The 548,648-nt window shown below is 33.9% G+C and overlaps 8 protein-coding genes and 4 long non-coding RNA genes across 33 annotated transcripts; 7 read left to right on the top strand and 5 right to left on the bottom strand.

The window, feature by feature from the left end:
• The first annotated feature begins 9,005 nt into the window (after nt 1–9,005).
• LOC127711630 (nuclear pore complex protein Nup155-like) lies at nt 9,006–76,772 on the top strand. 2 transcript variants are annotated; one of them, XM_052217740.1, is made up of 34 exons: nt 9,006–9,048; nt 13,912–14,061; nt 15,154–15,291; nt 16,349–16,445; nt 17,488–17,558; nt 20,097–20,189; nt 20,834–20,985; nt 21,359–21,464; nt 22,352–22,517; nt 27,495–27,592; nt 28,441–28,593; nt 28,967–29,067; nt 29,562–29,708; nt 30,567–30,677; nt 30,962–31,024; nt 31,613–31,724; nt 34,438–34,594; nt 35,000–35,066; nt 36,184–36,296; nt 41,822–41,898; nt 42,188–42,321; nt 43,301–43,360; nt 45,012–45,143; nt 45,469–45,546; nt 46,588–46,784; nt 47,217–47,367; nt 51,606–51,710; nt 52,286–52,440; nt 54,948–55,191; nt 60,086–60,206; nt 67,840–67,950; nt 70,327–70,463; nt 71,235–71,341; nt 72,409–76,772. In XM_052217740.1, exons 2-34 carry the CDS (start codon nt 13,917–13,919, stop codon nt 72,542–72,544), a joined length of 4,035 nt encoding a protein of 1,344 aa, XP_052073700.1. In that variant the 5' UTR covers nt 9,006–9,048; nt 13,912–13,916; the 3' UTR covers nt 72,545–76,772. The 2 variants fall into 2 exon arrangements, with proteins under 2 accessions (XP_052073700.1, XP_052073706.1); XM_052217746.1 differs by lacking the exon at nt 9,006–9,048 and adding an exon at nt 9,651–9,777.
• Nucleotides 76,773–224,088: 147,316 nt separating this feature from the next.
• On the top strand, nt 224,089–228,723 carry LOC127712788 (uncharacterized). The gene is made up of 2 exons (XR_007987318.1): nt 224,089–224,196; nt 227,887–228,723. It is a non-coding gene; the product is annotated as an uncharacterized LOC127712788 (long non-coding RNA).
• Nucleotides 228,724–312,086: 83,363 nt separating this feature from the next.
• Nucleotides 312,087–401,331, top strand: LOC127711830 (general transcription factor 3C polypeptide 3-like). 2 transcript variants are annotated; one of them, XM_052217986.1, is made up of 28 exons: nt 312,087–312,163; nt 319,098–319,161; nt 327,290–327,479; nt 328,118–328,258; nt 328,812–328,834; nt 337,493–337,616; nt 338,359–338,435; nt 339,125–339,239; nt 340,196–340,362; nt 342,441–342,528; nt 343,425–343,483; nt 347,575–347,687; nt 351,027–351,114; nt 351,464–351,610; nt 355,092–355,272; nt 355,696–355,727; nt 356,863–356,992; nt 358,514–358,582; nt 358,818–358,870; nt 359,849–359,953; nt 360,287–360,373; nt 366,357–366,455; nt 366,756–366,831; nt 368,428–368,552; nt 372,211–372,298; nt 378,445–378,515; nt 379,022–379,133; nt 400,870–401,331. In XM_052217986.1, the coding sequence occupies exons 1-27, from the start codon at nt 312,123–312,125 to the stop codon at nt 379,130–379,132; spliced, it is 2,664 nt and encodes an 887-aa protein (XP_052073946.1). In that variant the 5' UTR covers nt 312,087–312,122; the 3' UTR covers nt 379,133; nt 400,870–401,331. The 2 variants fall into 2 exon arrangements, with proteins under 2 accessions (XP_052073946.1, XP_052073955.1); XM_052217995.1 differs by having other exon boundaries at nt 312,112–312,144.
• LOC127712781 (uncharacterized) lies at nt 312,718–315,117 on the top strand. The gene is made up of 3 exons (XR_007987316.1): nt 312,718–312,907; nt 313,945–314,024; nt 314,502–315,117. It is a non-coding gene; the product is annotated as an uncharacterized LOC127712781 (long non-coding RNA).
• On the bottom strand, nt 397,743–400,863 carry LOC127712811 (uncharacterized). Of its 18 annotated transcripts, none has more exons than XR_007987328.1 (6): nt 399,508–400,863; nt 399,316–399,459; nt 399,029–399,076; nt 398,693–398,740; nt 398,549–398,596; nt 398,442–398,500 (listed from the first exon to the last, which is right to left on the bottom strand). It is a non-coding gene; the product is annotated as an uncharacterized LOC127712811 (long non-coding RNA). The 18 variants fall into 18 exon arrangements; XR_007987329.1 differs by lacking the exon at nt 398,442–398,500 and adding an exon at nt 399,268–399,315 and having other exon boundaries at nt 398,522–398,596; nt 399,364–399,459; XR_007987322.1 differs by lacking the exon at nt 398,442–398,500 and having other exon boundaries at nt 398,522–398,596.
• Nucleotides 401,332–410,567: 9,236 nt separating the features above from the next.
• LOC127712223 (protein DEK-like) lies at nt 410,568–443,363 on the bottom strand. Of its 2 annotated transcripts, none has more exons than XM_052218547.1 (12): nt 443,222–443,363; nt 426,541–426,871; nt 425,621–425,779; nt 423,511–423,587; nt 422,449–422,543; nt 420,052–420,206; nt 418,525–418,745; nt 417,863–417,968; nt 414,869–414,948; nt 414,279–414,362; nt 412,567–412,635; nt 410,568–411,585 (listed from the first exon to the last, which is right to left on the bottom strand). In XM_052218547.1, the coding sequence occupies exons 1-12, from the start codon at nt 443,264–443,266 to the stop codon at nt 411,574–411,576; spliced, it is 1,434 nt and encodes a 477-aa protein (XP_052074507.1). In that variant the 5' UTR covers nt 443,267–443,363; the 3' UTR covers nt 410,568–411,573. The 2 variants fall into 2 exon arrangements, with proteins under 2 accessions (XP_052074507.1, XP_052074516.1); XM_052218556.1 differs by having other exon boundaries at nt 418,531–418,745.
• Nucleotides 430,994–433,479, bottom strand: LOC127712934 (uncharacterized). The gene is made up of 2 exons (XR_007987349.1): nt 432,831–433,479; nt 430,994–432,175 (listed from the first exon to the last, which is right to left on the bottom strand). It is a non-coding gene; the product is annotated as an uncharacterized LOC127712934 (long non-coding RNA).
• A 293-nt stretch (nt 443,364–443,656) lies between the features above and the next one.
• On the top strand, nt 443,657–473,057 carry LOC127712609 (probable E3 ubiquitin-protein ligase RNF144A). Of its 2 annotated transcripts, none has more exons than XM_052219155.1 (9): nt 443,657–443,759; nt 452,745–452,897; nt 454,640–454,744; nt 456,572–456,632; nt 459,691–459,812; nt 460,167–460,261; nt 461,921–462,065; nt 466,602–466,691; nt 468,233–473,057. In XM_052219155.1, exons 2-9 carry the CDS (start codon nt 452,760–452,762, stop codon nt 468,371–468,373), a joined length of 897 nt encoding a protein of 298 aa, XP_052075115.1. In that variant the 5' UTR covers nt 443,657–443,759; nt 452,745–452,759; the 3' UTR covers nt 468,374–473,057. The 2 variants fall into 2 exon arrangements, with proteins under 2 accessions (XP_052075115.1, XP_052075121.1); XM_052219161.1 differs by lacking the exon at nt 443,657–443,759 and adding an exon at nt 445,508–445,776.
• A 7,180-nt stretch (nt 473,058–480,237) lies between these two features.
• On the bottom strand, nt 480,238–486,856 carry LOC127712336 (ribonucleoside-diphosphate reductase small chain-like). The gene is made up of 8 exons (XM_052218709.1): nt 486,633–486,856; nt 485,800–485,856; nt 485,179–485,205; nt 484,381–484,656; nt 483,849–483,982; nt 482,967–483,195; nt 482,099–482,317; nt 480,238–480,852 (listed from the first exon to the last, which is right to left on the bottom strand). The coding sequence occupies exons 1-8, from the start codon at nt 486,711–486,713 to the stop codon at nt 480,697–480,699; spliced, it is 1,179 nt and encodes a 392-aa protein (XP_052074669.1). The 5' UTR covers nt 486,714–486,856; the 3' UTR covers nt 480,238–480,696.
• A 469-nt stretch (nt 486,857–487,325) lies between these two features.
• LOC127712556 (O(6)-methylguanine-induced apoptosis 2-like) lies at nt 487,326–506,163 on the top strand. The gene is made up of 9 exons (XM_052219066.1): nt 487,326–487,445; nt 489,173–489,294; nt 491,977–492,075; nt 493,441–493,620; nt 494,564–494,678; nt 495,727–495,830; nt 496,188–496,252; nt 496,835–497,025; nt 503,736–506,163. The coding sequence occupies exons 1-9, from the start codon at nt 487,358–487,360 to the stop codon at nt 503,801–503,803; spliced, it is 1,032 nt and encodes a 343-aa protein (XP_052075026.1). The 5' UTR covers nt 487,326–487,357; the 3' UTR covers nt 503,804–506,163.
• A 6,823-nt stretch (nt 506,164–512,986) lies between these two features.
• On the bottom strand, nt 512,987–514,476 carry LOC127712645 (neurensin-1-like). The gene is made up of 2 exons (XM_052219205.1): nt 514,258–514,476; nt 512,987–513,854 (listed from the first exon to the last, which is right to left on the bottom strand). Exon 2 carries the CDS (start codon nt 513,796–513,798, stop codon nt 513,091–513,093), a length of 708 nt encoding a protein of 235 aa, XP_052075165.1. The 5' UTR covers nt 513,799–513,854; nt 514,258–514,476; the 3' UTR covers nt 512,987–513,090.
• Nucleotides 514,477–540,330: 25,854 nt separating this feature from the next.
• On the top strand, nt 540,331–543,504 carry LOC127712206 (cis-aconitate decarboxylase-like). Its single transcript, XM_052218508.1, has 4 exons — nt 540,331–540,525; nt 540,959–541,073; nt 541,315–541,795; nt 542,438–543,504. Exons 1-4 carry the CDS (start codon nt 540,517–540,519, stop codon nt 543,351–543,353), a joined length of 1,521 nt encoding a protein of 506 aa, XP_052074468.1. The 5' UTR covers nt 540,331–540,516; the 3' UTR covers nt 543,354–543,504.
• Nucleotides 543,505–548,648: the final 5,144 nt, after the last annotated feature.

Genomic DNA, 548,648 nt, shown 5'->3' with positions numbered 1-548,648 from the left:
GGCGCAAGTGAAATGTTTAATTTCGGCGAAAATGAGATATGGTTTTTGCGCAAATGAAAGACTTTTTTACCGCAAATAAAATGCCAATTGGCGCAAAAGCAAAACAACGAATAAAAGGGCATATGATGAGCAGAGTCATGTATTTCAGTGATTTTTATAATTGAGAGAAACAATTAATTTTGACATTTTGATATATAAATATATTGTATAGAATGACTAAAATCACCTTATTTTATGATATTAGACTTACGATTTATTTATGAAGACTATTGTAGCACTTACCAACAACTGTTAATTAAATCAAAACTACCAAGTTTGAAAATCAGAAGAATTAGGATGATAGAGGTGTATAAAATTATAAATAAACAATGTCCATTATATTTACATGAACTTATTGAAATTAAAAACTGTAATTACTCTTTCAGAAATAACAATATAGCAGATGTTCCCAGGGTGAGGACAACTACCCATGGGCTACACTCATTCAGATATGCAGGAGCCAAACTCTGGAACGAACTGCCGAATAAGATGAGGGAAGAAATGTCTTTGGGTCAGTTCAAAAGTTTGGTTGGTAATTGGGAGGGCAGTTCGTGTCAGTGTTCCAGGCTCCTGCAGATCTCATTGAGCTGTAGATCACTTATTTATCTTGTATACTCTGGCTTTTATATTTTGTTGCATACTTTTTTATTTGTGTTTTGAATGCTAGAATTACTTTTAGTTCTTTATACAATAGCTTTTGCATGAATATTAGTTTGTCTGCATTGTATGTTTGCTTTATATGCTTTAATTTGCTTATTAATTGCTATAATCTGCTGTGCATGATACAAGTATATATGCTTTGCATGATGTGCTTACTGTTTAATGTGTTCAAGTTATGTCTTGTGCTTATCATATATATGTATGTCGGATAAAAGCTCTACAGATTATGTTGTATTGTTATATGTATACCCGACTTTAAATAAATCTTTTTAATTATTTATTTATTTATATTCATAGACCACTGCCAAACCAGAGCCATAATTGTATGTTTAAATAAAAAGGCATTCATAAAAAAGGCAGTGACTATTTTGCCGGTTCTAGGTAAGCGGAGGAAGCCAATTTTGCCAGTAAAAACGAATTTGTTCACAGATATGCAATTCAAAGAACTGTCTTTTATTTCAAAGGCAAATTTAATTCAAAAATTTTTGATTTTGAAGCTATGTGATTGATTTTGTAAGATTGTAAAATGTTTTATCAAATTTATATGCAATGAGATTTTTAACTTTTCTTTTTTTACAGCATACTATACAGTTAAAAACAATCTGAGATGTTATTCTTATGCATATGATACATGTAGCATTAGAATGTGATTGATTTTAGAAATAATTTCAACTACATGTTTTGATATGATTCCTATGCTACAAATGGATGATGAATATTTTTATTTTTATTTCTTTTTTATAAATTCTTATTTTCACGTTGACTGATAAATGTTTTTGAACGATTATATGTATCTCAAATATTGTTACTGTTATATAATTCAATTATATGAGAAACAATTTGATTCTTTTATGTTGACAACGCACATTTTAGTAGTAATTTTCAAAAGTAAATATTAAAATTCACTCTTTACATAAAACCAGCAAAATAACAAATTCGCTATATTGCCGGCGCCGGCAAAATAGCCATTTCTATAGAAATATGCTATTTTGCCGGCTTTAATTAAAATATTTTACTTAGTAATCAGAGCCGGCAAAATAGCCATTTCTATAGAAATATGCTATTTTGCCGGCTTTAATTAAAATATTTTACTTAGTAATCAGAGCCGGCAAACAAGCATATTTTCTATTTCTAAGGCAAATATCCCGACGTTAATGGGTTACTTATAAACACTTCTGTGGTATGTTGATAATTTTCTGAGTTCAAAACATTTATTAAATATAAGTTCCAATAAATTTCGATAAATCTAGGTTTTTACATGAATATATGAATTTATAAGATATATTCATATAACATAATGTGATCAAAGATATACATGTCTACCGTTGAAGACGAATTACTATTATTTTAATATTTGATGTATAATAATTTGCTGTCTTTATCTGCTGACTCATTTTGCTTCAATATGATTAAAATTCAGATCTATCGTAACTCTCCCTTAATCCGCGTATATAAAAACCTTGCCTCCTTATTCTTTAAAATCGTCATTTATAGTTCGAAGTAATATTCATTCAGCAATGATATACCCAGAGCAGTAAGACACGATCTTGAGTAATGTCAAAAAAAAAAAAATATACAGAGTTTCAATAAAGAAAAACTTGAAAAATGAAAGAAACATTTTAGTTTTTAGTTTCATACTACAACTGAGCGATTTTATATCAATCTTATAAATACCAGACGTCAAATAAAATCGGAATGGTTCCAACACTGGCAACAGCTAGGAGCGAATTTTAAGAGAATATGGAAGGAGGTAAACTAATGGCAAAGCTCACATCGAGTCTTTGGGTCTTGACAGATTAAAAGGGGAAGTCAACTTAAACAGTTTTATTACTCCCAGCTAGTTAAACCATTGCCTGTTGGTAAAAAATCATCAGTAAATAATGGAACAATTTATATCTATTCCTGATTTTTTTCCAGCTTGTGGATCTCTTTTGATTTCTGTTTCTTTATGATAAGAGACATATTCACATTCCATCTGATTATCAGTCTATTTCAGCGCTCTGATTTTCAATAAAGTATATTCTACCAAATATAACCTCGTTCACGGTCCATTCTATGTTTAACTTCGTTTTTTTCCATTGAGATCAAGAACGATCTTTCTGTACAACAGCAGTTTAGACTAACTTTTGCAGACGAAGAAAAATCTCATTATTACGACCTACTGATTGCAAGTGAAACAAGAAACATACCAATGTTCTTTATTTAACGAAATTGTATGCTGATAAACTGTCTCGTATGGTATGATTGAAATGTATTGGTTTCAAATGTTATCATATATGCCCTTAAATGCAATTTACTTCACCACTTTATCTTGTTGATTAATTTGCGCTATTGGCCATACGTTAGTTCAAACCAATAGAAATATAATTTGTACTATAAATTCATGAATCCACATTAAGTCCTGACAAACTAATCAACGATACAAAAATAGACACAAGATAAAATTTGATACCGAGATTTGTTACCTTAAAACGTCTTGTTTTCTATGTAGTTCTATGTCTGATACAAAGTAACCAAATTTGTACAGGAAGTTATGTGACTATCAGAACTGTTTTGAATTCTTTTAAAATCATGTCTAATTTGACTGTAAATAAACCGGATTTAGAATCTGATCAGATTCACTTTCATTCCATTGATTCGGAGATAAGTTTTCAGAGAATTAAAGATCTTCCTAAGAAATCTAAATATTATGGTGCACATAAACGGTTGTCGTGGATATGTGAAAGAGATGTACAGAAGTTTGCAAAGGATACAAAACTTGTTACGCTTGAACTTGAGCGTTCCCAAACGTTTTATAAACAAAAACTTAAAGATTTAAAGGAAACTAGAAAGAACTTGACTTCAGCTGTTAAGAAAGATAAAGATATCCGCTGTAAGAGTTGTTCCGATATTGAAGAAGAAAATGAAGTTAAAACCAGTAGTGAAATTATAACAGAAGACGACAAATTGGATGCGACCGAGGGCTTGAAACCACCACCACAAGTGATGGGTAGACGTTTTACCATGCCAAATTTGTCTAAACTACCGTTTGAAAATAACACTGTGAAACTTAAGACTCACATAGACATCTAGGAATAGTTTGCTGTGACTGTCGTGTTTGCTTTGCTGAAAAATTACACTTTCACTCGTTCGTTTTCAACATGTTTGTGCATAATATTATTGTTTATGTTTCCATAAACAGACAATCTATTTGAAAATAATGAAACGAACTTTGCACCAGTAAGTTGTTTGTACCGACATGCTTTTTTCGTTTGCAAAATAACGCAACAAAATCTCTTGATTATATTGTCTTATTTGTCCATAACATAATATTTAGAACTATTCATCTTATTGTCTGATTTTATAATAGCATTTAATGGTCTTGCTTATGTAAATAGAACAAGAACTTGCACGCGTTGTCGTGTTAAAATTTGTTAAGTATCGGAAAACAGGGTGAAATTTCTGACAGATCCAAAAAGCTATATCAAGCTACAGACCAAATATGAACCATTGTGGTCAGTCGTACTGGAGAAATGTGCGAGGAAATATTCATTATATATCTAACATATTCAAATATTCAAAGTATCAGCGAAGAAATTATATCCCGGCGTATCTGACGTGAGACCAGAAAAGCGCTCACATGTTACAATTATTCATGGTCAATATAGAAGATGTGGTATGATTGCCAATGAGACAACTCTCAACAAGAGACCAACTGATGTAGAAGTAAAACCAATATCGCATAGCAAGCTATAAAAGACCCCGAAATGACGAGCGTATTTAAAAATTCAAACGAGAAAACTAACGGCAACAATAAACTAAAAACAAATATGATATACAACAACAAATGACAACCACTGAATCAGAGACTCCTGACTTGGGACAGACACACACAAAATGTGGCCGGAGTTAAACATGTTTGCTGGTGCCCAACCCTCCCCTAACCTGCGACTTTAGTGTAACAGCACAACATAAGAACAAACTATACAAATCAGTTGAAAAGGGCTTAACTCATTAGATCGATACAAAGAAGAAAAAAACAGCTAACAAAAACACAAAAAACACAAAGTACTGATCTGAGAGTACTCGCAGTTACTGAAAGATAGATCAAAGCCAATAACAACTAATAAAAAAAATCATGTATCCAACACTAACATGACCAAAATAAAGTCACTCTGTTCAGTATTACCTTAGAAAGGTGTGAGAACAATATTTGTTGGACGAAAGGACAGATAATGTGATTGTAATATAACCTCTACTGTTAGAATTGGATATAAAAACTAACCACCACTTTCATTCATTTCTGATAAAAGAAATTTAGAAACAAGAGCAACTGTTTTAACTCAAAATAACATGAAAACACAGTTGTATATTGAGCATAAGATTATTTTTTCCCACTTGTGTCTAAACATCTTAACCCAAACATTTATTGGTTTCTTTATTCTCACTTGACATTTAGTGTTTTTATTCTCGTTCTTCTTTAAAAAAAAATTGCCCAAACTATCCTGTGACTCACATACCAACAATTCGGTAACCTGTGATGTAATGCTTTGGTGTTTTTTTTTCTACTGTTCTCCCCTTACTGTAAAACCTTTTAAATTTGAAAACATATGACTTAAGAACTCTGTGACAACTCAAGTGCCAATCATTGTCGCTCTGAATATTTTACATTAATTAAGACCGTTTAATAGATTGGGGGTAAATGTTCACCTATGATATTCACCACTAACATTTACTTATAGAAAGGTGTGATGACAAAATTTGTAAGAAGAAAGAACAAATACGTTGATTGTTATATAACCCCCTTCCAACTCATAGAGTATGTATCTCATTTCTACATGTTTGACATCCGCCCAACCTCCCCCAAACAGAACAACATAAAAACATCAAGTCCGTATAAAAAAAAACTCAGACTTCGGATCAGATAAAGTAATGGCATAAACAATCATGACATCTTTTGTGTAATATAAACTTGAATAAAGTATCTTCACCCAGCTGATTGAAATTTATGCGTGAAAGGTGAAATAAGGAAACGAGGGAACGATAAAAAATCGATTTTTTTTTTAAAACAGCTAAATGTAGCTATAATGTTCAGCCACAACTTTGGTCAAAATTTATATCTGACATTTTTGCTATTGTCGTTATGGTTCCATGCAACTGAAAAGATAATATTTTACGTTCAATCCTCGTGCATTTATTGACAAATAGTTACATCAGTATAACAGTTTGATGACATAGGTCAAATCGAATCGGTTCATTTTAAGCTCTTTATGTTCTAGTAGTGGCCAGGAGCTTGGATACAGGATTTGGATATTTTTTCTTCATTGTTTGCACTGAATGTTCAATTTTCTAATGTTATACCACATACTTAACTTATGCTATGTTTGTCTTACTTTGTTTTGGGTTGCTGAATCAATACCTCGTGCTTAACTTATACTGTATGTTGTCCTACCTTGTTTTGTGTCTCTGAATCAATCTCTTATTTTACTATTTATACTAAATAAAACGTTGTTAAAAATAGAAAAAAATATCCAGTTTATGCACCCCAAAAACCTATGATAGTTGACAGCTGTGATTTGAGTATGTTAAAATTGAACAGGATTTAAGATGACCTTATGTTAGCTGAACCTGTTATAAAAACTGGCCGCCACGAAATAGCCCAAAAGCGGTGCTTAAAAGTGGCGTTAAAACACCAAAAATCAAAATCAAATGTTAGCTGAACCATGCAGGTGGACAGTCACATTAAGGTGATATCAAAAATATATAAGTGGAGCCTTCCAACGAGTATAGGTGCAAATAATTTTTATTTTAAAGATGTATTTTCATGACTTGAATTGAAAAAAAAACTACTGAAATATAAAAGATTAATCTCATTTAATAATATGCATCTCTGCCCCACCCCGCAAAAGTAGCGTGAAGAAACAAATCCTGAAAATGAGTAATATAAACCTAATAATGATGAAAATACCCAGTACGGGCATGTTTATGATATCGCTTCAGATTTCGTCATTTTTTATGAGTTTCTCATTGACAACATATTTGTTGAATTTGGAGGTAGACTTTTTCAGCAAGTTGTCGGCATTCCTATGGGAACGAACTGTGCGCCTCTCCTTGCCGACCTCTTCTTATTTTCATATGAGTCGGAGTTCCTTAAGACACTTGTCAAAAACAAGAAAATCAAAGAAGCCCGATCATTTAATTTCACATTCAGATATATTGATGATGTTCTTTCCATTAACAATCCAAACTTTTCTTATTTGGTTCCATTAATATATCCTCCAGAACTAGAAATTAAAGAAACAACAGACACGGCTTCTTCCGCCTCATTTTTAGACTTATACCTCGAATTTGACATAAGCGGTCATCTCAATACCAGAATCGTTGACAAGCGAGATGATTTTAATTTTGAAATTATAAATTTTCCCCACCTTAGCAGCAATATACCAACTTCACCTGCAGATGGGATATACATTTCCCAACTCATTCGGTATTCAAGAGCTTGCAGACTTTATAAAACGTAACCAATATTTGAGCAATAAGTTGATGAGCCAAGGTTATGTCAAAGAACGTCTCGTTCTGTTTCTAAAAAAGTGCATTGGAAGATACCAAGACCTTGTCGATAAATATTCCGTATCAACTTCACAAATAATACATGATGGTCTTGAAGTATAGATTCTAGGTACTGACGTTGTTTATCATCTTAATTACGTGTTAAATTCCCCCTTTTTTGTCCTTGTATATTTTTAACCTTTACTGTTTATCCATTTTTGATTACATGTATATACCTATGACGTGGTCGGTACTTATTCATCCCGCCATTGTGTTATTGTGCTATGGACAATTTTGAGTTCTTGTCTTTCATTTTTGTTTATGTACTTTGTCTATATGCCATTTTGTGTTTCTTTGTTTAAACAGTTATTTGTTTTTATAGTAATTAAGATTTATTTATATTACAATGTTGACTGCTGTACCCCGATTTTTTTACGTGTTTAGATATGTCTGTTTGTTTTGCTCACACATTGTTTTCAATATGATGGAATTCTATGCGACTGTCATACAATAGAGAGGTTTAGCTTGCTATAAAACCAGGTTTAATCCACCATTTTCTACATAAGGTAATGCCTGTTCCAAGTCAGGAATATGACAGTTGTTTTCCATTCGTTAGATGTGTTTGAGCATTTGATTTTGCCATATTATAAAGGACTTTCCGTTTTGAATTTCCCATGGAGTTCGGTATTTTTGTTATTTTACTTTTTATATTTCCATACTATATGTTGATGTAGAAACTTTTGAAAGGGTCAATTGAAATACCCAGGCTGAGTTGGGAGATATAAGTTAGATGTGTTTCAATGAAAAATCAATTGCCCAAAGACACACAAAAACGTCAAAAAAAGTCGTTCAAACTCGAAATCGCCCGAAGTATAGAAAAATGTGGATAAATTTACAGGGAATAATCACGATATGCCATCGAAACCATATTACATAAATTAAAGTAACATTAACAAATAGCTATAAAAGATAATGGACAAGGACTTAGTATCTGCTAAATAAGTGTTAGTTTTTAAGAATTATTGGGTCATGCCCGGATGATTTGAACTATTTAAGAGAGAGCAAAGAGCAAGAAAGAAAAATATATTTTAATGACGAACCCACAGTGGTCTCCGGGGGTCATTGTGAACTAGTTATAAAGGTTACATACCGGGCGCATCATGTAATTACTTGATTTTTTTCTGGGTTGCCTGCATTTTGCTGGAGAAGAACCATGATATTAGGGAGTTACTATCTTCCTCTAATGGTCTAATAGCTGATTCCAAAGAAGTACAGGATTATGAGAGGTATTACCATCGGCAAATGTATCATGTATAAACACTGTGACAGTGTTTTACAAAAAAAAGATGTCATTAATAAAGACATCAAATGATACAGGGCTACTTGTATAGACCCATGAGGAACACCTTTATAAATATCAAGCATTTTACAAATACTTTGTCCTGTTGTTATACCCATTTTTTTTTGAGATACCCGTAAAATTAATATAGTGCAGATGTAAGTTATGCAATATAGTTTTTCATAGTCGAATTTAAGAAAAAGATCCTATGGTAGACAGTCAAAAAGCTTTGCTTATATCCTAAAATATTGCTTCTAAATATTTAGTAAGAGGGTAGTGTTGGAAATGAAAATACAAAAGGCATATCTTGTCTCTATCTGATAGTTAAAATTCACACAAGACTAGACCCCCAATGCTTTCAAATAACTGCTCCCTAGTTAAATGATATTTTTATTTACCGAACTTTTCCTAACTTTTATTATTTTTCAACTTCCGGAAATTGAATTCGGCGGGGGCATGTGAAAATAGAAAGTATATTTAGAGTAAGCAGACAAGCTTTATCACTAGTATGATATATTACAAGTATAGAGGCTAAATTCAACCAATAATCATAGCAGACTTTTAGTTCAAAATAGACATAAAATGTCCTTTGGAAGGAGAATTGCTGGTGACAGATAGACAGTGTATCTCTCACCGGGTAGAACAACAAATGAATATTCAGAGCAAGCATACAGTACACGACAAACATAAATACACAATGGGGATGATTTGTATAATTGACCTAATATGAGACAGATCTTACCTCAGAAAGAGGAAGATGTCTGTTAGGACAGGGAAAAATGATTGTTGGTTTCACCTAACATTGGAAAATTTTGCCGGCAGGCAGGCAGGTGTTTTTTTGTTTTTTCTTCTTTTGTGTATCAAATAGTGTAGTCCAAATAATTATGACGTCTTGCAAGGCTATTTTAATTTTTTTTTCTGGGACGCCTTCCTACGACGTCATAACGCTGAAGCCAAATTTTCAAAATTGGTAAAATTTGATGGACCCGATTTTCTGGAAAGGTTCGATTTGTATTATCCGGAAATTGGGCCTGCCAAAATTTACTGACTTTTATGTTTTATACTCTCCGGAAGTGACGTATTTTGGAAATTGTGGGAAACCATTTTGAAGACAAAATAAATTTTTGCCCACCTCAAATGGAATCGCATCTTATTTTATCATTTCATTTGGATATTTCTGGAAATATTTTACATCAATAAGCACAAAAAAGGTAACACTTTGTAACTATGTAAAATTTATTAGCCGGCAATGAAGATTACATGCCAAAATTGGGTCTCAAAGTTCCCCCCAAAATTCTCTCTCAAAGTCCAGACGTAAAAAATGGCTTCAGCATTATGATGTCGTAGGAAGGCGTCCCAGAAAAAAAAATTAAAATAGCCTTGCAAGACGTCATAATTATTTGGACTACAAATAGTGATGCCAAAGATTGCGTATAGAACAAATATTTAATTACTTGACAACTGGTTTTAAACTTTGGTGACTTTAGTAACATAAAGAACTGGTGTCCATGTATTCAATCTTGATAGAATACTGGCGCTTGGTGCCGAGTTGGGTATTTTAAGGGATCTAAACAACAGGGGTGCGAAACGCTTTCATGGTAATCTTTCTGATCACTTAAGCGCTTCGGCGATCTAGAAACCAAAGCGGGAAAAAATTACCTTGACATTGTTATGCTTCTGAACAACAAAACTGAAACATATAAAAAAAAATATTTGTGAACATTACTTAGATCAGAACAAGATATACCCGTTTTTTTTTTACTTCGTTCAGTTGGAAAAAAACACCCGGCGGTTTAAAGTAGGGGAAACCAACAATTTTTTTTCCCTGGCCTAAACTATAGACATGAAAACAGTAACTTTTTTTCAGAATTAATGAGGGTTATAAATGCAATAAATGGATTGTCAGAATATTGACTAAAATATGAATCATAAAGGGATTTTACTGTTCCATATTTTGGTAATGATTTTTAAGGGTATGCCAGGTACTTTCAATGGTGTTTGTATGTTGTCTGTTTCTGGTTAAACAAAATTTACAGAATGGTTAACTTTTAAATGCTCAAATCCCTCTGAACCTCAACAATCATATGCTTTCCAGTTGCTAATTATTCTTGTTATATTGTCTTTTATTGATTTCTGTAATGTTTCTTTAGTCAGATTTTCCACTATGCCAAAAAACCTTTTTTTGCTGTCTCTTCAATACAGAACACCGGCTGCCTTTCTACCTGTCGCCCTTTGTGGTATTTTCTTTTTCCAACTTTACTTTCATCTATTTAAGGAATGACTGTAATATTTTTTCTGTAAATGAAGAAATAGAATAAAAAATGTGGTGCACACTGAATAACCCGCTTTGCGGGTTATTTAAAAGTGTGCACCACATTTTTTAGGTTATTTCGAATAGACAGAAAAAATATTACAGTCATGCCTTATAATTTAATTCTAAATTCCATTTTTAAGGAGTAAATGTTGAAAAAAACGTTAGTGACGTCAGTCACATGACACAATTATGTCTATGAGCTGATAGACAGAACACTTTTAGCCAATCAGAAGATGTGTTACATCCAAAATTAAATTATTTCCACTTTAACACCATCACCTCCTATTTTTTCACTATCTATTTCCAAAATTTTGACACAGACTTCTCTGCAAATATTGTACCAATCTAAGATTGTTTGATTACAAATTGAAAGTTCATGCTTCACAAATTCTTGGTCTATTTTGTAAATCCAAAAATTTGTTATAAGTGATATTTATACCTCCACCAATAAAAATTGACTTCCATGAAATAGCACTGTTAATAGCACAACAGTGTTGAAGGTTGCATTAAATACTAATCAAACAATCAATCATGGTTCATTGGACAATGTTTAGTTTTGGTGGTTTGGTCTATTTCTCAGATACTATAAGCAGTTGGTGTATGGAATCATTGTAAGGTGTACATTGTACATGTCCAACTGGCAGGTTTCATCTGACTTTGACCTCATTTTCATGGTTCATTGGACAATGCTCAGTTTTTGTGGTTTGGTCTATTTCTCAGATATCATAAGCAATAGGTCAAGCAAATTTGGTGTATGGAATAATTGTAAGGTGTACATGTCTGTCTGGCAGGTTTCATATGACCTTGACCTAATTTTCATGGTTCATTGGTCAATAAAACGATTTTGTGGTTATATTAGTTTATCAGTTACTATAAATATTAGGTCAACTGTATTATATCAGATGTATGTAATGATTTTAAGGTGTACGTGTCTGCCTGGCAGGGTTCATATTAACTTGACCTAATTTTCATGGTTTATTGATCAACGTTTAGATTTTGTGGTTTGATTTGTTTCCCAGGTGCTATAAGCAATAGGACCACTATATTTGGTGTATGGAAAGATTGTTAGGTGTACATGTCTGTCTGGCATGGTTCATCTGACTGTGACTTCATTTTCATGGATCATTCATAATGTTTAGTTTATGTGATACTTGTAGTTAAACTTTCATTTTACAGACATTTGATACTTGCAGTTAAACTTCATATTACAGACTTCCAACATGAATTCATTCATAAGTAAGACAGGCAAGACATTTCAGCACTTCATTTTAAACAAAACTTTACCTGGAGACTTTTTATTTTTTTATTTTTGGCATCTTTTCGTTTTTAGCTTTTTGGCGCAACTAATCCTTACATACTAGTATTTACTATAGGTTCCTGAACTTTTTATGGTCTGCTAAAGATGAATTATTAAAATAATTTTGATTAGTATTTCTAAGGAAATCATTTTTTCTTTGTGCAATGACATTTCATAAATCATATCAGGGCTCACGCTTGCAGGAGACTGGGGCGACAAAGTCGCTTTCCTGTCCGTCACTTTGCTTTGCCTGACTGTCAAAAGCGAAATCTAGACGCCCTGTTGTTCACAATACTCGCTTTCAGTCGCTTTGGTCATCGGCAATATTCAACATTTACCAAGTCGATGAAACAGCAGTTTTTCATTTGAAAGTAAAGAAATTCAAAGACATAAACGATTTATTTTCTTTAGAAAAGAGGTAAAAGCATTGATTTTAAAGTTGGTTGCATGTTATTTTCATAAAGACAATTTTTTTATTACTTCCGGTACTTTTTACATCAAATCATTCTAACTTTCGGCAAAATAAGTTTGATACTTCATTAGAACGTGATGAAATTTGCCTGAAGTAAATTTGTTATCCTTATATTGCATTAAAAACGTCATATTCCCTTCCAAATAGCGTGTCAAACATCATTTATTTTTGTAAATTTTTTTTGTCCGCCATTGAAATTTTTTGGGCAAATTATTGTACAACTGCGGATTGGAGTCGGGATTTAATCGGAAACGGACCAGCTATGAGGGAAATCCGGATTATTGCGATAATGACTACAGGCGCATGAATGGCACAGCTGACAGAAGAAAATTGATCCCAAAAGGAAAAATTATGCATTCCACAAGCATTAACATACTTTTGGTTAGATCTACTTGATTAATGTATATATTTCCATGTATATGCATTGTTTCAATTTATAAATTAAAGTTGCTCAACTCTGGGACTATTACACTAATATAATTATATTATGTCCAAGCTTAACTGTGTTATATAAAACTGTTATATTTAAATATCTTTTTAATGAGAAATACTTAATTTCATAAACATGATAACAGAGTAGTTTTTAATTGAATTTTAATTAATAAAACAACTTTCTTTTCCTTTTTGATATAAAAAAAAAACTTTTTTTATTATTGCCAGATATTTAATTGATTTTTTCTGACAAGAGGACTAATATGATTGTGCAACTAGATATGATTTAATTAAACAACTGTTACTTTAATTGTATACCCAGGTACAAATTGAACAATATAAAAAAAATAAGATACATATGGCTCTTTGTATTATAGTAAAAACCAAACATTGTAGTGCTGCGAGTGAACGAGCACTTCTCTTTAAAATCTCACCACTTCTCCCTCTCAGTTTCAAAAAGAGAAGTCACTTCTCCCTATGATTCTGAAGTAGTGTGAGCCCTGCATATACAATAACCAGGAAATACAATGGAAATACCATGAATCATTGTCTCCATAATTGAGACCTCACAATAAAATACTAAGGTTTACAGAATTTCTTGCATAAATTTTGTTATACATGTTTAATTTATATAGTTTTCCATTATTAAAATTGTAGAAAGTTTTATGTAGCAAACACAAATTATTCCTTGTGTCTTACAGTTTGTACACAAATCCTGTAAAGTACAGGAGTAATAGATTGCAGCTGACAGACTTCTTTATCTTGTTTGGCAAATTTAAAGAAAAAGGCTCAAACAAAATTTATATATGCATCATTCATATCTTTTGCAGGAACAATGACATCTTTCATGACCACAACTGGATTATCTCCTCCCTCCCATCAAGATGTTTTGGAATCAAGTGCTCGACTTATTGACAAGCAGTTACAAGATGATAGAAACTGCTTGGAGTTATCAGATCAATTAAAAGTCCCCGTTCATAGTAAGACCTATATTATAGTAAATGAAGTAATTAGTGAATAGCTGTTAAAGTCTTTAGTTAAGTAAAAAGAGTGTTTTACAATTTTTTCAAATTGTCATTTTCATGTTGTTTCCCTCGGATATGCTTAAGAATTGTATTTAACAGTTTACTTGAAAAACTATATTTATATAAGTACATGTATGTGTGCAAGATGTGGGGTATATTTGAATTAAACAGCGACCCAACAACTCATTATAACCAAAAAATAATGTCAACGTTTGGTCTTATAAACTAACAGCTATGCCATATGTCAAGCTCAAAATTGTCCAGAGATAGACTGAATTAATATCAAAGACTAGCAAGTAATATCTAGCATCACCACCAATTTTTTAAATTAAACAAAAAATAATTCAGATTTAAACAATAAAAACTACTGACCAGGTTTGTATGCTTGTATTGAAAATGTACAGAGATAACAAATGTTCATTTTGATTATATTTGTACTCGAAAATTAAGTTTGGATAAAACTAAGTTGTCCTACATCTATTATACATGTAGAGTGTTTATTCATTTATCTATATATACAGAACCTCTAGTGTTCATCCTATAGACAGTTTATTAGTATTAATAAATTTGAATATTTTATCTTGCTGATATTCTCCGTAGTGTCTTGATACAGTAACCTTAGAATATCAGACATGAACAACATATGTTTATGACATCCTGTTTGTAACAAAATTGAAAATCACAAAAAATTATTGTTTTATGGTAGAATTTATAAAAAAAACCATCTTTTGGAGCCTGATTTGTAGATTTTCAATTAGAATCCTGCAAAAAAAGAGATATGTATGCTTTAGCTTGGGATAAAATTATGAAAACTAGTTTTCAAGGTTGTAATTAATTTGTTTATTGTATTTCTGGGGTAATCTTGTGAATTCTGAAAAAGGAGAATATTAAAGGGTAACACTATATTGAGAGCAGAACACTTTGTTTTGTTCAATTTAGCTGGGGAAAGTCCTGAGTATTCATAATATCTACTGAAGTATGACTCTTTTCATTAAGAAGACTAATTGTTATTATGCAAAGTTTGAATGACCCTCTTTTATATAACAGATCAGCCAAGTCACAGTGGACTAAATGAGTTTGACTATCCAAGTTTACCTGATGCAGGAGTAGCTTTAGATTGTCTGACAGAAGTAAGCAATGTTAAAAGAGTGCCATTACCTGCTGAATTGGTAGAACAGTTTGGTCGTATCCTTTTGTCAACAAAATTATTTTAATGCTTTAATGTGCTGCAATAAATGTAAGGAGCATAAATATTTACCTGTATGTTTGTTTATATGTACAGTTTGGCATGGTTTTACTATTGAAGATCATGTATTGGAAACCAATGCTCGTATACTAGTGATATCTGCTTGCATAGTGAAGTTTTAACAACGTTTCTTTCAACCTGAACTTTTTGTTATGGCCCTGCTGACTGAGGTCATGCCATATAGTGTTACGTGTTACCTTTATCCGTCATTCTTCAACAAACAGTTATACAGACTTTTTCTAAACACCTTCACATATTGAGCTGATTTTTAGTATGAGAGTCTACTATGATGAGTTACAGATCGAGTTTATGCTTGGTTCCACTCTGCTGATATTTGCCGAAATAACGGCTTTGAACTTTGAAAATTTTGAGAAAATAACAGTTGTAGAGACTATTTTTCTGAACGTCTTCACATATTGAGCTGATTTCTAGTATGTGAGTCTACTATCATGAGTTACAGACCGAGTTTACATTTGGTTCTGCTCCTCTAATTTTTGCCAAAATTACAGGTTTTGAACTTTGGAAATTTCCACTCCTATAAATGGCTTCAAGCTTTATTTTTCGTGTGGGGCCATTAGTGTCATCCGCCACATCTAGTTTTAAATGTTTTTGCACTAGTTTGGACAGTATAAAAAAAAAGCTTACATATATTTAAGTTTATTTTATTAAAATTTTCATTTTAAAATGAGCAATGGTAAGCACTAAAAGGACTAGTTGACCAACTATTTTATAAATATTTCCAATGTAGTAAGAAAAATTATTTTTTTTTTTTACATCTGTGTATGACACTATTTTCAAAAGATCCCAAACACATTGTGACAATATTGATTTGTGATGAGTGTGGTTAATTGGATATTCTACCACTGGTCTCTGTACATCCCACATCTCCTTTTATTACAATATATTTACACTTGTAATAATTTAATACTTATTTCTTTTGGTTACAAGAAGCATAAATTGAAATAAAGAGTAAAATTAACCTTAACCATTGGAAAGGAATGCAGTGTAATTGTATGATGGGTTTGTTTCCAGACATCAGTAGAGCATGGCTAACTATAGATAGTGATATATTTGTGTGGAAGTATGAAGATGGGTGAGTATATGAGACATACGTGTTCAGTGATGAATGAGATGTTATCATTGGAATAGAAGGATACCACAAACTGTACAGCTTTATAAATATGTTCATTGAATATATTGACATAGTTTAAATAACGAGTCAAACATGTGCTTTATTTACCAAGTTATACGCATGCGTGAATTGTCTTCATCAGGAGATGAGACACTAAATCGTAAAATGCAAAATGATTTCATGATAATTAAGTGCAACTGATGGTTATATTCAAACACTTTTAAAGTTAATAAAATTAAAAACCTGGTGATTTCCTGTCATTTTGATAAACAGAACAAATCCCGGAAATGAATCCGGAATTATTAGTACTTTAGTATTGTCGTGAAACATCCAGTTTTAATTTCGTCTTCAAAATTGAAAGAAACGTTAGCAATGTTAGAGACATTTACCATTCTGAGTCATTAAAATCATTTTGATTTTAAACTGTTGCATTCCATAAACTCTTCTTGAACGTTTTTAGAAAAACAGTAAGAAAATTACTTTAATGAAGTAAATGCGATGAAACAGTAAATACGTTTCGTTGATGCTATGCATCTAGTGTGATTAATTTCAACAGTTTGAAAAAAGGGCCCCAACTTTTAAGTTATCTCAAAATTACCGAAATTGGATGAAAAATTTCCAGATCCTTGATGGAAACTGTCAACCTTTAGCAAGTTAATGACTAGATCACATACTAGTTAAAACTGGAGAACATAGATATCTGCTACTATAAAATGAATGTATTGCAGGTCGATTTTAAATATACAAACAAGGAGAAACAACCTTCAATAGAGAATCTGAACTGATGTTGAAATTCTAGATATACTTATGAGATGAAATTTTTCATGTTTTCTGTCTTAGCTAATTTATTTTGTCATTTGTTTTTTTGCTGTTGTTGTGTAATTGGGTCATTTGCATTGAAAAATATCAATAAACTAGTCTGACAGTATGTAAAACATATAGTGACAATTAATAAACTTCACTGTTTTGAGACATTTTAACAATTAATGTTTTCTATTTTCAGAACTGATATAGCATATTTTGATGGACTAAATGAAACTATTTTGTCAGTTGCACTTGTAAGACCTAAACAAGGTGTGTGGTATTCTTTTCATTGTTGAAATATCAACAAATTAAAAAAAAAATTCATTTTTAGATCAGATGAATTAATGCCTGTGGTTTAATTGCACAAATTGATGGTTGATTGAAATTATAGGTTGGAAAATGCTTATTTATAAAACGTACTCATCCAGTATTGACCAGTATAAAATAACTTACAAAGAACAGTACATTTTACAATTTAAAGTCAAATTTTGGAGAAAATGAAGGGACATCATCAAATAATTGTCAAACATAAACAAAAGTAAGACCTAATTAAATAGTATTGTATGTAGTTGTTATGGGTACTTGTATCTTCCTTATACTGGAGCTGGCATGTCAGTTAACTGCTAGTAGTCTGTTGTTATGGGTACTTGTATCTTCCTTATACTGGAGCTGGCATGTCAGTTAACTGCTAGTAGTCTGTTGTCATGGGTACTTGTATCTTCCTTATACTGGAGCTGGCATGTCAGTTAACTGCTAGTAGTCTGTTGTTATGGGTACTTGTATCTTCCTTATACTGGAGCTGGCATGTCAGTTAACTGCTAGTAGTCTGTTGTCATGGGTACTTGTATCTTCCTTATACTGGAGCTGGCATGTCAGTTAACTGCTAGTAGTCTGTTGTTATGGGTACTTGTATCTTCCTTATACTGGAGCTGGCATGTCAGTTAACTGCTAGTAGTCTGTTGTTATGGGTACTTGTATCTTCCTTATACTGGAGCTGGCATGTCAGTTAACTGCTAGTAGTCTGTTGTTATGGGTACTTGTATCTTCCTTATACTGGAGCTGGCATGTCAGTTAACTGCTAGTAGTCTGTTGTTATGGGTACTTGTATCTTCCTTATACTGGAGCTGGCATGTCAGTTAACTGCTAGTAGTCTGTTGTTATGGGTACTTGTATCTTCCTTATACTGGAGCTGGCATGTCAGTTAACTGCTAGTAGTCTGTTGTTATGGGTACTTGTATCTTCCTTATACTGGAGCTGGCATGTCAGTTAACTGCTAGTAGTCTGTTGATATGGGTACTTGTATCTTCCTTATACTGGAGCTGGCATGTCAGTTAACTGCTAGTAGTCTGTTGTTATGGGTACTTGTATCTTCCTTATACTGGAGCTGGCATGTCAGTTAACTGCTAGTAGTCTGTTGATATGGGTACTTGTATCTTCCTTATACTGGAGCTGGCATGTCAGTTAACTGCTAGTAGTCTGTTGTTATGGGTACTTGTATCTTTCTTATACTGGAGCTGGCATGTCAGTTAACTGCTAGTAGTCAGTTGTTATGGGTACTTGTATCTTCCTTATACTGGAGCTGGCATGTCAGTTAACTGCTAGTAGTCTGTTGTTATGGGTACTTGTATCTTCCTTATACTGGAGCTGGCATGTCAGTTAACCGCTAGTAGTCTGTTGTTATGGGTACTTGTATCTTCCTTATACTGGAGCTGGCATGTCAGTTAACCGCTAGTAGTCTGTTGTTATGGGTACTTGTATCTTCCTTATACTAGAGCTGGCATGTCAGTTAACTGCTAGTAGTCTGTTGTTATGGGTACTTGTATCTTCCTTATACTGGAGCTGGCATGTCAGTTAACTGCTAGTAGTCTGTTGTCATGGGTACTTGTATCTTCCTTATACTGGAGCTGGCATGTCAGTTAACTGCTAGTAGTCTGTTGTCATGGGTACTTGTATCTTCCTTATACTGGAGCTGGCATGTCAGTTAACTGCTAGTAGTCTGTTGTTATGGGTACTTGTATCTTCCTTATACTGGAGCTGGCATGTCAGTTAACTGCTAGTAGTCTGTTGTTATGGGTACTTGTATCTTCCTTATACTGGAGCTGGCATGTCAGTTAACTGCTAGTAGTCTGTTGTTATTTATGTATTATTGTCATTTTGTTTATTTTCTTTGATTACATCTTCTGACATCAGACTCGGACTTCTCTTGAACTGAATTTTAATGTGCGTATTATTATACGTTTACTTTTCTACATTGGCTAGAGGTATAGGGGGGGGTTGAGATCTCATAAACATGTTTAACCCCGCCGCATTTTTGCGCCTGTCCCAAGTCAGGAGCATCTAGCCTTTGTTAGTCTTGTATTATTTTTAATTTTAGTTTCTTGTGTACAATTTGGAGTTTGGTATGGCGTTCATTATCACTGAACTAGTATATATATTTGTTTAGGGGCCAGCTGAAGGACGCCTCCGGGTGCGGGAATTTCTCGCTGCATTGAAGACCTGTTAGTGACCTTCTGCTGTTGTCTGTTCTATGGTCGGGTTGTTGTCTCTTTGACACATTCCCCATTTCCATTCTCAATTTTATGTGATATATCTATGTACTCTTTCATTAATCAGCATCACCACTGACCAACCAATATTTATTATGTATTATAAGATGTGGTTACTTTGTATGAATGTTAAATGGCTAGGAGATTAAACAATATTTCATCTATAAAAAAATAAAATTCCACAATATTCACATCATTGTCAAAGTTAAAACTCATACCTTATGATGCTTTGTATTTCAGTTATTTTTGTTTTGTTTTACAGGTATATTCCAGCCACATATACAATATTTATTATGTCTGGCTACTCCAGTAGATATCGTTCTATTAGGTGTCACCTTTACTAGACCATTTGATGGTGAGTAATGGCTAAACAAACCTCTCAAGATATTACTTGATTAGGAATCAATTTTGCCAAATAGTTTAATGTAAACCTTCTGTAAATATTGTTTATTTAGGAATAAGTTTAATCCGACCATTTAATTGTGAGGAATGGATAATTCCACATTAAACACCAGATAATTGAATAATTAGAAATGTCAAGCAACCCAACAGTACAAAAATGAAACACCATCTAGAGATCAACATACATGTAAGGTGTTCAGTTATTGTTTATAATCCAATCAGAGGGAATGCAGAGAAGTAAATGATAACTATATATGAAATTCCATACATTTTTGTCTACTCTGCATAAGCATGCTGTAAATTCAAAGACTTTTGCTTGCATTAATATTGGGATGGTTGATATATTATTACAATATCAGGAAATGGCACATACATTGTACACATAATGTTTTTGATATTGAAATGTGAGTTTCTATTTTGCCAAAGACATTCCGTCATTATTTTTGCAATAAAAAAAACCATTCAAAAGTTCTGAAATTACAGTAATTGATTAAAAAATGTTCTTTTCTTTAAATAGCTCTGTCCTTCACTTTTCATATCCATGCTATACATGGACCCACGTTTTGATGTAATTTTCTATTTGTTTAATCTTTGTAGGAGCCTCAGGTGGTGGAGATATGCACTTGTTACCAGAATATCTATTTTCAATACCAACAGACAATACATTTATGATGAACATCATAGGAACTGACAATGGCAGAATATTTATGGCAGGGAAAGATGGATGTTTGTATGAAATTGTATATCAGGTGAAATTTTCTTACTTAGAAATAATTGACAAATGCAATATTGTCTTGTGTGTAAACAAATGAAAAACATATAATACAGACAGCAACCAAGGACCATCCCTGAATTACAGGCTCCTGTCAGACACATAATGAATGTGGTTGGGTTAAATATTTGTTAGTGCTCATCACTCCTCTAACCTTGGTCATTATCATTGCTTTAGCATGTGTTTAAGATTTTACTCAAGCTTTTAATTATTAATTGGGTGTTTGTATTATATATAACAGCAATAATTTTAAACAAAATGCATTGAAATTAACTTAATATTGTTTTAAGTGAGAATTTAGTGATTTTTGCAAGAATTTTTTAATTAATTTTAATTTTTTATTTAAACAGGCTGATGATGGTTGGTTCAGCAGAAAATGTAGGAAGATCAACCATTCTACCAGTACTTTATCCTTTCTTGTTCCTTCCTTCCTTAACTTTTCATTCAGTGAAGATGGTAAGTATGTTCAAGTAGTTGTTTGAATATTTTATGCTGTGGCTTGAAAATAGTTGAACCATATAGGTTTGTTCTTGTTCATCCAATTGAACATTCAGCTTCATTTGGTAAAGTTGTATTCAGGTTCATATCTCAAAAAATTGAAATCTGTGCTCACTTGTCAATGTTTTCTGTAAATTGCAATGCTATTTATCAGCATTTAGGTGGCAATGACTTACATCTCATACCTAAGTGTCTTTGGTTAAATTTCGATTTTATTTCAATTCATCAGAAACCTACAGTGATAAATTAAAGATATTTAAGCTCTGTATTTTTCTTAACATATACGATGCTTTTAGCAACATATGTGTCTCTGTGACAAATTATTTTCTCATTGGTGTTTTTTGAAGCATATCCTAGTGTTTGCCAAACACATCATACAGTTGTGATCAATGTGTTACATATCAAGCAAAGTTACTTCAGAATGGAAACAAAGAAGGTACCTTATGCTAGAATGTAATCTGAAGTTTTGAGATGACAGAAGTCAAGCTTTATTTTATCACTATAAGATATAAGCCACTACTGCTACTACTGCTTGTGTTTGAAATTTGGTATTGATAAAATGACTTTTTAAGGGAAGATGAAATTCATGCATAGTAACATCTTTTTAGTCATGTTATGAATACCATTTACAATTGGCCTTCATTTTCATTTACATATTCCAAGCAAAAATTGGTTTCCTGGCTTGAAATGGGCATTTAAGATGCATAGATGGGTCAAATATTTCAGAGCACGCAACCCTTCCCTTTACTGGGACAGCAGTGTAACACCATAACAATGCAACAAAGAAAAATAACAACTGAAGTTGCAGTAAAAAGATGTACCAAATTTTGTGATTCTATTTTCAGATCCTCTTGTCCAACTGTGTATTGACAAATCAAGAAATATTCTGTATGCTAGAACAGAGAAAGGAACAATTCAAGTGTTTGACCTTGGACAGGATGGTAAAAGCATTGGCAAGGTCACATCTGTACCATTAGCGACAATAGTACATAATGCTTCACATGTAGCCAGGTAGGAAAAAAGTTATGAAAGCATTACATCTATACCACTACAAACATACGCAATATTTCTCATGTGGCTAGTTAGGAAAAGGTCATGAAAGCATTTGATTTATTCCTCTTCAGACCAAGGATCCGGAAATTTTCCCAAGTCATTTCGGTCATTTTTTTTTTTGTGATGTAATAATATCGTGATGCACAATAATGCATTTTTCTGAGGGTGACAAGTGTTGCACATGGACAAGTAAAGTCCTTTTTTGTGAAGTATTGGGTCAAACAAGTGTAACTGTACCTTGATCTAACAGTAACAGTGATGTCTCTGAGTTAGAAACTACACGAGGAGACGTTTTGTTGTTGTGTATTGCATCACTGAGGTCGTATGCATAACCCTTTAAATTTGCATAAATTAAAAGAGGAATAAAATACGGCATGTTTCATCATTTTGAAATAAAGTTATGTAAACCAATTAATAAACTGTGTTGAGCTTCTTATTGCATGTACAAGATATCGTTTGTATTGTTCAAATTGCTGCTGTTTGGATGAGTGTAAGTGATTACCTAATACACAACAAGATAATGTGTATTCACCTGGTTTACGATGTGAGGATCAAAAAGGGGAAACCATGAATTCTGTTGGTCTTCACAGAGAGAATGTATGGCTTCACTTTGGTAAAAATCGGAAGTTTAGCCAGGAAAACAAAAGAAAGGATAACGCCCATTACATTCTGTGAGTAAGATGGTTTCAAAAAATCGGAAGTGCAAAAAAAACAAAAAAAAATAGAGATTGTTCATTCGCTGAGTATATTTCTTAAATAGGCTGTATGGCTTCAAATCTAAATTACGTTATTTAGTTTTAATTCCTTTTTTAAACATTTTTTTTTAATTCTGGATTCCTATAAATTATACGCTTTACCACTTTTGCAAATCTATTAATATCTTTATCCGCCATTTCCTACCGAAAAGTTAACAGTAAAATCGATCTTTCAAATAAGATTATCAATTAACCCATGTTGATCCCCATTATCCATGCGCAAACTCAGTAAACATAAATCTATATTTAACAAACGTTGACCAAATCAGCTGATCGATTATAAATGGATTATATGTTTTATTTGGATAAAAATAGACAGATTCTCGGGTCAACAGTGTTATTTGTCTTCTTTAATGAATAAAATAATATCTGTTTGGGAAAATCTAGGTCAGAATGGTTAAAACGTTAAATTTGATGCACAGCAAATCACCATATTGTTTTTATTGCTTAACAGGTGTTTACAGGTGAGATTTGTGTACATGGCCTTTATGGCTTTAATCAAGACAATAACGACACCCAAGCCGAATTCAAACTTCCTGGACATTGATTACTATCCTTACCATGTAAACAAACCTAGTGGCTTGAACCCAGACTTACCCCACGCTGTGACTCGACAGAGTCCTGTACATTGTTTTTACTTACATTATAGAATAAACAACAGACTAATGATAAATATTATTAAATCACTAACACAAATCAATAAAATTTTTATTTTGTCTCAAACAAATCTATTTTTCTTGATGACCTGAAAACAAAAATAAGTTCAAAATGGCGACCGATAAAACCCTGATCTCAATGAAATGACCGAAATTATTTCTGTAAAAAAAAAAAAAAGACCTAAATCCCAATAAATCATTTCGGTCTTTTCAGTTTCCAAATCGGTCATGTCTGGCATATATGACCGTTTCCGGACCCTTGCTTCAGACAATTGTCAACCATTTTTTTCATGCTGCTAGAACTGTAAAGGTTATGTCCAGGTAACATATGTATAATTAATGAAATGTTACACAATACATTCTTGTAGCAGCTAGGTGATAGTCACATTAGTACCACAATGAAAATTAAAAACCAATTGTTCAGAGAACAATTGAAAGTCTTTCCACCAGTAAGGATCTATTTTGATATGAAAAAAATTAAAATTAGGTTTTAAATATCAATTCCAGCATCAAATGACAGCTTAATGTACGCTTATTCCAAAAATATACGGTTTCTATACAAAAAAAGATAAATAAGGGAGATAATTTTTGACTTCCGGTTTAAAAAAATGTCACTTCCGGTATTGTTTGATAGTTTACTTGACACTGATTCCAAAAATATATAGTTCTATATACTTTTCCATTAATTTAGTACAATAAATAGCTACTTCCGGTTTACAAAATGTCACTTCCGGTTGGCTTTTTCAAGGTCAAATGGCTTGCAACCTAATGCAAAAAGTCCCATGGCTTTATCATGTATATATATGAGGTAAAAGCAAAGGTCAAAATATAGAACGTCGAATCAACCTTTGACCTTGACCCCAATTTCAAGGTCATGAAACAAGGGCTTCAAATCAAAATACCCTAGGTCTCAATTATATATGATGAATGAGTTATATCACCATACGTGTAATTTTGAATATGATAGGGGAGAAAACTCCCATTAATTGTCTACGTACCCTTTCAACTCAAATTAACGTGTTACGACATGTCGCAACTAACAATTCTGTAAAACAATTTGTCGATATCTTATAAGATTTCTGAAAATTATTGATAACAAGCCAAAATCAAAATTTTTAACATGACCTTGACCTTTGACCTTGACCTCATTTTCATTTTTATGGACCAAGGACCTCAAATCAAAAGACCCTAGGCCTCTATCACTTATGGTTTTCCAGTTACAAATACTTTTCACATATATCAAATACAAAAGGGGAAATAACTCTCATATGGAGTCTTTTTAAAGCTTCGGTCTAAATAAAACCTTACATCCTGAGGATATAACGAGCAATTTGGAAAAATAAATTTGTCGCTTTCTTTTACGGTTGCGGAGGAGATCTCATAACAAGAAAAACAGTGTTTGGGGAGACAACTCTTACAAAGAAAAATGTTCGGTTAAACAGGGTCAGTTTCAAAAGCGAATAGACTGCATGATATCATATACCAAAAAACTAAGCAACGACTTTTGAAACAAAAATACACCGCAAGAAAAAAATTAGGCGGAAGAAAAAAAAAAAAAAATAGAACGTCAAATTAAACTTTGACCTTGACCCCAATTTAAAGGTCATGAAACAAGGGCCTCAAATCAAAAGACCCTAGGTCTCAATTATATAAGATGAATGAGTTATATCACCATACATGTAATTTGGAATATAAAATGGGAGAAAACTCCCATTAAATGATCCGTACCCTTTCAACTCAAATTTACGTGTTACAACATGTCGCAACTAACAATTCTGTAAAAAAATTTGTCGATATCTTATAAGATTTCTGAAAATTATTGATAACAAGCCAAAATCAAAATTTTTAACATGACCTTGACCTTTGACCTTGACCTCATTTTCATTTTTATGGACCAAGGACCTCAAATCAAAAGACCCTAGGCCTCTATCACTTATGTTTTTCCAGTTACAAATACTTTTCACATATATCAAATACAAAAGGGGAAATAACTCACATATGGAGTCTTCGTAAAGCTTCGGTCTAAATAAAACCTAACGTTCTGAGGATATAACGAGCAATTTGGAAAAATAAATTTGTCGCTTTCTTTTACGGTTGTGGAGGAGATCTCATAACAAGAAAAACAGTGTTTGGGGAGATAACTCTTACAAAGAAAAATGTTCGGTTAAACAGGGTCAGTTTCATAAGCGTATAAACTGTATGATATCATATACCAAAAAACTAAGCGACAACTTTTGAAACAAAAATACACCGCAAGAAAAAAATTAGGCGGAAGACAAAAAAAAAAATAGAACGTCAAATTAAACTTTGACCTTGACCCCAATTTAAAGGTCATGAAACAAGGGCCTCAAATCAAAAGACCCTAGGTCTCAATTATATAAGATGAATAAGTTATATCACCATTCATGTAATTTTGAATATAAAAGGGGAGAAAATTCCCATTAAATGTCTCCGTACCCTTTCAACTCAAATTTACGTGTTACAACATGCTGCAACTAACAATTCTGTAAACAAATTTGTGGATATCTTATAAGATTTCTGAAAATTAGTGATAACAAGCCAAAATCAAAATTTTTAACATGACCTTGACCTTTGACCTTGACCTCATTTTCATTTTTATGGACCAAGGACCTCAAATCAAAAGACCCTAGGCCTCTATCACTTATGGTTTTCCAGTTACAAATACATTTCACATATATATAATGCAAAAGGGGAAATAACTCTCATATGGAGTCCTTGTAAAGCTTCGGTCTAAATAAAACCTAACATCCTGAGGATATAACGAGCAATTTGGAAAAATAAATTTGTCGCTTTCTTTTACGGTTGCGGAGGAGATCTCATAACAAGAAAAACAGTGTTTGGGGAGATAACTCTTACAAAGACAAGTGTTCGGTTAAACAGGGTCAGTTTCAAAAGCGTATAGACTGTATGATATCATATACCAAAAAACTAAGCGACAACTTTTGAAACAAAAATACACCGCAAGAAAAAATTTAGGCGGAAGAAAAAAAAAATAATCAGAAGAAAACCAATAGGTCTTTCCACGGAAAGGTGGAAAGACCTAATAATTCACAATATTTTTCATGTAGCTAGGTAAGTAAAGATAATGTCAAGGTCAATAGTTCAAATGTTAAGCAATTTGATATTTGACGCTAAAAGTCAGTTTAACTTACATTAAAAGTAACATATACATAAATAGGTGATTTTGTCCATTTGTTTTTTTTACATAGGAAAACTTAGCTGGTGCACCTCTTTGTGCCTCACCAGCAATGAAATAGAAAATAAACTATGGATTTTATCAACTATTTTTAAAGAAGTAAAAAATATGCTTGAAAGATTTATTCCAATGTGTAAATTATTGTGCACTTATTGTGATGTTGACAGTTAATATCAACAACAATTGACCTAGTTAAATGCCTATTAACATAAAATATGCTATAAAGTAAAAAATCAAGTAGGAAAATGTTATGTTTTAAATTTATAAGATATTTCAGCTTTTTTTCACACATTAATTTTTGTTTCAGAACAATAGAAAGATCAAATTTCAAACCAATTGTCCACATTAGTGCTATTTCACAGTCTGAATCTTCTAATATCCATCTTGTAGCAATTACAAAAACAGGTATGATACAATTTTTTCCCCCATACATTTTATAAGTATAATTTCACCCTTTAGTAAATTATAGGAATATATAGGAATGTTATTAAACATTCTATGACTAACAAATGTCTATAATTTGATGCCATGGAAATTACTTTGTTTACAGTATGACTTCCTACCAGAATACATAATAAAGATAATAGAAAACATGTATCTTAAGATGATAATATAAATGAAGGGTAGATGTATGTTTTAGACCACTTAAACATTTCCTCCTAGTTTTCTTTTGTCTTCTCTAAACTTATATGTCACAACTTAATAAGAATGGTACAAAAGAGAGGCGAAATATACCAAAGGGACATTCAAACTCATAAGTCAAAAATAAACTGACATCGCCATTGGCAAAAATGAAAATGACCAAAAGACAACCAACAGTATACAAAACGCTACATAGAAAAAGACTGAGCAACACGAACCCCTCCAAAAAGCGGCAGTGATCTAAGGTTCTTCGGAAGGGTTAGCAGATCCTGCTCTACATGTGGCACCCGTTGTGTTACTCATTTAAGTACAAACCTGGTGATAAGTCTAATTCGGTAGGTCAAATTTGGGGAAAAGACGACAATTGGATCATATCTGTCGTCATCTGTGAAACAGATATTCTAAAAGGGTCACCAACTCGTGATGGCTTCTGTAAAATTTTAGAGGGGATATTCCTGTACATTTACAACTGTATTTAATATTTAGATTGTTTATTTTCTAAAAACATTTATAAGTAGTTTAATTATAAAACTAAAATTGTCTTTCTTTGTGTAGATTAACAAAACCTTCAAAAAAATTTAAGTGTTTCAGTCTCATTAAATGTTTTTCAGGAGTCCGTCTGTATTTTACAACAAATCTATTTGGCAGCAATAAAGGGAGACCATCTATGTTGACTTTGGTGCATGTAAGATTACCTCCAGGATTTTCTGCAACATCAAGAGTGCAAAAACCACAGAATGTTCATATGGCTTACTACAAAAAAGGTCATTATTGTTACAGTATCTTCCTTAAAATTACTTAATTAAATGGTTGTCTTGACTGTTGGAGGTCATGCATTTTATCCGCGATATGTTCAAATAAAAATCATATATATTGCATATATATTTAACTAAAGTTTTAAAGCTACTGACTCTATAAGGATTATTTTACTAATACTTGGGCATTTTTATTATTATGGTTAAATGTACTGTCAAAGACAATTTTTTCCTTTCTATTTCACAAAAAAATACTAGCCATCAATAGATGTCCACCTACTTTTTGCCACCAATTTATGTGAATGCCAGATAGATTAGTAAGACACTATAAAGAAGGTTGGCTCTACAAAGAAATGTAAATGAACATTCTTTTGTTTTGTAGGCTCCTTATTATTAGTATCGTCACAAACAGAAGACAGTGATTTGTTATGGACAATGAGTCCAGATTCTTTTCCTTTTCAAAGTCAGTTGATGGAAGCTCAGGTAATTTTAGAATATATGTTAATAAAAGCTTTACCAAGAGTGTTTGCTCATTAAAAGTTGACAAAATACAAATAAGTTTTTTTCCATTAAATTAAACATGTTGTTTGCACATCTTCATATGATGTCAATCAAAATGATACCCATTAGATCTTAAAACTAATGGTAATCTAATCATTAGGTAATTGACAAATAGAGAAAAACAAACATTGTTTGCAAAACAAATTCCAACTTCACATGAATGAAATATACTATCTTATCATAATTAACCCTTTTCTATCTAGTAATATGATGACTCAATTTAGATATAAAATAATAGTAAGATGTGGTATGATTGCCAATTAGACAACTTTTCACAGAGACCAAATGACATAGAAAGTCTGAAAGTTTATTTTTATTTTCATTTTATGGAGTGATCACTTAAAAATTATGTTCTAATACATGATCCTAAATCCATGTCATTTTCAAACTTTTCTACCAAGTTTACATATTTTCAGACAACAACAGGTATTGATGGGAAGACATGGGCATTATGTGAAGAGACATCAGAAAACTATGTATCAGGAGCAAGCAAAGCTGATCCTCCAGCCATAGTCACTCAACACAGTGATTTACCCAGGAAGTTCATACTACTTAGTGCTCAGGTGAGTAAATACAGTAAAAAAACTGACCCCCTGCCATAGTAACTCAAAACAGTGATTTACCCAGGAAATTTGTACTACATAGTGCTCAGGTGAGTAAATACAGTCATAAAACTGACCCCCAGCCATAGTAACTCAACACAGTGATTTACCCAGGAATTTTGTAGTACTGAGTGCTCAGGTGAGTAACTGCAGGCAAAGGTGATCCCCCAGCTATAGTAACACAACACAGTGATTTACCCAGGAAATTTGTAGTACTGAGTGCTCAGGTGAGTAACTGCAGGCAAAGGTGATCCCCCAGCCATAGTAACACAACACAGTGATTTACCCAGGAAATTTGTTCTACTTAATGCTCAGGTGAGTAACTGCAGTCATAAAGCTGATCCTCTGTCTATAGTATTTACCCAGGAGATTTGTACTAGTGATTGCTCAGTTGAGTAACTGCAGTTATAAAGCTGATTCTCTATCTATAGTATTTACCCAGGAGATTTTTAATACTGAGTACTTTAGTCACAATTCTGATACATCAGGTTATAGTAGCACTATACAGAGATTTACCCAGGAAGTTGTTGCACTTGGTGATCAGTATCTAAATATTAGCGGATTTTTCATCTGTTGTAACGCAGCCCAGTTATTTACCCTGCAACATTCATGTTCCGTAAAAAATTCATTTTAAATGAAATATGTACTTCCATCTGTATGTGCATCCAACATTATAAGTGCTCCTTAGAATATATTTATTTTTGAGCTATGGATATTATATAGAAGATATGTTTTATCAATATCTTAGAAGTGCGCTCAAAAATTCTTAAAAATTTCAGTATTTCAATAACAATTAAATATTTATTTCATATATTTTAGGGAAGTCATATATTAACAAAATTACGACCTGTTGACCAGTTACGAATGTTATTGATTGAATATCAGGGACCAGATGCTGAGGAAGTCAAAGGTTTCTTCAGATTACACAAGGTTTGTGTTATAAAGTCCTATTCATTCTACAGTTATGATACAGTCATAATATAATTGTGGAGAAAGTGTTGGGTTAAATGATAAATGGGAAGAAGACGGATATTTCTTTATACATTTATTATTATCAATGAAAAAGAAATTTCTGCAAGCATGTAAATTCTATAAAATTCTTGTTAATGCAGTCCATCATGAGATGAATTCAGTAACAGTTATTACTATAATGGAATTTTTATATGTAAAATAAAAAAAGATATTCTTGAATTAAATTGCTTATTTATTTGCAGATAGAGCAAGCATGTGCAACCTGTTTGATATTAGCTTGTTCCAGAATAGCTGCTGATCAACAGGTACATTTTTTGTTTGTTGTTTCAATTAATATTTTCATTTTTATACCAGTGAAGTATGCTTGTTTACGTCTTTTTGTATGTCCGCCCATACAATTTTTGTATCCATTATCACATAACCTACAAATCAGAGCTTCCTAAAATTTGGTATTAAGCTTCATGTGAGTATGATATACTGTGCGATGCATTTCAGATTTATGCTCATTAACTTTTTGAATATGTATTGGGATATCATTTGTGAGTAGTTGCACATTGTTCAATGTGTACATTTGGCATTAACTAGAAAGTACTGTGAATAGGTCATAACAGTGTCTTTAGATTTTATATAGAAATCAGTTTATTCTCATTCTGCAAGGAAGTTGATTGATAGTGGATGAGTTTTCCTGAATCATGAATGAAGACTTGTAAGAATAGGTAGATGTTTGTATTAAAGGCAATTGATAGATACATGTAGTGCATGATTTTTTTTTGAATTATAAATGGAGACTTGTTAAAATTTAAGGAAGATTTTTATAATGAAAAAGGCATAATTACAGAACTTAATATTTTTTTATAATTTTATCATTTAGAAAACTTTTATGTACATTAAAGGTTTCAAACTGGGCAACAATGGCATTTTTTATGTATGGTGGAGATGCCCAGTACAATTTAAATCCTACTGGTATGGGTGACAGAGGACTAATGGCCAGTAATATTGGTCCAGGTTGGTATTTGTAACTGCCATAGTGACAGGAATAGATGACAATCCTTTAACATAATTAGAAATAAAGGTCCATTGTTGATCTTTCTTCCTGGAATTTTATATGTAGATTTGAAATACTGTGAAAGTACTTTTATTCGTGGGGTACCAATTTTCGTTGTTTTATGGGTGGCTTTATCCACGAATTTATGTGTCCAACGAAATATAACAACTGTTGTCCAAATCAAGACATGGAAAGATCCCTATGTAGGTTTGACTACATGGATACAGGCATATAATCTAGAGAATACATCAGATATCAGGAAACGCACCATGATCGATATATATACATCTTCCGACAGGATTTTACACATTTAATCTTTAAAAAATTTAAAGTGTACAACTTTTAACCTTTAAATTCTCACGAAAAACTAGTTTTGAATGATGAAAGTCAGACTTCTGGTAATGATATGCAATGATGAAGTATTCATTTTATCTCCTCATAATTCTCATACGGAAAAAAAATTATAACTTCATATTGGGCTTGCTTTTTTATTTCATAAGAATTGATTCTAAATTCAAAGGACATTTGTAGCATTTTTTTATGTAACCATTTTTAGCTCACCTGACCTGAAAGGTCAAGTGAGCTTTTCTCATCACTTGGCGTCCGTCGTCCGTCGTCCTGCGTCCGTCGTCCGTCGTCCGTAAACTTTTACAAAAATCTTCTCCTCTGAAACTACTGGGCCAAATTTGACTAAACTTGGCCACAATCATCATTGGGGTATATAGTTTAAAAAATGTGTCCGGTGACCCGGCCAACCAACCAAGATGGCCGCCATGGCTAAAAATAGAACATAGGGGTAAAATGTAGATTTTGGCTTATATCTCTGAAACCAAAGCATTTAGAGCAAATCTGACAGGGGGTAAAATTGTTTATCAGTTCAAGATCTATCTGCCCTGAAATTTTCAGATGAATCGGACAACCCGTTGTTGGGTTGCTGCCCCTGAATTGGTAATTTTAAGGAAATTTTGCCGTTTTTGGTTATTATCTTGAACATTATTATAGATAGAGATAAACTGTAAACAGCAATAATGTTCAGCAAAGTAAGATCTACAAATAAGTCAACTTGACCAAAATGGTCATTTGACCCCTTAAGGAGTTATTGCCCTTTATAGTCAATTTTTAACCATTTTTCGAAAATTTTTGTAATCTTTTACAAAAATCTTCTCCTCTGAAACTACTAAGACAAATTTAACCAAACTTGTCCACAATCATCATTAGGGTATCTAGTTTAAAAAATGTGTCCGATGACCCCGCCCGCGAACCAAGATGGCAGACATGGCTAAAAAATAGTACATAGGGTAAAATGCAGTTTTTGGCTCATATCTCTGAAACCAAAGCATTTAGAGCAAATCTGATGAGCATAAAATTGTTCATTAGGTCAAGATCTATCTGCCCTGAAATTTTCAGATTAATCAGGCAACCCGTTGTTGGTTTGCTGCCCCTGAATTGGTAATTTTAAGAAAATTTTGCAGCTTTTGGTTATTATCTTGAATATTGTTATAGATAGAGATAAACTGTTAACAGCAATAATGTACAGCAAAGTTAGATCTACAAATAAGGCAACATGACCAAAATTGTCAATTGACCCCTTAAGGAGTTATTGCCCTTTATAGTCAATTTTTTACAATTTTCATAAATTTTGTAAATTTTTGTAAATTTTTACAAAGTATTTTCCACTGTAACTACCGGGCCAAGTTCATTATAGATAGAGATAATAGTAAGGAGCAAGAATGTTCAGTAAAGTAAGATCTACAAACACATCACCATCACCAAAACACAATTTTGTCATGAATCCATCTGTGTCCTTTGTTTAATATGCACATAGACTAAGGTGAGCGACACAGGCTCTTTAGAGCCTTTAGTTTTAAGTGAGATGTTTATTGCCCAATTAACACCTTTGATGATCGTTAATCTGTTGATCATTCAATCTCGCAGTTAATTAGTGTCATCACTTCCGATTACAAGTATGCAACCATTAAAATGTTTACTTTGCAATTTCCTTCAATTTGTAAGCATAGATGAATCAGCTTATTTCCAAAAGCAATTATTTTATTAAAAAATTAATGAATGTTGTCAGTATTGAAAGACAAACAAGTAAGTGAAAATGAACACCTTATTTTGCAATGTCCCACAAATTTTAATGAAACAACATATGATTACTTTCAAGAATCTTCGTTTCTGATGGCTTCAAATTCTTTACTCGTTATTTTTGTCTTCAGAAAACTACAATCCACGAATTTAAGAACCCACGAACATGTAACTTTTGCTCAAACCACGAAAAGTGATACCCACGAATAAAAGTACTTTCACAGTATGCAAAAAATGAAATATACCTTCATTACTTTTGATAATGTGTAGTTTATCTTGAAGTTGTTGTTTCTTGAACTTGAAACTTGTACACATGTTCATTATGATGTAAACTATGTAAACTGTTGAAAATATATGCCATATTAGGGTTTTGACCCAGATTTCGGTGTTCACTGAACATTGAAATGTGATAGTGTGAGCAGTGCATGGTGTCTTATGGAAACAGATTCTTGTTGTTTAACTAATAGGGATAAGTTTAAGATACTTAAAGAACTTATTGATTGTTAGACAAGTATAATAAAATTGATTAAATCAAATGAATTCATGTCTAAAATGATACAGTGAAATTGAATTGTATCTTTACAGGTCTCCATCCAAGTCAGACCTCCACACCAGCTCCTGGAATGGGACCCGGTGGCATGCATTATCATCATCAGTTCAATCCAACTCAGAATATAACACATGACATTGTCTTCTCAGGAAAACATAATGGAATATGTCTGTATCTCTCCAGAATTCTCAGGTATCTTTAATCAGAATAATCTCTGATATAGGCTTTCTCAGTCTGAAAATACCGCTAGTTTAGTTTCTAGAACAAATGTTATTATCGACGGTCATGATCTACTCCAGAAGAAACAATAGTAAGAATTTATAATATTAAGAAAGAATGTATATGCATGTAGATTATGATGAAGATTTTATATTTTATTAACATTTTTGTTCCATAGTATAGTTCACAGTTGAATCATAATTTTTCATCAGAATATAGTTCTGTGGGAACACATAAGTTCAATTTTTCACACAAATTTTATTTTAATACTGCCATATCTACATGTATGTTCATTATAATGCTAATATGCAAATTTTGTTATGTTTACCATATAAAATTAGTTTGAGCTAATATTTATACAAGGTTATTTTCTTCCAGATCTGTATGGGATAGTAACGTTGCTTCAGATTTTCCCTGCCAAACGCAACAAGGAATTGTTAATTTAGTAAGTCATTTGTTTGATAAAATGTTTATTTTCAGTGTTCCAGCTTGATCGTTTTATCAGGGCGGTCCGCCCGCCCTTTCCCGACTGATGCCCTGTGCCCTTTTTATTAATGAATTCCAATATCGATTTAAACGTTTTCCAGGGATAATGATTATGCAGTGAAAAAGTCATTACAATTTCATTTTTGCTGTGATTCCTGGTTTTAAAAAAGATGAACCCAACTTTTGTTGATCAGGAATGTTTCCTGTAAATAACTGAAGTGAAATTGTGAACTAGATTTCCGGATCCTTGTTCTAATCTTCATATTTAATCATCACATCGGTCAAATCATGCAATAACTGCATACATTTGTAGCATGCCTAAGGCCTTCAAAGATCCTGTTCCTTGAAGGACTTAGGCATATGTATAGCTAGTAATACTGTATACATAATTGGTCCCTTGCTGTAACCCAAAATAAGGTAAATTTTTATCTCGCGCAAAAGTGACTAAAGCCCTCAAAATCCTAGCTGAAACCCTGCTGTTAACATAATTAAAAACAATTTGACATGCCCTTTTTGAATTATCAATAAGCGTGCTAAAGTGCCCTTTTCATGATTGGCTCCCTGCCCTTTTTAAATCCTAGCTGGAATGCTGATTTTGGACAATGTAGTAGGATTTTCTTTTTCTTTTTATTCCACAATGTGTAGATGGGATTGTTTTTTTTTTTCCTTTTTTCATTCAAAAGTTTAGATAAAAAAGTTAGATACATGTACATGCATACTATTAATCATCACATATAAAACTTGTTCTTAACTATGAACTCATATTGTATCTACAACTTTAAAGTAAAACTGGCAGATTGTGTAGACAGTAAGAAATGTCTTGCTAATATGTTGTTTTTGATGGACCGTCTGTCAGTGAAAAAGAGATACAAGTTAGTAATAGTATTTAGTAAAATTTGTGTACAATGGACTACTAGCAGTATATTTTAGCGGATACATAACTTCTAGGGAAAATCATGTATAAGACTTACATTATTAGTAACTGCTAACTTTGTAGTTATAGCAGATGCATTGATGGTAACAATTAATATAAGTCCAAGGATAATCATAAATAATTTATATTTACAATTTTGTAGATGAATTGCAATTTATCAAATGTCATATTGACAGAGATATTGGAGAATGTGCGAGGATTGTCCGACTTTGTTGACTTTAACTCTAGATTTGAAACAGGACCTGCAGATACTGGGTAAGTTGTTATTGGTTCTATTTTACTATGTATGTAAGTTCTTTATTATCAAATTTATTATTGAATAGAATGCTAGATTTGTTTATAGATAAACAGTGATTCTGTGAAAGCTGATCCTTCTCTGTTATTTGTTATACAGTAGGCTCTGGCAAATTTAATACTCAAAATGTCAGCAAAAAATATACCATTTCCCAATATATTCAATTAGAAGATAAATGTATATTCATTGAAGCTTCTGCAATAAATGAGCTTGGCCTAATTTTGAGATTTTACTAGCTCTGACCACTGCCATAAAAAAAAGGTAAGGGTAATTTCTTTATTTTTCGTGTACATTACCACAATGTATGTGTAAATATGTTCAGCTGGTTATGTATCTCTCATATTTGTTTTCAGCTTTTCAATTCTTTGTTTATTAGAATAAATCACAAGTACTGTTATATTTATATGAATAAATATGTACCATCCGTATTTTGTGTCTATTTCTTTCATAAACGAAGTAATTTCCATATTTATGTGATGTAAACACATGTGGTCCACATGCACATGTTACATACTTGTATCTGACATAAGTCATAATTCTCTGTTAAGAAGGGATTTATGTGTATATTGCGATTAATGTTTATTTCTGATTCTGTGAACACTGCAGAGATTATCAAAAATTCTCCTAGCATACTGCACTTGTATTTGTAGTAGGGTAGAGTGGGCAGTAGAGCAGACTAGATTTCATGTCAATACTTTTATTTTGACAGTATAAACAATAACGCTGCAAGTACATAGATAGACATAAGTTATACACAAATAAACATAGACATGTGCACATTATCAATAAGACAATACAATACAATACACTGAATCAAGTATACAAAAATACATGTAGCTTATCAAAATGTTCTTTGCTTAATAAGCTTGGTACTTAGTTATGAAACTAGAGTAAATTTGAAAATAACATAAAATACAACCAGTCGAACAATACATTCAAAACTGACATGACACAAGACCAATACAAGAACATGTAATTACCTGTCTATGGGACCAGGTTTATGCTGGTCATATGTATCAGTAACTATATGCTTATTCAGTCTACTAAATATAATCTGAAAAATATAAAGTAATAACAATTTTACCTCTATGAACCAGGGCTTCCAAAACGGTTGTATGTTCCGGACAAGTCCGATAGATTATATAAATGACTTCTTGTGCCGAGGCTGAAACGGACATTTAAATATAGTTCAGAAAAAAAATTGAAGTTTATGTGATCTTTTTGACCTGACCTTTGGCCTTAAACAGCCACACATTTCCGGTCATATAAGTGACATGATTAATAATAACTATCAAAACAAACTCTACTATAATACCCTCTCATTACAGTCGAGGTTAATTAGTTCTCTGACAGCTGATTTTACCTGTTTAGGCGACAGGTAAACTATTTTGTACCAGACATTGATCGGTCTATTAATAGTTATTTTCTTAAATTTCAGCGGTTTGCATCTAATTAATTTAGTCAACAAGATTCAGATTACCAGAAAACGTATATTAATATCATTTGATGAAAATTTAAAAAGATAGTAATAAAGGTTTTAATTGAAAAATCGTCAGAACCACGTTGTTTGAACTAGTACACTCGTGCGCATGTGCGCAGGTGAGATTAACTTATGCATCCAAATTTTCAAAAATACTAAAAATATCATTGACACCTTTATCTAAAGTTCATTTCGAGTCTTTTCCTGTAGAAATAACGGAAAGAGATACTTAAACTCAATCGTGCTTTGTAAACATACACAGATTTTACGTATCCATCTCTGGTCCGTGTTTTAACATTGTCAAGTCAAGGTCCGGTAATAGGAAAAGTACTTTTCAAAAACAAAAGTGGAGTTATTGACAGCGTAATTTTGCACAATTAAAGAGCCTTAGGCAGATATAAGTACGCTGATTTTGCACACTTCGAATGGTGCACTCAATTAAACAGTTAACGCCAGAACATCAAATTTGTATAAAAAATCAAGTCTGAACAAATACCGATTTTGTGTCAATCAGAATTTATATGATGCCCAACTGATTACTATGGTTGCCTTTTATTTCTAAGTCTTAAGGGATTAAAATCGGGAAAAGACAAAAAAAAAAAAAAAATGTCCGGCTGGCTCAAATATTTTTTGGAAGCCCTGCTATGAACAATAAAAACAATTATAAATGTCTGAATCTTTAAAATCATGAAATTATATGTTGAAGCTACAGAACACAACACTTTATCAGTTATTCAAATAAAAGTTCTAATTATTATACTTGCAGTAAATCCCAATTACAAGAATACTACTTTAAATTATTATCTAACAATGAATACCATAATGTAACAAAAGACACACATTTTTCATAAATCTATCACTCATGCTCTTTCACACAAAAATGGGTAAAAACTGGGAAAAAGGTAATAAGGAAGAATATCTACCTTATAACTATAGATCTGTCACAAGAATATAAAATCTACAATATCTTCAAACTCTATGAGTACAAAATATGTCTAAACTATCTGAAGACAAAGAATCCACTGGCAACAATATAGATTTAGGCGGGAAAACTATTCCCAACCAGAAAACAAAGGAGTCCAGGAATATCCAACCAATAGAAAGACTCAAACAAGACACACATTAAACTACTCACAAATCATTTGACCATAACACATCTGAAAAATTCCTAAATCCAATGTATATAAAGATCAAATCATAGCCTGAAGACAAAATCAGTACTTTTGTCAAGTAGATGAATAATATGTATTCTTTTAATCAAAAGAGAAATGTATCAATCAAATAACTTTAAAATATAGTTTTCTTCAAATATTAAATATTCATAAGTAATAAAGCATATTTTATAAATTTTATAAATGTATTATAAAATATGAGAAATACACATTATCACATATTTATAAATGAATTGAAAAACCATTACAGGTAGCTCTTTTGAGAGAAAAAAAACCCGATAGAATGAATACTTTATTCAAACGATTATATTTGGAGTGATATTAAAAATATATAGATAGATTATACTACATGTACATTTGTACAAAGATAAATGATATTTATAAAGATAGATGTTAATTATTAATAATGTGAGTTTTTTTTTCTCATTTGCTTTTTCCCCGACAAATGAGCATGTAAAAATCGGGGACCCCATTGTTGCTTCCCTGGGCAACATAGGGTTGATGTAACAGGTGATTATTAATAAAATATGTTTAAAATTTAAAAAAAAAAACAAAACAAAACCATTGGAATTGTAAGGGCATCTAATTCTCATTACGAAAGAAGACAATGAATAAAGACAACAATTTATTTAGAAATAGGTTCTTTTTATTTAGAAAAAAACAACGTTTTCTTGTCTGCAAGACGTAATTGCTTAACTTCTGGGTTCATTTCCCGTCAGAATAACATTGAGAATATCCTATTGTTCACTGTTTTGACAGAATTTTCACGAATATTTTTATCGGATTTGACGATATATTCTTTTCTCTGATTTTTACTTGATGTATACCTTTCTTGACTGGTTGATTACTTTTTATAAAAGAAAAAAAGAAAAAAGGTGACAATACCTGATGATATCACATATAAAGAACACATATTTTTGCAGATCATTGCAAAAGCAAGATAAAGTTTGGCTGCAAACCATTCTATAAATCATTAGAGAAACAGATCCCACCAACGAATCTCGAGCAATACTATATTTCTCCACTCTCGACAGTTAAAGGAGTAGGATCGATAAAGCCCTAAAATGGCCCCTATTTTTAGCTAAAATTTTAAATTGGGATTCATTGACCAATATCACAATGAATCATAGCTATTACAGTGACTAGATGGGAAATATGTCTTTTTGTTGAAAATTAATGTACTGGTATTTGCCTTCTATTCATGATGTCACAATAGCACTCATTTTTGATTTCCATGAAATTTCAATGAAATGGGGTAAATTTGCATCGATTTTTGGACAAGAAACATAGAGCTCATATGTCTTTAAAAAAGATATTTTCAAATAATGTTAGTAATGACATTTTACATGTCTGAATTTAATATTTTGTTTGTCAATGCCTGTGCTCTGTGTTTCCTAGGCCTTAATTTGGTTGAAATCTGGCTGATTTTGTCAAATTTCGCAAAAATCTCTATTTTGAACCTATTTTGATTGTAAAAATCAAGGCTTAATAATAAAACTTTAACAAAAATAGTTCTATATAACTTTGTCACATGTCTTTTGATCAACTTAAAACATTTTTAATCTTGAAACATTGAACTTAATAATCGGGGCTCTTGCCAAATTTACTCCTTTTAACTATTTAAAAAGTTTGGCAAGCCTTGACTTTTAGATATGTATATTTAACTGTCTGGAGTTGTGAAATATTGTATTACCATTGATGCAATTGATATTATTATATAGATAAAATTTACATCAAACATACAGGATTAGGTTCAGTGTTTTGAAATAATTTTACTATAGCCAATGGTTCATTCCCTCTATTCCCACTTTTTATAAATCTGGTAAGAAAAGTTAATATTTCATGTGGGAATAGGGGGAAAACTTGTGCAAACAAAGGATTATACTGTACAAACATTTTTTAATCAACTGTTAATTGACCAGTGTTTTTTTTTATTAGGACAGGTAATAAGTTATTTTTGCATCTGTATGAATTCTGTTTTTTTTTAAACAAAATAAATATGAAAGAAATTAAAATATATAATTTCTTTTATAACACAAATTCAACTGTAGATTCAAGCAAGCATAATATAACATAAATTATACAACAGCACTAAATCAAATCACACATTCTAGCACATACATTAGACAATCACTGTATACAAGTCTATTAAAGTTTATCAATCTATTCCACGTGAACAAGGTGGGAGGCTGCATCACCAAACTCTAACTCAGTCAATTAAAATTAATCAAATCTGATTGCTCATGCTTTGAAGTAAAGTGATTTCACCCATTATTTTACATCTTTGATTATTGGTCCAAGTAATTATATTTTTAGAGTATACTTTTGTTCCACATCTTAATATTATACTTGGTTATAATATTATTTTATATCATGATTTATTTGTACAGCAGACAATTCTTTAAGGTTATAAATTCAAAAATTTTAAAATAAATCTTACTCCAATCTATTTATCATAATTATTCTTTATTTTTAAATATATCTTTGACGAAAAAAGAGTAAAACTAGGTATTATACATAAACAGTGTACCAAATATGTTATGTTTAAAAAAAAATACAGGTAAATCTTAGGTGAAAATTCTAATTAACCTTGATTGTTATAAAAACAAATTATTTATCAAAACATCTATTGTTATTTGCATGTGGGAATTGAAGGAATAGTATTTTTAAAAAGTGGGAATAGGAGGAAGACACCATAGCCAATATATTCATTTAACCGATATCTGATTAGATGGAGTCTACTGTATATAAAAAAATATTGCTTTATTAAAAATTGTTGTAAATTTTATCCACCTATTAATAACTTGAACTAATATATTCCTTACAATTTCAGTGTGATGCCTGCAATGGCATTTTCACCACGGTACATGATGAGTCATGGGGATGATCAAATTAAAAAGAAATTACAAGGTATGTTTTACCAACGGTAGAATAGGACCTCATTTGTACTATTTTTGTCTTCTTTAAAAGTTTAAAATTGGAATCTTATTCAGTCAGTGGTGCAACTGAAAACGGTACTCTTTAAATAATGTGACTGATATTTCTCCTCTGAAGTACTATCATCCTGAACATGCATGTAATATTTGCCACTGGACATTAAGCAAACCAACAATCAATCAATCTTTGAATTACTATGAAATATCCATGTATAAAGTATCTCATTATATTGTAAGTTACCAATGAACTCATTCTTTTGAAGCTGAAGCTCAGAAGATGGAGAAGATTTCATTACAACATGTTCAAGATTTGATTCATCAAGTAGAAGAGGTTTTAGGACTGTTAAAAGTTTTATGTGATCATCCATTCCATCATGTAGCTGCAGCATTATCTAAAGTAATTTACTGCTAATTGATTGCTAGGTTTTACTACTGTATTTTAATTACTCCATTATTAATAGAAGCTGACCTATCATGATTATAACTTATCCTGTCATTTTCTTCTACATTTGTTTTTGATAAGAAAAAAGGAGATGTGTGATCACCGTTTCACCCAAGACCAAAGGAAAAGGATGTTAACAAATACTGGTCTCTGTACAGCCTTAACCGCATCGGTGGTATCGTGGTAGTGTGTTCACCTTGAGTGCAGGAGGTCGTTAATTTGAACTCTGGCCGGGTTAAACCAAAGACTTGAAAATTTGTATTTTCTGCTTCTCCACTAAGCATAAAGCATTAAGGAGTAAGAGCAAAGACTGGTCGGCTCGGAGTCAGAATAATGTGTCAGGGTAAGGTGACATGTCTTCCTGCAGACTGTTACCTTGTGAACTAGCACGATAAAAATCCGGCTCAGCATGTCGGTCTAGTACAAAGCAGAGTTAATATTCATATTACATAAACATGTTCTCGACCTAAATATGCATATTAATTTGCTGCTGGACGTTGAGCAGCCATCCATCATCATCATCTGTACAGCCTTTAAACAATGACCAAACCCTATAATGTATAGTAAGCTATAAAAGGGCCTGTCTATTGTTGTGACTCTTATATTGCACAGTTGTAAAGAGACATGGACATTTTGCTACAGCATGGCAATCTTGTTGTCATTTTGTTATAAAACTGAACAGGACTTAAAAAAATTCAAATCATGATGTCCAATCGATGATATGTGAGTATATAAGTTATGTGAATAGAAGTATTAATTTAAAGTAGTTCATCAATAAATTACTAAAATAACTTCTGTGATATGTAAGATGATCTTATGAAACTGGAATGATTAAGGTATAAACTTCTAAAAATCTGTTGGGTTAGTATATTTTTAAGTTGAACATTGTAACATATTGAAAACTTTACTTAATATTTATATTTTGTTATTAAAGGATCAACAGAATCAGCTAAGAACAATGACATTGAAGCAGATGGTTGTAACTGGGAAAGAGGTATCTAAAAGATTCTAAAAAAAATAATTTAATCACAACTTAAATATAGACTTCAGAAAGTCTAGAGCTAAACATGTTAAATAGACATTTTTGTATTGTTGACTCTATGTTGCCATCTAGATGTCTGGTGTTTATGTTGCCATCTAGATGTCTGGTGTTTATGTTGCCATCTATATGTCTGGTGTTTATGTTGCCATCTAGATGTCTGGTGCTTGTGTTGCCATCTAGATGTCTGGTGTTTATGTTGCCATCTAGATGTCTGGTGTTTATGTTGCCATCCAGATGTCTGGTGCTTATGTTGCCATCTAGATGTCTGGTGTTTATGCTGCCATCTAGATTTGTGGTGATTATGTTGCCATCTAGATGACTGGTGCTTATGTTGCCATCTAGATGTCTGGTGTTTATGTTGCCATCTAGATGTCTGGTGCTGATGTTGCCATCTAGATGTCTGAAGCTTATGTTGCCATTTAGATGTCTGGTGCTTATGTTGTCATCTAGATGTCTGGTGCTTATGTTGCCATTTAGTGCTTATGTTGCCATCTAGTTGTCTGGTGCTTATGTTGCCATCTAGATGTCTGGTGCTTATGTTGCCATTTAGTGCTTGTGTTGCCATCTAGATGTCTGGTGTTTATGTTGCCATCTAGATGTTTGGTGTTTATGTTGCCATCCAGATGTCTGGTGCTTATATTGCCATCTAGATGTCTGGTGTTTATGTTGCCATCTAGATTTGTGGTGATTATGTTGCCATCTAGATGACTGGTGCTTATGTTGCCATCTAGATGTCTGGTGTTTGTGTTGCCATCTAGATGTCTGGTGCTGATGTTGCCATCTAGATGTCTGAAGCTTATGTTGCCATTTAGATGTCTGGTGCTTATGTTGTCATCTAGATGTCTGGTGCTTATGTTGCCATCTAGATGTCTGGTGCTTATGTTGCCATTTAGTGCTTATGTTGCCATCTAGATGACTGGTGCTTATGTTGCCATCTAGATGTCTGGTGTTTATGTTGCCATCTAGATGTCTGGTGCTGATGTTGCCATCTAGATGTCTGAAGCTTATGTTGCCATTTAGATGTCTGGTGCTTATGTTGTCATCTAGATGGCTGGTGCTTATGTTGCCATTTAGTGCTTATGTTGCCATCTAGATGTCTGGTGCTTATGTTGCCATTTAGTGCTTATGTTGCCATCTAGATGTCTGGTGCTTATGTTGCCATTTAGTGCTTATGTTGCCAACTAGGTGTCTGGTGTTAGATTGTTATCTCATTGACACATACCCCATATCTCCTTTTGATCTTGTAAAAGTATATATAAATGCACAAATGTGAAGAATGGTATCTAGACAGTCATATATTTATCTCTAAATAATGACAGATTAAGATCAGCAACTTATAATTTCAAATCTTAGAAGAAGAAGAAGAAAAGTAATACATTTATTATCAGCAAAAGAAGAATATAATATTTTTTCTAAATCCATGAAGCATTTCAAAAAGCCATGGTATCAAAATTGTAATTAGACTGAAATTGAAACATTGCAGTCAGTTTTATAAGTTTGAAAAGATCAAATAATTTGATGTTTTACAAATCCATGTATCTTCATGCTACATAGCCTTCTATTGAAGGAAGACATGTTCACTTATTGTGTATTTTAATTTCAGATGTGCACATCACTGATAACAAGTTTAATCAACATATATTTAAATGACAATGCTAGTATAGATTTGGTCAATGCCAGACTTAGAGAAGTCTGTCCTACATTGTATAGCTCTGATGATGCTACTTGTTCCAAGGTAAGGAGTATGTCTAACCAAATCTAATTTTATTAGGTTAGGTGAATGCAAGTTTGTAGCATTTTGGGAAAATACAAAGCTAAAAGAATTGCTTTAAAAATGCTGATGAGTTTAATTTTATACATATCAATGAGTAGGAACCCTAAAGTTTTTCAAAAAGAATTTGTTATTTATCACTTACCTGTTTATGGAAACTTTAAGAATGTGATATGAAAAGGGAAATCTTTGCCAAATTAAAAAAAACGTGTGAAAAAACAATTAGAGATACATGTAGAAACTTTCTTAAGCATCTCTTAATATTTATATGAAATATTTTCTTTTTCAGGCCAATGAATTACTACAGGCAGCTAGAGTAAATCAAAATCAGACAGAAAAAAGAAAACAGCTGTTAGAATCACTGAAGGTAAATAATAGCTAACATAGAATATTTTAAAAAGATGTGGATTTTGTATGATCAGAATTCAATTTTAGAACATGTTTAATTAAGAAATAATTCATGACAGCCATAGATTTGTTTTCATTTAACCATGGGTTGGGCATTTATATCTGATTATTTTATCCTGAGCGATAATAGGACAAATACGGTAATTTTGTCAACCTTGAAAGCCCTATACTCACGATACTGTTTTGGCTGTTCCGTTTTACTGCCCATATAATAATATTAATTATATTATATTATTCAAACATAAATTAAAAAAACTCACATTTTTCAACTAAAAGTGTTCTTCTTATCTTTATTTATTACATTCTGAGCGTACAAGAAGCCTGAAAACGCTCGGTGTTTACATTTGACGACGGAAGCATACATATGACTTCACCTTGTTTAGTTGCCAAAGATGATAACATCATTTTGCGGAATAACTGAAATGGACTGATTTGTTTATTATACATTAGAATAGAGATGGCCCTATTGCATTTGAAGGTTTACCTACGTAGAACGTGGGTTGTACTGTTAAAAATTGAGTTTTCCTGGTGGTATAAAAAAAGATGGGCATAATGGGGAACAGCCAATTTTGTGTGTTAATGTGTCTGTGCTTAAAGTAGATATACTGTGATTATACTGGTTGACGATATATGGGTTGTCATATTAGAATTAGGAAATATATTTCTTTATAAGAGGTTTCTTTAAAAATACAATACACAACAAAATAATAAATTGACAAAGGGACTGAGAAAGTCATGGAAAAAAGAAAATAGAATACTATTAATGGATACCTGAATCATCTTACTCCAAATAAAAAAAAGTAAGAGCTCTAGCATGTAGAACTTAAATTTTAATGGGAAAAATAAGGATTTTTTTTTATAGTTCACAGGTTGTAATTTGAAATTAAAGAATTGCATTATATTTTCTGGTCTTATTTTGCTGTTGAGTTGTGTTTCAAGTTTATTAATTTTGTATAAAAGAAAAAATGTAAGATTTCATTATTGATGTTTTGTTTTGAAGTTGTACAAAGAAGTCACCCAACCTCTACAGCTTCCAGGTGTATGTAATTCATTTGCAACAGTACATTTCTTTGAGGGGATTGTTGACCTTTGTTTGACCTTGTCTACTAAACGAGACCCACAGCAGTTAGCGTTACATTACTATCGTAGTGGAGAACCACAAGAGGATCTTCAAGGGATGACAGCACATTTGGCAAGGTACAAAAATGTATATTCCTATCCAAATTAAGAAAGTTATTGCTTAAAAAATGTTAAGGTTACATGTGTGTTTCTCTTCAGTCATTTTACTGTACAGATTAACCTATCTTTTTCAAAATCTTTCATAGCAATTTGGAGTAGAAAAAACATGCTTTAATACTATGTCGAAAAACAATGTGTGATCATTATGAGAAATTTTTTGATATTTTTACTATGCAAGCCTTGCAGAGGAGCAAAGTTATTATATTTATTCAATATGTGAAATTACCTGTTTTTCATTTACTGGGAAATCAAAGTATTTTATTTCAACCAATGTCATAATATTGAAATGGTTAGCAAACATATTGTTATATCAAATTTTCATTTCAATTCTATCTATTGTATCAAAAAAATAATATGAAAAATTTAATGATAATCATTGTTTATTTACAGAATGGAATGTTACAACTGTATAACAGACACTCTTGGATACCTGATGTCTGCCAGTGTTTCCCATCCTCAGGCACCAAGTATACCTAAAGGTCCAGGACCCCCTCCAACACCAGATCCAAGTATACTAAATGCAGCTGATGCTGAAAAATATGTAAGGATAAAGATACCAAAAAACTGTTTAGTTAATAATGATGTTCATGATTGTTGTCCAGGCTCCATAATCAATGTAAACATGTCAGATAGTCCTTTAAGCAACATTAACTTTGGTTTCATTTCTTTACTCTTCTATATTTTGTTTTATTTAGAACAGTTTGAAGTCAGTTGAAATGGTACTTGCACTGTATAATTGCAAGAGAATATTTTAAGGAGCACAAACAGATGTAATTCACAATATTAGGCACTCTGTCATCCTTGGAATCCACTAAGAATTTCTGTGATTTTGTTTCACCTGGTAGGAATGTCACAAAATGCAAGACATCGGATAACTATCTAACGATGGTTACAACACAGGTATCTTTGTATACCCCTGCTCTGAAAGATAGGGTATACTAGTTAACATGTGCCGATCCATTCCGTAAAATTTTGGTCGCTTGCTTCTCAGGAACTAGAAATCATGACTTCCTGAAATATAGTATCAAGTTTCATGTGAGCTTGCTATTCTGTGTGATGTATTTTCAGATTTATCTCTCGTCCACGTCCTGTTTACCGAATACTACATAATGACCATGTATAATATTTGAGTCATATATTTTTCTCAGGAACTACAAATACTGGCTTTCTGAAATTTGGAATGAACCTTTATGTGAGCATGTCATACATACCATGTGATGTATTTTACATCCATCATTCATTAACTTATTGTTAAGCCAATAATTATAGGGAAGGCATCATTAGTGAGTAATAGCTCCCAGTTCCACTTGCTGTATAAAACTTCATATTTCGGTAGAAGAGCTGGATAAGTCATATTTTGTTTACAGATGCCTAATATTCTGAAGCTTTCATCAGGCATATTTAAGTTGTCCTTAACATTATTTTCATGCTTAAATTACTGCATAAAAACTTCATAAGGTTTTTCTAATCAATTTTCATGCCCCATTTATGAGTATTATGTTTTTCGGTCTGTGCGTTCGTTCGTTCGTCCGTACGTCCGTTCATCCCACTTCAGGTTAAGGTTTTTGATCAAGGTAGTTTTTAATGAAGTTTCAGTCCAATCAACTTGAAACTTAGTACACATGTTCCCTATGATATGATCTTTCTAATTTTAATGCCAAATTAGAGTTTTGACCCCAATTTCACGGTCCACTGAACATAGAAAATGATAGTGCGAGTGGGGCATCCGTGTACTATGGACACTTTCTTGTCTTTTAAACTTGTTTTAAGTTAAAGGATAACTATATTTGGTATAAAGAATCATTCTAAGGTGAACTGTCTATCTGACAGGATTCATCTGAAATTGACCTTATTTTCATGGTTCAGTAATAATATTAAATTTTTGTGATTGGGTAAGATTCTTAGATACAATAAGTAATTGGTCAACTATATTTGGTGTATTGAATGATGGTAGAATAGAGAATGGAAAAGGGCAATGTGTCAAAGAGACAGCAACCCGACCAAAGAGCAGAAAACAGCCTATGGCCACCATGGGTCTTCAATGCAGTGAGAAAATTCTGCACCTGCAGGCGTGTAACAATAATGAATACTAGTTCTGCGAAATGGATGCCACCATAAAGTCTGAAACATACAAATGAAACAAAATTTTTAAAAATCCCACAAGACTAACAAAGGCTAGAGGTTCCTTACTTGGGACAAGTGCAAAAATGTGGCGGGTTAAACATGTTTTGTGAGATCTCAACCCTCTCCCTATATCTCTAGTATATGTCTGTCTTACACAATTCATCTGATCTTGACTTCATGTCATGGTGCGAGTACACAGTTATCGTCCTTTGATTTTCGTTGTCCACAAATGTAGTCCCTAGTGTGGACAGTGTGTTACTTGCCATTTTTTTTTATACCCCTTCCAAATTTATTTCTCCATGTTTTATGACTCAAATAGCAAGTAGGGGGGTGAAATGACACTGTAAAAAAATTTGGGTCATGAATTTTAAAGTAAAGTAGTGATTTGGTCCAGCTGAAAAATGTTAAAAATTAGCACTTCGGAAGCTGTCAAAAGATTAGAAGACCCCCTTAACATAAAATTGTCCATATTTTGAGTTAGAGCCGATGAAGTTTTCTATAATTTTGATATAATTTGTCCCAAAAGTAGTACAACACACTGTAAAAATATTATTGAGAAAGCGCAGGTGGGATTTTTTTAATTTTCATTTATTGTCTAAAAGAAATGCACTACGAAATAACTGTGTACTCGGACCTAAGAGGTGAAATCAGGAAATATAGAATCTGTACTTTGGCAATTTCCCTGAATGATTTGATGGTGTCAATTTGTCAAATAGCATAAAACTAAAGGATTTAAACTTTTATTTGATAGAATTTCTGCAAAAATGACCAATTTGGGCATATTATGGTCAAAATAAGCATTTCATAGCTTTTTCAATTTTGAGGCATAAGTGGCATTCTGACTTTCTATCTGACAGGTTTTTATGTGTCAATATTTGTGTTTCTATGCTTCAATCCAGTTGTATTACTCATTTGTGAACTCTGAATCTACAGAAAAGAAGATTATCTCAGACAATATGTACAAAATGTGTTGTATATATGACCCTCGTCTAACGCCCTGTTTGGATCAAGTTAAATGTGAGGAGCTTGGAACACAAAAGTTGAAGTCCATAATAAAGACCTCACTAAATTTGTATAAAAAGCACTTAACAATGTCTTTTGTACCTGTTTCATGTCACATAATATCTTTCTTTTCTTCTGTAGGATAGCAAGTGGTTCAAATATAAGCTTGTTGCGACTAAAATTGCATGCATGTTCTTCACTAAAAAGTGAAAAATCTTTGTATCAGACCATACTGTCAGCAAAAAAAGTTGAATGCAAGAGTCTTTTTGTGCTCAGATTTATTGTAACATGTCACCTGAGTATAGAAATGATAGAAAAGACACAAATTTTTATTTCCTATAGCTTCAATATGCATTTTTATATGTAAATATGTGCTACGGCCTAAATTGACCCTAAATTATTTTCAGTCTTACTTGGCCTAAGACCCTTTTAAACTAATATGATATGTTATTTGTGAGTTTTCTTTCCATTTACAGTACATTAAATACATATATAAGGATTATTTATAACCAAAAAGCTTTACAAATTTAAAATTGCTGGAAAATATTACATCTTCATGTAAGGCCCCCCTTCATTGGAAAACCTCCATTTTTAGGCACAGGCTCATATAAATTTGACTTTTTAATAATTATGATAAGTCTGATAAATGAAATGAGTACTCAATTGCTTTTAATACATAATATTTTATATATTAAGGCATTTCAAAAGTATTTTTTTGCAATATTTAAATTTTTTAAGCCCCAAATGTTGATAGTTGAAATTTTTCAATTTTAACGTCTACATTTAACACGCAAAGTTGAATATAGAATTAGTCCTATTGTCTATAATATATATCCTATTGCCATGAAACTTTGTAGGCAGTCTTATAATTTATTAAGCTTTGGTCATACCAAGTTTCATTAAGATTGGTCAACTTTTTCTACCCTATTAGGTCCGAGTACACAGTTATCGTCCTTTGATTTTCGTTGTCCACAAATGTAGTCCCTAGTGTGGACAGTGTGTTACTTGCCATTTTTTTTTATACCCCTTCCAAATTTATTTCTCCATGTTTTATGACTCAAATAGCAAGTAGGGGGGTGAAATGACACTGTAAAAAAATTTGGGTCATGAATTTTAAAGTAAAGTAGTGATTTGGTCCAGCTGAAAAATGTTAAAAATTAGCACTTCGGAAGCTGTCAAAAGATTAGAAGACCCCCTTAACATAAAATTGTCCATATTTTGAGTTAGAGCCGATGAAGTTTTCTATAATTTTGATATAATTTGTCCCAAAAGTAGTACAACACACTGTAAAAATATTATTGAGAAAGCGCAGGTGGGATTTTTTTAATTTTCATTTATTGTCTAAAAGAAATGCACTACGAAATAACTGTGTACTCGGACCTCATGGTTTATTGATTAATGTTATATTTTTGTGTTCACAAAAGATTATATGATACCATATGAATAACTTTTGTTTTATTTGTTGTATAGAATGATTGTAAGGTGGATATGTCCATCCAACAGGGTTGATCTGACCTCACTTTCAAAGATCATTGATGATTTAAATTTTTGTGAAACCTGTAGTATGACCATGATCTCAAAGACATTGAAGCAGATGCACTCATCTAAGTTTTTTTTATGAAAAATAGATGCCTGGGTATTTTTGTTTTACAGAAATCAGATGTTTTCACATTGGCATTACGGTCTAAAGATGAACTGTTCCATGTTGCTTTATATGATTGGTTATGCAATGGTAACATGACAGAAAAACTATTAGAGGTAGGTACTTAATACATACAGAGCTTACCTTATAATGTGTTTACTTTTCCATCATTGAAGTCAATATAATGATCTTGATATTTTCTGTTTTTAGTGAACATGGGATTTTGGTTAACATTTTTCCTAATTTGACTGCTGATCTTTGTTCTGGAAGACAGGTGTGTGTTTGATGCATATGGTACATTGTTTAACCATATAGTAAAGTAATAGCACATTTTTGTTCTTCTATTTGTAGGTCTTAGCACTGAGCTTTAGATCTTAAAACTTACAACAAAGTAATGACAAACCTAGCATCTTCTGATTTAAATTATATGATATTCATCAAGGATTAGTGTATTGCTTAAGTCTAAACACTAAATTACATTAAAGAAATGGTGAAGCCTTCCTGCAGATAACCTTACAATGAACATTATATTTCCATGTTCTTCTGATAAAAAGACATCAACTTATTCCCTGACGCAGAAATATTCCTACAAATACTTTTATTTATCAAGAGAGATTGATCATACGGTAAGGAGGTATACATGACAATTTGTTAATAGTTTTTGATAATATAAAACTTTTTAAATTACTAGGTGCAGTCTCCTTTCCTTGAAAGCTACCTGAAGAGAAAAGCAGGGTACCAGGGAGAAGCCGTACAAGCATTGGATATGTTATGGAAGTATTATGAGAAGCTAAGAAACTTTCCAGCGGCAGCAAAAATATTGTCAAAATTAGCAGAAAGACATGGGTAAGTGATATTCAATTGTTTAAAACCATATCTTGCACAGGTTTATACTTATGTTATGTATGTTGTTGATTAGTATCCTTTTTCAGTTAGTTTTATTTGGATATAAAATCAATAAATATATTATGCAGATGAAAATTAAAAACAAAAAATGAAAATATCATTTTTGTCGAGGCAGCGACTCCTGTTGCAGAAGGCTCGACATAGGGATAGTGATACGGCGGTGGCAGCTTAACTAACTTCTTAGAAGATTAATATTTCAGAAGGTAGAAGACCTGGATGCTTCATACTTTGTATGTAGATGCCTTATCATATAAAGTTTCAGTCTGTCATATATCTATTGTCCGTGACCTCATTTTCATGGTTCAGTGACTACTTGGAAAAACAAGTTAATATTTTTTGTAATGGTAATTCCTCTCTTTTATGAGTAATAGGATAACTATATTTGGTATTGGCGTACCTTGCAAGGTCCTCATACCTGTCAGACAGTTTTCACTTGACCTCGACCTCATTTCATGAATCAGTAAACAAGGTTAAGTTTTTGTGGTCAAGTCCATATCTCAGAACTATAAGCAATATGTGTACTGTATTTGGTGTATGTAATGATTGTAATTTGTACATGTCCAACTGGCAGGTGTCATCTGACCTTGACCTCATTTTCATGGTTCAGTGGTAAAAGTTAAGTTTTTGTGTTTTGGTCTGTTTTTCTAATACTGTATGCAATAGGTCAACTTTATTTGGTGTATGGAAATATTTTACGATGTACATGTCAGTCTGGCAGGTTTTATTTGACCATGACCTCATTTTCACGGTCCATTTGCTCAATGTTAAGTTTTTGTGTTTTGGTCTGTTTTTCTTAAACTTTAAGCAATAGGTCAACTATATTTGGTGTATGGAATGATTGTAAGGTATATATGTCTGTCTTGCAGGTATCATCTGACCTTCACCTCATTTTCACAGTTCATTGGTCAATGTTCAGTTTTCCTGGTTAACTTTGTTTCTTAGATAATATAAGCAATAGGTCAACTATATTTGATGCATGTAATGATTTTAAGGTGTACATGTCTGTCTGGCAGGGTTCATCTGACCTTGACCTCATTTTCATGGTTCATTGGTCAATATAAAATTTCCATGGTTTGGTCTGTTTCTTTTATACTATAAGTGTAACAGCCACTATGTTCCGTCAGTTACTTTGTTCTGGCGGAACTTTTCAACTAGTTATTTCGTTCCGATGGAACTTTCCAACTAGTTGTTTTATTCCGAGTGCAGTCGAGAAGTTCCGGAAAAAAGTAGCTAGTCGAAAAGTCCCGGAACAATGTAGCTAGTTGAATAGTTCTGGCGGAACAGAACAACTAGTTACATCGTTCCGAATATACCATATTTCGTCCTTTTTGTAGAAAGAGGGGGAAGAATGAGTATCAGTATATATAAGAGCAAATCATTAATTTACAAGAATACCCAACGCACTGAAAGGGGTTTCTTTGGGGACAAATATGCAAAATTTAAGTTGTATTTCATAGCTCACATAAAACGGATTAAGTTGCATTATCATGCAAATTTAGTATTCATAGTAACCTCAAGAGAGGGAAGAATACCCCCCCCCCCCCCCCCCCCCCCCCCCCCCCCTCCCCCCTTGTGGTTCTTTGCATCAATTCTCCAAATGGAACTTTGTGACTGGTTGATAAGTTCCGTTGGAACTTTTGGGCTAGTTTGTTAGTTCTGGTTTTGACTTATTTGCCAAAGAGGAACTTTGTGGCTAGTTGATAAGTTCCTTTTGACTTTTGTAATCAGTATCTTGGTTTCCCTTTGAAAGGTTCAAATATAATATGTTGCGCTTTAACTTTGCATCAATTCTCCAAATGGAACTTTCTGCCTGGTTGATAAGTTCCGTTGGAACTTTTGGGCTAGTTTGTTAGTTCCGGTTTTGACTAATTTGGCAAAAAGGAACTTTCTAACTAGTTGATATGTTGCGTTGGAACTTTTCAACTAGTCACTTTGTTCCGGTGGAACTTTTAAACCAGAGGAAGAACAAAGTAACTAGTTAATAAGTTCCTCAGGAACTTTTCAGCTAGTTAGTTCTTTCCGCCCGGAACTTTCCAACGTCGGAACAAAAGAGCATTTACATAAGCAATAGGTCACCTATATTCAGTGTATGGAATGATTGTATTACAGTTGTACATGTATTTCCGGCTTGGTTTATCTGACCTTGACCTCATTTTCTTGGATCATAAATGTTAATGTGATACTTGTAGTAAAACTTTATATTTAGGACTATCAACATAAAATCAATGGTCAGTATAGTAGGCGAGACATTTCAGCGTGTGCACTCTTGTATAAATTTGATCAGTTTGAAGTGCTTTTCTGGATTTATCTTCAGAAATGAATGCTCAAACCCTAAAATCTAAAGCCAATGGTATGACCAAAAGAGTGATGCTATTCATTTAACAATATGAAATTTGTCTCTATAGTACTAGGGTACATTGTGTAGCTTTTTGTATTTTCTACTTTAGAAATGATGTTCGTCTACAACAAAGAATAGAATATTTGTCTCGTGCAATTATGTGTGCCAAAAGTTCTACCACTCATATCAGCTCAGCAGCAGATGGTGAATTTCTGCATGAATTGGAAGAAAAGATGGAGGTTGCTAGGTTACAATTACAAGTACAGAAAGCTTTGAGTAAACTTTCATCTAGTAGAATGGAATGTCAGGAGGCATTAAATCGTCTGGATTCAGACCTGCTTGATTTGACAATAGTAAGTGCCTTATTTATATGTGGTTAAAGTTAACAAACTGTCTTCCTAAATAATAAATTGTCCACCAATTTTTAGCGGAGAAGAATTCTGCCAGAACTTCGTGTTTCTTTCCTCTGCAGTTAGTTTTCTAAAGAAATTAAACGCTTCAATAATTTTTAAATGTTCAGAACTTCATCAAATATTCTTTATACTAATATGTAACTTCTTCACTGTAGTAAGTTTATATGAATTAAGATTATAAAATTTGTCATACATGGACAAAAAGGAGTTACAATAAATCAAATATTTATAGTGTTTACACGCTTATAGATGTTAATTAACTTTATTTATGCAATACTGTGGATGCATTATTATTCGTGGGGTACCAATTTTTGTGGACTTCCTGGATATAGGCAAACCACAAATTTAAATGTTCAACAAAGAATAAATTTTCTATAGACTTGTATAGAATTTGCAAATCCAAAAAATCAAATATCCACAAAAATACCTTTTTATACGCCCGTTTACATGACATTATTACGGTATACCGTTGTCCGTCTGTCCGTCGTCAACAAATTGGACAATAATTGAAAAAGGCTTTAAAGGGGCACTAGCTACGAGATATAATAAAATTATAAAATATGATTTTTTTTGTTCAATCATTAATGAAAGTGAAATAGTGAAATAATAATTCGCTTTTAGCAGCTACTATTGTCTAATTTTGTCAAAATAAGCAAAGAAATATTGATGATGAATTATTCACTTGCAAGTGAATAATTCGACCTCATTGAATCTGTATTCATGTGAACTTCAATTAAACCCCTAAGCTAGAGATGGAAAACGCATGAATTGTGTGCATGTTTGATTATTTAAAGGAAAAGAATGTCAACATTGAAAGTAAAACAAAGGTTAATCATTTAATTGACTGATTCGATCATCAAAAAAATCATTCTTATACAGGTAAAAATGATGATTAACATATATTTTTAATCTATAAATGAAATTAAATAGACCTAGTAGAATCCATTTGCACGAGTTGCGCTATCTTTTTATATCTTTATTTATGTTTATATACCTTATATGGGCATCGGTGGTTTTCGGGAGGTCAAGTCGACAGTTAATAAGATGGCGTCTAGACTAAAATACACACAAAACGAAGCTACATATTATCCACCCTATGCCCTGTAAATTGTTTATTTTTAGACTTTTTATAATTTGGATAAATGTTTTACATTGTTATACATTAAATATGAGAATTTGAGTCAAATCGGTGAACATGAATTTGACAGCTAGTGCCCCTTTAACCAATTTTCATGAAGACTTTGGTGAATTGTTTATATCTATTGACATAAGCACCATTTTGGTTTTTGTAAATATTAGATTTTACGTTTCTGAGTGGTGGGATTTTATTCATAAAAAAAGGGGGGATTTTATGGTTTTTGGACAATAACTCAAAGATGCTTTGAGCAGTTTTCATGAAACTTTGGTGACTGGTTTATATCTATTAAAATGAACTCCATTTAGTTTTTTTATAAATTTCTGATATGACATTTAGGAGTTAAGGAACCTTATTTGAAAAAGTGACGGGCGTATCATGTGCTCATGGCACAGCTCTTTATTACCTCTGTTTCCCGCTCAACTCTGTTCGTCCGTCTGTCTTTCCGTCCGTCCTTCCAAATGAAAACTTTTGTCAAAGTTTTCTTGGCTTCTATAAATGGAAAAGATTTAATATTTGGTCTTCAACTTGATAATGTTGAGTTGTAGTGAGTAAGCAATTTGTATACGACCGCAAAAATTTTTTGCGGTCGTATATTGGTATGACGTTGGCGTCGTCGTCGTCGTCCGAAGACACATTGGTTTTCGCACTCTAACTTTAGTTTAAGTGAATGGATCTCTTTGAAATTTTACCATAAGGTTCAATACCACAAAAGGAAGGTGGGGATTGATTTTGGGGGTTATGGTACCAACAGTTAAGGAATTAGGGGCCAAAAAGGGCCAAAAATAAGCATTTTCTAGTTTCCAGACAATAACTGTAGAACGGTGTATGGATCTCTCTGAAATTATACTACAAGTTTCCATACCACAAAGGGACGGTTTGGATTTGCTTTGGGGGGTTATGGCTCAAACCGTTTAGGAATTAGGGGCAAAAAAGGGGGAAAAACAAGGTTGTCCTGGTTAATGGACAAATACTTTAGTACAAAACATAATTTAAAGCAGTGTAAGGGAGATAAATCAAATACATCATTGAAATTATCTCCCTTACACTGCATTTAACTTATGTATGAAGTAATGGTTAATGAACAATTAAGATAATTTAAAACAGTGTAAGGGAGGTAATCCAAATACAACGTTTTGGTTACTTCCCTTACACTGCTTTTAAATTATGTTTAAAGAAATGCATATTTATAAAGGAAGACCAGTAAAATTTTCTACAAATGTTGCATCTTTTTTTTTTACAAAAAAATCCATATGAAAGATTTGACACTATATTTTAAATTCTATTATAAAATAGATTAAGTTTGAAATCACTATGGTAAATTTAAATGGGTAATTATGGTTGCAAACTCCATTGGAAATTTGAATTGAGATTATGACCATATCTTGAGGGAAAGAATTTTTTGGGGGAAAAAAGGGGGAGGGGGGTAAAAAGAAATTGTGGGGGGTCAATTTTTTCTCATTTCAGATTTCAGAAATTAAAAAGAATTATTCTTCAAATATTATTTTTTTTTCAAATTTCAAATATTGAAAAATTTCAAGAAGTAATCTTTAATTGCACAGTATGGCGCATTAGATTTGTAAAATCTTTGACCACATTTATTTATTTGTTATGCCGAATCTAACCGTGTATTTAGATTTTTAATTTTGGGTCCAGTTTTCAAATTGGTCTACATTAAGGTCCAAAGGGTCCAAAATTAAACTTTGTTTGATTTTAACAAAAATTGAATATATGGGGTTCTTTGATATGCTGAATCTAAACATGTATTTAGATTTTTGATTTTGGGCCCAGTTTTCAAGTTGGTCAAAATTGGGGTCCAAAATTAAACTTTGTTTGATTTCAACAAAAATTGGATATATGGGGTTCCTTGATATGCTGAATCTAACCATGTATTTAGATTTTTTATTTGTGGACCCCGCTATCAAATTGGTTCATATTGAGGTCAATAGGGCCCAAATTTAAATTCGTTTGATTATATCAAAAATTGAATTATTGGGGTTCTTTGATATGCCAAATCTAACCGTGTTTTTAGATTTTTAATTTTGGGTCCCGTTTTTTAAATTGGTCTACATTAAGGTCCAAAGGGTCCAAAATTAAACTTAGTTTGATTTTAACAAAAATTGAATTCTTGGGGTTCTTTGATATGCTGAATCTAATCATGTATTTAGATTTTTGTTTATGGGCCCAGTTTTCAAGTTGGTCCAAGTTGGGGTCCAAAATTAATCTTTTTGTTTGATTTCAACAAAAATTGAATATATGGGGTTCTTTGATATGCTGAATCTAACCATGTATTTTGATTTTTGGGCCCGTCATCAAATTGGTCCACATTGAGGTCAAAAGGGTCAAAAATTAAACTTTGTTTGATTTCATCAAAAATTGAATTCTTTGGATTCTTTGATATGCTGAATCTAACCATGTATTTTGATTTTGGACATTGGACCATAATAGGTAAATTAAAAAAATTTCTTAGACCACATTCTTTCTGTGTCAGAAACCTATGCTGTGTCAAATATTTAATCACAATCCAAATTCAGAGCTGTATCAAGCTTGAATGTTGTGTCCATACTTGCCCCAACTGTTCAGGGTTCAACCTCTGCGGTCGTATCAAGCTGCGCCCAGTGAAGCATTTTATTACATCTGCCATTTAGCCACTTCCTGTTTGCTGATAGTTTAAAATTTTACAACACTCATTGTACAAGGAAAATTTTCATCAAATTATTCTTGGCTCCAATTGAAGTGAATGATTTTAATATTTGGTCTGGGAATGGTTAGTTCTCCTCTGATAAATATGTTAACTCAATCAATTGCATGCAGCAACACAGGTTTCTTCAATCCACAAAAATAAATGAATTCTCAGTTTATATAGTTTATATAGCTGTAAAAGCAGAAATTTTTCGTGGAGGATTTAATTTCGTTTATTTCGTGGAAAGAATATATCCACGATTTTAAAACCCCCTCGAAAATTTAACCTTAATATAAGATCACTTCCAAATACTGGAAACCACGAAATTAAATCCCCATGAAATCTTATATAGAGACAAAACCACGAAATTTTAACCCCACGAAAATTAATGTTTCTACAGTAGTAGTCCTATGTTAATTTATGTTGATCATTGTCATTTTGCTTAGTTTCTTCTGTTACCTATTCTAATATCGGACTCAGACTTCTTTTAAACTGAGTTTCACTGTGTGTATTGCTGTGTGTTTGTTTGTTCCACATTGGCTAGAGGTATAGGGGAAGGGTTGAGATATCACAAAACATGTTTAACCCTCCACATTTTTGTGCTTGTTCCATGTCAGGAACTTCTGGCCTTTGTTTGTCTTGTATGTTTTTTAAGTTTTGGTTCATTTATATGTTTCAGGGTTTAGTGTGACGTCCATTTTCACTGAACTAGTATACATTATTTAGGGGTCAGCTGAAGCTGAAGGGTGGGATTTTCTTGCTGTATTGAAGACCCATTGGTGGCCTTGGGCTGTTTTCTGCTCTTTGGTCTGGTTGTTGTCTCTTTGACACATTCCCCGTTTCCATTTTCAATTTTACATAATCTTCTGAGGATCAAGTAGATCCCTTTAAAGTAGGGTTAAGTTTGTTGTGCTTTAATGAAGTGAAGTTTAGAGTGAATGAATTAAAAAGAGATATAAAGAAATATTAAATGATTGCACTATTCACATTAATAATTAAATTTGTTTTGTTTACAGTTGTATGAAGACTTTGCAGACAAGTTTGATTTATCTGAATGTAAATTAGCAATAGTCCACTGTGCAGGATTGTATGATGTAGTTCTAGTCGAAAGTTTGTGGAAAGATATTATTGATAAAGGTATTTTTAATTATTTATTTTGATCTTTTACAGTCAAATATAGATTCTTACATTGGTACCAGTGGATTATAGGATTTATCTATCGAGATAGTTAAATTATCAAAATATTAATTATCAAGATTGGATAAATCCGATAATCCATGAGTAAAACTATTTAAGAATCTGTTTCTCTAATGATTATTAAATAAATTTTCATTTTTTATAAATGAAAATCCCCTTGGAGTGCAGTTTCATTGAGATCGGGTTTCTTAATTGCCATTTTGCACTTGTTTTTGTTTTGTAATCCCTTTCCTGTAATAAAACTGCCACTCCAGTATAGTATGATAATCCTGAGGGCCCTCCTAATAACTATATTAATGCCTCTGGGAAATACTGGCTAATGATCACTAATCACTTTTTACCTGTGTTTTTAATTCACACCTGAGTGACATTGATCACAAGCTCAGAACTAATATCATAAAGAAATTAAACTTCCATGACAACTGTCTTCATTATTTAATTACTTTTCAGCAAAGACAATCGTCAATTCTGATTTAAAAATTAAAAACTTAATCTAATTTACGTAGAAAAAAGTAATTTTTCACGAGTTACACATGTCCTTTATTTACTATGTAATACACATGCGTGAAATTGTCTTCAGCAGATTAGACACTTAATCTTAAAATGCAAAATGATTTTATTCTAAATTAAACGAGTGCAACTATTATCTGTTATATTCAAACACTTTTATATGTAATAAAATTAAAAAGGCAGTGATTTCCTGTCAATTTGATAAACAAAACGAATTCTGGAAATGAATCCGGAATTACCAATTCTTTAGTATTGTCACATAACTTCCAGTTTTAATTTCGTCTTCAAAATCGAAAGAAACGTTAGCGATATCTGAGAAATTAACCATTTTGAGTCATTAAAATCATTTCAGTTTTAAACTGTTGCCTTCCCTAAACTGTTCTGCTCCGTGTTGAATGCCGTACCTTGACCTATAATGGTTTACTTTTATAAATTGTAACTTGGATGGAGAGTTGTCTCATTGGCACTCATACCACATCTTCCTATATCTATTGAATGTTTTTAGAAAAATGGTAAGAAAATTCATGAAGTAAATGCAATGAAACAGTCAATAGAAGTTCGTTGATGCTATGAATCTACCCTAGTGTGATTTCGACAATTTGAAAAAAGGGCACCAACTTTTAGGTTGCACTTTGTAAATTCAGCTGTTTCACAAGCCACGCCTCTTTTGGGGAGATATATAATATTCATAGATATAGATATGTTAATTTGTTTTTTAGCTCACCTGGCCCAAAGGGCCAAGTGAGCTTTTCTCATCACTTGGCGCCCGTCGTCCGTCGTTGTTAACTTTTACAAAAATCTTCTCCTCTGAAACTACTGGGCCAAATTAAACCAAACTTGGCCACAATCATCATTGGGGTATCTAGTTTAAAAAATGTGTCCGGTGACCTGGCCAACCAACCAAGATGGCTGCCATGGCTAAAAATAGAACATAGAGGTAAAATGTAGATTTTGGCTTATATCTCTGAAACCAAAGCATTAAGAGCAAATCTGACATGGGGTAAAACTGTTTATCAGGTCAAGATCTGTCTGCCCTGAAATTTTCAGATGAATCGGACAACCCGTTGTTGGGTTGCTGCCCCTGAATTGGTAATTTTAAGGAAATTTTGTTGTTTTTATACGACCGCAAAAAAATTTTTGTGGTCGTATATTGGTATGACGTTGGCGTCGTCGTCGTCGTCAGGCGTCGTCCGAAGACACATTGGTTTTCGCACTCTAACTTTAGTTTAAGTGAATGGATCTCTATGAAATTTTACCACAAGGTTCAATACCACAAAAGGAAGGTTGGGATTGATTTTGGGGGTTATGGTACCAACAGTAAAGGAATTAGGGGCCAAAAATAAGCATTTTTGTAACTTCCAGACATAACTTGTGTGTTAGTGTATGGATCTCTCTGACATTGTACCACAAGGTTCCATATCACAAAAGGAATGCTGGGATTGATTTTGGGGGTAATTGCCTCAAAATTTTAGGAATTAGGGGCCAAAAAAGGGGCAAAAAACAAGCATTTTTCTAGTTTCATGACAATAACTTGTGTGTAAGTGTATGGATCTTTCTGAAATTGTACTACAGGGTTCCATATCATAAAGGGAAAGCTGGAATTGAGTTTGGGGGTAATTGCCGAAACGTTTAGGAATTGGGGGCCAAAAAGGGGCCAAAAATAAGCATTTTTCTAGTTTCCAGACAATAACTTGTGTTCAAGTGTATGGATCTCTCTGAAATTGTACTGCAAGGTACCATACCACAAAGGGAAGGTGAGGATTAAGTTTGGGGGTGATGAATCATAAGGGGGTTCAAAAAATTTGGGGGGGGGGGGGGATTTTTTTTTTTTCATTTTTTTTTTCTTTTAAAATTTTCCATTTTAAGTTGGTTATTTCTGATTTATATTTAAAAGCAAATAATAATGATATGGTAGGAGATACACACCAAACAGGATGTGTAAATTATTATATAATAAGTATTGTGCAATAGCAATAAATTTTCAATTGCACAGTATTGCACAATAGCAAGAAATCTTCAATTGCACAGTATTGCGCAATAGCAAGAAATCTTCAATTGCACAGTATTGCGCAATAGCAAGAAATATCCCATAGCACAATATTGCGCAATAGCAAGAAATTGTCAATTGTACAGTATTGCGCAATAGCAAGAAATATTTGATTGCACAGTATTGTGCAAAGGAAGATACTTCGTATAAATTGCTTATTTCTTGACCAATTTCAATGGGGTTTTATTCTTGAATTCTTGGGGTTCTTTAATATGCTGAATCTAACCGTGTATTTAGATTTTGGATTTTGGGCCCCGTTTTTAAATTGGTCCACATTGAAGTCCAAAGGGTCCAAAATTAAACTTTGTTTGATTTCATCAAAAATTGAATTATTTGGGTTCTTTGATATGCCGAATCTAACCATGTATTTAGATTCTTAATTTTTGGTTCCGTTTTCAAATTGGTCTACATTAAGGTCCAAAGGGTCCAAAATAAAACTTAGTTTGATTTTAACAAAAATTGAATTCTTAGGGTTCTTTGATATGCTGAATCTAAACACGTATTTAGATTTTTGATTATGGGCCCAGTTTTCAAGTTGGTCCAAATCGGGGTCCAAAATTAAACTTTGTTTGATTTCAACAAAAATTGAATATATGGGGTTCTTTGATATGCTGAATCTAACCATGTATTTAGATTTTTGATTTTTGGGCCCCGTTATCAACTTTGTACACATTGAGGTCAAAAGGGTCCAAAATTAAACTTTGTTTGATTTCATCAAAAATTGAATTCTTGGGGTTCTTTAATATGCTGAATCTAACCATTTATTTAGATTTTGGATATTAGACCATAATAGGTGAATGTCCAATTTAAAATTTTTAAGTTCTTAGACCACATTCATTCTGTGTTAGAAACCTATGCTGTGTCAAATATTTAATCACAATCCAAATGCAAAGCTGTATCAAGCTTGAATGTTGTGTCCATACTTGCCCCAACTGTTCAGGGTTCGACCTCTGCGGTCGTATCAAGCTGCGCCCTGCGGAGCATTTTATTGGTTAGTTTCTTGAATATTATTATAGATAGAGATAAACTGTAAACAGCAATAATGTTCAGCAAAGTAAGATCTACAAATAAGTCAACTTGACCAAAATGGTGAGTTGACCCCTTAAGGAGTTATTGCCCTTTATAGTCAATTTTTAACCATTTTTCGTAAATTTTTGTAATCTTTTACAAAAATCTTCTCCTCTGAAACTACTAAGACAAATTTAACCAAACTTGTCCACAATCATCATTAGGGTATCTAGTTTAAAAAATGTGTCCGATGACCCTGACCGTGAACCAAGATGGCCGACATGGCTAAAAAATAGTTCATAGGGTAAAATGCAGTTTTTGGCTCATATCTCTGAAACCAAAGCATTTAGAGCAAATTTGACGAGGACCATTCAGGCAACACGTTGTTGGGTTGCTGCCCCTGAATTGGTAATTTTAAGAAAATTTTTCAGCTTTTGGTTATTATCTTGAATATTATTATAGATAGAGATAAACTGTAAACAGCAATAATGTACAGCAAAGTAAGATCTACAAATAAGTCAAAATGACCAAAATTGTCAATTGACCCCTTAAGGAGTTATTGCCCTTTATACTCATTTTTTTACAATTTTCATAAATTTTGTAAATTTTTGTAAATTTTTACAAAATATTTTCCACTGTAACTACTGGGCCAAGTTCATTATAGATAGAGATAATAGTAAGGAGCAAGAATGTTCAGTAAAGTAAGATCTACAAACACATCACCATCACCAAAACACAATTTTGTCATGAATCCATCTGTGTCCTTTGTTTAATATGCACATAGACCAAGGTGAGTGACACAGGCTCTTTAGAGCCTCTAGTTTTTTTAACTTTTTATTTTTTTATTTCCAACAATTACAACATATACATGACATACATACAATATAATACATATAAGATATATACAATGTCATTATTATAAATACATCTTAATTGGAAATATTTTACATTTTCTATTGAAAAGATATAAAAAAAAAAAAATTAAAAAAATATAAAAAAAATATAAAAATTAATAAATAAATATATAAATAAATAAATAATGATAATTAACAGATTGGAGTGAAGAGTAAAGAAGAAGGGAAAAACAAAAATAAAAAAACAAAAAGATTATCCAGATACATCCCTATCTACATTTTAAATATCAAATATTTATGTTGAAAAATATTTGCAAAATTAACTAGACATATTTCTTTCGTAACATCCATCAACACAGATCAAGTACATAACATGACAATAATATTTTCTTTAAAATAGATCATAATTAAATAGTCATAAGTTATTTTTACAAAAATAGACATTAGCTGGTATTCAATAAAAGTTTTTCAAAAACATTCCATACATTGTCAAATTCAGTTATCTTTTTATTTTTTACAGCTATCATACTCTCTAATTTATACATATCTTTCAGCTTTATTATAGCTGCTTGCAATGAGAGATTCTTTTTAAAGCATCTAGAATTATACACATATTGTTTAATATAAAGAAAAATCATGTTGTATGGGTTGTAATTTGTTAACGTACTGGTTCCTAGATATGATCTCTGTCTTTCATCTCATAGAGACATAACTTGAGAATGTTACCAGTATAGAAAAAAATGGTAGCACCTAAAATTGAATTCTTAGGAGGTCCAAACGTGGAGGAAGGGGTAGTATAGAATTTTAGTACAAGTTTAAACTCTTAGAAGTTCAGGGCATATAAATGTTGAAAATATGCTGCACAGCCCTATATTTTATCCTTTGAATAAAATAGTAGTGCATTTCAACTTTCTGTTCTGTGATATAATTTTTCACGAAACTTCCTAGTAAAAGTGGCACAGTTTTAGCGGCAAAGGGTGTTCTTATGGGAAATTACATTGTCTATATTTACAGAATTGCAACCTATATAGGGTGAAAAAAGAGAACATATAGAATTTCACCAAATCTGGTTTATCTCAGAGATTTAAATGAAATTAGCTCAAATACAAAGTTTTATGAATATTTCATGAAGATTGAGAAAATCCTAGGCCTTAATTATGATGACTCAGCATAAATTCACAGTTTACAGTATGCATAGTTTACTTAAAGGCCTGAATTCAAAATAAATTCTTAATGTATGCATATTTGTAATTTGAATTGTTTAGAAGCGCTTATATTTACTCTTCGCAGTCATTGAAACTCATAGATCCTTCCTGAATATTGTTTTTGGGGTATTTTTGTTCTGTCGATAACCCAAAAGTAAGCCGTAACACCTGAATGTGCTTTTTTGTGACCGCAGCATAAAAAAAAACAAGCTAGAAATACATAAATACCCCAATAAAACTAACAATAGTGTGTTCTATCCTAAATATGTATTGAATATTCCATATTCACAGAAAAAGCAGAATAATTTAGCAAATGTGAGGCCCCAGTGGCAAAAAAAACAGAAAATGCCTACCCCCTGGGTCACAAAACAGATAATTTAACCTGTAAATGCTATGATTTTATTATTTTAAAGGTCTTTTGTATAGAAAACAATAACTGTGCTTTGAAATTATGCAAAAAAACAGATGTTAGCAGTCAGTTCTATAAAACTTTTAGTGAAGTCATACATAAGACTGGTAACTTCATACATACAACTTTTGGAAATATGGCTTTGTTTAAACACTTCTTGTTCATATATTAGCTAAATTATGTTAGATATATGGTTAGAGATGATATTGTTGTGACAACATTTCTACACTCACCATTTGAGGTAGAAACTGTTAACTTTAATTGACAAATAGGCATACAGTGAGATGTGGACTGGAGACAAAGGCAGGATTTGATACTTTATATAATCTTAAATGTTGGAATGATTAACTACTAAACTTTACATTTATAGTGTTCTGAAATGCTTTTAATGTGTTATAAGAATAGTTTCAAACAGGTTCTAGACATTTCATGTCAGAAAACATGCACATAGGATAAGCTGACAATAATTAAAGTGTTGTTTTCAGATTCTTTAAAAAATTGAAACAGGGGTGGGGGTATAAAATGTACTGTAAAAGAAAGTTAGAGTATATGCAGTAATTTCTTTAAGGCTATAATTCTGATAAATAAGTATTGTTGTGAGAAAAAGTGTTTTTCAAGAGTTTTCTATTTGAATAAATGTTTGTATAGGTTGCACTTTGTAAAAACAGCTGTTTCACAAGCCACGCCTCTTTTGGGGAGATATATAATATTCATAGATATGTTAATTTGTTAACGTACTTGTTCCTAGATATGATCTCTGTGTTTAATCTCAAAGAGACATAACTTGAGAATGTTACCAGTATAGAAAAAAATGGTAGCGCCTAAAACTGAATTCTTAGTAGGTCCAAAAGTGGAGGTAGGGGTATTATAGAATTTTAGTATAAGTTTAAACTCTTAGAAGTTCAGGACATATAAATGTTGAAAATATGCCGCACAGCCCTATATTTTGACCTTTGAATAAAATAGTAGTGCATATCAACTTCCGTTCTGGGATATAATTTTTCACGAAACTTCCTAGTAAAAGTGGCACAGTTTTAGCCACAAAGGGAGTTCCTATTGGAAATTGCATTGTCTATATTTGCAGAATTGCAACCTTTAAGTCATCTCAAATGAACGAAATTGTATGAAAAAATTTCCGGATCCTTGTTCGAGTGCCTTCCACATTCCACAAAGTTGTCAATTTCATTAACACCTGTTAGCAAATATTGATTCAACCTGTGAGCTGATAAAGGTTATAACCCTTAAACTCATACAATCATCTTATGAGATCATCGGCAACCACACGTTGATTAAATTTTTTTATACCATGGGTCCGGAAAGGGTAAAATTGCCACAGAATTAGAGAAATTAGTAATATTAATTTCACACAACAAATATTATACTTTTCATGCAGATTTTGTAAAGGTATTTTAGAGCAATCTGGGTGTTCCAATCTTTTGAAATTGTATTTTTTTCGAAGCATGCCCAGTTAGTCCTCACCTTAGGAGAAAGCTTTATGTTTCAATAAATTTTTTCATATATATGTAATTATCTTTTTCAGAAATATTAAGTACTGGATCAATGGATGGAAATTCTAGAGTAAAAAATCTGGACTTAAAACTATCAGCTGTAGGGAAGCTGTACATAAAAACAGAAAGATATTTCCCTTCAGGTATAACATGTATATACTTATCCCAATAAACTCCACTTCGTAACTGGGGCATATGGTGTTACATATGTCCATCCTTCTGTCATTCTTTAATTGAACAGTTGTCCTAATTTATCCATTATACAGGTAGATATTATGGTATACCTTTGTACGTCCGTCTAACCGTCTGTCCGTCCGTCTGTCCGTCCGTCCGTCGTCAACATGTCGGACATTAACTCAAAAACGCTTTAACCAATTTGCATAAAACTTTGGTGAATTGTTTATATCTATTGACGTGAGCTCCCTTTCGTTTTTTATAAATTTTAGATTTTATGTTTTCAAGTTAAGGGGTTTTATTCATTAAAAAAAGGGGGATTTTCCAGTTTTTGGACAATAACTCAAGAATGCTTTCACCAACTTGCAAGAAATTTTGGTTGATTGTTTATATCTATTGACATGAGCTCCCTTTGGATTTTTATAAATTTTAGATTTTACGTTTCCGAGTTATGGGGTTTTATTCATAAAAAAAGGGGGATTTTCCAGTTTTCGGATAATAACTCAAAAGAGCTTTCAGCAGTTCTCATGAAACTTTGATGAATTGTTGATATCTATTGATGTAAGCTCCCTTTAGAATTTTATAAATTTTAGATTTTACATTTCCGAATTATGGGGTTTATTCATTAAAAAAGGGGGGATTTTACATTTTTCATACAATAACTCAAAAATGCTTTCAGCAATTCGTATGAAACTTTGGTGAACTGTTTATATCTATTGATGTAAGCTCCCTTTAGAATTTTATAAATTTTATTTGTTTATAGTCTGACAACAGATTTACTAAGTATTGCGCAACAGCACAATGTATTGCACAACAGCAAGTCAAATCTTTAATTGAATATAAATTCAATTCATATAACCAACTTCAAGTTCTTTGACTACATTTATTCAGAAACCTATAATACATGTATGTCAAATATTTAATTACAATCCAAATTCAGACCTGTATCAAGCTTGAATATTGTGTCCATTTTTGCCCCAACTGTTCGGGGTTAGACCTCTGCTGGTGTATCCAGCTGTGCTCAGCGAAGCAGTTTATTGTTTATTGTCTCGCCTGCAATGAAAGTTGCAGTATGTGAGACATGGGTATTACTATCCAGCGGTGGCGTAAACTATTTGTATAAAGCTTAATATTTCAGAAGGTAGAAGATTTGGATACTTCATACCTTGTATGCAGATACCTTATGTTACGAGGTTTCCATCTGTCATATGTCCATTGTCCTTGACCTCATTTTCATGGTTCAGAGACTGCTTGGAAAAAAATTACAGTTTTTTTGTCATGTGAATTTCTCACTTACTATGAGTAGTAGGATAACTATATTTGGTATATGGGTTCCTTGCAATGCCTACATGTCTGTCAGACAGGGTTCACCTGACCTCGACCTCATTTCTTGGATCAGTAATCAAGGTTAAAGTTACGTGATTAGGTCCATTTCTCAGATACTATAAGCAGTAGGTCAACTATATGTGGTATATGGAATGATTGTAAGGGGTACATGTCAGTCTGGCAGGTCTCATCTGACCTTGACCTCATTTTCATGGTTCATTGGTCAATGTTAAGTTTTTTGTGTTTTGGTCTGTTTTTCAAGTACTATAAGCAATAGGTCAACTATATTTGGTGTATGGAATGAATGTAAGATGTACATCTCAGTCTAGTCGGTATCATCTGGCCTTGACCTCATTTTCATGGTTCATTGGTCAATGTTGAGTTTTTGTGTTTTGGTCTGTTTTTCAAGTACTATAAGCAATAGGTCAACTTTATTTGGTGTATGGAATGATTGTAAGGGGTACATGTCAGTCTGGCATGTTTCATCTGACCTTGACCTAATTTTCATGGTTCATTGGTCAATGTTGAGTTTTTTTGTGTTTTGGTCTGTTTTTCAAGTACTATAAGCAATAAGTCAACTATATTTGGTGTATTGAATGATTGTAAGGTGTACATGTCTGTCTGGCCTGGTTCATCTGACCATGACCTCATTATCATAGAACATTGATAATGTTAAGTTTATGTGATACTTGTAGTAAGACCTTCATGTTACAAACTTTCAACATAAATTCAATCAAAAGTTTAACAGGCGAGACATTTCAGCGTGTGCACTCTTGTATTTTATTAATTGTGGAGTCACAGATCAAGGTCACATTTTTTAGCATGAAAATTTGACTTGTCTTAATTGTGATAATTATTTTTGTAGATACCGATAAAAAAATGATGGCTTCCAGATTAGTGCTACATGTTCCTAGGAGCCTTCAGATAAATATCCATCATGAGTTGTCACTGAATGGTTAGGAAGAATTGCAGCATAATCAATTATCACACAAACATGTAAAATAAACTTTTTATTGCAGCTTTCCTTATAAAATATTTGGAACAAAGAAGTTGTGAACTGGGACTGAATACAGAATGGGTTTTTAAATTGATGTTAGAGACAGGACTAGCGCCACCTAGGGTGTTTGAAATCTATGACAGATTATTCAAGTCTAGGGTATGTCTATTGATGTATACAGATAACACTTTGTGTTCTTGATTTAGTTGTAAGATGTCCTTTTTCAGAAAGATAGGATTATTAAAAGTGTCTTACTACTAGGGGGTTGTTTAACGATCTTGACTACCCAAGAGGTATTTGTGTCTTGGTTTAAACTCTTTAATGTTACCATGTAACCAGTAATGCAATAATGACTTTTTCATTGATATTGACAGAAAAACCATTGATTTGACTCATGCTTTGATTAATTGAACAATTAACTGTTTGTTCGTCCTCTGTCATAGATCAAATATAAGTTCTACTAAAAGGACATTGAAACTTTCGTAAACTGGCTAAATTTTGAATATGAGTAGTGTATACACATACCATTGGTAAAAACCTATTTATCATGATTATCAATAACATGTGTCTGTGTTGTAGTTCACTTTTCTAATCACATTTAAGTCACAAGGTCACTTAATATAATTGTCTTAGGTAACTAGCCCAGGTTACTTTCAAGCAAATTTGACAGGTTTATGTTTAACAGTAAACCTATGTTATAGGTCAAAGGTCCTTTTATATAAGAGGTATGGTCGTAAGGTTGCATATGTTTGTATATACATTGAAGATGGGACCATTTTTATATTCTAGGGTACTGTAGTTTTCCTTAGTTTTGCTTATTTTGTGGATTTCAGCTGATAAAACATTTGGTTATTAGGATTCAAATGAATTCTCCCTAAATCATATCAATTGACTATGTCCATATATGTAATTCTTCATTAACAATTGTAGGATCCATTCTGGCTATCAATACAGAAACCTCTGAGATTGCTGGAAGTTCTGTGTGAACTTTTATGTCATTTAGTGGCACATCCAGCTCAAATACCAGTGTATGAAAGGTGGGTATATGCCATTTTTATAATATAAGCTTCAGCATTTTAGGTACCCAGATTCATTCTGGGCCCAATTTATAGTTGGAAAAAATCAGCATTTGACCTATTGTTATAACCTTCAATCAAGAAATCATTTTTTTTACAACAAATTTATTGTTTGTGTAAGTGTCAAGTTGTGTTTCAATTTTGTAAAACTTTCTTATCGCATAAAAGTCCTAATTTTTCAAGCTGGTGTGTGTGTTTCAAAATTTCATAAAAATATATAATAGTACTGTGGATTCATTTCTATTCATGGTATAACAATTTTCGTGAGTTTCATTGGTCACAGCAAACCGTGGACCCGAGAAATGTGTATTCAGTCGAATGTTTATTTCCGGTTATGTTGTGCAAATCTATTATAGTGTTGACTTGCGATAAACATGGTAACATGAAACGTGTTCTTGAAAAAAAAAAAAGTATTTTTGATAAATAGATAATCAAATCTGTAGAATATCAGTGAGAATTTCATCAAAATGAAATGAAATAATCATTTCCAACATGAAACTTAAATTTAAGAAAAATAGCCTTTTACGTGTTCCCCAGAGTTTATATAACAAAACTGTGTGATGAATAAATAGTGGAACATGCCTTATTTTATTAACTTTGGCTGCAAACATGGAAAGCGTGTTTCTTACTTTTGATAATTTCCTAATTACTGCTTATTTGCAATCAGTTGTACATTAACCTTTGAATACCTTTTGGCAAGACATTACAAATTGTTCAACAAACAAATAACTAGTTGCCTTTGTACATGCTTGCAATGGAATTTTTAAAAGAACATTTTAACCTAGAATTTTTACAATTCAAAACATTTTCAAAGAATTTCTATCTTTTATTATTTATTATTCAAACCGAGATCCATGAATTTACGTAGCTGAAGTATTTTTTAAAATTTTTTGAAACAGCGATCCACGAATTTACGTATCCCACGAAATGTCTTTTTTTTCTCTATCCACGAAAATAAATAAATCCAAAGTATTTAGCCTTATTTGTAGTTTTTTCATATTAATAATTTCATGCTCTCTGTTTTCTAGGAGACTATTTACAACTGTGTGTCTTGATTCAGTGGCAAGTTACTTGGTAGAACTACAGGCTATGAGAAGTACAGAATCACATATAAGACTGATTAATCAGTTTAAAAGACTTCAGTCAGAACTGGAGCGTTTGTGACAGCCATAAATCTGTAATGACATTAAATGTAAATTATTTTATAAAGTATTGTGAAAAATCAATATTTTGAATTGATTAAATTGTCAGCCATGTTTTTATTATGCATAACAACATTTTTAAGAATATTCCGAAGTATAGTCTTAGTTTGAGTTGACTATTGAGTTATTCAACATCTATACCTTGAGTCAGCTAAAGATCACATTTAATGAGCATCCATGTCTCAAGTCTGCTAAAAATTACATTTAGCGAGAATTCATTCCTTTAGTCTGCTAAAAATCATATTCAGTGAGCATCCATACCTTTAGCAAGTTAAACATTACATTCAACAAGCACCCATTCCTTGAGCAAGCTAAAGATTACACGTGATGAACATCTTTACCTTGAGCAAGTTAAAAATTACATTCAAATATCAACAATGCAAGGTTTTATAAAAATCTGTATTCATATAACTTGGTGTAATGATGCATCTAAGAGAGTATAGCAACATCTTACAAAAAGAAGGTGACTCAGCCCCTCATTCTACATTCATAGTAAGTTTTACATCCAAGTGTAGATATTAGATACTATATATCACCTACAATCATATAGCTTAATGAGTATGCATTCACTGGAGCATAGCAGATAGTCCTTTCTTACTTTATTTTATAACTTTGGTGATTTGTATTATAAGTTGAAGTTCATTTTCCAGATACTAAGTGACCTTTTACACTGAACTTAAATTTCACTGCGACAACTTGATCAATTATGATAAAGGTTTTTCAAGCCAATTTGGGGTTTAGGCAAACTTTGTAATTGAAGATTACCTATGTTTATTTATGTAAGTGAATCATTATAAAATTACTCCTAGCTCTGTTTACACTTGATATAATTATTGCCATTTTTATTAACTTACACTGAGTTAATTCAAAAGAATATATGTTTATTTTAATATGAAATAAGAATGTACTGTGGTTACAATAGAATATATGGCATACTTTGGCCTACAGTGGCAATTATATCTTGAATATGCATGAACTATTTGTCACTTAAAATGTTAATAAATCATTGTCAATTAAATTCTATGTTAACATTTTACAGAGAAACCTTTAAAATATCTTCATTTAAAATGTTCATTCAAATAAAGAAAAAGAAAGGAACGATTGTCTGATTCTATTATTGTTATACACATCAGTAAGTCTAGAATTAAACTTAACAGACATTGTATGCCCCCACCAAAAACTTTTAGGTCATAAAGGTTTACCTGTGTCCTTCAATATGCAACAATTTTTTACAATCTTTGTGTAAAGGTGATCTTGGAGTTTTTGTATATTGATCAAGACCAAATTGCATTTTCACCATGTTACACCTGTTTTTGACAGAATTGTGTTACATGAGCATTAATTTTGAGTATGAATCTAAAAACTGTCCACAATTTTTGCCATGTTTTCATGAAAAAAGCATCTAATCTAGGTTGTTTTTCATTCTGAAAAAAAGAAGTGTATGGTTGTGTTATCCTGTATATTCCAAAGATGCTGTGTGAAATTTGTACTGATTTCTGTCTTGCCTGGGACAAAGTCGCGAAAAGCGAGACATAGGGATTGCTTTTCTGGCGATGGCTGCGACAACAGCGGCAACAATTGTTAAGTTTTCTGCTTAAGTTAGTTTGATAGGAACTACTTGTGATAGATCATTGATATTCAATATAAAGTTGCATCACTACCAGTACATATCAGTTTGACGACTATTTTGAGGCCCTGCCCCTAGGTCATGGTCCAGCGACTTTGAATTAACTAGCAATTTTCAATGTTAAGTTTTCTGCTTAAGTTAGTTTGATAGGAACTACTGGTGATAGATCAATGATATTTTGTATGAAGTCACATTACTATCAGTACATATCAGTTTGACGACTATTTGGAGGCCCTGCCACCCAGGACATGGTCCAGTGACTTTGAATTATTAGCAATTTACAATGTTAAGTTTTCTGCTTATGTTAGATTGATAGGAACTACTAACAATAGACAACGGTATTTTCTATAAAGTTACATTACTGTTTGTACACCTCAGTTTGTCAACCATTTTGAGGCCCTGCCCACTAGATCATGGTCTAGCGACTTTGAATTAATAAGCAATGTTGCTGTTCATCAGATTGTCTTTATCTGAATTTTATGCCGACAGGCGAGACATATCTCTGTGTCAACAGTTTATTTTATTAAAAGAGGGCCAAAATTTTACAGTAATCATTTCACCTTATTGATAATTATTGTACATTGTAGAAAATATCTGAAATATGTTAATCATCACTATTATATGAAAATTCAAATGAATATATATCTACTTTATCAGCATTTTTGAAATTTTCCCATTCTGTTTTTTTTTGTGATCATTTGTTGCATTCTGATAAATATTTCTTCAATAGAGTCCAGTTATTTATTGGTATTCTGTGTATCTTTATCTCTGCTCAGCTCTTCATAAAATTGCACATGATGGCTTTGTCAGGTAAAAAATTTAAGCCTCCTTAACTTTGACCTGATCTTATCACTGACATCATAATGTTTGACTTGCTGTGGGTTTTATCCAGTTTTCTTCCATTCTACTGGTAAAGCAAAGAAAAGGCTGTTTCAATCTTGAAAAACAAATAAATACAATCCAGTAAAATCATTATCAGATTTTTCTTAAATTGATATTGTAAAATAGCAGCTGCCCAACACCATTTGAAGCTTTTTTAAGGTTGTATCCTTATCCTTTTATTGTGACTTGACTTGCAGCTGATAATTTATATTATCCCTTTTTTCCTAAATTTGCCTTTATCGGTAATATTTTTTGTATGATAATTTTCCTTCTCCTTTTATGTAGTGAAAGTATTTTTAAAATAAATACAAATGGGTCCATGCAGGTTTACATGAGTGTTCACAACAAAGAAAGAGTGTGTAGTTTCAATATTTTATTATCATAACACAAATAAATATACAATCACTTAATTCACACATGAATACAGAATCAGAATAAGTTACAATACTCTATTATAATTTGCCAATCAAGCTAAATTTAAAAAAAGGAAACGTCTTTCTATAAATAGGACAATGTGTATTTGAAATACTTGATGCAGGATTTAACATGCAAAAGTGTGATGCAGTGCTTTTTACCATCGCAGAATTATAATATTACTTCCAGCTTCCAAATAGCTCTATTATCTTCTTAATTTGATTACCCAATTTCGAAACACATCTTCAAGGTCTTGAAACTAACATCAACAAGACTTTGCCAGAAGTTGACATCAATAATGGTAAAGCAAAAATATATATATTGTACTTATATGTAATATAAGTACTGTTTATACAAACAGCCTTTCCAGCTTACACTAAATAATTAATGTGATAATAAAGATGCTGTCATTCTGGATACATTTAATTAACATACACAGACCACTTGTTATATCTTGAGGTTAATTTCCCTGGCATTTGACACTTTGAAGTTACAACTGGAATCTCACTAGGAGGCCCTATAATCTTTTCTTAATCAGATACATGTCATAATTAATAACGGTTGGTGAGGAAATGCAGATAATGATACCAGATCTTATAAAAATTAATTACACAACAATAAGTATATTATCTGAAGGTCAGTGAGGTCAGTCTCCTCCCACTGTATGATTGATGTACCCTATCTCTGTGTAAGGCCATATGCATGGTCTTTGTATAATCAGTTTCTTGGTTCATAGCAGTCTTGACTAGTTGATATAGTTTTACAGTGCTATTATTTAATTTACCGCCCACCATCCACCTTCCTAACAACTTCAATAATATTTCATGACGAGGGAAACATCTCAGCTTTTACTAGTGATATATATTTTATTTTATTAATTTTGATTCCTTGATGGAATTTTATCACTGGTTATTTCTAAAATTTCATTCATCCCCAAGCATTTCGGGGACAAATTTTATCAAATTTATTCCAGCGCCAGTTTGATATACCCCTGCTACTCTACTAGCACATGGGCTATCCCCATGCAGACCTTGCACACCCCGGCTGCAGATGAGACGCCTAGTCTCATCACCTAAGTGGAGAACCCTCGCTTCACATTCCCCGGCTGGCGTATTGTCGGGCAGACAGGTTCTTCCTCACACTGGAGGTTGCAAGCTGACTTGCTCAGGCAGGAACTCAAAATTGTCTTGTATGCTGAGTGTTTCCCTAGGGCCAACACCAGATTGATTAATTGTTTTTTATAATAAAATTATTATTCATTCTAAAATATCTTTCTGCTTTAAGCCAGTATGATTTTGCTAAGACTATGACTTTGGTTTACACACAGATACCCCTTATGTTACATTTGGTATTGTTTTTCGGAGCTGGTATTTGCTCAATTACATAGATGAGATCTGGACTTTAATAATTGAGATTTGCTCTATTAGGAGAGTTTTACTTTAATTAAGTGTGGATTGTCAGGACTTGCTCATCAATACACACAAAACATAATTCTACCTGAAAAATTACATCTGTTAAATAATAATATATCTCAAGAAATTTAGTAAGCCTGCCACTGGTGACTTGGAATGTTTTGATCACTGACACTAGAGGCATAAACAAGGAGTATTTCCAGACCACTCTAACAACTTCACAAGAATTCAAGACAACCTCATACTAAAAGTACAGAAACAATATTTCACTTTATGAGACTCAATAAATATACAACATTAGACTGGAGAAAAAATAAAAATATGAGACTACAGAAAAGAATAACAATATGAGACAACAGAATACAAATTTGATTGTTTGTATAAAATGTTACCTTGCTGAGTGTATTTTCACAACGATACAAATATTTCAATAACTTCTTCTTGGACATCAATAACATTCCAGGATATTTTACAGCAAGGTCTTTGATTTCCTAAAGTGATGTTATATGGCACTTGGTTCTTCTTCGAAAATACACTGCATTCAGTAGCTGGAAAGTAGAATGCTAGTTGTCTCGCCTGTGACAGGAAGCGAAACATAGGTGTTGCTTTTCTGGCGATGTCAGTGTCAACAATTGTTAAGTTTTCTGCTTAAGTTCGTTTGATAGGAACTACTTGTGATAGATTAATGATATTTTCTATTAAGTTGCATTAACATTAGTACAAATCAGTTTGACGACTATTTTGAGGCCTTGCCCCCTAGGTCATAGTCCAGTGACTTTGAATTGATTGGCAATTTTCAATGTTTAGTTTTCTGTCAGTTTGATAGGAACTACTTTTCATAGACAATGCTATTTTTTATAAAGTTGCATAACTATCAGTTTGATGACTATTCCGATGCCTTGTCCCCTAGATCATAGTTCAGTGACTACGAAATAATTAGCAATTCTTGTCTTGCCTTGACGGAGTCAAAAAGCGAGACATAGGTATGCTGTCTCCGGCGGCGGCGGCAACAATGTATTAGTTTGTGATTAGGTCTGGTTTATGGTGAACCACTAGTGGTATGTCAATGATATCTGGTATACAGGTGTTTTAGCATTGGCACATCTCATTTCCATGGAGATTATTTAGCCCCGCCCACTCAGTCATGGTCTATTGACTTTGAAACTTGTTTAGTTTACATATATTAATTTGTGATTAGGTCAGTTTTAAGGAAAACATTAGTGGTAGGTCAATGATAATTGGTATGCAGAATACAAAACTCATGGCTAATTAAATATTGAACTTGTTAAATAACTTGTTTAACCGAAGATGGAATATCACTAGATCAATATATTCTAAGTTTATCGACATGGATATTAAAACTTTTTTTGGAGTCTCTTATTTGGTAACTTATACAGGACTACGTTTTTTTTAATTTTATGACTACAAATGGACCACATCATGGATTTTTTGAAAAATGGTTTCTTTTTATATACAAGAGATTCAACTGATACTGGTTTATCAATTATTCTCGTATCATGGTCTAGTTTTTGTCTTTCATCGGACTGTTAAATATTTTCTCGAGCCACATGGTATATTTTTTCCATGTGAACTCTCAAATCGTCTACATAATCATTCACATTTTTTTGTGCTTTGTGGCGACAATGAGGAGAGAATTTTATGGGGGTAGATTCACTTCCCGTCCCAACATTAATGTATTTGGACTTGACCAAGTGGAAGGATGAATAGTGCTTCTGTATACACTCATTAATATGGGAATATAGAAATCCCAATTTATTCTGTTGTCATTTATATAAGACTTCATCATCTTTCCTCAGGTTTGGTTAAAATTTCCAGCATACCATTGGATGTTCGATGAAAGGAGGTTGATTTCATTTTATGAATAGCAAGGAGCCTGCATCGTTTTTGGAATAAAATGCTCTTGAAATTTGTCCCTTGATCTGCATGGATTTCTAGAGTAATTCCAAATCTAGAAATGAACACGTTTCTCTTCAATGTTTTGCGCATATTGATTACATAAATGATAGACCTCTAATCATCTGGTAAAGTGAGTACCAATTAATAAAATAAATCTGTTGCCAGATTTTGACTTGCGAAATGGTCCCATAACATCCAATGCTACTCTGTCCATAGGAAACCCAACATGATAGTTCTTTAAAATCGCATAACTCTTGTTTGTTTTCCATAGTATCCAATCGTAGCACAGTTTCAATATTTTAGATCTTAAAATATCTGGAACTTACAATTGCGCAATTTTGTCAATATAACGGAACTATAAACAAATGTCATAAAAGTGGGAGGTTTAGCTAGCTATAAAACCCCCTTCGGAAAATGCCTGTACCAAGTCAGGAATATATATTTCTTTTTAATTTCAAAAGTGTTTGTATAAACTAATCATTTTAATTATGCAGAATTATAGAAATTCTATTAAACTTTGCTACTGGAATATTGGTGGTATTTTTAGAAATCATCAAAATAAATTAGAAGATGCACATTACCTAAGTGAAATAAAAGATTTTGACTTGGTAATTCTTGGTGAAACACATATAGGTTACAACACTACTATCACCCTTCCAGAATATAGTTATTTTCCTTTCTGTAGAAATATTTCTACAAATGGAAGGTGTTCTGGTGGCTTAGCTATTTTAAGAAAAAAATCAGTTAAACAACATATAAAAATTATAATTAGTTATAAAAAAAGGGGGAGGTGATGATTTGTGGTGATTTTAATGCACAAACTGCCTCTGATTTAGACTATTTCAATTGATAGTTACAAATACCTTCCGTTGTTTGATTCTTATAAGAATGATGATAATATAAGAGGGAGAAATAGTCATGATGTTATATTAGATGCAAGAGGGAATGAACCACTTGAACTGTCTATAAGTAATCCGTTACGTATTGCCAATGGTAGGTGCTTATGGGGATTTTTTTGGTCGATTTACTTGTTATAATCCATTGGGTCAAAGCACAGTTGATTATCTAATGGCTTCAGAGTCAATTTATTCACAAATATAGTATTTTAAAGTTTCTGATTTTATACCATTTTTATCAGACTGTCATTGTAAAATCTCTTGGGAAATTTTAGCCAAGTTCAGAAATATTTGTCCTAATAAGGATTATAATATGAATCATGAGTTGCCCACAAATTTTACCTGGAAAAAGGATTCTAGTGAAAAATTTCAAGAGGCTTTAAATTAACATGAAATTCAAGAAAAAATCAAACTGTTTCTGAAAAAATCAAAGAGTTTGACATCAAATGATATTGATGAAGCAGTTAAAGACTTAAATGACATAATTTTGTCAGCTGCAAAACTGTTTCTTTCAAAACCAAAATATAGAAAAAGAAAAGAAAAAAGTAAAAAATGGTTTGATTTGGATCTTAAAAAAGATTAGGGGAAATGTTTTATCCCAAGGAAAACTTTATAGTGAATTTCCAAAAAATCCCGTAATAAGGGGTCATTATTATAAGCATAATATAATAAACTAAGGAAATATGAATATAGACAATTTAAGAATGCTATTGTCAACCAGTTAGACCAACTTAATGATAATGATCCAAAACAATACTGGAAACTTAATGATCAGAGATCAGAAAGTCGAGAAAATAAGGGCAATTCAATTGACGCAGACACATGGCAACAGCATTTTAAATCCTTACACTCATCAGTTGATGTCAACTTTGAATCTCGTATGAAAAAGATAAATGATTTTATATGCCAAAAGAAGATAACTAAATTTTTAATCAATTATTCTATAAAATAACACCAAAAGAGATATCAACTGCAATATCTTTACTCAAATTGGGTAAAGCAAAAGGATCAGATTTAATATCAAATGAAATACTGAAGTCTGGTTTGTCACCACTTTTGCCTTGTTTATTGGGTCTCTTTAATTTATGTTTTTAAACGGTGATTACCCAGATACATGGGCTGATGGTTATATTACTCCTATTTTTAAACATGATGACTCTTATGATCCAAATAATTACAGAGTTATAACTATTACCAGTAATTTAGGCAAAGTTTTCAATAGCATATTAAATAATAGACTTGATAATTTTCTCAGTGTTAACAATTTAATACATCCAACACAAATTGGGTTTACAAAAAAAGGTAGGACAAGTGACCACTGCTTTGTTGTAAAAAGTCTTATTGATAAATATTGTAATTCTAAGGAAGGAAGACTTTATGCCTGTTTTATAGATTTTTATAAGGCATTTGATAGTGTTATTCATAATGGAATGAAGCTTAAATTGTTACAAATAAATGTAGGACACAATTTTTATAATATTATAGATAGTATGTATAATAAGAGCAAAGCATGTGTAAAAGTAAACGATTCAGTTACCAGCTCCTTCCCAGTAAAAATGGGGGTTCGTCAAGGGGATAATTTAAGTCCAACTCTGTTTAAAACTTTTATTAATGATCTCCCATCATATTAACAAACATGCTTTGATTCTGTGAAACTTAAATGTAAAGATTTAGATTGCTTAATGTATGCAGATGATGTTATAATCTCATGTTGCCCCTTGTGGGCCCTTTAATTTGGAATAATGTATATTCTATTATATGGAAGTTGATTTGTTCCATTGATTGCTAGCATTTGAATTTGTAAGTTTTTATGGACTTACCCTTTTTGAATTTGCCATTAAGTTCGGTATTTTTGTAATACTTTTTTGCATTTAATTTTTTGGAATTAAAGTTGGTTTGCTTGGAATTCCTCTTAGATACAGTGCACCATCATTCGTAGTTATATTGGTTTAAGATTAAGCCAATATTTTCTGGTGGCAGGACTTATAAGACGTGCAACTTCTTTTTTTGTTGGTAATTCTTTTGACTCTTTTCTTACATATAAAGGGCCAATATCCCTGACTTTCTTTTGAAGTTCTTGCATTCCAGAGATATATTACTTCTGTAACCAGTTGGAAGCCTTCTCTTTTTTATTTAGTATTACTTCTTGTGATTGCTCGAACTGATCCATTAGTCCTCCCAATGTCAATGACATCTACTTTATTTTCGAATTCAGTCCAGTCAGACTCTGCTTTGTTTTCTTGTACTGTAAAAGAATCAAAGTCATTTCGTGACAGGGCATCAGCATTTGTATGTTTATACCCGGTCCTTTGCTGTATGTCAAAGTTGTATTGTGACAAAACTTCATGCCAACTGGCTAACATACCTTGAGGGTCTTTGAGCCTTAAGAGGCTATCTTAAAGAACTGTGGTCAGTTCTAAGTAAAAAACTTGGTTTCTAGAAATGACTGAACAGACGTATAAATTGCTATCTTAAAGAACTGTGGTAAAAACTTTCCTACAAATGCACAAAAAAGCTATCTTAAAGAACTGTGGTCAGTTCTTAGTAAAAACAACTTGTTTCCTTCAAATGTCTGAACTGATACACGAATGTGATTACTGCCAGAATTTGGTGTAGCATAATGAGTCTGTGTCCGTAAATAAAAGTTTTGATCTAGTTCTATACTTGTTCTTCATATAATTGTAATGAAAATCGTACATTAATGTTTTTGACAAATCAAGTATACTGAATCCAACGTAGATGGGTCTGTTGAGATAGAGTTTCTGTTTTAACATGTGTACGGCGACCAGATTTTCGTTAAATATTTTGAAGGCATGAAACGTCGGTTTGATGATGAGTTTTCTAGCTTTTAACTGGTCATTCATTAGCTTCACATCGGTTCTCTTTCTCAAATTTTCCATAGTCTTCCCAAAAACAGAGTTATTCATTAGCTTGAAAAAGTCTTTTTCAAACTCATTCTTTGCCTGCTTTCGTTTTTCTGTGTTGAAGTCTATATATTTTTTAAGCCATGGTTCCTGCTTGAATGTCAGAACTCTGTGGATCCTCGTCATTTTCATACCAAGAGACATGTACAGTTTTAAGTTTCTGTAATGCACCACATACTTTTCTTTTGATCGTAGGTTGGGAATCAGTTTCTCTGTTGATGCCGCTTTTAGCTCTAGGTCTTCTATAAGAGTCTTTGCATAAGGGGATAACATATCCTCAACGACTTTCATTTTTTCTGGTGCTAGAGGGTACTCATTGTGATAGTCATGTAGTTCTGTTGGGTACTCCAGGTCTACTTCTAATATATAACCTTTCTCATCGTCATCTGCAATGCTGCTGGCATTCAGTTCTTCTACTTCACTGTCATCCAGCCATTTGAAACCATCTACAGGAAGTGCTTGAGACATGGCCCATCCGTATAAGTTGTTCGCGTCTAAATACATTATGTGACTGTTTTCTTGACCGGGATCATAGTCTGGTACATATTTGTTGTTGGCTTTGGCATGACGATGGGAGATCATGGAAACGCCGCCTCTTAATCCCTTTTCTATGAATAGGTGCATGTCAATATCTGTGAGTAGTTCCAGTCGCACACCCGTCATTTTCAAAGCAGCCTGCCATGCCAGTCCGGGAGATGTATAAAAATGTGCTGCATCTAAACCATAGTAGTTCAGGCAAATATCTCTGAAGTTCTCGAAAACATCGGCTAATGCCAAGACATCCGTCAGAACATATAAGTCATGGTACTGACCAAGATCAGTTAAACTGAAACCTCTCCAAATCTGTTGCGCATGTGCATACTCATCTTCTGTAATCCCTTCACCTGTCAAAGTGCTATAGAATGCTCCAATGGGAGGGAGTTATTTTTCCAGGAATCTACTTTCAGAATCAAAATATTCGTAGGGATATACCTGTTTTCGCAATAGCAAATGTAAAATGTCTTCTCCGTATTGGTTGGTCATGTGTTTAAACTTGATCCGACCTTCCTTTGCAAGGTTGTCTACGAGTTTTTCAAGTGAAGAAGACAAAAACTGAAACGAATCTATAAAATCCATACAGCCAAGACTGAAGCTGATATATTTTTCCAGGTTGTTTGGTATGCATGTTATTGACTTGTTTACTTTCCCAATGGCCTGCATGATCAAGTGACTGTCGTATCCTCTTAGATTGTGAAATATAACCGGAATTCGACCGGTGAATTTGTAGTTGATGTTACAAACATTGTGAGTCGCGCCCCTGAATTTTCCAGTTACATGGCAGTGGTCCCTGACTCTATCATCACCCAGTTCTTTGTGACAGATATGACAATATACGGCCTTCTTGAATTACTGCCAATCACTACCCGTCATGACCATAGGTTCGCAGTTTCTGAAATGATGTTCTATGTCTTCTTGTTCTTTAACCATACACTCAACGAATTTGTCTGCAGCATCTAATCCTCGATACACCACTGGTTGTTTCGACTTTAGACGTTAGACCGACGACTTTGTAAGCAAATCCACATGGAACATGCTTATTTGTTTTTGTTGTCTGCGATTTTTCAGGATCGTTTCCACATCCTTTGATTGGCAACAGGAGACTTTCAAAGTCAGCATAGATAACATACGGTACCTTCAATTGTTTCCGAATGTCATTGTAATAAAGCCATTTATCGTCTTCCGTGGGCATTACTATTTTCTGCGGTCCGGTTGTCTGACAGTATGGTTTATGGTCATTCAGTATTCTTTCTTTAGTAAATCCTTGAAGACAATAAGTGCAGTAAAAATGTCTGTGCCTGTTTGATTTTTGGTCAGCTAAAAGTCTATTTAAGTCCTTGATCCAGCAAAAGTGTGTCTTCTTGCTGTCCGAGATCATCAAGATATTGACGTGTCTGTCAAACCTATTTTGAGTCAAATGTTTTGGGAAGATCTCATTCTTCTCATATCCAAACACATCTACTGAAATATTGTTTTGCTTTTCAAATTTTGGAATGTCTGCCATTCGTAAGGGAAATTCAATGTTATTACAATTTAATTCGCTTATGTAATCTTTATACTTTGAGATTCTTTCGGCGTCGTGCTTTTCCGGATACAAAGCAGCTAAGATTGACCACATAAAACATTTGTTGTCTTTGTTCTTTATGTTGATAATAGCATGTTTTGACCGTAGCTTTATCGGGAATGGAATATAACTGGATCCTCGCAGAGGTCTATATCGTGCCATATGTACGGTAAGATCTAATACTTTATCCACAGTCCAGTTACTACCTTGCCGTTGATATTCAATGAAAGAATTAAACATCTTCTTGATAGATTCCCTGAGCCCCTCATCTATATCCTCGAATTTTAAGCTCGTCTGGCATTTACCACGGAAATGTGACTCGGCCGTTTCAACTTTCTCTCCAATTCGTTAAGTCATTTTCACCTTCATTGACAAATACCATTTAATGCCACCTCTTTCTTTTATAGCCTTTTTAATAACGTCTTTCGTGTCATCAAACTGACTTTTGAGGAACGCCATTGGATCGAATTTTGACATTCCTTCAGCTTGGATCGTATGCGTGGTCACAGTACCTCCAAGTGCTTTCACCTCACAAACATCGTTACGTTGCTTTCCCCGCTTATGGATATTTTCCTCTGGTTGTTGAATGCTTTCTTGTTGCTTATTTTGCACTCTCCTATTACCACCGCCAGTCTGAATATGTCTCTTTGTATGACGTTGACAATTATCTTTTCTTGTAAATACACTTCCACATGTACCACAATACCATTTCTTGCCTGCATGAGTGGACTTTTTATGACGACTCAATCCCTCTTTTTGCACGAACAATTTACCGCAAACATTACAAGCATGTCTTGATGCTTTTTTGCACTCTTTAATTGATGGTTCCATTTTTTCTGTTCACTTTAATATCTATCAATAAAATAAGTCAAATGCCGTTAAGTCCTTAATAATATGAGAAAATAAAATCACATGACCTAGGATAAACGACTCTTCATTCTCCATATCATAAAATGAAATAATTTTAAAAGGGAACATTATATAAATAGTGAAATCTGCAAACTACCAATCATTATTCATACTAGAGAAGTCCATTGCCACTGGTACTCGCCTCACATATCGGAATAATGACTTCTAAATCTACCGATAGTATGGAGGTTCCCAGTTTGAATGCAAATATGAATAACAAATTAGTTGATATTCAAGAATGTTTGATTAAGGCTTATGCCAAAGAAGTCACCACCATCAACGCTTCGTATCACTACAAAGCTGATCTGTCCTCGGTTTCAAGGCTGCAAAGGTTTAGGTTAGAGAGGTCTTCCTGACTATAGCGGGGCATACCACATGACACTCCCTCTCTAGTGTAAGCTACATGGGATTGCCCTAAGTCAGTACACCATACCAGTACAGGAGACTACTTCAAACCTCATAGAACTGTATTGCAAAATATCATTTTATCATTTAAAATAAACAGCAATGATCTTTGAATTATGACACATGAGATACCCTTATACGAGACTGGCCGACTCCATATGTCTCGTACCTGTCCAACGATTCACTATAAAAATTAAGGGTCGGTTTCAGGAATCGTTGGACGGAGCCACTTCTCATAGTCATAACCAAAAAATCTCAGGGAAGCTCTGGTTGACCTCCATATGAGACATATATCCCCCTTTTCATCTCATATAGTTGAGCGTGCGCACACCGTCGATCCCAGTCAAGGTCAAGGATTTACTAAAGAAAGAATACTGAATGACCATAAACCATACTGTCAGACAACCGGACCGCAGAAAATAGTAATGCCCACGGAAGACGATAAATGGCTTTATTACAATGACATTCGGAAACAATTGAAGGTACCGTATGTTATCTATGCTGACTTTGAAAGTCTCCTGTTGCCAATCAAAGGATGTGGAAACGATCCAGAAAAATCGCAGACAACAAAAACAAATAAGCATGTTCCATGTGGATTTGCTTACAAAGTCGTCGGTCTAACGTCGGAAAAGTCGAAACAACCAGTGGTGTATCGAGGATTAGATGCTGCAGACAAATTCGTTGAGTGTATGGTTAAAGAACAAGAAGACATAGAACATCATTTCAGAAACTGCGAACCTATGGTCATGACGGGTAGTGATTGGCAGTTATTCAAGAAGGCCGTATATTGTCATATCTGTCACAAAGAACTGGGTGATGATAGAGTCAGGGACCACTGCCATGTAACTGGAAAATTCAGGGGCGCGACTCACAACGTTTGTAACATCAACTACAAATTCACCGGTCGAATTCCGGTTATATTTCACAATCTAAGAGGATACGACAGTCACTTGATCATGCAGGCCATTGGGAAAGTAAACAAGTCAATAACATGCATACCAAACAACCTGGAAAAATATATCAGCTTCAGTCTTGGCTGTATGGATTTTATAGATTCGTTTCAGTTTTTGTCTTCTTCACTTGAAAAACTCGTAGACAACCTTGCAAAGGAAGGTCGGATCAAGTTTAAACACATGACCAACCAATACGGAGAAGACATTTTACATTTGCTATTGCGAAAACAGGTATATCCCTACGAATATTTTGATTCTGAAAGTAGATTCCTGGAAAAACAACTCCCTCCCATTGGAGCATTCTATAGCACTTTGACAGGTGAAGGGATTACAGAAGATGAGTATGCACATGCGCAACAGATTTGGAGAGGTTTCAGTTTAACTGATCTTGGTCAGTACCATGACTTATATGTTCTGACGGATGTCTTGGCATTAGCCGATGTTTTCGAGAACTTCAGAGATATTTGCCTGAACTACTATGGTTTAGATGCAGCACATTTTTATACATCTCCCGGACTGGCATGGCAGGCTGCTTTGAAAATGACGGGTGTGCGACTGGAACTACTCACAGATATTGACATGCACCTATTCATAGAAAAGGGATTAAGAGGCGGCGTTTCCATGATCTCCCATCGTCATGCCAAAGCCAACAACAAATATGTACCAGACTATGATCCCGGTCAAGAAAACAGTCACATAATGTATTTAGACGCGAACAACTTATACGGATGGGCCATGTCTCAAGCACTTCCTGTAGATGGTTTCAAATGGCTGGATGACAGTGAAGTAGAAGAACTGAAAGCCAGCAGCATTGCAGATGACGATGAGAAAGGTTATATATTAGAAGTAGACCTGGAGTACCCAACAGAACTACATGACTATCACAATGAGTACCCTCTAGCACCAGAAAAAATGAAAGTCGTTGAGGATATGTTATCCCCTTATGCAAAGACTCTTATAGAAGACCTAGAGCTAAAAGCGGCATCAACAGAGAAACTGATTCCCAACCTACGATCAAAAGAAAAGTATGTGGTGCATTACAGAAACTTAAAACTGTACATGTCTCTTGGTATGAAAATGACGAGGATCCACAGAGTTCTGACATTCAAGCAGGAACCATGGCTTAAAAAATATATAGACTTCAACACAGAAAAACGAAAGCAGGCAAAGAATGAGTTTGAAAAAGACTTTTTCAAGCTAATGAATAACTCTGTTTTTGGGAAGACTATGGAAAATTTGAGAAAGAGAACCGATGTGAAGCTAATGAATGACCAGTTAAAAGCTAGAAAACTCATCATCAAACCGACGTTTCATGCCTTCAAAATATTTAACGAAAATCTGGTCGCCGTACACATGTTAAAACAGAGACTCTATCTCAACAGACCCATCTACGTTGGATTCAGTATACTTGATTTGTCAAAAACATTAATGTACGATTTTCATTACAATTATATGAAGAACAAGTATAGAACTAGATCAAAACTTTTATTTACGGACACAGACTCATTATGCTACACCGTCAACACTGATGACATATATAAAGATATGATGGAGGACAATCACTTGTTTGATACGTCTGAATATAATCCCAAGCATCCACTTCATAGTACATTAAATAAAAAGGTGTTAGGAAAGATGAAGGATGAAACACATGGTATTCCCATACAGGAATTTGTTGGTCTCAAGTCAAAGATGTACTCGTTGATATATGAAGAGGATAAAAAATTCTGCGAAAAGAAGACAGCGAAGGGTATAAAGAAGAGTGTCATCAAACATCACACAAGACATGCACATTATAAGCAATGTCTGTTCAATAAAGAAATTCATATGTCTACTATGACACAAATTCGCTCAAACGACCACCAGTTGTATACTATATGTATCAATAAACTCGGTTTATCCCCTTATGATGACAAACGATACCTTCTTAGTGATGGGATAAGCAGTTTGGCCTATAGACATTGGAGAATATAAAAATGAAACACATGTACACACAATCATTTCCAGCATAACTTTTGAGAGAGTAAGACATGTTTTAAGGCTCTTTGCGATGTCAAACAGTTGCCCAACGTGTGATATGGAATTTTCGAGAAAAGATAATATGTTGCGACATCATAGAAATAGACATGGAATTAGTCAACTATATCCACAGAGCAGTGATACATATAAAAAAAATCATATAAGTAAGACATTACCAGATTTTGATCAGTTTGAAGACAGACATCGAAGTGAACAGACGTATTCTTCCGAGTTGAACATATATACTGAAAATATGCCTTCTTGTGATGATTGTGTATAACGTGTATTTTTTTTATACCACTTATGAGTAATGATTTTGTGTGTTTACAACTAAAAGCACTAGATGAATCAAAAGCAACAGGTCTTGATAACATAAGTGCAAAGTTTTTAAAGATGTCTTCTCATGCTATTTCACTACCACTTTGTCAAATTTTTAACTTAAGTATTAAAAAATGTATTTTTCCATCTTCATTTAAACTGGCAAAAGTCATACCAGTTTATAAGAACAAAGGTTCAAAACAGGATGTTTTAATTACAGACCAATTGTAATTTTACCACTCATTTCTAAAATCCTCGAAAAACATGTGAAAACACACTTAGTAAAGTATCTTAATAAATACAACTTATTGTATAGAATGCAGTCAGGCTTTCGCGCAAACCATTCATGTCAAACTGCGTTAACAGCTTTATTGGATAAATGGCTTAAAGCCATTGATGATGGCGATCTTGTTGGGGCAGTGTTTCTAGATCTAGCAAAAGCCTTTGATCTTCTCAATCATGAACTGCTTATTCAAAAATTAAACAAATACAAATTTGCTTATACTTCGCTACGATGGTTTACATCATATTTGGCTGACAGATATCAGATGGTATCTATTTCAAATACATTTTCAGACTTACAAAAACAAAAAACCGGTGTACCTCAAGGATCCGTTTTAGGACCTGTGTTGTTTTTAATTTTTATAAATGATCTTCCTTCGTCTAATCCTAATCATAACACCGATTTATTTGCTGATGATAGCACCATATCAGTCATTGGACAAAATAAAAGTTGTATCAGTCATAAACTTAATACGGTTTTACTAGATATTTTTCGCTGGTTTGATGACAATAAAATGGCTGTAAATGTATCTAAAACGAAGGCTATATTTTATTGGCTCTAAACAGAAGCTTTCAGTTACATCAAATGAAAACATTAATATTGCTATGAATGGACAACAAATTAAAGGAAGTACATGTGAAAAGGTTCTAGGTATTTTTGTTGATGCATCTCTATCCTGGTCTTCTCATATTGATTATATCATAAAAAGGGTTAACCCTTCTTTAGCTTTCCTAAAAAGGATAAAGAAATATTTAAATCACAAAGCCAGACACATGTTCTATAACGCTTACGTTTTACCTCACTTAGATTATTGTTGTTCAATATGGGGAAACTGTAATAACTTTCTATTAGATAGTTTACTAAAACTGCAAAAGAGGGCAGCAAGAATAATTTTAGACGAACATGATTACACCAAACCTTCAAGCGAATTATTTCACGAATGTAACATTGTGCCGATTACACAAAGAATACATTATCATAAATCATTACTTATGTATAAGGCAAAACATGGCTTAGCTCCAGAATATATGTCCAGTCTTATTTTATCAGCTTCTGCAAACCAAAAATACAATACGAGATTTTCGTCCTCAGATAATTTTATAATTCCAAAACCAAATACAGAGTTGTATAAGTCTAGTTTCTCGTACAATGGACCAAAAGTATTGAATGCTCTCCCTAATTCAATTAAAAAATCAAACACAGTATTAGAATTTAAACATAACTACAAATCTATGTACTTTTAACATTACCATGATATTTGTACTGTAATGCTATATATAATAATTGTTTATTGTATTTAAATTGTATTACATCTTTATTTATCATTATTATTGAATATGTATTGTTTATTTTTAATGTAATTATTATTGTATTAAGAGAGCCTTATTGAAAATTGGTATAATCCAAATGAGTTACTCTTTCTAAATAAAGATATTATCATTATTATTTCTATTATTATTGTGGATTGGTGTTCGAAAGTGTGTCCGATATAGCTAGACACATGAGTAGATGGTGCCCTGAAAATAACGATTTAAAAAGAAAAGGAAAAGGGAAAACGAGGATGAAGTCATACCCTCAAAGAAGTCTCGTGTCGACGAAATTGATATAGAAGCTTTTACAAAAATAGCCGAACTAGCTAGAGAAGCAAATGGAGATAAATGGAAAGCAACAGTTGATAAATAAACACGAATGAAAGCTTGAGTGGAGACAATGTAAGAAGTAAGGCTAATTGGAAACTCAAAGACGACGATATGGATCAGTTTATGTCTAGATATAGCAGTTTGGTTCAGAATCTACTACAATTACAAAATGGTAAATTGCATGTTAAAGTCACGAAAATGACCACAGAACTTGTAAACGATGGCATGGAATACACGAAAGCCATTAAAGTAGCCATTCGGAAATATAAAATTGTTGGAGAGCTATTTAGTTGAAGCTATTGAAAACGAAAAATATGATGATAGTACTGACAGCGAAGATAATAATGATGATGATGATGATGATGATGATGATGATGATGATGATGATGATGATGATGATGATTATGATGATGATGATGATGATGATGATGATGATGATGATGATGATGAGGAGGAGGAGGAGGAGGAGGAGGAGGAAAAGGAAAAGGAAATTGATGATGAAAACTAGACTGTGTATATAATTGAACGTTTAACTCTGTATGTCATTCAATACTTTGCATGTAATGTGTGCAGATGGCTTCTTGGGAATTGTACTTGAAAAATATCTATTATAATCCAGCTAATCCAGCGAGCTTTGCAGGGCCTGATAAACTTTACAGATTTGTTCGAAAAGATGGCAAATTCGTTCTCAGTAAATACAGAATACGAAAATGGCTACAACGACAGGAGCCCTACAGCTTGCAAAGATGATGGGAGTTTTTAACGACCTTGACTGGCTATACAGCCCTCGCACGGTCGGTTGAAATGGTCTTTTAAGCGAAATAGATTCATAACAACTGGAATAGATGACCAGTGGGATGCATATCTAATGGGCATGACAAAATTTTCTAAATTTAACCATGGATCTAGTTTCGTCCTGGTAGTCATCGACATCTTCTCAAAATACTTATGGATGATGTCATTAAAAGACAAGAAAGGAGAATCTGTGGCTAAAGCATTGAAAAACATACTTAACAAAGGGAGATCATCTAACAGAATAAGAACAAACAAATTACAAGAATTTAGGACTAAACAAGTAGAAACGCTCTTGCATCAAAGAAGAATACAACATTTATTTGCAAAAAATACAGAAATCAAAGCTAATTATGTGGAAAGATTCATAAAGACAATCAAATCAAAAATGAAGAGATTTATCACCAGTAAGGAGTCGTACGAATATATCGACTCCCTTTAAGACTTTGCAGAGAGTTATAATAAGACCTATCACAGAACGAGTGGGATGACACCTGTGAAAGTTACAAAAAAAAAGGAAACTAACGTATGGTGGAGAATGTACTGGTCAAAGAAGACGATACCAACGATAAAATCTAAGACCATTAGAAAATCTTTTCGCTTTGAGATTGGAGATAAAGTCAGGATAACTTATATCAGAAACCCATTTACTAGAGAATACGCTGAAAAGTGGACGGGTCAAATTTTCGAAGTCTCTCAACGTATCTTACGTGGTGGCCTGCCGGTGTATAGAATAGAAGACTTCAATGGAGAAGAGATTAAGGGGACATTTTACCAATCTGAAGTGCAGAAAGTAGATATACGAGACGATGATCTGTGGAAAGTGGAGCAGATCTTGAAGTTCAAAGGCAAGGGTAGAAATAAACAACACTTTGTTAAATGGTTGCATTGGCCTAAGAAATTCAACTCTTAGATACCAGCCCGTTAGGTTCATGATTTATAATATGTACATATTCGTTGAGAGAGGGAACTATTCTTGAGTGGCTAATTTCAAATCCTGGCAGTTTACGCCCATGCACGACAGAAAGCATACTGTTGGCCTTGTCGTGAGGTTGAATATACTATGGAAGAAGACTCTTTGTTTTATATCTCGATGTATAAATTATTAGGAAAAAAAATATATTGTAAAGACAGCATGTGGATAGCTCTCCGACCCGTGCTGTTCTTATGACGGATAAATAAAATTATTGTACATAACATATTCTTATTATATATTTCTACCAAGATGCCCATATACAGGAACTAATGCAAATAAATACAAAAAAAGATCAACCAAACAACAACAAAAATCCCCCCCCCCCCCCATTTCGCTGATATTATACAGTACACATATATACAATACATATAGCTCACAAAACACAGCAAACACAAAATCTTCAACTTGGTGATTTAATATCTATCAATTTAAACTGACCCTGCAATGATTACCTTCGATAATTAATTAACTAAAGACTAATTATGATAAATTTGTGTTATTCATTAGCCGTTACATCATAAATTTATAAACCTAATTAATTATCCAAAGGATGACGTCATTGGGTTAGCCTCACATTGGGAGGTTTACTAATAAGAGGTTAACTTTTCCCATATGGTAAACAATTAAGAGAGGACTCGAAAAGTGGCATTTTAATGGTAGTTATCAAATTACCGATTTTGACGCAAAAGTTACAATACAAACCCTATGGGAGTGAGGTTAACCTCCCTGGTGCATAAAGTCATTATGTAGTGTTGCTTCACTATGAAAAAATTATTTGTTAGTTACTTTCACAGCTTTCAATCATTTATTTGACTGTAGCTTAAGACTTTTCAACCCTATGCCAATATTTAGCACCCATTGAATCATTGTCAATATATTTGTGATCGTGTCAACGAAGGCTTGAAACAAAGAAAAACACTGAAGAGTAAATACAGAAATAAATAAATCTTTTTTAAATTGATTAGAAACTCAACAAATAGAAAACAATTCAGCAAATATAGTGTCTATTGTCTTCTTCTTCTTCTTCTTCTTCTTCTTCTTCTTCTTCTTCTTCTTCTTCTTCTTCTTCTTCTTCTTCTTCTTCTTCTTCTTCTTCTTCTTCTTCTTCTTCTATACATACATACTGTACACACGCAAACAAGACCAGTTATTTGGAAATCCAGCAAACTAGCTATTCACGTTTTACACCTCATATACACTCATCCTTTTTGTTCTGCAATATGGACACACACAAAGTCCCTGCCGCCAGTTTCTCAAACATGCTGTATGCAGACCGTGACAGAAATTTATATTGATGGTGACATCCTTTGTGTTGTTAACTGTCATTCGCCTCAATGATTCGGGAATGCTCTCTAGACAGAGAGCACACTCGGTATTTTTTATCGTTTCAGTACATGTACCAGCAGCACAAGACATACACATTGGGTCGTTTGGTCCGTTATCCATAAATAGTTCTCTAAAATAAAATATGACGCATTTTTTCAAATTATAATCAATAATATATTGACAACAACCAGTGATGACTAAGTTCTCTAAAATTAGACATGATTTAACACTCGAACATTGTTAAAATCAGCATATCAAAGAACCACAGAATTCAATTTTTGATGAATTATGACCCTTTGGACCTCAATGTGGTATTATCTTATTAATAATGAAAAGAAATACAGGTTTAGATCAAGCATTTCAAAGAACCCTATATATATTCAATTTATGTTGAAATCAAACACAGTTTAATTTTGGACCCCGATTTAGACCAACTTGAGAACTGGGCACAAAATCAGAAATCTAAATATATGTTAATCAATAAACAATATAAGCTTAGTTTTTAAAGGATTTCACTTCATCAGAAAAAAATCTATAGCATTCAGAAAATTAGTTTTTACAGAAAAACAAACAAACTTGCCACAAAATTCTTCAAATAATTTACCAAAGAAAAGAAGAAAAAAATCCAAAATTTTATTTATCATTAATACAATGTCTTTTCAAAATCTATAAAACTTATCAGTAACAAGAAATAATTAACAGGATGCTGTTACGAAGTCTCCCAAACAAAGCGCCAATAATTCGTCATTCCAATGGTCGTCTGACATTGGGCAAAGTCCAGTACAAATTGGTTTGTGATATGCATAAGTGACGCCTATAGATTGACCCTGTATGTCATTCAAATCTTCTTTAAATGACGAACAGGAATATATATTGTTTAGGGGTGAAGATCTCGACCGTTTACAAGTTCTCAAAAAAAAAAGGTGGGGGGGGGGGGGGGGGATCCCCCAGGGGACTCGCTCATTATTTCACATGATTTGTTTTTTTTGTCCCATACAAGAATGTATAGGGTTTAGGGGTGGGGATCTCGACCGTTTACAAGTTCTTAAACAGGAGGGTCGGGCTGACCCCAGGGGACTCGCCTTTTATTACATTTGATTTGTTTTATTGTCCCATACAAGAATATATATGGTTTCGGGGTGGGGATCTTGACCGTTTAAAAGTTTTCAAAAGAAGGGGGGTGGGGGTTACCCCAGGGGACTTCCCCTAAATTTCATTTGATTTGTTTTATTGTCCCATACAAGAATATATATGGTTTAGGGGTTGAGATCTCGACCGTTTACAAGTTATCAAAAAGGGGGGGGGGGGGGGGGTGATCCTCAGGGGACTCGTCCTTTATTTCATATGATTTTTTTTTGTCCCATACAAGAATATATATGGTTTCCAAGTAGGGTCTTGACCGTTTACAAGTTTTCAAAAAGAAAAGAGGTGGGGGTTACGCCAGGGGACTTCCCCTTAATTTCATTTGACTTGTTTTATTGTCCCATAGAAGAATATATATGGTTTAGGGGTGATGATCTCAACCGTTTACAAGATAAAAGCACATTCTCAAATTGAAGATGGGTGGGGGTAAGAATATATATATGGTTTAGGGAGACTGAAGTATCTACAAAATGTCTCATAATGAGCAGTAAATTTCAAACTTCATTTATACAGTCCTACTAGTTAATTTCAAACTTTATATATACAGTCCTACAGATCTTATCAGGAAACAGAAAATTTTCAACTAAATCTGTCACTCCAATGATTATTATATGCTAAGATATTTCCCAGATCTAATTAATAATGAAAATCATACTTGCAAATCTGAAGGGTTATTCCCCTTTGAACAGAACTATGGTTTAACATAGTACTCTTACATTACATATATAATAATTAATAATGTAATTAACTTCAAAATGTCTAATGATATAGCTTGTAATCATCACCAGTTAGGAAATAGAAAATTTTCAAATAAATCTGTCACTCCAATTTTTATTGTGAGATAAGACATTTACCAAACGCTTAGTCATAATATGATAACAATAGAAAAATATTTAAAAATACCACTTTTGGATATTAAAAATGGCGATAACTCAAAAAGGAGAAATACTAAAATCGTGAAAATTAAACTTGGCCTTCATTTAGTCACAAGAAACAACATATCTAAATTTGAAAAAAATCATCACAGCGTTTTCATGTTATTGAAGAGACACTGTTTGGCAGCCGCCCGTCCGTCCGCCCACCCGTCCGCCCGCCCGCCGTAATAGTTTTTAACTACTACACAGCACTTTGTTACGGCTTTGGAACCTTAACTAACGGCGTGCTTGGCCGATTGTTCGTGTAGCAGCAGATGTACTGCAGTCTGGATCTTCCGTGAAGTGATGGTAGATCTCTTGTTAAAATTGAGCGAGATAGGAAGCTTTTGTGGCGATTCTCTCAAAGATATCGTTGACAAATCTCTTCATGATAGACATGGCATTTAATTTTTGATTTTAACTATTTTAATTTTTTACTATTAAAGTATTAACTATTTGTACTTTCGTATTATTAAAGTATTAACTATTTGTACTTTCGTATTATTAAAGTATTTTCTACAACCATATATCACAATACAGATTTGCCTTTATACATATAATGGATAACGGACCAAAACGACCCAATGTGTATGTCTTGTGCTGCTGGTACATGTACTGAAACGATAAAATTACCGAGTGTGCTCATTGTCTGGAGAGCATTCCCGAATCATTGAGGCAAATGACAGTTAACAACACAAAGGATGTCACCATTAATATAAATTGCTGTCACGGTCTGCATACAGCATGTTTGAGAACTGGCGGCAGGGACTTCGTGTGTGCCCATACTGCAGAACAAAATGGATGAGTGTTGATGATGTGTAAAACGTGAATATCTAGTTTGATAGATTTCCAAATAACTGGTCTTGTTTGCGTGTGTACAGTATGTATAGAAGAAGAAGAAGACGTTTTATTTCCATTAAATGAAGACAATAGACACTATATATGCTGGATTGCTTTCTATTTGTTGAGTTTCCAATCAATTTAATAAAGATTAATTTATTTCTTTATTTACTCTTTAGTGTTTTCCTTTGTTTCAAGCCTTCGTTGACAAGATCACAAAAATATTGACAATGATTCAATGGGTGCTAAATATTGGCATAGGGTTGAAAAGTCTTTTAGCTACAGTCAAATAAAAAGTAAAATCACAAAAATACTGAACTCCGAGGAAAATTAAAAAAGGAAAGTCCCAATCAAATGGCAAAATCAAAAGTTCAAACACATCAAACGAATGGATAACAACTGTCATATTCCTGACTTGGTACAGACATTTTCTTATGTAGAAAATGGTGGATTGAACCTGGTTTTATAGCTAGCTAAACCACTCACTTGTATGACAGTCGCATCAAATGTCATTATATTGACAACGATGCGTGAACAAAACAAACAGACACAATAGGTAAAAATGTCAAAAATAGGGGTACAGCAGTCAACATTGTGTTATCATCTTAATCACTATAAAAACAAACAAATGTAACGAGGAAGCACAAAAAGGCATACATCAAATTTAACATCCTCATTTTGCTTATATTATACGATTTTATTTATCTATATTAAATCCACCCATAAAGAATGGAAGATTTTAAGTACTGGCGTAAAATCGCGCGTTTGAAATTCGCACAGGTAGACATAAAATAATTTTGTCGTTCAAAGTATGAAGGGATACATAAATACAGAGTCACGTAAAATGGATATCACAAAAAACAGACTTAGCAGTAAAAGTAATATCAATAAATAAAATAAGTGTGTGGTTCAAAGTATGACGGGATACATAAGTACAGAGTCACGTCAAATGTATATCACAAAAAACAGACTTAACAGTAAAAGTAATATTAATAAATAAAATAATGTTGTCGTTCAAAGTATGACGGGATATATAAGCACAGAGTCACGTCAAATGGATATCTCAAAAAACAGACTTAACAGTAAAAGTAATATTAATAAAGACAAATAAAAGAATACTATAACACGTTATTAAGATCATAAACAACGTCAGTACGCAAAATCTATACTTCAAGACCATCGTGTATTATTTTTGAAGTTGATACGGAATATTTATCAACAAGTTCTTGGTACCTTCCGATGAACTTTTTTTTAGAAAAAGGACGAGACGTTCTTTGACATACCCCTGGTTCATCAACTTTCTGCTCAGACACTGGTGACGTTTTACAAAGTCTGAGTAGGAGCTGCAAGCTCTTGAATACCGAAAAAGTTGGGAAATGTATATCCCATATGCAGGTGAAGTTGGTATATTGCTACTAATAATTTCAAAAATAAAATCGGCTCGTTTGTTATAAATTCTGGTACTGAGATGACTGTGTACGTCAAATTCGAGATATAAGTCTAAAAATGAGGCGGAGGAAGCCGTGTCTGTTGTTTCTTTAATTTCTAGTTCTTTTGGATATATTAATGGAACCCAATCAGAAAAGTTCGGATTTATAATGGAAAGAACATCATCAATATATCTGAAAGTGAAATTAAATAACCTGGCTTCTTTGATCTTCATGTTTTTGATAAGTGTCTGAAGGAAATCCGATTCATATGATAAATAAGAAGAGGTCGGCAAGGAGATGCGCACAGTTCGTTCCCATAGGAATGCCGACAATTTGTTGAAAAAGTCTACCTCCAAATTCAACAAATATGTTGTCAATAAGAAACTCCAGCATACTGATCACTTGTTCCTCTGTGTAGCATGTTTTATCCTTTTGTTAACTATTAACAAAATATGCCTTATGGTATCCCAAAGTAATAAATTTATAGCGTATGCTACCATTTTTATGATGAAAAACATTGTGGATTATTTCTTTTAGACGGTTTTTCAATTTCACATGGGGAATGGTGGTATACAAGGTTGAAAAATCAAAAGTTTTGATAGAACTAATTTCAGAAAAAGACCGAGATTTAAAATTATCCAGAAGTTCTTTAGAGTTTTTAAGAATCCACATATGGTTAATACAACTACGCGAGTAAACAGTTTCACAGTATTTCTGTAGACCCTCTTTCACTGCGGACAGAATTTTAGTCAATCTAATGGACAATTCTTTAGTGGAACATGCAGATGAGCCGGCAATGTACCGTTGTTTGTACGGAATTTTGTGAAGTTTAGGTATCCAATACAAACAAGGTAAGTCCTCCGATTTGTTGTTCAATGCAATGTTCATTGAAGCCATGAAGGACTTATGATTCGACAAAATCTCATCCTTGTCAAATGACTTAAAGATGTAAAAGTAACTAACAAATAATTATGTCATAGTGAAGCAACACTACATAATGACTTTATGCACCAGGGTGGTTAACCTCACTCCCATAGGGCTTGCATTGTAAATTTTGTGTCAAAATCAGTAATTTGGTAACTACTTACTACACAGAACTATGTTACGGCTTTGGAACCTTAACTAACGGCGTGCTTGGCCGATTGTCCGGGTAGGAGCAGATGTACTGCAGTCTGGATCTTCCGTGAAGTGATGGTAGATCTCTTGTTAAAATTGAGCAAGATCGGAAGCTTTTGCGGCGATTCTCTCAAAGATATCGTTGACAAACCTCTTCATGATAGACATGGCATTTGATTTTTGATTTTAACTATTTTAACTTTTTTACTATTAAAGTATTAACTATTTGTACTTTTGTATTATTAAATTATTTTCCACAACCATATATCACAATACAGATTTATACATATAATGGATAACGGACCAAACGACCCAATGTGTATGTCTCGTGCTGCTAGTACATGTACTGAAACGATAAAAAAATACCGAATGTGCTCTCTGCCTAGAGAGCATTCCCGAATCATTGAGGCGAATGACAGTTAACCTCGTTAACAACACAAAGCATGTCACCATCAATATAAATTGCTGTCACGGTCTGCATACAGCATGTTTGAGATACTGGCGGCAGGTACTGCGTGTGTGCCCATACTGCAGAACAAAATGGATGAGTGTTGATGATGTGTAAAACGTGAATAGCTAGTTTGCTGAATGTCCAAATAACTGGTCTTGTTTGCGTGTGTACAGTATGTAAAGAAGAAGAAGACGTTTTATTTCCATTAAATGAAGACAGTGTTTTTCTTTGTTTCAAACCGAAGTTGACACGATCACAAAAATATTGACAATGATTCAATGGGTGCTAAATATCACATATACACATCATCAACACTCATCCATTTTGTTCTGCAGTATGGGCACACACGAAGTCCCTGCCGCCAGTTTCTCAAACATGCTGTATGCTGTATGGTCCGTTATCCATTATATGTATAGTGGCAAATCTGTATTGTGATATATGGTTGTGGAAAATACTTTAATAATACAAAAGTACAAATAGTTAATACTTTAATAGTAAAAAAGTACAAATAGTTAAAATCAAAAATTAAAATTACTGTTCTTGGGAAGAGGTTTGGTCAACGATATCTTTGAGAGAATCGCCGCAAAAGCTTCCCATCTCGCTCAATTTTAACAAGAGATCTACCATCACTTCACGGAAGATCCAGACTGCAGTACATCTGCTCCTACCCGGACAATCGGCCAAGCACGCCGTTGACTAAGGTTCCAAAGCCGTAACAAAGTGATGTAGTAGTGACTAAATTACCGACCCAATGTGTATGTCTTGTGCTGCTGGTACATGTACTGAAACGATAAAAAATACCGAGTGTGCTCTCTGTCTAGAGAGCATTCCCGAATCATTGAGGCGAATGACAGTTAACAACACAAAGGATGTCACCATCAATATAAATTTCTGTCACGGTCTGCATACAGCATTTTTGAGAAACTGGCGGCAGGGACTTCGTGTGTGCCCATACTGCAGAACAAAATGGATGAGTGTTGATGATGTGTAAGACGTGAATAGCTAGTTTGCTGGATTTCCAAATAACTGGTCTTGTTTGCGTGTGTACAGTATGTATAGAAGAAGAAGAATAATAATAAGAAGAAGATGTTTTATTTCCATTAAATGAAGACAATAGACACTATATATGCTGGATTGCTTTCTATTTGTTGAGTTTCCAATCAATTTAATAAAGATTAATTTATTTCTGTATTTACTCTTCAGTGTTTTTCTTTGTTTCAAGCCTTCGTTGACACGATCACAAAAATATTGACAATGATTCAATGGGTGCTAAATATATTGGCATAGGGTTGAAAAGTCTTTAGCTATAGTCAAATAAATGATTGAAAGCTGTGAAAGTAACTAACAAATAATTTTATCATAGTGAAGCAACACTACATAATGACTTTATGCACCAGGGAGGTTAACCTCACTCCCATAGGGTTTGCATTGTAAATTTTGCGTCAAAATCGGTAATTTAGTCACTACTACATCACTTTGTTACGGCTTTGGAACCTTGGCCAACGGCGTGCTTGGCCGATTGTCCGGGTAGGAGCAGATGTACTGCAGTCTGGATCTTCCGTGAAGTGATGGTAGATCTCTTGTTAAAATTGAGCGAGATGGGAAGCTTTTGCGGCGATTCTCTCAAAGATATCGTTGACCAAACCTCTTCCCAAGAACAGTAATTTTAATTTTTGATTTTAACTATTTGTACTTTTTTACTATTAAAGTATTAACTATTTGTACTTTTGTATTATTAAAGTATTTTCCACAACCATATATCACAATACAGATTTGCCACTATACATATAATGGATAACGGACCAAACGACCCAATGTGTATGTCTTGTGCTGCTGGTACATGTACTGAAACGATAAAAAATACCGAGTGTGCTCTCTGTCTAGAGAGCATTCCCGAATCATTGAGGCGAATGACAGTTAACAACACAAAGGATGTCACCATCAATATAAATTGCTGTCACGGTCTGCATACAGCATGTTTGAGAAACTGGCGGCAGGGACTTCGTGTGTGCCCATACTGCAGAACAAAATGGATGAGTGTTGATGATGTGTAAGACGTGAATAGCTAGTTTGCTGGATTTCCAAATAACTGGTCTTGTTTGCGTGTGTACAGTATGTATAGAAGAAGAAGAATAATAATAAGAAGAAGATGTTTTATTTCCATTAAATGAAGACAATAGACACTATATAAGCTGGATTGCTTTCTATTTGTTGAGTTTCCAATCAATTTAATAAAGATTAATTTATTTCTGTATTTACTCTTCAGTGTTTTTCTTTGTTTCAAGCCTTCGTTGACACGATCACAAAAATATTGACAATGATTCAATGGGTGCTAAATATATTGGCATAGGGTTGAAAAGTCTTTAGCTATAGTCAAATAAATGATTGAAAGCTGTGAAAGTAACTAACAAATAATTTTATCATAGTGAAGCAACACTACATAATGACTTTATGCACCAGGGAGGTTAACCTCACTCCCATAGGGTTTGCATTGTAAATTTTGCGTCAAAATCGGTAATTTAGTAACTACTACATCACTTTGTTACGGCTTTGGAACCTTAGCCAACGGCGTGCTTGGCCGATTGTCCGGGTAGGAGCAAATGTACTGCAGTCTGGATCTTCCGTGAAGTGATGGTAGATCTCTTGTTAAAATTGAGCGAGATGGGAAGCTTTTGCGGCGATTCTCTCAAAGATATCGTTGACCAAACCTCTTCCCAAGAACAGTAATTTTAATTTTTGATTTTAACTATTTGTACTTTTTTACTATTAAAGTATTAACTATTTGTACTTTTGTATTATTAAAGTATTTTCCACAACCATATATCACAATACAGATTTGCCACTATACATTTAATGGATAACGGACCAAACGACCCAATGTGTATGTCTTGTGCTGCTGGTACATGTACTGAAACGATAAAAAATACCGAGTGTGCTCTCTGTCTAGAGAGCATTCCCGAATCATTGAGGCGAATGACAGTTAACAACACAAAGATGTCACCATCAATATAAATTGCTGTCACGGTCTGCATACAGCATGTTTGAGAAACTGGCGGCAGGGACTTCGTGTGTGCCCATACTGCAGAACAAAATGGATGAGTGTTGATGATGTGTAAGACGTGAATAGCTAGTTTGCTGGATTTCCAAATAACTGGTCTTGTTTGCGTGTGTACAGTATGTATAGAAGAAGAAGAATAATAATAAGAAGAAGATGTTTTATTTCCATTAAATGAAGACAATAGACAAAATATATGCTGGATTGCTTTCTATGTGTTGAGTTTCCAATCAATTTAATAAAGATTAATTTATTTCTGTATTTACTCTTCAGTGTTTTTCATTGTTTCAAGCCTTCGTTGACACGATACAAAAATATTGACAATGATTCAATGGGTGCTAAATATATTGGCATAGGGTTGAAAAGTCTTTAGCTATAGTCAAATAAATGATTGAAAGCTGTGAAAGTAACTAACAAATAATTTTATCATAGTGAAGCAACACTACATAATGACTTTATGCACCAGGGAGGTTAACCTCACTCCCATAGGGTTTGCATTGTAAATTTTGCGTCAAAATCGGTAATTTAGTAACTACTACATCACTTTGTTACTGCTTTGTAACCTTAGCCAACGGCGTGCTTGGCCGATTGTCCGGGTAGGAGCAGATGTACTGCAGTCTGGATCTTCCGTGAAGTGATGGTAGATCTCTTGTTAAAATTGAGCGAGATGGGAAGCTTTTGCGGCGATTCTCTCAAAGATATCGTTGACCAAACCTCTTCCCAAGAACAGTAATTTTTGATTTTAACTATTTGTACTTTTTTACTATTAAAGTATTAACTATTTGTACTTTTGTATTATTAAAGTATTTTCCACAACCATATATCACAATACAGATTTGCCACTATACATATAATGGATAACGGACCAAACGACCCAATGTGTATGTCTTGTGCTGCTGGTACATGTACTGAAACGATAAAAAATACCGAGTGTGCTCTCTGTCTAGAGAGCATTCCCGAATCATTGAGGCGAATGACAGTTAACAACACAAAGGATGTCACCATCAATATAAATTGCTGTCACGGTCTGCATACAGCATGTTTGAGAAACTGGCGGCAGGGACTTCGTGTGTGCCCATACTGCAGAACAAAATGGATGAGTGTTGATGATGTGTAAGACGTGAATAGCTAGTTTGCTGGATTTCCAAATAACTGGTCTTGTTTGCGTGTGTACAGTATATATAGAAGAAGAAGAATAATAATAAGAAGAAGATGTTTTATTTCCATTAAATGAAGACAATCGACACTACATATGCTGGATTGCTTTCTATTTGTTGAGTTTCCAATCAATTTAATAAAGATTAATTTATTTCTGTATTTACTCTTCAGTGTTTTTCTTTGTTTCAAGCCTTCATTGACACGATCACAAAAATATTGACAATGATTCAATGGGTGCTAAATATATTGGCATAGGGTTGAAAAGTCTTTAGCTATAGTCAAATAAATGATTGAAAGCTGTGAAAGTAACTAACAAATAATTTTATCATAGTGAAGCAACACTACATAATGACTTTATGCACCAGGGAGGTTAACCTCACTCCCATAGGGTTTGCATTGTAAATTTTGCGTCAAAATCGGTAATTTAGTCACTACTACATCACTTTGTTACGGCTTTGGAACCTTGGCCAACGGCGTGCTTGGCCGATTGTCCGGGTAGGAGTAGATGTACTGCAGTCTGGATCTTCCGTGAAGTGATGGTAGATCTCTTGTTAAAATTGAGCGAGATGGGAAGCTTTTGCGGCGATTCTCTCAAAGATATCGTTGACCAAAACTCTTCCCAAGAACAGTAATTTTTGATTTTAACTATTTGTACTTTTTTACTATTAAAGTATTAACTATTTGTACGTTTGTATTATTAAAGTATTTTCCACAACCATATATCACAATACAGATTTGCCACTATACATATAATGGATAACGGACCAAACGACCCAATGTGTATGTCTTGTGCTGCTGGTACATGTACTGAAACGATAAAAAATACCGAGTGTGCTCTCTGTCTAGAGAGCATTCCCGAATCATTGAGGCGAATGACAGTTAACAACACAAAGGATGTCACCATCAATATAAATTGCTGTCACGGTCTGCATACAGCATGTTTGAGAAACTGGCGGCAGGGACTTCGTGTGTGCCCATACTGCAGAACAAAATGGATGAGTGTTGATGATGTGTAAGACGTGAATAGCTAGTTTGCTGGATTTCCAAATAACTGGTCTTGTTTGCGTGTGTACAGTATGTATAGAAGAAGAAGAATAATAATAAGAAGAAGATGTTTTATTTCCATTAAATGAAGACAATCGACACTACATATGCTGGATTGCTTTCTATTTGTTGAGTTTCCAATCAATTTAATAAAGATTAATTTATTTCTGTATTTACTCTTCAGTGTTTTTCTTTGTTTCAAGCCTTCGTTGACACGATCACAAAAATATTGACAATGATTCAATGGGTGCTAAATATATTGGCATAGGGTTGAAAAGTCTTTAGCTATAGTCAAATAAATGATTGAAAGCTGTGAAAGTAACTAACAAATAATTTTATCATAGTGAAGCAACACTACATAATGACTTTATGCACCAGGGAGGTTAACCTCACTCCCATAGGGTTTGCATTGTAAATTTTGCGTCAAAATCGGTAATTTAGTCACTACTACATCACTTTGTTACGGCTTTGGAACCTTGGCCAACGGCGTGCTTGGCCGATTGTCCGGGTAGGAGCAGATGTACTGCAGTCTGGATCTTCCGTGAAGTGATGGTAGATCTCTTGTTAAAATTGAGCGAGATGGGAAGCTTTTGCGGCGATTCTCTCAAAGATATCGTTGACCAAACCTCTTCCCAAGAACAGTAATTTTTGATTTTAACTATTTGTACTTTTTTACTATTAAAGTATTAACTATTTGTACTTTTGTATTATTAAAGTATTTTCCACAACCATATATCACAATACAGATTTGCCACTATACATATAATGGATAACGTACCAAACGACCCAATGTGTATGTCTTGTGCTGCTGGTACATGTACTGAAACGATAAAAAATACCGAGTGTGCTCTCTGTCTAGAGAGCATTCCCGAATCATTGAGGCGAATGACAGTTAACAACACAAAGGATGTCACCATCAATATAAATTGCTGTCACGGTCTGCATACAGCATGTTTGAGAAACTGGCGGCAGGGACTTCGTGTGTGCCCATACTGCAGAACAAAATGGATGAGTGTTGATGATGTGTAAGACGTGAATAGCTAGTTTGCTGGATTTCCAAATAACTGGTCTTGTTTGCGTGTGTACAGTATGTATAGAAGAAGAAGAATAATAATAAGAAGAAGATGTTTTATTTCCATTAAATGAAGACAATCGACACTACATATGCTGGATTGCTTTCTATTTGTTGAGTTTCCAATCAATTTAATAAAGATTAATTTATTTCTGTATTTACTCTTCAGTGTTTTTCTTTGTTTCAAGCCTTCGTTGACACGATCACAAAAATATTGACAATGATTCAATGGGTGCTAAATATATTGGCATAGGGTTGAAAAGTCTTTAGCTATAGTCAAATAAATGATTGAAAGCTGTGAAAGTAACTAACAAATAATTTTATCATAGTGAAGCAACACTACATAATGACTTTATGCACCAGGGAGGTTAACCTCACTCCCATAGGGTTTGCATTGTAAATTTTGCGTCAAAATCGGTAATTTAGTCACTACTACATCACTTTGTTACGGCTTTGGAACCTTGGCCAACGGCGTGCTTGGCCGATTGTCCGGGTAGGAGCAGATGTACTGCAGTCTGGATCTTCCGTGAAGTGATGGTAGATCTCTTGTTAAAATTGAGCGAGATGGGAAGCTTTTGCGGCGATTCTCTCAAAGATATCGTTGACCAAACCTCTTCCCAAGAACAGTAATTTTTGATTTTAACTATTTGTACTTTTTTATTATTAAAGTATTAACTATTTGTACTTTTGTATTATTAAAGTATTTTCCACAACCATATATCACAATACAGATTTGCCACTATACATATAATGGATAACGGACCAAACGACCCAATGTGTATGTCTTGTGCTGCTGGTACATGTACTGAAACGATAAAAAATACCGAGTGTGCTCTCTGTCTAGAGAGCATTCCCGAATCATTGAGGCGAATGACAGTTAACAACACAAAGGATGTCACCATCAATATAAATTGCTGTCACGGTCTGCATACAGCATGTTTGAGAAACTGGCGGCAGGGACTTCGTGTGTGCCCATACTGCAGAACAAAATGGATGAGTGTTGATGATGTGAAAGACGTGAATAGCTAGTTTGCTGGATTTCCAAATAACTGGTCTTGTTTGCGTGTGTACAGTATGTATAGAAGAAGAAGAATAATAATAAGAAGAAGATGTTTTATTTCCATTAAATGAAGACAATTGACACTACATATGCTGGATTGCTTTCTATTTGTTGAGTTTCCAATCAATTTAATAAAGATTAATTTATTTCTGTATTTACTCTTCAGTGTTTTTCTTTGTTTCAAGCCTTCGTTGACACGATCACAAAAATATTGACAATGATTCAATGGGTGCTAAATATATTGGCATAGGGTTGAAAAGTCTTGAGCTATAGTCAAATAAATGATTGAAAGCTGTGAAAGTAACTAACAAATAATTTTATCATAGTGAAGCAACACTACATAATGACTTTATGCACCAGGGAGGTTAACCTCACTCCCATAGGGTTTGCATTGTAAATTTTGCGTCAAAATCGGTAATTTAGTCACTACTACATCACTTTGTTACGGCTTTGGAACCTTGGCCAACGGCGTGCTTGGCCGATTGTCCGGGTAGGAGCAGATGTACTGCAGTCTGGATCTTCCGTGAAGTGATGGTAGATCTCTTGTTAAAATTGAGCGAGATGGGAAGCTTTTGCGGCGATTCTCTCAAAGATATCGTTGACCAAACCTCTTCCCAAGAACAGTAATTTTTGATTTTAACTATTTGTACTTTTTTACTATTAAAGTATTAACTATTTGTACTTTTGTATTATTAAAGTATTTTCCACAACCATATATCACAATACAGATTTGCCACTATACATATAATGGATAACGGACCAAACGACCCAATGTGTATGTCTTGTGCTGCTGGTACATGTACTGAAACGATAAAAAATACCGAGTGTGCTCTCTGTCTAGAAAGCATTCCCGAATCATTGAATGACAGTTAACAACACAAAGGATGTCACCATCAATATAAATTGCTGTCACGGTCTGCATACAGCATGTTTGAGAAACTGGCGGCAGGGACTTCGTGTGTGCCCATACTGCAGAACAAAATGGATGAGTGTTGATGATGTGTAAGACGTGAATAGCTAGTTTGCTGGATTTCCAAATAACTGGTCTTGTTTGCGTGTGTACAGTATGTATAGAAGAAGAAGAATAATAATAAGAAGAAGATGTTTTATTTCCATTAAATGAAGACAATCGACACTACATATGCTGGATTGCTTTCTATTTGTTGAGTTTCCAATCAATTTAATAAAGATTAATTTATTTCTGTATTTACTCTTCAGTGTTTTTCTTTGTTTCAAGCCTTCGTTGACACGATCACAAAAATATTGACAATGATTCAATGGGTGCTAAATATATTGGCATAGGGTTGAAAAGTCTTTAGCTATAGTCAAATAAATGATTGAAAGCTGTGAAAGTAACTAACAAATAATTTTATCATAGTGAAGCAACACTACATAATGACTTTATGCACCAGGGAGGTTAACCTCACTCCCATAGGGTTTGCATTGTAAATTTTGCGTCAAAATCGGAAATTTAGTCACTACTACATCACTTTGTTACGGCTTTGTAACCTTGGCCAACGGCGTGCTTGGCCGATTGTCCGGGTAGGAGCAGATGTACTGCAGTCTGGATCTTCCGTGAAGTGATGGTAGATCTCTTGTTAAAATTGAGCGAGATGGGAAGCTTTTGCGGCGATTCTCTCAAAGATATCGTTGACCAAACCTCTTCCCAAGAACAGTAATTTTTGATTTTAACTATTTGTACTTTTTTACTATTAAAGTATTAACTATTTGTACTTTTGTATTATTAAAGTATTTTCCACAACCATATATCACAATACAGATTTGCCACTATACATATAATGGATAACGGACCAAACGACCCAATGTGTATGTCTTGTGCTGCTGGTACATGTACTGAAACGATAAAAAATACCGAGTGTGCTCTCTGTCTAGAGAGCATTCCCGAATCATTGAGGCGAATGACAGTTAACAACACAAAGGATGTCACCATCAATATAAATTGCTGTCACGGTCTGCATACAGCATGTTTGAGAAACTGGCGGCAGGGACTTCGTGTGTGCCCATACTGCAGAACAAAATGGATGAGTGTTGATGATGTGTAAGACGTGAATAGCTAGTTTGCTGGATTTCCAAATAACTGGTCTTGTTTGCGTGTGTACAGTATGTATAGAAGAAGAAGAATAATAATAAGAAGAAGATGTTTTATTTCCATTAAATGAAGACAATCGACACTACATATGCTGGATTGCTTTCTATTTGTTGAGTTTCCAATCAATTTAATAAAGATTAATTTATTTCTGTATTTACTCTTCAGTGTTTTTCTTTGTTTCAAGCCTTCGTTGACACGATCACAAAAATATTGACAATGATTCAATGGGTGCTAAATATATTGGCATAGGGTTGAAAAGTCTTTAACTATAGTCAAATAAATGATTGAAAGCTGTGAAAGTAACTAACAAATAATTTTATCATAGTGAAGCAACACTACATAATGACTTTATGCACCAGGGAGATTAACCTCACTCCCATAGGGTTTGCATTGTAAATTTTGCGTCAAAATCGGTAATTTAGTCACTACTACATCACTTTGTTACGGCTTTGGAACCTTGGCCAACGGCGTGCTTGGCCGATTGTCCGGGTAGGAGCAGATGTACTGCAGTCTGGATCTTCCGTGAAGTGATGGTAGATCTCTTGTTAAAATTAAGCGAGATGGGAAGCTTTTGCGGCGATTCTCTCAAAGATATCGTTGACCAAACCTCTTCCCAAGAACAGTAATTTTTGATTTTAACTATTTGTACTTTTTTACTATTAAAGTATTAACTATTTGTACTTTTGTATTATTAAAGTATTTTCCACAACCATATATCACAATACAGATTTGCCACTATACATATAATGGATAACGGACCAAACGACCCAATGTGTATGTCTTGTGCTGCTGGTACATGTACTGAAACGATAAAAAATACCGAGTGTGCTCTCTGTCTAGAGAGCATTCCCGAATCATTGAGGCGAATGACAGTTAACAACACAAAGGATGTCACCATCAATATAAATTGCTGTCACGGTCTGCATACAGCATGTTTGAGAAACTGGCGGCAGGGACTTCGTGTGTGCCCATACTGCAGAACAAAATGGATGAGTGTTGATGATGTGAAAGACGTGAATAGCTAGTTTGCTGGATTTCCAAATAACTGGTCTTGTTTGCGTGTGTACAGTATGTATAGAAGAAGAAGAATAATAATAAGAAGAAGATGTTTTATTTCCATTAAATGAAGACAATCGACACTACATATGCTGGATTGCTTTCTATTTGTTGAGTTTCCAATCAATTTAATAAAGATTAATTTATTTCTGTATTTACTCTTCAGTGTTTTTCTTTGTTTCAAGCCTTCGTTGACACGATCACAAAAATATTGACAATGATTCAATGGGTGCTAAATATATTGGCATAGGGTTAAAAAGTCTTTAGCTATAGTCAAATAAATGATTGAAAGCTGTGAAAGTAACTAACAAATAATTTTATCATAGTGAAGCAACACTACATAATGACTTTATGCACCAGGGAGGTTAACCTCACTCCCATAGGGTTTGCATTGTAAATTTTGCGTCAAAATCGGTAATTTAGTCACTACTACATCACTTTGTTACGGCTTTGGAACCTTGGCCAACGGCGTGCTTGGCCGATTGTCCAGGTAGGAGCAGATGTACTGCAATCTGGATCTTCCGTGAAGTGATGGTAGATCTCTTGTTAAAATTGAGCGAGATGGGAAGGTTTTGCGGCGATTCTCTCAAAGATATCGTTGACCAAACCTCTTCCCAAGAACAGTAATTTTTGATTTTAACTATTTGTACTTTTTTACTATTAAAGTATTAACTATTTGTACTTTTGTATTATTAAAGTATTTTCCACAACCATATATCACAATACAGATTTGCCACTATACATATAATGGATAACGGACCAAACGACCCAATGTGTATGTCTTGTGCTGCTGGTACATGTACTGAAACGATAAAAAATACCGAGTGTGCTCTCTGTCTAGAAAGCATTCCCGAATCATTGAATGACAGTTAACAACACAAAGGATGTCACCATCAATATAAATTGCTGTCACGGTCTGCATACAGCATGTTTGAGAAACTGGCGGCAGGGACTTCGTGTGTGCCCATACTGCAGAACAAAATGGATGAGTGTTGATGATGTGTAAGACGTGAATAGCTAGTTTGCTGGATTTCCAAATAACTGGTCTTGTTTGCGTGTGTACAGTATGTATAGAAGAAGAAGAATAATAATAAGAAGAAGATGTTTTATTTCCATTAAATGAAGACAATCGACACTACATATGCTGGATTGCTTTCTATTTGTTGAGTTTCCAATCAATTTAATAAAGATTAATTTATTTCTGTATTTACTCTTCAGTGTTTTTCTTTGTTTCAAGCCTTCGTTGACACGATCACAAAAATATTGACAATGATTCAATGGGTGCTAAATATATTGGCATACGGTTGAAAAGTCTTTAGCTATAGTCAAATAAATGATTGAAAGCTGTGAAAGTAACTAACAAATAATTTTATCATAGTGAAGCAACACTACATAATCACTTTATGCACCAGGGAGGTTAACCTCACTCCCATAGGGTTTGCATTGTAAATTTTGCGTCAAAATCGGTAATTTAGTCACTACTACATCACTTTGTTACGGCTTTGGAACCTTGGCCAACGGCGTGCTTGGCCGATTGTCCGGGTAGGAGCAGATGTACTGCAGTCTGGATCTTCCGTGAAGTGATGGTAGATCTCTTGTTAAAATTGAGCGAGATGGGAAGCTTTTGCGGCGATTCTCTCAAAGATATCGTTGACCAAACCTCTTCCCAAGAACAGTAATTTTTGATTTTAACTATTTGTACTTTTTTACTATTAAAGTATTAACTATTTGTACTTTTGTATTATTAAAGTATTTTCCACAACCATATATCACAATACAGATTTGCCTCTATATATATAATGGATAACGGACCAAACGACCCAATGTGCATGTCTTGTGCTGCTGGTACATGTACTGAAACGATAAAAAATACCGAGAGTGCTCTCTGTCTAGAGAGCATTCCCGAATCATTGAGGCGAATGACAGTTAACAACACAAAGGATGTCACCATCAATATAAATTGCTGTCACGGTCTGCATACAGCATGTTTGAGAAACTGGCGGCAGGGACTTCGTGTGTGCCCATACTGCAGAACAAAATGGATGAGTGTTGATGATGTGTAAGACGTGAATAGCTAGTTTGCTGGATTTCCAAATAACTGGTCTTGTTTGCGTGTGTACAGTATGTATAGAAGAAGAAGAATAATAAGAAGAAGAAGATGTTTTATTTCCATTAAATGAAGACAATCGACACTACATATGCTGGATTGCTTTCTATTTGTTGAGTTTCCAATCAATTTAATAAAGATTAATTTATTTCTGTATTTACTCTTCAGTGTTTTTCTTTGTTTCAAGCCTTCGTTGACACGATCACAAAAATATTGACAATGATTCAATGGGTGCTAAATATATTGGCATAGGGTTGAAAAGTCTTTAACTATAGTCAAATAAATGATTGAAAGCTGTGAAAGTAACTAACAAATAATTTTATCATAGTGAAGCAACACTACATAATGACTTTATGCACCAGGGAGGTTAACCTCACTCCCATAGGGTTTGCATTGTAAATTTTGCGTCAAAATCGGTAATTTAGTCACTACTACATCACTTTGTTACGGCTTTGGAACCTTGGCCAACGGCGTGCTTGGCCGATTGTCCGGGTAGGAGCAGATGTACTGCAGTCTGGATCTTCCGTGAAGTGATGGTAGATCTCTTGTTAAAATTGAGCGAGATGGGAAGCTTTTGCGGCGATTCTCTCAAAGATATCGTTGACCAAACCTCTTCCCAAGAACAGTAATTTTTGATTTTAACTATTTGTACTTTTTTACTATTAAAGTATTAACTATTTGTACTTTTGTATTATTAAAGTATTTTCCACAACCATATATCACAATACAGATTTGCCACTATACATATAATGGATAACGGACCAAACGACCCAATGTGTATGTCTTGTGCTGCTGGTACATGTACTGAAACGATAAAAAATACCGAGTGTGCTCTCTGTCTAGAGAGCATTCCCGAATCATTGAGGCGAATGACAGTTAACAACACAAAGGATGTCACCATCAATATAAATTGCTGTCACGGTCTGCATACAGCATGTTTGAGAAACTGGCGGCAGGGACTTCGTGTGTGCCCATACTGCAGAACAAAATGGATGAGTGTTGATGATGTGTAAGACGTGAATAGCTAGTTTGCTGGATTTCCAAATAACTGGTCTTGTTTGCGTGTGTACAGTATGTATAGAAGAAGAAGAATAATAATAAGAAGAAGATGTTTTATTTCCATTAAATGAAGACAATCGACACTACATATGCTGGATTGCTTTCTATTTGTTGAGTTTCCAATCAATTTAATAAAGATTAATTTATTTCTGTATTTACTCTTCAGTGTTTTTCTTTGTTTCAAGCCTTCGTTGACACGATCACAAAAATATTGACAATGATTCAATGGGTGCTAAATATATTGGCATAGGGTTGAAAAGTCTTTAGCTATAGTCAAATAAATGATTGAAAGCTGTGAAAGTAACTAACAAATAATTTTATCATAGTGAAGCAACACTACATAATGACTTTATGCACCAGGGAGGTTAACCTCACTCCCATAGGGTTTGCATTGTAAATTTTGCGTCAAAATCGGTAATTTAGTCACTACTACATCACTTTGTTACGGCTTTGGAACCTTGGCCAACGGCGTGCTTGGCCGATTGTCCGGGTAGGAGAAGATGTACTGCAGTCTGGATCTTCCGTGAAGTGATGGTAGATCTCTTGTTAAAATTGAGCGAGATGGGAAGCTTTTGCGGCGATTCTCTCAAAGATATCGTTGACCAAACCTCTTCCCAAGAACAGTAATTTTTGATTTTAACTATTTGTACTTTTTTACTATTAAAGTATTAACTATTTGTACTTTTGTATTATTAAAGTATTTTCCACAACCATATATCACAATACAGATTTGCCACTATACATATAATGGATAACGGACCAAACGACCCAATGTGTATGTCTTGTGCTGCTGGTACATGTACTGAAACGATAAAAAATACCGAGTGTGCTCTCTGTCTAGAGAGCATTCCCGAATCATTGAGGCGAATGACAGTTAACAACACAAAGGATGTCACCATCAATATAAATTGCTGTCACGGTCTGCATACAGCATGTTTGAGAAACTGGCGGCAGGGACTTCGTGTGTGCCCATACTGCAGAACAAAATGGATGAGTGTTGATGATGTGTAAGACGTGAATAGCTAGTTTGCTGGATTTCCAAATAACTGGTCTTGTTTGCGTGTGTACAGTATGTATAGAAGAAGAAGAATAATAATAAGAAGAAGATGTTTTATTTCCATTAAATGAAGACAATCGACACTACATATGCTGGATTGCTTTCTATTTGTTGAGTTTCCAATCAATTTAATAAAGATTAATTTATTTCTGTATTTACTCTTCAGTGTTTTTCTTTGTTTCAAGCCTTCGTTGACACGATCACAAAAATATTGACAATGATTCAATGGGTGCTAAATATATTGGCATAGGGTTGAAAAGTCTTTAGCTATAGTCAAATAAATGATTGAAAGCTGTGAAAGTAACTAACAAATAATTTTATCATAGTGAAGCAACACTACATAATGACTTTATGCACCAGGGAGGTTAACCTCACTCCCATAGGGTTTGCATTGTAAATTTTGCGTCAAAATCGGTAATTTAGTCACTACTACATCACTTTGTTACGGCTTTGGAACCTTGGCCAACGGCGTGCTTGGCCGATTGTCCGGGTAGGAGCAGATGTACTGCAGTCTGGATCTTCCGTGAAGTGATGGTAGATCTCTTGTTAAAATTGAGCGAGATGGGAAGCTTTTGCGGCGATTCTCTCAAAGATATCGTTGACCAAACCTCTTCCCAAGAACAGTAATTTTTGATTTTAACTATTTGTACTTTTTTACTATTAAAGTATTAACTATTTGTACTTTTGTATTATTAAAGTATTTTCCACAACCATATATCACAATACAGATTTGCCACTATACATATAATGGATAACGGACCAAACGACCCAATGTGTATGTCTTGTGCTGCTGGTACATGTACTGAAACGATAAAAAATACCGAGTGTGCTCTCTGTCTAGAGAGCATTCCCGAATCATTGAGGCGAATGACAGTTAACAACACAAAGGATGTCACCATCAATATAAATTGCTGTCACGGTCTGCATACAGCATGTTTGAGAAACTGGCGGCAGGGACTTCGTGTGTGCCCATACTGCAGAACAAAATGGATGAGTGTTGATGATGTGTAAGACGTGAATAGCTAGTTTGCTGGATTTCCAAATAACTGGTCTTGTTTGCGTGTGTACAGTATGTATAGAAGAAGAAGAATAATAATAAGAAGAAGATGTTTTATTTCCATTAAATGAAGACAATCGACACTACATATGCTGGATTGCTTTCTATTTGTTGAGTTTCCAATCAATTTAATAAAGATTAATTTATTTCTGTATTTACTCTTCAGTGTTTTTCTTTGTTTCAAGCCTTCGTTGACACGATCACAAAAATATTGACAATGATTCAATGGGTGCTAAATATATTGGCATAGGGTTGAAAAGTCTTTAGCTATAGTCAAATAAATGATTGAAAGCTGTGAAAGTAACTAACAAATAATTTTATCATAGTGAAGCAACACTACATAATGACTTTATGCACCATGGAGGTTAACCTCACTCCCATAGGGTTTGCATTGTAAATTTTGCGTCAAAATCGGTAATTTAGTCACTACTACATCACTTTGTTACGGCTTTGGAACCTTGGCCAACGGCGTGCTTGGCCGATTGTCCGGGTAGGAGCAGATGTACTGCAGTCTGGATCTTCCGTGAAGTGATGGTAGATCTCTTGTTAAAATTGAGCGAGATGGGAAGCTTTTGCGGCGATTCTCTCAAAGATATCGTTGACCAAACCTCTTCCCAAGAACAGTAATTTTTGATTTTAACTATTTGTACTTTTTTACTATTAAAGTATTAACTATTTGTACTTTTGTATTATTAAAGTATTTTTCACAACCATATATCACAATACAGATTTGCCACTATACATATAATGGATAACGGACCAAACGACCCAATGTGTATGTCTTGTGCTGCTGGTACATGTACTGAAACGATAAAAAATACCGAGTGTGCTCTCTGTCTAGAGAGCATTCCCGAATCATTGAGGCGAATGACAGTTAACAACACAAAGGATGTCACCATCAATATAAATTGCTGTCACGGTCTGCATACAGCATGTTTGAGAAACTGGCGGCAGGGACTTCGTGTGTGCCCATACTGCAGAACAAAATGGATGAGTGTTGATGATGTGTAAGACGTGAATAGCTAGTTTGCTGGATTTCCAAATAACTGGTCTTGTTTGCGTGTGTACAGTATGTATAGAAGAAGAAGAATAATAATAAGAAGAAGATGTTTTATTTCCATTAAATGAAGACAATCGACACTACATATGCTGGATTGCTTTCTATTTGTTGAGTTTCCAATCAATTTAATAAAGATTAATTTATTTCTGTATTTACTCTTCAGTGTTTTTCTTTGTTTCAAGCCTTCGTTGACACGATCACAAAAATATTGACAATGATTCAATGGGTGCTAAATATATTGGCATAGGGTTGAAAAGTCTTTAGCTATAGTCAAATAAATGATTGAAAGCTGTGAAAGTAACTAACAAATAATTTTATCATAGTGAAGCAACACTACATAATGACTTTATGCACCAGGGAGGTTAACCTCACTCCCATAGGGTTTGCATTGTAAATTTTGCGTCAAAATCGGTAATTTAGTCACTACTACATCACTTTGTTACGGCTTTGGAACCTTGGCCAACGGCGTGCTTGGCCGATTGTCCGGGTAGGAGCAGATGTACTGCAGTCTGGATCTTCCGTGAAGTGATGGTAGATCTCTTGTTAAAATTGAGCGAGATGGGAAGCTTTTGCGGCGATTCTCTCAAAGATATCGTTGACCAAACCTCTTCCCAAGAACAGTAATTTTTGATTTTAACTATTTGTACTTTTTTACTATTAAAGTATTAACTATTTGTACTTTTGTATTATTAAAGTATTTTCCACAACCATATATCACAATACAGATTTGCCACTATACATATAATGGATAACGGACCAAACGACCCAATGTGTATGTCTTGTGCTGCTGGTACATGTACTGAAACGATAAAAAATACCGAGTGTGCTCTCTGTCTAGAGAGCATTCCCGAATCATTGAGGCGAATGACAGTTAACAACACAAAGGATGTCACCATCAATATAAATTGCTGTCACGGTCTGCATACAGCATGTTTGAGAAACTGGCGGCAGGGACTTCGTGTGTGCCCATACTGCAGAACAAAATGGATGAGTGTTGATGATGTGTAAGACGTGAATAGCTAGTTTGCTGGATTTCCAAATAACTGGTCTTGATTGCGTGTGTACAGTATGTATAGAAGAAGAAGAATAATAATAAGAAGAAGATGTTTTATTTCCATTAAATGAAGACAATCGACACTACATATGCTGGATTGCTTTCTATTTGTTGAGTTTCCAATCAATTTAATAAAGATTAATTTATTTCTGTATTTACTCTTCAGTGTTTTTCTTTGTTTCAAGCCTTCGTTGACACGATCACAAAAATATTGACAATGATTCAATGGGTGCTAAATATATTGGCATAGGGTTGAAAAGTCTTTAGCTATAGTCAAATAAATGATTGAAAGCTGTGAAAGTAACTAACAAATAATTTTATCATAGTGAAGCAACACTACATAATGACTTTATGCACCAGGGAGGTTAACCTCACTCCCATAGGGTTTGCATTGTAAATTTTGCGTCAAAATCGGTAATTTAGTCACTACTACATCACTTTGTTACGGCTTTGGAACCTTGGCCAACGGCGTGCTTGGCCGATTGTCCGGGTAGGAGCAGATGTACTGCAGTCTGGATCTTCCGTGAAGTGATGGTAAATCTCTTGTTAAAATTGAGCGAGATGGGAAGCTTTTGCGGCGATTCTCTCAAAGATATCGTTGACCAAACCTCTTCCCAAGAACAGTAATTTTTGATTTTAACTATTTGTACTTTTTTACTATTAAAGTATTAACTATTTGTACTTTTGTATTATTAAAGTATTTTCCACAACCATATATCACAATACAGATTTGCCACTATACATATAATGGATAACGGACCAAACGACCCAATGTGTATGTCTTGTGCTGCTGGTACATGTACTGAAACGATAAAAAATACCGAGTGTGCTCTCTGTCTAGAGAGCATTCCCGAATCATTGAGGCGAATGACAGTTAACAACACAAAGGATGTCACCATCAATATAAATTGCTGCCACGGTCTGCATACAGCATGTTTGAGAAACTGGCGGCAGGGACTTCGTGTGTGCCCATACTGCAGAACAAAATGGATGAGTGTTGATGATGTGTAAGACGTGAATAGCTAGTTTGCTGGGTTTCCAAATAACTGGTCTTGTTTGCGTGTGTACAGTATGTATAGAAGAAGAAGAATAATAATAAGAAGAAGATGTTTTATTTCCATTAAATGAAGACAATCGACACTACATATGCTGGATTGCTTTCTATTTGTTGAGTTTCCAATCAATTTAATAAAGATTAATTTATTTCTGTATTTACTCTTCAGTGTTTTTCTTTGTTTCAAGCCTTCGTTGACACGATCACAAAAATATTGACAATGATTCAATGGGTGCTAAATATATTGGCATAGGGTTGAAAAGTCTTTAGCTATAGTCAAATAAATGATTGAAAGCTGTGAAAGTAACTAACAAATAATTTTATCATAGTGAAGCAACACTACATAATGACTTTATGCACCAGGGAGGTTAACCTCACTCCCATAGGGTTTGCATTGTAAATTTTGCGTCAAAATCGGTAATTTAGTCACTACTACATCACTTTGTTACGGCTTTGGAACCTTGGCCAACGGCGTGCTTGGCCGATTGTCCGGGTAGGAGCAGATGTACTGCAGTCTGGATCTTCCGTGAAGTGATGGTAGATCTCTTGTTAAAATTGAGCGAGATGGGAAGCTTTTGCGGCGATTCTCTCAAAGATATCGTTGACCAAACCTCTTCCCAAGAACAGTAATTTTTGATTTTAACTATTTGTACTTTTTTACTATTAAAGTATTAACTATTTGTACTTTTGTATTATTAAAGTATTTTCCACAACCATATATCACAATACAGATTTGCCACTATACATATAATGGATAACGGACCAAACGACCCAATGTGTATGTCTTGTGCTGCTGGTACATGTACTGAAACGATAAAAAATACCGAGTGTGCTCTCTGTCTAGAGAGCATTCCCGAATCATTGAGGCGAATGACAGTTAACAACACAAAGGATGTCACCATCAATATAAATTGCTGTCACGGTCTGCATACAGCATGTTTGAGAAACTGGCGGCAGGGACTTCGTGTGTGCCCATACTGCAGAACAAAATGGATGAGTGTTGATGATGTGTAAGACGTGAATAGCTAGTTTGCTGGATTTCCAAATAACTGGTCTTGTTTGCGTGTGTACAGTATGTATAGAAGAAGAAGAATAATAATAAGAAGAAGATGTTTTATTTCCATTAAATGAAGACAATCGACACTACATATGCTGGATTGCTTTCTATTTGTTGAGTTTCCAATCAATTTAATAAAGATTAATTTATTTCTGTATTTACTCTTCAGTGATTTTCTTTGTTTCAAGCCTTCGTTGACACGATCACAAAAATATTGACAATGATTCAATGGGTGCTAAATATATTGGCATAGGGTTGAAAAGTCTTTAGCTATAGTCAAATAAATGATTGAAAGCTGTGAAAGTAACTAACAAATAATTTTATCATAGTGAAGCAACACTACATAATGACTTTATGCACCAGGGAGGTTAACCTCACTCCCATAGGGTTTGCATTGTAAATTTTGCGTCAAAATCGGTAATTTAGTCACTACTACATCACTTTGTTACGGCTTTGGAACCTTGGCCAACGGCGTGCTTGGCCGATTGTCCGAGTAGGAGCAGATGTACTGCAGTCTGGATCTTCCGTGAAGTGATGGTAGATCTCTTGTTAAAATTGAGCGAGATGGGAAGCTTTTGCGGCGATTCTCTCAAAGATATCGTTGACCAAACCTCTTCCCAAGAACAGTAATTTTTGATTTTAACTATTTGTACTTTTTTACTATTAAAGTATTAACTATTTGTACTTTTGTATTATTAAAGTATTTTCCACAACCATATATCACAATACAGATTTGCCACTATACATATAATGGATAACGGACCAAACGACCCAATGTGTATGTCTTGTGCTGCTGGTACATGTACTGAAACGATAAAAAATACCGAGTGTGCTCTCTGTCTAGAGAGCATTCCCGAATCATTGAGGCGAATGACAGTTAACAACACAAAGGATGTCACCATCAATATAAATTGCTGTCACGGTCTGCATACAGCATGTTTGAGAAACTGGCGGCAGGGACTTCGTGTGTGCCCATACTGCAGAACAAAATGGATGAGTGTTGATGATGTGTAAGACGTGAATAGCTAGTTTGCTGGATTTCCAAATAACTGGTCTTGTTTGCGTGTGTACAGTATGTATAGAAGAAGAAGAATAATAATAAGAAGAAGATGTTTTATTTCCATTAAATGAAGACAATCGACACTACATATGCTGGATTGCTTTCTATTTGTTGAGTTTCCAATCAATTTAATAAAGATTAATTTATTTCTGTATTTACTCTTCAGTGTTTTTCTTTGTTTCAAGCCTTCGTTGACACGATCACAAAAATATTGACAATGATTCAATGGGTGCTAAATATATTGGCATAGGGTTGAAAAGTCTTTAGCTATAGTCAAATAAATGATTGAAAGCTGTGAAAGTAACTAACAAAAAATTTTATCATAGTGAAGCAACACTACATAATGACTTTATGCACCAGGGAGGTTAACCTCACTCCCATAGGGTTTGCATTGTAAATTTTGCGTCAAAATCGGTAATTTAGTCACTACTACATCACTTTGTTACGGCTTTGGAACCTTGGCCAACGGCGTGCTTGGCCGATTGTCCGGGTAGGAGCAGATGTACTGCAGTCTGGATCTTCCGTGAAGTGATGGTAGATCTCTTGTTAAAATTGAGCGAGATGGGAAGCTTTTGCGGCGATTCTCTCAAAGATATCGTTGACCAAACCTCTTCCCAAGAACAGTAATTTTTGATTTTAACTATTTGTACTTTTTTACTATTAAAGTATTAACTATTTGTACTTTTGTATTATTAAAGTATTTTCCACAACCATATATCACAATACAGATTTGCCACTATACATATAATGGATAACGGACCAAACGACCCAATGTGTATGTCTTGTGCTGCTGGTACATGTACTGAAACGATAAAAAATACCGAGTGTGCTCTCTGTCTAGAGAGCATTCCCGAATCATTGAGGCGAATGACAGTTAACAACACAAAGGATGTCACCATCAATATAAATTGCTGTCACGGTCTGCATACAGCATGTTTGAGAAACTGGCGGCAGGGACTTCGTGTGTGCCCATACTGCAGAACAAAATGGATGAGTGTTGATGATGTGTAAGACGTGAATAGCTAGTTTGCTGGATTTCCAAATAACTGGTCTTGTTTGCGTGTGTACAGTATGTATAGAAGAAGAAGAATAATAATAAGAAGAAGATGTTTTATTTCCATTAAATGAAGACAATCGACACTACATATGCTGGATTGCTTTCTATTTGTTGAGTTTCCAATCAATTTAATAAAGATTAATTTATTTCTGTATTTACTCTTCAGTGTTTTTCTTTGTTTCAAGCCTTCGTTGACACGATAACAAAAATATTGACAATGATTCAATGGGTGCTAAATATATTGGCATAGGGTTGAAAAGTCTTTAGCTATAGTCAAATAAATGATTGAAAGCTGTGAAAGTAACTAACAAATAATTTTATCATAGTGAAGCAACACTACATAATGACTTTATGCACCAGGGAGGTTAACCTCACTCCCATAGGGTTTGCATTGTAAATTTTGCGTCAAAATCGGTAATTTAGTCACTACTACATCACTTTGTTACGGCTTTGGAACCTTGGCCAACGGCGTGCTTGGCCGATTGTCCGGGTAGGAGCAGATGTACTGCAGTCTGGATCTTCCGTGAAGTGATGGTAGATCTCTTGTTAAAATTGAGCGAGATGGGAAGCTTTTGCGGCGATTCTCTCAAAGATATCGTTGACCAAACCTCTTCCCAAGAACAGTAATTTTTGATTTTAACTATTTGTACTTTTTTACTATTAAAGTATTAACTATTTGTACTTTTGTATTATTAAAGTATTTTCCACAACCATATATCACAATACAGATTTGCCACTATACATATAATGGATAACGGACCAAACGACCCAATGTGTATGTCTTGTGCTGCTGGTACATGTACTGAAACGATAAAAAATACCGAGTGTGCTCTCTGTCTAGAGAGCATTCCCGAATCATTGAGGCGAATGACAGTTAACAACACAAAGGATGTCACCATCAATATAAATTGCTGTCACGGTCTGCATACAGCATGTTTGAGAAACTGGCGGCAGGGACTTCGTGTGTGCCCATACTGCAGAACAAAATGGATGAGTGTTGATGATGTGTAAGACGTGAATAGCTAGTTTGCTGGATTTACAAATAACTGGTCTTGTTTGCGTGTGTACAGTATGTATAGAAGAAGAAGAATAATAATAAGAAGAAGATGTTTTATTTCCATTAAATGAAGACAATCGACACTACATATGCTGGATTGCTTTCTATTTGTTGAGTTTCCAATCAATTTAATAAAGATTAATTTATTTCTGTATTTACTCTTCAGTGTTTTTCTTTGTTTCAAGCCTTCGTTGACACGATCACAAAAATATTGACAATGATTCAATGGGTGCTAAATATATTGGCATAGGGTTGAAAAGTCTTTAGCTATAGTCAAATAAATGATTGAAAGCTGTGAAAGTAACTAACAAATAATTTTATCATAGTGAAGCAACACTACATAATGACTTTATGCACCAGGGAGGTTAACCTCACTCCCATAGGGTTTGCATTGTAAATTTTACGTCAAAATCGGTTATTTAGTCACTACTACATCACTTTGTTACGGCTTTGGAACCTTGGCCAACGGCGTGCTTGGCCGATTGTCCGGGTAGGAGCAGATGTACTGCAGTCTGGATCTTCCGTGAAGTGATGGTAGATCTCTTGTTAAAATTGAGCGAGATGGGAAGCTTTTGCGGCGATTCTCTCAAAGATATCGTTGACCAAACCTCTTCCCAAGAACAGTAATTTTTGATTTTAACTATTTGTACTTTTTTACTATTAAAGTATTAACTATTTGTACTTTTGTATTATTAAAGTATTTTCCACAACCATATATCACAATACAGATTTGCCACTATACATATAATGGATAACGGACCAAACGACCCAATGTGTATGTCTTGTGCTGCTGGTACATGTACTGAAACGATAAAAAATACCGAGTGTGCTCTCTGTCTAGAGAGCATTCCCGAATCATTGAGGCGAATGACAGTTAACAACACAAAGGATGTCACCATCAATATAAATTGCTGTCACGGTCTGCATACAGCATGTTTGAGAAACTGGCGGCAGGGACTTCGTGTGTGCCCATACTGCAGAACAAAATGGATGAGTGTTGATGATGTGTAAGACGTGAATAGCTAGTTTGCTGGATTTCCAAATAACTGGTCTTGTTTGCGTGTGTACAGTATGTATAGAAGAAGAAGAATAATAATAAGAAGAAGATGTTTTATTTCCATTAAATGAAGACAATCGACACTACATATGCTGGATTGCTTTCTATTTGTTGAGTTTCCAATCAATTTAATAAAGATTAATTTATTTCTGTATTTACTCTTCAGTGTTTTTCTTTGTTTCAAGCCTTCGTTGACACGATCACAAAAATATTGACAATGATTCAATGGGTGCTAAATATATTGGCATAGGGTTGAAAAGTCTTTAGCTATAGTCAAATAAATGATTGAAAGCTGTGAAAGTAACTAACAAATAATTTTATCATAGTGAAGCAACACTACATAATGACTTTATGCACCAGGGAGGTTAACCTCACTCCCATAGGGTTTGCATTGTAAATTTTGCGTCAAAATCGGTAATTTAGTCACTACTACATCACTTTGTTACGGCTTTGGAACCTTGGCCAACGGCGTGCTTGGCCGATTGTCCGGGTAGGAGCAGATGTACTGCAGTCTGGATCTTCCGTGAAGTGATGGTAGATCTCTTGTTAAAATTGAGCGAGATGGGAAGCTTTTGCGGCGATTCTCTCAAAGATATCGTTGACCAAACCTCTTCCCAAGAACAGTAATTTTTGATTTTAACTATTTGTACTTTTTTACTATTAAAGTATTAACTATTTGTACTTTTGTATTATTAAAGTATTTTCCACAACCATATATCACAATACAGATTTGCCACTATACATATAATGGATAACGGACCAAACGACCCAATGTGTATGTCTTGTGCTGCTGGTACATGTACTGAAACGATAAAAAATACCGAGTGTGCTCTCTGTCTAGAGAGCATTCCCGAATCATTGAGGCGAATGACAGTTAACAACACAAAGGATGTCACCATCAATATAAATTGCTGTCACGGTCTGCATACAGCATGTTTGAGAAACTGGCGGCAGGGACTTCGTGTGTGCCCATACTGCAGAACAAAATGGATGAGTGTTGATGATGTGTAAGACGTGAATAGCTAGTTTGCTGGATTTCCAAATAACTGGTCTTGTTTGCGTGTGTACAGTATGTATAGAAGAAGAAGAATAATAATAAGAAGAAGATGTTTTATTTCCATTAAATGAAGACAATCGACACTACATATGCTGGATTGCTTTCTATTTGTTGAGTTTCCAATCAATTTAATAAAGATTAATTTATTTCTGTATTTACTCTTCAGTGTTTTTCTTTGTTTCAAGCCTTCGTTGACACGATCACAAAAATATTGACAATGATTCAATGGGTGCTAAATATATTGGCATAGGGTTGAAAAGTCTTTAGCTATAGTCAAATAAATGATTGAAAGCTGTGAAAGTAACTAACAAATAATTTTATCATAGTGAAGCAACACTACATAATGACTTTATGCACCAGGGAGGTTAACCTCACTCCCATAGGGTTTGCATTGTAAATTTTGCGTCAAAATCGGTAATTTAGTCACTACTACATCACTTTGTTACGGCTTTGGAACCTTGGCCAACGGCGTGCTTGGCCGATTGTCCGGGTAGGAGCAGATGTACTGCAGTCTGGATCTTCCGTGAAGTGATGGTAGATCTCTTGTTAAAATTGAGCGAGATGGGAAGCTTTTGCGGCGATTCTCTCAAAGATATCGTTGACCAAACCTCTTCCCAAGAACAGTAATTTTTGATTTTAACTATTTGTACTTTTTTACTATTAAAGTATTAACTATTTGTACTTTTGTATTATTAAAGTATTTTCCACAACCATATATCACAATACAGATTTGCCACTATACATATAATGGATAACGGACCAAACGACCCAATGTGTATGTCTTGTGCTGCTGGTACATGTACTGAAACGATAAAAAATACCGAGTGTGCTCTCTGTCTAGAGAGCATTCCCGAATCATTGAGGCGAATGACAGTTAACAACACAAAGGATGTCACCATCAATATAAATTGCTGTCACGGTCTGCATACAGCATGTTTGAGAAACTGGCGGCAGGGACTTCGTGTGTGCCCATACTGCAGAACAAAATGGATGAGTGTTGATGATGTGTAAGACGTGAATAGCTAGTTTGCTGGATTTCCAAATAACTGGTCTTGTTTGCGTGTGTACAGTATGTATAGAAGAAGAAGAATAATAATAAGAAGAAGATGTTTTATTTCCATTAAATGAAGACAATCGACACTACATATGCTGGATTGCTTTCTATTTGTTGAGTTTCCAATCAATTTAATAAAGATTAATTTATTTCTGTATTTACTCTTCAGTGTTTTTCTTTGTTTCAAGCCTTCGTTGACACGATCACAAAAATATTGACAATGATTCAATGGGTGCTAAATATATTGGCATAGGGTTGAAAAGTCTTTAGCTATAGTCAAATAAATGATTGAAAGCTGTGAAAGTAACTAACAAATAATTTTATCATAGTGAAGCAACACTACATAATGACTTTATGCACCAGGGAGGTTAACCTCACTCCCATAGGGTTTGCATTGTAAATTTTGCGTCAAAATCGGTAATTTAGTCACTACTACATCACTTTGTTACGGCTTTGGAACCTTGGCCAACGGCGTGCTTGGCCGATTGTCCGGGTAGGAGCAGATGTACTGCAGTCTGGATCTTCCGTGAAGTGATGGTAGATCTCTTGTTAAAATTGAGCGAGATGGGAAGCTTTTGCGGCGATTCTCTCAAAGATATCGTTGACCAAACCTCTTCCCAAGAACAGTAATTTTTGATTTTAACTATTTGTACTTTTTTACTATTAAAGTATTAACTATTTGTACTTTTGTATTATTAAAGTATTTTCCACAACCATATATCACAATACAGATTTGCCACTATACATATAATGGATAACGGACCAAACGACCCAATGTGTATGTCTTGTGCTGCTGGTACATGTACTGAAACGATAAAAAATACCGAGTGTGCTCTCTGTCTAGAGAGCATTCCCGAATCATTGAGGCGAATGACAGTTAACAACACAAAGGATGTCACCATCAATATAAATTGCTGTCACGGTCTGCATACAGCATGTTTGAGAAACTGGCGGCAGGGACTTCGTGTGTGCCCATACTGCAGAACAAAATGGATGAGTGTTGATGATGTGTAAGACGTGAATAGCTAGTTTGCTGTGCTGGATTTCCAAATAACTGGTCTTGTTTGCGTGTGTACAGTATGTATAGAAGAAGAAGAATAATAATAAGAAGAAGATGTTTTATTTCCATTAAATGAAGACAATCGACACTACATATGCTGGATTGCTTTCTATTTGTTGAGTTTCCTATCAATTTAATAAAGATTAATTTATTTCTGTATTTACTCTTCAGTGTTTTTCTTTGTTTCAAGCCTTCGTTGACACGATCACAAAAATATTGACAATGATTCAATGGGTGCTAAATATATTGGCATAGGGTTGAAAAGTCTTTAGCTATAGTCAAATAAATGATTGAAAGCTGTGAAAGTAACTAACAAATAATTTTATCATAGTGAAGCAACACTACATAATGACTTTATGCACCAGGGAGGTTAACCTCACTCCCATAGGGTTTGCATTGTAAATTTTGCGTCAAAATCGGTAATTTAGTCACTACTACATCACTTTGTTACGGCTTTGGAACCTTGGCCAACGGCGTGCTTGGCCGATTGTCCGGGTAGGAGCAGATGTACTGCAGTCTGGATCTTCCGTGAAGTGATGGTAGATCTCTTGTTAAAATTGAGCGAGATGGGAAGCTTTTGCGGCGATTCTCTCAAAGATATCGTTGACCAAACCTCTTCCCAAGAACAGTAATTTTTGATTTTAACTATTTGTACTTTTTTACTATTAAAGTATTAACTATTTGTACTTTTTTACTATTAAAGTATTAACTATTTGTACTTTTGTATTATTAAAGTATTTTCCACAACCATATATCACAATACAGATTTGCCACTATACATATAATGGATAACGGACCAAACGACCCAATGTGTATGTCTTGTGCTGCTGGTACATGTACTGAAACGATAAAAAATACCGAGTGTGCTCTCTGTCTAGAGAGCATTCCCGAATCATTGAGGCGAATGACAGTTAACAACACAAAGGATGTCACCATCAATATAAATTGCTGTCACGGTCTGCATACAGCATGTTTGAGAAACTGGCGGCAGGGACTTCGTGTGTGCCCATACTGCAGAACAAAATGGATGAGTGTTGATGATGTGTAAGACGTGAATAGCTAGTTTGCTGGATTTCCAAATAACTGGTCTTGTTTGCGTGTGTACAGTATGTATAGAAGAAGAAGAATAATAATAAGTAGAAGATGTTTTATTTCCATTAAATGAAGACAATCGACACTACATATGCTGGATTGCTTTCTATTTGTTGAGTTTCCAATCAATTTAATAAAGATTAATTTATTTCTGTATTTACTCTTCAGTGTTTTTCTTTGTTTCAAGCCTTCGTTGACACGATCACAAAAATATTGACAATAATTCAATGGGTGCTAAATATATTGGCATAGGGTTGAAAAGTCTTTAGCTATAGTCAAATAAATGATTGAAAGCTGTGAAAGTAACTAACAAATAATTTTATCATAGTGAAGCAACACTACATAATGACTTTATGCACCAGGGAGGTTAACCTCACTCCCATAGGGTTTGCATTGTAAATTTTGCGTCAAAATCGGTAATTTAGTCACTACTACATCACTTTGTTACGGCTTTGGAACCTTGGCCAACGGCGTGCTTGGCCGATTGTCCGGGTAGGAGCAGATGTACTGCAGTCTGGATCTTCCGTGAAGTGATGGTAGATCTCTTGTTAAAATTGAGCGAGATGGGAAGCTTTTGCGGCGATTCTCTCAAAGATATCGTTGACCAAACCTCTTCCCAAGAACAGTAATTTTTGATTTTAACTATTTGTACTTTTTTACTATTAAAGTATTAACTATTTGTACTTTTGTATTATTAAAGTATTTTCCACAACCATATATCACAATACAGATTTGCCACTATACATATAATGGATAACGGACCAAACGACCCAATGTGTATGTCTTGTGCTGCTGGTACATGTACTGAAACGATAAAAAATACCGAGTGTGCTCTCTGTCTAGAGAGCATTCCCGAATCATTGAGGCGAATGACAGTTAACAACACAAAGGATGTCACCATCAATATAAATTGCTGTCACGGTCTGCATACAGCATGTTTGAGAAACTGGCGGCAGGGACTTCGTGTGTGCCCATACTGCAAGACAAAATGGATGAGTGTTGATGATGTAAAAGACGTGAATAGCTAGTTTGCTGGATTTCCAAATAACTGGTCTTGTTTGCGTGTGTACAGTATGTATAGAAGAAGAAGAATAATAATAAGAAGAAGATGTTTTATTTCCATTAAATGAAGACAATCGACACTACATATGCTGGATTGCTTTCTATTTGTTGAGTTTCCAATCAATTTAATAAAGATTAATTTATTTCTGTATTTACTCTTCAGTGTTTTTCTTTGTTTCAAGCCTTCGTTGACACGATCACAAAAATATTGACAATGATTCAATGGGTGCTAAATATATTGGCATAGGGTTGAAAAGTCTTTAGCTATAGTCAAATAAATGATTGAAAGCTGTGAAAGTAACTAACAAATAATTTTATCATAGTGAAGCAACACTACATAATGACTTTATGCACCAGGGAGGTTAACCTCACTCCCATAGGGTTTGCATTGTAAATTTTGCGTCAAAATCGGTAATTTAGTCACTACTACATCACTTTGTTACGGCTTTGGAACCTTGGCCAACGGCGTGCTTGGCCGATTGTCCGGGTAGGAGCAGATGTACTGCAGTCTGGATCTTCCGTGAAGTGATGGTAGATCTCTTGTTAAAATTGAGCGAGATGGGAAGCTTTTGCGGCGATTCTCTCAAAGATATCGTTGACCAAAACTCTTCCCAAGAACAGTAATTTTTGATTTTAACTATTTGTACTTTTTTACTATTAAAGTATTAACTATTTGTACTTTTGTATTATTAAAGTATTTTCCACAACCATATATCACAATACAGATTTGCCACTATACATATAATGGATAACGGACCAAACGACCCAATGTGTATGTCTTGTGCTGCTGGTACATGTACTGAAACGATAAAAAATACCGAGTGTGCTCTCTGTCTAGAGAGCATTCCCGAATCATTGAGGCGAATGACAGTTAACAACACAAAGGATGTCGCAATCAATATAAATTGCTGTCACGGTCTGCATACAGCATGTTTGAGAAACTGGCGGCAGGGACTTCGTGTGTGCCCATACTGCAAGACAAAATGGATGAGTGTTGATGATGTAAAAGACGTGAATAGCTAGTTTGCTGGATTTCCAAATAACTGGTCTTGTTTGCGTGTGTACAGTATGTATAGAAGAAGAAGAATAATAATAAGAAGAAGATGTTTTATTTCCATTAAATGAAGACAATCGACACTACATATGCTGGATTGCTTTCTATTTGTTGAGTTTCCAATCAATTTAATAAAGATTAATTTATTTCTGTATTTACTCTTCAGTGTTTTTCTTTGTTTCAAGCCTTCGTTGACACGATCACAAAAATATTGACAATGATTCAATGGGTGCTAAATATATTGGCATAGGGTTGAAAAGTCTTTAGCTATAGTCAAATAAATGATTGAAAGCTGTGAAAGTAACTAACAAATAATTTTATCATAGTGAAGCAACACTACATAATGACTTTATGCACCAGGGAGGTTAACCTCACTCCCATAGGGTTTGCATTGTAAATTTTGCGTCAAAATCGGTAATTTAGTCACTACTACATCACTTTGTTACGGCTTTGGAACCTTGGCCAACGGCGTGCTTGGCCGATTGTCCGGGTAGGAGCAGATGTACTGCAGTCTGGATCTTCCGTGAAGTGATGGTAGATCTCTTGTTAAAATTGAGCGAGATGGGAAGCTTTTGCAGCGATTCTCTCAAAGATATCGTTGACCAAACCTCTTCCCAAGAACAGTAATTTTTGATTTTAACTATTTGTACTTTTTTACTATTAAAGTATTAACTATTTGTACTTTTGTATTATTAAAGTATTTTCCACAACCATATATCACAATACAGATTTGCCACTATACATATAATGGATAACGGACCAAACGACCCAATGTGTATGTCTTGTGCTGCTGGTACATGTACTGAAACGATAAAAAATACCGAGTGTGCTCTCTGTCTAGAGAGCATTCCCGAATCATTGAGGCGAATGACAGTTAACAACACAAAGGATGTCACCATCAATATAAATTGCTGTCACGGTCTGCATACAGCATGTTTGAGAAACTGGCGGCAGGGACTTCGTGTGTGCCCATACTGCAGAACAAAATGGATGAGTGTTGATGATGTGTAAGACGTGAATAGCTAGTTTGCTGGATTTCCAAATAACTGGTCTTGTTTGCGTGTGTACAGTATGTATAGAAGAAGAAGAATAATAATAAGAAGAAGATGTTTTATTTCCATTAAATGAAGACAATCGACACTACATATGCTGGATTGCTTTCTATTTGTTGAGTTTCCAATCAATTTAATAAAGATTAATTTATTTCTGTATTTACTCTTCAGTGTTTTTCTTTGTTTCAAGCCTTCGTTGACACGATCACAAAAATATTGACAATGATTCAATGGGTGCTAAATATATTGGCATAGGGTTGAAAAGTCTTTAGCTATAGTCAAATAAATGATTGAAAGCTGTGAAAGTAACTAACAAATAATTTTATCATAGTGAAGCAACACTACATAATGACTTTATGCACCAGGGAGGTTAACCTCACTCCCATAGGGTTTGCATTGTAAATTTTGCGTCAAAATCGGTAATTTAGTCACTACTACATCACTTTGTTACGGCTTTGGAACCTTGGCCAACGGCGTTCTTGGTCGATTGTCCGGGTAGGAGCAGATGTACTGCAGTCTGGATCTTCCGTGAAGTGATGGTAGATCTCTTGTTAAAATTGAGAGAGATGGGAAGCTTTTGCGGCGATTCTCTCAAAGATATCGTTGACCAAACCTCTTCCCAAGAACAGTAATTTTTGATTTTAACTATTTGTACTTTTTTACTATTAAAGTATTAACTATTTGTACTTTTGTATTATTAAAGTATTTTCCACAACCATATATCACAATACAGATTTGCCACTATACATATAATGGATAACGGACCAAACGACCCAATGTGTATGTCTTGTGCTGCTGGTACATGTACTGAAACGATAAAAAATACCGAGTGTGCTCTCTGTCTAGAGAGCATTCCCGAATCATTGAGGCGAATGACAGTTAACAACACAAAGGATGTCACCATCAATATAAATTGCTGTCACGGTCTGCATACAGCATGTTTGAGAAACTGGCGGCAGGGACTTCGTGTGTGCCCATACTGCAGAACAAAATGGATGAGTGTTGATGATGTGTAAGACGTGAATAGCTAGTTTGCTGGATTTCCAAATAACTGGTCTTGTTTGCGTGTGTACAGTATGTATAGAAGAAGAAGAATAATAATAAGAAGAAGATGTTTTATTTCCATTAAATGAAGACAATCGACACTACATATGCTGGATTGCTTTTTATTTGTTGAGTTTCCAATCAATTTAATAAAGATTAATTTATTTCTGTATTTACTCTTCAGTGTTTTTCTTTGTTTCAAGCCTTCGTTGACACGATCACAAAAATATTGACAATGATTCAATGGGTGCTAAATATATTGGCATAGGGTTGAAAAGTCTTTAGCTATAGTCAAATAAATGATTGAAAGCTGTGAAAGTAACTAACAAATAATTTTATCATAGTGAAGCAACACTACATAATGACTTTATGCACCAGGGAGGTTAACCTCACTCCCATAGGGTTTGCATTGTAAATTTTGCGTCAAAATCGGTAATTTAGTCACTACTACATCACTTTGTTACGGCTTTGGAACCTTGGCCAACGGCGTGCTTGGCCGATTGTCCGGGTAGGAGCAGATGTACTGCAGTCTGGATCTTCCGTGAAGTGATGGTAGATCTCTTGTTAAAATTGAGCGAGATGGGAAGCTTTTGCGGCGATTCTCTCAAAGATATCGTTGACCAAACCTCTTCCCAAGAACAGTAATTTTTGATTTTAACTATTTGTACTTTTTTACTATTAAAGTATTAACTATTTGTACTTTTGTATTATTAAAGTATTTTCCACAACCATATATCACAATACAGATTTGCCACTATACATATAATGGATAACGGACCAAACGACCCAATGTGTATGTCTTGTGCTGCTGGTACATGTACTGAAACGATAAAAAATACCGAGTGTGCTCTCTGTCTAGAGAGCATTCCCGAATCATTGAGGCGAATGACAGTTAACAACACAAAGGATGTCACCATCAATATAAATTGCTGTCACGGTCTGCATACAGCATGTTTGAGAAACTGGCGGCAGGGACTTCGTGTGTGCCCATACTGCAGAACAAAATGGATGAGTGTTGATGATGTGTAAGACGTGAATAGCTAGTTTGCTGGATTTCCAAATAACTGGTCTTGTTTGCGTGTGTACAGTATGTATAGAAGAAGAAGAATAATAATAAGAAGAAGATGTTTTATTTCCATTAAATGAAGACAATCGACACTACATATGCTGGATTGCTTTCTATTTGTTGAGTTTCCAATCAATTTAATAAAGATTAATTTATTTCTGTATTTACTCTTCAGTGTTTTTCTTTGTTTCAAGCCTTCGTTGACACGATCACAAAAATATTGACAATGATTCAATGGGTGCTAAATATATTGGCATAGGGTTGAAAAGTCTTTAGCTATAGTCAAATAAATGATTGAAAGCTGTGAAAGTAACTAACAAATAATTTTATCATAGTGAAGCAACACTACATAATGACTTTATGCACCAGGGAGGTTAACCTCACTCCCATAGGGTTTGCATTGTAAATTTTGCGTCAAAATCGGTAATTTAGTCACTACTACATCACTTTGTTACGGCTTTGGAACCTTGGCCAACGGCGTGCTTGGCCGATTGTCCGGGTAGGAGCAGATGTACTGCAGTCTGGATCTTCCGTGAAGTGATGGTAGATCTCTTGTTAAAATTGAGCGAGATGGGAAGCTTTTGCGGCGATTCTCTCAAAGATATCGTTGACCAAACCTCTTCCCAAGAACAGTAATTTTTGATTTTAACTATTTGTACTTTTTTACTATTAAAGTATTAACTATTTGTACTTTTGTATTATTAAAGTATTTTCCACAACCATATATCACAATACAGATTTGCCACTATACATATAATGGATAACGGACCAAACGACCCAATGTGTATGTCTTGTGCTGCTGGTACATGTACTGAAACGATAAAAAATACCGAGTGTGCTCTCTGTCTAGAGAGCATTCCCGAATCATTGAGGCGAATGACAGTTAACAACACAAAGGATGTCACCATCAATATAAATTGCTGTCACGGTCTGCATACAGCATGTTTGAGAAACTGGCGGCAGGGACTTCGTGTGTGCCCATACTGCAGAACAAAATGGATGAGTGTTGATGATGTGTAAGACGTGAATAGCTAGTTTGCTGGATTTCCAAATAACTGGTCTTGTTTGCGTGTGTACAGTATGTATAGAAGAAGAAGAATAATAATAAGAAGAAGATGTTTTATTTCCATTAAATGAAGACAATCGACACTACATATGCTGGATTGCTTTCTATTTGTTGAGTTTCCAATCAATTTAATAAAGATTAATTTATTTCTGTATTTACTCTTCAGTGTTTTTCTTTGTTTCAAGCCTTCGTTGACACGATCACAAAAATATTGACAATGATTCAATGGGTGCTAAATATATTGCCATAGGGTTGAAAAGTCTTTAGCTATAGTCAAATAAATGATTGAAATCTGTGAAAGTAACTAACAAATAATTTTATCATAGTGAAGCAACACTACATAATGACTTTATGCACCAGGGAGGTTAACCTCACTCCCATAGGGTTTGCATTGTAAATTTTGCGTCAAAATCGGTAATTTAGTCACTACTACATCACTTTGTTACGGCTTTGGAACCTTGGCCAACGGCGTGCTTGGCCGATTGTCCGGGTAGGAGCAGATGTACTGCAGTCTGGATCTTCCGTGAAGTGATGGTAGATCTCTTGTTAAAATTGAGCGAGATGGGAAGCTTTTGCGGCGATTCTCTCAAAGATATCGTTGACCAAACCTCTTCCCAAGAACAGTAATTTTTGATTTTAACTATTTGTACTTTTTTACTATTAAAGTATTAACTATTTGTACTTTTGTATTATTAAAGTATTTTCCACAACCATATATCACAATACAGATTTGCCTCTATATATATAATGGATAACGGACCAAACGACCCAATGTGTATGTCTTGTGCTGCTGGTACATGTACTGAAACGATAAAAAATACCGAGAGTGCTCTCTGTCTAGAGAGCATTCCCGAATCATTGAGGCGAATGACAGTTAACAACACAAAGGATGTCACCATCAATATAAATTGCTGTCACGGTCTGCATACAGCATGTTTGAGAAACTGGCGGCAGGGACTTCGTGTGTGCCCATACTGCAGAACAAAATGGATGAGTGTTGATGATGTGTAAGACGTGAATAGCTAGTTTGCTGGATTTCCAAATAACTGGTCTTGTTTGCGTGTGTACAGTATGTATAGAAGAAGAAGAATAATAAGAAGAAGAAGATGTTTTATTTCCATTAAATGAAGACAATCGACACTACATATGCTGGATTGCTTTCTATTTGTTGAGTTTCCAATCAATTTAATAAAGATTAATTTATTTCTGTATTTACTCTTCAGTGTTTTTCTTTGTTTCAAGCCTTCGTTGACACGATCACAAAAATATTGACAATGATTCAATGGGTGCTAAATATATTGGCATAGGGTTGAAAAGTCTTTAGCTATAGTCAAATAAATGATTGAAAGCTGTGAAAGTAACTAACAAATAATTTTATCATAGTGAAGCAACACTACATAATGACTTTATGCACCAGGGAGGTTAACCTCACTCCCATAGGGTTTGCATTGTAAATTTTGCGTCAAAATCGGTAATTTAGTCACTACTACATCACTTTGTTACGGCTTTGGAACCTTGGCCAACGGCGTGCTTGGCCGATTGTCCGGGTAGGAGCAGATGTACTGCAGTCTGGATCTTCCGTGAAGTGATGGTAGATCTCTTGTTAAAATTGAGCGAGATGGGAAGCTTTTGCGGCGATTCTCTCAAAGATATCGTTGACCAAACCTCTTCCCAAGAACAGTAATTTTTGATTTTAACTATTTGTACTTTTTTACTATTAAAGTATTAACTATTTGTACTTTTGTATTATTAAAGTATTTTCCACAACCATATATCACAATACAGATTTGCCACTATACATATAATGGATAACGGACCAAACGACCCAATGTGTATGTCTTGTGCTGCTGGTACATGTACTGAAACGATAAAAAATACCGAGTGTGCTCTCTGTCTAGAGAGCATTCCCGAATCATTGAGGCGAATGACAGTTAACAACACAAAGGATGTCACCATCAATATAAATTGCTGTCACGGTCTGCATACAGCATGTTTGAGAAACTGGCGGCAGGGACTTCGTGTGTGCCCATACTGCAGAACAAAATGGATGAGTGTTGATGATGTGTAAGACGTGAATAGCTAGTTTGCTGGATTTCCAAATAACTGGTCTTGTTTGCGTGTGTACAGTATGTATAGAAGAAGAAGAATAATAATAAGAAGAAGATGTTTTATTTCCATTAAATGAAGACAATCGACACTACATATGCTGGATTGCTTTCTATTTGTTGAGTTTCCAATCAATTTAATAAAGATTAATTTATTTCTGTATTTACTCTTCAGTGTTTTTCTTTGTTTCAAGCCTTCGTTGACACGATCACAAAAATATTGACAATGATTCAATGGGTGCTAAATATATTGGCATAGGGTTGAAAAGTCTTTAGCTATAGTCAAATAAATGATTGAAAGCTGTGAAAGTAACTAACAAATAATTTTATCATAGTGAAGCAACACTACATAATGACTATATGCACCAGGGAGGTTAACCTCACTCCCATAGGGTTTGCATTGTAAATTTTGCGTCAAAATCGGTAATTTAGTCACTACTACATCACTTTGTTACGGCTTTGGAACCTTGGCCAACGGCGTGCTTGGCCGATTGTCCGGGTAGGAGCAGATGTACTGCAGTCTGGATCTTCCGTGAAGTGATGGTAGATCTCTTGTTAAAACTGAGCGAGAGGGGAAGCTTTTGCGGCGATTCTCTCAAAGATATCGTTGACCAAACCTCTTCCCAAGAACAGTAATTTTTGATTTTAACTATTTGTACTTTTTTACTATTAAAGTATTAACTATTTGTACTTTTGTATTATTAAAGTATTTTCCACAACCATATATCACAATACAGATTTGCCTCTATACATATAATGGATAACGGACCAAACGACCCAATGTGTATGTCTTGTGCTGCTGGTACATGTACTGAAACGATAAAAAATACCGAGAGTGCTCTCTGTCTAGAGAGCATTCCCGAATCATTGAGGCGAATGACAGTTAACAACACAAAGGATGTCACCATCAATATAAATTGCTGTCACGGTCTGCATACAGCATGTTTGAGAAACTGGCGGCAGGGACTTCGTGTGTGCCCATACTGCAGAACAAAATGGATGAGTGTTGATGATGTGTAAGACGTGAATAGCTAGTTTGCTGGATTTCCAAATAACTGGTCTTGTTTGCGTGTGTACAGTATGTATAGAAGAAGAAGAATAATAATAAGAAGAAGATGTTTTATTTCCATTAAATGAAGACAATCGACACTACATATGCTGGATTGCTTTCTATTTGTTGAGTTTCCAATCAATTTAATAAAGATTAATTTATTTCTGTATTTAATCTTCAGTGTTTTTCTTTGTTTCAAGCCTTCGTTGACACGATCACAAAAATATTGACAATGATTCAATGGGTGCTAAATATATTGGCATAGGGTTGAAAAGTCTTTAGCTATAGTCAAATAAATGATTGAAAGCTGTGAAAGTAACTAACAAATAATTTTATCATAGTGAAGCAACACTACATAATGACTATATGCACCAGGGAGGTTAACCTCACTCCCATAGGGTTTGCATTGTAAATTTTGCGTCAAAATCGGTAATTTAGTCACTACTACATCACTTTGTTACGGCTTTGGAACCTTGGCCAACGGCGTGCTTGGCCGATTGTCCGGGTAGGAGCAGATGTACTGCAGTCTGGATCTTCCGTGAAGTGATGGTAGATCTCTTGTTAAAATTGAGCGAGATGGGAAGCTTTTGCGGCGATTCTCTCAAAGATATCGTTGACCAAACCTCTTCCCAAGAACAGTAATTTTTGATTTTAACTATTTGTACTTTTTTACTATTAAAGTATTAACTATTTGTACTTTTGTATTATTAAAGTATTTTCCACAACCATATATCACAATACAGATTTGCCTCTATACATATAATGGATAACGGACCAAACGACCCAATGTGTATGTCTTGTGCTGCTGGTACATGTACTGAAACGATAAAAAATACCGAGAGTGCTCTCTGTCTAGAGAGCATTCCCGAATCATTGAGGCGAATGACAGTTAACAACACAAAGGATGTCACCATCAATATAAATTGCTGTCACGGTCTGCATACAGCATGTTTGAGAAACTGGCGGCAGGGACTTCGTGTGTGCCCATACTGCAGAACAAAATGGATGAGTGTTGATGATGTGTAAGACGTGAATAGCTAGTTTGCTGGATTTCCAAATAACTGGTCTTGTTTGCGTGTGTACAGTATGTATAGAAGAAGAAGAATAATAATAAGAAGATGTTTTATTTCCATTAAATGAAGACAATCGACACTACATATGCTGGATTGCTTTCTATTTGTTGAGTTTCCAATCAATTTAATAAAGATTAATTTATTTCTGTATTTACTCTTCAGTGTTTTTCTTTGTTTCAAGCCTTCGTTGACACGATCACAAAAATATTGACAATGATTCAATGGGTGCTAAATATATTGGCATAGGGTTGAAAAGTCTTTAGCTATAGTCAAATAAATGATTGAAAGCTGTGAAAGTAACTAACAAATAATTTTATCATAGTGAAGCAACACTACATAATGACTTTATGCACCAGGGAGGTTAACCTCACTCCTATAGGGTTTGCATTGTAAATTTTGCGTCAAAATCGGTAATTTAGTCACTACTACATCACTTTGTTACGGCTTTGGAACCTTGGCCAACGGCGTGCTTGGCCGATTGTCCGGGTAGGAGCAGATGTACTGCAGTCTGGATCTTCCGTGAAGTAATGGTAGATCTCTTTTTAAAATTGAGCGAGATGGGAAGCTTTTGCGGCGATTCTCTCAAAGATATCGTTGACCAAACCTCTTCCCAAGAACAGTAATTTTTGATTTTAACTATTTGTACTTTTTTACTATTAAAGTATTAACTATTTGTACTTTTGTATTATTAAAGTATTTTCCACAACCATATATCACAATACAGATTTGCCACTATACATATAATGGATAACGGACCAAACGACCCAATGTGTATGTCTTGTGCTGCTGGTACATGTACTGAAACGATAAAAAATACCGAGTGTGCTCTCTGTCTAGAGAGCATTCCCGAATCATTGAGGCGAATGACAGTTAACAACACAAAGGATGTCACCATCAATATAAATTGCTGTCACGGTCTGCATACAGCATGTTTGAGAAACTGGCGGCAGGGAATTCGTGTGTGCCCATACTGCAGAACAAAATGGATGAGTGTTGATGATGTGTAAGACGTGAATAGCTAGTTTGCTGGATTTCCAAATAACTGGTCTTGTTTGCGTGTGTACAGTATGTATAGAAGAAGAAGAATAATAATAAGAAGAAGATGTTTTATTTCCATTAAATGAAGACAATCGACACTACATATGCTGGATTGCTTTCTATTTGTTGAGTTTCCAATCAATTTAATAAAGATTAATTTATTTCTGTATTTACTCTTCAGTGTTTTTCTTTGTTTCAAGCCTTCGTTGACACGATCACAAAAATATTGACAATGATTCAATGGGTGCTAAATATATTGGCATAGGGTTGAAAAGTCTTTAGCTATAGTCAAATAAATGATTGAAAGCTGTGAAAGTAACTAACAAATAATTTTATCATAGTGAAGCAACACTACATAATGACTTTATGCACCAGGGAGGTTAACCTCACTCCCATAGGGTTTGCATTGTAAATTTTGCGTCAAAATCGGTAATTTAGTCACTACTACATCACTTTGTTACGGCTTTGGAACCTTGGCCAACGGCGTGCTTGGCCGATTGTCCGGGTAGGAGCAGATGTACTGCAGTCTGGATCTTCCGTGAAGTGATGGTAGATCTCTTGTTAAAATTGAGCGAGATGGGAAGCTTTTGCGGCGATTCTCTCAAAGATATCGTTGACCAAACCTCTTCCCAAGAACAGTAATTTTTGATTTTAACTATTTGTACTTTTTTACTATTAAAGTATTAACTATTTGTACTTTTGTATTATTAAAGTATTTTCCACAACCATATATCACAATACAGATTTGCCACTATACATATAATGGATAACGGACCAAACGACCCAATGTGTATGTCTTGTGCTGCTGGTACATGTACTGAAACGATAAAAAATACCGAGTGTGCTCTCTGTCTAGAGAGCATTCCCGAATCATTGAGGCGAATGACAGTTAACAACACAAAGGATGTCACCATCAATATAAATTGCTGTCACGGTCTGCATACAGCATGTTTGAGAAACTGGCGGCAGGGACTTCGTGTGTGCCCATACTGCAGAACAAAATGGATGAGTGTTGATGATGTGTAAGACGTGAATAGCTAGTTTGCTGGATTTCCAAATAACTGGTCTTGTTTGCGTGTGTACAGTATGTATAGAAGAAGAAGAATAATAATAAGAAGAAGATGTTTTATTTCCATTAAATGAAGACAATCGACACTACATATGCTGGATTGCTTTCTATTTGTTGAGTTTCCAATCAATTTAATAAAGATTAATTTATTTCTGTATTTACTCTTCAGTGTTTTTCTTTGTTTCAAGCCTTCGTTGACACGATCACAAAAATATTGACAATGATTCAATGGGTGCTAAATATATTGGCATAGGGTTGAAAAGTCTTTAGCTATAGTCAAATAAATGATTGAAAGCTGTGAAAGTAACTAACAAATAATTTTATCATAGTGAAGCAACACTACATAATGACTTTATGCACCAGGGAGGTTAACCTCACTCCCATAGGGTTTGCATTGTAAATTTTGCGTCAAAATCGGTAATTTAGTCACTACTACATCACTTTGTTACGGCTTTGGAACCTTGGCCAACGGCGTGCTTGGCCGATTGTCCGGGTAGGAGCAGATGTACTGCAGTCTGGATCTTCCGTGAAGTGATGGTAGATCTCTTGTTAAAATTGAGCGAGATGGGAAGCTTTTGCGGCGATTCTCTCAAAGATATCGTTGACCAAACCTCTTCCCAAGAACAGTAATTTTTGATTTTAACTATTTGTACTTTTTTACTATTAAAGTATTAACTATTTGTACTTTTGTATTATTAAAGTATTTTCCACAACCATATATCACAATACAGATTTGCCACTATACATATAATAGATAACGGACCAAACGACCCAATGTGTATGTCTTGTGCTGCTGGTACATGTACTGAAACGATAAAAAATACCGAGTGTGCTCTCTGTCTAGAGAGCATTCCCGAATCATTGAGGCGAATGACAGTTAACAACACAAAGGATGTCACCATCAATATAAATTGCTGTCACGGTCTGCATACAGCATGTTTGAGAAACTGGCGGCAGGGACTTCGTGTGTGCCCATACTGCAGAACAAAATGGATGAGTGTTGATGATGTGTAAGACGTGAATAGCTAGTTTGCTGGATTTCCAAATAACTGGTCTTGTTTGCGTGTGTACAGTATGTATAGAAGAAGAATAATAATAATAAGAAGAAGATGTTTTATTTCCATTAAATGAAGACAATCGACACTACATATGCTGGATTGCTTTCTATTTGTTGAGTTTCCAATCAATTTAATAAAGATTAATTTATTTCTGTATTTACTCTTCAGTGTTTTTCTTTGTTTCAAGCCTTCGTTGACACGATCACAAAAATATTGACAATGATTCAATGGGTGCTAAATATATTGGCATAGGGTTGAAAAGTCTTTAGCTATAGTCAAATAAATGATTGAAAGCTGTGAAAGTAACTAACAAATAATTTTATCATAGTGAAGCAACACTACATAATGACTTTATGCACCAGGGAGGTTAACCTCACTCCCATAGGGTTTGCATTGTAAATTTTGCGTCAAAATCGGTAATTTAGTCACTACTACATCACTTTGTTACGGCTTTGGAACCTTGGCCAACGGCGTGCTTGGCCGATTGTCCGGGTAGGAGCAGATGTACTGCAGTCTGGATCTTCCGTGAAGTGATGGTAGATCTCTTGTTAAAATTGAGCGAGATGGGAAGCTTTTGCGGCGATTCTCTCAAAGATATCGTTGACCAAACCTCTTCCCAAGAACAGTAATTTTTGATTTTAACTATTTGTACTTTTTTACTATTAAAGTATTAACTATTTGTACTTTTGTATTATTAAAGTATTTTCCACAACCATATATCACAATACAGATTTGCCACTATACATATAATGGATAACGGACCAAACGACCCAATGTGTATGTCTTGTGCTGCTGGTACATGTACTGAAACGATAAAAAATACCGAGTGTGCTCTCTGTCTAGAGAGCATTCCCGAATCATTGAGGCGAATGACAGTTAACAACACAAAGGATGTCACCATCAATATAAATTGCTGTCACGGTCTGCATACAGCATGTTTGAGAAACTGGCGGCAGGGACTTCGTGTGTGCCCATACTGCAGAACAAAATGGATGAGTGTTGATGATGTGTAAGACGTGAATAGCTAGTTTGCTGGATTTCCAAATAACTGGTCTTGTTTGCGTGTGTACAGTATGTATAGAAGAAGAAGAATAATAATAAGAAGAAGATGTTTTATTTCCATTAAATGAAGACAATCGACACTACATATGCTGGATTGCTTTCTATTTGTTGAGTTTCCAATCAATTTAATAAAGATTAATTTATTTCTGTATTTACTCTTCAGTGTTTTTCTTTGTTTCAAGCCTTCGTTGACACGATCACAAAAATATTGACAATGATTCAATGGGTGCTAAATATATTGGCATAGGGTTGAAAAGTCTTTAGCTATAGTCAAATAAATGATTGAAAGCTGTGAAAGTAACTAACAAATAATTTTATCATAGTGAAGCAACACTACATAATGACTTTATGCACCAGGGAGGTTAACCTCACTCCCATAGGGTTTGCATTGTAAATTTTGCGTCAAAATCGGTAATTTAGTCACTACTACATCACTTTGTTACGGCTTTGGAACCTTGGCCAACGGCGTGCTTGGCCGATTGTCCGGGTAGGAGCAGATGTACTGCAGTCTGGATCTTCCGTGAAGTGATGGTAGATCTCTTGTTAAAATTGAGCGAGATGGGAAGCTTTTGCGGCGATTCTCTCAAAGATATCGTTGACCAAACCTCTTCCCAAGAACAGTAATTTTTGATTTTAACTATTTGTCCTTTTTTACTATTAAAGTATTAACTATTTGTACTTTTGTATTATTAAAGTATTTTCCACAACCATATATCACAATACAGATTTGCCACTATACATATAATGGATAACGGACCAAACGACCCAATGTGTATGTCTTGTGCTGCTGGTACATGTACTGAAACGATAAAAAATACCGAGTGTGCTCTCTGTCTAGAGAGCATTCCCGAATCATTGAGGCGAATGACAGTTAACAACACAAAGGATGTCACCATCAATATAAATTGCTGTCACGGTCTGCATACAGCATGTTTGAGAAACTGGCGGCAGGGACTTCGTGTGTGCCCATACTGCAGAACAAAATGGATGAGTGTTGATGATGTGTAAGACGTGAATAGCTAGTTTGCTGGATTTCCAAATAACTGGTCTTGTTTGCGTGTGTACAGTATGTATAGAAGAAGAAGAATAATAAAAAGAAGAAGATGTTTTATTTCCATTAAATGAAGACAATCGACACTACATATGCTGGATTGCTTTCTATTTGTTGAGTTTCCAATCAATTTAATAAAGATTAATTTATTTCTGTATTTACTCTTCAGTGTTTTTCTTTGTTTCAAGCCTTCGTTGACACGATCACAAAAATATTGACAATGATTCAATGGGTGCTAAATATATTGGCATAGGGTTGAAAAGTCTTTAGCTATAGTCAAATAAATGATTGAAAGCTGTGAAAGTAACTAACAAATAATTTTATCATAGTGAAGCAACACTACATAATGACTTTATGCACCAGGGAGGTTAACCTCACTCCCATAGGGTTTGCATTGTAAATTTTGCGTCAAAATCGGTAATTTAGTCACTACTACATCACTTTGTTACGGCTTTGGAACCTTGGCCAACGGCGTGCTTGGCCGATTGTCCGGGTAGGAGCAGATGTACTGCAGTCTGGATCTTCCGTGAAGTGATGGTAGATCTCTTGTTAAAATTGAGCGAGATGGGAAGCTTTTGCGGCGATTCTCTCAAAGATATCGTTGACCAAACCTCTTCCCAAGAACAGTAATTTTTGATTTTAACTATTTGTACTTTTTTACTATTAAAGTATTAACTATTTGTACTTTTGTATTATTAAAGTATTTTCCACAACCATATATCACAATACAGATTTGCCACTATACATATAATGGATAACGGACCAAACGACCCAATGTGTATGTCTTGTGCTGCTGGTACATGTACTGAAACGATAAAAAATACCGAGTGTGCTCTCTGTCTAGAGAGCATTCCCGAATCATTGAGGCGAATGACAGTTAACAACACAAAGGATGTCACCATCAATATAAATTGCTGTCACGGTCTGCATACAGCATGTTTGAGAAACTGGCGGCAGGGACTTCGTGTGTGCCCATACTGCAGAACAAAATGGATGAGTGTTGATGATGTGTAAGACGTGAATAGCTAGTTTGCTGGATTTCCAAATAACTGGTCTTGTTTGCGTGTGTACAGTATGTATAGAAGAAGAAGAATAATAATAAGAAGAAGATGTTTTATTTCCATTAAATGAAGACAATCGACACTACATATGCTGGATTGCTTTCTATTTGTTGAGTTTCCAATCAATTTAATAAAGATTAATTTATTTCTGTATTTACTCTTCAGTGTTTTTCTTTGTTTCAAGCCTTCGTTGACACGATCACAAAAATATTGACAATGATTCAATGGGTGCTAAATATATTGGCATAGGGTTGAAAAGTCTTTAGCTATAGTCAAATAAATGATTGAAAGCTGTGAAAGTAACTAACAAATAATTTTATCATAGTGAAGCAACACTACATAATGACTTTATGCACCAAGGAGGTTAACCTCACTCCCATAGGGTTTGCATTGTAAATTTTGCGTCAAAATCGGTAATTTAGTCACTACTACATCACTTTGTTACGGCTTTGGAACCTTGGCCAACGGCGTGCTTGGCCGATTGTCCGGGTAGGAGCAGATGTACTGCAGTCTGGATCTTCCGTGAAGTGATGGTAGATCTCTTGTTAAAATTGAGCGAGATGGGAAGCTTTTGCGGCGATTCTCTCAAAGATATCGTTGACCAAACCTCTTCCCAAGAACAGTAATTTTTGATTTTAACTATTTGAAATTTTTTACTATTAAAGTATTAACTATTTGTACTTTTGTATTATTAAAGTATTTTCCACAACCATATATCACAATACAGATTTGCCACTATACATATAATGGATAACGGACCAAACGACCCAATGTGTATGTCTTGTGCTGCTGGTACATGTACTGAAACGATAAAAAATACCGAGTGTGCTCTCTGTCTAGAGAGCATTCCCGAATCACTGAGGCGAATGACAGTTAACAACACAAAGGATGTCACCATCAATATAAATTGCTGTCACGGTCTGCATACAGCATGTTTGAGAAACTGGCGGCAGGGACTTCGTGTGTGCCCATACTGCAGAACAAAATGGATGAGTGTTGATGATGTGTAAGACGTGAATAGCTAGTTTGCTGGATTTCCAAATAACTGGTCTTGTTTGCGTGTGTACAGTATGTATAGAAGAAGAAGAATAATAATAAAAAGAAGATGTTTTATTTCCATTAAATGAAGACAATCGACACTACATATGCTGGATTGCTTTCTATGTGTTGAGTTTCCAATCAATTTAATAAAGATTAATTTATTTCTGTATTTACTCTTCAGTGTTTTTCTTTGTTTCAAGCCTTCGTTGACACGATCACAAAAATATTGACAATGATTCAATGGGTGCTAAATATATTGGCATAGGGTTGAAAAGTCTTTAGCTATAGTCAAATAAATGATTGAAAGCTGTGAAAGTAACTAACAAATAATTTTATCATAGTGAAGCAACACTACATAATGACTTTATGCACCAGGGAGGTTAACCTCACTCCCATAGGGTTTGCATTGTAAATTTTGCGTCAAAATCGGTAATTTAGTCACTACTACATCACTTTGTTACGGCTTTGGAACCTTGGCCAACGGCGTGCTTGGCCGATTGTCCGGGTAGGAGCAGATAGATGTACTGCAGTCTGGATCTTCCGTGAAGTGATGGTAGATCTCTTGTTAAAATTGAGCGAGATGGGAAGCTTTTGCGGCGATTCTCTCAAAGATATCGTTGACCAAACCTCTTCCCAAGAACAGTAATTTTTGATTTTAACTATTTGAAATTTTTTACTATTAAAGTATTAACTATTTGTACTTTTGTATTATTAAAGTATTTTCCACAACCATATATCACAATACAGATTTGCCACTATACATATAATGGATAACGGACCAAACGACCCAATGTGTATGTCTTGTGCTGCTGGTACATGTACTGAAACGATAAAAAATACCGAGTGTGCTCTCTGTCTAGAGAGCATTCCCGAATCACTGAGGCGAATGACAGTTAACAACACAAAGGATGTCACCATCAATATAAATTGCTGTCACGGTCTGCATACAGCATGTTTGAGAAACTGGCGGCAGGGACTTCGTGTGTGCCCATACTGCAGAACAAAATGGATGAGTGTTGATGATGTGTAAGACGTGAATAGCTAGTTTGCTGGATTTCCAAATAACTGGTCTTGTTTGCGTGTGTACAGTATGTATAGAAGAAGAAGAATAATAATAAGAAGAAGATGTTTTATTTCCATTAAATGAAGACAATCGACACTACATATGCTGGATTGCTTTCTATTTGTTGAGTTTCCAATCAATTTAATAAAGATTAATTTATTTCTGTATTTACTCTTCAGTGTTTTTCTTTGTTTCAAGCCTTCGTTGACACGATCACAAAAATATTGACAATGATTCAATGGGTGCTAAATATATTGGCATAGGGTTGAAAAGTCTTTAGCTATAGTCAAATAAATGATTGAAAGCTGTGAAAGTAACTAACAAATAATTTTATCATAGTGAAGCAACACTACATAATGACTTTATGCACCAGGGAGGTTAACCTCACTCCCATAGGGTTTGCATTGTAAATTTTGCGTCAAAATCGGTAATTTAGTCACTACTACATCACTTTGTTACGGCTTTGGAACCTTGGCCAACGGCGTGCTTGGCCGATTGTCCGGGTAGGAGCAGATAGATGTACTGCAGTCTGGATCTTCCGTGAAGTGATGGTAGATCTCTTGTTAAAATTGAGCGAGATGGGAAGCTTTTGCGGCGATTCTCTCAAAGATATCGTTGACCAAACTTCTTCCCAAGAACAGTAATTTTTGATTTTAACTATTTGTACTTTTTTACTATTAAAGTATTAACTATTTGTACTTTTGTATTATTAAATTAGTTTCCACAACCATATATCACAATACAGATTTGCCACTATACATATAATGGATAACGGACCAAACGACCCAATGTGTATGTCTTGTGCTGCTGGTACATGTACTGAAACGATAAAAAATACCGAGTGTGCTCTCTGTCTAGAGAGCATTCCCGAATCATTGAGGCGAATGACAGTTAACAACACAAAGGATGTCACCATCAATATAAATTGCTGTCACGGTCTGCATACAGCATGTTTGAGAAACTGGCGGCAGGGACTTCGTGTGTGCCCATACTGCAGAACAAAATGGATGAGTGTTGATGATGTGTAAGACGTGAATAGCTAGTTTGCTGGATTTCCAAATAACTGGTCTTGTTTGCGTGTGTACAGTATGTATAGAAGAAGAAGAATAATAATAAGAAGAAGATGTTTTATTTCCATTAAATGAAGACAATCGACACTACATATGCTGGATTGCTTTCTATTTGTTGAGTTTCCAATCAATTTAATAAAGATTAATTTATTTCTGTATTTACTCTTCAGTGTTTTTCTTTGTTTCAAGCCTTCGTTGATACAATCACAAAAATATTGACAATGATTCAATGGGTGCTAAAAATATTGGCATAGGGTTGAAAAGTCTTAAGCTATAGTCAAATAAATGATTGAAAACTGTGAAAGTAACTAACAAATAATTTTATCATAGTGAAGCAACACTACATAATGACTTTATGCACCAGGGAGGTTAACCTCACTCCCATAGGGTTTGCATTGTAAATTTTGCGTCAAAATCGGTAATTTAGTCACTACTACATCACTTTGTTACGGCTTTGGAACCTTGGCCAACGGCGTGCTTGGCCGATTGTCCGGGTAGGAGCAGATGTACTGCAGTCTGGATCTTCCGTGAAGTGATGGTAGATCTCTTGTTAAAATTGAGCGAGATGGGAAGCTTTTGCGGCGATTCTCTCAAAGATATCGTTGACCAAACCTCTTCCCAAGAACAGTAATTTTTGATTTTAACTATTTGTACTTTTTTACTATTAAAGTATTAACTATTTGTACTTTTGTATTATTAAAGTATTTTCCACAACCATATATCACAATACAGATTTGCCACTATACATATAATGGATAACGGACCAAACGACCCAATGTGTATGTCTTGTGCTGCTGGTACATGTACTGAAACGATAAAAAATACCGAGTGTGCTCTCTGTCTAGAGAGCATTCCCGAATCATTGAGGCGAATGACAGTTAACAACACAAAGGATGTCACCATCAATATAAATTGCTGTCACGGTCTGCATACAGCATGTTTGAGAAACTGGCGGCAGGGACTTCGTGTGTGCCCATACTGCAGAACAAAATGGATGAGTGTTGATGATGTGTAAGACGTGAATAGCTAGTTTGCTGGATTTCCAAATAACTGGTCTTGTTTGCGTGTGTACAGTATGTATAGAAGAAGAAGAATAATAATAAGAAGAAGATGTTTTATTTCCATTAAATGAAGACAATCGACACTACATATGCTGGATTGCTTTCTATTTGTTGAGTTTCCAATCAATTTAATAAAGATTAATTTATTTCTGTATTTACTCTTCAGTGTTTTTCTTTGTTTCAAGCCTTCGTTGACACGATCACAAAAATATTGACAATGATTCAATGGGTGCTAAATATATTGCCATAGGGTTGAAAAGTCTTTAGCTATAGTCAAATAAATGATTGAAAGCTGTGAAAGTAACTAACAAATAATTTTATCATAGTGAATCAACACTACATAATGACTTTATGCACCAGGGAGGTTAACCTCACTCCCATAGGGTTTGCATTGTAAATTTTGCGTCAAAATCGGTAATTTAGTCACTACTACATCACTTTGTTACGGCTTTGGAACCTTGGCCAACGGCGTGCTTGGCCGATTGTCCGGGTAGGAGCAGATGTACTGCAGTCTGGATCTTCCGTGAAGTGATGGTAGATCTCTTGTTAAAATTGAGCGAGATGGGAAGCTTTTGCGGCGATTCTCTCAAAGATATCGTTGACCAAACCTCTTCCCAAGAACAGTAATTTTTGATTTTAACTATTTGTACTTTTTTACTATTAAAGTATTAACTATTTGTACTTTTGTATTATTAAAGTATTTTCCACAACCATATATCACAATACAGATTTGCCACTATACATATAATGGATAACGGACCAAACGACCCAATGTGTATGTCTTGTGCTGCTGGTACATGTACTGAAACGATAAAAAATACCGAGTGTGCTCTCTGTCTAGAGAGCATTCCCGAATCATTGAGGCGAATGACAGTTAACAACACAAAGGATGTCACCATCAATATAAATTGCTGTCACGGTCTGCATACAGCATGTTTGAGAAACTGGCGGCAGGGACTTCGTGTGTGCCCATACTGCAGAACAAAATGGATGAGTGTTGATGATGTGTAAGACGTGAATAGCTAGTTTGCTGGATTTCCAAATAACTGGTCTTGTTTGCGTGTGTACAGTATGTATAGAAGAAGAAGAATAATAATAAGAAGAAGATGTTTTATTTCCATTAAATGAAGACAATCGACACTACATATGCTGGATTGCTTTCTATTTGTTGAGTTTCCAATCAATTTAATAAAGATTAATTTATTTCTGTATTTACTCTTCAGTGTTTTTCTTTGTTTCAAGCCTTCGTTGACACGATCACAAAAATATTGAAAATGATTCAATGGGTGCTAAATATATTGGCATAGGGTTGAAAAGTCTTTAGCTATAGTCAAATAAATGATTGAAAGCTGTGAAAGTAACTAACAAATAATTTTATCATAGTGAAGCAACACTACATAATGACTTTATGCACCAGGGAGGTTAACCTCACTCCCATAGGGTTTGCATTGTAAATTTTGCGTCAAAATCGGTAATTTAGTCACTACTACATCACTTTGTTACGGCTTTGGAACCTTGGCCAACGGCGTGCTTGGCCGATTGTCCGGGTAGGAGCAGATGTACTGCAGTCTGGATCTTCCGTGAAGTGATGGTAGATCTCTTGTTAAAATTGAGCGAGATGGGAAGCTTTTGCGGCGATTCTCTCAAAGATATCGTTGACCAAACCTCTTCCCAAGAACAGTAATTTTTGATTTTAACTATTTGTACTTTTTTACTATTAAAGTATTAACTATTTGTACTTTTGTATTATTAAAGTATTTTCCACAACCATATATCACAATACAGATTTGCCACTATACATATAATGGATAACGGACCAAACGACCCAATGTGTATGTCTTGTGCTGCTGGTACATGTACTGAAACGATAAAAAATACCGAGTGTGCTCTCTGTCTAGAGAGCATTCCCGAATCATTGAGGCGAATGACAGTTAACAACACAAAGGATGTCACCATCAATATAAATTGCTGTCACGGTCTGCATACAGCATGTTTGAGAAACTGGCGGCAGGGACTTCGTGTGTGCCCATACTGCAGAACAAAATGGATGAGTGTTGATGATGTGTAAGACGTGAATAGCTAGTTTGCTGGATTTCCAAATAACTGGTCTTGTTTGCGTGTGTACAGTATGTATAGAAGAAGAAGAATAATAATAAGAAGAAGATGTTTTATTTCCATTAAATGAAGACAATCGACACTACATATGCTGGATTGCTTTCTATTTGTTGAGTTTCCAATCAATTTAATAAAGATTAATTTATTTCTGTATTTACTCTTCAGTGTTTTTCTTTGTTTCAAGCCTTCGTTGACACGATCACAAAAATATTGACAATGATTCAATGGGTGCTAAATATATTGGCATAGGGTTGAAAAGTCTTTAGCTATAGTCAAATAAATGATTGAAAGCTGTGAAAGTAACTAACAAATAATTTTATCATAGTGAAGCAACACTACATAATGACTTTATGCACCAGGGAGGTTAACCTCACTCCCATAGGGTTTGCATTGTAAATTTTGCGTCAAAATCGGTAATTTAGTCACTACTACATCACTTTGTTACGGCTTTGGAACCTTGGCCAACGGCGTGCTTGGCCGATTGTCCGGGTAGGAGCAGATGTACTGCAGTCTGGATCTTCCGTGAAGTGATGGTAGATCTCTTGTTAAAATTGAGCGAGATGGGAAGCTTTTGCGGCGATTTTCTCAAAGATATCGGTGACCAAACCTCTTCCCAAGAACAGTAATTTTTGATTTTAACTATTTGTACTTTTTTACTATTAAAGTATTAACTATTTGTACTTTTGTATTATTAAAGTATTTTCCACAACCATATATCACAATACAGATTTGCCACTATACATATAATGGATAACGGACCAAACGACCCAATGTGTATGTCTTGTGCTGCTGGTACATGTACTGAAACGATAAAAAATACCGAGTGTGCTCTCTGTCTAGAGAGCATTCCCGAATCATTGAGGCGAATGACAGTTAACAACACAAAGGATGTCACCATCAATATAAATTGCTGTCACGGTCTGCATACAGCATGTTTGAGAAACTGGCGGCAGGGACTTCGTGTGTGCCCATACTGCAGAACAAAATGGATGAGTGTTGATGATGTGTAAGACGTGAATAGCTAGTTTGCTGGATTTCCAAATAACTGGTCTTGTTTGCGTGTGTACAGTATGTATAGAAGAAGAAGAATAATAATAAGAAGAAGATGTTTTATTTCCATTAAATGAAGACAATCGACACTACATATGCTGGATTGCTTTCTATTTGTTGAGTTTCCAATCAATTTAATAAAGATTAATTTATTTCTGTATTTACTCTTCAGTGTTTTTCTTTGTTTCAAGCCTTCGTTGACACGATCACAAAAATATTGACAATGATTCAATGGGTGCTAAATATATTGGCATAGGGTTGAAAAGTCTTTAGCTATAGTCAAATAAATGATTGAAAGCTGTGAAAGTAACTAACAAATAATTTTATCATAGTGAAGCAACACTACATAATGACTTTATGCACCAGGGAGGTTAACCTCACTCCCATAGGGTTTGCATTGTAAATTTTGCGTCAAAATCGGTAATTTAGTCACTACTACATCACTTTGTTACGGCTTTGGAACCTTGGCCAACGGCGTGCTTGGCCGATTGTCCGGGTAGGAGCAGATGTACTGCAGTCTGGATCTTCCGTGAAGTGATGGTAGATCTCTTGTTAAAATTGAGCGAGATGGGAAGCTTTTGCGGCGATTCTCTCAAAGATATCGTTGACCAAACCTCTTCCCAAGAACAGTAATTTTTTATTTTAACTATTTGTACTTTTTTACTATTAAAGTATTAACTATTTGTACTTTTGTATTATTAAAGTATTTTCCACAACCATATATCACAATACAGATTTGCCACTATACATATAATGGATAACGGACCAAACGACCCAATGTGTATGTCTTGTGCTGCTGGTACATGTACTGAAACGATAAAAAATACCGAGTGTGCTCTCTGTCTAGAGAGCATTCCCGAATCATTGAGGCGAATGACAGTTAACAACACAAAGGATGTCACCATCAATATAAATTGCTGTCACGGTCTGCATACAGCATGTTTGAGAAACTGGCGGCAGGGACTTCGTGTGTGCCCATACTGCAGAACAAAATGGATGAGTGTTGATGATGTGTAAGACGTGAATAGCTAGTTTGCTGGATTTCCAAATAACTGGTCTTGTTTGCGTGTGTACAGTATGTATAGAAGAAGAAGAATAATAATAAGAAGAAGATGTTTTATTTCCATTAAATGAAGACAATCGACACTACATATGCTGGATTGCTTTCTATTTGTTGAGTTTCCAATCAATTTAATAAAGATTAATTTATTTCTGTATTTACTCGTCAGTGTTTTTCTTTGTTTCAAGCCTTCGTTGACACGATCACAAAAATATTGACAATGATTCAATGGGTGCTAAATATATTGGCATAGGGTTGAAAAGTCTTTAGCTATAGTCAAATAAATGATTGAAAGCTGTGAAAGTAACTAACAAATAATTTTATCATAGTGAAGCAACACTACATAATGACTTTATGCACCAGGGAGGTTAACCTCACTCCCATAGGGTTTGCATTGTAAATTTTGCGTCAAAATCGGTAATTTAGTCACTACTACATCACTTTGTTACGGCTTTGGAACCTTGGCCAACGGCGTGCTTGGCCGATTGTCCGGGTAGGAGCAGATGTACTGCTGTCTGGATCTTCCGTGAAGTAATGGTAGATCTCTTGTTAAAATTGAGCGAGATGGGAAGCTTTTGCGGCGATTCTCTCAAAGATATCGTTGACCAAACCTCTTCCCAAGAACAGTAATTTTTGATTTTAACTATTTGTACTTTTTTACTATTAAAGTATTAACTATTTGTACTTTTGTATTATTAAAGTATTTTCCACAACCATATATCACAATACAGATTTGCCACTATACATATAATGGATAACGGACCAAACGACCCAATGTGTATGTCTTGTGCTGCTGGTACATGTACTGAAACGATAAAAAATACCGAGTGTGCTCTCTGTCTAGAGAGCATTCCCGAATCATTGAGGCGAATGACAGTTAACAACACAAAGGATGTCACCATCAATATAAATTGCTGTCACGGTCTGCATACAGCATGTTTGAGAAACTGGCGGCAGGGACTTCGTGTGTGCCCATACTGCAGAACAAAATGGATGAGTGTTGATGATGTGTAAGACGTGAATAGCTAGTTTGCTGGATTTCCAAATAACTGGTCTTGTTTGCGTGTGTACAGTATGTATAGAAGAAGAATAATAATAATAATAAGAAGATGTTTTATTTCCATTAAATGAAGACAATCGACACTACATATGCTGGATTGCTTTCTATTTGTTGAGTTTCCAATCAATTTAATAAAGATTAATTTATTTCTGTATTTACTCTTCAGTGTTTTTCTTTGTTTCAAGCCTTCGTTGACACGATCACAAAAATATTGACAATGATTCAATGGGTGCTAAATATATTGGCATAGGGTTGAAAAGTCTTTAGCTATAGTCAAATAAATGATTGAAAGCTGTGAAAGTAACTAACAAATAATTTTATCATAGTGAAGCAACACTACATAATGACTTTATGCACCAGGTAGGTTAACCTCACTCCCATAGGGTTTGCATTGTAAATTTTGCGTCAAAATCGGTAATTTAGTCACTACTACATCACTTTGTTACGGCTTTGGAACCTTGGCCAACGGCGTGCTTGGCCGATTGTCCGGGTAGGAGCAGATGTACTGCAGTCTGGATCTTCCGTGAAGTGATGGTAGATCTCTTGTTAAAATTGAGCGAGATGGGAAGCTTTTGCGGCGATTCTCTCAAAGATATCGTTGACCAAACCTCTTCCCAAGAACAGTAATTTTTTATTTTAACTATTTGTACTTTTTTACTATTAAAGTATTAACTATTTGTACTTTTGTATTATTAAAGTATTTTCCACAACCATATATCACAATACAGATTTGCCACTATACATATAATGGATAACGGACCAAACGACCCAATGTGTATGTCTTGTGCTGCTGGTACATGTACTGAAACGATAAAAAATACCGAGTGTGCTCTCTGTCTAGAGAGCATTCCCGAATCATTGAGGCGAATGACAGTTAACAACACAAAGGATGTCACCATCAATATAAATTGCTGTCACGGTCTGCATACAGCATGTTTGAGAAACTGGCGGCAGGGACTTCGTGTGTGCCCATACTGCAGAACAAAATGGATGAGTGTTGATGATGTGTAAGACGTGAATAGCTAGTTTGCTGGATTTCCAAATAACTGGTCTTGTTTGCGTGTGTACAGTATGTATAGAAGAAGAAGAATAATAATAAGAAGAAGATGTTTTATTTCCATTAAATGAAGACAATCGACACTACATATGCTGGATTGCTTTCTATTTGTTGAGTTTCCAATCAATTTAATAAAGATTAATTTATTTCTGTATTTACTCTTCAGTGTTTTTCTTTGTTTCAAGCCTTCGTTGACACGATCACAAAAATATTGACAATGATTCAATGGGTGCTAAATATATTGGCATAGGGTTGAAAAGTCTTTAGCTATAGTCAAATAAATGATTGAAAGCTGTGAAAGTAACTAACAAATAATTTTATCATAGTGAAGCAACACTACATAATGACTTTATGCACCAGGGAGGTTAACCTCACTCCCATAGGGTTTGCATTGTAAATTTTGCGTCAAAATCGGTAATTTAGTCACTACTACATCACTTTGTTACGGCTTTGGAACCTTGGCCAACGGCGTGCTTGGCCGATTGTCCGGGTAGGAGCAGATGTACTGCAGTCTGGATCTTCCGTGAAGTGATGGTAGATCTCTTGTTAAAATTGAGCGAGATGGGAAGCTTTTGCGGCGATTTTCTCAAAGATATCGGTGACCAAACCTCTTCCCAAGAACAGTAATTTTTGATTTTAACTATTTGTACTTTTTTACTATTAAAGTATTAACTATTTGTACTTTTGTATTATTAAAGTATTTTCCACAACCATATATCACAATACAGATTTGCCACTATACATATAAAGGATAACGGACCAAACGACCCAATGTGTATGTCTTGTGCTGCTGGTACATGTACTGAAACGATAAAAAATACCGAGTGTGCTCTCTGTCTAGAGAGCATTCCCGAATCATTGAGGCGAATGACAGTTAACAACACAAAGGATGTCACCATCAATATAAATTGCTGTCACGGTCTGCATACAGCATGTTTGAGAAACTGGCGGCAGGGACTTCGTGTGTGCCCATACTGCAGAACAAAATGGATGAGTGTTGATGATGTGTAAGACGTGAATAGCTAGTTTGCTGGATTTCCAAATAACTGGTCTTGTTTGCGTGTGTACAGTATGTATAGAAGAAGAAGAATAATAATAAGAAGAAGATGTTTTATTTCCATCAAATGAAGACAATCGACACTACATATGCTGGATTGCTTTCTATTTGTTGAGTTTCCAATCAATTTAATAAAGATTAATTTATTTCTGTATTTACTCTTCAGTGTTTTTCTTTGTTTCAAGCCTTCGTTGACACGATCACAAAAATATTGACAACGATTCAATGGGTGCTAAATATATCGGCATAGGGTTGAAAAGTCTTTAGCTATAGTCAAATAAATGATTGAAAGCTGTGAAAGTAACTAACAAATAATTTTATCATAGTGAAGCAACACTACATAATGACTTTATGCACCAGGGAGGTTAACCTCACTCCCATAGGGTTTGCATTGTAAATTTTGCGTCAAAATCGGTAATTTAGTCACTACTACATCACTTTGTTACGGCTTTGGAACCTTGGCCAACGGCGTGCTTGGCCGATTGTCCGAGTAGGAGCAGATGTACTGCAGTCTGGATCTTCCGTGAAGTGATGGTAGATCTCTTGTTAAAATTGAGCGAGATGGGAAGCTTTTGCGGCGATTCTCTCAAAGATATCGTTGACCAAACCTCTTCCCAAGAACAGTAATTTTTGATTTTAACTATTTGTACTTTTTTACTATTAAAGTATTAACTATTTGTACTTTTGTATTATTAAAGTATTTTCCACAACCATATATCACAATACAGATTTGCCACTATACATATAATGGATAACGGACCAAACGACCCAATGTGTATGTCTTGTGCTGCTGGTACATGTACTGAAACGATAAAAAATACCGAGTGTGCTCTCTGTCTAGAGAGCATTCCCGAATCAGCGAGGCGAATGACAGTTAACAACACAAAGGATGTCACCATCAATATAAATTGCTGTCACGGTCTGCATACAGCATGTTTGAGAAACTGGCGGCAGGGACTTCGTGTGTGCCCATACTGCAGAACAAAATGGATGAGTGTTGATGATGTGTAAGACGTGAATAGCTAGTTTGCTGGATTTCCAAATAACTGGTCTTGTTTGCGTGTGTACAGTATGTATAGAAGAAGAAGAATAATAATAAGAAGAAGATGTTTTATTTCCATTAAATGAAGACAATCGACACTACATATGCTGGATTGCTTTCTATTTGTTGAGTTTCCAATCAATTTAATAAAGATTAATTTATTTCTGTATTTACTCTTCAGTGTTTTTCTTTGTTTCAAGCCTTCGTTGACACGATCACAAAAATATTGACAATGATTCAATGGGTGCTAAATATATTGGCATAGGGTTGAAAAGTCTTTAGCTATAGTCAAATAAATGATTGAAAGCTGTGAAAGTAACTAACAAATAATTTTATCATAGTGAAGCAACACTACATAATGACTTTATGCACCAGGGAGGTTAACCTCACTCCCATAGGGTTTGCATTGTAAATTTTGCGTCAAAATCGGTAATTTAGTCACTACTACATCACTTTGTTACGGCTTTGGAACCTTGGCCAACGGCGTGCTTGGCCGATTGTCCGGGTAGGAGCAGATGTACTGCAGTCTGGATCTTCCGTGAAGTGATGGTAGATCTCTTGTTAAAATTGAGCGAGATGGGAAGCTTTTGCGGCGATTCTCTCAAAGATATCGTTGACCAAACCTCTTCCCAAGAACAGTAATTTTTGATTTTAACTATTTGTACTTTTTTACTATTAAAGTATTAACTATTTGTACTTTTGTATTATTAAAGTATTTTCCACAACCATATATCACAATACAGATTTGCCACTATACATATAATGGATAACGGACCAAACGACCCAATGTGTATGTCTTGTGCTGCTGGTACATGTACTGAAACGATAAAAAATACCGAGTGTGCTCTCTGTCTAGAGAGCATTCCCGAATCATTGAGGCGAATGACAGTTAACAACACAAAGGATGTCACCATCAATATAAATTGCTGTCACGGTCTGCATACAGCATGTTTGAGAAACTGGCGGCAGGGACTTCGTGTGTGCCCATACTGCAGAACAAAATGGATGAGTGTTGATGATGTGTAAGACGTGAATAGCTAGTTTGCTGGATTTCCAAATAACTGGTCTTGTTTGCGTGTGTACAGTATGTATAGAAGAAGAAGAATAATAATAAGAAGAAGATGTTTTATTTCCATTAAATGAAGACAATCGACACTACATATGCTGGATTGCTTTCTATTTGTTGAGTTTCCAATCAATTTAATAAAGATTAATTTATTTCTGTATTTACTCTTCAGTGTTTTTCTTTGTTTCAAGCCTTCGTTGACACGATCACAAAAATATTGACAATGATTCAATGGGTGCTAAATATATTGGCATAGGGTTGAAAAGTCTTTAGCTATAGTCAAATAAATGATTGAAAGCTGTGAAAGTAACTAACAAATAATTTTATCATAGTGAAGCAACACTACATAATGACTTTATGCACCAGGGAGGTTAACCTCACTCCCATAGGGTTTGCATTGTAAATTTTGCGTCAAAATCGGTAATTTAGTCACTACTACATCACTTTGTTACGGCTTTGGAACCTTGGCCAACGGCGTGCTTGGCCGATTGTCCGGGTAGGAGCAGATGTACTGCAGTCTGGATCTTCCGTGAAGTGATGGTAGATCTCTTGTTAAAATTGAGCGAGATGGGAAGCTTTTGCGGCGATTCTCTCAAAGATATCGTTGACCAAACCTCTTCCCAAGAACAGTAATTTTTGATTTTAACTATTTGTACTTTTTTACTATTAAAGTATTAACTATTTGTACTTTTGTATTATTAAAGTATTTTCCACAACCATATATCACAATACAGATTTGCCACTATACATATAATGGATAACGGACCAAACGACCCAATGTGTATGTCTTGTGCTGCTGGTACATGTACTGAAACGATAAAAAATACCGAGTGTGCTCTCTGTCTAGAGAGCATTCCCGAATCATTGAGGCGAATGACAGTTAACAACACAAAGGATGTCACCATCAATATAAATTGCTGTCACGGTCTGCATACAGCATGTTTGAGAAACTGGCGGCAGGGACTTCGTGTGTGCCCATACTGCAGAACAAAATGGATGAGTGTTGATGATGTGTAAGACGTGAATAGCTAGTTTGCTGGATTTCCAAATAACTGGTCTTGTTTGCGTGTGTACAGTATGTATAGAAGAAGAAGAATAATAATAAGAAGAAGATGTTTTATTTCCATTAAATGAAGACAATCGACACTACATATGCTGGATTGCTTTCTATTTGTTGAGTTTCCAATCAATTTAATAAAGATTAATTTATTTCTGTATTTACTCTTCAGTGTTTTTCTTTGTTTCAAGCCTTCGTTGACACGATCACAAAAATATTGACAATGATTCAATGGGTGCTAAATATATTGGCATAGGGTTGAAAAGTCTTTAGCTATAGTCAAATAAATGATTGAAAGCTGTGAAAGTAACTAACAAATAATTTTATCATAGTGAAGCAACACTACATAATGACTTTATGCACCAGGGAGGTTAACCTCACTCCCATAGGGTTTGCATTGTAAATTTTGCGTCAAAATCGGTAATTTAGTCACTACTACATCACTTTGTTACGGCTTTGGAACCTTGGCCAACGGCGTGCTTGGCCGATTGTCCGGGTAGGAGCAGATGTACTGCTGTCTGGATCTTCCGTGAAGTGATGGTAGATCTCTTGTTAAAATTGAGCGAGATGGGAAGCTTTTGCGGCGATTCTCTCAAAGATATCGTTGACCAAACCTCTTCCCAAGAACAGTAATTTTTGATTTTAACTATTTGTACTTTTTTACTATTAAAGTATTAACTATTTGTACTTTTGTATTATTAAAGTATTTTCCACAACCATATATCACAATACAGATTTGCCACTATACATATAATGGATAACGGACCAAACGACCCAATGTGTATGTCTTGTGCTGCTGGTACATGTACTGAAACGATAAAAAATACCGAGTGTGCTCTCTGTCTAGAGAGCATTCCCGAATCATTGAGGCGAATGACAGTTAACAACACAAAGGATGTCACCATCAATATAAATTGCTGTCACGGTCTGCATACAGCATGTTTGAGAAACTGGCGGCAGGGACTTCGTGTGTGCCCATACTGCAGAACAAAATGGATGAGTGTTGATGATGTGTAAGACGTGAATAGCTAGTTTGCTGGATTTCCAAATAACTGGTCTTGTTTGCGTGTGTACAGTATGTATAGAAGAAGAAGAATAATAATAAGAAGAAGATGTTTTATTTCCATTAAATGAAGACAATCGACACTACATATGCTGGATTGCTTTCTATTTGTTGAGTTTCCAATCAATTTAATAAAGATTAATTTATTTCTGTATTTACTCTTCAGTGTTTACTTTGTTTCAAGCCTTCGTTGACACGATCACAAAAATATTGACAATGATTCAATGGGTGCTAAATATATTGGCATAGGGTTGAAAAGTCTTTAGCTATAGTCAAATAAATGATTGAAAGCTGTGAAAGTAACTAACAAATAATTTTATCATAGTGAAGCAACACTACATAATGACTTTATGCACCAGGGAGGTTAACCTCACTCCCATAGGGTTTGCATTGTAAATTTTGCGTCAAAATCGGTAATTTAGTCACTACTACATCACTTTGTTACGGCTTTGGAACCTTGGCCAACGGCGTGCTTGGCCGATTGTCCGGGTAGGAGCAGATGTACTGCAGTCTGGATCTTCCGTGAAGTGATGGTAGATCTCTTGTTAAAATTGAGCGAGATGGGAAGCTTTTGCGGCGATTCTCTCAAAGATATCGTTGACCAAACCTCTTCCCAAGAACAGTAATTTTTGATTTTAACTATTTGTACTTTTTTACTATTAAAGTATTAACTATTTGTACTTTTGTATTATTAAAGTATTTTCCACAACCATATATCACAATACAGATTTGCCACTATACATATAATGGATAACGGACCAAACGACCCAATGTGTATGTCTTGTGCTGCTGGTACATGTACTGAAACGATAAAAAATACCGAGTGTGCTCTCTGTCTAGAGAGCATTCCCGAATCATTGAGGCGAATGACAGTTAACAACACAAAGGATGTCACCATCAATATAAATTGCTGTCACGGTCTGCATACAGCATGTTTGAGAAACTGGCGGCAGGGACTTCGTGTGTGCCCATACTGCAGAACAAAATGGATGAGTGTTGATGATGTGTAAGACGTGAATAGCTAGTTTGCTGGATTTCCAAATAACTGGTCTTGTTTGCGTGTGTACAGTATGTATAGAAGAAGAAGAATAATAATAAGAAGAAGATGTTTTATTTCCATTAAATGAAGACAATCGACACTACATATGCTGGATTGCTTTCTATTTGTTGAGTTTCCAATCAATTTAATAAAGATTAATTTATTTCTGTATTTACTCTTCAGTGTTTTTCTTTGTTTCAAGCCTTCGTTGACACGATCACAAAAATATTGACAATGATTCAATGGGTGCTAAATATATTGGCATAGGGTTGAAAAGTCTTTAGCTATAGTCAAATAAATGATTGAAAGCTGTGAAAGTAACTAACAAATAATTTTATCATAGTGAAGCAACACTACATAATGACTTTATGCACCAGGGAGGTTAACCTCACTCCCATAGGGTTTGCATTGTAAATTTTGCGTCAAAATCGGTAATTTAGTCACTACTACATCACTTTGTTACGGCTTTGGAACCTTGGCCAACGGCGTGCTTGGCCGATTGTCCGGGTAGGAGCAGATGTACTGCAGTCTGGATCTTCCGTGAAGTGATGGTAGATCTCTTGTTAAAATTGAGCGAGATGGGAAGCTTTTGCGGCGATTCTCTCAAAGATATCGTTGACCAAACCTCTTCCCAAGAACAGTAATTTTTGATTTTAACTATTTGTACTTTTTTACTATTAAAGTATTAACTATTTGTACTTTTGTATTATTAAAGTATTTTCCACAACCATATATCACAATACAGATTTGCCACTATACATATAATGGATAACGGACCAAACGACCCAATGTGTATGTCTTTTGCTGCTGATACATGTACTGAAACGATAAAAAATACCGAGTGTGCTCTCTGTCTAGAGAGCATTCCCGAATCATTGAGGCGAATGACAGTTAACAACACAAAGGATGTCACCATCAATATAAATTGCTGTCACGGTCTGCATACAGCATGTTTGAGAAACTGGCGGCAGGGACTTCGTGTGTGCCCATACTGCAGAACAAAATGGATGAGTGTTGATGATGTGTAAGACGTGAATAGCTAGTTTGCTGGATTTCCAAATAACTGGTCTTGTTTGCGTGTGTACAGTATGTATAGAAGAAGAAGAATAATAATAAGAAGAAGATGTTTTATTTCCATTAAATGAAGACAATCGACACTACATATGCTGGATTGCTTTCTATTTGTTGAGTTTCCAATCAATTTAATAAAGATTAATTTATTTCTGTATTTACTCTTCAGTGTTTTTCTTTGTTTCAAGCCTTCGTTGACACGATCACAAAAATATTGACAATGATTCAATGGGTGCTAAATATATTGGCATAGGGTTGAAAAGTCTTTAGCTATAGTCAAATAAATGATTGAAAGCTGTGAAAGTAACTAACAAATAATTTTATCATAGTGAAGCAACACTACATAATGACTTTATGCACCAGGGAGGTTAACCTCACTCCCATAGGGTTTGCATTGTAAATTTTGCGTCAAAATCGGTAATTTAGTCACTACTACATCACTTTGTTACGGCTTTGGAACCTTGGCCAACGGCGTGCTTGGCCGATTGTCCGGGTAGGAGCAGATGTACTGCTGTCTGGATCTTCCGTGAAGTGATGGTAGATCTCTTGTTAAAATTGAGCGAGATGGGAAGCTTTTGCGGCGATTCTCTCAAAGATATCGTTGACCAAACCTCTTCCCAAGAACAGTAATTTTTGATTTTAACTATTTGTACTTTTTTACTATTAAAGTATTAACTATTTGTACTTTTGTATTATTAAAGTATTTTCCACAACCATATATCACAATACAGATTTGCCACTATACATATAATGGATAACGGACCAAACGACCCAATGTGTATGTCTTGTGCTGCTGGTACATGTACTGAAACGATAAAAAATACCGAGTGTGCTCTCTGTCTAGAGAGCATTCCCGAATCATTGAGGCGAATGACAGTTAACAACACAAAGGATGTCACCATCAATATAAATTGCTGTCACGGTCTGCATACAGCATGTTTGAGAAACTGGCGGCAGGGACTTCGTGTGTGCCCATACTGCAGAACAAAATGGATGAGTGTTGATGATGTGTAAGACGTGAATAGCTAGTTTGCTGGATTTCCAAATAACTGGTCTTGTTTGCGTGTGTACAGTATGTATAGAAGAAGAAGAATAATAATAAGAAGAAGATGTTTTATTTCCATTAAATGAAGACAATCGACACTACATATGCTGGATTGCTTTCTATTTGTTGAGTTTCCAATCAATTTAATAAAGATTAATTTATTTCTGTATTTACTCTTCAGTGTTTTTCTTTGTTTCAAGCCTTCGTTGACACGATCACAAAAATATTGACAATGATTCAATGGGTGCTAAATATATTGGCATAGGGTTGAAAAGTCTTTAGCTATAGTCAAATAAATGATTGAAAGCTGTGAAAGTAACTAACAAATAATTTTATCATAGTGAAGCAACACTACATAATGACTTTATGCACCAGGGAGGTTAACCTCACTCCCATAGGGTTTGCATTGTAAATTTTGCGTCAAAATCGGTAATTTAGTCACTACTACATCACTTTGTTACGGCTTTGGAACCTTGGCCAACGGCGTGCTTGGCCGATTGTCCGGGTAGGAGCAGATGTACTGCAGTCTGGATCTTCCGTGAAGTGATGGTAGATCTCTTGTTAAAATTGAGCGAGATGGGAAGCTTTTGCGGCGATTCTCTCAAAGATATCGTTGACCAAACCTCTTCCCAAGAACAGTAATTTTTGATTTTAACTATTTGTACTTTTTTACTATTAAAGTATTAACTATTTGTACTTTTGTATTATTAAAGTATTTTCCACAACCATATATCACAATACAGATTTGCCACTATACATATAATGGATAACGGACCAAACGACCCAATGTGTATGTCTTGTGCTGCTGGTACATGTACTGAAACGATAAAAAATACCGAGTGTGCTCTCTGTCTAGAGAGCATTCCCGAATCATTGAGGCGAATGACAGTTAACAACACAAAGGATGTCACCATCAATATAAATTGCTGTCACGGTCTGCATACAGCATGTTTGAGAAACTGGCGGCAGGGACTTCGTGTGTGCCCATACTGCAGAACAAAATGGATGAGTGTTGATGATGTGTAAGACGTGAATAGCTAGTTTGCTGGATTTCCAAATAACTGGTCTTGTTTGCGTGTGTACAGTATGTATAGAAGAAGAAGAATAATAATAAGAAGAAGATGTTTTATTTCCATTAAATGAAGACAATCGACACTACATATGCTGGATTGCTTTCTATTTGTTGAGTTTCCAATCAATTTAATAAAGATTAATTTATTTCTGTATTTACTCTTCAGTGTTTTTCTTTGTTTCAAGCCTTCGTTGACACGATCACAAAAATATTGACAATGATTCAATGGGTGCTAAATATATTGGCATAGGGTTGAGAAGTCTTTAGCTATAGTCAAATAAATGATTGAAAGCTGTGAAAGTAACTAACAAATAATTTTATCATAGTGAAGCAACACTACATAATGACTTTATGCACCAGGGAGGTTAACCTCACTCCCATAGGGTTTGCATTGTAAATTTTGCGTCAAAATCGGTAATTTAGTCACTACTACATCACTTTGTTACGGCTTTGGAACCTTGGCCAACGGCGTGCTTGGCCGATTGTCCGGGTAGGAGCAGATGTACTGCAGTCTGGATCTTCCGTGAAGTGATGGTAGATCTCTTGTTAAAATTGAGCAAGATGGGAAGCTTTTGCGGCGATTCTCTCAAAGATATCGTTGACCAAACCTCTTCCCAAGAACAGTAATTTTTGATTTTAACTATTTGTACTTTTTTACTATTAAAGTATTAACTATTTGTACTTTTGTATTATTAAAGTATTTTCCACAACCATATATCACAATACAGATTTGCCACTATACATATAATGGATAACGGACCAAACGACCCAATGTGTATGTCTTGTGCTGCTGGTACATGTACTGAAACGATAAAAAATACCGAGTGTGCTCTCTGTCTAGAGAGCATTCCCGAATCATTGAGGCGAATGACAGTTAACAACACAAAGGATGTCACCATCAATATAAATTGCTGTCACGGTCTGCATACAGCATGTTTGAGAAACTGGCGGCAGGGACTTCGTGTGTGCCCATACTGCAGAACAAAATGGATGAGTGTTGATGATGTGTAAGACGTGAATAGCTAGTTTGCTGGATTTCCAAATAACTGGTCTTGTTTGCGTGTGTACAGTATGTATAGAAGAAGAAGAATAATAATAAGAAGAAGATGTTTTATTTCCATTAAATGAAGACAATCGACACTACATATGCTGGATTGCTTTCTATTTGTTGAGTTTCCAATCAATTTAATAAAGATTAATTTATTTCTGTATTTACTCTTCAGTGTTTTTCTTTGTTTCAAGCCTTCGTTGACACGATCACAAAAATATTGACAATGATTCAATGGGTGCTAAATATATTGGCATAGGGTTGAAAAGTCTTTAGCTATAGTCAAATAAATGATTGAAAGCTGTGAAAGTAACTAACAAATAATTTTATCATAGTGAAGCAACACTACATAATGACTTTATGCACCAGGGAGGTTAACCTCACTCCCATAGGGTTTGCATTGTAAATTTTGCGTCAAAATCGGTAATTTAGTCACTGCTACATCACTTTGTTACGGCTTTGGAACCTTGGCCAACGGCGTGCTTGGCCGATTGTCCGGGTAGGAGCAGATGTACTGCTGTCTGGATCTTCCGTGAAGTGATGGTAGATCTCTTGTTAAAATTGAGCGAGATGGGAAGCTTTTGCGGCGATTCTCTCAAAGATATCGTTGACCAAACCTCTTCCCAAGAACAGTAATTTTTGATTTTAACTATTTGTACTTTTTTACTATTAAAGTATTAACTATTTGTACTTTTGTATTATTAAAGTATTTTCCACAACCATATATCACAATACAGATTTGCCACTATACATATAATGGATAACGGACCAAACGACCCAATGTGTATGTCTTGTGCTGCTGGTACATGTACTGAAACGATAAAAAATATCGAGTGTGCTCTCTGTCTAGAGAGCATTCCCGAATCATTGAGGCGAATGACAGTTAACAACACAAAGGATGTCACCATCAATATAAATTGCTGTCACGGTCTGCATACAGCATGTTTGAGAAACTGGCGGCAGGGACTTCGTGTGTGCCCTTACTGCAGAACAAAATGGATGAGTGTTGATGATGTGTAAGACGTGAATAGCTAGTTTGCTGGATTTCCAAATAACTGGTCTTGTTTGCGTGTGTACAGTATGTATAGAAGAAGAAGAATAATAATAAGAAGAAGATGTTTTATTTCCATTAAATGAAGACAATCGACACTACATATGCTGGATTGCTTTCTATTTGTTGAGTTTCCAATCAATTTAATAAAGATTAATTTATTTCTGTATTTACTCTTCAGTGTTTTTCTTTGTTTCAAGCCTTCGTTGACACGATCACAAAAATATTGACAATGATTCAATGGGTGCTAAATATATTGGCATAGGGTTGAAAAGTCTTTAGCTATAGTCAAATAAATGATTGAAAGCTGTGAAAGTAACTAACAAATAATTTTATCATAGTGAAGCAACACTACATAATGACTTTATGCACCAGGGAGGTTAACCTCACTCCCATAGGGTTTGCATTGTAAATTTTGCGTCAAAATCGGTAATTTAGTCACTACTACATCACTTTGTTACGGCTTTGGAACCTTGGCCAACGGCGTGCTTGGCCGATTGTCCGGGTAGGAGCAGATGTACTGCAGTCTGGATCTTCCGTGAAGTGATGGTGGATCTCTTGTTAAAATTGAGCGAGATGGGAAGCTTTTGCGGCGATTCTCTCAAAGATATCGTTGACCAAACCTCTTCCCAAGAACAGTAATTTTTGATTTTAACTATTTGTACTTTTGTATTATTAAAGTATTTTCCACAACCATATATCACAATACAGATTTGCCACTATACATATAATGGATAACGGACCAAACGACCCAATGTGTATGTCTTGTGCTGCTGGTACATGTACTGAAACGATAAAAAATACCGAGTGTGCTCTCTGTCTAGAGAGCATTCCCGAATCATTGAGGCGAATGACAGTTAACAACACAAAGGATGTCACCATCAATATAAATTGCTGTCACGGTCTGCATACAGCATGTTTGAGAAACTGGCGGCAGGGACTTCGTGTGTGCCCATACTGCAGAACAAAATGGATGAGTGTTGATGATGTGTAAGACGTGAATAGCTAGTTTGCTGGATTTCCAAATAACTGGTCTTGTTTGCGTGTGTACAGTATGTATAGAAGAAGAAGAATAATAATAAGAAGAAGATGTTTTATTTCCATTAAATGAAGACAATCGACACTACATATGCTGGATTGCTTTCTATTTGTTGAGTTTCCAATCAATTTAATAAAGATTAATTTATTTCTGTATTTACTCTTCAGTGTTTTTCTTTGTTTCAAGCCTTCGTTGACACGATCACAAAAATATTGACAATGATTCAATGGGTGCTAAATATATTGGCATAGGGTTGAAAAGTCTTTAGCTATAGTCAAATAAATGATTGAAAGCTGTGAAAGTAACTAACAAATAATTTTATCATAGTGAAGCAACACTACATAATGACTTTATGCACCAGGGAGGTTAACCACACTCCCATAGGGTTTGCATTGTAAATTTTGCGTCAAAATCGGTAATTTAGTCACTACTACATCACTTTGTTACGGCTTTGGAACCTTGGCCAACGGCGTGCTTGGCCGATTGTCCGGGTAGGAGCAGATGTACTGCAGTCTGGATCTTCCGTGAAGTGATGGTAGATCTCTTGTTAAAATTGAGCGAGATGGGAAGCTTTTGCGGCGATTCTCTCAAAGATATCGTTGACCAAACCTCTTCCCAAGAACAGTAATTTTTGATTTTAACTATTTCTACTTTTGTATTATTAAAGTATTTTCCACAACCATATATCACAATACAGATTTGCCACTATACATATAATGGATAACGGACCAAACGACCCAATGTGTATGTCTTGTGCTGCTGGTACATGTACTGAAACGATAAAAAATACCGAGTGTGCTCTCTGTCTAGAGAGCATTCCCGAATCATTGAGGCGAATGACAGTTAACAACACAAAGGATGTCACCATCAATATAAATTGCTGTCACGGTCTGCATACAGCATGTTTGAGAAACTGGCGGCAGGGACTTCGTGTGTGCCCATACTGCAGAACAAAATGGATGAGTGTTGATGATGTGTAAGACGTGAATAGCTAGTTTGCTGGATTTCCAAATAACTGGTCTTGTTTGCAAGTGTACAGTATGTATAGAAGAAGAAGAATAATAATAAGAAGAAGATGTTTTATTTCCATTAAATGAAGACAATCGACACTACATATGCTGGATTGCTTTCTATTTGTTGAGTTTCCAATCAATTTAATAAAGATTAATTTATTTCTGTATTTACTCTTCAGTGTTTTTCTTTGTTTCAAGCCTTCGTTGACACGATCACAAAAATATTGACAATGATTCAATGGGTGCTAAATATATTGGCATAGGGTTGAAAAGTCTTTAGCTATAGTCAAATAAATGATTGAAAGCTGTGAAAGTAACTAACAAATAATTTTATCATAGTGAAGCAACACTACATAATGACTTTATGCACCAGGGAGGTTAACCACACTCCCATAGGGTTTGCATTGTAAATTTTGCGTCAAAATCGGTAATTTAGTCACTACTACATCACTTTGTTACGGCTTTGGAACCTTGGCCAACGGCGTGCTTGGCCGATTGTCCGGGTAGGAGCAGATGTACTGCAGTCTGGATCTTCCGTGAAGTGATGGTAGATCTCTTGTTAAAATTGAGCGAGATGGGAAGCTTTTGCGGCGATTCTCTCAAAGATATCGTTGACCAAACCTCTTCCCAAGAACAGTAATTTTTGATTTTAACTATTTGTATTTTTTTACTATTAAAGTATTAACTATTTGTACTTTTGTATTATTAAAGTATTTTCCACAAGCATATATCACAATACAGATTTGCCACTATACATATAATGGATAACGGACCAAACGACCCAATGTGTATGTCTTGTGCTGCTGGTACATGTACTGAAACGATAAAAAATACCGAGTGTGCTCTCTGTCTAGAGAGCATTCCCGAATCATTGAGGCGAATGACAGTTAACAACACAAAGGATGTCACCATCAATATAAATTGCTGTCACGGTCTGCATACAGCATGTTTGAGAAACTGGCGGCAGGGACTTCGTGTGTGCCCATACTGCAGAACAAAATGGATGAGTGTTGATGATGTGTAAGACGTGAATAGCTAGTTTGCTGGATTTCCAAATAACTGGTCTTGTTTGCGTGTGTACAGTATGTATAGAAGAAGAATAATAATAATAATAAGAAGATGTTTTATTTCCATTAAATGAAGACAATCGACACTACATATGCTGGATTGCTTTCTATTTGTTGAGTTTCCAATCAATTTAATAAAGATTAATTTATTTCTGTATTTACTCTTCAGTGTTTTTCTTTGTTTCAAGCCTTCGTTGACACGATCACAAAAATATTGACAATGATTCAATGGGTGCTAAATATATTGGCATAGGGTTGAAAAGTCTTTAGCTATAGTCAAATAAATGATTGAAAGCTGTGAAAGTAACTAACAAATAATTTTATCATAGTGAAGCAACACTACATAATGACTTTATGCACCAGGGAGGTTAACCTCACTCCCATAGGGTTTGCATTGTAAATTTTGCGTCAAAATCGGTAATTTAGTCACTACTACATCACTTTGTTACGGCTTTGGAACCTTGGCAAACGGCGTGCTTGGCCGATTGTCCGGGTAGGAGCAGATGTACTGCAGTCTGGATCTTCCGTGAAGTGATGGTAGATCTCTTGTTAAAATTGAGCGAGATGGGAAGCTTTTGCGGCGATTCTCTCAAAGATATCGTTGACCAAACCTCTTCCCAAGAACAGTAATTTTTGATTTTAACTATTTGTACTTTTTTACTATTAAAGTATTAACTATTTGTACTTTTGTATTATTAAAGTATTTTCCACAACCATATATCACAATACAGATTTGCCACTATACATATAATGGATAACGGACCAAACGACCCAATGTGTATGTCTTGTGCTGCTGGTACATGTACTGAAACGATAAAAAATACCGAGTGTGCTCTCTGTCTAGAGAGCATTCCCGAATCATTGAGGCGAATGACAGTTAACAACACAAAGGATGTCACCATCAATATAAATTGCTGTCACGGTCTGCATACAGCATGTTTGAGAAACTGGCGGCAGGGACTTCGTGTGTGCCCATACTGCAGAACAAAATGGATGAGTGTTGATGATGTGTAAGACGTGAATAGCTAGTTTGCTGGATTTCCAAATAACTGGTCTTGTTTGCGTGTGTACAGTATGTATAGAAGAAGAAGAATAATAATAAGAAGAAGATGTTTTATTTCCATTAAATGAAGACAATCGACACTACATATGCTGGATTGCTTTCTATTTGTTGAGTTTCCAATCAATTTAATAAAGATTAATTTATTTCTGTATTTACTCTTCAGTGTTTTTCTTTGTTTCAAGCCTTCGTTGACACGATCACAAAAATATTGACAATGATTCAATGGGTGCTAAATATATTGGCATAGGGTTGAGAAGTCTTTAGCTATAGTCAAATAAATGATTGAAAGCTGTGAAAGTAACTAACAAATAATTTTATCATAGTGAAGCAACACTACATAATGACTTTATGTACCAGGGAGGTTAACCACACTCCCATAGGGTTTGCATTGTAAATTTTGCGTCAAAATCGGTAATTTAGTCACTACTACATCACTTTGTTACGGCTTTGGAACCTTGGCCAACGGCGTGCTTGGCCGATTGTCCGGGTAGGAGCAGATGTACTGCAGTCTGGATCTTCCGTGAAGTGATGGTAGATCTCTTGTTAAAATTGAGCGAGATGGGAAGCTTTTGCGGCGATTCTCTCAAAGATATCGTTGACCAAACCTCTTCCCAAGAACAGTAATTTTTGATTTTAACTATTTCTACTTTTGTATTATTAAAGTATTTTCCACAACCATATATCACAATACAGATTTGCCACTATACATATAATGGATAACGGACCAAACGACCCAATGTGTATGTCTTGTGCTGCTGGTACATGTACTGAAACGATAAAAAATACCGAGTGTGCTCTCTGTCTAGAGAGCATTCCCGAATCATTGAGGCGAATGACAGTTAACAACACAAAGGATGTCACCATCAATATAAATTGCTGTCACGGTCTGCATACAGCATGTTTGAGAAACTGGCGGCAGGGACTTCGTGTGTGCCCATACTGCAGAACAAAATGGATGAGTGTTGATGATGTGTAAGACGTGAATAGCTAGTTTGCTGGATTTCCAAATAACTGGTCTTGTTTGCAAGTGTACAGTATGTATAGAAGAAGAAGAATAATAATAAGAAGAAGATGTTTTATTTCCATTAAATGAAGACAATCGACACTACATATGCTGGATTGCTTTCTATTTGTTGAGTTTCCAATCAATTTAATAAAGATTAATTTATTTCTGTATTTACTCTTCAGTGTTTTTCTTTGTTTCAAGCCTTCGTTGACACGATCACAAAAATATTGACAATGATTCAATGGGTGCTAAATATATTGGCATAGGGTTGAAAAGTCTTTAGCTATAGTCAAATAAATGATTGAAAGCTGTGAAAGTAACTAACAAATAATTTTATCATAGTGAAGCAACACTACATAATGACTTTATGCACCAGGGAGGTTAACCACACTCCCATAGGGTTTGCATTGTAAATTTTGCGTCAAAATCGGTAATTTAGTCACTACTACATCACTTTGTTACGGCTTTGGAACCTTGGCCAACGGCGTGCTTGGCCGATTGTCCGGGTAGGAGCAGATGTACTGCAGTCTGGATCTTCCGTGAAGTGATGGTAGATCTCTTGTTAAAATTGAGCGAGATGGGAAGCTTTTGCGGCGATTCTCTCAAAGATATCGTTGACCAAACCTCTTCCCAAGAACAGTAATTTTTGATTTTAACTATTTGTATTTTTTTACTATTAAAGTATTAACTATTTGTACTTTTGTATTATTAAAGTATTTTCCACAAGCATATATCACAATACAGATTTGCCACTATACATATAATGGATAACGGACCAAACGACCCAATGTGTATGTCTTGTGCTGCTGGTACATGTACTGAAACGATAAAAAATACCGAGTGTGCTCTCTGTCTAGAGAGCATTCCCGAATCATTGAGGCGAATGACAGTTAACAACACAAAGGATGTCACCATCAATATAAATTGCTGTCACGGTCTGCATACAGCATGTTTGAGAAACTGGCGGCAGGGACTTCGTGTGTGCCCATACTGCAGAACAAAATGGATGAGTGTTGATGATGTGTAAGACGTGAATAGCTAGTTTGCTGGATTTCCAAATAACTGGTCTTGTTTGCGTGTGTACAGTATGTATAGAAGAAGAATAATAATAATAATAAGAAGATGTTTTATTTCCATTAAATGAAGACAATCGACACTACATATGCTGGATTGCTTTCTATTTGTTGAGTTTCCAATCAATTTAATAAAGATTAATTTATTTCTGTATTTACTCTTCAGTGTTTTTCTTTGTTTCAAGCCTTCGTTGACACGATCACAAAAATATTGACAATGATTCAATGGGTGCTAAATATATTGGCATAGGGTTGAAAAGTCTTTAGCTATAGTCAAATAAATGATTGAAAGCTGTGAAAGTAACTAACAAATAATTTTATCATAGTGAAGCAACACTACATAATGACTTTATGCACCAGGGAGGTTAACCTCACTCCCATAGGGTTTGCATTGTAAATTTTGCGTCAAAATCGGTAATTTAGTCACTACTACATCACTTTGTTACGGCTTTGGAACCTTGGCAAACGGCGTGCTTGGCCGATTGTCCGGGTAGGAGCAGATGTACTGCAGTCTGGATCTTCCGTGAAGTGATGGTAGATCTCTTGTTAAAATTGAGCGAGATGGGAAGCTTTTGCGGCGATTCTCTCAAAGATATCGTTGACCAAACCTCTTCCCAAGAACAGTAATTTTTGATTTTAACTATTTGTACTTTTTTACTATTAAAGTATTAACTATTTGTACTTTTGTATTATTAAAGTATTTTCCACAACCATATATCACAATACAGATTTGCCACTATACATATAATGGATAACGGACCAAACGACCCAATGTGTATGTCTTGTGCTGCTGGTACATGTACTGAAACGATAAAAAATACCGAGTGTGCTCTCTGTCTAGAGAGCATTCCCGAATCATTGAGGCGAATGACAGTTAACAACACAAAGGATGTCACCATCAATATAAATTGCTGTCACGGTCTGCATACAGCATGTTTGAGAAACTGGCGGCAGGGACTTCGTGTGTGCCCATACTGCAGAACAAAATGGATGAGTGTTGATGATGTGTAAGACGTGAATAGCTAGTTTGCTGGATTTCCAAATAACTGGTCTTGTTTGCGTGTGTACAGTATGTATAGAAGAAGAAGAATAATAATAAGAAGAAGATGTTTTATTTCCATTAAATGAAGACAATCGACACTACATATGCTGGATTGCTTTCTATTTGTTGAGTTTCCAATCAATTTAATAAAGATTAATTTATTTCTGTATTTACTCTTCAGTGTTTTTCTTTGTTTCAAGCCTTCGTTGACACGATCACAAAAATATTGACAATGATTCAATGGGTGCTAAATATATTGGCATAGGGTTGAGAAGTCTTTAGCTATAGTCAAATAAATGATTGAAAGCTGTGAAAGTAACTAACAAATAATTTTATCATAGTGAAGCAACACTACATAATGACTTTATGCACCAGGGAGGTTAACCTCACCCCCATAGGGTTTGCATTGTAAATTTTGCGTCAAAATCGGTAATTTAGTCACTACTACATCACTTTGTTACGGCTTTGGAACCTTGGCCAACGGCGTGCTTGGCCGATTGTCCGGGTAGGAGCAGATGTACTGCAGTCTGGATCTTCCGTGAAGTGATGGTAGATCTCTTGTTAAAATTGAGCGAGATGGGAAGCTTTTGCGGCGATTCTCTCAAAGATATCGTTGACCAAACCTCTTCCCAAGAACAGTAATTTTTGATTTTAACTATTTGTACTTTTTTACTATTAAAGTATTAACTATTTGTACTTTTGTATTATTAAAGTATTTTCCACAACCATATATCACAATACAGATTTGCCACTATACATATAATGGATAACGGACCAAACGACCCAATGTGTATGTCTTGTGCTGCTGGTACATGTACTGAAACGATAAAAAATACCGAGTGTGCTCTCTGTCTAGAGAGCATTCCCGAATCATTGAGGCGAATGACAGTTAACAACACAAAGGATGTCACCATCAATATAAATTGCTGTCACGGTCTGCATACAGCATGTTTGAGAAACTGGCGGCAGGGACTTCGTGTGTGCCCATACTGCAGAACAAAATGGATGAGTGTTGATGATGTGTAAGACGTGAATAGCTAGTTTGCTGGATTTCCAAATAACTGGTCTTGTTTGCGTGTGTACAGTATGTATAGAAGAAGAAGAATAATAATAGGAAGAAGATGTTTTATTTCCATTAAATGAAGACAATCGACACTACATATGCTGGATTGCTTTCTATTTGTTGAGTTTCCAATCAATTTAATAAAGATTAATTTATTTCTGTATTTACTCTTCAGTGTTTTTCTTTGTTTCAAGCCTTCGTTGACACGATCACAAAAATATTGACAATGATTCAATGGGTGCTAAATATATTGGCATAGGGTTGAAAAGTCTTTAGCTATAGTCAAATAAATGATTGAAAGCTGTGAAAGTAACTAACAAATAATTTTATCATAGTGAAGCAACACTACATAATGACTTTATGCACCAGGGAGGTTAACCTCACTCCCATAGGGTTTGCATTGTAAATTTTGCGTCAAAATCGGTAATTTAGTCACTACTACATCACTTTGTTACGGCTTTGGAACCTTGGCCAACGGCGTGCTTGGCCGATTGTCCGGGTAGGAGCAGATGTACTGCTGTCTGGATCTTCCGTGAAGTGATGGTAGATCTCTTGTTAAAATTGAGCGAGATGGGAAGCTTTTGCGGCGATTCTCTCAAAGATATCGTTGACCAAACCTCTTCCCAAGAACAGTAATTTTTGATTTTAACTATTTGTACTTTTTTACTATTAAAGTATTAACTATTTGTACTTTTGTATTATTAAAGTATTTTCCACAACCATATATCACAATACAGATTTGCCACTATACATATAATGGATAACGGACCAAACGACCCAATGTGTATGTCTTGTGCTGCTGGTACATGTACTGAAACGATAAAAAATACCGAGTGTGCTCTCTGTCTAGAGAGCATTCCCGAATCATTGAGGCGAATGACAGTTAACAACACAAAGGATGTCACCATCAATATAAATTGCTGTCACGGTCTGCATACAGCATGTTTGAGAAACTGGCGGCAGGGACTTCGTGTGTGCCCATACTGCAGAACAAAATGGATGAGTGTTGATGATGTGTAAGACGTGAATAGCTAGTTTGCTGGATTTCCAAATAACTGGTCTTGTTTGCGTGTGTACAGTATGTATAGAAGAAGAATAATAATAATAATAAGAAGATGTTTTATTTCCATTAAATGAAGACAATCGACACTACATATGCTGGATTGCTTTCTATTTGTTGAGTTTCCAATCAATTTAATAAAGATTAATTTATTTCTGTATTTACTCTTCAGTGTTTTTCTTTGTTTCAAGCCTTCGTTGACACGATCACAAAAATATTGACAATGATTCAATGGGTGCTAAATATATTGGCATAGGGTTGAGAAGTCTTTAGCTATAGTCAAATAAATGATTGAAAGCTGTGAAAGTAACTAACAAATAATTTTATCATAGTGAAGCAACACTACATAATGACTTTATGCACCAGGGAGGTTAACCTCACTCCCATAGGGTTTGCATTGTAAATTTTGCGTCAAAATCGGTAATTTAGTCACTACTACATCACTTTGTTACGGCTTTGGAACCTTGGCCAACGGCGTGCTTGGCCGATTGTCCGGGTAGGAGCAGATGTACTGCAGTCTGGATCTTCCGTGAAGTGATGGTAGATCTCTTGTTAATATTGAGCAAGATGGGAAGCTTTTGCGGCGATTCTCTCAAAGATATCGTTGACCAAACCTCTTCCCAAGAACAGTAATTTTTTATTTTAACTATTTGTACTTTTTTACTATTAAAGTATTAACTATTTGTACTTTTGTATTATTAAAGTATTTTCCACAACCATATATCACAATACAGATTTGCCACTATACATATAATGGATAACGGACCAAACGACCCAATGTGTATGTCTTGTGCTGCTGGTACATGTACTGAAACGATAAAAAATACCGAGTGTGCTCTCTGTCTAGAGAGCATTCCCGAATCATTGAGGCGAATGACAGTTAACAACACAAAGGATGTCACCATCAATATAAATTGCTGTCACGGTCTGCATACAGCATGTTTGAGAAACTGGCGGCAGGGACTTCGTGTGTGCCCATACTGCAGAACAAAATGGATGAGTGTTGATGATGTGTAAGACGTGAATAGCTAGTTTGCTGGATTTCCAAATAACTGGTCTTGTTTGCGTGTGTACAGTATGTATAGAAGAAGAAGAATAATAATAAGAAGAAGATGTTTTATTTCCATTAAATGAAGACAATCGACACTACATATGCTGGATTGCTTTCTATTTGTTGAGTTTCCAATCAATTTAATAAAGATTAATTTATTTCTGTATTTACTCTTCAGTGTTTTTCTTTGTTTCAAGCCTTCGTTGACACGATCACAAAAATATTGACAATGATTCAATGGGTGCTAAATATATTGGCATAGGGTTGAGAAGTCTTTAGCTATAGTCAAATAAATGATTGAAAGCTGTGAAAGTAACTAACAAATAATTTTATCATAGTGAAGCAACACTACATAATGACTTTATGCACCAGGGAGGTTAACCTCACCCCCATAGGGTTTGCATTGTAAATTTTGCGTCAAAATCGGTAATTTAGTCACTACTACATCACTTTGTTACGGCTTTGGAACCTTGGCCAACGGCGTGCTTGGCCGATTGTCCGGGTAGGAGCAGATGTACTGCAGTCTGGATCTTCCGTGAAGTGATGGTAGATCTCTTGTTAAAATTGAGCGAGATGGGAAGCTTTTGCGGCGATTCTCTCAAAGATATCGTTGACCAAACCTCTTCCCAAGAACAGTAATTTTTTATTTTAACTATTTGTACTTTTTTACTATTAAAGTATTAACTATTTGTACTTTTGTATTATTAAAGTATTTTCCACAACCATATATCACAATACAGATTTGCCACTATACATATAATGGATAACGGACCAAACGACCCAATGTGTATGTCTTGTGCTGCTGGTACATGTACTAAAACGATAAAAAATACCGAGTGTGCTCTCTGTCTAGAGAGCATTCCCGAATCATTGAGGCGAATGACAGTTAACAACACAAAGGATGTCACCATCAATATAAATTGCTGTCACGGTCTGCATACAGCATGTTTGAGAAACTGGCGGCAGGGACTTCGTGTGTGCCCATACTGCAGAACAAAATGGATGAGTCTTGATGATGTGTAAGACGTGAATAGCTAGTTTGCTGGATTTCCAAATAACTGGTCTTGTTTGCGTGTGTACAGTATGTATAGAAGAAGAAGAATAATAATAAGAAGATGTTTTATTTCCATTAAATGAAGACAATCGACACTACATATGCTGGATTGCTTTCTATTTGTTGAGTTTCCAATCAATTTAATAAAGATTAATTTATTTCTGTATTTACTCTTCAGTGTTTTTCTTTGTTTCAAGCCTTCGTTGACACGATCACAAAAATATTGACAATGATTCAATGGGTGCTAAATATATTGGCATAGGGTTGAAAAGTCTTTAGCTATAGTCAAATAAATGATTGAAAGCTGTGAAAGTAACTAACAAATAATTTTATCATAGTGAAGCAACACTACATAATGACTTTATGCACCAGGGAGGTTAACCTCACTCCCATAGGGTTTGCATTGTAAATTTTGCGTCAAAATCGGTAATTTAGTCACTACTACATCACTTTGTTACGGCTTTGGAACCTTGGCCAACGGCGTGCTTGGCCGATTGTCCGGGTAGGAGCAGATGTACTGCTGTCTGGATCTTCCGTGAAGTGATGGTAGATCTCTTGTTAAAATTGAGCGAGATGGGAAGCTTTTGCGGCGATTCTCTCAAAGATATCGTTGACCAAACCTCTTCCCAAGAACAGTAATTTTTGATTTTAACTATTTGTACTTTTTTACTATTAAAGTATTAACTATTTGTACTTTTGTATTATTAAAGTATTTTCCACAACCATATATCACAATACAGATTTGCCACTATACATATAATGGATAACGGACCAAACGACCCAATGTGTATGTCTTGTGCTGCTGGTACATGTACTGAAACGATAAAAAATACCGAGTGTGCTCTCTGTCTAGAGAGCATTCCCGAATCATTGAGGCGAATGACAGTTAACAACACAAAGGATGTCACCATCAATATAAATTGCTGTCACGGTCTGCATACAGCATGTTTGAGAAACTGGCGGCAGGGACTTCGTGTGTGCCCATACTGCAGAACAAAATGGATGAGTGTTGATGATGTGTAAGACGTGAATAGCTAGTTTGCTGGATTTCCAAATAACTGGTCTTGTTTGCGTGTGTACAGTATGTATAGAAGAAGAAGAATAATAATAAGAAGAAGATGTTTTATTTCCATTAAATGAAGACAATCGACACTACATATGCTGGATTGCTTTCTATTTGTTGAGTTTCCAATCAATTTAATAAAGATTAATTTATTTCTGTATTTACTCTTCAGTGTTTTTCTTTGTTTCAAGCCTTCGTTGACACGATCACAAAAATATTGACAATGATTCAATGGGTGCTAAATATACTGGCATAGGGTTGAGAAGTCTTTAGCTATAGTCAAATAAATGATTGAAAGCTGTGAAAGTAACTAACAAATAATTTTATCATAGTGAAGCAACACTACATAATGACTTTATGCACCAGGGAGGTTAACCTCACTCCCATAGGGTTTGCATTGTAAATTTTGCGTCAAAATCGGTAATTTAGTCACTACTACATCACTTTGTTACGGCTTTGGAACCTTGGCCAACGGCGTGCTTGGCCGATTGTCCGGGTAGGAGCAGATGTACTGCAGTCTGGATCTTCCGTGAAGTGATGGTAGATCTCTTGTTAATATTGAGCAAGATGGGAAGCTTTTGCGGCGATTCTCTCAAAGATATCGTTGACCAAACCTCTTCCCAAGAACAGTAATTTTTGATTTTAACTATTTGTACTTTTTTACTATTAAAGTATTAACTATTTGTACTTTTGTATTATTAAAGTATTTTCCACAACCATATATCACAATACAGATTTGCCACTATACATATAATGGATAACGGACCAAACGACCCAATGTGTATGTCTTGTGCTGCTGGTACATGTACTGAAACGATAAAAAATACCGAGTGTGCTCTCTGTCTAGAGAGCATTCCCGAATCATTGAGGCGAATGACAGTTAACAACACAAAGGATGTCACCATCAATATAAATTGCTGTCACGGTCTGCATACAGCATGTTTGAGAAACTGGCGGCAGGGACTTCGTGTGTGCCCATACTGCAGAACAAAATGGATGAGTGTTGATGATGTGTAAGACGTGAATAGCTAGTTTGCTGGATTTCCAAATAACTGGTCTTGTTTGCGTGTGTACAGTATGTATAGAAGAAGAAGAATAATAATAAGAAGATGTTTTATTTCCATTAAATGAAGACAATCGACACTACATATGCTGGATTGCTTTCTATTTGTTGAGTTTCCAATCAATTTAATAAAGATTAATTTATTTCTGTATTTACTCTTCAGTGTTTTTCTTTGTTTCAAGCCTTCGTTGACACGATCACAAAAATATTGACAATGATTCAATGGGTGCTAAATATATTGGCATAGGGTTGAGAAGTCTTTAGCTATAGTCAAATAAATGATTGAAAGCTGTGAAAGTAACTAACAAATAATTTTATCATAGTGAAGCAACACTACATAATGACTTTATGCACCAGGGAGGTTAACCTCACTCCCATAGGGTTTGCATTGTAAATTTTGCGTCAAAATCGGTAATTTAGTCACTACTACATCACTTTGTTACGGCTTTGGAACCTTGGCCAACGGCGTGCTTGGCCGATTGTCCGGGTAGGAGCAGATGTACTGCAGTCTGGATCTTCCGTGAAGTGATGGTAGATCTCTTGTTAAAATTGAGCGAGATGGGAAGCTTTTGCGGCGATTCTCTCAAAGATATCGTTGACCAAACCTCTTCCCAAGAACAGTAATTTTTGATTTTAACTATTTGTACTTTTTTACTATTAAAGTATTAACTATTTGTACTTTTGTATTATTAAAGTATTTTCCACAACCATATATCACAATACAGATTTGCCACTATACATATAATGGATAACGGACCAAACGACCCAATGTGTATGTCTTGTGCTGCTGGTACATGTACTGAAACGATAAAAAATACCGAGTGTGCTCTCTGTTTAGAGAGCATTCCCGAATCATTGAGGCGAATGACAGTTAACAACACAAAGGATGTCACCATCAATATAAATTGCTGTCACGGTCTGCATACAGCATGTTTGAGAAACTGGCGGCAGGGACTTCGTGTGTGCCCATACTGCAGAACAAAATGGATGAGTGTTGATGATGTGTAAGACGTGAATAGCTAGTTTGCTGGATTTCCAAATAACTGGTCTTGTTTGCGTGTGTACAGTATGTATAGAAGAAGAAGAATAATAATAAGAAGAAGATGTTTTATTTCCATTAAATGAAGACAATCGACACTACATATGCTGGATTGCTTTCTATTTGTTGAGTTTCCAATCAATTTAATAAAGATTAATTTATTTCTGTATTTACTCTTCAGTGTTTTTCTTTGTTTCAAGCCTTCGTTGACACGATCACAAAAATATTGACAATGATTCAATGGGTGCTAAATATATTGGCATAGGGTTGAAAAGTCTTTAGCTATAGTCAAATAAATGATTGAAAGCTGTGAAAGTAACTAACAAATAATTTTATCATAGTGAAGCAACACTACATAATGACTTTATGCACCAGGGAGGTTAACCTCACTCCCATAGGGTTTGCATTGTAAATTTTGCGTCAAAATCGGTAATTTAGTCACTACTACACTACTACATCACTTTGTTACGGCTTTGGAACCTTGGCCAACGGCGTGCTTGGCCGATTGTCCGGGTAGGAGCAGATGTACTGCAGTCTGGATCTTCCGTGAAGTGATGGTAGATCTCTTGTTAAAATTGAGCGAGATGGGAAGCTTTTGCGGCGATTCTCTCAAAGATATCGTTGACCAAACCTCTTCCCAAGAACAGTAATTTTTGATTTTAACTATTTGTACTTTTTTACTATTAAAGTATTAACTATTTGTACTTTTGTATTATTAAAGTATTTTCCACAACCATATATCACAATACAGATTTGCCACTATACATATAATGGATAACGGACCAAACGACCCAATGTGTATGTCTTGTGCTGCTGGTACATGTACTGAAACGATAAAAAATACCGAGTGTGCTCTCTGTCTAGAGAGCATTCCCGAATCATTGAGGCGAATGACAGTTAACAACACAAAGGATGTCACCATCAATATAAATTGCTGTCACGGTCTGCATAAAGCATGTTTGAGAAACTGGCGGCAGGGACTTCGTGTGTGCCCATACTGCAGAACAAAATGGATGAGTGTTGATGATGTGTAAGACGTGAATAGCTAGTTTGCTGGATTTCCAAATAACTGGTCTTGTTTGCGTGTGTACAGTATGTATAGAAGAAGAAGAATAATAATAAGAAGAAGATGTTTTATTTCCATTAAATGAAGACAATCGACACTACATATGCTGGATTGCTTTCTATTTGTTGAGTTTCCAATCAATTTAATAAAGATTAATTTATTTCTGTATTTACTCTTCAGTGTTTTTCTTTGTTTCAAGCCTTCGTTGACACGATCACAAAAATATTGACAATGATTCAATGGGTGCTAAATATATTGGCATAGGGTTGAAAAGTCTTTAGCTATAGTCAAATAAATGATTGAAAGCTGTGAAAGTAACTAACAAATAATTTTATCATAGTGAAGCAACACTACATAATGACTTTATGCACCAGGGAGGTTAACCTCACTCCCATAGGGTTTGCATTGTAAATTTTGCGTCAAAATCGGTAATTTAGTCACTACTACATCACTTTGTTACGGCTTTGGAACCTTGGCCAACGGCGTGCTTGGCCGATTGTCCGGGTAGGAGCAGATGTACTGCAGTCTGGATCTTCCGTGAAGTGATGGTAGATCTCTTGTTAAAATTGAGCGAGATGGGAAGCTTTTGCGGCGATTCTCTCAAAGATATCGTTGACCAAACCTCTTCCCAAGAACAGTAATTTTTGATTTTAACTATTTGTACTTTTTTAATATTAAAGTATTAACTATTTGTACTTTTGTATTATTAAAGTATTTTCCACAACCATATATCACAATACAGATTTGCCACTATACATATAATGGATAACGGACCAAACGACCCAATGTGTATGTCTTGTGCTGCTGGTACATGTACTGAAACGATAAAAATACCGAGTGTGCTCTCTGTCTAGAGAGCATTCCCGAATCATTGAGGCGAATGACAGTTAACAACACAAAGGATGTCACCATCAATATAAATTACTGTCACGGTCTGCATACAGCATGTTTGAGAAACTGGCGGCAGGGACTTCGTGTGTGCCCATACTGCAGAACAAAATGGATGAGTGTTGATGATGTGTAAGACGTGAATAGCTAGTTTGCTAGATTTCCAAATAACTGGTCTTGTTTGCGTGTGTACAGTATGTATAGAAGAAGAAGAATAATAATAAGAAGAAGATGTTTTATTTCCATTAAATGAAGACAATCGACACTACATATGCTGGATTGCTTTCTATTTGTTGAGTTTCCAATCAATTTAATAAAGATTAATTTATTTCTGTATTTACTCTTCAGTGTTTTTCTTTGTTTCAAGCCTTCGTTGACACGATCACAAAAATATTGACAATGATTCAATGGGTGCTAAATATATTGGCATAGGGTTGAAAAGTCTTTAGCTATAGTCAAATAAATGATTGAAAGCTGTGAAAGTAACTAACAAATAATTTTATCATAGTGAAGCAACACTACATAATGACTTTATGCACCAGGGAGGTTAACCTCACTCCCATAGGGTTTGCATTGTAAATTTTGCGTCAAAATCGGTAATTTAGTCACTACTACATCACTTTGTTACGGCTTTGGAACCTTGGCCAACGGCGTGCTTGGCCGATTGTCCGGGTAGGAGCAGATGTACTGCAGTCTGGATCTTCCGTGAAGTGATGGTAGATCTCTTGTTAAAATTGAGCGAGATGGGAAGCTTTTGCGGCGATTCTCTCAAAGATATCGTTGACCAAACCTCTTCCCAAGAACAGTAATTTTTGATTTTAACTATTTGTACTTTTTTACTATTAAAGTATTAACTATTTGTACTTTTGTATTATTAAAGTATTTTCCACAACCATATATCACAATACAGATTTGCCACTATACATATAATGGATAACGGACCAAACGACCCAATGTGTATGTCTTGTGCTGCTGGTACATGTACTGAAACGATAAAAAATACCGAGTGTGCTCTCTGTCTAGAGAGCATTCCCGAATCATTGAGGCGAATGACAGTTAACAACACGAAGGATGTCACCATCAATATAAATTGCTGTCACGGTCTGCATACAGCATGTTTGAGAAACTGGCGGCAGGGACTTCGTGTGTGCCCATACTGCAGAACAAAATGGATGAGTGTTGATGATGTGTAAGACGTGAATAGCTAGTTTGCTGGATTTCCAAATAACTGGTCTTGTTTGCGTGTGTACAGTATGTATAGAAGAAGAAGAATAATAATAAGAAGAAGATGTTTTATTTCCATTAAATGAAGACAATCGACACTACATATGCTGGATTGCTTTCTATTTGTTGAGTTTCCAATCAATTTAATAAAGATTAATTTATTTCTGTATTTACTCTTCAGTGTTTTTCTTTGTTTCAAGCCTTCGTTGACACGATCACAAAAATATTGACAATGATTCAATGGGTGCTAAATATATTGGCATAGGGTTAAAAGGCTTTAGCTATAGTCAAATAAATGATTGAAAGCTGTGAAAGTAACTAACAAATAATTTTATCATAGTGAAGCAACACTACATAATGACTTTATGCACCAGGGCGGTTAACCTCACTCCCATAGGGTTTGCATTGTAAATTTTGCGTCAAAATCGGTAATTTAGTCACTACTACATCACTTTGTTACGGCTTTGGAACCTTGGCCAACGGCGTGCTTGGCCGATTGTCCGGGTAGGAGCAGATGTACTGCTGTCTGGATCTTCCGTGAAGTGATGGTAGATCTCTTGTTAAAATTGAGCGAGATGGGAAGCTTTTGCGGCGATTCCCTTAAAGATATCGTTGACCAAACCTCTTCCCAAGAACAGTAATTTTTGATTTTAACTATTTGTACTTTTTTACTATTAAAGTATTAACTATTTGTACTTTTGTATTATTAAAGTATTTTCCACAACCATATATCACAATACAGATTTGCCACTATACATATAATGGATAACGGACCAAACGACCCAATGTGTATGTCTTGTGCTGCTGGTACATGTACTGAAACGATAAAAAATACCGAGTGTGCTCTCTGTCTAGAGAGCATTCCCGAATCATTGAGGCGAATGACAGTTAACAACACAAAGGATGTCACCATCAATATAAATTGCTGTCACGGTCTGCATACAGCATGTTTGAGAAACTGGCGGCAGGGACTTCGTGTGTGCCCATACTGCAGAACAAAATGGATGAGTGTTGATGATGTGTAAGACGTGAATAGCTAGTTTGCTGGATTTCCAAATAACTGGTCTTGTTTGCGTGTGTACAGTATGTATAGAAGAAGAAGAATAATAATAAGAAGAAGATGTTTTATTTCCATTAAATGAAGACAATCGACACTACATATGCTGGATTGCTTTCTATTTGTTGAGTTTCCAATCAATTTAATAAAGATTAATTTATTTCTGTATTTACTCTTCAGTGTTTTTCTTTGTTTCAAGCCTTCGTTGACACGATCACAAAAATATTGACAATGATTCAATGGGTGCTAAATATATTGGCATAGGGTTGAAAAGTCTTTAGCTATAGTCAAATAAATGATTGAAAGCTGTGAAAGTAACTAACAAATAATTTTATCATAGTGAAGCAACACTACATAATGACTTTATGCACCAGGGAGGTTAACCTCACTCCCATAGGGTTTGCATTGTAAATTTTGCGTCAAAATCGGTAATTTAGTCACTACTACATCACTTTGTTACGGCTTTGGAACCTTGGCCAACGGCGTGCTTGGCCGATTGTCCGGGTAGGAGCAGATGTACTGCAGTCTGGATCTTCCGTGAAGTGATGGTAGATCTCTTGTTAAAATTGAGCGAGATGGGAAGCTTTTGCGGCGATTCTCTCAAAGATATCGTTGACCAAACCTCTTCCCAAGAACAGTAATTTTTGATTTTAACTATTTGTACTTTTTTACTATTAAAGTATTAACTATTTGTACTTTTGTATTATTAAAGTATTTTCCACAACCATATATCACAATACAGATTTGCCACTATACATATAATGGATAACGGACCAAACGACCCAATGTGTATGTCTTGTGCTGCTGGTACATGTACTGAAACGATAAAAAATACCGAGTGTGCTCTCTGTCTAGAGAGCATTCCCGAATCATTGAGGCGAATGACAGTTAACAACACAAAGGATGTCACCATCAATATAAATTGCTGTCACGGTCTGCATACAGCATGTTTGAGAAACTGGCGGCTGGGACTTCGTGTGTGCCCATACTGCAGAACAAAATGGATGAGTGTTGATGATGTGTAAGACGTGAATAGCTAGTTTGCTGGATTTCCAAATAACTGGTCTTGTTTGCGTGTGTACAGTATGTATAGAAGAAGAAGAATAATAATAAGAAGAAGATGTTTTATTTCCATTAAATGAAGACAATCGACACTACATATGCTGGATTGCTTTCTATTTGTTGAGTTTCCAATCAATTTAATAAAGATTAATTTATTTCTGTATTTACTCTTCAGTGTTTTTCATTGTTTCAAGCCTTCGTTGACACGATCACAAAAATATTGACAATGATTCAATGGGTGCTAAATATATTGGCATAGGGTTGAAAAGTCTTTAGCTATAGTCAAATAAATGATTGAAAGCTGTGAAAGTAACTAACAAATAATTTTATCATAGTGAAGCAACACTACATAATGACTTTATGCACCAGGGAGGTTAACCTCACTCCCATAGGGTTTGCATTGTAAATTTTGCGTCAAAATCGGTAATTTAGTCACTACTACATCACTTTGTTACGGCTTTGGAACCTTGGCCAACGGCGTGCTTGGCCGATTGTCCGGGTAGGAGCAGATGTACTGCAGTCTGGATCTTCTGTGAAGTGATGGTAGATCTCTTGTTAAAATTGAGCGAGATGGGAAGCTTTTGCGGCGATTCTCTCAAAGATATCGTTGACCAAACCTCTTCCCAAGAACAGTAATTTTTGATTTTAACTATTTGTACTTTTTTACTATTAAAGTATTAACTATTTGTACTTTTGTATTATTAAAGTATTTTCCACAACCATATATCACAATACAGATTTGCCACTATACATATAATGGATAACGGACCAAACGACCCAATGTGTATGTCTTGTGCTGCTGGTACATGTACTGAAACGATAAAAAATACCGAGTGTGCTCTCTGTCTAGAGAGCATTCCCGAATCATTGAGGCGAATGACAGTTAATAACACAAAGGATGTCACCATCAATATAAATTGCTGTCACGGTCTGCATACAGCATGTTTGAGAAACTGGCGGCAGGGACTTCGTGTGTGCCCATACTGCAGAACAAAATGGATGAGTGTTGATGATGTGTAAGACGTGAATAGCTAGTTTGCTGGATTTCCAAATAACTGGTCTTGTTTGCGTGTGTACAGTATGTATAGAAGAAGAAGAATAATAATAAGAAGAAGATGTTTTATTTCCATTAAATGAAGACAATCGACACTACATATGCTGGATTGCTTTCTATTTGTTGAGTTTCCAATCAATTTAATAAAGATTAATTTATTTCTGTATTTACTCTTCAGTGTTTTTCTTTGTTTCAAGCCTTCGTTGACACGATCACAAAAATATTGACAATGATTCAATGGGTGCTAAATATATTGGCATAGGGTTGAAAAGTCTTTAGCTATAGTCAAATAAATGATTGAAAGCTGTGAAAGTAACTAACAAATAATTTTATCATAGTGAAGCAACACTACATAATGACTTTATGCACCAGGGAGGTTAACCTCACTCCCATAGGGTTTGCATTGTAAATTTTGCGTCAAAATCGATAATTTAGTCACTACTACATCACTTTGTTACGGCTTTGGAACCTTGGCCAACGGCGTGCTTGGCCGATTGTCCGGGTAGGAGCAGATGTACTGCAGTCTGGATCTTCCGTGAAGTGATGGTAGATCTCTTGTTAAAATTGAGCGAGATGGGAAGCTTTTGCGGCGATTCTCTCAAAGATATCGTTGACCAAACCTCTTCCCAAGAACAGTAATTTTTGATTTTAACTATTTGTACTTTTTTACTATTAAAGTATTAACTATTTGTACTTTTGTATTATTAAAGTATTTTCCACAACCATATATCACAATACAGATTTGCCACTATACATATAATGGATAACGGACCAAACGACCCAATGTGTATGTCTTGTGCTGCTGGTACATATACTGAAACGATAAAAAATACCGAGTGTGCTCTCTGTCTAGAGAGCATTCCCGAATCATTGAGGCGAATGACAGTTAACAACACAAAGGATGTCACCATCAATATAAATTGCTGTCACGGTCTGCATACAGCATGTTTGAGAAACTGGCGGCTGGGACTTCGTGTGTGCCCATACTGCAGAACAAAATGGATGAGTGTTGATGATGTGTAAGACGTGAATAGCTAGTTTGCTGGATTTCCAAATAACTGGTCTTGTTTGCGTGTGTACAGTATGTATAGAAGAAGAAGAATAATAATAAGAAGAAGATGTTTTATTTCCATTAAATGAAGACAATCGACACTACATATGCTGGATTGCTTTCTATTTTTTGAGTTTCCAATCAATTTAATAAAGATTAATTTATTTCTGTATTTACTCTTCAGTGTTTTTCTTTGTTTCAAGCCTTCGTTGACACGATCACAAAAATATTGACAATGATTCAATGGGTGCTAAATATATTGGCATAGGGTTGAAAAGTCTTTAGCTATAGTCAAATAAATGATTGAAAGCTGTGAAAGTAACTAACAAATAATTTTATCATAGTGAAGCAACACTACATAATGACTTTATGCACCAGGGAGGTTAACCTCACTCCCATAGGGTTTGCATTGTAAATTTTGCGTCAAAATCGGTAATTTAGTCACTACTACATCACTTTGTTACGGCTTTGGAACCTTGGCCAACGGCGTGCTTGGCCGATTGTCCGGGTAGGAGCAGATGTACTGCAGTCTGGATCTTCCGTGAAGTGATGGTAGATCTCTTGTTAAAATTGAGCGAGATGGGAAGCTTTTGCGGCGATTCTCTCAAAGATATCGTTGACCAAACCTCTTCCCAAGAACAGTAATTTTTGATTTTAACTATTTGTACTTTTTTACTATTAAAGTATTAACTATTTGTACTTTTGTATTATTAAAGTATTTTCCACAACCATATATCACAATACAGATTTGCCACTTTACATATAATGGATAACGGACCAAACGACCCAATGTGTATGTCTTGTGCTGCTGGTACATGTACTGAAACGATAAAAAATACCGAGTGTGCTCTCTGTCTAGAGAGCATTCCCGAATCATTGAGGCGAATGACAGTTAACAACACAAAGGATGTCACCATCAATATAAATTGCTGTCACGGTCTGCATACAGCATGTTTGAGAAACTGGCGGCTGGGACTTCGTGTGTGCCCATACTGCAGAACAAAATGGATGAGTGTTGATGATGTGTAAGACGTGAATAGCTAGTTTGCTGGATTTCCAAATAACTGGTCTTGTTTGCGTGTGTACAGTATGTATAGAAGAAGAAGAATAATAATAAGAAGAAGATGTTTTATTTCCATTAAATGAAGACAATCGACACTACATATGCTGGATTGCTTTCTATTTGTTGAGTTTCCAATCAATTTAATAAAGATTAATTTATTTCTGTATTTACTCTTCAGTGTTTTTCTTTGTTTCAAGCCTTCGTTGACACGATCACAAAAATATTGACAATGATTCAATGGGTGCTAAATATATTGGCATAGGGTTGAAAAGTCTTTAGCTATAGTCAAATAAATGATTGAAAGCTGTGAAAGTAACTAACAAATAATTTTATCATAGTGAAGCAACACTACATAATGACTTTATGCACCAGGGAGGTTAACCTCACTCCCATAGGGTTTGCATTGTAAATTTTGCGTCAAAATCGGTAATTTAGTCACTACTACATCACTTTGTTACGGCTTTGGAACCTTGGCCAACGGCGTGCTTGGCCGATTGTCCGGGTAGGAGCAGATGTACTGCAGTCTGGATCTTCCGTGAAGTGATGGTAGATCTCTTGTTAAAATTGAGCGAGATGGGAAGCTTTTGCGGCGATTCTCTCAAAGATATCGTTGACCAAACCTCTTCCCAAGAACAGTAATTTTTGATTTTAACTATTTGTACTTTTTTACTATTAAAGTATTAACTATTTGTACTTTTGTATTATTAAAGTATTTTCCACAACCATATATCACAATACAGATTTGCCACTTTACATATAATGGATAACGGACCAAACGACCCAATGTGTATGTCTTGTGCTGCTGGTACATGTACTGAAACGATAAAAAATACCGAGTGTGCTCTCTGTCTAGAGAGCATTCCCGAATCATTGAGGCGAATGACAGTTAACAACACAAAGGATGTCACCATCAATATAAATTGCTGTCACGGTCTGCATACAGCATGTTTGAGAAACTGACGGCTGGGACTTCGTGTGTGCCCATACTGCAGAACAAAATGGATGAGTGTTGATGATGTGTAAGACGTGAATAGCTAGTTTGCTGGATTTCCAAATAACTGGTCTTGTTTGCGTGTGTACAGTATGTATAGAAGAAGAAGAATAATAATAAGAAGAAGATGTTTTATTTCCATTAAATGAAGACAATCGACACTACATATGCTGGATTGCTTTCTATTTGTTGAGTTTCCAATCAATTTAATAAAGATTAATTTATTTCTGTATTTACTCTTCAGTGTTTTTCTTTGTTTCAAGCCTTCGTTGACACGATCACAAAAATATTGACAATGATTCAATGGGTGCTAAATATATTGGCATAGGGTTGAAAAGTCTTTAGCTATAGTCAAATAAATGATTGAAAGCTGTGAAAGTAACTAACAAATAATTTTATCATAGTGAAGCAACACTACATAATGACTTTATGCACCAGGGAGGTTAACCTCACTCCCATAGGGTTTGCATTGTAAATTTTGCGTCAAAATCGGTAATTTAGTCACTACTACATCACTTTGTTACGGCTTTGGAACCTTGGCCAACGGCGTGCTTGGCCGATTGTCCGGGTAGGAGCAGATGTACTGCAGTCTGGATCTTCCGTGAAGTGATGGTAGATCTCTTGTTAAAATTGAGCGAGATGGGAAGCTTTTGCGGCGATTCTCTCAAAGATATCGTTGACCAAACCTCTTCCCAAGAACAGTAATTTTTGATTTTAACTATTTGTACTTTTTTACTATTAAAGTATTAACTATTTGTACTTTTGTATTATTAAAGTATTTTCCACAACCATATATCACAATACAGATTTGCCACTATACATATAATGGATAACGGACCAAACGACCCAATGTGTATGTCTTGTGCTGCTGGTACATGTACTGAAACGATAAAAAATACCGAGTGTGCTCTCTGTCTAGAGAGCATTCCCGAATCATTGAGGCGAATGACAGTTAACAAAACAAAGGATGTCACCATCAATATAAATTGCTGTCACGGTCTGCATACAGCATGTTTGAGAAACTGGCGGCAGGGACTTCGTGTGTGCCCATACTGCAGAACAAAATGGATGAGTGTTGATGATGTGTAAGACGTGAATAGCTAGTTTGCTGGATTTCCAAATAACTGGTCATGTTTGCGTGTGTACAGTATGTATAGAAGAAGAAGAATAATAATAAGAAGAAGATGTTTTATTTCCATTAAATGAAGACAATCGACACTACATATGCTGGATAACTTTCTATTTGTTGAGTTTCCAATCAATTTAATAAAGATTAATTTATTTCTGTATTTACTCTTCAGTGTTTTTCTTTGTTTCAAGCCTTCGTCGACACGATCACAAAAATATTGACAATGATTCAATGGGTGCTAAATATATTGGCATAGGGTTGAAAAGTCTTTAGCTATAGTCAAATAAATGATTGAAAGCTGTGAAAGTAACTAACAAATAATTTTATCATAGTGAAGCAACACTACATAATGACTTTATGCACCAGGGAGGTTAACCTCACTCCCATAGGGTTTGCATTGTAAATTTTGCGTCAAAATCGGTAATTTAGTCACTACTACATCACTTTGTTACGGCTTTGGAACCTTGGCCAACGGCGTGCTTGGCCGATTGTCCGGGTAGGAGCAGATGTACTGCAGTCTGGATCTTCCGTGAAGTGATGGTAGATCTCTTGTTAAAATTGAGCGAGATGGGAAGCTTTTGCGGCGATTCTCTCAAAGATATCGTTGACCAAACCTCTTCCCAAGAACAGTAATTTTTGAATTTAACTATTTGTACTTTTTTACTATTAAAGTATTAACTATTTGTACTTTTGTATTATTAAAGTATTTTCCACAACCATATATCACAATATAGATTTGCCACTATACATATAATGGATAACGGACCAAACGACCCAATGTGTATGTCTTGTGCTGCTGGTACATGTACTGAAACGATAAAAAATACCGAGTGTGCTCTCTGTCTAGAGAGCATTCCCGAATCATTGAGGCGAATGACAGTTAACAACACAAAGGATGTCACCATCAATATAAATTGCTGTCACGGTCTGCATACAGCATGTTTGAGAAACTGGCGGCAGGGACTTCGTGTGTGCCCATACTGCAGAACAAAATGGATGAGTGTTGATGATGTGTAAGACGTGAATAGCTAGTTTGCTGGATTTCCAAATAACTGGTCTTGTTTGCGTGTGTACAGTATGTATAGAAGAAGAAGAATAATAATAAGAAGAAGATGTTTTATTTCCATTAAATGAAGACAATCGACACTACATATGCTGGATTGCTTTCTATTTGTTGAGTTTCCAATCAATTTAATAAAGATTAATTTATTTCTGTATTTACTCTTCAGTGTTTTTCTTTGTTTCAAGCCTTCGTTGACACGATCACAAAAATATTGACAATGATTCAATGGGTGCTAAATATATTGGCATAGGGTTGAAAAGTCTTTAGCTATAGTCAAATAAATGATTGAAAGCTGTGAAAGTAACTAACAAATAATTTTATCATAGTGAAGCAACACTACATAATGACTTTATGCACCAAGGAGGTTAACCTCACTCCCATAGGGTTTGCATTGTAAATTTTGCGTCAAAATCGGTAATTTAGTCACTACTACATCACTTTGTTACGGCTTTGGAACCTTGGACAACGGCGTGCTGGGCCGATTGTCCGGGTAGGAGCAGATGTACTGCAGTCTGGATCTTCCGTGAAGTGATGGTAGATCTCTTGTTAAAATTGAGCGAGATGGGAAGCTTTTGCGGCGATTCTCTCAAAGATATCGTTGACCAAACCTCTTCCCAAGAACAGTAATTTTTGATTTTAACTATTTGTACTTTTTTAATATTAAAGTATTAACTATTTGTACTTTTGTATTATTAAAGTATTTTCCACAACCATATATCACAATACAGATTTGCCACTATACATATAATGGATAACGGACCAAACGACCCAATGTGTATGTCTTGTGCTGCTGGTACATGTACTGAAACGATAAAAAATACCGATTGTGCTCTCTGTCTAGAGAGCATTCCCGAATCATTGAGGCGAATGACAGTTAACAACACAAAGGATGTCACCATCAATATAAATTGCTGTCACGGTCTGCATACAGCATGTTTGAGAAACTGGCGGCAGGGACTTCGTGTGTGCCCATACTGCAGAACAAAATGGATGAGTGTTGATGATGTGTAAGACGTGAATAGCTAGTTTGCTGGATTTCCAAATAACTGGTCTTGTTTGCGTGTGTACAGTATGTATAGAAGAAGAAGAATAATAATAAGAAGAAGATGTTTTATTTCCATTAAATGAAGACAATCGACACTACATATGCTGGATTGCTTTCTATTTGTTGAGTTTCCAATCAATTTAATAAAGATTAATTTATTTCTGTATTTACTCTTCAGTGTTTTTCTTTGTTTCAAGCCTTCGTTGACACGATCACAAAAATATTGACAATGATTCAATGGGTGCTAAATATATTGGCATAGGGTTGAAAAGTCTTTAGCTATAGTCAAATAAATGATTGAAAGCTGTGAAAGTAACTAACAAATAATTTTATCATAGTGAAGCAACACTACATAATGACTTTATGCACCAGGGAGGTTAACCTCACTCCCATAGGGTTTGCATTGTAAATTTTGCGTCAAAATCGGTAATTTAGTCACTACTACATCACTTTGTTACGGCTTTGGAACCTTGGCCAACGGCGTGCTTGGCCGATTGTCCGGGTAGGAGCAGATGTACTGCAGTCTGGATCTTCCGTGAAGTGATGGTAGATCTCTTGTTAAAATTGAGCGAGATGGGAAGCTTTTGTTGCGATTCTCTCAAAGATATCGTTGACCAAACCTCTTCCCAAGAACAGTAACTTTTGATTTAAACTATTTGTACTTTTTTACTATTAAAGTATTAACTATTTGTACTTTTGTATTATTAAAGTATTTTCCACAACCATATATCACAATACAGATTTGCCACTATACATATAATGGATAACGGACCAAACGACCCAATGTGTATGTCTTGTGCTGCTGGTACATGTACTGAAACGATAAAAAATACCGAGTGTGCTCTCTGTCTAGAGAGCATTCCCGAATCATTGAGGCGAATGACAGTTAACAACACAAAGGATGTCACCATCAATATAAATTGCTGTCACGGTCTGCATACAGCATGTTTGAGAAACTGGCGGCAGGGACTTCGTGTGTGCCCATACTGCAGAACAAAATGGATGAGTGTTGATGATGTGTAAGACGTGAATAGCTAGTTTGCTGGATTTCCAAATAACTGGTCTTGTTTGCGTGTGTACAGTATGTATAGAAGAAGAAGAATAATAATAAGAAGAAGATGTTTTATTTCCATTAAATGAAGACAATCGACACTACATATGCTGGATTGCTTTCTATTTGTTGAGTTTCCAATCAATTTAATAAAGATTAATTTATTTCTGTATTTACTCTTCAGTGTTTTTCTTTGTTTCAAGCCTTCGTTGACACGATCACAAAAATATTGACAATGATTCAATGGGTGCTAAATATATTGGCATAGGGTTGAAAAGTCTTTAGCTATAGTCAAATAAATGATTGAAAGCTGTGAAAGTAACTAACAAATAATTTTATCATAGTGAAGCAACACTACATAATGACTTTATGCACCAGGGAGGTTAACCTCACTCCCATAGGGTTTGCATTGTAAATTTTGCGTCAAAATCGGTAATTTAGTCACTACTACATCACTTTGTTACGGCTTTGGAACCTTGGCCAACGGCGTGCTTGGCCGATTGTCCGGGTAGGAGCAGATGTACTGCAGTCTGGATCTTCCGTGAAGTGATGGTAGATCTCTTGTTAAAATTGAGCGAGATGGGAAGCTTTTACGGCGATTCTCTCAAAGATATCGTTGACCAAACCTCTTCCCAAGAACAGTAATTTTTGATTTTAACTATTTGTTCTTTTTTACTATTAAAGTATTAACTATTTGTACTTTTGTATTATTAAAGTATTTTCCACAACCATATATCACAATACAGATTTGCTACTATACATATAATGGATAACGGACCAAACGACCCAATGTGTATGTCTTGTGCTGCTGGTACATGTACTGAAACGATAAAAAATACCGAGTGTGCTCTCTGTCTAGAGAGCATTCCCGAATCATTGAGGCGAATGACAGTTAACAACACAAAGGATGTCACCATCAATATAAATTGCTGTCACGGTCTGCATACAGCATGTTTGAGAAACTGGCGGCTGGGACTTCGTGTGTGCCCATACTGCAGAACAAAATGGATGAGTGTTGATGATGTGTAAGACGTGAATAGCTAGTTTGCTGGATTTCCAAATAACTGGTCTTGTTTGCGTGTGTACAGTATGTATAGAAGAAGAAGAATAATAATAAGAAGAAGATGTTTTATTTCCATTAAATGAAGACAATCGACACTACATATGCTGGATTGCTTTCTATTTGTTGAGTTTCCAATCAATTTAATAAAGATTAATTTATTTCTGTATTTACTCTTCAGTGTTTTTCTTTGTTTCAAGCCTTCGTTGACACGATCACAAAAATATTGACAATGATTCAATGGGTGCTAAATATATTGGCATAGGGTTGAAAAGTCTTTAGCTATAGTCAAATAAATGATTGAAAGCTGTGAAAGTAACTAACAAATAATTTTATCATAGTGAAGCAACACTACATAATGACTTTATGCACCAGGGAGGTTAACCTCACTCCCATAGGGTTTGCATTGTAAATTTTGCGTCAAAATCGGTAATTTTCACTACTACATCACTTTGTTACGGCTTTGGAACCTTGGCCAACGGCGTGCTTGGCCGATTGTCCGGGTAGGAGCAGATGTACTGCAGTCTGGATCTTCCGTGAAGTGATGGTAGATCTCTTGTTAAAATTGAGCGAAATGGGAAGCTTTTGCGGCGATTCTCTCAAAGATATCGTTGACCAAACCTCTTCCCAAGAACAGTAATTTTTGATTTTAACTATTTGTACTTTTTTACTATTAAAGTATTAACTATTTGTACTTTTGTATTATTAAAGTATTTTCCACAACCATATATCACAATACAGATTTGCCACTATACATATAATGGATAACGGACCAAACGACCCAATGTGTATGTCTTGTGCTGCTGGTACATGTACTGAAACGATAAAAAATACCGAGTGTGCTCTCTGTCTAGAGAGCATTCCCGAATCATTGAGGCGAATGACAGTTAACAACACAAAGGATGTCACCATCAATATAAATTGCTGTCACGGTCTGCATACAGCATGTTTGAGAAACTGGCGGCAGGGACTTCGTGTGTGCCCATACTGCAGAACAAAATGGATGAGTGTTGATGATGTGTAAGACGTGAATAGCTAGTTTGCTGGATTTCCAAATAACTGGTCTTGTTTGCGTGTGTACAGTATGTATAGAAGAAGAAGAATAATAATAAGAAGAAGATGTTTTATTTCCATTAAATGAAGACAATCGACACTACATATGCTGGATTGCTTTCTATTTGTTGAGTTTCCAATCAATTTAATAAAGATTAATTTATTTCTGTATTTACTCTTCAGTGTTTTTCTTTGTTTCAAGCCTTCGTTGACACGATCACAAAAATATTGACAATGATTCAATGGGTGCTAAATATATTGGCATAGGGTTGAAAAGTCTTTAGCTATAGTCAAATAAATGATTGAAAGCTGTGAAAGTAACTAACAAATAATTTTATCATAGTGAAGCAACACTACATAATGACTTTATGCACCAGGGAGGTTAACCTCACTCCCATAGGGTTTGCATTGTAAATTTTGCGTCAAAATCGGTAATTTAGTCACTACTACATCACTTTGTTACGGCTTTGGAACCTTGGCCAACGACGTGCTTGGCCGATTGTCCGGGTAGGAGCAGATGTACTGCAGTCTGGATCTTCCGTGAAGTGATGGTAGATCTCTTGTTAAAATTGAGCGAGATGGGAAGCTTTTGCGGCGATTCTCTCAAAGATATCGTTGACCAAACCTCTTCCCAAGAACAGTAATTTTTGATTTTAACTATTTGTACTTTTTTACTATTAAAGTATTAACTATTTGTACTTTTGTATTATTAAAGTATTTTCCACAACCATATATCACAATACAGATTTGCCACTATACATATAATGGATAACGGACCAAACGACCCAATGTGTATGTCTTGTGCTGCTGGTACATGTACTGAAACGATAAAAAATACCGAGTGTGCTCTCTGTCTAGAGAGCATTCCCGAATCATTGAGGCGAATGACAGTTAACAACACAAAGGATGTCACCATCAATATAAATTGCTGTCACGGTCTGTATACAGCATGTTTGAGAAACTGGCGGCAGGGACTTCGTGTGTGCCCATACTGCAGAACAAAATGGATGAGTGTTGATGATGTGTAAGACGTGAATAGCTAGTTTGCTGGATTTCCAAATAACTGGTCTTGTTTGCGTGTGTACAGTATGTATAGAAGAAGAAGAATAATAATAAGAAGAAGATGTTTTATTTCCATTAAATGAAGACAATCGACACTACATATGCTGGATTGCTTTCTATTTGTTGAGTTTCCAATCAATTTAATAAAGATTAATTTATTTCTGTATTTACTCTTCAGTGTTTTTCTTTGTTTCAAGCCTTCGTTGACACGATCACAAAAATATTGACAATGATTCAATGGGTGCTAAATATATTGGCATAGGGTTGAAAAGTCTTTAGCTATAGTCAAATAAATGATTGAAAGCTGTGAAAGTAACTAACAAATAATTTTATCATAGTGAAGCAACACTACATAATGACTTTATGCACCAGGGAGGTTAACCTCACTCCCATAGGGTTTGCATTGTAAATTTTGCGTCAAAATCGGTAATTTAGTCACTACTACATCACTTTGTTACGGCTTTGGAACCTTGGCCAACGGCGTGCTTGGCCGATTGTCCGGGTAGGAGCAGATGTACTGCAGTCTGGATCTTCCGTGAAGTGATGGTAGATCTCTTGTTAAAATTGAGCGAGATGGGAAGCTTTTGCGGCGATTCTCTCAAAGATATCGTTGACCAAACCTCTTCCCAAGAACAGTAATTTTTGATTTTAACTATTTGTACTTTTTTACTATTAAAGTATTAACTATTTGTACTTTTGTATTATTAAAGTATTTTCCACAACCATATATCACAATACAGATTTGCCACTATACATATAATGGATAACGGACCAAACGACCCAATGTGTATGTCTTGTGCTGCTTGTACATGTACTGAAACGATAAAAAATACCGAGTGTGCTCTCTGTCTAGAGAGCATTCCCGAATCATTGAGGCGAATGACAGTTAACAACACAAAGGATGTCACCATCAATATAAATTGCTGTCACGGTCTGCATACAGCATGTTTGAGAAACTGGCGGCAGGGACTTCGTGTGTGCCCATACTGCAGAACAAAATGGATGAGTGTTGATGATGTGTAAGACGTGAATAGCTAGTTTGCTGGATTTCCAAATAACTGGTCTTGTTTGCGTGTGTACAGTATGTATAGAAGAAGAAGAATAATAATAAGAAGAAGAAGTTTTATTTCCATTAAATGAAGACAATCGACACTACATATGCTGGATTGCTTTCTATTTGTTGAGTTTCCAATCAATTTAATAAAGATTAATTTATTTCTGTATTTACTCTTCAGTGTTTTTCTTTGTTTCAAGCCTTCGTTGACACGATCACAAAAATATTGACAATGATTCAATGGGTGCTAAATATATTGGCATAGGGTTGAAAAGTCTTTAGCTATAGTCAAATAAATGATTGAAAGCTGTGAAAGTAACTAACAAATAATTTTATCATAGTGAAGCAACACTACATAATGACTTTATGCACCAGGGAGGTTAACCTCACTCCCATAGGGTTTGCATTGTAAATTTTGCGTCAAAATCGGTAATTTAGTCACTACTACATCACTTTGTTACGGCTTTGGAACCTTGGCCAACGGCGTGCTTGGCCGATTGTCCGGGTAGGAGCAGATGTACTGCAGTCTGGATCTTCCGTGAAGTGATGGTAGATCTCTTGTTAAAATTGAGCGAGATGGGAAGCTTTTACGGCGATTCTCTCAAAGATATCGTTCACCAAACCTCTTCCCTAGAACAGTAATTTTTGATTTTAACTATTTGTACTTTTTTACTATTAAAGTATTAACTATTTGTACTTTTGTATTATTAAAGTATTTTCCACAACCATATATTACAATACAGATTTGCCACTATACATATAATGGATAACGGACCAAACGCCCCAATGTGTATGTCTTGTGCTGCTGGTACATGTACTGAAACGATAAAAAATACCGAGTGTGCTCTCTGTCTAGAGAGCATTCCCGAATCATTGAGGCGAATGACAGTTAACAACACAAAGGATGTCACCATCAATATAAATTGCTGTCACGGTCTGCATACAGCATGTTTGAGAAACTGGCGGCAGGGACTTCGTGTGTGCCCATACTGCAGAACAAAATGGATGAGTGTTGATGATGTGTAAGACGTGAATAGCTAGTTTGCTGGATTTCCAAATAACTGGTCTTGTTTGCGTGTGTACAGTATGTATAGAAGAAGAAGAATAATAATAAGAAGAAGATGTTTTATTTCCATTAAATGAAGACAATCGACACTACATATGCTGGATAACTTTCTATTTGTTGAGTTTCCAATCAATTTAATAAAGATTAATTTATTTCTGTATTTACTCTTCAGTGTTTTTCTTTGTTTCAAGCCTTCGTTGACACGATCACAAAAATATTGACAATGATTCAATGGGTGCTAAATATATTGGCATAGGGTTGAAAAGTCTTTAGCTATAGTCAAATAAATGATTGAAAGCTGTGAAAGTAACTAACAAATAATTTTATCATAGTGAAGCAACACTACATAATGACTTTATGCACCAGGGAGGTTAACCTCACTCCCATAGGGTTTGCATTGTAAATTTTGCGTCAAAATCGGTAATTTAGTCACTACTACATCACTTTGTTACGGCTTTGGAACCTTGGCCAACGGCGTGCTTGGCCGATTGTCCGGGTAGGAGCAGATGTACTGCAGTCTGGATCTTCCGTGAAGTGATGGTAGATCTCTTGTTAAAATTGAGCGAGATGGGAAGCTTTTGCGGCGATTCTCTCAAAGATATCGTTGACCAAACCTCTTCCCAAGAACAGTAATTTTTGATTTTAACTATTTGTACTTTTTTACTATTAAAGTATTAACTATTTGTACTTTTGTATTATTAAAGTATTTTCCACAACCATATATCACAATACAGATTTGCCACTATACATATAATGGATAACGGACCAAACGACCCAATGTGTATGTCTTGTGCTGCTGGTACATGTACTGAAACGATAAAAAATACCGAGTGTGCTCTCTGTCTAGAGAGCATTCCCGAATCATTGAGGCGAATGACAGTTAACAACACAAAGGATGTCACCATCAATATAAATTGCTGTCACGGTCTGCATACAGCATGTTTGAGAAACTGGCGGCAGGGACTTCGTGTGTGCCCATACTGCAGAACAAAATGGATGAGTGTTGATGATGTGTAAGACGTGAATAGCTAGTTTGCTGGATTTCCAAATAACTGGTCTTGTTTGCGTGTGTACAGTATGTATAGAAGAAGAAGAATAATAATAAGAAGAAGATGTTTTATTTCCATTAAATGAAGACAATCGACACTACATATGCTGGATTGCTTTCTATTTGTTGAGTTTCCAATCAATTTAATAAAGATTAATTTATTTCTGTATTTACTCTTCAGTGTTTTTCTTTGTTTCAAGCCTTCGTTGACACGATCACAAAAATATTGACAATGATTCAATGGGTGCTAAATATATTGGCATAGGGTTGAAAAGTCTTTAGCTATAGTCAAATAAATGATTGAAAGCTGTGAAAGTAACTAACAAATAATTTTATCATAGTGAAGCAACACTACATAATGACTTTATGCACCAGGGAGGTTAACCTCACTCCCATAGGGTTTGCATTGTAAATTTTGCGTCAAAATCGGTAATTTGGTCACTACTACATCACTTTGTTACGGCTTTGGAACCTTGGCCAACGGCGTGCTTGGCCGATTGTCCGGGTAGGAGCAGATGTACTGCAGTCTGGATCTTCCGTGAAGTGATGGTAGATCTCTTGTTAAAATTGAGCGAGATGGGAAGCTTTTGCGGCGATTCTCTCAAAGATATCGTTGACCAAACCTCTTCCCAAGAACAGTAATTTTTGATTTTAACTATTTGTACTTTTTTACTATTAAAGTATTAACTATTTGTACTTTTGTATTATTAAAGTATTTTCCACAACCATATATCACAATACAGATTGCCACTATACATATAATGGATAACGGACCAAACGACCCAATGTGTATGTCTTGTGCTGCTGGTACATGTACTGAAACGATAAAAAATACCGAGTGTGCTCTCTGTCTAGAGAGCATTCCCGAATCATTGAGGCGAATGACAGTTAACAACACAAAGGATGTCACCATCAATATACATTGCTGTCACGGTCTGCATACAGCATGTTTGAGAAACTGGCGGCAGGGACTTCGTGTGTGCCCATACTGCAGAACAAAATGGATGAGTGTTGATGATGTGTAAGACGTGAATAGCTAGTTTGCTGGATTTCCAAATAACTGGTCTTGTTTGCGTGTGTACAGTATGTATAGAAGAAGAAGAATAATAATAAGAAGAAGATGTTTTATTTCCATTAAATGAAGAAAATCGACACTACATATGCTGGATTGCTTTCTATTTGTTGAGTTTCCAATCAATTTAATAAAGATTAATTTATTTCTGTATTTACTCTTCAGTGTTTTTCTTTGTTTCAAGCCTTCGTTGACACGATCACAAAAATATTGACAATGATTCAATGGGTGCTAAATATATTGGCATAGGGTTGAAAAGTCTTTAGCTATAGTCAAATAAATGATTGAAAGCTGTGAAAGTAACTAACAAATAATTTTATCATAGTGAAGCAACACTACATAATGACTTTATGCACCAGGGAGGTTAACCTCACTCCCATAGGGTTTGCATTGTAAATTTTGCGTCAAAATTGGTAATTTAGTCACTACTACATCACTTTGTTACGGCTTTGGAACCTTGGCCAACGGCGTGCTTGGCCGATTGTCCGGGTAGGAGCAGATGTACTGCAGTCTGGATCTTCCGTGAAGTGATGGTAGATCTCTTGTTAAAATTGAGCGAGATGGGAAGCTTTTGCGGCGATTCTCTCAAAGATATCGTTGACCAAACCTCTTCCCAAGAACAGTAATTTTTGATTTTAACTATTTGTACTTTTTTACTATTAAAGTATTAACTATTTGTACTTTTGTATTATTAAAGTATTTTCCACAACCATATATCACAATACAGATTTGCCACTATACATATAATGGATAACGGACCAAACGACCCAATGTGTATGTCTTGTGCTGCTGGTACATGTACTGAAACGATAAAAAATACCGAGTGTGCTCTCTGTCTAGAGAGCATTCCCGAATCATTGAGGCGAATGACAGTTAACAACACAAAGGATGTCACCATCAATATAAATTGCTGTCACGGTCTGCATACAGCATGTTTGAGAAACTGGCGGCAGGGACTTCGTGTGTACCCATACTGCAGAACAAAATGGATGAGTGTTGATGATGTGTAAGACGTGAATAGCTAGTTTGCTGGATTTCCAAATAACTGGTCTTGTTTGCGTGTGTACAGTATGTATAGAAGAAGAAGAATAATAATAAGAAGAAGATGTTTTATTTCCATTAAATGAAGACAATCGACACTACATATGCTGGATTGCTTTCTATTTGTTGAGTTTCCAATCAATTTAATAAAGATTAATTTATTTCTGTATTTACTCTTCAGTGTTTTTCTTTGTTTCAAGCCTTCGTTGACACGATCACAAAAATATTGACAATGATTCAATGGGTGCTAAATATATTGGCATAGGGTTGAAAAGTCTTTAGCTATAGTCAAATAAATGATTGAAAGCTGTGAAAGTAACTAACAAATAATTTTATCATAGTGAAGCAACACTACATAATGACTTTATGCACCAGGGAGGTTAACCTCACTCCCATAGGGTTTGCATTGTAAATTTTGCGTCAAAATCGGTAATTTAGTCACTACTACATCACTTTGTTACGGCTTTGGAACCTTGGCCAACGGCGTGCTTGGCCGATTGTCCGGGTAGGAGCAGATGTACTGCAGTCTGGATCTTCCGTGAAGTGATGGTAGATCTCTTGTTAAAATTGAGCGAGATGGGAAGCTTTTGCGGCGATTCTCTCAAAGATATCGTTGACCAAACCTCTTCCCAAGAACAGTAATTTTTGATTTTAACTATTTGTACTTTTTTACTATTAAAGTATTAACTATTTGTACTTTTGTATTATTAAAGTATTTTCCACAACCATATATCACAATACAGATTTGCCACTATACATATAATGGATAACGGACCAAACGACCCAATGTGTATGTCTTGTGCTGCTGGTACATGTACTGAAACGATAAAAAATACCGAGTGTGCTCTCTGTCTAGAGAGCATTCCCGAATCATTGAGGCGAATGACAGTTAACAACACAAAGGATGTCACCATCAATATAAATTGCTGTCACGGTCTGCATACAGCATGTTTGAGAAACTGGCGGCAGGGACTTCGTGTGTGCCCATACTGCAGAACAAAATGGATGAGTGTTGATGATGTGTAAGACGTGAATAGCTAGTTTGCTGGATTTCCAAATAACTGGTCTTGTTTGCGTGTGTACAGTATGTATAGAAGAAGAAGAATAATAATAAGAAGAAGATGTTTTATTTCCATTAAATGAAGACAATCGACACTACATATGCTGGATTGCTTTCTATTTGTTGAGTTTCCAATCAATTTAATAAAGATTAATTTATTTCTGTATTTACTCTTCAGTGTTTTTCTTTGTTTCAAGCCTTCGTTGACACGATCACAAAAATATTGACAATGATTCAATGGGTGCTAAATATATTGGCATAGGGTTGAAAAGTCTTTAGCTATAGTCAAATAAATGATTGAAAGCTGTGAAAGTAACTAACAAATAATTTTATCATAGTGAAGCAACACTACATAATGACTTTATGCACCAGGGAGGTTAACCTCACTCCCATAGGGTTTGCATTGTAAATTTTGCGTCAAAATCGGTAATTTAGTCACTACTACATCACTTTGTTACGGCTTTGGAACCTTGGCCAACGGCGTGCTTGGCCGATTGTCCGGGTAGGAGCAGATGTACTGCAGTCTGGATCTTCCGTGAAGTGATGGTAGATCTCTTGTTAAAATTGAGCGAGATGGGAAGCTTTTGCGGCGATTCTCTCAAAGATATCGTTGACCAAACCTCTTCCCAAGAACAGTAATTTTTGATTTTAACTATTTGTACTTTTTTACTATTAAAGTATTAACTATTTGTACTTTTGTATTATTAAAGTATTTTCCACAACCATATATCACAATACAGATTTGCCACTATACATATAATGGATAACGGACCAAACGACCCAATGTGTATGTCTTGTGCTGCTGGTACATGTACTGAAACGATAAAAAATACCGAGTGTGCTCTCTGTCTAGAGAGCATTCCCGAATCATTGAGGCGAATGACAGTTAACAACACAAAGGATGTCACCATCAATATAAATTGCTGTCACGGTCTGCATACAGCATGTTTGAGAAACTGGCGGCAGGGACTTCGTGTGTGCCCATACTGCAGAACAAAATGGATGAGTGTTGATGATGTGTAAGACGTGAATAGCTAGTTTGCTGGATTTCCAAATAACTGGTCTTGTTTGCGTGTGTACAGTATGTATAGAAGAAGAAGAATAATAATAAGAAGAAGATGTTTTATTTCCATTAAATGAAGACAATCGACACTACATATGCTGGATTGCTTTCTATTTGTTGAGTTTCCAATCAATTTAATAAAGATTAATTTATTTCTGTATTTACTCTTCAGTGTTTTTCTTTGTTTCAAGCCTTCGTTGACACGATCACAAAAATATTGACAATGATTCAATGGGTGCTAAATATATTGGCATAGGGTTGAAAAGTCTTTAGCTATAGTCAAATAAATGATTGAAAGCTGTGAAAGTAACTAACAAATAATTTTATCATAGTGAAGCAACACTACATAATGACTTTATGCACCAGGGAGGTTAACCTCACTCCCATAGGGTTTGCATTGTAAATTTTGCGTCAAAATCGGTAATTTAGTCACTACTACATCACTTTGTTACGGCTTTGGAACCTTGGCCAACGGCGTGCTTGGCCGATTGTCCGGGTAGGAGCAGATGTACTGCAGTCTGGATCTTCCGTGAAGTGATGGTAGATCTCTTGTTAAAATTGAGCGAGATGGGAAGCTTTTGCGGCGATTCTCTCAAAGATATCGTTGACCAAACCTCTTCCCAAGAACAGTAATTTTTGATTTTAACTATTTGTACTTTTTTACTATTAAAGTATTAACTATTTGTACTTTTGTATTATTAAAGTATTTTCCACAACCATATATCACAATACAGATTTGCCACTATACATATAATGGATAACGGACCAAACGACCCAATGTGTATGTCTTGTGCTGCTGGTACATGTACTGAAACGATAAAAAATACCGAGTGTGCTCTCTGTCTAGGGAGCATTCCCGAATCATTGAGGCGAATGACAGTTAACAACACAAAGGATGTCACCATCAATATAAATTGCTGTCACGGTCTGCATACAGCATGTTTGAGAAACTGGCGGCAGGGACTTCGTGTGTGCCCATACTGCAGAACAAAATGGATGAGTGTTGATGATGTGTAAGACGTGAATAGCTAGTTTGCTGGATTTCCAAATAACTGGTCTTGTTTGCGTGTGTACAGTATGTATAGAAGAAGAAGAATAATAATAAGAAGATGATGTTTTATTTCCATTAAATGAAGACAATCGACACTACATATGCTGGATTGCTTTCTATTTGTTGAGTTTCCAATCAATTTAATAAAGATTAATTTATTTCTGTATTTACTCTTCAGTGTTTTTCTTTGTTTCAAGCCTTCGTTGACACGATCACAAAAATATTGACAATGATTCAATGGGTGCTAAATATATTGGCATAGGGTTGAAAAGTCTTTAGCTATAGTCAAATAAATGATTGAAAGCTGTGAAAGTAACTAACAAATAATTTTATCATAGTGAAGCAACACTACATAATGACTTTATGCACCAGGGAGGTTAACCTCACTCCCATAGGGTTTGCATTGTAAATTTTGCGTCATAATCGGTAATTTAGTCACTACTACATCACTTTGTTACGGCTTTGGAACCTTGGCCAACGGCGTGCTTGGCCGATTGTCCGGGTAGGAGCAGATGTACTGCAGTCTGGATCTTCCGTGAAGTGATGGTAGATCTCTTGTTAAAATTGGGCGAGATGGGAAGCTTTTGCGGCGATTCTCTCAAAGATATCGTTGACCAAACCTCTTCCCAAGAACAGTAATTTTTGATTTTAACTATTTGTACTTTTTTACTATTAAAGTATTAACTATTTGTACTTTTGTATTATTAAAGTATTTTCCACAACCATATATCACAATACAGATTTGCCACTATACATATAATGGATAACGGACCAAACGACCCAATGTGTATGTCTTGTGCTGCTGGTACATGTACTAAAACGATAAAAAATACCGAGTGTAATCTCTGTCTAGAGAGCATTCCCGAATCATTGAGGCGAATGACAGTTAACAACACAAAGGATGTCACCATCAATATAAATTGCTGTCGCGGTCTGCATACAGCATGTTTGAGAAACTGGCGGCAGGGACTTCGTGTGTGCCCATACTGCAGAACAAAATGGATGAGTGTTGATGATGTGTAAGACGTGAATAGCTAGTTTGCTGGATTTCCAAATAACTGGTCTTGTTTGCGTGTGTACAGTATGTATAGAAGAAGAAGAATAATAATAAGAAGAAGATGTTTTATTTCCATTAAATGAAGACAATCGACACTACATATGCTGGATTGCTTTCTATTTGTTGAGTTTCCAATCAATTTAATAAAGATTAATTTATTTCTGTATTTACTCTTCAGTGTTTTTCTTTGTTTCAAGCCTTCGTTGACACGATCACAAAAATATTGACAATGATTCAATGGGTGCTAAATATATTGGCATAGGGTTGAAAAGTCTTTAGCTATAGTCAAATAAATGATTGAAAGCTGTGAAAGTAACTAACAAATAATTTTATCATAGTGAAGCAACACTACATAATGACTTTATGCACCAGGGAGGTTAACCTCACTCCCATAGGGTTTGCATTGTAAATTTTGCGTCAAAATCGGTAATTTAGTCACTACTACATCACTTTGTTACGGCTTTGGAACCTTGGCCAACGGCGTGCTTGGCCGATTGTCCGGGTAGGAGCAGATGTACTGCAGTCTGGATCTTCCGTGAAGTGATGGTAGATCTCTTGTTAAAATTGAGCGAGATGGGAAGCTTTTGCGGCGATTCTCTCAAAGATATCGTTGACCAAACCTCTTCCCAAGAACAGTAATTTTTGATTTTAACTATTTGTACTTTTTTACTATTAAAGTATTAACTATTTGTACTTCTGTATTATTAAAGTATTTTCCACAACCATATATCACAATACAGATTTGCCACTATACATATAATGGATAACGGACCAAACGACCCAATGTGTATGTCTTGTGCTGCTGGTACATGTACTGAAACGATAAAAAATACCGAGTGTGCTCTCTGTCTAGAGAGCATTCCCGAATCATTGAGGCGAATGACAGTTAACAACACAAAGGATGTCACCATCAATATAAATTGCTGTCACGGTCTGCATACAGCATGTTTGAGAAACTGGCGGCAGGGACTTCGTGTGTACCCATACTGCAGAACAAAATGGATGAGTGTTGATGATGTGTAAGACGTGAATAGCTAGTTTGCTGGATTTCCAAATAACTGGTCTTGTTTGCGTGTGTACAGTATGTATAGAAGAAGAAGAATAATAATAAGAAGAAGATGTTTTATTTCCATTAAATGAAGACAATCGACACTACATATGCTGGATTGCTTTCTATTTGTTGAGTTTCCAATCAATTTAATAAAGATTAATTTATTTCTGTATTTACTCTTCAGTGTTTTTCTTTGTTTCAAGCCTTCGTTGACACGATCACAAAAATATTGACAATGATTCAATGGGTGCTAAATATATTGGCATAGGGTTGAAAAGTCTTTAGCTATAGTCAAATAAATGATTGAAAGCTGTGAAAGTAACTAACAAATAATTTTATCATAGTGAAGCAACACTACATAATGACTTTATGCACCAGGGAGGTTAACCTCACTCCCATAGGGTTTGCATTGTAAATTTTGCGTCAAAATCGGTAATTTAGTCACTACTACATCACTTTGTTACGGCTTTGGAACCTTGGCCAACGGCGTGCTTGGCCAATTGTCCGGGTAGGAGCAGATGTACTGCAGTCTGGAACTTCCGTGAAGTGATGGTAGATCTCTTGTTAAAATTGAGCGAGATGGGAAGCTTTTGCGGCGATTCTCTCAAAGATATCGTTGACCAAACCTCTTCCCAAGAACAGTAATTTTTGATTTTAACTATTTGTACTTTTTTACTATTAAAGTATTAACTATTTGTACTTTTGTATTATTAAAGTATTTTCCACAACCATATATCACAATACAGATTTGCCACTATACATATAATGGATAACGGACCAAACGACCCAATGTGTATGTCTTGTGCTGCTGGTACATGTACTGAAACGATAAAAAATACCGAGTGTGCTCTCTGTCTAGAGAGCATTCCCGAATCATTGAGGCGAATGACAGTTAACAACACAAAGGATGTCACCATCAATATAAATTGCTGTCACGGTCTGCATACAGCATGTTTGAGAAACTGGCGGCAGGGACTTCGTGTGTGCCCATACTGCAGAACAAAATGGATGGGTGTTGATGATGTGTAAGACGTGAATAGCTAGTTTGCTGGATTTCCAAATAACTGGTCTTGTTTGCGTGTGTACAGTATGTATAAAAGAAGAAGAATAATAATAAGAAGAAGATGTTTTATTTCCATTAAATGAAGACAATCGACACTACATATGCTGGATTGCTTTCTATTTGTTGAGTTTCCAATCAATTTAATAAAGATTAATTTATTTCTGTATTTACTCTTCAGTGTTTTTCTTTGTTTCAATCCTTCGTTGACACGATCACAAAAATATTGACAATGATTCAATGGGTGCAAAATATATTGGCATAGGGTTGAAAAGTCTTTAGCTATAGTCAAATAAATGATTGAAAGCTGTGAAAGTAACTAACAAATAATTTTATCATAGTGAAGCAACACTACATAATGACTTTATGCACCAGGGAGGTTAACCTCACTCCCATAGGGTTTGCATTGTAAATTTTGCGTCAAAATCGGTAATTTAGTCACTACTACATCACTTTGTTACGGCTTTGGAACCTTGGCCAACGGCGTGCTTGGCCGATTGTCCGGGTAGGAGCAGATGTACTGCAGTCTGGATCTTCCGTGAAGTGATGGTAGATCTCTTGTTAAAATTGAGCGAGATGGGAAGCTTTTGCGGCGATTCTCTCAAAGATATCGTTGACCAAACCTCTTCCCAAGAACAGTAATTTTTGATTTTAACTATTTGTACTTTTTTACTATTAAAGTATTAACTATTTGTACTTTTGTATTATTAAAGTATTTTCCACAACCATATATCACAATACAGATTTGCCACTATACATATAATGGATAACGGACCAAACGACCCAATGTGTATGTCTTGTGCTGCTGGTACATGTACTGAAACGATAAAAAATACCGAGTGTGCTCTCTGTCTAGAGAGCATTCCCGAATCATTGAGGCGAATGACAGTTAACAACACAAAGGATGTCACCATCAATATAAATTGCTGTCACGGTCTGCATACAGCATGTTTGAGAAACTGGCGGCAGGGACTTCGTGTGTGCCCATACTGCAGAACAAAATGGATGAGTGTTGATGATGTGTAAGACGTGAATAGCTAGTTTGCTGGATTTCCAAATAACTGGTCTTGTTTGCGTGTGTACAGTATGTATAAAAGAAGAAGAATAATAATAAGAAGAAGATGTTTTATTTCCATTAAATGAAGACAATCGACACTACATATGCTGGATTGCTTTCTATTTGTTGAGTTTCCAATCAATTTAATAAAGATTAATTTATTTCTGTATTTACTCTTCAGTGTTTTTCTTTGTTTCAATCCTTCGTTGACACGATCACAAAAATATTGACAATGATTCAATGGGTGCAAAATATATTGGCATAGGGTTGAAAAGTCTTTAGCTATAGTCAAATAAATGATTGAAAGCTGTGAAAGTAACTAACAAATAATTTTATCATAGTGAAGCAACACTACATAATGACTTTATGCACCAGGGAGGTTAACCTCACTCCCATAGGGTTTGCATTGTAAATTTTGCGTCAAAATCGGTAATTTAGTCACTACTACATCACTTTGTTACGGCTTTGGAACCTTGGCCAACGGCGTGCTTGGCCGATTGTCCGGGTAGGAGCAGATGTACTGCAGTCTGGATCTTCCGTGAAGTGATGGTAGATCTCTTGTTAAAATTGAGCGAGATGGGAAGCTTTTGCGGCGATTCTCTCAAAGATATCGTTGACCAAACCTCTTCCCAAGAACAGTAATTTTTTATTTTAACTATTTGTACTTTTTTACTATTAAAGTATTAACTATTTGTACTTTTGTATTATTAAAGTATTTTCCACAACCATATATCACAATACAGATTTGCCACTATACATATAATGGATAACGGACCAAACGACCCAATGTGTATGTCTTGTGCTGCTGGTACATGTACTGAAACGATAAAAAATACCGAGTGTGCTCTCTGTCTAGAGAGCATTCCCGAATCATTGAGGCGAATGACAGTTAACAACACAAAGGATGTCACCATCAATATAAATTGCTGTCACGGTCTGCATACAGCATGTTTGAGAAACTGGCGGCAGGGACTTCGTGTGTGCCCATACTGCAGAACAAAATGGATGAGTGTTGATGATGTGTAAGACGTGAATAGCTAGTTTGCTGGATTTCCAAATAACTGGTCTTGTTTGCGTGTGTACAGTATGAATAGAAGAAGAAGAATAATAATAAGAAGAAGATGTTTTATTTCCATTAAATGAAGACAATCGACACTACATATGCTGGATTGCTTTCTATTTGTTGAGTTTCCAATCAATTTAATAAAGATTAATTTATTTCTGTATTTACTCTTCAGTGTTTTTCTTTGTTTCAAGCCTTCGTTGACACGATCACAAAAATATTGACAATGATTCAATGGGTGCTAAATATATTGGCATAGGGTTGAAAAGTCTTTAGCTATAGTCAAATAAATGATTGAAAGCTGTGAAAGTAACTAACAAATAATTTTATCATAGTGAAGCAACACTACATAATGACTTTATGCACCAGGGAGGTTAACCTCACTCCCATAGGGTTTGCATTGTAAATTTTGCGTCAAAATCGGTAATTTAGTCACTACTACATCACTTTGTTACGGCTTTGGAACCTTGGCCAACGGCGTGCTTGGCCGATTGTCCGGGTAGGAGCAGATGTACTGCAGTCTGGATCTTCCGTGAAGTGATGGTAGATCTCTTGTTAAAATTGAGCGAGATGGGAAGCTTTTGCGGCGATTCTCTCAAAGATATCGTTGACCAAACCTCTTCCCAAGAACAGTAATTTTTGATTTTAACTATTTGTACTTTTTTACTATTAAAGTATTAACTATTTGTACTTTTGTATTATTAAAGTATTTTCCACAACCATATATCACAATACAGATTTGCCACTATACATATAATGGATAACGGACCAAACGACCCAATGTGTATGTCTTGTGCTGCTGGTACATGTACTGAAACGATAAAAAATACCGAGTGTGCTCTCTGTCTAGAGAGCATTCCCGAATCATTGAGGCGAATGACAGTTAACAACACAAAGGATGTCACCATCAATATAAATTGCTGTCACGGTCTGCATACAGCATGTTTGAGAAACTGGCGGCAGGGACTTCGTGTGTGCCCATACTGCAGAACAAAATGGATGAGTGTTGATGATGTGTAAGACGTGAATAGCTAGTTTGCTGGATTTCCAAATAACTGGTCTTGTTTGCGTGTGTACAGTATGAATAGAAGAAGAAGAATAATAATAAGAAGAAGATGTTTTATTTCCATTAAATGAAGACAATCGACACTACATATGCTGGATTGCTTTCTATTTGTTGAGTTTCCAATCAATTTAATAAAGATTAATTTATTTCTGTATTTACTCTTCAGTGTTTTTCTTTGTTTCAAGCCTTCGTTGACACGATCACAAAAATATTGACAATGATTCAATGGGTGCTAAATATATTGGCATAGGGTTGAAAAGTCTTTAGCTATAGTCAAATAAATGATTGAAAGCTGTGAAAGTAACTAACAAATAATTTTATCATAGTGAAGCAACACTACATAATGACTTTATGCACCAGGGAGGTTAACCTCACTCCCATAGGGTTTGCATTGTAAATTTTGCGTCAAAATCGGTAATTTAGTCACTACTACATCACTTTGTTACGGCTTTGGAACCTTGGTCAACGGCGTGCTTGGCCGATTGTCCGGGTAGGAGCAGATGTACTGCAGTCTGGATCTTCCGTGAAGTGATGGTAGATCTCTTGTTAAAATTGAGCGAGATGGGAAGCTTTTGCGGCGATTCTCTCAAAGATATCGTTGACCAAACCTCTTCCCAAGAACAGTAATTTTTGATTTTAACTATTTGTACTTTTTTACTATTAAAGTATTAACTATCTGTACTTTTGTATTATTAAAGTATTTTCCACAACCATATATCACAATACAGATTTGCCACTATACATATAATGGATAACGGACCAAACGACCCAATGTGTATGTCTTGTGCTGCTGGTACATGTACTGAAACGATAAAAAATACCGAGTGTGCTCTCTGTCTAGAGAGCATTCCCGAATCATTGAGGCGAATGACAGTTAACAACACAAAGGATGTCACCATCAATATAAATTGCTGTCACGGTCTGCATACAGCATGTTTGAGAAACTGGCGGCAGGGACTTCGTGTGTGCCCATACTGCAGAACAAAATGGATGAGTGTTGATGATGTGTAAGACGTGAATAGCTAGTTTGCTGGATTTCCAAATAACTGGTCTTGTTTGCGTGTGTACAGTATGTATAGAAGAAGAAGAATAATAATAAGAAGAAGATGTTTTATTTCCATTAAATGAAGACAATCGACACTACATATGCTGGATTGCTTTCTATTTGTTGAGTTTCCAATCAATTTAATAAAGATTAATTTATTTCTGTATTTACTCTTCAGTGTTTTTCTTTGTTTCAAGCCTTCGTTGACACGATCACAAAAATATTGACAATGATTCAATGGGTGCTAAATATATTGGCATAGGGTTGAAAAGTCTTTAGCTATAGTCAAATAAATGATTGAAAGCTGTGAAAGTAACTAACAAATAATTTTATCATAGTGAAGCAACACTACATAATGACTTTATGCACCAGGGAGGTTAACCTCACTCCCATAGGGTTTGCATTGTAAATTTTGCGTCAAAATCGGTAATTTAGTCACTACTACTACTACATCACTTTGTTACGGCTTTGGAACCTTGGCCAACGGCGTGCTTGGCCGATTGTCCGGGTAGGAGCAGATGTACTGCAGTCTGGATCTTCCGTGAAGTGATGGTAGATCTCTTGTTAAAATTGAGCGAGATGGGAAGCTTTTGCGGCGATTCTCTCAAAGATATCGTTGACCAAACCTCTTCCCAAGAACAGTAATTTTTGATTTTAACTATTTGTACTTTTTTACTATTAAAGTATTAACTATTTGTACTTTTGTATTATTAAAGTATTTTCCACAACCATATATCACAATACAGATTTGCCACTATACATATAATGGATAACGGACCAAACGACCCAATGTGTATGTCTTGTGCTGCTGGTACATGTACTGAAACGATAAAAAATACCGAGTGTGCTCTCTGTCTAGAGAGCATTCCCGAATCATTGAGGCGAATGACAGTTATCAACACAAAGGATGTCACCATCAATATAAATTGCTGTCACGGTCTGCATACAGCATGTTTGAGAAACTGGCGGCAGGGACTTCGTGTGTGCCCATACTGCAGAACAAAATGGATGAGTGTTGATGATGTGTAAGACGTGAATAGCTAGTTTGCTGGATTTCCAAATAACTGGTCTTGTTTGCGTGTGTACAGTATGTATAGAAGAAGAAGAATAATAATAAGAAGAAGATGTTTTATTTCCATTAAATGAAGACAATCGACACTACATATGCTGGATTGCTTTCTATTTGTTGAGTTTCCAATCAATTTAATAAAGATAAATTTATTTCTGTATTTACTCTTCAGTGTTTTTCTTTGTTTCAAGCCTTCGTTGACACGATCACAAAAATATTGACAATGATTCAATGGGTGCTAAATATATTGGCATAGGGTTGAAAAGTCTTTAGCTATAGTCAAATAAATGATTGAAAGCTGTGAAAGTAACTAACAAATAATTTTATCATAGTGAAGCAACACTACATAATGACTTTATGCACCAGGGAGGTTAACCTCACTCCCATAGGGTTTGCATTGTAAATTTTGCGTCAAAATCGGTAATTTAGTCACTACTACATCACTTTGTTACGGCTTTGGAACCTTGGCCAACGGCGTGCTTGGCCGATTGTCCGGGTAGGAGCAGATGTACTGCAGTCTGGATCTTCCGTGAAGTGATGGTAGATCTCTTGTTAAAATTGAGCGAGATGGGAAGCTTTTGCGGCGATTCTCTCAAAGATATCGTTGACCAAACCTCTTCCCAAGAACAGTAATTTTTTATTTTAACTATTTGTACTTTTTTACTATTAAAGTATTAACTATTTGTACTTTTGTATTATTAAAGTATTTTCCACAACCATATATCACAATACAGATTTGCCACTATGCATATAATGGATAACGGACCAAACGACCCAATGTGTATGTCTTGTGCTGCTGGTACATGTACTGAAACGATAAAAAATACCGTGTGTGCTCTCTGTCTAGAGAGCATTCCCGAATCATTGAGGCGAATGACAGTTAACAACACAAAGGATGTCACCATCAATATAAATTGCTGTCACGGTCTGCATACAGCATGTTTGAGAAACTGGCGGCAGGGACTTCGTGTGTGCCCATACTGCAGAACAAAATGGATGAGTGTTGATGATGTGTAAGACGTGAATAGCTAGTTTGCTGGATTTCCAAATAACTGGTCTTGTTTGCGTGTGTACAGTATGTATAGAAGAAGAAGAATAATAATAAGAAGAAGATGTTTTATTTCCATTAAATGAAGACAATCGACACTACATATGCTGGATTGCTTTCTATTTGTTGAGTTTCCAATCAATTTAATAAAGATTAATTTATTTCTGTATTTACTCTTCAGTGTTTTTCTTTGTTTCAAGCCTTCGTTGACACGATCACAAAAATATTGACAATGATTCAATGGGTGCTAAATATATTGGCATAGGGTTGAAAAGTCTTTAGCTATAGTCAAATAAATGATTGAAAGCTGTGAAAGTAACTAACAAATAATTTTATCATAGTGAAGCAACGCTACATAATGACTTTATGCACCAGGGAGGTTAACCTCACTCCCATAGGGTTTGCATTGTAAATTTTGCGTCAAAATCGGTAATTTAGTCACTACTACATCACTTTGTTACGGCTTTGGAACCTTGGCCAACGGCGTGCTTGGCCGATTGTCCGGGTAGGAGCAGATGTACTGCAGTCTGGATCTTCCGTGAAGCAATGGTAGATCTCTTGTTAAAATTGAGCGAGATGGAAAGCTTTTGCGGCGATTCTCTCAAAGATATCGTTGACCAAACCTCCTCCCAAGAACAGTAATTTTTGATTTTAACTATTTGTACTTTTTTACTATTAAAGTATTAACTATTTGTACTTTTGTATTATTAAAGTATTTTCCACAACCATATATCACAATACAGATTTGCCACTATACATATAATGGATAACGGACCAAACGACCCAATGTGTATGTCTTGTGCTGCTGGTACATGTACTGAAACGATAAAAAATACCGAGTGTGCTCTCTTTCTAGAGAGCATTCCCGAATCATTGAGGCGAATGACAGTTAACAACACAAAGGATGTCACCATCAATATAAATTGCTGTCACGGTCTGCATACAGCATGTTTGAGAAACTGGCGGCAGGGACTTCGTGTGTGCCCATACTGCAGAACAAAATGGATGAGTGTTGATGATGTGTAAGACGTGAATAGCTAGTTTGCTGGATTTCCAAATAACTGGTCTTGTTTGCGTGTGTACAGTATGTATAGAAGAAGAAGAATAATAATAAGAAGATGTTTTATTTCCATTAAATGAAGACAATCGACACTACATATGCTGGATTGCTTTCTATTTGTTGAGTTTCCAATCAATTTAATAAAGATTAATTTATTTCTGTATTTACTCTTCAGTGTTTTTCTTTGTTTCAAGCCTTCGTTGACACGATCACAAAAATATTGACAATGATTCAATGGGTGCTAAATATATTGGCATAGGGTTGAAAAGTCTTTAGCTATAGTCAAATAAATGATTGAAAGCTGTGAAAGTAACTAACAAATAATTTTATCATAGTGAAGCAACACTACATAATGACTTTATGCACCAGGGAGGTTAACCTCACTCCCATAGGGTTTGCATTGTAAATTTTGCGTCAAAATCGGTAATTTAGTCACTACTACATCACTTTGTTACGGCTTTGGAACCTTGGCCAACGGCGTGCTTGGCCGATTGTCCGGGTAGGAGCAGATGTACTGCAGTCTGGATCTTCCGTGAAGTGATGGTAGATCTCTTGTTAAAATTGAGCGAGATGGGAAGCTTTTGCGGCGATTCTCTCAAAGATATCGTTGACCAAACCTCTTCCCAAGAACAGTAATTTTTTATTTTAACTATTTGTACTTTTTTACTATTAAAGTATTAACTATTTGTACTTTTGTATTATTAAAGTATTTTCCACAACCATATATCACAATACAGATTTGCCACTATGCATATAATGGATAACGGACCAAACGACCCAATGTGTATGTCTTGTGCTGCTGGTACATGTACTGAAACGATAAAAAATACCGTGTGTGCTCTCTGTCTAGAGAGCATTCCCGAATCATTGAGGCGAATGACAGTTAACAACACAAAGGATGTCACCATCAATATAAATTGCTGTCACGGTCTGCATACAGCATGTTTGAGAAACTGGCGGCAGGGACTTCGTGTGTGCCCATACTGCAGAACAAAATGGATGAGTGTTGATGATGTGTAAGACGTGAATAGCTAGTTTGCTGGATTTCCAAATAACTGGTCTTGTTTGCGTGTGTACAGTATGTATAGAAGAAGAAGAATAATAATAAGAAGAAGATGTTTTATTTCCATTAAATGAAGACAATCGACACTACATATGCTGGATTGCTTTCTATTTGTTGAGTTTCCAATCAATTTAATAAAGATTAATTTATTTCTGTATTTACTCTTCAGTGTTTTTCTTTGTTTCAAGCCTTCGTTGACACGATCACAAAAATATTGACAATGATTCAATGGGTGCTAAATATATTGGCATAGGGTTGAAAAGTCTTTAGCTATAGTCAAATAAATGATTGAAAGCTGTGAAAGTAACTAACAAATAATTTTATCATAGTGAAGCAACACTACATAATGACTATATGTACCAGGGAGGTTAACCTCACTCCCATAGGGTTTGCATTGTAAATTTTGCGTCAAAATCGGTAATTTAGTCACTACTACATCACTTTGTTACGGCTTTGGAACCTTGGCCAACGGCGTGCTTGGCCGATTGTCCGGGTAGGAGCAGATGTACTGCAGTCTGGATCTTCCGTGAAGTGATGGTAGATCTCTTGTTAAAATTGAGCGAGATGGGAAGCTTTTGCGGCGATTCTCTCAAAGATATCGTTGACCAAACCTCTTCCCAAGAACAGTAATTTTTGATTTTAACTATTTGTACTTTTTTACTATTAAAGTATTAACTATTTGTACTTTTGTATTATTAAAGTATTTTCCACAACCATATATCACAATACAGATTTGCCACTATACATATAATGGATAACGGACCAAACGACCCAATGTGTATGTCTTGTGCTGCTGGTACATGTACTGAAACGATAAAAAATACCGAGTGTGCTCTCTGTCTAGAGAGCATTCCCGAATCATTGAGGCGAATGACAGTTAACAACACAAAGGATGTCACCATCAATATAAATTGCTGTCACGGTCTGCATACAGCATGTTTGAGAAACTGGCGGCAGGGACTTCGTGTGTGCCCATACTGCAGAACAAAATGGATGAGTGTTGATGATGTGTAAGACGTGAATAGCTAGTTTGCTGGATTTCCAAATAACTGGTCTTGTTTGCGTGTGTACAGTATGTATAGAAGAAGAAGAATAATAATAAGAAGAAGATGTTTTATTTCCATTAAATGAAGACAATCGACACTACATATGCTGGATTGCTTTCTATTTGTTGAGTTTCCAATCAATTTAATAAAGATTAATTTATTTCTGTATTTACTCTTCAGTGTTTTTCTTTGTTTCAAGCCTTCGTTGACACGATCACAAAAATATTGACAATGATTCAATGGGTGCTAAATATATTGGCATAGGGTTGAAAAGTCTTTAGCTATAGTCAAATAAATGATTGAAAGCTGTGAAAGTAACTAACAAATAATTTTATCATAGTGAAGCAACACTACATAATGACTATATGTACCAGGGAGGTTAACCTCACTCCCATAGGGTTTGCATTGTAAATTTTGCGTCAAAATCGGTAATTTAGTCACTACTACATCACTTTGTTACGGCTTTGGAACCTTGGCCAACGGCGTGCTTGGCCGATTGTCCGGGTAGGAGCAGATGTACTGCAGTCTGGATCTTCCGTGAAGTGATGGTAGATCTCTTGTTAAAATTGAGCGAGATGGGAAGCTTTTGCGGCGATTCTCTCAAAGATATCGTTGACCAAACCTCTTCCCAAGAACAGTAATTTTTGATTTTAACTATTTGTACTTTTTTACTATTAAAGTATTAACTATTTGTACTTTTGTATTATTAAAGTATTTTCCACAACCATATATCACAATACAGATTTGCCACTATACATATAATGGATAACGGACCAAACGACCCAATGTGTATGTCTTGTGCTGCTGGTACATGTACTGAAACGATAAAAAATACCGAGTGTGCTCTCTGTCTAGAGAGCATTCCCGAATCATTGAGGCGAATGACAGTTAACAACACAAAGGATGTCACCATCAATATAAATTGCTGTCACGGTCTGCATACAGCATGTTTGAGAAACTGGCGGCAGGGACTTCGTGTGTGCCCATACTGCAGAACAAAATGGATGAGTGTTGATGATGTGTAAGACGTGAATAGCTAGTTTGCTGGATTTCCAAATAACTGGTCTTGTTTGCGTGTGTACAGTATGTATAGAAGAAGAAGAATAATAATAAGAAGAAGATGTTTTATTTCCATTAAATGAAGACAATCGACACTACATATGCTGGATTGCTTTCTATTTGTTGAGTTTCCAATCAATTTAATAAAGATTAATTTATTTCTGTATTTACTCTTCAGTGTTTTTCTTTGTTTCAAGCCTTCGTTGACACGATCACAAAAATATTGACAATGATTCAATGGGTGCTAAATATATTGGCATAGGGTTGAAAAGTCTTTAGCTATAGTCAAATAAATGATTGAAAGCTGTGAAAGTAACTAACAAATAATTTTATCATAGTGAAGCAACACTACATAATGACTATATGTACCAGGGAGGTTAACCTCACTCCCATAGGGTTTGCATTGTAAATTTTGCGTCAAAATCGGTAATTTAGTCACTACTACATCACTTTGTTACGGCTTTGGAACCTTGGCCAACGGCGTGCTTGGCCGATTGTCCGGGTAGGAGCAGATGTACTGCAGTCTGGATCTTCCGTGAAGTGATGGTAGATCTCTTGTTAAAATTGAGCGAGATGGGAAGCTTTTGCGGCGATTCTCTCAAAGATATCGTTGACCAAACCTCTTCCCAAGAACAGTAATTTTTGATTTTAACTATTTGTACTTTTTTACTATTAAAGTATTAACTATTTGTACTTTTGTATTATTAAAGTATTTTCCACAACCATATATCACAATACAGATTTGCCACTATACATATAATGGATAACGGACCAAACGACCCAATGTGTATGTCTTGTGCTGCTGGTACATGTACTGAAACGATAAAAAATACCGAGTGTGCTCTCTGTCTAGAGAGCATTCCCGAATCATTGAGGCGAATGACAGTTAACAACACAAAGGATGTCACCATCAATATAAATTGCTGTCACGGTCTGCATACAGCATGTTTGAGAAACTGGCGGCAGGGACTTCGTGTGTGCCCATACTGCAGAACAAAATGGATGAAGAATAATAATAAGAAGAAGATGTTTTATTTCCATTAAATGAAGACAATCGACACTACATATGCTGGATTGCTTTCTATTTGTTGAGTTTCCAATCAATTTAATAAAGATTAATTTATTTCTGTATTTACTCTTCAGTGTTTTTCTTTGTTTCAAGCCTTCGTTGACACGATCACAAAAATATTGACAATGATTCAATGGGTGCTAAATATATTGGCATAGGGTTGAAAAGTCTTTAGCTATCACTACTGGACGAAAAAACAACTGTCCATACCAGTAACAGTCGTTCTACGACTGTCTTAGTCTGTGGAAGACTGAAGATGACTGTCAAAGAAACTGATACAGTTGATTAATGTCTGTCCCAACACTTTTATGGGTTGTGAAAATCAAAATATGTTATCAACAGTCATTTAAGGACTGTTGCAGTGGTCTACGGGGTTGTCACAGTCAAATACTATTTATTGCAGTCTTTCCAAAAGTTGTGGCAGTTGTATAATGTTTGTCCCAACCTTTTAATAGTTGGGACAGTTGAAATTTGTTTGTGTCAACTTTTTAGACGTTGATGCAGTCAAAAAATGTTTGTTACAACGTTTTTAGAGTTGGGACAGTTGTAAAATGTTTGTTAAAACTTTTTAAAGGTTGTTACAGTCATAAAATGTTTATTACAAATTTTAAAAGGTTGCTACAGTCGTTAAATGTTTAAAACAAACATTTCATAGGTTGTTGCAGTCGACAAATATTTTAGCGTCACTGTAGCAACTCAGTGTATAAAAAAAAATTACGTTTCACCCGGCTCTCAAGATTTGATATAGTTGTGAAATAGCCCATAATTTATACTATTATCATCTATTGTGCGGTTGTTGACTTGTTTTGTTTTTTATTTATTTATTTTGCGATCGTTGTTTGTCTTTTGTCGTTTTCCGTTTATTGCCATAGCATTGTCCGTTCATTTTTGACATGTGCGTTTTACTTTCCTTTAGGTATCTTTACTTTTTATTTTATCTATTCAGATTCGTTCATAACTGGTTTTACACACCAGAAGCCTTCGTTTAAAAATGGAGTTTTAATATTATTGCAGAAGATGCTAATGAATTCATTCAAATTTATATTTGAAAAAGTTTTGATAAATTCTGAGGAATAGAAAATGTACCGTCGGTGTACCTGAAGTAAATTTAAAGAATATGACTAAGTTATCAATATTGTACAGCATAATAAAACATTTTTAATTTGAATTACTCTCCATGAGGAATATTTTCCGATGATAAAAAAAATAATTAATTAAATCTGTCAAGTTTCTTTAAAAACGGAAAACAATTCTTCACCGTGGACGATTTACCTTCTTTATTTTCTTGTCGGCAAACTGGACCTGGAGGTCGGCAAACTATATTTTACACAGGAAACTACAGATGTTAGACCACATGTACAATATAAGCGGAGCTGGAAATTACAATCGGTGAGTAGAAATGAATAATATTTTAAAGCATGTCTATCGAATAATCATGGATCCAAGATTTTGAAGGGAAAATGTGCAGACAGGCTATGAATCGACGATCTATATCACCACACTCGTGCATAGTTGCATGTTCCAAGGCAAAGTTAGGATTTGGGCTTGGAAAAGTTGTGCATCATTGAAATTCATGTTTGACACCATTCCCCCTCCCCCTTTTATCATGTGTATGTCATTTAATCCCTTATTTACTTTGCATACATCACCCCAAGGGTGACAAGGTCAAGGGAATAAAAAAAGGTTACTCTTGATCTTCATCGTCTTACTGTTAAACTCTAACATGTGGGGCATTGGTTAACTTTTGTTGTGCGGGATGACCTTTTACAGGACCTATACATCATGTACATATTGTATGTTAATGTATTGTTAACTCTGGTCTTAAATTTGCATGAAATACTCGTCACTGGACTTCTTATAACCAACAACCAACCAATCTTTACATGTACATATCCATATAATTGTGTTACTAATGCTGGATTACAAGTATTTCCCTGGTTTTGCTTTATCAGCTGATAGTTTTCGTTCTATTAAGAATGCATTGTGACGTCACAATTTCCATTGAAAAAACATGCAGAGTACAAATTAATATGACGGTGTATGAAAACATATGATCTGACCATAAAATTTTATGAAAAGTATTAATTTTAGTGACTTATTTAGCAAGTATGCATTTTCATTCAATTTTTAAATAATTCCCAAATCATGGAAAACAAAACATGAATATATTTGATAATATAAGGCATTGAAAGTGAATATGTATTAGCATTGATTAGATGGTTCAAAATAACATTAATCATCAAAATAAAACAATATTATTAAATTAATGTTCCTGAAACCATGCACAGATTCAAAACAGTTGCCATTTAAACACAGTTGATTAAACAAAATGTGCTAATTCAATTAGTAATTCTTTCATCATGTACTTAAAGATTCATATTGAACAAGGGTTGTGGAGGTTGTTGCATCTTTTCTCAAAATGAATAATTACAATGAATAAAATATCTTTAAATATGTCATCATGTTAATTGCTACATGTACATGATTTTAAGTTAAAAAGAAATAAAAAACATATTAAAAGAGCAAAGTGAGCATCATAATTATATTCTTTTTAGATTTAACATAGAATATTAAATCACTATAAATTTGTAAATACTTTGAACCTAAACTATATATTTCATGTGAAATTTTTATATAAATTGTGCCCTCTGGTTAGTCAAAATTCATTTATGCCATAAATGTTATCTAGTAGTAACATTCAAGGGTCTTTTTTATTTATTCCACCATTAAAATGATTAAAGGACTTTCTATTCATGAGTCAAATTTGTGTGTTAAATTGTGTTTTGGTTACTTTATTGTTGCCTTACTGTTGGGTTGATGCATCATTGATATATAATTATATCCCACATCTCCTTTCATCATGTGCATTCACATCTGACTGCAGATTTTTTGCCTTTTCTACATAATTATTTTATGTTTAACATTCAATATGTGGGGAAAACATAACAAAAATATCTATCTGTAAGCATATTTTTTTTTTATCTAAACATGGTATAAACTTTTTTAAAGTATTTTATGAAGCTCAAAATATTTTTATAGATATTGTATTATCAAGTAAGTTGTCATAAAATTTACTGTGTTAACTGCATTGTACGTCCAATAATTTAGTTTAAAAATACCTTTTATTCAAATTCAAAATAAATAATTAAAATTTATGTATTTACTGAACATGAATTCATGACCATGCAAATGTGACATTAAAATAGGTAATAATCAGGATGTTAACACTGGATAGGTAATAATCAGGAATTCTTATATACATGTTATAGCTAATATACAGATTAAGACACACAATAGTTTATTGCCTTGGGGAGGAATTTTAAACTGTCATGGGTATATATTGAAGATGATTTTATAATGATGTTCACAAATTATAATTGTCCTCTTCAAAATTTTGATAAATATTTCAAAATAAATTGTAATTTAAGAAAAATATGAATCAGCAGGATATAATATTATTTTGGATACAAAAAATGCATATTTTAAAAGTTATCTGAGTATTGATTTATCAAAATAAAATTGGGTAAATAACTAAAATAAAATAAAGAAAGTGTTGTCTGAGCTGCAAAGCATTATTTAATACAAGCTGTAATAAGGAAAAAGTATACAGGGTAACACAAAAGATGTAAAATTAAACTCAAGGATTTAAAACATTAACCAGTCAGGGGACTTTTTGAAATAAGTGATTTTTAAGTCACTTATTTAAGTAGCAAATTGGAAGTTTTGTCACAAATTGTGATTTTGTAGTTTTACCAAAATTTTAAACACATAGGTTTACATAATATCTTTTCATTAGTAAAATTGAAAAAAAATGAACTTTTTGCTTCTTTTAAGCAGCAAGGTTTATGCCTTTGATGCAATCATTTAGCTGCAAATTCTATTTTAGTTGAAAAAATGCTATAAAAATGGCTTTACATAATGAACTGATACTTTCTTAACAGATTTTTCTCAGCAGTGCCACTGTGGGAGTATTTGCCCTGTAAAATTCAAGGTTTCATCTTATAGATTATGTAAAAAAATTCTACTGTTCACGATAAAAATTTCACTGTTCGGGGTGTTGAAATTAGTGGGGGTTATTAAAATAATGATACTTATTAAAAGAAATGATTTTTTGGAAGGAAATTGAGGTACATGTATGATACTTAAACAAGTGATTTTTATGTCATTATCCTAGATTTAGTACAAGGTCATCACCTGACATGACCGGGTCATCCTATCAACACAGATGTTGGTTTTGATAAATTTAGCAACATAATTAGCCCCTGGATCAATAGTATTCTATATTTAAAGCTACAATAAAATTAAATCACTTAGGCTAGTGATTAATTTATACTACATGTACTTAAATAGGTGATTATTAAAGAAAAACAACTCTTACTTCCAACCTTTATGGTCATAATGTTACTTGAATCAGTGATTTAGAAAAGCGCTCATTTAAGTAAGTCCCCTGACTGTTAACAGGGAGGGTTAAGCCTTGGAACAGTATATATATCATCCTGATTAACCTTAGGACAAAGATTCTACATTTACATCACAAAGGTTTATTCATTATATGCACTTGACAAAGGGAAAGTCAATAGCATCTATATAGTAACAGTGCATTTATTTATTTAATTATTTTTTTCATTCTTTAAACTTTTCTCTGTAGTATCAATTTATTTCATATTAACATGAACAAAAGCAATAACCTGTTGTGTTTTAGAGAGGAATAACTATGTCCATGATGTCTGACTTTAAAGAATTGATGAAATAAAGTATGGTGTGAGCCTCAATAAGACAGTAACCCTTCAATGAAAGTACACAGTCACACATAAAAAATCATTAATGTAGAAAAAAGACCATACATAGAATTTAGACCCACTAAAAAGATTTATTCTTCTTGTTTAAAATTGGGACTTAAAAATATAATTGTATAAGTCCTAGAAATTTTTTCGTCAATCAAATGAGGATTGCTAGTTTTCATCTAGGTAGATACAGTTATTGTAATTGTCTTTCTTCTAAGTACCGTACAATGTATATAGTATTATGTTAGCTAAAATTTTACTGTACTTTAGTCTCAATGTATATTTTTTTTTGTAGATTCATATTGGCTTGAGCATGATTCCCACTTAGAATATGAAGCCTGCTACATGTGCACTTTGATGCATAGGAAATATAGATGTCACTGAGTCACTCTTATAGCTGCAAATTGTGAAACAGTGGATTAATTCATTATTTTGTGCTAGTTATTTATTGTTTTTGGAAATAATGAATAGCACTTGCAGCATTATTCCATGATGATGATGACTTGTGATGTTAGGATTAAATTGGACAAGAAAAAAAATTGTGCATTGTACAAATAGGAAACTTACAAATTGTATTAAAGGAGGACCACAGTACTGGATGACTAAATAACTTGGATAATCATGATAATTATTCATTTGGTATATCAATAATGAATTTGGAATAACAAGATTTCATAGTTTCAGTGCATATTAATAGTGCAATCATACATTGTATCTGAATTCCATGAATACTTTGGATAATTATTCATTTGAAATAGCCATTTGGAATAATGAAAATTCCTAGTTTCAGTGAATATTAATAATAATAGTGCATAATATCTGAATTCATGAATACTTTAGTGGATAATCAGTCATTTTAATATAATAACAATTTGGATATAATGTGAATTTCTAGTTTCAGTGAAATTTACAACACAGTGCATGTATAAATCGCATCCGAAGTTTATGTTGGCATTGCAATTGTTAACTACCACCAGGGTGTGTAAAAAGACCTTAACCACCCATGAGGGTCTCTCGTAGTCGGTCACAGTTGTTAAGTGTCAAATGACTGCTTGCTGTACTTAAAGTCTGAATTAGAATTAAATAAAAATCTAAATTAGTGCCCAAGCATATTAAACAAATAAACCATGTACTTCAAAGTATAATTTTATAGTCCCGCCTACAACAAAAGTTGATGTATGCAAGAAATAGGTATTACAATCTGGCAGCGGCTACAGCCAGTCAGGGGTACTACTTGTACAAGTAATTTTTATCTACTTGAAGAAGTAATATTAATATACTTATATAAGTAAATTTGTAGGATACTTATACAAGTGTATTTTATTTACTTGTATAGGTAAAAAAAAAAATTGCCTTAGTTATGTTCCTTAGACATTCAGATTTTTTTACTTATATAAGTGAAAAAGTCATCCTATCTTCTTTTCTTGAATTCTTAGGACTTCTTTGCTCTAATAGAATTTTAAATTGTCTGTCTTTTGCAGATGTCTTAACTAATCATTTAAGTGTAATTTCATGAACAATGAAAATCTCATTTGTCTGTTATCTTCAGAACACTGCTCATTTACAAGCCCCCAAGGAGCAATTTTTGAAGGACTTGCACAAATACTTAAGATCTTTGTGCAATCAGTTTCTTTGTTGAATTAATGAGATGAAACATTGAGCTCTAATAAAAAATTATGAGCTATCCTGGGAAAAATCATTAAAGGCATGTTTTTACATCTCAAACTTGAGAATTTTTGTGGGGTTGTAAAAAAAAATTACTTATACAAGTGAATTATTGAGAAAATTAAGGGGAGATTATTCAAACATTATAGTTAACTTATATCATGTATAGAAGTATATTTTTTTTACCTCTTCAAGTAAATAAAGATTACTTGTACAAGTAGTATCCCTGACTGACAGCGTAACCTATTTGTATAAAGCTTCACTAGGTACATTTTTGAAGCTTAAAGACCTGGATACTTCTTTATGTTATGAAGTTTCTGTTAGTAACTTGTTCATTCCACTTTACCTTGTTTTCATGGTTCACTGACTGTTTGAAAAAAAATATTACTGTTTGAACAGTCATACAGTGAAATACTCTCTTACATGTATAACATGTACATGTATAATGAGTAATTGGATAAATTTATATGGTATATATATATAGGTATCTTGAAAGGTCTACATGTCTCATTGTCTGTCAGGCAGGGTTAACCTGACCTTGACTTCATTTCATGGATCAGTGATTAAGGTTATTTCAGTTACTTTGTCAAGTTTGTTTCTCAGAGGAATAATAGGTCAACTATATTTGGTGTATGAAATGATTGTAAGGTGAATATATCTGACTGCAAGACCTGCATCAGACTTTGACCTCAATGAAAATGTCATGGTTCATTGAACAATTTAGTTTTTGTGGTTTGGTCTATTTCCCAATGTTTCTCAGATGCTATAAACTACATGTACATGTACATGCATGACATGTATAGGATCACTATTTTTGGCGTATTGGATATCTTCGTAAGTTGTACAAGTTTGATTGGGAGGTTTTAAATCTGACCATGACCTCATTTTCATGTTTCATTGGGCAATGTTTAGTTTTCATGGTTTGGATGTTAAGTCTATTTCACAGATACTATAAACCACTAAATTTTGGGTATGGAATGTCAGTTTGTAGGGTGTACATCATCTGTTTGGCATGGTTAATTTGACCATGACTTCATTTTCAAAGGTAATTGATAATGGAAAGTTTATGTGATACTTGTACATGTAGTAAAACCTTCATATATACATGTATTACATTTTTTACATTCAACATAAATTCAATTTTACATGTAGGCAAAGCAGACTTGACATTTCAGCGTGTGCACAGTCACTCTTGTTACATCACCATTGATCATGTCTACCATGTTGATTATAGCTGCTTTTTGTTAACAAAAGTCGGACAAGTATTAACAATTGTTATAATTCATTTGATAATATTGTAGTCTTGTATAACATGTACAATGTCATGAATGTTCAATAGCAAAAATTAAGGAGATGTGGTATGATTTTCAATGAGACAACCATCAACCGTAGACCAAGTGATGTAATTGTTAGTAACTGCACATCCTTCAACAATGAGCAAAATCAGTACCACATAATCATGATAATGAAAAACCTATAACAGGCCTAGCCATATTGAATGATGTTACACAATGTAAACAAGTTGAGATGAGAAACCCAAGTTTGATTTATATACAAAAGCAACAAACAATCTGTTGGCGATAAAATTGGGTCAGTTAATAGATATAAGAAGATGTGGTATGATTGCCAATGAGACAACTTTGCATCCAAGTCAAAAATTTTGAAAAAGTAAACCATTATAGGTCAAAGTACAGTCTTCAACACAGAGCCTTGGCTCACACCGAACAGCAAGTTATATAGGGCCTCAAAATTACAGTTAAGCATGTTTAGAATTTGAAAAAATAGTTCATGGATGATCATTTCTGATGTCTCCCATTTTTATCATGTTTACAGACCCATTGAAACATGAGTGATGACAAATGTATCATGGTTTACCAAAGGCTTATCATGCTTATAGGTGATCCAATATTAACAGGCTTCTGCCCTTATTCATGTTTTTCTACAAATCCATTATATCTGCTTTTGAATAAATGCCTTCTAAATATATATGCCAAGATGTTTAGCAACATTTTCAATATACACAATAAGCATTACAAAGGCATACATGTATTATGCACTATTGGTGAGCTGTTTGTTATAATTTACATATACATTATACATACATTGACATATATATATAGCATGGTGTGAAAAGCCTATGCAATACAAACATGACAAATAGACTAAAACATATGATAATAAATTGGTGAAATTGAGTAAACTGCTACTATATGACATCAACCCAACAACAACTAAATAACAATCTAGAGGTCAACATATATCTATACGTCTAAACACGTGAAAACTTTACGACAGATTCATCCATTGGAGAACAAGTGATCATTGATGGTGATACACGGCTGAAATCATAATTGCTCAAAATATCGACACAACAATGTTAAATAGAACTGCATTTTTTTTTAATAAGATCATTATTTGATTAATAAAATGATGTGGTACTTGTTTACAAATTAGACAATTTTTCACCTAAAATCCAATGACATAGAAGTTAGCAACTGAATTGGCAAATTTGATATGGTCAGAATATTAATTTCCAACATATAGGCAGCCAGATTATATATTTTCACTCAGACCAGGGCCAGAATACTTATTTTCAGTCCATCCTTCTATTAAAGTGAGTCAAAATAATTTGTGTGATTTAATTAATCAATGATTTTTTGTTTCTAAGGGGCGCCCAAATAAGTTCTGCTGGTAATACATATGTACTGTTTTCATCACTGATTGAAGATGAATATAATTAGAATAATGGACCCATTTGGTTTCTTTACTATTTGAATTATATATCAATATTGGACAAGCATTTATATGATTAAATAAATTGAATTTAAAAAATGGAAATTGGAAAATATTTTAGATAAATGTTAGCATGGTTAGTACGACATCTGATCAACTGAAACCACAAAGGAGAATCCGATGTCAGTCTGTAGAATTTAACAAGACCGGAGTCTAAAGAATACAACAAGTTCTAAACCGTTATGTGAATAAATAAAAGAAGATTTGATTTCCTTGTCTGAAACAATGCGAGTTTTCTTGTTTTGAACATTTCAACTTTCACTGGCGCTAGTTATTTTGTCGGTCTTGTACAGTACGCCCATCTGTTTATAAATACTTTTGGTAAATTGGTTGAGAAAAATCCGGTGAAAATATGAATGATCTCGAGTGATAATAATTTTACCTCAATCAATCATGAATGAATGCCGAAGTGCTATTTATCAAGGACATTTGAACTTCAAATAGACCACTCGTTACAATATACAGTACAAAGTCGAGTCAATATTGAACTATTCAAAAATAAAATACAGTAAAATAAATTAAATTTAGATAGATTTAAGATTATTTTTGTTTTTCCATAGCTGCAAAAGATGCGTTAAATGTTCATCATAGCTTTGATTTTTTTTTTATATGTATAGAAATCAAAATGGTTAATACGGCAATATTTATAATTTTGCAAGAAAAAAAATGTAGCCAGAAATAAAAGCTCAAAATAAGTGTGTGAAATAAACCCTCGGGGAAAAAATTAAGCAGTTTAATATGGGGATAAGTTTGACAAGGGTGTATATTCGGAGTTCCCCGCTGTGTTTACAGTATATCGTGTATATTGACCGTTATTATGAAGTAATGTGATTCGTAAAACTACGGGTATTGAAGACAACCTTGTATGCATGAATGATTTCACACCTAACTAATTTAAAAAAATTAAAAAGTTTTTATTTAGATAATATTGAAATGAAAATTGTCAACTGTTAATACAGTTAAAGATACATTTGGTTAGTTTTAAATGCGAATAAAACCGTCCTGTGTGAAATTGCAGGTATTTAGTGCTGGTTCTGATTTTGTTCGATGAGATGAGAGGCGAGGGAGTGTTAATAATTATATAAATTTAGCTCATTCACTAAATAAGCGGGGAATACCAAAATGTTCAGTGGCAAATATTTCAAAATATTTTTTTTTTAAATCAATTTCTATCTAAAATTAATGTATTAAATGGGTTTGATAGTTGTGTCTCTTTGTCACAACCTTATATTGCACACGGTAAAATTGTTTTACAAATAATTTAACCTATCCCTGACTGTCAGAAATTTTGTATCCGTGACTTTTAAGTCTTAATGACGATCAATGTTTGGAAGCTGCTACACTTATAAATTAGCTATGACTATGTAATGGTTGTAGCAATCATATTTTTACTGTTACAACCTTTTCAGCGTTTAAACAGTTTATTTATGACTGTTTCAACGTTTTCCGTGTTGGGACAGTTATTAAATAACTGTTACAACTTTCAAATGGTTGCAGCAGTCTTATTATGACTGTGACAACCTTTTAGGCGTTTAATCAGTTTATTTATGACTGTTGCAACGTTTTTCGAGTTGGGACAGATGTAAATCAACTGTTACAACTTTGAAATAGTTGTATCAGTCCTTTAATGACTGTGACAGTTATTTCTAGCGTTGTTGCAGTCGATTTATGTTTTAGACAAACACTTTTAAAGTTGGGACAGTTACAAAATAACTGCAGCAGTGAAATTTAACAACTGTTACAACTTTAACAAACATTATCAGTCTTAGAACGACTGTTACTGGTATGGACAGTTGTTTTTTTGTCCAGTAGTGTATAGTCAAATAAATGATTGAAAGCTGTGAAAGTAACTAACAAATAATTTTATCATAGTGAAGCAACACTACATAATGACTATATGCACCAGGGAGGTTAACCTCACTCCCATAGGGTTTGCATTGTAAATTTTGCGTCAAAATCGGTAATTTAGTCACTACTACATCACTTTGTTACGGCTTTGGAACCTTGGCCAACGGCGTGCTTGGCCGATTGTCCGGGTAGGAGCAGATGTACTGCAGTCTGGATCTTCCGTGAGTGTTGATGATGTGTAAGACGTGAATAGCTAGTTTGCTGGATTTCCAAATAACTGGTCTTGTTTGCGTGTGTACAGTATGTATAGAAGAAGAAGAATAATAATAAGAAGAAGATGTTTTATTTCCATTAAATGAAGACAATCGACACTACATATGCTGGATTGCTTTCTATTTGTTGAGTTTCCAATCAATTTAATAAAGATTAATTTATTTCTGTATTTACTCTTCAGTGTTTTTCTTTGTTTCAAGCCTTCGTTGACACGATCACAAAAATATTGACAATGATTCAATGGGTGCTAAATATATTGGCATAGGGTTGAAAAGTCTTTAGCTATAGTCAAATAAATGATTGAAAGCTGTGAAAGTAACTAACAAATAATTTTATCATAGTGAAGCATCACTACATAATGACTTTATGCACCAGGGAGGTTAACCTCACTCCCATAGGGTTTGCATTGTAAATTTTGCGTCAAAATCGGTAATTTAGTCACTACTACATCACTTTGTTACGGCTTTGGAACCTTGGCCAACGGCGTGCTTGGCCGATTGTCCGGGTAGGAGCAGATGTACTGCAGTCTGGATCTTCCGTGAAGTGATGGTAGATCTCTTGTTAAAATTGAGCGAGATGGGAAGCTTTTGCGGCGATTCTCTCAAAGATATCGTTGACCAAACCTCTTCCCAAGAACAGTAATTTTTGATTTTAACTATTTGTACTTTTTTACTATTAAAGTATTAACTATTTGTACTTTTGTATTATTAAAGTATTTTCCACAACCATATATCACAATACAGATTTGCCACTATACATATAATGGATAACGGACCAAACGACCCAATGTGTATGTCTTGTGCTGCTGGTACATGTACTGAAACGATAAAAAATACCGAGTGTGCTCTCTGTCTAGAGAGCATTCCCGAATCATTGAGGCGAATGACAGTTAACAACACAAAGGATGTCACCATCAATATAAATTGCTGTCACGGTCTGCATACAGTATGTTTGAGAAACTGGCGGCAGGGACTTCGTGTGTGCCCATACTGCAGAACAAAATGGATGAGTGTTGATGATGTGTAAGACGTGAATAGCTGGTTTGCTGGATTTCCAAATAACTGGTCTTGTTCGCGTTTGTACAGTATGTATAGAAGAAGAAGAATAATAATAAGAAGAAGATGTTTTATTTCCATTAAATGAAGACAATCGACACTACATATGCTGGATTGCTTTCTATTTGTTGAGTTTCCAATCAATTTAATAAAGATTAATTTATTTCTGAATTTACTCTTCAGTGTTTTTCTTTGTTTCAAGCCTTCGTTGACACGATCACAAAAATATTGACAATGATTCAATGGGTGCTAAATATATTGGCATAGGGTTGAAAACTCTTTAGCTATAGTCAAATAAATGATTGAAAGCTGTGAAAGTAACTAACAAATAATTTTATCATAGTGAAGCAACACTACATAATGACTTTATGCACCAGGGAGGTTAACCTCACTCCCATAGGGTTTGCATTGTAAATTTTGCGTCAAAATCGGTAATTTAGTCACTACTACATCACTTTGTTACGGCTTTGGAACCTTGGCCAACGGCGTGCTTGGCCGATTGTCCGGGTAGGAGCAGATGTACTGCAGTCTGGATCTTCCGTGAAGTGATGGTAGATCTCTTGTTAAAATTGAGCGAGATGGGAAGCTTTTGCGGCGATTCTCTCAAAGATATCGTTGACCAAACCTCTTCCCAAGAACAGTAATTTTTTATTTTAACTATTTGTACTTTTTTACTATTAAAGTATTAACTATTTGTACTTTTGTATTATTAAAGTATTTTCCACAACCATATATCACAATACAGATTTGCCACTATACATATAATGGATAACGGACCAAACGACCCAATGTGTATGTCTTGTGCTGCTGGTACATGTACTGAAATGATAAAAAATACCGAGTGTGCTCTCTGTCTAGAGAGCATTCCCGAATCATTGAGGCGAATGACAGATAACAACACAAAGGATGTCACCATCAATATAAATTGCTGTCACGGTCTGCATACAGCATGTTTGAGAAACTGGCGGCAGGGACTTCGTGTGTGCCCATACTGCAGAACAAAATGGATGAGTGTTGATGATGTGTAAGACGTGAATAGCTAGTTTGCTGGATTTCCAAATAACTGGTCTTGTTTGCGTGTGTACAGTATGTATAGAAGAAGAAGAATAATAATAAGAAGAAGATGTTTTATTTCCATTAAATGAAGACAATCGACACTACATATGCTGGATTGCTTTCTATTTGTTGAGTTTCCAATCAATTTAATAAAGATTAATTTATTTCTGTATTTACTCTTCAGTGTTTTTCTTTGTTTCAAGCCTTCGTTGACACGATCACAAAAATATTGACAATGATTCAATGGGTGCTAAATATATTGGCATAGGGTTGAAAAGTCTTTAGCTATAGTCAAATAAATGATTGAAAGCTGTGAAAGTAACTAACAAATAATTTTATCATAGTGAAGCAACACTACATAATGACTTTATGCACCAGGGAGGTTAACCTCACTCCCATAGGGTTTGCATTGTAAATTTTGCGTCAAAATCGGTAATTTAGTCACTACTACATCACTTTGTTACGGCTTTGGAACCTTGGCCAACGGCGTGCTTGGCCGATTGTCCGGGTAGGAGCAGATGTACTGCAGTCTGGATCTTCCGTGAAGTGATGGTAGATCTCTTGTTAAAATTGAGCGAGATGGGAAGCTTTTGCGGCGATTCTCTCAAAGATATTGTTGACCAAACCTCTTCCCAAGAACAGTAATTTTTGATTTTAACTATTTGTACTTTTTTACTATTAAAGTATTAACTATTTGTACTTTTGTATTATTAAAGTATTTTCCACAACCATATATCACAATACAGATTTGCCACTATACATATAATGGATAACGGACCAAACGACCCAATGTGTATGTCTTGTGCTGCTGGTACATGTACTGAAACGATAAAAAATACCGAGTGTGCTCTCTGTCTAGAGAGCATTCCCGAATCATTGAGGCGAATGACAGTTAACAACACAAAGGATGTCACCATCAATATACATTGCTGTCACGGTCTGCATACAGCATGTTTGAGAAACTGGCGGCAGGGACTTCGTGTGTGCCCATACTGCAGAACAAAATGATTGAGTGTTGATGATGTGTAAGACGTGAATAGCTGGTTTGCTGGATTTCCAAATAACTGGTCTTGTTCGCGTGTGTACAGTATGTATAGAAGAAGAAGAATAATAATAAGAAGAAGATGTTTTATTTCCATTAAATGAAGACAATCGACACTACATATGCTGGATTGCTTTCTATTTGTTGAGTTTCCAATCAATTTAATAAAGATTAATTTATTTCTGTATTTACTCTTCAGTGTTTTTCTTTGTTTCAAGCCTTCGTTGACACGATCACAAAAATATTGACAATGATTCAATGGGTGCTAAATATATTGGCATAGGGTTGAAAAGTCTTTAGCTATAGTCAAATAAATGATTGAAAGCTGTGAAAGTAACTAACAAATAATTTTATCATAGTGAAGCAACACTACATAATGACTTTATGCACCAGGGAGGTTAACCTCACTCCCATAGGGTTTGCATTGTAAATTTTGCGTCAAAATCGGTAATTTAGCCACTACTACATCACTTTGTTACGGCTTTGGAACCTTGGCCAACGGCGTGCTTGGCCGATTGTCCGGGTAGGAGCAGATGTACTGCAGTCTGGATCTTCCGTGAAGTGATGGTAGATCTCTTGTTAAAATTGAGCGAGATGGGAAGCTTTTGCGGCGATTCTCTCAAAGATATCGTTGACCAAACCTCTTCCCAAGAACAGTAATTTTTGATTTTAACTATTTGTACTTTTTTACTATTAAAGTATTAACTATTTGTACTTTTGTATTATTAAAGTATTTTCCACAACCATATATCACAATACAGATTTGCCACTATACATATAATGGATAACGGACCAAACGACCCAATGTGTATGTCTTGTGCTGCTGGTACATGTACTGAAACGATAAAAAATACCGAGTGTGCTCTCTGTCTAGAGAGCATTCCCGAATCATTGAGGCGAATGACAGTTAACAACACAAAGGATGTCACCATCAATATAAATTGCTGTCACGGTCTGCATACAGCATGTTTGAGAAACTGGCGGCAGGGACTTCGTGTGTGCCCATACTGCAGAACAAAATGGATGAGTGTTGATGATGTGTAAGACGTGAATAGCTAGTTTGCTGGATTTCCAAATAACTGGTCTTGTTTGCGTGTGTACAGTATGTATAGAAGAAGAAGAATAATAATAAGAAGAAGATGTTTTATTTCCATTAAATGAAGACAATCGACACTACATATGCTGGATTGCTTTCTATTTGTTGAGTTTCCAATCAATTTAATAAAGATTAATTTATTTCTGTATTTACTCTTCAGTGTTTTTCTTTGTTTCAAGCCTTCGTTGACACGATCACAAAAATATTGACATTGATTCAATGGGTGCTAAATATATTGGCATAGGGTTGAAAAGTCTTTAGCTATAGTCAAATAAATGATTGAAAGCTGTGAAAGTAACTAACAAATAATTTTATCATAGTGAAGCAACACTACATAATGACTTTATGCACCATGGAGGTTAACCTCACTCCCATAGGGTTTGCATTGTAAATTTTGCGTCAAAATCGGTAATTTAGTCACTACTACATCACTTTGTTACGGCTTTGAAACCTTGGCCAACGGCGTGCTTGGCCGATTGTCCGGGTAGGAGCAGATGTACTGCAGTCTGGATCTTCCGTGAAGTGATGGTAGATCTCTTGTTAAAATTGAGCGAGATGGGAAGCTTTTGCGGCGATTCTCTCAAAGATATCGTTGACCAAACCTCTTCCCAAGAACAGTAATTTTTTATTTTAACTATTTGTACTTTTTTACTATTAAAGTATTAACTATTTGTACTTTTGTATTATTAAAGTATTTTCCACAACCATATATCACAATACAGATTTGCCACTATACATATAATGGATAACGGACCAAACGACCCAATGTGTATGTCTTGTGCTGCTGGTACATGTACTGAAACGATAAAAAATACCGAGTGTGCTCTCTGTCTAGAGAGCATTCCCGAATCATTGAGGCGAATGACAGTTAACAACACAAAGGATGTCACCATCAATATAAATTGCTGTCACGGTCTGCATACAGCATGTTTGAGAAACTGGCGGCAGGGACTTCGTGTGTGCCCATACTGCAGAACAAAATGGATGAGTGTTGATGATGTGTAAGACGTGAATAGCTAGTTTGCTGGATTTCCAAATAACTGGTCTTGTTTGCGTGTGTACAGTATGTATAGAAGAAGAAGAATAATAATAAGAAGAAGATGTTTTATTTCCATTAAATGAAGACAATCGACACTACATATGCTGGATTGCTTTCTATTTGTTGAGTTTCCAATCAATTTAATAAAGATTAATTTATTTCTGTATTTACTCTTCAGTGTTTTTCTTTGTTTCAAGCCTTCGTTGACACGATCACAAAAATATTGACAATGATTCAATGGGTGCTAAATATATTGGCATAGGATTGAAAAGTCTTTAGCTATAGTCAAATAAATGATTGAAAGCTGTGAAAGTAACTAACAAATAATTTTATCATAGTGAAGCAACACTACATAATGACTTTATGCACCAGGGAGGTTAACCTCACTCCCATAGGGTTTGCATTGTAAATTTTGCGTCAAAATCGGTAATTTAGTCACTACTACATCACTTTGTTACGGCTTTGGAACCTTGGCCAACGGCGTGCTTGGCCGATTGTCCGGGTAGGAGCAGATGGACTGCAGTCTGGATCTTCCGTGAAGTGATGGTAGATCTCTTGTTAAAATTGAGCGAGATGGGAAGCTTTTGCGGCGATTCTCTCAAAGATATCGTTGACCAAACCTCTTCCCAAGAACAGTAATTTTTGATTTTAACTATTTGTACTTTTTTACTATTAAAGTATTAACTATTTGTACTTTTGTATTATTAAAGTATTTTCCACAACCATATATCACAATACAGATTTGCCACTATACATATAATGGATAACGGACCAAACGACCCAATGTGTATGTCTTGTGCTGCTGGTACATGTACTGAAACGATAAAAAATACCGAGTGTGCTCTCTGTCTAGAGAGCATTCCCGAATCATTGAGGCGAATGACAGTTAACAACACAAAGGATGTCACCATCAATATAAATTGCTGTCACGGTCTGCATACAGCATGTTTGAGAAACTGGCGGCAGGGACTTCGTGTGTGCCCATACTGCAGAACAAAATGGATGAGTGTTGATGATGTGTAAGACGTGAATAGCTAGTTTGCTGGATTTCCAAATAACTGGTCTTGTTTGCGTGTGTACAGTATGTATAGAAGAAGAAGAATAATAATAAGAAGAAGATGTTTTATTTCCATTAAATGAAGACAATCGACACTACATATGCTGGATTGCTTTCTATTTGTTGAGTTTCCAATCAATTTAATAAAGATTAATTTATTTCTGTATATACTCTTCAGTGTTTTTCTTTGTTTCAAGCCTTCGTTGACACGATCACAAAAATATTGACAATGATTCAATGGGTGCTAAATATATTGGCATAGGGTTGAAAACTCTTTAGCTATAGTCAAATAAATGATTGAAAGCTGTGAAAGTAACTAACAAATAATTTTATCATAGTGAAGCAACACTACATAATGACTATATGCACCAGGGAGGTTAACCTCACTCCCATAGGGTTTGCATTGTAAATTTTGCGTCAAAATCGGTAATTTAGTCACTACTACATCACTTTGTTACGGCTTTGGAACCTTGGCCAACGGCGTGCTTGGCCGATTGTCCGGGTAGGAGCAGATGTACTGCAGTCTGGATCTTCCGTGAAGTGATGGTAGATCTCTTGTTAAAATTGAGCGAGATGGGAAGCTTTTGCGGCGATTCTCTCAAAGATATCGTTGACCAAACCTCTTCCCAAGAACAGTAATTTTTTATTTTAACTATTTGTACTTTTTTACTATTAAAGTATTAACTATTTGTACTTTTGTATTATTAAAGTATTTTCCACAACCATATATCACAATACAGATTTGCCACTATACATATAATGGATAACGGACCAAACGACCCAATGTGTATGTCTTGTGCTGCTGGTACATGTACTGAAACGATAAAAAATACCGAGTGTGCTCTCTGTCTAGAGAGCATTCCCGAATCATTGAGGCGAATGACAGTTAACAACACAAAGGATGTCACCATCAATATAAATTGCTGTCACGGTCTGCATACAGCATGTTTGAGAAACTGGCGGCAGGGACTTCGTGTGTGCCCATACTGCAGAACAAAATGGATGAGTGTTGATGATGTGTAAGACGTGAATAGCTAGTTTGCTGGATTTCCAAATAACTGGTCTTGTTTGCGTGTGTACAGTATGTATAGAAGAAGAAGAATAATAATAAGAAGAAGATGTTTTATTTCCATTAAATGAAGACAATCGACACTACATATGCTGGATTGCTTTCTATTTGTTGAGTTTCCAATCAATTTAATAAAGATTAATTTATTTCTGTATTTACTCTTCAGTGTTTTTCTTTGTTTCAAGCCTTCGTTGACACGATCACAAAAATATTGACAATGATTCAATGGGTGCTAAATATATTGGCATAGGGTTGAAAAGTCTTTAGCTATAGTCAAATAAATGATTGAAAGCTGTGAAAGTAACTAACAAATAATTTTATCATAGTGAAGCAACACTACATAATGACTATATGCACCAGGGAGGTTAACCTCACTCCCATAGGGTTTGCATTGTAAATTTTGCGTCAAAATCGGTAATTTAGCCACTACTACATCACTTTGTTACGGCTTTGGAACCTTGGCCAACGGCGTGCTTGGCCGATTGTCCGGGTAGGAGCAGATGTACTGCAGTCTGGATCTTCCGTGAAGTGATGGTAGATCTCTTGTTAAAATTGAGCGAGATGGGAAGCTTTTGCGGCGATTCTCTCAAAGATATCGTTGACCAAACCTCTTCCCAAGAACAGTAATTTTTGATTTTAACTATTTGTACTTTTTTACTATTAAAGTATTAACTATTTGTACTTTTGTATTATTAAAGTATTTTCTACAACCATATATCACAATACAGATTTGCCACTATACATATAATGGATAACGGACCAAACGACCCAATGTGTATGTCTTGTGCTGCTGGTACATGTACTGAAACGATAAAAAATACCGAGTGTGCTCTCTGTCTAGAGAGCATTCCCGAATCATTGAGGCGAATGACAGTTAACAACACAAAGGATGTCACCATCAATATAAATTGCTGTCACGGTCTGCATACAGCATGTTTGAGAAACTGGCGGCAGGGACTTCGTGTGTGCCCATACTGCAGAACAAAATGGATGAGTGTTGATGATGTGTAAGACGTGAATAGCTAGTTTGCTGGATTTCCAAATAACTGGTCTTGTTTGCGTGTGTACAGTATGTATAGAAGAAGAAGAATAATAATAAGAAGAAGATGTTTTATTTCCATTAAATGAAGACAATCGACACTACATATGCTGGATTGCTTTCTATTTGTTGAGTTTCCAATCAATTTAATAAAGATTAATTTATTTCTGTATTTACTCTTCAGTGTTTTTCTTTGTTTCAAGCCTTCGTTGACACGATCACAAAAATATTGACAATGATTCAATGGGTGCTAAATATATTGGCATAGGGTTGAAAAGTCTTTAGCTATAGTCAAATAAATGATTGAAAGCTGTGAAAGTAACTAACAAATAATTTTATCATAGTGAAGCAACACTACATAATGACTATATGCACCAGGGAGGTTAACCTCACTCCCATAGGGTTTGCATTGTAAATTTTGCGTCAAAATCGGTAATTTAGCCACTACTACATCACTTTGTTACGGCTTTGGAACCTTGGCCAACGGCGTGCTTGGCCGATTGTCCGGGTAGGAGCAGATGTACTGCAGTCTGGATCTTCCGTGAAGTGATGGTAGATCTCTTGTTAAAATTGAGCGAGATGGGAAGCTTTTGCGGCGATTCTCTCAAAGATATCGTTGACCAAACCTCTTCCCAAGAACAGTAATTTTTGATTTTAACTATTTGTACTTTTTTACTATTAAAGTATTAACTATTTGTACTTTTGTATTATTAAAGTATTTTCCACAACCATATATCACAATACAGATTTGCCACTATACATATAATGGATAACGGACCAAACGACCCAATGTGTATGTCTTGTGCTGCTGGTACATGTACTGAAACGATAAAAAATACCGAGTGTGCTCTCTGTCTAGAGAGCATTCCCGAATCATTGAGGCGAATGACAGTTAACAACACAAAGGATGTCACCATCAATATAAATTGCTGTCACGGTCTGCATACAGCATGTTTGAGAAACTGGCGGCAGGGACTTCGTGTGTGCCCATACTGCAGAACAAAATGGATGAGTGTTGATGATGTGTAAGACGTGAATAGCTAGTTTGCTGGATTTCCAAATAACTGGTCTTGTTTGCGTGTGTACAGTATGTATAGAAGAAGAAGAATAATAAGAAGAAGAAGATGTTTTATTTCCATTAAATGAAGACAATCGACACTACATATGCTGGATTGCTTTCTATTTGTTGAGTTTCCAATCAATTTAATAAAGATTAATTTATTTCTGTATTTACTCTTCAGTGTTTTTCTTTGTTTCAAGCCTTCGTTGACACGATCACAAAAATATTGACAATGATTCAATGGGTGCTAAATATATTGGCATAGGGTTGAAAAGTCTTTAGCTATAGTCAAATAAATGATTGAAAGCTGTGAAAGTAACTAACAAATAATTTTATCATAGTGAAGCAACACTACATAATGACTATATGCACCAGGGAGGTTAACCTCACTCCCATAGGGTTTGCATTGTAAATTTTGCGTCAAAATCGGTAATTTAGTCACTACTACATCACTTTGTTACGGCTTTGAAACCTTGGCCAACGGCGTGCTTGGCCGATTGTCCGGGTAGGAGCAGATGTACTGCAGTCTGGATCTTCCGTGAAGTGATGGTAGATCTCTTGTTAAAATTGAGCGAGATGGGAAGCTTTTGCGGCGATTCTCTCAAAGATATCGTTGACCAAACCTCTTCCCAAGAACAGTAATTTTTGATTTTAACTATTTGTACTTTTTTACTATTAAAGTATTAACTATTTGTACTTTTGTATTATTAAAGTATTTTCCACAACCATATATCACAATACAGATTTGCCACTATACATATAATGGATAACGGACCAAACGACCCAATGTGTATGTCTTGTGCTGCTGGTACATGTACTGAAACGATAAAAAATACCGAGTGTGCTCTCTGTCTAGAGAGCATTCCCGAATCATTGAGGAGAATGACAGTTAACAACACAAAGGATGTCACCATCAATATAAATTGCTGTCACGGTCTGCATACAGCATGTTTGAGAAACTGGCGGCAGGGACTTCGTGTGTGCCCATACTGCAGAACAAAATGGATGAGTGTTGATGATGTGTAAGACGTGAATAGCTAGTTTGCTGGATTTCCAAATAACTGGTCTTGTTTGCGTGTGTACAGTATGTATAGAAGAAGAAGAATAATAATAAGAAGAAGATGTTTTATTTCCATTAAATGAAGACAATCGACACTACATATGCTGGATTGCTTTCTATTTGTTGAGTTTCCAATCAATTTAATAAAGATTAATTTATTTCTGTATTTACTCTTCAGTGTTTTTCTTTGTTTCAAGCCTTCGTTGACACGATCACAAAAATATTGACAATGATTCAATGGGTGCTAAATATATTGGCATATATAGGGTTGAAAAGTCTTTAGCTATAGTCAAATAAATGATTGAAAGCTGTGAAAGTAACTAACAAATAATTTTATCATAGTGAAGCAACACTACATAATGACTATATGCACCAGGGAGGTTAACCTCACTCCCATAGGGTTTGCATTGTAAATTTTGCGTCAAAATCGGTAATTTAGTCACTACTACATCACTTTGTTACGGCTTTGGAACCTTGGCCAACGGCGTGCTTGGCCGATTGTCCGGGTAGGAGCAGATGTACTGCAGTCTGGATCTTCCGTGAAGTGATGGTAGATCTCTTGTTAAAATTGAGCGAGATGGGAAGCTTTTGCGGCGATTCTCTCAAAGATATCGTTGACCAAACCTCTTCCCAAGAACAGTAATTTTTGATTTTAACTATTTGTACTTTTTTACTATTAAAGTATTAACTATTTGTACTTTTGTATTATTAAAGTATTTTCCACAACCATATATCACAATACAGATTTGCCACTATACATATAATGGATAACGGACCAAACGACCCAATGTGTATGTCTTGTGCTGCTGGTACATGTACTGAAACGATAAAAAATACCGAGTGTGCTCTCTGTCTAGAGAGCATTCCCGAATCATTGAGGCGAATGACAGTTAACAACACAAAGGATGTCACCATCAATATAAATTGCTGTCACGGTCTGCATACAGCATGTTTGAGAAACTGGCGGCAGGGACTTCGTGTGTGCCCATACTGCAGAACAAAATGGATGAGTGTTGATGATGTGTAAGACGTGAATAGCTAGTTTGCTGGATTTCCAAATAACTGGTCTTGTTTGCGTGTGTACAGTATGTATAGAAGAAGAAGAATAATAATAAGAAGAAGATGTTTTATTTCCATTAAATGAAGACAATCGACACTACATATGCTGGATTGCTTTCTATTTGTTGAGTTTCCAATCAATTTAATAAAGATTAATTTATTTCTGTATTTACTCTTCAGTGTTTTTCTTTGTTTCAAGCCTTCGTTGACACGATCACAAAAATATTGACAATGATTCAATGGGTGCTAAATATATTGGCATAGGGTTGAAAAGTCTTTAGCTATAGTCAAATAAATGATTGAAAGCTGTGAAAGTAACTAACAAATAATTTTATCATAGTGAAGCAACACTACATAATGACTATATGCACCAGGGAGGTTAACCTCACTCCCATAGGGTTTGCATTGTAAATTTTGCGTCAAAATCGGTAATTTAGTCACTACTACATCACTTTGTTACGGCTTTGGAACCTTGGCCAACGGCGTGCTTGGCCGATTGTCCGGGTAGGAGCAGATGTACTGCAGTCTGGATCTTCCGTGAAGTGATGGTAGATCTCTTGTTAAAATTGAGCGAGATGGGAAGCTTTTGCGGCGATTCTCTCAAAGATATCGTTGACCAAACCTCTTCCCAAGAACAGTAATTTTTGATTTTAACTATTTGTACTTTTTTACTATTAAAGTATTAACTATTTGTACTTTTGTATTATTAAAGTATTTTCCACAACCATATATCACAATACAGATTTGCCACTATACATATAATGGATAACGGACCAAACGACCCAATGTGTATGTCTTGTGCTGCTGGTACATGTACTGAAACGATAAAAAATACCGAGTGTGCTCTCTGTCTAGAGAGCATTCCCGAATCATTGAGGCGAATGACAGTTAACAACACAAAGGATGTCACCATCAATATAAATTGCTGTCACGGTCTGCATACAGCATGTTTGAGAAACTGGCGGCAGGGACTTCGTGTGTGCCCATACTGCAGAACAAAATGGATGAGTGTTGATGATGTGTAAGACGTGAATAGCTAGTTTGCTGGATTTCCAAATAACTGGTCTTGTTTGCGTGTGTACAGTATGTATAGAAGAAGAAGAATAATAATAAGAAGAAGATGTTTTATTTCCATTAAATGAAGACAATCGACACTACATATGCTGGATTGCTTTCTATTTGTTGAGTTTCCAATCAATTTAATAAAGATTAATTTATTTCTGTATTTACTCTTCAGTGTTTTTCTTTGTTTCAAGCCTTCGTTGACACGATCACAAAAATATTGACAATGATTCAATGGGTGCTAAATATATTGGCATAGGGTTGAAAAGTCTTTAGCTATAGTCAAATAAATGATTGAAAGCTGTGAAAGTAACTAACAAATAATTTTATCATAGTGAAGCAACACTACATAATGACTATATGCACCAGGGAGGTTAACCTCACTCCCATAGGGTTTGCATTGTAAATTTTGCGTCAAAATCGGTAATTTAGTCACTACTACATCACTTTGTTACGGCTTTGGAACCTTGGCCAACGGCGTGCTTGGCCGATTGTCCGGGTAGGAGCAGATGTACTGCAGTCTGGATCTTCCGTGAAGTGATGGTAGATCTCTTGTTAAAATTGAGCGAGATGGGAAGCTTTTGCGGCGATTCTCTCAAAGATATCGTTGACCAAACCTCTTCCCAAGAACAGTAATTTTTGATTTTAACTATTTGTACTTTTTTACTATTAAAGTATTAACTATTTGTACTTTTGTATTATTAAAGTATTTTCCACAACCATATATCACAATACAGATTTGCCACTATACATATAATGGATAACGGACCAAACGACCCAATGTGTATGTCTTGTGCTGCTGGTACATGTACTGAAACGATAAAAAATACCGAGTGTGCTCTCTGTCTAGAGAGCATTCCCGAATCATTGAGGCGAATGACAGTTAACAACACAAAGGATGTCACCATCAATATAAATTGCTGTCACGGTCTGCATACAGCATGTTTGAGAAACTGGCGGCCGGGACTTCGTGTGTGCCCATACTGCAGAACAAAATGGATGAGTGTTGATGATGTGTAAGACGTGAATAGCTAGTTTGCTGGATTTCCAAATAACTGGTCTTGTTTGCGTGTGTACAGTATGTATAGAAGAAGAAGAATAATAATAAGAAGAAGATGTTTTATTTCCATTAAATGAAGACAATCGACACTACATATGCTGGATTGCTTTCTATTTGTTGAGTTTCCAATCAATTTAATAAAGATTAATTTATTTCTGTATTTACTCTTCAGTGTTTTTCTTTGTTTCAAGCCTTCGTTGACACGATCACAAAAATATTGACAATGATTCAATGGGTGCTAAATATATTGGCATAGGGTTGAAAAGTCTTTAGCTATAGTCAAATAAATGATTGAAAGCTGTGAAAGTAACTAACAAATAATTTTATCATAGTGATGCAAAACTACATAATGACTATATGCACCAGGGAGGTTAACCTCACTCCCATAGGGTTTGCATTGTAAATTTTGCGTCAAAATCGGTAATTTAGTCACTACTACATCACTTTGTTACGGCTTTGGAACCTTGGCCAACGGCGTGCTTGGCCGATTGTCCGGGTAGGAGCAGATGTACTGCAGTCTGGATCTTCCGTGAAGTGATGGTAGATCTCTTGTTAAAATTGAGCGAGATGGGAAGCTTTTGCGGCGATTCTCTCAAAGACCAAACCTCTTCCCAAGAACAGTAATTTTTGATTTTAACTATTTGTACTTTTTTACTATTAAAGTATTAACTATTTGTACTTTTGTATTATTAAAGTATTTTCCACAACCATATATCACAATACAGATTTGCCACTATACATATAATGGATAACGGACCAAACGACCCAATGTGTATGTCTTGTGCTGCTGGTACATGTACTGAAACGATAAAAAATACCGAGTGTGCTCTCTGTCTAGAGAGCATTCCCGAATCATTGAGGCGAATGACAGTTAACAACACAAAGGATGTCACCATCAATATAAATTGCTGTCACGGTCTGCATACAGCATGTTTGAGAAACTGGCGGCAGGGACTTCGTGTGTGCCCATACTGCAGAACAAAATGGATGAGTGTTGATGATGTGTAAGACGTGAATAGCTAGTTTGTTGGATTTCCAAATAACTGGTCTTGTTTGCGTGTGTACAGTATGTATAGAAGAAGAAGAATAATAATAAGAAGAAGATGTTTTATTTCCATTAAATGAAGACAATCGACACTACATATGCTGGATTGCTTTCTATTTGTTGAGTTTCCAATCAATTTAATAAAGATTAATTTATTTCTGTATTTACTCTTCAGTGTTTTTCTTTGTTTCAAGCCTTCGTTGACACGATCACAAAAATATTGACAATGATTCAATGGGTGCTAAATATATTGGCATAGGGTTGAAAAGTCTTTAGCTATAGTCAAATAAATGATTGAAAGCTGTGAAAGTAACTAACAAATAATTTTATCATAGTGAAGCAACACTACATAATGACTATATGCACCAGGGAGGTTAACCTCACTCCCATAGGGTTTGCATTGTAAATTTTGCGTCAAAATCGGTAATTTAGTCACTACTACATCACTTTGTTACGGCTTTGGAACCTTGGCCAACGGCGTGCTTGGCCGATTGTCCGGGTAGGAGCAGATGTACTGCAGTCTGGATCTTCCGTGAAGTGATGGTAGATCTCTTGTTAAAATGAGCGAGATGGGAAGCTTTTGCGGCGATTCTCTCAAAGATATCGTTGACCAAACCTCTTCCCAAGAACAGTAATTTTTGATTTTAACTATTTGTACTTTTTTACTATTAAAGTATTAACTATTTGTACTTTTGTATTATTAAAGTATTTTCCACAACCATATATCACAATACAGATTTGCCACTATACATATAATGGATAACGGACCAAACGACCCAATGTGTATGTCTTGTGCTGCTGGTACATGTACTGAAACGATAAAAAATACCGAGTGTGCTCTCTGTCTAGAGAGCATTCCCGAATCATTGAGGCGAATGACAGTTAACAACACAAAGGATGTCACCATCAATATAAATTGCTGTCACGGTCTGCATACAGCATGTTTGAGAAACTGGCGGCAGGGACTTTGTGTGTGCCCATACTGCAGAACAAAATGGATGAGTGTTGATGATGTGTAAGACGTGAATAGCTAGTTTGCTGGATTTCCAAATAACTGGTCTTGTTTGCGTGTGTACAGTATGTATAGAAGAAGAAGAATAATAATAAGAAGAAGATGTTTTATTTCCATTAAATGAAGACAATCGACACTACATATGCTGGATTGCTTTCTATTTGTTGAGTTTCCAATCAATTTAATAAAGATTAATTTATTTCTGTATTTACTCTTCAGTGTTTTTCTTTGTTTCAAGCCTTCGTTGACACGATCACAAAAATATTGACAATGATTCAATGGGTGCTAAATATATTGGCATAGGGTTGAAAAGTCTTTAGCTATAGTCAAATAAATGATTGAAAGCTGTGAAAGTAACTAACAAATAATTTTATCATAGTGAAGCAACACTACATAATGACTATATGCACCAGGGAGGTTAACCTCACTCCCATAGGGTTTGCATTGTAAATTTTGCGTCAAAATCGGTAATTTAGTCACTACTACATCACTTTGTTACGGCTTTGGAACCTTGGCCAACGGCGTGCTTGGCCGATTGTCCGGGTAGGAGCAGATGTACTGCAGTCTGGATCTTCCGTGAAGTGATGGTAGATCTCTTGTTAAAATTGAGCGAGATGGGAAGCTTTTGCGGCGATTCTCTCAAAGATATCGTTGACCAAACCTCTTCCCAAGAACAGTAATTTTTGATTTTAACTATTTGTACTTTTTTACTATTAAAGTATTAACTATTTGTACTTTTGTATTATTAAAGTATTTTCCACAACCATATATCACAATACAGATTTGCCACTATACATATAATGGATAACGGACCAAACGACCCAATGTGTATGTCTTGTGCTGCTGGTACATGTACTGAAACGATAAAAAATACCGAGTGTGCTCTCTGTTTAGAGAGCATTCCCGAATCATTGAGGCGAATGACAGTTAACAACACAAAGGATGTCACCATCAATATAAATTGCTGTCACGGTCTGCATACAGCATGTTTGAGAAACTGGCGGCAGGGACTTCGTGTGTGCCCATACTGCAGAACAAAATGGATGAGTGTTGATGATGTGTAAGACGTGAATAGCTAGTTTGCTGGATTTCCAAATAACTGGTCTTGTTTGCGTGTGTACAGTATGTATAGAAGAAGAAGAATAATAATAAGAAGAAGATGTTTTATTTCCATTAAATGAAGACAATCGACACTACATATGCTGGATTGCTTTCTATTTGTTGAGTTTCCAATCAATTTAATAAAGATTAATTTATTTCTGTATTTACTCTTCAGTGTTTTTCTTTGTTTCAAGCCTTCGTTGACACGATCACAAAAATATTGACAATGATTCAATGGGTGCTAAATATATTGGCATAGGGTTGAAAAGTCTTTAGCTATAGTCAAATAAATGATTGAAAGCTGTGAAAGTAACTAACAAATAATTTTATCATAGTGAAGCAACACTACATAATGACTATATGCACCAGGGAGGTTAACCTCACTCCCATAGGGTTTGCATTGTAAATTTTGCGTCAAAATCGGTAATTTAGTCACTACTACATCACTTTGTTACGGCTTTGGAACCTTGGCCAACGGCGTGCTTGGCCGATTGTCCGGGTAGGAGCAGATGTACTGCAGTCTGGATCTTCCGTGAAGTGATGGTAGATCTCTTGTTAAAATTGAGCGAGATGGGAAGCTTTTGCGGCGATTCTCTCAAAGATATCGTTGACCAAACCTCTTCCCAAGAACAGTAATTTTTGATTTTAACTATTTGTACTTTTTTACTATTAAAGTATTAACTATTTGTACTTTTGTATTATTAAAGTATTTTCCACAACCATATATCACAATACAGATTTGCCACTATACATATAATGGATAACGGACCAAACGACCCAATGTGTATGTCTTGTGCTGCTGGTACATGTACTGAAACGATAAAAAATACCGAGTGTGCTCTCTGTCTAGAGAGCATTCCCGAATCATTGAGGCGAATGACAGTTAACAACACAAAGGATGTCACCATCAATATAAATTGCTGTCACGGTCTGCATACAGCATGTTTGAGAAACTGGCGGCAGGGACTTCGTGTGTGCCCATACTGCAGAACAAAATGGATGAGTGTTGATGATGTGTAAGACGTGAATAGCTAGTTTGCTGGATTTCCAAATAACTGGTCTTGTTTGCGTGTGTACAGTATGTATAGAAGAAAAAGAATAATAATAAGAAGAAGATGTTTTATTTCCATTAAATGAAGACAATCGACACTACATATGCTGGATTGCTTTCTATTTGTTGAGTTTCCAATCAATTTAATAAAGATTAATTTATTTCTGTATTTACTCTTCAGTGTTTTTCTTTGTTTCAAGCCTTCGTTGACACGATCACAAAAATATTGACAATGATTCAATGGGTGCTAAATATATTGGCATAGGGTTGAAAAGTCTTTAGCTATAGTCAAATAAATGATTGAAAGCTGTGAAAGTAACTAACAAATAATTTTATCATAGTGAAGCAACACTACATAATGACTATATGCACCAGGGAGGTTAACCTCACTCCCATAGGGTTTGCATTGTAAATTTTGCGTCAAAATCGGTAATTTAGTCACTACTACATTACTTTGTTACGGCTTTGGAACCTTGGCCAACGGCGTGCTTGGCCGATTGTCCGGGTAGGAGCAGATGTACTGCAGTCTGGATCTTCCGTGAAGTGATGGTAGATCTCTTGTTAAAATTGAGCGAGATGGGAAGCTTTTGCGGCGATTCTCTCAAAGATATCGTTGACCAAACCTCTTCCCAAGAACAGTAATTTTTGATTTTAACTATTTGTACTTTTTTACTATTAAAGTATTAACTATTTGTACTTCTGTATTATTAAAGTATTTTCCACAACCATATATCACAATACAGATTTGCCACTATACATATAATGGATAACGGACCAAACGACCCAATGTGTATGTCTTGTGCTGCTGGTACATGTACTGAAACGATAAAAAATACCGAGTGTGCTCTCTGTCTAGAGAGCATTCCCGAATCATTGAGGCGAATGACAGTTAACAACACAAAGGATGTCACCATCAATATAAATTGCTGTCACGGTCTGCATACAGCATGTTTGAGAAACTGGCGGCAGGGACTTCGTGTGTGCCCATACTGCAGAACAAAATGGATGAGTGTTGATGATGTGTAAGACGTGAATAGCTAGTTTGCTGGATTTCCAAATAACTGGTCTTGTTTGCGTGTGTACAGTATGTATAGAAGAAGAAGAATAATAATAAGAAGAAGATGTTTTATTTCCATTAAATGAAGACAATCGACACTACATATGCTGGATTGCTTTCTATTTGTTGAGTTTCCAATCAATTTAATAAAGATTAATTTATTTCTGTATTTACTCTTCAGTGTTTTTCTTTGTTTCAAGCCTTCGTTGACACGATCACAAAAATATTGACAATGATTCAATGGGTGCTAAATATATTGGCATAGGGTTGAAAAGTCTTTAGCTATAGTCAAATAAATGATTGAAAGCTGTGAAAGTAACTAACAAATAATTTTATCATAGTGAAGCAACACTACATAATGACTATATGCACCAGGGAGGTTAACCTCACTCCCATAGGGTTTGCATTGTAAATTTTGCGTCAAAATCGGTAATTTAGTCACTACTACATCACTTTGTTACGGCTTTGGAACCTTGGCCAACGGCGTGCTTGGCCGATTGTCCGGGTAGGAGCAGATAGATGTACTGCAGTCTGGATCTTCCGTGAAGTGATGGTAGATCTCTTGTTAAAATTGAGCGAGATGGGAAGCTTTTGCGGCGATTCTCTCAAAGACCAAACCTCTTCCCAAGAACAGTAATTTTTTATTTTAACTATTTGTACTTTTTTACTATTAAAGTATTAACTATTTGTACTTTTGTATTATTAAAGTATTTTCCACAACCATATATCACAATACAGATTTGCCACTATACATATAATGGATAACGGACCAAACGACCCAATGTGTATGTCTTGTGCTGCTGGTACATGTACTGAAACGATAAAAAATACCGAGTGTGCTCTCTGTCTAGAGAGCATTCCCGAATCATTGAGGCGAATGACAGTTAACAACACAAAGGATGTCACCATCAATATAAATTGCTGTCACGGTCTGCATACAGCATGTTTGAGAAACTGGCGGCAGGGACTTTGTGTGTGCCCATACTGCAGAACAAAATGGATGAGTGTTGATGATGTGTAAGACGTGAATAGCTAGTTTGCTGGATTTCCAAATAACTGGTCTTGTTTGCGTGTGTACAGTATGTATAGAAGAAGAAGAATAATAATAAGAAGAAGATGTTTTATTTCCATTAAATGAAGACAATCGACACTACATATGCTGGATTGCTTTCTATTTGTTGAGTTTCCAATCAATTTAATAAAGATTAATTTATTTCTGTATTTACTCTTCAGTGTTTTTCTTTGTTTCAAGCCTTCGTTGACACGATCACAAAAATATTGACAATGATTCAATGGGTGCTAAATATATTGGCATAGGGTTGAAAAGTCTTTAGCTATAGTCAAATAAATGATTGAAAGCTGTGAAAGTAACTAACAAATAATTTTATCATAGTGAAGCAACACTACATAATGACTATATGCACCAGGGAGGTTAACCTCACTCCCATAGGGTTTGCATTGTAAATTTTGCGTCAAAATCGGTAATTTAGTCACTACTACATCACTTTGTTACGGCTTTGGAACCTTGGCCAACGGCGTGCTTGGCCGATTGTCCGGGTAGGAGCAGATGTACTGCAGTCTGGATCTTCCGTGAAGTGATGGTAGATCTCTTGTTAAAATTGAGCGAGATGGGAAGCTTTTGCGGCGATTCTCTCAAAGATATCGTTGACCAAACCTCTTCCCAAGAACAGTAATTTTTGATTTTAACTATTTGTACTTTTTTACTATTAAAGTATTAACTATTTGTACTTTTGTATTATTAAAGTATTTTCCACAACCATATATCACAATACAGATTTGCCACTATACATATAATGGATAACGGACCAAACGACCCAATGTGTATGTCTTGTGCTGCTGGTACATGTACTGAAACGATAAAAAATACCGAGTGTGCTCTCTGTCTAGAGAGCATTCCCGAATCATTGAGGCGAATGACAGTTAACAACACAAAGGATGTCACCATCAATATAAATTGCTGTCACGGTCTGCATACAGCATGTTTGAGAAACTGGCGGCATGGACTTCGTGTGTGCCCATACTGCAGAACAAAATGGATGAGTGTTGATGATGTGTAAGACGTGAATAGCTAGTTTGCTGGATTTCCAAATAACTGGTCTTGTTTGCGTGTGTACAGTATGTATAGAAGAAGAAGAATAATAATAAGAAGAAGATGTTTTATTTCCATTAAATGAAGACAATCGACACTACATATGCTGGATTGCTTTCTATTTGTTGAGTTTCCAATCAATTTAATAAAGATTAATTTATTTCTGTATTTACTCTTCAGTGTTTTTCTTTGTTTCAAGCCTTCGTTGACACGATCACAAAAATATTGACAATGATTCAATGGGTGCTAAATATATTGGCATAGGGTTGAAAAGTCTTTAGCTATAGTCAAATAAATGATTGAAAGCTGTGAAAGTAACTAACAAATAATTTTATCATAGTGAAGCAACACTACATAATGACTATATGCACCAGGGAGGTTAACCTCACTCCCATAGGGTTTGCATTGTAAATTTTGCGTCAAAATCGGTAATTTAGTCACTACTACATCACTTTGTTACGGCTTTGGAACCTTTGCCAAACGCCGTGCTTGGCCGATTGTCCGGGTAGGAGCAGATGTACTGCAGTCTGGATCTTCCGTGAAGTGATGGTAGATCTCTTGTTAAAATTGAGCGAGATGGGAAGCTTTTGCGGCGATTCTCTCAAAGATATCGTTGACCAAACCTCTTCCCAAGAACAGTAATTTTTGATTTTAACTATTTGTACTTTTTTACTATTAAAGTATTAACTATTTGTACTTTTGTATTATTAAAGTATTTTCCACAACCATATATCACAATACAGATTTGCCACTATACATATAATGGATAACGGACCAAACGACCCAATGTGTATGTCTTGTGCTGCTGGTACATGTACTGAAACGATAAAAAATACCGAGTGTGCTCTCTGTCTAGAGAGCATTCCCGAATCATTGAGGCGAATGACAGTTAACAACACAAAGGATGTCACCATCAATATAAATTGCTGTCACGGTCTGCATACAGCATGTTTGAGAAACTGGCGGCAGGGACTTCGTGTGTGCCCATACTGCAGAACAAAATGGATGAGTGTTGATGATGTGTAAGACGTGAATAGCTAGTTTGCTGGATTTCCAAATAACTGGTCTTGTTTGCGTGTGTACAGTATGTATAGAAGAAGAAGAATAATAATAAGAAGAAGATGTTTTATTTCCATTAAATGAAGACAATCGACACTACATATGCTGGATTGCTTTCTATTTGTTGAGTTTCCAATCAATTTAATAAAGATTAATTTATTTCTGTATTTACTCTTCAGTGTTTACTTTGTTTCAAGCCTTCGTTGACACGATCACAAAAATATTGACAATGATTCAATGGGTGCTAAATATATTGGCATAGGGTTGAAAAGTCTTTAGCTATAGTCAAATAAATGATTGAAAGCTGTGAAAGTAACTTACAAATAATTTTATCATAGTGAAGCAACACTACATAATGACTATATGCACCAGGGAGGTTAACCTCACTCCCATAGGGTTTGCATTGTAAATTTTGCGTCAAAATCGGTAATTTAGTCACTACTACATCACTTTGTTACGGCTTTGGAACCTTGGCCAACGGCGTGCTTGGACGATTGTCCGGGTAGGAGCAGATGTACTGCAGTCTGGATCTTCCGTGAAGTGATGGTAGATCTCTTGTTAAAATTGAGCGAGATGGGAAGCTTTTGCGGCGATTCTCTCAAAGATATCGTTGACCAAACCTCTTCCCAAGAACAGTAATTTTTGATTTTAACTATTTGTACTTTTTTACTATTAAAGTATTAACTATTTGTACTTTTGTATTATTAAAGTATTTTCCACAACCATATATCACAATACAGATTTGCCACTATACATATAATGGATAACGGACCAAACGACCCAATGTGTATGTCTTGTGTTGCTGGTACATGTACTGAAACGATAAAACATACCGAGTGTGCTCTCTGTCTAGAGAGCATTCCCGAATCATTGAGGCGAATGACAGTTAACAACACAAAGGATGTCACCATCAATATAAATTGCTGTCACGGTCTGCATACAGCATGTTTGAGAAACTGGCGGCAGGGACTTCGTGTGTGCCCATACTGCAGAACAAAATGAATGAGTGTTGATGATGTGTAAGACGTGAATAGCTAGTTTGCTGGATTTCCAAATAACTGGTCTTGTTTGCGTGTGTACAGTATGTATAGAAGAAGAAGAATAATAATAAGAAGAAGATGTTTTATTTCCATTAAATGAAGACAATCGACACTACATATGCTGGATTGCTTTCTATTTGTTGAGTTTCCAATCAATTTAATAAAGATTAATTTATTTCTGTATTTACTCTTCAGTGTTTTTCTTTGTTTCAAGCCTTCGTTGACACGATCACAAAAATATTGACAATGATTCAATGGGTGCTAAATATATTGGCATAGGGTTGAAAAGTCTTTAGCTATAGTCAAATAAATGATTGAAAGCTGTGAAAGTAACTAACAAATAATTTTATCATAGTGAAGCAACACTACATAATGACTATATGCACCAGGGAGGTTAACCTCACTCCCATAGGGTTTGCATTGTAAATTTTGCGTCAAAATCGGTAATTTAGTCACTACTACATCACTTTGTTACGGCTTTGGAACCTTGGCCAACGGCGTGCTTGGACGATTGTCCGGGTAGGAGCAGATGTACTGCAGTCTGGATCTTCCGTGAAGTGATGGTAGATCTCTTGTTAAAATTGAGCGAGATGGGAAGCTTTTGCGGCGATTCTCTCAAAGATATCGTTGACCAAACCTCTTCCCAAGAACAGTAATTTTTGATTTTAACTATTTGTACTTTTTTACTATTAAAGTATTAACTATTTGTACTTTTGTATTATTAAAGTATTTTCCACAACCATATATCACAATACAGATTTGCCACTATACATATAATGGATAACGGACCAAACGACCCAATGTGTATGTCTTGTGTTGCTGGTACATGTACTGAAACGATAAAACATACCGAGTGTGCTCTCTGTCTAGAGAGCATTCCCGAATCATTGAGGCGAATGACAGTTAACAACACAAAGGATGTCACCATCAATATAAATTGCTGTCACGGTCTGCATACAGCATGTTTGAGAAACTGGCGGCAGGGACTTCGTGTGTGCCCATACTGCAGAACAAAATGAATGAGTGTTGATGATGTGTAAGACGTGAATAGCTAGTTTGCTGGATTTCCAAATAACTGGTCTTGTTTGCGTGTGTACAGTATGTATAGAAGAAGAAGAATAATAATAAGAAGAAGATGTTTTATTTCCATTAAATGAAGACAATCGACACTACATATGCTGGATTGCTTTCTATTTGTTGAGTTTCCAATCAATTTAATAAAGATTAATTTATTTCTGTATTTACTCTTCAGTGTTTTTCTTTGTTTCAAGCCTTCGTTGACACGATCACAAAAATATTGACAATGATTCAATGGGTGCTAAATATATTGGCATAGGGTTGAAAAGTCTTTAGCTATAGTCAAATAAATGATTGAAAGCTGTGAAAGTAACTAACAAATAATTTTATCATAATGAAGCAACACTACATAATGACTATATGCACCAGGGAGGTTAACCTCACTCCCATAGGGTTTGCATTGTAAATTTTGCGTCAAAATCGGTAATTTAGTCACTACTACATCACTTTGTTACGGCTTTGGAACCTTGGCCAACGGCGTGCTTGGCCGATTGTCCGGGTAGGAGCAGATGTACTGCAGTCTGGATCTTCCGTGAAGTGATGGTAGATCTCTTGTTAAAATTGAGCGAGATGGGAAGCTTTTGCGGCGATTCTCTCAAAGATATCGTTGACCAAACCTCTTCCCAAGAACAGTAATTTTTGATTTTAACTATTTGTACTTTTTTACTATTAAAGTATTAACTATTTGTACTTTTGTATTATTAAAGTATTTTCCACAACCATATATCACAATACAGATTTGCCACTATACATATAATGGATAACGGACCAAACGACCCAATGTGTATGTCTTGTGCTGCTGGTACATGTACTGAAACGATAAAAAATACCGAGTGTGCTCTCTGTCTAGAGAGCATTCCCGAATCATTGAGGCGAATGACAGTTAACAACACAAAGGATGTCACCATCAATATAAATTGCTGTCACGGTCTGCATACAGCATGTTTGAGAAACTGGCGGCAGGGACTTCGTGTGTGCCCATACTGCAGAACAAAATGGATGAGTGTTGATGATGTGTAAGACGTGAATAGCTAGTTTGCTGGATTTCCAAATAACTGGTCTTGTTTGCGTGTGTACAGTATGTATAGAAGAAGAAGAATAATAATAAGAAGAAGATGTTTTATTTCCATTAAATGAAGACAATCGACACTACATATGCTGGATTGCTTTCTATTTGTTGAGTTTCCAATCAATTTAATAAAGATTAATTTATTTCTGTATTTACTCTTCAGTGTTTTTCTTTGTTTCAAGCCTTCGTTGACACGATCACAAAAATATTGACAATGATTCAATGGGTGCTAAATATATTGGCATAGGGTTGAAAAGTCTTTAGCTATAGTCAAATAAATGATTGAAAGCTGTGAAAGTAACTAACAAATAATTTTATCATAGTGAAGCAACACTACATAATGACTATATGCACCAGGGAGGTTAACCTCACTCCCATAGGGTTTGCATTGTAAATTTTGCGTCAAAATCGGTAATTTAGTCACTACTACATCACTTTGTTACGGCTTTGGAACCTTGGCCAACGGCGTGCTTGGCCGATTGTCCGGGTAGGAGCAGATGTACTGCAGTCTGGATCTTCCGTGAAGTGATGGTAGATCTCTTGTTAAAATTGAGCGAGATGGGAAGCTTTTGCGGCGATTCTCTCAAAGATATCGTTGACCAAACCTCTACCCAAGAACAGTAATTTTTGATTTTAACTATTTGTACTTTTTTACTATTAAAGTATTAACTATTTGTACTTTTGTATTATTAAAGTATTTTCCACAACCATATATCACAATACAGATTTGCCACTATACATATAATGGATAACGGACCAAACGACCCAATGTGTATGTCTTGTGCTGCTGGTACATGTACTGAAACGATAAAAAATACCGAGTGTGCTCTCTGTCTAGAGAGCATTCCCGAATCATTGAGGCGAATGACAGTTAACAACACAAAGGATGTCACCATCAATATAAATTGCTGTCACGGTCTGCATACAGCATGTTTGAGAAACTGGCGGCAGGGACTTCGTGTGTGCCCATACTGCAGAACAAAATGGATGAGTGTTGATGATGTGTAAGACGTGAATAGCTAGTTTGCTGGATTTCCAAATAACTGGTCTTGTTTGCGTGTGTACAGTATGTATAGAAGAAGAAGAATAATAATAAGAAGAAGATGTTTTATTTCCATTAAATGAAGACAATCGACACTAAATATGCTGGATTGCTTTCTATTTGTTGAGTTTCCAATCAATTTAATAAAGATTAATTTATTTCTGTATTTACTCTTCAGTGTTTTTCTTTGTTTCAAGCCTTCGTTGACACGATCACAAAAATATTGACAATGATTCAATGGGTGCTAAATATATTGGCATAGGGTTGAAAAGTCTTTAGCTATAGTCAAATAAATGATTGAAAGCTGTGAAAGTAACTAACAAATAATTTTATCATAGTGAAGCAACACTACATAATGACTATATGCACCAGGGAGGTTAACCTCACTCCCATAGGGTTTGCATTGTAAATTTTGCGTCAAAATCGGTAATTTAGTCACTACTACATCACTTTGTTACGGCTTTGGAACCTTGGCCAACGGCGTGCTTGGCCGATTGTCCGGGTAGGAGCAGATGTACTGCAGTCTGGTTCTTCCGTGAAGTGATGGTAGATCTCTTGTTAAAATTGAGCGAGATGGGAAGCTTTTGCGGCGATTCTCTCAAAGATATCGTTGACCAAACCTCTTCCCAAGAACAGTAATTTTTGATTTTAACTATTTGTACTTTTTTACTATTAAAGTATTAACTATTTGTACTTTTGTATTATTAAAGTATTTTCCACAACCATATATCACAATACAGATTTGCCACTATACATATAATGGATAACGGACCAAACGACCCAATGTGTATGTCTTGTGCTGCTGGTACATGTACTGAAACGATAAAAAATACCGAGTGTGCTCTCTGTCTAGAGAGCATTCCCGAATCATTGAGGCGAATGACAGTTAACAACACAAAGGATGTCACCATCAATATAAATTGCTGTCACGGTCTGCATACAGCATGTTTGAGAAACTGGCGGCAGGGACTTCGTGTGTGCCCATACTGCAGAACAAAATGGATGAGTGTTGATGATGTGTAAGACGTGAATAGCTAGTTTGCTGGATTTCCAAATAACTGGTCTTGTTTGCGTGTGTACAGTATGTATAGAAGAAGAAGAATAATAATAAGAAGAAGATGTTTTATTTCCATTAAATGAAGACAATCGACACTACATATGCTGGATTGCTTTCTATTTGTTGAGTTTCCAATCAATTTAATAAAGATTAATTTATTTCTGTATTTACTCTTCAGTGTTTTTCTTTGTTTCAAGCCTTCGTTGACACGATCACAAAAATATTGACAATGATTCAATGGGTGCTAAATATATTGGCATAGGGTTGAAAAGTCTTTAGCTATAGTCAAATAAATGATTGAAAGCTGTGAAAGTAACTAACAAATAATTTTATCATAGTGAAGCAACACTACATAATGACTATATGCACCAGGGAGGTTAACCTCACTCCCATAGGGTTTGCATTGTAAATTTTGCGTCAAAATCGGTAATTTAGTCACTACTACATCACTTTGTTACGGCTTTGGAACCTTGGCCAACGGCGTGCTTGGACGATTGTCCGGGTAGGAGCAGATGTACTGCAGTCTGGATCTTCCGTGAAGTGATGGTAGATCTCTTGTTAAAATTGAGCGAGATGGGAAGCTTTTGCGGCGATTCTCTCAAAGATATCGTTGACCAAACCTCTTCCCAAGAACAGTAATTTTTGATTTTAACTATTTGTACTTTTTTACTATTAAAGTATTAACTATTTGTACTTTTGTATTATTAAAGTATTTTCCACAACCATATATCACAATACAGATTTGCCACTATACATATAATGGATAACGGACCAAACGACCCAATGTGTATGTCTTGTGCTGCTGGTACATGTACTGAAACGATAAAAAATACCGAGTGTGCTCTCTGTCTAGAGAGCATTCCCGAATCATTGAGGCGAATGACAGTTAACAACACAAAGGATGTCACCATCAATATAAATTGCTGTCACGGTCTGCATACAGCATGTTTGAGAAACTGGCGGCAGGGACTTCGTGTGTGCCCATACTGCAGAACAAAATGGATGAGTGTTGATGATGTGTAAGACGTGAATAGCTAGTTTGCTGGATTTCCAAATAACTGGTCTTGTTTGCGTGTGTACAGTATGTATAGAAGAAGAAGAATAATAATAAGAAGAAGATGTTTTATTTCCATTAAATGAAGACAATCGACACTACATATGCTGGATTGCTTTCTATTTGTTGAGTTTCCAATCAATTTAATAAAGATTAATTTATTTCTGTATTTACTCTTCAGTGTTTTTCTTTGTTTCAAGCCTTCGTTGACACGATCACAAAAATATTGACAATGATTCAATGGGTGCTAAATATATTGGCATAGGGTTGAAAAGTCTTTAGCTATAGTCAAATAAATGATTGAAAGCTGTGAAAGTAACTAACAAATAATTTTATCATAGTGAAGCAACACTACATAATGACTATATGCACCAGGGAGGTTAACCTCACTCCCATAGGGTTTGCATTGTAAATTTTGCGTCAAAATCGGTAATTTAGTCACTACTACACTACTACATCACTTTGTTACGGCTTTGAAACCTTGGCCAACGGCGTGCTTGGCCGATTGTCCGGGTAGGAGCAGATGTACTGCAGTCTGGATCTTCCGTGAAGTGATGGTAGATCTCTTGTTAAAATTGAGCGAGATGGGAAGCTTTTGCGGCGATTCTCTCAAAGATATCGTTGACCAAACCTCTTCCCAAGAACAGTAATTTTTGATTTTAACTATTTGTACTTTTTTACTATTAAAGTATTAACTATTTGTACTTTTGTATTATTAAAGTATTTTCCACAACCATATATCACAATACAGATTTGCCACTATACATATAATGGATAACGGACCAAACGACCCAATGTGTATGTCTTGTGCTGCTGGTACATGTACTGAAACGATAAAAAATACCGAGTGTGCTCTCTGTCTAGAGAGCATTCCCGAATCATTGAGGCGAATGACAGTTAACAACACAAAGGATGTCACCATCAATATAAATTGCTGTCACGGTCTGCATACAGCATGTTTGAGAAACTGGCGGCAGGGACTTCGTGTGTGCCCATACTGCAGAACAAAATGGATGAGTGTTGATGATGTGTAAGACGTGAATAGCTAGTTTGCTGGATTTCCAAATAACTGGTCTTGTTTGCGTGTGTACAGTATGTATAGAAGAAGAAGAATAATAAGAAGAAGAAGATGTTTTATTTCCATTAAATGAAGACAATCGACACTACATATGCTGGATTGCTTTCTATTTGTTGAGTTTCCAATCAATTTAATAAAGATTAATTTATTTCTGTATTTACTCTTCAGTGTTTTTCTTTGTTTCAAGCCTTCGTTGACACGATCACAAAAATATTGACAATGATTCAATGGGTGCTAAATATATTGGCATAGGGTTGAAAAGTCTTTAGCTATAGTCAAATAAATGATTGAAAGCTGTGAAAGTAACTAACAAATAATTTTATCATAGTGAAGCAACACTACATAATGACTATATGCACCAGGGAGGTTAACCTCACTCCCATAGGGTTTGCATTGTAAATTTTGCGTCAAAATCGGTAATTTAGTCACTACTACATCACTTTGTTACGGCTTTGGAACCTTGGCCAACGGCGTGCTTGGCCGATTGTCCGGGTAGGAGCAGATGTACTGCAGTCTGGATCTTCCGTGAAGTGATGGTAGATCTCTTGTTAAAATTGAGCGAGATGGAAAGCTTTTGCGGCGATTCTCTCAAAGATATCGTTGACCAAACCTCTTCCCAAGAACAGTAATTTTTGATTTTAACTATTTGTACTTTTTTACTATTAAAGTATTAACTATTTGTACTTTTGTATTATTAAAGTATTTTCCACAACCATATATCACAATACAGATTTGCCACTATACATATAATGGATAACGGACCAAACGACCCAATGTGTATGTCTTGTGCTGCTGGTACATGTACTGAAACGATAAAAAATACCGAGTGTGCTCTCTGTCTAGAGAGCATTCCCGAATCATTGAGGCGAATGACAGTTAACAACACAAAGGATGTCACCATCAATATAAATTGCTGTCACGGTCTGCATACAGCATGTTTGAGAAACTGGCGGCAGGGACTTCGTGTGTGCCCGTACTGCAGAACAAAATGGATGAGTGTTGATGATGTGTAAGACGTGAATAGCTAGTTTGCTGGATTTCCAAATAACTGGTCTTGTTTGCGTGTGTACAGTATGTATAGAAGAAGAAGAATAATAATAAGAAGAAGATGTTTTATTTCCATTAAATGAAGACAATCGACACTACATATGCTGGATTGCTTTCTATTTGTTGAGTTTCCAATCAATTTAATAAAGATTAATTTATTTCTGTATTTACTCTTCAGTGTTTTTCTTTGTTTCAAGCCTTCGTTGACACGATCACAAAAATATTGACAATGATTCAATGGGTGCTAAATATATTGGCATAGGGTTGAAAAGTCTTTAGCTATAGTCAAATAAATGATTGAAAGCTGTGAAAGTAACTAACAAATAATTTTATCATAGTGAAGCAACACTACATAATGACTATATGCACCAGGGAGGTTAACCTCACTCCCATAGGGTTTGCATTGTAAATTTTGCGTCAAAATCGGTAATTTAGTCACTACTACATCACTTTGTTACGGCTTTGGAACCTTGGCCAACGGCGTGCTTGGCCGATTGTCCGGGTAGGAGCAGATGTACTGCAGTCTGGATCTTCCGTGAAGTGATGGTAGATCTCTTGTTAAAATTGAGCGAGATGGGAAGCTTTTGCGGCGATTCTCTCAAAGATATCGTTGACCAAACCTCTTCCCAAGAACAGTAATTTTTGATTTTAACTATTTGTACTTTTTTACTATTAAAGTATTAACTATTTGTACTTTTGTATTATTAAAGTATTTTCCACAACCATATATCACAATACAGATTTGCCACTATACATATAATGGATAACGGACCAAACGACCCAATGTGTATGTCTTGTGCTGCTGGTACATGTACTGAAACGATAAAAAATACCGAGTGTGCTCTCTGTCTAGAGAGCATTCCCGAATCATTGAGGCGAATGACAGTTAACAACACAAAGGATGTCACCATCAATATAAATTGCTGTCACGGTCTGCATACAGCATGTTTGAGAAACTGGCGGCAGGGACTTCGTGTGTGCCCATACTGCAGAACAAAATGGATGAGTGTTGATGATGTGTAAGACGTGAATAGCTAGTTTGCTGGATTTCCAAATAACTGGTCTTGTTTGCGTGTGTACAGTATGTATAGAAGAAGAAGAATAATAATAAGAAGATGTTTTATTTCCATTAAATGAAGACAATCGACACTACATATGCTGGATTGCTTTCTATTTGTTGAGTTTCCAATCAATTTAATAAAGATTAATTTATTTCTGTATTTACTCTTCAGTGTTTTTCTTTGTTTCAAGCCTTCGTTGACACGATCACAAAAATATTGACAATGATTCAATGGGTGCTAAATATATTGGCATAGGGTTGAAAAGTCTTTAGCTATAGTCAAATAAATGATTGAAAGCTGTGAAAGTAACTAACAAATAATTTTATCATAGTGAAGCAACACTACATAATGACTATATGCACCAGGGAGGTTAACCTCACTCCCATAGGGTTTGCATTGTAAATTTTGCGTCAAAATCGGTAATTTAGTCACTACTACATCACTTTGTTACGGCTTTGGAACCTTGGCCAACGGCGTGCTTGGCCGATTGTCCGGGTAGGAGCAGATGTACTGCAGTCTGGATCTTCCGTGAAGTGATGGTAGATCTCTTGTTACAATTGAGCGAGATGGGAAGCTTTTGCGGCGATTCTCTCAAAGATATCGTTGACCAAACCTCTTCCCAAGAACAGTAATTTTTGATTTTAACTATTTGTACTTTTTTACTATTAAAGTATTAACTATTTGTACTTTTGTATTATTAAAGTATTTTCCACAACCATATATCACAATACAGATTTGCCACTATACATATAATGGATAACGGACCAAACGACCCAATGTGTATGTCTTGTGCTGCTGGTACATGTACTGAAACGATAAAAAATACCGAGTGTGCTCTCTGTCTAGAGAGCATTCCCGAATCATTGAGGCGAATGACAGTTAACAACACAAAGGATGTCACCATCAATATAAATTGCTGTCACGGTCTGCATACAGCATGTTTGAGAAACTGGCGGCAGGGACTTCGTGTGTGCCCATACTGCAGAACAAAATGGATGAGTGTTGATGATGTGTAAGACGTGAATAGCTAGTTTGCTGGATTTCCAAATAACTGGTCTTGTTTGCGTGTGTACAGTATGTATAGAAGAAGAAGAATAATAATAAGAAGAAGATGTTTTATTTCCATTAAATGAAGACAATCGACACTACATATGCTGGATTGCTTTCTATTTGTTGAGTTTCCAATCAATTTAATAAAGATTAATTTATTTCTGTATTTACTCTTCAGTGTTTTTCTTTGTTTCAAGCCTTCGTTGACACGATCACAAAAATATTGACAATGATTCAATGGGTGCTAAATATATTGGCATAGGGTTGAAAAGTCTTTAGCTATAGTCAAATAAATGATTGAAAGCTGTGAAAGTAACTAACAAATAATTTTATCATAGTGAAGCAACACTACATAATGACTATATGCACCAGGGAGGTTAACCTCACTCCCATAGGGTTTGCATTGTAAATTTTGCGTCAAAATCGGTAATTTAGTCACTACTACTTTTCTTTGTTTCAAGCCTTCGTTGACACGATCTCAAAAATATTGACAATGATTCAATGGGTGCTAAATATATTGGCATAGGGTTGAAAAGTCTTTAGCTATAGTCAAATAAATGATTGAAAGCTGTGAAAGTAACTAACAAATAATTTTATCATAGTGAAGCAACACTACATAATGACTATATGCACCAGGGAGGTTAACCTCACTCCCATAGGGTTTGCATTATAAATTTTGCGTCAAAATCGGTAATTTAGTCACTACTACATCACTTTGTTACGGCTTTGGAACCTTGGCCAACGGCGTGCTTGGCCGATTGTCCGGGTAGGAGCAGATGTACTGCAGTCTGGATCTTCCGTGAAGTGATGGTAGATCTCTTGTTAAAATTGAGCGAGATGGGAAGCTTTTGCGGCGATTCTCTCAAAGATATCGTTGACCAAACCTCTTCCCAAGAACAGTAATTTTTGATTTTAACTATTTGTACTTTTTTACTATTAAAGTATTAACTATTTGTACTTTTGTATTATTAAAGTATTTTCCACAACCATATATCACAATACAGATTTGCCACTATACATATAATGGATAACGGACCAAACGACCCAATGTGTATGTCTTGTGCTGCTGGTACATGTACTGAAACGATAAAAAATACCGAGTGTGCTCTCTGTCTAGAGAGCATTCCCGAATCATTGAGGCGAATGACAGTTAACAACACAAAGGATGTCACCATCAATATAAATTGCTGTCACGGTCTGCATACAGCATGTTTGAGAAACTGGCGGCAGGGACTTCGTGTGTGCCCATACTGCAGAACAAAATGGATGAGTGTTGATGATGTGTAAGACGTGAATAGCTAGTTTGCTGGATTTCCAAATAACTGGTCTTGTTTGCGTGTGTACAGTATGTATAGAAGAAGAAGAATAATAATAAGAAGAAGATGTTTTATTTCCATTAAATGAAGACAATCGACACTACATATGCTGGATTGCTTTCTATTTGTTTAGTTTCCAATCAATTTAATAAAGATTAATTTATTTCTGTATTTACTCTTCAGTGTTTTTCTTTGTTTCAAGCCTTCGTTGACACGATCACAAAAATATTGACAATGATTCAATGGGTGCTAAATATATTGGCATAGGGTTGAAAAGTCTTTAGCTATAGTCAAATAAATGATTGAAAGCTGTGAAAGTAACTAACAAATAATTTTATCATAGTGAAGCAACACTACATAATGACTATATGCACCAGGGAGGTTAACCTCACTCCCATAGGGTTTGCATTGTAAATTTTGCGTCAAAATCGGTAATTTAGTCACTACTACATCACTTTGTTACGGCTTTGGAACCTTGGCCAACGGCGTGCTTGGCCGATTGTCCGGGTAGGAGCAGATGTACTGCAGTCTGGATCTTCCGTGAAGTGATGGTAGATCTCTTGTTAAAATTGAGCGAGATGGGAAGCTTTTGCGGCGATTCTCTCAAAGATATCGTTGACCAAACCTCTTCCCAAGAACAGTAATTTTTGATTTTAACTATTTGTACTTTTTTACTATTAAAGTATTAACTATTTGTACTTTTGTATTATTAAAGTATTTTCCACAACCATATATCACAATACAGATTTGCCACTATACATATAATGGATAACGGACCAAACGACCCAATGTGTATGTCTTGTGCTGCTGGTACATGTACTGAAACGATAAAAAAATACCGAGTGTGCTCTCTGTCTAGAGAGCATTCCCGAATCATTGAGGCGAATGACAGTTAACAACACAAAGGATGTCACCATCAATATAAATTGCTGTCACGGTCTGCATACAGCATGTTTGAGAAACTGGCGGCAGGGACTTCGTGTGTGCCCGTACTGCAGAACAAAATGGATGAGTGTTGATGATGTGTAAGACGTGAATAGCTAGTTTGCTGGATTTCCAAATAACTGGTCTTGTTTGCGTGTGTACAGTATGTATAGAAGAAGAAGAATAATAATAAGAAGAAGATGTTTTATTTCCATTAAATGAAGACAATCGACACTACATATGCTGGATTGCTTTCTATTTGTTGAGTTTCCAATCAATTTAATAAAGATTAATTTATTTCTGTATTTACTCTTCAGTGTTTTTCTTTGTTTCAAGCCTTCGTTGACACGATCACAAAAATATTGACAATGATTCAATGGGTGCTAAATATATTGGCATAGGGTTGAAAAGTCTTTAGCTATAGTCAAATAAATGATTGAAAGCTGTGAAAGTAACTAACAAATAATTTTATCATAGTGAAGCAACACTACATAATGACTATATGCACCAGGGAGGTTAACCTCACTCCCATAGGGTTTGCATTGTAAATTTTGCGTCAAAATCGGTAATTTAGTCACTACTACATCACTTTGTTACGGCTTTGGAACCTTGGCCAACGGCGTGCTTGGCCGATTGTCCGGGTAGGAGCAGATGTACTGCAGTCTGGATCTTCCGTGAAGTGATGGTAGATCTCTTGTTAAAATTGAGCGAGATGGGAAGCTTTTGCGGCGATTCTCTCAAAGATATCGTTGACCAAACCTCTTCCCAAGAACAGTAATTTTTGATTTTAACTATTTGTACTTTTTTACTATTAAAGTATTAACTATTTGTACTTTTGTATTATTAAAGTATTTTCCACAACCATATATCACAATACAGATTTGCCACTATACATATAATGGATAACGGACCAAACGACCCAATGTGTATGTCTTGTGCTGCTGGTACATGTACTGAAACGATAAAAAATACCGAGTGTGCTCTCTGTCTAGAGAGCATTCCCGAATCATTGAGGCGAATGACAGTTAACAACACAAAGGATGTCACCATCAATATAAATTGCTGTCACGGTCTGCATACAGCATGTTTGAGAAACTGGCGGCAGGGACTTCGTGTGTGCCCATACTGCAGAACAAAATGGATGAGTGTTGATGATGTGTAAGACGTGAATAGCTAGTTTGCTGGATTTCCAAATAACTGGTCTTGTTTGCGTGTGTACAGTATGTATAGAAGAAGAAGAATAATAATAAGAAGAAGATGTTTTATTTCCATTAAATGAAGACAATCGACACTACATATGCTGGATTGCTTTCTATTTGTTGAGTTTCCAATCAATTTAATAAAGATTAATTTATTTCTGTATTTACTCTTCAGTGTTTTTCTTTGTTTCAAGCCTTCGTTGACACGATCACAAAAATATTGACAATGATTCAATGGGTGCTAAATATATTGGCATAGGGTTGAAAAGTCTTTAGCTATAGTCAAATAAATGATTGAAAGCTGTGAAAGTAACTAACACATAATTTTATCATAGTGAAGCAACACTACATAATGACTATATGCACCAGGGAGGTTAACCTCACTCCCATAGGGTTTGCATTGTAAATTTTGCGTCAAAATCGGTAATTTAGTCACTACTACATCACTTTGTTACGGCTTTGGAACCTTGGCCAACGGCGTGCTTGGCCGATTGTCCGGGTAGGAGCAGATGTACTGCAGTCTGGATCTTCCGTGAAGTGATGGTAGATCTCTTGTTAAAATTGAGCGAGATGGGAAGCTTTTGCGGCGATTCTCTCAAAGATATCGTTGACCAAACCTCTTCCCAAGAACAGTAATTTTTGATTTTAACTATTTGTACTTTTTTACTATTAAAGTATTAACTATTTGTACTTTTGTATTATTAAAGTATTTTCCACAACCATATATCACAATACAGATTTGCCACTATACATATAATGGATAACGGACCAAACGACCCAATGTGTATGTCTTGTGCTGCTGGTACATGTACTGAAACGATAAAAAATACCGAGTGTGCTCTCTGTCTAGAGAGCATTTCCGAATCATTGAGGCGAATGACAGTTAACAACACAAAGGATGTCACCATCAATATAAATTGCTGTCACGGTCTGCATACAGCATGTTTGAGAAACTGGCGGCAGGGACTTCGTGTGTGCCCATACTGCAGAACAAAATGGATGAGTGTTGATGATGTGTAAGACGTGAATAGCTAGTTTGCTGGATTTCCAAATAACTGGTCTTGTTTGCGTGTGTACAGTATGTATAGAAGAAGAAGAATAATAATAAGAAGAAGATGTTTTATTTCCATTAAATGAAGACAATCGACACTACATATGCTGGATTGCTTTCTATTTGTTGAGTTTCCAATCAATTTAATAAAGATTAATTTATTTCTGTATTTACTCTTCAGTGTTTTTCTTTGTTTCAAGCCTTCGTTGACACGATCACAAAAATATTGACAATGATTCAATGGGTGCTAAATATATTGGCATAGGGTTGAAAAGTCTTTAGCTATAGTCAAATAAATGATTGAAAGCTGTGAAAGTAACTAACAAATAATTTTATCATAGTGAAGCAACACTACATAATGACTATATGCACCAGGGAGGTTAACCTCACTCCCATAGGGTTTGCATTGTAAATTTTGCGTCAAAATCGGTAATTTAGTCACTACTACATCACTTTGTTACGGCTTTGGAACCTTGGCCAACGGCGTGCTTGGCCGATTGTCCGGGTAGGAGCAGATGTACTGCAGTCTGGATCTTCCGTGAAGTGATGGTAGATCTCTTGTTAAAATTGAGCGAGATGGGAAGCTTTTGCGGCGATTCTCTCAAAGATATCGTTGACCAAACCTCTTCCCAAGAACAGTAATTTTTGATTTTAACTATTTGTACTTTTTTACTATTAAAGTATTAACTATTTGTACTTTTGTATTATTAAAGTATTTTCCACAACCATATATCACAATACAGATTTGCCACTATACATATAATGGATAACGGACCAAACGACCCAATGTGTATGTCTTGTGCTGCTGGTACATGTACTGAAACGATAAAAAATACCGAGTGTGCTCTCTGTCTAGAGAGCATTCCCGAATCATTGAGGCGAATGACAGTTAACAACACAAAGGATGTCACCATCAATATAAATTGCTGTCACGGTCTGCATACAGCATGTTTGAGAAACTGGCGGCAGGGACTTCGTGTGTGCCCATACTGCAGAACAAAATGGATGAGTGTTGATGATGTGTAAGACGTGAATAGCTAGTTTGCTGGATTTCCAAATAACTGGTCTTGTTTGCGTGTGTACAGTATGTATAGAAGAAGAAGAATAATAATAAGAAGAAGATGTTTTATTTCCATTAAATGAAGACAATCGACACTACATATGCTGGATTGCTTTCTATTTGTTGAGTTTCCAATCAATTTAATAAAGATTAATTTATTTCTGTATTTACTCTTCAGTGTTTTTCTTTGTTTCAAGCCTTCGTTGACACGATCACAAAAATATTGACAATGATTCAATGGGTGCTAAATATATTGGCATAGGGTTGAAAAGTCTTTAGCTATAGTCAAATAAATGATTGAAAGCTGTGAAAGTAACTAACAAATAATTTTATCATAGTGAAGCAACACTACATAATGACTATATGCACCAGGGAGGTTAACCTCACTCCCATAGGGTTTGCATTGTAAATTTTGCGTCAAAATCGGTAATTTAGTCACTACTACATCACTTTGCTACGGCTTTGGAACCTTGGCCAACGGCGTGCTTGGCCGATTGTCCGGGTAGGAGCAGATGTACTGCAGTCTGGATCTTCCGTGAAGTGATGGTAGATCTCTTGTTAAAATTGAGCGAGATGGGAAGCTTTTGCGGCGATTCTCTCAAAGATATCGTTGACCAAACCTCTTCCCAAGAACAGTAATTTTTGATTTTAACTATTTGTACTTTTTTACTATTAAAGTATTAACTATTTGTACTTTTGTATTATTAAAGTATTTTCCACAACCATATATCACAATACAGATTTGCCACTATACATATAATGGATAACGGACCAAACGACCCAATGTGTATGTCTTGTGCTGCTGGTACATGTACTGAAACGATAAAAAATACCGAGTGTGCTCTCTGTCTAGAGAGCATTCCCGAATCATTGAGGCGAATGACAGTTAACAACACAAAGGATGTCACCATCAATATAAATTGCTGTCACGGTCTGCATACAGCATGTTTGAGAAACTGGCGGCAGGGACTTCGTGTGTGCCCATACTGCAGAACAAAATGGATGAGTGTTGATGATGTGTAAGACGTGAATAGCTAGTTTGCTGGATTTCCAAATAACTGGTCTTGTTTGCGTGTGTACAGTATGTATAGAAGAAGAAGAATAATAATAAGAAGAAGATGTTTTATTTCCATTAAATGAAGACAATCGACACTACATATGCTGGATTGCTTTCTATTTGTTGAGTTTCCAATCAATTTAATAAAGATTAATTTATTTCTGTATTTACTCTTCAGTGTTTTTCTTTGTTTCAAGCCTTCGTTGACACGATCACAAAAATATTGACAATGATTCAATGGGTGCTAAATATGTTGGCATAGGGTTGAAAAGTCTTTAGCTATAGTCAAATAAATGATTGAAAGCTGTGAAAGTAACTAACAAATAATTTTATCATAGTGAAGCAACACTACATAATGACTATATGCACCAGGGAGGTTAACCTCACTCCCATAGGGTTTGCATTGTAAATTTTGCGTCAAAATCGGTAATTTAGTCACTACTACATCACTTTGTTACGGATTTGGAACCTTGGCCAACGGCGTGCTTGGCCGATTGTCCGGGTAGGAGCAGATGTACTGCAGTCTGGATCTTCCGTGAAGTGATGGTAGATCTCTTGTTAAAATTGAGCGAGATGGGAAGCTTTTGCGGCGATTCTCTCAAAGATATCGTTGACCAAACCTCTTCCCAAGAACAGTAATTTTTGATTTTAACTATTTGTACTTTTTTACTATTAAAGTATTAACTATTTGTACTTTTGTATTATTAAAGTATTTTCCACAACCATATATCACAATACAGATTTGCCACTATACATATAATGGATAACGGACCAAACGACCCAATGTGTATGTCTTGTGCTGCTGGTACATGTACTGAAACGATAAAAAATACCGAGTGTGCTCTCTATCTAGAGAGCATTCCCGAATCATTGAGGCGAATGACAGTTAACAACACAAAGGATGTCACCATCAATATAAATTGCTGTCACGGTCTGCATACAGCAATGTTTGAGAAACTGGCGGCAGGGACTTCGTGTGTGCCCATACTGCAGAACAAAATGGATGAGTGTTGATGATGTGTAAGACGTGAATAGCTAGTTTGCTGGATTTCCAAATAACTGGTCTTGTTTGCGTGTGTACAGTATGTATAGAAGAAGAAGAATAATAATAAGAAGAAGATGTTTTATTTCCATTAAATGAAGACAATCGACACTACATATGCTGGATTGCTTTCTATTTGTTGAGTTTCCAATCAATTTAATAAAGATTAATTTATTTCTGTATTTACTCTTCAGTGTTTTTCTTTGTTTCAAGCCTTCGTTGACACGATCACAAAAATATTGACAATGATTCAATGGGTGCTAAATATATTGGCATAGGGTTGAAAAGTCTTTAGCTATAGTCAAATAAATGATTGAAAGCTGTGAAAGTAACTAACAAATAATTTTATCATAGTGAAGCAACACTACATAATGACTATATGCACCAGGGAGGTTAACCTCACTCCCATAGGGTTTGCATTGTAAATTTTGCGTCAAAATCGGTAATTTAGTCACTACTACATCACTTTGTTACGGCTTTGGAACCTTGGCCAACGGCGTGCTTGGCCGATTGTCCGGGTAGGAGCAGATGTACTGCAGTCTGGATCTTCCGTGAAGTGATGGTAGATCTCTTGTTAAAATTGAGCGAGATGGGAAGCTTTTGCGGCGATTCTCTCAAAGATATCGTTGACCAAACCTCTTCCTAAGAACAGTAATTTTTGATTTTAACTATTTGTACTTTTTTACTATTAAAGTATTAACTATTTGTACTTTTGTATTATTAAAGTATTTTCCACAACCATATATCACAATACAGATTTGCCACTATACATATAATGGATAACGGACCAAACGACCCAATGTGTATGTCTTGTGCTGCTGGTACATGTACTGAAACGATAAAAAATACCGAGTGTGCTCTCTGTCTAGAGAGCATTCCCGAATCATTGAGGCGAATGACAGTTAACAACACAAAGGATGTCACCATCAATATAAATTGCTGTCACGGTCTGCATACAGCATGTTTGAGAAACTGGCGGCAGGGACTTCGTGTGTGCCCATACTGCAGAACAAAATGGATGAGTGTTGATGATGTGTAAGACGTGAATAGCTAGTTTGCTGGATTTCCAAATAACTGGTCTTGTTTGCGTGTGTACAGTATGTATAGAAGAAGAAGAATAATAATAAGAAGAAGATGTTTTATTTCCATTAAATGAAGACAATCGACACTACATATGCTGGATTGCTTTCTATTTGTTGAGTTTCCAATCAATTTAATAAAGATTAATTTATTTCTGTATTTACTCTTCAGTGTTTTTCTTTGTTTCAAGCCTTCGTTGACACGATCACAAAAATATTGACAATGATTCAATGGGTGCTAAATATATTGGCATAGGGTTGAAAAGTCTTTAGCTATAGTCAAATAAATGATTGAAAGCTGTGAAAGTAACTAACAAATAATTTTATCATAGTGAAGCAACACTACATAATGACTATATGCACCAGGGAGGTTAACCTCACTCCCATAGGGTTTGCATTGTAAATTTTGCGTCAAAATCGGTAATTTAGTCACTACTACATCACTTTGTTACGGCTTTGGAACCTTGGCCAACGGCGTGCTTGGCCGATTGTCCGGGTAGGAGCAGATGTACTGCAGTCTGGATCTTCCGTGAAGTGATGGTAGATCTCTTGTTAAAATTGAGCGAGATGGGAAGCTTTTGCGGCGATTCTCTCAAAGATATCGTTGACCAAACCTCTTCCCAAGAACAGTAATTTTTGATTTTAACTATTTGTACTTTTTTACTATTAAAGTATTAACTATTTGTACTTTTGTATTATTAAAGTATTTTCCACAACCATATATCACAATACAGATTTGCCACTATACATATAATGGATAAAGGACCAAACGACCCAATGTGTATGTCTTGTGCTGCTGGTACATGTACTGAAACGATAAAAAATACCGAGTGTGCTCTCTGTCTAGAGAGCATTCCCGAATCATTGAGGCGAATGACAGTTAACAACACAAAGGATGTCACCATCAATATAAATTGCTGTCACGGTCTGCATACAGCATGTTTGAGAAACTGGCGGCAGGGACTTCGTGTGTGCCCATACTGCAGAACAAAATGGATGAGTGTTGATGATGTGTAAGACGTGAATAGCTAGTTTGCTGGATTTCCAAATAACTGGTCTTGTTTGCGTGTGTACAGTATGTATAGAAGAAGAAGAATAATAATAAGAAGAAGATGTTTTATTTCCATTAAATGAAGACAATCGACACTACATATGCTGGATTGCTTTCTATTTGTTGAGTTTCCAATCAATTTAATAAAGATTAATTTATTTCTGTATTTACTCTTCAGTGTTTTTCTTTGTTTCAAGCCTTCGTTGACACGATCACAAAAATATTGACAATGATTCAATGGGTGCTAAATATATTGGCATAGGGTTGAAAAGTCTTTAGCTATAGTCAAATAAATGATTGAAAGCTGTGAAAGTAACTAACAAATAATTTTATCATAGTGAAGCAACACTACATAATGACTATATGCACCAGGGAAGTTAACCTCACTCCCATATGGTTTGCATTGTAAATTTTGCGTCAAAATCGGTAATTTAGTCACTACTACATCACTTTGTTACGGCTTTGGAACCTTGGCCAACGGCGTGCTTGGCCGATTGTCCGGGTAGGAGCAGATGTACTGCAGTCTGGATCTTCCGTGAAGTGATGGTAGATCTCTTGTTAAAATTGAGCGAGATGGGAAGCTTTTGCGGCGATTCTCTCAAAGATATCGTTGACCAAACCTCTTCCCAAGAACAGTAATTTTTGATTTTAACTATTTGTACTTTTTTACTATTAAAGTATTAACTATTTGTACTTTTGTATTATTAAAGTATTTTCCACAACCATATATCACAATACAGATTTGCCACTATACATATAATGGATAACGGACCAAACGACCCAATGTGTATGTCTTGTGCTGCTGGTACATGTACTGAAACGATAAAAAATACCGAGTGTGCTCTCTGTCTAGAGAGCATTCCCGAATCATTGAGGCGAATGACAGTTAACAACACAAAGGATGTCACCATCAATATAAATTGCTGTCACGGTCTGCATACAGCATGTTTGAGAAACTGGCGGCAGGGACTTCGTGTGTGCCCATACTGCAGAACAAAATGGATGAGTGTTGATGATGTGTAAGACGTGAATAGCTAGTTTGCTGGATTTCCAAATAACTGGTCTTGTTTGCGTGTGTACAGTATGTATAGAAGAAGAAGAATAATAATAAGAAGAAGATGTTTTATTTCCATTAAATGAAGACAATCGACACTACATATGCTGGATTGCTTTCTATTTGTTGAGTTTCCAATCAATTTAATTAAGATTAATTTATTTCTGTATTTACTCTTCAGTGTTTTTCTTTGTTTCAAGCCTTCGTTGACACGATCACAAAAATATTGACAATGATTCAATGGGTGCTAAATATGTTGGCATAGGGTTGAAAAGTCTTTAGCTATAGTCAAATAAATGATTGAAAGCTGTGAAAGTAACTAACAAATAATTTTATCATAGTGAAGCAACACTACATAATGACTATATGCACCAGGGAGGTTAACCTCACTCCCATAGGGTTTGCATTGTAAATTTTGCGTCAAAATCGGTAATTTAGTCACTACTACATCACTTTGTTACGGCTTTGGAACCTTGGCCAACGGCGTGCTTGGCCGATTGTCCGGGTAGGAGCAGATGTACTGCAGTCTGGATCTTCCGTGAAGTGATGGTAGATCTCTTGTTAAAATTGAGCGAGATGGGAAGCTTTTGCGGCGATTCTCTCAAAGATATCGTTGACCAAACCTCTTCCTAAGAACAGTAATTTTTGATTTTAACTATTTGTACTTTTTTACTATTAAAGTATTAACTATTTGTACTTTTGTATTATTAAAGTATTTTCCACAACCATATATCACAATACAGATTTGCCACTATACATATAATGGATAACGGACCAAACGACCCAATGTGTATGTCTTGTGCTGCTGGTACATGTACTGAAACGATAAAAAATACCGAGTGTGCTCTCTGTCTAGAGAGCATTCCCGAATCATTGAGGCGAATGACAGTTAACAACACAAAGGATGTCACCATCAATATAAATTGCTGTCACGGTCTGCATACAGCATGTTTGAGAAACTGGCGGCAGGGACTTCGTGTGTGCCCATACTGCAGAACAAAATGGATGAGTGTTGATGATGTGTAAGACGTGAATAGCTAGTTTGCTGGATTTCCAAATAACTGGTCTTGTTTGCGTGTGTACAGTATGTATAGAAGAAGAAGAAGAATAATAAGAAGAAGATGTTTTATTTCCATTAAATGAAGACAATCGACACTACATATGCTGGATTGCTTTCTATTTGTTGAGTTTCCAATCAATTTAATAAAGATTAATTTATTTCTGTATTTACTCTTCAGTGTTTTTCTTTGTTTCAAGCCTTCGTTGACACGATCACAAAAATATTGACAATGATTCAATGGGTGCTAAATATATTGGCATAGGGTTGAAAAGTCTTTAGCTATAGTCAAATAAATGATTGAAAGCTGTGAAAGTAACTAACAAATAATTTTATCATAGTGAAGCAACACTACATAATGACTATATGCACCAGGGAGGTTAACCTCACTCCCATAGGGTTTGCATTGTAAATTTTGCGTCAAAATCGGTAATTTAGTCACTACTACATCACTTTGTTACGGCTTTGGAACCTTGGCCAACGGCGTGCTTGGCCGATTGTCCGGGTAGGAGCAGATGTACTGCAGTCTGGATCTTCCGTGAAGTGATGGTAGATCTCTTGTTAAAATTGAGCGAGATGGGAAGCTTTTGCGGCGATTCTCTCAAAGATATCGTTGACCAAACCTCTTCCCAAGAACAGTAATTTTTGATTTTAACTATTTGTACTTTTTTACTATTAAAGTATTAACTATTTGTACTTTTGTATTATTAAAGTATTTTCCACAACCATATATCACAATACAGATTTGCCACTATACATATAATGGATAAAGGACCAAACGACCCAATGTGTATGTCTTGTGCTGCTGGTACATGTACTGAAACGATAAAAAATACCGAGTGTGCTCTCTGTCTAGAGAGCATTCCCGAATCATTGAGGCGAATGACAGTTAACAACACAAAGGATGTCACCATCAATATAAATTGCTGTCACGGTCTGCATACAGCATGTTTGAGAAACTGGCGGCAGGGACTTCGTGTGTGCCCATACTGCAGAACAAAATGGATGAGTGTTGATGATGTGTAAGACGTGAATAGCTAGTTTGCTGGATTTCCAAATAACTGGTCTTGTTTGCGTGTGTACAGTATGTATAGAAGAAGAAGAATAATAATAAGAAGAAGATGTTTTATTTCCATTAAATGAAGACAATCGACACTACATATGCTGGATTGCTTTCTATTTGTTGAGTTTCCAATCAATTTAATAAAGATTAATTTATTTCTGTATTTACTCTTCAGTGTTTTTCTTTGTTTCAAGCCTTCGTTGACACGATCACAAAAATATTGACAATGATTCAATGGGTGCTAAATATATTGGCATAGGGTTGAAAAGTCTTTAGCTATAGTCAAATAAATGATTGAAAGCTGTGAAAGTAACTAACAAATAATTTTATCATAGTGAAGCAACACTACATAATGACTATATGCACCAGGGAGGTTAACCTCACTCCCATATGGTTTGCATTGTAAATTTTGCGTCAAAATCGGTAATTTAGTCACTACTACATCACTTTGTTACGGCTTTGGAACCTTGGCCAACGGCGTGCTTGGCCGATTGTCCGGGTAGGAGCAGATGTACTGCAGTCTGGATCTTCCGTGAAGTGATGGTAGATCTCTTGTTAAAATTGAGCGAGATGGGAAGCTTTTGCGGCGATTCTCTCAAAGATATCGTTGACCAAACCTCTTCCCAAGAACAGTAATTTTTGATTTTAACTATTTGTACTTTTTTACTATTAAAGTATTAACTATTTGTACTTTTGTATTATTAAAGTATTTTCCACAACCATATATCACAATACAGATTTGCCACTATACATATAATGGATAACGGACCAAACGACCCAATGTGTATGTCTTGTGCTGCTGGTACATGTACTGAAACGATAAAAAATACCGAGTGTGCTCTCTGTCTAGAGAGCATTCCCGAATCATTGAGGCGAATGACAGTTAACAACACAAAGGATGTCACCATCAATATAAATTGCTGTCACGGTCTGCATACAGCATGTTTGAGAAACTGGCGGCAGGGACTTCGTGTGTGCCCATACTGCAGAACAAAATGGATGAGTGTTGATGATGTGTAAGACGTGAATAGCTAGTTTGCTGGATTTCCAAATAACTGGTCTTGTTTGCGTGTGTACAGTATGTATAGAAGAAGAAGAATAATAATAAGAAGAAGATGTTTTATTTCCATTAAATGAAGACAATCGACACTACATATGCTGGATTGCTTTCTATTTGTTGAGTTTCCAATCAATTTAATAAAGATTAATTTATTTCTGTATTTACTCTTCAGTGTTTTTCTTTGTTTCAAGCCTTCGTTGACACGATCACAAAAATATTGACAATGATTCAATGGGTGCTAAATATATTGGCATAGGGTTGAAAAGTCTTTAGCTATAGTCAAATAAATGATTGAAAGCTGTGAAAGTAACTAACAAATAATTTTATCATAGTGAAGCAACACTACATAATGACTATATGCACCAGGGAGGTTAACCTCACTCCCATAGGGTTTGCATTGTAAATTTTGCGTCAAAATCGGTAATTTAGTCACTACTACATCACTTTGTTACGGCTTTGGAACCTTGGCCAACGGCGTGCTTGGCCGATTGTCCGGGTAGGAGCAGATGTACTGCAGTCTGGATCTTCCGTGAAGTGATGGTAGATCTCTTGTTAAAATTGAGCGAGATGGGAAGCTTTTGCGGCGATTCTCTCAAAGATATCGTTGACCAAACCTCTTCCCAAGAACAGTAATTTTTGATTTTAACTATTTGTACTTTTTTACTATTAAAGTATTAACTATTTGTACTTTTGTATTATTAAAGTATTTTCCACAACCATATATCACAATACAGATTTGCCACTATACATATAATGGATAACGGACCAAACGACCCAATGTGTATGTCTTGTGCTGCTGGTACATGTACTGAAACGATAAAAAATACCGAGTGTGCTCTCTGTCTAGAGAGCATTCCCGAATCATTGAGGCGAATGACAGTTAACAACACAAAGGATGTCACCATCAATATAAATTGCTGTCACGGTCTGCATACAGCATGTTTGAGAAACTGGCGGCAGGGACTTCGTGTGTGCCCATACTGCAGAACAAAATGGATGAGTGTTGATGATGTGTAAGACGTGAATAGCTAGTTTGCTGGATTTCCAAATAACTGGTCTTGTTTGCGTGTGTACAGTATGTATAGAAGAAGAAGAATAATAATAAGAAGAAGATGTTTTATTTCCATTAAATGAAGACAATCGACACTACATATGCTGGATTGCTTTCTATTTGTTGAGTTTCCAATCAATTTAATAAAGATTAATTTATTTCTGTATTTACTCTTCAGTGTTTTTCTTTGTTTCAAGCCTTCGTTGACACGATCACAAAAATATTGACAATGATTCAATGGGTGCTAAATATATTGGCATAGGGTTGAAAAGTCTTTAGCTATAGTCAAATAAATGATTGAAAGCTGTGAAAGTAACTAACAAATAATTTTATCATAGTGAAGCAACACTACATAATGACTATATGCACCAGGGAGGTTAACCTCACTCCCATAGGGTTTGCATTGTAAATTTTGCGTCAAAATCGGTAATTTAGTCACTACTACATCACTTTGTTACGGCTTTGGAACCTTGGCCAACGGCGTGCTTGGCCGATTGTCCGGGTAGGAGCAGATGTACTGCAGTCTGGATCTTCCGTGAAGTGATGGTAGATCTCTTGTTAAAATTGAGCGAGATGGGAAGCTTTTGCGGCGATTCTCTCAAAGATATCGTTGACCAAACCTCTTCCCAAGAACAGTAATTTTTGATTTTAACTATTTGTACTTTTTTACTATTAAAGTATTAACTATTTGTACTTTTGTATTATTAAAGTATTTTCCACAACCATATATCACAATACAGATTTGCCACTATACATATAATGGATAACGGACCAAACGACCCAATGTGTATGTCTTGTGCTGCTGGTACATGTACTGAAACGATAAAAATTACCGAGTGTGCTCTCTGTCTAGAGAGCATTCCCGAATCATTGAGGCGAATGACAGTTAACAACACAAAGGATGTCACCATCAATATAAATTGCTGTCACGGTCTGCATACAGCATGTTTGAGAAACTGGCGGCAGGGACTTCGTGTGTGCCCATACTGCAGAACAAAATGGATGAGTGTTGATGATGTGTAAGACGTGAATAGCTAGTTTGCTGGATTTCCAAATAACTGGTCTTGTTTGCGTGTGTACAGTATGTATAGAAGAAGAAGAATAATAATAAGAAGAAGATGTTTTATTTCCATTAAATGAAGACAATCGACACTACATATGCTGGATTGCTTTCTATTTGTTGAGTTTCCAATCAATTTAATAAAGATTAATTTATTTCTGTATTTACTCTTCAGTGTTTTTCTTTGTTTCAAGCCTTCGTTGACACGATCACAAAAATATTGACAATGATTCAATGGGTGCTAAATATATTGGCATAGGGTTGAAAAGTCTTTAGCTATAGTCAAATAAATGATTGAAAGCTGTGAAAGTAACTAACAAATAATTTTATCATAGTGAAGCAACACTACATAATGACTATATGCACCAGGGAGGTTAACCTCACTCCCATAGGGTTTGCATTGTAAATTTTGCGTCAAAATCGGTAATTTAGTCACTACTACATCACTTTGTTACGGCTTTGGAACCTTGGCCAACGGCGTGCTTGGCCGATTGTCCGGGTAGGAGCAGATGTACTGCAGTCTGGATCTTCCGTGAAGTGATGGTAGATCTCTTGTTAAAATTGAGCGAGATGGGAAGCTTTTGCGGCGATTCTCTCAAAGATATCGTTGACCAAACCTCTTCCCAAGAACAGTAATTTTTGATTTTAACTATTTGTACTTTTTTACTATTAAAGTATTAACTATTTGTACTTTTGTATTATTAAAGTATTTTCCACAACCATATATCACAATACAGATTTGCCAATATACATATAATGGATAACGGACCAAACGACCCAATGTGTATGTCTTGTGCTGCTGGTACATGTACTGAAACGATAAAAAATACCGAGTGTGCTCTCTGTCTAGAGAGCATTCCCGAATCATTGAGGCGAATGACAGTTAACAACACAAAGGATGTCACCATCAATATAAATTGCTGTCACGGTCTGCATACAGCATGTTTGAGAAACTGGCGGCAGGGACTTCGTGTGTGCCCATACTGCAGAACAAAATGGATGAGTGTTGATGATGTGTAAGACGTGAATAGCTAGTTTGCTGGATTTCCAAATAACTGGTCTTGTTTGCGTGTGTACAGTATGTATAGAAGAAGAAGAATAATAATAAGAAGAAGATGTTTTATTTCAATTAAATGAAGACAATCGACACTACATATGCTGGATTGCTTTCTATTTGTTGAGTTTCCAATAAATTTAATAAAGATTAATTTATTTCTGTATTTACTCTTCAGTGTTTTTCTTTGTTTCAAGCCTTCGTTGACACGATCACAAAAATATTGACAATGATTCAATGGGTGCTAAATATATTGGCATAGGGTTGAAAAGTCTTTAGCTATAGTCAAATAAATGATTGAAAGCTGTGAAAGTAACTAACAAATAATTTTATCATAGTGAAGCAACACCTACATAATGACTATATGCACCAGGGAGGTTAACCTCACTCCCATAGGGTTTGCATTGTAAATTTTGCGTCAAAATCGGTAATTTAGTCACTACTACATCACTTTGTTACGGCTTTGGAACCTTGGCCAACGGCGTGCTTGGCCGATTGTCCGGGTAGGAGCAGATGTACTGCAGTCTGGATCTTCCGTGAAGTGATGGTAGATCTCTTGTTAAAATTGAGCGAGATGGGAAGCTTTTGCGGCGATTCTCTCAAAGATATCGTTGACCAAACCTCTTCCCAAGAACAGTAATTTTTGATTTTAACTATTTGTACTTTTTTACTATTAAAGTATTAACTATTTGTACTTTTGTATTATTAAAGTATTTTCCACAACCATATATCACAATACAGATTTGCAACTATACATATAATGGATAACGGACCAAACGACCCAATGTGTATGTCTTGTGCTGCTGGTACATGTACTGAAACGATAAAAAATACCGAGTGTGCTCTCTGTCTAGAGAGCATTCCCGAATCATTGAGGCGAATGACAGTTAACAACACAAAGGATGTCACCATCAATATAAATTGCTGTCACGGTCTGCATACAGCATGTTTGAGAAACTGGCGGCAGGGACTTCGTGTGTGCCCATACTGCAGAACAAAATGGATGAGTGTTGATGATGTGTAAGACGTGAATAGCTAGTTTGCTGGATTTCCAAATAACTGGTCTTGTTTGCGTGTGTACAGTATGTATAGAAGAAGAAGAATAATAATAAGAAGAAGATGTTTTATTTCCATTAAATGAAGACAATCGACACTACATATGCTGGATTGCTTTCTATTTGTTGAGTTTCCAATCAATTTAATAAAGATTAATTTATTTCTGTATATACTCTTCAGTGTTTTTCTTTGTTTCAAGCCTTCGTTGACACGATCACAAAAATATTGACAATGATTCAATGGGTGCTAAATATATTGGCATAGGGTTGAAAAGTCTTTAGCTATAGTCAAATAAATGATTGAAAGCTGTGAAAGTAACTAACAAATAATTTTATCATAGTGAAGCAACACTACATAATGACTATATGCACCAGGGAGGTTAACCTCACTCCCATAGGGTTTGCATTGTAAATTTTGCGTCAAAATCGGTAATTTAGTCACTACTACATCACTTTGTTACGGCTTTGGAACCTTGGCCAACGGCGTGCTTGGCCGATTGTCCGGGTAGGAGCAGATGTACTGCAGTCTGGATCTTCCGTGAAGTGATGGTAGATCTCTTGTTAAAATTGAGCGAGATGGGAAGCTTTTGCGGCGATTCTCTCAAAGATATCGTTGACCAAACCTCTTCCCAAGAACAGTAATTTTTGATTTTAACTATTTGTACTTTTTTACTATTAAAGTATTAACTATTTGTACTTTTGTATTATTAAAGTATTTTCCACAACCATATATCACAATACAGATTTGCCACTATACATATAATGGATAACGGACCAAACGACCCAATGTGTATGTCTTGTGCTGCTGGTACATGTACTGAAACGATAAAAAATACCGAGTGTGCTCTCTGTCTAGAGAGCATTCCCGAATCATTGAGGCGAATGACAGTTAACAACACAAAGGATGTCACCATCAATATAAATTGCTGTCACGGTCTGCATACAGCATGTTTGAGAAACTGGCGGCAGGGACTTCGTGTGTGCCCATACTGCAGAACAAAATGGATGAGTGTTGATGATGTGTAAGACGTGAATAGCTAGTTTGCTGGATTTCCAAATAACTGGTCTTGTTTGCGTGTGTACAGTATGTATAGAAGAAGAAGAATAATAATAAGAAGAAGATGTTTTATTTCAATTAAATGAAGACAATCGACACTACATATGCTGGATTGCTTTCTATTTGTTGAGTTTCCAATAAATTTAATAAAGATTAATTTATTTCTGTATTTACTCTTCAGTGTTTTTCTTTGTTTCAAGCCTTCGTTGACACGATCACAAAAATATTGACAATGATTCAATGGGTGCTAAATATATTGGCCTAGGGTTGAAAAGTCTTTAGCTATAGTCAAATAAATGATTGAAAGCTGTGAAAGTAACTAACAAATAATTTTATCATAGTGAAGCAACACTACATAATGACTATATGCACCAGGGAGGTTAACCTCACTCCCATAGGGTTTGCATTGTAAATTTTGCGTCAAAATCGGTAATTTAGTCACTACTACATCACTTTGTTACGGCTTTGGAACCTTGGCCAACGGCGTGCTTGGCCGATTGTCCGGGTAGGAGCAGATGTACTGCAGTCTGGATCTTCCGTGAAGTGATGGTAGATCTCTTGTTAAAATTGAGCGAGATGGGAAGCTTTTGCGGCGATTCTCTCAAAGATATCGTTGACCAAACCTCTTCCCAAGAACAGTAATTTTTGATTTTAACTATTTGTACTTTTTTACTATTAAAGTATTAAATATTTGTACTTTTGTATTATTAAAGTATTTTCCACAACCATATATCACAATACAGATTTGCCACTATACATATAATGGATAACGGACCAAACGACCCAATGTGTATGTCTTGTGCTGCTGGTACATGTACTGAAACGATAAAAAATACCGAGTGTGCTCTCTGTCTAGAGAGCATTCCCGAATCATTGAGGCGAATGACAGTTAACAACACAAAGGATGTCACCATCAATATAAATTGCTGTCACGGTCTGCATACAGCATGTTTGAGAAACTGGCGGCAGGGACTTCGTGTGTGCCCATACTGCAGAACAAAATGGATGAGTGTTGATGATGTGTAAGACGTGAATAGCTAGTTTGCTGGATTTCCAAATAACTGGTCTTGTTTGCGTGTGTACAGTATGTATAGAAGAAGAAGAATAATAATAAGAAGAAGATGTTTTATTTCCATTAAATGAAGACAATCGACACTACATATGCTGGATTGCTTTCTATTTGTTGAGTTTCCAATCAATTTAATAAAGATTAATTTATTTCTGTATTTACTCTTCAGTGTTTTTCTTTGTTTCAAGCCTTCGTTGACACGATCACAAAAATATTGACAATGATTCAATGGGTGCTAAATATATTGGCATAGGGTTGAAAAGTCTTTAGCTATAGTCAAATAAATGATTGAAAGCTGTGAAAGTAACTAACAAATAATTTTATCATAGTGAAGCAACACTACATAATGACTATATGCACCAGGGAGGTTAACCTCACTCCCATAGGGTTTGCATTGTAAATTTTGCGTCAAAATCGGTAATTTAGTCACTACTACATCACTTTGTTACGGCTTTGGAACCTTGGCCAACGGCGTGCTTGGCCGATTGTCCGGGTAGGAGCAGATGTACTGCAGTCTGGATCTTCCGTGAAGTGATGGTAGATCTCTTGTTAAAATTGAGCGAGATGGGAAGCTTTTGCGGCGATTCTCTCAAAGATATCGTTGACCAAACCTCTTCCCAAGAACAGTAATTTTTGATTTTAACTATTTGTACTTTTTTACTATTAAAGTATTAACTATTTGTACTTTTGTATTATTAAAGTATTTTCCACAACCATATATCACAATACAGATTTGCCACTATACATATAATGGATAACGGACCAAACGACCCAATGTGTATGTCTTGTGCTGCTGGTACATGTACTGAAACGATAAAAAATACCGAGTGTGCTCTCTGTCTAGAGAGCATTCCCGAATCATTGAGGCGAATGACAGTTAACAACACAAAGGATGTCACCATCAATATAAATTGCTGTCACGGTCTGCATACAGCATGTTTGAGAAACTGGCGGCAGGGACTTCGTGTGTGCCCATACTGCAGAACAAAATGGATGAGTGTTGATGATGTGTAAGACGTGAATAGCTAGTTTGCTGGATTTCCAAATAACTGGTCTTGTTTGCGTGTGTACAGTATGTATAGAAGAAGAAGAATAATAATAAGAAGAAGATGTTTTATTTCCATTAAATGAAGACAATCGACACTACATATGCTGGATTGCTTTCTATTTGTTGAGTTTCCAATAAATTTAATAAAGATTAATTTATTTCTGTATTTACTCTTCAGTGTTTTTCTTTGTTTCAAGCCTTCGTTGACACGATCACAAAAATATTGACAATGATTCAATGGGTGCTAAATATATTGGCATAGGGTTGAAAAGTCTTTAGCTATAGTCAAATAAATGATTGAAAGCTGTGAAAGTAACTAACAAATAATTTTATCATAGTGAAGCAACACTACATAATGACTATATGCACCAGGGAGGTTAACCTCACTCCCATAGGGTTTGCATTGTAAATTTTGCGTCAAAATCGGTAATTTAGTCACTACTACATCACTTTGTTACGGCTTTGGAACCTTGGCCAACGGCGTGCTTGGCCGATTGTCCGGGTAGGAGCAGATGTACTGCAGTCTGGATCTTCCGTGAAGTGATGGTAGATCTCTTGTTAAAATTGAGCGAGATGGGAAGCTTTTGCGGCGATTCTCTCAAAGATATCGTTGACCAAACCTCTTCCCAAGAACAGTAATTTTTGATTTTAACTATTTGTACTTTTTTACTATTAAAGTATTAACTATTTGTACTTTTGTATTATTAAAGTATTTTCCACAACCATATATCACAATACAGATTTGCCACTATACATATAATGGATAACGGACCAAACGACCCAATGTGTATGTCTTGTGCTGCTGGTACATGTACTGAAACGAAAAAAAATACCGAGTGTGCTCTCTGTCTAGAGAGCATTCCCGAATCATTGAGGCGAATGACAGTTAACAACACAAAGGATGTCACCATCAATATAAATTGCTGTCACGGTCTGCATACAGCATGTTTGAGAAACTGGCGGCAGGGACTTCGTGTGTGCCCATACTGCAGAACAAAATGGATGAGTGCTGATGATGTGTAAGACGTGAATAGCTAGTTTGCTGGATTTCCAAATAACTGGTCTTGTTTGCGTGTGTACAGTATGTATAGAAGAAGAAGAATAATAATAATAAGAAGATGTTTTATTTCCATTAAATGAAGACAATCGACACTACATATGCTGGATTGCTTTCTATTTGTTGAGTTTCCAATCAATTTAATAAAGATTAATTTATTTCTGTATTTACTCTTCAGTGTTTTTCTTTGTTTCAAGCCTTCGTTGACACGATCACAAAAATATTGACAATGATTCAATGGGTGCTAAATATATTGGCATAGGGTTGAAAAGTCTTTAGCTATAGTCAAATAAATGATTGAAAGCTGTGAAAGTAACTAACAAATAATTTTATCATAGTGAAGCAACACTACATAATGACTATATGCACCAGGGAGGTTAACCTCACTCCCATAGGGTTTGCATTGTAAATTTTGCGTCAAAATCGGTAATTTAGTCACTACTACATCACTTTGTTACGGCTTTGGAACCTTGGCCAACGGCGTGCTTGGCCGATTGTCCGGGTAGGAGCAGATGTACTGCAGTCTGGATCTTCCGTGAAGTGATGGTAGATCTCTTGTTAAAATTGAGCGAGATGGGAAGCTTTTGCGGCGATTCTCTCAAAGATATCGTTGACCAAACCTCTTCCCAAGAACAGTAATTTTTGATTTTAACTATTTGTACTTTTTTACTATTAAAGTATTAACTATTTGTACTTTTCTATTATTAAAGTATTTTCCACAACCATATATCACAATACAGATTTGCCACTATACATATAATGGATAACGGACCAAACGACCCAATGTGTATGTCTTGTGCTGCTGGTACATGTACTGAAACGATAAAAAATACCGAGTGTGCTCTCTGTCTAGAGAGCATTCCAGAACCATTGAGGCGAATGACAGTTAACAACACAAAGGATGTCACCATCAATATAAATTGCTGTCACGGTCTGCATACAGCATGTTTGAGAAACTGGCGGCAGGGACTTCGTGTGTGCCCATACTGCAGAACAAAATGGATGAGTGTTGATGATGTGTAAGACGTGAATAGCTAGTTTGCTGGATTTCCAAATAACTGGTCTTGTTTGCGTGTGTACAGTATGTATAGAAGAAGAAGAATAAAAATAAGAAGAAGATGTTTTATTTCCATTAAAGGAAGACAATCGACACTACATATGCTGGATTGCTTTCTATTTGTTGAGTTTCCAATCAATTTAATAAAGATTAATTTATTTCTGTATTTATTCTTCAGTGTTTTTCTTTGTTTCAAGCCTTCGTTGACACGATCACAAAAATATTGACAATGATTCAATGGGTGCTAAATATATTGGCATAGGGTTGAAAAGTCTTTAGCTATAGTCAAATAAATGATTGAAAGCTGTGAAAGTAACTAACAAATAATTTTATCATAGTGAAGCAACACTACATAATGACTATATGCACCAGGGAGGTTAACCTCACTCCCATAGGGTTTGCATTGTAAATTTTGCGTCAAAATCGGTAATTTAGTCACTACTACATCACTTTGTTACGGCTTTGGAACCTTGGCCAACGGCGTGCTTGGCCGATTGTCCGGGTAGGAGCAGATGTACTGCAGTCTGGATCTTCCGTGAAGTGATGGTAGATCTCTTGTTAAAATTGAGCGAGATGGGAAGCTTTTGCGGCGATTCTCTCAAAGATATCGTTGACCAAACCTCTTCCCAAGAACAGTAATTTTTGATTTTAACTATTTGTACTTTTTTACTATTAAAGTATTAACTATTTGTACTTTTGTATTATTAAAGTATTTTCCACAACCATATATCACAATACAGATTTGCCACTATACATATAATGGATAACGGACCAAACGACCCAATGTGTATGTCTTGTGCTGCTGGTACATGTACTGAAACGATAAAAAATACCGAGTGTGCTCTCTGTCTAGAAAGCATTCCCGAATCATTGAGGCGAATGACAGTTAACAACACAAAGGATGTCACCATCAATATAAATTGCTGTCACGGTCTGCATACAGCATGTTTGAGAAACTGGCGGCAGGGACTTCGTGTTTGCCCATACTGCAGAACAAAATGGATGAGTGTTGATGATGTGTAAGACGTGAATAGCTAGTTTGCTGGATTTCCAAATAACTGGTCTTGTTTGCGTGTGTACAGTATGTATAGAAGAAGAAGAATAATAATAAGAAGAAGATGTTTTATTTCCATTAAATGAAGACAATCGACACTACATATGCTGGATTGCTTTCTATTTGTTGAGTTTCCAATCAATTTAATAAAGATTAATTTATTTCTGTATTTACTCTTCAGTGTTTTTCTTTGTTTCAAGCCTTCGTTGACACGATCACAAAAATATTGACAATGATTCAATGGGTGCTAAATATATTGGCATAGGGTTGAAAAGTCTTTAGCTATAGTCAAATAAATGATTGAAAGCTGTGAAAGTAACTAACAAATAATTTTATCATAGTGAAGCAACACTACATAATGACTATATGCACCAGGGAGGTTAACCTCTTTCCCATAGGGTTTGCATTGTAAATTTTGCGTCAAAATCGGTAATTTAGTCACTACTACATCACTTTGTTACGGCTTTGGAACCTTGGCCAACGGCGTGCTTGGCCGATTGTCCGGGTAGGAGCAGATGTACTGCAGTCTGGATCTTCCGTGAAGTGATGGTAGATCTCTTGTTAAAATTGAGCGAGATGGGAAGCTTTTGCGGCGATTCTCTCAAAGATATCGTTGACCAAACCTCTTCCCAAGAACAGTAATTTTTTATTTTAACTATTTGTACTTTTTTACTATTAAAGTATTAACTATTTGTACTTTTGTATTATTAAAGTATTTTCCACAACCATATATCACAATACAGATTTGCCACTATACATATAATGGATAACGGCCAAACGACCCAATGTGTATGTCTTGTGCTGCTGGTACATGTACTGAAACGATAAAAAATACCGAGTGTGCTCTCTGTCTAGAGAGCATTCCCGAATCATTGAGGCGAATGACAGTTAACAACACAAAGGATGTCACCATCAATATAAATTGCTGTCACGGTCTGCATACAGCATGTTTGAGAAACTGGCGGCAGGGACTTCGTGTGTGCCCATACTGCAGAACAAAATGGATGAGTGTTGATGATGTGTAAGACGTGAATAGCTAGTTTGCTGGATTTCCAAATAACTGGTCTTGTTTGCGTGTGTACAGTATGTATAGAAGAAGAAGAATAATAATAAGAAGAAGATGTTTTATTTCCATTAAATGAAGACAATCGACACTACATATGCTGGATTGCTTTCTATTTGTTGAGTTTCCAATCAATTTAATAAAGATTAATTTATTTCTGTATTTACTCTTCAGTGTTTTTCTTTGTTTCAAGCCTTCGTTGACACGATCACAAAAATATTGACAATGATTCAATGGGTGCTAAATATATTGGCATAGGGTTGAAAAGTCTTTAGCTATAGTCAAATAAATGATTGAAAGCTGTGAAAGTAACTAACAAATAATTTTATCATAGTGAAGCAACACTACATAATGACTATATGCACCAGGGACGTTAACCTCACTCCCATAGGGTTTGCATTGTAAATTTTGCGTCAAAATCGGTAATTTAGTCACTACTACATCACTTTGTTACGGCTTTGGAACCTTGGCCAACGGCGTGCTTGGCCGATTGTCCGGGTAGGAGCAGATGTACTGCAGTCTGGATCTTCCGTGAAGTGATGGTAGATCTCTTGTTAAAATTGAGCGAGATGGGAAGCTTTTGCGGCGATTCTCTCAAAGATATCGTTGACCAAACCTCTTCCCAAGAACAGTAATTTTTGATTTTAACTATTTGTACTTTTTTACTATTAAAGTATTAACTATTTGTACTTTTGTATTATTAAAGTATTTTCCACAACCATATATCACAATACAGATTTGCCACTATACATATAATGGATAACGGACCAAACGACCCAATGTGTATGTCTTGTGCTGCTGGTACATGTACTGAAACGATAAAAAATACCGAGTGTGCTCTCTGTCTAGAGAGCATTCCCGAATCATTGAGGCGAATGACAGTTAACAACACAAAGGATGTCACCATCAATATAAATTGCTGTCACGGTCTGCATACAGCATGTTTGAGAAACTGGCGGCAGGGACTTCGTGTGTGCCCATACTGCAGAACAAAATGGATGAGTGTTGATGATGTGTAAGACGTGAATAGCTAGTTTGCTGGATTTCCAAATAATTGGTCTTGTTTGCGTGTGTACAGTATGTATAGAAGAAGAAGAATAATAATAAGAAGAAGATGTTTTATTTCCATTAAATGAAGACAATCGACACTACATATGCTGGATTGCTTTCTATTTGTTGAGTTTCCAATCAATTTAATAAAGATTAATTTATTTCTGTATTTACTCTTCAGTGTTTTTCTTTGTTTCAAGCCTTCGTTGACACGATCACAAAAATATTGACAATGATTCAATGGGTGCTAAATATATTGGCATAGGGTGAAAAGTCTTTAGCTATAGTCAAATAAATGATTGAAAGCTGTGAAAGTAACTAACAAATAATTTTATCATAGTGAAGCAACACTACATAATGACTATATGCACCAGGGAGGTTAACCTCACTCCCATAGGGTTTGCATTGTAAATTTTGCGTCAAAATCGGTAATTTAGTCACTACTACATCACTTTGTTACGGCTTTGGAACCTTGGCCAACGGCGTGCTTGGCCGATTGTCCGGGTAGGAGCAGATGTACTGCAGTCTGGATCATCCGTGAAGTGATGGTAGATCTCTTGTTAAAATTGAGCGAGATGGGAAGCTTTTGCGGCGATTCTCTCAAAGATATCGTTGACCAAACCTCTTCCCAAGAACAGTAATTTTTGATTTTAACTATTTGTACTTTTTTACTATTAAAGTATTAACTATTTGTACTTTTGTATTATTAAAGTATTTTCCACAACCATATATCACAATACAGATTTGCCACTATACATATAATGGATAACGGACCAAACGACCCAATGTGTATGTCTTGTGCTGCTGGTACATGTACTGAAACGATAAAAAATACCGAGTGTGCTCTCTGTCTAGAGAGCATTCCCGAATCATTGAGGCGAATGACAGTTAACAACACAAAGGATGTCACCATCAATATAAATTGCTGTCACGGTCTGCATACAGCATGTTTGAGAAACTGGCGGCAGGGACTTCGTGTGTGCCCATACTGCAGAACAAAATGGATGAGTGTTGATGATGTGTAAGACGTGAATAGCTAGTTTGCTGGATTTCCAAATAACTGGTCTTGTTTGCGTGTGTACAGTATGTATAGAAGAAGAAGAATAATAATAAGAAGAAGATGTTTTATTTCCATTAAATGAAGACAATCGACACTACATATGCAGGATTGCTTTCTATTTGTTGAGTTTCCAATCAATTTAATAAAGATTAATTTATTTCTGTATTTACTCTTCAGTGTTTTTCTTTGTTTCAAGCCTTCGTTGACACGATCACAAAAATATTGACAATGATTCAATGGGTGCTAAATATATTGGCATAGGGTTGAAAAGTCTTTAGCTATAGTCAAATAAATGATTGAAAGCTGTGAAAGTAACTAACAAATAATTTTATCATAGTGAAGCAACACTACATAATGACTATATGCACCAGGGACGTTAACCTCACTCCCATAGGGTTTGCATTGTAAATTTTGCGTCAAAATCGGTAATTTAGTCACTACTACATCACTTTGTTACGGCTTTGGAACCTTGGCCAACGGCGTGCTTGGCCGATTGTCCGGGTAGGAGCAGATGTACTGCAGTCTGGATCTTCCGTGAAGTGATGGTAGATCTCTTGTTAAAATTGAGCGAGATGGGAAGCTTTTGCGGCGATTCTCTCAAAGATATCGTTGACCAAACCTCTTCCCAAGAACAGTAATTTTTGATTTTAACTATTTGTACTTTTTTACTATTAAAGTATTAACTATTTGTACTTTTGTATTATTAAAGTATTTTCCACAACCATATATCACAATACAGATTTGCCACTATACATATAATGGATAACGGACCAAACGACCCAATGTGTATGTCTTGTGCTGCTGGTACATGTACTGAAACGATAAAAAATACCGAGTGTGCTCTCTGTCTAGAGAGCATTCCCGAATCATTGAGGCGAATGACAGTTAACAACATAAAGGATGTCACCATCAATATAAATTGCTGTCACGGTCTGCATACAGCATGTTTGAGAAACTGGCGGCAGGGACTTCGTGTGTGCCCATACTGCAGAACAAAATGGATGAGTGTTGATGATGTGTAAGACGTGAATAGCTAGTTTGCTGGATTTCCAAATAACTGGTCTTGTTTGCGTGTGTACAGTATGTATAGAAGAAGAAGAATAATAATAAGAAGAAGATGTTTTATTTCCATTAAATGAAGACAATCGACACTACATATGCTGGATTGCTTTCTATTTGTTGAGTTTCCAATCAATTTAATAAAGATTAATTTATTTCTGTATTTACTCTTCAGTGTTTTTCTTTGTTTCAAGCCTTCGTTGACACGATCACAAAAATATTGACAATGATTCAATGGGTGCTAAATATATTGGCATAGGGTTGAAAAGTCTTTAGCTATAGTCAAATAAATGATTGAAAGCTGTGAAAGTAACTAACAAATAATTTTACCATAGTGAAGCAACACTACATAATGACTATATGCACCAGGGAGGTTAACCTCACTCCCATAGGGTTTGCATTGTAAATTTTGCGTCAAAATCGGTAATTTAGTCACTACTACATCACTTTGTTACGGCTTTGGAACCTTGGCCAACGGCGTGCTTGGCCGATTGTCCGGGTAGGAGCAGATTTACTGCAGTCTGGATCTTCCGTGAAGTGATGGTAGATCTCTTGTTAAAATTGAGCGAGATGGGAAGCTTTTGCGGCGATTCTCTCAAAGATATCGTTGACCAAACCTCTTCCCAAGAACAGTAATTTTTGATTTTAACTATTTGTACTTTTTTACTATTAAAGTATTAACTATTTGTACTTTTGTATTATTAAAGTATTTTCCACAACCATATATCACAATACAGATTTGCCACTATACATATAATGGATAACGGACCAAACGACCCAATGTGTATGTCTTGTGCTGCTGGTACATGTACTGAAACGATAAAAAATACCGAGTGTGCTCTCTGTCTAGAGAGCATTCCCGAATCATTGAGGCGAATGACAGTTAACAACACAAAGGATGTCACCATCAATATAAATTGCTGTCACGGTCTGCATACAGCATGTTTGAGAAACTGGCGGCAGGGACTTCGTGTGTGCCCATACTGCAGAACAAAATGGATGAGTGTTGATGATGTGTAAGACGTGAATAGCTAGTTTGCTGGATTTCCAAATAACTGGTCTTGTTTGCGTGTGTACAGTATGTATAGAAGAAGAAGAATAATAATAAGAAGAAGATGTTTTATTTCCATTAAATGAAGACAATCGACACTACATATGCTGGATTGCTTTCTATTTGTTGAGTTTCCAATCAATTTAATAAAGATTAATTTATTTCTGTATTTACTCTTCAGTGTTTTTCTTTGTTTCAAGCCTTCGTTGACACGATCACAAAAATATTGACAATGATTCAATGGGTGCTAAATATATTGGCATAGGGTTGAAAAGTCTTTAGCTATAGTCAAATAAATGATTGAAAGCTGTGAAAGTAACTAACAAATAATTTTATCATAGTGAAGCAACACTACATAATGACTATATGCACCAGGGAGGTTAACCTCACTCCCATAGGGTTTGCATTGTAAATTTTGCGTCAAAATCGGTAATTTAGTCACTACTACATCACTTTGTTACGGCTTTGGAACCTTGGCCAACGGCGTGCTTGGCCGATTGTCCGGGTAGGAGCAGATGTACTGCAGTCTGGATCTTCCGTGAAGTGATGGTAGATCTCTTGTTAAAATTGAGCGAGATGGGAAGCTTTTGCGGCGATTCTCTCAAAGATATCGTTGACCAAACCTCTTCCCAAGAACAGTAATTTTTGATTTTAACTATTTGTACTTTTTTACTATTAAAGTATTAACTATTTGTACTTTTGTATTATTAAAGTATTTTCCACAACCATATATCACAATACAGATTTGCCACTATACATATAATGGATAACGGACCAAACGACCCAATGTGTATGTCTTGTGCTGCTGGTACATGTACTGAAACGATAAAAAATACCGAGTGTGCTCTCTGTCTAGAGAGCATTCCCGAATCATTGAGGCGAATGACAGTTAACAACACAAAGGATGTCACCATCAATATAAATTGCTGTCACGGTCTGCATACAGCATGTTTGAGAAACTGGCGGCAGGGACTTCGTGTGTGCCCATACTGCAGAACAAAATGGATGAGTGTTGATGATGTGTAAGACGTGAATAGCTAGTTTGCTGGATTTCCAAATAACTGGTCTTGTTTGCGTGTGTACAGTATGTATAGAAGAAGAAGAATAATAATAAGAAGAAGATGTTTTATTTCCATTAAATGAAGACAATCGACACTACATATGCTGGATTGCTTTCTATTTGTTGAGTTTCCAATCAATTTAATAAAGATTAATTTATTTCTGTATTTACTCTTCAGTGTTTTTCTTTGTTTCAAGCCTTCGTTGACACGATCACAAAAATATTGACAATGATTCAATGGGTGCTAAATATATTGGCATAGGGTTGAAAAGTCTTTAGCTATAGTCAAATAAATGATTTAAAGCTGTGAAAGTAACTAACAAATAATTTTATCATAGTGAAGCAACACTACATAATGACTATATGCACCAGGGAGGTTAACCTCACTCCCATAGGGTTTGCATTGTAAATTTTGCGTCAAAATCGGTAATTTAGTCACTACTACATCACTTTGTTACGGCTTTGGAACCTTGGCCAACGGCGTGCTTGGCCGATTGTCCGGGTAGGAGCAGATGTACTGCAGTCTGGATCTTCCGTGAAGTGATGGTAGATCTCTTGTTAAAATTGAGCGAGATGGGAAACTTTTGCGGCGATTCTCTCAAAGATATCGTTGACCAAACCTCTTCCCAAGAACAGTAATTTTTGATTTTAACTATTTGTACTTTTTTACTATTAAAGTATTAACTATTTGTACTTTTGTATTATTAAAGTATTTTCCACAACCATATATCACAATACAGATTTGCCACTATACATATAATGGATAACGGACCAAACGACCCAATGTGTATGTCTTGTGCTGCTGGTACATGTACTGAAACGATAAAAAATACCGAGTGTGCTCTCTGTCTAGAGAGCATTCCCGAATCATTGAGGCGAATGACAGTTAACAACACAAAGGATGTCACCATCAATATAAATTGCTGTCACGGTCTGCATACAGCATGTTTGAGAAACTGGCGGCAGGGACTTCGTGTGTGCCCATACTGCAGAACAAAATGGATGAGTGTTGATGATGTGTAAGACCTGAATAGCTAGTTTGCAGGATTTCCAAATAACTGGTCTTGTTTGCGTGTGTACAGTATGTATAGAAGAAGAATAATAATAATAATAAGAAGATGTTTTATTTCCATTAAATGAAGACAATCGACACTACATATGCTGGATTGCTTTCTATTTGTTGAGTTTCCAATCAATTTAATAAAGATTAATTTATTTCTGTATTTACTCTTCAGTGTTTTTCTTTGTTTCAAGCCTTCGTTGACACGATCACAAAAATATTGACAATGATTCAATGGGTGCTAAATATATTGGCATAGGGTTGAAAAGTCTTTAGCTATAGTCAAATAAATGATTGAAAGCTGTGAAAGTAACTAACAAATAATTTTATCATAGTGAAGCAACACTACATAATGACTATATGCACCAGGGAGGTTAACCTCACTCCCATAGGGTTTGCATTGTAAATTTTGCGTCAAAATCGGTAATTTAGTCACTACTACATCACTTTGTTACGGCTTTGGAACCTTGGCCAACGGCGTGCTTGGCCGATTGTCCGGGTAGGAGCAGATGTACTGCAGTCTGGATCTTCCGTGAAGTGATGGTAGATCTCTTGTTAAAATTGAGCGAGATGGGAAGCTTTTGCGGCGATTCTCTCAAAGATATCGTTGACCAAACCTCTTCCCAAGAACAGTAATTTTTGATTTTAACTATTTGTACTTTTTTACTATTAAAGTATTAACTATTTGTACTTTTGTATTATTAAAGTATTTTCCACAACCATATATCACAATACAGATTTGCCACTATACATATAATGGATAACGGACCAAACGACCCAATGTGTATGTCTTGTGCTGCTGGTACATGTACTGAAACGATAAAAAATACCGAGTGTGCTCTCTGTCTAGAGAGCATTCCCGAATCATTGAGGCGAATGACAGTTAACAACACAAAGGATGTCACCATCAATATAAATTGCTGTCACGGTCTGCATACAGCATGTTTGAGAAACTGGCGGCAGGGACTTCGTGTGTGCCCATACTGCAGAACAAAATGGATGAGTGTTGATGATGTGTAAGACGTGAATAGCTAGTTTGCTGGATTTCCAAATAACTGGTCTTCTTTGCGTGTGTACAGTATGTATAGAAGAAGAAGAATAATAATAAGAAGAAGATGTTTTATTTCCATTAAATGAAGACAATCGACACTACATATGCTGGATTGCTTTCTATTTGTTGAGTTTCCAATCAATTTAATAAAGATTAATTTATTTCTGTATTTACTCTTCAGTGTTTTTCTTTGTTTCAAGCCTTCGTTGACACGATCACAAAAATATTGACAATGATTCAATGGGTGCTAAATATATTGGCATAGGGTTGAAAAGTCTTTAGCTATAGTCAAATAAATGATTGAAAGCTGTGAAAGTAACTAACAAATAATTTTATCATAGTGAAGCAACACTACATAATGACTATATGCACCAGGGAGGTTAACCTCACTCCCATAGGGTTTGCATTGTAAATTTTGCGTCAAAATCGGTAATTTAGTCACTACTACATCACTTTGTTACGGCTTTGGAACCTTGGCCAACGGCGTGCTTGGCCGATTGTCCGGGTAGGAGCAGATGTACTGCAGTCTGGATCTTCCGTGAAGTGATGGTAGATCTCTTGTTAAAATTGAGCGAGATGGGAAGCTTTTGCGGCGATTCTCTCAAAGATATCGTTGACCAAACCTCTTCCCAAGAACAGTAATTTTTGATTTTAACTATTTGTACTTTTTTACTATTAAAGTATTAACTATTTGTACTTTTGTATTATTAAAGTATTTTCCACAACCATATATCACAATACAGATTTGCCACTATACATATAATGGATAACGGACCAAACGACCCAATGTGTATGTCTTGTGCTGCTGGTACATGTACTGAAACGATAAAAAATACCGAGTGTGCTCTCTGTCTAGAGAGCATTCCCGAATCATTGAGGCGAATGACAGTTAACAACACAAAGGATGTCACCATCAATATAAATTGCTGTCACGGTCTGCATACAGCATGTTTGAGAAACTGGCGGCAGGGACTTCGTGTGTGCCCATACTGCAGAACAAAATGGATGAGTGTTGATGATGTGTAAGACGTGAATAGCTAGTTTGCTGGATTTCCAAATAACTGGTCTTCTTTGCGTGTGTACAGTATGTATAGAAGAAGAAGAATAATAATAAGAAGAAGATGTTTTATTTCCATTAAATGAAGACAATCGACACTACATATGCTGGATTGCTTTCTATTTGTTGAGTTTCCAATCAATTTAATAAAGATTAATTTATTTCTGTATTTACTCTTCAGTGTTTTTCTTTGTTTCAAGCCTTCGTTGACACGATCACAAAAATATTGACAATGATTCAATGGGTGCTAAATATATTGGCATAGGGTTGAAAAGTCTTTAGCTATAGTCAAATAAATGATTGAAAGCTGTGAAAGTAACTAACAAATAATTTTATCATAGTGAAGCAACACTACATAATGACTATATGCACCAGGGAGGTTAACCTCACTCCCATAGGGTTTGCATTGTAAATTTTGCGTCAAAATCGGTAATTTAGTCACTACTACATCACTTTGTTACGGCTTTGGAACCTTGGCCAACGGCGTGCTTGGCCGATTGTCCGGGTAGGAGCAGATGTACTGCAGTCTGGATCTTCCGTGAAGTGATGGTAGATCTCTTGTTAAAATTGAGCGAGATGGGAAGCTTTTGCGGCGATTCTCTCAAAGATATCGTTGACCAAACCTCTTCCCAAGAACAGTAATTTTTGATGTTAACTATTTGTACTTTTTTACTATTAAAGTATTAACTATTTGTACTTTTGTATTATTAAAGTATTTTCCACAACCATATATCACAATACAGATTTGCCACTATACATATAATGGATAACGGACCAAACGACCCAATGTGTATGTCTTGTGCTGCTGGTACATGTACTGAAACGATAAAAAATACCGAGTGTGCTCTCTGTCTAGAGAGCATTCCCGAATCATTGAGGCGAATGACAGTTAACAACACAAAGGATGTCACCATCAATATAAATTGCTGTCACGGTCTGCATACAGCATGTTTGAGAAACTGGCGGCAGGGACTTCGTGTGTGCCCATACTGCAGAACAAAATGGATGAGTGTTGATGATGTGTAAGACGTGAATAGCTAGTTTGCTGGATTTCCAAATAACTGGTCTTGTTTGCGTGTGTACAGTATGTATAGAAGAAGAAGAATAATAATAAGAAGAAGATGTTTTATTTCCATTAAATGAAGACAATCGACACTACATATGCTGGATTGCTTTCTATTTGTTGAGTTTCCAATCAATTTAATAAAGATTAATTTATTTCTGTATTTACTCTTCAGTGTTTTTCTTTGTTTCAAGCCTTCGTTGACACGATCACAAAAATATTGACAATGATTCAATGGGTGCTAAATATATTGGCATAGGGTTGAAAAGTCTTTAGCTATAGTCAAATAAATGATTGAAAGCTGTGAAAGTAACTAACAAATAATTTTATCATAGTGAAGCAACACTACATAATGACTATATGCACCAGGCAGGTTAACCTCACTCCCATAGGGTTTGCATTGTAAATTTTGCGTCAAAATCGGTAATTTAGTCACTACTACATCACTTTGTTACGGCTTTGGAACCTTGGCCAACGGCGTGCTTGGCCGATTGTCCGGGTAGGAGCAGATGTACTGCAGTCTGGATCTTCCGTGAAGTGATGGTAGATCTCTTGTTAAAATTGAGCGAGATGGGAAGCTTTTGCGGCGATTCTCTCAAAGATATCGTTGACCAAACCTCTTCCCAAGAACAGTAATTTTTGATTTTAACTATTTGTACTTTTTTACTATTAAAGTATTAACTATTTGTACTTTTGTATTATTAAAGTATTTTCCACAACCATATATCACAATACAGATTTGCCACTATACATATAATGGATAACGGACCAAACGACCCAATGTGTATGTCTTGTGCTGCTGGTACATGTACTGAAACGATAAAAAATACCGAGTGTGCTCTCTGTCTAGAGAGCATTCCCGAATCATTGAGGCGAATGACAGTTAACAACACAAAAGATGTCACCATCAATATAAATTGCTGTTACGGTCTGCATACAGCATGTTTGAGAAACTGGCGGCAGGGACTTCGTGTGTGCCCATACTGCAGAACAAAATGGATGAGTGTTGATGATGTGTAAGACGTGAATAGCTAGTTTGCTGGATTTCCAAATAACTGGTCTTGTTTGCGTGTGTACAGTATGTATAGAAGAAGAAGAATAATAATAAGAAGAAGATGTTTTATTTCCATTAAATGAAGACAATCGACACTACATATGCTGGATTGCTTTCTATTTGTTGAGTTTCCAATCAATTTAATAAAGATTAATTTATTTCTGTATTTACTCTTCAGTGTTTTTCTTTGTTTCAAGCCTTCGTTGACACGATCACAAAAATATTGACAATGATTCAATGGGTGCTAAATATATTGGCATAGGGTTGAAAAGTCTTTAGCTATAGTCAAATAAATGATTGAAAGCTGTGAAAGTAACTAACAAATAATTTTATCATAGTGAAGCAACACTACATAATGACTATATGCACCAGGGAGGTTAACCTCACTCCCATAGGGTTTGCATTGTAAATTTTGCGTCAAAATCGGTAATTTAGTCACTACTACATCACTTTGTTACGGCTTTGGAACCTTGGCCAACGGCGTGCTTGGCCGATTGTCCGGGTAGGAGCAGATGTACTGCAGTCTGGATCTTCCGTGAAGTGATGGTAGATCTCTTGTTAAAATTGAGCGAGATGGGAAGCTTTTGCGGCGATTCTCTCAAAGATATCGTTGACCAAACCTCTTCCCAAGAACAGTAATTTTTGATTTTAACTATTTGTACTTTTTTACTATTAAAGTATTAACTATTTGTACTTTTGTATTATTAAAGTATTTTCCACAACCATATATCACAATACAGATTTGCCACTATACATATAATGGATAACGGACCAAACGACCCAATGTGTATGTCTTGTGCTGCTGGTACATGTACTGAAACGATAAAAAATACCGAGTGTGCTCTCTGTCTAGAGAGCATTCCCGAATCATTGAGGCGAATGACAGTTAACAACACAAAGGATGTCACCATCAATATAAATTGCTGTCACGGTCTGCATACAGCATGTTTGAGAAACTGGCGGCAGGGACTTCGTGTGTGCCCATACTGCAGAACAAAATGGATGAGTGTTGATGATGTGTAAGACGTGAATAGCTAGTTTGCTGGATTTCCAAATAACTGGTCTTGTTTGCGTGTGTACAGTATGTATAGAAGAAGAAGAATAATAATAAGAAGAAGATGTTTTATTTCCATTAAATGAAGACAATCGACACTACATATGCTGGATTGCTTTCTATTTGTTGAGTTTCCAATCAATTTAATAAAGATTAATTTATTTCTGTATTTACTCTTCAGTGTTTTTCTTTGTTTCAAGCCTTCGTTGACACGATCACAAAAATATTGACAATGATTCAATGGGTGCTAAATATATTGGCATAGGGTTGAAAAGTCTTTAGCTATAGTCAAATAAATGATTGAAAGCTGTGAAAGTAACTAACAAATAATTTTATCATAGTGAAGCAACACTACATAATGACTATATGCACCAGGGAGGTTAACCTCACTCCCATAGGGTTTGCATTGTAAATTTTGCGTCAAAATCGGTAATTTAGTCACTACTACATCACTTTGTTACGGCTTTGGAACCTTGGCCAACGGCGTGCTTGGCCGATTGTCCGGGTAGGAGCAGATGTACTGCAGTCTGGATCTTCCGTGAAGTGATGGTAGATCTCTTGTTAAAATTGAGCGAGATGGGAAGCTTTTGCGGCGATTCTCTCAAAGATATCGTTGACCAAACCTCTTCCCAAGAACAGTAATTTTTGATTTTAACTATTTGTACTTTTTTACTATTAAAGTATTAACTATTTATACTTTTGTATTATTAAATTATTTTCCACAACCATATATCACAATACAGATTTGCCACTATACATATAATGGATAACGGACCAAACGACCCAATGTGTATGTCTTGTGCTGCTGGTACATGTACTGAAACGATAAAAAATACCGAGTGTGCTCTCTGTCTAGAGAGCATTCCCGAATCATTGAGGCGAATGACAGTTAACAACACAAAGGATGTCACCATCAATATAAATTGCTGTCACGGTCTGCATACAGCATGTTTGAGAAACTGGCGGCAGGGACTTCGTGTGTGCCCATACTGCAGAACAAAATGGATGAGTGTTGATGATGTGTAAGACGTGAATAGCTAGTTTGCTGGATTTCCAAATAACTGGTCTTGTTTGCGTGTGTACAGTATGTATAGAAGAAGAAGAATAATAATAAGAAGAAGATGTTTTATTTCCATTAAATGAAGACAATCGACACTACATATGCTGGATTGCTTTCTATTTGTTGAGTTTCCAATCAATTTAATAAAGATTAATTTATTTCTGTATTTACTCTTCAGTGTTTTTCTTTGTTTCAAGCCTTCGTTGACACGATCACAAAAATATTGACAATGATTCAATGGGTGCTAAATATATTGGCATAGGGTTGAAAAGTCTTTAGCTATAGTCAAATAAATGATTGAAAGCTGTGAAAGTAACTAACAAATAATTTTATCATAGTGAAGCAACACTACATAATGACTATATGCACCAGGGAGGTTAACCTCACTCCCATAGGGTTTGCATTGTAAATTTTGCGTCAAAATCGGTAATTTAGTCACTACTACATCACTTTGTTACGGCTTTGGAACCTTGGCCAACGGCGTGCTTGGCCGATTGTCCGGGTAGGAGCAGATGTACTGCAGTCTGGATCTTCCGTGAAGTGATGGTAGATCTCTTGTTAAAATTGAGCGAGATGGGAAGCTTTTGCGGCGATTCTCTCAAAGATATCGTTGACCAAACCTCTTCCCAAGAACAGTAATTTTTGATTTTAACTATTTGTACTTTTTTACTATTAAAGTATTAACTATTTGTACTTTTGTATTATTAAAGTATTTTCCACAACCATATATCACAATACAGATTTGCCACTATACATATAATGGATAACGGACCAAACGACCCAATGTGTATGTCTTGTGCTGCTGGTACATGTACTGAAACGATAAAAAATACCGAGTGTGCTCTCTGTCTAGAGAGCATTCCCGAATCATTGAGGCGAATGACAGTTAACAACACAAAGGATGTCACCATCAATATAAATTGCTGTCACGGTCTGCATACAGCATGTTTGAGAAACTGGCGGCAGGGACTTCGTGTGTGCCCATACTGCAGAACAAAATGGATGAGTGTTGATGATGTGTAAGACGTGAATAGCTAGTTTGCTGGATTTCCAAATAACTGGTCTTGTTTGCGTGTGTACAGTATGTATAGAAGAAGAAGAATAATAATAAGAAGAAGATGTTTTATTTCCATTAAATGAAGACAATCGACACTACATATGCTGGATTGCTTTCTATTTGTTGAGTTTCCAATCAATTTAATAAAGATTAATTTATTTCTGTATTTACTCTTCAGTGTTTTTCTTTGTTTCAAGCCTTCGTTGACACGATCACAAAAATATTGACAATGATTCAATGGGTGCTAAATATATTGGCATAGGGTTGAAAAGTCTTTAGCTATAGTCAAATAAATGATTGAAAGCTGTGAAAGTAACTAACAAATAATTTTATCATAGTGAAGCAACACTACATAATGACTATATGCACCAGGGAGGTTAACCTCACTCCCATAGGGTTTGCATTGTAAATTTTGCGTCAAAATCGGTAATTTAGTCACTACTACATCACTTTGTTACGGCTTTGGAACCTTGGCCAACGGCGTGCTTGGCCGATTGTCCGGGTAGGAGCAGATGTACTGCAGTCTGGATCTTCCGTGAAGTGATGGTAGATCTCTTGTTAAAATTGAGCGAGATGGGAAGCTTTTGCGGCGATTCTCTCAAAGATATCGTTGACCAAACCTCTTCCCAAGAACAGTAATTTTTGATTTTAACTATTTGTACTTTTTTACTATTAAAGTATTAACTATTTGTACTTTTGTATTATTAAAGTATTTTCCACAACCATATATCACAATACAGATTTGCCACTATACATATAATGGATAACGGACCAAACGACCCAATGTGTATGTCTTGTGCTGCTGGTACATGTACTGAAACGATAAAAAATACCGAGTGTGCTCTCTGTCTAGAGAGCATTCCCGAATCATTGAGGCGAATGACAGTTAACAACACAAAGGATGTCACCATCAATATAAATTGCTGTTACGGTCTGCATACAGCATGTTTGAGAAACTGGCGGCAGGGACTTCGTGTGTGCCCATACTGCAGAACAAAATGGATGAGTGTTGATGATGTGTAAGACGTGAATAGCTAGTTTGCTGGATTTCCAAATAACTGGTCTTGTTTGCCTGTGTACAGTATGTATAGAAGAAGAAGAATAATAATAAGAAGAAGATGTTTTATTTCCATTAAATGAAGACAATCGACACTACATATGCTGGATTGCTTTCTATTTGTTGAGTTTCCAATCAATTTAATAAAGATTAATTTATTTCTGTATTTACTCTTCAGTGTTTTTCTTTGTTTCAAGCCTTCGTTGACACGATCACAAAAATATTGACAATGATTCAATGGGTGCTAAATATATTGGCATAGGGTTGAAAAGTCTTTAGCTATAGTCAAATAAATGATTGAAAGCTGTGAAAGTAACTAACAAATCATTTTATCATAGTGAAGCAACACTACATAATGACTATATGCACCAGGGAGGTTAACCTCACTCCCATAGGGTTTGCATTGTAAATTTTGCGTCAAAATCGGTAATTTAGTCACTACTACATCACTTTGTTACGGCTTTGGAACCTTGGCCAACGGCGTGCTTGGCCGATTGTCCGGGTAGGAGCAGATGTACTGCAGTCTGGATCTTCCGTGAAGTGATGGTAGATCTCTTGTTAAAATTGAGCGAGATGGGAAGCTTTTGCGGCGATTCTCTCAAAGATATCGTTGACCAAACCTCTTCCCAAGAACAGTAATTTTTGATTTTAACTATTTGTACTTTTTTACTATTAAAGTATTAACTATTTGTACTTTTGTATTATTAAAGTATTTTCCACAACCATATATCACAATACAGATTTGCCACTATACATATAATGGATAACGGACCAAACGACCCAATGTGTATGTCTTGTGCTGCTGGTACATGTACTGAAACGATAAAAAATACCGAGTGTGCTCTCTGTCTAGAGAGCATTCCCGAATCATTGAGGCGAATGACAGTTAACAACACAAAGGATGTCACCATCAATATAAATTGCTGTCACGGTCTGCATACAGCATGTTTGAGAAACTGGCGGCAGGGACTTCGTGTGTGCCCATACTGCAGAACAAAATGGATGAGTGTTGATGATGTGTAAGACGTGAATAGCTAGTTTGCTGGATTTCCAAATAACTGGTCTTGTTTGCGTGTGTACAGTATGTATAGAAGAAGAAGAATAATAATAAGAAGAAGATGTTTTATTTCCATTAAATGAAGACAATCGACACTACATATGCTGGATTGCTTTCTATTTGTTGAGTTTCCAATCAATTTAATAAAGATTAATTTATTTCTGTATTTACTCTTCAGTGTTTTTCTTTGTTTCAAGCCTTCGTTGACACGATCACAAAAATATTGACAATGATTCAATGGGTGCTAAATATATTGGCATAGGGTTGAAAAGTCTTTAGCTATAGTCAAATAAATGATTGAAAGCTGTGAAAGTAACTAACAAATAATTTTATCATAGTGAAGCAACACTACATAATGACTATATGCACCAGGGAGGTTAACCTCACTCCCATAGGGTTTGCATTGTAAATTTTGCGTCAAAATCGGTAATTTAGTCACTACTACATCACTTTGTTACGGCTTTGGAACCTTGGCCAACGGCGTGCTTGGCCGATTGTCCGGGTAGGAGCAGATGTACTGCAGTCTGGATCTTCCGTGAAGTGATGGTAGATCTCTTGTTAAAATTGAGCGAGATGGGAAGCTTTTGCGGCGATTCTCTCAAAGATATCGTTGACCAAACCTCTTCCCAAGAACAGTAATTTTTGATTTTAACTATTTGTACTTTTTTACTATTAAAGTATTAACTATTTGTACTTTTGTATTATTAAATTATTTTCCACAACCATATATCACAATACAGATTTGCCACTATACATATAATGGATAACGGACCAAACGACCCAATGTGTATGTCTTGTGCTGCTGGTACATGTACTGAAACGATAAAAAATACCGAGTGTGCTCTCTGTCTAGAGAGCATTCCCGAATCATTGAGGCGAATGACAGTTAACAACACAAAGGATGTCACCATCAATATAAATTGCTGTCACGGTCTGCATACAGCATGTTTGAGAAACTGGCGGCAGGGACTTCGTGTGTGCCCATACTGCAGAACAAAATGGATGAGTGTTGATGATGTGTAAGACGTGAATAGCTAGTTTGCTGGATTTCCAAATAACTGGTCTTGTTTGCGTGTGTACAGTATGTATAGAAGAAGAAGAATAATAATAAGAAGAATATGTTTTATTTCCATTAAATGAAGACAATCGACACTACATATGCTGGATTGCTTTCTATTTGTTGAGTTTCCAATCAATTTAATAAAGATTAATTTATTTCTGTATTTACTCTTCAGTGTTTTTCTTTGTTTCAAGCCTTCGTTGACACGATCACAAAAATATTGACAATGATTCAATGGGTGCTAAATATATTGGCATAGGGTTGAAAAGTCTTTAGCTATAGTCAAATAAATGATTGAAAGCTGTGAAAGTAACTAACAAATAATTTTATCATAGTGAAGCAACACTACATAATGACTATATGCACCAGGGAGGTTAACCTCACTCCCATAGGGTTTGCATTGTAAATTTTGCGTCAAAATCGGTAATTTAGTCACTACTACATCACTTTGTTACGGCTTTGGAACCTTGGCCAACGGCGTGCTTGGCCGATTGTCCGGGTAGGAGCAGATGTACTGCAGTCTGGATCTTCCGTGAAGTGATGGTAGATCTCTTGTTAAAATTGAGCGAGATGGGAAGCTTTTGCGGCGATTCTCTCAAAGATATCGTTGACCAAACCTCTTCCCAAGAACAGTAATTTTTGATTTTAACTATTTGTACTTTTTTACTATTAAAGTATTAACTATTTGTACTTTTGTATTATTAAAGTATTTTCCACAACCATATATCACAATACAGATTTGCCACTATACATATAATGGATAACGGACCAAACGACCCAATGTGTATGTCTTGTGCTGCTGGTACATGTACTGAAACGATAAAAAATACCGAGTGTGCTCTCTGTCTAGAGAGCATTCCCGAATCATTGAGGCGAATGACAGTTAACAACACAAAGGATGTCACCATCAATATAAATTGCTGTCACGGTCTGCATACAGCATGTTTGAGAAACTGGCGGCAGGGACTTCGTGTGTGCCCATACTGCAGAACAAAATGGATGAGTGTTGATGATGTGTAAGACGTGAATAGCTAGTTTGCTGGATTTCCAAATAACTGGTCTTGTTTGCGTGTGTACAGTATGTATAGAAGAAGAAGAATAATAATAAGAAGAAGATGTTTTATTTCCATTAAATGAAGACAATCGACACTACATATGCTGGATTGCTTTCTATTTGTTGAGTTTCCAATCAATTTAATAAAGATTAATTTATTTCTGTATTTACTCTTCAGTGTTTTTCTTTGTTTCAAGCCTTCGTTGACACGATCACAAAACTATTGACAATGATTCAATGGGTGCTAAATATATTGGCATAGGGTTGAAAAGTCTTTAGCTATAGTCAAATAAATGATTGAAAGCTGTGAAAGTAACTAACAAATAATTTTATCATAGTGAAGCAACACTACATAATGACTATATGCACCAGGGAGGTTAACCTCACTCCCATAGGGTTTGCATTGTAAATTTTGCGTCAAAATCGGTAATTTAGTCACTACTACATCACTTTGTTACGGCTTTGGAACCTTGGCCAACGTCGTGCTTGGCCGATTGTCCGGGTAGGAGCAGATGTACTGCAGTCTGGATCTTCCGTGAAGTGATGGTAGATCTCTTGTTAAAATTGAGCGAGATGGGAAGCTTTTGCGGCGATTCTCTCAAAGATATCGTTGACCAAACCTCTTCCCAAGAACAGTAATTTTTGATTTTAACTATTTGTACTTTTTTACTATTAAAGTATTAACTATTTGTACTTTTGTATTATTAAAGTATTTTCCACAACCATATATCACAATACAGATTTGCCACTATACATATAATGGATAACGGACCAAACGACCCAATGTGTATGTCTTGTGCTGCTGGTACATGTACTGAAACGATAAAAAATACCGAGTGTGCTCTCTGTCTAGAGAGCATTCCCGAATCATTGAGGCGAATGACAGTTAACAACACAAAGGATGTCACCATCAATATAAATTGCTGTCACGGTCTGCATACAGCATGTTTGAGAAACTGGCGGCAGGGACTTCGTGTGTGCCCATACTGCAGAACAAAATGGATGAGTGTTGATGATGTGTAAGACGTGAATAGCTAGTTTGCTGGATTTCCAAATAACTGGTCTTGTTTGCGTGTGTACAGTATGTATAGAAGAAGAAGAATAATAATAAGAAGAAGATGTTTTATTTCCATTAAATGAAGACAATCGACACTACATATGCTGGATTGCTTTCTATTTGTTGAGTTTCCAATCAATTTAATAAAGATTAATTTATTTCTGTATTTACTCTTCAGTGTTTTTCTTTGTTTCAAGCCTTCGTTGACACGATCACAAAAATATTGACAATGATTCAATGGGTGCTTAATATATTGGCATAGGGTTGAAAAGTCTTTAGCTATAGTCAAATAAATGATTGAAAGCTGTGAAAGTAACTAACAAATAATTTTATCATAGTGAAGCAACACTACATAATGACTATATGCACCAGGGAGGTTAACCTCACTCCCATAGGGTTTGCATTGTAAATTTTGCGTCAAAATCGGTAATTTAGTCACTACTACATCACTTTGTTACGGCTTTGGAACCTTTTACATCAATCCTCGGGTTTTTCCTTTACTTGGCGGCAATTTTTTAGATGAACATAGATGGTTACTAGTGCAATTATTCGTAATGCATTTTCCATAGGGTACCAGTGGAGTTCCATATTTTTTTTCTCGAAGACTACACAAACTAGGAAAAAATGGGTAGCAGTTCCTGTTACTAATAATGTCAGTGTTGCATAACAACCAAAAAAATATATATGGTCATGCGGCAAAAACTGACTTAAAATGCAGTTGAAAAACATCGTCTATTTTTCGCTTAATGAAAAAGCGTACCATCTTGGGGTAAAAAACTTGCCTGTAAACAGTAAGGGGAAACAACTCCTTACTATAATGCAAACGCCATTTTTATGCGGGGAAGATCAAGTTTTGTGTTTACAAAAAGGTTGATTTAGCGGATCGTACATATCAGAATGACACGAAAGTCTACCACATAATATTTCATAACATGGTCTTTTGATCTATCTAAATGACAATAATAATCGCACTGTAAAAACTCTTGAAACCAGACGGCCAAAAAGTTGTGCTATTGAAAAATGTCGAAAGGAAATCGCAAGGTATTGCGATTTCAACTTTTTTCAAGAATATGACATAAAAAGATAAACTATTCGATTATTTGACATAATATCCATTACAAATGATTGACAAAGTTATAATAATCGATATTGAATGACAAAAATAAAATCAATCAACAAAATAACGAGTTTGCAGTTGCATGTTGACATTGTTGTTGTTCTATTGATATGCTAATCAAACACCACCTCACAAATTGTTTACCACACAGTCACGATAGTCCTAGAAATAGTTCCTACTTCAAGTGTTGGCAGAATGTAAGTGAATATCATCCTAGATTTTATTATATAATTTACACTGCTTGATATACAATCATATAGTCATGTATATTTTTTACAAAAATGTACCATGTTGTGCTCTCAGTCATTGTTTAATTGTCACTGCTGCCAGGTCAATATTAAATCTTTGTATACTGCACACGGTAAGCATTTTTGCTCCTTTCATAAATTAAGGCAACCAAATTTAAAGTGATTAACTTTTAAGTATTTACTCAGATTTTTTTTAATCCATGATGATGACCATAAAAAACAAAAGACTGGACAGCTTTGTTTGAAATAACATTTCTGATTATATGACAAGTTTGTCTCTAAAGTCTTTAAAGTAAAGTATAGTAAAGTAATCTTTATTTAAAGTCGGGTTGCATATATAAATATTAATAGCAAGGAACATGAGCTCTTAATTAGAGCTCTTTAAGAATTATGTATCATTTTGTTGTTTCAATGCTAAACATGTAATTTTAAATAAAATCTAGCCTTTCCCTTGTAATCTAATATTTGACCATTCTATGCCTGATAGATAGAGGAATATTGCATGCAGTGCTAGCAATGATTTCCTTAGGACAGGTTTATAAATCAAAATATTGGTTAGAACAAATGTAAATATGGACCAATTCAAGTACACCTTCTAGGGTGCACTCGACTTTAGTGACTCAACATGAGGTTTTTTGGAATTAAAAGTTGTTTAGGACTTTTTGTAAACAATAAATGCTAGCATATCATAGAAAAACAAGTGAGTGATCTATGTTTAAAATTTTATAACAAAAATCTCTTTTTTAAAGTCTGTGGATTTTCTACAAAAATCTTGGTTTATTTGCCACAAAATCCCCCTTTTCTATTAAATGCAATGAAACAATAAATAATAATGCTTTGCACGAAGTTTCCCCTTGGTATATGTACAAAACAGCCCATCTCTATTATTCATTATCTTTGCTGTTTTGATACTATTGCAGCTTGAAAATTTCATAATTCACATGGCTACAGAAGGGGTCATAAGCCTTAAATTTTGGTTGTTGCAGATGCTGTTCTGATTGTAGAGTTATGTGAAATGGAAAGAAAGAGATACATGTACATACAGAGACTGTTTTGATATTAAGGTGTAAGTACATATATGAAATAATTATTAGAAATGACGTATCAGCTTATCAGTGAATGTACAAACATTTATTAGAGTTCTATATTTCAGTTAAAAAAACATTTTTTTGTCATTTGTGTATATAATCAAGGCAAATGGACTTGTTTGTTAATAGTACATTACTCATCTCACATACTTCTAGAAAATATAATTTTATTGGACTGTTTTTCTCTGCTGTATACACAATTGATATTAAAATGAATCCGCAGTAACAGTAAGACAATTTTATTTTCAGAGGTGGATTTAGGGGGGTTGCAGTGGGCCGTCCCCCCCTTTTGTGGGAAAAATTTGGTTGATTATATAGGGAATCACTGAATCATGACTCGAGTGGGCCCCCTCTTATGAACATTTTGTGGATCCGCCACTGATCTTTTATACATGTGTAATTACATGCCAATTTTGTTAATTCTTGATTGATATTATATGACTTCTCTTTTTCAGGTAAAAATGAGCTACCAGAAAAGATGTTAAAAATTTTAAAACTGTTTTAACAAAAGCATAAAAAAATAGAGAAAAAAAAAGAACAATACCAGGTCTGGACCTTTGTGGCTGCATGCAATTAATTCTAAAATACCAGGAAACAAGATGTAGCTGCACAGCAGACATGGCAGATCTTAAAATTGCTAATAGACATCAACTCAACATTTTCAAGCTGCATATCAAAAATGAAAGCTTTCCTTTTCATATAATCCAAGAAATCTTTTAAACCAAGTCAAGTGGTTATTAGACCTGCTATCATGAAAATATTAACATATATATTATTACAGTCACATGTAATATCCCAAATATAAGAACTATTTGGTATGTTTGACTATCTTTCTTCCCATGTCATGTTACATGTATGCTCAGAATATTTTAATGTCACAAGGATATGAAATGGATAAATGATATATTGTCAACCATTTAAATAAAACAGACAGGCTCACATAAAAATTAACTGTCTATGTGAAATTTCAAGTTGACTGAAATTGTCTATAATTAATACCATATATCCAAAAGTACAGAATTGTCTTTCTCAAAAATTTTGTATGTTTAATAGAATGATACTTGTAGCTTCTATTTTCTTGGATCTATATGATTATCAATATAAAATTGGGAGATGTAGTATGATCTCCAATGAGACATCTTTCCACCATGCAGAGACCAATGTAAATGCTAGAAAATACAGGTCACAGTTATGTATGGCCTTGTGTAGCAATCTATGGAAGACACAAAGATTACAAAGTGTAAAATAATTCCAACAAGATGACCAACTATCAAGGCTTCCTCTTAAACCAGACAACTCACTGAAACTAAACACAATAGCAATATTCACAATAGGTATTACTATAGAATATTCCTTCATGGTTTGATTTCATTTCACTTCATGTGTTCAGAGACATATATATTGTACCAATATGTCTATGAAGTCTTTTGGAAATTAGAACAAAAGAAAAAGTTCTTGTTTGGTTTAAATATGAACGTTTGACCACCTATGATGACAATTAGTCCATGCTGTGTCTCCAATCGGAACCAAAATAGAATACTTATGGGTAACTTCAAACGCAAACACTGATACCCAACAGGTTTGATTGTATTGGTTCACTGGCTCTTTGAAGCTAAGACCAATCTGATACCGTTTAGCTCTTGCAACCATATTGGGCTTTTTGTTAGGTAATACAGTGAAAACATATTGTTACGGTATTTTCTAAATTACATTCCAGGGTGATTATCCTTTATGTGTTACACAATATAAAAATATAAATCTGATTTTCATTATAAGGTTTCATGAAATGTTTAAGAAAGAGATGCATGCCAACAAACACCTGGTTGTTATGAACATTCTTGATGGTTTTTGTTTTGCCTCTATGAATTCATTAATGTGAGACATGTTTATAGCGTGGTGTCGCTGTTTGAACAAGTCTGTGTTTAGGTTACTTAAGAACTCGATCATATTTGGCATGCTGTTGTATAAGCATAGACTTGGATCGAACCCCCTCAGGCCTCTTTTTTTTAAATTCTGGATTCGCACCTTAGCATATCTCATTTCCATGGAGATTAGTTAGCCTTGCGCCTCTGGTCATTGGCATTGAATGACTTGGAATATTTTTTCTTAGTTAAAATGTGTAAAAGTATTTGCAATTATTTTAACCTTTCCATTTTATCATTTTAATTGCTTACAACGAGACGTATATCCCTGTGTCAACAGTTAATTAAATAATAGAAGCTGGGAATAGTTTATTAACTATTAACAAACCGGTGACTGAACCAAATTACTTCAGCCTTATTGTTATCCTTGATTTTGAGTATTTGTATGGTAATCTGTTAAAGTCATGCCGAACATAAGGTGAACCAAATTACTTCAGCCTTATTGTTACCCCCAAAATCAATCCCAGCATTCCCTTTGTGATATATATGGAACCTTGTGGTACAGTGTCAGAGAGATCCATACACTAACACACAAGTTATGTCTGGAAGTTACAAAAATGCTTAATTTTATTTTGTCCCCTAATTCCTTAACTGTTGGTACCATAACTCCCAAAATCAATCCCAACCTTCCTTTTGTGGTATTGAACCTTATGGTAAAATTTCATAGAGATCCACTCACTTAAACTAAAGTTAGAGTGCGAAAACCAATGTGTCTTCGGACGACGACGTTGGCCGTCATACCAATATACGACCGCAAAATTTTTTGCGGTCGTATAAAACTAAACCCAATGAAACCCACTTTCAAAATGACTTGATCCGCGCCTGGAATATATCACAGGTTGTGGTCAAAGGATGGAGCTAGCTGGTTTATTAAATGAATGTAAGGAGTCTGTGTTTTTGTTATAGATGTATTTCTATTTATATCCATCTGATGAGTTAAGCCTTTTTCAACTGATGTTTATGATTTGTTCTTATGTTGTACTATTCCTCCATAGCACAGGTTAGAAGAGGGTTGGCGCCTGCTAACATGTTTAACCCCTCTACATTCTATATGTGCCTGTCCCAAGTCAGGAGCCTGTAATTCAGTGGTTGTCGTTAGTTGCTGTGTTACATATTTGATTTTCGTTCATTATTTTGTACATACATTAGACCGCTTGTTTTCTCGTTTTATTTGTTTTACATTTGTCATTTCCGGGCCTTTTATAAGGCTTTGTTCATTTTTGAATTTCTGTGTCATTTGGTCTCTTATAGAGTTGTCTCACTGGCAATCATTCCACATCTTTTTTCTATAAACTCTTTAATAGATTTTATCAGAAGTCCATTACTAGACTAGTCTAGTATACTGGACTTCTGATTTTATTGATAAGATGACAAGAAAAGAAAAAGACACAATAATGTTTTTTTTTATATCCCGTTTGAATGGTTTTACACTAGTAATTTTTGGGGCCCTTCATAGCTTACTGTTCGGTGTGAGCCAAGGCTCCGTGTTGAAGACCGTACTTTGACCTATAATGGTTTACTTTTTTTTTAATTTTGACTTGGATGGAGAGTTGTCTCATTGGCACTCATACCACATCTTCTTATATCTATATATTATATGATTTCACATTGACAAATACAGTGGTCCTAAAAAATATAGAAAACTGGATTCAATTATTCTGTTTTCCATGCATACTGAGACTACTATAACACTGTGTTATAGTAGTCTCAGATGCATACTAAGCCGCTTTTGTTATAAGCTGGGACTATTATACTATGTTAGTATAATAGTCCCAGTTATAAGTAGCTAAATTATGCATCCTTATATTAATAGAACAAATGTCTATAAAAAGATGAAGACGGAAAAAAATGAAATTATCATCACTGACTCAGAGTAACTGAACAACGAACAGTTCGAATACAACTACCCGGTAAGGGAGCATTGCAGGTCGAATGCAAATTACCTGTCACCAATTCGTTAATAATTTACAAAATATATGTGCACAACGGAAACAAATAAATTTAAGGTCTTCTTTTTTTTAAATGTTGCCACTTTAAAATATATATATAATCATATCTCAAGTCAGTCATAGCCAGAAATTAGTAGTACTTTTGCTAATTAATATTCATAATATGTAAATGAGAATTGTACCACGTGATAATAGTTTGAACTGGACTGGCTTGATATCATTATAATCTTTAAAACACGGATATTATAAGTTGCCCGTCACAGAGTCCTTGTTTATAACCACTCTGATAGTTCCGTAAAGTCGTCAGGCGGTCAAAATCAAAACAATGAACGCGAATTTAGTTACTTTTTCGTGTTTTCGTGAGTTTATTCTTCTTGAAATAGAGGCATTTTAACTTTACGTGGGAACCTAAAGTTCAACGACTAAACATACAAGGTTTGGACTTGCTTATTCTTTGGACATTCAAGTTTCAAGTTTCACCCCGGCAACCTGTATTTCTAATGACCTTGTTAGCCAATTTTCAACACGAAGTTTGCAAATTTGACGTTTCAGCCATTTTAGCCTGTATTTTATACTGCAATGTTAAAAGCTTCTCGCTTCGATTTTTAAAATAGCTCAGGAACCTTGATTTTTGCAACGCCAGTCATTATATTTCGTTTAAATTGTGTATATTGTTGTGTATATTTATTTTCTTCCCCGGCAACCTGTCTATCACTTAAATCAAAGTTAAAACAGACATTTTTTCTAAATTCCCTATCATTTCAATATAATTTCCGTGACCCGTATCCGATTTCTTTAGTATAATATTCAAATAAGCAAAGTGGCGTTGATTTCTGGATATGTTAAACATGTGCATGGCTGTGATTAATACGCGTTAGCTAGTAAACAAACCGGTGTATTGACCTTTTAATTTTAGAATAATAGAGTTCAAATATATCAATATTCATGTTATAAATGATTGTCATATTGACGTTAAATTTTTAAACCAATGGCAAGATACGATTTATTTTTCGATAATCTCTGATATTTATTCGTTTGAGATAGGTTCGAATAAGATCTTCCCAGCATATTATCATTGGTTTCCCTCCCCCTTACTTATATTCCCCTGCTGTAAATGTAAGCAAATAACTGCGCTCTTGTAACCAGATCATAGATGTTTCTTTCATTATATTTAAAATAGAATAGACAAGATCAACGCCATGGACCCATTTCAAGGCATTGGAACACTATCTTGCGAACCTCAGGTTGTTCTTAAATTTATACATGTATTTAATACAATACAATATACAATATTTTATTGGCACAAACGCATTTACAATAAATGGTAATGACCGTAAGGATAAAAATGGTAGTAAAATGCAAACAATTATGTGAATATAAAATACATGTATAATGAAAATCTATTGCAATAGATTTATTTCACTCATCGAAAGAATTTGTTATGAAAGAGGAAGATAGTTTGCCATGTAAGATTTATTATTAAGTATAAGCTTTATTTTATATTTATCGCACAAAGGGGTGTTATTTTTTTTAGTAATTTTGGACATTTTGAATTCAAAAGTCTCTCTGATATTGGAGTACCCTCTACAATGTAGCAGCATGTGCTGTTCATTTTCCATTTCACCACTTTTGCAGATTTCACAAATTCTTTGACCCCTGGGCACTTTTAAATATCTTCCTCTTTCAATGGCAAGGTTATGACGCTTACTCTTAATTAATATAATGAGGATCAATCTGATCTATTTCTTAAAGCATCAATATAAGCTGCACATTCACTCATTTTGTAAACACTCTGGAAAATGTTAATTTTGGAGATGATGAAATATTTGCATGTTGTTCTTGAAAACCCTTGTCAATTATTCTTTATTTTATAAAACCAAAAAGGGGTTTAATAGTGTGTTTAACGTTTGACAAATATGATAAACCTAAATGTTGAATAACAATATTTAACTTTTTTACCCATGGGTTGCTAATTTTCGTAGCATTATATATTTGGTGAACTAAACTTCCTTCTGAAGTGATTAAATGGTCCCAGAATTTAATGCTGGATAATATTATCCTATTTTTTAATGGCAGCCTAGCAAATTCGGAACAACATGCATCGTTCGAGGCTTTACAGTGAACTAAGATTTCTTTAATGAATTTTATGTGTAACTTTTCATAGGTAACACTGTCTTTAAATGTCGAAATAATTCCCCAATATAATATGAGGTAATATGAAGCAGTTGATACCTGTGAAAGAGGACGAAGATGTTTAACAAAATGTATAGCAACATGTACTTAAAAAGCATTATTTTGACTCGAGGGCTTGGTTTATCTACTACGATGCTAGTTTGTTTGATTGTCCAGTTGATATCTTGCAAATACCCATAACACCTTCTAAATTCGGTACTTACTTAACACAGTCTGTAGAAGTCTGGTAGAGTCTGGAGGCTTGAGATTGTTTTATTTTTAATAATATGAACACTAACATATAGTTTTGAGCCAAAATTTACTTGTCTTATGAGTTTGCATTAAAAATTGAGGATTAATGCGCTCCATAGTATACTAATTTAAGATTTCCAGAAAACCAGGGGTTATTTTTAGTAGTACTTGGCTTCCGAAAGGCAGTTCTTTCTTACAAGACTTAAAACATGGGTTGAAAATTGGCATGTAGAAAGGTGATACATGTACAATTCATGATATACCTGGTTTCTATGAAGTTAAACTTAAGGTAAAATATTTAGAAAGCTGTGAAAATTGCAAAGTTTGGTTGAATAGATAGAGATTTTGAATTGGTGGTATGACACCTTTAAAAAAAAAAGAGGTGAAATAAAAAAATCTGAAAACAATTGATTTTTTTGTCTTAACTGATCATTTGATATGCAAGTAGCCACATTTCAACCTTTTTTTTGGCAAAAAAATCACATATTGCAAAATTAGAGCCTTAAACCTGAATTTGTGCTATTTTTAGCTTTTCCCACCCTTACAATGTGCATTCATATAAAAAAATGTCTGAAATTGTTATGAATGCACAGTAAGTTGTTTCTGTGGTATTAAATATTAAAACATGGGTTGTTTACTACCAAAAAAAATTGTCGTCATGAAGATTTTATGAAATTATTTGATTTTTACCTGTTATATCATTGCGTCATTCCATGTATTTGGCAGATAGCACAGCTTAATGTAAAAACTGCATAAACTCACCCCAATCCCATAAATTGTCTCAAATGAAAGTTTTCTACCTTAAATTTTATTGACTGATAGTAAATAAAAATTGTTTCATGACCATAACTGCATTATTGATCAATTAATAGTCCATTACTGACACCTGATGAAAAAAAGGGGGGTCAATATTCCTTGACACTTCAATACCTTTGATTTTTTAGGCAGTTAAGCTGCCTTATGCGAGCACCCTAGATTTGTGTTCTACCCAATAAATGCTGAAATACATGCCATTGTTATTATCTAGCTGGCTATTATGTTATTTATAACTAATTGGACATTTTTTAATACTTTTATTTCTGGAATACAAAAAGTATGACCAGAAAAACCTTAAATGATCGTCGAACTACCCAAAACTTTTGAAGTTGCACATAGGAAGTAGTGCTCAATAGAAATCTGTACGTAGTTTATTATCCCCTGTGCTTTTGGCTACGATGTCAAAGAACAATTGTATGAAATATTTCATCGCCCAAAATCGGTAATTACAAGTCGTTTATATTTCCCAAAGGGGAAAATGCGCAGGAATATTGTTCATGTACAACAAATCTCTATGATAGAGGAAATAAAGTTATATAAGTGGGCGGTAATTTTTAACTTATCTTGCCAAATAAGGTTGTTGTTATTTTATGAATGAAACGAGGTCGTGAAACAGATGCGGAAATCGACGTTGATGGGATGTTTTAAGTAATGTGGACAACTCGTCCCCGAGACAAGTCGGACCGAATCCACTCAAACCGTCTAAGAAGACAACTTGACTGTTTGTCAGATTTACTTAGGGTTTCATAAAATATTAGACTAACATGTCTAGCGGAGCCATTAATCTGTTGTTTGTGCATTGGGGTCTATTTAGGGGTATTTGGAGGGGCCTGAAGAAGGGAGGGGTTTACTATAGAACCCTATAGGATTTTATTTTTTTAAATTTTCAAATGACTATTTCTCGAAAACAGTAAGTGATAGACACATGCAGTCTTCAGTAATGAGAACAGGGCAATAAGAAAAATCAACCAAAATATAGGGTGAGTCCCTGGGTGTCATCCCAACCCCCTTCAATTTGAAAATGTACTTTTATCTTGTAAACCGTCGCAATCCCCACCCCTAAACAATATATATACTTGTATGAGACAATAAAAGAAATCAAATGAAAATAATTTGGGGGAGCCCCCGGTGTCGTCCCACCCCCTCCTGTTTGAGAACTTGGAAATGGTCGAGATCCCCACCCCTAAACAATATATATTCATGTATGGGACAATAAAAAAATCAAATGAAATATAGAGGGATTCCCTGGGGTCACCCCACCCCACCTCTTTGAGAACTTGTAAACGGTCGCGATCCCCACCCCTAAACCATATACATTCATGTATGGGACAATAAAACAAATCAAATGAAATATAGGGGGAGGCCCTGGGGACACCCCACCCCCTCCTGTTTGAGAACTTGTAAACAGTCAAGATCCCCACCCCTAAACCATATATATTCATGTATGGGACAATATAACAAATCAAATGAAATATAGGGGGAGTTCCTCGGGTCACCCCACCCCCTCCTGTTTGAGAACTTGGAAATGGTCGAGATCCCCACCCCTAATCCATATATATTCATGTATGGGACTATAAAAAAAATCAAATGAAATATAGGGGGAGTCCCTGGGGTCACCCCACCACCTCCTGTTTGAGAACTTGTAAACGGTCAAGATCCCCACCCCTAAACCATATATATTCATGTATGGGACAATATAACAAATCAAATGAAAAATATGGGGAGTCCCTGGGGTCACCCCACCCCCTCCTGTTTGAGAACTTGTAAACAGTCAAGATCCTCACCCCTAAACCATATATATTCATGTATGGGACAATATAACAAATCAAATGAAATATATGGGTTGTTCCTCGGGTCACCCCACCCACTCCTGTTTGAGAACTTGGAAATGGTCGAAATCCCCACCCCTAAACCATATATATTCATGTATGGGACAATATAACAAATCAAATGAAATATAGGGGGAGTTCATGGGGACACCCCACCCCCTCTTGTTTGAGAACTTGTAAACAGTCAAGATCCCCACCCCTAAACCATATATATTCATGTATGGGACAATATAACAAATCAAATGAAATATTTGGGGAGTCCTTGGGGTCACCCCACCCCCTCTTGTTTGAGAACTTGGAAATGGTCCAAGATACCCACACCTAAACCATATTTATTCCTGTTCATCATTTCAAGATTTGAATGACATGCAGGGTCAATCTCCTAGGTGTCACATATGCATATCACTTTACTAGACCAAACCAATATGAACTGGACTTTGCCCAATGTCAGGAGACCATGGGAATGACGAATTATGGGGGCTTTGTTTGGGAGACTTCGTAACGGCATCCTGTTACAATTATTTCGACTTGTTTATTATAAAATTTTATTGATGCAAAAAATGAGTCTAGGTTAATTGAATTTACTTAAATTATTTATTAAATTATTTCTGGGCCTATAATAATTTTCATTTATGGCTCCTTTTAAAGAAAACATATAAATCTTTCAAACAGTGTAAAGCCCAAGAATGTTTGACCAACTGTTTTATAATCACCTGTCATTTTATTCCAAACTTGGTATGGAGTAACATCATGCACTTGGGGGTGAAGATGGGGTCATTTACATTGATATATGAGTTGATTTTGAAAACCTTGATGAAATATTAATTAATTTGCCTTAATAATCAATTCATTTAATGAACATAAATGCACAATATACGAATGTTTAATGTTTGTTCTTTCAAATCTTAAAAAAAAATTGAAGCAACACTGCCACAGTTTTCATAATTACATTTGCCTTGGTTTTTGGTTAACTGCCTACAGCGCTTACAGTGCTTTGATTTACTAAACTCGTTGTAAAAGTTGTAGAAAGTCTTTAAAGCAGTAGGACAAACAAGGAAAAATCAACCAAAATTGATCTTGATATTGAAAGTTTATGTTCCTGTAGTCGGAAATTAAATTTCAAGTATTTGTTATTAAAGTCATACATTACTGTCAGTTTAAATTGAGATGTGAATTTTGCAACTGGATAATATAAGTCGCATTATGCTAAGATAGGATTTTTTTTTTACTACAAATTGACCTAGGATTAAGAATAAAGCAAAACAAAAGACTTCTGATAAACTTTTATGTCTCTTTAGGTGTCAGACCACCAATTCACTCCCTCCAATTTAGAACGTATGTAAAAGTAGCCCTCCTCTGACAAAAAATAGTGCTTTTGATGTCATTGTTTACTTAAACTAACCAACAAATTTGCAGAAATGAAACTTTTGGTGAAAGAGAAATATATTTAGACCATTTTGAGCCAAAATTTACTTGTCTATGAGTTTGCATAAAAATTGAGGATTAATATGCTCCAAAGTATACAAATTTAAGATTTCCAGAAAACCAGGGGTTATTTTTAGTAGTACTTGGCTTCCGAAAGGCAGTTCTTTCTTACAAGACTTTAAACATGGCTTGAAAATTGGCATGTAGAAAGGTGATACATGTACAATTTAGAATATACCTGGTTTCTATGAAGTTAAACTTATGGTATAATATTAAGAAAGCTGTGAAAATTGCAAAATTTGGTTGAATAGATAGGGATTTTGAATTTGTGGTCTGACACCTGAAAGGCTATTTTAACTTTTTGCTGTGACGCTTTCCTGCGGTGTCATAAAAGAGAGGCGAAAGATATCAAAAGGACATTCAATTATGTTGAAGCGGAAGCAAGACAACTTGCTCAACTGCCAAATCACCCCAACTTTCTACCAACTGGCCACATTTATGAAAAAGAGTTTCATCTTGCTGAATTTAAACCTGCCAACTCGCCCTTCTTATGGAAAAGCGTAAAATCCTGATGAATTTAATCCTGAAAAAAAGTAAAATCCAAATCTCGATAAATTTAGTCCTACCAACTCACTTGATGAAAAGTAGTTTAATATACACAATCTCCCCAATTGTACTGCTAAAATAACAATAGACAAAAAACACTTGTAATAATAATAAAAATAGTGTTTTATATTTACCAGAAAACAAACGTCATAAACAGTTACAATGGTCAATAACATCGTACAACACAGAAATGCTGATACTTACTTCTTTCTGCTTTGTTTCAACCAAAAGAAAAAAAGTAAAAAAAACAAGATGCTTTTCTAAGGCTTTCATCAGTTTTATTTTATTCTGTGGGGCGAGTTGGTAGGCCTTCATTCAGTACAATTTAATTCTTTTTTCATATGTGGGGCGAGTTGGCAGACCTTTATTCATTGGGATTAAACTCCTTTTCATTAGTGGGGCTAGTTGGTAGGCCTTAATTCAGTACAATTTAATTCTTTTTTCATATGTGGGGCGAGTTGGCAGACCTTTATTCATTGGGATTAAACTCCTTTTCATTAGTGGGGCTAGTTGGTAGGCCTCAATTCAGTACGAATTAATTCATTTTTTTTCATAAGTGGGGCAAGTTGGGAGACCTTTATTCATTGGGATTTAACTCCTTTTCATAAGTGGGGCGGGTTGGCAGACCTTTATTCATTGGGATTAAACTACTTTTCAATAGTGGGGCAAGTTTGTAGGCCTAAAATCATCGGTATTAGTCTACATTTCATAACTGGGACGATTTGGTAGGCCCAAATTAAGGGGGATGAAACTGTTTTTCATAAGTGGGGTGAGTTGGTTAACATGAGTGGGGCGAGTTAGTAGAAAGTTGGGGCGATTTGGTCTGGGGCAAGTTGTCATGGATTCATTGAAGCTTTTTTTTTTCGGTTGGACTTTAAGAGAGAATTTCCTTCTCAACTTTGAGACCCAATTGTGCCATAAAATCTTCACTGATGGCAAGAAATGTTTGCATATATACAAATTCTTACCTTTTGTATGCTTGTTGGTGCAAAATATTTCCAGAAATGATCAAATAAGTTACAATTGGATCCGAGGTATAGATAACCTACTGCTTTTTTTTTAAATGACTTCCCTGATTTCCCTAAATCCTTCACTTTTGGATGTGTTTAAAATAGATTTGGCCCTGAATTTCTGTATAATATAAATCAAACTTTTTCCAGAAATTTGGGTCTGTCAAATTTTACGGAGTTTGGTGCTTAAATTTATTTTATAAACAACGAAAGTGAAAATTCAAATTTTGAAGTCCGTGTTTGGATTCAAACTGCACCTTAAACCTGAAAAACATGACAATAAATAGCCTTAGGTTGAGTGAACATGTATCAATTTCGAAATACATATCATACAGTTGACCTCTTAAAGTATGGAGAGCCATTGGAGCCAAAAACAGTATTTTGGGTAGAGGGTGTAATATTACGGCCTCACAGTAAGGTAATTGCATGTCATCATACTTTTCCAGCAGCAATCAAATATACAAATTTACATGAATCTACAAATAGGTCAACATGTCTGAAGTTATTGCCATTGAATTTACTAATTATGCCCCCACCGTAGCGGAGGCGTTTGAATTTGGGTGGCATCACTTTTACCTTTCTAGAGTAATGCCCCTTTACAAATGGAAAAATTGCTGAATTTTTCGTTTCCGTTCTCTTACTTAAGTTTGCCTCAACCAAATGTTATGAATCTTATACACAATGCTTATTACCACAAAAAACAGATCAAGTTTGAATTTTGGTGGCGTCAATTTTACCGTTCTAGAGTTATGCTCCTTTACAAATGGAAAATTGCTGAATTTTTGGTTTCCGTTCTCTAACTTAAGTTTGCCTCAACCAAATAATATGAAACTTATACACAATGCTTATTACCACAAAACTTAGATCAAGTATGAATTTGGGTAGCATTACTTTTACCGTTCTTGAGTTAAGTCCCTTTATAATGTTATATGCAAGTGGGGGCATCATCTGTGTCCATGGGACACATTCCTCATTTATTTTTTTTATTTTTTTGCAAGATCTTTGAGCATGTTGAGTAGATAGAGTTAATCTGTAAAAACAAAAATGGTCATCAAACTAAGATCTATAAAAAAGTCCGAAGTCAGAAAAAAAACTATTCTGTATAGGAGTTACTGCCTTGAAGAAAATTTTGAATCATTATTTGAGGGAAACTATGGTGTCAGGTGATGGATTTGAATGTTTAATCATTATTGATGACATGGACATGACAGCTTTAAAAAAATTGTGGTAGAGTTAGACAAATGATTTTTTTATATTTGCAGAATGGTGATGAAGATGATGAAGGGATGGAGGATTTGGATGTTTTATCTTCACTGGTGGCAGGACCATCACAACCTACAGAATCAGTTGTAGAATTAGACCAACAACAATTAAGTACAAATGAAGCGTTATCAAGCATATTGCATCAGTTAAAACTGCCTACAAAAGATGTCACTTTTCAGTATTTAGAAGGTAAATTATCTGTATCTAGTATTCTGTACATTTTCATTTTAGACAGTAATTGTAAATCATAATTATGTAAAAAAGGTTTGCATAATTGACTTGACTTATTATTATACCCCCGCTTTAAAAAAGTGGGGGTATACTGTTTCACCTCTGCCTGTCCGTCCGTCCGTCAGTCCGTCCGTCAGTCAGTCCGTCCATCCATCCCATGAATATTTTTCGTCGCATCTTTCTCAGGAACTACAGCATAAGGATTTCTGAAATTTGGTTTCAGAGTTTATATAAGTCAGATATACCGTGTGATGCGTTTTCAGATTCATCACTCAACAACTTCCTGTTTACCGAAATATTTGGGCGGTGGTATCATCAGTAAGCAGTAGCTCGCAGTTTCACTTGTTTATAACATTTTAACTGTTGTAGTACATGTATAACAAAAAATCTTACTCTTGTCAATTCATGTATATCTTTTTCCCTTAACCTAAAAATATTCATAATTTAGTTAAATGATACATAAGTGTTTGAATATCCAAATTATGTCAAATGAATTCACTTGCAAGGTTTTAAAAATTTAACCAACTTCTTCCATTTTGATGTGGTGAATTCTGTTTTTATATACAAAAAGAACTAGCTTTTTTTCTATAATGCAGGAAAAATAAATTTTGAACAGTTCAGTCAAATAATGGAAAACACAGAGGGAGAGAAAATTTTTGCCAGAGAACCTGATATTGATGATGCTGATTACTCACCAATGGATAGCCCTGTGGAAGATGATTCTCCCAAGAAAAAAAGTAATTCTTATTTTAGATAACACTTTACTTATAAGTGAAAGGTGATATGTGCAAAAAATCAATGAGAAAGGCACCTACCAAACCATAATAATAAAAAATGAACATCTAGTTGTCACTCTACGACTTCCAACCATGTTTATGTGTCCATACCATATAAAAAGCTATTAATTTTGAAGAAATATTGAAAAGTTCTGTTAGTACATTTATTATTTAACACACAAACTTCTCTTTATTGTTTATTATAATGTTATAAAAATAAAGAGATGTGGTATGATTACCAATAAGTCAACTATCCACCAAAGATCAAATGACAAGGACATAAACATCTACATGTGAATGCACAGCATTTTAACTATGAGGGAAAGTCCGTACCGTATAGTAAGCAATGAAAGACTCTGGCATAACAAAATGTGAAACAATTCATTTCAATGTAAGAGAAGTTGATGGAACAAAGACAAATGAAATTGAAAGGCACATATTTTTTCAGAGATCCTATTTGCAGTAAATAATGCTTCTTCTTAACATGATTTTAATTTTTGAGTCTATATTTCAGAGAAAGGGAAACAGCCAAGAAAGGTACAGTTATTTTTCCAACATTAAAACAGAGGGAGAAATCAAGGGCTCCATGAAAGTTTTTATAGATATTAATGCTCCAAGTTTTTATGCAATATTTACAATTGAGAATGGAAAAGGGGAATGCGTCAAAGAGACAACAATTTATAAAAGTGATTGGAATGTTTAATACACTGTAATTTTGTATTATTGTAGTGATGTGAAGTTTACTAAAGTTTGTAATATATCCATTATTATTGTGATAAAACCAATTGTGAAAAGTGTTTCTTTTATGCTGGAAATTATCCTTGCGACTATAAAATCAAAACATATATGGAATACTCTTAATTTGAATGCAGTTTTATCAAACAGACAATTTTATTCAAGTATTAACATTATGTACATACTTGAGACTACCATAGCATACCTGTCAACTGACCCGTATTAGTACTGCAACTGACCTCGAAAAAGACGCCTAATTAACGAGTTTAATGTACCGGAATAACACACGGCTGAAAATTGTTTTAAATGATAGAATAATATCTATTTTAATTTTCGTTTAGTCGTAAAAATATTCTTTGGTCACATTTTTGTATTTTAGCCTGTTTATGGGGTATCCCTCAATTTATGGTTTTAGGTAGTCACTTTAAAATTTAAAAAAAATGAATGTTTTATTCAATTTTAGGCTCTGTTCGTAAATATTTTCGATGCACATAACAGCAAGGGTCATCGGAATGATGAAGACATAAATAATAAACCATTTTCGAATAAATTTTAAAACTTAAAATTTGCAGGTTTTTAGGTGGAAATTTAACGCATTTTTCTTTGAAAACGAGAAAACATATGATTCAAAAACATTATTTTATATTTGAGTGGAAAGAATATATTATTGAGATACTGCATGCGAATTTTGATGGACAAACTGCAAATAGTTTTGTTAAAAATCAAGAAATAAAAACATCACTTGGCTCTACATTTCATTCAAAATCTGATATCATGTATTACCAATGCTGGTACAGCAGTTGTTGCTGTCTTTGATAGATACAACATCAAACTTTCTATTACTAGTAAATCGGTCAAAAGAGATCAACGAACTAGTGTAAATATTAGCCAAAAATATGTAATTCAGGAAATAGATGGTCGATCCATACCAGACTCGAAAATTCTTTTGAGCGTCAGTAGCCAAGACCCCTGGGTTGACTTCGCATGAGCTTAAACTCTTTCTAGCGGGTAATTTTGTTGACCCGATTGTTCTCTTCAGCATAGGTAAATGACTTTCAGGATTAAGTCAGGACACAAATGTACAGAATGATCCTGCATGTCATGTTTGGTGACAAAGAGATTGGAAGGAAAACCAAGAAGGGTCGAATAGGTAAAAAGTCTCTAGTTACAGATGTTCCATTCTTTGTGTGGATTTCTTCGAATTTCCCGTCAATGCAAAACAGCCAGGAACTTTGGTTTCATAGATTACCTATTTGTATTTGGGAAAACTCATAGATTAGCTTAGTTGTATTTGGGAAAACCTATCAGAATTTTGGGTCCTCAATGCTCTTCAACTTCGTTCTTTATTATGCCTTTTTAACCTTTTTTTATTCGAGCATCACTGATGAGTCTTTTGTTAACAAAACGGGCGTCTGACGTACAAAATTTTAAACTATGATGAGTTTATTCAAACAGGGACAATAACCAGTAATAAATATGGTCGTAGATTCCTACCTGCAATGTCTTCAGATTACTTGCAAGATTTACTTTGAACCTGTAAATCTGTCCTGCACCGAACTTTGTCCGTGTGAAGGCGGTGAAGCGTGCTATTTGGCTTACCGTATTCGAAAACAATGACAAAGAGATCGATGTGTAACTTAGATTCTTGTATATAATTTCCCAGTGGGAAGCATTTTTTACTGTTTACCCCCATTTGATGAAGACCAGAGCTAATGATTGTAGCCCTTCAAAGACAAGTTATATAAGGGCCTTGGCCAATTGTCAAATTACATCATTAGCAAATTAACATTATAATCAATCACTTTGCTAAATAAATAATGAGATTAAATATTTTTACCAGGATAATCCCAGAAGGAGAATGTTCATGGCATAAAACTAATTTTTTTTTCACACTGAACCAACATAGCAAGTTACACCTATGGCTTTTTTTAAACCTCGCTTTCGCCTCATTTGACACTATCTTTTCTTTTGGTTATAACTGATCTTTCGACTTCAAGTACATGATATCTGTGAATCTATTACCACATACGAATTTTCCAAAATACACACCCTGTGTATGCAAAATGGGAAAACACGGTTTCAGTGTTTGAATTTTGTTTTTTTAAATGAAGAAAAATAACTGAAACATATCGAGAAACTGCTGTTTTACAATTTAGAAAATAATTATGTTATATGCTGCGGTGAAAAATGATCAGCAATGTAAAAGTTAATGGATGTGAAAAGGTCAAGGCCACATCTACATTTTCTTTGTCATAAATGGAAAAAAATCAGAAAATGACGCCAGTTCCGGGATATGGTAGTTAGTTGAATCTGTCATGTGACTTCCATCACCACATGACCAAAATGTAGGCATCATCACTTCTAACACATGTTGAGCAAACGGGTGAAAAAGTTTGATCTTATACTGCACAAAATATTTGGGAAATTAAAATCTAATAAGTTGGTCACCCTCCCTTCAGTCGTACGGGAATTAAGATACGTACTTACGGAACATAAATTATTTCTAGACTAGCCTCCAGAATGACGATTCTGAAAGTGCTTTAAACTTAATAGAACAGGGATACAGGCGCGCCTTCTATCTGGTGAATGACGTCATAAAGGCGGGCGAAATTGACGATCTTTTCCAGTGAAAGACATGATTCCAGAAATCGGCTATTGACGCCATTTTGTAATAGCAGCTGTTCATACAAATAGCTAAACTTGTCGTTTTGTCATCCTTTGCAGTATATGCTTGTTATAAAATCGTTTTTGTAGCATTCTACTGAATATATCTCAGAAAATTCCTTCATTTTTAGCTTTTCTCATCACTTGGCGTCCGTCGTCCGTCGTCGTCGTCCGTCGGTCTTAGCTTTTTACAAAAATCTTCTCCTCTAAAACCACTGGGCCAAATTTAACCAAACTTGGCCACAATCATCATTAGGGTATCTTGTTTAAAAAATGTGTCCGATGACCCCGCCAACCAACCAAAATAGCTGCCATGGCTAAAAATAGAACATAGGGGTAAAATGTAGATTTTGGCTTATATCTCTGAAACCAAAGCATTTAGAGTAAATCTGACAAAAGGGTAAAACTGATTATCAGGTCAAGATCTATCTGCCCTGAAATTTTCAGACAAATCTGACAACCTGTTGTTGGATTGCTGCCCCTGAATTGGTAATTTTAAGGAAATTTTGCAGTTTTTGGTTATTATCTTGAATATTATTATAGATAGAGATAAACTGTAAACAATTAAATGTTCAGCAAAGTAAGATCTACAAATAAGTTGTCATGACCAAAATTGTCAGTCGACCCCTTTAGGAGTTATTGCCCTTAATAGTCAATTTTTAACCACTTTTCGTAAATTTTTGTAATCTTTTACAAAAATCTTCTTCTCTGAAACTACTGAGACAAATTTAACCATACTTGGCCATAATCATTATTAGGGTTTCTAGTTTAAAAAATTTGTCCGATGACCCAGCCTTCCAACCATCATGGCCGACTTGGTTAAAAATAGAACATAGGGGTAAAATGCAGTTTTTGGTCTATATCTCTGAAACAAAAGCATTTAGAGCAAATCTGACAGGTGGCAAAAATGTTCATCAGATTTAGATTTATCTGCCCTGAAATTTTCAGACGAATCTGACAACCTGTTGTTGGGTTGCTGCCCCCGAGTTAGTAATTTACAAATATTTTGCAGTTTTTATACGACCGCAAAAAAATTTTTGTGGTCGTATATTGGTATGACGTTGGCGTCGTCATCGTCATCGTCGTCTGGCGTCGTCTGGCGTCGTCCGAAGACACATTGGTTTTCGCACTCTAACTTTAGTTTAAGTGACTGGATCTCTATGAAATTTTACCACAAGGTTCAATACCACAAAAGGAAGGTTGGGATTGATTTTGGGGGTTATGGTACCAACAGTAAAGGAATTAGGGGCCAAAAAGGGGCCAAAAATAAGCATTTTTGTAACTTCCAGACATAACTTGTGTGTTAGTGTATGGATCTCTCTGACATTGTACCACAAGGTTCCATATCACAAAAGGAATGCTGGGATTGATTTTGGGGGTAATTGCCTCAAAATTTTAGGAATTAGGGGCCAAAAAAGGGGCAAAAAACAAGCATTTTTCTAGTTTCATGACAATAACTTGTGTGTAAGTGTATGGATCTTTCTGAAATTGTACTACAAGGTTCCATATCACAAAGGGAAAGCTGGAATTGAGTTTGGGGGTAATTGCCGAAACGTTTAGGAATTGGGGGCCAAAAAGGGGCCAAAAATAAGCATTTTTCTAGTTTCCAGACAATAACTTGTGTTCAAGTGTATGGATCTCTCTGAAATTGTACTGCAAGGTACCATACCACAAAGGGGAGGCTGGGATTGATGATGGGGGTAATTGCCTCAATATTTTAAGAATTAGGGGCCAAAAAGGGGCAAAAAACAAGCATTTTTCTAGTTTCAGGACAATAACTTGTGTGTAAGTGTATGGATCTTTCTGAAATTGTACTACAAGGTTCCATATCACAAAGGGAAAGCTGGGTTTGAGTTTGGGGGCAATTGCCCTAAAGGTTTAGGAATTTGGGGCCAAAAAGGGGCCAAAAAACAAATTTTTTCTAGTTTCCAGATAATAACTTGTGTTCAAGTGTATGGATCTCTCTGAAATTGTACTGCAAGGTACCATACCACAAAGGGAAGGCTGGGATTGAGTTTGGGGGTGATGAATCATAAGGGGGTTCAAAAAATTTTGGGGGGGGGGTTCCTTTTTTTTCTTTTTTTCCTTTTTTTTTTCTTTTAAAATTTTCCATTTTAAGTTGGTTATTTCTGATTTATATTTAAAAGCAAATAATAATGATATGGTAGGAGATACACACCAAACAGGATGTGTAAAATATTATATAAGTATTGTGCAATAGCAAGAAATTTTCAATTGCACAGTATTGCACCATAGCAAGAAATCTTCAATTGCACAGTATTGCGCAATAGCAAGAAATCTTCAATTGCACAGTATTGCGCAATAGCAAGAAATATCCAATAGCACAATATTGCGCAATAGCAAGAAATTGTCAATTGTACAGTATTGCGCATTAGCAAGAAATATTTAATTGCACAGTATTGTGCAAAAGAAGATACTTCGTATAAATTGCTTATTTCTTGACCAATTTCAATGGGGTTTTATTCTTGAATTCTTGGGGTTCTTTAATATGCTGAATCTAACCGTGTATTTAGTTTTTGGATTTTGGGCCCCGTTTTTAAATTGGTCCACACTGAGGTCCAAAGGGTCCAAAATTAAACTTTGTTTGATTTCATCAAAAATTGAAGTATTGGGGTTCTTTGATATGCCGAATCTAACGGTGTATTTAGATTCTTAATTTTTGGTTCCGTTTTCAAATTGGTCTACATTAAGGTCCAAAGGGTCCAAAATTAAACTTAGTTTGATTTTAACAAAAATTGAATTCTTAGGGTTCTTTGATATGCTGAATCTAAACATGTATTTAGATTTTTGATTATGGGCCCAGTTTTCAAGTTGGTCCAAATCGGGGTCCAAAATTAAACTTTGTTTGATTTCAACAAAAATTGAATATATGGGGTTCTTTGATATGCTGAATCTAACCATGTATTTAGATTTTTGATTTTTGGGCCCCATTATCAACTTTGTCCACATTGAGGTCAAAAGGGTCCAAAATTAAACTTTGTTTGATTTCATCAAAAATTGAATTCTTGGGGTTCTTTGATATGCTGAATCTAACCATGTATTTAGATTTTGGATATTGGACCATAATAGGTGAATGTCCAATTTAAAATTTTTAAGTTCTTAGACCACATTCATTCTGTGTCAGAAACCTATGCTGTGTCACAATCCAAATGCAAAGCTGTATCAAGCTTGAATGTTGTGTCCATACTTGCCCCAACTGTTCAGGGTTTGACCTCTGCGGTCGTATCAAGCTGCGCCCTGCGGAGCATTTTATTTGTTATTATCTTAGATATCATTATAATATCTAATATCTAATACTATTAATTATGATTTAAACCTTATTTTACATGATTTCCAAAGCATCAGTAAATACAGGTGAGCGACACAGGCTCTTGAGAGCCTCTAGTTCTTCATGTTTGAATTTGTGATATAATTGAGGTTTGACCTTTGAACTCAATTTCGCAAATATGTGACCACTCTGGGTTTTTACGACCAAACTTTTCTTATTGTACACATTTTCCTCTTTCTTAGGTGTGTGTTCTTCCGGTACATTAAAGTTTTAAAAAATCAACTCTGGTTGCAGTACTATATCCTACGAGTCACACACGAGAATTTCACCCCATACCCGGGATTTTTTGAATACCCGCCGGGTCGTTAAATTACCCGTGAATTCAGAAAATGACCCGTTTTCAACCGGATTCTTGAGCCTTTAGACTGATTTCGTAAGTGATTTTCCTTTGAAATACCGGCAAATTCGTAATTCTTCCTGGACAGGAAGTTCAAATAGCTGTGTTAACTGTCAAATTAAGTGACCCATTAAGTGCATGGCTTCACTGGACAGCCTTTGTGTCAAACACATTGTTAATTAACACCAATTACCTTAGCTTAAGGTCATAAATAATTTGTCTATTTCAAAGTTGTTTGACAATAAATTTGAGTTACTTCCCCTTTCTTGTCACCTTAACAATATACTCCTTAGTTTTATGTTTTTTTTTGTAAAAAGATTAAATCTAAAGCAAATTGAATGCAAATACATATCAGAATATTACTTTCTTTTATTTTTCTACCTTAGAACAATTAAAAAATTATTTTGAATTTTTTTTTTTTTTTTTATCTCTACTTCCTTTAAATGCTTAATTATTTTATTACATTCCAATATCAACAATCTTTAAGAAGATGCACATAAAGATACATACTGGGAATCAAGTAGTTTGAGATAAAAATAAAAAAAAAAAAAATCAAGTAGCTTGAGAATTGATATAATACCATAATTACATTACATGTATGTTTCATTATAATACGTTATATTGATTGGCTGTTGTTATTTTGATTGGCTAACAGCAATCTCGCGTCATTCTGAAATTAACCTTCATTTCAAAATGAAGTGTAACATTCATGATGACACGAGCTTCCACAATGAAGTGCACAGGTAAATAAAAGAAAAACTTGATAGAAATCGTATTTTCATGATCCTAGCAAAAAAATGTAATTATAAGTATTGAATGCTTATAGGGTTGTAAAAGCGTTGACTGTGTGCACATTTTTAGAATGAATTCCGTGCTTCATATAAAATGTACTTCGGTCAACGCTTTTACACCCCGAAAAATTTACAAAAAGAAGCATTCAATTCTTAAATGTATGAAACAAGGAGAAGGGGTATGGCTTGGCTTAAAATGATAAAGTATAACACATTAATATTTCAATGGCTTATTATGCAATGAAAAAATAAAATTAAAGCTTTTAATTATTTTCAGTTAGTACTTCACCATGTGAACATATTTTGGAAACTGTTCGATTTAAAATATAAAGAAATGTCCCCTAAATACTTAAATTCAGCTGAAAAAAAGTTTGTACGCGTTATGACCTGAGATTTTCTTCTTCAATGCAGGTCATGCATTTTCATTTTCATAGGTTGACAGGTATGCCATAGGATTACTGAATAACATATTTATTTTCAAAGAGGCGTCATTAAGTTTCTCACCTGTGCCCATGTTCACACTTATGTGTGAGTGAATAATGTGGTTCTCTTGATTTTTGGTTGAAAAGATAACCATTTAGATAAATTTTTGATATTATTTTGACAAAATGAATCTTATTTTCAATAAATTATTTGTATGCAAACCTCATAAGCATGAGATACAACTTCAACAGCAAGATGATCAGTGTTTAGTACTTAGATTAGCACAGGTTATCTGTGTAAAGTCAGGTATATTTGTGTTAGGTTAGGTTGGGTGAGGGTTGAGTTCTCACAAACATGAACAAGGATCGTATAATTCTGTAGTTGTTGTTGGTTGCTGTCTGTCATATTTGTTTTGGTTTATTGTTTTGACATTAATCAGTTTGAATTTTCATTTTTTGTCATGTAGATAATTTTATAGCTTACTATAATGCATGGGTTTTGCTCATTGTTAAAGCAATATGGTGACCTATAGTTGCTTACAACCACATCATTTGGACTCTAATGGATAGTTGTCTCATTGCAATCATAACATATCTTCTTATTTTTATATTGTGCTGTTTCCCATCAAAGTAACAATTAATTAGCAGTACACCAATAACAGAGACAGTTGGAGCATGTTTTCAATTATTGCACCTCATGATATTTTGATGACAGAAAATGTGCTTCTGCTAAGGAAACGAGTCCAGCAAAAAATATCTAAACCATTTTAATATGGTTCATATTGAGAGGAAGGTAATTGTGCACATCCGTATTAATTGTACTCAGGTTAATTGTATTTGATTACCCATTATTTCTACATGCACTCAACAAACTATATAGACATAGTTTAATTTCAGCCAAGAAAAAGAATGACTGATTTACCCAAACATTTAGAAGGATTGATGGGTGAAGCTAACATGAAGTTTGCTAAAGGAGAATATGACGAAGCCATTTCTATGTGCTCAGAACTTATCAGGACAGGTGTGAATTTATGTTTGTAAATTTCCATTTAAAAATTAAAAAGACAATATTTGATAACATTAAATATACTTCACGTTTAACCCTGATTGGACATTATATAAATAACACATAGCTGAGAGGGTGATAGAGCAGATTGTTACCCCGAGAAAACATTGTCAATCGCGGCAAAGCCAAGGTTGACAATGTATTTTCGAGGGGTAACAATCTGCTCTATTACCCTCTCAGCTATGTATTATTTACTTTATTATACTGAATTTTATGTTAATACTGTCTGTTAAGTTTCCAATTCAAAGTAATCAACTATGACCTCTTGTACATAACAACCATCCCTATTTAGTAAAGCGCACAAATGATCAAGCGTCTCCGTGAAGGGTAATAGAGTTTTTGCCATGGGTTAGAGTAAATTATCTCCCTCGTATTAACCAATCAGAATCCCGCATAATGACATGAAGTATAATAAAGTCAATTGTTATTCATCTTTAGGACATTTTGAAATTTAGTATTTCAATTCAAGTCTTGAGTTGAGAAATACACAGAAAAATATATTGTGTCTCACAAAATGCAGTGTAAAGATAAGTTTTCTAATATGTTAAAAATTTCAGTGAGCATCAAATAATTCTGGTATAGACCATAGCAAAAAACTAAAAAAGTAACATGAAATAAAAAAATAGGACTGAAACATTTACATCATGTTTAAATTTTCTGTTGGTTTTATAATCATATAGATAAATTTAATTTTCAGCACCAAAAGCAATACAGCCTTTCCAAACATTGGCAATGATTTATGAAGAAATAGGAGATGTTGATAAATCTATGCAGGTAGGATTTATAGCCTTTGGTAGTACAAAGGATATTCTGTTTTACTGATTGCTATTTGGGAAACACCTTCCCGTGGATCGTTTCAATGGTATCATGACAGTATGATTTTCTCCATTGAGAGGCGGTAAGTTCATTCCCTACCTTGGTCACACCAAAGATTTCGAATGGTATTTGCAGCAAGTAGAAAGCAAAAAAACAACTGTTAGCCTAGATACAGTGAATGGTGAAATGTCTTGCTGCTGACTTTTACCTTACAGTTTGTACATATAGAATCTTATTGAGGCTTTTGGTCTAGTACAAACTAGGTAAAAACATATGACATTAAGATGTTATAATGAGGAATATCCATTTAATATTTTCTGCTAGACAATAAGCCAACATAGGTCTATTTATTATTGGTAAATATTGCTGCAAAATAGGTTTCTTAAAATAAATAGTTGCATTTTTACTTTCGATAGCATTGTTTGTTTGCAGCATTTCCTTACATACATTCATCTGGCATTTGATTGTTCAACAATATGCAGTAATAAATGCATGCAAACATTTCTTGATTTACAGAAAGTATTCTCTATATCTTATAGAAACCTATTCATAAAAATGCAATTCTTGTAAATAATTTTTTTTTTCATAATTGATGTGAATTTATATTTTAACATGTAGACTTTTATAATTACCTTAACTTGTTTCAGTTTAGTTTGATAGCAGCTTATCTAAAACCTGCAGATGCAGATGCGTGGATTAGATTGGCTGAAATGGCATTAGAGAAAAATGATGTGAACCAAGCCATTAAATTTTATACTTATGGTATGTTGTTAATTCAATATTTTATCAATCACTTCAATTATTTACCAAGGGCTATTGCAGAAGGTATTATAGGAAAAGGCTAAGATTATAAGAAAGAAAAAGAGCCTCCTTTCCTGACCCTAAAATGTTTTTGAACACATTTCATACTGGTTTACATTTGTTTGTCCATCCCTTTAAACTTTTTTGGTATTTCTCTCAGGAATTGCAAAACCTGATGTTTTTCAAATTTGGCATCAAGCTTCAAGTGAGAGTTCTATACTGTATGATGCGGTCCCACAACCATTTTTTGTCCCCCGTGCAAAGTGTTGAAAATCAATGCCGATCAATAATTTTTAAAAGAGTTATGGCCCTTAGAAATATTAATTATATGGAAAATTGCATTGTTCGTGCTCTCATGTGTACAATTCTTGCCAGATTTTTATGAAACTTATATTGTAGGTTTATATCAGCAATGTCTCAGACGAGTTCCAAAATCAGTGCCGGTCAATAATTTTTAAAAAGTTATGGCCCTTGAAAAATATTAACAATATGGAAAATTGCATTGTTAGCACTCTCACGTGTACAATTTTTGCCAGATTTTTATAAAACTTATATCATAGGTTTATAACAGCAATGTCTGGGACAAGTTTAAAAATCATTGCCGATCAAAAATTTTTAATAAGTGATGCCCCTTTGAAATATTAAATATATCAAAATTGCTCTTAAGTCTTCAAATCTCTTAGATAATTTGAAAAAAGTTTTTTTTGTCATGTCTACGAAAAAGGTAGTCATCTTGTATTAGCAACTTTTCCCAAACCACTATTTGAATTTTAATGAAATGTTCACAGACTCCTTATAACTTCATAACATTAAGCACCTCCTGTTTAATTTTTTGGGGTTTCCCCATATTAAAACACTGTTCACTGCTATCATGTATATATGTAAAATCTGATCCATAATAGTGTGTTTTATTTTAGCTATCCGAGCTGATCCAAACAATACAGGAACTATGTGGGAACGCTGCAGGTTATTTGAGGAGATAGGTCACCACAAAAGGGCTTTAGAAGGATATATTACAGTTCTGAAGCACCTACCTGAGGATGAGGCAGAGAAATATCTTCAGTTAGCTAGATCTGTTTCTAAGGTAAACCAAATATCTGTTACTCCTGTGCTAATAGGTACATATAGATATAAGAAGATGTGGTATGAGTGCCAATGAGACAACTCTCCATCCAAGTCACAATGTAAAAAAAGTTAACAATTATAAGTCAAAGTACGGCCTTCAACACAGAGCCTTGGCTCACACCGAACAGCAAGCTATAAAGGGCCCCAAAAGGACTAGTGTAAAACAATTCAAACAGGAAAATCAACGGTCTAATCTATATAAAAAAAAAGAAACGAGAAACAACTATGAACCACACCAACAAACAACAACCACTGAAAAACAGGCTCCTGACTTAGGACAGGTGCATAAAATGCAGCGGGTTTAAATGTTTTAACAGGCGCCAACCTTCACCCTAACCTGAGACAGTAGTGTATGTAACATTACAACATAAAAAGACACACTATAAAATGTCAATTGAAATGGCTTAACTTGATCAAAATGACATTTAAACAAAAACAAGTAAACATACACTCAACGAATAAGTTTGATCTATGACACAATATAAATACAATATTAAAACGTAGGTGACACAATATAATAACAATATTAAAACGTAGGTGCCTATATAACATAGATGTTACAGGTAGTAATAAAAAAGATGTAGGAGTAAAGAAGTGAAAATTAATCGTCATACTAAATACTTATCAAAGATGGTACATATTAGAAATAGTGAGACCAGATATAACACAGAATAAATAAACATTGATTTACAGAAATGCATTACAAATTGTGACAACAGGTCAAATTAACACGAAAGTACGATTTGAGAGTACTCGCAGTTACTGAAAGCTAGTTAAATGCCAAAAACAATTAACAGTAAAAAATCATGCATCAGAGACTAAAATCAATTAAAACATATCCCAGGGATTTAGTGTTTTAACGTAATGGACAGTCAAAGAAGACATGACTTATGAAATGCCAAAATAAAAGTATCGACAGGCAGTAGGATCGTTAGGATTTAACCTTATAATAAATATGTATCATGTTATATATAGATAAAGCAATCTCAAATTAGAAAATTAACGTGGATGTGTATTTATACATCCCAAAAACCATTCGAAAAGAATACAAATTAAGTTATATTTTAATTTGTTGATAACAAAATCGATGTTAGTGCCAATGTAAACAATATTCAAAGATCTTATTTCAACATTAATAAGATAACCTTTACTGATAAGTTAGTTTAAAGGTTGATGAGTTTACACAAATCACATAGTGATTTCCACGCTTTTAGTACAATATTAACATGAAATTTAGGATGTGAAATGTCGTTTTCAACCAGTTTTCTACAAGTACAGCCAAATTTACTAATCGAAACTTTGTATCTATGAAAGAATTTAGTAAATGTTTTAAGTAATTTATGGTAACGAAATCCCTGACTTAATAATTAACCAGTGATGTGTTGATTACGTTCATTAAAATCTATGACATCACTACACACATGGGAATAACGAACCAGTTGTGATATATGACCACTGTATGATGGAGCCAAAGGAACATCGCTGTCTAAAAAAGGAAAATTAACAATAAGGAATGAAAAATCGTCTCTTTTGTTGTAAATTTTAGTATGGAGTTTCCCTTTAGAAATTGAAATGTCTAAATCTAGAAAAGGACAACTACTGCTGTTTATGTTAGATAATGTTAAAAGGCAAATTTTTGTCAGTAGTTAAGTTTCACTAATTACACTAAAAATATTCCCTCACATAAATTTGATGTTTAATGGAGATCAGAGCAGGGACAAGAAAAAATGTGAAAATAAAAGAATGCAAACTGGTTTGGACCAAGTAATCACAAAATATAAACTCTATATAAACTTAATAAACCTCTTTACACTATTTCCTTTACATTTGTTGGACCATATGTTATATCTTTACTTTTTTTCTGCTCTGATTGGCTGACAAATAAGCTTAAGTTAACCTTTTGAGGTATATATTGAAAGACAAAAGAGGCTGAATTAAATGCCTCCTTTAATAAGTTTGTAAACCAAGATAAATATTGCATATTTTTGAGGTTATAAAAAAAATTAATTTTGATAATTTTACATGTATTTGTTTTAGTCTTATTATGAGATGGGAGAAAAAGAGATGGCAGTTAGTACCATGAAGAATGCATTTGAATCACATCCTGAATTTGTTACATCAGAAGGTAGGTTCCTTGAAGACATATTATTGATATTAGATGAGACCAGCAGGTCAAAATACATTGCTGTCATTTAAAAATAAAAAAAGCTTACTAATAGATATAAGAAGATGTGATATGAGTGCCAATGAGACAACTCTCCATCCAAGTCAAAATTTATAAAAGTAAACCAATATAGGTCAAAGTACGGTCTTCAACACGGAGCCTTGGCTCACACCGAACAGCAAGCTATAAAGGGCCCTAAAATTACTAGTGTAAAACCATTCAAACGGGAAAACCAACGGTCTAATCTATATAAAAAACGAGAAACGAGAAACACTTATGAATCACTCAATGCATGTTAAAAAAAGCTATGAAAAAAATGTGAAAAAAGTTGTGATTAGGCACAAAAATAGGGTTTATCAAAAACATAAGTTTTATATTTCAAGCTGCAGTCAAATTATATTAACAGTACCAATGTTACTGCACCAGATGGGTATTACCAAAATTTTTGTCTCTTCAGTGCTGCTTGTGGCCAAAATAATTGAAAATCTGAAACTTAATACAATTGCTGAAGAGTTAATTGAACCAAAAAAGACCTAAGAATTTCCAATCTGGACAAGAAACCAGAGATATATTCCTTAATTTAAAGTGATTTTCAATATTTTATAACAGTAAATTTCATTCATAAGATATGCAAATTTACATGCTACTACCGAAGTACTAACTTCTGGGCTGCTGATATCCTCGGGACCAACAGTCCACCTGCTGAGTGGTAATCACAGTGGTAATTATAACATTAACGGTAACTGGGGAAAAGATTTTATTATTAAAACTTTATATTGAAAGCTCCAACTCCAACTTGTTTTGAGTATCTTTTCAGAGAGTGTTTGCTGTCATTAGAAATATATTTTTCATTGCAGATGTCAACTTGTATATTGAATTACTGTTAACAGATAAACAGTTCATTCAGACAGTAGAGGTGAGTGTGTACATAGTGGCATTTTCTTCCTTCATATATGATGCAAATGTGTAACTGTGCTTCTTATTTTAAGCTCACCTGGCCAGAAGGTCCAAGTGAGCTTTTCACATCACTTGGCGTCCGTCGTCCGTCGTCGTTAACTTTTACAAAAATATTCTCCTCTGAAACTATTGGGCCAAATTTATCAAAACTTGGCCACAAACATCATTGGGGTATCTAGTTTAAAAAATGTGTCCGATGACCCCGCGTGCCAACCAAGACAGTGTGCCAGCTTGATCGTTTTCACAGGGCGGTCCGCCTGCCCTTTCCCGACTGCCACCCTGTGCCCTTTTTCTGACAAGCTGTGCCCCTTTTAAGACACCCTGCCCTTTTTCGCATGTCCGTGCCTTTATTGTCGTACTATTTTGATGAAAATACTATAAGTCTACCTAACTTCATGTTTCTGACAAGTTTATGACCCTCAGCTAATTAACATTAATAGCAGGTGTTATAAGTTGTGATTACAGGTAATTCGCTTATCGCCATCGGATGGGTCACTAATCTGTTAATCAAACATCATAGTTGACCATTATAATTATTTTTCAAAGTAAAATCGGTCAGTCTGCATTTCAATTTCAATATTTCTAATCAGACCACAATTTGCAGTTCGTTTATCATGTTTATCCATAGATGTTTTTGTAGTTTCGTCAATTGAACAAAATTGTTTTTCCCCGAAGGGTTCACATTTTAATTTCAAAATTTCAAAAACGATCACTTATTGCAGCTCGAATGACATAGGTTCGTCATTTGAATGTATTTTCGTTACATTTTATATAACTTTTCATTAAAATCTTTCGACAATTTTGATAATAAAGATTAAAACTTAATTCAAAACGTTCAAAAATATTTTCAAGAGTCATACATGTGCTTTCTTTATAATGTACCGCGTGACCGTATTTTTATAAATTTAATAGACACTAAAACGTAAAATACGAAATCATTTAGTATCAAATTAAACAAGAGAGACAAATATATTTCTACTGAGCAACTTAATTTTAAGAAATGATAGTTTCCTGCCTTTTTGTTAAACACAAACCAATCCGTAGGTGAATCTGATTCATTCTAAATTTATTATCCACTTGTCACTTCCTGTTTTCATTTCGTTTAAAAATCGAAACTAAACATGATCTACTCTTGATAAATTTAAAATAGACAGTCATTTTAATCATTCAAAGTTTATAAAAATGAATTACAAATATTGATTTCAACGTTTTTACAGGGATAGTGATAATGCAGTGTAATATTCGTAACAATTTCATTTATGCTGTGATTCCTGGTTTTAAAAAAGAGGAACCCAACTTTTGATGATTAGGATGTCCGTTAAAAATAACTGAAATTGTGAACAAAATTTGTGGATCCTCGTTCTAATCTTTTATTTAAGCATCACACCAGTCAAATCATGCCATGACTGCCTACATTTGTAGCATGCTTAAGGCCTTCAAAGATCCTGGTCATTGAAGGTCTTGGGCATATGTATAGCTAATAATATACGTCCTTGGTCCCTTACTGTTACCCAAAATAAGGCTGATATTCATCTCGCGTAAAAGTGACTAAAGCCCTCAAAACTCCTAGCTGAAACCCCTGCTGTTTACATAAAACAATGTTTGACTTGCCCTTTTTGAATTATCAATCAGCGTGCTAAAGTGCCCTTTTCATGATTGACTCCCTGCCCTATTGAAATCCTAGCTGGAACACTGCAAGATGGCCGACATAGCTAAAAATAGAACATAGGGGTAAAATGCAAGTTTTGTCTATTATTTGAAAACCGTTATAAATAGAGAAAATCTGACCGAAGCAAAAATGTTCAGAATGGTGAGCTATACCTATTGTCCATATAAGTCAAAACTGTCAAACGACTACTTATAGAAGTTATTGCCCTTAAATGACAAATTTTACCAAAAATGCAAAAATGATCAGCAAGACAAGTTCTACAGATAAGTCGCAATGGTCAAAATCGACAGTCGACTCGTTAATAAGAGTTAATGCCCTTTGATGATAATTTTTATACGCCCGTTTACGGGACGTATTATGGTATAACGTTGTCCATACGTCCGTCTGTCAACAACATGTCGGACAATAACTCAAAACCGCTTTAACCAATTTGCAACTTTGGTGAATTGTTTATATCTATTAACGTAAGCTCCCTTTCGATTTTTATAAATTTTAGATTTTATGTTTCTGAGTTATGGGATTTTATTCATTAAAAAGGGGGGATTTTCGGACAATAACTCAAAACTTTTGAGCTGTTTTCATGAAACTTTGGTGACTGTTTTATATCTATAAGAATAACCTCCCTTTAGTTTTTTTTATAAATTTCTGTTATGACATTGAGGATTTATGGAACTTTATTCTTTGCAAAAGCGACAGGTGTATAGGTCTTTATCACCAATTTTTTGCGTTTTTGCCTTATATCTTAAAAATTATAATGGATAGATAGAAACTTATATTAGCAAAAATGATCAGCAAGACAAGATCTACAATAAAGACAATATAGAGGAATCGTCTGACGACTCCTTATTGGAGTTATTGCCCTTTAATGACGATTTTTACCATTTTTTTGGCATTTTGCCTTATATGATAAAAATTATAATAGAAAAATAGACACTTTAAATCACAAAAATGATCAGGAAGGCAAGATCTACTAACAAGTCAAATTTTCCAATATAGTTAGTAGACTATTACTCTTTATAGGAGTGATTGCCCTTAAATGAGGACTTTTTTATCCTCTTTTGTGTTTTGAGCAAAAACTAAAGAAGATAGAAAGAAACTAAACAGACTAAATAATCAGCAATACAAGATCAACAAATCAGATTTTTGTCATGAATTCTATTCTCGTCTATAATGTTGGAGAGTGTCCTTTGTTGAATATGCACATAGACCAAGATGAGCGACACAAGCTCTTTAGAGCCTCTAGTTAATTTTGTGTTTTATATGTTGATCTTTTCATTGTCTGTTTTGTTGTTGCCCTGGTGTTGTCATATTTTCCTCAACTTATAAGTTTTGAATGTCTCCTTGGTATCTTCCCCCTCTTTTTTTATTAACTACCATATTTTTGTATTTATTGAATGCACCTTTGCCCGCTATGACAATTGAAGAAATTCTTACACTTGAGAATATCCAATCTTTATGGCACTAAAACTGTTCTTCAAAACAGCACCATGCAAAGCATGTCTAAACATCTATTGGTCTTTTTACAAATGATTTCAGAAAGAGTGATAAAGAAATACTGTTTTTATGCCACCGCAACTGAAAGTTGGGAGGGTGGGGGGATATTGTTTTACCCCTGTCCGTCCGTCCCATTATGGGTATATAGCTATTCCAAATAACTCCTCCTACAGTTTGAATGCTAGGAAGTGTTCACTTTGCTGGGTTTTTGTACATATATTAAATGTGTGCATGTGGTCAGGGTTTTGATTTTTATGGATATTTGCTCTTTTGGGAGATAGTTGAACTTTGTCATTTTTGGAGTAAATACTTGCATAAGAGGTGCATAGCTATTCCAGATAACTGCTTCTACAGTTTGAATGCTAGGAGGTTTTCACTTTGCTGGTTGTTTGTACATATATTGAAGGTGTGCATGTGGTCAGGGTTTTATTTTTATTAATATTTGCTCTTTTGGGAGATAGTTGAACTTTGTCATTTTTATACGCCCGTTTATGGGACATATTATGGTATACCGTTGTCCGTCTGTCTGTTTTTTTATAAATTTTAGATTTTACTTTTCCGAGTTATGGGATTTTATTCATAAAAAGGGGTGATTTTCCAGTTTTCAGACAATATCTTTAAAGTGCTTTGAGCAGTTTTCATGAAACTGGTTTATATCTATTAAGATAACCTCCCTTTAGTTTTTTTTTAAATTTCTGATATGACATTGAGAAGTTATTGAACTTCCTATTTATCTGTGTCTCCCAGACACAATAATATCTCAAAGAAAGTCCTACATTGACTTTGTTATAATACAGTTACTTCATAGTGGAGTGTGGGGGCATCACTTTGTCTAGTTGAAACAAGTAAAATACATATTTTGTAACACCCAACTTATAATTTTTCAGGTTCTTGTTAAATATTGTGGTGTAAAGTTTACTACAAGTACAAAAGAACAATGGACTGCTGTAAATACCATAGATATCAACACTATAATATCAGGAGAGATACAGCTTACTGGGTAAATGTTCATTATATACTTTCAACGTGTTGTTTATCACTTCTAAATAGAAATTCTTATTTAGGGCCCTGGCAATTAAAAGGCAATTAATTGGCAAAAGGCCTATAGTAATCAGCTTGTCCATCTGTCCACAAATAGTTTCCACTTTCTAATTTTAAAACCCCTTGGAGTTCAGTGATGAAATGTGGCATGATTATTCACTACTACCAGAAGGTTTGTCATGTACAAGGAAGAAAACTGTACACTGTAAGTCATGGTCAAAAACTTAGTTCAACTTAGCCATCCCTGTGCAAATGTAAAAACAAAATTGTTTGCACTCCCTTACTTTTAAACCCCTTGGAGTGTAGGATTGAAAACTTGGGAAGATTATTTACCACTCCCAGAAGATGTGTCATGTACACGAAAGAAAAACAATAAGTAAGTGATAGTGATCTACATGTTAACGTCAATACTTTTATACTGTATTTTAGTTTTTGTTGAGCCTGCGATTTTTGTCGCAGAAAGCTCGACATAGGGATAGTGATCCGGCGGCGGCGGCATTAGCTAACTTCTTAAAAGCTTTATATTTTAGAAGGTGGAAGACCTGGATGCTTCATACTTTGTATATGGATGCCTCATGTTACTAAGTTTCCGTCAGTCACATGTCCAATGTCCTTGACCTCATTTTCATGGTTCAGTGACTACTTGAAAAAAAAGTTAACATTTTTTGCAATGTTAAATTCTCTCTTATTATAAGTAGTAGGATAACTATATTTGGTATGTGCGTACCTTGCAAGGTCCTCATGCCCGTCAGACAGTTTTCACTTGACCTCGACCTCATTTCTTGGATCAGTGAACAAGGTTAAGTTTTGGTGGTCAAGTCCATATCTCAGATACTATAAGCAATAGGTCTAGTATATTCGGTGTATGGAAGGACTGTAAGGTGTACATGTCCAACTGGCAGGTGTCATCTGACCTTGACCTCATTTTCATGGTTCAGTGGTTATAGTTAAGTTTTTGTGTTTTGGTGTGTTTTTCTTATACTGTATGCAATAGGTCTACTTTATTTGGTGTATGGAATGATTGTAAGGTGTACATATCTAGCTGGCGGGTGTCATCTGACCTTGACCTTGTTTTCATGGTTCAGTGGTCAAGTTAAGTTTTTGAGTTTTGATCTTTTTTTCTAATACTATATGCAATAGGTCAACTATATTTGGTGTATGGAAATATTTTATGATCTATATGTCAGTCGCGCAGGTTTTATATGACCTTGACCTCATTTTCACAGTTCATTGCTCAGTGTTAAGTTTTTGTGTTTTGGTCTGTTTTTCTTAAACTATAAGCAATAGGTCAACTATATTTGTTATATGGAAGAATCGTTAACTGTACATGTCTGCCTGGCATGGTTTATCTGACCTTGACCTCATTTTCATGGTTCATTGGTCAATGTTTAGTTTTCTTGGTTAATGTTAAGTTTATGTGACAGTTGTTATAAAGCTTTATATTTAGGACTATCAACATAATATCAATGATTAGTAAAGAAGGCGAGACATTTCAGCATGTGCACTCTTGTTTGATCCTGGTTTTAACAAGTTATTTTTTATATAAACTAGAGAATAGGGATTATTCACATGGGTGTCCCAAGTTCAACTAAAGAAACTTAGTTGTAAATGAAACTAAATTTAGATATATGATGTTATATCGAGAAAAAGATTCCTTATAAATTTGATATAAATCTCTCTATTGTAGAGTCACTTAAAAAGCAGTCTAAAATCTGTGCAAAATAACGATTTCCAGATAATCACTGGAATTTTACATTGGATTGAGATGAATTAGGATTTTATGATTGTTTTTCAGCATAGTTTAATTTTTTCATGAAAAATGGACTCATCGTCATGTTTTATCTACTTTTGTAACAGTATAAAGATGTAGGCAAATGCAGAGAAACCATGGAGTTTAAATTTATTGTAAGGAAAGGTCGTCTAAGATGTTATTATTTCACATATAAATTTCCACAGCTTAAAAGTAAGGATGCTTTGGAAATGACTGCAGCAACAGTATTTCTATCTAAAATACCATTCTGCCTATTGTAGTTAACTTCTTGGATGTGTTTGATTACAAAAATATTTTACTTTGATAAGACTTCTTCTGAGGAAAACAACTTATTTTTATGATATCACTTTACAGGTGGATCTAGAAAGAAGTTGAGACATTGAGTAAGCTTTGATATATTGATAAATTACATATTTATTTGTATGTAATTCTGGGTGGTCTATTTTTAAAGGAATTATAACCATTCCTGTTGTAACTACATAGCTAGTTTTATTTTTAGCTCACCTTTCTAAAAGAGCCATGTTGAGCTATTCTCATCAATTGGTGTCTTACGTCTGTTTTCTGTTTTCTGTTGTCCTTGTTTTGCTATTTACTTGAAAACTATAATAGATAGAGAGAAACTGTAAAAGTAAAAATGATAAGCAAAATCAGATCTACTAATAAGTAAACATGACTGAATTACCAGTCTTATTTTTAAAGGAGTTGATGCTCTTGAATGACAATGTTTTGTTGATATTTAAGCTATATTAGATAGATAAACTGTAATAGCAAAAACGACTTACAGGACAAAATCTACAAATCAGTCTACATGGTAGAAATTGTCAGTCCCCTACTCTCAACATAGCTGAAATCGTCAGTTGACGCTGTTTTGTGTTTGTATGCAAAGACTGTAGCAGATATAGAGAAATTTATAACTAGCAAAATGTCTGTATTTGACTTTATACAGGAATTAATTGATATATTTGACTTTATACAGGAGTTAATTGATATATTTGACTTTATACAGGAGTTAATTGATATATTTGACTTTATACAGGAGTTAATTGATATATTTGACTTTATACAGGAGTTAATTGATATATTTGACTTTATACAGGAGTTAATTGATATATTTGACTTTATACAGGAGTTAATTGATATATTTGACATTTTTAGTGTTTTACCTACTATCCTTAAAACTACCGATATATTAGATAGACTGAAAATTTGAACAGCAATAATTATCAGCAACACAAGATCTTAAGTCAATATGAATGAAACCATATTAAAATGATTTTTTTCCCCCCTAAATCACAATTGTAATCTATTTTTATAAATATTTGCTTATAATCTTGATATCTATGATAAACAACAGAAACTTGGTCCAGCAAAGTTGATCAGCAAGACAGTATTTTGGCCCACACAGTTTCTATTCAATGCAGATATTCTTATTGCATTGTATCAATTTTATGCATAAACAAACAACAGGTTAAGAAATACAAGCTCGTTGGATCCTATGGTTAAATGTTTAATCTACTCTCATTCCAGATGTAATTGTCCAGAAATGATTCCTGTAGATCTTCGTACAAAACTGGCTGTAGCCATGATAAATCTAGAATTAACAGATATCAGTAAGGTAAAACGATCATCTAATCTGTGTCACCAGATTCTGGTTCTATAAATGTTTGAAATTTTCATTCAAATTAAATGCTGTAGGTTATAGGCATATTTTGCTTTGATATAAATATGCAAAATGTCAATTTCAACCCAAGAAAGATTGATGAAAACATTTTAGCTTTGCGAAATAACATATACAACTGAATTCAGATGTTACTGTTATAGACTTGAATAGTCCTCTTTTATAAGTTACATTCTGTCACATTATTAACTGTTAAATAAGGCCTCCATAGACAGTTTTAATCGACTGAACAGTTGTGCCTCCGAGAGTGTGTCAAGTTTTTATTATGATTATTTTTTGTTTACAGGATATGATAGAACCAATATTTCAGGTAGAAATAGAAGAGAATGGGGATCTTTATCTTGACATAGCTGAAGCGTATATGGATATTAAATGTTTCAAAGAAGCAAAAATTATTTTGGAGCAGCTAGTAGCTTCTACAAACTATAGTCTTGTAAGTAAATTTGCATATGAAATTTTGTGTGAATTTCATACTCTGAAATTGTTTACTCCATTTTTGAGCCGGGCAATCTGACTGTAGGTCACCACTCAGGAATTTAAGATGGGACAGGATTATGAATTAAATACATATTATTAAGTCATGGATGTGTAAATGCCTTTAAGAAATACATTTCAAATACATACACTTCCATATAGTTCCTATGAATTAAAATCAAAATTTATATCGTTTGAAAGTAAAAAGGTGTGATATGATATTTGAACATTTTTTATAAGAAATGATATTACTTATGCTTGTGGAAGTAATTGAATAAAATTGAATACAATTAGTGTATTGATAGCAAAGTGGATTTCCCACACTTTTTTCAAAATATATACAAAGGTAGAGCAGAAAATAAATTTTCCAAATGTAAGCAAGGGGAAAAATTCTATCTCAACATTTGACATTTACAAATGTTCTTGACCACTGATAATGCTTCATTTAAATGAACAAATATTTAATAGAATTAAGATCTACAAAAGTAAGAAAAATTTTAACCAAATCAATGTATATCCCTTTCAATGCTTGAAAACAGAGCTTCCAACATATGTAAAGAAACGATTTTTAGTAATAATTTTCTTGTAGGGATATGCTACTTTTTGTGATCAAGGATGACAGGCTCATGGTATCAACTGTGCATTGATTGATTTACCCTTGTCACATAATTATACCCCACAGAACTATAATGTTTTTGACCCATCCATCCGTCAGTCCTACTGTCAGTCTGTCTGTCAGTCCTGTTCTTATCATCGCACCTCCTCTGAAACCACACAACAGAATTTCCTGAAACTTTGTAGATAATTAGGACATACTATGTAAATGTGCATATCGACAGGAAATTATGATTCTATTTATTTTCTAGGAGTCATGCCCCTTTGAACTTAGAATTTTGGCCTAAATATACTACTGCAACAGTTTGTCATGAAAACTCCTCTGAAACCACACAACAGAATTTCCTGAAACTTTGTAGATAATAAGAACATACTTTGCAGATGTGCATATCGACAGGAAATTATGATTTTATTTTTATGCCCCCGCTGTAATGGAGGGGGCATTAAGTTTTACCCTGGTCAGTCCTTAGGTACGTCCCAAAGTTGGTTATCGTTCTCTAACTTTAGTTTGCCTCCACCAAATGTTATGAAACTTATACACAATGCTTATTACCACAAAACACAGATTAATCATGAATTTTGGTGGCGTCACTTTAACCGTTCTAGAGTTATGCCCCTTTACAAATGGAAAAATTGCTGGATTTTTCGTTTCCGTCCTCTAACTTAAGTTAGCCTCAACCAAATCTTATGAAACTTATTCACAATGCTTATTACCACAAAATACAGATCAAGATTGAATTTTGGTGGTGTCACTTTTACTGTTCTAAAGTTATGCCCCTTTACAAATGGAACAATTGCTGAATTTTTTCGTTTCTGTTCTCTTACTTTAGTTTGCCTCAACCAAATGTTATGAAACTTATACACAATACTTATTACCACAAAACTCAGATCAAGTACAAATTTGGGTGGTGTCACCTTTACTGTTCTTCAGTTATGTCCCTTTATAACTTTATATGATATGCAAGCGGGGGCATCAACTGTGTCCCATGGACACAATCCAGATTTATTTCCTAGGAGTTATGAACCTTTGAACTCAGAGTTTTTGCCTTAATATACTACTGCAACAGTTTGTCATCGCAACTCCTCTGAATCCACACAACAGAATTTCCTGAAACTTTGTAGATAATAAGGACATACTATGTAGATGTGCATATCGACAGGAAATTATGATTCTTTTTTTTTTCTAGGAGTCATGCCCCTTTGAACTTAGAATTTTGGCCTAAATATACTACTGCAACAGTTTGTCATCGCAACTCCTCTGAAACCACACAACAGAATTTCCTGAAACTTTGTAGATAATAAGAACATACTTTGTAGATGTGCATATCAACAGGAAATTATGATTCAATTTTTTTCTAGGAGTTATGAACCTTTGAACTCAGAATTTTGGCCTGAAGATTATCAAACATATAATTATCTAATATAACAAATGCACAGGTTATGAAAAATATAGAGTTTTGTTGTTTTAGTAGTAAAATATAAAGATATTTTTTTTTTTAGCAATCAAATAAAGAAAAAAAAAAATATAATAGAAAGAAAAAAGAGAGAAAAAAAAACTCAAAAAAAAGGTAATCAAGAAGAATTTGAAAGAAATTTACAGTTGTTTTGTTTGTTTTGGTTTTTTATTTGCACAGATGAATTATATAGTATTTTCTCATATAAGAGCCAATATAGCATATGACAATTCTATTTCTACTAATTTATGTACACAAACACATTGTAAAACATAACTGATCATTCACTGAAAAGAATGGCAAAAGCATTCCAACTCTTGTCAAAAATATCTACTCTTTTATTTTTTACAGCAATTAATTTTTCAATGCTGTATAAAGACTTTATTTAACTTTGCACTGCCAGCAGTGTTAAAGCTTTTTTAAAATATTTGCAGTTGAAAATATATTGTTTTATTTGCAAATAAATAAAATTTGCGGCATCCCCCCTAAATGATTTTGTAATATCACCAAACAGAAAATGTTTTATGGTAAATGGAATACTTATACCATTGGACAAAAACCAAGAGTCAGTTTCATCAATGAATGTTTGAACAATCTCACAATTCCAAAATAAATGTTCAATTGTTTCTGCATCTTCTTGGCAAAAAGCACAATTTGGATTGTCAGTGACATTAATTTTATTCAAAAATTTATTTGTACCTAAAATGTGCTGGTTTATTCTATATTGTAACCACTGCAGTTTGGTATTTTTTGAGACTATGAAAGGTAATTTGAAAATTAATCTCCATTCATTTTCATCTGAATTTAAAATTTGACTCCATTTCTTCTGACCTGTTGAAACTATATTATTTCTAATTAATAGTGTCTTTATTTTCCTTGAGCTTTTAAGAATTTTGGCCTTAATATACTACTGCAACAGTTTGTCATCGCAACTCCTCTGAAACCACACAACAGAATTTCATAAAACTTGTAGATAATAGAGACATAATATGTAGATGTACATATCCACATATCCACAAAAAATTATTATCAGTTGACTTTTCTAGGAGTTATGTTGGGTATGTGAGCATGCTCTCAAAGGTTCTTTAATTAAATATTTTTTTTTCAGTCACAACTGATTGTGAGGAGTATTTGCTGCAATTAAATCTTTCAAGACTTATCATGAAATTGATTACTTTCAAATGTTGATTTTATGGACTTATAGGTTTTTGTGTTTGTTTGTTGGACGATTGGTCTATTTAAAAAGGAATATTGATTTGAATAATCCAATTCATATAAAATATTTAATTTAAGACTGACAATTTTTTTTAAAGCTCCAGTAACTCTTTGATTTGAACAGATTTCACATTATTTATTTTGTATCATTTTTAGGCAGCTGTATGGTTAAAGTTTGCTGAGTGTTTGGAATATTTGAAGGATATAGATGCTGCCGTGACAGCGTTTAGTCATGTTGTAGAAATGGCACCATCACATGTTGGAGCCAGAATGTCATTGGCAATGTTACATCAACAACAAGGGAAGCATGATGAGGCACTTAAAGCTTTATCTCAAGGTTTGTAGAGACAGCTGGTATATAGTAAGGGTACTTGTTAATACTTCTACAATTTACTTTTTCAAATTGTTTTGCTAACTAAGTACAAGTCCTTTAACTTTAATAAAATGAATCTGACTAATTGAAATTAACAACTGAAGCTCTTCAAACTTTTTCACATTACAAGTGTGCATTGAAAACTTAAAGCTTTTTTTTTTAAATGAAGTGTATGTTCATCAGTAGAGTTTATATAGTTTATTTTTTGTTAAATTTATATACCTTTGAGATACAAATGATAAAGATTTTAATTACAAATTTTCCTGGCTTTAATTAACTTTCATTCTTCTTATTACTAATTTATTTCATTCAAAACATGATAGATTTAATGTAGAATTTATAAGGTTTTCTAAACTGATAATTATGATATTGTTATTTTGATTTCAGAAAACCCACCCCATCATTCATTATCCAAACAAGTAAGTTTTAAATGTGTTTGACCTTAAACAATAGCATGGAACAAAATATACAGTGGTTATATTTACATTAAAAAAAGAAGATATGATTAAGAAATTAACGCACAAAAAATTCAATTAAATATGAGGAACAACCATATATTTTAAAATACAAAAACAGATCTGCATTGGTGGTATTATCTTAGTATGCATATCTGTAAAGCAGGAGGTCTTGGGTTCACTCCCAGGCTGGGTCGAATTGGTATTAGCTGCTTCTCCACCAAGCTGAAAGTATTAATAAGTTAAAGCAAAAACTTGTTGGCTTTTAGTTAGATTGATATGTCTGGTAAAGGTGAAAAATCTTCCAGCAGACTGACAAGTTTTTGAGCTAGCAAATCTGACTCATTCTCTGCAGGGTATATTCATATCTCACTAACATTACCTCTTCATGTATTTTGCATGTAATACGCGCTGCTAGACATTTAGAAGCCTTTACTCAATGAAAGGAGCTGTTCTTATATTCTTGATTTTCCCTATAAAAAATTATCAATAGCCTATGTCATACAGTAAGATAAACACAGATCCATCATGAAATATCTGAATTTTTGGCTGTCAGACTAGAGAAACCTATGTTAAGTAAAAATCATCATATTTGATGTTACTATTTTGTTTAACCGGTTTAGTAAAATCAAGTATAAACTGCATGAAGTTTGCTTATGATAATTAGAATAAAATTGAGAATGGAAACGGAGAATGCGTCAAAGAGACAACAACCCGACCAAAGAGCAGAAAACAGCCCAAGGCCACCAATGGGTCTTCAACACAGCGAGAAAATCCCGCACCCGGAGGTGGGCTTCTGCTGGTCCCTAAACAATAATGTATACTAGTTAGTTCAGCGAAAATGGACGTCACACTAAACTCCAAAATATAAACGAACCAAAATCTAAAAAACATACAAGACTAACAAAGAAGACAAACTTCATGGCAGTCACAAAATTAATAAAAAATCTATTTTTTTTGATTATGTATGTATATGATGATTATAATTTTGGATTAAACTGCAACTAACATTGGAATGACAAAAAAAGAGTGAAGATTAAAAATGAAGGGGGTACAAATGATTTTACTTTTTCTAGTTTGTAAATTTGATGTTTTATAGGAACAGACCTTACTGCTACATAAATGTCACCTTCTGTTGTCACAAAACAAATATGATGAATTGGTTCAGTCCTGTAAACTGCTGATGTGTCACATGTTTAAAGATTTAACATCTCCATCATTCCTCAGAGGTCTGTATGAATTAACATTGAAGTTTACATGGAGGCTTAAAATATTATATAACTGATGCTTGCTACACACATTTTCACATTTTCCTTATATTCTATAATTTATTTGGTTTTTTCCTTAGAAATGCATTAAAACTTTTGAACAGAAAACCCCAAATTTCCAAATACAATTTTTAAAACATACATTCTTAAAATACACTTTTAACAAAATATTTTCAAATTCTTTTTATTTCTTGTACATTTTTCCTGCAATTAAAGATTTTATTATTTCTCTTACATTTCATATGGAAAATCAGAGACATATTTTCATTCCACAAATTCTTATAAAAAACTAAAAAAGATTCATCTCATGAGCTTATCTTTATTTATTTTTCATAATTTTTGATACATAAAGCATTCTCAATAGAAAAAGATTGCATTTATGAAAATACTGTGATTGAAATTTTTGCAGCAAACATCCTTAAGCACGAAGAACAGCAAATAAAGTTCCTAATATGTCATGTGATATTGTCTCAATAATATCTAAGCCATATTCACATATTTTTTTTCCCCAATTTATAAAAAGTATGAAAGCCCTTTAGGATATCGTTTAAGATTATAACTATCATAATACCCCCTGCAAACAAAGTTTTGGGGTGAATAGACAGGAATCACCTTGTCCGTCTGTCCGTCATGCTTCCTGTCCTGCTCATAACTTTTGTTCCATTGAACTTATGTTGAATCAAACTTGGTATGCAGATGCATCAAGGACGAGGGTGTGTCATATACCAAAGTCAGGTCATTCTGACCTAGACTTTGACCATCAGCAAGTTACTGTTTTTAAAAGTCTTTCTTCATCTGAGATTTGTTAGCCAAGTGACGTTATAAGTTCCTCTGATCACTGTCAAATTTTATTTAAGAAAAAGGCATGAATCCTATACATTTTATCTGTAGTTTCAAAGTAACTTAATTTGATGGACATGTTATGTTCATGCTAAATAAATCATACATTTATTAAAATTTCTCTAATTCTTACCCAAATTTTTACATTTCCTGACCAGTTGATTATTTATAATCAACGTGTGGTTCATTTGATCTCATTTCTTCATTGGACAAAATTCAATTATGACGTCAATTGTTCTTGCTGTACTCTGAAAATCCTATTGTGACGTCATGAATAAAGGCGACCATGCTTGTTGATGTCATATGTAAAGCACACATCTTTTTGCAGATTAGTGAAAAAGTTAGTCTGCATATCAACTAAAATTCATTTGAGAAACAGATTCCACCACGGAATCTTGTGCAATACGATATTTCTCCCCTCTCTACAATTAAATTTTGAATATTTAAAAATCTCTGCAAGTCTACCATTTCAATTTTAAAATTTAACTTTCTCTAGTGCAGAAATACTGTATCGCATTTGATGCCGTGGTAGAATCTATAAGTTCATATCATGAATAGGATATATGAATAAATGCCATGTCAGTTGGAAAACAAATTTTCATGTCTGTTTTTAATACAAAATTTATTTATTTTTATTTTCAGTTGTATTCAGTTTTAAGACCAAGAAACATAAATTAGATTATTTATCAGAACACTTGAAAGAAGGAAAAAGTAAGTTATTATTTTATCTTGCAATATCATAAATATTATGTTAATAATGTTTGCAAATTCATTTTTTTGGAAAAAATTAAAAGTTAAAACATACTGTGCAATTTGGAATTTTTTCTGTCAGATATGTTTGTCATTATATTATATTCCATTTGAATCATCAGTTTAATTACAATATTGTCTGCAATCAGTATGAATATGGCCGCATGTTTCAAGTAACATATGTGAAATTTTTCAGGTGCATTAAAGACAGAGTTATCAGTAGATGATATATGGGATGTGTTTGTGAAAGTAAGTTATGTATGATGAAATAATGATAAGAAGTTTGAAAATTTAATTACATACTATAAAATAACATTTGAAAAACATCATTTGACATTTTTGGCATTGTATATGATCGATAAGTTGACCTCTTTAAGTCTTATGAGTATATTTGTCATTGAGTTGCTGTATCATAGATGTACAGTATATTCTTACATTTCTTTTTATTCATACTTCAGAAAAGAGTGGACAAACGAGTTCAAAGGAGGGGATATACTGTTTTATCCTTATCCATCTGTTACATGAATTTTTTTGTCAAATTTTCTCTTGTTAATTACAAATAGAAGCTTGCTGAAATTTGTAATCAGGCTTCATGTATACATGCTTGACCATGTGATACATTTTTACTTTCATTGCTTATCAACTTCCCATTTACCAAATACTTAGTTGTTGTAAATCCTAATGCCAATGTGTGAAAATTTCTTCACATTTTTCTCAGAAACAATAAATAAGATCTTATACACTCCGAAATTTGGTTGAAACATTCATGTGAGCATGCTTTGCTGTGTGATGAATTTTTACATCCTTTCCTGTTCAACTTCATGTTTACAAAATACATTGTACCTATGTCAGGATATCATTAGTGAGCAGTAACTCACAGTTTAACTTGTTGTTTAACAAGATGTTATTGGGTGTTGTTTGTTTTGTTTTTTTTTATGAAAAAATATTCCTCTCCCTGCAATTTGTATATTTTAATTGGTTAAGACAAATATTGTTTTTCCAAAAACTAAAACTATTTTGGGAGATAATTATTTATCTGTTATATAAATTTTTAGGTGTTGCAAGGCATTTTGATGATATAAGTTCACTAACAGTCAGAACTACTCTCCTTACATTTTGTGTTACTTTTATGCATTAGTATATGCTATTTAAAAGACCCCGAAGAAGTAAACATTCATATCCTTATTCAACTACATGTACTAAGAAACTGGCTATATATCTTTATAGGTATATGAAACATTACATGGATTAAAACGTTATGATGATTTACTTGAATTATCAGTTTTTGCAATGAATTGTCCATACATTTTGGATGATGTTAGAAAATCTAAGGTAAGTTTTGACATTTGACAAATTGCAAGACTATGTTCCTTATCTTTTTTAGAATAAAATGGATGATCATTTACAATTACAGTTTTCTGTACAATATCAGAGTAAACAAAGATTAATAATTTTTCCAACAAACTATGTTTCCAAAGAATTATAGAATTTCAATAATCTATTATTATGTAAAAGGAAATGTTAAAAGTAAGCATAAGAATAATTGTTATGTTGAATGCAGGCATATATTGTTTGAAGTAATAAAGCGGGAAAAAGAAGCTTGAGTGTTCATATATTGAAAGCAAAGTAATTTTTACAGCTAAGTCTTTTATTGTTATATTTCAGCAAGCAGAATTCATGTGTTTCTTAGCTTGTTTGCTGACTAAAAATGGAAAATTTGCCTTCAGTTTTATAAGAGATTTGTGTTATAAGGTTTGTAAAAGCTAGTTTATTTAACTCCCAAGGTCGGAGGCCAATATTGAATTGTCAGACAATATTTCATTGTCAGCACATTAAGTACTGTGAGCTTCCTTACAGTAACTGCCATAACTCATTAATGCAGTATTATTATTCAGTATTATTTTACTTGAAGCTGTGTTTTTGTCATGTATCATATTGATATTATAGTGAAGTTCAATTTTTATACGCCCGTTTACGGGACATATTATGGTAAACCATTGTCCGTCTGTCCGTCCGTCGTCAACATGTCGGACATTAACTCAAAAACGCTTTAACCAATTTGCATAAAACTTTGGTGAATTGTTTATATCTATTGACGTGAGCTCCCTTTCGTTTTTAATAAATTTTAGATTTAACGTTTCCGAGTTATGGGGTTTTATTCATTAAAAAAAGGGGGATTTTCCAGTTTTCGGACAATAACTCGAGAATGCTTTCACCAACTTGCAAGAAATTGTGGTGAATTGTTTATATCTATTGACATGAGCTCCCTTTTGATTTTTATATTTTTTTATTTTACATTTACGAGTTACAGGGTTTTATTTATAAAAAAAAGGGGGATTTTCCAGTTTTCAGACAAAAAATCAAAAATGCTTTTCAACAGTTCTTATGAAACTTTGGTGAATTGTTTATATCTATTGATGTAAGCTTCGTTTAGAATATTATAAATTTTACATTTTACATTTCTGAGTTATGGGGTTTTATTCATTAAAAAAGGGGGGATTTTCCAGTTTTTGGACAATAACTCAAAAATGCTGTCAGAAATTCTCATGAAACTTTGGGGAATTATTTATATCTATTGATGTAAGCTCCCTTTACATTTTCATAAATTTTTAATATGACATTGAGAATTAATTGAACTTTAATTGTTTATAGTCTGACAACAGATTTACTAAGTATTGTGCAACAGCACAGTGTATTGCACAACAGCAAGAAATCTTTAATTGAATATAAATTCAATTCATATAACCAATTTCAAGATCTTTGACTACATTTATTCAGAAACCTATAATATGTTAAATATTTAATACAATCCAAATTCAGACCTGTATCAAGCTTGAATATTGTGTCCATTTTTGTCCCAACTGTTCAGGGTTGGACCTTTGCGGGCGTATCCAGCTGCGCTCAGCGAAGCAGTTTATTTAACTGATTTGTAGCTCACCTGGCCCGTCGTCATCTGTTAACTTTTACAAAAATCTTCTCCTCTGAAACTACTATACCAAATTTAACCAAACTTTGCCATGATCATTGTTGAGGTATCTAGTTTATGTAATGTGTCTGATAACCCGGCCTGCCAACTAAGATAGCCTACATGGCTAAAAATAGAACATATGGGTAAAATGCAAGTTTATAAAAATAAGGAGATGTGGTATGATTGCCAATGAGACAACTATCCACCAAAGTTCAAATGAAGTGGATGTAAGCAATTATAGGCAATTGTACGGCCTTCAACAATGAGAAAAACCCATACCGTATGGTCGGCTATAAAAGGCCCCAACATGAAAAATATGAAACAATTCAATTGAGAAAAATAACGGCCTAATTTATAACAAAACAATTTACGAAAAACAAATATGACAGACATGAACCAATGACAACCACTGAACTACAGGCTCCTGACTTGGGACAGGCACATAAAGAATATGGCTGGGTTAAACATGTTTGTGAGCACTCAACCCTACCCCTAACCTGGCACAGTGGTGTAACAGTACAACATAAGAACAAACTATAAAAATCAGTTGAAAAAGGCTTAACTCATCAGATGGATACAAATAGAAATACATCTAACAAAAACAAAGAGTGGACGTGGACGGGTACTTATACATCCACTCAACAAAAAGACACTAAGTACAGATCTGAGAGTACTCGCAGTTACTGATAGCTAGTTCAAAGCCAATAACAACTAAAAAAAAATCATGTATCTAAGACTAAAATATCAATCAGTACACATCCAACATCCAATAGATTTAGTGTAAAGACGTCATTAACAGTCGGAGAAAAACATGACCTTGTGCAATGCCAAACTATAAGTATCGACAGATTGTAGTACAGTGAAAGTAGATATGTGTAATATTTAGTATGGTTTTAATTTACTGATAACAAAATCAATATTTATACCAATAAAAACAATATTCAAAGATTTAATTACAGTGTTGAATAGGTAACCTTTTAGAATAAGTTTATTTTAAAGATTGATAAGTTTAACCGGATTATATCTAAATTAGGATGTGCTATTCCGTTTGAAATAAGTTTTATTTAAATTTAGTTTGCCTATTATTTTGAAAACTGCTATAAATAGAGAAAATCTGACAGTGTCAAAGATGTTCAGAATGTTGAGCTATTTAAGTCAAAACTGTCAGGCAACTTCTTATTGGAGTTATTGCCCTTAAAGGACAAATTTTACCATTTAAAAAAAAAGTTTGCCTATTTTCTGGAAAATTATAATAGATAGACATAAAACTTTATTAGCAAAAATGATCAGCAAGACAAAATCTACAAATGGTCAGACGACTCCTTATTAGAGTTATTGCCCTTTAATAATGATTTTTACCAATTTTTTGCATTATTGCCTAATATCTTAAAAACTATATTAGATAGATAGAATCTTGAAAAGCAAAAATGATCAGCACGAAGAGGATCTACAAATAAGTCAAACATGGCAGATATATTCAGTCGACTCCTTATTTGAGTTATTGCCCTTTAATGACAATTTTTACCAATTTTTTGCGTTTTTGCCTAATAACTTAAAAACTATGATAGATAGACAGAAACTATAGATAGCAAAAATTATCAGCAAAACAGGAATTACGAATAAGTGAATTTGACTAAAATTGTTAGTCAACTCCTTATCAGAGTAATTGTCCTTTAACGACGATTTTTACGATTTTTTCCTATTATCTTGAAAACTTATTGACAATTATAAACTTTAAATAGCACAAATGATCAGCAAGACAAGATCTACAAATAAGCTTCAGTCGACTCGTTATTGGAGTTATTGCCCTTTAATGATAATTTTTAACATTTTTTTCCTATTATCAGATAAATAGAAACTTTAAAAAGGAAAAACTATCACCAGGATGAGATCTACAAATATGTCAACATGACTGAAATTGTCAGTTAACTCTTTATAGAGTCATCCTCCTTTAATGATGATTTTACTAAAAAGTTGCCATTGTTGAAGATGCACGTGAGCGACACAGGCTCTTTAGAGCCTCTAGTTATTGTTACTTCTAATTTGTGTCTATTGTTTCACTGATTGAGATTAAATGTTGGATCTGCATACTCAAAACAACCTTGTTTAACCTTGTCACATGTTAATATACCTGTACCTAATTAGGAACCTTCATCAGTAGTTTCTTTATTTATATATTTGTGGTTTTTTTTGTGCTTGTCTATTGTTAAAGACTGTATGTTGACTCAAGAAATCCAATTTTCTTCAAATTTTGTTGATGTATAGCGCTAACCCTTTTTGTGTCCAGAAAATTGAATCATGCTCCCCAACTGGAATACATCTTAATTTATTTTTTGATACTTTTTCACATGTAATCTTAAAACTAGGTATTTTGGATGCTTCTTTTGACATGTTTGATAAATGTCAACATAATTTTTATCAGATGTTATCATTATGATCCTTATTTTATGCTCTCTCACAATAAAGTTAATTTACTTCTTTTTAGCTCACCTGGCCCGAAGGGCCAAGTGAGCTTTTCTCATCACTTGGTGTCCGTCGTCTGTTGTCGTCCGTCGCCGTCGTTAACTTTTTACATTTTGAACTCCTTAAAGAGAACCACTGAATGGAATGAAACCAAACATGGCATGAATGTTCCTTATGAGGTGCTAACCAAGTGTTGTTACTTTGTAGCCAAACAATCATCTAAGATGGCTGCCAGTGGGGGACTTCATTTAACATAGGACCCTATGGACAATACATACAAATGTCTTCTTTTAGAGAACCACTGAATGGAATGAAACCAAACATGGCATGAATGTTCCTTATGAGGTGCTGACCAAGTGTTGTTACTTTGAAGACGACCCATCATCCAAGATGGCCACAAGAGAGGGACTTAGTTTAACATAGGACTCTATGGGAAATACATACAAATTTCTTCTTTTAGAGAACCACTGAATGGAATGAAATAAAACATGGCATGAATGTTCCTTAATAGGTGCTGACCAAGTGTTGTAACTTTGTAGGCGATCAATCATCCAAGATGGCCGCCAGAGAGGGACTTAGTTTAACATAGGACCCTACCGGAAATACATACAAATGTCTTCTTTTAGAGAACCACTGAATGGAATAAAATAAAACATGGCATGAATGTTCCTTATGAGGTGCTGACCAAGTGTTGTAACTTTGTAGGCGATAAATCATCCAAGATGGCCGCCAGCAGGGGACTTCGTTTAACATAGGACCCTATGGAAAATACATACAAATGTCTTCTTTAAGAGAACCACTGAATGGAATGGAACCAAACATGGCATGAATGTTCCTAATGAGGTGCTGACCAAGTGTTGTTACTTTGTAGCCAAACAATCATCCAAGATGGCTGCCAGCGAGGAACTTAGTTTAACAAAGGACCCTATGTGAAATACATACAAAAGTCTTCTTTTGAAGAACCACTGAATGGAATGAAACAAAACATGGCATGAATGTGCCTTATGAGGTGCTGACCAAGTGTTGTTACTTTGTAGCAAATCCATCAACCAAGATGGCTGCCAACGGGGGACTTAGTTTAACAAAGGACCCTATGGGAAATATATACAAATGTCTTCTTCTAGAAAACTGCATAATGGATTGAAACCAAACGTGGTATGAATGTTTTTTTTAGTTGCTGACCAAGTGTTGTTACTTTGTAGCTGATTTGTCATTGTCCTTATAAAGTCATTTTCTACAATTTCAATGAATTTATTGGTAATTTCTGTAAACTTTACAAAAGTCTTCTGCAAACTTAGAATCAGATAGAATAAAAGCTCTGCACTTGTTTCCTTATTAGTCCCCTAACGACAAAGTTGAAGGGGACTTTAGGTTTGCACTCCGTCCGTCTGTCTGTCTGTCTGTCCATCTGTCAGTCCACCAAATCAGCTTTCCAGACTTTTTTTCTTCCTGCTTGAAGATATTCATTTGATATTTGGTTTATTGATTTATCATGACAAGTTACAGGTCAAGTTCAATTTTCACGATTTTAGCTTTTCTCTTTGTTCAGTTAAAGCCCTTGCCCTAGAATTAAATTTTTGATGAAATACTTATTAATTAGTAGATTTCTGTTCAAAGGGAAATAACTCATTTTTAAAAGATTTTTAAAAGACAAAATGACATTTTGGATTTTTTTCCTTTTCTTTGGTAAATTGTTTGAAGAATTTAGTGGTAGGTTTGTTTGTCATTCTTGAAGATATTGATTTGATAATTTGTATATAGTTTTATCATGACAAGTTACAGATCAAGTTGGAATTTTATTCTAGTCTGATAATTTTGTGCAGAGTTACGGTCTTTGGACATAGAAAATTCACTTAAATAATCAGTTTTCAACAGTTTTTTTTTGTCATGCTTGTTCTTTTAAACGTGTGTTTATTTTGTATCTTTTGTATTTTGTATTAAAATAACAAATTTATGCAATATGACACTTTTGATTGGAAAATGTCTGCCATCAATTCAAAAGTAGATGGTCAGAGTCTTTTTTTTAACATTTTACAAGTATTGCATTAGAATATATATTACAGTTATGTTTACATTACTGCGTCCATTGGGATTTGACAGTAGCAAATATCTATATTACTGGCACACAGCATGTTACCAATAAACTTCATTTACAGATAGCATCAGTTTAGTAATTTCAAAATTTTAAACCAATTAAAGTCTGTTTACTGAATTCCTCATTCACATATTCCACCCAATGACCATTTCCAGTGATTAAATCATATGTTTACAATTAGATCATTTTTTATTACATATATGTTTTAGGATCCAGATAATAATCAAGTATGGAATTTATTAAACCAGTGTTTGTTGATCAGCACAGAAAGTAGACATAATAAATTTTCTCTCAGATATCTAATACAGGTATGGTTATATTAAGGATCTGTATATTCACTCTTTCATACTCTTTCGTGATTTCCAGGTTTAAAGTCATGAAAAAAATGTATCTTAAACTAAACTACACAGAATTTTTAAGTGTTGTATAAGAGCACATGCTTCACAGATATGGTTGAAGAATCGCATGCTATCATTTTTTTTCAAACCCTGTGAATGATCCTAAAAACTTAATTCAGTTTCCTAATTCTTTGAAAATTACAATAATTCTTAAAAAAGATGTCTGAACCATTGGCTAGAATAATCAATTACATTTTATTTTTTCTGTAGAATCCAGACCATATACCAGTAGCTTTGTTGAACGGTCACAATGCCTCAATATCTGGAACATATATGTATGCTTTAGGTGAGTACTATATTGCAAATACTCTTTTTAGCCCAAATGTGATAAAAGTAAAACTCAGCTTGTAATATGATGATTGTCATCCAGGCATACAGGTTTCAGCATTTGGTTTCCAAAAAAAAAATCTGTTTAGCAATAAACAATATCTCTACCTGACTTTGTTTGATAATCCCCAATGGGATAAAGATGACCTCTATTGATTTTGAGGTCATTAGGTCAACGGATAAGTTCTTATATGCAAGTAATAGATTGAAATTAGGACTAAACTTTTGTTTATGTCAAACCTTCAACAAACTTATTTGAGAACACCTTTGGAAAGAACAAGACTTTTTGATTTTTTGGTCTGTGACAAGGTCAAAGTTAATGACAATGCTTGTAAAAGACAGAAATTTTGGGAAAAGTTTTGTTCCCAAATAATCTTTAGAGCTTTAAATAAGTAAAAACAATAGGTTAACTATTTTTGGTGTATCGAATGATTGTTACGTGTACATATCTGTCTGGCAAAATTAATCTGACAATGACCTCATTTTAGGCTTCATTAATTGTTTGACTGCCATGTATGGAATGATTGTGAGGTGTACATGCCCGTCAAGCAGGGTTCATTTGACTTTGATCTCATTTACATGGATCACTGATAATTTGAACTTAAGTAATTTACATAAATTTAAACATGATCATTTAAACAGGCTAGAGGTTTAAAGGGGTGCAGGAAATTTTAGCAAAAAATTTTAAAACTACTAGAGGACTTTTTAGCTCAGACCATTTAGATCTGAATTAATTTGTATTTTCGATAGCCCATTTTAGCAAAAACTGAATTGGGTGAATAAAACTCACCATACTAAAACCATGAACAGTATGCTGGGTTAATGTTTAAGTTGTTTGCATTTACACTTTGGTCAATCATGTGATGGCTAACGTCACCCAGCCATTTTCGCTTTCTGGTTACTATCATCAAATTACAAACAACAACATATATCAAAAAGTATCTATGAATCTGCTCTTCAATCTATGCAAGATGAAGAGAAGGAACAGTTCCTATCACAATTTGATGAATAATCTTGTACAGGGGATAATTCAAGAGCCAATCACATTCATTGGTAAATACTATAAATTGACAAACATTTGAGTTAATTTTTTAGACTTGTATAGTGCGGTATCTTTATGGAAATGATATTTTTATTTGTGCTGCCTTGATACTATTAAAATATGAATAAATTACTTTCGCTAAAATGAGCATTGATATTTCACTTTTCACTAAAATAGGTAAAAAATTTGGTGCTAAAATGGGCTATACTTTAGCGCTAAAACATCTAATTTTTTTCACAAATGTCCTCCACCAATTTCAACATTGTGTCAATTATTTTTTATTATTCTGGATGTCAGTTAATGATTTTTGATATTATGGCTACAAGGATGAATATTATATGTACCAAGGCCATGGCAGAGGTCAAGATTATTATTTACCTTGAGTAGATAAACCTTGTATCCTATGAATGAAAAGTCATTATTTGCTTTATATGACTCATGTTTTCTGTTCTTCTTATACACATGAGTAGCTTGATTAATACTATAATATATTTTTTCAATCTATTTCGTAAGGTGAATATGTAGCAGTAATGAGAGCCTGGCCAGACAATCCCTTGGTTAGTCTATGTATAGGGATAACATTCATCCATCTTGCTGGACAAAAGTTCTCTGCTAAAAAGCACTTCCTTTTGACACAGGTTAGAACCTCATTTATTGAAAAATGATTTCATCACTTTATATATGACACAATAATTTCAATGCATTTTTCAAATGAATATTTTTTGATCTGCATTTATACAACATTTATGGAAAATGGTGACTGTTAAACCATCTATAACCTATTCCGCCTTTATTTATATGAGTTTTCTAAGGTTACTTAGGAATCAGGGTTAGGGCTTTATAATCATTTAACAAATAGGAAAAAGTAAGACTTTTAGATTTCTGACACTAACAGGGAAAGGTCATAACCATGATAAATTAGTTCCGAAAAAAATTTCCCTTCTATAAGATTACTTTGTTCAAATTAAAATGTTATGGTCTGGTAATTTGAAAATAAGTTCATAAAGAATTGAATTCTCTGGTTTTCACATAACTGATTGTTATGCCCCTCCTATGATAGTAAGAGGAGCATTATGCTTTCTGGTCTCTGGTTGCATCTGTCCATTAATCGGTGCTGTATCAGGTTAAAATTTGAATTTAACTGAGTTACTGTAAATCCAGAAATTATTGCGTGCATTTATTATTGCCATTTGAACATGAAAAACCGAAATGTGAGAATAACTATTGCAAATACAGGAAAAGCTGCATACAAATAAATGTGTCAGATTTCAGAATGTGTGTTCTTATTACCTGTATTGAGATACTCACTCAGTCTCATAAATCACAAAATAAAAACCGTAACAATAATTTCTGAATTTACAGTAGTTTATGACATGAAGTTATGGTCACACCAAATTGAAATTAGTAAACATGTTTATCATAATGTGAAATTTTATTAAAAATAAATGCCAAATAAGGGTTCGATCCTGATTTTGAAGTTCACTGAATATGATAATGTGATTGTGTGCGTGAGTACTGGTGTCCTGTAGACACCATGTTTTCAAGGAGGGGCCTTGGTGGCCAAGTGGTCTAAGTAGTCCAACTACTGTATCACTAGCCTGTCAACACTGTGGTTGTGAGTTCCAATCATGTACATCTCCTTTTTAGCTCGCTTGCCGTCTGTTGTCAACTGCTGTCATTATTAACTTTTACAAAAATCTTTTTCTCTGAAAATACTGGGCCAAATTTAAGCAAACTTGGCCACAATCATTATTGGGATATCTAGTTTAAAAAATGTGTCTGATGACACTGCCTGCCAACCAACATAGCTTACAAGGCTTAAAATAGAAAATAAGGGTAAATAAAATACAAGTTTTAATTGTTATCTTGAAAACCGCTATAAATAGAGAAAATCTGACAAGAGCCAAAATGTCATAATTTTGAGATCAACCAATTGTCCATTTTATTCAAAACTGTCAGATGACTTTATTGGAGTTATTGTCCTTTTAAGAAGAATTTTGCCAATTCATTTGTGCCTATTACTTGGAAAAGTTTAATAAATAGAGATAAACTATAAATAGCAAAAACGATCAGCAAGACAAGATCTACAAATAAGTCAGCATTACCAAAATTGTCCCATGACTCCTTATTTGAGTTATTGCATTGTAGTAAGATTTTTACCCATTTTAAGTGTTTTTGCTTATTAGGGCCCCGCCAAATGGTGGGTCGCCCTATAGTGATCAGTGTATTAACCAACACCAGAGGGTGTGTCATAATGTTTGTACAACTTCCTAGGTCAAAGGTCAAGGTCAAAAACTTTGGTTTCAGTTGACAACCCCATGTCCTATGGTAAAGATCGTGTCCGCTCTATATCTCGAGAACTTTATGATTTCAAAGTTTATACTTGACATGTATATTAACCAACACCAGAGGGTGTGTCCTAATGTATGTACAACTTCCTAAGTCAAAGGTCAAGGTCAAAAACTTTGGTTTCAGTTGAAAACCCCATGTCCTATGGTAAAGATAGTGTCCGCTCTATATCTTGAGAACCGTTATGATTTCAAAGTTTATACTTTACATGTATATTACAGCTCTTCTATAAAAGCATGCAAATCAAACCTTTGATCAACTTGCTTGCTATGTTTGCTTGGATGTTTGCAAACAATAGGTAGGCGGAGTTTCAGTCTGTTTTATATATACTGTGATTTGATTGGACAATAAAAATTGACATGCAATGAAGTTAATGTTTATTGTCCAATCAAATTCCATTATATAGTAAACAGACTGAAACAGACTACCTACCTTTTGTTTACAAACATCCAAACAAACATAGCAAGCAAGTTGATCAAAGGTTTGCTTTGCATGCTTTTATAGAAGAGCTGTAACCAACACCAGAGGATGTGTCATAATGTATGTACAACTTGTCAAAAACTTTGGTTTTCAGTTGACAACCCCATGTCCTATGGTAAAGATCGTCTTTTCTCTATATCTAGAGAACCATTATGATTTCAAAGCTTATACTTGACATGTATATTAACCAACACCAGAGGGTGTGTCATAATGTAGGTCAAAGGTCAAGATCAAAAACTTTGGTTTCAGATGACAACCCCATGTCCTATGGTAAAGATACAAATTTTTTAGCAACATGTTATTCACAGTGGGGCCCACAGAGATGGCTCCCATCTCAATGATGTCTAGTTATCTTGAAAACTATAATTGATAGATAGACACTTTAAAAAGCAAAAATGATCAGCAAGACGAGATCTACCAGTGAGTCAAATTTTGCTGAAATCTTTTGTAGACTCTTTATAGAAGTGATTGCCCACAAAGTAGTGATTTTTTTTATTTATTTGTTTTGAACAGTCATGAATTCTATTTAAGTCCACTATGTTGGAGAGAGTCCATTGTTCAAGATGCACATAGACCTAGGTGAGCAACATAGGCTCTTTAGAGCCTCTAGCCTCTAGTTATGTTTTCACTTATCATTGTCGAGCCTTCGACTTTAGTCGAAAAAGCGAGACATAGCGATCCTACATTCCGTCAGCATCGTCGGCGGCGATAATAACTTTCTTAAACTATCCTGGGTTTGTACCAAACTTGGACAGAAGCTTGTTTATGATCATAAGATAGTATCCAGAAGTAAATTTTGTAAAAAAATAAATCCATTTTTTCCCTATTTTACTTTTAAATGGACTTAGATTTTCTGCCAGGAAACAACACATTCACTCTGTGGTTAAAGTTTTTAAAATTTTAATAACTTTCTTAAACTATCCTGGATTTGTACCAAACTTGGACAGAAGCTTGTTTATGATCAAAAGCTAGTATCTAGAAGGAAATTTTGTAAAAAAATAAATCCATTTTTTCCGTATTTTACTTTTAAATGGACTTAGATTTTCTGCCAGGAAACAACACATTCACTCTGTGGTTAAAGTTTTTAAAATTTTAATAACTTTCTTATACTATTTTGGATTTGTACCAAACTTGGACAGAAGCTTGTTTATGATCAAATGCTAATATCTAGAAGGAAATTTTGTTTTCTTCCAGTTAACATTACATTCATTCTGCAGTTAAAGTTATTAAACATTTATTAGATTCATAAACTATCCTGGATTTTTACCAAACTTGGACAGAAGCTTCTTACAATCAAAAGATAGTATCAAGAGGAATATTTTTATTGATTTACTTCCTCATTTTTGTTGAGCCTGCGATAAATAGTAAAAGTAGGCGAGACACTGGGTTCCGCGGAACCCTTACGAATTTTTTTATTTGACATGATGCTTCCGTATTGTGAAAGTTAAGTTATTTTATCATTTGTAGGGTCTGGCATTTCTGAATCATTATTTGGAATTGAGGGGTGAAACTCAGGAGCCATATTACAATATTGGTAGAGCTTTACACATGTTAGGTAAGTTACTTTAATTATGTAAAAGTTATAATTGTATCTCATGCTATAAAATGTGTGCTAGTAGAGACTAGTATTTCTCCTCTAGCATCAGTTTCATCATCTATTTTAAGTTAAAGATTAATATTTGATATGGTGTTGCATGAGGATCAGTTTATCTCATTTACATGTCATTTGTTTTACCCCTACCAATTAAATGAAGGATTACTGTCGGATTTTTAGACATAACTTAGCCAGATTGATACTGGAAGTGTTTATTTAAAAATTTGTAATTCAGTAGTGGCTACTGACCACGTCCAAAAATTTGGTTTAAGGTAATTTACCATGAGGTTATCGTCACATAAGCTTGAAACTTTTTAGATGTATGCCAAATAAGGCGATTAGGCCCAGATTTTGCAGTTCATTTATTGTCTGAAAGGCATGGTGTCTTATTGACACATTTTCTTGTTGAAATCTCTTTTCAAAATTGAACTTGGATGTCATTGTCTTTGGATGCTTCTGTTTCAAATTTTGTTACATGTCAGAGTAGATCATAGAACAGGCCTCTGTGGCTGAGTGGTCTAAGTAATTCAACTAGCCTGTCAACACTGAGGTTATGAGTTCCAACTCCGCAGGTGGCAGGTGCGTTCGACTCCAATGATATGATTGTCAGTTTTCATGCCGACGGTATTGGTTATCTCCAGGCACTCCATCTTCTTCTTCCAATAAAAACTGACCGCCATGAAATAGTAAATAGTTCTAAAAGTTGGGTTTAACTCCAATCAATCAATTGAGAACTGTAGAAAGTCTTAATGATAAATTAAAATGAGATTATCCTAAACCCATTCCCTTTCAAAGTTTAATTTCAATGAGATAGGCCTCAACCTATTTATTCCCTTTCAAAACTATGCTGTTTTGACAGTTTTCTCAAAAAATGGTTATATAGATATAATCTTTTGTTGGTGATACAGGCTTCATAAAGCTTTTAGTATTCCAATTTTGTGCATTTAGATTTGTATTATGGATTTTTTATTCTGGACAAACAACTTCTTTTAGGATATCCAAATAACTAGTGTATCATAAATCAAATTCTTTTTTGCTATAAACAGTGTCAAAACTATTAAAAAATAAAGATAAGTCTGTGATCTTGTTTTCAAGATATAAATATTTAAAAAAACTTAAAATTTGGGTCGGAAAATGTTTTCTAAGGATTTTTGGGCAGAAATAAATAAACTGGTTGAACATTAATTGTAGATAAACAAAAATTGTAATTAATCTGAAGTGTATTTGAGATACATTGTTTTTTTTTTACAAAATATTGACAATAATATTAGTTAATTGGCAATTTTTGAAATGCAGATCAAAAGATTAAATCTAAAGAATAAACAAAATATCAAGGAAAAGTTCAAAATTTGAGGTGTGAAAATCCTCAAGAGAAATTTTCAACATTTTTACCATTGAAATTGAGAGATTGGTCTTCAGATAGAAATTGTGGGAATACTTCTTCCAATATCAAAAGTGGATGCTTGTGCAAAGGGTAAGGTCACATCATGAAATAAGAGAATAAATTTATTTTTGGCCAGAGATTTTTATAAGACCGCTAAATTTTTGCGGTCGTATAATGTTATGAAGTTGTTAGCATCGACGTCGTCATGGTCGTTTTCGGAAGACATTTGGTTTCCAGACAATAACTTGAGCATAAGTATATGGATCTCTATAAAAATTGTACCACAAGGTTCCATACCACAAAAGGAAGGTTAGGTTTGACTTTGGGGGTAATTGTCCTGTTTAGGAATTAGGGGCCAAAAACAAGTATTTTTCTTGTATCAGGACAATAACTTGAGCATAAGTATATGGATCTCTATGAAATTGTACCACAAGGTTCCATACCTCAAAAGGATGGTTGGTATTGATTTTGGGGGTTATGGCCCAAACTGTTTAGGAATAAGGGGCCAACAAACTAGGATTTTTTGGTTTCCTGTTAATAAGTTGAGTATAGCAAGGTTCCATACCATAAAAGGAAGGTTGGGATTGATTTTGGGGGTTATGGCCTTAAGGTGTAATACCACCAAATCATAGTACGGCACATCCGGTTGCATAAGAAAAAGGGTCGAAAAAAAAATTTTCCCTTGAATTTGACAGTTGTAGGAAATTAATCCTACATTTCATTGCAGTAAAACATTTCTGAGTCATAAACATATATCTTGGGTGTTTCAAAGCACCCTTATTTTTTTATTTGGTGTTTCTATAGAATATTTTGGAAACTTGTGGTTACATGGTTACTAAAGCTTGTAGACAGGAAAATCAACTGCTTTGCCGAGCGCAGCTGGATACCACCGCAGAGGTCCAACCTTGAACAGTTGGGGCAAAAATGGACACAATATTCAAGCTTGATACAGGTCTGAATTTGGATTGTAATTACATATTTGACACATTATAGGTTTCTGACACAGAATAAATGTAGTCAAAGAACTTGAAATTGGTTGTATGATTTGAATTTATATTCAATTGAAGAGTTCTTGCTGTTGTGCAATACACTGTGCTGTTGCGCAATACTTAGTAAATCTGTTTTCAGACTATATACATACGAATTAGCAAAATAAATTGTAACCCCTAATTTTTTTCTTTAGAAAATTGTCAATTTCTTAAATCTTGAGGGAAAAAAAATTGACTCCCCCCCCCCCCCCCCCCCCAAAAAAAAATTACCCCCAAAATGAATCCCAACCTTCTACTTGTGGGGTACAATTTCAGAGCAATCAAAATACTTATACTCAAGTTATTGTCCTGAAACTAGAAAAATGCTTGTTTTGGCCCCTTTTTGACCCCTAATTCCTAAACGGTTGGGACCATCACCCCCAAAAACAATCCCAACCTTCCTTTTGTGGTATTGAACATTTTGGCAAAATTTCATAGAGATCCATACACTTAAACTAAAGTTATTGTCTGGAATCCAAATGTATGATTTGAATTTATATTCAATTGAAGATTTCTTGCTGTTGTGCAATATACTGTGCTGTTGTACAATACTTAGTAAATCTGTTTTCAGACTATATATATACAAAAAAATAGTATTTGAAGAGAATTTTCTTTTGAGGTAAAAAAAAATTGCCCCCTCCCCCCAAAAAAATATTGTTTTACCCCCCCCCCCTTTTCCAAAAAAATTAATTTGAAAAAATTTTCTTTTTGTAAAATGTGGTACAAATTAAGAGACATCCATACACTTAAACAAAAGTTATTGTCTGAAAACTAGAAAAATGCTTGTTTTAGACCCTTTTTGGCCCCTAATTCCTGAACAGTTTGGGCAATTACTCCCAAATTGAATCCCAACCTTCTACTTGTGGTATTGAACCTTGTGGTACAATTTCAGAGCAATCAAAATACTTATACACAAGTTATTGTCCTGAAACTAGAAAAATGCTTGTTTTGGCATATAAATTTTGGCCCCTAATTCATAAACGGTTGGGACCATCACCCCCAAAAAACAATCCCAACCTTCCTTTTGTGGTATTGAACCTTTTGGTTAAATTTCACAGAGATCCATACACTTAAACTTAAGTTATTGTCTGGAAACCAAATGTCTTCGGACTACGACGACGTGATACCAATATTTGACTGCAAAAATTGTTTGCGGTCATTTAAAAAGGGATGAAAATTTGATTGGTTAACTTCCAGTGATGGTTATTTTCTTATATGCAATGAAATGTTATGTGAAATTTTGTCTATAGTACTGGAAACAGTTAAAATTTACTCATGCCAAGTATTTCTTTATTTGAAACAAAGATAAATTCTGCACAATTTTTTGAAAAGTACAAATTTAACAAAGACTAATAGGAGAAAATCAATGGTGGTATTACACCTTAACCGTTTAGGAAAAAGGGGCCAAAAACAATACTTTTTTAATACTTTGTGTACATTGCTTATTTTTTGACCAATTTCCATGGGGTTTAATCAAAGTTTTGAATTCTTGGGGTTCTTTAATATTTTGAAAAACAGCAAGTTTTATAGATTTTTTAAAGACATTTTATTAGTGATGAGTGAGTTTTTTTTTCATTTTTTTTTGTAAATTTTTTTTGAAGAACTTCGTTGTAGGTTTGTTTGTTATTCTGTATAAATTAATTTTCAGAATGCTATATATATATATTTTTTTTTTATTTTTGATGTAGCGAACCCCGTAGCTATTACTGTCCATTAATAAATAAATACATTAAATTTTTGGTGTACTTGGATATTTAGATTTTGGGTATTTGACCATAATAGGTAAAAGTCCAATTTCAAATTTTTCAGTTCTTTGACCACATTCATTCTGTTTCAAAAACCTATGCTGTGTCAAATATTTAATCACAGGCCAAATTCAGAGTTGTATCAAGCTTGCATGTAGTGTCCATACTTGCCCCATCTGTTTAGGGTTCGACCTCTGCAGTCGTATCAAGCTTTCGCCCTGCAGAGCATTTAATTAGTTTTGCATCCACTCTTATTCGAACATCAGTTTTTGGCCATGAGCGAGTTTAATGCTATTTATTTTCATGGTGATATGCTAACGGTCAAGGTCACATCACGATTGAGGGGAAAAATTATAGGTTCTTCCTTATGTCTAAATGAACAAAAAATAAAGGTAACCACTTATATTTGAACTTCACTAATTTGATAAGACGGATTCCCATTAGGAGATGATAAATTCTATTTAATATCAGTGACTGATCTAGATGTCAGAGGTCAAAGTCACTTATTTGTGTTATAGAAATTACTTGTATGCTTCAGCTAACTGTCAACTTTAACCAAACTTAACCAGTTATTTTAGGAGTTTATGAAACCCTTTCAATGATATTAATGTCAGAGGTCAATGTACAGCTGAAAGCATTAGGGATAAAGCTTCAAGACACTAAGGAGTGTCATACTAAAATTTAGTGTTCATCAAAATTTGGTACAATGGTTTTCCATTAGAAAAGAATTAATTGATTGAATTTTGTACAATGGTTCCCATTAGAATAGAATTAACTGTAATTAAATAAAAACAACATTCAAGTTCTTTAGTGTAACCATATTTTATAATGTATAAATACTGTTATAAACAAATTGAAAAGGGGAATATGGAAACAAGAGCAGTGCTCTTATACAAATCTATTTCCAAAGTTCTTTGGGATAGGCAGAGGAGATGCTCCAGAAGTTCTATTGAAATAATAACAAAAGTACAGATAGAAGTGCAAATCAAATATAAAGTATGAAGCAATAAAGATAGTAAATCAATAAATATCACTTAAAGTTAGAACAATTGTTAATAAGTGTTAGTTTTTTATAAAAGAATCAAAATTATAATAAAACAAAAAATAATTCATCCTTTTATCTAATTATATGGATGTTATTCAAATATTGAATAAAAAAAATGTAAAATAATAAATTCATTAGCAGTTGTAAGAAGTTTTAATAGTTCCTTCCCCTTTCTTTGTAAGTTTGGGTGTATAGCAAGAAATGAATAATACAGTTGAATTCCACACTGTGTTCACTTTCTTCAGCCAGTGAAAATGTTCAGGTTGCCTTAAAATAAGAATTCTAATATTGATTTTTATGTAAATCTTTTTAACAGAAGAGGAAATTATTTTCCACTGACTATCTGAAATAGAGATCAAATATCATGATGAGAATGCATATAAAACTATTTATAGTTAAGTAATCTAGATGATTTTGAACTATCTGTGAAGTTCAGAAATAATGGAATAATTTATCAACATAACTTTAATTATCTTGAGATTAGAATGAAATCTGATCTTGTCCTACACTGGGAGTTAGTAGTCTGACATTTTATGATATGATATTGGTTTACCATTTATGTGGTGGGTTATTGATTTAGGAAAACATTTACATGGTCTTTTGTTATCACTGATTTCTTTCTATTTTATAATATTGGATAAACAATTCACAATAAATTTTATCAACGCCTTTCAATATAAATGTTATTTTTCTATGAAATTTATGTTTGAAGTGTTAGTTAGGCTTATTTAGTCTTGCTGTTTATGGTATCAAATTCTATATCTGTAGGTTTGCAGCTATAAATCTTTAAATTCGATCAAATTAATTGAAAAGTTAGACAAAACAATGTTCTTAACTAGCACTTTACAAAAATTTTATTTTGATAGAAATTTATAAAGATTTTTTTTTATCAATAAATATTTCAGGACTATCATATGCAGCAGTACATTACTATAAGAAAGTATTAGGAATGACACCTATTGAAGAACACCCATATGTAAGTATACAATGTATTTATAAATATTTCAACCAAGGTCATTTACAGACATTTTTTGTGCATTAATGTTGATTGATTGTTGCATGCTTAATGTCCAGTGACAACTGTGCATTTAGAATGTTGTAATGTACCTTTAGAGACATCAATAGTTTGGTACTGTAGGAATTGTCCATGGATTTATAAACGAACTGCAGGTAGTGAATAAAAATTTCACACATTTGTAATTGAAAAACACCTCAATTCAAAAAAATAAAATAACAAGTGACTGATTTGAGTAAACTTTTTAAATCAGTTACAAAACTATGTAGTGAACATAGCAGATTGTAGACATTTTGATTTATTAAATACAGTCATGTCAACATTTTACTTCTCAATGATTTTTTCTTAAAAAAAATTAGCAAAATTGCACAGTTATAAAATAAATACTTTATATAGCTTTTCTATGATATGATTTGTCAAAGTTATATTTGTGACTTATTATTCTGACTGTTTGCTTTTTATTTAAGGGTAAATATGACTTAAGCAGAGAGGCAGCCTACAACTTATCACTGATCTATCAAGCCAGTGGCTCTCTAGAGTATGCAAAACAAATTGTTAACAAATATCTAGTGATATAAGGTAAAGTATTCTAATATTCTGATACTAAATTTTCTCTTCAGTAAAGTTGATATGCTCTATTGCAGTATGCTTTACATGGGCATGTATTTCAGGAACCATAACTATTACACATTCATCAGCAGGCAAATAAGATCATAATAGTTTTAACTACATTTTTTGCATCATTGATCTTTTCCAAGTGACAAAAGAGTCCATATAATCATTCTCACTTGAATCACAACCTTGACATCCAAACAAGGTCAATTTGGCTTATTCTTCTTATTTAAAAAATATAAATAGAAGAAGATATGGACATCAATGTTACCGAATTTCAACCATGCAAAATTACCAGACTTCTTCTTCATGCTTAGGTTTTCAGTAATCTATCAAACAGGCTGAAGATCATCTACTGGTTCTCAACAATGAAAAGGCATTCACACAATATTCAAAGCAGAAAATCAATTAAGACAAATTGTTAAAAAAATTCAACAGAAACAACCCATAATTTAGAATTGCAATAAAACAAATGGATAATCATGTACTGCAAATTCAGAAAGAAAATATATTGTATTTATAGTGCAATTGTTGAACAATGATCAAAAATGCAACATTAATCATTACCAAATGCTGCATAAAAAAATAATGGTTTCAAAATTTTAAATGTAATTTTTTATTTTTACAAAACATATTCTGTCACAATTTCAGCAATTCTAATTAAATTATTTATTGTCTTATAAACATATGCTTGTTTGAGCAAGAATACAAACAAAATATAACTCATTGAGTAAATCTTGGATTTAATTGTTGATACTATGTATGATTGTATGATTGTTTATCAATACACTAAGGTGTCATGGGAATATGGTTTAAAACTTTGAATCTCTTAATTGAAAGCCAAGGTTACTGCCTAAGCTTAATATCACAAATCTTAGGATAATGTTTATAGAATTGTCTGCTGTATACTTAAATAATGCTTTGAATTAAATATTGTTATTTGAAATTATTGTTCATCCCCACTATCAGAACAGTTGGAAATCGGCATCCATTTCCTGCATAAAAGTCAACAGAATTTTTTTTATTGAGTTTGGCAGACCTTAGGTTCATGTTCACAAATCATCCCTCAGAAGTTACTTTTGCTTTAGTACTGCTTGGAGTTTAATAATACTTTGTATGATTGTTAACAATCACTTAAAAGTGTGTTTAAGACAAGTATGAAGAAGGTCAAGGTCACATTTATAGATAAATGTTGTAGATAACCATTTCTGTTTTGTCCTGCCTGTGTAGTCCCAGAAATTCCAGACATAACTACACTAATCTGGCTGCGTAAAATATTTACATGAAGCTTTACATTTTAGAAGGTATAAAACCTTGATGCCTTATACCTTGTATACAGATGCCTTCTGTTCTGAAGTTTCTGTCTGTCATATGTCCATTGTCATTGACATCATTTTCAATGTTCAGCATCAGCTTAAAAAAAACCTTGCCATGTGAATTTCACACTTATTATGAGGACATGTGATCCTTGCAATGGTATACATTTTGGAAGGCAGGGTTCACCTGATGTCAACCTATTTTCATGGCTCAATGATCAAAGTTAAAGTTTCGTTGTCAGATAGTATAGAAACAGGTCAAATATATTGATTATAAGATGTAAATTTTCATCTGGCAGGTTTGGTCTGACCTCATTTTCATGGTTCATTAGTCAATATTAAGTTTTTGTGGTTATGTCTGTTTCTCAGATACTATAAGCAATAGGTTGACTTATTTGGGTTATGGAATGATTATGAGGTGAACTTGTCTTTCTGGTTGGGTTTCTCTGACCTTGACCTCATTTTCATGGTTCATTGGTCGGCCTTAAGTTTTTAATGGTCAAGTCCATTTTTAGCTCACCTGGCCGAAAGTCAGAGTGAGCTTTTCTCATCACTTGGCATCTGTTCTCCGTCGTCGTAGTCATCATTAGCTTTTACAAAAAAATTCTCCTCTGAAACTACTGTGCCAAATTGAACCAAACTTGGTCACAATCATCATCAAAAAATGTGTCATATGACCCGCCTGTCAATCAAGATGGCCGTCATGGCTAGAAATAGAACATAGGGGTAAAATGCAAGTTTTGTCTATTATCTTGAAAAACACTATGAATTGAGAAATGTGACATGGGTTGAAATGTTGAGAAAGTTTAGATATACATACTGTTTGTTTACCTCAAGTCTTTCAGACGACTTCTTACAGAAGTTATAGTCGTTGAATGTTAAATTTTATAATTTTTGTCTATTATTATGAAAACTTTAATAGATACAGAGAAATTCTTATTAGGAAAAAATGAATATAGCAAGACAAGATCTACAAATAAGTCTACATGGCTGAAATCATCAGACAAATCCTTATTGGAGTTATTGCTCTTTAATGATAATTTTTACCAATTTTTTTGCGGTTTTGCCTTATATCTTAAAAACTATAATAGGTAGAAAGAAACTTTACAGGCAAAATGATCAACAAGTCAAGATCAACAGTTAAGTCAACATGACTGAAATCCTCAGTTGACTCCTTATTGAAGCTATTGCCTTTTAATGATGATTTTTGTCCATTTTTTTTCATTTTTGCCTATTAGAAAACTATAAAAATTGTTAGAAACTTATATCTTTGAATATTATTTTAATGAATTTTTAGCTCACCTGGCCCAAAGGGCCAAGTGAGCTTTTCTCATCACTTGGCGTCCGTCGTCTGTCGTCCGTCGTCGTCGTTCGTTAACTTTTACAAAAATCTTCTCCTCTGAAACTACTGGGCCAAATTTAACCAAACTTGGCCACAATCATCACTAGGGTATTTAGTTTAAAAAATGTGTCCGATGGCCCCGCCTTTCAACCAAGATGGCAGACGGCTAAAAATAGAACAGAGGGGTAAAATGCAGTTTTTGGCTTATATCTCTGAAACTAAAGCATTTAGAGCAAATTTGACAAATGGGTAAAAATTTTCATCAGGTTAAGATCTATCTGTCGTGAAATTTTCAGACGAATCAGACAAGCCGTTGTTGGGTTGCTGCCCCTGAATTAGTAATTTTAAGGAAATTTTGCAGTTTTTTGTTATTATCTTGAATATTATTATCGATAGAGATAAACTGTAAACAGCAATAATGTTCAGCAAAGTAAGATCTACAAATAAGTCAATATGACCAATATGGTCAATTGACCCCATAAGGAGTTATTGCCCTTTAAAGTCAAATTTAACAATTATTCGTAAATTTTTGTAATCTTTTACAAAAAACTTCTCTCCTGAAACAACTGAGACAAATTTAACCAAACTTGGCCACAATCATCACTAGGGTATCTAGTTTAAAAAATATGTCCGATGACCCTGCCTGCCAACCAACATGTCAGACATGGCTAAAAATAGAACTTAGGGGGAAAATGCAGTTTTTAGAAAATGACGCAGTCAATTTTCTTTTACCATTGACCAGACTTCCAATCCGCATTCGGAACTCGGTTCCGTATTTACATTCTTAAAGTGAATGTTCGTATGCTCATACATTGGTAAAAGAAAGACAACTCCAGCGTTGCAAATGTACATTTTAAAATAACAGATGGTGTTGTCTCCCTTCAACATGTCTTGTTGTGTACAAAATGGCGGTCATTAACCTTCGTGACCGTCGGACAATTTTCAATCATCTTGTTGGAAATACAACTGGAACAGACTTAAATTTGTAATTTTCATTCTTTAATTTCTTAACCTGTCAACTTGCACGATTCAGGCGTGAAATACTCGATTTTGACCCCTTGTCACGATTGCACGATTTTGTTAAATTCTACTGTTCCCAATTTCGAACTTTCTCAAACTTTTCCCAAGGGAGACAACTGTGATCAGCCAATCAAAATCGTTGTTTCTCCTGAACTTTGGGTATTGTAAACTGCAGATGTGCTAAATTTTGAACTTGTCAGGAACTCAGAATATTGTAGAAATCGTGATCATGGCAGACCAATTTTCAATTACAAGAAGGTTCTTACACAGCTTAAGAAGTAAATCATGACTGGTTGACAAAGTTCAAAGATGCAGATCAACCATAAACATAATAAACAGTAGCTAATGGACAAATTTTACACTTATGGTAACAGATCATACATGTTGTCATTCTTGAAATTAAATTACCAAATCCATTAAAGTACAATGTTCTATCTTTTAATTTTCACAAAGAATCAGATATATTTCCTTCTTTGTGAATATTTTTATATTTGAAAAGTCAACAATCACTTTAATATTCCTGTGACCAATAATCTGATAATCCACCTTTAAGGTTCATCTAATATACACCAACAAAAATGGCTGTGTTTACACCATGAAATTTTCTCTGAATGCAGACAAAACTGTGTAATTCTAATAGTTTTAAATCCACGCAGCACCTGGCCACAACTCCTCTTTTTCCTGTGGTACATGAAAACAATAAACCGGTTTGGTACATTGTTGAGGTCTGAAAGTGACTTATAACTGCCAACAGCCACATTATTTGGACTCTGGTAGATAGTACCTCAGACTGTTATCTCATTGGCAATCACATCCCATCTCCTTATTTTATTACGGGTCAATTATTTGAAATAAATGACTACAGTACTAAACATTAAATCATTTGAAAAAAATAATTTTGCAATAATTTATGTTGTCATTTTAAGATTTCAGTGTAAGCTTGATTACTACAGGCTCTTCACAATGAAATTAAGTTGTATAAATGGTGTCACATTGTTTGTAATTGTGAAACTAGTATAACAATACTATTGTCTAAATCTACAGAAATTGATCACGTTTAGGTAACTGAAATAACAATGTGATTATGTCACTAGGTCACCTGTAACTTATCTCTTGAATAAGGACTATGTTTGGTATAAGAGCTTTCTTACTACAGGCTCTTCATAATCATTTTGTTAAATAATTCTACAAATAAGGGAAACAAATTCACATATTACTTTGAATATTGTAGATTGTTCAGGTAGTCTTGAGCTATTTCTTTGTACAGCAGAACAACTAGTAGTTATTTTCACTTCACACACATATATATATATATATCTTGACAAACAAATAAAAACGCTATAGATTGTGGAAACAATTCATATCTATTCTATCAATTACCCTACCTACCATAAACTGAACGCCTAAGATTCATTAGGTAAATTAAGTAAAAATCAAGACTTGCATCAAAAATATCCTAATATGAGAGACAATGGCGTCATTTTTACTTAGAGCTTTCAGCTCTTTGATTGACTTATATCTCTGAAACTAAAGCAAATGTATAACGATTGCATTATTTCATGCATCAATTGTAAATAAAATTATCAGGTGAGCCACACAGGCTCCTTGGAGCCTCTAGTTAGAATTAGTCATTAGAAGTTTAATGAGTACATTAAGTACTTTGATATCTTGTAATTGCTACTGAATGTCTAGAGCTGTTGTTATATTTTAATCATTAAGATTTGTAGGTATAAGAATTCCTTAGATAGGTCTGTATAAGATGTGTCTTGCAATTTTTCAGATATCAAATCTATCGCATTGTTTCAAATTGAAGACATTGGCGAAAACAAAACTTCGAAGTCATTCCCTTCTTTTCCATTTGACAGAGTTGTTTCTTGTGCTGTGTGAAGTTCATAACACTTTCCTTGTGCTGTGTGAAGGTCATAACACTTTCCTTGTGCTGTGTGAAGGTCATAACACTTTCCTTGTGCTGTGTGAAGTTCATAACACTTTCCTTGTGCTGTGTGAAGGTCATAACACTTTCCTTGTGCTGTGTGAAGGTCATAACACTTTCCTTGTGCTGTGTGAAGTTCATAACACTTTCCTTGTGCTGTGTGAAGTTCATAACACTTTCCTTGTGCTGTGTGAAGTTCATAACACTTTCCTTGTGCTGTGTGAAGGTCATAACACTTTCCTTGTGCTTTAAGGCATCAAGTGTATGCACTTGTATTATTACAGTTATGGTGTATTTGTACTTGAGATAGCTTTTCTTATTTGTACTATTTCACTTTGTCTCTTTTGGGTTATAAGTTTATCAAAATTGTAATGTGTTCCATCTGAATTATTTACCCCATTCATACATTATTGTCTATCAAGTTAACTCTCAAATATCTGGATGTGTCCTGTGGAGACCCATGATAAATTAAATTCTTTCTGAAGCGAAGAAAAACATTGCCAGCATAATCATCCCCCCCCACTCCAAAGAAAGGGGATATACTGGTTTACATCTGTCCTTCCTTTTATTTGTCTGTGTTTCCTCCCATCCATCCCATAAAATATTGGTCACATTTTTCTCAGGAACTACAAATTAGAGCTTTTTGATATTTGGTATCAAGCTTAATGTGAGCATGCTCTAGAATTGGTGCATTTTCATCCACCGCTCTTCCTCCACCAATAAAAACTGACGAAATAGCACAATAGTGCTGAAAGTGGCATTAAACACCAATCAATCAATCAAGTTCTTGTTTAATAAATACTTTTATTTTCTTAAACTAAATTGCAGTTTATGAAATTTTCATTGCATTGCTTGTAACTGTTAATTTCGCTATATATGTACATGTTATTTCATTTTTAGAAAAGACCAAACTAAATAATTCTTTTACATACTAAAGAGAAAAAAATTGTAAACAAATTTGAGTTCAGTTAGGAACTGTTGGTCCAACACCATCACTTCTTTTCTCCTATTATTAGCAATATCATATCAATCAATTCTTATCTTTTATGATTAGATTTATTCAAATTTTCTGGTTTATGAGACATTCCGATGGTACTTACATGAAAGAAATTAATTGAAAATATATATAAGGCTATTTTATTGTTATCATAGATATTCCATACCACAATCAATATTGTAATACTTAATTTCCAGTAAGTTACTGAAATGAATAAAATGTTGGCAAAATAATTACACAATATTAGATATTGAATAGAAAGTTGGCAATAAAATGGAACAATATTTGATGATATTTAACAATAGGGAACACACTGAAATGTCTAGCCTGTTTCTATATTTTAATTACTTTGAATAAGTTAAGCTTTCTGTTCACAATGTAAGATTCACATTCAGTTATTCTGCAAATAATCCAGTTATTTTCTATGATTGTTAACGTTTAACTTCTTATACATGTACATGTTTATTTTGATTAAAAAGAGATGTGGGGTATACACCAATGACACAGCAATCAAGTACACTAAAAACAAACACACATATAAAAGTCAAATTCCAAAACTTCCAGAATTTAAAAAGTTGTGAATAAAAACATCAGTATCAAAAATTTGCCATCATCACAACATTCTATATATAACAAAAAATTATTGAGATAAGACATAAGACAACCATTGATGAGGTACATGAACACATGTTATTTGTGCTCGCCTAGCCCATAGGGCCAAGTGAGCTATTCTCCTTACTATTGTCAATACTTGATGTCCATCATCTGTTTACTTTCACAAAAATCTTCTCCTGTTAAACTACTTGCTCATTGGAATCAAACTTGCTTATAATCATTCTAGTTAGAAAGAAATGTCTTATGATCTTGTATGCCAACCAAATTGGTGACCAAGGCTAAAAATAAAACAGGTAAAATGCAAGTAATATCTTTTTTCTTGAAAGCTGTATTGATTACAGAAAATATTGCAAGACAGTAATGTTCAGAATGATAAAATCTACATATTGATCATTTGAACAAAAATTGCCCTTAAATGGCAATTTTACAATTTTTGTGATTTTGGATTTTATCTTGAAAAATATCGTAGATAGAGAGGAAATGTATAAACAAAAATATCAGCGGGGAAAGATCTTCAAATAAGCCAACATGGTTAAACTCATCAGTCAACTACTTATAGCATTGCATCTTGACTGCTTAAATCATCAGTTGACTACTTAATAGAAGTTATTGCCCTTTAATGACTAATTTTACCTTTTTGTGACTTTTGCAAAAACTAAATAGAGAGAATCTGTAAATAACAAAAATGATCAGCATAGTATGGCCTAAATCATCAGATGACTCTTTATAGAAGTTGTTGCCCTTGAATGAGGATTTTAACCATTTTTTGGTGGGTTTTTTTTTTGGCATAAATATAGTAGATAGAGTGAATCTATTATTAGCAAAAACGATCAGCCAAATAAGATTCACAAAAAAGTCAACATGGCTGAGAGCAAAAATGATCAGCAAAATAAGATTCACAAATAAGTCAACATGTCTGAGAGCAAAAATGATCAGCAAAATAAGATTCACAAATAAATCAACATGGCTGAGAGCAAAAATGATCAGCAAAATAAGATTCACAAATAAGTCAACATGGCTGAGAGCAAAAATGATCAGCAAAATTAGATTCACAAATAAGTCAACATGGCTGAGATCAATAGACTAAAGGAGTAATTTCCCTTGAATGATGATTTTTTTTTTACCCTTTTTTGTGCTTTTTACAGAAACTATTATCATTGATAGAGAGAAACTGACAAATAGAAAAAAATAATCAGCAAAATAAGGTCTACATATTGATCAAAAATGATCAAATCATTAAAATGACTGAATCATCGGTCATCTACTTCCAATGGGAGCTAGATTATGATTTTTGTATTATTTTTGGTGAAAGACAGAACAGTGAACAGTTAAAGTTATCAGCACCACAAGACCTACAAATAGGTTAATACAAATGAAATAGTCAACCAATTCTTAACAGGGGTTGTTGTCCCATATTCACAATTTTAAACATTTTTTTTTCTTGAAAATTATATTGAACTGACAAAAACTTGGTCAGCAAAATTAATCTACAAAACAGGGTTTTGGCCCACACAGTTTCCATGCAAAACAAATATCAATATTGCATTGTATCAATTTAATGCAAAAATGCAAGGTGAGTGATGCAGGCTCCTTTTGATTTCAACTCTCCTCATTTTAATCTCACTCAGTGGAATAATTAAAGGTATATCAAAGAAGATGTAGTAAAAATCAGTGCAGGAAAAATAGTGAACTCTATAATAAGGTCATTATAGTCTACAAAAACAGAAGCATAGACTATACAATGATAAACAATGCAGTGTTTAGGGATGCTTGCAGTTACTGAAACAAACACAAGTTCTTATTATCATGCTGGTATTGTTGACTTGCAGTGCATAATTTGTCAGGAAATGAACATAATTGATTCTCAACACAACTTCTAGAGCATGGAAATATGGTCAAGGTTATGTGACAATCAAAAGCTGACAACATTAGCAACCACCATACACAGTTTGGTTAACCTAAGTGAAAGTGGGAATGTTTTCAATTGTTTGTAATGTCTTTAGAAAAGTCATATCTAAGCCTTATTGACTCAAAAGTATGAATGAAAATATCACCTGTATGATAGCCGGAAAAAAGGCATATTAGTATACCAATTAGATTTTACTTCTTCCCATTTTATTATATGACCGCAAAAAAGTTTTTGAGTTCGTTTAATGCTATCATGTCGTCAGCGGCGTCATCGTCCAAAGACATATATGGTTTCCGGACATAACTTTAGTTTAAGGGAATAGATCTCTATGAAATTTTACAAGAAGGTTCAATACCACAAAAGGAAGGTTGGGATTGATTTTGGGGGTTATGGTACCAACAGTTTAGGAATTATGGGCCAAAAAGAGGCCAAAAACAAGCATTTTTGTAGTTTCCGGACAACTTGTGTGTGAGTGTATGGATCTCTCTGAAATTGTACCACAAGGTTCCATATCACAAAGGGAAGGCTTGGATTGCGTTTTGGGGTAATTGCCCTAAACGTTCAGGAATTAGGAGCAAAAAAGGGGTCAAAAACAAGCATTTTTTTAGTTTCCAGACACAACTTGTGTTTAAGTGTATGGATCTCTCTGAAATTGTACTACAAGGTTCCATACCACAAAGGGAAGGCTGGGATTGAGTTTGGGGGTAATTACTCCAAAAGGGGGGGGGGGGGAGGGGTCAAAAAGATTGGGGGGGGGGGGGGGTTCACACTATTTTTCTTCAAGATTTTTCAAAATTTTAATTTTTTCAAAAAATAATTTTTAGGGGGATTTTTTTTTTCATAATTTTTTGGTTTTTTTTCCTAAATATTTTCAATTTTTACATTGATTATTTCTGATTTATATATAAAAGCAACACATACTGTGATATGGCAGGAGATACACACCAAACAGGGTGTGTAAATTATTATATATAACAGATTAACTAAGTATTGTGCAACAGCACAGTATTGCACAATAGCACAATATTGCGCAATAGCAAGAAATCTTCAATTGCACAGTATTGCGCAATAGCAAGAAATCTTCAATTGCACAGTATTGGGCAATAGCAAGAAATCTTCAATAGTACAGTATTGGCAATAGCCCAGTATTGCGCAATAGCAAGAAATCTTCAATTGCACAGTATTGCACAATAGCAAGAAATCTTCAACTGCACAGTATTGCGCAATAGCAAGAAATCTTCAATTGTACAGTATTGCAAAATAGCACAATATTGTGCAATAGCACATTATTACGCAATAGCAAGAAATCTTCAATTGAAAATAAATAGAAATCTTTTAACCAATTTCAATGGGATTAATTTAAAGTCTTTAATTTTTGGGGGTTCTAACCTTGTATTACTATTTTGGATATTAGGCCCCATTTTTAAATTGGTCTACATTGATTTTTTATTTTGGGCCCTGTTTTCAAATTAGTCCATATTAAGGTTTGAAAGGTCCAAAATTAAACTTTGTAAATTAAATGTCCCATTTCAAATTTTTAAGATCTTTGACCTCATTTATTTTGTGTCAGAAACCTATATTATGTAAAAAAAATTTGATCACAGTCCAAATTCAGACAGTATCAAGCTTGAATATTGTGTCCAAACTTGCCCCAACTGTTCAGGGTTCGACCTCTGCGGTCCTATCAGGCTATGCTCGGTGAAGCATTTTATTGATATTGGACCATTAAGTAGATTAAATGTCCCATTTCAAATTTTTAAGTTATCTGACCACATTTATTCTGTGTCAGAAATCTATAATGTGTCAAATATTTAATCACTATCCAAATTCAGAGCTGCATCAAGCTTGAATATTGTGTCCATACTTGCCCCAACTGTTCAGAGTTTGACCCCTGCAGTTGTATCCAAGTGCTCCAGGCGGAGCACATTTTTGTAAAAGGTATCCTAAAACATAGGTTTCATCATGACATAATTCCTAAGCAAGATCCTGTATACTTTTTGTTTAACATCTTAAAACTTTTAACTTTTTATATCATGTATAGATAAGATAAGATAAGATATTTTATTTCCAATTATGGGCCCCAAAGGGCATAAACATTACAACATCAATAATTTTTTCATAATACAATACAAACAATGAGATAAAAAAAAAAAAAAAAGTTAAACGAGAACTATTTAAGTTCTTAAAGAATACGTAGATAAAGAATCTATAGTATGTTGTTTTTTTTAATACTAATGCATTTTATTGCAAGTGTGGTTGATATAGATAACAAACAAGCAGCCCAAAAAGAAAAAAAGAAAAATAGATATCCACATATGTATAGTACACAAAAAGTTGGATCAATTAAATATATAATAATTAGCCAAAAAGAAAGTAGAAATTAAACATGTCCATGACTCATCCTGTGTCAGCAGCAAATAGGAAAGCATTATGGTTTCCTAAAGGCAGCTGACACCAGGGGGCGATACCTTATGGGCCATAGGCATGTAAAATGTGTGTAAATGTCTCTTTCCTACCTGTATCAAAAGCAAACAAGGAAGCATCATAGGTAACTTGAATGCAGTTGATACCAGGGGACGATGCCTCAAGGATATAAGAGAACATTTGAATAAATAATATATCTTAACAATTATTTTTTTTTTTAATCGGCTAGTATGTTTGTGACATTCAGATGAATATAATTTTCTATGTCCAATCAAATGTATATACACACATAGATTTCCTTTAACTAATCTTCACTAAGGAAGATGTTTGTATATAAAATTACATATTATTTTAAGTAACTCAACATTTTCTACACTAAATAACCAGATAATTTTGCTTTGACTGTTCATGTGATTAAAATAAGAATTATATTGTGCAATACTAGCTAACATACAATTTCTATCATCCTCAAATTTGTTACAATCAAATAGAAAATGAGCCTCATCTTCGACAGTATTGGAAGAACATTTATTACATATTCTGTTAATTCGGGGAATACCCTGATATCTACCTAATTCTATTTGTAATCTATGAGAAGATACACGTAATTTAGTAAAACTTCTTCTAAGTTCAAAATTCTTGATCAATGTTAGATATTTTTCAAAACCAAAATTTGTTTTATATAAAAGGTAGGTTTTCAGTTTACTGTCTGAAAATTTATCTATTTGTTTTTTCCAACAGCTAATAAACAATATTGATAGCTTGGTTTGTATATATTTCTTAAATTTGTATAAGGATTCACAAAATGGAGCATTTATGGCATTTGTATAGTCAATACCAAGTATTTTAAAAACAACATTTATTGAACCATACCATGATGTTATATTCATGTGATGTAGTGTCTTTGATTGTGTATATGCCTCTTTTAATAGAGGAAAATTATTACCTAAATTCTCTAATCTATACCAGTACAATAACATTCCTTTTATAATATTAAAATATATTGGAAATCTTCCAAGTTCAGATAACACTGCAGCATTTGTTGTTTTCTTGTGTACCCCAAGTATAAATTTACAAAATTTTATATGAAGTTTCTCACAGGGTAAACCTGAATATAATTTTTCAAAAGATATATCTTCCTTCTTACATTTAGAGGAAAGAGAATTAAACATCCCCCATATTTCGCTACCATATAATAAAATAGGTTTTACAGTGTGGTCAAAAACATGAATACTTGTTTTTACATCAGGATTAAGTGATAAAAGATCTTTCCTTAATTTGAAATGAGCTTTCAGGGATTTTTTGTATAGTTCATTTTGAGCATAACTGAATGAACCAGATGAGCTTAAATATAAACCTAGGTATTTGTATTTTGAAACACATTCCAGATTTATATTCTGAAATGTGAATATCTGTTTTACATGTCTGCCTGCCTTGTTGAAAATCAGCACCTTATTCTTATTAGTATTCACATTGAGACACCAATCTTTGCAAAATTAATCAAGCATTCCCAGCTTTTCTCGTAGTCCTTCAGCTGATGTAGATAATAAAACAATATCATCAGCATACATTAAACAATGTAGATCTTTGTCATTGACATTAACTGGGTCTCTAGTATCAGACAAATATCTGGGCAAATCATTTATGAATATCTTGAATAAATTCGGACTGAGGTTGTCACCTTGTTTGACTCCAATATCTAATGGGAAAAAATCACTTACTTGATTTTGAATTTTGACACATGATTTGCTAATTTCATACATACTTTTAATAATGTTATAAAAATAAGACCCAGCCCCAATATCTAGTAGTTTAATCTTGATCCCTGTATGTATAACAGTATCAAAAGCCTTCTGAAAATCAACAAAACAGGCAAACAGTCTACCTTCTTTTGAATTACAGTATTTGTTAATAAGACAGTTTAAAATAAACATATGATCTGCAGTTCTGGCTTTCCTTGTGAATCCAATTTGACTATCATGTATAATATTATGTTCCTGAAGAAATTTGTCCAGTCTTAGACTTAATATTCTATTAAAAAGCTTTCCAATTGCACTTGTTATTGTTATTCCTCTATAATTGTTAGGGTCACTTGTATCGTTGCTTTTAAAAATTGGTGTAATATAACCTTCAGCCCAAGATGTTGGGTATATACCTGAAGACAGACAAGTATTAAACATCTGTTGAAAACTTTTTAAAAGGAAAGTCTGTCCATTCTTTATCATATTATTACTAATGTTATCCAAGCCTGATGATTTATTGCATTTTAAGTGTGAAATGGCTTTGGATATTTCAGACTCAGTGATAACGGAGTCCAACTCGTTGAAACATTTTGAGTTTTCTAACTGTTTCAGTTTTTCACATAGCTCTGTATATCTACTTTGAAATTCACCTTTCAGTTGTGACAACTTTTGGAAATGTGATATCAAAGTTGATGGTTGTACTCCACATTTTTTTTTAGTTTCATTTTTTTCCTGTAGTTCATTAATTAAGTTCCAATACAGTTTTGGATTCTCTTCGTGCAAGGAGTCCAGCTGACTAATCAATGATTGTTTGTATTGTTTGTATTTATATTTCCTTAGTTTGGAGTATTCACGATTCAGTTTATAAAAGTGATTTTTGATAATTGGATCATATGGAAATCTTGAATAAATTTTTCCATAATTAAGCAAGTTAGTTCGAGCTTGTTGTAAACTTGCGTCAAACCACTTTTTGTTTTTTTGTTTGTTTGTGTGTTTTTTTAAAGGTCGTTTAAGTGATAGATTTGCTGCTGATAAAAAGATGTTTGAAAGTTTTGATGATGCTTCATCTACTGATGTCTGAGTAAATTGAATTGTGCTGTTGTTGAATTCTAGTATGTAGTTTTGTAGTGTATCTGAAGAAAGTGTTTCTTGAAATTTTATTGCTGAACAGTCAGTCCAGATATAATTAGGTGTCATATTTTTCAACTGGATTGGAATATCATTTTCTCCAGGAACACAATATTTGCAGATAATTCCCACTCAAGTTTACAATGACAATCAGATAATGTGGGAATAAATCTGGATACTTTAAAATACAGTACATTTTCAAGAATTTCTTCCGACACAGCAACATAATCAACCACACTTGCACCATTGGGGGTATAGCAAGTAAAATTACCAAATGTATCACCAAGAACTCTGCCATTTAAAATTCTTATTTGTTTACTAATGCAAAAATCCAAAACTTCTTTGCCTCTTTGATCAATTTTTTGGTCTCGACTTTTTCTTGTCATAATGTTTTTGTCAGTAGGGTATGTATCAAAAATTGGAGTAAATTTTGAATCATCGTTTACTATAAAGTCATTTTCAGAGCCTATTCTGGCATTAAAATCTCCACATAACAAAATTTCACCCATTTTTTTATACTGAAAGATATCTTTTTCTATGCATTCAAAAACATCAGAAGAGAGTTCTTGGGTATATTTAGACGTAACAGGGGGGTTGTACAGTACACAAATAAATAGGTCACTTTTAAATCCAAAAAAGGATTTTTCTAATTTAATCCATTGATAATCTGGATTACTGTTAATCAATATTTTGACATGAGGTTTAACGTGACTTTTCTGTAGAATTGCTATACCCCCAAAATGACGGTTATTATTTGATAATTTTCTACATATTGGATGATAATGAAATTTACCAATATTGTGTATTTGGGAATTATATCCCACATGAGTTTCGACTAAAAAAACAATGTCGTAATTCTCTATATGTTTCAGAAAAAGGGGATCCTCTGCTTTATTCATGCCCTTTGAAAATAAGCCACCTATATTCCAATAACCAAATTTTACAGATGATTGGTTTGATTTTGGCATTTTGGTTGATACAATTAAATCTGGTATAAATAATAGAATAGATTTTCTATCTATAAAAAAAAAAATAATAAAAATTTGTCTCTAAATAAAAGGAAGAGACAACAAGGAAAATATTCAGAAATGTAAATATTTGAAATAAGTAGATTTATTTAGAGGATAGTTTTTACAATGGTTTTCTAAATACAAATAGTCTATGATATAATGACAGATAATTTCTTTTCTATGTATCCTCTTTTAACTGAATAACTATTAAACTGATTTGGGTTGAATAACCTGATATCCTGGGTTAATTCAAGATCAAAAGTATGATTCAAATGTGAAAACTAAAAATAAAAATGAATAAAATAAAATAAAAAAGGCGAACTTTTATACCTAGCAGAGGTTACATATATATGACCATGTAATAGTGTGACTTCTTCACATAATGGCTGTTTCATTTGAAAAATCTATTCAAATGTGAATATGAATTTATCAGCCCAAAAAAAAGAAGAAATATATAAAGTTGTACATGTATATATAAATTATATGTAAATGACTTTAAACATGTTAAAGGAAGTCAACATAATGATATGGTAATATGTATAATATTAAAAAGCAAGTTATTCATGATGACCTCTGCCACGTCCACGTCCACGTCCTCTTGTGTTGCGCGATTTGGATCTACCTCTTGAATTTGGCATGGGAATGTTTAAGGCAGTGTGTATTCCACGCTTTAAGTTTGCCGATAGCTGAGACACGCCAGAGTCAGAGAGATGAAATTTATCTTCACTTAGTAGCTCTGCAATTGGGTTTCCATTTCGCAACATATTGCCATGATCAACAAGTAGAACATCTTTATTGTCATCATATATTTGTTTCAACAAGGCATTTATGATTTGTCCATTTGTGTTGAAAATTACACTGTCGAGTCGAGGAGTAGTAAGAGAGATGATGCAACCACTATTTTGCCATTTTTGAAGTGCAAGCTTGACAATATCTTGTATTTCTTCTACACATTGCTGTGGTGATTTTATTTTCAAATCATTCGTCAGGGAATGAAACACTCACAGATTTGGAATTATATCCGATATCTCCAAAATAGCTTGTTTAGTTTCTTCTAAATTGAAAGCAGTAACCTTATTGGTTGTAAATGATGGCGATAGCTTCTCTGCATTGATACGTTTGGTATTGGATGTACCAATTAAAATAATTGTTGGTTTGTTATCAATGTCAAGTTTAGATTTGTCAGTATATTTCGTGTCTGCATTAACAAGATGAAAATCTTCAAATCGAGAAATCATTTGGGAGCGGAGAGAGATATTTTCTTCTTGTAATTTCTCCAAGTGTTGAGTATGTCGTTTTAGAGTATCAGTTAGTTTGTCAATTTCTTCATTTTTGGTTTGTAGGCTTACCGATAGAAAGTCGATCTCAGAGTTTGAAGTAGTTAATACCTTTTTCATTTCTGCTCTAGTCTCCTCCAGTATTTGATTGTGACATTTCATTTGATCTTCAGCAGTTAATACTTTGCTGAAGTTTTCATTGTGACTGTGTTCTATTTTATCCAGCGTGTCAACTAAATTTAATTCAAGCCTTTGAAAATCATCTTTTTGAGGTTGATCTTCTTGTACTAGTACTGATTTTAACCCAGTCTGGGAGTCAGGTAATACACAAGTGACCTTGTCAACAGGGCATAATTCATTAATGTGTGTATTGTTATTGTCATCATGACATTCGTGTGAAATACATGTATTAGTAGGACTGGTTAGTGATATGTTTGTAAGAACTTTATCAAGAATATCTTTCAGAATTGGAAAATGAATATCCACAAACTCATAATAATGACTGCCTTGTACTCTTATTGTTCCTGTTGTGACAAAAAATGTAATATTAAATTGAAGTTCCCCCTTTTTTAATACTTCAATCATCACAGAATTTCCACTGTTGTTTCGGTTTTCCCATGTTTTGGGTTCGTCATACCATTCAATATCATAATCAGGTTCCTTTCCAAGATTGTCATAATAGTAAATATCTAGTGTTTTTATCCATGGTTGGATTCTGTCAAGGTTTGTGTAGAATGTGATGATTTTAGCATGTTCATCATACAAGTTTGGGTCAATTTGCTCGAAAAGGCTTAATTTTGCTTTACCAGTCCTCTTGTTTTGCTTTGATGGGAGAGATGAAAGAGGATAGTCATTAATGGTTTTGTCCATCGATAGGTCAATTTTCAATTTGCCTAAATCTACCATGATGACCGGCTTGTAGTCAACACGTGTTTATATAGTTATATGTGCACACACGTAAATCAGCGTAAATAAATGTTTGTAAATATAATTGATCGATCGGAAGTTATCTTAGTGTTTCTTCCTCTCTGATATAAATATTTGGTGTATTTTAAATGATGGAAACTGTTAAAAAACCCAGGATTCTCAGAATATTTTACCAGTGAATTTTTCCACCAACCGCCATTAATCAGCTGTATATATAGAAGTGTAATTTAGTATGCCTAGGATTCATCATGACATAATTCCTAAGCAAGATCCTGTATACTTTTTGTTTAACATCTTAAAACTTTTAACTTTTTATATCATGTATATATAGAAGTGTAATTTAGTATGCCTTGATTTTGTTTCAATCAGATTTTTAAATCCCTCTTTTGCTATGTAAGATGAACTGATGAAGTTGACCCTTCCAAGTTTACCATGTTATGGTAAAAATATTGCTGTTAAAATACATTTTTTACAGTCAAACATTTAGTTGGTAAAATTTTGTAAAGACTCATTTAATAAGAATTAAGATTTGTTTTAGTAATAGAAAATATATATTTATGTCTTATGGATGTAATTACTTCTTTTATCTGGATGGGAAGGAAATCAATTACCGTTATTAAACTAAAGGTAATTCTGAAAGCTTATAACTAATTATCAAATAGTTAAGTTATTTAATTGATAAACTGATTTCTTGATAGAACATCTTTTGACTACAACAGATGCTGTACAGATAAGGATGTGTATTGGCAATAGTTTATGTGTATTGAGATAATTATATTTTACACAGGTGCATTAAGTTTATAAGAAATAAAAGAATCTCTGCAGGAAAGATAGTGATTACATTTCAGTAGCATTAGGTTTATTTAACTGATTTTGTGAGGTTCAGGTATTTTGGGAGTTTAAATGGGTTGATTTAGTTTATAAGTAAGTTGAATATATTCATTTTATTCTATAGGTGACTTGTAAAGTTAATTGACCTTCTTAGAATTATTAGAATTGCATAAAGAAACACATTTTGTATATAACGCCAACATTCCTCTTTGAAGTGAATATTTAAAAAAAAATTAGGGGCAAATCTGTATATCCAGCTAGCCTTAATTCATAATCTTTTCATTTTCTTGGATATGTTAAGTACAGGTATAGGGTAGGAACAGATGATTAAGTTTGCCTGATGAAAAAGGGGTGGGGAAGAGTCTAATAAAATTTACTACTATGTCTATTATTTATGATTTCTTGATCCTTTTTATTATCTAAATAATCTTAAATTGTATGCATTGATAACACATAAAAGTTTCTTTGAAACATCGAAACATTGAAAGGTATGAAAAAATTTTAGTAAGAAAGGTAAAGAAAATAATTTTAACCTACAATATTTATACTTATTTATATCTACTATAATGTGTAATTGAAGAGGCACCATTTGAATCCTGTAAAAGTTGGTTGTAGACATGATTGTTTTTCTACAGGTCTGTTTCTACAGGTCTGTATACATGGTACCTTCTCATTCTGTCAGAATCTGTTCTGTTTCTACAGGTCTGTATACATGATACCTTCTCATTCTGTCAGAATCTGTTTCTACAGGTCTGTATACATGATACCTTCTCATTCTGTCAGAATCTGTTTCTACAGGTTTGTATACATGGTACCTTCTCATTCTGTCAGAATCTGTTTCTACAGGTCTGTATACATGGTACCTTCTCATTCTGTCAGAATTTGTTTCTACAGGTTTGTATACATGGTACCTTCTCATTCTGTCAGAATCTGTTTCTACAGGTCTGTATACATGGTACCTTCTCATTCTCTCAGAATCTGTTTCGACAGGTTTGTATACATGGTACCTTCTCATTCTGTCAGAATTTGTTTCTACAGGTTTGTATACATGGTACCTTCTCATTCTGTCAGAATCTGTTTCTACAGGTCTGTATACATGGTACCTTCTCATTCTTTCAGAATTTGTTTCTACAGGTTTGTATACATGGTACCTTCTCATTCTGTCAGAATCTGTTTTTACAGGTCTGTATACATGATACCTTCTCATTCTGTCAGAATCTGTTTCTACAGGTTTGTATGCATAGTACCTTCTCATTCTGTCAGAATCTGTTTCTACAGGTCTATATACATAGTACCTTCTCATTCTGTCAGAATCTGTTTCTACAGGTCTATATACATGGTACCTTCTCATTCTGTCAGAATCTGTTTTTACAGGTCTGTATACATGGTACCTTCTCATTCTGTCAGAATCTGTTTCTACAGGTCTGTATACATGGTACCTTCTCATTCTGTCAGAACTGTTTCTACAGGTCTGTATACATGGTACCTTCTCATTCTGTCAGAATCTGTTTTTACAGGTCTGTATACATAGTACCTTCTCATTCTGTCAGAATCTGTTTCTACAAGTTTGTATGCATAGTACCTTCTCATTCTGTCAGAATCTGTTTCTACAGGTCTATATACATAGTACCTTCTCATTCTGTCAGAATCTGTTTCTACAGGTCTATATACATGGTACCTTCTCATTCTCTCAGAATCTGTTTCTACAGGTTTGTATACATGGTACCTTCTCATTCTGTCAGAATCTGTTTCTACAGGTCTGTATACATGGTACCTTCTCATTCTGTCAGAATCTGTTTCTACAGGTCTGTATACATGGTACCTTCTCATTCTCTCAGAATCTGTTTCTACAGGTCTATATACATGGTACCTTCTCATTCTGTCAGAATCTGTTTCTACAGGTCTGTATACATGGTACCTTCTCATTCTGTCAGAATCTGTTTCTACAGGTCTGTATACATGGTACCTTCTCATTCTGTCAGAATCTGTTTCCACAGGTCTGTATACATGGTACCTTCTCATTCTGTCAGAAAAGCCAGTCTTTGTCTTTAATATATATGGAAATAGGATATCAAGACTTTTATACTACCTCAGTATGCTACACACATTGTCTGACTCTTAGGGACAAATTATATTACTACTGTGATTTATTATTATTCATGAGGTACTTCAGTGGCGGATCCAGGGGGAGGGTTCCGGGGGTTGGAAACCCCCCCCTTTTTTTGGACAATCAATGTATTTGAATGGGGACATATAGTTGGAACCCCCCCCCTTTATCCTGGGTTGGGAACCCCCTTTTAGAAATGGCTGGATCCGCCCTTGTACTTATCTAATTTTCATAGATTTTGTTGTTGAAGGTTAACCAGAAATATTACCGTGATAACTGTATAAGTTTTCTATAGGCTTGTACCCATAATTTGTTATAACCAAGAAAATCAAGTATTCACGAAAAAAAAGAAAATAAATTCCTCAATCCAAAAAAATTGTTAAAGACGAAAGTAAATACACTGACAATTAACATGTGATATTGAAACATTTATATTGAATTGAAAGTGAAAGGTGACTTAATGGGCTGGTTGTATTTTGTATGTTGGATAATATTTTGTACATAGATATATTTATGTTGATTTACACATGTCACTATAATAAACAATTTACCTATATGAGGTGCAGTTTTACTATTTATTCCTTATTTTCTGAAATAAAAAATATTTCTTGATATCAAAAAATTAAATTCCTGATATCAAAAATAGATTTTTGGATATCAGAAAATATTTTTTGATATCAGGAATTCAATTTTTTCATATAAAAAATTCCCTTTTTTGATATCAGGAATTCGATTTCTTGATATCAGAAAATAATCAATATTTCTTGATATCAGAAAATCATTTATCAAGAAATCCATTTAATGATATCAAAAAGTAGATTTTCTGATATCAAATAGTACTGACGATTTTGATTTTTTGATATCAAGAAATCGATTTCCTGATATAAAAAAATTGAATTAGTCATATCAGAAAATCATTTTTTGATATCAGAAAATAAGGAATAAATAGTAAAACAGTGCCTCATATACTTACTTATTTACATCATGAACAGTATGTGTTCATAGCTTTAACTATAATTGGTATTTATAATTCCACGCTGATGAAATGACAGTGTCAATGTTTGTCAGGAATGACTTCAGCCGAAGTAATCATCGTCTTTATTAAATGGTAATTGTGTTTTTCAGATTGTTGTTACATTGTTTAAAGAATTACCACAAGGATGGTGGAACATTTTAATTAACTGAGATGATGAAAGATTACTGTAACCGTATCATTACACAGAAACAATCTTATTGACAACCTCTGGCCAATTCATTACCATCTTAAGTAATTGGATTTCTTCAAAAGGATAACTGGTTGTGAAGGCATTCTGATAAAACTTGGTAATGTCAATCGTCCATCAAAGGCAGTGCAATATAAACTAACAGTTCTACAGGTTTTGATACAAATAAGGCAAAACATGGACATGTATTGATTTGACAGTCTACTGGATTACATATGAATTTGGAATATTTACATAGGACAAAATGATGGAAGTATTCCCATGGTATTTGAATTGTTTGTCCTAATAGACTTTGATTGTTTAACTCATTTATGCAAATGTTCTACAAGCAATGAGACAGTCAGTCTGAGGAAAGATACTAGTTTTAAACAAAAAAACTTTATGAATAATGGAAAAATGTATACTGTTAAAAACTTGGCTGAGATAATCAGCAGATATAGGAGATACAGGAATATACTTTTAGGCACATAGTTCAATTGATCAAGAGATGTATTATAGATGCAGCATTTGTTTACCGATTTTTTTATTTCAAACTGTGAAAGTGTATTCAAATTGTTATTAAGATTACATGAATTTTTATTCTGCAATGTAAAGAAATACTAGTCATACAACAATGAAAAATACAACAGATTTGGTTAGAGGAGAAATCAGTACAAAACCAGAAATAATTTTATCTGATACAGACTATCTGTGTAATACAAAGAATGAAACAACTTTACTACACTGGTCAAATGATCCATTGTTTTATATAATAACTGTTCTTATGTTCTATGCTTTAAGTATTATTATATTAATGGTGAAGTATATAAGACGAGAGAGACAAGAAGCAGAGTATGACAATTACTATTATGAATTTGTCACAAGGGAAAAGTTTCAAACACCACAATTTAAGAATACTCAAAATATGAGTAATGTCTTAAAGTCAATGCAATATACAAAATTGACCAATCATGACAATGCACAGGGAGAAAAAAAATCAAAGTGTAAATTGTCAAATCTTAATTCAACACAAAGTTTGTGCTGTGAATTACATCAATTTACAAAGGTTAGTAATGTTGACGATGGCGATGGCGATAATCCTTTGCTTGAACAAGAAGAGGAGGAGCATTGTATAATTCATACTGAACAAGTATTGACAAGTCCATCTGCTGACCAATCTATAAATGTGCAGGATAATATTGTGTCAGACTAGGAATGTACAAAATAATAGTGTTCCATATCAGGAAATATAATCAAAAAGTTTACTTGTTGTGGTGATACAGATTAGCTCAAAGTCAAATAAAGAGTTTTGTGTCTTTATGTGTTTAGATGAAACTTGAGTATGAATTTATTTTGTTGAGAACATGCCATTGGAAAGGGTTGTTTGTTATCCTTTTTTGATTCAAACTATTTTACAATAAAAAAATGTAAATCATATTAATTGTCTATTATTTTTTTACATTCAAGTCAGTATTTTAGCATTGGTCCTGATTTTTGAATTATAGATCGATTAATTTTCAGTTGATAAAGTTTGTAATTTTCATTAAAAACCAAGGTTGCAACTCTATTGGGGAAATTTATTATCAAATCAAACATTTTATTACAAATCAGAAAATCTTGAATATATCATAACAGATAAATAAAAAATTACCCAAAAATTATACTGAAATAGTGCATAAATAGACATTTGCTTTGGCGGAAGGGTAAATTGATTTGTCCATTTTTCAGATCTATAGAATGTTAGTAAGTTTCTGATCTTGATGTAAAATATTATGGAGTCTTGTACTATTTATACTTTTATATAAAGTAAAACATAGTAGAAAAGTAGAGTTATTACATGTTTTTGCTTATTGTTTTGTTTATTATATTTGTTCAATAGAGATATATATTTAATAAACTGTAACTGAGCTTGTTAAAACATTATTTTTAATATTCTACTTAAACATCCTGCCCAAGATGAATCGAAATTGACCCCAGTCTACTATTTAGTCCTCACCATTTTGTCTTGTTTGTTACAGAATCTTGAGAGAAAACTAGGTTATTAATTGTTGGGCGGCCAAGTCAGTTGTTTAAACAATTGCAAATGCCTTTACATTTTATTCCTTCATATAACCCGATATAAACATAAATATAGATATAAATAGATAGCGAACTCATGCAATTGGATTTTTCTAGGTCTGTTTGATTTCAAATTATAGGTTAAACATATATGTTAATTATCGTTTTTACCTGTAGAAGAATGAGTTTTTGTGGATCGAATCAGTCAATCAAATGGTTTACCCTTGTTTCACTTTCAATGTTGACATTCTTTTCCTGTTATTGTGAACCAAATGAAAGTTTTCCACAGAGTCATCTCCTCTTGGTCAAGGTATTTAAACTTTTGTCAGTTCACTTGTCCTATTGAATAAATACAATAGCTATTGTTCTCAGTGTAGTTTATTCACTGGGACCATTAAATTTCTTCTAAGAGAAATCTATCATTCATTGATTAATTTACCTGACCAAAAAAATATCTTCTTAGTTGATTAAAACACATATACAAACTTACAAAACTACATGTGATGTTGTATTTATTCAATATCAATAATATATTTTCAATCTGTTCAATATAAACACTGATTAGATTATGAAAAGTTTATTTCGAAATTTTTAGTATTGTTCCAATTGAATTTGCATTTTTATGCCCCCGCCATAGCGGAGGGGGCATTAAGTTTAACCCTTGTCCATCTGTACGTACGTACGTACAAATGTAACGTCCCAAAGTTGGTTCTCTAACTTTAGTTTTCGTCAACCAAATGTTATGAAACTTAGACACAATGCTTATTACCACAAAACACAGATAAAGTTTGAATTTTGGTGGCGTCACTTTAACTGTTCTAGAGTTATGACCCTTTACAAATGGAAAAATTGCTGAATTTTTTGTTTCCGTTCTCTTACTTTAGTTTGCCTCAACTATATGTTATGAAACTTATACACAATGCTTATTACTGCAAAATACAGACCAAGTTTGAATTTTTATGGTGTCACTTTAACCGTTCTAGAGTTATGCCCCTTTACAAATGGAAAAATTGCTGAATTTTTCGTTTCCGTTCTCTAACTGTAGTTTGCCTCAACCAAATGTTATGAAACTTATACACAATGCTTATTACCACAAAATACAGATCAAGTTTTGAATTTTGGTGGTGTCACTTCAACCGTTCTAGAGTTATGCCCTTGACAAATGGAAAAATTGCTTAATTTTTCGTTTCCGTTCTCTAACTTAAGTTTGCCTCAACCAGAATTTAAGAAACTTATACACAATACTTATTACCACAAAACTCAGATCAAGTACAAATTTGGGTAGCATCACTTTTACCGTTCTTCAGTTATGTCCCTTTATAACTTTATATGATATGGAAGCGGGGGCATCATCTGTGTCCCATGGACACATTCCCCATTTATTTTTGTGGTTGTTCAGTTATAGAATACATTTATGAAGGCCATAATTTAAACATCATCATTTTCCAGTTTTTATTTGTCAAACACAAAAAAAAAAAAAAAAAAGGTTTCAATAGTACAATATTGAAAATTTTGACAGAAATCAACTTAATTTTTGTATCAGTGTTTATATTGAACAAATTGAAAATGTATTGATGATATTGAAAAAAATACATCATCACATGCAGTTTTGTGTGTCCTGATTTAGTATTGGTACATGCATTTTCATCATTGAAAGTAAAAATGTTTGTTCAGGTAAATTAATAAATGAGTGATGGAATCCTCTTAGAAGAAATTTAAAGGTCCCATTGAATAAAATCCACAGAGAACAATAGCTATTGTATTTATTAGATGGGACAAAAGAACTTACAAAAGTTTATATCGACAGGTAACCTTCAAGTGAATCTGTAGAAAAGTATTATTTCTAGGTAACCTTCAAGTGAATCTGTAGAAAAGTATTATTTCTAGGTAACCTTCAAGTGAATCTGTAGAAAAGTATTATTTCTAGGTAACCTTCAAGTGAATCTGTAGAAAAGTATTATTTCCTTTTCGCAATAATAACTGAACACGCCTAATTCATGCTTAACCCATCTCTAGCTAAAGGGTTAAATTGAAGGGTCACATGAATACGAATTCAATGCGGTCGAATTATTTACTTTCAAGTGAATAATTCATCAGCGATGTTTCTTATCTTATTTTGACAAAATTGAACCAAACTGGCTGTTAAAAGCGAATTATTATTTCAGTATTTCACTTTCATTAAGGATTGAACAAAAAAAATCATATTTTAATTTTTTTGTATATCTCGTAGCTAATGCCCCTTTAAGGGAAAATACCTATTTAAACTAAGAGGTTAAATTTAAATGTAAAAAGGTTCCTGCTACATCAAGTTATTCTTCATATGACTTCCCTTACTTGTACTACTTTATTTTTTCACTTTCAACTGATTTGTTTGAAATGAATCAATCAATCAATTATGCTTTCAATCCTAATTATTTGCCCTATTCATATATAAAGATAAGAAGATGAGGTATGATTGCCAATGAGACAACTATCCACCAAAGTTCAAATGAAGTGGATGTAAGCAATTATAGATCTAACAGGGTAACATATAATAACATTTGCCCAATCTAACAGGGTAACATATAATAACATTTGCCCAATGGTTGTCTACCTGTTTGTTTTGTTTCTGTATTTTGAGTGAGATCATCAGGCAATTTATGATAGTAATTACAAGTAATAGAATTTTTTGCCAGATGTAATTTATAAATTGTTGATATTGCCCCACAGCTGTGTTTTCCAATGAACAGATGTTGTGTGATCGATTTGACCTTGCAGTGAGGTTAGATATTTTGCTTCATTTGAAGCACTGTAAATTTAAGTGAAGTACAGCAAGTAAATTGCTGTGACTGTTTTTCGTTTCCATGTGTAGTGATTTTGTATCAAAGAACAATTAGAAAAGTAAAAATGTTTTCCTAGAACTGATTTGTAGGTTTGAATTGTTTTTAAGATGCCTGGAATATAATCCAAGTCCAACATGTTAAAGGGGAGATAATCAAGTTTACTTACTTCAATGTATATGATAATAGTAATGTGGTGGATGGTGTGTATCCTTTTGTAAGTTCAGTTACAGTTTTACTTTATAAGTGATTTTGAATTCTGAAAGCCACAGGTGCTCTTGCAATCTCATAAATAAATACAAGTCATAATGTTGGAAATACCATATTAACATAGTTAGTATGCATCTTTCACTTAATCTTGGTTAGGAAATAAATTAAAGTGTGTCCATCAATGAGACCTGAACTCATCAAAATAAAAAAAACATTAGACATCTAAGCTTAACAGTTTACAAGAAAAGATGGGTGTCTTTGCAATGTGGGAGGCCAAGCTCTAAATCACCCAAGTCCCCAAAAAGTTGAGAATAGGGAGACAATAAAAAATATGTCAAAAGACATCCATTTCAGAGGTTCCTGACTTTGGACAAGAACATAAACTACATGTTTCTTCAGATCAAAACCCTCCCCCTTTTTAGCTCAACTCAAATAAAAGGTCCATGTGAGCTTTACTATTACTTGTGATCCATCTTCTGGCCTCAGACCACAATTATTTTGAAAGTGCTTTGTTTATAAAAGTCAAATTGAATACAAAATTGGACTGGCTCAAACACTAAATAAATTTACCCAATTACAGAACATTATTATGCTAATGAAATATACACATCTTTTAGGGAAAAAAATGCTTTTTCTCATGAGAACCCTGTAATCTTTTGAAGGGTAGAAGTTGTGGCTTTAATACCGGTAAATGCTGAGGACTCATTTCTATCCTACTTACACTGGCCAAATAACTTCTTTCACTTTCAACAATAAATTTTTACACATTTTTTTTTAACTTATTTTAATATATTTTACAGTCTAACTACTATAAAGACACCTATTAAGCGAAAACTTGTCTTTTAGAGTCACCCTCTTTCTTCTATTCTCACTGAAGTATTACCTATGCATTTTGAACCTCATTTCAAAGGTCACCTCTCTTATAAAGTCTGTTTCCTCTTGTCCCAAGGCTGACCTTTATGTACTAATTTGACTATGTAATTTTAAGAACCACTTAAATAGTTTATTTTCAAAGAAAACAGTAGCAGGTATAAACAAGAAAGAATTCTATAATAATATAATACTGGGGACCTATATTCCTAGACCCTGAATGAAGTGAATAAATTGTTTTCTGAGGTCTACCATTGACATCATCTGGTGTTTTATTTTTTTTTAATTCTTTTCTATCAGGAATGGGCCAAATGTAACCAAACCTTACATGAATAATATTTCAGGCATCTAGTTAATAAATTATAACTAGGTATTTGATACATTAACTCAGACAGCCACTGTTGCTAAAAAAAAGGACAGAGGGGTCAGCATATATTTTTGGATTTATATCTTGGAAATATTTAGAGAAAAAATGTCTCCTCAAAACAATCAGAATGGTAAAATCTTCCAATGTTCCAAAATTTTGAATTGTCAAATAACTCTGTAAAAAAAATAGATTTTTACCATTGTTTTGTTTTTTCTCAGCTTTTTTCTATTACAGAAAATGAAACTTTTTAAAAATAGAAAAAGATATCAAGAAGACAAGTTTATAGAAAAAGATATCAAGACGACAAGATCTACTAATAAATCATCAGGACAGAAATCTTAAATTGACTATTTATAGGAGATACTGCCCTTAAAGAAGATTTCTACAAATATTTTGCATTTTTGGCCCTAATCTTACCACAAGTATGCATACTAAAATGTCTCGCCTGCTTTCATGAGTCAGATGATTGAATTTATGTTGAACGTCTTTAAGATAATGGTTTAATTACAAGGAACTCATTAACTTAACATTATCAATGATTCATGTAAATGGTGTCATTGTCAGATGAACCCTACCAGACCAACATTACACCTTACAATCATTCCATACACTAAACATACTTAAATTATTGTGTATAGTATCTGAGAAACAGACCTAACCACAAAAATTTAACATTGACTAATGAACCATAAAAATCAGGTCAAGATCAGGTGAACCTTGCCAGATAAACATGTACATTATACAATCATTCCATACTCCAATAAAAGAAGAATGTGTCCATGGGACACAGATGCCCCAGCTTGTAAATATGCAAGAATCAATGTACTAATTCAAATTTTTGAATATTGAAATGATACATCTGGTCAGCACATACAACAGTTAGAGTGGGGACAAAAGAAGTCTTTCTTATAAAGAGGCATAAAAAACAGTAAAAGTGATGAGTTCGCAAAATGGAAAATTTGGCAATATTCCAGTTATAAAGGGCATAACACACTTTTATTTCAGATAAGGGTGAAGGTTGGTACCTATTAAAACGTTCAAACCCGCTGCATTTGTTTGCACCTGTCCTAAGTCAGGAATCTAATGTTCAGTTGTCGTTTGTTTATGTGGTTCATAAGTGTTTCTCGTTTTTTATACAGATTAGACCTTTGGTTTTCCTGTTGGAATGGTTTTACACTAGTCATTTTTGGGGCCCTTTATAGCTTGCTGTGCGGTGTGAGCCAAGGCTCCGTGTTGAAGACCGTACTTTGACCTATAATGGTTTACTTTTACAAATGGTGACTTGGATGGAGAGTTGTCTCATTAGCACTCATACCACATCTTCTTATATCTATAACACAAGAACAGTAAAAGTGACACCACCCATACTAGAACTTGATATGTGTTTGGTGGTAATAAGCATTGTGTTAAAGTTTCATAACATTTGATTGAGGCTAACTAAAGTTAGAGAATGAAAACTAATTTTGGGACGTACAGACCATTGTACAGACAACAATAAAACTTATGCCCACTCTGCCTAGTGGCAGGGGCATTAAAAAAGTTAACATATTGCCTAAAATATCTGAGAAACAGGCATGAAAATAACTCAAGATCAGATTAACCCTCCCCGATGAACATGTACACAATACAATCATTCCATACACCAAATATAGTTGAACTATTGCTTTTAGTATCTGAGAAACAGACTTAACCAAGAACCAAACTTGTTGGGGGTGCATACAATAGTTGTTTGACTTAATGTCATTAAATTATGCATCAATTGGACCTATAATGCAGGAATCAGATATTCAGTCATGCAGACAATAGGACAATTTTCTTATTAACTAAAAAATGAATTTCAAAAAATCTTCATTCTGTTATGTACTTGTGAAAATCCTATTTTACTTTTTGATCAAAAGAATTTATGGGGTTTCCCATACAAAAACAGGATCTTTGTAATTTCAAATCACGGAGTGAACATCCCCCATCAGCAACTCCTACACCAGTGAATGGATTTCAATCAAGCTTTCAGATTCTTTGACATAATGCCATTGTGCACCTCCCATTTTACTGTTAAATCAGAATGATTTCTAGGGTTTATCATACCAAAACATAGACCACACACCTTCATATTATAGGGTAAAACATCTACCATATGCAACCCCTCCTAAACAATGGAATGGATTTCAATCAAACTTTCATGGATTCTTCAGGACATAATGCTATTGTGCACCTACTTTTTATACCTGGCTGAACAAAGTGGGGGTATATAGTGATTGGGGTGGCTGCCCTTCCCGACCAATTCTTCTAACCACAAAATGAATTTCAATGACACTTATAAAAACATTATGTACTTGTGCATCTCCTATTTTCATTTTGATCAAATGATTTCTTGGGTTTCCCATACAAAAACATACTTTTCAAATTCATATTATAAAGGTTCTAAGAATTATTATTTGGGAACTTTTTTTCTGCACTAACTTCCGTCCATTGTATTGACGATGACATTGAACTTGGAAGCAATGATCACAAAATCAAGAGATTATCTTTTCATTATATGTGACCATATATGCCGGTTTCATTGAAATCCCTTTTAAGGTTCACAAGATATGATCTAGAAAACACCTAATTTGCACCTATTTAAGTATATTTTCAGTTCCTATAACCTTGACCTTGGAAACATGATATCAAATAAATAAGTAGTCTCTGCTCATTATACGAGACCACATATTTAGTTTGGTTCAAACCTAATTTCAGGTTCCAGTTGTAATACAGAAACCTCTTTCCTTAATTAATTTTGGTCTGTTTTCTAGTATTTATGACCATGACTTAGTGACCTCAAAATCAATTATAGGTATCCTCCTTTCATTATAAGGGCCTCGGTGGCCAAGTGGTCTAAGAAGTCGAACTATTGAATCACTAGTCTGTCAACACTGTGGTTGTGAGTTCGAATTCCGCAATTGGCAGGTGTGCTCGACTCCAATCTTAATTGACTAGGTTTGTCTGTTTTCCTACCGAAGGTTGGTGGTTCTCTCCGGGCACCCCAGCTTCCTCCACCAATAAAATCTGACTGCCACGAATTAGCAAAATAGTGCTGAAAGTGATGTTAAACACCAATCAATCAATCCTTTCATTATGTTACCTAGCAGGGTTGCAATCTGACAGTTTTTGAATTTTCCTCCTGAAACTGACTGCAAACTGAATGAAGATAGATAAATAGCCATTAACCCCAGATTCTTTATACTGTTGGGTATAACAAGTTAACAGACATCCAGTGATAGCTATATTCTATGAGCTAGAAAGGCATAATAAAACATATTATCTATTTATATAATTTATTTAACATGTAGGTTTTAAATTAACAATTATCCTGACTTTTCTTCTAGTTTAAAATCAATATTATTGTCAGTACATATAAAAAAAAAAATTAACATCTTTTGACAATAAAACTTACTTCCACAACACAATAAAATTGCATAAAAAACTTTTTTATATTTTATTTCAAATCATAACTTATGACCTTGATTTATTTTCATATAAAATTTTTCCTTTCGTTTCTTAAAAATAGTTTTACATCTTTTGTCTAGGTTTCAATATTATTCTCATGTTTTACAAAATTCTTCACATTCCATAATTATTTTAACAAAAAATTTTTTTTTTTAAATTAAGATTTCAAATTCCTTTCACACATTTTATAAACTTTAATACATTCCAAATAAGCAACAAGATTTTAAACTTACAATTGAAAATAATAAAAACTCTAATTTATATTTTTGATAAAAAATTCTTTTTACGGTTAATTTACAGTTTAGGTTTTGAAACTTGAGATATGAAACATAATTTTATTTTTAAGTTCAAAACTTGGGTGTCAATATCTTTTTAATAGGTTTTACTTAAAATGACAAATGTTATGATCTCATTTCTATGTTTCTTACATACAAAATTATGAATAACACACATACATTTTTTTTTATAAAAAAAGTACTACATTAGCTCATTACCACATGATCATAATTGCCCAGATTTCATGATCATAATTTTCAAGCTAAAATAACCATACTTTTCCTTAAGAGAATACATGGTAATTTGATTCATCTTTCTTCTATACAATGAATAATTGGTGACAAAATGACATGAATGAGTAAGATGATAGATGAGGATGATAAGCTGATGATGATAAAACATTGGTTAAAACAACAGATGATACAATAAAAGCTAAATGTATAGCACAAATTTACAGAGTTTGCTGCCCCCTCAAGTTCATTCCTCTCCAGTGTAATTTCTCTTTTTGATGAATTGTGATGTATGAACAATCTTCACTGTTTCACGATAAAAACTGAAAAAAAATAAATTAAAAAAACGTTTACAATTTTAATGTTTAGTTGAAACATTTCAAATTATTGTGTATATACATAAGCCTACCCAGTGAATAATAATTTTTGGTGCTATTTCAATGCTGTTAATTAAATGGTGAGGAGGGATGAACGTTTATTAACGCAGAATTCAGAATTTCTTCAATAATATTTTTAAAATTTAGGGAATGGTATTTCAGTAACATCATCATTTCTCTAATAGTGCAAGAAAGGGGTTTATCATAATACCCATTCACCAATATGTGAATGAAATATGCACTGTTATTGCAGAAAAAAGTGCATTATTATTACAATTATGCTCTATTAGTTTTTCAAATAGTGGTCATTTCAGTTCATGGAACATCATAAATTTGAAACAATAACACCATACTGATATTAGTGGTCTAGTCTGATTCCAGTTTTCCATTCAGAAAGATTTTGTCAACAATGAACAGACGACAAGTATGATAGACAATACAGACCAATATGTGGACCATGTGAGCTCAAATGCATGATAAAGTATATACATGAAATCGATCATTTCAATGTAGTTTATATTGTTTTTTCAATAGTGATCAATGTTTCACGATGGTAGTATCAGTGTTGTCTAACCCACTGAAATCACACTGTGAATGATGAAATAGGCATCCTCTGCACCTTTATATCAGCAAATGGTTGAACTAATTTTGATTTAATATTAAACAAGAATGTGTGTCTATAGGACACCATGCCTTGCTCTGACTATCACATATCACATTTAGATGTTCAGTCAACCATAAAATCTGGGCCAAAAACCTAATTTGGAACTTTTTTTAAAAGTTCATATCAAAATGAACATATGTACTTAGTATCAATTTGATGTGACCACAACTTCATGGTAAACTATTTTTTAACCAATACTTTATCCTGATACAGGAAGGACAAAGGGAAGAATGGATAGACTAGAAAACATTAAATATACATACCTGTTTTACTGTGCTTTTAATGAATTGTTTCCTATCTGACAGATCAAAACTTGGAAATTTATCATAAACCTAAAACAGAAATAAGCAAAATATATATTGTATTTTGGATTACATACAAAAACATCTTTTTGAGAGTATATTGTTAACAGGAAGTGAATGTGCATGTGTGAGTGAATGTGAAAAGCATCACACAGTTTAGTATGCTCACATGAAGCATGCAAAACGTCTTCAGGGTCTCTAATTTGCAGTTCCTGAGGAAAAGTGACAAAAGTTTCATACAGGGCCATTATGTGTTAGAATAAATATTTTATTAATATAATGTAAGTATATAGTAAACACAGGAAGTTGATGAGAGGCAAATTGAAAATAAATCACACAGTTTGAAATGCTATAATGAAGCTTTTAACCAATTTTCAGACAGTTCTCATCTATAGATGCTGATAACTAGAGGCTCTTTATAGAGGCTCTAAAGAGCCTGTGTTGCTCACCTTGGTCTATGTGCATATTTAATAAAGAACACTCTCCAACATTGTAGACGAGAATAGAATTCATGACAAAAATCTCTGTTTTGTTGATCTTGTATTACTGATCATTTAGTTTCTCTATATCTTCTTTAGTTTTTGCTCAAAACACAAAAGAAGGTAAAAATATCCTCATTTAAGGGCAATCAATCCTATGAAGAGTGAGAGTCTACTAACTATATCGGAAAAATTTGACTTTTTAGTAGATCTTGCCTTGCTGATCATTTTTGTGATTTAAAGTGTCTATTTATCTATTATAATTTAAATCATATAAGGCAAAACTGAAAAAAAAATGGTAAAAATCATCATTAAAGGGCAATTACTCCAATAAGGAGTCGTCATACGATTTCCAGCAAATCATCTTAAATGTAGATCTTGTCTTGCTGATCATTTTTCCTTATTTAAGTTTCTATCTTACTATTATAACTTTTAAGATATAAGGCAAAAAACACAAAAAATTGATTAAAATCGTCATCAAAGGGCATTAACTCCAATAAGGAGTTGTCGGACAATTTCCTCCAAATTATCTTAATAGTAGATCTTGTCTTGCTGATCATTTTTGCATATTTAAGTTTTCTATTATCTATTATAATTTTTAAGATATAAGACAAAAACGCAAAAAAATGTTAAAATTGTCATCAAAGGGCAATAACTTTAAAAAGGAGTCGACTGACGATTTTGACCATTTGACTTATTTGTAGAACTTGTCTTGCTGATCATTTTTGCAATTTAAAGTTTCTCTCTATCTATCATAGTTTTCATGATAATAGGCAAAAAAGAAAAAAATGGTAAAATTTGTCATTTATGGGCAATAACTCCTATAAGAATTTGTCTGACAGTTTTGACGTATATGGACAATTGGTAGAGCTCATCATTCTGAACATTTTTGCTCCTTTCAGATTTTCTCTATTTATAACGGTTTACAAAATAATAGACAAAACTTGCATTTTACCCCTATGTTCTATTTTTAGCCATGTTGGCCATCTTGTTTGGCAGGCGGGGCCAGGTGAGCTAAAAATACAAAACATTTCATGGGAGTGATGGACTGATGTGATATAATAAATCAAGTATATATACAAATATTGAAATGTACCGATCTGGCTATCCATGCTTTCAAATGTAGTCTACTAGAATGTTCCATTATTTTTATTCAGAAGGATGAACAGTGTAAACTAAAATATATCTAATTACCTGTTTTACTACAGTTTTCATTGTAACCTGTTCTAAATTGGCCCCATCTAAAATTTTCTTTACTAATTTCTTTAATTCATCATTCTGTAAAGAAAAAAATATTTTGTTAGTATTCATTATTTGTGTTTTAATCTTTTCTGCTGATTATATATATATTGAAGCAAAATTGTGCTTGTTCTCTACAGCGATAAGTATACATTCTATCCATTAATTCAAAATTCAGAATTTGTGTTGGCTTTAACAAATTTAAGAGATTTAAATATTTTTTGAAGGGTTTATATCAGCAATCAAAGTTGTACATTTATTAAAATTTACTCAAATGGGTTTTAAAATCATAAGACTGAAATGGAATTAAGCTAACTCCAAGTAACACATTTGTGAAGACTTTTTGCAGTTAAATGTCTGAAAATTAAATACACAGAGAGGTTGAAACATCAGAAACAGGATGAAAACTGATGGTCTTTTTCTTTTTCTATTAACACAGCAATGGTCATTTAACTTTTGTATATAGTATAAATTGTCCCCAAATTTCACTGCCATCACGATAGGATGGTTTTTTTTTTATAACACTACAATGAATTAAAACTTACTGTTGGCGGTGAAGGTGCTTTTTTTACAAGAGGTTCTTCATCATCTGAACTCTGTTCACTTTCCTCTTCTGAATCTGATTCTTAAAAAGGAAAACAAATATTCATTAGAAATAGATGAATACCACAGGTTCAAATAGTCAAACAAAATTTTGTAACAGAAAACATTTTTTGTTATTATATTTTTACTAAAATTTTAACTTTGTAAGATTTCCATTTATGTCTGTTTAAAAATTGAGGGGTTGGAAATTAAAAACCAGTTGATTTTTCACCCATGACTTCAAGAAAAGGCCCTTCTACTTGTTTTCGTGGAAAAAACAAGTGAAACTGCGAGCTACTGCTCACTGATGATACCCCTGCCCAAATACTTGACGGTAAACAGGAAGTTGTTGAGTGATGAAACTGAAAACGCATCAGACGGTACAGCTGACTTATATAATAGACAAAACTTGCATTTTACCGCTATGTTCTATTTTTAGCCATGTCAGCCATGTTGGTTGGTAGGCGGGGTCATCTGACACATTTTTTTTTTTAACTACATACCCTAATGATGATTGTGGCCAAGTTTGGTTAAATTTGTCTCATTAGTTTTAGAGGAGAAGAGTTTTGTAAAAGATTACAAAAATTTACAAAAAATTGTTAAAAATTGATCTTGAAGGGCAATAACTCCTTCAGGGGTCAATTGACCATTGTGGTCATGTTGACTTATTTGTAGACCTTACTTTGCTAAACAATTTTGCTGTTTACAGTTTATCTCTTTCTATTATAGTATTCAAGATAATAACCAAACTGCAAAATTTCCTTAAAATTACCAATTCAGGGGCAGCAATCCATCAACAAGTTGTCTGATGCGTCTGAAAATTTCAGGGCAGATAGATCTTGACCTGAAGAACATTTTCATCCCATTTTAGATTTGCTCTAAATGCTTAAGTATCAGAGACATAAGCCAAAAATTCATAAGGGTTCCGCGGAACCCAGTGTCTCGCCTACTTTTGCTGTTAATCGCAGGCTCAACAAAAATGAGGAAAAAAATTAATAAAAATATTCCTCTCTATACTATCTTTTGATTGTAAGTAGCTTCTGTCCAAGTTTGGTAAAAATCCAGGATAGTTTATGAATCTAATAAATGTTTTAAAAACTTAAACTGCAGACTGTATGTAATGTTTACTGGAAGAAAAACTAAGTCCATTTATAAGTAAAATACGGAAAAAATGGAACAAAATGTCCTTCTAGATACTAGCTTTTAATCATAAATAAGCTTCTGTCCAAGTTTGGTACAAATCCAGGATAGTTTAAGAAAGTTGTTAAAATTTTAAAAACTTTAACCACAGAGTGAATGTTATGTAAACTGGCAGAAAAACTAAGTCCATTTATAAGTAAAATACAGAAAAAATGGAATTTTTTTTTTGCAAAATTTAATTCTGGATACTATCTTATGATCATAAACAAGCTTCTGTCCAAGTTTGGTAGAAATCCAGGATAGTTTAAGAAAGTTATTAAAATTTCAAAAACTTCAACCACAGAGTGAATATTTGTGGATGCCGCCGATGACAACAACAACGACGACGGAATGTAGGATCGCTATGTCTAGCTTTTTAGACAAAAGTCGAAGGCTCGACAAAAACTGCATTTTACCCCCATGTTCTATTTTTAGCCATGGTGGCCATCTTGGTTGATGGGCGGGGTCATTGGATACATTTTTTAAACAAGATACACTAAGGATGACTTAGGCCAAGTTTGGTTCAATTTGGCCCAGTAGTTTCAGAGGTGAAGATTTTTTGTAAAAGCTTACAAAAATTTACGATAAATTGTGAAAACTGACTTTAAAGGGCAATAACTCTTTCTGGTGTCAATTGACAATTTTGGTCATGTTGATTTATTTGTAGATCTAACTTTGCTGAACAATTTTGCTGTTACAGTTTATCTCTATCTATTATAATATTCAAGATAACCAAAAACTGTAAAATTTCCTTAAAATTACCAATGCAGGGGCAACAACCCAACAACGGGTTGTCTGATATGTCTGAAAATTTCAGGACATATAGATCTTGACCTGATTAACATTTTTACCCGTCAGGTTTGCTCTAAATGCTTTAGTTTCAGAGATACAAGTCAAAAACTGCATTTTACCCCCATGTTCTATATTTAGCCATGGCGGCCATATGTGTTGATGGGCGGGGTCATCGGATATATTTTTTGAACAAGATACCCTAAGGATGATTTAGGCCAAGTTTGGTTAAATTTGGCCCAGTAGTTTCAGAGGAGAAGATTTTTTATAAAAGTTAATGGATAACGACGACGGACGCCAAGTGATGAGAAAAGCTCACTTGGTCCTTTTGGGCCAGGTGAGCTAAAAATTATCTAGTTTTTGGATCCATATGTATAGAGCACATGCAAGTACCAACTTAATAATTTACCACAATGTTTGTAAATATGAGCAACACCTTTCATGTAAATATTTTTGTGGAACATGCATGCACTCAATATTTTCCATTTTACACATAAGTGTGAATATATGCAAATTTTTTTCTTTCTTTTTTTTAAAGAAGAAAGAGAATTCAATACATATTCATAATGTTTTAAAGATATTTCAGTTTAAACTTTGCACATACTTAACGATTATGTTTGAGCTAAAAGCCAACTGCCTGGATTTGTAATACCTCATTTTTGTAAGCCAAACATCAGACAAGAAATGAAGAAGTATGAGTGCTTGTTTCAGTATAATATACATTTCCAACTCCCAACAAATATTTGATTTTGTTTGAGACCTTGCTGATATAATAATTCAATAAACGTTTGATAAAAATCTGACAAGAAATGTACCTGTAATGCCTCCTACTCCTCCTTTGAAGTCATCTTCCGATTTGAAAAATGGGAATGAACTTTAGAAAATAATAAACATCTTGCCTTGTGGATATGATATCTGATCCTTTTACCGTAATTTAAGATCTTACTTGAATTGCTTACTACAGCCTTTTTATCCCGAAATACACATACCTTTTTTCTTCTGAGGTGCAGGTTTTTCTTTTTTCTTTGTTTCTTTTTTAGCTGGAGCGGGTTTCTTTGCAGGTGTTTCTTTCTTTGCTTTTTTCTTTTTAGGCGCCTAATTTTGATAAAAAGGTATATCAACACCAAAATAAATATATTCATCAACAAATCTTGAAAGTTTTGTTTGTCAAGAAACTAAAGACTTTATACTCCCGACAATTTTTTCAGGAGCATAAAAACAATGTTAAATTTGAAGCATATTGAATCAAGTATATGCGAGCTAGTGTGCAACATGTGACAATTGTGGTAAATCTGATGGTTTGAGTCATCAATATTAAACAGTTCACTTCATAATGAACATGTGAACTAAATATCAAGTTAATGTGACCACAAACTACCTATAACCCTAACCAAAAACTTTAACCGAACTTAGACAAATGGAAAGATGGATGGAAGAACAAGGTGAATGCAGTATACCACCCACTCCCTAAGTTTGGGTATACTTAGGATCTCATCAAGTTTTATGCCACTTATACACAGATTTGGAGTTTTTTTTTAAACATAACATATAAAAGACATTATGACATTCCATTAACAATTAGCTACAATGTATGAAAAAATTTTAAATTCCACTTGTTGACTCTCTCTTGAAAGAATTATCTAATTCTTACTTTTACCTCTTCTGGTTCCTCCTCCTCTTCTTCACTTTCTTCTTTTTCTTCTTCTTCCTCCTCATCCTCAACCTCTTCTTCCTCAGATTTTTCTTCTTCCTCCTCCTCTTCATCTTCTTCATCATCTGACCCTTTCACCTTTTCTTTTGATTTCTTTTTCTTAGAAGATTTACTATCTTTCTTGGATTTTTTTTTGTCACCTTTTCCTTTTGTTTCTGATCCTTAAAACAGATTTTTCAAAACAATGTTAAAGTAACGTTCTATAAAGCATATACAGATCAATAGGGTTTTTAATGTAAATTTTGATCCCTATTGATGACCTTTTGGAATTTAAGATCAGCATCAATAGTAACAATATTTGAAAACAGAACTCTCAAATTAGATATCATTCTGTCTTGTGGTTCTCAAGAATGAATATGAAAGAAGAATGGTCATTCAAAACTAATAAAAATACTGAATGATTGTTGGTGTTAAACAACACTTTCAACATTTTTTACTATTTCGGTGTCTAGTTTTTATAGGTTTAGGAAGCCACAGTACCCAGAGAGAACCATCGACCTCTGGCAGGAAAAATATTGTCTAACAACATAGATATATATGCCAACCCTGTTTAGCTGCAATCAGTAAAAAGTTTCAGTACTTTGTGATTTTTTTCATAAAATTTTATAATAATCATAATAAAAACTAGGCACATAGTCACACACATATGACTAATTTTATTTATGACAACTATGATTCAAAGTTGGTGAGTATTTGAGGAACACCTACCATCTCGCTGAATGGAAGTCTTGTTTACAATATTTACAAATAGCATAATGTTCTGGTTTCCAATTTCGCTGTCCAATTTTTTATTCTTTACTGCAGAAATTAAATTGTTTCATCAGATATTTTAAGATTTGCTGCATTCATTAACTATTCAGAATTGAGTAAGAAACAAATAGATCGCTGTCGACGTTTTATACTGTGGATTCATTTATTTTCGTTGGCCACAATTTTCGTGGATTGAGGAAAATGTGCACTTTTGTGGATATTTGATTTCGTGGTTTTGCCAATCTGTGCATACAAAGCCTATAGAAAATTTGCAATTAGTTGAACATTTAAATTCGTGGTTCACCTGTACCCACGAAACCCACGAAAAATTGGTATCCAACGAATTATAATGAATCCACAGTAGTTTGTACTTTACCATTGTTGACGTTTGCCATAGGTGCTTATATAGCTGTTATTAAAAATTATGGCTGCACAGACGTGTTTACATATCTTAGCGTAAATTGCCACAGTTTTACCCTCTACAATCGCTTTGTACTATAGATAAGTCTGAGAAACCCCAAAGAAATTAATAAATCCAATCTCTCAATCTGATTGTTACAAAATTATAATTCAAAATGATGTCTAAAGAGGGATCTGTTCTGGAAGGGTAATGAATGAAATACACAACACGTAGAATGTTACTCGTAACACTGTAATTTTGCATTACAATGAATGACTAATGAAAAATTTCACACTATCTTCTAAATGATTTCTTACTTTTTCGCTTCTTTGACTGTGGTACTTTCTTCCCTGTTGATTTTGGAGACATACAAAAAGCCATTACTCTTTCAGCTACTTCATCTTTTGTTCCTTTCTTTTCTAAATCTAGTACTTCACAAATAACTTTCAACATGGGCATATGAAAGTTTCGACTGAAAATTAAAAAAGATCAACATTAGAGCTAATTTCCTAATGCTTGTAGTTTAAAAGTTTGGTTGGATTGCTTTCTTTGTATAAATGTTTGCTCAAGCACTGTAATTAAGATTGACATCTACAATCAATAGATAGGTGGGGCTTCAGCTTGTATTATGCAGTGATTTTGCTAGCGCTCGTCATTTTCGTCATTTACGAAACGGTTTTCAAAATGACGAAAGTATTCCAAATCAATTTCGTCACTTAAATTTGGAAAGAGTAAAAATATTTTCGCATGAAAATACTATAATTCTACCTGTCTTATTGTTTCTGACAAGTTTATGACCCTCGGCTAATTAACATTTACAACAGGTGTTATAAGTTGTGATTACAGATAATCCGCTTATCGCCATCGGGTGGGTCACTAATCCGTTAATTATTTATCAACCTCATAATTGATCATCATAATTATTTTCCCCAGTAAAATCAGTCAGTCGGCATTTCAATTTCAATATTTATCAAACGATCACAATTTGCAGTTCTTTTGTCGTAGTTTCGTCATTTGAGTTTTCCCTCGGACAGTTCGCATTTTAATTTCAATATTTCTCAAACGATCACAATTTGCAGTTCGCTTGTCGTAGTTTCGTCAAATGAACGTATTTTCGTCATATTTGATATAACTTTTAATCAAAAACTTTCGCCAATTTTGATTAAAAAGATAGAACTTTATTCATAACATTCAGAAATATTTTCACGAGTCAAGCAGGTGCTTACTTTACGATGAACCGTGCATGCGCGAAAGTATTCTTATGAATTTAAAGACACTAAAACGTCAAATACGAAATAATTAAGTATCACACTAAACGAGAGACACAAATATAGTTCTTATTTAGCAAATTTAATTTAAAAAATGATTATTTCCTGTCTTTTTTAAACACGAACCAATCCGTAGATGAATCCGGATTCATTCTGAATTTATTATCCACTTGTCACTTCCCGTTTTCATTTCATTTGGAAATCAAAAGTAAACGAGATCTATTCATGATAAATTTACAATTTAAAGTCATTAGAATTGTTCCAATAAGGATTTGTACAAATCCTTGGTTCCAACTTTATAGAATTAATTCTAAATATCGCTTTAAAACGATTTTAAGGATAATGAGGTATATATAAGGTATGAATAAAGCAGTGAAATAGTCCTTACAAGTTCATTTATACTGTGATTCCTGGTTAAAAAAAAATGGATCCCAACTTTTGCTGATTAGGAATGTACCCTGAAACTAACTGAAGTGAAATTGTGAACTAGATTTCTAGATCTTATATCCTAATCTTCATATTAAAGTGCCACATCAGTCAAATCATACAGTAACTGCCTAGAATGCCTAAGCCCTTCAAAGTCTGACAAAGATGTATAGATGGTAATATACATCCTAGGTCCCTTGCTGCTACACAAAATAAGGTTGATTTTCATCCCGCGCAAAAGTGACTAAAGCCCTCAAAATCCTAGCTTAAACTCTGGTCTTATGAAGAGGTCATACACACCATTCACTGACATTTCCTTTAAATTCTTGATAACAGACCTATACTCTCTGATTATGAAAATGCACAAGTTAAAAAAAAAAAAAATTGGGGGTTGTTTTTCTATGCCCCCGCAGCGGTGGAGGGGACATTACGTGTTACCCTTGTCTGTCCATACTTCCCAAAATTAGTTTCAGTCCTCAACCAAATGTTATGAAACTTATACACAATGATAACCATAAAACACAGATCAAGTTTGAATTTGGGTTGCATCACTTTTTTCAGTTCTCGAGTTATGCCCTTTTTAACGTTATATGCAAGTGGGGGCATCATCTGTGTCCCATGGAAACATTCTCCATTTATTTGTTTATGTTATCTATGGCTTTTAGTTTTAAACTACTTTGAATTTCAAGCCAGTCCTTTCTTTAAAATTTGCCCTGATAACCAATCAAAGAATCATTGTAAATAATAATGCTGATTAGGTAGAGATGGTTGTCTTTCAAAGTACAACTTTCAAATAGGGATTGAAATGATGCAATGTGCATATTTTAAAAGATTTTAAAGAGCTATCATAACATCCTGTCATCTCTACAATGGCTTCCATTTTCCTGATTGAAAAAAAGAAGATGTACAATGTCAGAGAATACAATTCTAACGACGTAAAATCTGCCTGAACTGGGGAATAAGGATGGTAGGCAAATAAAAGATAAAATCTGAAGTTTTATATCAATAATGCATACTTACTTAAGGAGCATATCTCGTCTTTTTTTATATTCTTTGTCATCTTTCTTAAATTCAAATCCAGTAAATAGTCGTATATTTTTCTTTACTTTTGTTGCCTGTTAATAAATTAGTATATCAAGAATCAATTTATTTCAGCAAACACTACATAACACATGATCAAAATGGATGAGCTGTTCTATGATCACTTGATAAAAAAGTTCAAACTTAAAATGGCTGTCAGGTCTAAAATATATGACGGCTATTGATATTTTAATCAACAAACAATATTCCTATCATAAGATAACTAATATGCTTGTTTGTTGCAAAAAAAATAGCATTCTGTTAATCCTGTCAGGACCTGACATTTATCATCACTTGTTTTATAAATGATTGATTGTTGCTTGCTTAACATCTAGTGGAAATTGTTTCATATATTTTTAGGACGTTTTTTTTAAATAAAGACACTACAAAAATTTACACCAGTTTATATTAAAGAAAAATTAAATGATATAGTTTTGGGAAAAAGTAACAAACATTTTTCATTTGAGGTGACCAAACCCACTAATGCTATACTTAACTCAACCTAACCCACAGTAAAAAGTCTTCAAAACACAAGAGCATATATCAGTGGCGGATCCAGGGGGGGGGGGGGTTCCGGGAGTTGGAACCCCCCTTTTTTTTGGACGATCAATGCATTTGAATGGGAACATATGGTTGGAACCCCTCCTTTATCCTGGGTTGGGAACCTCCCTTTTGAAAATGGCTGGATCCGCCCCTGTATATATAATCCAACTTAACCAAGTTATGTTATGTTAAGGAGCCATGGGAACCACCAACAATGTTAGAATCTGTGAAACTCGCAGGAAAGCAAAGAAACTTGAAACTCATTTCATGGATACTTGTAACTGATAGGCAGCAAAAAAAAAAAAGAAACAATTTGACTAACTAAACTTGAATGCAACAGCATACAATATATCAATAAGTTATTATTAATGTTTCTTGATGAACACTTTTATTCCTAAATCTAAACATTTAAACAATGTAATATTCTGCACACTACAAAGATTAATTTGTGATACTTACGGCTGTTATTTTTCCAAATAAAACCCGGTGTAATGTCTTCAGATCTTCAGCTTTAAATTTGTTTATCTGAAACTCAACTGAAAATAAAATCAAAACAATTAAAATGGAAATACAGTAAGGCCTTGCTTTCAAAACTAATTTTGTATGAATAATACCGTAATCGACTTGTATAGTTAGCACTGGTACATTGTCCGCAACCCCCTTCTCGCCACGAAATTTTAGGTAAAAAACTTAACTGATAGAAAATGTCTCACGAAACTTCGGTAATTTCAAATCTTGTGTGGTCTTTTGTGGCGTTGTTTTCCATCATCAAACACAAGTTGAAACTGCTTGTAAATGGTTCTAGAACACTTCACGATTGTTAAAATAGTCAATATCATACAAAAAGCAATTTAGAAACTTGCATATGTTTAAACCAGAAGTTTGAATAGCACGTGTAAAAGAAAATAAATATGGTGAGTGTACAGAAAAATCCATATTTAATAGATATCACTAGAATACGACTTTGAAAGTAAAACAGTTTTTTGTGTCATGAATATTGTCTTTTCAATCAATGTCAGGAGATGTGTCAGTGAAGCTTATGCTGTATTGCACCATACAATTTTAATGATTCTCTTTATCAAATATGGTTGACATGTTATACAAAGTTACCAAACAGTGATGAAAAGATTATCTCAAATAAAGGGTTACTTTAAAATCAGAAATTATTGCGATTTTTGAAGAATGGGCTAAAATGTGAGATTAATTATTGCGATTTCAGGAAAATCTGGATACACAGTGTTCCAGCTAGGTCGTTTTCACAGGGCGGTCCGCCCGCCCTTTCCCGAGTGCCGCCCTGTGCCCTTTTTACAGTTTGCAGGGCGCCCTGCCTTTTTTGAAGATCGATTGGTATATTATTTTGTTCGTATTGATATGATCAGCCAATTACGAAAATTTACCTGGCGACAAGTATATGACTTTGTTTACGACCCCAAGCTAATTAACGGTTACAACAGGTGTCATAATCTGTTGTTATAGGTAATCCGTTTATCGGATGGGTCATTTAATGATCATCAACATTAATTCATTCAAATAGAATCGGTCAGTCGGCATTTGTCTTTGAACTTGAAGAAATGTTCATACAACTTGGGCACAATTAGCAATGTTTACCGTAGTTTCATGGAGAAAACGTAATTGACAGAAAGTCGAAAACCATAATCAACTCGTTAAAAACATTGCTCTTATTGTTTTCCGTGAAATAAATAGCAAATTAAGACGTATTTTTCATTGACTGCCTTCATTTTTTATACGAAAATAACAAAATTCGCCGCCATATTGTTGATCGTATTTACATCTTCTACGTACTGTTTATTATCCTCCAAAGAAGGAGCACACCCAAATAAAGAAAGATAACTCAATCTTATTTTTTCCTAGCATTGAGTAACCTACTAAGATATTATAAAATATGTCTTCATACTTCTGGCTTTAGAATTTATATGTTTAGGTGTTTTGAGTTAATGGGAAAAGTTAAAGAGGGTCTTAGTAGCAGGGTTGGTAGGGTGCCTTGGTCATCTTTTTCTGTATTTTTTATTTTAAATCCAAATTTTCACTGTTCACTATATCCTAACATTGTGCATTTACAGCTGTTTTGTGCTGTATTGTCATTAAGCACAGAAAAGGTAGAAAGGTGAAACTTGTAAAGTGTGTCAGACCATAGAAACAGAATGAAGCAGGACATTTAAAAAAAAAAAACTGCATATAAAGCTTAACTGTGCCAAGCAATGATTTAAAACTTGTGTCACAAGCTGCTTGATAAGTTTTCAGCCTAAAAAGTAGAAAGATAGTTTTTCTCTGAGCTAATGATGTTGTTCTTGTATATTTATAACCAGTGATTCAATGAACAAACAATGTTTGATTATAATCTTTATTAAAACATGCCCTTTTCATATTATCATATCACGCGTTAAATGCCCTTTTTCAGGATTGGCACCCTGCCCTTTTGAAATCCTAGCTGGAACACTGGGATACAGATATATGTATCAGATAGCAGAATAAGAGTTCTTATTATTGTGATACACTCAGTCCCATAATTTGCATTAATAAAATAATAAATACTTGATATACACTTTACCTCTTGGAATATCACCCAATTTCTCTCCAACACCTTCAGGTATATCTACTTCTTTTGGTTGATTTGGAGTGTTATAAGCTTCTGTCATACTCAGTCTTTCTACTTTCCTTTTCTCTCTTTTCCCAGATTCTATTACCACTGGTTGTTCTAATAAACCCACTAAAAAAATAATAAATAGTATAAATGAACTGCATAAAGGACATGCATAAGTATATAATAAGAAAAACTACATACATGTATGCATAATTTATTTGGGTTTAATCATGCAAAATTACATCTCTGTACATGAACATTAAGTTCTATTTTTGAATTCAAATGTTTACATTTAAACATGTATGCTGCAATGCCAATAAAACTTATTTGTAGATCTGTCCTCCACATTGTATGTATATTTTACAGTTTCCCCGCTATCTATAATAATTTTCAAGATATCAATAGCAAATCACATAAGAACAAAAATTGTCACTCCTTTAGCATGATAAGGGACAGAGGAACAGACAAGTCCTTTCACAAGTGGACGTAAAATTAGAAATACTCATATTTGAAATTTTAATGTCTTGCAATCATCTGAAGGATGTTATTTAACTTAACAGTATTTACTTTTTGTTTGATTTTGAATTTAATTGTCTAATAAAGTTTTAATACTTTCTGCTTTTACTGAATGCAACTGTGTGAATTGCATGATCAACTCTTAGTATATTTTACCTATTTTTGTTCTTTCCAAGTGTTTAATTTCTGTGGTGGACTCAAAGCAAGACAAAACCTCTTATCATTATTGATCAGAAACAGAACAAATCTTACTGGAAAACATGCATAATTTAATTGACATATTATTTACACACACAAAAATAAACAATATTTAACACCTTTATGATATACTTATATAAAGGCAATATGTAAAAGAATAAATAACCGTATACATTTTGGTTCAGAATCTTCTTCTTCTTCCTCCTCCTCCTCTTCTGATTCTTCTTTCTTTGTTTCTCTCTTCTTTTTACTTTTACTTTCTTCAACTTTTTTGGTTGTTTTTTTAGGACTATCTGTTTCCATTTCCTCAGAATTTTCATTTATCTCAGTCTTTTCCGATTTACTTTCTACAGAATCCTCTTTCTTAGATTGTACAGTGTCTTGTTTTTCTGTTTTGTCAGTTTTATTTTCACTGTTATCTTTATCCTCACTACTATCACTTCCATTCACACGAGAATTTTCATTATCATCACTTTCCTGGTCCATTTCTTCTTCTTTCTTATCCTAAAAATGAATAAGGCTATTAAAATCAAAAAAATATAAAGACTAGTCATTGTTTATTGAATAGAGCACACAAAAAAAAAATTGAAATTTGAATTAAAAAAAAAACAAAATGAGAAAACAACTAATAAACAACACAAGTTTACCAAAATAGACATTTATTACTGAAAAGTCATAGTGCAATCTGCAGGGATAATTACGGACGAAAATAAACCAAAGAGGAACTTTAACCCGGACAAAACCAAAGATGATATGACCAAAATTATTAACTTTTATTACTGAAAAACTAGGGCTCACACTACTTCAGAATCATAGGGAGAAGTGACTTCTCTTTTTGAAACTGATACGGAGAAGTGCTACAATGTTTGGTTTTTACTATAATATAAAGGGCCATATGTATCATATTTCTTATTTTTCTTAACATTGTTCAATTCATTCGTACATAATTAAAGTAACAGTTGTTTCAGTTTATGCCTTAAATATTCATATATAGTTGCACAATTATATTAGTACTCTTATTAGAAACTACAATTAAAATTCAAACAAGAGTGCATACTCTGAAATGTCTCGCTTACTATACTGACCATTGATTTTATGTTGATAGTCCTACATATAAAGTTTTACTACAAGTATCACATTAACATTTATAATCTAAGGAAATGAGGTCAAGGTCAGATAAACCAAGGCGGAAATACATGTACACCTTAAATACAATCATTCCATACACAGAATATAGATGGCCTATTGCTTATAGTATAAAAGAAACAGACCAAACCATGGAAATTCTATATTGACCAATGAATCATGAAAATGAGGTGAAGGTCAGATGATACCTGCCAGACAGACATATACACCTTACAATCATTCCATACACCAAATATAGTTGACCTATTGCTTAAAGTTTAAGAAAAACAGACCAAAACACAAAAACTTAACATAAGCAATAAACCATGAAAATGAGGTCAAGGTAAAATAAATCCTGCCAGACTGACACGTACATCATAAAATATTTCCATACACCAAATATAGTTGACCTACTGCATACAGTATTAGAATCAAAGCGCGAAAGCGCTGTAAAGGCAGTTAATTACAGGTTGTGTGTATTTTTAGTCCAGTTATATCATTATCTTGCATAGTACATTGTACTTATCAGAGGTGGCTTTCAGTATTTAAGATTTAGAGTTCTCTAATGATATTGAACAAGTTTTATGAATGTCATATTCTGAGCACTATATGAAGGCGATTGTTCTCACTTGTTTATGAACTAGTGCATTATGTCCACTTTGTACCTTTTTTTATCTATGTTTATAGTCAAATACTGTTTAAAATAGTTTGGCATTTTCTTTTTAGTAATAAGTAAATGTTATCAACTGTATTTTATTGAACTTCGCAAATGTGGTTTGTTACTGGTAGGTACAATGTATGGATGATAGTTGTTTCATTGGCAATCATAACACATCTCCTTATTTATATAAAATGATCTATATTCAACGACCTCAGGTACAAAAAAAATGTATGTAACTAAACTATGATGGGAAACCTTTGACTTCTTTCTTATTATCTAGTTATTTAAACTTTTGATTTGGTACCATAGAACTATGTAGAATAAGGGAAAATTGCAACATGTCAACTCTTTCAATGACAATACTTTTTTTAGAAACTATAACTTCCAAGTATAAAGTAATTTATGAATGAAACAAGAGTGCACACGCTGAAATGTCTCGCCATCTTTACTAATCATTGATATTATGTTGATAGTCCTAAATATAAAGCTTTATTACAACTGTCACATAAACTTAGCATTAACCAAGTAAACTAAACATTGACCAATGAACCAAGAAAATGATGTCAAGGTCAGATGAACCATGCTAGGCAGGCATGTACAGCTAACAATTCTTCCATACAACAAATATAGTTGACCTATTGCTTATAGTTTAAGAAAAACAGACCAAAACACAAAAACTTAAAACTGAGCAATGAACCTTGAAAATGAGGTCAAGGTAAAAAAAAACCTGCGTGACTGACAAATAGATCATAAAATATTTCCATACACCAAATATAGTTGAACTATTGCATATAGTATTAGAAAAAAAGACCAAAACTCAAAAACTTAACTTTGACCACTGAACCATGAAAATGAGGTCAAGTCAGATGACACCTGCCAGTTAGACATGTACACCTTACAATCATTCCATACACCAAATATAGTAGACCTATTGCATACAGTATAAGAAAAACAGACCAAAACACAAAAACTTAACTATAACCACTGAACCATGAAAATGAGGTCAAGGTCAGATAACACCTGCCAGTTGGACAGTCCTTCCATACACCGAATATACTAGACCTATTGCTTATAGTATCTGAGATATGGACTTGACCACCAAAACTTAAACTTGTTCACTGATCCATGAAATGAGGTCGAGGTCAAGTGAAAACTGTCTGACGGGCATGAGGACCTTGCAAGGTACGCACATACCAAATATAGTTATCCTATTACTAATAATAAGAGAGAATTTAACATTACAAAAAATCTCAACTTTTTTTTTCAAGTAGTCACTGAACCATGAAAATGAGGTCAAGGATTTTGGACATGTGACTGACGGAAACTTCCTAACATGAGGCATCCATATACAAAGTATGAAGCATCCAGACCTTCCACCTTCTGAAATATAAAGCTTTTAAGAAGTTAGCTAACGCCGCCGCCGGATCACTATCCCTATGTCGAGCTTTCTGTGTAAAAAGTCATAGGCTCGACAAAAAGGAGTTCTTAATTAAGAAATAAACTGATTCGCTGAGCGCAGCTGGATACACCTGCAGAAGTCCAACCCTGAACAGTTGGGGCATAAATGGACACAATATTCAAGCTTGATACAAGTCTGAATTTGGTTGTAATTAAATATTTCACATATTATAGTTTCTGAATAAATGTAGTCAAAGAACTTGAAATTGGTTATATGAATTGAATTTATATTCAATTAAAGATTTCTTGCTGTTGTGCAATACACTGTGCTGTTGCGCAATACTTAATAAATCTGTTGCCAGACTATAAACAAATAAAGTTCAATTTCTTCTCAATGTCATATTTGAAATTTAGGAAAATCAATAGGGAGATTACATCAATAGCTATAAATAATTCACCAAAGTTTCATGCGAACTGCTTAAAGCATTTTTGAGTTGTTGTCCAAAAACTGGAAAATCCCCCCTTTTTTAATGAATAAAACCCCATAACTCAGAAATGTAAAATCTAAAATTTATAAAATTCTAAAGGGAGCTTACGGATTGATAATTTAGTCTTAGATGCAAGATTTTTTTATCAGTTGTTAGTGGCTTTGAACTATCTGTCAGTAAATGCGAGTACTCTCAGATCTGTACTTAGTGTCTTTTTGTTGTTTGGATGTACAACTACCCGGCCACGTCCACTTGTATTTGTATTTATCCATCTGATGAGTTAAGCCTCTTTCAACTGATTTTTTATCGTTCGTTCTTATATTGTACTGTTACACCACTGTCCCAGGTTAGGGGGTGGGTTGGGATCCTGCTAACATGTTTAACCCCGCCACATTCTGTATGTACACGTATGTGCCTGTCCCAAGTCAGGAGCCTGTAATTCAGTGGTTGTCATTTGTTGATGTGTTGCATATTTGTTATTCGTTCATTTTTTGTACATAAATTAGGCCGTTAGTTTTCTTGTTTGAATTGTTTTACATTGTCATTTCGGGGCCTTTTATAGCTCACTGTGCGGTATGTGCTTTGCTCATTGTTGAAGGCCGTACTGTGACCTATAGCTGTTAATTTCTGTGTCATTTGGTCTCTTGTGGAGAGTCGTCTCATTGGCAATCATACCACATCTTCTTTTTTATATTTACATCAACAGATATAAACAATTCAACAAAGTCAAACTTAGTTGTAGATCTCTGAAATTTTTTACACGGTACAAGTTTTTCTAATTGTTGGAGATTGTACGGTGACAGTAACACCTGTAACTGCTTAACCCATTTCTTATGCACTTTGCTTCGATAAACTCACTGAATATCATACCACATCTCCTTATTTTTATATGCATTACAATTTACATGTGCATGTAATTGTAAATAATATTTATATATATATATCAGAACAAACTTCATTGTGTCACTTTTATTTATGCATCCTTTGGCACAATACAAGTTCTAAAATTACACAACATAAAACAACTAAATGTTATTTCAGATGAAAGTTTTGTTTCAGTTCCATTCATAGGATTTATTAGAATTTTGTATGTTTTGCCAAGTCCAATAATTAGCTCTATGTGCACGTGTTAATTGGAGACTTTTCTATCCCGTATAAGAGTTTTGGAACTAATTCTGTTTCTTTTTTTGAAAAAAGTGAGCAAACAAATCTTGCACATTTAAACCTTTGTCTGCCATCACATTGTTACCTGGATCACATAATTGAACTATTCTACATCTTTCAACTATTTCACAGTCACTGGTACAACTAACATATGCATTAGAGACATAGTTGACTAATCCACCAGGTGTCGAACATACAAGTATTTTCAGTGTTTCTGTTTTTATATGATGAAAAGGTTGCCTGAGCTCTAGGAGCTTTAGGTTTTATCACGGGATATTCTGTGCTGTCAATAATAATCCAAGTTGTAGGAAACTTTAATTTGAAGTTGGATGGCGAAAAATACCTGACTAAACCACTTAATGGCCAAGTGTTAGCCTCACGCCACTGTTTAGACATATAAACAATCCATGTTTACACAATATTCTTAACACTAGTTTCAATCTAGAATCTAGACAGTTCAAAGTTGGTTGTATAATGCCTCAATTTCATCAAAGTCATAAAAAAACTGATTTTCAAATGACACCCTATCAATTTGAAAATATATGTATCTCAAACAATGTGCTGCTGGACCAAGTGTGGTGAAAACAAATAAAAATTTAGTATAAAACTCTAAACCGGTATAAAAATGCATGGCTGTGTCACGTGTCTTCATTTCAAAATTCTCTGCTGAAAATATAGGCATTGATGGTGTTTGCGTAATTCCATCTGTGAAGCTCAACATTAGCTCGGCAGTTGGTGGTGGACAGTCATAAATCCTGTCAGCAGTATGAATGACTTCTTCAGGAAAACCAACTTTACAATCAAAACTTTCCTCTAGATTTCTACTACAATATTCATCAAGTTTAGTTCTTTTGTTTTCACAGGAAACTGCCCTGATTTTTCTTTTTGCGGACGATTCAGTCTCTTGCTTAATCCAGGAAAATAGGCTGGGAATGGCAGTAGACCTTAGTCTCTGTATGGTGGGTTTGCGCCCTGAAAAAGGTTATAAAACATTAGTTTTTTGATAATTAAATGAACTTCCATTAGCAATGCATACTTTGTACTACCTGGCAAAATATTAACTAGATTTATTCATTACAATCTGGATAAAACTATGTTAGCCTGAATCAATGTACATCAAAATGTATGTTATGTAAATCCAAAGTAAGCAAGTAAGTAAGTAAAACTTTATTTTGATTCGGCATATTGACAAACATACAAACATAAGCTCTAATGAGGACAAACAATGAGAGACGTATGCAACAAACATACATTGTTTGTACCTAAATAACTATAATATAGATGAGAGCATGTCATTGTTTTGTTCCTGTTAACATTGTCATTGATATTTTTCAAGAAAGTCTATGAGGCATAGCTTATGCATTCCTGTCATTACTACATTAGCATAATTACTGCTAAAATAATTCTCAGTATGATATACCTCTTGTAAGAAATCATTATAATTGTAGCAAGCACCAAAAAATCTCAAACAGATCACATTGAATCGTAATCCAAAAAATTATGACGTCTTGAATTAACCACCCCCTTTTATTCTAAAACGATAATTGCGGTTGTAAACAAACTTTGGTTTATTCGCATGGCGATTACATATATAACTATATATTTTAAAAAGAAAATAGATTTTTACCATGAATAGTTTCCTGCACGTAGTCTTTTTCAGTAAAATGTGCCTTGCAAACAACAGCTGATTGAGATGGACTCCACGATTTCATCGTGTTCTCGTCCAATCTGCGTATGGGCCATGGCGTTGATCCAACTTTTCCTTCTTTTTAAGTCATTTGGAAATGCATGTCCTCCTCTTAAATGACATCCAGGTACACAACAACATGTACTTGGCATCGTTTATTAAAAATGCAACTGTAATAGTTGCACAGTGCAGAAACCGGAAGTTGAAGAACAGGATCGGCTACCACGGCGCCACCTATTCAGGAACGATAATTTGCTACTTTATATAACCGCGAAATAACAATTACGTTAGACGGGTTCGCGTGCATAAACAGAAATGCGCTTTAAATTGTATAATATAATTCATGTTCAGTCGACCTTTAATTATTATATCAACGACTGAAATGATTTATAAACATCTAGATTGCAGATAACACTCGAAATTATCCCGACCTCTTTCCACACGGAATTCAAATAATTCTAGTTTGTCAATCGGTTGACTGCTTATAATGTAAAATACAAATATATCAAAAGTTTTTAAAACTAACAAAACACAATGATCGTTTCTCTATTTCCCAATGTAAATGAAATGAAACAAAAAACATTTTATATCACAATAAGAAGAGGAGAGAATCAACATTTTCCCGATCTACTTGGAGCCTAATGACCCCCCACGTAGATAAGTTGGATATCGCGGAAAGAAAGATTAACACGGCAACTAGAAAGGCATTAAAGCACTGCTTTTAAAAACAGACCAAAACACAAAAACTTAACATTGAGCAATGAACCGTGAAAATGAGGTCAAGGTCAAATAAAACCTGCCAGACTGACATGTACATTGTGAAATATCTCCATACACCAAATATAGTTGACCTATTACATACAGTATTAGAAAAACAGACCAAAACACAAAAACTAAACTATTACCACTGAACCATGAAAATGAGGTCAAGGTCAGATGACACCTGCCAGTTGGACATAAACACCTTACAATCATTACATACACCAAATATAGTAGACCTATTGCTAATAGTATCTGAGATATGGACGACCACGAAAACTTAACCTTGTTCACTGATCCATGAAATGAGGTCGAAGTCAAATGTACGCACATACCAAATATAGTTATCCTATTACTCATCATAAGAGAGAAATTAACATTACAAAAAATCTTCAATTATGTGACAACCAAAAACTTCATATCATAAGGCATCTATATACAAAGTATGACGCATCCAGGTCTTCTACCTTCTGAAATATTAAGCTTTTAAGAAGTTAGCTAACGCCGCCGGATCACTATCCCAATGTCGAGCTTTCTGCGACAAAAGTTGCAGGCTCGACAAAAACTATTGTTTATCATGTTTATGAAATTCATAGTTTCTCATTAAAAAGATATATAAATTTAACAAAGTTAGCAACAATAAATTGAAACAATGCATATGCATGGAAATATATACATCAAGCAAGGAGATCTAACCAAAAGTCTGTTAAGCGTACGGAATGCTTTTTATTCCCTTTTGGGATCATTATTCATCTGTGCAATTCAAGTGTCCGTGTTGGAAGGGAATATGATGTTTCTAATGTAATAAATGGATCAAACATAATTTAAAGGTAATTCTAATCATATTTTAATGGAGAAACAAAATTTATTTTGCCAAAAATCAGAATGTTTTCAAAATACACTCTCGAGTAGCAAGTACTGGAAGTGATAACAAAGTGTCTGTCTGAAATAGTAAACAACCAATCTGTAACGTCAATGCTTCACCCCTTTTCTAAAAAAATAAATCATTCATGTCTTTGAATTTCTTTATCCTTAAAAAAAAAAAAAATAAATAAATTGCCGATCAAATACAATAGAAACATAAAAAAAATCCAAGCAGGTTCACAAAATACAGCTACCCTATTTTTTTTCAGGATGTCACTGGAACCACACATATACTTTTATTTGGCCTAAGTGTTTTCAAGTTATTGTCCGAAAACTAAAAAATCCCCTCTTATTCATGAATAAAGTCCCAATACTCCAAACGTGAAATCAGAAATTTTTAAAAATCGAAAGGGAACTTATGTTAATATATATAAACAAAATATCGGGCAACTCCTACATCATTCCTTTCCTCACTAATTTTTCTCTATGAAGATAATGACCAAAACAATTTAGTTTTCTGCCTTTTCTTTTTTTTAACCTGGATTTATTTATTTTTATCAACAAAATCCAGAAAATTATCTCTTAGAATTATATATATATATATATATCGCTAGGAATAATAGTGTACTCAACTACACAAGACACTACTTTTTTTCAATGCATTTTCTATAGGTATTCGGGTCTATCTGGAAAGAAACATCTTTTTTTTGGGCCCTACCTTTTATATGACTACCCATCAGTCAGAAGCAAAATCAAAGCACTGTAAGCGCTGTAGGCAGTTAACCAAAAACCAAGGCAAACGTAATTATGAAAACTGTGGCAATGTTGCTTCAATTTTTTTTTAAGATTTGAAAGAACAAACAATAAACATTCGTATATTGTACATTTATGTTCATTAAATGAATTGATTATTAAGGCAAATTAATTAATATTTCATCAAGGTTTTCAAAAGCAACTCGTATATCAATGTAAATGACTCGCATCTTCACCCCCAAGTGCATGATGTTACTCCAAGTTTGGAATAAAATGACAGGTGATTATAAAACAGTTGGTCAATTATTCTCGGGCTTTACACTGGTTGAAAGATTTATATGTTTTCTTTAAAATGAGCCATAAATGAAAATTATTATAGGCCCAGAAATAATTTAATAAACAATTAAAGTAAATTCAATAATCTAGACTCATTTTTTTGATAAAAAAAAATTTATAATTAACAAGAAATAATTGTAACAAGATGCCGTTACGGTCGAAGTCTCCCAAACAAAGCCCCCATAATTCGTCATTCCCATGGTCTCCTGACATTGGGCAAAGTCCAGTTCATATTGGTTTGGTCTAGTAAAGTGATATGCATATGTGACACCAAGGAGATTGACCCTGTATGTCATTCAAATCTTTTTGAAATGATGAACAGGAATAAATATGGTTTAGGTGTGGGTATCTCGACCGTTTACAAGTTCTCAAACAGGAGGGGGTGGGTGACCCCAGGGACTCACCCTATATTTCATTTGATTTGTTATATTGTCCCATACATGAATACATATGGTTTAGAGGTGGAGATCTCGACCATTTCCAAGTTCTCAAACAGGAGGGGGTGGGGTGACCCCCGGGACTCTCCCTATATTTCATTTGATTTGTTATATTGTCCCATACATGAATACATATGGTTTAGGGGTGGGGATCTCGACCATTTCAAAGTTCTCAAACAGGAGGGGGTGGGGTGACCCCAGGGACTCCCCAAATATTTCATTTGATTTGTTATATTGTCCCAAACATGAATATATATGGTTTAGGGGTGGGGATCTTGACTGTTTACAAGTTCTCAAACAAGAGGGGGTGGGGTGTCCCCATGGACTCCCCCTATATTTGATTTGATTTGTGTTATTGTCCCATACATGAATATATATGGTTTAGGGGTGGGGATGTCGACCATTTCCAAGTTCTCAAACAGGAGGGGTGTGGTGACCCGAGGAACTCCCCATATATTTCATTTGATTTGTGATATTGTCCCATACCTGAATATATATGGTTTAGGGGTGGGGATCTTGACTGTTTACAAGTTCTCAAACAGGAGGGGCGTGGTTGTCCCCAGGTACTCCCCCTATATTTCATTTGATTTGTTTTATTGTCCCATACATGAATATATATGGTTTAGGGGTGGGGATCTCAACCATTTCCAAGTTCTCAAACAGGAGGGGTTGGGGTGACCCCAGGGACTCCCAATATATTTCATTTGATTTGTTATATTGTCCTATACATGAATATATATGGTTTAGGGGTGGGGATCTCGACCGTTTACAAGTTCTCAAACAGGAGGGGGTGGGGTGACCCCAGGGACTCACTCTATATTTCATTTTTGATTGGTTTTATTGTCCCATACATGAATATATATATTTAGGGGTGGGGATCTTGACCATTTCCAAGTTCTCAAACAGGAGGGGTGGGACGACACTGGGGACTCCCCCAAATTATTTTCATTGATTTCTTTTATTGTCCCATTCAAGTATATATATATTGTTTAGGGGTGGGGATCGCGACGGTTTACAAGATAAAAGTACATTTTCAAATTGAAGGGGGTAAGGATGACCCCCAGGGACTCACCTTATATTTTGGTTGATTTTTTTGTATTGTCCTGTTCTCATTACTGAAGACTGCATGTGTCTATCACCTACTGTTTTCGAGAAAAAGTCATTTGAAAATTAAAAAAAATAAAATCCCATAGGGTTCTATAGTAAACCCCTCCCTTCTTCAGGCCCCTCCAAATACCCCTAAATAGACCCCAATGCACAAACAAAAGATAAATGGCTCCGCTAGACATGTTAGTCTAATATTTTATGAAACCCTAAGTAAATCTGACAAACGGTCAAAGTTGTCTTCTTAGACGGTTTGAGTGGATTCGGTCCGACTTGTCTCGGGGACGAGTTGTCCACATTACTTAAAACATCCCATCAACGTCGATTTCTGCATCTGTTTTCCTGACCTCGTTTCATTCATCGTTTCATTCATAAATAACAACAACCTTATTTGGCAAGATAAGTTAGAAATTACCACCCATTTATATAACTTTATTTCCTCTATCATAGAGATTTGTTGTACATGATCAATATTCCTGCGCATTTTGCCATTTGGGAAATATAAACGACTTGTAATTACCGATTTTTGGCAATGAAATATTTCATACAATTGTTCTTTGACATCGTAGCCTAAAGCACAGGGGATAATAAACTACGTACGGATTTCTATTGAGCACTACTTCCTATGTGCAACTTCAAAAGTTTTGGGTAGTTCGACGATCATTTAAGGTTTTTCTGGTCATATTTTTTGTATTCCAGAAATAAAAGTATTAAAAAAATGTCCAATTAGTTATAAATAACATAATAGCCAGCTAGATAATAACATTGGCACGTATTTCAGCATTTATTGGGTAGAACACAAATCTAGGGTGCTCGCATAAGGCAGCTTAACTGCCTAAAAACAAAAGCTGTATTCCCCTCAACACATTGTCAGTGTCTTACATTTAAATTTTAACAAGTTACATGTATCATGTGACTTTAATTTTTCATTCTGTGCACATTGAATTGGAGATCAAATTCATGCATATAACCCTGGTGAACTACATATATAAATGAAGAGCTGTGCCATGAGAGCATGATACACCATTGCCCTTTTAGTTTGTCTTTATGCTTTTAATGAATTGATATAATCAACTAGAAATACTGTGAGCACTGCTCCAATAGACCCCCTCCCCAATAAAAAAGACATGCACACACACTGGTACCTATTGATACAAAACCTGAACAATTTGGCACTATTTAGGCTACCTGAAGTAAAACCAATTTGGCACTATTTAGGCTACCTGAAGTAAAACTAAGTTTGTGGCCTTGATTTTTTAATGAACAAAATTCTATAACAGTCCAAAGTGTGAAATAATTTTTAAAAGAAAAAAGATCCATAACTCTGCAATGTCATGTCAGAAATAAAAAAAAAAAAAAAAAAAGAGCTTATTTCAATGTATTTTAACAAGTCACCAAAGTCTCATGAAAACAGCTCTAGGGCCAAATAAAAGTATATGTGTGGTTCCAGTTACCCGACCGACCCTAGTCTAAACCTCTGACCCTTGATCTTTTTTTTTCATTTCTGAAAAATTATTTTCAAACGATCCCATTTTGTGGAATGTGAATTTAAATAATTAAATTCACAGACTTCTGTCATCTGAATTTCCATTGGGCCACACTTAACAAAATTTTGGTTTGCCCAAACCCTACCCAAAGTTAGAGACAGTGGGTAGGTAGGTAGGCATTTTCTTTTTTTTTCGGCAAAGAGAAATTAAAGTGTCAGATATTTTTTAGTCTTCATGCCCATCTGATAAAAAAAAACTTTTTCACATCAGGACAATAAAAGATTTTGAGTAGGCAGGGTTAGTGCAAACAAACATCTTTTTTTTTATGACCTTAGAAGTACTAGTACAGACTACACGAATGAATTTATTTTTACAGGACATTCGGTCTGGTAAACAACCTAGCTTTACCAGACCTAATGAAATTTTACCTGACCAATTTTTTTTACATCTAATTGTATATTATCCGACAAAATACAACAATCTTATGACTTATTGTGCCCTACTCCTCTCCAAAATGCACAAAAACAAAATCATGTGACAAAGAGTGTATACATGTATTTTGATGAAAGTTGTGCACAATTGCCTGAATGCATTTCAGTGATAAAGAAAAGTAATGTCACATTTTATTGGATTTTGACATGAAAATTATTTGTGAACTAAAAATTTTGAGTTTCTGTATAAAATATTTCCTGTATCTTCTTTCATTTTCATATATCTTTTGGTTTTCAATTCTAGTGTTTATATTTCATAGCTGTATTTTGTGAACCTGCTTGGATTTTTTTTATGTTTCTATTGTATTTGATCGGCAAACCAGGAAATTGACCTTATCCGTTCCCGGAATCTGATCCGGTATTGTTTATATTTCCGGCTGATGGCAGCCATTGTTGTTTTTATCAGTCAGATATGTTTTTTCTCGGATTTACACATTACTTGTATGCGATTTCGGCATAAAGCTAGCGGTTGAACAAAATAAACATCGCTGTCATGAATAATAAAGATGAGAATGAATTTTGAGATCGTTTGGGAATTTTGCCCCCAAAATTGGGAAAAATGTAGGGTTTTTTAAAAAAATCCACGAAAAATATAACACCTGACATTCGGACCGGAATTCAACAATATTTTACCAGACCGATCCATTATTCACCGGATTTGTCCGACGTATTTCGTGTAGTCTGCTAGTATCCACTACAGCAAAAATGCAACAAGTTCTTAACAGAATGCAACAAAATTAACTAAAAACATAACATATCTGTTTATTTTACAACCAATTGTGTGGAAAATGGCGAACTTCTGGTATGGACGTGTATAATACTGGAATCCGACTCGGTGAACCCACGATTTTTTCCCAGATTTTGACAATCCAAAAAAAAAAAAAAATAATAAATTGCCGACCTACCGACCCTATTTTTTTTCAGGATGTCACATATACTTTTATTTGGCCTAAGTGTTTTCAAGTTATTGTCCGTAAACTAGAAAATCACCTCTTTTTCATGAATAAAGTCCCAATACTCCAAACGTGAAATCAGAAATTTTTTAAAATCGAAAGGGAATGTATGTTAATATATATAAACAATTTACCAGTTTCATGAAAATTGCTAAAAGCATTTTGAGTTATAGTCAAAATGCTGGAAAATCACCCATTTTTTCATGAATAAATAATCCCAAAACTCAGAAACGTAAAATCTAAAATTTATAAAATTCGAAAGGGAGCTTACATCATTAGATATACATGTACACAAAGTAGCAAAAGTTTCACATAAATTGGTGAAAACATTTTTATGTTATTATTAGAAGTGTTGACGATGGACGGACCGACAACGGTACACCATAATACGTCCCTTATACAGGCTTAATAAAAAGTTATGCCTCAACATTCATGTTTTGCCACATGCAAACTAAATAAGAAGTGCCAACACATTTGCATATATCAGCTCCAATGTTACAGGTGATGATCTTATATTCTGCTCTTGCAAAAAACCGTTATCTTGTTGTCCTAAAATAATTTTAAATGATGTTTCATCACTTTTTTAAAAGAAATATAAGAGTTCTGCAATTACTTCAAGTTAAAAGTTATCACTTCTGGGTAATAAATAAAAATCATTGAAATTTTGTTATGCTTGCTATTTAAGTTGAGAAGGCTATCCAACTGGTTAATAAAGATGATGATGAGGCAGGAAACCCTTTTTTGGATAAATTATTTATAATTAATGGGGATTTCTAGCTGTCTTTTTTAAATTCACAAGTTATGTGGTATCACGTTTCAATTATCCTGGATTGTTTTTGTGAGGCAAAGATACAGGATGGATGTATTTACACATGCTTGCAAAATTTGTTGGACACACAAGTTCCTGCAAAATATAATATCATAATTAAAAACATTTGATGTAAAAAAAAAATGATTGTTGCATAACATCGGACTATAAGGAGCTAGATCTATGGTCATCTAGAGCAAATTTACCTTAACAGGCCTCTACAATAACTTTTTTTTTCAACTTGTCCAATAGGACAAGTATATACCAAAACTTACTTGTCCGATTGGAATTGTAACTTGTCCAAAAAAAAAAACCTTTACATGTATATCAACCTTTTTTGCATTTTTGGTTGATTCAATGAACAAAATGAATTAAAACAATAGAACAGAATTTGATTATATCTCTTCATATCCTTTTCAAAAATATGAGTTAAGAACAACTGAATCTTGTCATGTCTAGTCAGAGGACTTAGGTTCTAGTTTTCATCAATGCCAAAGTCTCATCAGACTCTGCACATCAGTCTGGTAGGCCTGTCAGTCTACACTCATTTGTTTTGTATCCTGGTCTTTAATGTTTATAGAATATTGATTATTATGATTAATGCCTTACTACAATCAGCTTTGTGTTTAATAAATTAAAATGTTTATTCAAACACAATCAAATATTGTTTGTCTAAATATGATTTTCTGAATTTAATGGTCAATAATTCCTTCATTTTCATTTTTAATATATTTTTGTTAAATAAAATTTATCATATATATATTATAAAGCAACAGAAAAACGAATCCGGGTTTGTTCGCGCTCATTCACGTTCGCACCCCGGGTCCGTTCGCACCCTACACGTTCGCACCCTTTTTATTGATTTTGTCTTAAATAATTTTTCAATCGTATTTTGGTTAGTGTATTGTTGTAAATATTTTTTTTGTTCATTGTTTTAAAATGAAGTGACTTTCTAAAAACGATTTTTGTGTTGAATAATTTTTTAATCGTGTTTTGGTTATTGTATTGCTATAAATAAGTTTTTTTTCATTGTTTCAAAACATGCAAAATAAAGTGACGTTTTTTGTGTTGAATATCTTTTTAATCGTGTTTTGGTTAGTGTATTGTTGTATTTTTTTTTATTGTTTCAAAATAAAGTGACTTTCTAAAAAAGGTTTTTTGTGTTGAATATTATTTAAATGTTAAGATACCAAACCGCTTTAAACTCAACAACAATAACATTTTGAATCTTAATGGTTTTTACTCATACCAAGTTAAATACATGCTAATATAACTACATGCAGAATTTACATCAAGTTTAGCTGTGTAAACACCATATATAATTAACAGTAATCATAAATAATTAATCATCAAATCAATTTAAAACAATATTTCATTTAAAAAATTCAAAAATTGCCGAATTTTTCTTTATTTTGAGATAAACATCTTAAAAAACATCTTATAATTCATCGGGTTTTTGAATAAAAAAAAAGGGTGCAAACGGACCCAGGGGGCGAACGTGTGGGGTGCGAACGTGTAGGGTGCGAACGTGTACCCAGAAAAATGTAGGGAAACAAGGTACTGGTTTGTCTTGGTCTCGAAATGTCTCCAACAGTGCTGAACTGTCTATTAAACATGGAGCCGATTCGTTTCCGTGCCGGTGCTGAACTGCCTCGTTACCTTATAACAAAGCACACCGCTGATTCCGATTGGTAAGACTTGTTTCCGAGAATCTGTTATAAATTTAAATTAAAGTATCTGACAAAGAACTAGTTTTAAATTATCGATCGCAAGTAAACATGTCAAATAAATATTTGTTTTTATCTTCTGTTCTGTTTTTTTGTTTATTACTTTGATCATCAAAGTTGGATTTAATTCATTTTCTACAAAATGATTTTACTTGTCCCGTCGGACAAGCTTGATATGGCTTTTACTTGTCCAACCTTTTTTTCCTCTGGTAACGAACAATCGGACAAGCGTTATTGTCGAGCCCTGCTCAATACCCAAAAATATCAATACATCTTTCTGATGGCAAACAACTGAAATTTCTACCAGACTCTGAATGCCAAAAGGGATTACAGATACATGCATTTTGGGTGTAATACTCGGTGAATGATTTAAGGTCAATCTTGTATTCTATGTGAAATCATTAAAAGACTAAATTATACGATGAAAAAAATGGAATGCATGAAAAATAGCCAACGATGTCTGCTGTTTACACATTACAGTTCTCGAGACGCACCGTAGTGCAGAAAAATTAACATGCAACAAGAGGTCTTGACAGATGGCATTCCTTGATTACTGTGCATAAATGTAAAATTTTAACATTTGTTAAGTAGAATTTCACTATGTAATTTAACCTCTTGTTTGGGGGAAGGTACGGATTTATCTTCAGAATCAGACATGGCTTTGTGTTCAAACTTTCAAATGGCGGCAAATGGCGTTGAGGGCACCTGCATCCAATGGAAAACTTTCTTAATCGAGTTCGGATGAACGAATCCAAATAAGAAGGACGTTTTGATTAGTTGAGTACGACTTTCTCTAGAACTTACCCTTTCTTTAATGAAACTATTAGAAAAACCCGAATAAAACAAACGTCTGAAACACCATGATTTTGGTTTTTTCTTTTTTGTGATTAGATATTTTTATATTTTTAGACATTTTAATTCCCATTTAGTTTCAGAAAACATCAATGTTTTTCCTTTTTTTTTCAGAACAATAGTTGTCGTAAATTCTTGTTTTAATTTCCTGAATACATGTATTTGCAAACTATTTTATATTAAACACCATAATAACCAAGATCACTTTGAAGAATATGGACAGAAACAAAAACCAAAAAGCTATGTTGAAGAATAATTATTAGAATCCTCATGAGCTGCCACAGGTCTTTTCCGTTTTGTATGTTAAATCATTAGTTTCTTTTTCCTGCCATTCGTCTATTTCCCTTACCTTTAACGTTGTACGCCTTTGTTTTGAATGTCGTATGTACATGTGTCTGTCATTTAGAATGGTATTTAAAAGAACCATCATGATGTATTTTTCTTTCTTCTATATATATGACGCAGGTGTTAGTACCTGTGAAAGAGGACGAAGCGAAGTGATTAATAACACAATTTTAAATTTAAATGCTATAACCATAAATTATTTTGATATTGTGAAATAACATTACAATAAAAACATTTAAGATCATTTAACATAATACGTCACACTTCCCACCGCAGAAAATGTTTCTTTTGGGTTAACATTACAAATAGACATATTTACACTTGTATGCAAATTTGTCCGCCATTACGTAAAATCACACAGGTTCCCGTAAACTTTGACATCATAATTCAAAACATTTGACATCACAATTAAAAAGTGATTGTTGCCTGACGTCAAAAGGTGATTCGGAGTAGATCTAAGGTCATTCAGAGGCAAAATATCGCTAAATACCAAAACTGTTAATACGTTTATAATGGCCAGAATCAATTTTCGCTAATTACAGTTTTAAAAAAGGTATCATTTGCCCCAATCTCTTTTTTTCCGATGTGATGGTTTTTAATACACCTAATCCCTATTTATTCCATTCCGTATAGGTTCTGAAATTACACAACTTTTTCATCCAGTTGAAGCTATCTGGGGCCCTGTTTAAACAATGCACCATGCAGGATACTTTTTAGTGAGACCTGTAAAAAACATTGTAAATACATCAAACAAAATATTTTTTTGACTATAATTTGAGATTCGAAAAAGTGGATCATAATCTATCAAAGTTTCCTATTGATCGCTTTCTAAATTTTTACCTCCCTCAGCTCGTTACTGATGACCTTTGTTGATCGGACTGTTGACCCAAACAGGAGGTTGTCTAAATGACTGTTTTTGCCGGATTGGACTAAATAGCGATAAGGTGTATTGTGCAAATAAATGGAATCAAATTGCGCCACATTTACCTTTATATTATTTTTGTACACTAGTTTACGGGAAATATAATGGTATACTGTTGTCTGTCCGTCTGTTGTCATCATGACAGACAATAACTCAAAAACGCTTCAACTAGTTTCATACATGTGACAGAGTTGTCGAGTCACAACTGGAGATTTGAAAATTTTCAGCTGGAGTTTGGGCCTCATAACTGGAGATTTTTTATCGACGTTTTCGGTGTTAATTTTGATGATAAAGCTACATATTTCCCCTTTTTTAAGATGAAAATGTTATACTAGTTGTAAGTGATTTTTTTCCTTTAGTCATCTTTGTCATCTATTAAAATGTGTTTAAAGTGTCTTTCCATTTTCCTACCTAATGTTGACTTAGCAAGATCAGGAACATATATAAATATACTGTTCCTAGGCCAGATTTAGCCGAAATAACTTACTTATAGAGGTTTTTATCGACCTTGACTGGCTGTAAAGCCTTCCCATGGTTGGTAATTATCTAATAATAAATGTCAATACATTTCATATAAATTTCAATTTAAGCATTGAAAAGAAGTATAGATCTCGCAAATAATTTTGAAAATATTATTTTGTTGTTTGTCCTAAGACATTTAAAATCATTAAATTAACATCCTTATATCATTCTTTGTTCATTTTGTATTCCATTTATATTCTTATATCAATTTACATTATTTTTTTAAAATGAGGGTAACTTAAAACAGGATAAAAACAAGGGAAGTAACCCAAAAAGCTTTTTTTACATAACGGCAGTTAGCCTGAGTAAAAATCGTTAATTAATAGTATGTTTTACACCCAAGCTGTCAAGTGAAGCCATATGATTATACAAGTTCTTTAATTTACAGGTAAATATTACCTTCATCAGTGACACTAAAACCTAATTAATGTTGACATCGGGACATCCGGAGATTTTGACTCCCGCCGGAAGAATCACATGTCTGTAGTTTTCATGAAACTTTGGTGAATTGTTTACATCTGTTGACGTAAGTCCCCTTTTCATAAATTTTGGGATTTTATTAATAAAAAAAGTGGATTTTCCACTTTTCGGACAATAACTCAAAAATGCTTTGAGCAATTTTCATGAAACTTTGGTGACTGGTTTAGATCTATTGAGATAAGCTCCCTTTATTTTGTTTTATTAATTTCTGATATATATATGACTATGAGTTATGGAACTTTAGTCATTGAAAAAGTGACGAGCCTGTCATGCACTCATGGTGCAGCTCTTTATTACCTATATTATACATGTACTTATAAATATTGTCTAGAACATTTCAAACAACTCTATACTATACATGGCTTTAAGAAAGGACATTATAATCCATCAGTATTTTATCTGTTACTGTCAAAATCAGAGGCTTGTTACAAGAAAATGTTTTCCTTACTTGATGAAAGTTGCAAGAAGTTTAACCTGACCTTGAACATTAACACCGTTCATCTAGATTTTGAAGAACGAATGCATGAAACAGTAAGAGACATGTTTCCAAATGTTGTCATTAAGTCTTGTAGATTCCATCTTGGTCAGGCCTGGTGGAGGAAAATACAGAATTTGGGTCTTGCAAGAGAATGCAAGAAAAATGGAACTGACATTGATAAATGGTTAAATGTATAAAGGAGGAGGGAAGTCAATTATTTAGTAGATATATATAAGTAAAAATGAATAAATTGATAAATTTGACGTAATTGTATGATTGTTTTATTGGTGCAAATGAAACCTATAGTTTCCAAAATGAAGTGGCGCAGAAGCAGAATTGGCGCAAATAAGTTGTGCCGCAAATGATTTTCTCTTTTGGTGCAAATAGATATCGGCCTAAATTACTGCATGTCATGTATTTTAAAATGACAGAAAATCAATTATCAGCTATTTGTGTTATCAAAATTTTTTCAGCTACATGTACCAGCAATCAAATAATTAGGTGTTAATTATCTTTTTCCTGTAATGGGCTTGTTTGAATGGCTTCCCTCTATTACATGGAGAACGACATTGAATACTCAAATCTGTAATATGTTATTACTAAGCAGTTGTTATTTTCACACATGTTTTTTTACAATTATATGAAAATGGAAATTTTGACTATCAAACTTATGTACAAATTACAGCAAGTTTTGTATATAAATTCATACTGTATTTAAAGCAGTGATAATTTCTCAAAACTTTAATTTTGGATAAACCTGTAAACCTTGTACAGAACAGTACAATTTGGAGGTGATAGTGTCAAAGAAAGCTTGAAATTGTCTTATTTCTTAGTCTTTCTATCTGATTATAGAAGAGTAACATTCAAATAGAAAAATTAATATTTAGTTCCAAAGCAAGCGTTTAACAAGTGAGATATTGGTAAAATGTGAAAACGAACAGGAAACTCATATTTTGAAAGATGGTAAGATCCAGACACTTCCCACATCAATAAAATTCAGTTAAAGTAAGTTTCTGATATTGTTTCCATCATATATGGTAAAAAGAAAATCATTTTCTTGAATGAGGTGACAAAAAATATCATTTTGGGGAAATTTTATTTATCAGGCCGCAACCCCTCAAATTATAAATTGTGAAATATATTGAAAACAGTTCCCCATCAACATACCATATATATGTAAGACTCGCCTCCATAGCAGGTTCCAGATCTATGGCAGATTCAAAATCTATGGTAAATATGACTTCATGCCATCCCAAATCTATGGCAGAATTTTTAGAATCCTAAATCTATGGCAAATTTTCTAGTTTCCTAATCTATGGTGAATTTTTCTAGTTTCCAAATCTATGGCAGAGTTTTGTCGAGCCTGCAACATTTATGTCGCGAAAGCGAGACATAGCCATCCTAGATTCCGTCTGCAGCTTCAACATTTAGGTTCAGTCTGTGGTTCAAGTTTTTTTAGGCATCAATAATTTTGTCAAACCTTCATGGAATTTTATGAAATTTTGACAGAGGCTTGTTTATAATCAAAATACAGTATCCAGAGCAGTTAGAAAATATTAATTTCATTTTCCGTATTTTATTGATAAATGGACTTAGTTTTTTATACGACCGCAAAAATTGAAAATTTTTTGGTCGTATATTGGTATGACGTTGGCGTCGTCGTCGTCGTCGTCGTCGTCGTTGTCGTCGTCGTCGTCGTCGTCGTCGTCGTCCGGCGTCGTCCGGCGTCGTCCGAAGACACATTGGTTTTCGCACTCTAACTTTAGTTTAAGTAAATGGATCTCCATGAAATTTTACCATAAGGTTCAATACCACGAAAGGAAGGTGGGGATTGATTTTGGGGGTTATGGTACCAACAGTTAAGGAATTAGGGGCCAAAAAGGGGCCAAAAATAAGCATTTTTGTAACTTCCAGACAATAACTTGTGTGTAAGTGTATGGATCTCTCTGACATTGTACCACAAGGTTCCATATCACAAAGGGAAGGCTGTAATTGATTTTGGGGGTAATTGCCTCAAAATTTTAGGAATTAGGGGCCAAAAAAGGGGCAAAAAACAAGCATTTTTCTAGTTTCATGACAATAACTTGTGTGTAAGTGTTTGGATATTTCTGAAATTGTACTACAAGGTTCCATATCACAAAGGGAAAGCTGGAATTGAGTTTGAGGGTAATTGCCCGAAACGTTTAGGAATTGGGGGCCAAAAAGGGGCCAAAAATAAGCATTTTTCTAGTTTCCAGACAATAACTTGTGTTCAAGTGTATGGATCTCTCTGAAATTGTACTGCAAGGTACCATACCACAAAGGGAAGGCTGGGATTGAGTTTGGGGGTGATGAATCATAAGGGGGTTCAAAAAATTTGGGGGGGGGGGATTTTTTTTTTTCTTTTTTTTTCTTTTTTTCCTTTTTTTTTTCTTTTAAAATTTTCCATTTTAAGTTGGTTATTTCTGATTAATATTTAAAAGCAAATAATAATGATATGGTAGGAGATACACACCAAACAGGATGTGTAAATTATTATATAATAAGTATTGTGCAATAGCAAGAAATTTTCAATTGCACAGTATTGCACAATTGCAAGAAATCTTCAATTGCACAGTATTGCGCAATAGCAAGAAATCTTCAATTGCACAGTATTGCGCAATAGCAAGAAATATCCAATAGCACAATATTGCGCAATAGCAAGAAATTGTCAATTGTACAGTATTGCACAATAGCAAGAAATATTCAATTGCACAGTATTGTGCAAAAGAAGATACTTCGTATAAATTGCTTATTTCTTGATCAATTTCAATGGGGTTTTATTCTTGAATTCTTGGGGTTCTTTAATATGCTGAATCTAACCGTGTATTAAGTTTTTGGATTTTGGGCCCCGTTTTTAAATTGGTCCACATTGAGGTCCAAAGGGTCCAAAATTTAACTTTGTTTGATTTCATCAAAAATTGAATTATTGGGGTTCTTTGATATGCCGAATCTAACCGTGTATTTAGATTCTCAATTTTTGGTTCCGTTTTCAAATTGGTCTACATTAAGGTCCAAAGGGTCCAAAATTAAACTTAGTTTGATTTTAACAAAAATTGAATTTTTAGGGTACTTTGATATGCTGAATCTAAACATGTATTTAGATTTTTGATTATGGGCCCAGTTTTCAAGTTGGTCCAAATCGGGGTCCAAAATTAAACTTTGTTTGATTTCAACAAAAATTGAATATATGGGGTTCTTTGATATGCTGAATCTAACCATGTATTTTGATTTTGGACATTGGACCATAATAGGTAAATTAAAAAAATTGAAGTTCTTAGACCACATTCTTTCTGTGTCAGAAACCTATGCTGTGTCAAATATTTAATCACAATCCAAATTCAGAGCTGTATCAAGCTTGAATGTTGTGTCCATACTTGCCCCAACTGTTCAGGGTTCGACCTCTGCGGTCGTATCAAGCTGCGCCCAGCGAAGCATTTTATTTTTTACTGTTAACATTCAGATTCAGTCTGAAGTTAAGGTTTTTCGGTCATCAATAAATTGTCAAACCTTCATGGAATTTTATGAAATTTGGACAGAAGTTTGTTTATGACCAAAATACAATATCCAGAGCAAAATTTTGAAAATATTTGTTTTTATTTTTCCCTATTTTACTGATGAATGGACATAAAATAAAATTGAGAATGGAAATGGGGAATGTGTCAAAGAGACAACAACCCGACCAAAGAGCAGAAAACAGCCGAAGGCAACCAATGGGTCGAGAAAATCCCACACCAGGAGGCGGGCTTCAGCTGGCCCCTAAACAAAAATGTGTACTAGTTCAATGACAATGGATTTATAGTTTATTTTACAGTTAACAAGTGGATACAGTCTGGGGTTAAAGTTTGTTACACATCAAATGCTTTGTGAAACCTTCATAGAATTTTATGAAACATTGGCAGAAAATTTTTTGTGATTAAGAGATAATGTCAAAAGCAAACTTTTGAAAATACATTTTTATTTTCTGTATTTTTCTGATAGATGGACTTAGTTTTTTACGGTTAACATTTATATACAGTCTAGGATCCATTATTTTGACATAAGTTTGTAAACCTTCATGGATTGTTATGAAACATGGACAGAAGCTTCAAGACCAAGAAAAAGCATCTAAAGATAAAGTTTAAATTTTTTTTTTAATCCTGTATTTTACTGATAAATGGACTCACTTTTTTTTTGTTTTCGTTCTCTAACTTTAGTTTGCATCAACCAAATGTTATAAAACTTATACACAATGCTTATTACCACAAAACACAGATCAACTTGGAAATTGGGTGGCGTCACTTTTACTGTTCATGAAAATTGCTGAATTTTTCGTTTCCGCTTTCTAACTTTAGCTTGCCTCAACCAAATGTTATGAAACTATGTCAATAAGAAGTACATTGACTCATGCATATTTACAAGTGGGGGCATCTGTGGCCCATAGACACATTCTCCATTTATTTTTGGTTCTAAATCTTAAGAAAGATTATTTACTATAATAGAAGAGGTAGTTGCTGTAATATAGCTGATAAATGCTGTAGATTATGTAAAAATAATTTAAAGAGTACCATAGGGACAAAAAAAGAATAACAAGAAAACAGCATAGCATAACAAAAAATTATGAAAGAAAAGCAAAAAGCATACCAAAGCCACAGTAAAAACTTGTACAATCAAAAGGACAAGGTAATACCATAAACACAGACGACTACAAGAAATCAAAGAGCGAAAACCCAAAATATCAAAATCCAAAGCATGAACAATGCTAATTATTATAAAAACCGTGAGTGAATCCTTGGAAACTGGACTTTTCTTTTCCTTTGATGTAACGAAACAGTCATCTAAAATGGTATTCGAATCTATGTGTTCTGCCATGGTAAGCTGCGAAGACTTCATAATATGCCATAGATTTGGAAAAAAACAAAAAACTGCCATAAATTTATGATTTGTATGGTGTTTGTGACGTCATATTTGCCATAGATTTGAAATCTGCCATAGATCTGGAACCCACCATAGATTTGAGTCCTACATATATATTTTTATTTCCCATGACAATACCTTTCCAACTCTAGAATATGTTTGTTATGCTTTTCCTTTACTGGAGTGACTTCTATGCATTTGAATTACTGGCAGACATATGTTTTTGTCCACAAAAACACATAAACCTAGTTTCATAATGTAAACATAGAATTTTTTTTAAATATTTCAACAGCTTGTGTGATTTATAGCTCCAAGCTTAGACACCAACAATCCAGAGAAATCTGCATAGACTGGAGGTGCGAAGTACATTATAGGCTTTTCAATATCAATTTTAAAATCAGATTTCTTGAAAGAGAACCCTTAAAGTTGCCAAGGAAACTGAAATATTTTTTTTTGTCTTAAAGGATGCCATTATACTTTTCTGCACATAGATATTGTGTAATCAGATACAAGTTTTTTGGAAATTGTAATGTATATAAAAAATAAGGAGATATGGTATGATTGCCAAAGAGACAACTGTCCACTAAATCCCAGAGGCAAGTAACAACTTAAGGTCACAGTACAGCTTTTTACAATGAGCAAAACCCATAAGTATAGTATGCTCCTTCATAAAAATAAAAAAAAAAACCAGAAAGGATTAGTGCAAAAAGAAAGTAAACTTTAATATAAAGATTTTAAATTCACTTTTGAAAATAATGAGACATGGTATGATTTCCATTGAAACAAATATCAACCAGAGTCCTAAGGATGTAAGTAACTATAGGTCACTTTATAGCTTTCCAAAATAAGCAGAACCCAATACTATAGTAAGCTATAAACAGCCTCTGCATGACCAAATATGAAACAATATAAATGAGAAAACCAACAGCCTTATTTAGACAGAAGCAATACACAAAATACATATATGGCAAACAGCAACGAACAATAACCATTGAACTACAGGACCTGGGATTACCCTACTGGTAGTATATATTGATTTTCTACTATGATATAATGCAGACTTCATCCTCTTAATAAACTCAAAAATGAAATCAACTAGGATAACTAAAGTTCAAATTGATCAGGCCAATTTGTATATCTTATGTAGGTCCTTGTTTTGTTTTCAAGTGTTGTCTCACAAGGAACTGAAAGGCACCTTGTCAATCCAACTCTCATAACAGTAGTTCTATCCCTAAACACATCCAACCCAACCATTATATTAAGCCAATGATTGATATACATGAACTTCACTTACATGATAAATCGCAAAATTGGAATAATTTTCAGGAGTTTGTACAACACATCTAATACTTAGTTTACTATTCATTTTTATTTTGGTTGCAAATATTAATGTACTGTTTTTCACCATTTGGAATTTGGTGTAAATGTCATATTTTTCGTATTCAAGTCACTGTCTGGAGGAGCTCTGTTAATTTATTCACAACTTTAATTAGACTTGGGATGATTTAGAGTTAGACATATTGTATAGACACTTGCCTTTAGATTTGGTTTTTGTCATTGGGTTGCTGTCTTATTGATGCATACTCCTCATCTTTTATATCCCTTATGTATATATCTTACAGACATAATTCCATGATATGGCAGCTTATTCTGCAAGTCGGAACTCAGTTGATCTAGCTATAGATCCTTTGATTACATGTCGTCTTTGTCTCTTAGAATGTAGTCTGCAAGACATGTATGAACTCAGAGATTGTAAATGTCTATACTGTGAAAAGGTAAGTCTATTGTATATACATCAGAGTTATAATATACATCCTTTCTAAGATTCTAGCATAACTGAAATTTCAAGAAACATTATTAGGTTAGGGAGCTACCATTTGATTTTTATTGGGGGGGGGGGGGGGGGGGGAGCTAGGATGAAAAATTTTGTCCTGCATTCTTTTTTAGTTGTAATCTGTCCTGCCTTTTTATTTTTCACTCTATTCGGTCCTGCCTTTTTTTTTTTAATAGTTTATCCTGACTTTTTTTACATAAATTGTCATCCTGTCTTTTTTTTTGCCAAGTTGCTCATCCTGCCTTTTTTTTTAACTCAAAACTCCTGTCCTGTCTTTTTTTAAATTTCATCCTAGCCCCCCATAAAAATCAAATGGTAGCTCCCTTATTTGAAACTGTAATATTTCTAGTTCATAATTCAAATATTTTTCACTCTGTTTTGTTTCAAACCAGCAACTGAGAAAAATAGTTGTTCCTTGTTTAAACAGGGTTCTCACTAAGGAATTTTGAAGGCGAGTCCACGATTTGGTTTTGGTAAGTCCAACATTGAGAAGATGAAATTTTATTGCTATATTATTTCTTATTTAAGGTTTATGACCCCTTCTGTATGCCGGTGTTCTACGAAATTTTCAAAGAGCTACAATATCAAAACAGCAAGTAAACAGAAAAAAAATGACGTGCAATTTTGTACATATACCAAAGGGAAACGTCGTTCAAAGCAATATTTCATTACAGAGATTTTCGTTATAAAATTTTAAACATAGATTACTTACTTGTTTGTCCATGATGCGCTAGTGTTTATTGTTAACAAAAAGCCCTAAACAACCTTTACAATCCAAAAAACCACCTGCTGAGTGACTAAAGTCGAGCGCACCCTAGAAGGTGTACTTGAATAAGTCCATATAAATACTTATTTTAACCAATATATTTATATACTTGTTTTAGGGAAATCATTGCTAGCACTGCATGCAGTAATACCGTATCTATTGAGTATCCAATAGTCAAATATTAAAATACAAGGGACAAAGGCTGTGGAGTTTTTATAAAATTACCATTTTTAGCATTGAAACGACAAAAGGGTACAACATTATCCTTAAGTCGCCATGACAAAATAGATACAGGAAATGACATGAAGTTTTGATTATTTGAAACTTTTGTCATAAAATGGTCATATTTGTGCTCAGTTGATACTATATTTTACAATCTTGATGCATCTCCGGACTCAATTTTAAAAATGATAAGTCCAGAAATTTTCATGAGTGCAGACTCATACAATCGCCTTAGTAAGAACACTGAGTTTATATTGTTTCATTTTGATTTACATCTGTTCTGTCAAATTTTGACCCATGCAATCAGAATTCATTGAAAGATGTCATGATAAGAATAACTGGTTATAACATGATTTAACTAGGAGGGGGAGCTTTATTGCAATTACCTTGTCTGTCAGTCCATTCATCAGTCCATCCATCCGTTTGTCCTTCTGTCCTTTCGTCCAACAAATATTTTCATCACAGTTTTCTTAGAAACAACTGAACACAATGTCTTCATGTTTGGTCAGCAGCTTGACAGTAATTAGTTGTAATGTTTAGGCACTTTTTCGGACATTTCAGATACCTACACTCTGTTAAACAATACTTTGAATTTTCCAATATTTTGAATGAGCTAAAAAAAATTTCATCACACATTTTTTCGATATACCTAATTTATTTAAAAATGTGTTAAAATATGTATTCTAATTTTTCAGTGTGTGAGGATGTATCTTAGTGTTTTAATAACAGATGGAAATGTCTTATATATAACATGTCCAGATGCTATGTGTAAGAAGTCGGGACAAATTCAGCCATTAGAGGTAAACATGCTGGAAAATCCAACATAGTTAGGGATTTCAAAATTAATTATGCTTAATTATACTTACATACTTTTGAAACAATTGCAGCCCTTTGAATTACACCATTTTAAAAAAAATGCACTGTCAACATTTTTTTATATTCACTCCCTGCAGATATACAGCTGATTATATGTTTTGATGTAAAGGAATACAATAAATTAAAATATAGTTCTTTGGATTCATTTATAGTAATCTTATTGGCAAATAAAACTTTTTGATAGCAAATATTAATTTAACTTAATGTTTTCAAAGACTAGAATATCAATCAGTGCAAATAAAAACAGAATTAGTGTACAGATGTCATACACAGTCTGAGAAAAGCGTGACCTTAAATGTTCATAACAATTATACAAATACAAAATAAGGAGATGTGGTATGATTGGCAATGAGACAAGTATCCAATAGAGTCCAAATAAAATGTTGATTTAAGCAATTATAGGTCACCGTCTTCAACAATGTGCAAAACCCATACATCTAGTCAGCAATAACAGGCTCTGACATGACCTTTTTATGGTAATTTGTTAGTATTCCATTAAACTGATTGTATCAACCTCTAAAAAAAAAGAACTGTTCAGAGAAAAAAATATTGCAATTTTGAAAATGTGGGCTCTAGAATAAACTGTTGTCTTTTATGACCCAACTTCCATTTTATTTAAAACATCCATATTATTCATTGTGAACTCTTTCAAATTCATTGCATGAGCATCTGTAAAAGTTTTGGCCTTATGTGCATCAAGCCCTTAATAGAAGTAAGTCTGTAAGTATCTATAAAAGTAATTTTATCACATTTCATGCATTATCATCGTAATCGAAGTTTAAAATGTCTCAAATCCAGATGACTCTCTTTCATCCTCAGAATTTCTCTCGTTTTAGCTCACCGTTCCTTCGGAACGGTGAGCTTTTGCCATCACTTGGCGTCCGTCGTCGTCCGTCCGGTGTAAACAATTTCAAACATCTCCTCTGAAACTACTGAATCAATTCCAACCAAACTTAAGCTGAATGATCCTTAGGGTATCTAAAATAAAGTTTGTGTTTTATTTTCTGTTTTGTCAAAAAACATGGCCACCATGGCTAAAAATAGAACATAGGGGTAAAATGCAGTTTTTGGCTTATATCTCAAAAACTAAAGCATTTAGAGCAAATCTGACGGGGTTAGTTCTATTAGCCCTGAAATTTTCAGATGAATCTAACAACCCATTGTTGGGTGGCTGCCACTAAATTGGTAATTTTAAGGAAATTTTGCAGTTTTCGGTTATTATCTTGAATATTATTATAGATAATGTTCAGCAAAGTAAGATCTAAAAATAATTTTATATGACCAAAATTGTCAATTGACCCCTTAAGGAGTTATTGTCCTTTAAAGACAATTTTTCACAATTTGTTCATCTAATCTAGTTTGCTTACTTTAAAAAATCTTCTCCTTTGAAACTGCTGAATCAATTTCAACCAAACTTGGGCTGAATGAGTTTCAGAGTATCTTGTATAAATTTTGTATTTTATTTCCATGTACGTCAAGAAACATAGCCACTATGGCTAAAATGGAACATAGGGGTAAAATGCATTTTTTTGCTTTTGAAGAAAATATGACAGATACAAAGAACATTTAAATGGCATTTGTAAGCCACTCATTAATATATATTGAAAAGCAAAAATAATCATTGATGAAAGATTTAAGCAAAAAATTACAGGTGAGCGATTCAGGCTCTTGAGAGCCTCTTGTATCTAAATCACATAAAAACGAATAAATAACAGGAAACATCTATATTGATAAATTTATATCTATTTCAGATTGAAAGTTTAGTTGAACCAAAAATGTTTGAAAGATATAAAAGATTAAAATACCAAAAAGGTAAGATGATCTATAGGTTTCAATGTTATGCAAAAAAGACACAGTTTCAAATTAACTCTATGAAATTCACATTGTAGAGAAGTCTAGATTCATCATTTTATAAATTAAATCTCAGTTACTGAAGGTAGATCTATACTGTTAAACTGAGCATATACAGGTCAGCCATCTTACATATTTTTCTTGTTTTATTAGTTTCAGATTCACCCTTAGTTTATTATTATTTACCAGAAAATACAGTGGCATAAAACATAATCATATTTTTAATGATATATTTTACAAATAAACCAGAATTGTATACTTATTCACGAATCAAAGAATATGTGATTTGTCCATGGGAGATAACTTTTGCTCAGTTTTATTATACTGTATATTACCAGAAGTCCATTACTAGACGAAGTGTGCAACCTGTGCTATATAGTAAGGCGATCACGATGTCCCCTTTATCATTGGAAAGCGCCATTGGTGGTCCCCTCAAATCTCGTTTTATAACTATGGAATCACGGGTTAAAATATTATCATCGAACAGATAGCTGTTAATTAGTCTCCTTGAGCGTTAGATTAATTATCAGTATGTTGTAAATAAAGTGAGCCGACTTAGTGCGGTTGTTTCAAATTGCCAGTTAGTAAACTTCTTCATTTTAACGAAATTGAACATGAACTTCTTATGTTTAGTTCAGATCACAGTTATGTATGCCTTCTTGGCGATTTTAATGCCAGAACAGGCGAAGATCTAGATTTCACAAATTGTTAGACAGGAAAGGTACTGTGTACTTTGTAATTCTCGAGAGATAGGTGATGAATTTCACTATATTCTAAACTGTACAGCTCTAACAGAAAGTAGAAGAGCTTCTCTTAAACCTTACTATGTAAGCCTAGTAAATGTTTTGAAATTCGGCAGTTTATTTGTTTCAAAAAATATTTGGGTATTGAAAAATTTGTGTAAATTAATCAGAATAATACAGAAGTATGTTCTCCAGGTTGATCATCGATCTCTTTTCTTTTTATGCTCGTTTTGTACAAACTTGTCATGCGCAGAATCTGTATGTAATTATATGTAAAAATGTCTTTCTTTGTACCATTAACTTGGTTTTATAAGAAATAAAGAATCTGAATCTTCATTTTAATTCAACATTTACAAAATTATATAAAATTTTATAAATGAATTCATTGGTACCATTTTTCATCGCTCAAAGCAAAATGAGAATTTTAAAATCTGCCATGTCGGATTAAAAATGTATCGTTTATTTAAAAGATATAGTTGTTTTTGCCAAAATATATTCATAATTGACTCTTTTTTAAATGGAATGTTGTGTTAACGAATTATGTCTCGGTTATTTTCGGCATCAAGGAAGCTATATGCGATGATGTATAAGCTTCTACATTTATACATTTAGAAAATCCATTTTTTTTAGCTTGCCGAGAATGAAAGAAGAATGTAATTAATGCTAAAAAAAAAAGTGGATTATCTGGACTGAGAAAGGTCGTTGATCATTGTAAGGCACATGAAAATATAGAAAAACCATAATGCATTTATCTGTTAGTGTATATGTTAGGTACAGATGGCTGAAAAATGTATAAAATCAGCGAAAATCGAGCGCAAACAAATTGTATGCGTATCTCCTGTTTTGAATGGACACTGCTTTCTGTCTCTATATTGCAAAAAAAAAAAAAAAAAAATAGTAAATACCAAAATCAACAAAAACCAAATGGAAATTAAGAAATATGCATTAAAGGGACAGAAGAATTCGGTCTACTAATACTCCAGTGTTACTTGTACTGAATATGGATACACAATTTTCCTACCTCATTTTTCCTTGCCAACTTTTTAATGGCAATTTTTTAACTATAAAACTAAACGTTTATTGTACTAATAAGTGAACTTATTTTTTTATTTCGTTTGACAATTTTTCTACGGTTATACTGGAACTTTTATAATAGTCCCAGGGTTATAATTGTACTTTTTAAATTGATAAATTATACAAACATTTTTATCTTTTAATATTGAAACCATCATAATGACTCATGACACTGATATATTATGGCATCTATAGGATCTGTTATTCATTAACATGTCGATGGTCAAACATTATTTTCAACTGTGTGCTAATTAAGTTATAGGGTGGTTTGCATAAATTATCTCTACCCAGAATGCACACAAAAAATTTGGCCATTGATTTTTGTTACTATTAATAGCAATCTCGCTCAAATCCCGTTTCAATCACAGTTGGAAGTACGGGGACAACGTGATCGCCTTACTATATAGCGGGTTGCACACTTCGTCTAGTAATGGACTTCTGATATTACTAAATATCTTCCAGTTTACATAATTTTGTCAAATATCATGGAAAAGGATACTGCCCATTGTCTATTTATTTCCTGAATGTGAATAATTTTAACAATTTGTTTTGACACTCTCAAGATTTTTTTGCTGTTTAGCAAATAACTTAATTTACAGCATTCCTACAAGTGTCCCTGTTATGTTTAAAGAAAAGAAAATGCTAATCTGCTCATTCATTATTTATATGTTTAAAAATTTAAATCAGTTATCATGGTCAAGTCACCTATCTTTTGAGCGGACCTCTGTCACTATCATAATTCATTAACAAACATAATAATTATATGATTTGTAATTGTTTACCATAGTTCAGGACTATGCGGCAAAACTGAACAAAAGTTATTTATGCAAAAAAAAAAGGTCTATGTTACCATCTTTTTAGTGTTGACTTTCATAACTTAACATGATGCATTACATGGTAGAAGATCATTTCTCGGGGATTTTTAGTGGCTTTGAAATGATCCTTAAAACTTAACCCAAGCCATTTATGTTTAATATAAAGGTTAATGTCACCTAATTTAGTTTGGACTTTTGCCACTGGATTCAATAAAAAATGTACTATTACATATAAGTTAGAGTAAAAATTCAAATGTTTGGTCTTATATCTCATAAACTTCAGTGACATGATGGAAACTTGCTTACAATTTAATAAGGCATTAAAAAAGACACATGTATCTGTATGTTCAGCTGAAATTTGCTCGTTCACTAGAGAACTTTTTTCAGAGATAGATTTAGATCCAAACAGAACATTCTGTCCAGAAAATGGTTGTGAGACAATTTGTCATGTGTGCAGTACTTCAACAGGAGAAACTAGTAGTAGACCTACTCCAGTGGAATGTCCTTCTGTAAGTAATATAGAATAAATATAATAATGTTAGATATAAGTGTGTCTATATATTGGAATAGAGGAGAAAATTTGTATTCTTTATACATAGATGTTTATTATTTTTATTGGAACAGTACATGGTGTACATTTCAGAATAAACTTGTCTATAGCATTAGAAGAAATTTTGTGGATTTGAATTTGAGATGTCATCGTACTTGTTATGCACTTTATTTAATCTGATAGAATATATTGAAAATCTGGTTATGACACATAATGTTGCTGATATTGTTTTCAGAAATATTTACTAGTAATATTGTATCTTAAAAAAATTGCATCTGTAAATAATTATTCAAATTTATTGAATATTTTTCAGTGTGGTTTACAATTTTGTTCTATATGTAAATCGAAGTGGCATGGAGCACAAACTTGTGATGAAGTTATGTTACATGGGAAACATGAAGACTTCGGGTAATTGTATTAACCTGTCTGACATTACACCTTTATACACAGTCTCTTAATGTGTTTATAGTTCATGAAACAATAGCTCAAACTCATAAGCAACAGCTTTCTAGCTCATCTAACCCATGGAGCCATGTGAGCCATTGTCTACACTTTGCAGTCATTATCTGTCTGTCATTAGACAATTTACATTTTCATAATCTCCTCCGAAATCAGCAGGCCAAACTTGGCAGGATTAATATAAGTTATCTATGTTCATATCGGTAGATATGGGTATTTTAACACCCATATCTATGGATGTGAACGTAGATAAGGATTTTATCCCTGGTCTTAGTCCGAATCGGTCTATTTTTAGCGGATTTCGGGCACAAAGTGTAATGTGAAAGCAATGTTTTATTATTGGAAAAAGTTTTATTGAAATTTGGAAATTTTACATATTTTTTACGGGGTGTGTGTAGAACCCTACAAGTAGTCAAGTAGTCAAATATAATATGTTTTTAATCCAGGGACAGAAAAACTATTGTAAGTCAAATTTGGTGCTCAATGGTGTGAGTGTTACGTCATAGATGGTGTGACGTAAACATGGGTCATTTGCATATCCCATTCATTCAGGAGTTGATAGCCAAGTAATGCATTTACTAAACTGAATGCCAGTGATCGGCATAATAGGATAAAATTGTTAGTGGATTACATATTTAATTGCAGATATCATGGATAATCTACAGAATTCAATTTTCTCAATGGAAACAACCACAGAACTAAGGAAAAATAGCGTAGAAATGCATGTGAAGTTCCCGGGATAATGGGTGGCACAGCCAGTGTGTATGGGTTAGCAACACCTGGGGCTTTAGGTTTTCTAAGCCGGGGATAATATGCTGTTAATATTTTGAACAATCCAAAGGAAAATTCCTCATTTTGTTCCAACTAGCTTAAAAAATGACTGCCAAAATCAATCTTTGATTCTTATTGGATCATTTTCAAAAATCTTTTCCTGAAACAACAAGCTTAATGTTTTGAAACAAGCAGATTTATGATTTACCATCTGCAAACAATCTTATTTTATGTCAATTAAATGTAAATATGCCTGCATTAGTCAAAATTGTAAAACTATTTTTATATTTGAATAACTACGTTTAATATGATATGGTACAATTTTAGACAATCAATCTCAAACAATCATTAAATTAACAACAAAAGCACTCTTCACAACATTATCTCTTAGGAAAGTAAATCTAAAAATTTAAACATAAAAGAATTACATGATGTAATTATGCTTTATTATACTTGCAAAATGCTGACTTAAAATTGTCAGTGAGGAGATTTCTGCCATTTAACATGAAAGAAGAAACTATTAACAAGATTCATGACATGAAATCATGCTAGAACTCTCATCACACAACATTTTTCCCTACAGTGTATGCAAGCAAACAAAAAGTTACTGAGTTTCCAAGTTAAAAATATTTTTATTTGAGAAGTATATTGTTACAATATTACAAGACAATGTAGAATGAAAATTTCTTAATATTTGGTGGAACTTATTGCCTATTTTAAATAGCAAGCTGAAGGGTTTGCATTCTAACCAGCCGTATGTTGTATTCATATTTTACATTGTAAAACTATCATTTCACTTATTATTTAAACCTGATATTATATTTTTTTCTATAATAGTATTCCATACACCAACACAGAAGATGCTAGCATTAAAAGATGTCCTGTGTGTCATGTGCCAATTGAAAGAAATGATGGCTGTGCACAGATGATGTGTAAACGATGTAAACATGTATTTTGTTGGTATTGTCTGACATCTTTAGACGTAAGTTATACTTAAAAAGTTAATCTGTACATCAGATAGTTTACCCATAGACAATCAATTCATGTCTTAGACATATCATATCTTCAAGAATAAGATTTGTAGTTTACCCATAGGCAGTCAATTGCTACAGACAAAACTTTGACAGATCATATATGGACCTTATCCATTCCATGGTGTAAATACAAAAAAATTGAGATGAAAAGGAGATTTTGGGGTTACTTGGAACTACAGTACTTACAAAATAAGTTTTTTTCTTTCCTTTTCTGAGATATTATTCAGTCACTTACATTGTACATTCACTTACTATACAGTCTGTCCTAAATTATTTTTTGTGGAGCTTAAATGGTGTTCCAATATTTCAGGGGTTAGGTGGTTACGGTAATTGTAATTTTAAAATTTAGGCATGCTCTACCAACTGAAGACAAATTTTTATACGACAGCAAGAAATTTTTTGCGTCGTCTAATGCTATGATGTCTGCGTCGTCCGAAGACATATTTGGTTTCCGGACAATAACTTTAGTTTCGGTGAATGGATCTCTATGAATTTTTACCAGAAGGTTCAATACTACAAAAGGAAGGTTGGGATTGATTTTGGGGGTGATGGTACCAACAGTTTAGGAATTAGGGGCCAAAAACAAGCATTTTTGTAGTTTCCGGACAATTATTTGTGCTTAAGTGTATGGATCTCTCTGAAATTGTATTAAAAGGTTCCATATCACAAAGGGAAGGCTGGGATTGAGTTGGGGTAATTACTCCAAAAGGGGGGTGGAGGTTCAAAAAGTTGGGATTTTTTTTTCCAATTTTTTAGGGGGGGTTCATTTTTTTTCTTCAAAATTTTTGAAATCTTCAATTGCACAGTATTGCGCAATAGCAAGAAATATTCAATTGCACAGTATTGCGCAATAGCACAGTATTGCACAATAGCACAGTATTGCGCAATAGCAAGAAATCTTCAGTTGCACAGTATTGCGCAATAGCACAGTATTGTGCAATATCACAGTATTGCGCAATAGCAAGAAATCTTCAATTGCACAGTATTGCACAATAGCACAGTATTGCACAATAGCAAGAAATCTTCAATTGCACAGTATTGTACAAAAGCACAGTATTGGGCAAAAGCAAGAAATCTTCAATTGCTCAGTATTACGCAATAGCACAGTATTGCACAATAGCACAGTATTGTGCAATAGCAAGAAATCTTCAATTGCACAATAGCACAGTATTGCGCAATAGTAAGAAATCTTCAGTTGCGCAATAGCACAGTATTGTGCAATATCACAGTATTGCGCAATAGCAAGAAATCTTCTATTGCACAATAGCACAGTATTGCACAATAGCACAGTATTGCACAATAGCACAGTATTGCGCAATAGCAAGAAACCTTCAATTGCACAGTATTGGGCAATAGCACAGTATTGCACAATAGCAAGAAATCTTCAATTGCAGTATTGCGCAATAGAAAGAAATCTTCAATTGAAAAATAATACAAATGTTTTAACCAATTTCAATGGGAATAATTCAGTCTTTAATTTTTGGGGGTTCTAACCTTGTATAATTTTTTTGGATATTGGGCCCCATTTTTGTCGAGCCTGCGACTTTTGTCGCAGAAAGCTCGACATAGGGATAGTGATCCGGCGGCGGCGGCGGCGTTAGCTAACTTCTTAAAAGCTTTATATTTTAGAAGATGGAAGACCTGGATGCTTCATACTTTGTATATTGATGCCTCATGTTACGAAGTTTCCGTCAGTCACATGTCCAATGTCCTTGACCTCATTTTCATGGTTCAGTGACTACTTGAAAAAAAAGTTCAGATTTTTTGTAATGTTAAATTCTCTCTTATTATAAGTAATAGGATAACTATATTTGGTATGTGCGTACCTTGCAAGGTCCTCATGCCCGTCAGACAGTTTTCACTTGACCTCGACCTCATTTCATGGATCAGTGAACAAGGTTAAGTTTTGGTGGTCAAGTCCATATCTCAGATACTATAAGCAATAGGTCTAGTATATTTGGTGTATGGAAGGACTGTAAGGTGTACATGTCCAACTGGCAGGTGTCATCTGACCTTGACCTCATTTTCATGGTTCAGTGGTTATAGTTAAGTTTTTGTGTTTTGGTCTGTTTTTCTTATACTGTATGCAATAGGTCTACTATATTTGGTGTATGGAATGATTGTAAGGTGTACATGTCTAGCTGGCAGGTGTCATCTGACCTTGACCTCATTTTCATGGTTCAGTGGTCAAAGTTAAGTTTTTGAGTTTTGTTCTTTCTTTCTAATACTGCATGCAATAGGTCAGCTATATTTGGTGTATGGAATGATTGTAAGGTGTACATGTCTAGCTGGCAGGTGTCATCTTACCTTGACCTCATTTTCATGGTTCAGTGGTCAAAGTTAAGTTTTTGAGTTTTGGTCTTTTTTTCTAATACTATATGCAATAATTCAACTATATTTGGTGTATGGAAATATTTTATGATCTATATGTCAGTCACGCAGGTTTTATTTGACCTTGACCTCATTTTCAAGGTTCATTGCTCAGTGTTAAGTTTTTGTGTTTTCGTCTGTTTTTCTTAAACTATAAGCAATAGGTCAACTATATTTGTTGTATGGAAGAATTGTTAGCTGTACATGCCTGCCTAGCATGGTTCATCTGACCTTGACCTCATTTTCATGGTTCATTGGTCAATGTTTAGTTTACTTGGTTAATGTTAAGTTTATGTGACAGTTGTAATAAAGCTTTATATTTAGGACTATCAACATAATATCTATGATTAGTAAAGAAGGCGAGACATTTCAGCGTGTGCACTCTTGTTATTTTGGGCCCTGTTTTCAAATTAGTTCATATTAGATTTGAAGGGTCCAAAATGAAACCATTGATTTCAACTAAAATTAAATAATTGGTGTTTTTTATGCCCCCGCCGTAGCGGAGGGAGCATTAAGTTTTACCCTTGTCCGTCTGTACGTCCGTACATCCCAAAATTGGTTTCCGTTCTCTAACTTTAGTTTTCCTCAACCAAATGTTATGAAACTTATCCACAATGCTTATTACCACAAAACACAGATCGAGTTTGAGTTATGGTGGCATCACTTTTACCATTCAAGAGTTATGCCCTTTACAAATGGAAAAATTGCTGATTTTTTTGTTTCCATTCTCTAACTTGAGTTTGCCTCAACCAAATGTTATGAAACTTATACACAATGTTTATTGCCACAAAACACAGATCAAGTTTGCATTTTGGTTGTGTCACTTTCACTGTTCTAAAGTTATGCCCCTTTACAAATGGAAAAATTGCTGAAATATTTGTTTCTGTTCTCTAATTTAAGTTTACGTCAACTAAAGGTTATGAAACTTTTAAACAATGCTTATTACCACAAAACTCAGATCAAGTTCAAATTTGGGTAGTGTCACTTTTACAGTTCTTGAGTTATGGCCCTTTATAACGTTATATGCAAGCGGGGGCATCATCTGTGTCCCATGGACACTTTCCCCATTTATTTATATGCTGAATCTAACCATGTTGTTAGATTTTGGATATCAGACCATTCTAGGTAAATTAAATGTCCCATTTCAAATCTTTGACCACATTTATTTTGTGTCAGAAACCTATATGATGTAAAAAGTTTGATCACAATCCAAATTCAGACAGTATCAAGCTTGAATATTGTGTCCAAACTTGCCCCAACTGTTCAGGGTTCGACCTCTGCGGTCGTATCAGGCTGCACACTGCGAAGCATTTTATTCTTATCTGCTTATCGAATTTAAGGGCAGTTTGAACCAAAAATTTGATTTTGGGAATTGGAAATAGGAAAGAAATGCCATTTTTGGAGGATAGTTCATTCAGTCTAATTATATACAGTGGAATCCTCTATGTCCGCGTGTCTGATTTTTTCATATCTGCAATGTTACATAAAAATAATTGTTCTTGTAATTGTTTTAGTCTTCCGAAGGGACAGAAAAAATTAAGATTGATAAGTTCAAGCATAAATTTCTAATTGCAATCCCATGATTAACCATATTCAACCATTTTCCACAAAAAATTATGACATCATTAGAAAAAATTGGTTTCATTTTACAGCAAATTTTATCAAACTGAAACAAACTTTTGATCCACATCCTTGGCAGTCCATTTAGTTCAAACTGAATTGTATTTCGTAGTATAAAATCCTTCCTTTATTTAGAATTAACTATTTTTAGAATGCATGCGGGAAAACACTGAACATTTGAAGACCTGTCAAAACATGGGTTTCCCTAATTTTGGACACACATTAGGGTGAAATCATTCATTAAGAAGATTTCATGAAATTAAAGTATGTCATGAATTTGTTCACAATTTATTATCTGATTATTGGTTTTGTGAGTTTACCAAAATGAAGCCAAAAGTCTTAGGTGTGCAGATACACCAGACTGCACTTTACATATAAAATACATAAAACTGTCCATAGACTTTGAATGCCAAGCATGCATATTCTCCATTTTTAAAACCTATAGCAACATATTATGTGAAGAATTCAATGAATGGATGTTACAATTATTTCAGGATGATTTTTTATTACGACATTATGACAAAGGACCATGTAAGAACAAACTTGGTCATACCAGAGCATCAGTTATATGGCACAGAACTCAGGTTTGTATTGGATTATGTTAGTAGGAAAAGGTTAATAAAGTAAATGTCCCATTACTCATTTCTCAGTTCGAGATATCCTATAGCTCCCTGTTATTAAAATTTTAATGTTGGAAGCATTTGATATCAGTTTTATATAAGGTTTTTAATAAATTATAGCCATACATTCTTTAATCTTCAAAAATCTTTAAAATTTCAAGTCAAGTGTGGAATATAAATTTTTAATTGTACTTCAGTTTTTGCACCTTTTAACTTCAGTGAGAAAAGAATAATGGATGGATGTTTAATGCCAGTGGCAAATATTACATGCATTGTCAGGATTAGAACATGTCAATGAAGAATGAATATAATCCCTGCTTTGAACTAGACCCACTCCCAGGATTTTTCACATGCCAGTTTACAAGTAACAGTCTGAAGGAAGACATACCACCCACATTGTTCTGGCTCAAAGACGAACAGTGTTTTATCCTACTCCAAAATTATTCGTGCTTAGCAAATACCTCATGAAGAAGAAATAAACATAGTGTAAATATAACTGAAGATGAACAAGACAACATTTCAAAATGACTTGAGTTAGAACAACTGGTTTTGTTCATCTAAGTTGTTGGAAGATCTTCAACAGTGTCAGAGTTAAAACACACATACAGTCAAACTTGTATTAAGCAGTCACTCGTGGGAAGTACCAAAAGTGACTGCTCAAGACAGGTGACCTTTTAAACGAGGTTCCTCCCTAAAAAATTCTGATTCCGACATCGCTGTGACGGGTATTGGGGCAAATTGTTTTAGTGTTTTTAATCAGTAGAGTTCTCGTACTTGTGAGCAGGGAAATAAAAAATGGCAGATTCTGACACTGTTAATTTGAAGAAAAATTAGAAATATGTTAATATTCGTGAAAAATAAGTCTTTGGTACGGTTTTCAATGGAAACTGAAAAGAGTGATACAAGGGGAATTAACGACTTCACCTTCTATTGCGCGACCTTGGTTGCAAACATGTTTGGATTTTCATTTTGACTTAGATTTTGAAAACATATATTTTTCGTCATAAAGATTTTTGGTAGTTAAAAACAATAAAACGACCGTTGTTAAAAGTTGAAATGACGATTTCGTTTGAAAATTAGGTGACCGCTGACCACGTTAGACAGGTGACTGCTGAAACGAGTTAGATTATATAGAGAAAACATTTGGGAGGGTCTGAAAGTGATCGTTAAAGGCAGGAGACTGCTGAAACGAGGTGACCGATAAGGCAGGTTTGACTGTAGTTTCTATCAAAACTCCATACTGTTTAAAATTCAGAAATTATTGCATGAATTTATTATTATGGACACAAATGTGAGATTAATTATTGCAATTTTTAAAAAATGCAGCATACAAATAAAGGATGTTAATTTTTATTCTTGTATAACATAGCCTGTCACAATAATAAAATCGTCACAATTAATTCTGAATTTCAATATTTGAAAATACATTAAAAATTTTAACTTCAAAAAATGTGTAATTTGACCAATTATTTTACAAAGTAATACCAATGATTTGTTTTTTTCAGGTCGTAGGAATATTTGCTGGGTTTGGTGTTTTATTGCTAGTTGCCTCCCCTTTTCTTCTGTTAGCAGCTCCATGTATATTGTGTTGTAAATGTAAAGTATGTAAATGTTGTGAAGAAGAGGATGAAGTTTTGCCAACTTGATCAAGAATATGAACAGATGAAAGTAAAACCATATCATATATATATATTATTTATAGCCCAACAGTAGGGAACAAGGCATTTGTAAACAGCTGTGATAAACATTGTCTAATAAGCAATATCATAGGTGAAATTACAGTTATGTGTTGGAACAGATGATATTCTTGCAGGCTTATCCCTGTAACAACACAACATTGAAACATTATAAGATATCATTATTCATTGATATTTTCTGTGCTGGTCAAGGAGTTTTATGTGATGTACTGTTTTGATATAAAGATTATTTTATGCTGTTTACATATTGTGCTAATACTCTTCACATTTCATATGATTTGAACAGGAGTAACCATTATTAGTTGTAAAATTATATAGATCTGATATTCATTTACGGTTCTTATTTGTGTCACAGATAATAAGAAAATTTTGTAATGGATGTTAATGGTATATAAATGTCTGTGTTTACTGTTAATAAATACATTGTTAAGAATTAGATAAGAGTGACCAGAGTAGGTCTTGTTCCCAATATACACCCACACTTCTTTATTAAAGATGGAAATACAAAACTTTCCTATCTAACTTTGCTTTCATCTTAAACATGTTTTAGAGAGCCAAGGTTTGTAATCAAAATGATACTATATTGAAGTAAAGGAAAGAAGAAAAAAAAAGGATTTTCTTTGATAAGTGGTAAAATAAAAAGATTGAAAGAGTACATAAAAAATTAGGGTTTAAAATCCTGTATGAGTAGGTATTTCCTATAGATAATGCAATGCAATGCGATGAACAATTTGGAAAAAAGAGAGCAATCATTGTTAAAAGACTGTTGTTGGGTCGTGTAAAGCTGAAACTAAGTGACCATATCTATAATTATATAATCCACTTGCCTTAGTAGCTGTCAAACTATTTCAAAACAGAATAATGTTATACATATCAGATTATTACAGATATTTTTAAATGAAATTTTACATCATTTTTTTGTGTAGAATTTGTAGTCAAAATTGTACATGCATTAAAAAGTATTATTTCAATTGAATAAATTAATTTTCTGATACATTTGTATGAGTCCATAAATAATAGTTTTGACACAGAAAAGGAACTTTAGGGTCTATTTTAAGATTTCATGCCCAAATAGAATAAGGAATATAACCATTACTTTATTTATGTAAGTGTATTTGATTGCCAACCAATATGATAGTTAACTAATTAATCAATTAAATACTCCTACATGTGCAGTCCAAATACTCATTTTGCCAGAACATACATATATATCTGTTTGCAATGTATTTTAGCAAAGTTTTAAGTGTAGCAAAACTGTTTAATTTTTAATGTGCCTCTCAACAGTGTAATCAATTATGGCTATGTATTAATTGTGAGACTCTCAATATCCAACAACATCTTTCCTTTAAAATATCATGTCCATATTACTGTATCTTTTCTAAAAATATCATGTCCAAATGACTAGCTTTCTTGAATTAAGGTTCAGCAGGCTGCTTAAATAGTATTTTTATCATCGATATATTTATGTGCTGTGCCTTTTAAAGGAAGGGGTATACTACCATCACTCTATACATGCTTAGCTTAGTCTTATTTTAGTTTGTTTTAATCTGTTTGACATTCTTTCTTCCAATATTCATGTTGCTGATATCTTTTTGACATAATACTTTCATTGTCTTTAATAGTGCTTTGCGCCTTTGTGAAAGGTCTTTTACTTGTTTTTTAGCTCATCTGTCATAAGGCAAGTTTTAGCTTTTGCTTTATACTTGTCATCCATTATCCAAACACTTTTTTCAAAGATAATCTCCTCAAAAACCACTGAACTAATTGAAATAAGACTAGATATGGTTCATACTTTAGGTGTCTTGACAGTAGTTGTTTATTTCATGTTGGTCCATTGTCCAATATGACATAAAAGAGTCTGTAAGAGAAAAAGGCTGATTTTATTTATACACTCAATAATTTTGAAATTTTGAAAGAAATTCATAGAGTTTGAACAAATTTATTGTTGATATTGTAAATTCAGAAATATTTGCGATGTTTATATCATTGCAAAATTCGCAACTGTATAGAAGGTTTCGCAAAGATAAAAACTCCCACTTTGATTTTGATGGCATTATTTGTATAAACTTTTTCTCTGAAATATCCTTAATAACAATTACATTTTTGTCAATTGTTCAACAATCGCAATAATAAATGCTCACAAATATTTCTGAATTTTCTATTCTATCTATGGTCTTCAAGGAAGTTTCTGAATTTTCTATTCTATCTATGGTCTTCAAGGAAGTTTCTGAATTTCTTTTCTATCTATGGTCTTCAGGGAAGTTTCTGAATTTTCTATTCTATCTATGGTCTTCAAGGAAGTTTCTGAATTTTCTATTCTATCTATGGTCTTCAGGGAAGTTTCTGAATTTTCGTTTCTATCTATGTTCTTCAGGGAAGTTTCTGAATTTTCTATTCTGTCTATGGTCTTCAAGGAAGTTTCTGAATTTTCTATTCTATCTATGGTATTCAGGGAAGTTTCTGAATTTTCTATTCTATCTATGGTCTTCAAGGAAGTTTCTGAATTTTCTATTCTATCTATGGTCTTCAGGGAAGTTTCTGAATTTTCAATTCTATCTATGGTCTTCAAGGAAGTTTCTGAATTTTCTATTCTATCTATGGTCTTCAAGGAAGTTTCTGAATTTTCTATTCTATCTATGGTCTTCAAGGAAGTTTCTGGGCTACATCTCAATTCAGTGCTATTGCCCTTCAATGAGACTGTACCAAAAAAACTCCCTCTTCTTTTTAAAACCATTAATAATCTATAAAAATAGTAGAGAAGGATTTGATTTACATGTGTAAAACATTATTTTACTTTTGAATGCTAAAAATTATGTATTGGATGAACGATTCCTATAGATATGTATTTAATTTTTGGTTGAAAATGCTCAAGTCATGTAAAACAGTTATGTCATTTCTGTGTTCCACTTTATAGATGTTATGGTAGCTATCTTTTTTATGTTATTTTAAAAATGCACAGGATTATGTTTAAAAACAGATATCTCAAATATTTGAAAAAGAATTGTTGTCTGAACATTTACATTATATATCCTTTTATTTATAATAATTGTAAGAACCAACAAGATTTCTTCTTATCATGTGTCTTGTATTCAGAAATCTTCTCCTCTGAAGCCTGCCCACTGGTGACTTACACAAAAAACACAAACTAGGCCACAAACATCCTGAGGGTGTCTTCTTTCAAAATTATTTGTGATAGACCAACATGAAAAATATAGCAGTTTAGGACTGTAGCAGATATATGGCTGAATGAGTAGAAACAGTTTCTTTATAATTTTCAGTACGGTTAACATCTTTGTTCAAATTATAAGTTAGGCTAGGTAATACAAATTAAACTAGGTAATTTTTTTCTGATTAGGGTCTCAAATGGTTTGTTCTATTTTCAAAACAGAATAGATTACAAATGATGTATTAGATTAATGATTCCATATTTTTCCTGAATGGATTTTTATATTTTAAATGATTGAATAGTTATAACTGATACAACTGTCATGCTACAATTTGTTTTCCAGGAATAATATTGTGTCGTAAGAAAGCAAAGCTGTAGTGACACATTGGGATGACTTCTGTCATCGTCCACACCACACTTATCTGTAACTCCTTAAAAATTAAATTGCTTCACAAAATTCAAACAAACTTGCACAATTTCTACTAGAGGGCATGAAGTTGTCGACTGCGATTTTGATATTTGATCTTACTTAAAAGTTTTTTTTTAATTTTTAAACTGTAAATTCACTAGTTATTGTGAGGTTTTTATTAATGGGAAAAATGTGACTGGGTGAGTATCACAGTTCTGATATTGGATTTAAAAAACTGTGAGTCCCCAGTCATATATTGAAGTCTTGTGAAAATCACAACCCATAACCCATTCATATATTTCTCAGTTATCACCTATACAATTTTTAACATCTTGAACATCTAAATTTGATTTAAAACAATAAAAAAAGCATTCATACAAAAATCTAATCGAACTATGAAAAATCCTGACCCATTGACATTTTACCTTTGTGAAATTGCAACGAATTCAAATGGCACATCTATGATTACCTTCATATAGTAAGAGACCCCCCTGGAGACACACTTTCTTTGAAGACTACATATTTGAAATTTCTGAGTTATCTTATGTGTATGATTTAGCACTTGATTTAAACTGATACATAATAGTTAATTTCTTTTATAAAAATGGTTGAAAATTTTCAAAATAAAGTCTGAAGACGTGGATTTTTTCCATCTCTCACTTTCTTCTAACATTTTCATTAAATTTGGTAGGTCTGTTCAAAAACTCATGCAAACACATATTATTGTGCATTTAATATATTAAATTCAGTTTTTAAATTACAGAAAAAGTAATGTGGGAATATGTGCAATCTCATTGTTGAAATTATGTTGAATGATAATGTCTCAAGAGTAAACATTTGTATGTTTTAATTTCTTTTATATGTTATTTGAAATCTGTTGTGACAGCTTTCAACAGATTTTTTGTTCTCTATGACCTTTCATTTTGTTATTGTAGAAATGTATCTGTGATATTGTTTACCAAAGTTAGGTTTGTGTATATTTATGTGCTTTTCTTGGCTTGTTATTTTAATTCAATGACTATAACAGTGCTTTTCCATCATAAAATTATGCTAAATCACTTATTGGTGTATTTATCTTTCATTAGCTAACCTGGCCAATAAGCTATCATTTGGTATCTATCGTTAACATTTTTTGAAAGTTTGCTATAGCTTGCTATAGCAATATACTTTACTAAGGCATCAGCCTCAAACCAGAAGTAGGACAGACTAACTTACTTCCGGTGTTCTACTCCTAGATAATGTAGTACTAGTGTTTGAATACTAATTCTAGGAAGATGCTTTTGAAATTTTGAGTTACTACTTTTTTGATAAGCTAACAGCCTGAATAAAAATGGACTGAATGCTCACCTACAATTCAAATGAATTCAACTTCATTTTGAAAATGGTTATCACTAACACTACTTCGCGGATCTGCCCTGCTCGGAAGATAAAATCAATACAAATCTACATGAGACAGCAGTTTCTACGTTTAATTCATAGAAAATTTAGAGGGCCTGATATTTATTTCGAGGTGGGTGTTGTTTTTTTTCCATTTATTCATGAAATAAAAGTATTCTTATTGTTAAGAATATTGTAATCTTTTCAATTTTTACGTTTGTTAATGGTATTAGGTTTGACCTTCATAGATTATGCATACTTTGAACTGTCATTCATTTTCTATGTTTATGTTACCACCTCCCGATGGGAGTACAATAATCCCGGTTTCAGGGGTCTCCTCCCGTCCTCCAGTTGAAGAGAAAAAAAATCCCGTGTATAAAATATTTCATGAATGAACATTTTCAGGCGCCATTTTTTACTACGATATTTACAAATGTTATTAAAGACGTAAAAGCCTGAGTGTATCGAAAGTATCTGGTATTACTGACATTATTGATTACGCAACATGTGTACATTTTGACCAGGCCAGCGGGTAATTAACAAGTGATAATAGTTTGATTGAACAATAAACAGGTGACAGGATATTAAATACTTGATAATCATATTGCTTCTGTCTATGTCACACGTATGGCAAGGATGAGTAAAGGTATTAAAATATCGGATTTGAAAGAAAAGTGCATTGTTTTTGTCAAAACATTGATCAGAAGGTTTTGATGCCAAAAACCATTTATAAATTTTCAATTCAGCAAACAAATACTAGCTCTTTCACATTCCAATGCGGATATAAGGACCTTCAGCATGCTCAAGTGGATCCAAACTGACAGCAGAAAAACATTGACTCAACGATAGTTCACAGCCCCATAAGTGTTAAGATTAACAACTACACAAACTGTTTCAAGGATAAGGATTACTTTAGTACAGAGTCAATTGTATTAAAAGCAGCCAAATCAGCTTCTACTTCTTAGAATAACCCAGTGTGCCAAGACAAGTTCTGTAGAACTTATTAAAAAACATTTGTCCATGTAATATAGACAGTGCTTTACCAAGGATTTGTATAGTAAGATCTTACTATACAAATCCTTGGCTTTAACTTATATATTTTAAAGTGTTTTAAACAATGAGTCTTAAGTTTTCTAGAAAAATGACTTTCTTAATGCTTAAAAACCATGCATAACTTTGGTTATTGTTTGTTTGTTTATTTATCACGTTATAAATATGTATAGCAAATAATTTTTTATATATCTATGCCAATGACATTGCATACAAATAAAACAGATGATGGCATGAATAAAACACAATACTTAAATGTTCTCTAAGTACTCAAAGAAAAGGTTAAATCATAGAAATGATTATGATAGTTGACCTTATCCAATTTGTGGCCGTTTCATGAAGTTTGTGCTTTAAACTTCGGGTTATCAAACTCAGTAGGCAATTGCATCATGGTCTTTGGACGTGTCATATCCCAAAGTCAGATCACTTCGACCCTGACTTTGTCATTTGATACCTATGAAAGTAAAACCTTGTACAATTCGTGTCTTGGTCATACCTTTTGTACATGTACCTTAACATTTTGGTAAACCTAGGGAGTAACTGCATGGTATGCAGTTTCACTGTTGCATTTCTGCTTGGGGTGTATCATATACCAAAGTCAGATCATTCTGACCTTTCTCATTTGACCCCTATGATAGTTAAACGGTGTATGGTTTGTGTTTTTTGTGCAGACGTTTTGAACTGTAGCACTTTAATTCATCATACTGACCTTGACATTCAATTTCAGAATTAACACTTATGAACCTCACACTTTGTTCCTTGGTCAGTATGATTCTTTAAGATTTACCTATAATTAACAATGTGTCAACTCAACACAGAGGCAATGATTATATCAAATGAATGGCTGAAAACCAAAAATCTCAAAATGTCATTGCCTCAATGCTGAATTTCACAGCAGCAACTAAAATGTATTACATGGTTATAAGTACCTCTATGAATCTAGTGTATATTAACTTTTTATTCCTGTCTACATATTGCCATTGTTGGTTAAAGCCTTTCATATAAAATCACTTTCATTACAGTTGTATTGATTTAAGTTTGCTGTCTTTAATATTTAAAATAGGAGATGTGGTATTTTTTGCAAATGAACCAGCTATCCAAAAGAGTTCAAAGGAGGAAGATATATAATTAATTATAGGTCACCATACGGACGTCAACAATGAGAAAAACTCACACCATATAGTAAGGGAGCTACCATTTTATTTTTATGGGGGGGCTAGGATGAAAAATGTTGTCCTGCCTATTTATTTTTCCCTCTATTCGGTCCTGCCTTTTTATTTTTCACTCTATTCGGTCCTGCCTTTTTTTTTTTAGTTTATCCCGACTTTTTTTTTTTACATAAATTGTCATCCTGCCTTTTTTTTTTTGCAAATAATCTCATCCTGCCTTTTTTCTTTACTCAAAACTCCTGTCCTGCCTATTTTTTTCAAATTTCATCCTAGCCCCCCCATAAAAATCAAATGGTAACTCCCTAAGCTATAAAAGGCCCTGATATGAAAAATGTGGAACAATACAAACAAGAAAACTAATGGCTTAATTAGTATTTACTAAAAGAAGGACCTGAATCAATAAAAAATACTAAAATCACAGGCCCTTGACATGGGATGGGCACATAAAGAAATTAACAGAGCTTTCTGTATACTGGATTATTTTAAATCTACAGTTTAAGGTTGCAATAGAAAATATCAAAATTTTACATGACAGACATATGAAAAAAAAGTGATTTTTGATAATTGCTGACGAAACAATGATTTAGTGAAAAAAACATCAAACCTGTGATTAAATACTTATTTGAATTAATACACATCTACAACCTATTTGAAATAATACACATCTACCGTTGCAAACTTTCCACAGGTGCTATCCAGCACTTTGATTAAAGTCCTCACCCCTGAAACCACTATTCAACTTGCCGCTATTATCCCTTTGGCCTAGTGGTAAATCAAAATGACCACTATTGTTGAAAATACATCATATTAGTGAAATTATAGAAAAAAATCTGAAAAATCCTGTTCAAAACAAATTATCGGTATCCTTGTTAACAGGATCTCAAAGTGAGGAACACCATTATGATTTGTAAACTTAAAAAATACCTCTGCCATGATATGTTACTGTTTTAAAGAATTGATTTAGCATCATCATTTGTGCTGTTTGAAATCAGAGGACCATGAAATAAAGATGAAATAATAGAGTATTATTTGTTGACACAGAACTTGGAAGGATTCCATTGGATGAAAATTGTGATTACCGGTATTCAGGCTTAGAAGCCGTATCTAAAAGGGCTTTCAATCGTTCGTTAAATTAAAGCAAATTTTATCTCATATAGTATCAAGTAGATATTACCACATACATAAAAATTACTTAGCTTCAAAACATGTCATCATACATATCCAAGATATATGGAAGAAGGAATTTTTAAGTATTACTTTAATGATCTTTTACCGTTTACCTGAATTGAATAGTGCACATTTAATACTATGGCCTCTACTCAAAGAATAGGTTTTTGTCTAATTTGTTGTCCCCCGCAAAACGACTTGCGGGGGACATAGATATACCGAACGTCCGCCCATCCTTTCGTCCGTCCAGCCGTCTTGTTAGCGCTCTCACATAGAATTCTTGCAAGATTTTTATAAAACTTATATCATAGATTTATGTCAGCAATGTCTCGGACAAATTTGAAAATCAGTGCCGATCTACATTTTTAAAAGAGTTATAACCTTGGAAACATTAATTATAAGGAAAATTGCATTGTTAGCGCTTTCATGTGTACAATTCTTGCCAAATTTTTATGAAACTTATATTGATATTGTAGGTTTATATTGGCCATGCTCGTACAAGTTTGAAAATCAGTGCAGACCAACTATTTTCAAAAGAGTTATGCCCCTTGGAAACATTAATTATATGGAAAATTGCGTCGTTAGCTCTCTCATGTGTACACACCTTCGCAAGCCAAGGGTTACGATCAAGATTAAGCCAACATTTGTGATTACAATGCTGTGCTATCTACCGGTAGACAAAAGTCACGCCCATTCTGACTACATCATTCTTGACCTATGGCAGCATAGAACTCTCTTCGGTGTGGAGGTGTTAAATGGCTGTGTCTACTGTTTACAAATTTCGTGAAGTAGGAACTGGAAATATTAGTGGACATTCCAACATTTGCATATCCAGGAACTTCAATTAGTTAATTAAGAACTTTAAAACTGTCCCTTAATATGTCCTTTGTTTTGGGGGTCGCACAATCAGCATGTGGCAATTGTTTATTTACATTTTCTCCATTAACACATGATCATCTTAAATGCGCTTTTTGATTGGATGCAGCCAGTAACAACTGCAACCAATGAAAATCATTATCTTGTGGATCCGAATTTTCATCTTAATTCCGCCAAGGGTGAAGCGGAGGGGACTGGATCATAACCCTTAGGTAGTGAAGATGATGTGTACAATTCTTGCCAGATTTTTATGAAACTTATATTGTAGGTTTATGTCAGCAATGTCTCGGACAAGTTTGAAAATCAGTGCTGATCAACTATTTTAAAAAGAGTTATGCTCCTTAGAAATATAAATTTTATGGAAATTTGCATTGTAGTGCTGTGCTCTCACATGTACAATTTTTGCCAGATTTTTATCAAATTCAAAGGTATAAAGCAGCAATGCCTTGGACAATTTTGAAAATAAGTGCCGATCAAATATTTTTAATGAGTTTCCCTTGAAAATATTAAATATATTGGAAATTGCTCTCAAGTCTTCAACTCTCTAGTAAGATAAGTTAAAAAAGTTTTAAAGAACAAACAAAATTTTTTAGTTATTGCCCTTTGACAGAACAGATAAAATATGTGCGACACAGATGACATTGGAACTCTGTTCTTTTATTTCCAATACTTTTAGAGTGAGCCTGTTTGAAAGTGATTTCAAAATTTAGGTAAGTTCCATTAACTTCAGGAAATTAAAGGTGCATTGAACCAAAAATCAACTATTTGAAATGGAAATTGGAATACTAATGCAATTTGAAGAGGATTGGCTGCACTTCTATATCTGGTCCACCGAACAAAGAGGATTGAAAGTGATAAAAATTTCATAAACCAACATGAATGTATAAATGATTAATAAAAATTTCTGAATAATTGCTTTTAGTTGCATTATTTTTATATTTATAAGTCCATACCATGGAAGTATTATATTCAATTTCAATTTTGAATATGATACTTCCATATTCATACTGAGGTCCATTATACATGCCACAGCAAACTAAATCTTTCAGCATCCCTGGGTTCTACCAGTAAATGAATAGGAATAAACCAGTGTATGCATCCAAAGAATATGCCCTACTGTCATTATCACATTTCTACGTTCAATGAACAACAAATTTATGGTGAATACTCTTAATTTGGCATATGTTATAGAAAGTTCACACCATATTAATCTTGTTTTAATAAATGAGTACTTACTGTACTAAGTTTCAAGTCTATGTAACCAAAACCTTCAAGGGAAACTACCTTAAACTAAGACTTTAATCATTTATGGGACAGAAAGACAAACAGATGCCCCGATTAGAAAATGTAATGCCTACTTCTATTGTAGGCGAGGCAAAAGAAATGATAGCCGCTTTTAACAGGAACAGTCCTTAATTTACTGACACATTATACTCTGTAGTTATGTGTTTTTAGTTCATGTCCTGCTGCAAATTTACTACATTTTAAAATTACAATCCTGTTAGAGACACTACATCACAGATTTGCTGCATCATTCAGGTTACTACAATTTACAAACATGGATAACTGAATTAATTTTTTTGCAGTCACACAGCTTCCATGGCATCAAAGGGTAAAATTGAAGTCCATTTTTGTGCATATTCAAAAGATATTTCCCTGCACTTGCTTCATACTAACTTTTCAGAAAAGCCACGAGCTATTTTCTTCCTCGGTTGATAAGGTTGAAGAGGTGAATCCAAACCACCAATTTGGTAAAACATTTTAGCAATTGGTATGGTTCATTGGTCCATGTTAAGTTTTCGTGGTTTTGTCAGTTTATCTAATATATATGTATAAGCTAAAGGTAATGTATATTTGTAGTATGGAATGATTGTTAGGTGAACAGGTCTGTCTGGCAGGGTTCATATGACCTTGCCCTCATTTTCATGGTTCTTTATTCAGTTGTTTTTATCGTTCAGACTACTTTGGAATGCCTGCTATGAATGATTCTGACAACAAAGATGGGTGTGTCATTCACTATTTGTAGATATAAATTTGATGCAGAATTTAAAATTACAGAATCCAACTACAAGTTTTGACTATCATTCCTCAAATATGCTAGATACCTTGTTTTTATATAATGGAATAGAGGGACAAAATTTCAGTCTAGCAACTATTTTTATTTGGTTCCGTCATATCGAAATGGTTCTATTAATTGAAGAATATTGTTGATGACCTTATATAGTTGATCCCATTCATCATAATCAGGACAATTTTGAGGTTCTACATTGTAAGACTTATGTTGCCATCTCAATGATGTATTTCCCACATCTGGTATAACCCATATCGTTTAATCAGAAACTTCATCAGCAGTCTGTAATATCAATGTTTTTGTTATTTGGGACAACAGATCCTTTATTTGTTGAATTTTTTTACTCGACAATTTACAGCTTCCATAATATAAGACACCAGTCTATTGTTGAAGACTTATGTTGACCTTTAAAATGTCTGTTTGTTTTCTGTATCATATATGAAAGCTTACGTTTCCTTTTAGTCATTTTACCTGCTGGTGGCAAAGACCCAACATTCCACTTTTGTAGTAAAATAGGAACAATTGCCATTTAATACATAATAATTTATTACAAAATTAAATAAAACAATATTTATAAAAGACAATATGGCACACATACACATTCATATTTGTATCTATCGATCACTACATTCATACTAAAACCTTAAATTATTTGATGTTTTGCACTACCTAAAATGATTGCACTTTAAAACTTGGAGGCATGTTTTAAATCTCTTTATCAAATTAAAATGTTTAAAATCAGAACAAAAAAATAAAATGGCATGAACTTGATTTTAAAATTAAAAAAAATAATGAAACAAAATGTTTAAAAGATACAAAAGTTTAAATATAAACTGAACTTTGATAAATCATGTTTTGCTAAATATTATATATAAAAAAAAACATCATTTGGATAAGAGTATTTTTCATCTTGTCACTTTCTAAAATCACTTTAAATGGAGACCTGATAAAAGATTTGAACAACAATATGAGATCTAATGAAAGCATTTAAAAATCTGCATCCAATGTAAACGAATGAGTATCGCCTCCTCCCGACATGACACCCATCTTTTGATATTCTCCTACTCTCTTTTCAAAAAAGTTTGTTTTTCCTTCAAGTGAAATCTGTTCCATAAAGTCAAATGGATTTTCTACATTATATATCTGAAATAAACATAAGCCAATATTAAAACATGTAATATGACACAGGAAAATATAGTAAGGTAGTTTCTTATCCAGAATTTTTTTCAATGATGGGATAGCGACTGAAAGGATGGTAATGTTATAGGAATAAAAAATAATTTACCATTACCTTTCAAGGAAAACACTAGTAAGATATGAAAAAGGAACAAATTTGTTCTATTATATGTATGGTGTCGCATAGTAAATGAATATTGCATCATTCCAAAATTAAATACTTAGTTTTTTTCCCCCAACAATACACAGTGTGTTTAAACAGGCATTAAGCTGTCAAATTCATGTTCACCAATTTGACTCAAATTCTCATATTTGATTTATAACATACTAAAACGTATATCCAAATTATAAAAAGTTTAAAATAAACAATTTACAATGCATGGACTTGATAATATCAAGGAAGTATTAAATTGACAGGAATAACAACAACGCAGTTCAAAGTTTTCATCTGCATTACCGCCAATCTTCCAATTACTCGTTAATTGAATTAAGATATGGAATGGAAATTGTATCTTGGCATGTGATCGATGAAATCACTGACACTTTACGGTCATTTTTTGTGTTCACGGAAATATACCAACAGACCAGTTGTTGTTGGATATACTTACGAAGTAACCGGAATAATTCACTCGTTATATTCCACTCTACGATGGCCACATTAATCTTGCGTTCATTGCATTTCCATCAAAAACTTTGGTTTTAGTACGAATTATTCGGCAAATTAAATTTTTGTAATTGATAATCAGCACTGCTGTCATTAGGAAATTGTGATTAAGTTCCTATGGAACAAACATTATTTCTAGTTTATCCCGTATAATGACAATCACGAAGACGCTTGATTAACTTTAATAGTGCAGGGATAGACAGGCCCCTCTATTGGTAAATGACATCATAAAGGCACCCATAATTGACAAACTTTTCATGTGAAGGACATTACTCGAAAGTGGTCTGTTGTTTAAAAGTATTTCTCACTTTCGATTCTGTAGTTCTTTTTGCAGACACAAAAGAATCAAGAATTTTCTGTTTTAGTCTTCTTAACATTGTTTCAATAAACATTCAAGCCAATCAGTATTCACGAACAAGCCATTTGGCATGAAAATCATTCTCATTGAAAGGAAATAGAGCTTCTGCTGGTTGATGATCAGTTTAATAGTTATAAGCAAACTGGTTTAGCCTGAAGAAAACTAGGAAGATGTTTAGATTTATAACATACCTTTTCACAATGCAGTTCAAGAAGAAGTCGATCAGCTACAAATTCAATATACTGTTTCATCAGATTACAATTCATTCCAATGAGGTTACATGGCAAGGCTTCTGTGAGGAATTCCTGTTCTATCTGTACAGCATCCTTAATTATCTCGTAAATTCTAGACTGTGGCAGTTTGTTTACCAGATGATTGTACATGAGGCAGGCAAAATCACAGTGAAGTCCCTATGAGAGAAAAAAAGTTTGATCAAATAATTTTATGTGAAGGTTTTCTATTAATGTCTCCACCTGCAACAAGCATAAATATATTTCAAGGACAGAAATTCTTTCAAAGGATGGTCAAAGGAAAAATACCAGACAAAAATGCAAAAAAAACAAACAAACAAAATCTAAATGTCTACGAGGCCTAATAATGACGGTTCTCTGCCTTTAGTAAAAAAAAAAAAATATAGACAATCTATAAATACATGTCTGATCTCTATATGCATCCAGTAATTAGTGCATGCACAATGGTACATTTGTGATTTCTTATCTGTATTTCTTGTGGTAAAGATACATGTAGGAAATCGTTCAAATAAAAAAAAATAGGTGCCAAAATACATCATGTAGGTAAAATTCTGTGGAAGTTTCAAGCATGTAGCAGTTTCGGACACGAAATTCCATATACTGACTGCTTTAGAAAGATGGGGTATAACAATTGTTTGGAAAGGCATTAAACTAATGATAGTCTTAGACCATAAGACAGGAAGCACTATTTTTTTTGGCCTTGCTGCACCTGTTTCATTACGATTTTTAGGAGTTTTAACGCAAGAACAAGTAATTTTTAGCTTCCAATGTGAAGTTTATGTGTGGAAATATTCTAATCTATTCTTACCTCATCTCTGCTGATGAGCTCATTGCTAAATGTGAGACCAGGCATAATTCCTCTCTTTTTCAACCAGAATATTGCTGCAAAACTACCAGAGAAAAATATCCCTTCAACAGCTGCAAAGGCAACAACTCTTTCTGCATATGATGCATTTTGTTCATTTATCCATTTTATGGCCCAGTCTGCCTTCTTTTTCACACATGGTAGTGTCTCTATGGCATTGAATAGGTAATCCCTACAAATTAATACAACATACACCATCCATAAATTTTAAAAATAAAATAATGTTAAGAAACATATTTTTTAAGTAGAAGTTAAAAAAGATCTGATATTTAAAAACCCTAAGCTCCCATAAACAAGTTACATTGTAATAGTTGGTGATATACCTATTTAAGTTCTGAAATTTACAGCTCTTTTCATAATGCTAGCAAGACAAAGATTTGTTTGGCTTGCTTGCTTTGTTTGTATCAATGTTTGCTCAAGCATTGTAATTAAGATTGACATCTGAAAACATAAAAAGGTGGATTTAAACTTGTATACATTAAATTTAAATTTGATTGGACATTGTCAAGTAATCTTTACCTATACACAGGTTTAACTCCGCCCTTATATTGTTTGCAGATGTCAATCTTAATTACAATGCTTGAGCAAACATTTATACACACAAAGCAAGCAAGTCAAACAAACCATTGTCTTGCTAGCATTATGAAAAGAGCTGTAAAAACAAGCATAGATGAAACATTACTTTGTGAAAGTTAAACCTTTCAAAGCTATCCATTGTGGTTAACATTTTTGACTCCCATTATCCCACAACAGCTGTTACATTTTTATCCATATGGATTGATAGTACAGTTAAAAAATTACAAATTAAAATGAAACAATTTGTACCTCTCTTTTGGATCCTTTATGTATGTATCAATTAACAAGCTGTACATTTCAGAATGAATGTTCTCCATTGCTATCTGGAAACCATAGAAACACCTTGCTTCTGTAGCTTGAACTTCCTTACTGAATCGTTCCACCTGAAAAATAAAAAAAACTTTATAAATTTGTTGCACTCAAAATGATACAATATATAAGGACTAATAAATAGTTGTTCTCTTTCAATAACGTGACTTTCTAAATTAAATTAAAGACAACAGCATTCCAATGTCTCCCATATATTTCTTTCAAAGATGCAAAACACTACAATACATTTTTTTATAAAGTTTTTCACAATAATCCTACAGAAATGTATGGAATTTTCCATAATTTTAATGTTGACAAGCACTTTTTTAATTCAAATCATCCAAGACACTGCTAATATAAACCGTTGGTATAAATTATATAAAAATCATGTATATCACCACTTAGAGGTAAACAACTATAAAAATTTTCCAGTCGAACTTGTAACAAGACTTCACTTTTAACAAAAACATACCAAGTTTTCATTCACAATGCCATCACTAGCTGCAAAGAAAGCCAGGATATGTGAAATAAAATGTTTCTCCTCATCTTTCAGACTTTCCCAGTGAATCAGATCTTTAGATAAATCAACTTCTTCAGCTGTCCAGAAGGAGGCTTCTGCTTTCTTGTACATTTTCCAAATGTCATGATACTCAATGGGGAAGACAACAAATCGTCTTGGATTATCCTTCAACAATGGCTCTTCTTCCTCAGTTTTCTTCATGATCAATGGCTTTGTAGGCTTTATAACCTTAAATTAAAACAATAAAATAAGATTCTGAAAGACCAAAACTTAACTGTTTAAATAAATTGGTATCTTGATATCTTCCCAGCAGTGAAAAAATGTTAAAACAAGAATGTGTTGCCATGTTACTACCCAGCTGCAGATTATCATGTGCATGGTCATTGAAAAATGACATATTTATAATGTTCACTTCTGAATGAACACATTAACTTAACGATTTTTATAGTTTGGTGGAAAGTGGTCTTATTGGCAATCATACCACATCTTATTTTAACAGAATGAACAAATGCAGTTCAGTAAACATAATACACCCCTATAATTTTTTCAGGGTATAGAAACTACAATTATAGGACTTCAACAGAAAATATGTCTTTGCCATGAAATCTTAAGAGCATCAAAATAATACCTTTTTAAATTTTGGTAGATTTGTTCTTACAATTTTGATAAGGTACGGAGATCCATTATTGACTATGGAAGAATTTTGCCATAAACTTGCACACAAGGCACTAGAAATGAAAGGATTCTTACCTCATTTTGTTGAACATTGATTATATTCTGAAAAAGAAAAACATACATCAAGTCAACTTTGGTAATTTCAGAACATTACAAAGTAAAAGCTCTAGACAAAGTATTGTATGCAAACTATTTCCTTTTTTTCTAGATTCAAATGTCACTATGAGTATATCTAATATTGATTAACTGCCAATATTCAGTCTTCATGCTAAACCACAGGCCCACCAGCCCAGGCTTGTAAAAATCATCTCTACAGGCCAATAGAATCCACTAAAATTTTCGTAAAATTATACTTTGGGCCTGTACATGTAGATTAAAAGTTTATCGTGAAGACTACAATATAAAAATACAATCCAGGAATTATAAATCTTGCAGGTGTGTCATCATAACATAATAAAATAAAACGCTCATCATATTTCTGAAAAATGTATCAACTTGTATACTTTTGCTATAGCCATATATAATAAGGTAGAGAAAACTATACCGTTTTCCTTTCATGGTCATTAATGTAAAAACATCAAATTTGAATTAAACATGACAAGGACTTGTCTTGCTGTAGAACCATGTCCAAATTATGGCAAATAAGCCGCAAAACCCAAAAAATTTTTTAGACAAAATATTTGTTATCTCAAATACCTGTTTTTGACTGTCTCCAAGTACTTTGACTTTTCTGATTGAATGATTTACTGGAACCTGAAATGTTAAATACTAACATTTAACTTTACTTATTTAGTCTTATTGTGAAAAAAAGCAACTGAAGATTCATCATAACCAGATTTGGGAAGGTCCCTGAAAATGGATACAATACCCAACAAAAATTATATCATCAACTACAATTTACATGCCTCTACAAATCTTTTAAAAGGTTTGTTCCATAGAATTCATTGTCATGAAATACAAAATTAAAGTTTTTATCAATGAAAATTAATACCCGATTTGGCGGGGTTATAATATCCATTATAAATGAGAAACTTCTCAACATGATTTAATCCATGAATACTATTTGAAGAAACACTCACAACACCCATACATGTAAAGATGAAAAAATAACATACATTCTTGTGTTGTTAGTTTGTTGAAATATTAATATTATAAAAGGTGTTCCTATTCACACTGAGGAAGCTAAAAAAAAAGTGTACACCGCGAGATATACTACAAATACAGACAAGTTTGTGCAACTGGAAAAGTTTTAATTCGTGGCCTTCACTATTGTTACATAACTGGTGCTATGAAAATTATGCTGAAATATCCCGATACGCTTCAGTGAACTTTATTCATAGTCATACGCATGCAGAACACGAGCACGGACGGCGCCAAAATGGACAGAACAAGCGAATATTAGTTAAATGATGAGCACAGGGGCGGATCCAGCCATTTATAAAGGGGGGGGGGGGTTCCAACTATATGTCCCATTCAACCTCAAGAAAATTGCAATATTAAACTGGAAAAAATCCACACAGAGAACTTACCTCATTTTCGTCGTTTATTTTTGTTTGTTTCATTCTTGAATTTAGTTCCTGTATTTTTCTTGGTGACTGAACGGACGTCATTTTCTTCAAATATAAAATAATTCTTCTAAAATTAATAAAACTTGTAAATATGTTAAGACTTTTTTCTTTTTTAAATCGACCGTTCGTTCAACTCAGTTTTCAGTCAAACAATGAATTTATATATTCCGCGAAAATGCTTCATAATCTGGCGCTAACTTTTAGTTAAGCCAATGAAATCATACCTGGGCAAACCAAGTGAGGAAAAGGGGTTTCAGGATGGAATAAATCCTTATGTAATTTTTTATTTATGTAATTAAATTAAAAAGATTGCTTAAGGGAACGAAAAATTTATGTAAAAACAATAAAATTATACACATGATAGTAAAACTAATACCATATTTTTTTATTAGAATTCCAGCATGTATATAAATGTTATCAACTGGTTATCAGTCCCCTTTCGCAATAGTTTTTACCTTAGCAACAACAAATCAAAATTACTACGCTGGTGGAAGTAAATAAAGCAAAAACATCGATTTTCACACAAATATTTGATTATATTACTTACAAAAACTTTCTTTCTGTACCATGAATACAGTAGATGGGTATATTAAAATCTATACCATGAGTTATGCGAAAAAGCAAGAAAATTTCATATGGCGGATAAATATCCGCTTGTATGTTGTTAGGTCACAAATTGTTTAGACATGGCTGCTGCTGATAGTATCCGAGTTATCGATGATGATTATGTGAAACGAGTTCACAGTCGAAATCCTTCAGGCCATTTACATAAGGGTACGACAATAACAAATATCTTATTAGACCTTCATCAATGAATACTGTGTTTTCAGAGGTAGTAAGATTTCCGTTTCCACAGCCCCAAATAATGAAAATGGTAGTCCAAATAATTATGACGTCTTGAAAGGCAACTAATATGAACTATATGTTTTTGCTTTGACGCCTTACAGCGACGTCATAACGCTGAAGCCATCTTTTTTGGTTGGGTTATGAGAGGGAATTTTGCTCTCAACTTTGAGACCCAATTTAGTCATAAAATTTTCATTGAAGGCTAGAAATTTTTGCATATATAGGGATACAAATTCTTACTTTTTATGTGTTTGTTTGTGCAACCCTAAAGTAATGATAAAATAAGTTACAATTCCATCCGAGGCAGACGATTATCTACTGCTTTTTTTAAAACATTTATCTGATTTCATTTTAGGAGAGTATAAAATAAATTTTTGAACCAAACTCAGTAAAATTTGACAGACCTGAATTTCCGGAACATTTGTTTTTATATTATTAGGAACAGCAGGTCCGTCAAATTTTACCGAGTTTGGTGCAAAAATATATTTTATACTCCTAAAGTAAAGCATCTTAAAGAGAAATCAGCTAAACGTTTTAATAAAGCAGTAATTCTCCCTCGAAGTCCAACTGAAAATGTGAGTTCGGCATTATGACGTCGCTGTAAGGCATCAAAGCAAAAAAATATTATAGCCTTTCAAGACGTCATAATTATTTGGACTACAAAAAATGGAAGTCATTCGTTTATAAAATGATGTGCTGTGTCTCCTTCTTTTTTTAAATTTAGGCAACCAAAGTGATATACAGGTTAAGAAAAACCTGTAATTGGTCAATCAGCTCAGAGGGGAGGGGCACTTCGATCCTTTTGTGGTGTGTGGGAGCAGCTGAGACATCCAGACCTAAACTTTTCCTTATATTTTGTATACCAGCATCATATATCATTTTGACAAAAAATAAACCTTTACCTCTTTAAAGACAAAAGTGAATGGCCTTGAATTCCCAGAGAAAAGCACACAGCATTGAGGACTAAGAGCGAAGACTGGTCGGCTCAGAGTCAAAATAATATGTTTTGGAAGGGTGACATGTCTTCCTGTGGAGTGTTACCTTGTGAACTAGCATGTTAGAAATCTGACTCAGCAGGTCGCTCTAGTACAAAGCAGGGTTAATATCCATAAAACAATAACATGTTCTTGTCCTGAATATGCATTTAATTTTCGGATTGACGTTAAGCATCCATCCATCATCATCCTAGTTCATCTGGCAACAAATAAACATATTTTGAAATGCTTGAAAAGAGAAAAGTTTTTGGGGCCAACAAATTTAAAAAAACGAAACAGTAAGCAGAAACAGAAAAACAAAACAAAAAACCTTAAGATAAAGGTACAATGGAAAATTGGCTGACCGTGGCTTAAAAGTAAAATATGTGTCTTTGGTGATTATTTGTAACATTGCAATCATACATGAACATGTACCACACAACACGATTTTTATATTGTATGTCAGAGACAGGATTAAATGTGTTGTAAGTATTGAGAACTATAGTAAAAGCTACTTTTGTACATAACATGTTTCAAGGTTCCTGTCAGGCCAATATCCTCTGCTTCAGAAAAGTTATTACAGTACTAGTACTTGATACCAAATATATGCACCAAATGCTCTATACTTTATATTTAGCATCTATTAATGACATATAATTTAACATTCATGTATATTTGCAGGTCATGGAATTGTTGCTGCAACTTCATCAATACCAAGTAGATATCAAACTATTGTAACAGATAATGCGGATAAAAGAGGATTTCTAGGCCAAGCAAAACGCTTCCGTTTTGATGAAGCAATGGTGAGTGTAAAACAAATACATTATTTATGGTCTGAAAAGTTTTATTTTACTATCAAAATGTTTGTCTACATATTTTACTTGGCATGTTGGAGATGAGCATTAAAATGAATGGAAAGATAATTTTATATGTTCATGTATATATACTTTGTTTGTAAACATGTATCATTTTTGTTGAGCCTGCGACTTTTGTCGCAGAGCGCTCGACATAGGGATAGTGATCTGGTGGCGGTGTTAGCTAACTTCTTAAAAGCTTTATATTTTAGAAGCTAGAAGACCTGGATGCTTCATACTTTGTATATAGATGCCTTATGTTACGAAGTTTCCGTCTGTCATATGTCCATTGTCCTTGACCTCATTTTCATGGTTCAGTGACTACTTGAAAAAAAAGTCAACATTTTTTGTAATGTTAATTTCTTTCATATTATGAGTAATAGGATAACTATATTTAGTATGTGCGTACCTTGCAAGGTCCTCATGCCCGTCATACAATTTTCATTTGACCTTGACCTCATTTCATAGATCAGTGAACAATGTTAAGTTTTCGTGGTCAAGTCCATATATCAGATACTATAAGCAGTAGGTCTACTATATTTGGTATATGGAATGATTGTAAGGTGTACATGTATTTCTCGTTTGGTTTATCTGACCTTGACCTCATTTTCTTGGATCATGTTAAGTTTATGTGTTACTTGTAGTAAAGCTTTATATTTAGGACTATCAACATAAAATCAATGGTTAGTAAAGAAGGCGAGACATTTCAGCATGTGCACTCTTGTTATATGTTTATAAAGTGTCTTGTTATTCCGATTAAACATTACCTTAATATAGATACAACTCGTGATCAAGATTTATACACAAATAATAATATACATATACCTGGTAGTAACTTGTCAATGTGAAAGAGTAATTTCAGGAAAATTTAGACTGTCTTACCTTTGTAATTGCATTGATCAGTGGTACTTTAAAAAGAAAATTTACTAGGCTGTAGGTTTTTCTGATTCACATTGAAATGTTTTACATTTTTTCATGTTGGTTTTTTTTATAGCTTATTATATTGTATGGGTGTTGCTTATTGTTTAAGGCTGTACAGTGACCTATAGTTGCCTAGCTCTGTGTTATTTGGACTCAGGTGGATAGTTGTCTCATTTGGACTCATACATTGTACCACATCTTATTTTTATAAATATAATACTTTAAAAAAAAATTAAATTGTAGTTTACTTAATTCATTGCTTACATGTATTGACTTAATTTTTTTTAACTATGTCACAAACCCCAAAAGCAGGTTTTGTGACTGCTGGAATCAGTAAAAAAAAACTCTGGTAGAAAACTTTCATCAAAGAAAGTTTTCCTGGCTTCTACAAAAGGGAATGATTTTATATTTGGTGTGTACATTGTAGCATGTAAGCAATTTTTAGATCTGCTGTGCAGCTATTCCTGTTTTCCAAGTCTGAATTTGACAACACTCATTGTCATGATTGTACACAAAACAGTTTCATCTATCTTTTCTTGGCTTTGGAAGTGAAATTTTTATTTTTTTTTTTGTTGGAGACTGATATTGTTGAGTTGTACTGTGTAAGCAATTTTTACACTTGCTGTGCAGCCACTTCCTAAATTCTGTTTGTGGATAATGACAATTAAGATTCTTCAAACCTTTTCAGAAATATTATAATTGTTATGCTAATAAAACTGTTATAATATTCAAACATTTTAATCCCCTATCAATACATTAATTGAAGTACTTTATTCTGGTCCATTTGAACATAGTTTTGGAAATCATCTTTATCAGTGTTGCTTGAATACACATCTTACCTAAATCAATTGCATGCAGCAACCCAGGGCAACCCCCAGTATTGGTCTTTTTTTAACATGATTTACATTAATCTTGTATTTCCATGGAATTGGGAATCATAAAGAAAAAATAAAATACATGTACATCAACATTCCAAGTCTTTACAAGTAAATGCTGTATTTGTCCTAAAAGATTTGAATGTGCTCTTCTGCAATCAATATACATATAGCATGTTAGAGTCCTTTTATGAAAAGTTAACAATAACATTCCAATTTTTTAAGCTAGATGAAACAATAGATTGCATAACAAAAAAATATAAGAATAATGAGATATGGTATGATTACCGATGAATCACCAAAGACCAAATAACATGGATGTTAGCAACTATAATCACAACCTACAACTAATCTGTTTATCTTAATTTTTATGCAAGATATCAGATAGGCATACATGAACATTATAAACAAGTCACATAATGTAAGAGGTTCCTGGCTATCCTTAATTTTTAGCTCTGATCCTGAAATGAAAGGGGGGGATATTGATTAACATTTCGACCTTCAATTCGTAGAGTGTTAATGTCCTTTGTCAAGATTCACAATAGAATTAACAAAACTTAACGGTGGCTGGAAATTCCTGAAACCAAAAACCACGGACTTGTCTACTGTGCATTTTAAATTTGTATTCATTTAAACAAATAAGGTGTAAAACAAATGATTAGTCTGCAATTAATGATATTAACTGTAGTGTGAGATTTTTACCATTGTTGGGGGTAATGGATAAAAGCAAATCTTTTTCCTTTGCTAAAAAATATACGGTTTGGATACAAGAGTATTAGTATATTGCACATACTATTACTTAGTAAGTATTACAGTTTGTATTTACTTTATACAGACAGATGCCCCTGGTCCTGGAAATTATGTCAGACATGAAACCATGGACAACAACAGCACTTCTTTTTCTAAGAAAGGAACAGGAGGATTTGCTTCAAAGGTAATATTGATCTATTCATCTATGGAAATAATGTCTATATTCTATTCACCTCAAATCAATCATATATTTTGTTGTTTTACTCGTTACCTAGGACTTCGAGCGTGTTCATGAATTATATTTGTACGGTTTCATTTTTTTTAAGGCAATTTCTAGAAGGAAAGCTCTGTATATCTTCATCTTTATTAGTTTATTATTTACAATTTACCAAATTTTTACCAATATATAATGAATAGAACTATGGGGAAAGGGATCTATGAGGCATTGATATATATCAGAATTTCTTTGTTACTTTTCATGCTAAATATATGTGTATCAAGAATAGAAAATTACATTATTGAAATTCATTCTTATCAAATTTAGGCTGTCTCTCACCTGGGTCATTATAGGAAATTCATTTTAGACAGTCAGTACAAAATGTAATAGTAACATTTTCTTTAATTCCCTGTCCATATCATAAATTGAATTGGATAATGCTCGTTTCAAAGTTGAGACTTTTTCAATTTGATTTGTGGTTTGATGAAAATGAATTATAATATAACTCCATAGTGTTATATCTTTATATCTTTATTCTACAGTTCTCTGCTCATTAAAACAGTAAATCAATTCATTAAAATAACAGCAAGTCCAATATCATGTCAGAGATTTTTTGTTTACAAATATTTGTGGTTCATTAGGTATATTGGCTCACCTACAAAGTTTATACAGGCTGTACAGTGACTTGTAGTTTACAATTTGGTCTTTTGGTGCCTAGTTCTCATTTGCAATAATTGCATCTTCTAATGTTTTAACTACTTAAAATTTACTCAAGAATAGACAAATTTATATAAGCACATACATAGATAAGTCAGATTTGTTTTAATGTAGATTTATATTAAGTTGGTGTAATTTTAAATAAAACCTGCCAAAATATAATTTAGTTATAGACATCGTTTAATTTTTATTATACTCACAGCTTAACCCTTGCTGTTCACTTTGAATGTTGTTTTGTGATAATTAAAAATGTTTATTTTCAGTTTGAATTGTCTCTAATTCAATTTCTTTCCCGATGATAACAATATAAAATGTATCACAAGTCACTATATATCATTATATCAGTAAAAGACAGAAATACATATTTTTGGCTTTAAAACCAGATACTAAAATAAATGTTCTTTTGCCACATTTACTTGACCCTTTCTTGTTTTCTCAATTGTTTGTAAGAAATAGATTTAACCTATTATTAATTTTAGTAGTGATGAAAGAATCTGAAGAACATACAGTTTACAAGTTATGGTTCTTAACTGACAGTTCTCCTGTTATTTATAGTTAAGATGTATAAACAATAAAATAAGTTTTGCTAATTCTATATCATTTTATAAATTGTAGACTAAGCGAGGTGTAAAATATTTCATAACAGCAGCACCAGGACCTGGAGTTTACGGTTTACCTAGCATGTTAGTCACTAGGAAAGATTTCAATAAAGCTGAGAACAGCAGCAATTTCCATAAACCTATTGCTAAAGTATCAGATAAAGTGGAAAAGAAACCATCGCCAAATACTTATGATGTAGGTAACTGTTTATTGGGGGGAAAGGGCGTCAATGTATAGGAGACGATTGTCCAAAAGATACTTGGTAATAATCAATATAGTCAAGGAACAGCATTTTTATTGTTCTTCTTATCTGAGCTGTTACTAAAAAATCCAACAATGCATAAAAAAAATCACACAGCAAGATCATGATCATCCCTTTCATGTCATAGATACTTCAGATTCATAGGGAAAAGTGAATTCTCTAGTAGCCAAAGTCGCCCATCAGCATAAGCCCTGACTGTCATTCATTGCCTGAAAAACAAAAGTTACAAAAATGTATATACATGTATAACATTGATAAACATTTAGACAAATCAGAACACTATCATGATGTTCATAGAAAGACTTTGTTATTTTTGATTATTGTTGAAATAGGCAATTAAAATGAATGGAAACGTTTTAGAGTTTGACATATTGTATAGACACCTGTCTAATGCTGAAAGCTGTATGTTATCTGTAGATGTAGTTGGGTTGATGTCTAACTGACTGATACTCCACATCTCCTTTTTAATAAGAAGGAGTATTTTTTTCCTAAAATGAAGTTGGAACAAGTAGTACAACCATGAGATATTCTCTCATGAGAAACACTTCATATCTGCACCTAAAAAAACAGGATCTTAATTCTTAACCCCAAACAATGTAACATGTTTTATTGCATTCACACAAAATAATTATTGTTTTGTTATCCATATACAATATATGTACATTGTCAGAAAATATGAAATTCATTTGTACTCACTATGAAACAGGAGAAAAGCTTGGCAAGCCTCGCTTTTCGTCCTGTTTCTAAAGCTCTTACAAATAAATTTTATATTTTCTGACAATGTACATATACTGTATATATATGGATAACAAAACAATAATTATTTTAATCATAGAAATAAACTGTGCCTGAAATGTTACATAAATTTATTTACAGGTATTAAACTCTAAATACGGAAAGTCCAATAATGTTACAGCTGGAGCAGCATTCAAATCTCAGTCAAAACGAGACGTGATAAATGTCAACGCTGCTGCAAATAATCCAGCTCCTGGTATGTCTATATTGCAAGCTTTTCCAATTAACTCAAACAAAACATTTTACAAGTAAAGTTATTGAAAGCATTTACAGAAAATGTAATGAATTGAATATGACATTTATATAAGATAAATGGAGATGATGTAGAAATTAATCGCTATTGACAAATTACCAATAACATATTTACATATGAATAAAAAGGAATAAGGGGTAAACCAAGGGGAAAAACATTAAGTCAACTGGAAGCTAATATATGATCTTCAACAATAAACCAATGGCTGTATAATATTCATCCTTTAAATCACCATGAGTCTGTCATATATCAATAATCATATATGTTGTATCAAAAATTTGTGATTTTTTTTAAAAGCTGATAATAGAAGGAACTAAGGGTCTAAAAAGAACTGCAAATAAGAGCACAAGTTAGAAACCAATTGCTTATGTTAATTAATCTTAAGAAATTTAGACATTAAAGTTCAAAATATGTAATTAAATTTTGATAGACTAAGTTTTGTCCCAATGATTGCAAATTTGAAAAAATATTTATTACCAATTAGTAAAGTAAGAAAACAATTGTATATATCCAAAGATTTTGATCCCCAGAAAAGTTCAGTTGGATGCTCATTTAAGTGTCTATCCACCTTCACTGAAGATTTTTTTATGCCCAACCTAGGGGCATTATGTTTTTCGGTCCGTGCGTGTGTTCATTCGTTCGTCCGTCCATCTGTCCCGCTTCTGGTTAGAGTTTTTGGTCAAGGTAGTTTTTGATGAAGTTGAAGTCCAATCAACTTGAAACTTCGTACACATGTTCCCTATGATATGATCTTTCTAATTTCAATGCCAAATTAGAGTTTTGACCCCAATTTCATGGTCCACTGAACATAGAATATGATAGTGCGAGTGAGTCATCTGTGTACTATGGACACATTCTTGTTTTAAATGTCATGTTATAAATGGCCATTCCGTATTAGAAGAGCCATAAAGTTATATGAGTGAAAGAGGTTTGAATTGCTGTTTTAAACACTCCTATAGAAGGTAATAAGATACAAATGTTTTATTAACAGGTCATTATGATGTAAATGATGCCCTTCTTCATCAGAATGTTAAAGTTCCATTATCAAGTTTTAAATCAAAGTCAAAAAGACAAATGGCACCAAGTCCTGCAGCAGTAAGTACACAGTGTATTAATTTCGAAGTTATTTGGGGCTTTTTCACACTTCTGTTCTTAGAATTACACAAACAAAATAATTTCTTTAATTTGGTAACATTATAATGATGTGTTCTGTAACACTTGTACCTGTCTTTTGGGGCCTTCATGCACTCTTGTACAGTCGAGGAAGGATCAACATGTATTGCTAACACAAACAAATTTTCTCTTCAAACTGTTTAATCAATTGTTAAAGTGTTGAATTAAATATAATAAAGTAGAGAAGACAGGTTTTAGCTTTTGTGAAATATGATATATGATTTTTACTACCTCTGTCTGATATTTGGTCTTTATTTATGTGTTATATTTTGAATAAAGGTACCTGGTCCAGGAGCCTATAAACCAAATGAACCAATAGACCCAGCAAAAAAACAGTTATTCCCGTAAGTTTTACTCATTTCTACTAGCCAATGAAAAACAACAGAAGTACTGTAGATTATTTTTCATGGATTGAGGAAAATTGTATTTCCAACGATATTTGACTTCATGGTTTTGCATAAGTCTGCATACAAGCCTATAGAATATTTGTACTTCATTGAACATTTGAATTTGCGATACACATTTACCCACGAAATCCACCAAAATTGATATCCAACAGATAATTATGAATCTACAGTATAAGAACGTAAACTGAATTGCTTATCAGTGATCACCATATATATCGTAAATTGTACATATTTTTCTACATGATCAGATCATTATTGTTTTAATAACAGTTTTTACTAAATTTACTCTCTTAAAATATTTCCAGATTTATAAGTGCATGATCTTAATTCACAATGGCCTTTTATGAAAGTTCCAGACATTTACTTAAATTTTGTTTTATAAAGTAAGCTTTAATGGATTTTGAAAAATAGTTACATAAATTGACAAAGAAATTTGCATAAAGTGTGATGACTGCTTCTTGATACTTAATATACCAAATAAAAGCAATGCTAATACATTTAAAATGTTTGATTTTATAGGAGGAAACATTATTTATGTATATCTGCCCCTGCTATGCCATTACCTGATACTCCGCCACAACCAGGCCCTGGAAGTTATGAAACAGTAAATTATGAAGGACAACCCAAGCATTATATGTCATCATCTGCCTTTGTTTCTACGACAAGTCGATGGACAGGTACTGCCAAAGAGGGAGAATTACCAGGACCAGGTAAGTTATTAGTATATTACTTTTGTTTACAATATAATGTTGGTAATTTGTGTGTTAAATCCTATTGGGTTTGTCTCACCTGCGAAGAAAGTCGTGGAAAGCGAGACATAGGGATTGCTTTTCTGGTGACTGCTGCGATGACAGCGTCAACAATTGTTAAGTTTTCAGCAGTTTGATAGGAACTACTTGTGATAGATCATTGATATTTTGTATGAAGATGCATTACTATCAGTACATATCAGTTTGACAACAATTTTGAGGCCCTGCCCCCTAGGCCATGGTCCAGTGACTTTGAATTAATTAGCCATTTTCAATGTTAAGTTTTCTGCTTAAGTTAGTATGATAGGAAGTACTTTTGATAGATCAATGATATTTTGTGTGAAGTTGCATTGCCATCAGTACATATCAGTTTGACGACTATTTTGAGGCCCTGCCCCCTAGGCCATGGTTCAGTGACTTTCAATTAACCCTTTCACCGATAGCCGGCCTGACAGAAGCTACTCTGAGACGATGACTTCCCTGGCTATTATGACACAAGTGGGAGATCTTCATATTAAATATCAATAAAAACTTGTCTGTAGTTATTTATGTCTTTATATTATTCACTTACACCATGGACACAGTTTTGTTAATGTTTTGATCATTTTTTCTTCATGAAAAATCAAAATTTTCGGCATTAGAGAGATGAAATTCGACTTTTTGATCCAAAATCGTAATTTTTTAACCCAAAATGGCAAAAGTTTAAAAAATTCAACAAGGTTGTACAAATTCCTTACACTGAACGATGTCCATTCCAAGTGTTTTTGTACATAAAACGGCATTTTATGTCAAAAAAGTATACTAGTCTGGCTTCAATTCTTCCATATTCTTTCCAAAAAAATGTTTCCTTATTTCAAATTCTAGTAAAATCCGTAAATTTCATCTGATTTTGACACGGTTTCCAACAAACGGAAGCGCCATGTTTACACTTTCATCCGGATATTCAACAAAGAAAGACAACTTGTGTTTCCAATGTTTTTAGCGGGAAATGTAAAAGAGGTATTCCGATCCCGGTAAACAGGGACTCATTGTCAGCTGTCTGAAGCGTGAATCCCGGTAAACCGGGATTCGTCGGCGAAATGGTTAATTAGCAATTTTCAATGATAAGTTTTCTGCTTAAGTTAGTTTGATATGAACTACTTGCGATAAATCAATGATATTTTCTATAAAGTTGCATTACTATCAGTTCATATCAGTTTGACGACTATTTTAAGACCCTGGCCCCTTGGTCATGGTCCAGTGACTTTCAATCAATTAACAATTTTCAATGTTAAGTTTTATGATTATGTTAGTTTGATAGGAACTACCGTAGATACTCGCCTAATAGTCGATCCTACTATAAGTCGGGGTCCCTTTTCAGCTCCAAATTCTAAGGATTTAGTCTTGACCCTCGTATAAGTCGGACAAAATTTGGGCATTTTTTTTTCAGCTGACAGTAACTGAACGCCGGTAAAACCAATGCAAATCCAGGAATAATATTCATTTCTGCATTTATGTTTGTTTGGTTTGAATTTAGTTGATGCTCATCATGATAATTTATATTGCTGTTAATAATAAAGATGTATTCATTTCTCTTGTTTTGTTCACTGTTCAAATGTCAGATTAGCCATGTGTTGTTTATGTAATGCATCAATGATTTTGTAGGGTATGACTAACAACCTATTGTTTGAGAAAAGCGAATATAAACCAATATGAACCTGAAAAATTTAAAGTCAATCAACACTTGATGAAAATATTTTTCACAGCATACATAACTCGGTGTTAAATGAGCATGAACACTTCATTATTCTTATTATATTGTGATGATTAAAGGATTAAAAAAATTAAGTGAAGCTAATCAATATATTAAAATAACTAACTCCAACTCATTAGTGTCATCTGTTTACCTATCACTGATAGTTTTCACACCTTTAGTGAATACAACTCTTTGTCTCTTAATTGGGGTTATCAATGGATTATATTGGCTTGTCAATCAATTTTGTAATTTTTGTTTACCTGAGACACTATAATGAATAATATTTTGATTTTGGGAATGAATCTTAAAATTATTTTTTGATTATTATATGATTTATAAGCATTGAATTGATATCATGATATCACAATAATGACACAATAACTCCGCTGAAAACATCCTTTCACATATTTGGTACATTGTTATCTCCTTTTCATTTTTGGTTCTTGGCTCTTCTTTTGGGTTTATAGGAAAACCATGTGACCATGAAAATCAATACACAAACCGGAAACAGTAGAATTTCAACACGAATTTGCAGAAAATGTTTACCAAAGAACAAATAAAACACAAAGACAGTATTGAAGTCATTTATTTTCAACAAAAACTTTTTATTTATTGATTTATGTAGGTTTGGCAATCAAAAACGTAGTTTTGACCAGGAAATTCACTCCTGACCACTTTTCTCAAGCTTGGATTTTTCCTCTGGTCGCTAGATCTCGTCTATTAGTCGGCCCCCCTCTCTGGATTATGAATTTTACTCCCAATTTTCCGACTAATAAGCGAGTAGGAACGGTACTTACAATAGACAATATTTTCTATAAAGTTACATTGCTGTTTGTACATCTCAATTTTCTCAACCATTTCGAGGTCCTTCCCACGAGTTGGTCCAGCGACTTTGAATTGTCCATCAGATTGTCTTTTTCTGAATTTTGTGGTCACAGGCGAGACATATCTCTGTGTCAACAGTTTATTTTAATTGTGGTGGGGGGGGGGGGGGGTGTTTAATCTGCTATTTCCTAATTTTTGTCGAGCCTGCGACTTTTGTCGCAGAAAGCTCGACATAGGGATAGCGATCCGGCGGCGGCGGCGGCGGCGGCTACGGCGGCGGCGGCGGCGGCGTTAGCTAACTTCTTAAAAGCTTTATATTTTAGAAGATGGAAGACCTGGATGCTTCATACTTTGTATATGGATGCCTCATGTTACGAAGTTTCCGTCAGTCACATGTCCAATGTCCTTGACCTCATTTTCATGGTTCAGTGACTACTTGAAAAAAAAGTTCAGATTTTTTGTAATGTTAAATTCTCTCTTATTATAAGTAATAGGATAACTATATTTGGTATGTGCGTACCTTGCAAGGTCCTCATGCCCGTCAGACAGTTTTCACTTGACCTCGACCTCATTTCATGGATCAGTGAACAAGGTTAAGTTTTCGTGGTCAAGTCCATATCTCAGATACTATAAGCAATAGGTCTAGTATATTCGGTGTATGGAAGGACTGTAAGGTGTACATGTCCAACTGGCAGGTGTCATCTGACCTTGACCTCATTTTCATGGTTCAGTGGTTATAGTTAAGTTTTTGTGTTTTGGTCTGTTTTTCTTATACTGTATGCAATAGGTCTACTATATTTGGTGTATGGAATGATTGTAAGGTGTACATGTCTAGCTGGCAGGTGTCATCTGACCTTGACCTCATTTTCATGGTTCAGTGGTCAAAGTTAAGTTTTTGAGTTTTGGTCTTTCTTTCTAATACTGCATGCAATAGGTCAGCTATATTTGGTGTATGGAATGATTGTAAGGTGTACATGTCTAGCTGGCAGGTGTCATCTTACCTTGACCTCATTTTCATGGTTCAGTGGTCAAAGTTAAGTTTTTGAGTTTTGGTCTTTTTTTCTAATACTATATGCAATAGTTCAACTATATTTGGTGTATGGAAATATTTTATGATCTATATGTCAGTCACGCAGGTTTTATTTGACCTTGACCTCATTTTCAAGGTTCATTGCTCAGTGTTAAGTTTTTGTGTTTTCGTCTGTTTTTCTTAAACTATAAGCAATAGGTCAACTATATTTGTTGTATGGAAGAATTGTTAGCTGTACATGCCTGCCTAGCATGGTTCATCTGACCTTGACCTCATTTTCATGGTTCATTGGTCAATGTTTAGTTTACTTGGTTAATGTTAAGTTTATGTGACAGTTGTAATAAAGCTTTATATTTAGGACTATCAACATAATATCAATGATTAGTAAAGAAGGCGAGACATTTCAGCGTGTGCACTCTTGTTAATACTTCCTTCAAAGAATATTATTTTGTACCAAAACTTTTCAAAATAGTCTTTTCAAACTTTTCATCTGGACCAATAACCATATTTATATCTTGTAAAGCCCATAAAAAATTGAAGTATTATCAGTTTGAGGACAGATTAGAAACTTACCAATAAAACATCATGGTTGTTCAAAAACATCAGTAACTGTGTAAATAGAAAGTTAATATGACTGAATTTTTTTTGGAGTAAGACACATATCTGGTGTACATGAGTTGAATTGCAATAACTTTCATAAACATTTATGAACAAGTTCATTGGAGACAGGTTTCAGCTTTTCATAGGATTTGGTTTACATACATGTAGTTCTCATGGTTTTCAGAATGATATAAACCAACCATGCATTCATGTATTCTAAAATCTAAAATCTAAAAAGGTCAAAGCAGACCTTAAAATAGGAAAAGAAAAAGTAAATACAGTGTTTCCCAGCTTAATGGAACAATAAAAATAAAGTTGAGGATGAAAATGAAGACCCTTATACGGCTTCTTAGTATACTTGTATGTTCATTGTGAAGACTGGAATAGTGTTTAGCACCAAAAGTTATTTTTTCAGTTTTTACTCCAAATAAATTTACAATAGATTTTTAATGACAAATTAAGAGGGTGACATTCAATGTTTCTTATAGGGGATTTTCCAGTTTTCAGACAATAACTCAAAAGTGCTTTGAGCAGTTTTCATGAAACTTTGGTGACTGGTTTATATCTATTAAAATAACCTCCCTTTAGTTTTTGTCGAGCCTGCGACTTTTGTTGCAGAAAGCTCGACATAGGGAAAGTGATCCGGCTACGGCGGCGTTAGCTAACTTCTTAGAAGCTTTATATTTTAGAAGCTAGAAGACTTGGATGCTTTATACTTTGTATATAGATGCCTTATGTTACGAAGTTTCCGTCTGTCATATGTCCATTGTCCTTGACCTCATTTTCATGGTTCAGTGACTACTTGAAAAAAAAGTCGACATTTTTTGTAATGTTAATTTCTTTCTTATAATGAGTAATAGGATAACTATATTTGGTATGTGCGTACCTTGCAAGGTCCTCATGCCAGTCAGACAATTTTCATTTGACCTCGACCTCATTTCATGGATCAGTGAACAATGTTAAGTTTTCATGGTCAAGTCCATATATCAGATACTATAAGCAGTAGGTCTACTATATTTGGTATATGGAATGATTGTAAGGTGTACATGTCCAACTGGTAGGTGTTATCTGACCTTGACCTCATTTTCATGGTTCAGTGGTCAAAGTTTAGTTTTTGAGCTTTGGTCTTTTTTTCTAATAATATATGCAATAGGTCAACTATATTTGGTGTATGGAAATATTTTATGATGTACATGTCAGTCTTGCAGGTTTTATTTGACTTTGACCTCATTTTCACGGTTCATTTCTCAGTGTTTAGTTTTTGTGTTTTGATCTGTTTTTCTTCAACTATAAGCAATAGATCAACTATATTTGTTGTATGGAAGGATTGTAAGGTGAATATGTCTGTCTGGCAGGTATCATCTGACCTTGACCTCATTTTCATGGTTCTTTGGTCAGTGTTAAGTTTTCATGGTTAAGTTTGTTTCTTAGGTACTATAAGCAATAGGTCAACTATATTTAATGCATAAATTGATTGTAAGGTGTACATGTCTGTCTGGCATGGTTCATCTGACCTTGACCTCATTTTCATGGTTCATTGGTCAATGTTAAGTTTTCTTTGTTAAGACTGTTTCTTAGAAACTATAAGCAATAGGTCAACTATGTTTGGTTTATTGAATGATTGTAAGGTGTACATGTATTTCTCGTTTGGTTTATCTGACCTTGACCTCATTTTCTTGGATCATGTTAAGGTCATGTGTTACTTGTAGTAAAGCTTTATATTTAGGACTATCAACATAAAATCAATGGTTAGTAAAGAAGGCGAGACATTTCAGCATGTGCACTCTTGTTTATAAATTTCTGATATGATATATTAAGGAGTTATGGAATTTTTTTTTTTTTAAAGCGACGGGTGTATCACGCGCTTATGGCGCAGCTCTTTATTATATTTACTGACGAAAAAAGAGAATAAAAGAAAATTAAAGAAAGGAAAAATAAATAAAAAACTCTGGAAGTTAGTTTATTGTATTTGTAATTTTTACAAGTCTTAAAAAACCTTTTTCACCATTTCAGGCTTGGACTTACATTCATATTCTTTTCAATTTTCCATTCCTGTTTTGTAAAAATATAACTTTCATTCTAGTATTCACATAGATTCTCCATATACCTAATACATATCAAATACAAGTGTCATTACCATTTGTTTTGCCTTGCAATATATATTTGTTCGATTTCAGATGTCAGTTAATATCCCTAGTGAAATAGATTTCCAACTTGAAATCTTTTGATAATATATATAAGAATAGAAAGTAAACATAACATTTTGTTGACTTCCTTCAACAATAGTTGTATTTGTTTTGCAAAACTTCCAAGTCATTCAGGTACAATAATTTAATGATCATTATTCTATAGATGTTTAAATATTTATGTAGCATTGTGACTAGTAACATTGCTTGATGATCTGTGGTTGTGTCCTGGGAAAACTTTGCTTCAATATAACATTAATTACAATTAATGGCTGTTATATTTATTGATTTGTAGCTCATTATAGACCTATCAACATGGGAAGGCAATCCTTTATATACAATGCTGCTAGCAAATGGATATAAAGTCAACGAAAAAGTAAATATATATCATGACTTTAAAGCCAAAAGGTCCATCAAAGTAAATTGGCTGAAATTGTGGATTAAAAACAAACCAGATCTAGAATCAGATGTGTAACAGATTATGAAAAAAAAAACTCATGCAGAAAGCCATGTCTAAACAAGTTCTTTGCTTCGCTTATATTAAGCTGCTGGACATGCCCTAGATGCATGCTGTCAGTTCTGTGTGAGAGTCCGAAAAAATAGTTAGTGTAAAAGAAGTTACATTTCAGAATGTTTTGATAGTCGAAATGATAAAATTTAATGTATATGATATGGGTAACACTATTATTTAAATTAAAAAAAAACTTTTAACAATCAGTATTATGAATTGAATCATATTTTTTATTATATGTGCTATGGTTCTCTTTACTGTGATAGAAATATGTTTTTATTTGTTAAAGGGTTCCTGAATATTAGGATTTAAGATTTCAGTGAAAAAGATTTTTTTTTAACAAAGGCCAATTTTGAATCAATAATTGGAAATGGATCTTTACAGTAACAATTACTCCACAACTTTTATTTTTATTTTTATTGTGTTATTTTCCATCAACATATCAGCCATGATACAAAATGAGTTATTAATATTCATAAATCAGTTAAACATTTCAGAGGAAAAAAAAACAGCATGTCTGGTAGGTGTATTTTTGCTGTTTGAAAAATACACACACATACAGTTTTTACTAATTCAGATATATTTTACTTTAAAAAAATGGCCCATTGTAGGATCTTAAATGTTAGGTGATACTGTCAGACTTCTGAATTGAGTTTTTCTTTCAAAGACTTCTGAATTGAGTATTTCTTTCAAATCAATCTAAGACTGATCCATCATGTAACATAATAACCTTGATTTACAAGTAGAAGTTAAAGGCTGCTTTTCCAATACTATAGTAGTTTTCGATTTTCAGACCAAATTAAATTTTCTCAACATCACGTTAACCTTGGATGTAGAATGGTTGATATGTGTAGGCAGTAGTATTGATTGTTATACACCTCTACAAACTTCCTTATGCTACGTTAATCAATTGATTGAAGTGAAAATGGAAATAGATTTTTATTTTAGGTTTACATCCAGATATTTTTTTGTGACAGTGTTGTATTGGTTTTATGCCTGATAAGCATCATAACCAAATGAGATTTGTTTACTCTTCATTTAAATAATTGCTTTTATTTGGTTATTACCATAAATTTGCTCATGAATAATGAATAACTTCAATGCTGAAATAGAAATCTTGTTTTACTGTGTACAAGTATTTATTAAAATATTAGTAAAAAGAAATATATATCTGTATTTTAAAATGTGTTAATACAATCACAATATTTTTCTGATCTTTAATCATTAAAACGTTAGAGAAATTAAAACCCCCGAAAATTATGTGCTTTAAAAGTGGTTTAAAAAAAAAAAAACAATTTAAATGTCACCAGCTATAGTAACTAATTATCAGTCTGTTTGTGGCATTATTGTAAGAATTAGTGACATCTTATTGATTTTGTTTATTTTCTCAGAAGTTTTCCATAGATACTATTGATTGTGTAAAGACAACATCCATTGTTTGCCAAGATGTAGGAGGATATCTTGTCTTTTAGTTATTATTTACCATATTTTTATGTCCATTATTGGGATATTTTTTAATGACATTTATAAGAGTTGAAAATTTATTATGAGTATAATTGCATGATTTAAAATCATATACCTGAATAAAATACTTAAAAATGTGTCTAGGAAGAAAGCAATATGAAAACAGAAATACTATGTATTTTATGTCATGTTCAATTCTAAATAATTTTGATTTAATTTTTTTATATGGAGAAAAAATTAATACAAATCAGAACAAGAATTTGCAATAAATTAAATAAAGACAGAAAAATAAAAACATAATTTGTAATTAGTTAAATAAAATTTGGGTTATGTAAATCAAAATGTTGAGGTTATGTAAACCAAAATTTTGAGGTTATATAAACTAAAATTTTGTGGTTATATAAATGGCTGATTACATAATATGTTGTAAGCCAGAAGCTTATCTGAGTCCTTTGTCTATTGTTATCTTTAGTGTTGACTGTAATTAAGACACCAAATTAAATCATTGATATCTCAGATTATACTTGATCAGGTTTATGTCAGATTTGTTTATTTATCTTTTATATAATATGATGTGAGAAAGGATGAGAAGCAAGTGAGAAGTTAATAGTGAAATGTATGTGAGCTGGGGCCATATATATTGGTGTCAGATGAGAATTAAAGAATTTGTTATCTGTGATAAAAATGTTTTTATTTTGTTATAGTTTTGTCTTTAAGATTTTTATATTGAATAAATATTGATGCTATTCTTCTAGATCTTGTTAGCAAATATTCATGAATTAATTCAAGTGAAAAATCTATATCACACAAACACATGAGAAAATATAATTAAAAAAAAATCACATATATTAAATTCTGAAATACTGTGCTGCTGTACAAACCTTAGATCATTTATTGTGGAAAATTACCAATGTTTATTCTGAATGAATTGGGATAAACAAAATAAAAGTTAAAGGAAGCCTGCATTTATGAAAAGGGTAATGTTACAAATTTAGTTTAGATTTATCACAGTTATTTTCAGGATGGAGGGTCAGATTAACTGAACCATTTTCTAATTTTGTCCTTTAAAATATAACAGTTTTTAAATGAAATTAAATAACTACTTCCAGTTTACTAAACAACAATATAAATATGGGAACTTTTTAAAAATAATGCAGGGTTAAAGATAATAATAAGGTTGATCTGATTGTGGGATTGATGAAGGTACAAAAATCATTTCATTGAGTATATAACCATTGACCTGTTCACTCTAATTATTTCTAGAAATGAACTTATTTCTCAGGATTTCCCTAGCTATTCAGTACAAGTGAATAACCTCTCTTCACAATTGTAAAAGTAGAATCTGACTGACAATACAAACAAAACAACAAACAGGACAAAGGGTATTGCACAAATTTAGATAAAAATAATAAAATACTCAAACAAGCAAGACAGATCTTTCTTCTCAGACAGATTGGTTAATAGAAAGGTATCATTATGAACAACAATGAAAAACAATGAAGTAATGCAAAATACATGAAATGTACGCCAAAATTGAGGGATTTTAAGATCATATGGTTAGTTCTTTCACAGACAAATATATTGACTTCTAATTATCCTGTCACTTCTTATGTTTTAACCTGAATAATTCAGTCCCTTCCTGTGATCGATCTCTCCTATCCATTGAGGTATCCATTGTAGAACATAATGACTGTATTATTAGGGTTACTAAGGTTTCCACTTATCAGTTACCCAATGCCAGAAGTGTCTGTAACATACATGATGAGAGAATAATGGGAAAAAGACATCATGAGATAAATACAGTCGATCTTTATAAATAGAAGGAGAAGTGGGATACATGTCAATGAGACAACACCCCAACAATAAAAATAATCAAAAAATGGTGTCTTGGTTATTTGTAACATGAATAGAACCTATTTGACCAAGAATCACCACAGGAAACATGTTACGATATTCAAAGAATAACAGATTGTTAAATTTTAAAGCCAAAAAAAAACCAATTACATTAATCTTGCACTAAGCATAGTTCCTGCAATGCTACAAAGTTTAATGTTCATCATGATATCTTAACAGATGTTCAAATTTCCAAATATATCCTAATAATTTTATTAGTGGGAGAGGAAAAAAGGGTAGTGTTTAAGAATTTCATGATGAAATTATTGACATTACATGTATGTTTCATTAGAATCCGTAATTTTGATTGGCTGACAACAATTGTTAGACACTTCAATATCATATTTGTATGCCCGCTTTAAAAAAGTGGGGGTATTATTAGTTAAATAGTGTGCTAGTGACCTAATACAGTATATATGGGGTCAGTAAATTCCATATGGGGTCAGAGCGAAGCGTCACTAGCACACTATGTAACGAATTTATCTTACCAACTATCTTAACGTGGGATATTTAGAGTAGTAACCTATGAGCAAGTCTGAATTCAATACCGTTAGCATTACGAAACTACTTCCATTGATCATACAAAAACAGATGCCAACAATAACAACTTGTTAGCTTTAAATGTGTTTTATGAATTTATTTCAATCTTAATCATCAATTTCTTCGTTTGTTGAAACCTTTAAGATTTTTTCTCAGTACCGTTTTTGTCGAGCCTGCGACTTTTGTCGCAGAAAGCTCGACATAGGGATAGTGATCCGGCGGCAGCGGCGTTAGCTAACTTCTTAAAAGCTTTATATTTTAGAAGCTAGAAGACCTGGATGCTTCATACTTTGTATATAGATGCCTTATGTTACGAAGTTTCCGTCTGTCATATGTCTAATGTCCTTGACCTCATTTTCATGGTTCAGTGACTACTTGAAAAAAAAGTCAACATTTTTTGTAATGTTAATTTCTTTCTTATTATGAGTAATAGGATAACTATATTTAGTATGTGCGTACCTTGCAAGGTCCTCATGCCCGTCAGACAATTTTCATTTGACCTCGACCTCATTTCATGGATCAGTGAACCAGGTTAAGTTTTCGTGGTCAAGTCCATATATCAGATACTATAAGCAGTAGGTCTATATTTGGTGTAAGGAATGATTGTTAGGTGTACATGTCTAGCTGGCAGGTGTCATCTGACCTTGACCTCATTTTCATGGATCAGTGGTCAAAGTTAAGTTTTTGAGTTTGGTCTTTTTGTCGAGCCTTCGACTTTTGTCGAAAAAGCGAGACATAGCGATCCTACATTCCGTCGGCGTCGTCGTCGGCGGCGGCGTCCACAAATATTCACTCTGTGGTTAAAGTTTTTGAAATTTTAATAACTTTCTTAAACTATCCTGGATTTCTACCAAACTTGGACAGAAGCTTGTTTATGATCATAAGATTATATTCAAAAGTAAATTTTGTAAAAAAAAAATTCCATTTTTTCCGTATTTTACTTATAAGTGGACTTAGTTTTTCTGCCAGTTAACATTACATTCACTCTGTGGTTAAAGTTTTTAAAATTTCAATAACTTTCTTAAACTATCCTAGATTTCTACCAAACTTGGAAAGAAGCTTGTTTATGATCATAAGATAGTATCCAGAAGTAAATTTTGAAAAAAAAAATTCCATTTTTCCGTATTTTACTTATAAATGGACTTAGTTTTTCTGCCAGGAAACATTACATTCACTCTGTGGTTAAAGTTTTTGAAATTTCAATAACTTTCTTAAACTATCCTGGATTTATACCAAACTTGGAAAGAAGCTTGTTTATGATCATAAGATAGTATCTAGAAGGAAATTTTGATAAAATTTTGTTCCATTTTTTCTGTATTTTACTTATAAATGGACTTAGTTTTTCTTCCAGTCAACATTACATACATTCTGCAGTTTAAGTTTTTAAAACATTTATTAGATTCATAATTTATCCTGGATTTTTACCAAACTTGGACAGAAGCTACTTACAATCAAAACATAGTATAGAGGGGAATATTTTTATTAATTTTTTTCTTCATTTTTGTTGAGCCTGCGATTAACACCAAAAGTAGGCGAGACACTGGGTTCCGCGGAACCCTTACGAATTTTTTTCTAATACTATATGCAATAGGTCAACTATATTTGGTGTATGGAAATATTTTATGATCTATATGTCAGTCACGCAGGTTTTATTTGACCTTGACCTCATTTTCAAGGTTCATTGCTCAGTGTTAAGTTTTTGTGTTTTGGTCTGTTTTTCTTATACTGTATGCAATAGGTCTACTATATTTGGTGTAAGGAATGATTGTTAGGTGTACATGTCTAGCTGGCAGGTGTCATCTGACCTTGACCTCATTTTCATGGATCAGTGGACAAAGTTAAGTTTTTGAGTTTTGGTCTTTTTTTCTAATACTATATGCAATAGTTCAACTATATTTGGTGTATGGAAATATTTTATGATCTATATGTCAGTCAAGCAGGTTTTAGTTGACCTTGACCTCATTTTCAAGGTTCATTGCTCAGTGTTAAGTTTTTGTGTTTTGGTCTGTTTTTCTTAAACTATAAGCAATAGGTCAACTATATTTGTTGTATGGAAGAATTGTTAGCTATACATGCCTGCCTAGCATGGTTCATCTGACCTTGACCTCATTTTCATGGTTCATTGGTCAATGTTTAGTTTATGTGACAGTTGTAATAAAGCTTTATATTTAGGACTATTAACATAATATCAATGATTAATAAAGAAGGTGAGACATTTCAGCGTGTGCACTCTTGTGTCTTTATAAAGGGACGTAACACCACTACTAACCGTGTATTGAAATAAGCCCTGCCTCCCTACTAACCTCATATGGAATATACACGGTCTCCACACGGACTCTTTTAACCAATCATATTCCTAGAAATGTAAAGGGGGTAAGATAAACTGTTTTACCTCTGTCTGTCCATCCGTCCATGCGTCCATCCATCTCATGAATATTTTTCTTTGCATCTTTCTCAGGAACTACATAATTTTGATTTCTGAAATTTGGTTTCAGGGTTTATATAAGTCAGCTATACCGTGTGATGTGTTTTCAGATTCATCACTCAAAAACTTCCTGTTTACCAAACACTTGCATATTTTTACACTACTAAAATTATCCAGTTGCGGCGGGGGTATCATCAGTGAGCAGTAGCTTGCAGTTTCACTTGTTTATTTCTGTATAAAATACAACAGCTATGACTGCACGTGCTGTTTGTGACAATGTTAAAACAATGCATAGAAAAACAATAAAAACTTGATTCTTAATTTCATGGTTGTAGTATAACAGTGTAATTATAAGGATTAAAAGCTTCTTTTTATAATTTTATGGGGTTTTAAAGCGTTTATTGTTAGTACATATTTGTTTAGCCTGTGTAATTTATTTGTGAAAGTGAGACATAGCGACCCTAGAATCTGTTGTCGGCGGCACCAACATTAGGTTCAGTCTCTGGTTAAAGATTTTTTAGACATCAATAACTTTGTACAACCTGCATGGAATTTTATGAAATTTGGACAGAAGCTTGTTTATGACGAAAATACAGTATCCAGAGCAAAATTTTGAAAACATTTATCTTCATTTTTCTGTATTTTACTAATAAATGGACTTAGTTTTTTTTTACAGTTAACATTCAGATTAAGTCTGAGGTTAAAGTTTTTTTAACATCAATAACTTTCTCAAACCTTCATGGAAATTTATGAAAATTGGACAGAAGCTTTTTTATGACCAAAAGACAGTATCCAGAGTGAAATTTTTAAAATATTCATTTTCATTTTTCCATATTTTACTGATAAATGGACATAGTTTTTTTACAGTTAGCAAGTAGATGCAGTCTGGGGTTAAAGTTTGCTACACATCAATTACTCTGTCAAACCTTCATAGAGTGTTATGAAACTTTGGCAGAAGCTTTTTTAATGATTAAGAGATTATGTCTGAAACAAACCTTTGATAATATATTTTTTTCATTTTTAGTATTTTTCTGATAGATGGACTTAGTTTTTTTTAGACATCAAGTACTTGGCAAACTACATGGAATTTTATGAAATTGGGACAGAAGCTTGTTTTTTACAGTTAACATTTACAGACAGTCTGGGATTAAATTTTTTTGACATGATAAATTTGTAAACCTTCATGGATTGTTATGAAACTTGAACTTCAAGACTGAGAAAAGGCATCTGAAGAAAAATTTCGAATTTTTTTTAAATTCTATATTTTACTGATAAATGGACTCACTTTTTAAGTCAACATTACACTTTTACACTGACAGCAGCAATCGCAGGCAAGACACAGGGTTCTGGAGAGCCCCTTACAAAATTTTAATATCAAGAGCTTCATACAAAATGTGCTTTGGTCAACGCTTTTACAAACCATTTAAAATTAAAAAAAGAAGCATAGGGGTCAGATATATACTAGTATCAATGAAAGAAAAACTGGCAGGTTGAAAATGTTCAACACAACACGCCCTTTCTATTGTGAAAATTTTAGAAAATCCGTGCAGCTATTTTTTTAGTCATTGCCCAAATGTTGGTTTTTAACTTGTCTGACAGTTGTCTATTGTCTTGAAAGCTATTGAAGCTAGATTACAAACGTAAATTGAAATAATGATCAGCATGACAAGTTCTATCAACCTTAAAATTTCAGAAAATATCGACAACCCTATTTGGAGGTACGTTCTTATCAATTTTTCAGAGTTTTTAGCTGCTATCTTGAACCTATTGGAGATATTAAAAGTGTCAATTTTCAGGAATGATGTATGGAAGGTCCAATATCTGAATTTACTATGATAGGCCAAGTGTATCCAACTTAATTTGAACGATGTACTGAAGGTGCTCATCATGCGGTTCAGATGAAATGAAAGATGTGGGCGACAAAGGCATTCTTATATTCTGACTGAATAACTTTATTTAACATATTACATGACCACACGTAAATATTGTGTATAAATACCAGGTGAGCGATACAGGCTCCAGTGAGCGTCTAGTTTAAATTGATATTGACTTTAAAGAAACTGAGTGTCCAAATCTGTTCTCAGAAGTAACAGCATATACTAAATGTTTCATATAAGGTTCCATAACCGTAAGTTTCACATCATACATCATATTCGTTTACAAGTGTCCTGAATTACTGGGGTGACATATTTTCCCCAGTGAATTATCACTATATTCAAAATCGCATTGATTATTTGTTAAATTTGCCCACTAAAAAAACATTTGCAGCTAAAACCAACGTCAATGTTATACAAATAAAGTTGAATGGAATTCTCAAAATCAGCTGTGTATAGTTATACTTTTAGAGAAAATTACAAAATGTATAAACTGATTTTGGTCAACATGTATGTATTCAAACACTGATAAAAGACGCTAAGATTTATTTTTGTTGTTTCATCTTCATGTTCTTCTACCATTCCTGCATGGTATTGTACAATTTTTTTTTATGTAAATTCACTGACGCTTTAAAGGGTTTCAATATTGTTTGTTGTGTAAAAAAATCTATAATATATATCATAAATCATATTCTGATTTGAGTTTGAAATTTCTTGACATTGCAAACACAAAACAAAGAAAGAGAGACTGAATAAGAACTTGTGGTAAAGAATTTCGAGCACATGCTAATGTTTTGTAACTGCGATACTAGTTTTAACAGATTAACTCGTTTGCCGTTCTCATTAGCTTTACTTGTTTGACAAAAAGAAAACAATATGAATGCACATTTATTTTGTGGTCGAATATTACACTACTTAATTACTTGTTTGAGTGTTCAGTCCATTAATCCATAAAACGCACATCTTTTGTCGGAAAATCATCTTTAAATGCTACTCTGTTTGGCTGAACACTTTTAACTTTGGAAGTTGAGGGGATCGACATTTCGATCGGACTCAAAGGTGTTTTTTCATCAGCAATGGGTATTCTTATAGAATCTTCGGCGACGTCATCATCGCAATAATTGGTCAAAAAGCTAGGAAATAGAAGCGACATTGCAAATATAATTCCACCAGAACAAAATAGTATCAAACCAACCAGCTTACATAAATCAAGAGTTGTATTAAATGATACAGCACTGTGATCAATATATCCTAAATTTTTGTCCTCACTTAGTTTTGTTACCGGCGATTTTCTTGGAACTGTATACCCAACAAGGATACCGACAATGCCAAACAATAGCAAATTGGCACCGCTCCAGATACATACTTTCAGCCAAATTGGAGGACAACGCCGTCTTCTTGATCTCGGATTTAATAGAAGCGCAAAGTCGTCATCTTCCTCGTATATACTCGGATCTTTCACTGCAGAATTGGGATCGTAGAATTCGTGTAAATATGACTTCACTCCAAAATAAACTGGACATCCACTTTTCTTTTTCTTTTTTTCGGAATCGGTTTCTTCAAGAACAGTTGATGTTTTTGAAAGAATTTCGTGCTCTTCCTCAGCTAATCCATCGTCAGTGAAGTTTTTCGATTCTGTACTTTCACTCATGGCATTAGTCGTAAGAACGACTCACCATCCGGCTTGGTCGGTATTTACTACGTCATCTGAATAACACAGAAAAGGCTTTATTAACACCCAAAGTTGACAAAACCAAACGCCTACGATTTGACATCACAATATCGACTATTTTTCAATCACTATTCATTTTGTAACTATGATTTATTTTCGTTATAAAGGAAACATGACGAAGTACAAAATATCTTCAGAGCTAAACTAAATCGAACATCAGGTTTTGATTAATTTGTTTGTAAAGACTGACGGAGCACATTTTAATACTATAGTCAATATAATTCTATCAATTACCAGTAAAAAGCTTCAAGACTGAAGAAAATGCTAATCGCAGAGTTTGAATCTGATACATCAGCTTTAATTTTAATAGATAATAAACAAAAAATGGCATTACGAATAACAACATGAACAAATTTGGTATGAAAAAAGAAAACATACCTCAATAGAATAGCCCTCCTCATTCAGTGTAGTGCCATGACTGTCAGCTGACCAACAATTTTATTGATGTCACAACCTCGAGATCGATTGTTGGAATAAGCTGGATTTCCTAACCAATTATTAATTATAATGACAGTTATGTCTACGTAGAAATAATATTTCTTGGAATGTGTATGGAGAAATCAGTGTTTGTAATGTGATAGGAAATCCTTGCTTATAGATCAGCCAATCGATTTTAATGCCTTTCCTCTAGAGAATCTGATGAGGAATTATGGTCACATATTGAATGCTGTTTTATATATTGGTTCCACAAATATTAATAACATCAATATGGCTTTGTTTGCTCATGTAGCAGACTGAAAATAGGATGTACTACAATACATTTATTACTTTTCAAAATTTAACAAATCCAGATAAAACAACAGTCAACAGTTTTCGTTACCTGCTTCAAAGCAATTTTACCTGGATTAGCTTTGCACAGGTACTCTGACTAAAGTAACAGAAATGCATTGTCACTGGAGCACATAAACCAAATCATTTAACAAAGACAGCAATTGCAGTGTATTGTTTGAGGATAGACAAATTCATTTGCCGAGAACAAAAAAAAATGTAAACGATTCAATACGTTTTTTTTTTAAACCCTGGATCACCACCACCTTAAAATGAAATAGGAGCAACCATGCGACCGATTTATAAATCTATTAAATATTGTTTCAATGAACTATGATAGCACACTTACTCTGTTCGAGTAATTATGTTTTATTGCTTGAAAAGGAACAATTTCTCATACGGATAAACTAACAAGGATCTACCATTAAACATTCAATTTGAGTACAGTGCTTTCTCTCGTGACGTTATTTAAAAAGGATAAAAACTTACCTTCACTAAACAGACATTTTAATGGTGACTTTTTTAAATTCATATATGAGTCTGTTACTGAAAAAGGTGAGATGCATATTAAGATAATCGACCTAACTGCTAAATGGCACACACAACTTGTGCGTTTTGTGATGCTAACTATCGAAGAGAAAACTCTTATGGAGAAAAACTTGGAGTTTGACAATGGGCATACACAGAGAAAGGCGTTAGGAGATGACATTCACAACGCTTTGGGTGTATAAGATCCGCTAATTTACAAAAAGGAATACATTTGTCTGACAAACAGTAAAACCATATGTATCCATATATTTACCTATAAATTAAAGTTATATACCTGTATTTATATGAAAAATACTAAATGAATGCGCGCAAATTATATCCACATGCACATGTAGGAATTTATACGGGCAAATAGTAAGATGGGAATATGTAATGCACCGGCTCTCGTGGCTAAATGATAAAATTTCACATTCCAAGGCTATAGAAAAAAAACAGTAGAGATGAAGAGGCTTCTCTCAAGCAAACAACATCAGCTGAGATAAAATTTTACAAGGTACAAGAAAATGGCCAACAAAAGTGTTTGGTTTGTGCTGACCTACTAACCGACTTTTGACAAACTGTCACATGTCACAAGTATTCGTAAAAATGAAATACACACTAAACCGTTAAAATATTCTCTGAGCCACCCATCTTGGCTTTCAATAGTCTTAAGGTTGATAGTCGGTCTGAATTAAAATCCTTCAAATTTTAAATAATTTGCCAAAATGTAGTTTAAATCATGGCTTTCTCAAATATATAATAAAAATAATAAAAAAGTATAGGTCATGGGGCTTTTTTTCAAGCTGCAGGTTGTGCAAAATTGTCAGATTTTGTATATATTATTTATGGAAAACACAATTTTGTGTGATAGAAAGAAAACTAAACCATAGAATTTTGAAATAAAATATGAGAAGATAACTCTTACAATGGCCTTTAAAAATGTAAAAAGAAAGTGACGGGGCTCGTTTTCTTGCTACAAAATAAAATAGGTAAATTCATAACACTTTCTAGTATAAAAGTTACATTATCTAAGTTATCTCCCCTTATATGTCAAAGTTGAAAAAAAGGATTCAAACAAAAATATTCTGTATTGGTAAAAATAGTCGCAAAAATATGATTAAACACATAATTTCCTTCATTCAGATGAAACGTCTAACAAACGATGGACATTATTCTCTCAAAATTTGCACATTTCATTAAAGATCTAGACCGATTGTTTTCTGCTATTTTACAATCCAAAATGGCAGAAGACACCTGAGCTACCTTAAAAAGTCTTTAAGCCTTTCTTTTCACAGTTAATTTTTCTTCTAATCATTGTCATCACTAACAGGTTGTTGCAAGGTTCTGATAGGATATATTGGAGAGAAAGGAACGATCTGATTTCAGCTTAAGGCCTCCTCTGAACGGCCTACTAGGTATTGGCTACCCAAACTACTCAAAAACCCTGTCAAATCAAATATCTTTCACCTCTGCTTCTAGTAAGTGTTGTAAAACTAATCTTTCTGTCCCCTTGCAACTATCAACACACTTATCATTTAAAACTTGTGCAATTAAGTTTATGAAAATAATGGAATAAATTATTTTTGAAGTGTCAAAATTTCTTTGTATGTTTTACATAAATTACTTGCTTTTGATGGTCCTTTCAATTCGGTTGGTAATTTATAACTTTTCGACACTCTGCCCTACGCTTCCTTACATTTTACCTAATAAATGTTTTCTTATTTAATGAAATGGTACTTTGAAAATCTGATTGTAAATTTATTTGCTGCAACTGATAGTAAGCCTTCTTCTGCAATAAAAAGGGAAATTATGCTAGAAATATACTTACTGAAAGTGTCATGAGATGATTAAAGCTGCAAATCTTCTCCTTGACCTCATCCATATACGTTTTGACAATAAGTTCTATCGACAGATTATAGGTATTCCTATGGACACCAATTGTGCTCTTTAATATCAGGCTTGTTCCTGCATACCCACAACGTTAATGATCAAACACCGTCTAAATTCCGTTTGGTTGATAAATCCAATTACACTTATCGTACCTTGATGATATGTTTGCTCTAAATAATCAAGAATTCTCTAAATATACTACCGAAAGCTTACTTTTAATAAATCTAATATTAACAGCATTAACTGTCCTTTTCTATATCTAGACACATGTATTTCAGATTTATACGAGAAACTCTATACAAAAATTAACTACAAAAGGGACTATTTTTCGTTCCCTATTCACACCTGGTAAACCATCTAATCTCAACCAAATGGTTAAGCGAGAAAAAAGTATACTGGCACTTCCTGTTGAGCTTTTCTGGTATAAAATATCAAAAATATAGATAGGGTAGGTCGAGTTTTCGTCAATTTATTGTTAATCTGTGAATATTTTGTTAAATAGGCAAATTTCATGCCATAGATAACTAAATACTAGTAAGTTATTGTCTCGATTACTGCTGAGGAGGTGATACCACAAAGTTATTTAGTACTCAATAAAGCATTTCTAGAATTGTACATGTCGCTTATGAATTTTACAATAATTCTAATTATATCAGTCTCACCACACGTATACAAAAAATTAAATCTTGCTTCAATAGTCATGTTTAAAAAAGAGGGAACTATTTCACTAATTTTGGAAAATAATTGTTCTCTAATTGTATTTAGTTTTGTACATTTTATAGTGAAATGAAATTCATCTTCTACTTCTAAAAGACACAAGGGACAAATTCTTTCTTCTACAGGAGTTTTAGTGTGTCGACCTTGTTCAATTTTAAGAACACTATTTAAACACCGAAAAATATAAATGAACCAAAATAAAAAAAAAAAAAAACATACAAGACTAACAAAGGCCAGAGGTTCCTAACTTGGGACAGGCGGAAAAATGCAGCGGGGTTAAACATGTTAAGCATCATGACTGCATGCTAGTATTTATATTTACACGTTATAAAAATTATCTAAGCATCTAACTTTGTATTTCTTACATGTTGTTTATACAGGTAAATTATATTGAATGAATATTACTAACAACCACTAACTACTAACAAATGTACAGATTTCAATAAAATATGAGTAATTGTATGAAGCAGACTTAAATCTAAATGTGACAAAGAAAAAAATAGATTTTTGGTACAGTAGAAGAGGCAGAAGCTACCAAAAATCATAATTAAAGTTAAAGATAATACAATACCATGACCAAAAAGAAGAAAAAAGGACGAAAAAAAACCCCCAACATTCTACAAAACACTAAATAGAAAACAATAGAGTGAGCATCACGAACCACGCCAAATACTGAGGATGATCGCATGTGCTCCGGAAGGGTTAGCAGGCCCTGCTCCACTGGTGGCACCAGTCGTGTTTGCTAATTGCAAGTAAATATTCGGTAATAAGTCGAATTCAGTGATTCCAAAATCGAAGAAATGAGAACGGGATTGTTGTTACGACAATTGGAACATATATTCGTCGTCATATGAGGCACATATATTGAATAACGGTCAATCAGATCATGATGGCGCCCAAATACTTTCGAAGGGATGACTGCAACTCGATTAATTGTAATGAATCATTTGTTCAATTGCTTCCTTGTTAGCATCAACCCTCTATCGCATAAATCATGATAGGAAACGTAAGCTCTGGAATATCATATCAACTTGGAGATATATACGCCATATGCAATTTACTCAATCGACACAATTATTTTTCACTTGATCTCCATGCCACATATTGAAACAGTATATCAAAATATACTGTTCCTGTCAAATCATACCCACTTTATAGTCAAACAACAATCTATCTATCTAACTAGAAAAATCAGAAGGTAGGAAAATTAATTTGAATAACATTTATCGGTACCAACTTTCTACACCAGATGCGTATTTCGACAATTTATTTCTCTTCAGTGAAACTCGAGGCCACAATAATTGATTGATTGACAGTAACCTGCTTAACGAGACGAGAAAAAAATCACAATTATTATAATAGGTAGGTGAACCGGGATGAAGGGCGGCCGCGGAATCTAGACTACCACTGGAAATGAGGGTGTTGGACGGGGGCAGAAATTTTGCCTTGCAAAAAATCCACCTACGGACCCCTCAGAGACTGATAGCAGTTAGAAATCATCAACAATGAGATTGATAACCCAAAACCTAAAAAAGAAGAAAAGCAGTTAATCGCACAAAAGCGTGATAATTACCATTCACGATGTATAGGAATACATTGCGACCAGACGTGGCTGCATAGGAATACATTGCGACCAGACGTGGCTGCGTATTTATTAATCAAGAACAATCAAACTGTAAACCAATTTAGTAAGGGTTTACTGTCGTTTTTTTCTATAACACAGTCAAGCCTGGGGTTGTAGAAAATAATTGAACATCTAATATGAATAAAACCATGTCAAAGAAAAAGCAACCCAACAACAATAAATAACCAATTGACATCTAGAGGGCAACATTCAACATCAGACAGGTGTTTAGTTTTCCACTGGACGACTTTAAACAGTCATCCATCCATCCATCAATGATTGAAAGAGTTGATTCACCAAGTCAGTAAGTGACTAAGTAAGTAAACTATTTATTAAAGTGACGTTTGTAAATATGTTCAAATTATAAAGACATAATGTACGAGAGATATGAATACACCCGGCCCAATGGACCTTTAATTCACTTTAACATTTATGACCCCTTCCGTATTACGAAACTTTTAAAGTGCTACAGTACCAAAACAGTAAAAATACAGAATAAAAGTGACGTACCAATTTGTACATATGACAAAGGGAAACGTTGTTCAAAGGAATGCTGTTAAATATTTCATTGCATTTCATAGAAAATTGGGATTTGGTGGCAAATGAAGCCAAGATTTTTGCAAAAAAACAACAGACTATTACTGAGATTTTGGTTATAAAATTTTAACATAGATTACTCACTTGTTTGTCCATGGTGCTTTCGATTATTGTTTACAAAAAAATCCTAAACAACCTTAACAATCGTTGTGCTGAGTCACTAAAGTCGAGCTCATCCTAGAAGGTGTACTTGAATTAGGCCATTTTTATACTTGTTTAAACCAATACCTTTTTTTGATATACTTGTTTTAGGGAAATCATTGCTAACACTGCTTGCAATTATCCTCTATCGAATTGTCAAATATAGGGAGTACAAGGGGAAAGGCTGCGGATTTTTTTGGGATCAACTTTCAATATGTTTAGCATGGAAACAACAAAAGGGTACATTATCCTTAAATGTTATTAAACATGTTTAAATTTTCACGTTCTTGCAAATAACAAGTTATTCATGAATTTATCTTCAATACTGTTACTTAAAGTTCATTATTTTAGATATATATTTGTAAATAAAATTACGTCTTTTGGAGTATGCCTGGACAATGTATTTGGCCAATTTGGTATGATTCATCATTAACCATTTAATTTTTTCGTTATCATTCGTAGATACACGACTGTCTTTCGGTATATCGAGAAAAATGATCTCTAAGAATAAGTAACGGTGGTCAAGTATTGCGATTGGGTCGTGAAAGACCTGGTATAGGATCGTGAAGGAATCTTATCGAGAAGACACTCGTAACGTCAGTAAATAATCTATTTTTTTTTTTAAAATAATGAATAATGACAAATATTGGAAAAATAAAATGATATGTCAAAATGGTTCAATATTATAATCAGTATCCGTGAAAAATCAAGGTTTAAAAGTACACCGTTTTTACAAAACAAAAATGTCCAAGACAATTTTATTTGACTGTAACAATAAACCAATTACAGACCCTAAGAGCATTGCTGATACTTTCAATAATTATTTTACAAATATTACTGAAAATATTAATCTTAATTCAAACTCAAGCAACAGTTGTTCTGGAAAACTTGATAATTATATTTCATGTCGTATACCAGAAAATGTATTTTTACCATACCACAAATAACCAATGAATTTGTTCTCCATCATTTAATCACACTTGATGAGAAAAAAGCAACAGGTCTTGATAATATCAGTGCAAAGTTTTTAAAAATGTCACCACACCTTATTTCAGTTCCATTATGTCACATTTTTAATTTAAGCATCAGAAAATCAGTATACCCATCGTTATTCAAACTGGCTAAAGTTATACTAGTTAAGTCTCCCAAACGAAGTTTGGGAAGACTTATTGTTTTTGCTCAGTTCTTATTATTATTATTATTCTTCTTCTTCTTCTTCTTCCGCCGCTTTTAAATTTGAACTTGTCCGCACCCGTTCTCCAAAACCGCTTGTCAGATTAACTTAAGGTTTCACAATATGTTAGACTAACATGTCTAGTGGTGCAATCAGGGTTTTGTTTGTGCAATGGGGTTTATAAAGGGGTACTTTGAGGGGCAAAAAGAAAAGAGGGTTTTACTATAGAACCCTATGGGATTTTATTTTTTAAAATTTTCAAATGATTATAAATTGAAAACCATTTGTGATAGACACAATCTTTTTAATTGAAAATGTTCTAAATGATAAAGCCCATTAAATGAAAAACAGGGTTAGTCCCCAGGGGCCTGCCCCACCCCTTGCCATTTAAGAAAGTTCTAATACCTTGTAAGTGGTCAAGATCCCCACCCCTAAACCATATATATTTTGGTTTGTTATGCTAAGATGGTTTGAATGATATACAGGGTTAGTCCCCAGGGGTCATCCCGACCCCCTGCCATTTGAGAAAACTCTAATATCTTGTAAATGGTCGTGATCCCCACCCCTAAACCATATATATTCTGGTTTGCTATGATAATGCATTTCAAATGAAATACAGGGTTAGTCCCCAGGGGTCACCCCCACCCCCTGCCATTTAAGAAAGTTCTAATATCTTCTAAGTGGTCATGATCCCCACCCCTAAACCATATATATTCTGGTTTGTCATGCTATGATGGTTTGAATGATATACAGGGTTAGTCCCCAGGGGTCATCCCGACCCCCTGCCATTTGAGAAAACTCTAATATCTTGTAAATGGTCGTGATCCCCACCCCTAAACCATATATATTCTGGTTTGTTATGATAATGCATATCAAATGAAATACAGGGTTAGTCCCCAGGGGTCACCCCCACCCCCTGCCATTTAAGAAAGTTCTAATATCTTCTAAGTGGTCATGATCCCCACCCCTAAACCATATATATTCTGGTTTGTCATGCTAAGATGGTTTGAATGATATACAGGGTTAGTCCCCAGGGGTCATCCCGACCCCCTGCCATTTGAGAAAGTTCTAATATCTTGTAAATGGTCGAGATCCCCACCCCTAAACCATATATATTCTGGTTTGTCATGCTAAGATGGTTTGAATGATATACAGGATAAGTCCCCAGGGGTCACTCCCACCCCCTGCCATTTAAGAAAGTTCTAATATCTTGTAAGTGGTCAAGATCCCCACCCCTAAACCATATACATTCTGGTTTGTCATGCTAAGATGGTTTGAATGATATACAGGGTTAGTCCCCAGGGGTCATTCCGACCCCCTGCCATTTGAGAAAGTTCTAATATCTTGTAAATGGTCGAGATCCCCACCCTTAAACCATATATATTCTGGTTTGTCCTGATAAAGCACATCAAATGAAATACAGGGTTAGTCCCCAGGGGTCACCCCCACCCCCTGCCATTTAAGAAAGTTCTAATATCTTGTAAGTGGTCAAGATCCCCACCCCTAAACCATATATATTCTAGTTTGTCATGCTAAGATGGTTTGAATGATAAACAGGGTTAGTCCCCAGGGGTCATCCCGACCCCCTGCCATTTGAGAAAACTCTAATATCTTGTAAATGGTCGAGATCCCCACCCCTAAACCATATATATTCTGATTTGTCATGATAAAGCACATCAAATGAAATACAGGGTTAGTCCCCAGGGGTCACCCCCACCCCCTGCCATTTAAGAAAGTTCAAATTTCTTGTAAGTGGTCAAGATCCCCACCCCTAAACCATATATATTCTAGTTTGTCATGCTAAGATGGTTTGAATGATATACAGGGTTAGTCCCCAGGGGTCACTCCCACCCCCTGCCATTTGAGAAAGTTCTAATATCTTGTAAATTGTTGAGATCCCCACCCCTAAACCATATATATTCCTATTTGTCATGTCTTGAACATTTGAATGACGTATACGGTCAGTCCCCAGGGGTTCCCCCCACCCCCAATTTTCTAATATCTTGTAAATGGTTGAGATCCCCACCCCTAAACCATATATATTCCTGTTCGTCATGTAATGAACATTTGAATGACATATAGGGTAAGTCCCCAGGGGTTCCTCCCCACCCCCAATGTTCTAGTATCTTGTAAATGGTCGAGATCCCCACCCCTAAACCATATATATTCTGGTTTGTCATGCCAAGATGATTTGAATGATATACAAGGTTAGTCCCCAGGCATCACTAATGCATATAACTTTACTGGACCAAACCAATTTTCACTGGACGTTGCCCAATGTCAGGGGACCCTGGGAATTACGAATTATGGGAGCTTCGTTTGGGAGACTTCGTAACAGCATCCTGTTACAATCATTTCTTGTTTTTTAAAATAATTTAAAGGTTCAAAAATTGATGTATTTAATACTGGTTCTCTGTAACTATTTAAACTTTTATATAGGGAGTGTGGCACGCATGGTCATGGATTTTCTTCAAACTTCTCACACTTACTAGTCTTGATGAAACAAACAAAAAATGGCAAAATTTTGGTTGCTAAGCATATCGGTTGCCATAGCAACCGATGACCAGTTTTACCTCTTCTGGATATCTATGATTTTAAGCTGAAAATGGCTATTTTCAACATAATTTTTCATAATAAATGATTAAAAGAAAGAATATTTTTTTATGATTTTATCAAATATATGCATTTTATTAATGTAATTTAATAACTGATATTTTCATATTCATTTTCAATCATAATCACATATACCCCCCTTTTTATGTGGTTTGCATTAGGTAAAAAATACCCTTTTGAGGTCATTTTTGAATGCTCACCATAATTGTTTGCGGACACCTGAGTTAAAGTCAACCATCAATTCATAAATACCATAGTCTTATCTTATCAATGATGCGAAAAAGTAATGGGGAAGTATGTCTCATTTTTTTGTTACCATGGATACAAAATGCTTAGTTTTCATTTTTTCAGAAAAAAAAAAAATTTGAAAATTTTTGAAAAAAATGTTTTAAAACCTAATTCTGCAGTCAGAAAAAAATAAATAAATAAACAATTTGTAGAAATGATTGTAATCATCAAAATTTGAAACATATTTATACATAACGGTATTATAGTTTTAACTGTGTTGCTATGGAAACAATTTCATGATGATACACAAGTTTAAAACAATTTTGAAAAAGTTTCAGTTAGTTTCTTAAATGTGCACAAAAGTAGGAAAACGAAAACACTTATTAAGTTTCACTGTATACACACATGTGTATATATAAATAATTTTGCTGGTATAGTATATAGATAATGGTGTTACCACTTGAATGAAACAAATACAATTTCTGTAATCTGGATAAAAGTGCTGATTATGAAGAAATTTCAGTCTGTTTTCATGATCATGAAAAATGTACAAGAAAAACAATGACTAAATCTAGAAAAAACAAATAAAATCATTTAAAAAATCATATATTCAATTATGCAATATTTGCCTTTGAATGTGTTGCCATGGAAACAAGCAGTCCATTTGCAAAAATACTGATAAGTGCTAATTTTTACAAATTCGTTTAATGAACTTCGATACATATAGCAAAGAGTGTATACAATTTTGTAAAAAAGAAATGATCGATTAGTTGTAGTTTGCTTTATGTCCAGTGTCAAACATCTCATGCATATTTCAGAAGAGAACAAAACCAATAAATTTAATAGGAACATTGTAGGTCCTGTGCTAGTCTACTGACCAAAAATTAATAAAAGTCAATAATTTGAAACAATTCAACACAATAAAAAATAGAACCAAAAGAGTCAGACATTGATCCTCTAAATAAATGATAATTGATTGACCATCTAACCTTTCTATAAAGGAAAAAATACCTTTGTTATGAGCTGTTTATTTTTCTTATTCATTCTTAAACTCAATGTTGAAATGGCAAAGCATGTATACATGTAGCTATACGTTTTGAATAATATTGTTTTATTGGATGATGAGTATCTTCATGAAGATCATTTTTATAAAAGTTATAAAAAATTTAAAAAAATAAAAAAGGTCCTTCAATAGGTGTAAGCTGGGATGAAGGCAGACAATTTGAAATATCACTAGAAATCGGGATCAATTGGACAAGGACAGACATTTCAATAGATCAACTAGGGAGCCCCTAAAAAAAAAGCGGGTAACAAGCAAGGGCGGGTACAGTCGGCCGTCGACCCGATGGTCCCTGCTATTCATCCGACACATTTCTTGTTTGACATTCTGGCCGGGGAGAAATTTTCGAGATTTTCCAAAAAGTTCCGTTTCCCTAAGAGGACCCACGGAAAATCGGTCAGCGGGTGACTGCTGGTCTTACAACGAGCAGCAGGGGGAAAATATACCATATAGACAATTGTCATACCAGGGGTACCACTGACTGCCTTAAGAGATGCCCGCTACATTCATGCTTTAATGATTACATATGTAATCAACCAAATGTTTCCAATGAAAGGAAGGGGCGGGCCCTCATGGCCCCCTGGATCCGCCTTTGGTAGCACTATATTTACATTAGTAAAAGGCATTGGATTAATAAAATTTGAGAAAATAACAGTAATCTTAATGGATTTTAAGCAGCAAATTAAAAAATATTGACAATATGATAACTCTTTACACAGGGTAACTTTAAAAAAATTATATGCATGTACATATACTTTGATTTCCACTGAAAGCCCATTACAGAAAGATGTTTCTCAAAATTAGTATATAATTGTCTTTCTTTAAACAACAAAAATTTAGATTTTACTTTGAAGCAGAAGTCTATGTTTATAACATATTATACATATGACTTTTTGTCCGCGACTTTTTGTCTGTGACTTTTTGTCTGTGACTTTCTGTCCTACATTCTGACCATTGTCATGACCAGGAAAAATGACTTTATACCTATTTAAATGTAATAGGCTTTGCATCAAATTTATAGAAACACTTAGATTGAACCATTAATTTTATCAAATAAGAAAATATAAAATGCTTTATAAACTTTCGGGAACATTTAAAACTAACACAAGGCTCTGGTAACCCTCAAGTTAAGTCCGCGAATATGTTTACTTATATTTTATGAAAATATTTAAACTACAAAGATATTGTGCATGCAGGGGCTCGGGCATACCTCAAGTAGTCTGCGAAATGTGTATTTGTTTTTATGAAAATATTAAAAACTGACAAGATATCCCGCACAAGGCTCGCGCATGCCTTAAGTAGTACGTGGAAATAACTATTTACTGTTAGAAAATATTATAAAACAAACTCTATTGGATTTATTAACTTACATGTATGTATGGCCTACTTCAATCACACCTTTTGAGTTACTTTATATTTGTGATCAAACGTATCAAATTAAAACCGGTAATATACAACATAATTTACAACACAGTTAAATACAATATACTACTCAATACCATAAAAATTTAAATAATTCGGTGCTCGTCATAGTACCCTAAACTGTTTTTCCCAGTTTTTTACCATTCAATCTTAATTCTATTTTTTTTTTTAAATTTAACGAAAATCCAATAAGATATAAATAAGTATTAGGTAGTACAACGACCAGGACACAGTCAACGTTGGTCAGGTCAAGTTTTTTTTTACCAAAAACATATATTTTTCCTGTTTTTTTTAATAATATAAAATAACAGAAATTTTCATCGGTCAGGTCATTGCTATTGTTGGTCAGGTTATTGTCAACGTTAGAAAGGTCACGTTATCTGAATATTTTATTTTTTTTCTATATTTTTTTATTAATTTATATATTAAATGATTAAACTTTATTATTTTTCAAATTTAACATAAACCCTTTAAGAAATAAAAAAAGTTATTAGCATTTTCATTTGGTCCTGGCATTGTCAGTGTTGGTCAGGTCACGTTTAATGAAGATTTAAAAAAGTTTTCTATATTTTTTTTTTCTTATATTTATGTATTGAATGGTCTAAATTTATAACAATTCAAATTTGACATAAATCCTTTGAGAAATAAAAGAGTTATTAGCGTTTTCGTTTTGGTCCAGTCATTAGTGTAACCCATCAAAGGGAGATAATTCGTATTGTGTGGAAAATTGCACAATAATCATTTTTTAGAAATTAATTTCGCATGTTTCTAGGTAGATTCCCCATAACTTTTTTTGAATTTTGACTAAAACAAGAATGAAATTAATTGTTTTTGTGTTTCTTTTTAATAGATGTAGCCGCATAATTTCACAACACTACACCAAATATTGTATTTTTCTCAAAAATCCCAACTTTCTCTGCTGTTACCATGGTAACCAACCAATATATATATCGGTTGACATTATTTTTCTGACTAGTCTAATAGGATCTACATATCAGCCAATTTTCAGAAAGATCGGTGACTATGTGTGCCGAAAAAGTTTAAGTGGTTACAGAGAATGAGTATTAAATACAGACCAATTGCAATTTTACCATTACTATATCTAAGATCCTTGAGCGACACGTAAAAACTCATTTGATGAATTTTCTAAACAAATATATATTGTATGTCATGCAATCAGGCTTTCGTGCAAACCATTCCTGTCAAACTGCTATGACGTCTTTGTTAGATAAATGGTTAAAAGCCATTGATGAAGGAAATTTAGTAGGGGCAGTATTTTTGGATCTGTGTAAAGCTTTTGATCTTCTAAATCATAAACTGCTCCTTCAAAAATTACAAAAATGTATGTTCTTATAATTCAATTCATTGGTTTACTTCGTATTTGGCTGATAGACATCAGGTCGTATCCATTTCAAATACTTTTTCAGATGTATCTACATTAAAAGCAGGTGTACCTCAAGGGTCAGTTTTAGGTCCTATATTATTCTTAATATTTATTAATGATTTGCCTTTATGTTATCCTAATCATAATACTGATCTATTTGCTGATGATAGCGCTATTTCTGTAATTGGAAAAGACAAAAGGTATATAAGTCAGTCACTCAATGTTGTATTAGAAAATATTTGTCATTGGGTTGATGAAAACAAAATGTTAGTTAATGTGTCAAAAACTAAGACAATGTGTATAGGTTCAAAACAAAAACTGTCTGTCATGTGCAATAACACATTAAATATATCCATTTATGGCCAACATATTAATGAAAGTCACTGTGAAAAAGTCCTTGGTATTTTTGTTGACGCTACTCTTTCTTGGTATGATCAAATTAATCATATAATCAAAAAAGTTAATTCTTCATTAGCTTTATTAAAAAGAATCAAGAAATACTTGAATCATAATGCACGAATTCTATTTTACAATGCGTATATTCTTCCACATTTGGATTACTGTTGTTCAGTATGGGGAAACTGTAACAAGTTTTTAGTTGACAGTTTACAAAAAAGGGCAGCTAGAATTATTTTAAACGAACACGATATTCGTAAACCACCTATTGAAGTATTTAAGGATTCTGGAATTATTCCCGTTACCAAGAGAATACTTTACCACAAGTCATTATTAATGTATAAATCAAAACATGAACTGGCACCAAAATATTTATCAAATCTTATTGTGCCTACAAATAGTAAACAATCGTACAATACTCGACTTTCATCATCAGATAATTTTATTGTCCCTAAATCAAAAATAGAATTATGCAAATCTAGTTTTTCTTTTAGTGGTCCAAAAGTGTGGAATTCACTATCCAGTGAAATTAAAAAATCAAAATCTAGATCTGCATTCAAATACTCTGTTTTTTGTTGTTATTGTTATATTTGTGTATATATTGTGTATATATACATCTATTGTTTTTATGTGTGTAATAGTGATTAATTATGTTTTATTCATGTAGTTGATATTGTATGTAGAGAGCCTTATTGAAAATTGGTTTAATCCAAATGAGTTACTCTCTTTAAATAAAGATATTATTATTATTATTATTATACCAAGATATCGATATCGTCGATATCGACAATGTCGACACAATATCGAATCGATATCGATGAACTTATACACTCATATCATAACCAGATGTAGATTTTGATGACGACACCAATGACAAAACCTGATGTCGATACTCGATATCGACAATGTCGACTCGATATCGATGATGACTTAAGATAATGAATAAAAATAAGACATAACAAGCTGATTAAATTAAGACCGAAGATTGATATAGGGATAGATGCTGGCTGAATTGTAATCTATTTGTTTTTTTAAAAGACAATCAGGTGGTCACATCTCCAAAGTAATGTATCCTTTAAAACACATTAATGTATTCTTCAAAAAAACAAAAACAAAATGTTTACTTGTATTACATTGACAATAGCTGACATGGTAATTTAGGTGTTAACTAAGTGAGATATGGTTGCATACAAAGATCTAAAAATGCAGATATAGTACAAACATGACTTGCTATGTAAAATTCAAATCCATGGGATGTGAACTGGTTCCCATTTCAAACAGAGAAAATATGGTTTATCTATTGGTTGAAATTAGATTTTAACTTTATTTGAATAGTTTCGAGTACTGTTAGATCGGTACTTTGTGATTTTGTCTATTTGTTGAATTTTATGTATTGATGCTATACCACCGTCCTAGATTTAAGGGAAGTTTTAATGATCAAGTTTAACCTCGCCACATCCTTACTTCTCGGGAGCTCTTTGATTAAGTGGTTGTCGTCTGTTGCTGTCGATCATATTTGATTTTTGTTTATCATTTATACATAAATCAGGATGTTTGTTTTCCAATTTGAAATATTTGACATTTGTCATGCCGGTATAAATGTTAATCTTTTTTGTGAAAACTGTAAGGTGACGTATAGTTGTTAACATCCTAATTCTTTTTGTGTTTGGTGGTCTGTTGTCTCATTGCAAATCGTGCAACATCCCCTTATCTTAATGTGTAATTAAGGTACGTATACTAAAAATATTTAAAAAGACGAACCAGGAGAAACTAAATTGTCTATATAGATAATTGTAGCAGATAAACATTTAGAACATGTATTGATATCTACTCGATGTCGTCGATATCGTCGATATCGTCGATATCGACATCTTAAAACAGACGAACCAGGAGAAACTAAATTTTTTTTACAGATAAAAGTAGGAGATAAACATTTGTAACATAATTTTTCCATATCGACACGATGTCGTCGATATCGTCAATATCGACATCTTAAATAGACGATCTGGGAGAAACTATAATTGTTTATATACATAACTGTATAACAGATAGACATTTGGAACATAATGTGTCGATATCGACTTGATATCATCGATATCGTCGATATCGACATCTTAAAACAGACGAACCAGGAGAAACTAAATTGTTTATATAGATTATCGTAGTTGATAGTCATTTGAAACATAATGTGTCGATATCGTCGATATCGACATCTTTATTAGACGAACCAGGAAAAACTAAATTGTCTATATAGAAAAATGTAGCAGATAAACATTTGGATCATTATTTGTCGATATCGACTCGATATCGTCGATGTCGTCGATATCGAGACTACATTTTGTCTTGGACATACCTCTACAAAAAGGCAGATTGCTCATCGAAATTCAAAGAAATCAAAATGCAAACAATCAATATTTTTTTTTCAATTTTTAAACTACTTTTTTCTTAAAAGTATCGTTCAATTTTACTGTATTGAATAGTTCTTAAAGTTACTTTGTTTTAGTTTAATCAGAAACTTTGCATAAATGGGAATATTTGTAAAAAATTGATATTTCGGATCGTGAAAGATCGGGTACCGCATTTTGTTGATCGTCCAAGATCTGTTCCGCTTATTCGTTATTGCAAAGAGTGATAATTTATATTTTTTTATTGGTATAACAAAAGATTGGATTTGCATGACTTATTCCGCTTCACTTTTGAATAGGGCTATGATGGTTCAGTGTCATTGGATCTGATTGTTTGATAACTTAGTACCACACCGACTACTTGCCTTATAACAATATAAACCCGTCTGTCCGTCCTGCATACGTTTTATGTCGTATGAAAAATAAAACGATTGTCTCATCTGATTACCATTAATTTGTATGCTCAGATCCTTGTTGATTTCTGTTAAACTTGGAATAAAAATCATTGTTAAAAAAACCCGCAGGAAAACATCTGTTATATTCCTGACTTTGCATATGGATTTTCCTCAGAAAATTATGGGTAAAACCTGGTTTTCTAGCTAGTTAAAACGCCCACTTGTATGTTCCGTACTATTGCAAAATTTGGTGAGCAACCCAAACAGACATAATAGGTTAACGTGGCCATAACTGGGGTCCAGCAGCCAAAAACTGTGTAAACTTACATCACTGACATTCAACACAACTAATTAAACAAATAAACACACATCCAATTAAATCAAACAAAGACACAAACAAAAACGTTTGTGTAGTTAATAATAAAGTCAGTATAGTAAAGCATAATGACAATTATACACTTTCTCGATAAAATACAAAATAAGTAAAATTTAAGTACAAGGGTATACAAGATGAAAACATCACTATAAAACCCTCATGTGTCCCACTCCGAATCGCAGCTCTGGACCCATCCGCATAAGGAACGTCAAAGCCAAAAACCTGAAAGCTGAATGTACATATACCGAACCACGTCAAGAGGAATACGACCCAAATAGATCATAATAGTACAAAGACAAAAAAAGGTAAAACTGTAAAGTAGATAAAATTCTTCACAGAGTCAGCACCTAGAATCTATACCTCAAGACCACCCTGTATTATTTGTTAAGAAAACACTGAATATGTGTCTATTAGGTCTTGGTAATTTCCAATGAACTTTTTGAGAAAAAGGACGAGACGTTTTTTTCACAAAACCCTTGCTCATTATTTTCAGCTGGAAAATCGTATGAGCTAGGAAATGTATACTCTAAACGGAGATGAAGTTGGTAAATTGCTGCTAAGCCTAAGGTGAGGAAAATTTATAATTTCAAAATTGAAATCATATCATCTCGTTTGTCATAGACTCTGGTATTAAGATGACCGCTGTAGTCAAATTCGGGGTATATATCTAAACATGAGACTGAGGAAGCTTTATATGTGGTGTCTGTAATCTCTAGTTCAGGACTATTAATGTTATCCAATCATAAAAGTTTGTATTGTTAATGGAAAGAACATCTTCAATACACCTGCATGTAAAATTATATGATATAGTTTCTTTGGTGTAACCCTTACGAAAACAAAGATATTTCCAGGGGAAGACCACCAGCCCCCCTTCCGCTTCACTCGTAAACAGGTCTAATTATGGGTCTATGTGTATAGATTTTGGATGCATCAGCTACGTACTCTTGAATCTGATGGACTGAATGAGAGAGATGTAAAACAGTTTAATCAAAAACCAAAGGAATAAATCTTGAACTTCGTAGTATTTAACTAACACAATTATTTGCTTTGATTTATTAATCGTAATGTACAATAAGCTGCAAAAATATATTAAAAGGACATGTACGATAAGCTGCAAAAAATTCTTAACAGCATCCGATTTACCTAGATGGTTGCACGCGCCTGATGAAGCTAATTTGTTTAGCGAAATATTGCGTGAATATATAATATATAACAACTTTTTTTAAAACACCCATTCGCGTGTTAAAGTTACATTCTTAGGCATTTATATAATATAATTTAGTAACTGCATCCGTTCATTTTCAAACTGATCCACTCCTAAATAGATTGAATGTTGATTGTTGCGATTTTTAGACACTATATATCACCCAAAAAAATGAAAGCATTAATTAACGTCGTTAGTAAGTAATTAAAGGCTTCAACCAATTACATGTATATCAATTGGTAAAAGAAATGTTGTTGTATGATTATTTAGTCTGGCCTTGTCGTTCACGATTAAAATAACGCATTGCCTGATCTTTCACGATCAATTTATCGTAGTACATTTTCATATTAATACTGAAACATGTTTTATAATATGTGAAGCACGTTTTATCGAAGTAACACCAGGGGCGTGTTTTTTTGTTCTTCGGTAGTGAGCCAGAAGAGGTCCACTTCTGTTTTTTTGAATAGGGAAGATCTTCTGGCTCTCTTCCACCTCTTCTAATTGATAGGTAGTTTAGACGGCAGAGGCACATAACAAACATGGCGTCGTTTAGTCTAAATGACATTAATAAATTTATGAATGCAGATATATTAGAATGTGAGCCGTGTTATAAACGTTTTTATGGTATGACAGTCTTAGTAGGACATCCATGTAGGACTATAAGCTGGATAAATATAAGAACTACACGGACAATAACAGTTCAGGGACGACTATTTGATATTCTAGGGAAGGGATTTTGATTGATTGGTGTTAAACGCTACTTTCAACACTAAGTTGGGCTATTCCGTGGTGGTCAGTTTAAATTTATAGATGAAGGATGGGGAAGGGAAGAGGGCATTATTAACTTTTTTTATCTGTCGCTAATTATGCCTATTTTCAGCTCTTACCAGGCAACCATATTCATATATGAAATCCTCCTGTCCCCCACCCCAATAAATGAATAAATATCAAATGGTTTTTCTTCTTATTTAACACAAGTTTAAATTGATTGATTGTTTGTTGCTAATTTTTAACGCCCAGTGACAAATATGTCATGCCTGTTCAGGACTCGGTTCAGGAAAACACGAGTTTAAAAGTCGGGTATATAATATAAAAACGAAGAGATGTCAGAGATGTATGATTGCTAATGAGGCAACTATCCACCGGAGTTCAAATATGAAGTGGATGTAAGAAATTATAGGCAACCGTAATTAAGGCCTTCAACAATGACAAAACCCGATACTGTATTAAAAGTCGTCTATAAAAGGCCCGACGTGAAAAGTGTGAGAAACAATTCAAACGAAAAAACTAACGGCCTAATTATACATAACAAAATAATTTACAAAATATCAAATATGAGTCGAGGCATGAACCAACGACAACCACTAAACTATAGCGGCTCCTGACTTGGGATAGGCACACAAAGAATATGGCAGAATTGATATTAAAACGAAGATTGCCAATGAGACAAGAGACCAAATGACACAGCAATTAACAGCTATAGGTCACCGAACGGCCTTCAACAATAAGCAAAGCCCATACCGCATAGTCAGACATAAAAGGCCCCGCAATCACAAATGTAAAACAATCCAAACGAGAAAACTAACGGTCTGATTAATGTACAAAAAACTGAACGAAAAACAAATATGTAACACAGCAACAAACGACAACCATTAAATTACAGGTTCCTGACTTGGGACAGCACATACATGTGCATACAGAATATGACGGGTTAGCGAGATCCGGCCCAACCCGCCCCCTAACCTGGGACAGTGGTGTAACAGTAAAAGAACATGTTTGTGAGCGCTCAACCCTTCCCGAAGCTGGGATAGTGGTGTAACAGTACAATATAAGAACAACCTGCACAAATCAATTGCAAATAGATTAACTCAAAAGATCGGTACGAGACACAAAAAAAAAAACTTACATTAAGACAATAGACACAAAGCACCGAAATAAGAGTATTTGCAATTACTGGAAGTTTGTTCAAAGCTAATAACAACTTATATTGAAATAAATCTTGTTCTCCCAGACTGAAGTATCAATCAGTACACAACCAACGGATTTATAAAAAGAAAAAAGAAAAAAAAAACAGTCTGAGAAATGTCTGGTATACATTGTATACTTGCATATTGATACATATACAATGAAAATTTTTGAAAAGTGGTGGTCCGAAGGTTTTGACCATCGAAATTTTGCAATAGAAATAATAGTTAGGACCAGAAGATTTTTTTCAAGGACCACCAGAGAAAAATGATTTCGAGAACTTTCCGATATCTTTGCTTTATACAAAAATAATCCAGTTTGGTTACTTTAAAAAAATTGGATAGACAAGATGTCCTTTTTGATCATATTCGAGACAAACATTGACGAATTTTTGTGCAGTTTAAGATTATTCTTAAATATCAAATAGTGGGGGTTTAAGCCAGATTTGTCTAGCAAAATTGAGTTAGAGGAAAGAACAAAGAAAAATGTCACGAACAGAGCACACTTTTACAGTCATGTCTACCGGACGTATTTTAATTTTCTATAAAATCATCGTAAACTTCATTTATGTCATCCATCATAACAAAAATCTGCTATATTCGACGGCAAATTGAATTTTTGTTTTATTGATCTTCCGTAGAATATCTCCAGAAGAGGTCCAGATTCATTTTTTTGGACTCTTCACCAGAAGACATTCTGGAGATGTACAGAAGAGACCAATAAAACACGCCCCAGTATCTTGCGACGTCTTACTGGTATAATTCTAAAATTTCAAAGTTGACGAAGGCTAAGTGATTACAACAGAGGCTGCGTACTTATACATCCCAGATGGATAGCCCTGTGCAATTTGAACTGATATAAATCTAGAATTGACGAATTAAGAGTTGACGAAGGTAAAGGAGTTTAGTTTAAACATATTTTATTTGCAAAACAAATTGGATGAGACACAAGTCAAACAGACTTATGAAGTCTTCTCCATTTAACATATTTAACAATACAATGTATAAAAGCATGCATACAATACATATTATTTCAACATTTGTATAAATTGGACAGAAAAATTAAGTGACACAATAGAAATAAAGAGAAAAAAATAAAAGTAAAAGAACACAAAAGAATAACAAGGAAATAAATTAATAAAAAAAATCAAAAGAACTGAACCTAGATGATGATGTGAATGTGGTCATGTTTTACTATCTAAACAATAAGGAATCTATTCGACCCTCTAATAAACTCAAACACATGTTTAAAGATATTTTCATTTTGCTCCCGAGGTTAATAGTTCTACATTTAATGGACAGTTATTTGGGAGCCAGCTAAGATTTTCTAAAAGCTTACTTCTTATTTCTGAATATAATATACATTTAAAAAAGAAATGATGCGAATCTTCGGGATACACACCGCAGCGGCAAGATGGATCAGAAATAGTATTAACTCTAGACAGATCATAATTTAGGAAGGAAGCAGAACATCGAAGTTGAGTAAGCACAATGTTAAGTTTACGACTTCCAAACTCGTAATGTTTCGTCATGTATTTATTACTTTTGGGATTTAAGTTTTTTAGTTTCGTTTTAGATTTTCCTATTGTATCTGCTTCGCGGGTTGAAGTATCAAGATTATTCCATAGACGTATAGTTGATGGTATAAATGATTCATTAGTTAATGCAAGTCTGCAGAACGGAAGTATTATATCGTTACCATTGCGTAGTGCATAAACAGTCATACTTTGGATTGTTGGTGGAATTAAATTACTCAAATATTCTGGTACATTATTTTGGGTAATATTATAAAACATTTGAATTATTCTTCTTTCTCTTCTTTCTGCCAACGTTTCCCACCCAAGTTCCTTGTAAATTACCCTTGAGCTTGTAAAAATAGGTAAACCCGTTACTATTCGAGCAGCTTGAAGCTGTAATTGCTCCAGCTCATTAATATTACCCAATCCCATATTATCCCAAACTTCCCTGGCATATTCAAATAAAGGTCTTATAAAAACTAGATATAGTTTTTTCTAAATTTGTTCTACTAAGCCTATATTTCAGTTTCCTAAGCATATTTATATGTTTAGATACACTTAAAATAATATTGTCAATATGAACATTCCATTTAGCATCATTGCCAAATGTAACTCCTAAGTGTTTATGATTATTAGTTACTGGTATATTTTTTCCATTAAATGTAAAATTCATTTCTGGGATGTCAAAATTCGAAAATAACATAATTTCTGTTTTATCAGGATTAAAAGACATTAACCACTTTTTAGACCATTCATTCAGCTCATCCAGGTCGTGATTTATAACAGATTCTATCTGCAATGCATCGTGATCTGCATAGCTGAACGATGTGTCATCTGCAAAGCGTCTGCAGAGAGAATAAAGTTTTCCGCGATATCATTTATGTAAATTATAAAAAGCAATGGTCCGAGGACAGACCCTTGTGGAACCCCAGCAGAAATATTGCAAAGTTTTGAAGAAGACTGTTTAATAACCACTCTTTGTTTTCTATCACTCAGATAGCTTTTAAACCATTTTAATAGATTACCATTTATACCATAAGCCTTCATTTTATGTATAAGTCCATCTTGCCAAACTTTATCAAAGGCTTTTGAAAAATCGCAAAATACAAAACAACTAATCTCCTTCTTTTCAAGTGAGTTCAAAATGCAATTATATATTTCTAATAGTTGATGAACAATTGAGCATTTAGGGAGAAAACCAGATTGATATGCATATATTAATTTATTTCTTTGTAAGTGGTTGAAAACATGTTTATATATAACACGTTCCATGATTTTACCTATACAACTAACGAGTGATATTGGTCGATAATTGGAAGGTAAAGAATTGTCACCCTTTTTAAATAAAGCTATCACATTTGCAATTTTTCCAACTAGATGGATATTTACACTGCTGTAATGATTTATTAAATATCATACTTAGTGGAATTGCAATTTTATCGGGACAAATTTTGAGTATCTTATGACTTATGATGTCGGGACCTTTGTTGGGATTTAAAAGTTTGATGATATCAACAATTTCATTAGTATTAATCACTATATCGTTCAATAGATTGTTAGTTTTTTCTTTAAAATCGGGTAATTGAGTATCAGTTCCTTCCAACGATGAAATAAAACAGAAATACTTATTTAGGAGGTCGCATTTCTCGTCGTCGCCATAGGCAAAGTTATCAAAACTGTTTAAAATATTTTGGAGTGGGGGTATATTACAAAAACCTTTATTGGGTTTAATCAGCATCTTCATAATTTTCCAGTAAGTTTTAGAATTGCCGGCATTATCTAATATTATATTTTCCAATTTTTTTTCCAAATTTTCTTTCGCTTCTTTTTTCATTTTATTCACTTTGTTTAGGTGAATGAGTTATAACAGAGACTGCTTAGTTCTGCACTGCTCGATTAGAACTACACCTTTTCATTGATCCCATTTGGTGCCGACGTTTTTAGTTTTCTTATACAAAAAACTTTCCCGAGTGATTCTCTCATCCGTAGACAAAACAGTGTTGTGGTCAATGATGGTATTAGACATTTTCGAAAACTTATCGATACTGACGCTTGCACCTATGCCTAGGACGGAGTAGGACGACGGTTACTTTTTTGAGAAGGGTCATCTCAAGGAGTACAAAGAGCATTTATAAAATATTTATCTAATTTGCATTTTAAATACTGTATACAATTTGTTTTTCTCAATGATTTTTTAATCTATTGAATCTATTTTGAAGCTGATAATTGACTTATCTTCATATTATACTTTGTAAAAAAAGGGGGATGCTTTGTGTAAATTAATTAACAGACCTTTACACAGAAAGTCAGGATTCTACATCATCAAAATTATCTCTTCATTTTTTTTTTCAATCGTGAAAATGGTAGCCATTGTAAGGATGACGCGCTGTCAAGTTAGCTCTTGAAAATCGATTAATTTAATTTATCCACATGGCATAATTATGATCCTTAAAGTTAAATGACAGTTGAATTTTAAAAGACAAATGTATCTACTAGCTATAAGGCATCATGTAATATACTTTAGGCCTTTCGTCAATTAAATCTGATTGGTTGTCAGGGGAAATTTTCGAAAGTTCAAAAAACAATGAAAAAAATATTATGTATTAAGTATTTTGTAGAAGGGCTGACAGGGGCGTAGCTACCTTCTTAATGAAGTGGAATCACAAACTAAAGGGCAAGGGGGCTGCGGGTCGCCTAAGGCCCCCCCAGTAGGTCCATGGCAAAGTCCTGGTAGGGGGCCAGGGGGGGATCCGCATTTATAGCGTTTCAAAACAATCACAACCATAATAAAACTTGTACATTTTTGTTGTGTTTTTTTGGTCAACTATTTGTTTAACTTCGAGTCGAATGAAGACTAAACATTGTCGTTTGCGTTTTTTGTACGCCGTGAGAGCTTTTAAAATCACGGAGATTTGTTCCATATGTTAGTATTTTTATTGAGCAAAGTAGATGTATACAAAAAAACAAACAATAAACAAAAACACAATACTATATGTGGAGTTTCTGTTAGAATAAACATCTTTGGATACCAAATACTTGGTGGACACATTCTCCAATATTTTGCTGAACATATGGATTTATATAATTTAGTTTTCTGATAATTAAGACTTAGTCTGGTCACGCATTGTCTTTCACGATCAAAATGATTGTTGCCTGATCTTTTACGATCTATTTTTTTTATCAAAAATTAACAAAATTCTACTTTTTCAAAAAATAATTTGAACGTTTCCATGGGGAAAAAAATACTTGTATTTCACTGTACTATCTGACACACTAAAGATTAAGTTTCAAATATATCATGATAATTTGGAATGTGATCATTATAGATACAAAACGTGGGTTTTCTAAAAATGGTTCGCGAAGGATTGTGTGTCGCCTTTTGCGTTTTCTTAAAAAAGTACTGCATCTTTTCTTCACCATAGAGCACAGTATTATTGATGAAGTTGAATCATTTTGAAAGACATATTTTTTTTCTGATTTGTTCCGCTGTTTGAAAATACAGAGGATTTTTCACAGATTTTGAAGTAGAAACTTACATTTTGAAATTACATTCACGATCCGATCGCAATGCTTGACCACCGTTACTTATTCTTTACGATCATATTTCTGGATATATCGAATGACAGCCTTGAGTATAGAATGAACAGTCCAGTAAAAAATGAGTCTCGCATTCGGTCACTTCTTCAGAGCAAAATCTTTCTGTTGGTCGTTCACCGATATAACGCCGAGTTTCTATCCTCAAAGGCAATATTCCACATCTAAATAGGACCAAGTAGGCCTCTCGATATAGACAAAAATGAGAGCAGGGTACATTTTTTTCTTTAATCATAAGTAAAAAAAAACGTATAGTTTTGCTTCGTTGTAAGAATGCCTTGGGAAATAAAGCACTTTCATTGACCAGCGATATAACTCTTCATATGATAAAGCGTTAAACCTCCTACATGTGAGTGATTCAAGAAGTCATTTCCTTCCTTGTATACAACCAGTGCAGTTTTATTTAAATGTTCAATTAATTAATAAACTATGATTTACCAAAATGAAAATCCACAAATGTAGTACATTTACGGGAAAACAATTGTCATGTGTAGGATAGTTGTCAACACGTGATGATTTTCCAAAAAGATGAAATCGTAAATGGAAATTCCTTCTTTCCAATTGGTTCTTACTGTCAGCTGGTATATAAACAGAAAGAGTAACCATGAGCAAATAATGTATATATGACTTCGGGGTGTTGATGATGAAGGTAAATGTCGATTAGTTTTTTAAGCACATTTGATACTTTTTGAACATTGTTTATTTAACAATAAGTTTTCTTATTTTGTTTCGACCTTTGTTTCATATGCGATTAAGGCGATGGCTAATACTTTTGTGCACGAAAGTGTGTGTGTGTGTGTGTGTGACAAACAAAAACAAAACAAAAGTAAAACCAATAAAAATGTTACTGCAAAAGAGTTTATTGAGGTTATGAGATTTAGCGGAAGGTACAGAGTATTTCATTTTTTTTCACGGAGAAATGCATGAATTTGTCTTTGTCCTCTTCCGTTAAGCTTTGAGAGTTGAGATGAAAACTCTCCCGTTTCACTGCTTATGCAAGAATCTGTTTTTAGAAGAAAAAAAAATTATATCGATCATCAAAAGTGAGAAAATGTAAAGAGATGGTTTCATTCAAATTTCAGTATACTACTGCAAGACATGTCACAAGAGTACTTGGTTGTGGGAATATTAAGGTATTACGTGCACTCATGAGAAACCAGTCGACAACAGTTTTAAATGATGTCCAGAGATATTCAGGTAAGATGCAGTTTTTAAAAATTTAAGTTTAAGTGAAGTAACTTTAATTTTAACTTAGTTTTGTTCTGTTTGGTTTCGTTGTCCGTAGTAGACAAATACAAGATTTGCTAATTTATTTATTTTTTGTATTTGTAGCAGTTTTTGATTATAATGTAAAGTTATCGTCAAATCTGAATAAAACTGTTTATCATTCAACTAAGTCACAGAAAGTATTGATACTGACGTAAATATCTTATTGTAGCATATCCGCCGCAGGACCTTACAACACTTCTTTCGGACCATGTGGCAGAATTTTCGTATGATGATTTATCAGATAAGGTCATACATAGAAGTAAACGCATGATTCTTGATACAATTGGAGTTGGTCTTATTGGTTCACAAACTGACATTGCAGCCACATTCAGAGAATTTGCCATGGAAACACATGGTGTTAACAAACATGCCAAAGCTTTAGTTTGGGGAACCGAACATTTAAAAATGTCGCCACCTATGGCTGCATATCTGAATGGATGTAGTACTCATTCTATGGACTTTGACGATACATGGCACCCAGCAACACACCCCAGTGGCCCAGTTTTACCATCCATTCTGGCCTTGGCTGACTCGCTTCCTAAATCTCTCCAGCCTACTCTTCAAGATATTTTGGTGGCGTTTAACATTGGTATTCAAGTCCAAGGAGCTTTACTAAGATGTTCAGCTAATGCTCGGAATATTCCTAACAGGTAGTATAGTCTGGGTACAAAAATGGGGAAAAATAAATATAGATAAATAGATTAACAAATACTACAAAAAATGTATTTCACACTAAACATTTTTATGGTAATATGGTTTATAAAACTAACAAGTTTATGAATTTCCCTTTTGGCTTGGTAGGCTTATTTATAAGATTTGTTCAGCTATAGTATTGTGTTCGGAATTGTTGGGATGAACATCAATTCGTCAATTTTTAGTTTGAAGCTAGAATAAGTGCTCAACAACTAAACGTTTCTTTTATTTTTCTGCATTGGAATTCTGTGCAGATTTGTGCTGTATACCTGCTTTGAAATTATGCATCAGACAATGATTCCAATTTTAAAAAGGGGCTTCCTTCAATACTTTTTCAATTTGATAAAAACTTGAAGAAAAATAATAAAAATAATTTGTACTGATGTTGACGTGTATCAATATATTGAAAATCCAACAAGTACTTTGATTTTTAAAGTGCTTCCTTTTCTTGTGAAATATGATATTGGTTCATTGGTAAATATAATTGTTCAAGTTTTAAAAAAAATGTATTTGTTATCATGCACACACACACACACACACGTTAAATATATATATATATATATATATATATATAGATAAAAGCACTGACCATTTTACAGGTTACACCCTCCTGCAATAGTTGGTGTAATGGGAAGTGCTGCTGCTTCAGCAAGATTATTGGGCTTAGGGACATGGAAGTGCAGACACGCTATGGCCATAGCGGCATCATTTGCTGGAGCACCTATGGCAAATGCTGGAACAATGACAAAACCACTACATTCTGGAAAGTCTGCTCGTTTTGGTCTGGAAGCGGCCCTTCTTGCAGACAAAGGAATAGAAGGAAATAGCCAAATTCTTGACATGGTTTCAGGTTTTGGAGCTTTTTACGAAGATTATGACCCTGAAATACTCATCACTATTTTGGAGACTGCTGACAATGTCTTACTGCATGACCAAGATATCGCAATCAAACGTTATCCGTGCCATTTAGGCATGCACTGGGGAATTGATGCCGCACTAAGTGCAAGGGAACAACTACAAAATAAAATTGGTAACTTTTCTTTCAATGACATTGAAGGCATAAAAATTATAGCACCAAAATCAAAGTATATAAACCGTCAGATTCCAAACAGTGAACATGAAGGCAGACATTCGTTCCAATTTACTGTCTGTTCGGCGCTGTTGGATGGAATTATCACACCTGAAACGTTTAGACAGCAATACAGAGAGCGACAGTCTGTAACTAACTTACTGGAAAAGACTGCAGTTGAAACTCCTGATGACAACATTCCTTCCTTTGCAGACATGTATGTCAACGTATTGGTTCAACTAAAAGATGGCACATTTGAGGAGAGCTTGTGTTCAACACCGTATGGACACTGGCGTTATCCTCTAACCGATAAAGACGTTCAAAAGAAGTTCCTAAAGAATACAAATTTTTTGAAAGGTGAAACTGGAAATGATATAATAAACCTTGTAAGTAGCATGGACAAAAATACATCAGCTAACGAATTGTCTCAAATGTTACATAGATAAGTAAACTTTCCAAATGAAAATGGTTGTATATGCAATGCAATGTCGTTTTCCTAACTATATATATCGAGATATTAAATTATTTCATGAATTATTTCTATCTTCATTGTGTATTTACTAAGTTATTTGTTAAGAATAAAATTTTGTTAGTGGTTGTATTATTTTACATTGAAGTGCTTAAAACATACAAACAAAATATTTAGTTTGAGAAAAATTACTTTTCATACTTTCACTTCTGTCAAAACTAAGGCTGTTTTGGGTGTTTATAAACCAAACACATTTTCTTTCTGTTTGATACGCATTTTGATTTACCGTCATCGGAAACCAAAAGAGGAAGGGCCTTTTTCCCTCAATCTAATTAAAATATAGACCTCTGATTTCGTTATCTCTATGGAGATAAAGAAATCAGAGGTCTATATTTTAGTTAGGTTGTTTTCTCCTAGAATTTATTTCCCGCAAGCGTGTTTTTCAAAATTTCTTTCAATCTTTACGGAATTTCGAAATAATATTTCGTTATAAGCAGTTAGTTTGGTCCACATTTGTCAAAATGAACTCAAAAATATCGCTGATGTATTTTTGACTTGCAAGTCAATAATTCGACCTCGTGTGAATCCGTTTTTATGTAACCTTCAATTTAACCCCTTAGCTGGAGATGGGTTACGCATGTGCTAGGCGTATTCAGCTATTAAAAGGAAAAGAATGTCAACATTTCCCCGAATGTGACTTACCGAATTAGACTTATTACTGGGTTTGTACTAACATGAGCAACACGACGGGTGCCACATGTGGAGCAGGATCTGCTTACCCTTCCGGGGCACTTGAGATCACCCCAGTTGTTGGTGGGGTTCGTGTTGCTCAGTCTTTAGTTTTCTATGTTGTGTTTTGTGTACTATTGTTTGTCTGTTGGTCTTTTTCTTTTTTAGCCATGGGGTTGTCAGTTTATTTTCGACTTGTGAGTTTGAATGTCCTTTTGGTATCGTTCGCCTCTCACTTGAAAGTGAAACAAGGGTGAACCCTTTAGTCGACTACTTTGATATACAAAAAATCATTCTTATACAGGTAAAAACGATGATTAACATATTTTTTTTTACACATTACATGAAATCAAACAGACCTAGAAAAATCCAATTGCACGTGATCGCTATCTATTTATATTTATGTCGGAGGTCATCTCGATGGTTAATTTTTTGGCGTCAAAACTAAAATACACAAGAAATGCTTATATACATTATCGAGTCCATGCATTATTAATTTCATATTTTAGACATTTTGTAATTTGGATATATGTTTTAGTATGTTATATCAATTTGAGAATTTGAGTCAAATCGGTGAACAAGAATTTGACAGCTAATGCCCCTTTAACAGAAGATAGCTCGGAACCACATTTTTGACAGATTTTTGCAAATCATTAGTAGTTATCCCAAAACTATAAAAGAATGACATTCGTAAACAAAACCAATTTGTTGGAAATTAAGCTGTATATTGATTTTCGGGTAAAATTATTTCCTTTTGGTTTAGACGTTTTCGGTGCAACGTTTAACTAAAAACATTCAAAAAATAAAATGTGTATCAAAATGTCTAGACAGGAAGTTAACAACATCATGTACCATTGAATAACATTTTGATTTTATAAAAATCTGTAAAATTGGTTAAAAAATTGTAAGTACATAATAGAGACTCTTAAATTTTGATATTCAAGCGGAATTTGACAAGTTTTATATTTTGATTCTGTATGTGAAACAAATACAGGTGTTTCAAGCTTTATCGATTTAAAATGCATGAGATTCATATGTAATCAAAAGAGACTTGATAAAAAAGTCAAATTATTAAACAATGTGCAGCTATCAGTTTTGTCGAAGGAGCTGCCCAACGTACGTATTTGAAAAAAAGTCCAAATTTATCAGCATCATTATTCGCATGAGAATTTATCAATATTCGTATATCTCGTGACTCGCAGTCATTGAAAAACGTTTGTATAACACACACAAGAATATCTTGCATAACACACACAAGTATATCTTGTATAACCCAATAAAAATTAAAAATGCCGCCAGTCATCTTTTGTTGTAAGTGAATTTGTTTTGTTTTTATTATCAATGCAAGCTAATTTTCAGTTATGTTCTATTTTTTAAAAATTATATACCGAAATCAAGTTTTGCGTGAACCTTAACACAAAAGTATACTATATAACATGTGTTTCTCCACTTAAAATAAATGGAAAATAAACCAAATACAAAATAGTGTAAAATCCACAGTTGAAGCTTAGTGTAGATTTTTCCATAGTGATATACCTGAATAATGAAATGTTTTCTTTTTGATTTCGGCACTAAAATATTTCCATTAATATGTACAAGATAATAATAATAACTTTGATGATACGATTTCGAAATATCACATACTTAATCTGGAGCATAATTGTTAATACATTGATGCATAAGTAAACCTCAATGGTATTCACTTCTTCGTAGTAAGTCAACCAAGTTAATAGGACTTCATATTTTCAATTAAGAATACTTTTTGCAGCTTTTTGTAGTTTGTATATATCTTTTCAAAATTAGAAATGGATGTTTCACTCCATATTGTACTACAATAATTGAAAAATAGGCAAAATATAGCCATTGTAATAAAATAAGACTTCCATATTGCAAATGATTTCTTAATCGACGCATTTAACCAAGTCTGGAGAAAACTATAGCATATATTACCGTATCAGTATATTTATATACTGATATAAATAAAATATACTTTTTCACTTTTTTGGTCTTTTGGAAAATGTTGTTTGTGCTGTATTTAGACCCCTCTACCAAGAAATTTGTTTTGCATGCACACGTATAAAAATTGCGGTTTTTATCCAAAGCAATCATAGGTTTGATCGTTGTTTTCAATTTAGACTTTTTTTTTATATATATACAAGTGTGGACACAGATGAATGTGGAGAGTATGTTTGGATGTTTGACAGTGTTTTATATGACAAAAGGAGTTCTATGTTTTTCCTATATGTTGTTATTAACTGTGTTGCACGATGACAACCAACCTGAGCATGAGGAGTGTTGTTTATTTATATTTAGATTTTATGTTCAAGACGGGCATGGAAGAGGCACTAATTGCATTAATTACCAAATGATTATGATAGAATATTTTCCACATCTTTGATTTTGGTTACATTTTGTAGCTAGGAGAGCAACACATAATAGGTTCATTTTTTCATGTGATTTTTTTTCAAATGGGAGATGATATCTGAGAACATGATATCAGGAGGCTGTAATTCAGTGGTTGTCGTTTGTCTATGTGTTACATAATATTTGTTTTTCGTTTATTTTGTGTACATAAATAACTTAAATGACTATGTGTTATGGGCTTTGCTCATTGTTGAAGGCTGTACGGTGACCCGTAGTTGTTAATTTCTGTGTCATTTTGGTCTGTTGTGGAGAATTGTCTCATTGGCAATCATACCACATCTTTTTTATATGTATTTGCTCACTATTTGTGTGGTTCTATTTATATTACTTTGTGGTGGATTGTAAGTATCATTAGTAAAATATTCTGTTAAAATGTCGAAATTGTTTCTCAGATTAGAAGACATTTATTGGTTTTTAGTAATGACAATGCCTGACATGATGCTTGGGGCTAGAAGAGCTAGAAAGTAAACTTCTGTGTTGTTTTTTATCAATTCTTTGATAACATCTCCTCCAAAGCTGGCCCAAGCAAAAAAAAGTTTTGACCAATATGAAAATGATATCAACAAAAAAACCTTTGTGAGCATGCTTCAAAGACTCATAACTGCTTCAAAAGTAATCCGATAGAATTTCAAGCATGTCAAGTGGGTATTATGAAAATCTACTTAATATGTCTAAATATCAAAAAAGTTATAGTATTCAATATGAAAAAGGTATTGCAAAATTATTCTCTATTCAATTTTTTTTGTTATATGGATACAAATATAAATGATACAATACAGTATTTGTTGTGGTATGAAAGTGTAGTAATTAACATTTACTGTAACAATGTTAATTCACACAAATTAAGAAATAAACAAATGAATGAAAAATGTAGAACATGTACAATGGAATATAGTTTTAGAAATCAATTAGGCCAGATAGGCCTTATAAATTTTGCCCTTTTTTTTTAACATACTGAATGACCATTTACACTCAGGACCGAGTCATCAGTAGGCAGTACAGATGTATTAAAACAACCTAGCATCATATTGCTAGTAGCGAGTGTAGCATTGTCGGGTAAATTTGTTCTTTATTTAAAATTTGGTTAATGGACAAAAAATGTTTGGTTCAAATCATAATAAAATGCTTTTATCTCCTAATACTTACATTGTACATAGAATGGATACTACCCTGACAAATCCTTGTACATGGGAGTTGTCTGTCAAATCTTTATTTCACAAAGAATGAATTGCATAACAATGAACTGAGCTCAAAGCAAAGCACTTTAATAATACACTTAGACAAAGAGCTCAATCCAGTGATATACTTTGTACTACAGGTCCTTCAAGAACATCCTATCCACCAAAACCATATCTCACAAACATGCCATACTACATGGTTGGATCAGAGGTCCTGAAAAAGACGAATTTTATTATCGTATTTTAATTATATATACACAGGTTGAAAGTTATATACTCCAATGGCAGTCTTTCCTGCTAAAATGTCATGTGTAGAATGTGATATACCATTTTTGGGTCTATATGGGTACTGTCCTTTATATTTATTAGGTCATTTTGACACAGCAAAATATATAGAAAATGTTAACTTTGATCTGGAAATTGAGTTCTTTATCGCAAAACAAACCCACTAAAACTAAACTTTGAATGCAAAAGACCCCTAAATGGCTAACAGATATTGTTATAAAGAATAGTCCCATGATGATTCTTGTTATTAAAGAGTTCATGAAATGTACACCGATTCTGTCAGTTGAATGGACTAGAATGAGATAAGTTATATAAACATAAAGGTTTTTTCAACAGTTGTGGTGTAAATTAAATCAGTTTAATTTTATGGTTGACATATTTAAGTATATATGTAGATCATTGGCTTTTCAACACATTGATATTTTACAATATCGATTATCTATATATTGTTATGTTGTTGGTATTTTTCACCTTCCTAAAACAGTTTCAACGCAACATGAACACAAGCTTGATAGATCTTGATAGGGTGTCCTCACATATTTTGACGTTGCTGAAAAGTTTTGGTTGACATATGTATCCTCTTCTCATCATTTTTCGTGCTATTAAGAATGCATACTGTCGTCACAATTTCCATTGAAAAGGCATGCATAGTACAA

The sequence above is a fragment of the Mytilus californianus genome, unplaced genomic scaffold, assembly GCF_021869535.1.
Source record: "Mytilus californianus isolate M0D057914Y unplaced genomic scaffold, xbMytCali1.0.p SCAF_1, whole genome shotgun sequence".
NCBI classification, from domain to species: Eukaryota; Metazoa; Mollusca; class Bivalvia; order Mytilida; family Mytilidae; genus Mytilus; species Mytilus californianus.
Note: the sequence above shows the minus strand (reverse complement) of the source record. Positions and strands in the feature narration are given on the sequence as shown.

Bases quoted from the DNA above. Each gene is read 5' to 3' on its own strand.
- LOC127712556 (XM_052219066.1), top strand. From the start codon at position 487,358: ATGGCTGCTGCTGATAGTATCCGAGTTATCGATGATGATTATGTGAAA. The intron at 487,446-489,172 runs GTACGACAATAA...GTATATTTGCAG, and splicing joins TTCAGGCCATTTACATAAGG to GTCATGGAATTGTTGCTGCA. The intron at 494,679-495,726 runs GTATGTCTATAT...TTTTATTAACAG, and splicing joins TGCAAATAATCCAGCTCCTG to GTCATTATGATGTAAATGAT.
- LOC127712609 (XM_052219155.1), top strand. From the start codon at position 452,760: ATGGCAGCTTATTCTGCAAGTCGGAACTCAGTTGATCTAGCTATAGAT. The intron at 456,633-459,690 runs GTAAGATGATCT...AACTTTTTTCAG, and splicing joins AAGATTAAAATACCAAAAAG to AGATAGATTTAGATCCAAAC. The intron at 466,692-468,232 runs GTTTGTATTGGA...TGTTTTTTTCAG, and splicing joins TTATATGGCACAGAACTCAG to GTCGTAGGAATATTTGCTGG.
- LOC127711830 (XM_052217986.1), top strand. From the start codon at position 312,123: ATGGTTACTAGTGCAATTATTCGTAATGCATTTTCCATAGG. The intron at 327,480-328,117 runs GTAAATTATCTG...TCTATAATGCAG, and splicing joins CACTTTTCAGTATTTAGAAG to GAAAAATAAATTTTGAACAG. The intron at 328,259-328,811 runs GTAATTCTTATT...TCTATATTTCAG, and splicing joins TGATTCTCCCAAGAAAAAAA to AGAAAGGGAAACAGCCAAGA.
- LOC127712645 (XM_052219205.1), bottom strand. From the start codon at position 513,798: ATGAGTGAAAGTACAGAATCGAAAAACTTCACTGACGATGGATTAGCT.
- LOC127711630 (XM_052217740.1), top strand. From the start codon at position 13,917: ATGACATCTTTCATGACCACAACTGGATTATCTCCTCCCTCCCATCAA. The intron at 36,297-41,821 runs GTAAGTTGTTAT...TTACAATTTCAG, and splicing joins ACAGGACCTGCAGATACTGG to TGTGATGCCTGCAATGGCAT. The intron at 42,322-43,300 runs GTAATTTACTGC...TTGTTATTAAAG, and splicing joins TAGCTGCAGCATTATCTAAA to GATCAACAGAATCAGCTAAG.
- LOC127712206 (XM_052218508.1), top strand. The intron at 541,074-541,314 runs GTAAGATGCAGT...ATCTTATTGTAG, and splicing joins TGATGTCCAGAGATATTCAG to CATATCCGCCGCAGGACCTT. The intron at 541,796-542,437 runs GTAGTATAGTCT...ACCATTTTACAG, and splicing joins GCTCGGAATATTCCTAACAG to GTTACACCCTCCTGCAATAG.
- LOC127712336 (XM_052218709.1), bottom strand. From the start codon at position 486,713: ATGACGTCCGTTCAGTCACCAAGAAAAATACAGGAACTAAATTCAAGA. The intron at 485,857-486,632 runs GTAAGTTCTCTG...TTAACATTTCAG, and splicing joins AAATAAACGACGAAAATGAG to GTTCCAGTAAATCATTCAAT. The intron at 483,983-484,380 runs GTATGTTTTTGT...TTTATTTTTCAG, and splicing joins GCATTGTGAATGAAAACTTG to GTGGAACGATTCAGTAAGGA.
- LOC127712223 (XM_052218547.1), bottom strand. From the start codon at position 443,266: ATGTCTGATTCTGAAGATAAATCCGTACCTTCCCCCAAACAAGAG. The intron at 426,872-443,221 runs GTTAAATTACAT...ATTCATTTTTAG, and splicing joins TACCTTCCCCCAAACAAGAG to GATAAGAAAGAAGAAGAAAT. The intron at 412,636-414,278 runs GTAATTAGATAT...TTTCTGTTTTAG, and splicing joins TGAAAACTGTAGTAAAACAG to GTTTATGATAAATTTCCAAG.